This window comes from Lynx canadensis, chromosome B1 (assembly GCF_007474595.2).
Source record: "Lynx canadensis isolate LIC74 chromosome B1, mLynCan4.pri.v2, whole genome shotgun sequence".
Taxonomy (NCBI): domain Eukaryota; kingdom Metazoa; phylum Chordata; class Mammalia; order Carnivora; family Felidae; genus Lynx; species Lynx canadensis.
The window spans coordinates 117193903-117747404 of NC_044306.2; the positions used below are offsets into that span (position 1 = coordinate 117193903).

Below are 553502 nucleotides of genomic sequence, written 5' to 3' on the forward strand. Positions count from 1 at the left end.
CTCTGGGTGGTGGAAGGTAAAACAGTGTCCTGAAGTGGCTTAAAACTAATCTTAGAGCTATAACAAATGCATTTAAAGCATTAGATCAGATTCTAAATATTATATCCTGCCACTCTAAAAGATATGGCTTTTGAAGATATTACTATCTTTATATAGATCTATGACTTTAAAAAACAGTACATGGGTTACCATTCTTTTGAAAAACTTTAAAAGCATTGAAAGCTGAGACAATCCAGGCATTAATTTTCTCATTACCTCTGGAAATTTATTTTTGTTTCTCATTATTACTTTTTTCTCAACTACATTAGCATATTTTCAGTCCTTTAAGGTAGAATAACTTATTATTTTAAGATATATAGTGTGCTCAAACTGGCTCCTAGTGGCTTGAAACAGCCGAATATACCCATTTCTTCCCAACTCTATATACAATGACCTCGCACTGGTAGCTTAAAATTAGCCACAGCAGGAGTATTTACACCACAGAAATGGCAAACATCACAAATTGTGACTTTCTTTTTATTCTTTTTTTTTTTAAGCCAGGTAGTTATATTTACCAGCAAACCATAGATTTTAACCATCCTATGGTCATTATGTTGTCTAGAGATGACAAATCATGAAGGTAAAAGGAATTTTAAAGATCATCCCATCCAAGCATCATTGTTTCACACAATAAGAACAGTGAAGCAATTTTGCAAAAATCACACAGCCAGTAAAGGACAGATCCAAAATTACAATTCTGCTTTCTCATTGATTCCTAATCCATTTCTTTGTCCATTACATATAGATAGAGAAGGTAAAAGACATCAATTTCAACCCATTACACATTCATTACAGATCAACTTTAGGTGTGGCTCTGTTATATGATGCATGGGATACAAAAATGAAAAGCTAAACATGTTGATTAAACTCACTGTTGACTATATGACATAGAAGTGCCACTTAATATCAGCTCCTAGCAGATGCCACTCTCACTGCCCCTGTCATATTCACCATCCACAAGTAAAGATTCCTCCCCAGCAAAATAATAGAAGTAGTCAGGTTAAGGGGAGAACCACTGTTCTGAGGAACTGTTGCTATGTACTGTGTTACCCCTTCACCTCCAAGACAACATGACCCAAAACACATCCCTAGTAGAAAACCACATTGTCTCTGCCTACAGTCATATCCTTTATACACAGGGTCAAAGTTGGTGTCCAATCATTGTCTTCTATTTCTTAGCTAGGGACTAGGCCCAAAGGATTGGGAAAGTCCTTGTGTCAGCCTCCCAGTCAGGTGTGGAAATCTGAGAACTAGCAGGGAGGGGGTAAGTGGTTTCTAAGTCCCTTAATCATAAAGTAGAAGAAATAGAGGTCATTTAGGTCATTTTCTAACTTAAAAAATTATTTTTATGCACTGAGATAAAATATCCTGATGATTTATTACTTGTCAGATAGCATATCTTTTCTAAAATTATCTTTAAGATCATTAATAATCCCATGTACCATGTATTCATTGTCATGGACACCATATAGGGTCATTACAGATCTGAAAGGCATGTGAAGAATATGACTACTGGATTGAGGCCAAATGACACAGAGACTATTGGCATAGTGAGGTACCACCAAGAAGAAGAATCTTTTTTTTTTTTTTAATGGATAGTGAGGATTAAAAACAATCTCTGCATTCACACAATATCATTAACTGTATATGGCAATATAGATGACAGGATAAAGCATATCTAACACAACGCAGTGCCCAGTGTGACCATTTCAACTCCTTGTTCTGAGCCTATTTCCTGTTTACAGAGATTTCAAGAGATTCTTATCCCCAAAGTGTTGTCCACCCTGTCGCCCACCTACCCTAACATGACTGTGTTCTGCTTATGACTAAGATCTGCCTTGGGATGAAGGCCTACCCTTAGCAACTAGTGTAAACAGGCAGAATCCATTTTCAGGAACATACCCATTTACTCCTGTGTAGAAAAAAAAAAGTTATCACACAACATCAATTCAGAGGTAGGACATTAGTCTGAATTATTTACTTTCCTAAATTAGTCTGATAGAGACTGATCAGTGTTAAAAGCTTTCAACCCTCTTTTGGGGCTAATACAACTCAATAACTGTCTGGTCCCCCTAAACTGTGATTTATCTATGTTTGGTTTTGTAACAAGATTTTTTCCCATATCAACATGCCTTATTGTTAATATAAGATAATAATTTTGATTTATGCCACCATCTGGTGCCTGGAAAGAGGCATGAGATAAATTTTTTCCTCATAACAAGGAAATGTTTTAAAATTCTCCCCTTTTATATTAAATTAACTATCCTAAGGAGATCAAGTCTAACAGCATCCCAGGTAATAGAAAAGGACTAGTTCAGATTTCAGAAATAAATATACCTATAGATATTTATCTGGATACTAGTTAACTAATATTTTACAAAACCTGTTGGAAATGAAATGTGCTGATTGGACATGTAAACACACATTCCAAAGTATATTTACTTGTAAAGCACAAATTTTTTAAAGTGTATATGTATTTGTGAAAGAAAGAATTAAAGGAGATAGTTTTAAAAAATAATTTATATCTTAACCTTCTCATTTAAATATAAATTCTGAAAATGCCATTTTGAAATGGCTTCTAGGCAGCAATATAACAACTATTTAAAATTTCAGTAGTGATTTACATAACTACATAAAGCAAGATGTTGCATACTTGTATAGAAACTATCCCATAAGATGACAATAACTCAAGCAGAAGCTGACTATATTAAGTACCCTATAAATAATTAATTATATGACATTCTGAAATGAATTTAAAACTGCCCTTTTTGATTAAGTAATGTAATATCAAAATTCATATTAAAGTTCATTATTGTCAGCCAAATTAATTCTATTAAGTCAATAGAATATTCTTTATTAAAGGATAAATTAATGAGGAAATTAATTGTTGTAATTATTTCATTCTTTTAATTAGCTAGTCATGCCCAGGACATTCACTGAGTCTTTTTTAAAGCTGCTAGACATTTATCGTAAAGCCTGCCTGAAGTTTGATATGAGTAGATTATCGAGTATGTACTTCATTACTTACCAGCTAGAACAAAAAGATGATGTACAGGAACTGAACAAAATGCTAAATTAAGTATCTGGTACAAATTAGTTGTATAAAAATAACCAAAGGAAAACAGTAAATTTTCAAAAGTTCCCACTGAAACTCCAAAGCTGTCATTCCCAACATAGACCCTCTACCTGACATTTCTTGGCTCCAGGTCACATGTCTGTGGCTCCATGAGAACACATGAGCGACTCCGCTGTCCCAAGGGCTGGTAAAGTCTTAACTCCTCCATGATGCCTTTCCCCTCAAATGGCATGTGTGTGTTTGTTCACCCAGATCTTAGAGGGCTGGAATGAGGAAGAACTGTGGTCTGGGGTTTCAGGTTGGCTGGAAATTGTATTCATGGTTGAGAGAGGGGCTGAACTTTCTCAAGGATCTTTCATTTCACAGCACTAAGTACCCTTACGCCCACCAGAATCATGGTCAACCCCACTTCTTGCAGCACTGGTTAGAGTGCTGTGGCTGTCTTCGGAGCTGGGCCTCCCGATCTCGGGTGTCAGAATTTAACCTCCAGACTCCATGAGAATAAGAAATATGTGTCAGAATCCCAACGCTAATACATTAAGAGTAAGTTGTCAAAAAATGATGCAGAGAAAAACAATACACGCTTCTGAAAGAGGAGAAAGAAGCAAGAGTTAGAGTTTCTCTCCCTTGAGAAACCACGAAATAGAGGGAGCCTATAGGAGGAGGAAGAGAGCAAGAATCCAAGAACCTGGCTATTCTGGCCTCTCCCCTGGCCCTCTCAGTGTGTCCCCATGCAATTCCCAAGGGGTCTAAGGCTCTAGTTCCTCACATATAAAACAGGGATAACAGTATTTATCCAGCCTATCTCCTGGCTTATGTTGAAGTGAATGGAAGAGCATGTTGTAAAATGAAAGTATTATTCAAATGCACTATGCTTACAATTTTTATAAAAGTCAGAACTGATCTATCAAACTATTAAGCCACATTTGGTATCTATTGCGTTGTTCTTAAGAAGAAATTTTGACACCACAAATACTCTTACGATCCCTTGTTTGGTCCTCTTATGCAACCTAAACAGGAGGGCAGCCTTCCTGCAGTGTTCAGATTATTCACCACACACTTGCTACTGTTTGCTTAAAAGCAACTATTTCTGCTAAATGGATCTATTTTATCCAGGATCCTTTCAGATTTCTCTTTGTTTTCCACACCACCTTCCCCTAACCCAGTTTTACCAACTTAAAACACCTTCTTTTTACAATAATCTAAATTCTCTCTTGATAAAATCTGGCAGTTTCAGCTTCGCCAATAGCCATCTACACCTAGATGACAGAGATTAACTTTATTTCAAATCCAGTCTTTCCTTCAGTTTTATCTCCCTCTTCCTTTGCAGCTCTCCCCTGGACTTCAAAGCAGCTTTGTGTTTTGCCTTGCAGAAAATCAATGGTTGGAAGATGAAAAGCAGCTTTTGTTTATCTCTGCCCGCTGAAGGTCATTCTCCTCAGTAGTGTCCGTGTGAGCTCTGTGGCCACTTTTCCATGCAGAAGGGAGAAGTAAATGGATTCTCCCCAGAAACCATTACAAGGGGAGAGTGGCACCCGTTTTAAATGGGCAAGATCCCATCAAAACACAAATGTATTCATAATAGTAAATAGACTTTGGGAGTACTTATGTTTGGAGCATAAATTTAAAGGGTTATTGAATGTGACCTTGACTTTTTAAAAACTATTTCTGGATGTATTGGGGGCTACAAAACTATATAGTCTATCACATTGTCTAATAGGCAGCTGAGAAGTTATTTGAGCTTTAGGCTTTAAGGATTATGATTAATAAAGGAGTATGGGTGGGTGTCTATTCGTACATAAATAAGTAGAATTATTTTCATCCTGCAGATATGGCCAGAGCTGTTGGCCTGACTTAGCCAACTTGTACATCAGTCTCTTTTCAAGCCCGATGACACACTCTAACTCAGCACTACCACATGCACTCCTTAGCTCCCAATGTTCTTTACATTCCAAGGATGTCCCTTGAACCAGTACTGGAAGTGGCCTGAAAAAACACATCCATTCCCCAATGCTCTTGAGTTAAAGTGTGCTCTCCTGAGGTCCCATAACGTATGGCTTGCACTTTCAAGAGAACACCTTGTTCTGTCCCTGTGATGTAGCTAGTAGGTTATGTCAGATAATAAAGTCTTGGTATTCTTTGATGGTATTAAAGCGAGGGACCTGAAAATCCCTGCCAGTCACTCTCCTCCCCACCAAACTCCTGAATAAAATTTACATATCAGGGATAACAGCAAGTGCAAGAAGAAGTACCAATTTATGGCTGGGCCAGTGACCACTACTCCCTAGTTCAGAGATTTTGTTGACCTGAGTTAAAACCCATGGCTTAAATTCAAGGCCTGTGGGGTATCTACTGTACTCCAAGGCAGAATCTAAATCTTAGAATCCCATTTCTAATGCATTACATGGTATGGGAACTAAAGCAAAAGACCAATAAGTTTAAGTATGCATATAAAGAGATAAGAACAACAGGGGCACCTGGGTGGCTCAGTCGGTTGAGCATCTGACTTCAGCTCAGGTCATGATCTCACGGTTCATGATTTCGTGTCAGGCTCTGTGCTGTCAGCTGATTGGTGCCTGGAGCCTGCTTCTGATTCTATGTCTCCCTCTCTCTCTGCCCCTCCCCTGCTTGCCCTCTGTCTCTCACCCTTTCAAAAAAATAAATAAACATTAAAATAAAAAGAGAGATAAGAACAACAAAAAAGATGGCCAGCTAACTAAAGGGACATTATGTCAGCTTACCAATTAGATCACTTGCAGTGGAAGTAAAAGAAGGGCAAAACTCTTAAACTACAGCAATCCTACTGTGTGTGTGTGTGTGTGTGTGTGTGTGTATATATATATATATATATATATATATATATATGGTTTAATATAAGATATTTGTTTCCACAATTTTGGAGGCTGGCCAGTCCTAGGATCTGCAGGGTGAGCTGGCAGGCTGGAAACCCAGGAAAGCCAATGTTGTAGTTCCAGTCCAAAGGCCAGCAAGGTCGAGATCCAAAAAGAGCCAATGTCTCAGTGCAAGTCCAAAGGCAGGAAAAGGTCAATGTCCCAGTTCTAAAGGCCATTAAGCAGGAAGAATAGAAAGAATTCTGTTTTTGGTCCATTTCTACCTTCAACTGATTGGATTCAACACATTGGGGAGGGCAATCTGCTTTACTCAATATACCCACTTCAAATGTTGATCTCATCCAAAAACACCCTCACAGACACACCCAGGATAATGTTTCACCAGATATCTGGTCACCCTGTGACTCTGTCAAGATGACATATATAGAATTAACCATCACACCTGCCCATCAGTGTCGCCCAAACAAATGTTCTAAAACCAGACGAATCAGATTAGTATTCCCTCCTTTTGTGGGGAGAATAAAGGAAGGAGAATAGGCAAAACGTGAGTAGGGTTTCTCTTTCCTACATCTAGAACCCTCTCCCCTTTCTAAATTACTCTGAGGGCAAGATGAATAGCATTTTAATTTTGCTCTTTCCCATAGAAACCAGTACCCTGTCAGTGGAGAAGTGGGCTTCAATGAGAGTCTATTGACTGAATGAAGGGAATGACTGTTCACAACATTGAAGCATCAATCGACAAGGATTGATTAAGTGCTAGGTACGTGCCCACACCCTGGGATATGCAATGAGTGATATTAAAGAGTGAGCACATGGTGTAACAATTCTGTTATGAGGGTTGGCACATACAAAAGAATTTTAAGAGGGAACAATAACATAATTGTGTGGCACAGGCTGTAACTATTCTGTGAAATCAACGAAAGCTGGGCCTGGTACTTTCCAGCGAACCGGTGCTGTCCCTAATGAGGCCACATCTCAAGCTGGGGGGCTCTTGTGCTTTGGACGTAAGACACTTTGCCACTTGTTGAATGTGTGGCCTTGGAGTAGTTATTCTGCTTCCTTCAGCCTCAGTTTCCTTATCTGTTAAATAGGATTGACCAGTGCCTGCTTTGCAGGGTTGGTATGAGAAATAAAGACAAAAATAGTTACAAGGCATATAGCATACAGAGCACATATAAACAGAGGTGCCTATTTTTATACTTTTTATTGTTAACCTACCAGAGCAGAGTTTTTCACCTTATTATGAATTCACCCTTAAAAGCACGGTAAATCTCAAAATGTCTCCATGCTTGAGGTCTTTTTCCGCCCATTATGTGGGAATTAACTAGCTAAGACAGAAAAAGTGCTAAGGCTTGCAGTGGGCATGAAGAAGGGCCAGAGAGGAAGAAGGAAATAGAGCCCTTCCTTTTAGAAGCTTACCCTAAAACAGGGAGGGCCGTGACTGTTTATAACAGCCAGGAGCTGGACGCTAGGGAATTTGGAGCAATTCTTGCTGATCTTTAGGGACACGACACCTGTTTGCTTGGATGATCTGCCAAATGTCCGCAGAGCCGTCAGGCATCTGCTTCCTGGAAGAAGCCCAGCAACAGCGGCGCCCCCACTGAACCTCTACAGAAAATCTACCCTCCCACCATGAGGATGTGCAATCCTGCCTTGATAAACTGCCGTGCTCGATCTGACTTCTTAATTTTCAAAGATCCTGTTTTAAGCCCGTTGTACCGAGCGGCAAGCTGAAATTCCCTTTAAGCCGCTACATGTTCTCTTGCCTTTGTCCTTAATATGCATCCTTTTCCTGAAAGCACAGCGAGTTAATTCTGCTGTGAGTGGTGATGGCACGTCCTCCCAGGAATCTCAGAGGGGGAGTTTTATCTTGATGCGCGGATTAGTACACGATTCGGTTGCCGCTGAGCACACATTGCCGCGATAAAGCTTTCCTCTGCTGATTAATTATTGATATTAGTAATAAGTTACTTTAACTGTCTGAGGATTCATGGGCTCAAATAAGAAAGAAATTTGAATTCATGAGAGCGTTGCTCCCTTTCTGTGTCTGTTCTAGAAGTGGCTTAATTACTTAAACACACACACACACACACACACACACACACACACAATAATTCCTTAGAGTATTTTTATTAAGACTTTTAATTTTAGGGGCACCTGGGTGGCTCGGTTAAGCATCCGACTTTGGCTCAGGTCGTGACCTCACTGCTTGTGAGTTCGAGCCCTGCATCAGGCTCTGTGCTGACAGCTCAGAGCCTGGAACCTGCTTCAGATTCTCTCTCTCTCTCTCTCTCTCTCTCTCTCTCTCTCTCAAAAATAAATAAACATTAAAAAAAGACTTTCAATTTTAAAAACTACCTTAAACATGCCTCTTATTACAAACACACATACTAAGTAAAATTGGAGTTAAAAAATGTAGCAGTTTGACTGTTCATCTTTATTTTTATTATTGCTCTGTGTTTTTTCCTTAAGGAAAAGTACTGGCAGGGCATATAGGAACTTTGCATTCCTAAGCATACTCTTCTACATGTTTAAATGCATTTGTAATGTTGGAAGAGGAGTGACTGCACATTTTGCACGGAGAGGTTGCTCTAATGCAGTGTGTAGAACAGCAGGAGGTACCACCAAAGAGTATGTGCATTAGAGTCTTTACATGGGGACTCGGCTTTTCCCTTCCTGGTTGTGTGACCTGAGACACTTAATTTAACTTGGCTGAGCCTCGGTTTCCATATCTGTAAAGTGGGTTTAATAATCATGTGTGCTTCACAGGGTCGTAGTGAAAATAAATGTGATAATGTATGTAAAGCACTTATCACAGTGCCTGGCACATGGGAAAGACTCAATACCTGAGGTAGTTGATATTATTAATTATATAAGATGTTACATCCCATGCCCATGTGCCTTTTCTAAATTCTTGTGCTATTGAAATGCACACAATGGGGAAATTGAGCAAGCAAGATGCATTTCTTGGCTAGTAGAGGTAGCTTCCTTTATTGGATCTATAGGCCCAGGATAGGCCAGGAAATACTAAGAAAATGGAGAAGCTGACAGCAGTGCTCTGCAGGAGTTCAAGGTTGAACCACGGGGAGGTGAGTCACAATGCAGAAGGAAGCATGGCTGGGTTGGCTAGTGTCAGGTTGCTACAACCTACTGAGGAATGAGACTTTTACTCTGGGCACAAGAGGAGGGCATTTCAGGTAGAGGAAAGTGGATGCCCAGCAGCTAGAAGATGAGGGGAAATAGAAACTCAGTGGGGGTAAAAGTAGTGAAAATTCATGAGGGTGCAAACAGCCTGTCCCAGTACTTCCTGGGCCTGTGCAAGAACACAAATAGAGGTGCTTCTGCACCACGTGCACAGGGAACCCCAGGGTTCTGGATTTCTGAATTGGGGTTGGGAGGGGAGGCATAAGTTCTAGTTGTGTGCCTCCTTCTGGTCCCAGGGAATGACCAGAGAAGGGAGGACTGGGCGGGAGTGGAGGCATGGACTAAAGCATGGAGGAAGAGCCAGAGCAGGGGCCACTGAAGAATTCTGAACAGCAGCATGATCTGATCGATTGCAAATGTTAGACATGTCACTCTTTTTTTTTTTATGTTTATTTACTTTTGAAAAAGAGAGCATGAGTGGTGGAGGAGCACAGAGAGAGGGGGACAGAGGATCCAAAGTGGGCTCCACGCTGACAGCCATGAATCCAAAGTAGGGCTCAAACTCACAAACCACGAGATCATGACCTGCGCTGAAGTTGGATGCCTAACCGACTAAGCCACCCAGGGGCCCCAGACATTTACTTATAGCAGATAACAGGGCTGATTGAAGGAGGAAAGACCTGGTTGGAGGGAGTCCAGTAAGACTTCTGTCCATGTGGCAGAGGGAAACATGGGAAGCTGGGGGGGCCCCAAGTGTCTGAACAAAGGAAGAACAGTGGAATGGAAATAAAAGAATGAAGAAAGAAGATAGCAAGGATATAGAGTCATCAGGACTTAGTAATGTTTAGAAAAATGTCTATGTGTGTGGGTGAGGGAGCAGCATGGAAGATAGAGAAGTCTAGGTTGGCTACCTGGCTTTAGGCTTCATCAAGAAGCAATGCTGACCTCTTCTCCTTAGAGGTGACTGGCTTCACCTCTGAACTTAAACTACCTGGTGGAAACCCAAATGGAGTTTCTTGGAAGGAAACTGTCTAAATGAGCCAAGGGCTTGGGGTACAATCTGGGCTGAACATACAGGTCTGGGAGCTTCAGCACATTGGTCATGGCTGAAGCTATGGATGTGGATGACATTAGCCAGGGAGGATGTTAGTGAGACAAGAAGGCTGAATGTTAACTCTGAACAATATGTAATGAGGGATGAGCAGAGAGGGGACAGAGATGGACGGGGGGGTTCAGGGGCAGAAAGAGGTCAAGAGCCTAGAGTTCAGTTGAAGAAGAAAAGAATGGGTAGGAGTGGCAAACAGTGCTGGAAGGTGAAGTAATATAAGGAATTTAGAAATTGGTTATTTTATCGGCTGCAATGTTACCTCCTCATAGAGAATTTCCTTTGCACTCTCCTCAAGAACATCCTCCCATTCTCTTTCAAAGCACTTAACCCAATTTGTAATTGTGTATCTATTTCCATGTTAATTGGTCTAAAATCTGCCTCCCCAACTAGACTGCATGTGACAAGAGAGCAAGGGCCATGCCTATCTTGTTTCCCTCCATAGCCTCAGTGCTTATTCCACTATCTGGCACATAGTGGGTGCTCAATAAATACATGGTGACTTTGCTGAGAGTAATTTCCTTGGAGCCAAAGCTGGTTGCATTGGGTTGAGGAGTAAACTGGAAAATGAGAAAATGGAGAAAAAGTGAGAAGACTGTAATTTCTAGAAACTTGATTGTGAAGGGAAAAAGAGAAGGCAGAAGACAGAGGGAGAATATAAGGCTAACGAGGAGCTCTTTACTGCTAGTTTTTTGAATAGAGGAGACTTGGATATGTTTACCTTATGGAGGGACAGAGCTCATGGGGCCAAAAATGTTGGAGACACAATGAGTACAAGGCTGGGATCCAGAGCCTGGGAGGACAGACTGGCAGGTACCTAAGAAGAGATGATTCTACCGTGAGTGGCAGTGGAGGAGAGCTTAGTGAAGGGGAGAGGAGATGGTGTAAATCTGGGTGAATGTAGGTGTGGGAGAAAGAAGTTGAAAGCATTCATACCTGATAGTTTCCAATTTCTCTACATGATACAAAGGGGAAATGGTGGCTTCAAGGAAATAATGAAAATTTGAAATATATGCTTAGGGGAAGGAGCCTGCTAGAAGGTAGGCTCTGTGAGGGCAGGGACTTTTTCTGTCTCTTTAACCTGGATCCTCAGCACTTAGAATAGTGCTTAGCATATGAATTCTTTGAATAAATAAATGAATGCTATTTGGATTATCAATTGCTATATAATAAGCTCTCCGTTTAATTAGTATTTCCCAAAACTCATTTCTGCTAGCACCTGCTACTTCCTCAAGCACTGGTGGTCAACTGAGTGTTCTACAGGAGGTAGCTTGAGGCAATTCTAACTCTGGAGCTCTAAGCTGATCCCAAGTGGCCATAATCAGGCTGCGTAGTTACTCAGACTCTCTGGACCTCTCAGTTTCTCATCTCTGAAGTGGAGGGGTAGAATGAGATTAACTTGAAGATCCCCAGAGTTCATGAAATCTTGGAAATTCAGCTTTCACACACTTCCCTTCCCCCAAGAGCTCTGCTCTTGTCCCATTATTGCCAAGAACCACCTCCAGCCAAACTCACACTGTGCACAAGCTGTCCCCAGGAGCCCAACTTTCCCATCATAACCTCAGCTTTGATCCATCTCAGACCCAGCAGATGCCATAGTGATGATCTCTGTAATTCCATGGGAAAGACATGGGAAACCCAATTATAACAGCAATAATTCAATGGTCTAACAAATGCCAGATATAATTGTACTTCTCCCATAGCATGACAGATGATAAATCTATGAAAGCAGAAGAATGTTCATCTATGACAAAAGACCTTTAGCACATTTACTGGAATCTCTCATTTGAAACAAGTTGAGTTCCAGTTGTTAGGTTAGGTCAGTTTGTATCTTCTCATAATACATTTCCCACAGAAATGTTTGACATGGTTTAGACTCCCAGGAAGGCTTCTTACTGAAAGCCCATTTAATCCACAATGAAACTATAATTCTAACAGTACCCCTCCAAAGACTGAACATGGAAGACATCCATCTCCCCCTATTTCCTCTCCCTGGCTTTACAGTTCCTCTTTTCTAATCCTCCAGACCTCCTACCCATAAGTAACTTCACAGTTCATCTAGGAAAAGGCAATGTTGTATCCCCTAAATACAATGGTTTCTATTGTCAGAGGAAGAAGCCACATAAATGCCATTCTTCAGCATTTGATGGAGTCCCATGCCCACACCCAGAATTGTGTTGGTCAACTATTCATACATAAGGGATATGTGTGTTTGAAGTTCTTAAGTCAAATCCTATATGGCAGGAATGCAGGTAAGTAACCTCTGCTTTAAAAGTAAAAACATGGGAGGATCAATATTTTCTCATCTATGTTAGTGGTGGAGGTGTCATCTTGAACGAAAATTGGGCCTTCTGCTAAGATCCTCACAGGTCTAGCTATGTTTGTCCTGTTGGTGGGCAGAAGCTCCAAGACAAGTGCTGGGATAGGAGCCCAGGAGCAGCATAGTGCTGACCTGGAGCAGTGGTTCTCAAAATGTGCTCCCCAGAGATCAGTATCAGCATCACCTGGGAACTCAGGAGAATTGCAAAATCTTGCGTGTTAACAAACTCCTTCAGGTGACTCTAATAAATTCTAAAGTTCGAGAAGCACTGCTCTAGAATATTGGTCCTTGAACCTGGCCTCCTGCATTTGTACCTACCCTGTGTGAAAAGAGGGGGTGCCAGGCAAAAGATGAAGAATATGTTCTCACAAGGTTATGCATAGCCTGGCAATAAGGCAAGACTGACAGAACAGGGAAGGCAGGTGGCTTCAGGCTGGCAAGAACTCCAGAAGGTGCAGCCCTTCCTTAGCACCCCATTGGGTGTAGATTTGAGCCACTGGAAGCAGAGACACCTCACTGACATGGACCTCTGGCCTATCAAAAAGACCTCCGGAGCTGTGCAGAGGTAAGGTGAGGCATAGTCACCCTCAGGTGGCTTCTTGATCCTCAGCCAGGGAACCCTGAACAGAAGAGCATACAACAGCTGTTTCTCAGGTCACGTGTTATTGCACAGGAGAGTGTCCGAAACTGGGTGACACTTTAATGCTTATTTATTTTTTAAAGAGAGAGAGTGCGCATGAGCAGGAGCGGGGGGAGACAGAATCCGAAGCAGGCTCCAGGCTCCAAGCTGTCAGCATAGAGCCCAGTGGGAGACTCAAACTCATGAACTGTGAGATCATGACCTGAGCCATAGTTGGAAGCTCAACTGACTGAGCCACCCAGGTGCCTCTGAAACTGGGTGAGACTTCAGCGGAGCTGGAGTTTCTGTGCCATGCAACTGGTGGGTGGGTGGGGGTGGGGGAGAAGCCTGTGATGTTTAGGCTATTAATTTACTCCTGTTACATTGGTGAGGCCTGAGGAAGCTTGAGTTACAGGAGGAATGGAAATTGTTTTTAGTGTATGGTTTAGCATATTGAAAATTTTGATGATTTCACCTCTCTCTGATATATAAACACAAAGCAGAGAAAAATCTTGGCCTGGATTTAAAAGCACAGAAGGGTCACCCTTCCCCCTGTGCAACCCTCATACCTAGACACGCATGCCTGTAAGTACGCACGCATAACACTGTGTCTCCCCATCTCCCGCTCGCACACACATGTGACTGCATGGCAAACAGCAGTGGATAATTACTGAGGAGGTTCTGGCTGACGGTGAAAGCCTGGCTGCCTGAGCATCAATCAGATCCACAGCCTCTCCTGATGATTACCCCATCAGCTTCAGCCTCAGTAAAATAAACGAGCCATTCATAGGTTTCTGGAAGCTTCAGCCCCAGCACTACCTTCTCAGATACAGCGGTTTGGCAATTGGGGATCTCCTTGGTCTCTCACAAAGGGTATCACATTTCTGACCACTTTCCCTGTGGTTGGATTTATTCTTCCTCCTTTGAAGGTCATAATTTCTGAAATGCCAACGTCTCCCTTTTCTTCCCTATTTCTTTACCCTCTTGTAATTTGAAGGCAATGAGGCCCAAGTCATGGAAATTGTTAATTGCACCCTTTAATTTCATTGAGCAAAAGAACGGGTGATGGCTTTGGCTGGGTCTGCTGGGAAGTTCATGTCCTGTTTATTTGGCCAGGCATGGCTGGAGTCCACACTAAAAATCTGCTCCTCTTATGGAGATGCCTCCTTCCCAGGATGTCGGCTTAATACTCATATTTTTACTTTTTAAGCCACTGGGTATCTGGGCATTTCATTGTCCAGAAAGTTTTTCTAGAAAACTAACTTAGGGTTGAGGTGGGGGAGGGGGAGGGGTATCATGTGTTATATTAATTCATTCCAGACACCAACAGTTTGAAAGTGAAATCTCTGGGCATTTGTCAGCACTGGTTCCTAGTGAGTGTATCATTTCCCCCAGGGCATCAAGAGATCAGACCCAGTGAGACAAGGATACTAAAATTCTTGTCAATGGCTCCATGCCCACTGTTTCTTGTCCCCTGTGGCTTTGTGCCACTGAGTTCTGTAATACAAACCTTGTCTTGCCGGCTATCTTTCCTTACCAACTCACAACTGAATTTCCTGCACCAAGTAACAGGAAAGTCAAAGAACACAAATCTTTTCCAATGCCAGGATCTGTTTAAAGCCCTGTTCCCAAAGCATTCAGTCTCAAGGACATAACGCTCTCCCCTCAGCCCTTTCCAATTGCCCACCTGCCAGACAACCCAAAGTAAAAAGTCCCCTTCTTGTTGTCTGACTTTCTGTCATTTCTGTGAGAGGGCCTTAATGCTGGAAAAGTGACTCAAGGAAATGGAGCCAGAGGGAGAGAGTAAGTGAGCCATGACCTCGCAAACTCCACGGTAAACCCCCGAAGACCCCAGAGTTGTAGTTACCAGCAAAGGCCACCCCAATGGGTGCAGCCTATGCCACGTGTAGTGGAGAGCCCACATCCAAGCACGGGTTGACAGAGCGTGTGTGCTGTCTAGGTACCTCTGTGTCAGGACAGACTGCTTTAGTTCCGCCATGGAAACAACCCTCCACACTGGGATCAGGTATCTTCTGTTGAGGCCAAAATAGAGTTGATAACAATGGCTTCTTTGGTGTTCTGGAAAGAGAAGGTTGTTGGCATGGCTCACCCATCTCCTCTGGTGAGGGACACAGCTCCATGTTCCCTGTTTCCCTTTCCTCCCTCCCTGCATCCAGTGTGATAAACAAATGGAATAGCATCATCCATTTCACCTTGAATGAGCTCTCTTATCCTCCCATATCGATGTCACTGACATTTGATTCTGAGGTATTACGATAGATGATAAACGACTTTACCTTTTATAGAGGACCTAAGAAGAAAGGATGGGAAGAATAAGTAGGCTCATTGTTGACAGAAAGGCAGCCTATTCACCAGCATACTTTTCCTTCCTTACAAATGGCCTCGATAATCTGGCAAAGCACAGTGATAAAGGTTGGGGGTGGGGGCAGGTTGGGGAGTATCTTAGAGTTTGAGAGACTTTATTTAAATCGTCTAATGTGGTGCCCCTAAGTTGAAAGGTTTTCTGGCCTAGTATCAATAGTGGTAATGTTAATTAATGGGTGAGGTTCCTATTCCATGTTTCTCTTCCTAATCAGTCTTAATCATATTTTGCTCATTCATGATCTCATGTAACCTAGTGGTGAGATACACAATATTCTTTGTTTTCAGACTAATAGTGAAAATAGTTACCAAGTTGTGGATATTTCCAGTTATGGCTTCCCTTGCCTTATTTTGTGGAAACTGGTCTAGAATTTTTCCTGGGACAAAGAGGTTGACCTCATAAATAAAGAAGTGAGCCCTGAGCCCGGAAGATGCCATGATCCTCCCGTCTAAACGAATTGTTTGAGCAGGAGGCTTTGTAGGGTCATAGGAAGGAACGGGGTTCCAGAGTTAGCCAGGCCAGGCTGCATTTCGCAGCTCTACAACTCACTGACTCTGTGACTCTGGGCAAGTCATTTGACCTCTTTTGAAAGTCAGTTTCCCCGTCCATAAAATAGAGGCAATAACACCCCTCTTGTGAAGATTTAATATCTAATTTAGGATAAATTCCAGATACTCCCTTCCTAACAACTGCACTTCCTAGACATTTATTCTATTCTGTACTGTTCTCTGTTTCATATTTTAAACTCAGTTTTGTCAATGAGCACTGAACAGACAGGATAGCTATGTGCTTAGAAACATTTTCAACAAAATTCCTAAGGTTAAGAGAGAGGACGGTTAAATATACCCCTCCCCAAATTGAATTGATAATATTAGGTTTCTCTCCATTTGCTCTCAGATGACTGCTATATGTATGTACTTTATGTCCAAACTGCACCTATCCTCTAAATGCCAGATTCAGTACATCCAATAGTCTCTTTGACATCTCAATGGGATATCTAATTGGCATCTCAAACCTAAATAGCCAATAAAGAGACTTCTGATCTTCCCTCTTAAACGTGCCCCTCCCCCTGCCTTTCCCATCTCAGTTACTAGCAACTTCATTCCTCTATTGCTCAGGCCTAAAATCTTAGATTTGTTCTGGATGCCCCTTTTCCTCTCACCCCACATGCAATCCATCAGCAGGTTCTTTTGGCAATCCCAAAAGAATATACCTGGACAATATTCCCAGATCTAACGACCTCTCACACCTTTGTTGCTATGATCCTAATTTAAGCCACCATCCTCCACTCGCTGGATTATTGCCTCCTAACATATCTTCCTGCTTCCACACTGTGCAATTGTTCTCAACACCACCGTCAGAGGAATCCTTTTAAAGCCCAGGTCATCTCATGGCATGCTAAGCGGCTTCCATCTCACTCAACGCAAGCCAAAGTCATTGCAAATAGCTCTTAATGTCCCATTTGATGTGGCCCCTCAGTATGGCTCATTCTGCTCCAGCTGACACTGGCTTCCTACCATTTCTCAAAACTCACTGGCACACTCCCATGTCAAGACCCTTGTACTAAGTAGTCCATCTGCCTGAAGTATCTTCACCAGATATGTGCATGCCTCATTCCTTCACCCCTTTAGGTCTTTACTCAAATACCACATTCTCAATCAGACTTCCCTACCCACTCTACTTAAAATTGTAGCCTCACTCTTATTTCTGGAACCCCTTTGCTGCCTCTTCCCTGCCTCATTTTTTCCATAGCCTTCATCACCATGTGAAGATGATATATTTGATTTCTCTATTATCTGTCTCCTTCCATTAGAATGTTAGCTCCCTGAGGGCAAAGATACTCTGTTCAACCCTGTGTCCTCATCACATATTAGGCATTCACTAAATTGTTTAAACCGCTGAATTGATGAATGAAACCCCCAGGATTTCTTCCTCTCTCATTCCATACCTATTTTTTTTTTTTTAATCCCATTCTATACTTACCCACCAGACTTTTACTTCTGGCCAAAATGGGGTAACAGGAGCCTAATTTACACTCCCAATTTGTAAGAGGTTGGATATCTACCCAAAGGTATCAAGTCCTAATCCCTTGACTAGTAAATGTTACCTTACTTGGAAAAATAGTCTCTGTACCTGTAATTAAATTAGAATTTTGAGATGAGGAGATCACCCTGGATTATCTGGGTGGGCCCTAAATCCCATCACAAGTGTCCTTATAAAAGAGAGGCCAAGGGAGTTACCACAGGCACACAGAGGAAAAGGTGCTGTGCAAACAGACACACAGATTGAAGTGAGGTGGCCATGGTCCAGAAATGACAGGACGTCCACCAGAAGCTGGAAGAGATAAGCACTAGATTCTCCACTGGAACCTTCAGAGACATTGCAGTCCTGCGTTTCGGATTTCTGGCCTCCAAACTGTGCAAGAATAAATTGCTGTTGTTTTAAGCCACATAGTTTGTGGTGATGTGTTACACTGGTCCTAGGAAACTAATACACACCTCAGACTAACACACTGAACAAAAATATGTGAAAAAATGGCTTTCAGATATTGGTCAATGGACAATGCAGGACATTGATTACTGAGAGAAAGTAATCAATTGCCCCCACTTACTTCCTAGAGGTTCCTGGACTGCAACACAGTCCCTGCAACACAGGGAGAAGAAACAGTCAGTGGCTTCCCTGAGTTCAGGAGTCAGAATTGAGAATTTGAGGAGGCAAAGGCTACAATTCATAAGGCAGCAAAGACAACATGAGAGAGCTTCACAGAGACTCCAGAGATGTGCAGAGGTTTCACCTGGAGTCTTCAGTTGAATGCTAATCAGCATGTGCTTTTAAGAAAACTACCAAAGCCAGGAAAAAAAAAAAAAATTCAGAAAGAAAAGTGGCACAATTCCTTGAGCTCATAAGGATTACAAACAGTTCATGTTCCCACCAGCCAATGGAAAACCTCATAACTAATGGGGCATCGGGCAGAGTACTCAGAAAGTTATTACTCAGTAGTAAAGGCAAACTTAGCCCTAAATGAAAGGCTGCTCTCTGGTACCACCTAAAAAACTTGAAAGCAAGCCTCAAAAGGATCAGGATCTTTCTAAGTAACTTAACTAAGTCCTAGAACAAAGCTCAACACTATATAAAGGAGTATAAAAATATCCAGCACCCATAAAAAGGTAAAATTTACGATGTTTGACATCCAGTAAAAAAAGAAAAAAAAAAAAAACAAGCATAAGAAAAGCAGAATTTTGTACCCATAATGAGGAGAAATATCAGTGACTTGAGATGATTCCAGAAATGATACAGATGATAGAATTAGTGCACAGAGAAACTAAAATACTTACCATTTTTAAAAATTTAGTTGTAGTTATTAAAATGTTGCTATAGTTCATATGTTTAAGAAAATAGAGAAAAGCATGAGCATGTTAAGGAAAGATATGGAAGATATAAAAATATACAATACTGAGATGGAACATATACCATATAAAAGCAAACTAGGCACGGTATAATAAAAAATTAACGACCTCAAAGCCAACAACAGAAACTATTTAAAATGAAACACAGCAAGAAAATAAGACTAAAAAAATGATAGCAACTCGAAGAAGTCTGATATACATGTAATCCCAAAAAGGCAGAGTAGGAGAGTGCAGGGGGGAAAAATGCATTTAAGGAGATAATAAACAAATGTATTCAAACGTAATAGGGGTTCTTGGGTGGCTCAGTCGGTTAAGTGTCAACTTTGGCTCAGGTCGTGATCTCACATAGTTCATGGGTTTGAGCCCTGTGTCAGGCTCTGTACTGACAGCTCAGAGCCTGGAGCTTGCTTCAGATTCTGTGTCTCCCTCTCTCTCTCTGTTCCTCCCCCACTTGCACTCTGTCTGTCTCTCTCAAAAATAAATAAGCATTAAAAAAAATTAAAAATTCAAATGTAATGAAAACCATAAGCCCACAGATCCAAGACGCTCAATAAACACAAAACACAAGAATTGTGAAGAAACATATGTCAGGCACACAGAATCAAATTCCTTAAAACCACTGGTAAAGAGAAAATATTAAGAGCAGTCAGAGGAAAGAAGAAATGTACAGAGGACAAAGATATGGATGACAGTAGATTTCTATTTGGTACAGCACAAGCCAAAGGTCAGTGGGTCACCTTCTTTAAAGTACTGAAAGGAAAAAACAACAACAACAACAAAAAAACTTGAATTCTATATCCAGTAAATATATCTTCTGAAAACAAAGGCAAAATAAAGACTCTTAAAATATATAAAACCTGAAAGAAAAAATACACTAAGCCTGAAAGGATTCATTATTGGCAGTCCTGCTCTACAAAAGTGTTAAAGGAGGTCTCACAGGCAACAGGAAAACAATATCAGAGGGAAGTCTGGATCTAAATAATGGAATTAAAAGTGCTAGATGGTAAATGGATAGAGTATAAAATACTTTTTCTTCATTGAAAAGATGTCTTTTAAATATGGTTGTTTAAATCAAAGATAATATAGTGTGGGATAGATGACATTTGTAGAAGTAAAATGTAGGACAGCAATAGCACAAGGGCAGGGAGAGGGAAATGGAAGTATCCTCTTATAATTTCTTAAACTATATACTATGTAATATATTGCTTAAAGTTAGACTATGATAAGATATATGCTATAAACTCTAAAGCATCCACACACACACCACAACGAAAGCCAATGAAATACAACTAAGAAGCCACCAAAGAAGATAAAATGGAATAATAAAAAATCCTCAACTAATCTAAACTAAGGCAGATAAAAAAAGGAAAGAACAAAGAAGGTATGGGTAAAACAGACAACAAATAGTGAGATGGTAGATTTAAATCCTGCCAGATCAAAAATCAGATTAAATTTAAATAGTCTAAATGCCCCAATCAAAAGAGAAGTTTGGGGACACGTGGGTGGCTCAGTCGGTTGAACGTCTGACTTCGGCTCAGGTCATGATCTCATGGTCTGTGAGTTTGAGCCCCGTGTCGGGCTCTGGGCTAACAGTTCGGAGCCTGGAGCCTGCTTTAGATTCTGTGTGTGTGTCTCTCTCTCTCCCTCCCCTGCTTATGCTCTGTCTCTCTCTCTCTCTCTGTCAAAAATAAACACAAAAAAAAAAAAAAAAAAAAAAAGGAGGTTAGTTGAGATAACTGTGTGTTACCTACAGAAACCTCTCTTCATAATTTTTTTTTAAATGTTTATTTATTTTTGGGAGAGAGACAGAGACAGAGACAGAGTGTGAGCTGGGGAGAGACAGACACAGAATCTGAAGCAGGCTCCAGGCTCGAAGCTGTCACAGAGCCTGATGCAGGACTTGAACCCACAACTGTGAGATCATGACCTGAGACTAAGCTGGAGGCTTAACCAACTGAGCCAGCCAGGTGCCCCCAGAAACCTCTCTTTAAATAGAAAGACACAAATGGCCTGAATGTGAAAGGATGGACAAAGATACACTAGGATCTATTTCCCACTGTGCCATCCCAGATTCTAGCCCTGGAACAATCACTGGTCTATTTCTTGGTGTCATCTGAATCTGGGACAGAGAGGGATCTAGAAAGATGTAGTTTGGAATCTCCTTGCTCAATTTTGGCCTGGAATGCACACATCAGAATGCACTCAGCATCTGCATCTTTACAGCACTTTCCATATTTATCACGTGAGGGTCCTCTTTCCTCAAAGCGTATTGAGTGATGGGCTCTCTCAGGTGACAGGGCACAGGGGCACACTCCAGTATGTTGTAAGGATGCCAAGAAAAGTAAGAGCGAGCAGAAACAGACACAATTGACACACTGGCTGCTTTCAAGAAAACTAGAATGTCTTCTAGAACAAATTGGAAATTGTAAAATTAAAAGTCTTGGAGAACATAATTACTCATTAGAAGAGAATACAGCCTGGTCTGCTAGGCATCTCTGGCTGCCTCTTCTGATGCTCTGCTTTTCTCTGCCTTTCCTTCTACTGTGCTGCTAATTCTGCATCTCCGTTCCAGCTCCTCAAGGGAGAGGCTCTGGTTGGATAATACAAGTCACCATCTGTGTAAAGTTCTATGTCAGTCAGGGCCCAGGAAAGAAAAAATGCAACCCATGCCACATGGGGCAATAGAGAACAGTTAATAATATGGGGAACTAGTTATAGAGCGACTGGAAAACCCCAAAAGGCAAAAAGGGACAATGAGACAATACTGAGAGCTGTTAGAGACCTAAAAGAAAAAGAGGTGTTTCCAGAGTCCAAAAGCCCAGGTTCAGGCTGCCTAGAAAATGCAGTTGCCCAGGTCATTCCCATATGATGCAGAGCCGAGAATGGGACAAACAGGGGTGGATCCAAGAGCAAACACAAACAGACATATGAGCAACCAAGTTGCCCTTATTGGGCAGACTTCTTACACTGACCAACCCATAAGGGATTTTCTGTGGATCACATGCCTGTCCCCCGGCTTTGGGTGAGGAGGGATTTGAAATCATGGCTTGACATTGGAAATTTGTATATTCAAAGTAATCTTTGATGTGGAAACGAGGCTACATTTGTTTAAAATCCCATCTTTTTCTTAGGAATTATTGGTATTTATGAAAAGCAGTAGGCATTTTTTTTTTTTTTAAGATTCTCAGTGGGGCTCATTGTCAGAACTTTATTTTTCATCACTTCCTGCCATGATGCAGGTTATCTGGGCAACTGTAGCTCAATCACTTCCTCTTGGCTCTATGCCTCAGGCAGTACCTGCAGGGCAGAGCACTACCACGGTCATGTGATGTCTGACACACCAGCACCTTTGGAGAGGGATTTTATGATGTGGAGGCTGTGGCATTCTGAGTTCGGCCATGCAGCGAGGGGGGCATTTGTGTGGAAGGGCTGGGTTCTTCTCCCAGTGTCCTCATCTGACAAGATGGTTATTATATAATCTCTCTGAAGGATCTCCTTTTGTTTGTTTGTTTGTTTGTTTGTTTGTTGGGATGGTTTTTGAACTAAAAAAAAAAAATTTAGTTTATCATTTTCGTAGACTGTGAATCTTAACTTCAGTTTGTGTGAAATTCTGGCAGTTTTTCAAAGGGAAAGAGAAAGAGTTTCTTCCTGAGTTCCTCTTGCAGAGTTTCTTTTTGTTCTGTTCTTGATTAATAGGTCTATAAACACATTCATTGGTATGTTCCTTTCACGCAATGGAAAGAGCTTTTAACCTCAGTGTTGAATATATTCCTTGCTTTGGGGCATGAAGTCTCCTCATCTGTACTGTTTTGCTGTTGTTGTTGTTCCCTGGTAGAATACACATTCCCTAAGGGTGGGGATATAATGTTATTTGCTGCCGTACTCCCAGTGTCTAGACTAATTCCCGGCACATAGTGATTTCCCATATTTGTTAACTAGATTAAGTGATTAATATCAGTTACTTTATGGAAATAAGCCCTGTGTGGTGCCTGAGACAGGAGCCCCAAAATGAGAAGATGTTGGCTTCCTGAGGACGATGGCACAGTGCATTAGTCAGCTGGTATTGCCATAATAAAATGTCATGGTTTAGGTCACTTAACAGAAATTTATTTTCTCACAGTTCTGGAGGCAGGAAATCCAAGATCAAGGTGCTAAAATATTTAGTTACTGGTGAGGCCTCTCCTCCTGGCTTGCAGATGGCTGCCTTCTGGCCTTGTCCCCAGGTGGCCTTTTCTCTCTCTGTGCGTTTGGGCAAGGAGAAAGTGCTCTGGTGTCTCTTTTTAAAAGGACACCAGTCCTATCAGATTAGGATAATATATAATCTCATTTAATTACCTTCTTAAAGGCCCCATCTCCAAATATAGTCACATTGGGTGCTGGGCTTCAACATACAAATTTTGTTATATTTGGAATGGTGCAAACATATGAATTGTTTGACATTCAGACCATAACACACACACGTGTGTGTGTATGTGTGTGTGTGTGTTTCCTAGTAAATGTCCAAACCAACATACATCTGATCTACAACACCTCAGAAAAACGGAACACTTTTTTACACAAAGTTAATAATAGTTTACATATCAGGCAGTATTCAAATTTCTCTGGTAGTCTTACTGTTTTATGTTGTAGTTGATACATTAAATTAGAATCCACGCAAGGTCTATAAATGACATTTGGTTGATATGCTCTAAAGTCTTTTCCAATTTAAAGTCCCACTTTCTGATTATTCTTCTTTTCTTATGAAGTTATTTGTCAGAGAAGCCGAGTTGTTTGATCAGTAGTTTCTCAGATTCTGGGTCTTGCTGAGTGTATTCCCATGGTGTTGATTAATGTGTTTCTTTGGTATCCTTATTTCCTGCAAACTGTCACTTAGGTCTGGTGCTTGAGAGAAATGAAACATTTAATTCCTAAATTAATTTCTTGGAATTAAGTATTTCTTTGTTAAGTGTTTATAGTGCTCTTATAAAACTGCACTTCATGAAAATGCAGGCCAAATGCAGCATAAATGTCATAAATGCAGCAATTCATATGGGACAGAAGGAGACTTGAAAAAACTTCAGAGGTTTGTGGGAAGACATTGCAGTATACGTGTGGTTGCCTTGATGCCAATAGAGCTTCATTACAGTCGCACATTTACCCCACAAGCATGAGGTCCCCCAAGAACACAGGGATCAGCCTAGCAGGAAATGGAAAATGGGAAGCATCAGGCACAATGAAAAGCTGTCAAATAAAGCCATTATCTTCTCAATTTGTATAATCAGACATTGGATAAGGAAAGTCTGCTCTAACATGGATGTTCCCATCTTGCCCAACCAGAATCCCAGGAACAATTTTGTATCAGAGTTCTTTTCACTCTCAAAATAACCAACTTCAATCCAAAGAGTGAATTTTACATGAGCACTGAACAAGTTTTGGAATCGCTGGACACAGGGACCTAAACTGACTTTTACTTGTGGATACCTCTACTCAGTTCCAAAGCTGTGGGGGAAATTTTAACTTCCTATGCCTAGAAATGTTTTCTATGTAGCCACAGACTGACTTCAACCCCCGGTTAAACAACAGCTCCCATTTGCCTCTGTGAAGTGTTCTGAAACACTCTAGCTTTTTCGTGAGTGTTGATTCACCTGACATAGAAACTCAAACAGAAGGAATCTCCACTGCTAAACATACACCTGCTTTAGAAAGCAAAGTTCAATTGAATGGAAACACAGATGATGAGTACTGGTTTTGAAAACATGGGAAGCCCATTCTTCACTAGCACTGAAACTCAAACAGCAATGGATGCCTTTTCTTGGCCGACTTGATCTGGAAAACACTGTAGTGTCAGTTCTGTAGAAACTCAGAAACGTGCAGACAACAAGCTGCCACCTGCTTCTAAAAGTTGAGTCTACCTGTGTGGTGACATTTACGATTTTCTTCTAAAATTGAAGAACAGAACAGAACAGGAACAACAATATCTATACTGAATATAGCTTATAATGCAGTTGCTTTGATTCTTTGTGGTTCTTTGTCTTTTGTATTTGTAAATATGAAATTTGTATATAATGTGAGTAGGTCATAAAGTGTAAAATGGTGATCTCTCTATATTTTTTAAAGACTCCGAATGGAGTAATTCCAATAATCAATAACCTGTGCCTGAAAATTTCTATCCACGTAAACTCATAAAGCCCTGGGGTCCTTAATGAGACCAATAAAAAATGCACGGCACTTTAGGTAGACTATAGCTCATCCTATTGTTCATTTACTTTTGTTTTTTATTTTGTTTTATGTGTTTAATAGATTTTGGAATATAGCAGAGTTTGAAACTCCAGGCACACGTCAGGTTTTATTCCTAATCTACACAAGTTAGAAGCAAAACATAATCCGTTGGGCCGCCCTCCTGGGGGGATCCTGGTTAATGTTTCCAAGTTTGTCTAGAAACAATTAGCCTCATTGCAGAACACACTGGCTTTCTAGTCTATACCAGATCTTACCAGTTTTGTTAACAAGCAACAGGTTATCAAAGAGGAAAAATCTCCCCTCCAGTGCCCCAACATGCTTCTCAGAGAGTTAGAGCCAGCTTATCTGATATATCCGGAAAGAAGTCTTTCCTGGTTATAGCAAAACCAGTGTCCAAAGGTCTTGGATTTAGAGATAAATTAGGCCCCTAACAGAGGCTCTTTGGGGAAAATTTTCTCTTTGAACATCCATTAGAGAATGATTTTATTAATGATTTGCTCTATAGGCCACTGTTTTTTCCAGAAGGTCACAGAAAATTTTTTTATGTTTTTTAAGTACAGAAAAGTGATAAAACATAAGTGTATAGTTAATAGATAATCATAAAACAAACACCCACATCACATTTCTCAGATCAAGCAATAGACCACTGCAAGACCCCAGAGGCTCCCGGTGTGTCCTTTCCTAGTCAGAGAGCCCTCTGTCCCCACTATCCTGACATTTATTATGATTACTTCTTTGGTTTTTGTTAGGGTTTCACCACCTATGTGTTCAGGCATTCCTGAAATCATAACTTAGCATGCCTTAGTTTAGAACTTTATATAAATGTAATCACAAGATATGTATTATTTTGAACTTCCTTCTTTTGTACATTATATTTATAAAATCCACATTGTTGCCTATAACTATAATGCATTATTTCCTCATTGCTATATAGCAATCCGTTGTCTATAGCACCACGTATTTATCCATTCTACTTTGGGCAGAGACATTTAGATTGATTCTAGCATTGAGCAATCATGAACACTGCTTCAAACATTCCTATACATATATTCTGGGGCATGTGTGATCTGTGTCCCTGGGACATGAAATTCTCTAGAAGGAAAACTAATAGAAGGCACAGAAGATATGTATCTTCACCTCTGCCAGACAATCCATTGTACTAAGTAATTGTACTAACTTACACTTTAACCAGCAGTGGCTGAGAGCTCATTTTTGCCAACAGTGGCTCATGAGATTTGCTTTTTCTAAAAGCTTCCACCTTAACTTTTAATAAAACAAGATTATAAAGCTTAGTATAGTGTCCTCACTGTATACCTTCTTTGCATAGACTAACAGAGCACACAGCTGCATTAGTACAATAGTACTAATGCCCTCTCCATACGAGTGACAAAGTGGTCCAGCTCCTGATTTCATTTAACATGGTTCCAAAGCTCTTCACCGTCTGAGACCTTCTCCTGTACACATTCCTCGCTTTGTTCATGTCTCTCTTCAAATGTTAGTCTCAGAACTCAATACTGTCTTTTCCTAATGAGCCAGCGGGTATGAAGAATCGAGTTCAAGGAGAAATTCCAAAGCACCATGGAGATATTTCAAAATGCAGGCTCTTTGTCAAGTGAGCAGAAGAAGCGAGACATGGCGACGCCAGTCTTTGTCTGCAGGTGAATATCATCTGATTGCTTAACTATTAGGAAGTTCTAGGTTTTCCCTTCCTTTCAGAGGAACTAAAAAGTATTGGAGCTGCTGGTGAAGGCAGCTGTGAATGTGCTCCTGCAGGCCCAGCAAACTGCCAGTCTTTGCCACCTTCACTCGGTAAAGTCTTACCCTGCCTGCCACTCACCGTCTCTGAAGAAGGGGAGAATGGCATCTGTTCTACTGCTGCTCAGGGGACTTCGAGCAGAGTATGATTGTGCTTCTTATATAAAATAATGCTGGTGAGACTCAGAAAACTGCTTGAGAGTTAATGGGGAACATTCACTCTGAAGTTGGAAATACAAATAAAAAAATGTATATATTTCAAGTGTTCTAGCAGTAAGGAAATGACTACTCTTTCTCGAGCACATGCAATTGCTGGGCACTGTGTTAAGCAGTTCATACACGTTGTATTTCACCTTCCCAACAATCTGAGACCTGAATGCTCTTTCCCCTCTCTGTTTTCCCATGCTCACTTCAACCTGGATCACTCCTACTCATGAGTTCACCTTAAAAGTCTCTTCCTCCACGGAACCCTCTTGCCCTGTTGGTGGGAATGCAAACTGGTGCAGCCACTCTGGAAAACAGTGTGGAAGTTCCTCAAAAAATTGAAAATAGAATTACCCTATGACCCAGCAATAGCACTACTAGGAGTTTATCCAAAGGATACATGAGTACCCCACTGTTCGAAGGGGCACATGCACCTCAATGTTTATAGCAGCAGTATTGACAACAGCCAATGTATGGAAAGAGCCCAAATGTCCATCAACTGATGAATGGCTAAAGAAGATGTGGTATATATATACAATGGAATACTACTTGGAGATGAAAAAGAATGAAATGTTGCCATTTGCAACAGTGTGAATGGAACTGGAGGGTATTATGCAAGTGAAATAAGTCAGTTAGAGAAAGACAGATATCATATGATTTCACTCACATATGGAAGTTGAGAAACTTAACAGATGACCATAGGGGAAGGGAAGGAAAAATAAGATACAAACAGAGAGGGAGGCAAACCATAAGAGACTCTTAAATACAGAGAACAAACTGAGGGTTGATAGGGGTGGGGGGTTTGGTGGGTGTGGAATATGGATGATGGGTATCGAAGAGGGCTCTTGTTGGGATGAGCATGTGACGAACCACAGGAATCTACTCCTGAAGTCAAGACTACATTGTATGTTAGCTAACTTAACAATAAAAAAGAAGAAAAAATTATAGACCCAAACATCACATCAAAAATAAAAATGCTGGCTTAAAAAGTAAATAAATAAGTAAAAATAAAAGCCTCTTCCTCCAGGAAGTCTCCCTGACCCATAAGCCCAGGTTGAATCTAACTCTCATGCATTTCCATCGTACCCTGTGCTTCTCCGCTATAGAACTTCACATACCATATTACAAGTTCCCCTTTGTCTATGCTTCTCGGCTAGATTGTAATTTCCAAGATAATGGAGACTATAATTTGTTCATAGTTGTAAGTCAGCATTATCTCAGTCTACGGTCCATAATGGAGGCCAAAATACAGATGGGTTGAATAAATAAATAATTTTCTCTCATCTTAGAACATAGGAAGCTAAGGCAAGATGGGAGTACTGCTCATCCTGAGTTCCCAAGCCTGTGCTCCTTACAAGCACAGGAGCAAGTCTCCCAGCAAGTAGCTTCTCTGCGACAGGCTAGGCACTATACTGAGTACTTTACCCACTGTATCTCTCTTAACCCATACACTAACTGGGAAATAGGTCTCTCCCCCCCCCCCCCCCCACAGATGAGGAAACTGAGGCTCAACGAGTTTAATGCTTTTCCCAAGATCTCACAGCCATTAAGTCTAGAGCCAGGAGTTGAACTTCTGAGGTTGCCTCCTACCCATCACTGCCCCCACCCCTACCCCCACCCACCCCACCCACCCCACCCACTCCACCACAGCCACTCCTACCCCCCACCCCCAACCCATCCCCACCCTCGCCCCCCCCACCATTCCCACCCCCAGCCCACCCCCACACCCACCACCCCCACCAACATCTCCCCTGGACAAACTGGTTGCAGAGTTTGGCTTTTGCAGAGGAGACCGGTGTACATGGAGTAGGGAGTATGCTTTGGAATCGTGGCTGGAATTACCCTCAAATTCTTTCTTTTCATTTACTAAGAACTCTTAGATAAAATATACCAACTGAACAATCTGACAAGTCACCAAACAGTAAATCAGAAATGTGAATAGAACCACGGTAAGTGGCTCAGAGTGGGGCTCTCCCAGTCAGCCAGTCTGTGTTCAAACACAAAGCTGTCCCTCCGGGGTTGTGTAAGCTGGGCATGTTCCTAAACCTCCCCAGGCTGCTGTTCCTGGTTTTCCAACAGAGGATGACAATGGTATGCCTGTCATGAGGTTCTGTGAGGATCAAGTGAAGTAACACACATAGAGCCATTTACACAATGCCTGGCACATACATGGACTCATTAAATGTGGGTGGATTCCTTAAGGATGCTTTCATTGCCAGTAACGGAAAACTTTGATTCAACTAGTTTAAAGAGCAGAGAAACTTAACAGAAACCATGGGGGAGGGGAAGGAAAAAAAAAAAGAGGTTAGAGTGGGAGGGAGCCAAACCATAAGAGACTCTTAAAAACTGAGAATAAACTGAGGGTTGATGGGGGGTGGGAGGGAGGGGAAAGTGGGTGATGGGCATTGAGGAGGGCACCTTTTGGGATGAGCACTGGGTGTTGTATGGAAACCAATTTGACAATAAATTTCATATATTGAAAAAAAAAACAGGAGAAAATACCACGTCAAATAATAAGACCAAAGCTCAGGAGGCTCCACCGTTAATTCAGGGTTAATTCCCCAAGGGCTGTACCCACTCCAGCCTCCACCTTGACACCTCCCAATGGGTCACTTCCTCCCAGAGGTTAATCCCTGCCCTGAGCCCCCACACTCCAGATAGTTCTGAACCTAAATCCAGTGTTTGACTTTACCAGAAGGCTAAAGAGATGCTCTCACTTACGCAAACTTCATTAGCCCTGTAACACTGGCTCAGACGGATTACTGAGACAGCCCCACGTCCCTGTGGATTCAACCACCTGTTTATGGGGTCACCCTCCCTCTCATCACCAAGAGCAGGCACTACAAAACATCCTCCTACTTCCCCTTCCCATCTCTTTTTACCCCCTTCTGAGATCCTAGAGTTTATGCTTCTCGGGCCCATCAGGGAAGTTCAATCTTCCCCGAGAGCAGCTCCTGTGTATGATGCAAATGTGAATTTCCTGCAGGGCCCTGGTCTAGGTGTTTCTAGGGAACTTACTCATCTATCTCTCAGCCAGGGTGTGTGAGAGCGGGAGTTAGTGGCACTGTACCCAAAACTTACACCTTTTGAAATAGTTTTCATCAAAAAAAAAAAAAAAAAGAAGAAGAAGAATGGTAGAAATGTCACACATTGACACAAATCAATAGGATGGACATCTTAGCAGAGGTAAAGTCAGCTTTTTCTGTAGACTGTATCTTTCCCTTGCTTCCTTTTTTGTTTTGTTTTGATTTTTAATTCTTATTTCAAAAGCAAAATCTCAAACCCAAAAAAATTAAAGAGAGAAAAATAGAAACAGGGAAGCATAAAAACATCCACAATTACTAATAATCCTGTAGCATGCATATATATATATATATATATATATACACACACACATATATATGTGGATATATATATATATATATATATATATATATGTCAATGGGGGTTTTTGGTTATGCAAATCCCTTTTATTAAGAAACAGAAAATCTTACCCTATACTCAGTTGGGTGACTGCTTTTCTAACTAAGTGATATGGTATACATTTTTTTATGTTAATAGATACAGGCCCTCAAAATAGATTTTAATGGCTGCAGAGTATTGCATTATACCGATGTACCATAAGGTTAGTTCAGAGAGCTCCAGCTGTGGGACAACGTTTTGCCATTACGAAGAGCTTCTTGGTATACATGACGAGTCAGATGCATTCTTGGGTTTGTTCTTAAATCCCAAGATATAAATGGGTACCAGCACTTCCAGCTATGTGACTTTGAATAAGGAATCTCCTTTCTCTGACACTGTTTTGCTCATCTTAAAATGGAAATGGAGTTTATCCCTCGGTGTCACAGGACTGACATCCACGAAGGAATATAAAAAACTACAAAGCGTTTCAGAAATGGAGCCGGTATTATTATTTTGATGATTACCTCTGCACTTATGTGATAATATAAATTAAGATGATGACCTTGAGGACCTCTCTGTTCACTTGTGTCAACTTCAAAACTGATCTGTCACTTCATCTAGACGAGTGAATTTGCTGTGTTTTGAAGACATCTCACTCATATGGTTTCTCCCCCGTATTTCTAGTGCTTCAGGTCCAAGATATCTCATTTTACAGGCCCAGACTGTGTTCACTGACCAAGCTCATGCCTTTTCCTCTAGAAATCTCAGTGTGTGAGCTGCCTAGGGCACCCTTGACTAATATTTAACCTAGCAGTACAAGTCATAAGTCATTGTCAGAGGCTGCGTGGATTGATCTGGAATGTAAAGGTTTATTTATTTACTGGCTCCCTAACGTGGAGGTTATGTTACCGGTGATGTTGTCTTGCCATGCGGGAAATGTGCACACTCTTTGAGGCTGAGGCTTAAGTCAGGGCCATGATATTCTGACCCCAGTGAGGGGTGATTTTCCACAGCAGCAAAAAAAACTTTAAAGATACAATAGCTGCAGGAGTCCTGGCTTACCCAACCAGAAGCTAAAGCAGAGCAGAGCCTCAAACATGAGATTTTGTCACTCCCTGAGCCTTCCTTCACACCACACACGTGCGCGTGCACACATGCATACACGCACAAGCACACACACATACATGCACACACATGTGCGCACACACACACATGCATGCACACATCTGTGTGGCACTCTTTTTAAAGACTTTGTCTTCCATGAACCTCTGGCCTCTTCCATCCTCTCCGTTATCCCAGCCCCCTAAGTTCTTTTAGCACCTCAGTCTGTGCCATACACATTGCTAATTCACTGTGAACTGTCATCTCTGTTACTATTTCATGTACTTTGGGTTGGTTTCCACAAACAGATACACTCTCTGAGGGGAGGGCTGGATATACTTTGGTCTCCCCACCCTGAGCCGGAGTAAAGCACAGAGGTAGCATTGCTCAAGCAATTCTTTGGATAGGTTGATTCAAACAGAACTGGCTGCTCCCTTCTGGCTTCAATTTCATTCAGCCAACACTTATGAAGGGCCCATGTGCTCCAGGCTCAGAAAAGACATTTGTGGACGAGGGCAATTCCAATCACTTCTGAGTCCCTTGGAGAAACCACCACCAAATGCTCAAAATGCTCTACTGTGTTTAGTCAGCATCTAAACATCACAAAGACAGAGAGCTTTGCTGGGACCCACTTTCTCATCTCACAGTGGAAGGTCTGGCCCAGAGAAACTAAATGATCTGCTCAAGGTGACACAGGTATTGTTCAGGAATTGAAATTGCAGCCCTTTATGCAAAAAGCTATGAGAGCTTTTGCATTACTCGGTGATGGGCACTGCAAAAAATACATTGTTCAGTAAAATAGTCACATGTGAAGATTCCATCACAGTAGAGACTCTAAGCATTTAACTTCTTCAATTGTGTAGAAAATCCTAATTAGTCAGAACTTTCTCAGGGAATTCTTTTTCATGGCAACGTAAGGGAAGAGAATCCCTCAGGTAAATAAAAATTGACTTCTAGCTTTCTCTGGGTGGTCACAGTGGTGCTTGATGGAGAGCAAAAATAATTCCTGTTTAGGGCAACAACACACAGCTCACAAATCTCACTTTAATTATACGGTTTCTACCTGCAGCACGCGGCATGTGTTGGCAAGCTAAATATTTTCAGCCTTGTCGTGCCAGCTTAGTGTCGCAGGTCTGGTTCCGAACAATATCTTGTGCTTTGGGAACTCCGTAAAAGCAACAGCAACACGGGCCAATTTCCCAGCAGCACTGAGTTACGAATAATGAAATATTTTTATTTTGCCAAAGTGTGTTTACTAAGCACGTAGTGTGAGCAAAGCACACGGTCAGCAGATACAGGGGAAGACAAAGAAGTCACAGGAGCCATCCTCAGGAACAGGGCTCTACCACAGGGAGAGAAAACTGGCTTAGACCTTGAACATACTTGTGTGACTCACGCAACTCAAAGGTCAAGGGAGAATTCTGGCTTTAAGTGAGGCTTGATCTAGTGGCTCAACCAAGTCTCTAAGGATCTACATTCTCTCTTTCTCTCTGTTTTCCACAGGGTCAAGTTTATTCATGGGTTCCAAAGTGCTTTTGAAAGCTTCAGATGTCCCTCTGATGATGGCAAGTGGTGGCCACAGCTGCAAGACTGTCACTCTCACGCTGTACCATCCAGGGAAGGGAAAGTCTTTGTGTTAACTCTCTTGGCAATAACCTGGAGGTCGACAGGGTTTGACTAGCTTGGGTGGAGGGCCCACATTTGGAGTAGTCACCGAGGCAAGGGGAAGACTCTGCTTGGCCTGGGTCTGTGGTAACAGGTTGGGTCTGAACCACTAACTACTTACTAATTGATTAGCTAAGTGATCAGCATCTATCCTGGAGCTAGGGTGGGCTCAGCCCCACCCAAAGCACGTGTCAAGAAAGGGGAAAGAGTGTTCCACCTAATTAGCAACAGGCTTCTGTTGTCTGGAGGAGGAGAAACCGGAAAGGAGGAAGCAAGGAACAAATGCCTCCCCCACCTCAACACAAACAAGTGCCCAAGAGGAAGCACGAGATCAACATGAAGGTGCCCCTGACCAGGAGCTGTTTGTGGCCCCATAGACGATGCCATCACTGGCCTTGTGCAAGCAGCCCGCAGTGCCACATCGGCCATGGTGAGGGTATTCGCTTGTGACAGGGTGGCCTCAGCTTTGGTCAGAGGAGTAATTTTGCGGGAAGGCAGCTGGGCTACAAAAGATGCGGTCAACTCTCACTGAAGTGGTCGAGGCTAGGAACTAGAGAGCAAGCTGGTCAGAGCTGTCTGAGGACACTCAGATTTGGGGGCCATTAGCAGGGCCAGAACCCAATTGTTCTACATCTCACAGCACCTGCCTTGGCTCCTATTCTTCAGTAGACATTAATAGCAAATTCATAATGTTGGCTCCTAGGTGTGTTAGGAAAAGGTGACATCGTGTGCAGTTCGTCTCAGGGAGGGAAGCAGCATAAAAACTGGAAGGAGCTTTGAAGTGGAAGTTGAAAGGCTCAGCTTCTAGTCTGGCTTACCTACTAATTCACTTGAGGCAATATCAGCATGTGGGGTCTGGAGTCAGGGACTTCACAGTTTCTGTTAGACCTTGGGCAAATTACTTAACCTCTCTGATCCCAAATTTCCTCCTCTATGAAAAAGAAATAATAATCCTTATTGTTGGTGTAGAACCTTGCTACATCTCAGTTTGTTCTCATGTAAACAAATGAACGCATGTTTGAAATGACAGTTGTTAACTGCCTGGTGGATATCAGAGAGGTGGCGTTATATCTGTGGAAGAGAGAACCACTGGGAAGTGAGCATACTTAACTGAAGTTAAGTGGGGAAGGTGTGGAGGCAAACCCAAGCCTCTAGTTCCTCGGGCAGGTGGGCAGGCTGCCCCCTCATCCTGGGAGGACAGGACAGGCTGTGGCATAAGGCTGTGTGCTGACCTGACAGGATCCCGGGCTGGCAGGGACACCGAGGGGATCTCCTTGCTATTCTGTGAAGATTTCCTGCTTCATTACTGGCTACTGTTTTACTCTTAGAGTTTGAAAGTCAGATGCATCAGCTCCTGTGTGGAGTGAAACTTTTCTCAGGAAATTTTTCAAACAATGACCAGGAAAAGTCCTCCCAGGCTCTGGTGTATTTGTCCTACAGGAGGTTCTTGCCCCGCCTAGGAGCACACCTATCCCTTCAGCACAAAGTGTGGCATGTGGCTGGTGCAGTAGAACCCACGGTTTGGGCGTGATTTCAGGTTCCTCCTTCCCTGTGGCTTTGGACAAGTTATTGAAGCTCTCTGAGCATCAGTTTGTTTCCTCATCCACAGAGGAGGGTGTGTGCAGCAATCCCTGACAGGGTGGTTGTGGGGATCAGCTTGATGGAAAGTACTTCTCTCCCTTCCTGGCACACAAGGTCGGGGAGCGGGGCGTTATTTGCGCAAGCTCTGAGAGGTGAGGCGTTAAATGGGGATGTTTCAGGCAGAAAGAACCATTGCTGTCTTTAGAATTTGGGCTCCAAAAATTATACTACTTTTTTCTTCTACACTTTAAAAATATTTTATTTATTTTTGAGAGACATAGAAACAGAGTGTGAGCAGGGGAGGGGCAGAGAGAGAGAGGGAGACACAGATTCCGAAACAGGCTCCAGGCTCTGAGCTGTCAGCACAGAGCCCGACGCGGGGCTCAAACTCACGGACCCCGAGATCATGACCTGAGCCGAAGTCGGCTACTTAACCGACTGAGCCACCCAGGTGCCCCTGTACTATCTTTTAAATAAGAAGTTTCTTTAAACTGAGAAATATTTAGTGTTGCTGTTGCTTGATAGGTGTCAATTTGTCAGAGAGCGCGGGTAGTATTTTGAGACATGGCCGATGGGTTGGTGGTCAACAAGACATACTTGCTGGTGAAAACATGGTTTACAAGATCCATCACAGGATTACTAAGAGGGGAGAATCCCAAGGAGTCATTTGAATGCCTTGTCCACAAGGCTTCCCTACCCCTCCCATTCGACACTGCCTTGATTACTGAGCTTTAAAGCGGCATTGTCTGTACAACTGACTAGAACTGTCATGGCATTAACGTGGTTTATTCAAAAGAATTTGAACTTTAGAGCCCCAATGCCACTTACTAATCAGTGTGACTCTGGGCAAGTTGTTTAAAGTCTCTGGGCCTCAATTATTTCATCTATAGAATCAGGATAAAAATATGTCTTTAAAGACTGTGCGATGTTTAAATAAAACAGTGTATCTCAGCAGCTTGGACCACAGTGAGTGCTCCGTAATCAGTTATTCTTCTTTTTTTTTTTTTTTTTTTTTTTTTTTTTGCATTCTTGTGGCTTCCTAACTTTTTCATAACTTTTCTCTGGTTCCTTGCCAGGGTGTTGGGTGTGTTCAGTTTGTCCCTGTGTCACCTTTTCTAGATTCACACAACATGAAAAATGTGTAACTCATTTCAAACACGGTGTCTTACCCTATTGGTTAATTAATGATTTTAGTTAGTTTGGATGCCAAAGGTTTATACTCTTTAGGAATCTGAGGCTGTCATCCAGGATGTGGTTTGAATTCCCCATGCCTTTTGACTCATGGGTATGTTAAGATGACTGAGTGTTCCAAGGTAAACAGTCATGGTCTCATAACCACCAGTCAGTGGGTTTCTTTGCCCTAGCTCTGTCTCCTGAAGAGAATGTGTCATGCAGTGCTGTTTCTACTTATATCGCTTTGTCCATCTTGAAGGACCCCCAAATCCTTTGCTGGCCAGATCTATATCTAAGGTAGAGACAGCTGAACGTGTCTACCAGGGGCTGAATTGTGTCCCCCCAAAAGACATGTGGTTAAGAAGCCCTAACCCTCCAGTGTGATGGTATTTGGAGGTAATTAGGTTTAGAGGAGGTCATAAGGGTGGGGCCCTCATAATGGGATTTGTGTCCCTATACGAAGAGACACCAGAGAGCTTTGCCATGAGATGATACAATGAGAAGGTGACCATCCACAAGCCAGGAAGTGGGCCTTCCTCAGGGAACCCAACTGGCTGGCACCTTGATCTCGAACTTCTCAGTTTCCATAACTGAGAAATAAATTTCTATTGTTTAAGCTACATAGTCTATGGTATTTTATTAGAGCAGCCTGATCAGACTAAGACAATGGCAATCCATATTTCTCCCCAAGCCAACTGTATGATGAAAATGAGGAACTGAAACCCAAATACTGTTCTTTTATCCCAAAATTAGCTGTTGGAATAAAATTTCATTGCATAGTGATCCTGTTGCCCTCAAAATAAGAGACATATTTTACATTTAAAATACATGTGCTATGCCTCATAAAGTAAATGCTACACATTCAAGGCCCTTAGTGTTTGGAATCAGAAACTGGTATAAGACACCAGTAATAATAACAATAATAATATAACAATGATAACATTGGTAATAACAGTAACAATGATAATACCGATAATAATAGTAATAGTGGCTTCTATTTATTGGATGACTCTTATGGCCAGAGGCTGTGTTAAGTGCTATACAAATATTATGCTATTCAAATTAATCTGCACATAAATCCTGAAGGAAGATACTTAAGATAAGGAAACCTAGGATCAGAAAGACTAATTTGCCCAAGGTCACACAGCTGGTAATAGGCAGACATGGGCATTACTGCGTTGTGAAAAAAGGCCGTGACAATGATGATTATGAGAAGCCACTTGGAGGACCTGGGTGGCAGGATGAGGATGAGGCACCATCAAGTAGAGATGAATGAGCACATGGTTAGTGCCAGTGGGGGCTGCTGTCCCTGTAGCCACTTCTCCCTGAATCCGTCCACATTACGCTCCCTGAGGCAAGTGCAGGCCTACAGGAGAAAGGACCAGGCTTGACAGAGAGTAGACAATGTGGGCTCTGTATATGTGCAGCTACTACTCATGGTGGCATCATCGTGGTGACAGGACCCAGTGATTCCACCATTGCTCCGGAGCTTATAGAGGTCTCACTGAAGCACTCGGGGCAGACACTTCATTTCCTTCAGCCTGAGGCATCTCATTCAATAAACTTGCTCCATCACCAAAGAGGCAATAATAAATATGCCTTTTCTTCCTCTGCCTGCCCAAGAAACTTGGCTTTGTGAAGCCAAAACCACAACCAATAACAGAAGGTTGGAGGGGAGTTCTTTTTGATGTGCACTTGAAGTGCAGCAGGACATTTCAGATTCTATGTGGATAGTCCTCTACATCATGCCATTGGCCGTACCATGTTCCTGGTCTATAGGGTCTCCCCTTCTTTGTAATGGGATCTGTGAGGTCCAATATAGAAATATGGTCACCTTATGAAGTCTGAGTCGGTCAAAGTCATGATTTTTCATTTGAGGATAGCAATGTGGGGACATACTGCTCCTCCTGCCCCAAATAGGCTGGAAATGATCATACAGACACTGAGTCAGCACTGCTCCCCTCAGAGGCCATGACCGGCCACCCTTTTCTGTCAGCATGACTCACTGAGGGTGTCCATCTTTTGGGTCTCCTGACCTGTGCCCGGGGCACTTGCCAGGCATGTTTTTAGCAGGTTTGTCAAGACTGGCTTCCTGCCCAGAGTCTCCACTGAAACTTTGTCTCACCTCCTGTGATCTGGCTGGAATCAGGAAGAGCTAAACTTGGCTTGGTGGCCCAGATCCCAAGTGCCCTCATTTCACAGGACATCCGGCTTTTTGTCTGCCTTCCTGCCCATGCCCTGTGAAGTTGTTCACAAGCTCTGCTGCCCAAAAAACTCCCATTCCCTTCCCTCCAGGCTCTTTCCCTATGAGCTAAAGGAGAGGGCAGAGCCAGGTTGATAGCACTTTGTTGGTAGTTGAGGACATTAATTCATAGCATCCCTCTCTCCTCTAGATGAGGAATAAACTAAAAAGATCCAGTCATCAGATAGAGACCAAAACACCAGTTGTTTCACTGCAAAAGTAAGAATTGAGAAGACAGCTTGGACCTGCAACCCAAATGACTCCCTCCTCATTTAGCCAAGAGATGTTCCTAGCCAGAGCAGCTGGACATGACAGGACTGTGTCAGTCTCCCCTTCCCAGGGACAAGGTCTCCTCCAAGGGGCTTACAAGATGGAGAAAGACATGAAGGAGGCAAAAACAGGAGCCCTATTAATGTCCTCCAAAAGGCAATTGTGGACTGGAAGTCTGGCCTGACACCAGACAGAGGGAAGGGAGAAGAAAGAAGAGAAAATGTAGTGACTTCCTTTCTACTTCAAAGAGCACAGAAGTTCCTAAATTGGTGGCTGATTGGAACCCAGGGAAGGGGGAACAGCAATCACCATCACCCCCTATGTCCCTACACATGCCCAAGAGTTGTATGGACAGGCAGTGAAAAGGAAGGCTCTGGAGGCAAATGAAAGTGACAAGGACAAAAAAAAAAAAAAAAAAGAATAGAGGAAAGAATAGAAGAAGATATGAAGGAAAATATTAGGAATATGTAACATCCCAGAAAATAAGTCAAAGATCCAAACATCTGCTACCTTGTAGACAGTTTTTAGATTACTGAACATTGTACACCGTGACCTAAATGCACTAAGGTCACAGAGCAAGGAGGAAAGGGGAAGAATGGTTGACACTCTCAAGAAACAAATTGTGTCCTCAAAACTATACCTTTCATGAATTTTGTTGAGACTGGAATATTTTTTTTTATTTTTTTTTAACGTTTATTTATTTTTGAGACAGAGAGAGACAGAGCATGAACGGGGGAGGGTCAGAGACAGGGAGACACAGAATCTGAAACAGGCTCCAGGCTCTGAGCTGTCAGCACAGAGCCCGATGCGGGGCTCGAACTCATGGACCCCGAGATCATGATCTGAGCCAAAGTCGGCCGCTTAACCGACTGAGCCACCCAGGCGCCCCGAGACTGGAATATTTTTTTAATGAATGATGCTTTTTGTTAAAACAGTTAAGAGCCTCTTAGAATATAAACTAAGATCGTATTTTCATTATTCAATTAGTTTGGGATTTTAAAATTGCTAAAATAACCAGATTAACCATTTTTTTTTTCCATATGGCACTTTTCATTTCCTTTGAAAACGCTGGGAGTTTGAAGTGGCATTGTCAGGTCAAAGGGAAATCATACACCTTGTACAAAATAGCCAGTGATCTCATATCAGGAGCTGCCAACCACTCCCACCAATGAGAGGATTTCCTTCATGCCCAAGGAAATCACAGATTTTGTATAGTAGGAGAACAGGAGAGTGGGAATCGAGCCAGTATTTAACAGTGTGTGCTCACAGGCCTCCCCAGAGCTGTTCTAATAAGGCCACACAAACTTTGGAGCTAAAATGAACTTGTTTAGGACAGCTGGCTAATCTTCTTGGATTAATCAAGTTGGAACCAACTTGAAAAGATACAGACCTGGTAAGAATAGCAATGCACACTTGACAGAATGGCCCATTAATACTGTTTTTAAAAATACCTAGAGACTTAAGATTTTTATAAAAATAACTTGGTATTCTTTGCATACAAGTGTGATCCATTAAAGGAGAAATTTATGGCAGCTCAGTTCCGCAGTGATCTCATAAACATGTGAATAGAAAGACATTTGCTTTTGAATATAAAGTAAAATCTAGCACATCAAAGTGGAAACACTTTGCAAAGTTTTCCTCCCAGAATTAGCACAGCACTTTGTGAATGTATTGTATGCAGAGGGACTTTCTTATAATCTTAGAGGAAAGAGAGGAAGAATTCAAGGTTTTTGATTCCCCTCAAGTACTGCAGACACAAAGTACATTTAAGCATATTAAAAGGGCAGGGCTCAGGATATTCTTTGTGCGTTACTAAGTAGATGGGTTCAAGTGGACCACTGGATTACACATACATGATTACATTGCATACAAATTTATTTTTATTTTCTTTCTTTCTTTTTTTACATTGCGTAAGATTTTAGTACCCACATTGCTGGGGTCTCCCTGTCCTTTGATGGCTTTGAGGAAGCAAGCAGTCATCTGGGGGAACCCCCTGCCCCAAGGAACCATAGGATGCCTCAAAGAGTTGAGGGCAGCGTTCAGCCAGCAAGAAAATGAGGCAGATTCAAGGAATTGAATTCTGCCAACAACTAAAGGAGGTTGGAAGTAGATCCTTCCACAGCTGAGTCTTGGATGAGAACACAACCCTGGCTGACCCCTTGATTGCCACCTTGTAAGACCTTATAGCAGAGAATGCAGTTACTCCATGCCTACATTCTTAACACAGAAACTGAGATAAAAAATGTGAGTTCTTTTAAGCTGCCAAGTTTGTGGAAATGTTGTTAGATGGCAACAAAAAAACCCTGATAGAATCTATTTTGTACAGTGGAATAACTGTCAGTCATTGGTGTCAGAGGATATCTTTAAGGATGTCCATGAAAAAGTCAAATGAGCAGTTACAGTTACAGTGATGCCCAAGTATCTAACTCAAAGTGGGACCTGGGGCCCCTGGGTAGCTCCATCGTTTAAGCATCCAACTCTTGATAATAGGCTCAGATAATGATCTCAAGGTTTGTGGGATTGAGCTGACAGCACCGAGCTTGCTTGGGATTCTCTCTCTCTCCCTCTCTCTCTCTGACCCTCCACTATTCACACAAATGCATGTGTGTGCACTCTCTTTCTCCTCTCTCAAAATAAATAAATAAACATTTAAAAAAAGACTGGGACCTATTCATTGCATAGACTGTGAGAAGGCTAGGCACTGGAAGGTCTTCAGACTCTTGTGACAATGCCCACCTTGGAGACACAGAGCTCTATACACCCTGAAAGACCACACAATAAACCCTACTATATGTTCTCAGCAAGCTTGGCAATGTCATAGAGAAAGTCCACTTTCCACATAGTTCTTATTAGACCAAAAAGACACCTTGAAAAATTAACCGTAATGCAAATGTAGAAACAGTTGGTACATCTTATTCCTTGAAACAAAGAACAGAGTTTGAAAAACAGAGAGGTTCAAAGGCTATTACTTTCTTCTTTGTTAGCAGCTAAATATGATGCGAGGAAATGAAACTAAATAGAGGAGATAATATTAGTTAAAGCAACTTTTCTTCACCGTATTTTGTTTTCTGCCTCTGGAGCATGACCTCTCCACGTTACTGGCACTGCGAGAGCAAGAGGCCCTTTGCAGCAATCCGGTACAGCTGAAACAGCTGTGAAGAGCCACCCATGACAAGGAGAGCAAGGGCAGAGGCCCAGAGAGCCCCTAATCTCACTTTCCCTGGGGGAAAATAACCAGACATATAGCCAGACTTCTCTCCTGACCTGAGGGGAGATATGTTACAAAGCTTGACTGCATTCAATTTCCAAAGAAGAACCAGGACCTTTGATTTGTAAAGCTACTCTGCTTGGAGAAGATCAAACTGTATGTAATGTGAGGCAGAGTCAGGGGAACTAACTTGGATCACCGTGAATCACAAACAGTGCTATAGGTTGGGACGAGCACTGTTTTGAGCATTGTTGGGAAACCCAAGTACAACCTCTAGCTCTAGGATGGCTAATAGGTCTCCGTGTTTCATGCTACCTCAAGCCTACTGGGAAGGATGGCCTGACTGTGCTCTAGGGAAGGAGCCTGGAGTTGAAACTGCTAAGGGAGAATCCAGGGACGCAAGAGTGTTGGAGGGGGGCTGGGGCGGACCCCGTGCTTGGAAAGCCAAGGGTGCAGGGAGCCAGGGGTGCGGAACTAACCCAAGTATCCACTCTACACAGGACTGCTCACTAAAGTAGCCCTTCGAGAAGGGACCAAACTACCTCCCAAATGATGTTAACGTCTGTTGAAAAACCCTCTTTTATTTAATGAACACTGTCCAGGCTAAACATGGACCCCTTTCCAAGCACAATAAGGCAAGATGTTTTTGTGTTTACCCAGAAGTCCCTGGACATTTGTGATATTTATGAGGCATTCTCTCAGCCTTTAATTCTAAGCAACACAACTGTCACTAACATTTAGCAGTTTTAAGTAGCAGTTGGAATAAAGTGCCATTTTAAAGCAAACCCAAAGTAGAAAATAATACACCATGTTTTGTGCATCAGAAGGACTGCACAGTTATTTAGGGATAAAATTGCAAGTTCTTTTTTCAACATTGACATTGGTCTGGCCACAAATTTACCAGATTGCCCACCTCCTATATGGCTCATAGGCATTTTGTCTTCTGTGGTAAGCTTCCAGAACAAAGCTGAGTTATCCACGATGGCATCTAAACTTTGACTTTAGCCCCACTGTGATAATGTTTTAATTACCAAAAACTTAGAAAAACAACCCACTGAGATGAACTGCAGTCCCCCCAATTCTAGGACTCCTGTTAACGCCCACTGCTAATTCCCCTTCAGGCACCCCCAGAGCAACTGGGAGGGAGCAGCAAACTTTGTTGCCCTTTTTCTTATATTGTTTTTTTTTTTGTGTGTGTGTGTGTGTGTTTATTTATTTTTGAGAGAGAGAGAGAGACAAAGAGAGATAGAGGGAAACACAGAATGCGAAGCAGGCTCCAGGCTCTGAGCCTTCAGCACAGCGAACTCCCAAACTGTGAGATCATGACCTGAGTGGAAGTCAGATGCTCAACGAACTAAGCCACCCAGGTGCCCCTTCTTATGTTATTTATACATGAAATGGTTTTGGGTAAAGAAAGATTCCTATATGTTTGTAATGGAAATGTACACGATTTCTTTCCTATATGTATTTCTAAAGGACTACCGACTACTCAAGTCTGGCTTTTCTGGGAACCTAACCTTGTGCATTACAACCCAAGCCTCCAGGGAATGTTTCCATGGTTCAGTGGAGCAAGTGAAAGAAAGGCAAGAGGCCAGCAATTACAAACGGATTGTGAATCATTTCCTGCAGCATAATTAGGCTTCTGGAGTCCCTAGAGGGCTGGTCTCCAGAGGCAGTCCAAAGTCCGGGAGAATCAGTGTTTATGGTTTATCCATTCAATAGAATACTATGCAGAAGGTAGTAAGAGTATGTTCCACTTCAGGGAAAGCTATTCATTAAGCGATGTTAATTATAAGCCTTTGCCTTTATAGGTTTGGACAGCAAAGGTACAGATAAGACGAAAATCTGTGAGGTTGTATAACAAAGTAGGCAGTGATGTCTACTTCCAGGTTGAGATAGGAGTCTTCCTTTCTTCTCTCCATTCCTTCCTCCTTCCTCCCTTTTTCCCTTCTTTTGGAATTTTCTCAATATTCCACAGTCAGCATTTATTATTCTGGCCATCTTAAAAAATGTTCAGTGAGTTCTCTGACCACAACTAAGTGGATGCTCAGACCCTGAAGACTCTTACTGCCCCTGGGCCGGCACCATGGCCCTGCAGAGTCTCTGTGACTTGCCCCTCTGGCTCTGCAGTAGATAAGAGAATTTTAAAGATCAGCCCTGGAGTTGAGTCACAGCACTGGTAGCTCCTATCCAAGCAACTTTCAGAAATTTGGTTACTCGATGACCCTCAGATTTCTTGTTTATAAAGTAATACTACCTACACTGGAGCACTGCAGTCAACTGAGGGAATCAAATACATCATGAGGCCAAGTGGGAGAGCAAATGCAGAAGTATTTGGCAGGCATAAACAATCTGCAGTTGTTAGCTCTTAGCATAATTTCCTTGCTGTCCACACAGGAATAGAAGTCAAGAGGACCCAAGCCGTGCGGCAGGTTGTTGGCTCCTTATGAGTGGGTTTGGGGCATGTGGAAGTGTAATCATTCATTTTTGATAGATGCTGCTATTTAAATCAGTTCTCTTACTTGTCTCAATAACATCTTTCGAGTTATTGTTCCCCAATCCAGTATTTAATCAAAAAGGCTTTCAGAAACACTAGCTGTGAAACGTGAGCATAGTGGTATGGATGTAGAAGGACATTGTATGAAATATCTGACATGTAGCCAAACATAGTCACTGGCAAGTGTTTGAGAATTCTAGCACCAGGGCAAAGCAGCACATTGAAAGCCAGATTCTCTGAAAATCCCCAGGACATCCCTGGGTGAAACTGGTCTTCTGCCTGGGATTAGACAGAACACAACCATGTTATTAAAAATCATGACTCAGAATTGCCCTTTGATGGTGAATGATTGACCCCAATAAAGAATATTAGCATAAATGACTAAGCTTCACTGCAAAAGGGAAAAGAATGTAAATGCATCTTGCTTGTTCCCCCTCTATTCCCTGCTCTCTCACAATGCAGAGGTAAGTTGTTTCATACTTAAAGCTATTGACGAAGTCCTGAAAACATACGCAAAGAGAGGTAAAGAAGTATAGTGTCCGTCTACTTGACCACACTGACAAATGTTGGCAGCTGTGGGGATGTCATTTTTAAAGAAAAATTATTTTAAAGAAAAGTTGCAGAAATTGTGCAATAACAACTCATAAATCCTTCACCTAGATTCACCAGATGTGAACATTTGACCTCATTTGCTTTCTCTCTCTATTCGATATATTTGCTATTGTAGCACTGTTCGAAAGGAAGTTGTGAATCTTATTTTTTATGAGTCATTCATTACCCTGAAATTTGTTCCCCAAAAGGTAAACAACACTTTGGAGTTTTCAGCAGCATTTGAAACTTCTTCAGTTAACTTTTCAAACAGCTGGTGGAAGATCTCTTTACAATGGTACTTTTAGGTTCAAAGACTAAGCCAGCCTGTTAATATACCCTAAAAAAAGTTGCTTAATCTTTCTCAAACACAGTTTCCTCATCTGTTGCAGGAGGCAATTATATCTACATCCTTGTTTTGCACTGAGGATTAAGTTAAATACCATGGAAAACACTTCATAAACTTTAAATTTTCTATGTATTCCCAAATGTTATGATTCACAATACCAGTGGAATAACATCGATTCAGGTTCTCCTAATTATGAATTAGTCCTAAAACCATGTTGAACCTTTTTAGGTATTTGATGTTGCCTGCAACAGTGCTGGTGTCTGTGGGTACTCAGTAAACCATTAGGGAAGTCAGGGAACCTCTGAATTTCTGTGATCCAGAACTGCCATCTATAAAGCAGTGGTTCTCAAACATTAGTCAGCGTCAGAATCACTGCAGGGCTGTTAAACCCCACCTCTAGCATTTGATTCACTAGACCTGGGGTGGACCTGAGAATCTGCATTTCTAACAAGTTCCCTGGTTATGCTGAAGCTTCTGGCTCCAGGACCACACTTTGAGAACCACTGCTCTAAAGCATAGTCAAGCTGGGCAGATATATTTCCAGGGGTTTGTATGGGGGTGAAAGCTAAACTCTATAGAAAACCTTTATTCTCTTAAGCAGTGTTTCAGAAAACTTAATGCATGTACAAATCACTTAGGGACTCCTGTTATATGTGGATTTTGCTTCATTGGGTTTTGGGCGGGCTCATGATTCTGCTTCTAAAAAGACACAGGTGAAGCTTTTGCAGCTGGTCTGCTGACCATACTTTGGAAAACAAGGCTAAAAAGCACAGCTCACGGCTATGCATTTGATTTCTATTTAAAAGAGTAAGAAAGGATGTTCCCTATTTATCCCTAAATATCCCAAACTTCCTGCTCTCAGCCAGTGGCCCCTCTTCAGAGTACTCGGACAGTGAGTTCAGCCCCAAAGAAACCAAGGTATGTTTTGGTGTTTTGTTTTAATCATGTTACTTGATAATAGATTTAAATGAGCTTACAAAAGCACATACAATATAAAAAGATAGGTGAAAAACTTCTGCTCTGCATTCGTGGCTCTTGTCTATAAAAGGGACAAAATGGGAGGAGTACTATTTTTTTAATGTTTTTTTTATTTATTTATCTGGAAAGAGAGAACATGAGCAGGGGAGGCACAGAGAGGGAGACAGAATCCCAAGCAGGCTCCATGCTGTCATCAGAGAGCCCTATGTGGGGCTCGAACTCACGAACCTGGAGACCATGACTTGAGCCAAGAGTCGGATGCTTAGCTGAGTCACCCAGGTGTCGCTGGAGGCGTACTATTGACCCATCATTTAAAATGCCATGTGAATTAAGTCGTCATTCTCTCTTCAAATATATATTAAAAAAAAAAAGTCATCCCCTCAAATTTTGCTTTTTTTTTTTTTTTTTGAGAGAGAGCTGGTGAGGGAAGGGCAGAGAGAGTGGGGGATTGAATGAAGCAGGCTCTGCGCTGATAGCAGTGAGCCCGATGCAGGCTGGAAATCATGAACTTCAGGATCACAATCTGAGCCAAAGTCAGAGCCAAAGTCAAACTTTAAAGTTTATTTATTTTTTTAATCTCTACACCCAGCATGGAGCTCAAACTCATGAGATCAAGAGTCCTATGCTCTTGATCTGAAGTGGGGCTCATGTTTTACCCAAAGTGGGGCTCAAGCTCACAAACCATGAGATCGTGACCTGAGCCGAAGTCAGATGCTTAAAGACTGAGCCACCCAGGAGCCCCCAAATTTTGCATTTTTGATTGGTGTGGGATGGAGGCAGAAGATCTATTTCAGAGGCAGGATTATTAAAATTTGTCAGTGATTCAAATACATAGAAATAAGTTTTTTTTTTTTAATGTGGCATATTTTCAATGTGACCTTGATAAGATATTGCTTTTGTTCAGAAAAACAGTGATTGGAAATGGGGAGCAGGCTTCAGTAGAAGAGAGAAGGTGTGGGGAGGATTAATATGGTACTGTAATTAATACAGTTGGACTTGGTAAATGTGGGGCTCCTTGGGTTTTTCCAGTAATAGGTTGCAAATATGGGAGTGAGTGTGGGGCTCATGGAAGCCAAGGGAGAAGATTTCAAGGCAGTGGGTGCTGTGGTCACCGTTGCCAAGTGCCTGGTGTAACAATATGTGTGAACTGAATGATGGAATCATGTACAAAATGATGAGCGACCTTTGAAAGCAATCTTTGTAGACCAGTGATGTTGAAGTTCAGAGTTAAGGAATGAGCTAGTAGTGGTAGGGAAGCATTGGAGGACTGGTCTCATGTAAATCACTCTTTCTAGAGAGTGGAAATGGAAAGAGTAAGGAAGTTTAATCTCAAGCCAACACTGACCAGAATCACCTGGAGAGCTTGTTATAACACGGATTGCTGGGCTCCGCCTCCAGAGTTTCTGATTCTGTTGTTCAGACCTGGAGCCTGAGAAGCTGTGATTTTAGTGTGTTCCCAGAACTGATGCCGCTGGGTCTGTGGGGAGTGCTGTTTGGAAGTCCTCAATTCGGAATTGTTGATTTAGATCAGGCTTTTGCAACTTTGCCCTGTTGACATTCTAGGCCGGACAATTCTTGGTTGTATGGAGCCATCCTATGCTCAATAGGATGTTTAACAACATACCCGGCCTGTACCCACTAGATGCAAGTAGCACCCCCAACTTGTAACAACCAAAAATGTTTCTAGGCGTTACGAAAACGTCCCCCAAGGGTAAAAATTGCCCCCAGTTAGGAACGACTGCTTTAGATAATTTAATGCCTCTGAAAAACACTGTCTGCAGGTAAATCTAGAATATCTGAAGGGGTTTGGTCTGGAAAATGCGTGCATGAGACAGTGGAACAGAGTCTCCAGGCTAGTAATCTGTGCTCTTTGAAGTTGAATTCCAGATTATAAATGAGGGCTCGATTATTATTTTTTAGTGAATTAACCCCAGAAAATCAACTTGGGACCAACCTGCACTGTAATCCCGAGTTGTTTTCAGGTTTCTGCATCCTGGAGCCCTGAAAATCATATCTAATAAATTATCCCCACCTCATGAATGTGCCTCTGTCTTCTAAAATACAGGCTTCCTGGATCACTGCCTCAGCTTTATTTAAGTGCCCTCAATTAAGACTTCCTTATTCTGAAGGCCCTGCCATTTGCTAGACAAAGCAATGTTCTGTATCAGGTTAGCAGATTTAAATATTCCACACCCATAAATTTTGCTTTGTTTTGTTTCTTATGTGTGTCTTATAGGCAGCATATAATTCACTCTTCCTTTTTTATCTAATCTGACAATTTCTTCTTTTTAATTGGGGTATTTAGACTATTTATATATAATGATTATCGTTAAGTTTGGTTTAAATTTATCATCTTGCTCTTTGTTCTCTATTTGTCTCATCTGTTTATTGTTCTTTCTCCTTTTTTTCCCCCTGATACATTATTTGAACATTAAAAGAAATATTTTATTAAGATGAAACACACCTTGGCACCTGGGTGGCTCAGTCGGTTAAGTGTCTGGCTTCAGCTTAGGTCATGATCTTACAGTTGGTGAGTTCAAGCCTCTCATCCGGCTCTGTGCTGGCAGTGTGGAGCCTGCTTCAGATCCTCTGTCTCTCTCTCTCTCTCTGCCCCGCCCACGTGTGTTCTCTCTCTCTCTCAAAAATAAAAATACACTTCAAAAAAAAAAAAAAAAGATGACGGGCGCCTGGGTGGCTCAGTCATTGAGCGTCTGACTTCAGCTCAGGTCATGATCTCATGTGCGTGGGTTTGGAGCCTGGAGCCTGCTTTGGATTTTATGTCTCCCTCTCCCTCTGCCACTCCCTTACTCTTGCTCTGACTCTCTCTTTCTCAAAAATAAATAAACGTTAAAAAAAAAAAAGATGAAACATACCTGACCTAAAAGTACTCATTCGCAAGTGAGCAATTCAGTTGTATCAGCTGCACTCAGAGTCGTGCAGCCACCACATCTATTTCCAAAACCTTTTAATCACCCAAAAGAGATCCTTTTTCCATTAAGCAGTTATTCTCTGTGTCCCCTCTGTCAACCACCGATTTACTTTCTGTTTCCATTGATTTACCTATTCTGGATATTTCATATAAGTGGAATAACAGAATCTGTGACCTTTGGTGTGTGACCTCTCTCACTTAACATCATGTTTTTGAGGTTCATCAACATTGTGGAATGTATAACAGTGCTTCATTCCATTTAATAGCTGAATAATATTCTGTGTATGGATGCACCCTAATTTGCTTATCTGTTTGTTAATGAACACCGTGGCTATTTCCACCTTCTGCTATTAGTGAATAGTGCTGCTATGAAAATTTGTACATGTATTTGCTTAAATACCTGTTTTTCAATATTTTGGGTATATACTAGGAATGGAATTTTGGGGTCGCAGAGTCATTCTATGTGTTTAACTTTTTGAGAAATTGCCAAACCATTTTCCACAGTGGTTGTACTATTTTGCATTCTCACCAGCAATATCGAACTTCTTTATATCCTCACCAACACTTGTAACTTTTCATTTCCTTTATTATCGCCTAGGTAGTGGGTGTGAAGTGGTATCAGTTGTGTTTTAATATGGATTTCCCTAATGATTAATTGTGATATTGTGATTTATAATAAGAAATATGTATCCAGTCTTCAGTCTGTTTCTGGCACAGACCTCCTAAAACACTTGAAGTTTCCCAAGTAATGAGAGTGATAAAGATGTCTTTTGTTATGTTAATGAGATGACTTTGGGACCCCATCTAAGGATAGGGGCTGGTTGCCTGGAGAACCATCAGTGAAATTAGAGGGTTGGAAAGTTGTTCAGTCTCCTCTCCCTGATCTCCAGGGAGGGGAAAGGGGCTGGAAGTTGAAATGGTCACCAATGGACCATGTAATACATAGACATGTAATTACATAGGTCATGGCCATGTAATGGAGTCTTCATAAAAACTCAAAAGTACTGGATTTGGAGAGCTTCCAGGTTGGTGACCACAGGGAGGTGCTATGGGGCCTGGGAGGGGGGGCGTTGGAAAGCCTGGAGAGGGAGGACCAAGAAACTCCACACCTTTTTCCTACACCTTGCCTTTGCATTTCTGCCAACTAGTTGTTTTTGAATTGTATCCTTTTGTAATGACCTGGTGAACTAGTAAGTAAAATGTTTCTCTGAGTTCTGTGATCTACTCTAGCAAATTAATCAAACTTCAAGAGGAGGTTGTGAGAACCTCTAATTTGTAGCCAGTTGGTCAGAAACACAGGTTAACAGCCTGGGTTTACAACTTGTGTCAGAAGTGAGGTTGGGAGGGCAGTCTTGTAAGACTGAACACTTAACCTGTGGAATCTGATGTATTCTCTGGGTAGGTAGCATCAGACTTAAGTTGAATTCTTGGACACCCTGCTGGTGTCTCAGAATACCAAAAGATTAATTATGCTGAGCATTTTTTTTTCATGTGCATATTATTGATATTCAAATGGATTTTTTTTTTTTTTTTTTAAGAAATGTCTATTCAAATCCATTTCCCATTTTCTAATTGGGTTGTTTGTCTTGGTGAATTATAAAAGTTCTTTACATATTCTGGATACTAAACCCTTATAAGATAAACAATTAGCAAATATCTTCTCCATTCTATGGGTTGTCTTTTCACTCTCGTGATTATGTCTTTTAATGTACAAAATGTTTTAATATTCATGGAATCCATTTAATCTACTTTTTATTTCATTGCTCATACTTTTACTGTCATAGCTAAATTGCCACGTCTGAATGTCATGAAAATTTACCTGTATATTTTCTTCTGAGTCTTATGGTTTTAGCTCTGACATTTAGGGCTTGATCAATTTTTAGTTAATTTTTTTAATGGTATGAGGTATGAATCCAATTTCATTCTTTTGCATGTGGATATCCAGTTGTCCCAGTACCATTTGTTTGAAGAGGCTATTCATTCCCCATTGAATGGTTTTGGAACCCTGATTAAAAAGTGGTTAACCATTGCTATGGGTTTACTTCTGGACTCTCAATTTTCTTCCATTAGTCCATATGTCTGTCCTTATACCAGTACCACACGTAGCTTTGTAGTAAGTTTTGAAAATGGGAAGTATGAATCTTCCAAATTTGTATTTAGGATCACTTTGCTTATTCAGGGTTCCTTTAAATTTTATATCAATTTGAGCATTGGTGTTCCAATTTCTTAAAAAAAAATCATTGGAATTGTGATAGAGATTGCACTGAATACATAGATCACTTTTGGTAGCATTTCCATCTTAACAATATTATACCTTTTAGTCCATAAACCTAGGACACCTTTCTCTTTATTTAGGTCTTATATTCTTTCAGCAATGTTTTGTACTTTCCAGTATACAAGTCTTTTATCTCCTTGGTTAAATTTATTTTTATTTTCTTCTTTTGGATGCTATTGAAAATGAAATTGTTTTAATTTTCTTTTCATATTCATTGTTGATGCCTAAAAAATCTACTGATTTTTCAGTGTTGATCTTGTGGCCTGCAACTTTGCTGAATTCATTTACTAGCTTTAGTAGCTTTTCTGTAGATGCACAGGGTTTTCTATACAGAGGATCATGTCATCTACAAATATAGTATCTTTTATTTCTTCCTTTTCAATACTGGTTTTTTTGTGTTTTTTTTTTTTTGAGAGAGAGAGGAGAGAAAACACAAGTGGGAGAGGGGCAGAGAAAGAGGGAGACACAGAATCTGAAGCAGGCTTTACTTGTCATATGTTTCTGAGCTGTCAGTGCAGAGCCTAATGTGGGGCTCAAACTCAGAAGCTGTGAGATCATGACCTGAGCCAAAAGTCGCATGCTTAACTGACTGAGCCACCCAGATGCCCCTCAATACTTTTTATTTATTATCTAATTGCTTTAGCTAGAATATCCAGCAAAATGTTGAATGATTGATTTTTTTTTAATTTTTTTATTTTAAACCACCTTTGCATTCCTGGCATAAATCCCTGTCATGGTGTATAATTGTATAATGTTTTTAATGTGCTATTGGTTTTGATTCACTAGTATTTTGTCAAGGATATTTGTACCTGTATTTAGAAGGGGTATCAGTCTATATATTTTTTTCATGATGTCTTTATCTAGTTTTGGTATCAGAATAATACTGGCCTCATAGAATGAGTTAGAAAGTGTTCCCTCATTTTTATTTCTTGGGGACTTTGAGAAGATTTTATGTCAATTCTCTTAATTGACATAAATTTAAATTTAAATTTAAATTTTAAATTCTTTAAATTTTCTTTGTGAGGTTTTGATTATTACTTCAGCCTCTTTACTTGTCATATGTCTGTCGAGATTTTATTTTCTTGAGTTCTTTTTGGTAATTTGTTTGTAGAAATTTGTCCATTTCATTTCAGTTCTAATTTGTTGGCATACAACTGTTTATAGTATTCTCTTATCCTCTTTATTTCCATCAATTTGGTATGATGTCCCACTTTAATTTCTGATTTTAGTTGTTTGTGTCTTCTCTCTTTTTTTTTTTTTTCATTAGTCTAGCTAACTGTTCTTAAATTTTGTGGGGTTTTTTTAAAGTTTTTTATTTTGTTGATGCTGTGTGTTGTTTTTCTCTTATATTTTATATAGCTTTGCTTGAATCTTTATTTTCCTTCTGCTAGTTTTGGGGTTTATTTGAACTTATTTTTCTAGCTTCTTCATGTAAATTCAGTTTCCTTTTCTTAATGTTTATTTATTTATTTTGAGAGAGAGAGCACGAGCTAGGAAGGGGCAGAGAAAGAGAGAGGGAGAGAGAATACCAAGCAGGCTCTGCACTACCAGCACAGAGTCTGATGTGAGGCTTTAACTCACAACTGTGAGATCATGACCTGAGCTGAAACCAAGAGTTGGATGCTCAACAGACTGAGCCATACAGGCACCCCTTTAGTTTCTTCATGTAAATTGACTTAGGATCTTTTTAAATATTTACTGTTGTTTTTTAATATATAACATTTACTGGTGAGATCTTTTAAAATATTTACTGCTATAAGTCCCTCTGACTACTGCCTTTGTTGTGTCCCATGTTCATGAAAGGTAAGACTTAATATTGTTACAATGTCAATAATCTCCAAACTGTTTTTTTTTTTTTTTAACCGGTCTTATAGAATGAGTTGAGGAGTGTTTCTTTTCCCAATTATTTAAGAGTTTATAAAGACTTGATTTTAATTCTTCTTAAACATTTGGTAGACTTCACCACTGAAGCTATCTGGGCATTGGCTTTCTGTTGTGGAAAATTTGTAATTATAAGTTCAAACTATTTACTTGCAATTGGTATGTTCAGGTTTTCTATTTATTTCTTCTTGACTCAGTTTCAGTAGTTTGTGTCCAAGACTCTGTTCATATAACTAGGTTATCTTATTTGTTGGTATAAAACTGTGAAGAGTATTATAATCCTTTCTATTTCTGTAAGGTTAGTGATAATGTCCCCTCTCATTTTGATTTTTTTATTAAGTCCTTTTTTCTTGTTCAGTCTAGCTAGATACTTATCAGTTTTCTTCACCAAAGAATCCACTTTTAGTTACATTCATTTTCTATATTATTTTTCTGTTCATTTTTTCAAATGTCCGAATCTTTATTTCCTTTCTTCTACATATTGTGATTTAATTTGCCCTTTTTTTTCTAGTTTTATAAGGTTGAAGTTTATATTATTGATTTCACTTTCTTCTTTTTTAATATAGGCATTTAAGCAGTGTTTTAGCTGTATTCCATAAGTTTGGGCACATTGTATTTTCATTTTTATTAATCTGAAAATACTACTTTTTCCATGATTTTGTCTTTTAGCCATTGATTATGAGCATGTTATTTAATTTCCATATATGAGTTTCCCAAATTTCCCTCTGTTACTAATTTCATTCCATTGTGGTTGAATGACACATTTTGTATAATTTCAGTACTTTTACACTTACTGATACTGTTTTATGGCCTAACTTATAGTCTGTCAACATCTCTATACATCTGAGAAAAATGTATATTCTTGTGTTGTTGGGCAGAGCGTTCTATAGATGCATGTTAGGTCTGGTTGGTTGACAGAATTTTTCAAGTCTTCTATTTCCTTGTTGATCTTAAGTCTAGTTGTTTTCTCCTTATTGAAACTTTATCCTTCTGTTACACAGAATGGATCTCAAGTGATCTCTTTTCAAGTTGACTGTTTCTCCTGTGAGCTCAGACCTGCTGTTGAATATCTTAGTGAATTTTTCATTTTAGTAATAGTACTTATTATATTCAGAACTTATGTTCTTTTAAAATAGTGTCTATTTATTGATATTCTCTATTTATTGAGACCCAAAAGTTTCTTCAAAGAAAAAAGGCACTGGAATTTACTAAATTTTTGTGAATGTAGCTCTTGCAACCGTGGAACTTTAGTCCTTGTAACAGTTAATATTAACAGAGATAGAAGCCCCAGGTTCCTCGGTGTATTAAGTCCTTCTTACTCAAATGGGACCCCGGAACTTAGTGACCATCACCTTTTGAGATGGTTAGAAGTACAGAATCTCAAGCCCCACTCCAGATCACTGAATCAGAAGCTGCATTTCAATAAGATCTTTAGATGATTCCCACACACATCAGAGTTTAAAAAGTGGTGGGCCAAAAGTCCTGGAACCCACCATGTTTTCAGAGCCTTCAAGGTACCATATACTACTTTTCAGAATAGTAGTTTTGCATTTATTATATATGACTTGAAAAATGTCCACCTTCATCTCTAGATTACAAACCCATAGGGGAAGTCTGCTTCCTGTTGTACACCACAGTCACACACATAGTTAAGTGCTATCAAATCTGTCCAGAAAATCAGTGAAGTGGACCCTGGAATCTCATACTTACCTGCTTCCTCCAACCCTCACCTCAAATAGGTTTTGCAAGAGGTTTATCTTCTTAGTTAACCTACTCAGAAGACCTGAGATTTTTTTGGATCTCCTAGGGATGATTAGGAAGGATCTCTGAAATCAGGAAATATCTCTGAGACAAGGAAACTGTCGTTTTTCTTTCCCTTTTGCTAAAGTATGTACTTGTCTAAAATTTGAGTTCCTCAGCTGATAAGGGTTCTCTGCATATTGGAAAGAAAGAAGCCATTGGGCACATTTTTTATAATTCTGCAGAATGAATTTTTTGCTGATTTTTTTTTAAGACAAGTATAGTTGAAACACAATGTTACATTAGTTTCAGGTATACAACAATGATTTGACAATTCTATATCCTATGCTATGCTCATCACAATATACCTACCATCTGTCACCATGCAACACTATTAGAATACCATTGCCTATATTCGACATTCAGTAATTTTATCTCTACGACTTCTTCATTTCATGACTGGGAGTCTGTATCTCCCACTCCCCTTCACCCACTTTGCCCATCCCCACCTTTCCTCTGGCAACCATCACTTCTCTGTATTTACGAGTCCGATTCTGCTTTTGGTTTGTTTATTCACTTGTTTTCTAGAGTATACATATAAGTGGAATCACGGTATTTGTCTCTGCCTTTTTTATAAGTTTATCTTGAGAGACACAGAGAAAGTGTGAGCAGGAGAGAGGCAGAGAGAGAAGGAGAGAGAGAATCTCAAACAGGCTCTGCACTTAAAAATTTTTTAAACGTTTGTTTTTGAGAGAGAGAGCATGAGCGGTGTGTGTGTGGTGGGGGGGTGTCTTGTTTTTTCATTTGGAGCATATTTCTCTATCTCTACATTTTGCTTGACTTTCTGTGTTTGTTTCTAGAAGTTAGGCAGAATAGCTACTTCTAAACTTGAAGGAATGGTTTGTGTATGGTCATTCTCTGTGTAGACTGTATATGCTTAGCAAGTTTGGCTGGCTTGAACTGTGGCTGGCATGAGCTGGGGGTCCCGGGGCACTTTGTGCTGGAGCTGCCCTGGTGGGATGGCCAGAGCTGAAGTCATGGGCTGGGGGAAGTCCCAGGGCTCTCCACACAGAGGGTTCCCTGGCAGGACGGCTGAACCTGAAGTGGGTATAAGCCAGTGTGTCCTGAGGCCTTTTGCAGAGAGAGCTCCCTGCCTGAGCAGCTGGAGCTGAGGTAAGGTATGGGGTACAGGGTCCTGGGTGCTCAATGCATAGGGCCATCCTAGCAAGCGGTCTGGGGCCAATGCTGTATGGGTCTGGAGTATTCTGGGGTACGTTTTGCCTGTTACTTTGGTGAAACAGCTGGGGCTGTAGTGAATGCTGACCAGGGGTGTCTCGGTGTGTGCTGTGCTAGGGCTGCCTCAGTGGGACTGCTGGGGCTGGGGTGGGCTAGGGGCCCAGGGCCCCTGAGGTGGTAAGCTGGCTTGGGCACCTGGACTGCATTCATCCATGCTATCAATGTGAATGAGGAATGTTAGCCATGCCCTGACCTGCCCCGAGACTTTCAGTAGTTCTCCCACCATTTGGCAGCTTTCTAAGGCTGGATCTTCTGTTATTTTTCTTTTCTTTTTTAGTTCTAGTTAGTTAATATACAGTGTAATAGTTTTGGGTGTACAATTTAGTGATTCAGTGTTTCCATACATCACCCAGTGCTCATCACAAGTGCCCTCCTTAATCCCCATCACCTATTTCATCCATCCTCCCCACCTCCTCTTTTCTCCCCCCATGGTTTTTCTTAAATTCCACCTATGACTAAAATCATATGGTATTTGTCTTTCTCTGATTTATTTCACTTAGCATCATACAGTCTAGCTCCATCCATGTCATTGCAAGTACCAAGAGTTCATTATTTTATGGCTGAATAATATTCCATTGTATATACATACCACATCTTCATCCACTCATTTGTCTATAAACATCTGGGCTCTTTCCATAATTTGGCTATTGTTGATAATGCTGCTATAAATATTAGGGTGCATGTATCCCTTCAAGTTAGTACTTTTGTATTCTTTGGGTAAATAACCTAGTAGTGCAATTGCTGGATCATAGGGTAGTTCTATTTTTAACTTTCTGAGGAAGCTCCATACTGTTTTCCAGAGCGGCTGCACCATTTTGCATTCCCACCAATAGTTTCAGAGGGTTCCCTCTTCTCCACATCCTCGTCTAGGGCTGGATCTTTTGTATACTAATTGCTCTTTAAGTTTGAGAGAGACAGAGAGCAAGCGAGCACGAACAGGGGAGGGGCAGAGAGAGGGAGATCGAGAATCCCAAGCAGGCTCTGTGTTGTCTGTGCAGAGCCTGACCTGGGGCTCGATCCCACAGACTAGGAGATCAAGACCTGAGCTGAAATCAAGAGCCAGACGCTTCAACTGACTGAGCCACCCAGGCACCCCTGCTAGTGGCTCTTTTAAATGCCAGATTTTCCTCTTTGTCCTGCAACAGGGGAATTTGTTGAGGGGCCCCCAGGACTGTCCCTCATTACAGTTTGCAGTGCCAGGATGGGGGTTCATTACCTTGTCAGGAAAACTTTTAATCCTGAATGATGTCCTTAGTTTTGTTTCCTTATAGTTGTTTTCTCCATCAGGAAAGGTTATTGGAATACAAGTAAACTACCATAAACTAACAAAACCAACACTAGTAAAAAAAAAAAAAAAGGCTTTTTACTTCTAATTCCTATATATTGATATATTCTAGTTTATCCTGCCTTCCTATAAAAGGACTTGAGGCTAATGTTGAAGTGAGATACAAGGGAATGTAACTAAAGCAATTTGCTAAGGTATGACGTGCCCTGTGCATGCTGATGAAGAGGGTCTCCTAGTTCATAGCCTAGAAAGCATCCCGATGTGGGTCACTTCCAAGCAGTAAGAGGGGTTCTACGATAGATGGCCTTCGTGAAACCTCAGACTACTCCAGTATTCTCCCGACTAAAAACAAAACAAAACTCAAACAATAACAGACAATAGGTATCATTAACAGTGCTTTTATTTACAAAGAATTATTTTTATTTGGCTGTTTGGAAAACCACTAACATTTTTCACTTTAGAAAACATTAAATAATAAACAAGATGTTATACAGTACTTTGGATAACTTCTGTCAGTTTAGTGCAATCCATTATTGGCACCTAAAAGTGACATTTTCAATTATTTCCCCCTTTCCTCTTCACTTGTGCAGTTAAATGACCACAAAGGAAATGAATCATTAAAAATGGATCTAAAGCCATACCATATGGCCCCTATTCAAAGGCTCACAGATTTACATCCCTGCTCCTATCCTGCCTTCACCAAGTGAAATGACTAAAGATACTCTGTTGGTAATTTTTTTTTTTTTGTGGAAAAATAGGTAAATTTGTGGAACTTGGGAGATTCCCATTGACAAACGAAACTGAATTATAGTGGCTGGGTGAAGCAAGGATCCTGAAACTGGTGTTGAGCATAGCATAGCACTCTCTCTCAGTGGCCAATTTGTCACACACATTGCAGAGAGAATGCACCAGATTAAAAACCAAAACAAAACAAAACAAAAAACAACTCTCTAGCCTCTGTTCCTTGCTATGGTCTCTTTAAAAACCTGAACTATCATCCACTGAACAGGTGAAAGGGTTATACTTTTACCAAAAAAAGAAATGAACCCTACCACATTAGGACATCATTGAGATAGGGAAAAAAAAACCAAAACCAAAAACAAAAAACAATATTCTTAAAGGAGTATGATGGACAGATATTTTACTGTTTTAATCCTGTTAGGTTTGCCATAAAGGGAGAGATCTTTCAGTGAGCTCCCCATTTGATGGGTTTTTTTCCCCCTTTTGATTCTCCTCCATTGGAAGGCTAAGAGGTAAATGCCTAAATTAGACCTTGGCCTCATCCGAATGACTAAGTTCCGAAGATTTTCATTACCTAGTAATAGGATCAAAACAGCTTTTGGAAGATTCTGTAATCTGTCACTCTATCTTGATGTAAGAACATCTTTAACCATCTTAAATAAACACATTTTTATCTATTTTTAAACCTTCGAAGAGGGTGAGGGAGAAAGAGAAAAGAGAAGGAGAGAAAGAAGAGAGACAGGGAGAGGGAGAGAAAGAGGAGAGGGAGAGAGATTAACTTTTTTTTTTTAACAAAGGATTCTAATTTAACAATTGTCCCTGCCAGGAAATGCCCCCTCACACTCCAGTCTAGGCCTGTTTCCTCTTGTTCTATTCTTATCGCATATGGAGAACAGCTGGTCACCATCCTCTCTGTACCAACCATTCATACACTTGAAAACCAGCAATGGTTTGCCCCTCAGTCTTCTCTTCTCCACGCTGGATAATCCCAGTTCCTTTAATTTTTCATCATAGATCTTTTTTTCCAACCCTTTAATCATCTTTGTGATTCCTGGCAAAAACAGCAGAGAATATTTTGATTACTTAATCAGGAATGAAGTAAAAGTCTCAGGACTAAGTTGCCTTTTAAAAGTTAGGTATTTTTTTCATACATAGGTAAAATCGGCAGGGAGGAAATGTGGTTGGGTGGGGGGGGGTTCCCAGATTTTATTGCTCTAATGTGTGCGTGAGTCCCATTCCAACACATCAATGCGTCCAGGCACAGGACCTGCTCCCTGACCCCTTCTGACAAGACGGCACATACGTTAGGAAGGAGCTAGACCTGCCTCCATGTATGCGGATCTAAAACCTGTATGAAAATCTGTCCCAACGGAGCTTCCCCCACACTTCCCCTCACCCTTCCATAAACAGGATCTTTTCTCTGAAACAACCAGAACTTTTACAACATGTTTTACTGATTACCAAAGAGAGCCATGTTATTATGGTAAAAACCTGTTGGTTTTAAAGTATACCCTGGAACAGTGAGAGTTTTATATGTAAACTTCAGCTTCTTGTCCACATGAATGGTTCGCTATCCTGTATCGTGATCAAACTCAAGGCCATGAAAAAATTCATCCCTCCACTACCACACCTGACATCTCTTCCAATTTTCTCTTGCTGCCAAAATAAGGTCATGGAACTGGATGACATTTCACCAGGTATTTTTTAATTCAAGAGCTCGCAAGCTGCCTTTTCCCTTGCAACTAGAGTCTGTATATATTAGGAACACGTAACTACTTAATATCAATAGCACATTTACACGAAACACAATACTACTAACGAGGGATTACGTGTCCATTCTACGTCATGTCTTTAAAAGAAAAATACAGATAATGAGAATAAATGCATCTTGATAAGTTACACACCCTTCTTTTATAAAGTGAATGGCAGTAAAAGTCAGAGTTCAGGTCAGGCCAGAGCTAACAAGCCAAGGGGAGAAACCAATTTCACAAGCACATTGTACAACATCTCTTAGGGGAAGTCAATACTACTCATGGTACAACACTGAACAGATAACAGAATGGCCATTTGCACAGATTTCCTTTGAAAACTTCTCCCATGGTTTGCTACTAGGAACACCTGTAACCAGAAGGAACGATGGCACAGGTCACATGCCAGGGCCCTTCCCAAAAAAGACACAGGATGGAAAGCAACACCGAAAGCTGGCTTGGATGTGTCTACAGGTGCCCCCTATATTCCAAGGAGGGTGTCACTATTCACTGGAATTGCACAAAAGCAGGCCAGCAAGGTGTGGGTCACCCACCAGACTTTCTCTTGACCCACTGACCCATTCTTCTCCTAGGCCTGATAAGAGGGAGGAGAGGACAGGAGGTGAAGATTGGAAAAAGAAAAGAGCCACAGGGGGAGTTCATTGCTAGTTCGGGAGTTGCTCGCGTTCTTCAGAGCAGTGGCCTTTTCTCAGGCTCACATCATCCAATCCAATCTCCCCAGTGTGGCCACGCCTTTTTTCACCTCTGAAGATGACCTAGGGAGAGAATGCACACACCAGTCAAGCCTCCTCTGCCCCTTCCCAATGCCCATTCGTTTCACAAAATAAAGGCAAACGTTCCCCCAAAACCAAACAGTAAACTTACTCGACAGAAGGAAAGACTAGAACATAGCCAGGGTCACCTGAGGCTTGCCTTTTGGTAGAAACTGAAATCATGAGTAAACTGTTAATCAGACACATGTCACTCTTTAAAAAGCCATTCTGAATGACAGACTACTTCAGTTTAGGAATGTTTATGAAGCGGACACTTTGTGAAAGATTACCAAGGACAGAAGTAAATGAGACAGATATAAAGATGTAGAAATAAGAGGCAAAACTCTGGAAGATCATAATCATGCCGCCTATCGTGGACGTTTGCTATTTCCTCCTTGGGTTAGGCTGACTTTGTTGGCCTAAAATGGACTCAGACCAAACACCACACTGAAATCACAGTGTTGTTTTACCTACGTAAAGAACAAAAACTTTCTTGTATTTTATCTTCTGTAGATCATCCTTGCTTCTTTAAAAACAGAAACCTTCCTGTGCTAGGATCTGAAATGCCTTTTTTTTTTTCCAGACAATGTTACACTTTTTTTCAAAGAGTACAATAAATCTAAGACTGATAAAAGCTTATATAAATGGAGTCTATCCCTTTTAACGTAGTTTCTCGAAACTGTATCTGTGGTCACCTACGCATAATCTCCTAATAGCAAGGTTTATGAATAGGAGCATAAAGATGCTCCTCCAAAAACATTATTTCGGCGGGATGCTATAGTGCATCTTATTGCCACCTATGACTTGATTACTTAAGATAAAACTTACATACTCAAAGCTTTTCCCACATCCTCTCCTGAATAGGACTTCCCAAGCATATTGTTCCGGGTTCCCACCCAAGGCTGTTTAACTATGATTTCTGAGGCAAAGGGGGAAAAAAAAAAGACTTTAAAGAAATACTTCAAAAAAGAAAAAAGAAACACTTTAGGTTAACTCTGAAAAATAAAGGAGTTGAAGAAAAAGGAAAAGCAGCAACAGTTAAGCTCACCCCCTCTGCCCTTTCAAGTTGCTGTTAACTTCTTTTTTTTCCTTTTCGATTCCTGAATTTTCTTCACTAAAAATAGGGGATTTTCACCAAGGCTGGGGGGAGAGTGGCAGTGATCAGAGGTTGCAACGAAGAACATAAGCAGCAGCAAAAGGGATTAAAGGAAGAGGCAATGAATGAACGGAGCTCTCATACCCAGAAAAACAAAGCTTTGTGCCTGAATTAATGAAGAGAACAAGGCTGCTTCAGATTCAGATCCTACAGTTCTCCTCTGAAAGGAAAACTTCCCAGGCTCTGCCTCCTTCGCGGTTCTACTTACGCTCTTGACGTCAGCCCCTCGCAAGGTGATCTGTGTGTGCCTCCAGCCACGGCCACCATTTCTTCCCCACAGGGCTGCTCCGTGGGCACCGTGTTTTCTCACAAACACCTGGAGCGTGCCGGAGTGCAGCCCAGTCACCTTGTGCCTGAACGACAGGCACAGGTCCCCTGAATGCATGAGGTGGCCGAGAGGTAGCACCAAGCGAGCGGCTTTTCCCCCTGGGCCTTTGGCTCCCGAGACTGTCAGATATTGTCCACCTGGAATGGGAAAAGCAGGGCTGTGTGTGTACGTGCCGACATCCCTTTCTAGCACAGACAGCATGGATGGCGAAACTTAAGTAAGATTGACTTTGCAGAAACTGCAAACTGGGATAGTCCCTTGTACAGAATTCCACATTTGCAGGGGTGGGGAGGGGGATCTTATTTCTATGCCTACTTTAAATTCTATGGTTTGTGTTTAGAGAAAATACTTGGCTCCTGGAGAGTACAAATTATGGCAAGGACACGATAGATAATTAGTAATCCTAACACCATGAATATTTCCTGCTGAGTATGAGCAGACATACACGGGAAGACACAAGCTCCCCATCTCCTGATCTTCACCAGTGTCTGATTATGTTGTCAAGCTGGCTGGCTGGCTGGCTCTAAATTGTCAAGGAGAATTTTCTATGTGGATAATTAACCTCCAGGCAGCAGAGCAGACGGTGATCTAAAGGGGCACTGGATCTGTTTATTCTCTCTTCTCTCCACTTTTTTTTTTTTTTTAATCTCTAAAGCAAGAAGGGTCCTTTGCAAAGGTCAGTTTTGCTGTTTTTCTTACATGGGAGTATGTCTAATCCCAGGAAGATGCAGAGGTGTTCTGGAAACCTCTACATCTTCCTGGAGCATCAATTTTTTTTTGTAGGTAAGTAGCTTAAGACATGTTTATATCAAAGCAAATCTGTAACATGATACATAATATATATAATGTTTATTACATTTACATGTACACAAATTAATAAACACTTTCAATTTGGACAAATCAGTCTGATGATGTCCTCAGATCCCTAGGGCTACAGAGTTTGCTTCCCCCTATTGTTAGAGTAACCACAATAGTGGGGGGCGGGTAGTTTAAGGAGCAGTGAAGTGGGGGGGTATTGCTTCCCAAGAGAGGGAAAGTTGCAAGTAGTATTTGCAAACAGTCCATATACAAGTGACATCCCCCACCAGCTGTTTTATTACAGCCAACTGAAAAACAACCCTGTGTTTCAGCACTGATTTGTCCGTAAGAAATACGTGGTTGGAATGCTGACCACATGTACCTGTTTTGGTAGAGACACTACTGATTTCTCAGTTAAAAGATAAACCATCCTTTCTTTCTTATGCTTAATCTGTGTAAGACAAGATTATTTGGGGGATGTCCTATTCTTCAAGTGACTGCTCTACTAAGTTCCCTCTGAGCATTCAAAGGACCAAATAGGCGACTAGCATATACTTCCCGGTGCCAGGCTCTTTAAAGGGAACACCTTCAGCCCTGCTAACTGGTCTCTGAAGTGAACATGAATTTGGCTTGTTGTGCACCTGCAAAAACTAAGGCTTGGAGAGGTGAGGGCACCCAAGGGGTCGTCTAGCCAGTGAGGGGCAGGGAAACACTTTGCGCTCAGAACTGCCTGGCCTCCTATGCAGCGCCTGCTGCTCTCAGACTGAAATCCCTGGTTTACGGGTTTCTGTCCCCCAGCAGACCGTGAACTCATTGATGTCAGGACCAACCTTTCCCCCAAACCACCCCATTTTACATTCCTGCCACATGGTAGGGCTTTGAGGTCATGTGTTGAATAAATGATATTCCAAGAACACAGCAAAAACCTGAGGGGAAATAGGTCTTTGAGGCATGTACTTGACTCAGCGAACACACACATATTTCTTTTCCTCCTGTCCCTGTGCCTTGCCAAATTAATCCAAACAATATTTGGGGCCAAAACATTTAGCTGGGGCTTACATGTCTCCCTGTAAGTCAGCTTTGAATCATCACAGGTATTTGGGTTAAGACTAAGATATAAGGTTATTACAGTTAACCTGCAAGTTTTAAGAAAACAAGGATTACCTTAAGACCCTGTGGAATGTTCGCTAATATCTCTATGCCAGACACTGCAGGCAAACCACAACATCCTGACGAGAGTCAACTAGTCCTTTTGCACAGGTATTTAAAGCTACAGCGTAAATCACGGTGAGTGATGAGCGAGGCCACCACTACTCTTCCTCTATAGAGTTGCTCTGGGGGAACCAGGTTTTTGTTTTACGTTAAAGGATTCTTTCCCTTTTTAAAAGGAAATGTTAACAGGGTGCGGTGGTAGCTAAGGGAAAAATGCATCTCGTGCTTCAAACAAGTTACCTATTAGATAAAAATTTCACTTCTGATTCCAAAATACTGGTTTAAATATAAAACTATATTAGGCACTTTCATGGTTTCAGTTTAAAGCATTATAGTATCGAAAGTGTCTGTTTTTTGTTTTTTGTTTTTTTTTTGAGAAACAATAAATGCTGCAGAACTTGCCAGAAAGTTAGGCGATAAAATTGAATGTACTTATTTGTAACTCTACACTGGTTTGTGCCTTTACAACTTCAATTTACAAAGACAACAACATAATGTCCATTACCTTACCTATTAATTGTGTGGCCAAAAGAAAATGAGGGGGAGTTTGGCAGTTTTACTTATACATCATGGCCTTGCTGAGAAACCAGCCCAGCTAGACAACTAAGATCATTACAGTTTGCTGGGATTTACCTCTCAAATACAAAGGGCTTAATTTTTTGTTTTTAAAAAAAAATTTTAACGTTTATTATTGAGAGAGACACAGAGCATGAGCAGGGGAGGGGTAGAGCGAGGGGGAGACACAGAATCTGAAGTAGGCTCCAGGCTCTAAGCTGTCAGCACAGAGCCCCATGCAGGGCTCGAACTCATGAACGGTGAGATCGTGACCTGAGCCAAAGTCAGACACTGAACTGACTGAGCCACCCAGGCACTCCAATTTTTTGTTTTTTAAACAGAAGTAATACAGTAATGCCCACTGTAGGAAAAACAGAAGTACAAAAGCATAGAGAAAATTTAAATAAGCCATGATCTCAAAAGCCAGAGATAATTACTAACATTTTAACTTCTGAACATTGTCCTATGGAGATATATGAATGCTAATGCACATGAGTATAAACATTTTCCCAGTGTGGTAACTTCCTTTTTTTCATGAAATATATTAGCCATTTTTCTATGTCAGCAAATAGACATTCTTCATAGCTCCAAGCATGCCATTAATAATTTAGCCAGTTTCTTCGTGAAGAACATTTAAGTTCCAAATTTTTATTTAAAAGTTTTTTTTTGTAATTTCAAGTTTTTATTTAAATTCTAGTTAGTTAACATACAGTATTAGTTTCAGGAGTAGACTTCAGTGATTCATCACTTACACCCGTGCTCATCATAGCAAACGCCCTCCAAATTTTTACTTTTAAGATAAAAATAGCACAAAACAGTAAGATGAGCAAAAAAAAAAATCTGAAAAACATAAAAAGAACCAAGTTCCCTTTTTATCTAAAGAGCTTTACAAATCAAACATGCACAAAATAAAGGGCATCATAGAAAAAAAATTACTTAAATCCTGTGAAAAGTTGTCCATCTTTTCCTATAAGAGAAAGTCAAATTAAAAGGGGAGGCCTTGTCACATTTAAATTTGGCAAGGATAAAAATAATTTAGGGGCAGCTGGGTGGCTCAGTCAGGTAAGTGTCCCGCTCTTGATTTTTGGCTCAGGTTGTGATCTCACGGTTTGTGGGATCGAGAGCCCCATCGGGATTCACACTGACAGTGTGGGGGCCTTAGAATTCTCTCTAACCCTCTCTCTCTGCTCTTCCCCTGCGTGCACGTGCTCTCTCTCAACCTTAAAAAAAAAAATAGTTGGATAAGATCTATTGGGAATGGTTCTTAAATATTATTGGCAGAAGCATAAATTGCTACAATTCTTATGAAGGGCAATTTTGAGAACTTATCAAAATTCAAAATGCTAATTCCCTCTGACCTAGCCATTCCAATTTAGGAATTTATCCTACAGATATATTCAAGCGTATATGAAATGATACATGGACAATCTTCACTGGAGCACTGTTCTGCTGAAATGTGCCTCAGTGGATGGCTGGTTAAATACAGTGTGGTACATCGAAGAAGGAATGGAGTTAACAGCCATAAATAAGAATAAGGGTGTTCCGTTTACAGGACAATCTTCAACAATAGCTAATACTGTTTTATTGGTAACTGTGGGCCAGGCACTGCTTTAAATATTTTACATATGTTTAATAGATATTACCATCTCCACTTAAATAACTTGCTCCAAGTCAAAGCTAGTGAGTAGTGGCACTGGGTTTCAGCCCAAGCCTTTGGGCTTCAAAGTCCATGTGCCTCTAAACTCTTCAAAGACAGTATCTTCTGGGGTACCTGAGTGGCTCAGTCAGTTAAGCATTCGACTTTGGCTCAGGTCTTAAGCTCACAGTATGAGTTCAAGCCCTACCTCGGGCTCTCTGCTGCCAGAACTGAGCCCTACTTTGGATCCTCTGTCTCCCCCTCTCTTTGCCCCTCCCGGCTCATGCGTACTCACTGGCTGTCTCAAAAATAAGACATTAAAAAAACGAAAGGACAGTATCTTCAAATGACAAAAGCAAGATGCTGTTGTGTAGAAAAAGATCCCTCTGGGGGCACCTGGGTGGCGCAGTCGGTTAAGCGTCCGACTTCAGCCAGGTCACGATCTCGCGGTCCGGGAGTTCGAGCCCTGCGTCAGGCTCTGGGCTGATGGCTCAGAGCCTGGAGCCTGTTTCCGATTCTGTGTCTCCCTCTCTCTCTGCCCCTCCCCCGTTCATGCTCTGTCTCTCTCTGTCCCAAAAATAAATAAACGTTGAAAAAAAAAATTAAAAAAAAAAAAAAAAGAAAGAAAAAGATCCCTCTGGAAAGATAAGCAAGAAACTAGTTGCATCTGGAGAGGGTAACTGGGAGCCAGGGCTGGGAGAGGGAGCTTGTATTTTCACTGTTGATTTGTTTTTCCATGTTTGTGTATTTCAAAATAATATTTAATGCTGCAACAGACACGCTTGCATGTACATGCTGGCTTACTTGCTATATATTTAAGTGAGTAGTGATCAGTAGTAGAGCATTGAGTCAGCTTCCTTTAACCCTGATCCCCAGAGATTGGGGTTTCAGGAAAAGCCCCCACCCCCATCCCGGGGTCAAGCCTTGACATTTACAGAAGGGTGTGTCTTCAGGGCCACAGCCACATGCCTGCAGCACATCACATCAGTCAGCAGCACAATCTTCACTGTCCCTTAGAGGCATGTATTAATTCTACTATCTCACAATTAGGTTGAAGACTGAATGTGATAAACAAAACCTAATGAGCACCAGGAAGAAGAGCCAGCAAATGAATTTACTTTGCAGCTGTTTCTCAAAGTTGTAAGTGTGTTTTAATTGAGGGTTTTCTTAGAGATATTAGCATATGAGAATATCTGCAGATCTGGATCTTGCATAAGAAATGCACATTAAAATCAGTCGTAACTGTGGAAATCCAAATATATATTCCTTTACAAATGGCATAATCTAGATAGAAGCAAGTAAACAATAAGCTTGGTAATTAGGCAATACAAAGGAATCATTTATTAAATTGGTTATATTCTGCTCTGGTCTTAGCTTGTGATACACACACACTCACACCCCTGAACTTCCTAGAAGAAAAATAGGCATTTTTCATACTAAGCTTTACTAGTATTTCCATCAGTATTTGGTTAGATTTTCCCAACATATTCTAAAAATTTTGTCTACAATTCCACCATGACATATGCCACACACTGCTATCCCTTCTTTCACTCTGCCACCCTTTGGTCTTCCGTCCACTTTCCAAGCCAGGGCCCTGCTGCTCAGTCATCTCTTTGGGATGACCTGGGGGCATTCGAATCTGAGTCAGAGGCTCTTGGAGGCTGTGTATGAGGTTTTCTAATTCAACCCTTATCCACTGCTCAAAACAACCTCTTGCTGTATGTCACCCAAACACCTCCACCAGGGGAGACCTCCCTATTTCCATGTCATTCTGTTCTTTTTAGACAGCTCTGTTGATTGCAAAGTTCCGAGAGTGAACCAAAACTGATCTTCCTGTAGCTTTTACCTACTGATCTGACTTCTCATCCCCTTGTTGTTGGTCAAGTATTTGAAAAGCAGTCTTGCTCCATCACTTCTTCCCCAAGCTAGACATTTTGGTTCTTCACTTGTTTCCCATAGGCTTCAAGCTACCTTTCCATCTAGGTCATTTCTTATGAGTGACCTACAATTATCTCTATTCTTTTCAGGTGAGAAAGAACCCACCAAAGTGGATTTTCCACTCTGGAAAAAATATCCTATGTCTATGGAAATGACAGTGATGACACAGATTCCACTCAAAAAGGCTTTCACCTCTCTTATTTGAGTAACTTCCCTGTGCATCCTAGCTATCAACAGAAGGGAGGAGGGAAGGGACAAAAGCAGAGAAGGAACATGTTTTACCTGCTGGCCCCTTACGTGAGCCAGTCTGAGCTAGACTGGAGATGAGGGCCTGAGAAGCTCCCCCTGATTGTCCTGAAGTTACCTGCAGCTCATTATAATACTAAGATTTCTTCCTAGGGGCAGTTTTATGCCATCTTTTGAATATACGATGTATGCACCCGCATGCCTACATGCTAGGTGTGCACAGTTGAACCAAAAAATGCCTATGCAAGCCTCCTGCCCCTTCCCCCTAATACACTGAATGAAAGCTTCCTGTACTAACCCCATGGGGAGACAGTGCCTTGAGAGCTAGCTCCCTGTCTCCTTCCTTGGAACAATAAAAAGTTCCTAATTTTCAACATTTCCTGAAGTTTTCATCTGACCCCTAGAATCTGTTTACACTAAGGCACTTCCTCCCCTTCCCACACGTGTGTAGTTGGTTTCTAGACCATGAGCCATACCTTGCACTCACTCTCCACATATTTCACCCTCTTAAATATCGCCTATTGATCTAATGTTTTAGAGCTAATTTTTTTCAGCACACACTGCCACTTTCTCCTTGGGCTCTGAGTCATTCTACTCCGTTTGACTGGTATGCCTTCAATATGCAAGTTCAAGATCCAATTCATCCAAATTGGTAAAACCTGGAGCAACCCCAGAAGCTCATCCTCCAGGGGCCAGAATCAATCATCAAGAGCTACCCAGTCACCCAAACAGCCATCACTTCCTTTCAGTTTGTTCTGTTCTGTCATAGCCAAATGGCCATTCCAAACGTTTTTGTCTACCATTCTAATTTCCAATCCTCTCTCTCAGAGGGCAAGTGGAATTTGGGGCACAACAAATTTAAACATCAACATAGGTAATGACTAATAAAAAGTGTTTAAATACTATGCTTTAGAACCAATTTAGTATTTTAATTCTGAAAATCAAGTATTTTACATAGATTTTCTACATAGGATGCCTACATGAAAGTATAATGAATTCTTCTGAGTTTAGCATGAATTATTCTCACAATGTACCTTACTTGAAAGAGTTACTCGTTACGGCCATGAACGGTGTGTACCAGCCTGTCACACATGACTGCTAAAGCTCCCTCATCCTGTAGCAAACTACTTCAGGTCAGTGGTCAGTCAAACCTACAGTCCTGACATCTGCTGATCATAGACAGTGCACCTGCCGGAGAAGGCTGAGGCCACAGGAAGTATAGGGACACCTGGAGGGGAAGTCCCTTGTTTAGCTTTGTGGCCTGAGGAAATGTATACCACCGCTGGGCCTCAGGATCTCCTTTGTGAAACAGGACAATATTACCTGCTTGATAGGATAAGAGTAAATTAAATAGAACCAATGAGATGATAAATGAGTCAGGACTACAGTAGATATTAAATACATGGTTTCTCTCTTATTCACAGATATTTGTGACATTAATAATAACGTCATGCCCTGGGGTGCCTGGGTGGCTCAGTCGGTTGAGCATCTGACTCTTGGTTTCGGCTCAGGTCATGATCTAGAGGTTTGTGGGATCTGGCCCCATGTGGGACTCTGTGCTAACAGCAAGGAGCCTGCTTGGGATTCTCTCTCTGCCCCCTCCCCTGCTCTTATTCCAACTCTCTCAAAAATAAACAAACAGATAACGTCTTGCTCAGAGTCACCTTAAATGAGAAGAGTGTTTGCGGGAGGCAGGCGGGTGGGATCACTAAAATTTATTTTATAGCTAAGAGAAATCTAAAAACCCATTTCAGCTTATTGAATATTCATATTTTAAAAGCTTACTTCAAATTTTCATTTAAAAAAATCTGTTATATTGCTACTGTAGAGCTACTGAGGCACCCCAGGAAGCATGCAATTTAAAAGTCTTAATTTTCCAAGCAGCTATGTCCAACTCAACCTTTCTAATAACATTCTCTTGTGGAATAAATGGTAGTAATTTGTAATTAATTTCACCAGCATCTAAAGTAGACTGAAATTTTTTCCAGAGAAATATTCACAACTTCACAGAAATTTCCAGTGTCTCTTTCTGCAATGTGTCAAATCTTTAAAAAGACCTAATTGAGAAAATAACTAGGCACTACCACCATGGCTAATGTACCATGATATTACTTCTTTCATGCTCGGGAATGGGGCACTATAAATAACTTGAAAATTATATGTTAGAATGAGTCTAAATGTTTTACTTACCATCCTCTGTGAGGGAAATTAGCTGGCCTTTTAGTGAACTACTTGTCTTCCCATAATATTATTCTAGTTTATTGCTAACAAGTTTAGTTCACTTAAAAAAATGGAATATGAAATGCTAAATGAGATCTTTCTTTACTGAATAAAGAGGGTAAACACAGAGGCATGTTACAGTGTTCTTGATTGTCAGAACTAGGGCCCTCAGAGAGGATCAAACTGCTCTATATTAACTGGTTTTACCTGCTGGATCTCTAACTGGTTCCCAGTGCAAGTCACTGTCTTTTTCTCTGATCCATCCACAAAGCCCATGGTCGAAATTACAACTGTGTATCAGAACACCTATGAGAAAATGACCAGAAAGATGAATAGACCGCAAACCCAATGACTAACAATAAAAAAAACTTGTTCTCTGTCTGTACACATGTTCTCTTCCAGCCACATAGAACTACCCCACCAGATATCAAAGATCACACGAATCCTGACTTAGAACAATTGTGCCTGTGTGTTCAGCTGTAAGAATAGAACACACCAATGTTGCCAAATTATGACCTTGTTACATCATCAGTTACAAAACATGATTTCCTCCTCACAGTTGAAGTGCAGCTTTAATATTTTTTTTAAAAGAAGATAATGATGATATATCATGATTTTCACTTAACAATTGTGGCACCGCAAAGGAAACCGAGTTGTAAAAAATAAAGTATGTTTTTTCCCCAGACATAACTAAATAATCTACCATTTAAAAGCCATTTTCATGAAATGGAAGGAGACACTAAAATGTCATTGTAACACTACTAAAACGTAAGTATCTACCTGGATCATCCTTCGCTTCATCGTCTGCACTGACTCCTCTTTCAATTTCAAATATTTCAAACAAGTCATTTGAAGGCTGCCGTGGAACTGCAAGAGAGAGAAGTTTGGTTTGGTTTGGGGAGGTATTGATAAAGGGGCATGCCTTTAATCACAGCGTAGGGGGAGAAGACCTAGGCATTTCATTCATCCGAAGAATCCAAAATATTTAATTAAAAATATTACATGTCACGTTAAGATTCACGCAGTTTGTTCTACAGGCACTTCTACTATAACACTTATTGGAGTACAATTTTTGAAAATGTTTTTCAAGTGTTTCTAAAAGTCAACATAAAAAAATTAGAAAGTCTTTGCCTGAAGAATACATTTTAAAAGAGCTACCCGTTTCTGGCAAAATATTCACCTCTGTCAAATTCTAGAATTTGTTTCTATGAAAAGATACATTATGAACTCTTAATTAAGGCTGTTTTTTAGTGGAAACTGCCTGCAACTGCAGTGAATGGTTTGATTTTCTAGCCACAGCATCAACTCGTCTCCAGTGAATGCTGCCCGCGGCCGAACTCCATCCACAATTCTTACCATCTCTAGGTTCCCTGGCTCCTTAAAGATCAGATCCAAACGCCCTGGGAAAGGATTCACACCTCACCCCCTAAAACACACATCACTGTCCAAACACACCATTCGTTTTCATATCTCTGACTCCATCCCCAGCTTGGGATCCTCTTGTTCCTACTAGTTGACCTGCCAAACTTCCCCCTCTTCCTGCAAAGACCCAATGCAAACATCCCTGTCTGGGTAAAAATGTTCATGCCCCAGGCAAATCAAATTCTTTCCTTTTGTACCCCGCAAAGACTCGTGTTCGCATCTCTATTACAACCTTCCATAGAGTACTGTAGTTCTTCACATATATGCACGTCTGTCCCTCTAGGTTCTGAGGTCCAGGATGGCATCAGTCACGTCCTATTCATATGGCATTTCCAGGGCGTGACCTGGAGACAGGCCCTCAATAAGTGTTTACTGAATGAATGTGAAAATCTTATCAGAGACTCACATTTTGTCAACCCTTTTCCTCAAGTGAACCAACTGGGCCAGAGCTGAAGAATCCATTTTTAAAAAACAGAGTCATTTAAAGCATTAGTTATTATTCAATATACATTTGTCCCCCATATGCCAAGAACCATGGTAGCCAAGGGGACAGGCAATAGGGTGAACAAGACCGACAAGGACCTGGCCCTCAGGGAGACTGCATTCTAGCTAGACAGGCCAACATTAAACATGTAGCTAAATCCACACTGCAATTCTAAATTCTGATGAGGGCTGCAAAGGAAAACCACCAGAAGAAGTCATGAAGAATAACTGGGGTGGGGATGGAGGGGGTATGTGGGAATGTTGGTGGAGGGGAATTCCTGGCCAAAGACCAGGGCATACTCCCTTTTCTATGCCAGAACTTAAATTCATTAACTATATTTTTATAAGGCAGGGAGTAAAAGATGTAGAACACCAAGGAACAGACATTAGTCAGAAGGGTTCTTTTTCAACAATGTTCCTATTATTTTTAGCAAGAATTTTTTTTAATTAAGTAACAATCCCATAATATTCACACTGATGGTTTTTATTTTGCTTACTGCTTTTCAAGTTTTTCCCTTTTTGTTTCAAAAGTCCAAACAGCGGATACCCATCTCCTCTCCACACACACACTCACATATACCCAGCCTGAAAGGGATGGGAGAGAAGCCAGTCCATAGACCAGCTCTAGGGATATAACCTGATCGCAGGTGCCCTGGGCTGAGGTAACTGGCTATCCTCTTAAGTTTTTTTTTTTTTTAAACATTTATTTATTTTTGAGAGAGTGAGACAGTGTGTGAGTCGGAGAGGGGCAGAGAGAGGGGGAGACACAGAATCCAAAGCAGGCTCCAGGCTCTGAGCTGTCAGCACAGAGCCCAACGCAGGGCTTGAACTCACAGACCGTGAGATCATGACCTGAGCTGAAGTCAGACACTCAACCGACGCTCCTGCTCCTTCTCCCCTCTCTGTCTCTCTCTCCCCTACGAGCCACCCTCTTTCATAGCCAAAGGACTAACAGCAACAATATCCATTTTATAGCTTTCCTTTCTTCCTTTGGGCCTCTAAGAGGGAGATTGCCTCTTATTTACTAGAAATATTATAAAGTTGTAAGCAATTATGCTTCGTTTCTCATTATATAGAGAAAGTGTAAAAAATTCTATAGAACAATCATTTTTTGTCTCTTGTTGTAACTTACACAACTCATCTCTGGACTGGAATAGCTCAAATCTTCTAATACCGTATTATGGGACTGCTTTGTGGCTGTTTGTCATCCCCCTTTTTTTCCTAGATGAAGGACACTCAAATGGTAAATAGAGTCTTGGTGTAGAGGGGGAGGCTGGTACAAAGGTTTCCTGGCACAAGGGGCCTATTTTTGGTGTTCTTAGAAGCTTCTTTATTACATGTGATCTTAAAACTGTAATACATATATTACAACATGGGGATAACTTCTAGTCACTGATATAACACCTGTCATAGGAAGCTTGCAATTAGCTTTCTTATAATATAGATGTTTCTAAGTGAATTCATCAATTCATTCTTTTGTGTGTGTGTGTGTGTGTGTGTGTGTGTGTGTGTGTGTTTACTCTGTTGATTGTTTTATTGATGATAGTCTTTGGATCAGGTACTCAATTCCTTCCATCACTTCATTCTTTATAGGATGGGTGTCACTGCATTCAATGCAGTTTGCCCTAGATAAAGCTGTTCTCTATGGCACTGGCAAGGTGTGTTCTTAGAAACCTCTGTATTGATAGGGCACCTGGTTAAACATCTGACTCTTGACTCTCGATTTCAGCTCAGATCACGATCTCACAGTTCATGGGTCCTAGCCCTGTATGGGCTCCTGTGCTGACAGCATGAAGCCTGCTTGGGATGGATTCTCTCTCTCTCTCTCTCTGCTCCTCCCCTACTTGCTCTCTCTCTCTCTCAAAAATAAACCTTAAAAAAAAAAGAAAAGAAACCTCTGTATTACAAATGTACTTAAACACCTCATGCTTATTTAGTGGGTATCACTTCCATCCCTGATATAACACTGTGTGAACACAGCTTGCAAATATCTTTCTTAAAAATATATTATTAGAAGTGTTCTTAAATGATTTAATGCATGCATTAAATAATGAGGGTTACATCCACTCTCAATAATAAACTGGTCATAAATAGAGATCAAGGGGATCCTCTCTAAGGAAGCACCATTTACACCAAGAAGGAAAGAATACGGAAACTTCCAAGCAAAAAGCAAAGTGGTGGTGTGGGGGAAGAGGGAGTGTTTCAGACAACAGTTACAAAGAAGGCGCTCAGAATATCCAGAGAAAGGAGTTCATGGCGTCTGGAGGATGCTGAGAAGTGGGGGAATGTGACTTGGGATGAGGCTGAGGAGAAAGGAAGGGAGGAGATCACGCGTTTGGATGGTTCATTAATGTTCCATTAATGCCAGATGTCTCATTAATAGTTCTTGGAAACCAAGTGCCAAAAACAGTAACTTCAGCAGGTGACCAAGCACACCTTCAGTGCAGGTCACTGGGAAATAGTCCAAGGAATTCAGAGACCTAAACGCTCCGCGGCTATTAGTTCTCACAATTGTGTGTGCTCTTCTCTGTAACTCTGCCAAACTGTTAAACTATTTCTCCTTCCTGACACATACACATATGGATTGCTAAGAGTCAAGAGAAGGTTCACTACCCTGCTACCTGGTATTTTACACTTTATGTGACAACACTAGGTGAAATAAGTTGTGGGACAAAATCACTCAAGCAGTATGATCTTAACTATGTACAAGAAAAAAAAAGCAAACAAAAAACAGACTAGAAAATAAGAGAGACAAAACACGCCCTCCCAAGCACATATGGCCAATTAATTTACAATGAAAGAAGCCAAGAATATACAGTGGACAAATGGCAGTCTCTTCAAAAACATGGTATTGGGCAAACTGGATGGCCACAAGTAAAAGAATGAAACTGGATCCCTATTTTACATTATACACAAAAATGAACTCATCATGGATTAAAGACTTGAATGTAAGATCTGCAACCATAAAACTCCTAGAAGAAAATACAGGCAGTAAGTTCCTTGGCACTGGTCTTGGCAGTGATTTTTTTTTTTTTTTTTGACTCCAAAAGCAAAAATAAGCAAGCAGGACGCTATCAAACTAAAAACCTTCTGCACAGCAAAGAAAACCACCACCAAAATGAAAAGGCCAGCTACTAAATAGGAGAAAATATTTGCAAATCATATCCAATAAGAAGTTAATACCCAAAATATATAAAGAACTCAGACAATTCAATAGCAAAAGAAAAAAAATTCAATTACAAAATGAGCAGAAGATCTGAATCAATGTTTTTCCAAAGACATACAGGGGCCAGCAGTTACATTAAAAGGTGCTCAATATCATCGATCAACAGGGAAATGCAAATAAAAACCTCACACCTGTTAGAATGGCTGTAATCAAAGAGACAAGAAATAACAAGTGTTGACAGAGATGTGGAGAAAAGGGAACCTTTGTGCAATGGTAATGAGAATGCAAACTGGTGTGGTCACTAGGGAGGTTCCCCCAAAAATTAAAACTAGAAACACCATATGATCCAGCAATTCCACTTCTGAGTATCTATCTGAAGAAAATAAAAACAGTAATTCAAAAAGATATAAGCATTCTCATGCTCGCTGTAGCATTATTCACAACAGCCAAGACCTGGAAACAACCTCAGTGTCCACTGACTACTGAATGGATGAAGAGATGGCATATATACGCACAGAGTAATAATCAGCTATAAAAAGGAATGAAGTCTTGCCACTTGTGACAACATGGAAAGACCCTGAAGGCATTATGGTAAGTGAACTGAGTCAGAGTAAAACAAATACCACATGCTCTCACTCAAATGTGGAATCTTAAAAACAAAAACAAGCTCATAGATACAGACAACGTATTGGACGGATTGGTGGTTGCCAAAAACAGGTGAATGGGTGAAAGAGCTCCAAAGTTATAAATGTCCAGTTATAAAATAAGTAACTCTTGAGATGTAATGTAAAGCATGGTGACTACAATTAAAAACACTGCACTGCATATCTGAAAGTTGCTAACAGAGAAAATCTTAAAAGTTCTCATCACAAGAAAAGATTCTGTAATAAAGTATTATGATGGGTGCTAACTAGATTTATAGTGGTCATCATTTCAACACGCATTCAAGTATCTACTCATTGTGTTGTACACCTGAAACTAATATAAGGAAATATATAACTAATATAAGGAAAACTGGCCATCACCCAATACCATGTTTTTGAAGAGACTGCCATTTGTCCACTGTATATTCTTGGCTTCTTTTATTGTAAAGAATTGTTTATAAAAAGAAATGATTTCTGGGGGCACCTGGGTGGCTCAGTAGGTTAAGCATCTGACTTCAGCTCAGGTCATGATTTCAGGGTTTGTAGGTTCAAGCTCCGCGTTGGGCTCTGTGCTGACAGCTCGGAGCCTGGAGCCTGCTTCAGATTCTGTGTCTCCCTCTCTCTGTCCCTCCCCTGCTCATGCTGTCTTTCTCTCTCAAAAATAAATAAATATTTAAAAAAATTAAAAAAAAAAGAGTTATATGAACATTCTTTAGTTTATGTTAATTTTGATCATATTTGCTCTCTCACGTCCACTTTCATGTCCCTCCCACTCATTCTCCATGCTACAGCCAGAATGGTGTACCTGATCTAAAATCTTCCAAAGGCTTCCAGCTTCCACCAGAATAAGGTCCGAAATTTTTACAGGGCTTTAAAAGGCACTGCATCTCTAGCTGCATTTGGTGCCCTTCCTCCCACACCCTGCTTTCCTACCTGTGAGTTCTAGAACTAGAAGGATGTTTTAGTTCCACACCCTTTCACTCCCTGGGGCACTCGCTCACAGTAATGCATCCTGTGTGTCACAGTGCGAGCATCACCTCTCAAGAGATTTTCACCCATCTGTCCTTCCCAGGAGAGCTTAGCCAGCCCCACGTCCTCACACAGCTTCCTCTATTCTCCTTTAAAGCATTCAGTACCTGGGGAAACTGTTAGATGTCTGTCTTCACCTCCAGGATGTAGATCCCATGAGGGCAAGAATATGCTCATTGCTTTACAACAAGTTCTTAGCCCAGTGTCTTGTACTCAGAGGGTTGCGTTTCTTGACTGATTACGTTAAAGAGTGCATAGAATAGATGGAGGATGGATGGACAGAGGGTAGCAGAATTGTATTGTTAGCATTTCTCCTATCCTTTTTTTAATCTCTAAAATTATACCATTTTAATTCTAAAAATTAATGGTCCAACTAGAAAGTATCAGATACGTATTTGTTTTTATAAAATATATTACATATTTAGATCGACTATTAGCTAAAACACAAAGCAGCGAAAAATAATTAGAAAAATCATGTATAAGTGTCTATCCTGGTTATACTTTTATTTTTAGGCAAGGTTATTTATCATTTATTTTAATTAACATTTTCTTCCTTGATTAAAATAATTCTCTTGAAGCAAAGAACATGTTTAAATTCACAGATATATTTCAATTTCATAGCCTCACATTTAATATAGGTACCAAGACTCTATTGAAAGTCCTCTTTGAGCAATCAAAATACAAGTAACAGACATGTAGTCGCTATGGGGTAGGGGTCTATATGTGTGCTCTCACAGAATTCTCTTTTCTTTCAATGTTTTACGTACTTTTTTTCTTCCATAACAGAAATCCTTTTTTTAAATTTTTTTTAATGTTTTAATTTATATTTGAGAGGGAAAGAGGGAAAGAGGGAAAAAGGGAGGGAGGGAGGGAGGGAGGGAGAAGGGGGGGAGAGGGGCAGAGAGGGAGGGACAGAGAGGGAGACACAGAATCTGAAGGAGGCTCCAGGCTCTGAGTTGTCAGCAGAGAGCCCGACATAGGGCTCAAACCCACGAACCATGAGATCATGAACTGAGCCAAAGTTGGCCACTTAACCAACTGGGCCACCCAGGCACCCCAAGAATGTTCATATATTCTGTAAAAGACTCATTTCCTAAATTTTTCCCTTCCATTGACCAATGTTTTTTCACCAAAAAATATCAGTTGCTCGGTGCTTCTTACAATCGTCGGCATGAACTGAAACAAAGGGGGTGTCCAGGTAGTGAAGCACACAGACAGCTGGATAAATACGTGGCTGGGTTGTGCCCAGCGACCTAGTACTCTTTCACAATGGCTGGAGAGCCCAGGAGCCCGTGAGAAGAATCGGCCACACAAATAAGCAGGAAATCTCTTAAAAGATACTTTGGCCCGGCACTTTCTATTAAATATATTTTCCCAAGGAATATGACATTAATGTATAACTTGCACTCATAAATGAGGTTTCCCAAATAGTCAAGTATACTGTTACCCCCCAAAAAAATGAAAAGTAAACACAGTGAAGTAAATGTAAATATTATCATACACACCTCCCACTGCCAGACTTCTTCCAAAGAGTGAACTATAGCAAAATGTAAGCACTATTTATTAAAGGTAGGTTTGCAAATTCCATTTCTGTACAATGGTGGCTACCATGACATTACCCAGGCCAGTTCTGGCATTTGTTGCGGGACAAAAAGATTGAAGATAACACGGTCTTAAATTCTTTCTGTGGTGACGGGTTTGGTTCATTGGAAGACAATGGTACATCTGTAACTTTCCTAATATTCTTTTTCGTTTTTAAGGTTTATTGATTTTTGACATAGTGAGAAACAGAGTGTGACTAGGACAGGGGCAGAGAGAGACGACACACAGAATCCGAAACAGGCTCCAGGCTCTGAGCTGTCAGCACAGAGCTTGACACGCGGCTCGAACTCAGGAACCGTGAGATCATGGCCTGAGCTGAAGTTGGATGCTTAAACTATTGATCCCCCCAGGAGCCTCACTCTCCTAATACTCTGAAGTCTCATTCTGGAGGCAAAACCTAGGGGATTTTTAGAGACTACAGAGTGGAGATGAGTGACGGGGGTTTTATGAGGCAGTCTCCTGCCTCTCTCCCCCCTGCCCGCCCCCTTTCTTTCTCTCTCCAGATGAAGAACATACACATTATAGCTTTAAATAACCAGAAAGAAGCAAATAAAAGGACTGGAGAGGAGTTTCTGAAATTTCCTTAACCACTTTAGAGAAAATTCTTAGCCATATAACTGATCACTAGCAAAAAGAAAAGAGTTTCTGGGATTCACAGAAATAAGCCCTTGTCTGCCAAAGCTTTCATCCATAGGAAGAATCTAAAATGTTCAAAAGACAGCCCTTTGGGATGACAGTAAAGAGCAGAACTGGGAAAAATTAAATCTCTCATGAAAGTGGAACATGGACACAGCGACAGCATTCATCAAGGAGCCCAATTTACATGCCTCACCTATTTCTCCAACAGTTTCAGAACACCTCAAAGCACTGCCTGGTGCAATCCAGGGAGAACAGAGTATTTAAAAGATTGTTCTTTTCTAAGTATGACCACAAGGATGATAACACAACTTTTCCCGAGCAAGAGAAAGCATGACAGGTTCTGTTCTCTTTCCCTCTTCTGAGCCAAGGAAGCCATAAAGCGTAGCCCTGTCAGGAACACTCCAGAGCAGGCAGTGAACAGACCCAGCAGTGGGTGAGCAGGCCACCCAATGAGTGAGAAGACCACCCAGTGGTTGATCAGGTTACCCGGTGGGTGAGCAGACTACCCGATAGGGCTGCTGGCACTGAGCACAGCACGAACACCCAGGGAGGTGCAGAATCCCACCTGCTCTGCGGGACAAGTGTCAATGCCCTCAGGCCAAAGAAATCACTTTAGAGGAAAAAAAAAAAGCTTTTATTTTTGGTATGTATCAGACACGACACCTGTTTCCCACCCAGACAGACTCATCTCTCAAAAGGCTGTTGTCACTATATGCACAGCTAGGAAGTCGAGGTGATCCTGTCTCTCTTTTGACATCACAACTGTTCACCTGGTCACTATCAACACCTAAATAAAACAGAATATTCCAATTACTTGGTAAAAAGTAAAGGATATGCAAAGTAGCAGCTTTCCTTTTGTATTTTCTCTACTCACCTAATAGCTCTCACTTGCAAGCCAACTTGGTTCAAAATGATCCAGTTAGCCAAAAATAGTATTAAAATTATAACGAACCATAATAAAAGGCTTCAGAAAAATACAGACTCAGAACTGGAACAGAAAATAGGGCTGTATTTTTATGAATTAAGTAAATGGTATTATTATCATATAACTGAATTCAACAACATCAACAGAAGTAGTAAGAGCAATTATGTATTGAGTTCTTATTATATGCCAAGCACTATGGTATGAGTTTTATATGCACCCTGTCATCTAATTTTCTCAATGAGGTAGATACTATTATTGTCCCCATTTATAGGTGAGGAAACAAAGGCATGGGAAGATTTAGTGATATGTCCCAAATCACAGAGTGGCTGAACACAATACTTTTCATTACAACACTACAGGCAACTGTATATACAACTTAGCATTTTTTGATTTCTGACTTTGGTCACGTTCACCAAGAATTCATTTTGTCCCTTCCAGAGAGAACTATTTCTTCTTTACCAGCCACCATAAAATCAAATTAAAATATAAATCAAAAATCTTGAAAACTTTCAGAATTCACAGCCCCAAATCCTGACCAGTAAGCAGTGACAACTCATTCCTTCAAAACACTAGCAGGAATTTAATCCTCAGGGAGATGTCAGGCATCTTCTCAGGGTCTCTGTGGGCCTTGCTGTTTACCAGACAGCAAACTAGTTTGAAGACCTTTTCGCCCCTCAGCAGAAACAATCTTTTTACTCATTACCACATAGAATCAGAAGAGAGATCCTATTTTCATAACTAAGAACAATGCGATGGCACCAGCCACAGACTCTGTAAAAACCCACAGAAGGAAGAGAAGGAAATGGTACACAGCAGGCAGCAAAACAGCAATCAAGAAAATGGAAACAATTTTCTTCTTACTGCATGGTACTTGGAATTTCAACACATTCTCATGGTCTAGGATAACGTAGAAACAATGAGTCTGGCTCTCTGATAAGGCCACTCATAAGAGCAACTGATACACATTACATTATATTCTGTAATCTTTATTCTGCGACATTTTCCTTCTTTATGTGGCCCAGATGCTACATGCTACATTTTAGGCACAATTGCTATATTTGAAACATTCCACATCTGGCTAATTCTGTCTTGGTTCCACTGGCTGGAGCTACCATTAAGGCTTAGAGAGCCCTGTTATTCAGTGTGGTCAGCAGATCAACAGCATTACCTGCAAACTTGTTAAAAATGCAGAATCTCAGGTCCTCCCCTAGACCCAATAAACCCAAGTTTTCACTTTAACCAAGTTCCATGTGACTTATATACACATTAAGGACAGAGAAGTACTTCCTTAGAAAGTCTGATTTAGCCAATGTGTGGTGAGGATTAGGAATCTACATCTTAAATAAGCACCCTAGGTTACTCCGGTTCCAAGGAGCTTCTGACAACACTTTGAAAAAAAAAATTTGCTTCCTGGTCCAACTGGTATTATATTCCTTGTGGTAATCCGAGCTTTCTAGCTAAAACTGGACATATCTGACACACTCAATTATAAAGACAATTCTGAAAGGTTAAAAATAGAATAAAATGTTTAATGCATCTTTAAAAACCAGGATGTTCTAAATAAAATTATATGATTGAAAATGAGAATCCCATGGGGTATTTTTCCAAAACACACAACTCACTCTCTTGCTGGGGAGAGTGGATTCTATGACCACTGACACCTCTCTGAAGGAATCACTCTGGGAATACATTACAGCGACCAACAGCAGTGGGAATGGGACGATGAAACATCACTAAGGACAACAAAAAGACACGGAAAAGTGTGCCTGGGTTGCTCAGCTGGTTAAGAGTCCCACTCTTGATGTTGGCTCAGGTCATGATCTTACCACTCAGGAGATAGAGGCCCCCAACCCCCACCCCAGGCTCCTGATGGGCTTGAGCCTGCTTAAAATTCTTTCTCTCTCCCTCTTCCTCTCATCCTCCCAGGCAGGCATGTGCACACACTCATTCATATACTCATATGTGTGTGTGTATGTGTATGTGTGTGTATATATACATGTATGTATACATACGTATGTATACACACGTACGTATACATATCTATGTATACGTACGTACGTATACATACGTATGTATACGTACGTATGTATACATATGTATGTATGTATACTTTTTAAAATATTTTTAAAAACACAAGGAAAGTTACCCCAAATATCATAAACTGGATAGATTCACAATTACTAATTTGTTTTTCTTCCAAACTTTTATATTCATCCAGACATATGCAGACATGTATTTTATACCTAATTGGGGTCAAATGATATGTACACTTCTGTATATTCTTTTCACTTAAGCTTTTTACAACATCAGCATTTTCCCAAGGCATTAAATATTTCTCAAAAAAAAAAAAAAAACACTGTTGCATAATAATTCACTGTATTACTAGACTAGAATGCGTTTCCCCCTAAGTTCCTTTACTTCAGGTTCTACATAGAGTTTTTATTTATTTTATTTATCTTTTGCTTTGGGATAGCTCCTACCTGCTCTGATACCAGATTTTTGTCTTTGGTGCTAGGTCTCCAACTTTCTAGCAATTCCCTGCAGCATATCTCTGGGTCCAAACAGGTGTCCCACCAATTAAATCTGCTTTTCTTGCTCTCAGTCTGCCCAGCATCTTACTGTCTCCCCAACCCTCTCCCCAACCTCCACCAGGCTCTTCCAGAGTCAAAGATAAACCCATTGGTCTCAGAAACTATGCAGATGAGAGATAATGTACAGTAATTTGTCCAAAGGTGTCTAACTCATAAATAATTGAGGTAAGAATCGAAATCAGATCTTCTGATTCAATGTATATTCTCCTTAGCAGTAGTTAAAAACTCCTCAATTTCACGTCTCAATCTTGTTTCCTATTTCCTTTCAATCAATGCCTTTTCACTATTTCCCTACATCATACTCAAAAAGAGGTATATTAGAGTTTTCTAGACAATGTTTGTTTTCAATGACTATAGTAAGGTGTATCAGGGTAACAGAGAGACCATAATCTGAAATCAACTTTGATCATCTGGAGACAAACTATCAGAACCAACAAGTTAAATTTAGCTAGTTCAAGCATTTGAAGAATAACACAGATTGAAAAAAGTTGACTACAACATAAAATTTTATTTCATTCCACTCAATAAATATTTTTGAGTGCCTACTATGTCCCAGGCATCGTGTGACTATTTTTGAGGGATAAAACATCTGGGGATAAAACAGCTGCCCATAATCTGCACAATAACATACTTGGCAACAGAGGGAAATGATTTAGATTAGAAAAATATGGTTAAAGAAACTCTCCTTGCAATCAATATTGGGTCAGATCTGACTATCTTTGGACCCCATAGTTTGAGACATATTTGAGAAAGAAGGTTCAAAGGGCAACCCAAAAAGACTAAAAGTGGGTTGAAAAACAATATTTCTAAGAAAAGGTTTGTGAAACAGAAATTACTGAGCCCAAAAAAGAAACAGCTGAGTAATTTCCTGAGCGTGTTCTTTTACTACATGGAGTATGGGGTCTGGAGACATTGACCAGCTGTGTCCATCAGCCATAATTACCTGACAATACTGAAGTGGTGTAAACTGTAATTTCAAGAATTTATATTAAAGAGAGAATATCCCAACAGTAAGGCGGGTTACTGTGAGAGACTTTAGTTACCATTAGAGATTTTGAATGTAAGGGGGATGATTTGTTTTAAGCCTCCTAAGGATATCACTCTTGAGTAAATAACTGATATTCATCTACATGAAAGATTTTAGGCCCCAAATTAAAATGTGAAATGGCTATAATTCTTCCATCCCGATTGCTTATTTGAAGTTAAAATTTTTCTTTTTCTGTTTTGAACCTCTTTCTTTCTAGGAGTAGTAACAGGACAAAAATTCCAGCTTCAACGGTATTTTGTTTATATCTACAAGAAATGTTGTTTTTAAAAAATGTGTGTGCCCTCTCACAGGCCAACTTTCAAATAATAAAGGTATAAAGCAAAAATTATTTGAGCAAGTCTCAGAAGCTAGGAAATATAGGCTTTGAGTCATTATCCCCAAAACTGACATCATCTTTCTTCTCATTAACATTCAATTTTCAGGTTTAATATTCCACTGAATAGAATACCAATCTCTAAAATGAAAGGATGAAGGGAGGGAAGAAAGAGAGGGAAAAATGGTGGAAGCACCACGGTAAAAAAAAAAAAAAAAAAAAAAAAAAAAGAGAGAGAGAGAGAGAGAGAGAGAAAGGAAAGAAACAATGTTTTAATTCATAAATACAGATTAAACGTGTTGTTACACTAAACTAGCTTTTGTATGGATAGCGCACAATGATTATTTTATGTTAAAATGCTATCAGTGATCAATTCATTCCTTTGTTCCACAAATGGTGTTCAAGTGTCAATTATGTGCCAGGCATCATTCTAGGTTCTTGAGATACACCAATGAACAAAACAGACAAAGATCCCTGTCCTCAAAAAGTTTGTATTCTAGTAGGGAGATACAATAGACATGATAAATAAGTAAATAATATGGTATAGTAGAAGGTGATAAATGCTACTAAAAAGAGAAAAACAGTAGAAAGCTATGCTGGTGGTGGTTGGTAGAGGTCACAATTGAATATAGGGGTCAGGGTGGCCTCACTGATAAGCTGATACCTGCGTGAAGAGGTGAGAAAGTAAGCCAAGCTGAGAGCTAGGGGAAGAGTGTTCTAGGGAGAGGGATTGGTTGCAGCAAAAGTTCTCCAGTCTGAGGATCAGTGAGGAGGCACAAGTGGAGTCAATGAGGGCACAGTTGAGGAGATGAGAGCCTCTAGGACTCTGTGACACACTGGGAGGACTTATGGTCTTATGGAACCAATTGCTTGCTGATGCAGAGCTTTGAATGACATCTCATTTATATTTAAATTTTTTAAATGTTTATTTATTTTTGAGAGACAGAGAGAGAGAGAGACAGAACATGAGTGGGGTAGGGACAGAGAGAGAGGAAAACACAGAATCCAAAGCAGGCTCCAGGCTCTGAGCTGTGAGCACAGATCCTGACGTGGGGCTTGAACTCACAGACTGTGAGATCATGACCTGAGCCAAAGTCGGATGCTTAACCGCTTAACAGACTGAGCCATCCAGGTGCCGCATCATTTATATTTTAAAAGATCCCTCTAGCAAGGTACCAAGGGTGGCTCATTCAGTTAAGTGGTTCAGGTCATGATCGTGTGGTTTGTTAAGTCTGAGCCCTGTATAGGGCTCTCTGCTGTCAGCATAGAGCCTGCTTTGGATCCTCTGTCTCCTACTCTCTCTGCCCTTTCCCTACTCATACTCTCTTTCTCTTTCTCTTTCTCTCTCTCTCAAAAATAAACAAACATTAAAAAAAAAAGTAAAGATAAAAGATCCCTCTAGGTGCTGGGTTGAGAAGAGACCATGGAGGGACCAGGGTAGAAGCAAGGAGACCTGTTGGAAGGCTCCGGTGGTGTAGGTCCATGCTTTCTCACCCATAAAGCTGAAATCCACAGACTGTTTCTGTAACTCATCAGGTGGCAAAAGTAACCTACACTTAAGCAAACTGTCTTTGGTAGCCAAATTAGTGTAAATATTCCTATGTTTCACTGTAGAAACATTAACCTGCCTTGGTATACATATGTACCTTATTACTTCTTTAAAATGTAAAAAAATCTGTATTCCACAAATCATCTAGATGAAGGAATTCAGACCTGTACTCCAGGGGAAGAATGGCTTGGGTCAGGGTGGGCGTGCTGGAGATGGTGAGAGGTGGTCCCACTTTAGATAGTATTTGAAGGTAAGGCTAACAGCATTACCATACAGATTGAATGTGGGGATACAAAGAGTAATTTAAGATGATTCTAAGTTCTTCGGTCTTAGCAACTAGTAGGATGGAGGTGACATCTCCTGAGTGAGAAAGACCATGGGTAGAATGTATTTGGGCTGACGATCAGAAACAAGTAGATGTGCGGAATTTGACACATGTATTTCTGTCCAACTGGAAAGGTTAGGCAGGTGGATATACAAATCTAGAGCTGGGGGAAAAGTTGGGCTACAGATGTATTTGCATTATAATTTTTTTTTCCCTTGATTTCCTTTTAAAATATCTTTAGTCTTTTCTCAGGGGGAGAAAAGACACACACACACACACACACACACACACACACACACACACAGAATAAAGAAAAGCTCTGTTAAACAACCTTTTCCATTAAACAAATATATATCTTTCAATGTAAAGAAAAATACAATTGAAGTATAGGGCTGTTTGGAGATTGCCTAACAGCAGTTGTAAATAATATCACCTGACAATTTATGAAATGAGAAGAGCCAAATTCTATTCTCAGATCCGTGGAGAGAATAAGGATGGTTTCAAGAAATTATTTTGCCAGATGTAAAGAAAATATTCAACGAAGAGATGGTGTTGAACTAAAACAGTGCTAAGGTTCCTCTCTGTTTTCACAGTGAATAAACACTAGTTGTTTGCCCTGAGTTAAAAACTTAGAATCCTCCCCTTTTTCAGAAAATATGCTATAATCACAAGAGAGCAAATTAAGAAGTGTCCAAAATACCCTCCTACATGCTAACGGTAACCAGCAGCTATAGCTGAAGATGAAATGAGGGTGAAATCTAATTTGGGGCAATAGTGTCTAGAGGCAGCAATGCTATCTGTGGAATGCAACCACCTTGGCATCCGATCAAAGTAATTCTTTTCCAGGGCATGTCTTTAAGACCACACTCTCTTAGAACGAGTGCTCTCAAACATCATCAGAACCCATGTCTCCCTAATTTTATCCTGCTAAATTCGATCGGTGAACTCGATTGGATTGCTTATTTTTAATTCACATGTGTGTTGATACAGAGAGGAATAATGGAAAGAAAGACATACTTTTTAAAAAGAGAAAAAGGGGCGCCTGGGTGGCTCAGTCGGTTGAGCGTCCGACTTCAGCTCAGGTCACGATCTCACAGTTCGTGAGTTCGAGCCCCGCGTCAGGCTCTGGGCTGATGGCTCAGAGCCTGGAGCCTGCTTCCGATTCTGTGTCTCCCTCTCTCTCTGCCCCTCCCCCATTCATGCTCTGTCTCTCTCTGTCTCAAAAATAAATAAACATTAAAAAAAATTAAAAAAAAATAAAAAGAGAAAAAATTAAAGGCTCAGAAAGATGTTGATATCTATGTTATTACAATGTCTTTATATATTACGTAGCCAAGTTTTTACGACCCTACGTTAAGGCAACAGAATAATAGAAGTACTATATGTACTTTAAGCACCCACGAATAAAGAGCCCACTGTATGATCTCAAAGAGATGAAAACAAAACAATGTAGAGGAGTAAAATAGAGATACTGCAGAGACAAAGAAAGAAAAAGAAGAAAGGAGGGCAAGAGAAAGGGAAAGAGTAGAAAAATTACAAATATATTATTTTCAAGTAAAAGATATGTGCATATTAGATCTACCATCTGATTCCTCTAAAAATTATATTTATTGCCCAAAACACACACAATTACAACTACATCAGAATTAGAGAATTTCAATCTCTCTTTAAATGGACAATGACCTAGAAGGAAAATTTGAGAGTCACACACAAGCAAAGAGAAATGTCTTCTCTTTTAAAAAGATCATAAATGCCAGTATTCTTTTCACCTGGTAAACTGCAAAAGTATTCACTATAAGGGAGCAAGATCTGGTTCCATCATGGAGGAATGGGAAAAGGAAAAGAAGAAACTAGTACCGGGAGAGGAGAAGAGGAGACAGGAGGAGTGAACACAAAGGTGGCTAAGAATAAGCACAGTGAAACGTGACAAATGGATAAATACAGGGTGAATATTTCCAAGTGGTAAAATGGCACATTTTGGTCTGGTCATAAGGCAACCTCTTCCTTCTTCAGAACTTGTGGCTTTACCTGTAGCCTCTATCTTCATGGGTGACACCATCCTTTACCCACTTACCCCTGAAAATCTGGGAGAAAGATTCCAGATCCAACCACCAGTCACAGCGAACAGAAGGGGTAGCAGAAGGGGATTCTCCTCAATCCTGGACCCAACCCTCTGGTTTACTGGCACTTTATTGCCTATGCTAGGCTGCTTCTTACTCCTTTGCCTTTGGTGTGCTGTCTACATGAACTGCAGTGCCTCCCTTTTCTCACGCTCTTTGCCCCTTTTCACTCAGGAAGCCCTCCTCACCCCAAATACGCCCTCAATAAATATTTGATTAGGTGCCCCTTCTATTTCCATAAAGTGCTACACAAATCTCTCTCACCGACACACTACCCCAGTTATCCTCAGGGTGACCATCTTTTCTCAACAAGATTATACATTTTCTGTTTTATCTTTGTAAATCCAATGCCTAATACAGGGCCTGGGATTCTAAAACACACTCAAAAATGTTCACTGATTAAATGAACGATTAGATTAAAAGTTAAATGGCACTGATATAGCAAGCTTCCCATCTCAGAGTTTTTGAGGAGATCTGAACATGTTAGGAGAGTTCTCACACTGGATAGGAGCTATGACCCACTACATGACTTCATGATATTCCCTTCATTGCTACACACATTGTTAGTTACCCAGCTGATTGCCTTTTATACAGTTCTTTATAACATTTAACAATAAGGACACATGACTTATATTTTGTACAGCTAATTCTTTTTATAAGTTTCATTCTTATTCAAGGCATGGCCTATGATTGAAATGTCATTATAAAGGGCTGATTAAAAACGTGCTTAATACAAAAGCCCCTGAGTAGCCAAGGCAATCCTAAGAAAGAAGAACAAAGCAGGAGGCATCACTCTGCCTGATTTCAAGCTATACTATAAAGCTGCAGTCATCAAAACAGTGTGGTGTTGGCATAAAAACAGATGTACAGACCAATAGAACAAAATCAACAGTGCAGGAATAAACTGAAGCATATGTGAACAACTAATATTTGACAAGGGAACCAAGAATACTCAATGGAGAAAAGAGTCTTTTCGACAAATGGTGCTGGGAAAATTGGATGTTCACATGCAAAAGAATGAAACTGGACCCTTATCTTATACAACACACACAAATTAACTCAAAATTGATTAAATACTTGAATTTAAGGCCTGAAACTATGAAACTCTTAGAAGAAAACATAGGAAAAAGTTCCTTGACACGGGTCTTGGCAATGATTTTATTGGATATGACACCTAAAGCACAAGCAATAAAATAAAAAACAAGTGGGACTACATCAAATTGAAAAGCTTCTGCACAGCAAAAAAAGACCATCAACAAAGTGAAGACAAACTACGGACTGGAGAAAAATACTTGCAAACAATGTATCTGGTAAGGGGTTAATATCTAAAATATACAGGGAACTCATACAACTCAACAGGAAAAAACCCCAAATGATGCAAATAAAAATGGGCATAGGTTGTGAATAGACATTTTTCCAAAAAGGACACACACATGGGCAATGCCAAATGAAAAGAGAATCAACGTCCATAATTATCAGGGAAATGCAAGTTAAAACCTCCATGAGATACCACCTTGTGCCTGTTAGAATGGCCACCATCAAAAAAGACAAGAGATAACAAATGCTGGCAAAGAGGTGGAGAAAAGAGAGCCCTTGGGGCACTGTTGGTGGGACTGTAAATTGGTGCAGCCCCCATGGAAAACAGTACGGAGGTTCCTCAAAAAATTAAAACTAGAATTACCATATGATCCAGCAATTCCACTTCTGGGTATTTATCCAAAGAAAATGAAAACACCATGTCAAAGAGATATCTCCACCCCCATGTTCACAGCAGCATTATTTGCAATAGCCACAACATGGAAACAACCTCAGTGTCTATCAATGGATGGATGGATAAAGAAGGTGTGGTATAAATACACAATGGAATATATATACAATTCAGCCTTTAAAAAATGAGAAAATCTTGCCATGTGAGACAATATGGATGCACCTTGAGGCATTATGCTAAATCAGGTCAGAGAAAGACAAATACTATATGACCTCACATATTATACTTAGAATCTTAAAAAAAAAAACTTACAAAAAATGATCAGATTTGTGGTTACCAGGTGTGGTGGGTAGGGGGGGAGAACTGGAGGAAAGTGGTCAAAAGGTACAAACCTCCAGTTATAAGATCAATAAGTACTAGGGATATAATGTACAATGTTATGACTACAGTTAACACTGCTATTGGATTTATATGAAAGTTGTTATGAAAATAAATCCTAAGAGTTCTCATCACAGAAAAATTTTTTTCTTATGTACCTATATGAGATGATGGATGTTAAACTTACTGTGGTAATCATTTCACGATCTATGTAAGTCAAGCCATTACACTGTATTCCTTAAACTTATATAGCACTGTATGTCAATTATAGTTCAATAAAACTGGAAAAAAACCCAATATGTGCTAACATTTATATGACTTACTGAACACATCTCCTCTGGGCTTCTGAGGATCTGTCTGTATCCTGTTGTCAACTGTAATCCATCTTGGAGATGTAGTGGCAACTGGCAGTACAGTTGTTAGTCTGGTGCTGGGTCTTTCCGGGGTTGTTATTGGTGATGTTCCGAATTCTGTGGATGGCGGTGGGGTTGGCTGCGGTGTTGGCTCTGGTGTAGGTCTTATTGTTGGCTTAAAAGTGGGTCTGTTGGTAGCAGGAGGAATATATGGTGTCTTCAGAGGCCACCTAGTACTTCCAACATCAGGAATCCAATTACTGTGTCCTCCGTCACCCTTTGAAATAGTACCATTTCCCTTTGGTACATGAATTGGACCTGATGGCTCAATCATGACTTTTGGAATATCTGAAAGAGTCGAAGAATTTAAATTAGTGTGTGACCATCTCTCTCTAAAAGCTTAGTTGTGGAGGGGCGCCTGGGTGGCTCAGTTGCTTAAACGTCTGACTCTTGATTTCAACTCAAGTCATGATCGCACACTTTGTGAGTTCAAGCCCCATGTCGGGCTCTGAACTGACAGAGCAGAGCCTGCTTGGGATTCTCGCTCTCTGCCCCTCCCCCCGCTTCTCTCACATGTGTGCTCTCTCTCTTTCAAAATAAATAAACATTAAAAAAAAAAGGTCACTTGTGGAATCAAATTGTGAAAAACACATTAGAATATCTAATGCCAACTAGGCTTACTTTTCACATTTAGAATATTCCCTTACTGTAAGTCATACTGTTTTCCAAATAACAACTGTGTGTATATGTATTTGATATATACATATGTATTCATACACACATATATCCATCCTGCAGATATATGCAGAAGTTATATTGGTATTTCTGTAAGGGATATGTATTATTTAAAACACAAAGAATTTCAAGTCTCTGTAAAATGGAAATAGACATCACTGAGATTTTTTTAAATGCAGAAACATTCTAAGTTTTTTAAAATATGAGAAATGTATGTTGAGAGTCTATGTTAAGTGTCCCTATAGCACACCCATATAATAAAATCGTGTTTCAAACTGTCTAAAGACTAATACTTTTCCATACTCTATATAAATTCAACTCATGCAAAACATTTTCTTCCTTCTTTCCCTCCTTCTTTCCTTCCTTCCTTCCTTCCTTCCTTTATTTTTATTTAAATTTTAGTTAACATACAGGGCAATACTGGTTTCAGGAGTAGATTTAAGTGATTCAACACTTACATATGACACCCAGAGCTCATCACAAGTGCCCTCCTTGGTACCCATCACCCATCTAGCCCATTCCCCCACCCACTTCCCTCCGTCAACCTTCAGTTTATTCTCTATTACTAAGAATCTCTTGTGGTTAGTTTTCCTCTCTTCTCTTCCTACCCCTTCCCATATGTTCATCTGTTTTCATGCAAAATGTTTTCATTAAATGTTCTGTATATTTTTAAACTTGGTTTGCTTTCCTCCTTACTAATTTATACTATCACTTAAAAAAATTCAGAGGTCACTGTGATTATCTGTGGAATCTTTTTTTTGTGTGCTTATCTTCACCAAAAGGAATTAATAGTTAATCTTCCTGGAATGATACACTCATTCCAGGCTGGGAGTATGACTACATGACCCTTCAAAAATCCCTTAATCCCCATGATTTTATGGCTCATGATTTTCAGTAAATATTTTACTCCAAAAACTTAAAAATTATCTATTGTCACATGAACTATATACAAGATTATGGTCTTTGATTTGTAAAACTTGCATCTTAGGGGTTATTTTTTTCATGTTTATCAACTAACATAGCCATACTCCAAGCAGAACTTGTAAGAATTTAAAAAGCAAAAACAGTTCTAAATCTAGAGTAAATAAATATCAGAATGATTTTTTAATAGAATTTGGAGACATAAAACAGAGGAACAAAAGACGTAGAATATATTCATATTTTCTCCCTGTCATAATCTAATGTTAATGACAAACTTTTATTTCTGATTATAACAATATCTGATTTTCAGAGAGAGCTCCATAATTTCTTGCCAGCCAAACAGAGGCTATTGAGAAGTTTTAGCCCAGGAATTGAATGCTTTTAAGATTAGAATGTATTACTGCATTGGGGTGCCTGGGTGGCTCAGTCAGTTAAGTGTCTGACTCTTGATTTCAGCTCAGGTCATGATCTCATGGTTCATGGGATCAAACCCCATTGTGATTCTGTACTGACAGTGCAGAGCCTGCTTGGGATTCTCTCTCTCCTCTCTCTGACCCCTCCTCTGCTCCTGTTCTCTCTCTCTCTCTCTCTCAAAATAAATAAACATTAAAAAAAAAGGAATGTATTACTGAGTCATTAATTTTTTTAAATACCTGAGTAAAGTGATTTGATTGCAGAAAATAGACTATATTATTAGCTATAAAAATTATATTTTCTTGATAATTAATCTAGTTCCTCATCTTCCCCAATAACTGCCTTTGTACAATTCCATATATCCTGCTAGAATTTAAAGGTGGGAGATAAGCACTACTTACACACACAACTCAGTCCATCGCCCTGGTATCCATCTTTACATTTACACTTGTAGGACCCGTGCAAGTTGTAACATCGAGCGAAGCGGCTGCACTGATACTGACCAAGGGAACATTCATCTATATCTGCATCGGGAAGTGGGAAAAGAAGGGAGTTTATCCGGGAGAGGAGTATGATGGCAGCAAAACTATATAGAATCTCCAAAAAAATTTTTTTGAAAGGTCCATGTAAAATCAGCAGATACACGGGAGTACCAGTGGTTGAACTGGACTTCTGCTTAATGTAAGGCCGGTACCCTCCCCTGCATCTAACATCCCAATCACCACCCCAGTTAAGAAAGCTTTCCGCACCACAGGAAGAAACAAAACAAAATGACGGTCAGGGCTCATTACCGTGACATTGGTATTTGCCTGCAATGTACATGAGGTCGAAGCCTTTATGACACTTGCAGATGTAGCTCCCAAAAGTGTTGACACACTGCCTAAATCTAGGGCAGGACACTCTCCCGGTGGCACATTCATCAACATCTAGAAACATAAATCAATTGCGTCTCAGAGGAGCAGCATCGCCATGTTCAGATGCGATCGATTTTAAAATAAATGTCCGCACACAGCTGCCTGGAACAGAGTGGCTCATCATAAGTGTTATCCAGCTCGTTGCCCTGACAGGCACCATAAATTCCACACCTCCAAATTTCCATGCATCCTCCTGACCAAAGCTGTCCTGCTCTCGCACCATAGCTCAGCAGAGATTGCACCTGTATCCACTAGTTGTTCCAACTGGAAACAGGAAGCATCCTTGACAACCCTATTTCCCATAACCTCAAATCATCAGGCCCAGTTAATTCTACCTCTGAAAAGTGATCGGAACTCATCTAGTCTTCTCTTCACCCACTACCTCTATCCTAGTCCAAGCTGCAATCTTCTCGGTTAGACTGTTGCAAGAGCCTCGGAACCAGTGTTTTCCCTGCCAATCTTACCCCCTCCAGAGCACTCCCTCTCAACTGTCAAAATCTTTTATTAAAACATAAAATTGGGATATTACCATGCTTAAGACTCCTCAACTGTTTCCACTTGCTTAAGTTAAATCCTCATTCCTCACAATGTCTGTGATCACCCTGCAATAACTATGTAGTCCTTATGTACCTCACCAGCTGTAACACAAGCCACTGCCCCTCATGCTCACTCTGTACTGAAGCCACATTGGCCTTCTTTCTTTCTAAACCTCACACAGGTCAGCCTCTCTTCTTCCAGTGCAGTGCTCTGCATCATTTCTACCATTATTTTCTAAAATAGACCTTTTATGGTTTTAAAACCTCATATTAACATTTAGTATTGTTTGTAATTTTGTTGGATATTTGTTTCTTTTCTGTCTTCCCATTAGATTATCAGCTTTGTGAGGACCAAAATCTTGTCTGCTGTGTCCCCTACTATATATCCTAACACTTGGCACAGGGCCTGAAATATAGAAAGTACTTAATAAATCTCTCTGGAATCACTCAATACTTCTATTCATTGAGAGCGCATTACATGCTAGGTACTCTGCTCAGCTCTTCGCATATATAATCCCATTCAATCCTTATAATGGTTCTACATGGCATTACTCCCATTTTAAAGATGAGGAGATTCAAGCTCGAAGAAAGGAAGTCTCTTGCCTAAGGCTACATATCAAGCACACAGCAGAGCTAGGTTTGAAATCAAAACCCAGACGGTTAACCACAATCCTATACTGTTTTCCTAATTTACAAGAAAAAAATCTAACTCTTTAGCACAGCACATATAACCTATCCCTGCCTACCTATTCAGCTTTATCACTCATTCCTTCTTAACATTCTAGAAACACTGAGCTCCTTTGCCTTTCCTGAATATTGTGCTCTCTTAAACTTCAAAGTCTTTGCACATGTGGTTTCCTCTGCCCGAAGCTTCCCCCCGTCCCTCATTTTTAGGGAAATAAGGTGTCCATTCTCCATTCATAGAGAGAGGTCCTCTCCTGAGACACGTGCTATCTTCTGAAGGATAGCTAATTGCCTGATGTAGGTAACTGCCTCATTTCCTTACTCCATCACCTTTCCCTTTGTCCTTTTATCCTAGAGAGGCTGCTGACAGAGACGCTTGATTTTACAACTCACCCATACAGGTCCTCCCATCAGGAGCCAGCTGTAGGCCAGGAGAGGGGCACTGGCACCGTATCTGTCCTTTGACAACATCACAGCCATACTGACAGTTTGCCATGGAGCACGTCAGGGCACCTGGAAAGAGTGTGACTGGCTGACTCAGAGAGGCAGAGGACAAATTATATGACTTTTTTTTAACTTGACACTGAATCAACAATGAAGACAAAAAGGCCTCAATTATCCAACAGTCTAAAGACAGTAGAAAACAGAGGGACGGAAAGACCTTACTCCCCCAGGGATCAAGAAGATTAAGAAGTGAACCAGCTCTGTTATCATCTGAGGAAGACCTTTAATGCATTTCAAAAATTAAAAGACAAAAGATGCTCAACATCGCTCATCAGGGAAATACAAATCAAAACCACACTCAGATATCACCTCACGCCAGTCAGAGTGGCCAAAATGAACAAATCAGGAGACTATAGATGCTGGAGAGGATGTGGAGAAACGGGAACCCTCTTGCACTGTTGGTGGGAATGCAAATTGGTGCAGCCACTCTGGAAAACAGTGTGGAGGTTCCTCAGAAAATTAAAAATAGACCTACCCTATGACCCAGCAGTAGCACTGCTAGGGATTTACCCAAGGGATACAGGAGTACTGATGCATAGGGGCACTTGTACCCCAATGTTTATAGCAGCACTCTCAACAATAGCCAAATTATGGAAAGAGCCTAAATGTCCATCAACTGATGAATGGATAAAGAAATTGTGGTTTATATACACAATGGAGTACTATTTGGCAATGAGAAAGAATGAAATATGGCCCTTTGTAGCAACGTGGATGGAACTGGAGAGTGTGATGCTAAGTGAAATAAGCCATACAGAGAAAGACAGATACCATATGTTTTCACTCTTATGTGGATCCTGAGAAACTTAACAGAAGACCATGGGGGAGGGGAAGGGGAAAAAAACAAAACAAAAAAACAAAGAGGTTAGAGTGGGAGAGAGCCAAAGCATAAGAGACTCTTAAAAACTGAGAACAAACTGAGGGTTGATGAGGGGTGGGAGGGAGGGTAGGGTAGGTGATGGGTATTGAGGAGGGCATCTTTTGGGATGAGCACTGCGTGTTGTATGGAAACCAATTTGACAATAAATTTCATATATTAAAAAAAGAATAAAAATTAAAAATTAAAAGACAAATATAAAACTTTACCTCATGTAGATTATCTGGAAATTTTTCCAGTGGCCAAGGAAAAGTGGAAGATTGAGGTAATTTTCCAGATTACTCATGCTAAATGCCAGTCTTAACTAAAACATCCAATTGCCTTTCTCAATCTCCCACTAAATTTTTCTAGGAACATAAAACATCCCACTGAGGTATACAATGTTGGAGGATTCCAGCATCACTGCCACATGGTATTAAACATGAATTCACCTAATTCTAAAGGTTCCATGCTAAATATGCAATGCTAACTAAGATTAGCTCAACTTTTCTAATAAAATGCAACTCAGTTCAAGAGAGATAACAGGTAATTAACTAATTTATAATTAGCTAATTTAACAGGTAACTCAGTAAAAATGAAAATCAAGTCGTCAATTGTCATTATATAGGTCATTGTCATTATGGTATTATATAAACACCATCTCAATTCAATGTTCAGCCTACAGCCTTCGGGGCATTGTCCATCTTATAAACACATCCAAATGATAGTACGAAAACACGATACATTTCTCACAAAGACATGAAATCTACTTTCATGTTACTGTAATCATTTCTTTTTTCAGTTGAAGTAGATTTTGTTTTTTAGAAAAGGGATATCTTAGTCTTTAGACGACTATAAAGAAATGTAAACGTGAAGTGAGAAGGTATTTATGAATGGTTTATACTCAATCAAGCGTTATTGGGTCCTCTGATGGATTCTCTACCATCTAACAGTTTAGTGTCTGTCCTTGTGAACAGCAACACAGTCCTCACATAGGTACGAATGCTCCTTTTCCGGCTAGAGCAGTTCTTTGCCCAGCTAGAAGACAGGCAAAAATGTGTTGGGGAAAAAACATTAGAAAACACATTTAAGTTTACGATTCTTGTTCTAAATACCACTTCCAAATCAGTTTAACGTGGACACCCATGGTAAAATAATGCTAGACACGTAAAAGGGCAATTTTTATTTTGATTTTCCATTCTTTAGGCACACATATAAACACATGCTCACGTCCTGGTTAGGACAGCCTGGGAGGCTATTTTCGCACACCCTATCAGAGCACCATGTGAAATCAAGCCAGAACACTTATAAAACAGTTAAGATTCTTGACATACTTGAGCAGGACCCATCTGGCATGAGCATATATCCGTTGAGACAGTAGCACTTGTAGCTGCCGTAAGTGTTCATGCACCTGTGCTTGCAGGGTCGCGGCTTCAGGCCACACTCATTTAGATCTGGAAAGAATGGGGGTTGATGCAACAAAATGAGAAAACCTCAACACTAATATAAACCATTTAAAATACCTCTCTATATTAAAGAATAAATGAGAAAAGAAGGTCAAGCTACTGTAACCAGTAATTTCCATAAGAGATAGAGCTTCTTTACGCCATCTTAATTTTAAGGTTAATTTTACACTAGGGGTGGCCAAGAACTTTCCATCAGAAATGACCTTATAACAATGAGAGGGCTGTGTGAATTTCTGGAACTTTGATTACAGAGTACTTGTCCACAAAGGACAATTTGAAAAATTCTCCTCACCGACACGTGCCTACCTGATCATCCCTAGAAAGAGCAGACGACTATCCGCCTCATGGTTAGAGGTACCTACCACCTACCTGACTCCAATATCCTCCAAATATCTAGGTTTACTACCAGCTTCACTTCTGACTATGTGATCTTGCTCTTTCAATCTCTTTCTGTTTTAAAAGATACTCTGTGAGCCTTTCTTAGTTTACAGGAAGTATACAGATTTTAAAACATGAGACTGCTTTGGCCTTTCCAAAGGAAAGCTCTATTTTCAGAGGATAAGAGCTCCATGAATTACAGTGATCACTAGTGTGGTTTCTCTTGTTCAGTTTTGCAAATTCTCTACACTGATCTCAGATTAAAGAAGAAATTTCAGTTTCTTGCTTTACTGATGTATTCAGGTCACAAAATAAACAAAAAATCCTACCCTCCAACATGTTTGCATTGGGCAGTTAAGAAAGGTATATGGAAATACTACTGGATGATACATGGTGGACTACTATGTATTTTAGGTTTGTCCATTTAAATATCAACATAAAATTAATAAACTTCACATTGTAAGAATTTTCTAGCCCAAGGTGAATATTGCTTCAAGTGAACATAAAACTCATAGTGACGAAGTGAAATACTAATGCCCAAAATACAGACTTCATTAAAAATAAATACAACCACATGTTTACTGTGTCTGGAACTATCAGCATAAGCACCTGATGAGATAAATTATCTATTAATTCATGTCATCAAATCAGAAATACAGGTATATCTAGTGACAAGGTGTTTTAACCTAATCGAATTTAAATCTGATCTGCTCGTTTACTGGTAATTTATAGATTTCATTTAATTAAACCACCAAATTACACTGCTTTTAAAACCACCTAATAGTTGTTACATCTACAAATGTTTTCATATCTTACTAACTTTCCAACATGGTCTTTTTTCTAACCTTAACACGACAGTGAGCAGGTCCCCAGCTGGGCAAAGCCTAGGAAGGTTAAATAAGGAAACCAGATACCTTCATCATCTCCCATGCTTTCTTCAGTTTTCTACTTTATTGTCTCATGCCCGGTCAAGGACATTCAAAACAGAATCATATTTTAAAATATATATTTTTTAAATTTCCTCAAGGAAGGTGCTTTGCAGATTATAGTATCAACCAAAAATTTGACTTCTCTGTTACATAAAGTAAAAATTTTAAATCAAGGAAGAAAGAGAAAGAAATTCACTCCACCTCTAATATTCTTCTAACTTGTATTTCAGTATTTACTAAAAATTAGAGTCAGGGAATCTTTTCTCATGTTCTAAGAGAAGTTAATTATCATTCCCAATATATCCATACATCCCTGCAGTTTCGCACCTGGATTTGATAAGTTCCTGGTTGGTATTAAATAGTATTTAGGGGCACCTGGGTATCTCAGTGGGTTAAGTGTCTGATTCTTGGTTTTGGCTCAGGTCATGAGCTCACGGTTTGAGAGACCCAGCCCTCCATCGGGCTCTCTGCTTGGGATTCTCTCTCTCCCTCTCTCTCTCTCTCTGCCCCCTCTTCAAAATAAATAAATAAAAACATTTAAAATAAAAATTTAAATAGTATTTAAATCTGAGCACATTATTAGAGAAAGGCTTTGTGTTTTAAATATTTTTTGCACTAAGCAAATATAAAACAGAATAGTAGAGGGGTGCCTGGGTGACTCAGTCAGTTAAGCATCGCACTTCAGCTCAGGTCATGATCTTGCAGTTCTTGAGTTCAAGCCCCGCTTTGGGCTCTGTGCAGACAGCTCAGAGCCTGGAGCCTGCTTCAGATTCTGTGTCTTCCTCTCTCTACCTCTCTCTCTCTCTCTGTCCCCCCCAACTTTCTTTCTCTCTCTCTCAAAAATAAACATTAAAAAAAAACGAACAGTACAATAAAGCCATAGATTAAGACTGAGTTCTATATTTCAAGGGAAAGTTATTGATGGATATAAAATGTGTCAATTAAGAACACTTAGGTTTATTTTTAAAGAGCCACAGAAACTTCTGTGGGTTCCTGATGGAAATTGGCCAGATGTCTGCAGCTCTAAGCAGCTTATACAAGGGATATTTATGCTGATGGAAATTTCTTTAGACACTGTCCATGAACTAAAGCTGAAGCCAAGTTATGGCAGCTCCACTCTTGACCAACAAAGGACCCCTCAAGATTGCTATGAGAGTTTTCATGATCCAGACTGGGGCTGCCAGTGGTCTTCAGTCCAAATTTATCCTTCCCTTCTCATGAGAAAAAGAGTACTCTTGGGTTAAGAATCACGAAGCCGAGGGGCGCCTGGGTGGCGCAGTCGGTTAAGCGTCCGACTTCAGCCAGGTCACGATCTCGCGGTCCGTGAGTTCGAGCCCTGCGTCAGGCTCTGGGCTGATGGCTCAGAGCCTGGAGCCTGTTTCCGATTCTGTGTCTCCCTCTCTCTCTGCCCCTCCCCCGTTCATGCTCTGTCTCTCTCTGTCCCAAAAATAAATAAACGTTAAAAAAAAAAAAAAAAAAAAAAAAGAATCACGAAGCCGAAAGGAAGTGAAAAACAAGATGTCATAATTCAAAAACAAACAAAAACAAATCCCCCACCTGGGAATCCGTATGAAATAATATGGAAGAGGAAATAAACATGCAGCATTCAATGGGTAAATGCAGAGACGTTTGTTGGCTACTTCACTATTATTAAATTGACACATAAATATCTAATACGCTGAAAGCAATCTGAGAAAGCTGTACTCTAACAGCTGGTGATGGAGTGGCTGATACCCACTGACAGCTGGCTGCTGTCGATGTCTCCAGTGACTGCCATCATTGCTCCATCTGCTACAGGCATGTGCGTCCTAAAAACTTCACACTGACCCTTACAAAAACCACTGCAGAAATTATGAAATAGAATTCCACAATAATCCGTGTTATCAATATTTACCAAATATCAGACTTCTGCTAAAGCAGGGAGCTTCAAAAGATTCAAAGCATCTGGTGTCCTGGTGATGAACTTCTTTTTTTCTCAATTTTCTTCAGGGTTTCTAGTTTATGATTATTATAGCTTTATTTTCTTATTGACCAAATGCCTTACAAAATTGAGTTAATATGTGCTGCTTCCAAAACCTCTTAGACTACTGACCTAGTAACACATGTCTTACTATCAAGTCAGAAATTCAAAAACACCACTTCCAATTTGCAGCGAATTCTCCTATAATAACAAGTAGAACAGGGCGCCTGGGTTGCTCAGTCAGTTGAGCGTCTGACTTTGGCTCAGGTCATCATCTCACAGCTCGTGAGTTTGAGCCCCACGTTGGGCTCTGGGCTGACAGCTCAGAGCCTGGAGCCTGCTTCAGATTCTGTGTCTACCTCTCTCTTTGACCCACCCCCCAACTTGTACTCTGTCTCTGTCTCTCAAAAATAAATGTTAAAAAAATTTAACAAGTAGAACAATATAAAGAACATGATCACACTTTCTCAAATCAGTTTTAAAGGTGATTAAAGAACCTAGGAAAGAAAACTTTAGTGTATTTACTTAAATTCACTTTAATCTTGTTCTTTCTCTAGAAGTTTGTAATATAAATTATAAGGAAACTCTACAATAAAAAAATTAATTCTGTCATGTACCTATTTTATCACATCAAAAGACATCACTTTACAATTAAACCACTTACATTTCAAATGCTTCAATTATCACATATACATTCTTAAAGCACATCTATTACAGTGAGGCGTATATTTAAGCAGGTTGATGGATTCAGGAGCTTGGGAAGGTAGGATGGGGGGGTGGAGGGGAGAGTAAGAAGAGAGTCCAGAACAAAAATGCAAGCTGCACAGCATTATAATTACACTGTAGGAAAAAAAGAATCAGAAATTTTGTTAGCATGCAGACACTGAAAAATAGCCTAAAAAATCTAGAATAGATTCACTGAATAAGATAACCCAATGGATTTTAAGGAAAATAATCTTCCATTCAATACATTTAGACTTTTTTTTTCTTCTTTGACCCTTAAACTTGGCAACGTCTCAGAAATTTAACCTTTTACATTTTATCTAACGTGGAGGTCATAGGCAAATAGATGTCATTCAACTGCCATAACTTTCATTGTTTAAAACTCAGTGATTGAAATTACTTCTATTGCCCTAATTCTTTATGCAGAAGATACACAAGTGCATTAAGTTGCTATCAGCAGAGAGAAACTAATTAATAATTTAAACTATTTTAATTCAGTCATTCTAAGTTTCTAAATTTAGGAGTGGGTAAAGGATACAGTCTTTTAGAAGAAAAACTGTAAAATCATGCTGCCACAGAACTTTCGTACAAAACTTCATCATAATGAAAACATTAGTATTTCTGGTATGCCTGTTCCCACACCAGCCCTACAGGTGAATAGGGCAAGAATTCTCTCCCCGTTACTAATTGGTTTGCTAAGACTCAGACACACTAAATGACTTGCTTATAATCACAGGGCCACTTAAAGGCTATACTGAACCAGAACCTAGGCTTTCTAATATCACAAAATGTACATCAAAAGAATGAAATTAATAATGTATGGTTTGATTTCCAGGTAACCTAAAACTCTATTCTCCAGATATGGTGGCAGGGGAGAGGACTTCATCATTTCTGATATCTACTTAGCAAAAGTCATCAAAATCCCAATCTCAGTTGCTTTGGAATTCCTGACTTCACCTATTAAAATTAAGGTTATTTTGCCATTTGACTTTTAGAAAACATTCGGAAGCCCAGAAAAGAAGAAGAGAAGCAATGATATTTCTAATGCAGTGAAAGGACAGTGGAGGCTCCAGGCTTTTTAGAGCACAGAGAATCAGCACCAGGTGACAATTCCTGTTGCTTGCTTCACATGCTCAGGATGCCGAAGGCTGGGTACTCCTGGGGCTAGTCTTCAGGATATTTGCAAAAAGTGACGAAACTGCAGGAAGCCGTGCAGGTGGGAGAGCAAACCACCTGAGATAATACACGCTCACCCCTTGAAGGTAAACTTGTGGCTTGATGATCCAGGGGTTGGAAAAGAGGCTGTTCACTGCCTTGGTCAAGAGGAGTTGGGTAGAAGTGTTCGTCTTCACACCAGGAAGAAGGTAATAAGAGTCAACTTTGAACTGATGTCATTTTTAGCCCTAAAAATCTTTATAAGTATATATTAAACAATTACATAAAGTTGGTGGATTTCAAAAAGGATACTGTACATGCTTTTTAAAAATAAGTTTCTAGTTCTTCTGGTTTTTTAATTTTAATTTCTATTTTCCTTAAAATTTATCACTGCCATCTTGCCTCCCAAGAACACAAGTACATTTTACACACATGCACACACACATACATCATTCCTACACCAATCTTTAGAGAAACCACTAAAAAAAGAGATGGTCATTTTTTAAAGCCTGATTGTAGTCACTGACAAAGACAGAAAACTCGATTATACAAATACTGATTACAGTCTGACACTGAAGTCTTAAATGTCCAATCAAGACTTTTCCTTATTATGTTGTCCAATAGTTTAAAATACTCCACAATTATGCACAAATTTATGATTTGCATAGAGATTTTTAAAATAAATAGCATGACAGTTCACCAATGTTATTCACATGTAAGAACTCGTGTTACATTTAGGTCACACTTAGTAGGAATATACAGTAAGCTTTCCACAAAAGAGGTTAACTCTTGCCATTATTAACTTACCAAAATAAGATGAGTAACTCGAAAGTAGAGTCAAAAAGGCAATCGCATCCTGTTTCAAGGCTTTCATACTATTAATAACCAGTTAATATTCCAAATTAAATGAACACTGGTTTCTGGGTTGAAACCACACATCTTTTAAAAAGTAAGGCTATCTGGAATTTCCTTACTACCCAGGGTTATAGCATTTAGACTGTTGTCCTAAGGAAGGCAATCAACTTTCAGATTTACCTAAGCCACCAAAATGTACTGTCTGGTTCTGTGCTACGAGATACTAGATCTTGGGGTGAGGAATTCAACATATGAAACATAAACTTTGTCAAAACATTAGGAACTGATATTTATAAACTGTTTCTTCTGAAATTATTATAAGCCCTTAATATAAGCCAGAATTGCATGGTACCATTTCCAGGGCCAGGATGGGGCTGCAGGGGGTGATCAGGAGAACTTACCTAACCGTGGTCCATTCAATCTTCTGGCTCCTGATTCCAAACCCTAAGCCTGACCATGTGCCCTCAACTCAACCCTTCCAGGAGATCGCTGCACTGTGGGTGGTTCTGCCCACGGCACTTCCTGGTTGCCAACCCTAACCCTAGCCATGGCTCTGGTTGTAAGGGGGCCCACCTCTTGCATTCAAGAACATGGATCTTTCATTTCTGAAAATATGCAATGATAGGACATATTACATGATAAAAATCATTCCCTAATTGGAAAGTTATAAAAAGATTATTACCTATAACAGTATCATTTTTTGGCTGAGGGGAAAGAGAATTGGTATGGGTACAGAGACTTAAAGAGGAGAAGAGTATGCATGAATAAAAATTACCAGAAAAATACGGTGGAGGAAAAGCAAACCAGAGTTAGGATTAGCATTTCATTACTGTGAAAGGTACCATGTGCCGTATAGAATGTGCTAATGATCAGGCCGAGCCTATGATTTTATATGTGATCTAGCTATCACAAATCCAGAAATGACTCAGAGGGAAAAGCAAGCCACCCACAGCAGATTCACACCAATCCTGCAACAAGGCTGTTAAATTAAGCCAGTTGCAAAGTGGGCTTGCCCTGCTATTCTGGCTGCCCCCAGGTAGCTCTGGAAGCACTTGTTAAATGTTTGTCGTTCATACAAGCTGTTCACTCCACCAATCAAGTCTGCAGGAGGTTATTTCTTACATCACACAACTTGCAACAAATTTTTTAGCGAATACTTGTCTTACACAGAAACCTACTTTCAATGAAAAGCTAATTTCCAGTTCTATGAAATCATCTCAAATATACCTCTTCTTGACATTTCTCCTGAAGAAAAAAGAAACCTGTTGGGAGTTCCAATATCTCTGAGGCATATTTTCCAGTTTATTAAAATGTATGTGCCAGATAAAAACAGTCTACATTAATTTGCTATGTAACAGATATAGACAATTTACTCTAATATCATTTCCTTGTGTCTCTGGACAGTTCTCCCACTTAGCCAGCTCCTCCACAGCTGCCTCTCACCCTGACGAGGGCTCTCAGCCCACAGACTCAGAGACTGCCTACAGTGCTGGACCGGGCAACTGCATAACTGCATGGAGCCCTTACAAGTATGGTGTTCAGGACCAAGAGCCATTATATGAAACAATCATTCATTTAGCAAATATTTAATGTGCACTTAGCGTGTGCAAGTCATTTTAATAATAGTTTTCAGGAATCTAGAAATCAGAGACCAAAAAGGATTCTTGCTCTCAAACACCATAAACCATGCCATTGGGAACTTGTCACAATTGCTTTTTTGGTAAGGAAGGCAAAGAAAGAGATAATCAAAAACATATGTTTACTGTAAGTTGTGGTTTTATATTCAAGATTGGACTTGAAATTACATTTTCAGTGTCCGCACTATTTTTTGCGGGTGTAAAATCCCATTTTGCTACTAATGAAATCCTCTTCCCCCCTAAGGAATATAGTTTTAGGAGGCAAGATTTCAACTCAGTAAATTTCAACTTTTCTTTAGAGAAACAGGTATGTATTACAGTAAAAAGTACATGATAAACTGGTTTTTCTGAAAATAGGAGATACCCAGAGATAAATCCTTGTTACAATAATAGTTTCAGTGTCTTTGAAGCATATTAAAGTTGATGTAGTTCCTGAAAATAAATTTAAATGAATTTCTCTGCAATCTCAACAGTGGCTTCTTATAATAACCTCCTTTGTATAAATTCCTGGCATCAGGACAACAAAGTTTTATGGTACTGACATATTGATGAAACCTCTGATAGTTTATGTTCACCATTTTAAAAAAGGAAGCATGTGGGAACTCTAAGATGAACACATTGAGAACTCAATAATCAGAACTGAACGTGTCACTACTTGCAAACTTAGACTGCGGAAGGAAAATTAAATGGATTTTTAAAAGAGTAAACTGAGATCATAAAAACTCCACTTACTTCAAAAAGACTATCCAGGTATGTTTGGTAAATTCCAAGTTAAAAAATATTATAAGACATAAAAGAAGCATTGGAAAAAAAAGTTAAACAAATAACAGATAATACAGAACATACTTTAGAATAACAGCTTCTCCTACCATTGGATATGTCACATTTCATTAGCATGGATTTCCTCTGACAGTTCAGGAATAATTACATACACTTTTAAACATAAGTTTTTCTGTACTGTTGTGGAAATTATGCCCATAAGTCACGAGTTTACATGAGGCATATCAAGGAGTATCAGATATTGATGAACAGGAGTGTTTCAAAAATATCATTTCCATATCTGAGGAGGTCAAGTAAGTTATCTATGAGACAGGCCCCATGTAACTGTTTCATTCAACACTAAAAAGGATAGAACATATTACTTACATTTAAGAAATAAGTAAAAATTGACTCTTATCCTTGTATCTCTCTGGTGAAATCTAACCCCAGCTTTTCTTACATGGCCAACAGTCCTAAATAGACATATACTGGATCTTTCACCAACTAATTCTGTGAACTTAGACAAGATACTTAACATCCCTGATATCTCTTTAAGTGAAAAATAACAATAAGCTATTATTTATCATTTAATTATCATAAATAACACTTTACCTCCTGACACTGTAATAATGAAAATAGATAATCTATGTAAACTACCTGAGCACGGTGCTAAGTAAACACCTGCTTTTATAAACAACTTAAAACAAAAATAAATTAGTCAAAATCTTTATTTCTCAGAGGAACTTTTGCAATCTGGTAACAGTTGAATGGAATTTAATCTCAAAAATGAAAGGGCTCAGAGTTTGAACGGACCTCAAACTCCTACCTAACTTTGAGTACTGAAGGTGTTTCATCTAACAGGGGTCCAAGGAGGCCAAAAATCAGCCAGAGCTTCCCAACTAGTTAGTGGAGAAACAAAGATGAGCAGAATGGAAGGCTTCTACATTACTGATGCTGTGCTTCTCTTCTTTAAATGTGTATTTTAATTAGTATCAATGAATACGAGGATGAAATTCTTTTAATTGCCCTCTGATGCAATACATTTTAAGATTTCACATTACATTTTTATCTTTCAGAACATGGCAGCTCACACATTTAGAAACAGCAGTCGTGGAAAAGTGGTTTGGCATGAGAACCTCTAATTTTTATATTAGGCAGAAATAGAGGGGGTTTGTGATTGTAATTTATGTCTGTTTTCCTACCTTGACTGCAGGTTTTTCCAGCATATCCAGGATGGCACTTGCACTTGTTGGGTCCAATACATTCACCATGTTTGCACTGTGGTTGGCATACAGCTGTGAAGAGAGGATTTAATGCATTACTTCTAGGTCAGTTGACCATCAACCGTATAGCATCTATGTCATATAGTAGTCTGATAATAAAAGAGAAGACTAAGAACTTACAACAGAGTAGCAGAAATATATAAATTCACTATGTCTGAGTGTGGTAAACACTGTTAGACTAAATACTCTCACATACATGTAGGGTGTGTGTGTGTGTGTGTGTGTGTGTGTGTGTGTGTGTATCGCTTGGGTCTGGAAAACTGCCTAAACTTAAGTACAATGTTAAAGCAGTAAAAAAAAAAAAAAAAAAAAAAAAAAAAAAAAAAAAAAAAAAAAAAAAAAAAGGTAAAACTATGAATAAACACAGCTGATACTTGTCAATAGTTGCAACTTTATAATAACCTGTACCTGTAATTTCAAACTCATTCCCCCCAAAATGCTTCAAAAGTAGTTTTTAGTCCAAAGATATTGGGTATGTGTGAACTCCAGATAAATTTCTCATTAAATAATATCTATTTTATTGGAAATGCTATTTCTAATATGAAATGGTTTGAAATAAAGTAAAAACTAAAAAATTCAGTATTTCTGGAACTTCAACTTAAGATCCACTTCACCTTGATCTTTCTTAACACTAGGTGTGTTACAATTGCCTACACCCTTGCTGTGGTCTATCACAGCAAACAGGAAGTTCTGTTTTACAATTACTATCTTCCATCAACTGAGTTGGTCTTTCCTCAAGATTCCAAAATGCTGTAAAACGTCACTCAAAGCTTTTTACAGTCTTCCATTTCTGCCAAGACACTGGTCAGAATTTATTCTGTTTCCTCTATACCAGTGATTCTCACCTGAGGCTATCTTTGTCCCCTATGTAACATTTGGTATAAACAGAGACATTTTTGGTTGTCATACTGGGGAGACGGTACTACTGGCATCTATCAGGTAGAATACCGGGAGGCTCTAAGCACTCTACAATGCTCAGTCCCCTACAAAAACAAATCATCCAACCCAAAATGTGATGGTGCCAGACTAAGAAACATTGCTCTATGCCCAATCTGCGCACAGTGCTATGCGAGATGCTAAAATAGAAGAAAACTCGTTGTATAGCATTGTCACTAGTCTCAAAGAGCTTACAGTGTAGATGAAAAGACAAAACAATCACTTTTCATTTAGGGCAACATTTGTTTATGAGAAAAATGGGTGGCATGTATGAAATTTGTGAAGAAATCATCACACAATCATATCCACAGAGAGTTGTACAGAAAGCCTCAGAAGAGACTTGAGTTGATTCTTAAAGCATGGGTAGACAGAGAAGGGGAAGACTCTCCAAGGTAAGGAGAGTTATATAGCAAAATAAATTATCATTTACTCAGGGGATACTTGAGGCAGTGAAGAGATAGCTTAATGTCAATGGAAGAATGAGATGTAGACCACCACAGGTGAGTGGTATCAGATGATGATGTTCCCTAAATTTCAGACTGAGGAAAATACACTGTATCTACAGGAAATGGGAAGTTTCTGGAAGTTTATCATCATCATCATCAGGATAATTACCTGATGAAAATAAAAATTCTAAGGATATTAACTTGGTGATGTTATGTGGGATGGACTAGAAAGTCTAGTTGACATGTGAAAGGCATGATTTGTTTGTGACAGGAAAAGAGGGGCTTCAGTGAGCACTGAGTGAGAAATGGACACCTCTTGGAGACCAAGGGGAATGTAGTCAACAATGACCCTGCGTTCTAAAGTCCCTGACACCTGTTACTTCCCATAGCAGCCAAGGTTGCGTCCATTCTGGGATATGCTCCTAGTTTCCTCCCTCACAATTCTCAAACATCACTTCCTTCAAAACTTGAACACTCCTGTAAAACCAATGTGCTAGTTATTTTTTGGTGTTTCCTTTCCAGTTCCTCACTTAGCCCTTGCTGACCTCTCCCTCATCTGGCACTCCACAGTGCTGATTTGCCAGTTTTACTTCAAACCTTTCCTGCTTGTCTGTCACCCCACCTGGTATCACTACTGATCCTAAGTGCTGCTCAGCAAGTATTAAAAAGCTTGCAGAAAGAAGGGATGAGCAGAGTATAAAGTGTAAATGGTAGAGAGTTGCACTTGGAAAATTCTTAAAACCTGATTTTAGACATGGCACGAAATTCAAGAGGAAGCAATTTTGTCCAGGTCTTTGAGAAGAAATGAACCGTCTAGGAGGGTCTTCGATATGATTCTTCAGTCAACTGGACACGAGTGGATGGTTTATGTGCAGTTTTTAAAACAAGTCGCAGAAATAAACTATTCTTCATGTTATTTCCAGGTCCCATAACCAAGAAATGCATGTTAAAAATTTTTTCATATTAAAAGATTTTCCATAAATCTTAATGTTATATATGAATACAACCTGAACGAATCAATTATCACTGAGGCACCCAGAGTGTCATAATTTAAAAAATAAACATCTCAAAATCAGTAAGTGTAAGTCGAAGTAATAATCCCCCCAAATAGCTGGAATTTGAACATATCTCTAAAAAACATGAAAAAGTAGTTTGGGAAGTACCACTTAAAAACATGAAAAATGTATTTAGAAGAGGACACATTATCAAACAAACTTTAGGTGCCTAGGCTTATTGCCTTTGACCCCCTGAACAGCTTGATGACCATCCATTTATGGTACTTTCAGGTGCTGTACAGGAACAAAAGCTTTGATTGTCCCCCTCCCTTTCTCATTGTTTGTTCTCAGTGGAGTGCCCTAATCTTAGGCACATCACAAGCACACATTCCAAAAGGCCAAGACTGTTAATGTTTCTTACATGTTTACAGTGTCAGTAATTTTCAAACAAACTGCTGTTTGTACTTCCATCCAACAGACTATTCACTAAAGTAACTAATGACCTAAGTATTAGCCAACAGCTACCAACGGAATAGGATATTCATAATGCTGATGTAACCAATCATTTTCTCTCATAAAAAGAAAACACTCTGAAAAATATTGCACAAAAGGACCTTCTCCCATTCTCTTGCATCAGGTCTGTGGTGGAATTCGATAAACATGCATTGGACATTTGTTATATACATGTATTATACTAGGTGAGTGTCAGGGAGGATGAGAGAGTCACCAAGGATATGAAAAATTAACTGTGGAACTGGAATATACTGGCCAAAACTTACCAAGAATTCAGAGAGAGGAGACGCAAGAAGAAAGGGGGGAGGGGCAGGACGGTCATAATCTATTATAGTCACAGCTATGATTGCAGATCCTGGAAAGGCCCCCTGTAGGAAATCGTGATCTGAAGAAATCCTTAGAGGTTAAGAGGCTGAGAGTTGGGATGGAAGACAAAAGCCTTTCATGTTTCTTGAGATAGACCTGGATTGCAATGTATTTTCCTCTCAGGACTGCCTTCGCTGCATCCCAAAGCATTTGGATTATTGTATTTTCATTTTCATTTGTTTCCATATATTTTTTAATTTCTTCTCTAATAGCCTGGTTGACCCATTCATTCTTTAGTAGGGTGTTCATTAACCTCCATGCTTTTGGAGGTTTTCCAGACTTTTTCCTGTGGTTGATTTCAAGCTTCATAGCATTGTGGTCCAAAAGTATGCATGGTATGATCTCAATTCTTGTATACTTATGAAGGGCTGTTTTGTGACCCAGTATGTGATCTATCTTGGAGAATGTTCCATGTGCACTCGAGAAGAAAGTATATTCTGTTGCTTTGGGATGCAGAGTTCTAAATATATGTCAAGTCCATCTGATCCAATGTATCATTCAGGGCCCTTGTTTCTTTATTGACCATGTGTCTAATGATCTATCCATTGTTGTAAGTGGGGTATTAAAGTCCCCTGCAATTACCACATTCTTGTCAATAAGGTTGCTTATGCTTGTGATTGTTTTATATATTTGGGGGCTCCCGTATTCAGTGCATAGACATTTATAATTGTTAGTTCTTCTTGATGGATAGACCCTGTAATTATTATATAATGCCCTTCTTCATCTCTTGTTACAGCCTTTAGTTTAAAGTCTAGTTTGTCTGATAGACAAAAGCCTTTCAGAATATGCATAAAATACGGGGGAAGGGAAGTGAAGGGGTTCCCAGTGCCAAGTGTGCTAATGAAGCTCCACTCTCAAGTGCTTACAACAGCAGAGGAGCCAAAGGGTTAGGGCAGATCATAAAAGGCACCAGCGGCAGAAATCTTGCTGGGCGCTTGCAAATATCTATTTTTCCCTTCTTTTTAAAAAGAGAATGGCAGGGCACCTGGCTGGCTCAGTCAGGTAAGCAAGTGACTCTTGGCATAGGCTCAGGTCATGATCTCACTTCATAAACTGGAGCCCCCACATAGGCTCCATGCTGACAATGCAGAGCCTGCTTGGGATTCTCTCTCTCTCTCTCTCTCTCTCTCTCTCTCTCGCTCTCTTTCTCTCTCTCCACCCCTCCCCTACTCACACTGTCTCTCTCAAAATAAATAAATAAGCATTTTTTTAAAAGAGAATGGCATTTCTGTTTGCTCACTTGGGGAGTGGGGAATGAGTTGGCTATGGAAAACGACATTCCCTATCTTCCCTAGTAGATATGGGTAGCCAAGTGACTAAATTCTGGCCAACTATAGGTAAACAGAAGTTACTGCATAGGGCTTTTGGAATGCTACTTCAAAAGGGGGCTGACTACGGGGCGCCTGGGTGGCTCAGTCGGTTGGGCGTCCGACTTCAGCTCAGGTCATGATCTCGCGGTCCGGGAGTTCGAGCCCCGCGTCGGGCTCTGTGCTGACCGCTCAGAGCCTGGAGCCTGTTTCGGATTCTGTGTCTCCCTCTCTCTCTGCCCCTCCCCCGTTCATGCTCTGTCTCTCTCTGTCTTAAAAATAAATAAACATTAAAAAAAAAAAAAAAAGGGGGCTGACTAGTCATGGCTGAACTACACTGGCCACTTTATGACCATGAGGGGATCCTGAGAAGGGAGAAGAGTACAGAGCAAGAAGTCACACTATTAACCCTGAATAACCATGCTGGCACTGTTCTTTGTGCCCCTGTTATTTGCAGCCAAATACAATTCCTAACTGATTATCCCTGAACACAAAGTTATGGAATCTGACTTTATCTGTGTTTATTAGCAAGCCAGCAAATGTTTTCTTTGGTACGCATTTAGGACAGAAATGTTATGAATAGATCCTAATAAAGGAATAACAACTTGTCAAATTTATTTTATACCTGTAATTTAACCAAATAATCATAGAAGTAGCTAAAGAACTTCATTCCTAAATCTAAAGAATTAGATCAAAAATACGTATTCATCTTGAGGCTAGAGAAACACTATTCCAACTTCTGCTAAACTGGTCCCCCTTTTGGTAACCCTCTCCACTGGAATGTGAGCTTTCAGGAGCCAGCAGACAACAACCCTTAAAATCTGCTGTGGACAGCAGGTCAGGGGTTAAAAAAAAATCAAAAGAGTAAGTGGTCCACCTTAGAGTGATCTTCTAAACACATCAAAAATAGATGATACACTTGATTTGGAGGAAACTGGAATTTGGAAATTTGCAATTTGTGTCTGTTGGCGCTAAAGGTTAAGCAGAAAAAGCAGCATTGCTTTTCTGGCCTTCGTGTGAGTCAGAGACAAGAACTTTGGGCCATATTTGGAGGTCTACTCTCCTCTGGTACCACATATGGTATAGCAGCTCAGTAAATGAAAGTCAGGTGAGGATCAGACAATCAATGAATGACAGGTTTTTTCCCCCCAAAACTGGATGGCAGAATGAAGCCCAAATGGGCAATCACTCTCAAAATGTACTAGCATTCTTGCAGCATAATCTCCAAAGTGCCCTTAAAATAACCTCTCTGTCATTGTTTTAACTAGAAAAAGAAGCACGACTCAACTGGCAAAGCAGACATAGGTCTTTCATGTCACATGCCCCCATGCCTTCTGTGTGACTGCAATCTACAATTTTCTCTTAGAAATTCATCCTAACTGATATAGCTGGGCTTCTGAGAATAGAACAGTTTTCTGACACTGCTATGTAATGAGTTTTCAAATAAGTCAGGGGACAATTAAACTCCCACATCAGTTCTATATAATATTTCTTATGTAAACTAATCACGCAGGGAGTCAAGTATCAACATGTGAAAAACTGAGGACCTGCTGAGATGCCCAAGCAAGCGGTGGGGATGGAGAGACAAGGGGAACAACCAACTCAACCTCAGGTGTTGTTGGTAACTTGAGAAGGATTTTCTAATGTAAGATTGTCTTCAGGGTCCTAAGAATCATTTGTAATTTTTGCCATCTACATCGTGTTGCTGGTCAGATACAGCACTATTCAAAGCAGAACAAAGAACCTTGTCCTCCGGGATATGTAATTTAGAAACAAAGGTGACACAGAAGTATGCAAGGGTAGGCAAGAGAATGACTGGATACAAAACAGGGAGATTGCAGAGAGCTCTCATTACACCTAAAGCTTCAGAGAACCCAGCTATGGAAAAACTCATTGTGATGAGAACAGGAACATATGATGAGGAGTATCTTTTACAAAAAGCAAGTGGCCTTGGAAGAGAGAGAATTGCTGAAAGAAGCAGGAAACAGCTCGGTGCTGTACTTATTCATGAGACCTGAAGAAATGGAGGCAGGATTTTACAGGACTCCACTGGAAAGGACCTTGTGCTACTCCCTAGGGCAGGTACAACAAAATCCAGAAGAAAGAATCCTCCAGATTTTAAGATCTCTAGAGAAAAACAACTCTGCGGGCTTCCTAATACCCTGTATCCTAGTGTCCACTATCCGATTTCCAAATCCCAATTCCTGGTGTAGTAAAAACTGAAATAAAAATGTCCCTGATTGTTATCACTATAAAATACTACATATTAAATGTTCTCAGGAATACAGAACTCATTTTATATGACTGGTTAAATTCATCCTCACAATATCCATATGTGGCAGGAAAGAGACAGACTTTATCCTCATGTTACCAGCACAGAAGTGGAGGCATGGAATGTTCAATGACTTGCCCAATACCAGAAAAGAACTCTTACCTCAGTTTCATGGTCAATCCACTAGTTCTTATATTAAGAAAAAAGCCAGAAAACCTAACATTTTGAGGGGCTTTAGAAGAGGAGAGGAAAAACACCACGCAGGAAAGGATGAGAGGGGTAAGAGTGTCAAAGTGATTAAAGATGTAAAGGTATTTTAGTTACATTTTCAGGAAAGAAAAGTTACAGTTAAGAACGCGATCTATAATTTAAGAAAATTAAAGTAACCAGAATATTTTGCCATAATCCCACTCCATTGCTTGTTCTGTAACAGATCCCAGATTCTGAATCACTAATGAAGTATATAACTGCTATCTCTTCTGAAGGAGTGCTACATCTACGATTTTCTTTTGCTCTTGCATTTTATCTAACATTATTTTTACTAAGAACTTAATCAGGAACTATAGTCAAACATTAAGTCAGCCAATCAATTTATCATTTAGGGCATGAAGTTAAAATATACAAATGTTTCTGGTCTATGCAATGTCATCTTCCAAGAGCTATCTGACAATCTTATTTTATTTTGGCCTTTGGGAATATCCAACTCACACATATTTACCCATTACCTATTTCCTCTATTTAACTTTTAATTCCTGAAGTAGACCAGAGAAAGTGCCTGCATCTGCACCTTTGTATCTCAAACCAGTTTCTATTTAACATAATTAAGCACTATTGCTGACCACTTAAAAAATCTTCTAAAGGTTGCTATCATTTTGAGTTTACTTAGAATTCTAATTTTCCTGTTCTCTAATGTGATATAAGAGTGAAATTTAGATTAATACCAAATGATACTTTACGAACACATAAGAAATTGTTACTACTTATTTGGAAGTGTGAAATAGGTTTTACTTTTTCTCTTTTCTTAGGTTAACAGCAACAATCAGCACACCTAGCCCCCCAGATCTTTGTTTCTAAATACCATTCCACAATAAAGGAATCAGGGCTGGGTCAGGGAAGCTGGAATATTTTGCTGAGACAAAAAGCACGGATGTATTCAAAGAATGGTGGAAACAAGTGAAAAGGACAGAGGAGATCGCTTGGGGGTGTTCCCACTGGCCAAATTTGGAATGATTTGAGCACAAAGAAAAATAGGAATCGTAACTGATAACAAATAATGAGAGAACCCATTATGTCCAAAGTGATTCTAAAAAAGGAGACAGAGTTCTTTATAGGAGCATGCCAGCTAGGGGCGCCTGGATGGCTCAGTAGGTTAAGTGTCCGACTTTGGCTCAGGTCATGATCTCACGGTTCGTGGGTTCAAGCCCTGCATTGGGCTCTGTGCTGATGGCTCAGAGCCTGGAGCCTGCTTCAGATTCTGTGTCTCCTCTCTCTGTCCCTCTCTTGCTTGCTCTCTGTCTCTCTCTCTCAAAAATAATAAACATTAAAAAAAAAATTAAAAAAAAAAAAAGAATGACAGCTAACCCACAGAAGGAATAACAGAATCCAAAAAATTTTGCAACAACCACTGAAATAACTAATTTGGAAATAACTATCCATAGATAGTAAAGCTTTCATGGGCTAGAAGTTTGTTAGGAAACAGAACAGTCAAAACAGTTTCAATGTATCATCCAACAGGTTACTAATTATAAAAAGAAGATATGTTTCAGTGGCAAATCTGAGAACCTTAATCAAGTGATCAAACTTAGCATCACCAAAAATAGAACTACATCGTGTGCAATGGGAGTATCGTAATAAATGACCACCTATGTAATATTGTTGCATAAAAGGTTTAGTTTAAATCAATTGTGGAACATTCTACCAATCAGTTAGTGTACACTCAAAAAAACATCATTGTCAAAAAGAAAAAAAAAAAAAAAAAAAAAAAAGACAAAGTGACAGAACTATTCTAAATTAAAGGAGACCAAAAGGGAATGCCACTAGATATAGTATGTGATCCTTGATTGGCTCTGAATGCAAAAGAAAAAAAATCCATAAAAAATCATTTTTGAGATAATTGGAGAAATCTAGACTGCTTATTACAGGATAGTACTGTATCTATGTTAAATTTCTTAAATATGATAATGATACTGTGATTTGTAGGTAAAATGTCATTGTTTTCAGGAGATGCATGCTGAAATACTTAGGCATGAAGTGCCATTATGTCTCCAAGGTACTTTCAAATGGTTTAGTTAAATAGAGAGCAAAAAAATGTACAATATGTTAATAATTGTAGAAGAAGAATATATGGGTGTTCCTATACTGTCAAAACTTCTGTGGAGTTGAAAATTTTCAAACACAAAAATGGGAAAAATTTATAAACACCAATAGAATAATATGCACACCTTGACAAATAGTATTACATCACTTGTGAACCACTGTTCACTTACCGGTGCACTCTTGAGGAGGGTTTAAGAGTACAGGTGTTAGAGTTAGACCCCTGGGGTCCCAACTCTATCACTATGACCTATGCAGATTACCCACCTTCTCTCTGCTATAAAATGCAGATCATAGGTTGAATCTGACAAAGTTGCCAGAATTCCCATTTTTTATTGAATAGGAAACCCACATGGTGCATGTAGAACTTATCCATAGAGTTGCTGGAACAGCCAACTGAGAAAAATCCAAATAAAGTGCTTAGGACAGTACCCATCTCACAGTAAGAGCTTAATGTAATGGTAGCTATAATGAGGTTAAGGATGGCAAAGAGGAAAGGCTCCAGTGTCTGAGACATTGTATTAAGAACTGAGGGAATACAGATCAATGAGATGCCAAGTCCTCATCCTCAGGAGGCTAAGTCCAGTAAGGAAAGACAGAAGTAAGCAAAGATGTCTTAATAACAGATGCATTTTTAAAGGATTCAGAAGAGGAAATGATCGATTATACAGATTTAAGAGAGTCAGAAAAGGTTTTGGGAAGGAGTAAAATAAATCTATAAGATAACTGATTTCATAACGTAAGAATTCTTTAGGATATAAGGAAACACTAAAGTATTTGTTTTCATTGAAAATACTTATATTTGTCTTAGCTGAGGAGATGATGCTGTAATTTTGAGGTTTACTGAGCGATCACTGCAAAAGGCCAGAAGATTTTAATGTAACCATTATCACTTCTTTCAGCAATCAGAATTCCTGTGTTTAAAAGAGTTACGGACATAGTTAAGCATCCAACTCTAGGTTTCAGTTCAGGTCATGGTTTCACAGTTTGGTTCGTGGGTTTGAGTCCCATGTCAGGCTCCATCCTGCTGGTGTAGAAGCTGCTTGGAATTCTCTCTCTCTCCCTCCCTCACTGCCCCTCCCTTTCTCATGCTCTCTCTTGCGCTCGCTCTCTCAAAATAGATGAATAAATGTACAAAGAAGTCATTGATATATAATGAATTGAGCCGTATATTTACTATTTTTAAAAAATGGAATCACTTTTGTGACCGTGCATAGACTTGATGGGAGGCGCATTTGTGCTGTTTTTAAAGAAAACATTGGTTTATTTACTGTTCCAAATTTATCTGATGAAAAATCCTAAACAGAAATTTAGAAACAACCTAAATGACCATCATTGAAGGACTGGGTAAGTAAGTGGTGGCATAGTGGCCTTCCTGCCTCCAGTACCATGGACTTCAATCCAGGCCTGATCTACCAATAGAGGGACCTCACTAACCCATGATTTCACCATGATATTCTCCTCCTTACACTCACTCACTCACCGACTCCTCATCATGTTTACCCAGCTCATTGTAGTAGTTCAAGCTCCAACACCACATTTCTGATTTGACCCCTGCCTACCCCACTAGCCTCATCTGCAATCACATCCACAAAAGTACCAACTAATTGCAGTTCCCAGAAAACAACACACTCTGAGACTTCCATTCTTTTCTATGCAATGTCCTTCTTTCCATTGTCTGCTGGACTAATATCTACTCAGGCGTCACTACTACTCAGATTAAACATTACCATCTCCACTCTGCTTTAGATCCTCATTCTGAGTTTGGAGCCCTTGCTCTCATAAGCCTCTGCACATACCTCTATCATAAGTTATTTATGTATCATCATTAGCTATTTTCCTTATCTAGTTCCATTAGACTTGGAGCTCTTTAAATACACAGTACCTTCTCTGAAACAGCATACAGTCTCCCAACAAAGACGGATATGACAGGTGTACAAGGTGTTAAGAGAATACAGAAAAAAAAAAGATTTCTCTGTAAAGAGGGAGGGGTAGCAAAAACTGTCAGGAAAAGCTTACAAGAGGAAATGTGAACTGAATCTTAAAGGACGAGTAGGAATTCACCACATGGATGGGTGAAGTGCCTTTCATGCAGAGCCAGCAGCGTAAGAGAATCCAGAGATACAAGAAGCAGCAGACAGTCTGGAAATACAATAGCAGTCCACTCTCACAGTGCCTATACAGCAGAAAATAATCCTTTAAAATTAAGGCAGTTGTCAGCCTGGAGGGCCTTACACTCAAAGAATCAGGAGTCCATCCATAATTGCAAACCATCAATGGATTGTAAACAGCAGATGCCACAATCAGACTATATTTCATGTGTTTTCAATTTCTTTTTGGAACCTTCATAAAGAATTAAGATCTATGATATGTAACAAGGTCATAAGACAGGCAAATTCAATATATTCATTTTTTTCCAGTAAATTGTCCTTCCTGAAAACCACAATCTAGTTCTTGAGATTATGTCTTGTGTATCTTTTTCGTCCCTTGTTCACAGAGGTCCTGGTCCTTACACCTTCACAAGTGTACCGAGCTGAGCTGAACTGCACAAGACACAGTGGAAGTTACCGCACTGGATATAAAAATACGTGAGACACAGACAGTAGCTTCATGGAACTAATGGTCTAGCAGAACGAATGACACAGATCTACAAATAACCACTGGGCAGGGCAGTGTGAGACAAGCTCCAGGCATATGTTACAGCTAAATGCACAGAAAGGAAAAGGAGAATTCCCACTGCTAAGGTAAGGAAGGCAGAGAAGAGAAGGTAGCATCTAAGCTAGAACTTGAGGCAGGGCTGATTTTCAGAACGTTTGCAAAGAAAACAAGAATTAAGAAAGAATACAAACTTCCAAAATAAGTGTGGCCATTTATTCCTAACAATGATTCACTTTGAGTTGAATGTTTGCCTAGAATTAGGAGTCACAGTGATGTAAAAGAGAAAAAGCCAACCGAAGGGGGGGAAAAGGATGTAACGTTTGCACAGGGTGATTTTTTTCCCTGGTCAAAATGGTTTTCAAAAACTTAAAACTAGTAGATAACATTTCAACATGCAATGTACTATTTTCCCTCTCCCACATTCTTCATACACCGTTTAAGTTGATCCTCTATGGACACAGTAGCGATGATTATCAATGCTGACTGAAGAAGCTGAAGGAGGGGAGGGCAGCTTTGTGTAGGACTCTGGTGAAGAGATCACCAGATCACAGCTTGGGTCCCGCTCAGATCTCGCCCCTGAGCTCTAGACCAATCACATACCACACCCTCCACTGCAAAGTCTCACCAAGCCCTCCGAACATAGCACATTGAACATGGAAGTCATCACCTGCACTTTCTTCAATGTTCTCTAGGTCACGGAATAACACACCAGAAATGGGCATCATCCTTGATTCCATCTTCTACATTCCTCACAACCATCATCATCAGCCATCAGTTTACTGAATGCGAATTAACATATGCTGCAGTTACTGAGCCAAGTGCTTTGTAAGCATTTTTTCATTTGATCCTCATAAAAACCTATGAGGTAGGGCTCTCACCTACACTTTACCAAAAAAGAAGCTGTTGTTAAGAAAGGTGAAGTGCGTTTCTCAAAAACACAGTTCACAGTGGCGGTAGCTGCCACACCAGCAGTGGGTGTCTGCAAAGCCCGAGCTCCCCACCACTGTCCTAATGCTACATGCCTCTCCCTCCTTTTGTAAAAGTATCTTTCAATCCCTATCCTTCTCTGTGTTCTCACCACCACTACTTAAGATAAAACCTAACTGCTCACCAGGTTTACTGTAATCGCCTCTAATCCTGAGCCTCAAACGGCTGTTCTCTAAACTACCAATCAGGAAAACATTCAGAAATTAGCCCCAGAACCTCAAATGCCTATAGGTCCCAGGCATTTGCCCTGAAGGAGTAAGCCACATGGCAAAATGGAGTACATGCTTTTGCCAAACAGGACAGCCACTGAGCAACCAACCCCAGCCCACCGATTCCCTGCAGCAATACAGGACTCCCGATTTTGCAACAAAATCTGATGCTGACAACCATTTTTCCTGTGAAACACTGGCAACTATTTCAAGAAATGTTAAAATACTCTGAAAGGGAAACCAAGTTCACCTGTATGCAAAATCTGACCTATTAGCACAGCTAATACAGCTTTTGCTGTACCCTATAGCAAAACACACCTCTCACCCAGTATTGTCCTAATATGTGCACCTTCAACACTGACAATGAACAACATGGATGCCTAGAGCTTCATCCCATTGCAATGATATCTGCAGTGCAGAGACATCAAGCAAGTAATAGCACTCAGCATATTTCTGTACAATGAATAAATCAACTAAACACTACCCAGTCCATAAAATCTTCCTGGATCCTCTCCAGCAAGAAGTGTCTCTTCCTCTGAACAGTCTCAACTCTTTGTTCCAAACTCTTTCCTACTTTAGAATCCTAGCAGGAATAAGAGACAATCATCTTACCAAATTAGCTCCTCACAAAAGAGAGTCTATGTTTTACTAATCCTTCAATCTCTCCCAGCACCTAACTTAGGTCCTTGCTTCCACTAAGTTCTCAAATGTTTGTCAAATAAGTCATAGCAACTCTAAATGTAATTCTACAATTGAATTCTAGTTTCTTCCGGTTCCCTTTCCTTTGGTTAGCTAACCAAATCCATACTCCCCTCTGAGGTTTGCAAATGGATATTATTAGAGACGTGGAAAAAGAATGGTTCAGAAACACAGACAGCTATTCGATGAAAATTTTATTTTTAGAAATGAATAATATGAGAAATCCACTTCCAGTTGATTGCTTTCAAAAAATGGGCATAAAAACAAATGTATTTAAAAACATGCTAATCTGTGGATATTAGGAAGGACCCTAGTCAAACACTAAGGTGTTCAAAGTATTCCATATATAGTTATATATTATTACACTCTATATGTTCTACATATTGACCACACACTAATAACAGCAAACATTTATCAAGAATTGTGCTGCATGAGGCACCCATACCCAGTGACAATTTGCAAAGTAGATCTAGTGATTAGGAAATTGTGGCTCAGAAAAGTTAAATAAAATGTCTATTATCTTATAACTGGTAAGTCACAGGAATAGGTCCTGAACCTAGGTCTGTTGGTGACACATTCTACAGTTCACTCTTAAACAACACAGGGGTTAGGGGTGCCAACCGCCTTGCACTCAAAATTCTGTGTATAACTTTGGACTCCCCAAGAACTTAACTACTGATAGCCTATTTTTGACTGGAAGCATTACCGATAACATAAACAGTTGATTAACACCTATTTTATGCTATATATATTACATACTGTATTCTTACAATAAAGCAAGCTAGGGAAAATAAAATGTTATTAAGAAAGTAAGGAGAATACATTTATCGTACTGTACTGTATTTTTAACAAATCCATGCATAAGTGTACCGGTGCATTCAAACCTCTATTGTTCAAGGCTCAACAGCACTTTCTCTGGCATTGCTTCCTTAACTTCAGCCGTAGTTCTGCTAGTTAAACCTATTAACTCTTACTAACTATAAAATACATACACTGTGATTATTTTTAACTCCCCCTGAACAAAGAAACCCTTTAACTTTTACTTCTAGCACTATCAAATTTTCCCCAAAATGTTTTTATTAAAATCCTCTCTTAAAAACATTTTCTATGACATGTGCTAGTGTCTTTTATCTATCAGTTTAAAGTACATTGCCTTCTTGGCCCCAATTCCACTAAAGAGAATTTCACCTATTGCACCAGATTCTTCCACTAAAGTGTCATAAGGGTGATTTGTTAAGTGACATTATTCACTTCCAAAAATATTTTAAATGAGGAACCTTTTTTGTACCAAAACAACATGAACACTGCTAAGTCCTATTATAACATCTTTTATATTTTACACAATAAAAATATTTCTTACCTGAATTCTTCCACGGAGAATTAATGATATGAGATACAATTCCCTCAGGTTAATGATAGGCTGGTGTTAGTAATTTCATTTGGTGCACTTTTTTAAAATTTGCTTCTTTAAGTATTAAAAATATAAACTGTCCTTTAAGTTAGAATGGAGGTCAATTTATTAGATTCATAAGACAGGAGAAAGGAATTATAAACTGAAAGGGAAAAGTTTAATGTAATAACTGAAATAAAATTAACTTACATAATTATGAAGAGTAAGTACATCTCTAAAAAATATAGTTTTCCCCAAAAAAGGCAACTCAAAAACACAACTAAGGTTAAGTTTTATTGATAGCTTTGTAAAGTTATTATTTAGAGGTTATGCCTTTCAAGACATAGATTAGCCAAAATTATTTCAAGAAATATGTTCATCTAACCTTTGAGCTGGCACCTTATCCTGGCTATTCTCTGCCTTAAGACGTAGAAAGCTGCAAAACAAATGTCCAAAAAAAGAAATTCCAGATCTTTTCTCTGTAAGGAGGCTGGACTTGGGTATTTAGCAACTTGTTACATTCCCGGAGACTTACACATATTCAACTTTCAGTGCTTTTCTGAAACAAAAAAAAAAAATCTAGGACATGTTTAAAATAGTAATATTTTAGTCACCATTTTGTCATTAAAAAACATTTTGTAACAAAAATATTAACCAAGTGAAGTTGTGCTATTCTTTCATAGTCCAAAATCTAAATCAGAAGATTTCAGACCGCTCACGGCACTGTACCTTTCCAGTCCAATTTTTCATTTTCAGAATATTAATTTTTGGTCCCAAGAGACAGTATCCTTTTATTTAAATGAGTGTTGGACAAAATATCTGAAAAAAATTAGAACTGTGAATCAATTAGTAACCAAGGCTGGTAGTTTTTAAATGGATAGATCTTTACTTACCTGTTTCTTACATATTTTGTGTTCCCTTCTCTCTCCAACTTTGGGGAGGAAATATTAAGGTTTGTTTTTTCTTTCCTTCCACAGCATTTTCTTCTTGCATGGCTGCTTTGGTTGTCAATAGCAACAAGAATTACCGTGAAAGCTCAGCCATTTCACTTGAAGATACATAAATAACCCGGTTTAATGAAAGTAAATGGAAGAAACTTGAAACAATACTAATAATGGTTAGGATTTGACCAGCCTAGAGGTCCTAGAGGTAAGGGAAGAGAGGATTTTTTACTTCTTTGTGGATTAATACCTTCCCTCTTTAAGGCATAAAATATTGGCTTTAACTTTTGATTTATGTACTTATTTTCATAAATTAAAATTCAGTGAATGAAGCCTTTTTTAGGGTAATACCAGATGAAAAATATTCTAAGCCCAATTTGACACAATAATTTAACTATTGATCCAGAATTATTGTTCTGTATTTTTAAAGGCACATATTTTTTTCATACATATATATATATATATATATGTATATATATACATATATCTCAATATACACACACACACACGCACACACATATATATATACATACAGACACACATATACATATATGTGTGTCTATATATACATATATGCTTGTTAGAGATATTTATCATATTGTTCAGGTTCATAATAAATTAGTGTTTTGTATCTTATTGTTGTTGATGTTAACTTTAAAAGAACTCACCATATCTTGATGTTGACACATTTCTTAAAATAGAATAATGAATATATCAGGTACAATTTTAGCAAAAGGCTGAAAATAAATCAAAGCATAAATTGCAAATTACATTCTGGATCACATATTAAGGACAATTGTTTATGCCTATGGTTATGTATTATAAGGAAAAAATATAAAAGGATACCGTTTCTTTAATACTCTTTAATTGCCAATTGTAAATAATCAAATTTATCGAGAAAAATAAAATGATTTTAAATAAAGGTAAACAATAAAGAATAGCAAACATCATTACTTTCTAACTCGTTATATTAGTACAAAGCAGCCAAACAGTTCTGTATAGTTTACTTTTGTCTTCTAATATCTTAAGTTGGGTCACATTTCTCCTACTTTACGTAAGTCAGCCTTGACACACATAGATTAGTAAAATGTATGGTATCGATATGTATATCCATTAAATAAGACTTCTAGCATGAGATTTTAGCCCATGTTTTAAAATTTGCATTTTGAAAACTATACAAAACTGCATTTTAAGTCAAAGCAATGTTAAACCCGGAGTAGACTATTTCCAAGAAGTTTCTGGGGTCTAGCCTCTACTGATGCATAAGGAAATTTTCACAAGCAACTGTCGCCACAATTTTTGTGAAAGCCGCCAAAAATAAATGCCCTACGTGTATTTTTTGTGATATAAAGACCACTGTGAGAAGCACTAAAATAGGATTCATTAGCAGCACATAGTATGGAAATATCTGCCCCATCTTCTCCTGCTAATCTGTTTCTCCACAGCCATTGTAAAACAGCCACGGTAGCAAATACATGCAACCTGACAGCAAAGCCAAGCCACTCATAGTTTACAAGTCTAGAACTTTCCTGTGATCTGCCCAAGAACCACTGTTTCATTTCACCTGAGAGTTGCTGTGATGAACTTTGTTGAGGGCTCTTGGTGATATGAGGCATGGTTAAAAATAATAAGCACACGATGATTTTATGAAATTGTGACCAACATAATCCAGAGAAACTAAACTATTTGGAGATTAGTTTTTCTGGCCTGCAAAACGCAGGTTTACAGATATGAAGTCAATCCTAGGTTTTGAATATTAAAAAAAAAAAAAATGAGGGATGAGAAACCCTAAAGAACTGAGCCCACCTATTATCCAAATGTATGCCTATTTTCTAGTGTATGGTTTACTTCACTGTAAATTAATTACAAAATGCACAAATGCTAGGTCAAGCATAACCTTAGAAAAGCAAATGATGAAATGTCCCAGACTAAGACTGATAAAATTACCACATGCTCCAGACAGGAGTCGCACAGCCTCTTAAGCAAAGAGCACAGCATGACATATGCACATTTTACAGGTGACAAGTGCCAGGTACATGCATGAAAGGAAAAGGTCCTCCCTGACACTGCACTTCTACCTCTCAACCCTAATCTGCAGCTAGAAAAAGTAGTAAATCTAAAAACTTCTCTACAACGTAACCTTAAATTTCACACTACATTTCTCATTGTCAAAAAAATTTATATATTAGCCTGGCAAACTCTATTCATAGACAACAATCCAACACTGGACATTTAAAGCATCAATATCCAGGACAACAGATCCCATGAACAGTGTATTTTGAGTAATTTGGATGATCCCAACTTTCAGCCCACTACTTTGTAAGTCTTAGAGCTACAGAATTCATCAGAATCCAACAGAAGATTAGAGAACAGAACATTTAACAAAGCTACAAATCATTTCTTTATAGTTTTCCCCCAACTCCCCCAACTGTTTCAAAAAAATTTTTTTCTGCCTTAGTTGGGAAAAGAAACTATACATGGGAATGTCTTAGTTCTTGACTGTACACAGACACTAAGATACGATGAATCTTTTAATTCATCGATGATTTTAAAACTCAATCCAAGGGACAAAGGACCTTAAACCGCCATTATCTATGTGAAACACCATGAAATCTTTATGTAACCATATTGAACATGGGACGATTTATCCATTAGAAGCTATTACCATAGTAAGTGTATATAAAATCAACTCTAAGCACCCATGAATGTTAAAAAAGAAAAAAAAACACAATAAGGTAAGAGCTACAATTTGTGTTTACCTATTTGCTATTTGTGGGCATGCCAACATTTGACTAAGTACCTACAAATTTTAACACTGAAATAAAACAGGAGGTACCAAAGGCTTTAGAAAAATATTTTGGGTGGCAGGAAGCTTATATTTGGATGTCGGTCTACGGAGGTAATTTCCATAAATGTCACAACACATACCTTTGACCATTTAGGGATCTCTCTTAGAAACTGAATTTGAGAACTCTAAGAAAAGAACTCTAGAAAATAAGGCTAAAGATTTTTGGGAAAGAAACATTGTTTTTGGCAAAGTAAGCATAAATCCAGAAATTTCCAATTGTTTCTTCCTTTGTGTACATCAGTGCAAATTTAAACCATGACATATTTCCTAAAATTTCACCAGAAATCAATAATATGTACAAAAGGCAACCCTAATCTTGTGATCTGATGATGCTACTTTAGGAAAACACATCAGTTCTGGAGAATTTATATCATTAATCTACAGAAAGGTTAAAAAGGTACTGACCAAATGAAATGTTCAGTTTGAAAATTTAATTGACTCTAGGTGCACCTGGGGGGCTCAGTCAGTTGGGCATCCAACTCTTGACTTCGGCTCAGGTAATGATCTCATGGGTTCATTGGGCTTGACCCTGACAGTGCAGAGCCTCCTTCAGACTCTCTCTCCCTCTCTCTCTGTCTGTCTCCTGCATGCACTCGCCACAGGAGCATGTGTTCTCTCTAAAAACAAATGAACTTTTAAAAAAAATAAAATTTAACTGACTCTAGATTATCCACATGCAAGTAACTAGTGGCAAATTGACTCTCTCCTGACACCTAGTACCTACCAAGGAGATCTCTCCAGCTTTCAATCAATGTACAGCAGAAAATGAGGGTTTCTAATAAAATATAACTAGAAAAAAAAATTTTTTCCCCAAAGTCAACTACTATATTCTAAAGCTAAGAAACTGCCTGGCCTATTGATAAATTTCCCCTCCATAGTAACAAGTTCACTTAACATTGTTTCATCAGACTAAGTTATACTAAAATTCTTAAGAAATCTATGAAAGAAAATTGAAAGAACACATAAATATCTGTGACTCTTTTACCACACATAATAAAACTTTATCCTATCTGGGCTTCAATGTTAATGCATTCCTTTATGCTGGCTTTATTAGTAATTTTATTAGAAATTCTATTATGACCATAATTATCTAATTATGCACTACTATTAATTAAGTGATGAAATCAGAAAAGTTAAAAGCTATGGAGTGTTAAAATGGAAAATTTCTTTAATTTGGTATTATTTAACTGAACTCTATAGTTAGTAACAAATCAATTTTTAGTAACTAGGTATACATTTTGCAACTAATTTGCCCTGATAGATCCCCAAGGACGCACCGTCAATCACATTAGGCCTATGCTACTGGTATTTTTCTATGGTTGTAGTGACTGATATCACTTTGAAATGTTTTCAAACCACATCATTTTGGCTGCATTGTATGATTTTTGAGAACCGATCATTTACTTGTTCCCATTAAAAAAAAGAGAAGGTCTTGGCCCGAGCAATGTAAACTTCTTAGCTCCCTTCTAGGTTGACTGACACAGGTAACCATTCTCAGGTTAGAGTCTTGGTTGGTATTGACCTCTGAGGAAAGGCATTCAAAGCTCCTTTCTCTGCTTCTCCTGAGGAGATGGGGTACTGACTGATTGGTGCCCTCTTAAGCCACACACTGAGCTATCTTCCTTTGAGAGAGAGAGATTCTCTGAGGACCTGTGTGCACTAGGGTTCTAGGCTCCATTGTCCCCTGGGGCTTGAGGACTGCAGGAGAATCAGTTCTTCCTCACACCCCAGTGAAAAGTAGTCAAGTTTGAGTCTGGTTAGGAACATGAAGAGTACTTACCACAGATTCCGCTTTGAGTCTATTCAGGCCTAAGTGACTTACTTATAGCAGCCCTTCATGAGATCCAGGGAAACTGGGATAAAAACTAAGGGTCATTTTGGTTCCTTTGAACATCTGCAACAATCAGGAGCTTTGGGGAAATGAGTACTGGTCAAGGAGTTTGATGTTCCTGGGTTCACTGGCCCTATTTCATTTAACAGCTCATGTAGGATAAATGATGCCTGGAGGCAATGTTTGTGCCTCATCTTTTATCCCAACCCATAATTGCTTAGAAATGAATTAAGCCATAGCAAAATGTTGATGAGCTTTTGTGCTGATATCCAATGAATACAAAAGTAACTCATACAAAATTGATAAAAAAAAAAAAATTCTTCCACTGACTTATTTGCAGAACCCCTCTATACTGGTTAATAGAAGACATCTATCTGCACTCCATTTACAATGCCTCTGGATACCAACTCTATAAACTGTTGACTGATCTTTAAAATAGGAAGGAAGGAAGGAAGGAAGGAAGGAAGGAAGGAAGGAAGGAAGGAAGGAAGGAAGGAAGGAAGGAAAAATGAAGGAAAGAAAGAAAGAAAGAAGGAAGGAAGGAAGGAAGGAAGGGGAGAGAGCAAGCCAGCAAACAAGCAAGCAGTATGGAATAGACTTTAATACAGCAAACTTCAGCACACTGAGAGAGATCCTAACTTCAAACTGTCTTTTCTAACCTGGAATTGTCCTAAAAGTCCTAAAGACTTCACAAATCACGCTATTCTGGGCTGGACTGAGCTATCAGAAACTAAATATGTAGATAATGCTTCTTAAACTTCCCATGAACTGCGCTTTTAAAGTTCTCGGGGCGTCTGAGTGGCTCAGTCGGTTGAGCGTCTGACTTTGGCTCAGGTCATGATCTCACAGTTTGTGGGTTTGAGCCCCGCATTGGGCTCTGTGCTGACAGCTCAAAGCCTGGAGCCTGCTTTGGATTCTGTGTCTCCCCCTCTCTCTCCTTCAAAAATAAATGAAAACATTAAAAAAAAATTAGAGTAAAGTCCTCATCTTAGATCAGAGGATCTTCTAGGAAATAGCTTTGTAAAACCACCACCAGGTGCACCCGGGTGGATCAGTCAGTTGAGAGTCTGACTCCACCTCTTGATTTCAGCAGTTCAGCTGTCTGATCTCCAGGTTCCTGAGATCAAGCCCTGCGCCAGGCTCTCCCTCCTCTCCCTCTCCCTTCAGGACAGAAATGTTGCTGTGGCCCCTTCCACTCCACCATTCACTACTGCTCTGTGAGGGACCACATGAAAGTTTACATGTGGGAAAAGCCATAATTTCCCCCAAATAACTCGTCTAATTATCCTGTAACAAACATCATGAATTGTATGAAAATAACACTTTTCTTTTTCCTTTGGCTACCGGAAGCTAAGAGCCAAATTAGAAGACATATTTAGGACCCAAGTCTTACATATCTATATTTTAATAATAACTCTCCTCCCAACAACTTATCTTTTACTGTATCCTTTTTTTCCTTCCCCTAGCCCTTGTTAATTCTGTTTTTCTATTGCATGCATTCCTGGAAGCCATCTTCATATCCTTCCCCAAACAAGGTAGAACATAAACAAATAGAAACAAAGAAACCAATTCTATTATTTTTAAACTCTCTTCTAAGGAATCAAAAATAAGAAGTGGCTAAAAGGAAGGTTTCCACTGTGTAATATTATGCATGATTGAATCTCCTTTAAGTTACATATTTTTATCAGATAATTTATAAAAGTAAAATGAGAGTTCTTCGATTACTGTACTTACATAAGAGTAGGATGTCCCTGTAACTCTCCCACATCTAAATGTATGTAACAGTGATGATGCATATGTAAAGATACTGACTGCAACACATTTCATAAAACCAAAATACTGAAAATCACCTAAATGTGCATAGATAGGGATTTTTAAGTTAATTAGGTACAGCCATATAATGGTAAACTGTACAACCATTTAAAAGAATGAGTCATGGGGGCGCCTGGGTGGCTTGGTCGGTTAAGCGTCCGACTTTGGCTCAGGTCACGATCTCGCAGTCCGTGAGTTCGAGCCCCGCGTCGGGCTCTGGGCTGACCGCTCAGAGCCTGGAGCCTGTTTCAGATTCTGTGTCTCCCTCTCTCTCTGCCCCTCCCCCGTTCATGCGCTGTCTCTCTCTGTCTCAAAAATAAATAAACGTTAAAAAAAAAATTAAAAAAAAAAAAAAAGAATGAGTCATGCTTACATGAACTGATAAAGACTGATCTCCAAAATGCAATATATGAGAAAAGAAGATAGAGAATAATCCTATTTTGTGTTATCAATTTATGAACAAAGATAATTTTGCAATTGCTTAGAAATCTCTGCAAATGTCACTAAGAAACAGTTCCTGGGGGTTGGAACTAGGTGTCAGAAAAATAAGGAAGTTAGAAAGGCTTACTTTCACTACCCTCTCCCTGTCTTCGAGTCTTTTAATATTTGACTTAGGCATGCATTTAATTTTTAAAATAAAATGATTTAAGTTTACAATTAAGATAAAGGTTAGAATAACTAATAGAAAAGTTACACCTTTATGGTTTTAAAGTCACTTTTAAATCCTGGTGGAAATCCTGGCAAACAGACAAACCTCACTCCATCCTCACAATATCAGACAGTTGCCTCTGGTGAAGAAGAAACAGATGAAAAGGGGGGACAAAGCGTCCTTCACTGACTTATCAGAGGGGTTTTGGAGGGAAAGAGCAGGGATCAGAGTAGCCTAGAATCAAGCAACATATCAGGTTCTGGATACAGAATTGCCAGAGCCTTAAGTCAGCAGTGCAATCCAGTCTTTTCCATCACCTACTAACTACCATGTAAGAAACCTTTGATCAATTAGTCAAAACTACAAACGCATATGTAGAAAATACTAGGACACATCCAAAACAATATTTCTTCACTGTATATTCAAGGTTACTTATTTTAGAATTATATTAGTAAAAGATTAGAATCAACACAAATGTCCATCAAGAAGAAACTGATTAATAAATTATGATACAGCCATGTAATAGAGTATTACAAATCCATTTAAAAAAAAAGTGACCAGGCTCTTCATATACTGATAATAAAGAAAGCTTTCCAAGATATATTGTTAAGGGAAAGAAGCAAGGTGCAGAACAATGTATACAGTATGCCTTTCATTTGGACAAAAGAGATGGGGTAGAGAAGATATAGGAATTTGTCCATAAGTATGTAAAATCTTTCTGAAAGGTACACAAAAAGCTGATAATATTCATTGCTCTTGAGGAGGGATATATGAAAAAAAATAAGTGCATTTTCTCTGACAAAATAAATATTTTTAGAAGATTGATGGGGAAAACATTTTAACCTGCATCAAACTGGTGGGAAAGGGGTGACAATATCTATGTGTGGTGGTGAGGAAGGAAGGGGGAGTAATGAGGATTAGGCTGTCAGAACCTTCCTCTCCCTCCCTTTCATCTTCAGCATGATGAAGGCCCAGCCCCTGTGATAGATATCTTCCATTACTCACCAAGGGATGCTGCATGGACTCCCTCAACATCACTGGATTATCGCTTTAAAAGCATTCAGTTGATTCAAAGGACTCAAAATGCATACAACCTGAATTCTACAGATAAAATGCACCCTTCAAAAATGCTATTACATTTGCTGTAACAGGGAATGAGGGAGGAAAACACCTGTATTTTTCAAAGCTTATCCACAAGTTCTCAAGCAGAAACACAGTGTTGTTTCTGGGGCCAGAAGTGCCTCCTTGGTACCAGTGTGGATGTGTACATGCACTCTGAAGCAGCTGACTGTGCAGCGACGAGAGTGCTTCCCTTTACGTGGCCTGATGTCCCAGCTTGTGAAGCACTAACATTTCCAATCCATAAAGGTTAAGGCCTTTCCAGATTAACTCTATGAAGGGATCTTAGGGAATCAGTAAATCTTAAAAGTATTATATAAAGATCAGAAGAGAATGAAAAAACAAAGTCATTTCTGGGAAACTTAACTTTCAAGACTCTACATACTCAAAAACTACCTGTTTGAAAAGGTCAAACTTCTTCAACACTGATTTTAGTCTGGAATCTGCATTCCAAGACCACTTGAAGTTCCTCAAAGTACATGGTGTTCTTAAATAACCTTTTCACGGAAAGTGGTAGTTGAATAATCTTAAAAACTCCACTTCCTGAGGATTTGGAGATGCGGGTTTCGTGCTGAAAAGTAGTTATAAGATTGCCCACTGAATTGCTTTTACTCCTACCACAAAAACAAAACAAAACAAAACAACCCCCAAAAAACCCAAAAGCAAAGAACCAAAAATATGCATACCCACCCCCAAAACAGAGAAGGACGCTAACAACTTTAAAATAGTGAAGTGTGCCCAGCTCCATTAAACTGGACCCAGGACCTGCTGGCCATTTTCAACACAGCTCCCACCTGAGACTCCCAGTTTCTCCTGCACATATGACTGTATGAGCATAAAAAGGTTTATCTCTCACATTCAATGGAGGTTGCTATCGCTGTTGACTAAACATGGAAAGGCACTCACTAGGAATAACCTCTCTTTGGGGGAGCACTATGTGTGACCTTCAAAGCCAATTCCAGTATTTCTCATTCACTCTTGATTATTTCAAAGAAAAATGTTCAAATCTCAATAATCAAAGAAAGGTGTAATCTATATAATTATGTGACTGAGGACAGGAAACCAGTATAGGGAACAAAAATCAATAAATCACGTTCCATTTCAAGTTTCTCAATCTAGATACAAGTAACAAATGGAAATATGAAATCTAAATGTTTCACTGACTAAATCAAAATCTCTACTAAAACTAATAACCTTTTCATTTGAAGTACAGAAAGAATTTAACAATTTGCTCTTCAGTCTTTCCGGTGGTCCACAATCCTTAGCCAGTAATATATATTATCCAGCAAAATTATTTGACAACTCCAAAATAGTTTCAGAATAAATTACTGTTTCTCGGTCCCTATGTCACACTAGCCTATAAATTTATTTAACGTTGATAAGAATTCAAAAATTCACGTTGATAAAAATTCACTTTCCAGGAAAATTGTACAGTTTTAGCCTTTGCTAACCTCAGGGAGGAGGTGGGAGGAAATGAGGTTTAGAACTAATAAAGTCAACCTCTAGGTATAGGTTTTATATCGTTCCAAAAACCTTCAGAAAAACATAACAGAACATCTGCATTTTGCCTCGTTTTAAGGAAAAATGATACAAAACCACCCGAATTCACGTAATTTCCTTCAGAAACCACAAAATGCTCAGTGACCGCCAAAGAACTCAGAAACTGACGATCTTTGTCGAAACACAGAACTTGTATTTTGGATTTTTCTTCACACCTCTAAAGAATGCTTTCGACAGAAACACTACTGTCATAGTTACGTATACAACCAAATGTCTAAGTAAAGTAAACCAAAAGACAACCACGTAGAAATACAATATTTAGAACCTCCACACTCTTTCTGCCTTAAGGAAGCTCTCAGATGGAGTTCAGAGCTGCAACGCATCTGAGAAATCTACTTGTAAAATAAAAAGACTGCAGCTGAGAAAAGTTAACTAGCTAACCAGGTATAAAAGTCAGAGACACTCTGGTGTCCCAAACCATCTGGTGCTTTCAGTTAAGAGCTGGTTCCACAGCATACGCGGTTGTTTTAAATAAAATACACAGCCCCTGAGAAATCTTTTGTACAGAAATCTCCACTTGTCAGGAGAAATTGTTGAAATCACTAAAACGAAGTATACCATTAATATGATGGGAAAGTAAAGGAATAGATTAATTACAGAACAAGAAACAAGTATTTTGTGACAAATCTAATTAAGGTACTGTGTGCTATACATATAGAACTATCAGTGTGTTGTGATTAAGAAAATTTCCCTTTACCATAAAGAGTCACAATCAATAGTCGATGAAGATAAAGCCCAAGACAATTAGAAGTCAAGTTTTGAATTCTCAGTATGTACATACCTGTTTAAGAGTCAAGAACGGAGGTAGGTGGAGGGATAGGTTACATAGATAATGGGGATTAAAGAGGGCACCAGTCGTGATGAGCACCAGGTACTGTATGGAAGTGTTGAATCACTATATTGTACACCTGAAATATTACACTGTATGTTAACTAACTGGAAGTTAAATAAAAACTTCTTTAAAAGAATATAAAACAAAGAATCAAAGGATAGAGAGAAGGCAAGGGTATGCCCTCTAAAAGGACTATGAAAACACAATCTGCCTGTTTCTGGACTAGGTCTTACTTTCCACAGCCAGGCAGGAACGTTGGGATAGAATGTCAGGTGGCACGGGCAGGAAGCAGGAAGACAGCTCCTCTGCCTATGTGGGTAGCATCCTTCCTTCCTCTGTCCCTGCGGGAAGGATGAGAAGTCTGCCTGACGGAGGCTTGGTGGCTAGACGCCGTGACCTGGGGCAGAGGCTGAGCAACACTAGCACCCTGCAAAGTCAACTGGCCTCTCCAAACAAGCCCATGTAAAGGAAAGTAGCAAGTGAACATGAAAAGCAGCATGTTCTATGTAAATACATAGATTTGACTCACATGAATAGAGTCAAAATGGCTTACATATGCTCAACCAAGTGGATTAAACACCAAAGGGTCACCGAACTAGACCGTGAGAGCTGATAAGAAACATAATGAGGGCATGGCTTCCCCCCACTTCCACACATCTTCTAAGGGATAAATCTGGAGGTTCTGTGTCTAGGTAAGAATAGTTTCCTTTTGCTTTGCTGTGCTAATTTGAAGAAAAATTCCTAACTGAATCATTCAGAAACACAAGAACCAGGGGACCTTGGATAAGGAAAGGAGAACGGTCCTCATGGGTAAGAACTCTAAAATTATCGAAGGATCAGAAAGGCAAAAACATTTTTCACAGTAAATTTCCCAGAAGCTCTCTGGAAGTTTTGTAGGTAATCCATTACCTACAAGTGTAAGTGTTTAAAGAACAGCAAGGCATTTTTTTCCTTGAAAAAATGTAGTGACAAAAACATTTAATTCTTTTAAATTAAAAGTTTCCTTTAAAAACTAATCAGGAGCTTTCTGTTTGTCCCCAGCAAGCCTCTCTTTGGTGCTCTTCTTCCTACTTTGAGCTGACCTCTGGCCCCCACATTCCTCCACCTGTTTATAGCAAAACAAAGATGGGGAGAACTCTAAGCTGACAAGAGACATTTGGACCATCTGGGATTCTGGAAAAACAAAACTTACACAAGGAAACATCCATCTTTGAATTTGTTTTTTTGTTGTTGTTTTGTTTTGTTTTTTACAAGTTTGCCATCTATAATATTAATGGTAAAGATCCATCTGGCCCTTTTTAATTTAAAGGCTTTTTATTTTATTGTATCACTGAGAATCTTAGAATCATTTTTTAAAGTTTGGCAGTATAAATGCAAAAATACATTTATCATGCCTAGAAAACAAAGAATCTGATAGCATGGGTGTGTCCCATCCCACAAAACTGTTTGAATAGCCGTATTACTTTATACTTCTTTACTTTCATCGAACACATACATAGTATTTACTCTGTGCCAGGAATTGTTTTATGTGCTTTACAAATAACTCATTTACACCTCAGGTATGGTCCTATGAGGTGTTGTACTCAAACACAGAGAGGTCGAATCACTTGCTCAAGGTCACACAGCTAATAAGCAGTGGAATTGAAATTTAAACCCAGGCAGTCTGGCTCCAGAGTCCATGTTCCCCTCCATTATGCTGCCTCTCAAACTTCCACCAATTCTCCGTTAAGGTAAGCTGTGATTTGTGCAGGATCTATACATTTTTATAACATTAGCATTTCAATAATTGACTCATGTCATTGTAGCAGCTTCCGCAGATTCTCAAGAACAGGAAGAAAGATAAATACTATCAAATGCTACACTTCACCACTTTACACTCTGTTAGAAACAAAACGACGGTATAGAAAATAATAAAATGGTGGCTCATTTCTGCTGGGAAAAATACTCTGCTAGGAACTTCCTCGGATGTTGGATGTTTACATTCGGTAATGCCACTGAAACTGTGCAAGGTCTTTACGTTCATTTAAATTCAGAATCACCAAGCTGGTGTATACTAGAGAAAACGTAACTACATGTAAAAAGGCAAAACAGCTCTTAGAAGCTCTTTCCGGGGAACTCCACGGTTGATGAACCTCTAAGACACAGAGGAATTTTCTCCTTGGAATTCCTTTAGCACATCTGGCAGAGTGCGCATGGACTCCTCCGCCTCTGCCGGCTGTCCACTCTGGCACTCTGTCTGCAGGGACAGTGCACTCCACTTTGCTCGGGGCACTCTGCCAGAACAGCCTTGCCCTCCGTAGGGCTGGGGGACCCTGCACGCCCCAAAGCACTTTAATAATCCTGACAATTAAGGCAGCAAAGGGGGAAATTACCTCCATTCCCGCAAAGAAACTACTCATGTTTTTTATTTGGGCACGGTGTGGTATGTGTGTTGAGCCCATCCTCTCTTCACCCTTTGATTATCAAAAGCGGATTGGTCTTCAATTTCCACACCTGTGGCCGCCAGCTGTGCAAATGCTTCTTGACACTGTGGTATAATGGGCAGAAGACTATTCCACCAGGCACCATTCTTCTTTTTTGACCATCTTCCCCTAAAAACAACTAACCAGTGGAGAGGCGCCTGGGTGGCTCAGTCTGTTAAGCATCCGACTTCAGCTCAGGTCATGCATGATCTCTCGGTTCATGAGTTCAAGCCCCATGTTGGGCTCTGTGCTGACAGCTCAGAGCCTGAAGCCTGCTTCAGATTCTGTGTCTCCCTCTCTCTCTGCACTCCCCCCCCCCCACCCAAACCCACTCATGCTCTCTCAAAAATGAATAAATGTTTAAAAACTTAAAAAGAACTAACCTGTCAGGCACAGCAGCTTTGCCTAGTTCTTTTGTTTACTGGAAACTGGAGTTACCATCATCTCCCTTAATTAAAAGATGCAATGGCCCAACAGTGCAAAAAGTCTAGCCCAGTGCCTTGCAGGTAACAGAAAAACCTTAGTCCCCTTTTACCTTTCCATCTCCAACCAGAGATGTCAACCTGTTAATATTACTCTCCCTCCTTCTTCGCAAAGTTAAGGGCAGATATCATGCACAATTCTCAAAGATGGACATAGCTGTCGGAACACCTAGCTTCCCTGAATTTAAATTTATTCCTCCCATGGCCAACACATCTGTAGGGCTCTGCCCTGTCTGGCTCCAGCCTTCCTCACTTCACTTCTCTATTCCTCTAAGCTCCTTTCTCGTGAGCACTGGATATGAGGAATCCAACTGTGTTCCCATCATCCCACCAGACATGACAGATGCCCAGAAATTTACTTGATCATTTGCGGAGTTTCTTGTAGGGGAACAGAATACAATTTTGAGATCCCAATACAGTTGCTGGGAACCAATTTCTCAAACTTCCATGATGTGGTTCTCATTTCTACTATTAAAAAATCCATGGAAAAGGTAAAAAAATTAGTACTCTGATGTGGCACTTATTCCATGATGTTGATTACTTACAGAAAATAAAAACTATGCTATTTCAGAGGTGTTATTTGATTACAGTGGGTTGTCTATTTAGAATAGTCAATACAATCTAACTTCAAAAAAAAAAAAAAGGCTTTACAAATAGGCTACCTTCCACAACAGGTATGGTAAGGATTATATTAGTGCTATAAGGTTCAGAGACTGTTTAGTGTAAATACAGTCTAGACTCATTATCTTACCTCCATCTCAGAGTCTGGAGCACAGAAAAGAAAAAGCCTGATGAGAAAACAGGAGCTGGGGATACTGGGGACAAATGCTAAAGCATCATAGGTGGCTCTTCTGTGACTGACAAAGCTGGCCCCTTGCTACGTACAGCTGGCTCCGGTTGAAAGAGGCAAGATAAGGAGTCACGAACTGAAAATTCCCGTGTCAGAACCACACCACCAAGTCTTGCTCAGTAATGAGCCCACTGATATGCAGAGTGAAGCCATGAATAATGGTGGAAAGCTGCACCCCATAGGGAGCTGAAGTTCCCAGAGAGGATACTCACGCTGACACTGTCCCCAGGACCGGCGGGCCCAGCCCCAGCAGCAGTCAATCCTCCCACCATAACGACACAGGCCAATGGATGACACTATTTGCCTGGGCCACCTACCAAACAAAAAGATTCAAAATAAATAAAGATACTTTTGAAATTAAAAATTATTTCCTCTGGTATTACTTTTAAAAAAGAATTTAAATCACACCCAACAATCTACTATGAACTCCCTCCTGCCGGCAGAAATTTAAGGATAAAACTCAGGAAAATAGTTCTGCTGTGATCTAGTTCCAAATTTCAGACAGTTAAACATATGTACTACACAAGGAGCACGGTGAAAGGGAGGGGAAGATCCTTTGTAATATGGAAATAGCATCAGCTAAAACCAAGAATTCTCAAGGCTGACACTCACAGGGTGGTTTCTGAAGCTTGAAATAAAACAGATTCCTCAAAGACCCACACCTGTTATTTGGGGGAAAACCAGTTTTGACTGATTTATCATAAACTGAAAAGTATTAAATAATATGACATGTCAAAGCAGAAAGAAAAAAAAATCTGCCTTACATTTTCTGCCTTGGAAAGGAGAAGATGTGGGAAGGGGCAGAAAGATGGGAGTCCTCAGAATCAAATGAAAGAGATCTCTTTTCGAGATAGGACTCTTTGGCAGAAAATGTTCCCAGAAAATAAAGAAGTATTAGAAAAAGAAGTCTAAATAAAACCTGGAAGAGTTGAAAGTGTAGCTAACATCTCAAGTGTCCCTGTGGTTTGAAATTTTCCTGCATCAACAATCCCTGTTATCTTCCTCATTAATGTAAATAAGGACTAAAAGTATTCAATTTCAAGGATACGAATTTATCCACCAGGTTCCACTTTGACACCTTCTTTGGTAAATCGTTTCTTTTAGATTCACACCTGACTTTTTACTCCCACAGACTCAATATTTTAATTGGCTGTTTTAAACTTAAAGCTACCTTAAAAATCTTAACGCAAAACCATGTGATGTATTTCTTATTGCAAATGTGTGCGTGCCAGAAATGCACAACACGTGGGCAAAGAATTGCTTTAATAAAATAAAACAGCCTCTGGCCGCTACCCACATTTTCTTAAACACTCCTAATCTTTTCAATTCCCGTTTCTTTTATCTCCCCTTACGCCCGCCAGCACAAAGCACAAAATAACCTCGAACTTTCTATTTCCTCCAACCAGGTGGTAAACAAGCGGTAGCTCTCTTCTAAGCGCTCCACTGGTTCTCCTAGGTTCCTGTTCCCCTCCAGGTACAAGAAAGCCAATCAATCGTGGAATTGATTCGTTCCAAGATTACAAGGAAAACAGGTGCGGCTGTCTTTGGGGCTGCTCAGAAGGCTACCTGGAGGGGTTAGGGCGGAGGGGGGGGGGGGTCTCTGAAAGAGGAAGACTGGATGGCGGTGTGACCCAGGTTAAAATCTCTCCCGGCTGCTCCAGCCTGGTTTGTGCACCGGCCGCAGCGCTCGGCGTTCGGGGCGGGTGTGGTCTACAATTGCAAGGAGGTGGGATAACCAAGCACGCCCTCCTGACCGACAGACACAAACACACACACCCGCCAGAGCGGATCCCGCGGCGGGCAGAGAGCGCCGCGCGCCGCCGCGAGGGGAGCGGCTGAGTGACAGCGGCGACGGAGCCGGGGGTTGTTGGAACCTGTCAGAGCACGCTGCAGCCCGGCTCGCCCGAGGTCTCGTGAGCGGTGTGTGCGTGCGTACACATACACAAACACACACGTAGCGCTCCCCGCCTTTGAGTCCTTATTTCGAGTCCTCCTCCCGCAAGCAAGCCAAGTGCGGAAGCAAACGGGTCCTCCCTGGAAGCCCAATCGCTTCCTCGCCCCTACCCTTTGTGTGAGCGGCTCTGACAGCTTCAGGCCGGGATCTGGCCCGCGCACCTGGAAGTTTCCCCGCGGAAGGGTCGTAGGGAAATCTAAATCACGAGCCAGAGTTTCCTGACCAAAGGTGTCCTGCGCATCACCTCGGCTTAGGAGCTAGCCCGCGCCCTCCGAGCCCCGGGGCCGGGCTCCAGCCTTCCTCCTTCCCTAGCCCTGATTCCCGAGCCGGGAGCTGGGAGCCGCGGCTGGGTTCCGGGACTCGAAGGGGTCACCATCCTCCCCAGCCTCGGGCAGCCACCGGTCTGGAGAGCGGTTCGACGGCTCTCCTCCTGCCGACGCCGTGCGGTGGCCCAACTTCTGGCCGGGTAGACTCCTCTCTGACCTCGCAGCCGGGCGGGGAGAGGGAACCCCAGCACCGCGCGCGCGAAATTAGCGCTGGAAGGAGGAGAAGAGGGCGCCCCGGGGCCCAACCCACCTCACGTCGAACTCGGCAGCCGCCTGCAGGTAGAGCGAGGAGCCGAGCACCAGAGCCAGGAGGAAATCCATGTCGGGAGGCGAATGCACCGCTGCGCGCGGGGAACAGGTTGGGGGTGCTGGGAGCGGAGGAGAGGCGCGCTCGTCCCCTCGGCTCCAGGGAGGAGCTGCGGGCGCCGCGGCGACTGCTGCAGCTGTCGGAAGAGAGCGGCGCGGCGAGCAGCCGGAGCAGGTCTGCGGCGCGGCGCCCGGAGCCCCCTCTGGCTCCCTCCCCGCGAGGGGAGGTGCTGCAGGGGGAGCTGCGCCGCCCGCGGGGAGGGGCGGAGGGGGGTGGGGGTGGGCGCGTGCGCCCTCCTCACCGCCCTCCCAGGCCGGGGCCGGGGGTGTGGGCGCTTGGCCCCTCCGCGGAAAGCTCGGGAGCTGGAGCGCTGAGGGAAGCAGCGTCTGTTGAGGGCCAGCCAAGTGGGGCAGGCGCCAGGCTGCGAGGAAAGTTGCAAGCCCGGCTTGGGCGAGGGAACGCAGGGCGCTCCGCAGGGAAGGGTGAGCCGGGGAGGGAAAGGACCCGGGGCGAAGGTGCGCGCTTCGCGGGTTCCGCCTGAACAGGTGGTGACCGCAGGGGCTAGCAGCAGCTTCCGCCGGGGGCGGAGAAGCCCAAGACGGGAGACGTTGGTGGGGCTGGAGCTGAGCAGTGTCTGCAGTGAGTGAAACCACAGCACGACTGCACGACTTGGACAAATTAGCAAAGGCAAACTCCGGGAGTTTGCTTCTCCCGCAGAGTTGGCAAAGGCATATTTTTTTATTTTGTAACCAACCGAAAGAAATGTTTGGCTCTCCAGTCGAGTTTTGTAGAAGAAACGTGCAGGCTGTTTTCTATCTTTGCCAGCTCAACTTCGAGCACGTTAGAACGATAGCAAAGGCTGCCCTTCCAGGGGCACGTGCAGGCCAGAGAGGGAGGGCTGTTACTACTTAGCAGCCTGTGGTGCCTGATCATGGGGAGATCATTTAGAAACCATTTTAAACAATCTTTGTTCTGCTGTTGCAGAGTAAAAAATAATGTACTAAAAGACTGTTCAAATGAAAACACACAACGATCATTCTAAAATGCACGTAAAAACATACATCCTTTGAGTCATCCCTCTTCTCAAACCCTGCCCCAATGACTCCATCTCTCATACCTCTCAGGCCTTATCTCCTATTCTCTCTCTTTCCCTAGCCCATGACTTCCATGTGTTCCTCGCACACCTCAGGCGTGCCCCTGCCTTTGGGCCATTGACTGGCAGATACTTTGCCTGGATATCTACATGGTTCACTTTCTCACTTCAGGCTTTGATTAAAAGTTACCTCTTGGAGGAATTCAGCCTTTAAATTTGCTAATTTAAAGCTGCAAATCGGCCCCCTCAGGATGCCCCATGATTTGTTCTACCTTGTTATTTTCTCCCTAGCACGCACCTTCCGGTGTCCTGTATAATTTATTTCTTGTTTGTATGTCTGTCTTTCTAGTAGAATGCAAACTCTTCAAGGGAAAGTTTCTTCTTTAGTGCCCAGAACAGTGCCTGGCACGTACTAGGTGCTCATAAATGTTTGTTGAATGAATTTGTCATATTACAAACTTTTTTCTACCTTTATTTTCTTTTTGAGGTTTCTCCAACTTCAGTTTTTTAATGGAAAGTTCTGTGGCAGTGTGAGCTCACTATCCTGATTTCTTAGTGTGTATAAAAACAGGAATTTTATGCAAGAAAAGGAAAAATAACGGTCTCAACTTAAACGACTCTTTGATTTCCAAGTTGTTTTCTGTTAGCAAAACAAGTTTCTATTTTAATCTCAGGAAATATCCATGCCAATTCAGTCTTGGGACATTATTTTAGGCAAACAGCTTGGTGTCATCTATTTCAGATCTTTCTAATGAAGTCCAAAAATGTAGGAGTCAAAATATTTTTTCTGCAGAAAATCAAATTTTTGTAAGTGTAATGTAGGCTCGGTTCCAGGCTACTTCTTAGCCGTTTTCTTTGTTTATTGGTTCCTGGATTGGATTTGCAAATAAACCTCCCCAGAGCAATGGATGGTTATTGAGAAGGAGCTAACCTATAGGCTAAAAGCTAGAGATAGAAGGAAAGAAGGACATGACAGGTGAAAACAGGACAATATCTGGAAAGAAATGTGTAATGCCTCATCAGCATGCCTTTAAAAAATTTTTTCCATATCTTTTTCTTTGGCCTAGAAAACACTCCATTCATCTTCCTTCTTCATTTGGATACTCTCCACTTGCCCTTTGGGTCCAAGTTTAGCTGACATTTACCCAGGAAGCCTTTTCTGACTTTTTGCTTGGCTGAGACTCCTGTGGTGTAATTACACCACCACGCATCCCATATTGTAACTTGTAATGCAATGTGTTTAATGCACTGCTTTTCTACCACTCTGAGTTCTATGAGACATTAACAAATAGGAGGGCAAAGGCACAAGGCTTCAGTAAATATTAAATGTTGGGTCAGATGGAACTGAATTCTTCCTGGAGAACTTGAGCTTCTCCCTTGAGTAAGTAGTAGCTAATTATATCAGTCTTTATTGAATCGTGGAATGAGGAGACCCTACAGGAATTCCAAGGTCTAACTGGTTGGTATGCTACAATTATGACCACCATTCCAGAAGCAAGTTAAAATTCCCATGGGGGTGACATTTCACTATCTCAGTCTTAAAAACAAGACAGAACCAGATGAAAACAGTTTGCTTTTAGCAATACCTGTACTTTTCCAAGAGGACAACTTTTTGGTTAGGTTTCCTACCTGATAATGTCACCTTGCAAGTAGTAATCCCAATATTCTCACAAATAATTATCACCGATCACAATGTGATACAGGTAAGTAACAAAACAAGACCAAACAAACACAACTTCAAACACTTGGACATTAGAAGCTCTTAATTGTTTCATCTTTTATTTTTTTTCCAACAAATATTTATTGAGAGCCTACAATGTACTGGCCATTTCTTGGTACTAGGACTTCAGCTGGGAAACAGACAAGTTGTGCCCTGAGAGAGTTTATACTGGGGGGTGGAGGGGTGGGGAATAAAAGGGGACAAGCAAGGAGGAGTAAGTGCTATGAAGATAGAGTAAAGGTGTAAAGAGAGAGTAAAGGAACAGTAAGGTGGTAAGAGATGGGGTGTGATTTTAAGTAGAGTGATTTGGTCCCCTCTGGGGAGGTGACATTTAAGTAGAGACCGAATAAAGTGAGGATGTGTGGTAGGGGTAGTGTCCAGGCAGAGGGTTGAGAAAATGTGTTTTCTCTATCAGGTTCTCATAGTCGCTGTCAGCAAGCTCTTTCTCCCTCTATCCCATAAACAGTGGTGCCATAGGGACAGGATAACTGCTTTAAAAACTCCTATTAAGGGGGTGCTCGGGTGACTTAACTGGGTAAGCATCTGACTTTAGCTCAGGGCATGATCTTGCGGTTTGCGTGTTCCGGCCCTGAACTGGGCTTTCTGCTGTCAGTGAGTCTGCTTGGAATCCTGTCTCCCTCTCTCTCTGCTCCTCTGTGCATGCACACGCGTACTCTCTCTCTCTCTCTCAAAAATGTTAAAAAAAAAAAAGAACTGGTAAGAAAAGAGAAGGATGAGGAACACACAGCTACTTACTGCAGTTTTGACTCCAAGCTAAGCAAGAATTCTGGAGATTCTGTGCTCCAGCAGTGGAAGAATTGCCTTGGTCAGACAGTCAGCTCACCTCCGCTTCTACAACCTTGTCCATTCATCTTTCATAGCCACCCACATCAGAAGGGCCCCTTGGAGCATGTGTCTTCCTTGGGGGCTCTTACATCACTTACAGCGCTTTTTCTACTGGTACAACTTAAGGGTCTGAGTGCTGCTTTCAGGAGCTAGCAGAAACAGATATTCTCAGGCCAGACTCATGGTTTCTGTGGCTACAAGATTTCTTTAAAAACCCTAATCTAATTGTTTCCAGTCAGTTCCTTGTACCAACAGCAATAACCAAAATCTTTAGTCCTCTTTCTTAGGCCTGCTTTATTTCTTTGCTTCCTTATATCCATACCTTACTCTTTCATCTTAATGGAAGCCACCTTGAAGCTAGCTGAAATAATAGATTTGATTGGGAAGGTAACACCCTTATTCTGATCCTTGCCACAGGCTTAGATCCCTTTACTGATATTAATGTTTCGGGGTATCCAAGCAGTTGTCTGTTTCAATCCTAGGAGGCCCCACATTTCTGGACATTCTCATTTCTTTCTATTCCTGCTTGCAAAACAGCCAGTTTTTGGCTGAGCTCATCTCTTTCTTAAGATACCTTATAAAAGCAACAAGGAGCAGTGAAATACACTAACATCTTCATTTTTTACAATGATACTCACTTTTGTTTTGATTAGCGCCCACAAACAGGGGAGAGGGGTAGAGGCGGAGAGAGAGAGAGAAAGAGAGAGATTCTTAGGCAGGCTCCACCCTCAGTGTGGAGCCCCCCATGGAGCTTGATCCCACAACCCTGGATCATGACCCGAGCTGAAATCGAGAGTCAGACGCTCAACCAATTGAGCCACGCAGGTGTTCCTACAATGATATTCCCTTAATCTGGATGTGTGTTGTGTCCTTCATAGGTAATGATCATGGGTAAGGTCTAGAGCCTTTCCAGCAGCTCTAGTTACACCACAGAGTATATCATCCCTTCAAAGAGTGATTAATTCCTATACTACTTAAACTCTGTTATGGAGCTAATATATGTGCTTACACATATTCCTAAGGTGTCACTGATATTTCAGTCTGGAAAAAATAGCTTTCTCACGTGTATACAAACATGCATATGCATAGCTCATCACTGATGTAAATGCAAAAGCCCTAAAAAATGACTACAAGTATAATCTATTAACATATTAAAAGAATCCATTACAATCAAGTTGACAGAAAACCTCTATGTAGGTAAAGGGTTAACAAAATCCTTTTCCCTCCTGCGTGCGAATTTGACCTTATGTTAACTTTCTAGCTCCGTTTCCCGGGCAACCTGATAAGGTGGTTTGTGAACTCTGTTGCCATGTTGCTGGTAAAAATGGACCCCTGATTGATAAACTGCCTTTAGACAGAACAAAATATACCTGGTAGCAAACCATAGCACTGAACAAACCTGAGTTCAGTGGTTCTTATAACTGGGTATGTCTCTTGAAGAGATAGATGTTGGACACTATGCCGATGAGATAGTGGCTTCAGAGGGGGCTTAAGGATGTTAAGCCAGAGCAGTTTCACAGCTGTGTAAAGTGTCTTCAGGAATCTGAGCTGTTCTGCAGTGTGAGGGGTTCCACTGAAGAGGAGCACTTGAGACAACTGTGCAGGCAAACTGTGCTCCCTGCTCCCCATCCTCCTGAGTAATTAAGTGCCAAATGTGACCATTAGAGTCTTGCAGGCCTGAATGTTCTGAATGTTGACTTAAACGTAAGGAGACCTGAGGTTGCTGCAGACTCTATGAATCAACGCTATTGACTCCTGACTTTAATTTTTTAATGTTTATTTATTTTTGAGAGAGTGCGAGCGGGTGAGAGGCAGAGAGAGAGGGAGACACAGAATCCGAAGCAGGCTCCAGGCTCTGAGCTGTCAGCACAGAGCCTGACACAGGGCTCGAACTCGGGAACTGTGAGATCATGACCTGAGCTGAAGTCAGACGCTTAACTGAGCCACCCAGGTACTCCATTGATTCCCAAAAAAAAAAAAAAAAAAAAAAAAAAAAAAAATTGTGTTGTATGGAAACCAATTTGACAATAAATTTCATATTAAAAATAAATAAGTAACGAACTATTAATAAAATAATAAAAACTAAAAGTCAGTATAACATAGAATGTGAATATTGGGAGAGTTCCGATTAATGTCAGGAATGACATGAGAATGCCCACATCACTACTTTCATTTCATGATATTCTAGAACTACAACTTGATGCAGAGAAGGGAAAATATGACTTACTGTAAACAAGGGGCAACATTCTCATTAAGATGATATGATTAAGTGGGGCACCTGGCTGGCTCAGTCAGGTAAGTGTCACACTTTGGCTCAGGTCATGATCTCACCGTTCATGAGCCCCGCCTCAGTGCAGAGCCTGCTTCAGACTCTCTGTTCCCCCTTCTCTCTGCCCCTCCACCTCTTGTGCTTTCTCTCTCTCTCTAAAAAATAAATAAACATTAAAAACAAGATTAAAGGGGCACCTGGGTGGCGCAGTCGGTTAAGCGTCCGACTTCAGCCAGGTCACGATCTCGAGGTCCGGGAGTTCGAGCCCCGCGTCAGGCTCTGGGCTGATGGCTCAGAGCCTGGAGCCTGTTTCCGATTCTGTGTCTCCCTCTCTCTCTGCCCCTCCCCCGTTCATGCTCTGTCTCTCTCTGTGCCAAAAATAAATAAACGTTAAAAAAAAAATTAAAAAAAAAAAAAAAACAAGATTAAAAAAGATGATATGATTAAGTAACTAGAACAGCCAGATAGTATTTTTAAAATGTGTTGGAAAAAATAAAAATACAGTAAAACCTTGGTTTGCAAGGATAATTAGTTCTGGAAACATGCTTGTAATCCAAAGCATTTGTATATCAAAGCGAATTTCAAGAACCATTGGCTTAGTTGTGATCTGTGACGTTCAGCATCATGGACTACGGACTACTCATATTTACTCCTATTGTAAGACATGGCTCCTTTATCAAGTTAAAATGTATCAGAAATGTTTGCTTGTTTTGTGGAACACTGGCAGAACAAGTTACTCACAATCCACGGTTTTAGTCTATTTGGTAACATAGGTTTTAAAAATGTAATTTAAAAATACAAACATACACCTATGTGAAAAGTTAAAATGTAATTTTAAATTACCAACTTAAAAAGCTTGAGGTCTGGGACAACTGGGTGGCTCAGTTGGTTAAGTGCCCATCTTCAGCTCAGGTCATAATCTTGCAGCTTGAGAGTTCAAACCCCGTGTCAGGCTCTGTGCTGACAGCTCAGAGCCTGGGGCCTGCTTCAGATTCTGTGTCTCCCTCTCTCTGCCCCTCCCCTTCTCATGCTCTGTCTCTCTCTCTCTCTCCCAAAAATAAATAAACATAAAAAAAAAAAAAAAAAAGCTTGAGGTCCAAAATTTTATGCCAGCATTGTCTTTACAAACTGAAGGCATTGGTCTTTGGTCTAATATAGCACACATGAGAAAGCAATAAGCTTCAGGCACGACTATTACTGATGATGTTTTTATCCACCTTCACGTAATTCTGCCAAAGACAATGGAAGACTTTATTGGATAGGCCTTTAAATTCTATTTGAATATCACTGGAGGAATTGAAATGGGCACAAATGGCTGACCAAATTAGAAAGCAGTTTCAATAGTTACAGAGTTATGTTTTAGCCTTCTACTTTTCAGCCTTTAAAAAATTGTTACTTACTGATCTGATACAAATTTTAAAGCAATTTTGATTCATGTTTTTATGTGTAAAAATGGAAAGATTTTTATGTTGAGGATGAATTTTTAAGATCAGAAAATCAGGAATGGTAACATGAGTCAGCTTCTCTAGCACATCACCTCCAATACCTTTGGCTTGACACAATAAATATTCCTTTCGTTAGTGCAAAACTTAATGCAGGTTGGACATTCTCCTAAGTGATCCTTGACAAATGGCTATTCAAGGATGCGGGCTCCTTCCATTCTGTGGTTTTGTCTTCCTAGAGTTTTCCTCAAGGAGCCACATGGATAAAGGGGAGAGAGAGTGTGAGCAAGCATACTTGGGGATTTTGGGCATTCCATTGGCCACTACCTGGTCACGTGGCTTCAAGCATACCTGCAAGAAAAATCGGAAAATGTATTTTTCCTGTATGCCAAGGAGGAAAATATTTTTTAAGTCTATCTATTTATTTTGAGAGATGGAGAGTGTGTGTGTTCAAGAGAGAGAGAATGAATGAATCCCAAGCAGGCTCCCAGCTATCAGCACAGAGCCCAACATGAGGCTGGAACTCACCAACTGTGAGATCATGGCCTGAGCCTAAATCAAGAGTCAGATGCTTAATGGATTGAACTACCCAGGTGCCCCCAAAATGAAAATTTTATTTTTTTTTCAACGTTTATTTATTTTTGGGACAGAGAGAGACAGAGCATGAACGGGGGAGGGGCAGAGAGAGAGGGAGACACAGAATCGGAAGCAGGCTCCAGGCTCTGAGCCATCAGCCCAGAGTCTGACGCGGGGCTCAAACTCACGGACCGCGAGATCGTGACCTGGCAGAAGTCGGACGCTTAACCGACTGCGCCACCCAGGCGCCCCCCAAAATGAAAATTTTAAATTGATTACCTGACATTGTCTTTGTCCTGGCCTCAAGAAGCTAGTGAACTTAGTATTTACTGCCAGAAAGAAAGCTTGACATTAACTATGACATCACTAAAAAAAAAAAAAAAGTCATCGTGTTCAAAAATCATTTTCTAAAATTCATTTAATCAGTGATTTTCATCACACAACAAGTCAATAGATTTGGGATCCTGAGCATCTAATTCACCCAATTAAATTAGGTAAATTGTATAAATTACTTAGGCCAGCAACTACAACAAGTAGTACAAGCTGACAAGTATCAATTGCCTCAAGGAAAGGTTTTACTGCCGGGAATGAAATGCTTCTCTACTAAGATTTTTCTATGTCCAAAGGCAGGCAACTGGAAACATTTGCATTAACAGTTCCCCTGCCTAAACCAACCCTGACACGCTGTGTTGTGAATATCTAGCCTCAACTGAGCTTTTATCAAAATATTTGAGTAAATTCAAAGTTGCCTAAAATACTCTTGCATCCCGCTGCCACATGGGGGAAATACTGGTTAAGCTTTTCACCTTTCATAATAAATGATCAGCCTTCTGGTCTCTAAACATGGATCTGTTTGTTCTCAAACAACACAGAAGACCAGTTCTTTAGGCATAATTTTTGTGCTTATAAAAGTCCTTGTTAAAATAAATGATATTTATGGAAGGCAGTCTTGATAGGGGACATGCTATATACAACTCTGGATTTCCCAAATATTAACCTTGGATCAAGTTAATCTCTTGGAACTTAACTTAGAGCCTGGAAGACTCTTACTGAGTTGGACTTTCAGCTTTTGTGAGTTTGTTTCAAAATAGAGTTAAATAAGATCTGCACCTGCAGTTTCTGGAAGACCCTTGTTGATATTATCCAATGTATCTATCTTGATTCCTTAAGGTAACTAGTTTCATACAGAAGTTAGGACCAAGAAAAAATTTTGTCTTTCTTGAGAAAATTTTACATCTTCTATTTTCTGATGAAAACTTACTGTATCAAGTGTCTCTTTTAAAAGTGGCTGCCAGAAAACTATGGAAACAGTGAAAAAAAAAAATCAGTGGTTGCCAGGGGTTAATGAGGAGAGAAGGATGAATGGGCAGAGCACAGAGGATCTTTAGGGCAGGGGAATTGTTCTGTATGATACTATAATGGTGGGTACATGTCATTATACATTATCAAAATGTATAGAATATACAACGCTAAGAGTGAACCCTAATGTGAAACCGTGGACTTTGGGTGATTACAGTACGTCAGTGTAAATGCATTAGCTGTAACAAATGAACCATTCCAGTGGGGAATGTGGATAATGGGGGAGGTGATGCATGTGTGGGGGCAGGTAGTATATGAGAAATCTTTGTGCCTTCCACTCAGTTTTTCTGTGAACCTAAAACTACTCTAAAAAAATAAAATCTATAATAAAGTATTATTTTCTTAAAAATGAAAGAGCATATATATTTTGCCATGAATGTTCCCCAATAATTTAAATTGTGTACGATAGTTATGTTTACTGTTTACTTAAAATTGTGGACAATTAAAATTCTCATATAAACTTAGAAGAATATATATATATATATGTGTGTTGTATATATATATATAAATATATATAAAATATACATACATTAAAAAATAAGTGGGGCGCCTGGATGGTCAGTCGGTTAAGCGTCTGACTTTGGTTCGGGTCATGATCTCGCGGTCCGTGAGTTCGAGCCCCGCATCGGGGCTGACAGCTGACATCTGAGCTGACAGCTCAGAGCCTGGAGCCTGTTTCAGATTCTGTGTCTCCCTCTTTCTCTCTCCTTCCCCGCTCATGCTATGTCTCTCTCTTCTCAAAAATAAATAAATGTTAAAAAAAAGTTAAAAAAATAAGTATAGATATAGATATAGATAGATACATTTTAAAAAATCCCCCAGGAAGCCCAGAGTTAAAATTCTACCACAAGAGTCATTTTAACTTTTAGGATAGGTTAGCATGTGCGCTCTTTTCCTGCTTTCACTGGTCCTCACTTTCCCTTTCTCTTTTATCTGCGATGTTATGATATAATAAGAAATATATATTTGGTCTTCATCATCCTGGTTCCTGGCACAGAGCTTCTAAAACCCTTATCTGTTGCCCAAATGTTAAGGGTGAGAGGAGCATCTTTGTTATTCATAATGAGTTCCCATCAGCCATACCTAAGTTTAAGTTAAGAGGTGACCCCTGCTGGTCCCTTGAAACTTTCAGCCCCACCTCTGAATGTCTGAGGAAGGGAAGGGGGTTGGAGATTGAGTACAATCACCAATAGCCAGTGATTTAATCAATCATGTCTGCACAAGGAAGCCTCCATAAAAACCCTAAAGGAGTGCATCCAGAGAGATTCCAGGTTGGTGAGCACATCCACAAGCCAGGAGGGTGGCAGCCTGGAGAGGGTACCCCTTCCCACATGTTGCCCTTTGCATCATTTCCATCTGGCCTTTCCTAACTTGTATCCCTCACAATAAGCTGGCAATAGTGTTTCCCTGAGTTCTGTGGGCCATTCTAGCAAAGTATTGAACCCAAGGAAAGGGTTGCGGGAACCCCGGATTTATACCTGGTCAGTCACAAGTGCCATTGACCACCTGGGACTGGTCACTGGTGTCCGAAGGGGAGCAATCTGTGGGACAGTGCCCTTAACTTGTGGGGTCTACTCTAACTCTGGGCGGTAGGTTATCATAATGAATTAAACTGTAAGACATGCAGCTGGTATCCACAGAGAAGTGGAGAATTACCTGATATGGTACCCACACATTTGGCATTGGGAGAGTTGTAAGTAAGAAAAAACAGAGTTTCCTTTTATGACCCTTGTTTTATACTGTAATTTCTTGAGGCTTTTCTCTGAGTTCGTTTTGGAAAGAAACAGGACTACAGTAAATTTAATATATAAAAAGATAAAGATATAGTCTCCCAACTATTAACATTTAGGCTTGATCTAAAAGCTATAGCTTAGGTGTTTGTTTCTTGTTCTAACATTTCCCATAAAAGCGTTTTTTTGTTTGTTTGTTTGTTTGTTTGTTTGTTTGTTTCTGACACTGAGTTCTGTTCTCCACAAAATCTTTAAATTTCTAATTGTACTATCTTTCCTATATATAGGTAGTTCACACTCTTTGTAAATTTTCTTTTGATGTTTATTTATTTCTGAGACAGACAGAGACAGAGCATGAACAGGGGAGGGGCAGAGAGGGAGATACAGAATCTGAAGCAGGCTCCAGGCTCTGAGCTGTCAGCACAGAGCCCAACACGGGACTCAAACTCACAGACCATGAGGTCATGACCTGAGCCGAAGTCGGATGCTCAACCGACTGAGCCACCCAGGCGCCCCATAGTTCACATTCTTTATAACAGTTTTGCCCCCTCTGTTTAAACCATAAAATCTGTCTCCCATAGAATAGATTGTTTTTTCTAAATGGAGATACAAAATACAATTCTAAGACCTCATAGCTCCTGTTAAAAAGCTCCTTATGTATAACCTTTTACTTGTTCTGTCACAGGTGGAAAAAAAAACTACACACCATGCAATGTACAGCTCAAGCCATATGGTTTATTCAATGAGCAAAGCCTTATTCCCCAGTGCAAATAAACTGAAATGTAAAATTCACTGAAATCAAACCGTTGGAGGATATTGGTAGATTAATGTTTTTAATAACAGAGTGTCTCCAAACTCTGGTAACGTGCATATTAACTAAAATTAATCTGCAAAACAACCCACCAAAGAAATCAAAACATTTTAGAGGCATGATCTCATTTTTCTAAATGCTTGTCTAGAAATACAGTATGAGTTGGAAAAACTTTACTTAAGGAAAAATTAATGCAGGATTAGCACTTAGAGTCAGTCACACTTCAGATTTAATCCCATTCTGATAAATACTAGTTGAGCTCTGACTGAACCTCCCTGAACCTCAGTTTCCTTTTACTATACAGGAATACTAATGTATTGTGTGTATATATATATATATATATATATATATATATATATATATATATATAATTTTCTGTATATTGTTTTGACATCATGGGAGACCATTGTGGCTGGAGAGAGACTACCTTTCTTTAGGCTAGCTGATTCTAAGAGATAGCAAAAGGGCCCAGCCTGGAGCATGACTTTGATATGCAAACCAAGAGTCCAGAACCATACTCTTCTATCTGGCCTGTGCATCCTAAAAGTAACGCTAACTCTGCCTTATCCCAGGGCCAGGTGCCGGGCAACTAGGGACAAGCCCGATAGACCAAAACCCACCAAAATTAATTCACATTAGTCAATCCTAAACTCATAATCTTGTCCTACCTCGCCTTTCCCACAGAAACCCCAATAAATGCCATGGGCCTAAGCCCTCCTCCCTACTCCTGTCTTCTGCTTCCTGACGACCCTAGTGTTTTCCATGTGGCCCCACTTTGCATGCCACCTGTCTCTAGGACCTGGATCTATAGTAAACTTTGTTTTGTTTTGTTTTTTCTGAGCCTCTCTTTTGTCACCTCTTGTGGCCACACTTGACTGACCATCTCATAAAGACTATTAAACAACCAACATGTATCTGGTTGTTTAATGTTGATTTAATTTTCACAGTTACTGTGAAACTATAGAGCTAAAAGATAATGCCATCATTACGGTGTTTGGTACATAGAAAACACTCAAGTAATGGTAGCTTGAGGAAAAGTAAGTCTAACATAGGATGCATAACCCCAACATTTATGATCGAGATGCCACTCCATACTCTGGCATATCTGAATATAAAGCTATGGGGTGTCTGCACATCTGTCTCTTTCCACAGCATCTGAGAATCTGAGATAGAAAGGAATGCTGGACTGTTTCTGCATTCTTATGAGCACGTCTTTTTTTTTTTTTTTTTTTTTTTTTTTTTTGCCACAGGGATTTCCTGTGTCTTACTGCAATAGAGGTTGGAAACAGAGGCTCCTGTCTTTCAACAACAGGTATGAATTCTGCCAACAGCACAGCCAATTTAAGCTTCCAGAGAGGGAGGGATTCACCTGCACTGGAGACATAAAGACTTTGTTATTTTTAATGAAATAAAGATGAAAGTGACACATACCAACTCAGAAGAAGGAAAAGAAAGCACTGACGGGATTTGATATCCAGGTTCGGTTTCTAGGAATTGTGCCAAATGCTCCCTGCCAGGCAGGAGATGTCCTCTCAGCTCATGTCGACCCTTGGTGCAATCAGCTCGAATTTCTTTATAGACAAGAAGAAAGATCTTTTTTTCAATAAATAATTTAACAGGTTATCTATTGCATAACTCTTATGTGCAGTACACTGCGTTACATCTAAGTCCTACCCAACCTTTCAAGCTGCAACTGAAGCCAGCTTTGTCCCTTGTAGTCATTGAGTTTGGTTTTGTTTTCTTAAAAACAACAACAACAACAACAGCAGCAGCACGTATAACAGATTATCTTTGCTAGGAAGTTGCCTTTTTTATGGTAATAAACCAATCCTTTTTTTACTCCTCAAAAGTAACCCTGGGATAGTGGACTAGGGGAAAGAAGATGAAAACCTAAAAGGTCAGGAATAATGACTCTCAAGGACTTTAGTAACATCCTGGGAGCTGAAGGGGCTTCCACAGAAGATTCCTCAAGGTGAGGATGATGTGATTTATAACATAAAATAATATATATAGTAATCATTGGATTTACCATCTGTGGTAAAGATTCGGATCTCCTTAAGGATGTTTCCAATTTTTCTCATTTACCATGTCTTTAAAACCCATTTTCTCCACTAAAAGCTTGTTTGGCAACCGTTTAGAACTCTATCACTGATTTTCTTAGAAAAATGCCTGCTGCTTGAAATCTGAAGGGTAAAGTCATCAGATATAAAACAAAAACAGGCAAGAGTTCTACTTCTAGCAATGGTGGACTAGGATGTTTTGAACCAACCCTCTCTTTGAGGACCAGAAGAGCTGTCTGTTGGTAAGGAACTGGGTTCATGGAGAGACGCCCTCTGTTGCCACCATCTCCCCAAACAGGATCAAGGCTTCAGAGCCAAATACTAGCCCCACTCAGACTTGGGGGCCAGACAGCAGGAATGTCAAGGAATATAACCAACTGGATTGACTTTCAACTTTGCAGGGCCATCTTTGTAGGATGAGAATTTATTTCTGGCAGTGGGATAGTTTGATGGCACAATATTCTCATTTTTATAAAATATTTTATAAAATACCAAATTATTTTTAACAGTTTTTCAATTAAAATGTAGGATATGCAACCTTTTAAATATTAAAGTGTTTACCTTGGTTTTTAACATAAATGATTGTTTATTTTATTCGAGCAAAAAAAAAAATCGTTTGTTTGATCCTATAGTTGCAAACCTTTTTGGAAGGTTTTGAAATTTGGATTTTCTTTTTTTAGTTTTTCAGATATAATTAAAAATGAAATTTTAATTTTTATCATTTTGATTTTGTATTGTTTGAAGCAATCATGATTGATTTATTTTTCTTTTGAAATCCAGTTTCTGTGTCACTAGGTCACTGCACTGTTTTCAGTTTGGATCTTTTAGTATTAAAATTTTGTGTGTAACCGAGTGGTTATTCTCAGCCTAAAGCTAAAAAAAGTTCGATCTTTCCTATGGTTCTAACACTTAAGGATGTCTTAATGTAAATCCAACTATAATTTTTAATGGAAGACTATTTTCCCAGAGGGGAAAGAAAATGCGTCTGTAATTGATTGGATATTAACTCTCGGCAGACACTTAATCCTTGGCCTTTATTTGCTGAGAGGTAAAGGAAGATGGACATCTAAGCAGAATTTTTCAGTTGCTTTTCCAGGAAAAACAACAGTTCTGGTAGGTCAGTATCATTCCTGGTTTTCAAATAAGGAACCTGAGATGTTGAGAGGTTAAGTAACTTTCCCAAGGTCACACAGCTAGTAAGCGGTAGAGTCTGGTTTCTAATTTGGAGATGCCTGATTCCAAAACCATGTTCTGTCTGTTGCACCCCTGGCTTGGTGGTTTCACAGACTGTAGATTCACAGCATGCACTGTTAGGGCAGAAAAAATGTATGTTTGAATTAGTTATAGCACAATTCAGTTTAAAAGTTCCATTTTGAGAGTATGCACATGTAGGAGCATGCTGGGGTGGTAGGAACATGATTATCTCACCTCATCACTGCAAAATTACACTCTCTGTGACCTTATGACAACCTAATTTCCCCCAAAAAAGAGAAGAAAATAGCTGATAATATATTGGCTATAAAGCCTAGTGCAGGAAACTCTCATTAGGTTTGAATTACAGCTAAAGTAGGTAGACCCATAGACATTGCAGCGTGATTACATGAAAATAGCAAAGTAAAAGCTATTCTATTTCTGAATGTTCTAAGGTTGATAGTATTAAAGTTATGGTTAAAGGAACATCATTTTCTATTTTGGGATTCTGGAGATGTTCTTACTAGGAAAATGCCTCACAGTCATTTACCCATAGCTGAGTGGGTAAAGACTAAGGACCAAGAGAAATAGATATGTCACAGCATCTTTTAGAAGTTAAAGAGTCACAGAAGGAACTAGTTAGAATGAGGATGTTGTTATGGCCTCTCAACCAAAATGAAACATGTAAGTAACAGTGAAAGTAGTGTATCTGACCCAGGGGCTGGAGCCAGGAGATGCCTTACTCAACACACTGCCTACAGAGTCTCTTGTGCTGGGGACTCTCGTTCTTCTTCCTGATCTCTGCTCAGAGCCCAGCTCTAGGATCCTCAGCTCTCCTCCTCCTTGCAAGTGAATCCCCCAGAGGGAGGGCGCATGCATGTCTGCTTTTGTTAAATGACAAAAAGTGGAGCTGACAAAGACAGTGATGTAGAGGGTGCGTGGAGTCTAAATAAATTTTTTCCTCCAATGTTGAAAAAATATTTTAAGTTAATCAATCTATAATTTTGTATTTGCAATTTTAAGTCATAAGGGTATCTAAAGGAGTTAATAAAGCAAATATTCTAAATAGATTCATGGTTATTTTATCTATCTCCCTAAAAGTTGATAAGCACACGTGGGACAAAAAAATGAGAGAAGGAATAGCTCATGGAAAAATGGAGATCCTACCATTTGACTGTAAGTGATTTTTGGTTTTATTTTTTTGCCTATTTTTTTTTTTTTTGGAGAGAGAAAGCATATGTGCATGAGGTGGGGAGGGGCAGAGGGAGAGGGAGAGAGAGAATCCTAAGTACCCTCCACATTGGGGGGGAGGGGGTGGAGGGGGAAGGGTGAGACGTGGGTCTCGATCTCACTCCTGTGAGATCATGACCTGAGCTGAAATCAAGAATTGGATGCTCAACCAGCTGAGCCACCCAGGCACCACATGCTATTAAATGATTTTTTAATCTCTCCATTTGTTCAAATGTTTGTTTCTATTTCTCAGTAAATCTTAAATAGGGAGTAATATGATGACAAAGTTCTTCAAGAAAGATTAATATAATAGCACTAGATACATGCATTGGAGAAGAAAAGATCTGAGAAAAAGGGTACTGTAGTTATGAGAGTACAAGGAATTGCAAAAGAAGTGAGATTTTCAAGAAGTTTAAGAAAAATTCAACAGGTCTTAGCATTATAAATACATGAAGTAAATGGGATCCTGAAATGAAGGACTGTTATATGGGAAGTAACATAATAGTGGCAGTTATTAAGACTGGCTTTGCTCCAATTCTCTTGATCCTGATTCTTCACCCTGTATCCACCTAATGTGAATATTGCTGATGAGGTCAGGGATGTCAACTTTTTATGATACAGTAGTTTGTCATTTCTCTGTGCAGTAGCATTAGAGTACCAAGTTCCATTCAATTCCTATAACATTTCACCTACGCCAGAAGCCTGAGACGTGAAAGCCTAGGGAAGTGGGAAGGAGGTAGCAAACCTAGACCCTGGCAAACCTAGACCCTGAAATCCTGCACAAGTACATTCCAAATGGGGATTATAAACTTTCTCATAGACCAATAGTTGTTAGGGGTGCCTGGTGGCCCAGTTTGTAAAGCGTCTGACTCTTGATCTCCACTCTGGTTTTGACCTCAGGGTCGTGAGCTCAAGCCCCATGTTGGGTTCCATGCTGAGTGTGGAGCCTACTTAAATAAACTTTTTAAAAAAACCAATAGTTGTTAAGTTGATGAAAACATTGATTGGGCTATACAAAGACACAGGTCCTTCCTTGGAGAAACTCTGAAGAGCACATTAGCTGACATTTCCTGAAACTTCACCCTTCTTCCTCATGAAGGTCAATGTATCTATCTACCTGCTAACTTCACCCTTCTTCTTCATGAAGGTCAATGTATCTATCTACCTGCTAGAAATATCGACTGGCTCATATTGGGCCAAGCTAGTGGATACAAATGTTCATTCACACTCTTACTTCAGAAAGAAACTGTGGGGCCTGAATAAATCACAACAGGCACACTAAATGTCTCCCCTACAAACTTATGCTAGCGAGATTCCTTACACTGCACTGTTTGGGAGACGTGCAAATGCTCACACATAGTTTGGAGAGAAGAAACATTTGATGTTGAAATTCAAATTAGCTCAAATATTCCTAGTGATGATACATGTGTATAATGTTGGTGTGAAGAGTGCCTGAGTATAAATTGTGGGCTAAGAAGTAAAGGTGCTGTTTGGAACATTATGACTCTCAGTTTTCCCCAAATTAATGAACCAGTTGTTTAGAAATGCAAAGGGGCATCTGGGTGGCTCCATCAACTAAGTGTTCGACTTTGGCTCAGGTCATGATCTCACAGTGCGTGAGTTCCAGCCCCACATTGGGCTCTGCACTGACATTATGAAGCCTGCTTGGGATTCTCTCTCTCTGCCTCTCTCCCTACTCCTTCACCACTTGTGCTCCGTCTCTCAAAATAAATAAATAAGCGTAAAATAAAAAAAAAAATGCAGTTGAAAAAAATTAACACAGTTGCTTTCTAGTGTTGAAAGTATTGCCCATACATGATAAAACAAAGCAACTCAAAAAGATATGCAATTAAAAGTAAGCCTCTGTTTTCTCTTCCTGTACTTTCGTTTCTACTCCCCAGAAGTGAGTAGCTCTGTCAGTAAAAACATCATGGATGCTTTGGCTGCAAGTAACAAAACCCCCTACTAATCCTGGCTAAGTTACATGAAGTTTGCTCCGTAATTTGTGACACAATCAGGGAGCCACCTTTCATTCACAATATCACACCTCATGGTCCCAAGGTTGCTAACACAGCTCTAGGCAGTACACTTTCAAAATTTTGTTTATTTATTTTTGAGAGACAGAGACAGAGTGCAAGCAGGGGAGGGGCAGAGAGAGAGGGAGACACAGAATCTGAAGCAGGCTCCAGGCTCTAAGCGGTCAGCACAGAGCCTGACACAGGGCTTGAACTCATGAACCGTGAGGTCATGACCTGATCCGAAGTTGGATACTTAACCAATTGAGCCACCCTGGTGCCCCGAGGCAGTACACTTTCAAATAAAAGGCTCCTAAACAGGAAGGAAAGGGGCACATGCAAAAAGAGTGTTCTCCTCATGAACATCTTTTGTTTTCTGAGGAGGAAAATTCTTCCAGAAGTCCTATGTAGACTTGCCCTTATCTCTCAATCCCCAGGCAAGAACTGAGTCACTTGCCTATCCCTAGATCACCATAAGCAAAAGAAAATGAGATTTCTGTGGCTGGTTTGGGTCAATCAGAACTTACCCCATGAGTGAGGCTGCCTAAACGAAACTGTTCTGTTGTGTTGGCAAGAAAGAAGGGGAATGGGTATGGGTAGGCTACCACCAGTGATCCCCAAAATGAAAATGATTAACTGTGTCTTAATATCTGCTCAGAGATTTTCTATATACGTTTAATATTTAAGTAAAAAAAAGTAGATATGCTATATATGCTCACATATATATATATATGCATACACACACAAATATTCATACATTAAACTTCCCTAAGTATCTTACCTTTTTTAGATGAAGTACTCTATGCATGATGTTTAATACATAACTAGTACATAGTAAGTGCTTTATCAATGCTAATTACTATTATTATTTTATCATTACTTAAAGTCTTTGAGATGATATGCAATCTTTTACAAAGATTTATAGTCTTTGAGACAATATACACCCTTAAAAAAAAGGTTGAGGATCATTTTCCAGCAGATACTAAATTTTGCTTTACCAGTATTAAAAAAAAAATTATGCCAGCACTTTTATTTTGGGATATTGAATACTCTTGAAGGTATTAGCTGCACAACTCCTTTAAAGAGAGATAAGAGTCACTGTGGTTAGCAGTGAATTCCATTTAAACATAGTGAAATAATTTTGTGAATAACAGCTAGGTGACTAAATGTTTACTTTCTGATGACTATCTAGCCACAAATATTTTCTAATCATGTTAATATGCAGGCAGAAGAAGGTTGGGTATTAAACATTTTTGTGTATATTTGCACAAAATATCATGTTAGCAAGTGAATTTTACATTATGGACAGATTTTTTTTTTTTGGAAGGAAAAATAACTTCACTACTATTTGCCTAATTCACGATGCATGGAGAAGATGAGAATTATTTGAGAAATTCTCATGGATGAGAAGGCCAATGTAGATACTGCAAGTATTTGGCATAACTGGTCGAAAGCCTGTGGGAGGGAGGGGTACAGGGCAGAACAGTCTCCTTAGTTAGCCCTGACATAGGATCCTGACCAAGAGTCTAGGGTAGGCATGTACCGTAATAAGTCCAGCTTCAGACTGCACAAGCTGACCTCTCATAGTCCTTAAGGCCAAGTTGCAAAATGACCTCTCTTTAAGGTAAAAATTACTGTTTAGTCTCATTTTCTCTGTCTCATCCTTTTTCCTAAAATGTGTGGCTAAGTCTGAAAGTATTATGATTATATATGACAAGATATTTAATCAGTCAAACTTCATGTTCTTCCATTTCCAAAACAAGCGAGTTAAATTAGATGATGACTAAGACCTCCTTCAGATCTGGAACTCTAAGTTAAAAATCAGTGCTTCTGGAAGTGATCAGTCATCAGAATCACCTGCGGGCAATTCTAAAAATTCAGATTCCTAGAACTTAACCTTCAGACATTCTGATCCATTCATTCCACACATGATTATAAGGGCCTCGTGTTACATTCTGTGGACACAATGATAAATGCAACATAGTCCCATCATGCCCCAGTCTCTATAGAAACTGAGATGCAACCCAGTAATCTATGTTTTTAAAATGCTCTCCAAACAATTCTGATAACCAGACTGTTTAGAGAAGTAATGTTTGAGACCAAATGTACAAACACACACACACATATAAAGTAGATTGAAACATAAATGTTAACAAGAAGAAAACACAGACTTAACATATAGTTACAGTATGCTGGTATTGGGTGAGGATTTAACAAATTAACATTGATGGTTGATAACATTACAGACATCTGTACAAGTGAAAAGAAAATATTTGATTTGAAAAGTTGAGAGTTAAAGTTCAGATTGCTTATATAAATGCTTGAGCTATTTATTTTGAATTTTATTATTTACTTTGATTTGCTCTTTGAGGAATTTTAAAATCTCACCTACTTTAATGTGTAACAGTTTGAAACTTGCTGAAGTGTTTGACTTTATGACCTATGAATGCTGAGATTTATAAACAGACATTCTACACTTGCTAGGGTTATACAACTTTATTTTCCTTTAAATAATACCAGATTGAGAATTTACCAAAATGAAATAGATGAAAGAATCCCACTTGTATGCTATCAAATTACAAACACAGACAATTTGACCTAAGTCCAGGCAGTGTAACTCTAGGAGACCAAGGGGATAAATGTTAACAACAGAGCTATAAATAGCCAGCCCTTAATTGTTAAAATCTGTAAATTAGTCAGATCCTTTAGCACAAGTTTCCCCCCTGTCAACACCTACATTCCAATATAGTCAATGAAAAATGAAAAAATGCCTTTCAAAGCAGTCCACCTCTATTCATTTTTAGTCTCTGTATCAATTAGGATTGCAGCAGGTGGTTCAAAAGAGACTTGACTGCAGAGCCCAGGTCAGGTGCAGACGGGGTGAAGGGAATAAAGAAGGAATGTGAGATCCTAAGCGACCAGAAAAATGGGAAGCAGGTAAACAGTTTTGAGTGTAAAGGGAGGAGAGGAGGAAATCACAGCCCAGCCTGGAACCACGAGGAAGAGCAAAGGCCCCTCAGAAGAAGCTATAGTTGTTAAGGCACACAGAGTACCAGAGAGAGAGCCCTTCTCGAAGCAGAGGGTGGAGAGTAATACCCTTACCTCTCTCTTTCCTTCTACCTTTGACTTTTCTGTGCATGCTTCTGCAGTGTCAGTTTCCTGGGGGCCCCTGCGGGCAGAAGGTGGACATGGGATGTGCGGACATTTTATGGAAAACCTCCGGACTCTAAACTGGCAGACCCTCCAAAAGACTATTTATAGTGGGCATTTAAAACTATGCTCTATTCTTTTTTTTTATGTTTATTTATTTTTGAGAGAGACACAGAGCATGAGTGGGGGAGGGGCAGAGAGAGGGGGAGACACAGAATCTGAAGCAGACTCCAGGCTCTGAGCTGTCCACACAGACCCCAACTCGGGGCTCGAACTCATGGACCACGAAATCAAGACCTGAGGCAAAGTCGGATGCTTAACTGACTGAGCCACCCAGGCATCCCCCACCCCTTAAAACAATTTTTTTTTGTAATGTTTATTTTTGAGAAAGAGAGAGACAGAGCGGGAGTGAGAGTGGGGCAGAGAGAGAGAGGGAGACACAGAAACCATGCTCTATTCTTTATACAAAGACTATTTGTGGATTCATGACTATTTTCAAATCTAAACCCTGTTTTGGGTTGCAAACAAGTTTTTATTTTCTATTTTTTAACTAAGTTCTAGCTGCGAGACTTAACATGCTTTTATGTTGCCTCCCCCTCTAATCAGTTATTATATTATGAGTAGTAAATTTTAAGCAAGGAGCCAAATCTAATACAAAAAAAAAGGTATTTTGGGTTAGCTGTAAATTGCTCCACTAATTTAGTAAGAATAATGGATACTCTTACTCTGGTGATTAAAATAATAGGATTAAAAAACTGATTCAGCATATGTGCCGAATATTCCCTTATTAATGGGAGTTGACTGTATGGTCACAGGACCTCTATCATCAGCACGGCGGTGGGCCTGAGTCAACACTCACACAAAAGCTTGTCTTCTTGAATATGTGGGTAATTGAAAATGCCAAGATACATTTTATAAAGTCAGCAAGAAAACAGTCATCGTCGTTAATGCTGCTGAAAACCTGGATGAGTAATTGGCTTTGAGATTGTGTGATGAAACAGCAGCGGCTCAAATGTCATTGCCTAGAGGATGACAAGCAGTGTTAGTCCATGTGATTTCACAAAAGGTTACCCAGAAGGGATGTTACCCACTTTAGGAAGCACAAATGTCATTGCCAAGACCTTACGTTCTTCCAGCGCAGTGGTATAAAAAGACCAAAGGCAATTTAATACAGAATGATAGATTGAACATCGTATAAATGATTTGTACATCCAGGAAGCAGGATGCCTTTCTTGAAACGCATGCCTAACTTGGAAAGGTAGCATTGGAACATTATTATCACAAAGAAATATACTAGTTATACTTTTCAAAGCGTAGTTTAATACATTAGTGATTTTATAGTGGAAAAGCTACATTTTCCAATTTTCATTTATCTTTCTCATGCACAAAGGTGTAAGGCAGGGGATGGACACTGGGGAAACCCATTCAACTCCATTCCATTTGCAAGTTGCAATTTAAGGGCAATGTTGGCCACCTGTGTATTTGCAATTGTTTTCAAGTAATCAAATTTTATTTCATAATAATTTCAGCATTCACCATAGACATAAAATTTGTGTACTTTGAAGATGAAGAAAAAATTGTGGATTGAAACCAAGTGAAAAATATGCTTTCCCCATTAGGTTCCTCCTTTGCCTTTATAATCCCTGTTGTCTGATAAAATCCCCACTTGTCTAAGTCTGGATATTCATTACATAATCTATTTTACCTATCTTAATTTGCTTCAGCCCATGTATTCCAGCCAAAAGTAGCGATATCTCTGGAAGTACCACTTCCTGCTGCTTGTGAGGTAGTCTATGTTATGTTGTGAGAAGCCAAACCTTGATTCTAAGCAAATGCATGAGTTTCCCATTTCTTAAAGCAGTGCTCCCATCCATCACTTTCCCCCACGAAGAACTGAATGGCATCTCACTGCCAGTAAGGCTACCATAACATAATGTATTTAAAAAATTCATTTGTGGCTTGGTTCTCTTTACCCACCCCCATTAATTACCCCCACTCCTGCCCACACACACACAAAATGAGCAAGCTTGTAGTTTTTGTTTTTAAGGGAGAAAGAATGAGTGAAGGAGAGAGGCAGAGGGAGAAAGAGAGAGAGAGAGAGAGAATTTTAAGCAGGCTCCATGGAGCCTGACTCGGGACTCAATCTCAGGACCCTGGGATCATGACCTAAATCAAGTTGGTTGAATGCTCAACCAACTGAGCCACCCAGGTGCCCCTGTATTTTTTTTTTTTTTTTTTACATAAGGGTCTGTTCAGTGTCTTAAACAGGAGCAACTTGAAAGCAACTATCCTTTTTGTAAGCCTGTATTCATTGCTAAGGCAAGGCTATGTGTCAGGGACGAGGAGCAGAGAGAAAGGGATGACTCTGAGGAAGGCCACAGGCAAGAAGAAAATTTTCCCTAGACTATGGAAAGTCAGTGAGTTCTTCGGTCTGAGTTCAGGGAAAGAGCTGTGTAACATATCCAGTGGGAATGGACCTTGAGGACTGGGGTTTTCAGTGGAGCAACAATGGAAGATTTTTCTCAAATTAAAACTGGCATTAAATTCCTTAATTACATGTCATAGACAATTCTGATAATTTACGAGTCTTTGGTGAGCAGGGTGTGTGATGCACAGTGTGTTAAGAATCATACTCCAGGGGCGCCTGGGTGGCGCAGTCGGTTAAGCGTCCGACTTCAGCCAGGTCACAATCTCGCGGTCCGTGAGTTCGAGCCCTGCGTCAGGCTCTGGGCTGATGGCTCAGAGCCTGGAGCCCGTTTCCGATTCTGTGTCTCCCTCTCTCTCTGGCCCTCCCCCGTTCATGCTCTGTCTCTCTCTGTCCCAAATAAATAAATAAACGTTGAAAAAAAATTAAAAAAAAAAAGAATCATACTCCAATTCACATCTTTACTATTACTCGCTGTTGTTTAGAATAAATCATGTATCCTGTCAGCTGTAGTTCATGTATCTGTAAACCAAGAGATGAATACTCATCAGGAAACGTTGTGAAAATAAGACACGAACAGTATGTGGCACACAGTCGATAGAAATAAATGACTTAGAGTTAACTCTAGAGAGTTATAAAAAGTTTTTCACACACACATACACACACACACACACACACACACACCCCTTAGATAACATTATTTACCAACTTTCCCATCCTTTCAAAAAAAACCTTGGGTCAGGTTTTTTCTTGTGATGAGAACACTTATGAAACCAACTCTTCAACAACATTTAAGTGCATGATAGAGTATTGTTAACTATAGGCACAGTATATACAACAGATTTCTAGAACCTGTTCATCTTGCAGAACTGAAACTCTATACCTGTTGAACAGCAACTCCCAGGTTCCCTCTTGCCCCCAGCCCCTAACAACCACCATTCTGCGTTGTTTCTGTGAATTTGGCTATTTTAGATAACCCATGTATGTGGAATCATTTAGTATTTGTCCTTCTGTGACTGGCTTATTTCCACTTAGCACAACATCCTCAGGTTCATCCATGTAGTCATATATCATAAGTGTTCTTTCATTTTAAAGGAGAAATAATTGTATATTGTACATTTGCATATTCATGTACCGTTGTATATGTATTATGTACCATTGTATCTTGACTGCTGTGAATAATGCTACAATGAACGTGGGTGGAAAACATCTCTCTGAGATAGTGGATTTTGTTTCCCTCAGGTATATTCCTAGAAGTGGGGTTGTCAGATCATATGGTAGCTCTATTTTAATTTTTGGAGGAATCTCCATACTGTTTTCCATAGGGGTTGAATCATTTCACATTCCCACCAATAGGGTAAAAGGTTTCCAATTTCTCCACATCCTTACCAATCCTTCTGTCTTTTGGGTGATAGCCATCCTAACAGGTACAAAGTGATATCTCCTTGTGTTGGGTCAGTTTTATGAAGTTCTTTTTCTTCTAGCCCATTCCACAAGCTTTCCAAAGAACAAAAAAGCAATATTCACCTAAAACATTAGTTCTTAATACATTTTGGGTCACGAGACCACTTGGAGAACTTGATGAAAGACTTGGGACCCTGTAACCAGTAAAATGCGCATATACAATAAATAACACAAACTGTTTCTTGGAATGATGGACCCCAGATACCTATTTATAAACCCTAGTTTAAGATCACTTGCTCTATATTAAGCTATTCTCTGGATTTTTTGACATCTAATGATTTAATTCATGGAAAGGCAAGCTTTTTCTCTAAAAAGCAAGAGATTACATATTATTGACTTTGGAGGGGCAGCCTCTATTGAAACTACTGCATTTTACTGAAAAAAAAAAAAAACCCATACAAAATACATAAACAAAAGAGTATGGCAGTGTTCCAATAAAACTTTATTTGTAATAACAGGCAAAAGGCTGGCTTTGGTCTTTGGCTGCAATCTGGCAATGCATGAAATATTCTTTCAAAAAAATTGAGTGAATTATAATAGTTATGAACTAGGAAACTCTTGAACACACACACACACACACACACACACACACACACACACACACACTATGAAAGCCATACAAATCCACTGTAAAACAGCAGCAGCTGCTATATCTCCTTTCCTCTGGAAGGCCTAGGGTGGGGTAAGAAACCATTGAGATGATCCTCCTCTCCCATCATATTTGATAATAATCTTTTAATTTGCTTCTGATGGCAACTGGTGTCTTCTTTCAGTTGTTTTGGAACATCATCAGAGCCATCCATTAATGCTTCTCACCAGTGACATAAATTTATAGTACATTTTAATTTGTGACTGGGGAGATAGGAAAACACTCAGGATTTTGTATCCATTTCTCTTTACCTACATTCCACATGTCTTCTTAAGGACAACGTGCCTCTTTAAGGAACCTATTCAAGATTCCGTTCTATTGTCTGTTTTTTTATTACTGTGTTTCTAAAATTTGTTCTTGGAAAGCACACTTGATGATATTCACAGTAAAGACCTCCAAAAACTATAGCAATGTGAGTATAAATTCTATACAGTAAACATACATTTAAAAATCATTGAAAGAAAAAACTTGCGGGGCGCCTGGGTGGCGCAGTCGGTTAAGCGTCCGACTTCAGCCAGGTCACGATCTCGCGGTCCGTGAGTTCGAGCCCCGCATCAGGCTCTGGGTTGATGGCTCAGAGCCTGGAGCCCGTTTCCGATTCTGTGTCTCCCTCTCTCTCTGCCCCTCCCCCGTTCATACTCTGTCTCTCTCTGTCCCAAAAAAAAAAAAAAAAAAAAAAAAAAAGAAAGAAAAAACTTGCAAGCACCTTTCTGATAGCTGCCAGCAAGTCTTCATGAAGAATAAATACTGTCAGACTAACCTGATCTATTAGGATAAAAGTCCCAGGTAGATCAAGAAAAAGAGATAGTTCTAATTTATCTTGGCTCTAGGAAGTTTAGCTGATTCAGTTGCATGAAGCAATAAATTTAGAAAACGTGGTCCAGACAGCATAACTGTTAGGTGAGAAAACAAATTGCTAGAGGGTCAAAAAGTAATACAAGGTGTTTTTCAAAGTCAGTTAGAAGCCTAGATTTTTCTTTTTAAGTTTTCATCACCAGCCTAGCTAATGAAATAAAGAGGCTAACTCAGACAATATCTTCAAACAACACACCTTGAAAAAGCAATTCAAGAAGAGATGGAAAATATGAATATACCAATAATCATCAAAGAAATGTAATGAGCATGTCCTCCCATTATTTTGTCCCCAAATATACTATGTGGTTTTATAAGCCAATGAGCCAAGCATTCAAAAAAGGCAATCCCTATTTTATAAAAACAGTCCTAGAGAATGTAAAAAATATTTTTCATGTATCAGTTAATGGTATTAGAGTAGCCTTGACCTTCCTACCCAAACCAGATCAGGATAACATCAGAACACGATAATCATTTGACAATAGCACTTGTGAACAAAGATGACCAAATTAAAAATAAAACATTAGAGGGGTGTCTGGATGGCTCAGTTGGTTGAGCATCCAACTCTTGATTTCAGTTCAGGTCATGATCCCAGGGTTGTGGGATTGAGCCCTGCATCAGGCTCCATACTGAGTGTGGAGACTGCTTAGGATTCTCTCTCTCTCTCTTCCCTCTGCCCCTCTCCCCCACTTGTGTTCTCTCTTCCCTCTCTCTCTAAAATAAAAAATAAGCAAAAAATAGATAAAATATTAGTAACTGCAAAAATGCTTACCTTGAGCTAAAATTTGAATTTTTTCCCAGGAATACAAGGACATTTTAACATTAAAAAATAGATTACTGGAATTAGTCTCATTAATATATTAAAAAGAGAAAAACCAGATGGTCACCTCGGTAGATATAGAAAAAATATTTGCTAAAATCAGCAATCTGTATATGATAAAGTTGGAATTGAAGGTAACTACCTTTGTTCATGTGTAGCACCATGTTCAGAAATAAGAAGACTAGATATTGTTGAGATGTTAATTCTTCTCTAAGCGATCTCTAAATTCAATGCAGCTCCAATAAGTCTTTTTCATGGACCGTGACAAGCAGATCTTAAATTTTAGATGAAAGAGCAAAAGGGCAGGAATAGCCAAGACTATTTTAAGGAAGAAGAACAAGGCAAGGCCTTCCTCTGCCAAAAACATCAAGACTTAGGAAGCTTTAGATAATTAAGACAGTAATTGGCATTAATTATCCTGTTCAGATTACTTCTTTCTGTAATGCATCCAAGATTTACAGCCAAGGAGGAGGTGGACATTGGGCGAGGTTTGGAAGGGAGCCTTAGAAATATTGAAAGATTTAGGAAATAAGACTCAAAAGTTAAAATTAGGACTCTTCAATCTGATGCTAATTCTGACAATGCCATACAAACAATAATAAAGGAAACACGGGTTCAAAGTCACACTTTTGAAGTATATTCAAATTTAAAACAAGGACAGTGTAGTTCACAGCTGTTGTTTTTCATTGACATAAACACCTGAGATGCATTTTAAGTGCAGCATGAAGAATTTGGCTAAAATGAATTTCCTTGAGGTGAGATATGGAAAATACACTAAAGATTTATTGAGAGAGAAGGTAAGATCTCTTGCTCTGGATGTTTTTACAAATCACACTGACTCCAGTATGAATCAGATCTGTTAGAAACTTCGGGAGTTTAATTTACTAAAGTTGCTGGAATTCATAATTTGGCCACATAAACTATTTCTAGTTGTCTAATTCTGGAAATAAGGTGCAGATGCTCTCGTATGGTGAGACGGAGGGGAAACCCAGCTATCTTCATTTACATGCATTGTTTCCTCTCTCCCCACCAGCTCCTTTCACGTCCCCAAACACACAGATGCTTTCCCGAAGTGACTGCTCTTCATTCAGCAGTGCACATGCCGTCAAGCAGTCCGCTAGACGTCTACCCAGAGTATCACTGCCATCTCTCCGCATTGCGGGAGTTCTAAACTCAAAATGCGATGAGGAAAGAGCAGTTGCCATTTAGCCAGAAATGTGCGATGTATTTATAGTCTCATTAAATTCAAAGAAAACTGTGGGTGATTTATGAAGAATCTAATGTGAATCGAATGATTAAATCCAAGAAATACAAGATGACCGTTTAAAATTTGTAGTGAAGTAAATTTGATCATAAAATTCACCTTTATTCCTATTGTAGTCAGCTCCTAGTTGATTAAGTATAGACACCACGGTTTTAACTATCTATGGCAAAATTTTACCCCTACGCTGGATTTCCTTTCCTATCCAAGAAGTTCTAGCTTACTTTTTCCTAATTCTTGAGAGCTTCTTATGGGATATGGTTGTCGTTCTCAACAAAATATGTGCTGCATTCCAAAATTATACCAGACTATCCATTATTCTCAGATAATTGAGTGAGCTATTGTATACCCAGGAGTAAGCATCGTACAGCAAAAAGAGTCTGTGGGACTCCAAGGCTTTGCATATGCTCCGTTTTAGACTGAAATGCAGACAGATGGTGAGAAATGATCTGTGACTGAGCCCTGTTGTCAGATGTGTGAAGAGCAAGCTTCCCTTTTCTCATTGAAGCAGCTCTAGTGACAGAGATGGCATCTCCCTCCAGATTGCACATTCCACCGTTTTCTTTCTGTATGGTCATTCAGTATCACTCACTTCACAGATATTTATGAAGCGCCTCATTTGAGCCATGCTCTAATGCTGGGGCAGGTGCATCATGGAAAATATCAAACTAACATTTGTTGAGCACTTCATCTCCTTACTTTAGCTTAAGCACATTCCCTTTTGCCTTTTGCTCCGTGGACACGGAAATAACTTCTTCATAAAAACTATTCAGATGGCATAGGCAGTAACTGTCACTTCTTACTCATCATTAGCATTGGATTTGCTAAATGTATCTTAGGATATCACACAAAATAAAGACAACACAAACCAAAAAACAATACAAAAGTCCCACATGCCTGATGCCTGGATATATGTCTGCAGAGAGGAAGGGAAGCCTCATATATATTTTTAGCCCACGTGGAAAGTGTTAAAAATGTAATACTCATTCTGTAAGTATTTACTGAATTTTTACTGTGTGCCTGACTTTGGAGTAAATGCTGAAGGTGTATAATGACGGATAGAACAGACTGCTTGGAGCTTAGGTTCTACTGAGGAACATGTAACAGATACACACAGATGTATTATGGGGAGCCAGAGGAAGTAGGAGAGGCCACTTCAGATTAGTTGGGCAGAAAGCCTTCTTCTAGGAAGTGACAGACGCTGACATAGTATCTGACTCATATCACAGAAATTTTCAGGGCCCTTCAGATCAGTCATCCAGTAATATTCTCTGCTGTGTGTTGCTAGATTTTGTTTTTACTTGCTTGATTATAAACTGTTGTTACTTGGGTCACATAAACTAGACGTAAAAGTGAACGAACACAAATGAATAAAACCTGGCTTCTTTAGAGCGCCATGAAAAAGTAAATAATGATTCTTTTATTGTAAATATTGAAAAAAGATTCTAATGTGTGGCTTATTCTTTAGTGCAGAACACTGAATTCTATTACATTTCCCCTTCCGTTAGATCAGTGATACTGTTATTTGTGGTCATGTATCCTTTTGAAAATCTAATTAAAACTATGGTCCCCCTCTTTAGGAAAATGTGTGTCTATTTTGAACTACAGGGTATAATTTCAGAAGAAGTTCACAACTTTCTCTGTGTCTCAGGTCATAAACCTTTTATATGACCATCCAAAATGAAATTTACCCTATTATGTCAAAATGTATTATACAGCTATAATAATTTAGTGAGCATGATTCTGGTACAAGAATTCAATAGATAATAATAAAAGTGAAAAATATCCCAAGTATACTTAGTATGCAAAACGCTTCTCAAATCAATGGTAAAAGTTGGATTTGTATAATGATATGTGAAAGTAACTAATATGAAAATATTAGATTTCGACCTCAAACCACCCATCAGAAGAAATACTTTCTGGGTTTCAGATTTAAGTGTAAAAACTAAAACTATTAAAGAATTAGAATACCAAAAATATAGCTGGCTATTTTTAAATCACTGGGTGGGAAAAATCTTTCTAACCAGAAATCACAAGGAAAAGAGTGACATATGTGACCAAATGTGTATTTAAAATTTTTGTTTATTTTATTTTATTTTTTTTAATTTTTATTTATTTTTGAAGGAGAGGTAGAGGAAGAGAGAATGAGCAGGGGAGGGGCAGAGGAAGAGGGAGACACAGAATGTGAAGCAGGCTCCAGGCTCTGAGCTGTCAGCACAGAGGGGCTTGAACCTAGAAACATCATGACCTGAGATGAAAGTCAGACACTCAACTGACTGAGACACCCAGGTGTTCCTGTATTTTGAAATCTTAGTAGCAAAACAAAAACAATACCTTCCTCCATAAAGGCCAATTTAAAAAAATGTAATGCAATTAACAAAAAGTCTTTAATCTATTAATAAACCTTTACTAATTTTTATATGAAAGATTAAAGTACCAGATGAAAAATGAGTAAGAAATATAGATGCAAGGGTGCACGGGGGGCTCAGTTGGTTAAGCACCTGACTTCAGCTTAGGTCATGATTTCACAGTTCCGGAGTTTGGGCCCCACTTTGGGTGAGTTTGTGCCCACATTGGGTGAGCACGAGCCCTGCTTCGGGTGACATCACAAGCCCCGCTTTGAGTGAGCCTCGCTTCTCTCTCTCTTTCTCTCTCTGCCCCTTGTGGGGTTCTCTCTTTCTCTCTCTCTCTGTCTATGCCCCTGGCTTGCTTGCACTCTCTCTCTCTGTCTCTCAAAAAACAAAAAACAAAAAACAACCTACACACACAAAAGAAATATGGATGCAATACTTGGCCTCAAAGCAAGAGATCAATAGATGTGTTGATTAATTTAATGAATTGAAGAATAGTCAATTCACAAAATATAAATTGTCAATAACCATGTGAAAAGTATGCAATCACATGAAGGATTTCAAGGATGAATATCAAAACAAAATAGCATTTTTGCCCATCTAATTGGCCAAGATTAAAGCAAAAATCTGATAATGCCTGGTTAAGGGTGTAGGAATATGAATCATCATACATTCGTAGGAATAAAAGCTCATACCTACCTAAAGGAATAGTTGGCATTACAGATCAAGCACTTTGATATATGATGCAGAATTTGCAAATCTGAAACTCCAATTAATAAAAGTTTCTCCAATCTTGTATAATAATAGAAAATAACTCCTTTCAGTGTTTTTCTGGAAAGTTCTTTTCCAAAAGTAAGTGTGAAAGGTCCACAGAACAAGGCGTGTAGTTCATGTCTTTTTTCTTTGATGGATTCAATAAAATGCCCTACTCCAAGTCAATTGCATTCAGAATCTCTATTTCCAAACTGGAAGATGCAATGGCCTTTTCTTTCTGTTCCTCTTTTCCTTTTCCTCCTCTTCTCTTCCTCCTTCAACTACACTGTTGGTGGTATATTACATTATTGTTTGCAATTATCTGTAACCAACCTCCACCAAGGTTGTACATCCCCACTCTGTAAAATGCTGGAGGGGCTGTGTAGTTTGCTTTAGTCAACAAAATGAGGGAAGTGAAGTATATCACATCTGAGCAGAATCTGAGCAGTAGCTAGCTGGTAGTTTGCCACGTCTGTTTTCCTTTTCCATGAGACCAGCTAGTTTCCTAAAAGTCTTCTTGGTCAGGTGTAAAGATAACGTGGTGCAGAGTCATAGCTGACTTGGATGGATATATAGTACAAGTGAAAAATACATCTTTCTTATGTAGAAATTCAAAAGGCAGAGAGATATTGTTACTATAGCATATCTCAGCCAATCCCAATAGGATTGCTAAAGAGCCTGAAATAGATTCTAAGCTCTGCCAATTATTAGCTGAGTTCATATCTGGGTCTGCTCTTCCCGTGAAACATTGGCCTTAGCTTCTATAAAATGAGATCATTAATGGTATCTAGCTCTTAGTGTCATTATGAGGATTCCAAATGAGTTATTATTAACACAGGACTTCGAATAGTGCCTAGCAAATATTAAATACTGAATCAGTGTTTGTTACATCTCTCTGTGTGTCTGTGTGTGTATAGAGCAAAGTCTACGAAGATATAAAGCAAAGTAGTAACAGTGATGTAAAAATTTTTCCTTTTGTTTAGCCGTGTCTTCTAAAGACATGTATTTCTGGTGTATAAAAAATATCTATTCAAAAATGCCTAACTACTGGGGCACCTGGGTGGCTCAATCACTTCAGCTCATGTCAAGATCTCATGGTTCATGAGTGTGAGCCTGTGATGTTGGGCTTTGTGCTGACAGTGTGGAGCCTGCTTCAGATTTTGTCTCCCTATCTCTCTCTCTGCTCATCGCCCACTTGCTCTCTCTCTCTCTTTCTCAAAAATAAACATGAAAAAAATGCCTAACTACTTTGTATTGGGAATCTGTTTTTTAAAATTTTTTTAATGTTTATATATTTTTGAGAGACAGAGAGACACAGTACGAGTGGGGAAGGGGCAGAGAGCGAGGGAGACACAGAATCTTAAGCAGGTTCCAGGCTCTGAGCTGTCAGCACAGAGCCCAACGCGGGGCTTGAACTCATGAACTGTGAGATCATGACCTGAGCCAAAGTGGGACGTTTAACTGACTGAGCCACCCAGGCACCCCGAGAATCTGTTTTTTAAAATTTATAACTTAAAAAAAAAGTATTGGTTCCTTTTTAATGATTTAATTATATTGCTTCCACAGGAACATATCTCTACCTTTATTATGAAAGCCAATAGAAAAACATGTATATGTGGAAATTCTATTAATGGCAATTTTCTTGAACCATGGAGAGGATAACACCTGCAGTGAAAATCTTGAGAATGAGATGAAATGTTTAATTATTGTGATTCACATGCTATTTTGCATGTGTGCTCTGAAAACATTTTGGTTTCTAGTATGTCTGAAATGTCTCCCTAAATAAGATAAAATTGTTTAGTCATTAATAATTATACATCTCTATCTCTGAGCCAGGCTTGAAAGTCAATGAAAGATGATCTCTGGCTTCTAATATTACAACTGTGGGGGAGAGAGATCAGTGAGGAGCAGCTTTGCTTTTGATCGACAAGTGTAGGGGTGAAACCAGGTCACTTGCTGGGATTGTTGTCATTGCAACAACCTTCCTGCTGCCAGCATCCAACCTCTTTTATTTGCCCTGGCTGAGAAGAAGCCTTGGAAAGGATTTACACAGAAAACTCATGCCCTAAGGGCAATCATTAATACCCATATCTATGACTAGCCACAGCCATCACAGTTGGAGAATTCCACGCCTGAGAACAAGGGTGGGAAAACAGTGGAGTCACTTCCTTTTTTATTCTCCATATTTAACATATGGTCTTTGGGAGGGGGGTGCTTTGAGTCAATTGGGGTGGGTAAAGAAGACTCCTCCAGATGGTACACATTCTGTAACAGGTACCTAACTCCAGGGAAGTTAGGAAAGGCTTCCCTTGGGAGGTCAGGTCTAAGAGCAGAAGGGTGAATGAGCCTAAGTTAATGGGAGGGATAAGAGGAAGCTATTCTGAGTAGTGGCACAACACGTAAAAAACTTAGGTAACAGCATCAAAACTATCAAATAATAATAAATAAAACATCTATATTGAAAATTATAAAATATTAGTGGACATAAGTAAAGAAGATCTAAATATATGGCAAGATATATTAGGTTTATAGATTGTAAGACTCAGTATTGTTAATATGTTCATTTCCCCTAAACTGATCTAAAGATCCAGACAATACCAAAATTCTCAGCAGGCTATTTTTGTTTTAAGGAAATTGATAAGCCAATTAAAAAAAATTATATGGAAACACAATGGATCTAGAACAACAAAACAATATGGACAATGAAAAATAAAATTGGTGGGGCGCCTGACTGGCTCAGTCAGTAGAGGGTGCAACTCTTGATCTCTGGGTTGTAAGTTTGAGCCCCACACTGGGTAAGATAACTTAAAATTAAAATCTTTAAAAAAAGAAAAAGAAAACTGGTATTCAAGACTTACTATAAAGCTACAGTAATCAAAAAAATTAATGGAACAGACTAAAGACTTCATAGACTCATATGTATATATTAATTGATTTTCAACTGAGTTGCCAAGTCAATCCAATGGGAAAAGAAAAGGTTTTTAAATAAGTGGTGCTAAAACAAATGTATATTCCTCAAAACCTACCTACCTCTATGTGAATATTGATTTGAGATGGGTCATAGACGTAAATGTATAAAGCTAAAACCGTAACATTTCTATAAGAAAACACAGGAAAAATCATTATGCCAGAGTAGGTAAAGATTTATTATAGAAGACACAAAAATATTAACCAGTAAAAACACTTAAATTAGGCTTCCTCAAAATTAAAACAATCATTATGAAAATGAGTAGATAAGCCACAGACTGGGAGAAACATTTTCAATACATATATCTGACAAAGAACTCTTAACCAGAATATATAAAGCACTCTTTATAAACCATCAATAAAAAATGACAAATGACCTAATTTTAAGAATGAGTAAAAGACTTTAACTTTACAAATGATGCTTAAAGTCACTAAGTCATCTGAGAAATGAAAATTAAAACCACAATGAGATACTATTTTATGTCCACTAGAATGGTTAAAGTAAAAAAGACTGAAATATCAAATGTTATGAGGATGTGGGGAACTAGAATTTTTATACATTGCTGGTGGGAATATAAAATGGTACAACCACTTTGGAAAATTGTTTGGCAATTGGCACTCATTTATTTAATGACACAGCAATTCTACTACTAGGTATTTATCCAAGAGAAATGAAAACATATGTCCACAAAAAGACTTGTACAAAAATATTCATAGGCCTTATTTGTAATATTTTCAAAGTGAAAATAATCCAAATAAATACCAATAGGAGAATGAATAAATACATTCTGATAAATTTATATAATAGAGTATTACTTAAGAATAAGAAGAAACTATTGATATACATAACAATGTGGGTATTTCCCAAAAAATACCATGTTGGGCAAAAGCAGCCAGACACAAAAGACTACATACTAAATGATTTAATTTATATGAAAGATGAAAATAGACAGAAAAAATAGAGGGTGATAGAAATCAGAAAGAGGTTGTCTGTGGGGTAGGTGAAACTGAACAGAAAGGGATGTCAGAGAGCTTTCTGGGCTGGTGGAAATACTCTATATCTTATTTCTGGTGGCAGTTGCATGGCAGTTTGTTAAAACTTCTCAAACTAGACACTTAAAATCTATTATTTTATTGTCTGTAAATTATAACTTCATTTAAAAAAGAAAGCGCAGGATAAAAGAGCATGGTGTGTCTATAGGTAAAAATGACTAAAATACTCAGGGCTGATGATTAACTCTTTTCTTAAATTTTATCTCAGAAAACAAGAATTCATCCCTCCCTCCTCTGAATAAATTATTCCTACATTTTAGCCCACACTGAGGAAAGAGTTGTTTGTTAGAGTTCTTTTTCCTTTTGGTATGTGTCATACAGGGGTTGAAAACATCAAAATCAATGAAATAAATCTCATCTCAGATGGAATAACCTAGGACATGTAAAAGTTAAATAATTAACAGCATGTGAGAAAGGACATGCCATCTGTCTTTCAAAACTTTGGCTAGTGGAATAGGAGAATGTGAGAAGGGAGAAATACTCAAATAAGCTTCCAAATTCTGCCCTCCTCCCACCTCCAATCTATATTCAATACGTCTTACCAAAATAACGTAACTAAAAGATATGATACCTGGAAAACAAATCTTGTGACCATACATTATATTATGATATACAGAACTTAACTAATTCGTTAATTTTTCTTTTCCGTGATTATTCCATCGACAAGGCATCATGTTTCTTGCAACTCATCTTTGTACCCTTAGAAGAATGTAGGCCAGGTCTTGAAAATAATGGATCCTCAATAATTATTTATAAATTTGAAACGATCAATGTGTTCACTGATTAGTTAGAATTTATGTCCAAGTTACATGTTTCCATAATGGGAAATTTGCTGCAATTATTTTATATCTTCATATAAAATGTTTGAACCAGTGATGATCTCATTTGGTAATTTATGGGAAATATATCCAAGGAAGTGTATGAAATGAGATACAAATCCAACTCACCCTAGCTTAAAAAGTTAACCATACTGTAATTGCCTGATGAGATATTTTTTAAAATTATAGAAAAAGACCAGTTGTTAAAAATACAACCAGCCAACCAGCAAACCCCACTGAGTATAGTTGTGGCCTCCATTTGAATATCTAAATGGTTACAAAGGCTGCAATGATTATAAAGGCTTCGATTCATTGTTTTGAATTGAACATCACATTGGCAAGATCAGAAAAGCTGTGAGCTGAGAAGGAAATTGTTATTCTAGGGATGGAACCTCCACTACCGAGTATTATTCTGTTGGCAGCTGGGACTTCAGGGGATTCTCACTATGAAAACCAGCGGTCCTTTAATCATACATTACAAGAGCATTTGTGATGCTTTGCAGGCAGCCTTTCTTCCATGATTTTCCTGCTGCTCTCCTTCCTGAGCACAATAAGTTCAAGATGGCTAATGCTGTTTTCTAGTTATGCCAAGAACCTCCTAAATGCCACTGGGCTTTCATCATGAAAACGGATGGCAAAACATCAAATGGGAATATCTCCTAAATGGGGACTCCCACGATCATGTTATTTTTGGGAGAGCAGCTCTCCGGCTCCATGGATATTACTTGAACGGAGTAACCACGTTCTTCTGCAGCTCTTGCTCGATCCAGATCCACCAGGCACATGCACTGTTTTCCTGAAATACAGAGAAATGGTATCATGAGACACTCTATATCAAACAGTGCAATTTCAGTTTGTCTACACAGTGATAAAATCCACAAGTACATGGGGAATGCTATTTGTTCCCAAGCCCCATTTGGTCTCTTTCAACTTCATTCTTGATCGGTATGGATGCAAGACAATCACATATGACATTTCACAGATTTGTGTCTGCTAATGGTTTAGAGAATGCTCACTTTTTAATATGTATTCATAAATAAATCTAAATATAGACTACAGATCCTATTTCCCACTTTGGTTAAAAGTACACTTAAAGACCTGGTCTCTGCATTCCCTATGAAAATATATTACCTGTAATATTAAGGAAAACTAACATCTATCTTTAATAATATTTGCAGTATCATGCTAACAATGAGACATCTGAAAGACATACTACATTTGAACCTGGAATTTTTAGGACAAGGAAAATGAGAAATGGAAAATATTTGCGAAAATTCTTAGTGTGTTGGTTATTTCAGGTTGAGTGTAATATAATCAATTTTCAGAACTCCTGCATCCCTGTAAAATAGTGGTATTCAATTTTCTGTGTAATCTTTGGAAAACAAAAAAGAAAACCTGCCTGGCAGGCAAAGCAGCTAATTTGTGTTCCTTTGGCCAATGCTAATTTCTATGTTAAAGGTAGGTCTGGAAATAAAAATGATTTGAAGTTGAATATATTCAAAGCTATGGTTTACTTTTATTCTTTCAATTCCTCTAAATTCAATATATGAACTTCATCCTCCAAAAAGTTACTGACTATGCAGAACTTCATTCCATTTTCCCTCCTAATTATAATAATGACTGAACATTACTTTTAAATAATTTACTTGAATGTCTGCAGAAACTGCTAGACTTACACAGCTTCAGAAGTGAAGCCAGATAACTGAAACAGAGAAGTTCTATGGAAGACAGAAGAACCCTGTCTATGGAAGACAGAAAAACAGTGGAAGGTGAAATGTGTAGGTAAGAATTGGCAACAAGACACTCAGGTTTAAAATATTTATTTTGTACTTTTTCCTTAAAAGCCCCTATGCCAAAAAGGATGAGCTATGTTAGAAATGAAATGATATAAAGAGAGATGTCTTGAATTCCATTCAGGTGAAATCACCCTCTGTTCATCAACATCCGTGTGGCTGACATTTCTCTTAAAATACTGTTTGTCCTTTAAGACATCTGTAAAGGTTCCCCCCACGCCCATCTACTCTTAAGTTTAAAATGAAACATTCTCTGTCAGAATAGATGCCCTGCATTCCTTCAGTACCCACCCTGGACTTACACTGCAGTTCATTTATCCTTGGCTTGGATCCCAGTCCAGTTAATTTTTCCTTTTCTATTACGTAGAAGAATCTCATGTTTTCACATGTTGAGGTATCTTTACAACTGAAACTCAGTTGTCGGTAGTCTACCTTTTGGGGCCTGGGAAGCCTCCTAAAATGTTCATAGAACAAAAGTATGGCCCGTGCAAAGTACAGAGGCTGAAGTTTGATGGAGTCTATGACTTTGAACCTGACTTTCCCTCCCCTCATGCCAGTGATTATGCCAGATGCTACTGCTCCTGTTCAACTCCAGCAACTTCCCTTCCAGCGCTCCCTGAACATTCAAATGTACACTCGATGAACTCAAAGTGTTGGGAATAGGGAGCGGAGGAGGAGAAAAAGAGTGGGAAACGGACAGAGGTTGCATGCAGGAAAGAGGAAGAGATTTTTCCATATGTTTATGCTCCAGAGTGTGAGAAAGAGAAAGAAATCACTTCTTCCTTCAGCCTCAGGTCTCAAATGCCTCTCTCATTGTGTGTATCTTGCTATGCTGACTTTGACTTTAGAGTTTAAAGATAACTACTTCTCATACAATACAGTCCCTGGATGTAAGCTAATTACCACATTTGGTGCTCAGAGAAATAGCCATCTGTTTTCCAATATACTATGATGGCCTTCAATGTGGGGCTTTATTTTTGACTCCACTCAATCATCTCAAGCCCTAATTTTGGAATCCAGCCTTCCAGTGATGTGACTCCACAACTGGGGGGCATTGCAAAAGTGGATAGGAGCTTCATGTCTGGAATCAAATAATTTGGGTTCATAGTGTGGCTCCATCATCTACTGGGTAAAGGATCCTGGACAGGCTTTTGTACTAGTTCCTTCATCTGTAAAGTCTAAATAAAAGTACATATCCCATAAGTATTTTCATTAGAATTTACTGAGATGATGGGTAAGGGCATTTAGCTCAATGCTTAAATGTGCACTGTTAGTCGCTGTTATCCATCTAAATGCGATTTCTTTTTCTAAAGCAAAGTCTTGGATAAGACTTTAAATTCATTATTTAAACTTGAAATGTTATTGTAGGTCTTCCAATTCCAAGGTAATGCTTACTATTACAGATGTCAAATAAACTGGTGTATGATTAATAATACACAAGTATACATTTACCAAGAAAGAAAACGTTATCATCCTTGCTTACATATTTTTTAATGCATTAATTTTGGCATGCGTAGTTGATTTTCCCATCTTTATTATTTTCCTCTGTGGCTTTTGACAGATCCTTCAGTTTGTTCATAACAGTAAGAACATAATTCTACACAATGTACAAATATTGAAAATGAATTTAAAAGTATTAATGTTAACAAAAATGGGATAAAATACTCTTACAGTTACAAAGCTCTTTTCAATATGGATTGCCTTTTCTGGGAAAAACAAACTTTAGTTCCTTGTTGATAAATGGACCAGTTTTCCCCATATAGAGCCAATCCATTCATTCCTAGGCATGTTGTATATAATCTACTTACCAGCTGCTCTGTGAAAACACATACCTATGAGCCTTCGCTGGGCTGGAAGCTGGACAGCTGTCTGATCCGCAAATCTGCACAGAATCATGTGTTCCTAAAAGATAAAGCAATCGGATGTGAGTCTATTTTATTTTTCTGCTTCAAAATTGTGAAAATTATAAAAACCACTCATTTTTAATTGAATAAAGTACTGCATACATGATACTTCTAAAAGAAACACATTTTCAGAAAATGGCAGTCAGTAACTTTTTCCCTTCAAGCAGACTGTTCCTCAGATGCAGTTCTTAGGAACAGGTGCAAGGAAAATCCTCAGGGCCATTTCACTAGTTGCTCTTAGCTCAAATATAGTTACAATTTGTGATTATCATGTGTTAAACTAAAAGACCTAAAATTCACTTGTATTTTTCCTGTAATAAAATTGAATCTCAGGAACGTGGGGCTAGGGTTAGGGTTAGGGTTGGGGTTCGGGTTAGTGGCTCCAAGAAGACAGTCTCAGTGGTTTTTCTTCCTACTAACATACTGTAGAAGATCATCACTGTCTGTGGTTTCTGTAGTTCTCTGGGATACCCAGCAAAGTGCTGGCTACTCCTACGCTTTTCTAGATTCTTCCTTTGTCCCTTTGGAGGAGAGGAGGCTGGCTCACTCTGTCTCCTGTCACTCCCAAAGGCTTCTGGGGCTGTATCGATTTCGGGTTTCAGGCCAACTATAACAATGACTTGAGAGAGTGGGAGAAAGAGTTGTTCTGTTTAATTTTAGGAAAGACTACCTTAACGCAAAAAAGAACAAGGCTGTATAGCGACAGAGAGCTGATGAGTCTGTAAGGCACTATGAAATCTGCAAGCAGCCACAGGTGAGTGATCAGGAGGAGTGGTGATGACTTCAATGTCCCATGACAACTGTTCATTCAGAACAGCTGCAGTTTCCAAGGGTGTAAATGATCTCACCTGTCAACTTAGCAAATGGTTGAACTCCGATCCCTCTTTGTTCCCTTAGTCTTTTGTACATTCAATCGAGGCCTCCATTTTTTAATAAGGTAATTGAAGTGACTGTGTGATGTTAGGTCTTTTTGAGGGGTTACCTCTGTCTCAAATTTTATGCATTATTAAAAAAAACACTGTAATGCTCACTATAAAATTTCTTGGCCAATGGGTAGGACACTAATAAACTGGTTCAAGTGAATAACTTTTATCAAGCAACCATGAACTGGCATCAACAAAGGGGCACAAGAAGGATTTAGAATGATGTAATTTGAAGAAAAGGCAAGAAAAAGCATGCCCTTTGTCTTGATGGCATTTGAAAATTGAAAGTCATTTAATGGTGAGGCAATCATCTCAGATGGGGTTTGTTTCTCTTGTCCTTATAAGCATCACCAGATTTTACTGGAATTATTTGTGTATGTGTTCTCCCCAATAGAAGTTAAACTCTGAAAGGGGACAGCACATAGTAGGAAGTCAGTAAAGGTTTGCTGGTGAACTGAACTGTAGAGAAAAACGCGGCCAGAGTGACTCTCAATATATATGGGCACTACCTGCATTTAATTCTGGCTGGCAGGCCACCCATCATGGTTAAGTCAAGAAATACTGAGGTACCATCTTGCCACAGTATCCAAGAAGCTGAGACTTCTCTCCAGAGCTTTTATACCTGAGACCCTCAAAAGGGCTGGTAGCCAAGTGGCTTTTGGGGGTGTGGGAGAAAGGGGAGACAAAGATGAACTAGGTACTATTGAGTTTTCTGTTCTCTGGAAGAGACTGGGTGCCCTGTCTCTATTATTTAGAAATTTTGTATTCTTTTCTAGCCAGCGAGACTGTGGCACCTTGTGTCTTCACTGCCCTAGGTTTTTTCCACACATCCTCTCAGTTTGCTTTTAGCTATCATCCCTCAAAGATGGATTAAAAACGGGGACCTAATTTGTGTTTATTTTTCAACTCATTGTCTATTTTACTGGCAGGCTGGCAGGGCCTTGTAAGAGAAAGGTAAGGTGTTGAGTCTTATGAAAATAAAGTTCCTGGGGTCCTAATGTGTCCCTCAAAACCCTATAGTTCCCTAAGACATACAAACTTTAAATCCAATAGGGAAAGACCAGAAAAGTCTGGTTCTGGATGAAAGCATGAACACTCAAGATCCTCTCCCCTCCATAGGTATCTGTGTATGCTCAGATGTGGGGGTGGGAGGGGAAAGGAGAGGGTGGGAGACAGAGGTGAAGGAGATAAATGTGCCAAGGTGGTACAAGTAGTCCCTCACTACTTCACTGTTGGATGGAGAAGGAAAAATCTTGAAAGATGCGTGCTGGCACACAAAATGAGACTATATATTTTTACACATGTGCAAGAAGTGAACTAAGAATCTAAAGTAATTTATCAAGTTCTAATAGGATTATTTATGTATTTCTGGCAAATTTCATCCCCATTTCTTGTATTGCATCATGCCATGTTATGGACCAATTAGTTAGCCAGTGATATTTAGAAAGCTGGAAAACTGTTTTGCTCAGAGTGGTGACTCAAAACTATGTAATGTTCTGACTACTGTTGAGAGACAATTCTCCATGGGTCTCTTGTGTTTCTTCATGCCTTCTTCGTGCCCTTGGTTCCAGACCAGGGGGTGGCAAATGGTGGCCCGCAGGCCAAATCCAGCCTATGACCTCTTCTGGTATGGCTTTCAACTTAAAAATGGTCTTTACAATTTTAAAGGATTGTAAACCACCAACAACAAAAGCAACAACAATGACCAGGACAAAGTATAATTGGTGGGAGATTATTAAGTGGCCGACAAAACCCAAAATATTTATAACTATCTGACCTTTTACAGAAAAATTTTCCTGTGTTCTAGATCCTCTTCTCAAAGATGTTTATATAGGGAGCAGCTTTGGAAACTACATACTGTCTCCCTCTGGAGCAAAAGGCTTAAAGATTAAATCTTAAGACATCTGGCTTTCTAAGCTCAGTTTTCCTCTCCTGTAATGCAACTCACTGTGTGTGAGGGTGTCACTGGGCCCTTTTTGTGCTGCCCAGTGGGAACTGGGTCTCAGGAGGTCAATGCAAAAATGATGATAGTCTGGCTGCTACTCTGTGTTTCTGACTCAGAAGTCTCCTATCTGCCAGCATCCATGAAACTGTGGCAGGCTAACATGTTAGCTTGCAGGGTAAACTCTCAGACCCTTCACGAATCTTGCCACCTATTTGGACATTAATCTTGATTTGCAAAACAAAAAAAAGCCACCCCAAAAGAAAGCAACCCCCCCACCCCGACACCGTATTAGATGTTAATGAGTAATTCTAAGGTAACTATAGATTACATATCCCATTAGAAATTTGAGAGAGGAAAAACATAAAGAAGGAATAAAAAGTATATTAGAAAGACATCTAGAAATTTTTGAGGTTACCTTGTACGATAAAGTTTTCTTGAATTGTTCACTGAAATAGAAAAGAAAAAAGAGTCATTATTTTAAATAGTAGAGAAACCAAAGATTAGGAATAGAATCATCTATATTTCTACATAGAAGAAAATATAAACAAAAATACATATTTTATCTGAGGAGTACATAATGCTATCCTAAACTAAAAACTATACCAGTTTGAAATGTCTTTAAGAAAAGCCAAAGGCATGCTATCAGTATGTTATTAATTTTAAAGAACTTTTCAAAGATTGTTTAGACTATTAGAGACACACAACCACTTTGTTTTTCTCTTTCCCACATGGGTGCACACAGATCCAGGTGTTTTCTTTTTTTTTTAATGTTTATTTATTTTGAGAGAGAAGGAGAGCACACGCGCACAAGTGAGCATGTGTGCCCACTTGCACAAGCTGGGGAGGGGCAGAGAGAGAGGGAGAGGGAGACAGAGGGCCTGAAGCAGGCAGCACAGAGAGCTGGATGTGGGGCTTGAACTCACAAACCATGAGATCACGACCTGAGGTGAAGTCAGATGCTTAACTGACTGAGCCATCTAGGCGCCCCAGATCCAGGTGCTTTAAAACGTACGGTTTACTGCTATTCAGGGGTGCTGAAGCCAACAGATGAGGGGATGATTGCCATGGGAAAGATAGTTTTTTCCTCACAGTTCCCCAGAGGAGAAGGTATCCCACACAGGGCCACATGGGAAAGTACCAGGCTGGTTAGAAGGCAGAGGGAGTGGGATAAAATGTGGGCAGGAGCCTTTATCAGGGGATTCCACAGGAAGGGATGGCAAGGCAGGATGGGCAAGCTTAGGACTGGCAAGCTTGAATAACGTCAGTGGCTTTGGAGATCAGGGCTGTCCCTACTTGCCTGGTACCTGACCTTGGGGTGATTAGGGGAGGGGGATAATGGCCGAGGAGTAGTTTTCCAATGACAAAAGGAGAAAGTATCAATAAATTTACAGAGATATGAAAACGTTGATGGACACTAAAGTAAGATTTTAAAATCAATTAAGTGAAACCGCAGGCTGAATAACTCAAACTAGCATTCTTAAGAATCTTTATAGTGCTAGACTTACAGATTTCTTGATGGGTTGTAAAACAAACATTTTATCTGTATAGGTTCAGAATAAAGAGACATTTCAGCTATTGCATAAACCTTAAGTTATATTTTATTATTTGCTTTTCCAAAATTCTTTGGTTTTCTCTCAACTAGTAGCAAATTGTGGTAAACAACAAAATAATGAAATACAGAAAAAAATTCAAAAAGTAAAAGAAAGCTATTTTTTTGTACTTTGTTACTTTACTCAGAGCCTATAAGTATAAATTCTGATGGAAATTTTCCAATATTTCTTAAAAGTAATCATGCAAATGATCAAGAAGGTTTTTTTTTTTTTTTTGACACATTATGGGATAGAATTTTCAAAACGAATGTATTTAATCTATTCTATCTTAAAAATGCTCAGGGGCACCTGGGTGACTCAGTCAGTGAAGTGTCTGACTTCAGCTCAGGTCATGATCTCATGGATTATGAGTTGGAGCCCCTCATGTGGCTCTCTGTTGTCAGCACAGAGCCCACTTCGGATCCTCTGTCTCCCTCACTTTCTGCCCCTCCCCTGCTTGCTCTAGCTCTCTCTCAAAATAAGTAAAGACATTAGCTTAAAAAAATAAAATAGGGGGGATGGGTTAAATGGACACTAAGGAGGGCACTTATTGAGATGAGCACTGGGTGTCAGAGGTAAGAAATGAATCACTGGGTTCTACTCCTGAAGCTCAGAGTATACTGTATGTTATCTAACTTGGATTTAAATATAAATAAATAAATAAATAAATAAACAAATAAACAAATAAATAAATAAATACTATTGCTGCTACTGTAACTGGCAACAGCTCACATTTTATTGAATGCTTACTCTATGCTGCTTCTAAGTGCTTTACACATAGATCATTCAATTCTTACATAAACCGTGAGGACATTGCTGTTATGACCTCCATTTTGTAGATAGAAAACGTAAGCAAAAAGAGTTGAAGAAAAATTGCCTGAGGTGAAACAACGTGTAAAAGTCTGAGGAGCCGATTTTTGCACCCAGGCAGAAGACTTCCAGGTCCTACGCACTCAACCACTACACCTACTGCCTCTCGCAGGTGACGAGAAGTGCCGAAGCCATCAGACTCCTAGTCGGCTCACCCTTAGACTTGCTTCTAAATGCGTTCTCTGGAGCCGGATCCAGAGAAAAGTCAAGGAGAAGCCACAGAGGAGATCGTCTTTTCCCTATATAATTTATAAATAATACCTGCCTTTGGGGAAAGACGAAATGAGCTCAAAACTGAAATTTCACTGCAGCTTCGTATCGAATGAGTTTTGTATGTTACTTTATTCCCCACGTTGGTGCCTTAGGTAGAACACTAAAATTCACCTTTTTGGAAAATTAAACTTTGAGGTGTTCTGAATGAAACCGTAACAGCAAGGGCATGTGACAAAGGCAGCCCGCGTTTTGATGCAGTGCTCAATCACCATGTCTGTTGCCACTCCACAAGCATGCAATGCCACCTGGAAAACAAAACCGGACACAGGGACTAAGTTCTTTCTTGACCAACAGGGCTATATTGTGCCTTCTTTTTTTTTTTTTTTTTAACTTTGTTTAAAAAAATTCTTTAATGTTTTTACTTATTTATCTTTTTGAGAGAGAGAGAAACAGAGCATAAGCAGGAGAGGGGCAGAGAGAGACACACACTATAAAGCAGGCTCCAGGCTCTGAGCTGTCCGCACAGAATCTGTGGCAGGGCTCCAACTCACAGACTGAGAAATCCTCGGAGCCTTAACCCACTGAGCCACCCAGGACCCACCCACCCCCACCTTTTTTTTTTTTTTTTAACTTTTTGTGAGGACTGATCCTCTGAGAGTTTCAAGTTACCAGAATCTTATTCCATAATATTTTAAATAGTTCTCATTTGGACATACCAAAGGACTAGTTAATATCCATAAGAAAACTAAGCAAGAAAACTAAGCAAGGTTACAAATGGAATATTGCAAATGAAGTACAAGATTCATTCAATGGAAAACCTGCCATTATGTTAACTATGGAAACTTTAATATGTGTGCATGTCTAAACCTAATGCTTTTGCTAATTATGAACTTAGTTTGGTTGTAGCACTGTGGCAAGAACACTAGGTTGAAATCTGAATTTCTAGTCTCAAACTGTAGTTGTCTGGGAAATCCTGGGCCATTTAAAATATAACTCTTTGGGCTTCAGTATAAATAAGCTATGTTAACAATATTGACATATAACAATGCTGTCGCAAAAATTAAATAAAAATGTATTTGAAAACACTCAAATGCTGCATGAATATAATCTAACAATATTGTGTGAAAACTGATCAAATTATTTTTAGTAGTGCCTTTTCATATTCATATAACAGTTCTTAACATTGATGAATGCATAAAACTACTTTAAATGGGTTTATTTTAAAAGAAAGGAATAAAATTATGAATTAAAGTCTGATTAGGGCTTCAATAATTCATTTAAAAAACTTCAAAAATGATTTTGAAATGTTTTCCAAACAAACTCCTTAAATATATCTATATTGTATCACAATCTAAAATAGACATTTGTGAAATTAAGCTAAATAAAGCAAAATAGGACTTTATGAAAGAAAATCTGATATGGGGATCTTAAAAAATAAAGCATTTTGTCAGAAAAATTCTCAGATATCCATCTCACTCTGGACAGAACCAAACTGTATTGGATTATAATTATATTTTCTAAAGACAGATCTCTCAACTTCAGGGTAGGTAGGGGCTTTCAAGATGAAGAGGAGATTTTCTGGAAATTGTATCATAAGCCAGATTCCTCTCTTGAACTGGAAAACCAAAAGCAATGTTGTATTGAGAAGAGAAAAGCCAGATCTCTGTTCTCACTCCTTCTCTGGAATCTCCCCTCCCTCCAGGCTTACATTAGTTTAGAAGTCAGAAATCCCTGTGGTTGTTGTCAATCCACCTTTCCTGTTTCACTCTGAAAGTAGAGCCTGGGAAGGCTGCTGTCCAGTGAAGGCAGCAATTACAGAGGTATTGGAAGTAAAGAACCTTGATTTCTCATCTACCCCTTTTATTTAATCAGTTTTGCAGAGTAAAAATAAGACCGGTTCTTATTTTCATGAGTAGCCAGAGAAAACCTCACCATAAAAATTATAGACGTATTTTCCCCTGAAGGGAAAGAAAAGAGAAACAACACTCCCTGAATGCCCTTTATGTGGGGGCACTAGGCTGGGTGATGGCACGCAGATCCTTCTGTGCTCACGACAACCCTCAAAGATTTTATTATTTCCGTTTCTGAAGTAAGGAAACCAAGGCTCAGAGAAATTAAGAACATGCCCACAACAAAGCAGGTCCTGAGGGGCAGGATCCTGACCCCAGAGATTGAACTCAGGCATTAATTACATCAGGCTGCTTTCCTGACAAAACCCTCTTAAGTCTCTTAAGAAAAGTTTAGACAATTTGCTTTTATGAATCTCTCTTTATTTAGGTTCACATTTTCTTTGCTACACACAAACGAATGAATTGCTTTCCCCCATTTAAACAAAGCAACTAAACCTACAAACTATTGGGGTGCCTGGGTGGCTCAGTTGGTTAAGCATCTGACCTCAGCTCAGGTCATGATCTCATGGTTTGTGAGTTCAAGCCCTGCATTGGGCTCCATGCTGACCACTCAGAGCCTGGAGTCTGCTTTAGATTCTGTGTCTCCTCTCTCTGCCCCTCCCCTGCTCACGCTTTGTCTGTCTCTCTCTTTCAAAATAAATAAACATTAAAAAAAAAATCTAAGAACTATTTACTTAATAGATGTTAGTCCTAAAAGGTTTTATGGCTTCATATGCTCCTAATTTCCATTGTTATCAAATGCAGGTCAGAAATAACAGGCAAATAATAAAGAGAGATATAGATCGATGTAACAATTTGAACATGAATATTTGTATAAAATACATTTAGCATAAAACAAAGGTGGCACTTCAGATTACTGGGGAAAAGATGGACTTTTTATTTACTTAATTTATTTTACGTTTTATTTTTGAGTAATCTCTACACCCAATGTGGGGCTAGAATTTAGAACCCTCAGGTCAAGAGTCACATGTTCCACTGACTGAGCCAGCCTGACACCCCAAAGATGGACTTTTTAATAAGTGATAGTGGGTCAACCCTATAGCCATATGAAAAATAAAATTAGATCCTTTCCTCTCACCATACCTAGTACATTCCAAATGGTCTGGAGATTTAAAATGCAAGACAACGATAACCATGAGTGAATTCCTCTATAACCTAGGGGAGTGGGAAATTTTACCTTTGACAAGGCAAAAATGAAAAAAAAAATTAAATGGCACAAAAAAAAACCCCACACCAAAAACCACATATAAAAAGACAAATGAGAAAATGAGAAAAAAATTGGCAACTTATAGCATAAACAAAGGGTTACTATCCCTAATACGTAGGAAGCTTCTGAAAATAAAGAACAATAATCTGATAGTAAAATGGACAAGAGATTTGGACAATTCAGAAATATGCAAATATGTCTTAAACCAAAGCTATTCAATATTGCTCAAAATAAGAGAAATAAGTATTTAAACTACATTAAGATAACACTTATCACCTATTAGAGTAGCAAAAATTCTAAAATTTGATGACAGTCTATGGGCCAGGGTATATAGGAAAACACTGTCATACAATGATGGTGGGAACACAAAAATGTCAAAATCCCTTGGAGGAGGAATTTAGCAATATCCAGCAAAATTACGTGTGTAATTTGTGATCTCGCTTCTAAAAATCTGTTCAAGGGATACACTGGCCAAAACATAAAAAGACTTATTCATTGAGGCAACATTGGAAATAACAACAAAATGGAAACAAGCCAATTTTCCATTGACAGAGGACTGGTAGCTTACTCTGCAGCTCTAAAAAGGAATGAAAAATATTTCTCTACATGGCCATGGTAGATATTATTAGATGAAAAATAATGTCAAAAAATTCTTGAACTATTTTCAGTAATCATCATTGGTGGTTGTATTTTTGTCTTAGAACTCAAACGTGTATATTGTGAGACAAAACAAATAAGACATCTGCTGATGTCATTACGAAACAACAAAAAGCTTTTTTAATTTTTTTTTTTAACGTTTATTTTTGAGATAGAGAGAGACAGAGCATGAACAGGGGAGGGGCAGAGAGAGAGGGAGACACAGAATCGGAAACAGGCTCCAGGCTCTGAGCTGTCAGCACAGAGCCTGATGCAGGGCTCGAACTCACGAGCTGTGAGATCATGACCTGAGCCGAAGTCGGACGCTCAACTGACTGAGCCACCCAGGCGTCCCAACAAAAAGTTTTTTTAAGCCTAGGAGAAAGAAGAAAAAGATAGGAGATAGATAAATGAGGCTAAGTTAAAATCCCATAGTCCTGACTTTAAGTTGGATGTGTCAGTATGAAACCACAATGATTTTTTTTTTTAATTGCCTAGCTCAGACCACAGTAAAGCCTGGAAACAAAGACCAAACCAATAGCAATGACTATCCCCAGTACCTAAATTGTGGTACTCTAAATACCATGTTCCTTTAAAGGAATGTGAATCTTCGTGGAGAAATAGTTGCTGCTGGATAGGAGGCAGGAAATGCACAAGATGAGCTGGGATGTCTTGTTATACTGAAAGCACAGACACTATCAAATTCTATTGAAGTCCTATCAAAAGGACTCAGGAGCCAACCTCAAGGGGCTCCCATCGAACAAATATGGGAATATTTGAGCATCAGTGAGAATGATAACTGCAATGGATTGAAGTATTTCAAACATGAAATTGATGAGTTAGTAATCATACTGAAAAAAAAACAAAACAAAAACCTGGTCACTTTTGGTAGATAACCAACTCACTTTGAAAACCAGAAAATACAGGGGAAGAACCTAGTTTTACCCAGCCTTTCCTATAACCAAACAGTTAATCAAGTAAATGAAGATGGAATGATAAAATTAGAAGAATGTCACCATTTTGAAATCCTTGCTGAAATAATAGGGCTAGGGGTTGATGATCTCGAACACTGCTAACACTGTCCAAGAGAAAAACCAGACAAGTGTCTACAGATAGAACCCACTACCACCTATGCTGTAGTCTTACCCCAAAGTAAACCTGATCTGATTATGTCTTTACAATCTAAATCTAATTTCTAGGCAATACAGGGAACAGGCTACTATGTGAAACAACACCAGCAGGATATGATCAACAAAATACAAATTGTGGGAAATTCTACAGGAGAAACGACATCACTATACAAACTTTAAGGGCGAAGAAGAGACGGGATGGTGTAGTAGGTGGAATTAGCCTCCAAGGATGTCCACATGCTAATACCTGCAACCTGTCAACATGGCAAAAAGGAGTGCTTGCAGATGTAATTAAGATTAAGAACCTTAAATGCCAAGATTTTTCTGGATTTACATGGGTGGGCTCAATAGAATCACATGAGGCCTTAAAAGTGGAGAACTTTCTCAGGTGGGAAGAGAGCTGAGACACGAGGAAAAGTTAAAGAGATCTGAAGCATGAGAATGACTTCAACCACAATTGCTTGTTTTCACAGCTAGCTCTAGAACCTAAGAATGAATTCTGGCGGAGCCAGCAAGGGAGCAGGAACCTTAATCCCTCAACAGCATGGAACTAAATTCTACAAACAACCTGAATAATCTGCCTTAGAGCCTTCAGATAAGAGCCAAACCAAGCTAACAGCTGACTTTGACCTAATGACACCTGGACTGGAGAAACCAGTTGAACCCAACTGGATTTCTGACCTATAGAACTCTAAGATAAGGAATTTGTGTTATTTTATGTTAAGCTTATTTATTTTGAGAGAGAGAGAGAGAGAGAGAGCACACGTACAAGCAGGGGAAGGGCAGAGAAAGAGGGAGAGAGAGAATCCCAGGCTGGTTCTATGCTGTCAGTGCAGAAGACACAGAGCTTGAACTCACGAACTGTGAGATTATGACTTGAACGGAAATCAAGAGTTGGATGCTTAACTGACTGGGCCACTCAGGCACACCAAATTTGTGTTATTTTAACCTGCCATATTTGTGGTAAATTTTTACAAGAAAAATGGAAAATGAATGCAGATAAAAACCTATAAATTTTAAGCCTTAAGATTCACATTAACCATTTCAATTTTTGCATCTTATTTCAATCCTAATTATTAAAAGAAATACACTGCAAAAAAACCATGAGACAGCTGATGTAGAGAGTTTCTACAGCAACACGAAGGAAAAGTGATTTTGTTGACTAGTTTGCTATTCTTTGTTATTAATCATTAAAGGCCTATAATTATTACTTGCAGTTATAGAAATCGCACAATTCATTCATTCATCATTCTTTCATTCATTCAACAATTACTGGGCATTTTGTATATACTGTTATCATGGTAGTGGCTGGGAATACAAAGATCAGAAATATGATCTCTTTTCTATGCTCTGGCGATAGTAACAACTGGATCCAAACTATTTATTACATTAATCAACTCAATCTGGGAATCATACAGGTTGAAACAACTCATAAAGTTCTGGTTATTTTATGTCTCTAACATTGTGATTCACAGGGGATACAAAGAAGAGTAAAACACAAACAGTACACAAATCTGTCTAATACAAGATAGATTAAGTTAAGCGCCATTAAAAAAGCACAAATAAAAATCAAAGGAGGGACAGGGGATATTCAGATAGGGAAAATTTAGGAAGGGTGTCCTGGAGGAGATGGGATTTGAGGAGGGCCTTATAGGATAGAAAGGAGTTTAGAAAGCAAAGAAGTCACAGGCACAGAGGAAAGAGCAAGTGGCATTTTCATGAAATAGGGAGTGATATTAACATCAATAATATAAAATTTAACACTTATTGAGGAAGGTGCTATGTTAAGTGCTTTCCATGTATTTAGTTGTTTAACACAACAACACTATGAAGTAGAACAACTATTTTATGTATCTTTTTTATTGTCGTAAAAAACACATAAGATTTACCATCTTAACCATTTTTTAATGTTCATTTATTTTTGAGAGAAAGAGAGACAAAGTGCGAGTGGGGGAGGGACCGAGATAGAGGGAGATGCAGAATCTGAGGCAGGCTTTAGGCTCTGAGCTGTCAGCACAGAGCCCGATGCTGGGCTCTAACCCATGAACCGCGATCATGATCTGAGCCAAGGTCGGATGCTTAATCGACTCAGCCACCCAGGCGCCTCCCATCTTAACCATTTTTAAATATACACATTGTGGTGAATCAGATCTCCAAAACTTTTTCATCTTGTAAAACTGAAATTCCATACTATTGAACAACTTCCCTTTGCCTCCTCCCATCAGCCCCTGGGAACCACCAGTCTACTTTCTATTTCTACGCATGTGACTACCTTACATTCCTCGTATAAGAGAAATCATACAGTATTTGTCTTTTTGTAACTGGCTTATTTCACTCAGCATAACATCCTCAAGGTTCATCCATGCTGTAGCAGGACAGGATTTCCTTCTTTTTTAAGGCTGGATATATGTATTTATCACATTGTTTGTCCATTCACCTGTCTATGGACATTTGACTTACTTCCAACTCTTGGTTACTGGGAATAGTGTTGCTGTGAACATGGGTGCACAAATAACTAAGTAGGTACTATTTTAAGATGAGAAAGGCCAAGAAAGGGTAAATAAATAAAGGGAATAAGTTTATTCCAGGTCACACAACAAATTAAGAACACTAACTCAGACATTTCGGGGTGTCCATCCTAGATAACTACTCTTTACAAATACATTCCCGTTCATTTTATTAATTTCATTGGTCCTACAATCTTGTGAAATTATAAAACCATACAGAATTAGCATGTATTCAGTATTTGTTAGATGGCAAAATCTTCACATTGATTATTTTCTTGATGTAATCATTTAATTATTTTCTTAATTTAATACGTTAAGTAGCTCTTATCTCCATTTTCAATAGCATGTCTAAGGCCACCTCGCTAGTGAAACCTGGTCTAAGGTCACAAGTGATGAAGCCATGATTTAAACTCAAACTGACACCAAACTTTGTTGTAGTTCTCGATGTTCCCATTTGCTCCTTTCTGAGATGTGGGGAGTGAACAAGAAGTCACAGACTGGACTCCAGTCCAGTTCTCGCACTGACTTGCTACATTCCTCAACTTCTCTATCTGTAAAATGAGAAGGCTGAACTGGATGATCTCTAAATTCTCCCAGCCCAATTAGGCTCTGCACCTTCTCTTCTCAAAGGATTCTTAACCAGATATTTTATACGTAAGCAGGTTTGGTCTCAACTGTGCACCCATGTTCCTCCTCTTTCAAAACTTTTGTGCAATTACATTAAGATAATTGGTTTTAAAATTCAAATAATACTAAAAAGCAGGTACAGTAATAACAGAAGTTCCCTTGTTCTATATACTCTTCTACCCCTGAATGAACGTCTGGCAACCGAAGCCCATGCTTCTCAACTCACTGGTGTTCTTTCCTGAAATCTATCTCTTTTTCCATATAACAAATGTACATTGCTATCTCTTGATTTATAAATATTAGGCCTTATTTATTGATTTTTTTTTATGGGAGATGAGGTTCTTTTCTGTTTGGTTTTATTTTTTTACATTTACACCTTTTTTCCCTTTTACCATTCTCTTAATATTATCCCCAATTTGGGGCACCTGGGTGGCTCAGTCAGCTGAGCGTCCAACTTAGGCTCAGGTCATCATCTCGCAGTTCGTGGGTTGGAGCCCTGCACGGGGCTCGCTGCTGTCAGTGCAGGGCCCACTTCAGATCCTCTGTCCCCCCCCCCCCCACCTCTCTCCAGCTCATTCTCTCTCTCTCTCTCTCTCTCTCTCTCTCCCTCTCTCTCTCTATCTCTCTCACTCTCCCCCCAAAAATAATAAACTTAAAAAAATATTAACTCCAATTTTTAGTTAAGTGTTTATGCAATGTTTTTATTATTATTGCTTTGTGTATATACTGTTCACTGCTGAGCTAAAGTTTGCTGTACAATTTTTTTTTTAACATTCAAGACTCTACCTACCTAAAACCTCTGTAAAATGCCCTATTGTTTAACTTTCCACTGTATGAAAACTGCCAAGTAATCAATCAGTTCCATTTTTCTTTCCTGGGCCTTCTGACCTTTAGCTAATGATCAGTGCTCTCTAGGCCTTCTACCTAGCTCTGGTCCTGAGAGTCCCTTTGCCAGCATACCAAGAACTCTCTTCAGCCCCTTTTGTGTTGGATACCACTTATTCCTTTTTCCTATTTACTCTCTTGTGTTAGTGAAGCATATCTTCCAGGAGTTTCCTGAGGTACATTTCTTGAGACCTTGAAATTTTCTTTATTACTTTCACATTTGATTGATGGATTGATAAGGTATAAAATCTTAGGTTGGAAATTGTTCTTTAGATTTTGAAGGTATTGCTTCACTGTCTTCTAGCTTTCTAGGTTGCTATTGAGATATGTGATGGTATCAAAATGCCAAATTCCAAATTTTTGGTATATGGCTCCTCCTTTTTTTCTCTCTCTGGAAACTGTTAGGAACTTCTTTTCATCCTTGGTGTAGTAAAATTTCAAAACAATATGCCTTGGTTTGGGTCATTTTTCAAGTGGGCTTATTTTTTTTATTGGAGTATAATTAATGTACAGTGTTATCTTTATTTCAGGTGTATAATATAATGATTCAACAATTCTATACATTATTCAGTGCTCATCAAGATAAGTGAACCCTTGATAACCTTTATCTATTTCACACCCTGCCCTCTGGGATACCACCAGTTTGTTCTCTGTATTTAAGAGTCTGTTGTTTTGTTTGTCTGTTTTGTCTTTTTTGTTCATTTGTTTTGTTTCTTAAATTCCACATATGAGTGAAATCATGGTTTTTGTCTTTCTCTGACTTATTTCACTTATAATACCCTCTAGGTCCATCCATGTTATCGCAAATGGCAAGATCTCATTCTTATTTATGGCTGGGTAATATTCCAGTGTGTGTGTGTGTGTGTGTGTGTGTGTGTGTGTGTGTGTATCTTTATGCATTCATCTATGGATGGACACTTGGGTTGCTTCCATATATTGCCTAGTGTAAATTATGCTGCAATAAACATATGGGCGCATATGAAACATATATCATTTCAAAACAGTGTTTTCATTTTCTTTGGGCAAATACCTAGCAGTAAAATTACTAGATCATATGGTAATTCTATTTTTAATTTTTTGAGGAAACTCCATACTGTTTTCCACAGTAACTGCACCAATTTACATTCCCACCAACAGTGCATGTGGGTTCCTTCTACTCCACATCCTTACTAACACTTGCTTGTTATTTCTTGTCTTCCTGATTTCAGCCATTCTGACAGGCATAAGATGATATCTGATTGTGGCTTTGATTTGCATTTCCCTGATTAGTGATGTTGAGCATCTTTTCATGTGTCTGTTGGCCATCTCTATGTTTTCTTTGGACAAATGTCTATTCAGGTTCTCTGCCCATTTTTAATCAGATTTTTTTGTTTGTTTTTGTTTTTGGTATTGTGTTTTATAAGGTCTTCATATATTTTGGATATTAACCCCTTATCAGATATATCATTTGCAAATATTTTCTCCCATTCAGGAGATTGCCATTTTGTTTTGTTGATGGTTTCCTTCCCTGTGCATAAGCTTTATTTTGGTGTACTCCCATTAGTTTATTTTTCCTATTGTTTTCCTTGCCTAACAAGACATATCTAGAAGAATGTTTCTATGACTAACGTCAAAGAGATTATTGCCTATGTTATGATAGGCATAATCTATGATAATAGATTAGGTTTTTAATCTATTTTGAGTTTATTTTTGCATGTGGTGTAAGAAAGTGGTCCAGTTTCATTTTTTTGCATGTAGCTGTCCAGTATTCCCTACCCCATTTATTGAAGAGGTTGTTTTTCCCCATTGTATATTCTTGCCTCTTGTTGTAGTACAATTGACCATTTAAATGTGGGTTTATTTCTAGGCTCTCTTTCTGTTCCATTGATCTATGTGCCTATTTCTGTGCCAGCACCATAGTGTTTTGATTGCTATAGCTTTGTAGTAGTGGGCTTTTTAAATCAAGAGAAATGGATTCTTCATTATTGACACATTTTCTTCTATTAGGTTTTTTATATTTTCCTTTCCACTATTTTATCTGTTTTCTCTCTCTAGTTCTATTCTTGAGGTATTGGGTTTCACGAACTGAATCTTTAATATTTTTTTTAAAAAATGCTTATATCAGTTTCTATTTCTTTGTCTTTTTTTCTTGCATTTTCTCAGGTGATGTCCTATAAGTCATCTTTAAGATTTTCTTCTTTTTCTTTTTTAAGTTTATTTATTTATTTTGAGAGAGGGAAAGAGTGAGCAGGGGAGGGGCAGAGAGAGAGAGAGAGAGAGAGAGAGAGAGAGAGAATCCCAAGAAGGTTCCACCCTCTCAGCTTGGAGCCCCATGTGGGGCTTGATATAATGAGGTGTGAGATCAAGACCTGAGCTTAAATTAAGAGTCAGAGACTTAACGGACTGAGCCACCCAAATGCCCCTGTTGTTGTTGTTGTTGTTATTGTTTTACGGGTTAACATATTTTTAGTTTCCAAGAAGTTACTTCTTGTTCTTTGTTGGTTCTTTTTTTTTCCTTTTTCATTCTATCCTTGTTTTATTCACTAAAGAGTGAATGACTAAAAAGCTGATTGGAAGTACTGAATGAAAGACTTGAACACTGGTGGGCTTCACTAGTGACTAAGTGATCAGGTGGCTAGCTCCCCCCACTTTTTTTTTTTTAATTACAGCTACAGTATCTGTAGTTATTTTCTCTGGGGACAGTTGAATCTAAAAAGAAATATTTTTTTTTATTTCTTTGACAACATAATTCTAGCTTCCAAATTTCTGGAATTAAGGGCAAATGGGGGTGAGGGGGAAGAGATCTGTTATTCAGTGTGCAGATTCTGAGTTCTTGTTTTCAATATGGCACATCACCCTTACCCTCCTCTGTGAACAGTATCCCTGTATTTTGAGCATCTCTGGCTCAGTTTCTTCATAGAATAAACTTCTAGTCTCTCGCAGGAGTCAGGGAGTCTACTCAAGATAAGGGTAGGAATCTGGGTCTCTAAATAATATTTTTAATTAAAGATGATTTCAGCTCCTCCTTATCCCCTTCCTCTGAGGTTTCTGGTATCCTACATTCTTGAAATATTCTGGGATCCTGTGAGAGCAAATTGACTTGCTTCCTGATAGTCACTCCCTATCCTCATGCTTTTAAGTTTGATCCTCCTCTTTTCTACTCAATCCTTTACTATTTTTCTTTAATCTGCTTTCTGCCTTCATATATAATAGTCCAAGTTACGGAATCTTGAACACAGGTTCATCACAGATGGAGTATGATTCTTCTGGTTTTTGTTCTCCTTGTTATTTGGAAGTCTGATCTTTCTTGGGGAGAAGGGGGTTGAAATACTTCTATACACTCTCTTGGCCTGGGAAATCCTCCACTGAAAAATGATTTTTTAAAATTGTGTTTGCAGACTATATAGTTCCTCAAGTTCCTTTTCTTTTAAAACAAGGATTACATAAATTACTCATCAAAAGTGTTAGTGAATTACATTGTATAATTGCATGTGCATCTAATTGTACACTAACATATATAACTAGAAACGAGCTTGTAATTAAGCACTCAGCACTGATAAATCCTAAACTATAATATTAAAATTGTTATGGGTATGATAGATAAACTGTTTTGAGATATAGATATATATACTGGCAATATAGAAAATATTCACCAATACTCTTAGAAAAAGTATCTATCACTTGGTTCAGAAGACTCTGTTACTATTGGAATTAGTTAAAACATTTTGGTGGGAAAGTTAGTTAGCACTGACACAGTTTTTGTTTTTTAATGCAGTGTGTTTTTCCATAGTCATGGTCCTTTCTGTAATACTGTTTGAGAGCATGCATATTAATACACATGGTAAATTAGGTCTTAAAAAGCATAATCTTGTAAAGTAAGTTTTCACAATAATGCAGATTATTTATCCTGCATCAAACAAAAAGGCAATAATAAGCCTCTTAAAAAAAAAGCCTTGAGGGGCGCCTGGGTGGCGCAGTCGGTTAAGCGTCCGACTTCAGCCAGGTCACGATCTCGCGGTCTGTGAGTTCGAGCCCCGCGTCAGGCTCTGGGCTGATGGCTCAGAGCCTGGAGCCTGTTTCCGATTCTGTGTCTCCCTCTCTCTCTGCCCCTCCCCCGTTCATGCTCTGTCTCTCTCTGTCCCAAAAATAAATAAACGTTGAAAAAAAAAAATTAAAAAAAAAAAAAAGCCTTGAGGTACCTATATGGCTATTGATTGAGTGCCTGACTCTTGATTTCGGGTCAGGTCAAGATCTCACAGTTGGTTGGATTGAGCCCTGTGACGGCTCTGTGCTGACAGCACAGAGCCTGCTTGGGATTCTCTGTCTCCCTATCGCTCTCTCTCTGACCCTCCCCTATGCACGTGTACACGCATGCTCTCTCTTTCAAAATAAATAAATAAACTTTTTTTTAAACCTTTAAAAGGTCTGCTTTTGAAGCAATTTTTGTAAGTTTCCCTTTAAGGGATGGTAATCAAAACATTTCTTAGTTTGGGTTGTTATGGAAAAAAAAAAATCACCCTACAGTGGGTAGCTTAAACAGCAAACATTTATCTCTCACAGCTCTGGAGGTTGAGAAATCCAAGATCAGGGTGCTGGCAGATCTAATGTCTGGTGAGGGGTCCCTTCCTGGTTTGCAGGTAGAGAGCTGGAGAGGAAGCAAACTCTCTTTTCTCAGGGGGTACTAATTCCATTCAAGAGGTCTCCACCTTTATGGCCTAATTACCTCCCAAAGGCCCACCTCCTAATACCACCACGTTAAAGGTTAGGAATTTAACATATGAAGCTTGGAGGGAGGCAAACATTCAACCCTTAACACATACTTAATTCAGGGTCATACAGCTGGATATATTGAAACGAGGAGGAAAAAATACCTTCTTGGATGTTTCTTATTTTTGAAAAGACTTTTATATATTCCTCAGGACACCAATATTCATTATAATCAAAATCAGAATAAGCCAATCAAAAGGTATTTCTCTAATAATCAAATACTTTTTTTGAAAGAAAAAAAAATTTTATATGTACAGAATTCTTTTAGATGCCTTGCAGTAATCCTTAAGGACCTATTAGCCTCTCTTGGCTAAATAAGCTATCTATCTGTAAAAATATTAAACACAAATATTTATTCTTCAATCTTTACTGCTTACATTATTATAAATATAAAAATGACACATTAAATTTGAGGTATTTTGAAAATATGGAAAATAATAAAGAAAAAAATGTTACCACGTGGCATATAGAGATAGCTACCTTTAAAAAATCCATATTAGCATATTCTTCCCGTCCTTTTTTTCTTTTTTAAGGTGTTTTTTTTAAGTTTTTTTTCCTTATTTTGAGAGAGAGAGAGAGAGAGAGAGAGCATGGGAGGGGCAGAGAGAGACAGAGAGAGAGAGAATCCCAACAGGCTCTTCACTGTCAGTGCTGAGCCTGATGTAGGGCTTAAACCCACATACTGTGATATCATGACCTGAGCCAAAATCAAGAGTCAGACGCTTAACCAACTGAGCCACCCAGGGGTCCCACCTCCCATCCTTTTTTAAATCAGTTTTTACATGGTTAAGATCATACTGCACAGAGTAAGATGAGGCCCAATTTATTGAGTACTCCTAAATGGCAGACAACCTGCTAAGTGCTTCACATACATTGTATCAATATCCTATGAGCCACATATTTTATGCCTAATATATGGAAAATATGAGGATATATGGAAAAACTGAAGATTAGTGAGTTTAAATAAGTTGCCTGGGGCCATCCAGCCAGTAAGCAGCCAAGCTGAGATTTTAGCACAAGCTTGGCCAGTATCAAAATCCATACTCTTTACCATTATGTTTATTTTCTTTGTTTACCACTATAACTAATTTTAATGCCATTAACAAATCATTGCAAATATCATGTAAAGTAAAAATGTAAAGCTCCTGTATGATTAGGCTTATCTCGCTGAAGCCCTGCAGTCAATGAGCAATCATATTTTTCAAAAATCTTTACAAATATTAAGAGCAAGAATGGAACATCGTTGCTGTTCAAGTTAAAATGTATTGAGACTTTAAATGTTTTTATAAGCTTATCAGGCATTTGTATTTCTAAGGATTATATATTTCTCAAATAAGTACAGTGTGAGCCAGAAATTACAAAATGACCCTTTGGAACAAATAACATTACCTCATTGATTCTGGTTATGTTGGGCAGGTACAGTAGGTGGAAGATACACACACACACACACACACACACACACACACACACATATATGATTTGTTTAAAGTTCCTAAACATAGCTGGTTCCAAGACTTTAAGATTCTCTCCTTAAAATCTAGTTTACATCATTATTTTTACATCTAAAGAAAAATGGTAAAAGGAAAAGGTATTTACTAAGCAAAGATAAATGCTAACTAAACCCTTATTGAAAATATCACCAGATCATGGATTAATGCAGTTTTAATGCATTTCCAATACCTAGTTATTCTGATTTCCTCTCTGGCTACACTATTTTCACTGTAATCTATTTAAGAGTTGGAGCCACTGATGCATTCAGTTTGATTTATCTAGTGACAATACCTCAATTATCCTCCTGGGGAAAATTATTTTCTTGTGAGTAAATCTAATTTTGGTTTAATCTTCCAAGTAATTTTAATTAATTTTCTATATATTTTGACAAAAGTAATTATGAAAGAAAAAGGCCATTATGACTATATTATTATGAAATATAGAGAAAATATCACATCAAAAAGACATAAACATTTTCAGTTGGTGTTAGTGAATTATGACCTTGCAAGTTACAAGAATATGCCAGAATGTTTTAGCACCCATAAGCCACAGAAGGCTAAAGAGACATGTGGCTGATAAGATGCGAATTTTGTAATTTGAGAGTTGAGTAAATGGGTAGCAATATCTTGTCACCTTAAATATTATGCCTGGTGTACAGGTAACATGGGCATTGGCTTAATGGCTCATTTCGTGGGAGAAGTTTTAACCTTTACATCAACATTTACGTAAATTTTAGGTTGCACAGAAATATATAATCAATTTGAATTTGCTGTTTCGGATATCTGCGTTTTCCTGAATTTCCTTATTAATAGCTTACTTCTCTTCCTGTAGGCTTGGCTTGACATAACCAATCTGGATCATGTCTACAAAGGAAACAAACTGCATACATTTTTGCTGCAAAAGATAACAAACCCCACAAATTTTCAGTAGTGGATATCTAAGAAATGAACCTCACTGGACAAAAATTATAAGAACTACGAAAGTCTGAGTTTCTGAAATTGAAGAAGAGTTCCAGCTAGACCTTCCTATTGTGTATGTTGTGTGAACACACACAGTCGGGAATGCAGATTAGCACAATTTTCCTAGAAAGTGATTTGGCAAACGTATCAAAGTCTTAACGCATAAGATATCCATCATAGTAATAATTACACATTATAACAACATGAAGAAAAAGAAACATTATTGATGAGTAGGGGAAAGATTTATGACAATGTTCAGTAAACCAAGACCTATGTAGTATGATGTCAATGATAGTAACGTATGTATAAACATGCATTTGTATGTGTGCAAGAATATATAAAGACCAAAGGTTTTTGATGGTATTCATTTTTTCAGTAGTTGAAATACTGGTGATTCTTCTTTATATTATTATGTATTTTTCTGTATTGAGCATATTGTTCATTAATAATAAGAAAAAAGTATTTAAAAGAAATACAAGGAGGTGTGCCTGGGTGCTTCAGTCTGTTGAGCTTCTGACTTTGGCTCAGGTCATGATCTCAAGGTTCATGGGTTCCAGCCCGTGTTGCGCTCTGTGCTCACAGCTCAGAGCCTGGAGCCTGTTTCAGATTCTGTGTCTCCCTCTTTCTCTGCCCTTCCCCTGTTCCCGCTCTCTCTCTCTTTCTCTCAAAAATAAACATTAAAAAAATTAAAAAAAAATAAAACAAATACAAGGAATAACAGTAACATTTCTTTGTTTTTCTTTCATTATCTTTTAAAAATGTAAAGTAAACCAAGGGAAGTCCTTGTCATTAGAAATCATTCATTCATTCCATTGATAACTATTTTTAAGCACTTGCTACATGTCAAACATAGTTTTAGGCACTGGGGATTCTGCAGTGAAGAAAATTAAGTTCATATCTGGGAGAGGAACAAATGTTACCTCGGTCACATAATGGTGAAGTGCTATGAATGAAATCATACTCATTAATGTGCTATACTTCATAAATAGTAGAAAACACAAGTTATAAACTTGCTAGCAAAGAATATAAAAGTATTTATTTAGTCTAAGGCATATAATTTTTCTTAATTAACTGAAGAAATTGAAATTGTTTGATTACTTACCCCAATATTAAACATCCCTGTAAAATATTCCATATTTGCTTGAATGAACCAAATGTTGCTTAAACCTAGTTCATCACTTCTCTTCTTAGCACGAATTAATGATAGTTCCTTGTTTTCTATTAACGTAACCTAGATTTCATCCAGGAAACAAAAGTACATTCAGTAACATAATTCAGACATTAGGGCAAAATATTATTACTGCATTTAAGCTTTCATGTAGAACATATTCATTGATCCTTGTCCTGTGCCAGGAAGTACACCAGATAGTGTGTTACAAAACTGAACAAGGTCCTTGATTTCTTGCACCTTATGGATGGAGTGATAGAAGAGAAACAGGCAGGGGCGCCTGGGTGGCGCAGTCGGTTAAGCGTCCGACTTCAGCCAGGTCGCGATCTTGCGGTCCGTGAGTTCGAGCCCCGCGTCAGGCTCTGGGCTGATGGCTCGGAGCCTGGAGCCTGTTTCCGATTCTGTGTCTCCCTCTCTCTCTGCCCCTCCCCTGTTCATGCTCTGTCTCTCTCTGTCCCAAAAATAAATAAAAATGTTGAGAAAAAAAAAATTAAAAAAAAAAAAAAAAAAAGAAGAGAAACAGGCAATTACAATACAGTGATAAGTGTTTAACGAAAGACATATGTGTCATCACAGCACTCAGACTTGATGACTAAGGAAGGTTTCAGCCATTTAACATGGAAAATAATATAGAAGCTGAGGCCTGAACAATGAATAGAAACTAGCTGGAGCAATGAATGAGTGTTTCAAGCAGAGAGAGAAACATGCATGAAGTGGGAAGTGAGACAGACACAGGGTGTTTGAAGAACTGAGAACATTGGTGTCTCTGGGCACGGTGCGTGGTGGTGATGCAGAGTGGGGGACAGGGTGTGGAGGGTAGAATTGAGTCTGGAGAGGTAACAGGAGCCAGATCATGTGATAAAAGAAGGTTCCGTTGCTGCAATGTGTAGTATGGATTGGTGGGGGTGAGGCAGAAGGAAGGGTAACCAGTTAGGAGTCTCTAGGAATGCAGGCCAATGAAGATTGGAAAGGATTACTGGTCTACAGAGAGAAAAGTGGGCAGAATTAAGTCCCTTTCATCACTATCATCTCTAATTCTACCCTTATTTTGTCCTTATGCTTGTCTTCACAGAAACATCCTGGGTCCCTTTGTATAAAAAAACCTGTCAGAGTATACTTGGTTTAAGGCTTTCTGGCCATTCATTATTCTATCCAAGATTTCCCCTCTCCAGGCTCAATGTCTCTAAGTTTCCAGAACTGTTGGGAAGGGGGGAAAGACCCCATGTCTCTGCCTCTGTTTCTCCAGGATTCTACTCTATGAGCTTTCTTCCTCTAACTCCAACCAAGAAAATTGTTACTTTCCTTGATAATGAAACAGAAACCTGCTATTTTTTCCCAGGATTCCTTGTTCATTTTGCCTCTTATTTTCTAAGGAAGGGAAAGAATAATACCCTTCTATTCCCCATCTTTCTGTTACATGTCTTTCTGGCCAGTCTATGCTCATCTTTCCCTTCTGCAAGGAATCACTATGATTATTTTACACCTTCTAGAAAGTTCACAAGCAAAGAATCTGCCCCATTTGATTTGTATTTTTTAAAATATAATCTATTGTTAAATTGGTTTCCATACAACACCCAGTGCTCATCCCAATAAGTGCCCTCCTCAATGCCCATCACCAATTTTCCCCTCTCCCCCACCCGCTGATTTGTATTTTTTAAAATACATTAAATTCTAGACTTTTATGCTAAAAGATGGTCATTGTGAGGAAATGATTTCATATGGCAGAAGACTAAAAATAACAAACTTCTAACAAATAGTGGCAACCACTGCATAAACTGTGGTACGTTTACTTAAAAACATACTATGTAGTCACATTTTAGTGATATTTTAATAATGATATTTGAAACTATTTGTAATAGGGAAAAACATACTGAGTGAAAGCTGGTGACTAAAATTGTTTTTGCATTTTTTAGAATCTGCAGTAAGAAGCACCCTCATGGACAATGATGATAAGAATATGGGGAGAAAAGCATTTGATGGATGAGTGTGGTAAATTTAGAGTTTATTTTTTTCTTTGACAAATTTTGTTATTGCTGTTACAATTTTGATACAATGGATAAGAATCAAGATACTGAAAGGATATGCTTAACAAGGGTCAGAGGCTAGTATTTCCAGTATAAAATTATGTTGACAATTAAACTAGTTTCATCATTCATTATTTTATTTAACCACAGAATCATTATTTCTTCTATAAATTATTTAAAAATATAACCCTTTCAGGGGCCCCTGTGTGGCTCAGTTGGTTAAGCTTCTGACTCTTGGTTTTGGCTCAGGTCATGATCTCACGGTTGGTGAGTTCGAGCCCTACGTCAGGCTCTGCTGGGCTGTGCAGCTGGGCTCTGCCCCTCCCCCACTCAGGCTGTCTCAGTCTCTTTCAAAATAAATAAATAAACTTTAAGGAAATATATAACCCTTTTATAAAAGTTAAAACTGTACTGTGGTCCTACTTTACTTTTTTAAAGATTCTTAGAAGTTTAGTTCAAAGACAAAAAAAAAAAATATCTGTGCCACAGACGTGACCTGAATGAATGCTTATAAATTCAAAGAGAAGGGGTAAGACTCAGCTAACTGAATTGCATAGTTTTCCAATATTTCCCTTTATCTGTTATTCAGATTTTTACCTGGCATGATGGCAGCATGTGAGCAAGGACAATGCCAACATGGCCCTGGAGAAGGCAGAAAAAGAAACAAGTTAACTCGGGTCCTTAATGCTTTCTTCTCATTCTGAGACAGCAGTCTTGCCAAATAAAAACATGACTCTGAATGTAATACAGTAAAGTCACATAGTCGGGGGAAGGCTAAAGAGAATAAGAGGAGAGACATAATACCCCGCCGCTGCAGAAATCCACAATTCTGTCACCGGGTTTGGCCTGACTTGTCACCACATAAACAAGGTTGTTTAACTGCTGTTGCTTCCTTAAAGCTCGATCACTGGACATTTTGCCTGGGGAAGACAAGAAGTGAAGACAATGAAATGGTAGGCATTGTGAGAGAGTGAGAAGGCACTCAGAGAATGGATGGCCGGCGTCCAGGAAGAGGGGTGAATATATAAATGAGTTACAAATTCCACATAATCCATGAGGAGAGGACCAGAGACCTGGAACCCAGAAATGAAATCTCTCTATGCATATTTTTACTTTTATTCACATCCAATTTTTCTTTCGATTGTCATTGAAAAAACATCTTCTAGAGAGGAAACAATAAGTGAAATATTAATCGCAGAGTCATACACAAAGTGCTGAGTAAATGTTTACTGGATGAATAAAAGTTAACAGTCACAGTCCCTTCCCTCTATCCCTACCAGAGACATATTGCAAAGATTACCTAATTCTAGCTCATTGTTTAAATCTCCTTGGACAAAAGAGATCTATAATAAAAAAAAACATTCTTACTATTTAATCAGCATGTCCTTGAACTCTTAGTTATTTTGGTGAGTATACTTGGGACATAGGTGTCACATTGTCGGAAATGTATCAATGCTTAGTGTATTTAGAGAGAAATTAGATTTTACCATTTCAGCTTTGAAGCTTCCTTTCCTCATGAGTCAGACACAGAAATCTAATGCAATAGAGATTAAAGATAGGGCATTTCCAAGTATGAAATGCCTTGGGCCTAACAGCATGAAAATATCTTAACTTTCCTTCAAAGCTACTAGTTAAGTCCATGAAAATAACTTCAGAAGAATGAATGAAATTATTTGTTTTTACATGTTTCAAATGCACTTTTTGTAAGAGCAAGATTAAGAAAATATAGAGAGCAGATTTCATTGATATAGATAAAAGGAAAAACCCAGATAATCTTTTGGCTTGATCAAAAGTTATTTACAGATACCAAGGTTTCCCTGCTCCATTTTCACAGAAAAATAGCCTGGCTTTTTTTTCTTTTATTCTCTTTTCTGTTTTCCTTCTTTCTTATGTTACTAAAATAAAAATATTGGAAAATCTTTATTCTAGGAAAAAATAAAAAATATATGAAAAAATATCTGTATGAGAGAAAAGATCCATAATCTAATAATTCAGAGCAAATATCTTTGTATACACATACTTCCAGGTGTATCTAGAAATTCATAATATTGAAGATAGTATATAAAACATTATAACTCTTTCCATGTCAGTGCATTTATTTCTGTGCCATAAGTTTTAATGGCTGCATAGTATTTCATTGACTATATATGCCATACTTATATAACCAATCTCCTATTGTAATAATGTGATCATCATCATACAGCTAAATCACTGTACACATTCTTAATTATTTAGTGTGCCCTAATGTGAATTTCAAACATAAAGGGCCTTTATTTTTTATTTATTTATTTATTTATTTTTATTTATTTTTGGGACAGAGAGAGACAGAGCATGAACAGGGGAGGGGCAGAGAGAGAGGGAGACACAGAATCGGAAACAGGCTCCAGGCTCTGAGCCATCAGCCCAGAGCCCGACGCGGGGCTCGAACTCACGGACCGCGAGATCGTGACCTGGCTGAAGTCGGACGCTTTAACCGACTGCGCCACCCAGGCGCCCCCATAAAGGGCCTTTAAACCAATAGTCTGGTGATTTCATTTGTGAAGACAGTTTCATGTAGCTTTATTTTCATTTTTCTCTAATGATATAATTGTGAAAAATTTAAACAAAATATGTGAAAGCTCCTGTCAGCCTATCCTTCCTGGATAACCACCCCTAAAAGATTATGACAATTTTCAACACAGCATAGTTGAAAGAATCTTACAGTGACTGCCTTTATAACCTCCACCTAGATTCTACCATTAACAACTTACTATATTTGGTTTAACACACTCTTTTTTAAAAAATTTTTAAAAGTTTATTTATTTTGAGAGAGAGTGTGTGAGCAGGGGAGGGGCAGAGAGAGAGAGAGAGAGAGAGAGAGAGAAAGAGAATCCCAAGCAGGGTCCACACTGTTAGTGCAGAGCCTCTTGAGAGGCTTGAACTCACAAACTGCAAGATCATGACCGATCTGAAATCAAGAATCCAACACCTAACCAACTAAACCACCCAGGTGCCCCTGGTTTATCACACTTTTATTCATTTATCCATCCATTCATAAATCCACTTAATTTTTTTTAATGTTTATTTATTTTTGACAGAGAGAGAGACAGCGCATGAGTGGGAGAGGGGCAGAGAAAGAGGGAGACACAGAATCCAAAGCAGGCTCCAGGCTCTGAGCTGTCAGCACAGAGCCCGACATGGAGCTTGAACTCACAGACTGCGAGATAATGACCTGAGCCGAAGTCGGACGGTCAACCAACTGAGCCACCCAGGCGCTCCAATCCACCTAATTTTTTTTAAGTAGGTTCCACACCCAGTGTGGAGCACAACGTGGGGTCTGAACCCATGATCCTGAGATCAAGACCCGAGCTGAGATCAAGAGTTAGACATTCAACCAACTGAGACACCCAGGCACCTCTCCACCTAATTTCTTTTAGCAATGCAGTTCTAATTTGGAAGAGGGAGAGCAACAAGAGGAAGCAGGGGAGTTAGAGGGCAAAAAGGGAAAAATATTTCTGAGCCTTGTGGGAAAGCTAGTCACAAATGCTACCTTTTGAGGAAACCACCAAGAGGCAAGAAATGAGCACAAACATTTTAGTCTCAGCTTTGTGGATTTCTTAACATTTCTTAGCCAAAGGATTTTTCATAAAGTCAAAAGAAATTACCTTTGTTAAGAACAAGGAGAAAAAAAAACATTTATTTAATGGAATAACTAATTAACATCCACTTTGGTACCATTATTTCTACTAGATGTTTAGAATTATCTAACTTTCCTAGGTTTGTTTCAAAAGCAAATGTTGATGAAGATCTGTTTTTCTTGCTGAGATTCCATCTTTGCATATAAAGAATTCATGCTGAAATGAAGTTTGAAGGCAAAGGGGTAATTTTCAGGGTTGTGTTTAAATAGACACTATTAGGGAGCCAGGGTGGCTCAGTCAAGCATCAGACTCTTGATTTTTGTCTCAGGTCACAATCTCAAGTTTCATGGGTTTGAGTCCCACGTTGGGTTCTGTACTGACAGTGTGAAGCCTGCTTTGGATTCTCTCTTTCCCTCTCTCTCTGCGCCCCCCCCCAATAAATAAATATTAAATAAATAAATAGGCACTATTAAGCTGCACATACTCTCACAGATTGAGTTAAAAATACAGTAGCATAATGCCCAGATGCTTTATGGAAAAGCCACCTCTAACAAAGCATTCCTCCTCCCCATTCCAGTTTTGAAGCTCCTGGAAACACGAACAGGATCTCAAATACATTGAACGAGGTTAGAAAGTGGTATTTTGAGACATGGCATTAATTTAAAAATCAAATCCCACTTTCTACTTATAGTTAACATTCTTCTGCCTAAGACACCATTTATAAGCATAAATTTACAATCTATTTTTAGTTTGACTAAAAATGCTGGTTCTTTAAGTGTCATCACTGAAAAAGAAACTCAAGAATCAAATGATCAGGTGTTTTAATACAAATGATGTCATTTGTTCTGTGATGTAATTCTCCCACAGTGAAAGTCAAGTCTTTTCCTTGTCTAATTCAAGTTAGGAGGAACCTGATTATTTAGACAACTTCAGTGTTGTTTGCAGTGCCCAAAAAGAAAATACAAAGATAAAAGAGTCAATTTTTAAGTGAAGGAAGAGCTTTATTGGAACACCAGTCCAAAGCATCAAATAAGGAAAATAAAATTTAAAACAATATCCTGGATAGGAAATGTGCACATTTGTAGCCAGGATACCTGCTCAGTCTAAAATTATGCTCAAGATCATGCTGTTCTTGATTTTTTATTTCTTAGTCCAAAGCAACAAAGCATCTTAACTGTCATGACTTCCTGGTAAAAGGAAAGCGGTTGGGCGCCTGGATACACGTTTGACTTCTTTACTAAAGATTCATTTGCTGCTTTGTTTTCAAAGTATTTTCTTTGAGCTAGAGCACACTAACCACATTCTATAAGTTTTTAAAAAATTTATCATTAAATATGAAGACAAAAAAGGCTAAAACTAATGATGTAGAGATTTTTAAAAACATGCTTTTTGTTTGGAAAGTTATAAAATCAAAAGAGCAAATTTCTTTAACAGTCATGGATGTAGCAGAGCTATTCTATTCTAGAGAAGGCACAAGACAACTGAATAGACAAAGTGGCACTGACAGGACCTCTGGTCAGAGGAAAGGGGCAACCGCTAATTTTACTGTTTTTGGGGAGGCTTTCAGACAAGCTGATGAATGGTCACTTATGTTGTACAGGGCCCTGGACAGTGAAACCCAGGTCCTAGCCCCAGGGTAGCCTATGGTTTTCATGCTTGGAATAGTCACTTAGGCACCTACTATGCTCAGCACCTGTCTGTATGCTGAGGACATATCTCAGAGTGACTAAGACATAGTCCCTGTCCTTAGGGAACAGTATCTGAAAAGAAAGGATAGGTGTTCATTATGTGCAAATATATGTGCACTGAAAATAAAGGACTATAAAAAGGACTATATAAAGGAAAATAAATGTATGTGTACTGAAAATAATTGAGACTTCACAGAGGGCCTTACAGACACTTGGGGCATTTCAGCTGAGTCTTTAAGGAGGAACAGAAACTCACCAGATAGGATGGCAAGGAAAGCATGCTAAGAACGATATGGCATATTTAGGGGAAAACCTCAATTAGCTCATGCGCTTAAAAATGAGGATCAATGAAAAAGTGGCAGAACGTAAGTAGATCTGAAATTACAGGCAGGACCAGATGGGAAAGAGCATTGCTTGTTATTTTGCCTGTCTGTGCTGTAGAGAAAACATGGCCTCACTTTAATATTTAATGTGCTTAGAGCTCCTTAGAGACAAGTTCTACTCGAATAGACAGCACTGCTATTTTTACATTGTTATATATTAAAGATGGTCTCTTATAATGGTAGCCTGCATCATTTTTATTCAGGATAGAGTATATCCTCAAATCAGACTGTATTATTAATAAAATTCTCTGAAGCATTCAACCTCAACTAATGCTAGTTGTCATTAAGTAACTTAATTAAGAAAATGAAATAGAATTAACTCATTGAAACTCACTGACTCATTTTGAACCCTGGTGTTCTAGATCAAGAAAGCACTTGGACTCCTTATAGGATTCTCCTTCTCACTCTCCTTACCAGGCTCCCTTCCCTTGGCATTGCTCTGAAATGTTATGCTCATTAGGTCCTATCTTTCGTGCCATACCTCGTCATGAAGTATGCTCTTCCTGTGTATATTAACTAAAGTCCCTTCCAAATTTACCCATTAAAATATCTCTTCTTTGCTTAAAATACCTTTAAAGTCACCTCGTTGGGTTAAGAAAAAAAAATTGACTTCTTGTTAAGAAAATAAGGTCTCTAGTGATCTGGGCCCCATTACTTTGCCAAACTCATCTTCTGGAACTTTCTTACATATCCCCCCATATTCCAGCCTTTCTAAACAATGGTGAGTTCCTTGAATTTATCAAGGTCAGTGAGGTGGTGGGTTTAAAAATTTGTTCCCTCTGCTTGAAACCTATTTTGTTGCTTTAGAACCCAGGGACCCTACCAGTTTTCCTTGCTCCTGACAATTAGTACTTTTGTAATAATTGTTTTTAAAGACAAAGAGAAAATGGAACTTTTTAAAACTCTTTGTTACTACCCAAAAGAACTAATCTTTTATACTAAAAAGCACTACTATTGTTAACTAGTGAAAAAAAATTTTTATCATACGCTTCTGGGTAGTCATCTGAAGAAAATGAGAACACTAACTGAAAAAGATACATGCACCACCCAGGGTGCCTGTGTGGCTCAGCTGGTTAAGTGTCTGACTTCAGTCAGTGTTGATATGGCGGTTTGTGAGTTCGAGCCTGGTGTCGGGCTCTGTGCTGACAACTCAGAGCCTGGAGTCTGCTTCGGATTCTGTGTCTTCCTTTTTCTCTGCCCCTCCTCTGCTCACACTCTGTGTCTCTCTCTCAAAAATAAATAAACATTAAAAAAAAAAGATATATGCACCACTATGTTCATTGCAGCTTTATTTATAATAGTCAAGAAATGGAAAACACCTAAGTGTGCATCAACAGATGATGGATTAAATGTGGTATACAGACATACAATTGAATATTATTCAGTCATCCAAAAGAATGCAGTCTTGCCATTTTGAGACAAAAAGGATGGACCTTGAGGGCACTTGTTAAATGAAATATGTCAGACAAATATCATATGATCTCATTTATATGTGGAATCTAAAGAATAGCTTGGTAGTTGCCAGAGGTGGGGGTGGGAGGAGGCAAAATGCGTGAAGGGGGTCAAAAGGTACAAACTTCCAGCTACAAAATAAATAAGCATGAGGATGTAATGTATAGCATGGCAACTATACCTGATAATACTGTATTGTATATCTGGAAGTTGCTAATAGAGTAGATCCTAGAAGTTCTCATCACCAGAAAAAAAAAATTCTATAACTATGTATGGTGATGCATGTTAACTTGACTTATTGTGGTGATCATTTCACCACACATACCAATATTGAATCATTATGTTGCACACCTGAAACTAAAATAATGTATGTCAATTATATCTCAAAAAAATTTTTAAATGGTATATAGGCATAATTAATTATATTAACTATCAAAAGAACCACTAGCTAAAATTGCTTCTATTTCTCTGAAGTAGATACAGATGATTTTTCCAGAGTAGATGAACTTGGGTGCAATTAAATGGAAAGAGTGTTAGGAGACTGATAGGCACATAACAGGTGATAAATAAAAGTTTAATGAATTCATTTTGTGTAGAATTAAGACAAGTTAGATTTTAAGGTCACATGCTGACTTCTGCAGGTACTAAGCATGAAAACAAGTTAGCTATCAATGCTATGCTGATATTTGTTGAAATAGTAAAAGAAGTCAACTACAAAACAGTTTTAGATGGGAATGGAAAAGTTTCTGAGAACTTTGGTGAAGGAATAAGAAAGCAGCTATTTAAAGCTATATCAAAAGCTAGACAAAAATTTAAAATGGATTAAAGGCCTAAATGTGACACAGGAAACCATTAAAATACTAAAGGAGAACATAGGCAATAATCTCTTTAACTTTGTCCAGAGCAACTTCTTACTACATATGTCTCCTGAGGCAAGGAAAACACAAGCAAATATAAACTTGAGACTTTATCAAAATAAAAATCTTCTGCACAGTGACAGAAACAATCAAACTAAAAGGCAACCTATGAGATAGGAGAAGTTATTTGCAAATGACATATCTGACACATCCAAAATGAATAAACCAATTAAAAAATGGACAGAAGATATGAATAGACATTTTTCCAAAGAAGACATCCAGATGGCCAAGAGACACATGAAAAGATGCTCAATTATCATTCATCGTCAAGGAAATACAAACCAAAGGTATAATGAGTATCACCTCACACCTGTCAGAATGGCTAAAATCAACAACACAAGAAACAGGTGTTAGCAAGGATATGGAGAAAAAGGAACCCTCATACATTGTTGGTAGGAATGTAAACTGGTGCAGTGACTGTGGAAAACAGTGTGGAAGTTCCTCAAAAAGTTAAAAATAGAACCACACTATGCTCCAGCAAAATTGCACTACTGGGTATTTACCCAAAGCATACAAAAATACTAATTCAAAGGACTATATGCACCCTGATGTTTATAGCAGCATTATCTACAATAGTCAAACCATGGAAACAGCACAAATGTCCATTGACTGATGAATGGATAAAGACGTTATATATATATACACACACACACACACACACACACATATATGTATGTATATACATATATATATATACACGATGGGATATATATTATATATAATATATATAATGGGATATATATATAATGGAATACTACTCAGACATAAAAAAAAATCCTGCCATTTGCAATGATGGGGATGGAGCTAGACAGTATTATGCTACGTGAAATAAGTCAGAGAAAGACAAACACCATATGATTTCACTCATAGGTGGAATTTAAGAAACAAATGAGCATGGGAAAAAAAGAAAGAGAGGCAAACTAACAAACAGACTTTTAACTGTAGAGAACAAACTGAAGGTTACCAGAGGGGAGGCAAGTGCGGGGGGGGGGAATGGGTCAACTAGGTGATGAAGATTAAAAAGTGCACTTGTGATGAACACCAGGTGTTGTATGTAGGTGTTGAATCACTAAATTGTATACCTGAAACTAGTATTACACTGTATATTAACTAACTGGAATTTAAAGAAAAACTGGAAAGAGCTAGAAAGGCAGGAATGAAATTCCTAAAGAAACTCATGTGTTGGTGCATGAAAATAAGCAGCAACATAAAATTTACACTTTAGGTTAGCATGATTTTGCTCTAAATTTTGGAGATTACTTACTGGAAACACTAAACATTTAGAAAAGTCCTTTGATTTACATTTTTCAAAGTTAGTTGCAGGCTAGCATCATGAATCCTCTTAGCCATGCTAACCCCACAGTGACAACTTTCTTGCAACAAGGGATACTAATGATCTGATAACCTTCTTCCTCTTTCCCCACCCCAACCCATTCACACACACCACAGTGTAGCCTATGAAGACAACAATCGTGCAACAACAGTGTGATGGTTATTTTCCCTCTCATAATTTTGTTACACATAGTATTAGAGCATTCAATAATTACTAATTAGAAATTCAAAATGTTAAAAAAGGCCAATTTATTCCTCTCTAAATTGAGGAATAATGACTTCATACATAATCTTAGTCAATCATTGACCAATGAATCAACCAACCAACCGAATCTACATAGAACTAACTGGTCTAGACAATGTTAGGAACACAAAGATGTGTAACATTTGGTTTCTGTCCTTAATAAAGCTGTCTTGGGGCATCTGGGTGGCTTAGTTGGTTAAGCATCTGACTCTTGATTTCAGCTCAGGTCATGATCTCATGGTTTATGAGATGGAGCCCTGAGTCAAGCTCCAAACTGACAGGGTGGAGTCTGTTTGGGGTTCTCTCTCTCCCTCCCACCCCTTCCTGCTCCTCCCCTGCTCATGCTGTCTCTCTCTCTCTCAAAATAAATAAACTTTAAAAAAAAAGTTATGTCTTGTTTAATTAATTCAAAGCATTTTATTTGAGCTTAGAAAATATATTGTATTAACCACATTGTACAATATATTTTTAATGAAATTTTAAGCTACAACTTACAAAAATCCATATATATTTCATCAAAGTTTCTAAAATGGTTGGTAACACTTCCCGTTTTTAAGATGCTTTGCAATTTATTAAGCACTTGCATATTTGATATATAATCTAACCTCCAAACTGTCAGGTTGTCAGAGTGGATGACATTTTCCTTATTTTACAAATGAGGACACTGAGCCCTAATGAGGTTGCTCAAACTTAGCACTTGCTCAAAGACACACAACTGGTAAGTAGTAAAGCTGGGACTCTAACCAAGAATTTCTATACATCAGGTTCAGTCTTCTTTCCACTATGACTTACTATCTCTTAAACAGATGATTTTGACTAATTGTGATATCAAAATTTCAGCACTGATACTTTTTTCTATGTGTGAGTTCAAGGAAATGAGGTGCTTTCTAGGAAGAAAATGAGGGATTTCCCTAGTAATTGCATCTTAGGGGAACAATGTAGTTCTTCAGAAACTTCATAAAATGCAGTTTATTTCAGATTTTTCTCTAAGTAAAATTTCCAAGAGCAGGCTTACCAGTAAAAAAGATCAATTTAAGTTTTGGACTCAACGTTTTGGAATATATCACCAAGACATTATTCGGAGGTCTCATAAGTCACTCTGTTTAATGAATTGACCTTTGAGTGTCACCTTTCCCAGAAAGAGACGATTTCCTCGCCGTGGGACTGTAGCAACCTTTTTGATTTTATAGAAAAGTGACATGGGGAGGTTGAGCAATCAATTTGTTGCAAAATCGGATTATCCACGAGGAAAGAAATGAAAATAGATGTGGGAGATCTTTCATGTTAGGCAGATCTGCAGATGCTGCCTAAACACAGCACGCACCTTTATCCTCCCATATCCAATTTTAGAGCATCTTTAAAAATCTAATAACTAAAAAATACTTAAGCAAGATGCTGGGTTGAGGGAGAAAGTTGGAGAAAATGTAGTCACATTATTTGTCAGGTCAAAACTTGTTTTGTCTATAGAAGGGCTTAAATACAATAAACAGTAGACACTTTAAAACCTTCTGATTCCTGCAGTATTTTCTCGAAGATAAAACCTTCTGATTCCTGCAGTATTTTCTCAAAGATGCATAAGACATTTTGATTTAAGAATACCAGATCCCAGAGTTAATTGAACATATATATTTTCATTCCATTTAAACGCTATTTACACCACACAAAGTAAACATTACTTTGCCCTGGAATGTAGTTAAAAAAAAAAAAGCCACAATATCTTCCAAATTGCCCACAAAACCACGCTGAAATGCTTTAGAACAACAACAACAACAAAAACATGAACTCTAAAAAATAGTTTAGGTATTTATTTATTTGCCCTCTTTCAGAGGCCTAAGTTAACAACAGCAAGGTATGTTAATAGTTTTATTAACTTTTTGATATCATTCAAGTAATCCTCAATTTGGCTTCCAGTGTGGTATGTTTCAAAGTATTTAGGTTAAGTGATACTCTAGTATAGCTTCAAGTGTTGAGTGTTAACTTTCCCAGAGTCAAGCAATTTCAAAAAATGGCTTCTTTTGTGTGTAGTATTCGAATTTCTAGTATGATCTGACCTACTGATTTTCTTGTTTGATTTGTTCACTATATTTAATTTTGATTAAAAAATGATGGGCCACCTGGTTGGCTCAGTCGATTAAGCGGCCAACTAAGGCTCAGGTCATGATCTCATGGTTCATGAGTTCGAGCCCCGTGTCAGGCTCTGTGCTGACAGCTCGGAGCCTGGAGCCTCCTTCAGATTCTGTGTCTCCTCCTCTCTCTGCCCCTCCCCTGTTCATGCTCTGTCTCTCTCTGTCTTTCAAAACTGAATAAACATTAAAAAAATAAAAATGATGAATATATAAGGTGACATAATCCCAAATTCTCTAATAATATTAATGCTATATTGATAAATAGTATTCCCATCAAGAGGTGGTTTCTTTGTCTGTTCCCTTGAATCTGAGCTCTATGATTGCTTGACCAGTGTAATACAGAAACAAAACTGTGTCCATTTCTGGCAGCTTCCACTTTCTGTCTTTTGAGTCATTTGCTCTTGGAACACAGCACTGTACTTTAGGAAGCCAAGCCCCCCTCCCCCAGCTGATACTGTGTAAGTAGACAAGCTCTCCCACCAAGCCATACTAAATCCCAGGTTTGTGAATAAAATCAATAATTATTATTTAAAGGCATTAAGCTTTGAGGTGATTATTTGTGCAGCAATAGATGACCAGAATGACATCCTAACATTGGGCTTTTAAGGATTATCATCATTGAATAGTATTATGAAGGCACCTAACTATATGTGAAATGGCGCTAGGTGTTATGACAATAACCAAAATAAAGAATGGTTCTTATACTGGGGTGCCTGAGTGGCTCAGTTGGTTAAACATCTGACTCTTGATTTTGGCTCAGGTCGTGATCTCATAGTGATGATCTCATGGTCGTGAGATCAAGCCCCACATTGGGCTCCACACTGGGCATGGAGCCTGCTTAAGATTCTCTCTCTTCCTCTTCCTCCTCCCCGGCTTGTGCTGTCTCAAAAAAAAAAAAAAAAAAAAAAAAGGGTCATTCTGTCTAAAAGTGAACACTCCAAGGCAGTGGTAGTTATTACAAGTTACATAGGGACCACATAAACTCAAAGAAAGTCTTACATTTCAATCCTACTCTTTTCTGTTTCTGATGGTCTCAAATCTTGTGAGCCTAACTTATAAAAATAGAACATTAAAGAATGCTGGGACCTCAACAGTAAGAGAGGATGGAGAGAAAAAGAGCATGGGGACTAACCCAGCAATAGGCATGGGTAGGGACTGGGGAAAGTGATCCAAATTAGTATTCAAGAGGAACTAAATCTGGACAAGTATTGATGTTCACATAGGTCTAGCAACAGTAGTGTTTAGAAGTGGTCTAGCTAGTAGGATTGAGGAAAAGGGAGAAATACAAAAGACTAGGAAGGGGAAGGACATACCATGGGAGACATGTTGGTGGTCAGGCCCTGTCCTCAATCACAAGAGATGACAGATCTAAAAGAGCAAAGCCACACTGAAACTGAGTCATATGGGAGACCTGAGTTTACTGATACACAGATATAATAGTTCAGGGCTTCGGTAGGGCAGTGGAAAGAAGGAACTGACATTTTTTCCTAAACTGGAATTTTGAATCTCCCTCTTTTTTCCTGAAAATTTTTCATGATAATCTCTACAGAGTAGTTTATTAATTTAGCACATATTTTTAAAACACTTACCAAGGTGTTAGGACCTTAGACAATGGAGAACAAGGGAGACTCTTAGACTCCAGTGAAAGGAGTTTGACAAAAATTAAGTGATAAATGATGTGGAGAAAATTAAAATCATATATGGTTGAAATTAACTTGGTGAATATTTAGATTAGATAGTCCAGAAAAGCTTCATTGAGCAGTTAACAAAACTCAGATCAAAATGAAAAGCAGCAGCCATGGGAAATAAAAGAAAAAGCATTCCATAAGGGAACTGTTTAAGCAGTCTTTAGGTGGAGAGGAGGTAGGGATGTTTGAGAAAGATAATTACAATTATATATATTTATTCTCATTGTGTGTGTGTGTGTGTGTGTGTGTGTGTGTGTGTGTAGTCACTGAATGGATGTTCTCTTTTTTTTTCAATATAATTTATTGTCAAATCGGCTAACATACAGTGTATACAGTGTGCTCTTGGTTTTGGGGGTAGATTCCTATTATTTTTTGGTTACATACAATACCCAGTGCTCATCCCAATAAGTGCCCTCCTCAATGCCCATCACCCATTTTCCCCTCTCCCCCACTCCTCTATCCACCCTCAGTTTGTTCCCTGTATTTAATAGTCTCTTATGGTTTGCCTCCCTCCCTCTCTGTTTGTAACTATTTTTCCCCCTCCCTTCCCCCATGGTCTTCTGTTAAGTTTCATATGATATCTGTCCTTCTCTGACTGACTTATTTCACTCAGCATAATATCTTCCAGTTCCATCCACGTTGCTGTAGATGGCATGATTTCATTCCTGCTCATTGCCAATAGTATTGAATGGATATTCTTATTTGCTGGTATTAGCACTACCGAATGATTACAGTATGCTAAGCATGTTTTTATTTACTATTTCAATCCTTTGTCACGATGTTGGTGCTGTTACTATAATGTCAGATGAATAAATTTGAACTAAAATAATAAAGTAACTTGCTTTGGTCACATAGCATACTGGAGCCAGGGTTTGAATTTTGCTAAGTCTCCCTCCAGGGCCTTTCTATCTATTACTGATAGTAAAATAGTTTTGAACAGGACCCAAATATATAGGATTACCAATTCATCTGTTAAATATTAATACGGTTTATTGTCTGTTTTAGAAAAATAAATAGAAAGTTTTCTACATCACTATGTATGTAGAACATACTGTCTCCCCCACGTGGTATAGATACGCTTCATCTGTATTTCTGACACCAGAGAAATTCTCCTCATTATTGAACATCATTCTTTTGTATTTTGGTAATATACTTAATTCTAATCTCAAAATCAGCATGAAAGTCACGCTAAAGTCAAATTTTCAGAAAAATATCAAACAGTAGGAGTGCTGGACTTGAAGCATGTGTATAAATGGCTTTGATTTAGTAAAGAAAAAAATTATGCAGGACTTATCTTGGTGGTTATAGAACATTCAAGGCAAGTGTTCTGAGACAGAGAGAGAGAGAGAGAGAGAGAAGAGAGAAGTTACATCTTTCTAAAAAGAAAAGTTCACCTATCCCAAATTCAAATTTACTTCCAAGTTCTTCTGCTCTGAGTTTCTGAAAATTGTTTTTAATGGTTATCTGAATCTTGGAAGTATTGCTTGACCAAGTAAATGTCAAGAGGGCTGTGATTATTTTGGCTTTTTGTTTGTTTGGTTGGTTGGTTTTGTGTATATACAATTGTGCATACACAATTGTGAAACTATAGTTTCCGACCAGCTATTGACCATTACTTTTGCACCTAAAAGTCTAAGCTGTGAAGACATAGAAGTATTAACATTTATTAAACTTTGGTTGTGGAACACTGGTATGTCAAGATATTAAGAGATATTGGGAGGGAGAAAAAGTGGCTTCCACCATCAGGTACTCTTAGGAAATTCATACATTATCCAATTTTGGAGAATCACAATGCCCGCTGGCATAATAAAGGCTCTAAGGAGTCTCAGTGTAAAAAACAGTTTTTCCCCAAATCATATGACAACAAATCATCTGTTTTTACTATCTTTTTTAAAATTCTTTTTTCAATGTTTTTATTTATTTTTGAAGGGGAGAGAGAGACAGAGCATGAGCGTGGGAGGAGCAGAGAGAGAGAGAGAGAGAGAGAGAGAGAGAGAGAGAAAGAGAGAGAGAGAGACAGAATCAGAATCAGAATATAAGCTGTCAGCACAGAGCCCGATGTGGGCTCGAACCCACAAACTGTGAGATCATGACCTGAGCGGAAGCCGGACACTCAACCGACTGAGCCTCCCAGGTGTCCCTGTTTTTACTATCTAATTCTCCTTAGGAACTATTTTAGGAACCCACTTCAGAGAATACTGCTTTATCCCTCCTCTGCTTAGAAATGATTACTCATCCTTCAAATTCAGTTCTACTGAATGCAGTGAGTCAACAAAGACACAAATCAGACTCTTCAGACTATAAAACCTCCTATCTCAGGACAACTATATCTCTAGGAACCTCCAGAAATTGCACAGCATAACCACAAAACCCAGTCACATGCTAGTTAGGCACAAGTGACTGAGTCATCAATAAAAAGGAACAAAAGACACCAAAAACATTTTTCTTGAACATGAGAGTCATACAAGCTAGGCTTAAAAGCTTGGAGACATTAGCCTTCATCATATTTCTTCTCAAATATTAATTTAGAGAAGAAAGTGATGTAACATTTTTAATGTAAACTTTTGAAATACTCTGATAGTGTTGATCACAGTTAAAATAGGTGCATTGTTTAATTATATGCACTGAAATAGCTAAATGCTTATGCAAACTTGAGAATGAGGCTTAAAATTTAACATTTCTAGATACTCAATACAAACATCAAAATGTCCTCCCTAATGAATAGCCCTAAAATCTATCATCTGATGTTCAAGGTACAGACATGGTAGCATGAGAACACTTATGAGTAACACCTATATAGCTGCATATACACACAACGGGCATGCAATATCCTTATTCTCTAAAAGAAGATGCATATCTTGATCACTTCCAAGAACTGCTAAAATCACATTTGAAGTCTTAGGTATTTCTGCATTATTTAAATACCACATTAGGATACACAGAAAAAAAAATATAGAACAATAACAACAACAATAACAACAACAATAAAACACGAGGAGATGGTGGTTCATCAAAAATTTTCCATCAATTTCCATTAGTCTACTCTAATCTTATAACACGTGATTAGTTTTTACTTTCAAGTTAATAAAAGAAGCCAGACCTTTCTCCCTTCATGAACTAATAGAAAACAGGTAGACTCCTAGAGAATTATGCAGAACATTAAAATAAACACTGTTGTACTGATGGGCTTTAAAATCCATAAATGAGTGATCTAGTAAAAGACTTTGTACTTTCACTTATTATAAAAAACAAACAGTAATAGGCTAACATATGAGAATTTTAGTTGTCTTTTAAGGAATCGTATCCAAACACTGAGAGAAAACATACCACAATTAGTAATTACAAAGAGCAAAATTATAAATAACCAATTAATTTATACAATTCACACAAACATAATTTCTTTGCTAAGGTATACTTTAAAACATTGCAAACAATGTTTTGAAAGGAAAAAAGAGCAGTTATAAAACTAAAACTTTCACTGAAGGTGAGGGAAAAACCCATTTTCTCTCTATCAATAATAGAAGAGTAAAAGGAATTCTAACAGCCAACTAACAAATATTTATTATGTGCCTACTGTGTGCTAAGCATTGCTCTGAGGGTTGGGGACATAGTAGTCCCTGTTTCCATGGAACACACATTCCAGTGGTGGGTAGACAGATGATATACACAAAGCAAAGAAGCATATACTACATCAGGAGTTAAGAGGAAAAGTAAACAGAGGAGGGGGACAAAGAGTGGAGGAGAGACTTAGTTTAGATGGAAAAATATGAAAGGGCCTCACTGATAAGGTGATATTTGAGATCTGAATGAAGTGATGAAGTATATGAATTGTCTGAAGGAAGAGTTTTCCAGACAAGGGGGATAACAAATAGGAGGCTGACAGAGGAGAAGATGAAACAAGTAGCCAAGGGCCAAAATATATAAAGCTTTATAACCTATGTACGAATTTTGGATTTTATTTTGAATTAGATGGATTTTGTGACATTATTTGACTTTTTAAAAGGATTTCTATAGGCAAGAAAGGGTAGAAGCAGGGAGTCTGACTAGTTACTACTGCAAAAATAGTCAAGGCCAGTTATGATAGTTGCTGAGACTAAGGATAGAGTAATGGACATGGGGAAAGGTGATTAGGTTAGGTTATATATTTTAAAGATATAGATGACAGAATTTGCTAATGAATTGGATGAAGAGGATAAAAGAAAGAGTCAAGTATGACTCCAGAATTTTGGGCCTGAGCAACTAGAATAATCATACTGCCATGCTGTGTTGTAGTAGAGGTATGAAGACTAAATCCTGAGGTTATTTTTATTCATGTCTAAAGGTTTGGAAGCTAAATAAGAACCAGAAAAGAAGATTGACAAGGAGTCATTCTAGTGGCTCCTCAGAGGCCAATTAAAGAAAGTATTTCAAGGAGAAGGGAATGATTAACTTTGTCAAATGCAGTTGATATGAAAGGAAAATAAGGATTGAGACTTCTTCCTTATATTTGGTCAATGGAAGTCCTTGGCGACCTTGGCAATAGCAGTTTTGTTGAAGTGGTGGGGCAGAAGACTGATTTTTGTGGGTTCCAGAGAGAAGAAGGACAACTAAGAAGTGGATAAGGCATAACGGAAATTCAAAAATCACCATTTTACCACAACCACAGTGATAAATGATTTGGGTAAGAATCATCAATGGATGCTAAAACCATTGGCAAAAAACTACCGGGGAACAAGACAGCTCAAAGTAGCTTCCCAGAGATTATTTATTATTACAAAGGGAAGCCAGGATCTTTACAATGGAGAAATGTAAGAGAACCCATTTTTACCAAGTGATCAAACTTATCATAAATAATGTGTCAAACTGTTATGTGCTTGCTGTTGTGGTGCACTCAGAGAGATATAACATCAACTCTGTGATACACCTGCCAAAAATGTTTGGGAGTCATTATACTGTAGACTTGCCAACGGTTTAGCTTCCATCTGAAGGAGGTAATAGATAAATCCAAATTGAGGATATGCCACAATATAACTGGCCTAGATTCTTCAAAAAGGAAAAAGTCAATATCATACAAAACAAGAAGAATTAAACATTTTTTTGATGTTTATTTATTTTTGAGAGAGAGAGAGAGAGAGAGAGAGAGAGAGACAGAGCATGAGTGGGGGAGGGTCAGAGAGAGAGGGAGACACAGAATCTGAAGCAGGCTCCAGGCTCTGAGATGTCAGCACAGAGCCCGAAGTGGGACTTGAACCCATAAACCGTGAGATCATGACCTGAGCTCAAGTCGGATGCTTAAATGACTGAGCCACCCATGTGCCCCAAAACAAGAAAAATTTTAAAGGCCAGTGTTCTAGGTTAAAGAAGACTAATGATAACGTGACAACTAAAAGCAATGTATAATCCTTGATTAGAAACTGGATATTAGAGAATAAGAGCGTTATTGAACAATTGGTAGTATTTGAATATGGTCAGTAAATTTTGATTGTATTGTATTAATGCTAAATTTCCTGTGTGTAATTATTGGATGGTGGTTATGTAAGAGAATGCTCTTGTAGGAGATACATGAGAAAACATTTTGGGGTGAAGTGTCACAAAGTCTATAAGGAATACTCAAATGATTCAGGAAAAATGAATGCATTAAAGAGATAATGTAAGTAAGACAAAATAGTAGAAATGGTCTTCATAAAAAATACAAAGGCTACATGGGTATTCAGTCCTGGGTCTATCTGTGCAATTAAAAAAAAACAAAAACAAAAACAGGTTAGCAATTTTTTTAACAGAAGATTGGCAAGGAAGTGGAGGAAGAGCAAATGAAAGCATCGCAGGTAAGAAGAGTGGTAGCTGTAGGGCTAAGTAGGGGAAGAGAGGACTTAAAAAACTGGGGGATACTTCATTCAGCATTTTTGTTATCTGATGGGCAGGATCCAGGAGAACAAACAAACAAACTATTGAGGGTGTAAGGGGAGGAGGTACAGTGCACAGTGCTTAGTGCAAGGCGTGGGCTTAAACAACAGTACAGCGGGAGGACCTATAGTGGATGGCTACAGAGGCTGGTGTGTTGGTACAGTTGTTGGGGGAAGCATGTAGAAAGTCTTCCGGAGGTTTTTATTTTTAATCTGTCAATTAAGAGAAAAGGGGAAGAAGCACTAAAAGTTTGAAGAGGGAAGATGATATGAAATAGTTATTATATCAAGCTGACTTGGGAAGTCTTATAGAAGGAGTATGAGTATGAAGGACTTACGTCCTTAAACAGAGATCATATGATTACAAAGATGGAAGAAACTCTAGAATTTATCATCTAATCCAGTCATTTTATAGGCAAGGAAGTGGAGATGTAAAGAAAAACATATAATGTAGAGATGATGAACATGATTAACTGGCCAAATAAAACAATAGTACTAAGAATATAAAGCAGTTATTGGAATCCTCCTACATGGCGGTACCATGATAAGAACTTTGTATGGTTATGGAAGGGAAAAGAAGATAAAAACAGAGACGGAGGGAAACCATAAGAGACTCTTAAATACAGAGAACACACTGAAGGCTGCTGGATGGGAAGTGGGTGGGGGGAAGGGCTACATGGGTGATGTGCATTAGGGAGGGCACTTATTGGCATGAGCACTGGGTATTGTATGTAAGTCATAAATCACTGGGTTCTACTCCTGAAACCAATACCACACTGTATGTTAACTAACTTGGATTAAAATTAAAAAAAAAAAAAAAGAACTTTGTTAACTCCTATATTGAAAACTACTTAGATAAAACTATATACAAAGGCACGTATTTTAACTTCTATATCCCATGAAAATAAAAGAGGTTCAGAATGTTTAAATGCCACCCCAAGAGTCAGACAACTATTTTCATGAACAAATGGAGTTTACATTTGGACCGTACTTATCATAGTCTTACTTTGAGGGATTCTCAATGACACTTCCAATTCTTACATCTCACACAACTCTACACTGACTCTATACCTCCTTGTATCTAGTAGGTTTCCAAATATGTTTATTGACTCAAACACTTCAGTCACCTGAAGCCTGTTAACAGCCATAAGAAGATTCAGGGCAAAGTGCTGATCATCAGATACTTAAGGCAAAAGGAGAGGTGAAGAAGGAAGCAGAGCAGAAACTGAGGAAATGAATACTATGCAAAATCAATCTAAGTTTCTTCATTGACTAAATACACAGATGAAGCAAGATGGACTCAGTGCAGAGTGATATTAAAAAAAACTTCTAACAGATGCAATGGGAAAATTTCCGAGAAAACAATGTTTCATATATATATGAACAATAAGGGCTTACATACGGAGAGACAAGGAAGAGGAGGCAGAAGGAAGAGGTCTGAATTAACTGGTAATTTATGAATTCTCACATAACGAGGGGAAGCTTAAAGAGTAAAACTTTCATTGCTTCACTTTAGTGCTGTGCCAGTCTTTTAATCCCTTCCTGACCTATTTTTATTCAGCACTGAAAAGGGTACATTGTTTGATTTGGGTATTAGCTTTTAAGGAGATTAGTTTCCAGGAAAAGTGAAGCATTTTGCATATAAAGAGGGACCCTCTTGATACAAGGCATCATAGTATGCTCTGTTCCCAAACCACCTGTTAAAAAGAAATTAAAAAAAACAAAATTCAATATCCATTCCCTCCCAAAATTAAAGACGAAATTAAAAATAATTTTGTGTAAAATTTTTTCTCAAGGAAATTTTTTTTTCAAAATATGTATGTGCCTTCTAGAGTTTTAACCAGAGGGAAGCTGAATCTTTCACTTCTAAGAGGTGAAAATTAATAGGTTTTTCTTCTTAATCATGGATGTCAATCTGTATTACATTATTAATTATGAATTATAGTACAATTAAAATACAAGTACCATGGGAAAATACGTAAATAAAACTTGCTAAATCTTCATACAATTTAATTTTTTCTTGCAGGCTTCTGGCTTGATCTTAACCCTGCAGATAAGTCTGTCCATATGATCCAAGTGGATACAGATTATTTGTCGGCTCTAACAGTTCTGACACCCCTCCCATAACAAATATTTTGTAATATTCCCCTTAACGATACTGAAATGAAATTCAAAGATAACTTATGTAATCCAAATAAACATAATTGTTAAGCTATAATATAGAGTAAAATAAATTGTTTTATAATAGAAGAGTAATATAACAAGTAGACACTCAGTCATGATTATTAGAGAAACAAAATGTCCCATGAAGGTCTCAGGCTTAATATTAAATATCATGACATGTAAAAATCTCTGAAGTAGGTGACATTCTCTCTAAAACTTAATGCAATGTTTGGTTACTGGAATTGTGTTCTGAAGCAAACCAAAGCACAATAACATTTAGAAGACAGAAAACATAAAATTTAGGGGATTTGACTTTTATTTAAAAATTTTCCTCTTATAAGAACTGCCTTATGTACACTAGTACCCAACATTCCAATGTAAAGAACTTTCTTTAGGTAAATAAAGAGATGTTGTTTTTGAAATGAGCTCCTTGATATACTACTGTATATTTTTGTGTTTCTTTTGTAATAGTAACAATAATGAATCATCTATCTTATATCTTTGAAATATTTCTCATAACTAAAAATTTCTAGATAACTAAAATATAACCTTCTTAAGAAACAAATTTTTGTTGTTGTTAAATTATTTGTACATACAAATGTATTTTATACATATACAACTTATAAACAATAACACTGATGATAAAATTAATACTAGGGTATCCAACACCCAGCTTAAGAAATAAGATATTACTTACACTTTTGAAGTCCTGTATATATGTCCCTACCGAACTGTACCTCACTTTCTTGGCCCTGAGGCACCACTATCCTGAATTTGTGGTTACCATTATATTGGTTTTTAGTTTTGCCACATAAATATATACCCCTGATACTATATTACTTAGCTTTGAATATTTCTACACTTCAGATAGGTGGAATTATATTATACCTTATTTTTTGCAAACTCAATTTTTCACTATTTGCAAGATTCATTCACATAGATACATGAATCTGGACTTTATTTTCACTATTCTAAGTATTCATTGTAAAAGGCGAAAGATTTATGCGATCTGAAAAGAAACGAGAGCATTAAGTATCCCATTGTAGAGCCATAATATAATTTATCTATTCTCCTGTTGATAGTCATTTGGAATGTTTCCTTTTGTGGTTTTTTTTTCAATTATAAACAACTGAAAACATTTCTATGATTTTGAAATTACTTAAGATGGATGCACATTTTCTAGCCTTCTTAAAAACTTGAATATAATTTAATTTTTCCTTAATTAATCTAAGACACATTTATGAATTTCAATTATATACCATACAGCATTATAGTAATGTCCTCAGAGGTATAGATGTATATTCTCATTTTTACTAGAATTAGTAAGTTTAGTTTGCTTTTTATAGTTCTTTCTCATTCTCCAGCTATTGCCAAGATACTTCTCGCTGCTACAATGTTTATTCTAACATTCTCTATTTTCAATTTCCTCCTTGTAGACCTGGAGCCCAGCCAATGAAATTTGAGTATAGTGCCAACAAAAAGAAAAAATAGATTATGACTGAAAGACCAAATAGGAGCTTTTCTAGGGGAAATGTGTACTACCATGAGATAAAATGGTATTATAGAAGGAACAAAGGTTTTGGTATTTCAAGTCTGGCTCGGGCATTTGTTAGCTGTCTAACCTTGTCAAGTTACCAAATCTTTCTGAGTATTTGCTTTCTCATCTATAAATGTACGTATCAATCCTATCTGATTGGACTCTTGTGAGAAATAAATAGCACCACAGCATAGTCCCAGCTAAGCCACTGGCCTTTAGTAAATGTAGGTTGTCTTACCTTCATATCTACCCACTTCCCATTAGAGAATGGTGACGAACTACCTCAAGGGACCAGGGACTTTTTGGCTTACCTCCTGGTTCACAGATGTGTTCTACATGGTTCCAGATATATGACCTTCATGTTGTATATCTGGAGGTATTATTGCTTCAAAAATCACAAGTACCTTATTATAAATTTAAGAAGCAGGATTTCTACTACAGAAAAACTGGACTATGACTTAAAAAAAAAAAAACTTCTCAAAGGAAAAAAAGAAGGGCAAAGAAAAAGAGTTAAAGAGATGAGAAATATGTGGAATGTGGTGAAGAAACAATGAAAAGTCAAGTTATGGATAGCCAGTGCTCCTGAAGAGAAGATCAAATTAGATGGAATGAACATTTTATTCAATGAACTATTTTCTTGAGGGAAGGAAACTTCCCCAGACAGAAAATAGACATGAATTATATTTGAAAACAACTCATCTGCCACAGCAAAATTAGTGAAAAGATACTGATTTCCCTGAGAAAAAACTGAAATTACATAGAATATGATCAGATGAAATACCTTTAAGCATTAAAGCATGAAGGCAGTGTAACTAGTTATCTACTTAAAGAGAAAAGACAGGTTGGCCTCAGATTTCTCTACAGAAATACATGCCACAAAATGGAGCAATATATAAAAAGGCTTGACAGAAGATAGTTGTGGCTCAAGAATGCTTTACATAGCTATGTTTACCTATGAAGGCAATAGACTCATCTTCTCTAAGAGGTGAGTGTTTAAAGAGAATATTCACCCTCCCTGAGGAAATGAAACAAAGCAAACTATATCATTATTTGACAGGCCCTAGCTAGTCTAAATGGCTTTTATGGTTTATATATAGTTTTTATAGTCTATATAGTTTTAATTTCATCCCTTGACATTGCCTTCATTTTACACTGAGGATAAGTCAAATCCCTCATGATTGTCTTTTTTTACAACTGGGGCATCCTTCCTTATCCCCATTTTACAGCTCAGGAAATAGTATGCTCAGAAAAGTTTATTAACTTGTCCAAAGTCACATAGCCAATAAGTACAAAAAAGAGGCACTAGAGGGGTGCCTGGGTGGCTTAGTTGGCTAAGCGTCCAACTCCTAGCTTTGGCTTAGGTCATGATCTCACTGTTCAAGCCCCGCATCCTGAGTTTGAGACCTGCGTAGGGCTCCGCACTGACAGTGCAGAGCCTGCTTGGGATTCTCTGTCTCTCCCTTGCTCTGCCCCTCCCCTGCTCATTCTCGCTCGCTCTCTCTCCCTCAAAATAAATAAATAAATAAATAAATAAATAAATAAATAAATAAATAAATGAATAAATCTTTTAAAAAATTAAAAAAAAGAGGAACTAGAAACCATGTCTGTCAGATTCCATAAATTTGGCCTTCTAAGCACCTATGCAATGGCCCTTGAAAGAAAAAAATTTAAAAAGAGAAGATAGAAAAGAAACATACATCACTACAAGAAAATGGCAGGTGGTTTTGTGTAGTCTTGGTGTAAATAGCCTTTCTAAATCTGGCATCAGAAGCTTCCTTCTAATTTTATTTACTTTTAATTTTTGTTCTTGACATAATTACTCATTTTTCTCTTTGTTAAAGTCAGAGAATATTACAGGCTCACTACAGCACAAAAGTAAATAAAGTAGTATATGGATGAACTTCATACAGAAGTCCTTCTACCCATAATAGGTAACTATTGGCTTCTTTAATTCAATTTTATAAAATTAGATCAGAGTTTTAAATTGACATTTTAAGTCATTCTATTACATTAAATCAATTTCTAAGATTTAAGAAAAAACACTTTTTATCCCTTAGCCCCAAAATCCTAACAGAATTCACTTAACAAGGTCTGTACTCATTCATCTTGATATCTCCAAGACCTAGAGGAGAATGAAAAAATGAAATACAATTGATCCTCGTTATTCAGATTCTGCATTTGTGAATTTGTTTACTCACTAAAATTTATATGTAACCTCAGGATCAATATTTGAAGTGTTTTTGTAGTCATTTATTGACATGCACAGGGCAGCAAAAAATTTGAGTGGCTTGAAACACATGTTCTCAGCTGAGGTTGAACAAGGCAATGCTCTGCCTTCTGATTTCAGGTCTTATACTGTAAACAAGTATCCTTTTCATGGTCTATTTAGTGCCATATTTTTTCATATGTTGGTGCTATTTTAGGTTTGTTTATTTATTGAGAGAGAAAGAGAGAGAAAGAGAGAGAGAGAGAGAAAATCCCAAGCAGGCTCTGCACTGTCAGCTCTGAGCCTGACGTGGAGCTTGATCTCACAACCATGAGATCATGACCTGAGCCAAGGTTAAGAGCTGGATGCTTAACTGACTGAGCCACCTAAGCCCCCATATGTTGATACGTTTTTGTTGGTGATTTTCTGTTTAAAATGATCCCCAAGCATAGTGCTGAAGTATTGTCTAGTGTTCCTAAGTGCAAGAAGATTGTAATGTGCCTTATAGAGAAAATGTGTCACATAAGCTTTGTTCAGGTACATGGTGTAGTGCTCTTGGCTGTGAGTTCAGTATTATTGAATTAACAAAGCATATTAAATAAGGTGTCTTTAGACAGAAACACACATAAAGTTACATATGGTTTGGTTGACGAAAATGTGACCAGAGTCTTGTGAAAACATAATCCTTTATTTCCTGAGAAGTAATGGTTCAGTATTTGCTACTTCAATGTTCCCAATGATTTTAGAATATAACTACCATGACTAATGGAACTGACCATTTTTTACTGGGCAACTATTATGTATCAATAGCAACTGACACCATTTTTTAATATTCTCTTCCATGCTTTGCCTCTGTGTAGAAAAATTCAAAATATTTTATCATTTTGTGCCATGTGAATTTATAAAAATCATTATTTTACTATAAAAAATAAAAATGATACTTCTCACGTTTTCTTCATGTCTATACCTGGAAAAAATTTCAGGCTGACGATTCTTAAAGCCCAAAAAAGTCCCCAAGAAATCATAGTGACATCTGGTAAAACTTCCTAAATGGTATTTGTAAATTTGTATATAAGGTCAACAAAATAGATCATACAGCCTTCTGCAAACCAATTTCAATAGTTTATATCTCTTGCTTCTAATTTAAATGTATTGCATAAGCATTCATCTTATTTCTACTATGGACCAGGCACTGTGCTACATCTTGGAGGTCACGGAGATCAACATCACTATCCTTAGGGATCTCAAAGTGTAGGGAAGGCAGCACACAGAACAAGCAGGTAAACAGACCATTATAAAACACAGTGAAAAGTCAAAACACAGCTACACATTGAGTGCTAGGAAGCACATCTGAGAACTCCCCTCTGTGTGTGTGTGTGGGGGGGGGGGCTTGAAGGGATGAGAGAAAAAGAGGGACGTCTTGGAATGACTTCTGAGCGTGATTAAACCTGAGCAAGTGATAGCTAGACAGAAAAGTGGTAGAAGGGAGAGCAAAGAGATGAAGAATTTGAGAAATATTTAGAAAGCAGAGGGTTGAATGAGGAAGAAGGAAGAACTGAAGAGGACTCCTATATTTCTAACTTGGGAATTTTAGGAGATATTAATACTGTTCTCTCAATTAAGATAAAAGGGAAACAGTTTTGAGAAGGAGAGAACCTGGGAAAGGAACGGGCCATATGGGAAAAAGAAAGGATGAGTTTAGCTTTGGGCATATCCCATTTTTGGTACAATGGGACCTCTAGCTAGAGACACCAAAACACTCTTGAAAATATAGGTGAGGAGCTCAGGACAGGAATTTGGGGGTTATCAGCACATAAGCAGCGACCAAAGCCATGCAAGTAAGATGAAGTGACCCGGAGAGAATGTTGGATTTAGAAGAGAAGAGAATGGAAGACAGAACCTTGGGAATATCAATATTTAAAAAGGAGGGAGAGGAAAAGAAGTCACCAAAGAAGACTAAGGGAAAGTCACAACCAGGAGAGCATGCTAATAACAGATGTAAGAGCAAGAGCTCGGATTGCTTCCCAGGAAGGGCTGAATAATAGCGATACACTGTGCAGAGGAAGCTTGGCGACTTAAAGACTGAAACACGTTCAATGAATTTGACAGAGGGAAGGTCACCCTAGAGAGATGTCTCCAGGCAACTCAGCTCCAGTGAAGCGATCCAGACAGCAGGCAGACTGAAGAGAGTTAACAGTAAATAAAACGTGAGGAAGTAGAGACACACTTTCAAAGAGCTAAGCTTTGAAGCCAAAGGGGAGACATGGGAGAGAAGAGGTTTGATGGTAAGATGCCCAGAAAGTGAAAGTCATCATGAGCCTACTCCATGGGATTAGCATGGGACAGGAGAGACACTGTTTTTGAGTGAGGAATGACAGGAAGGTGAGAGAGTTCCTGTTTTTCAACATGTTAATGTCATGTTCTGCACCCTTAGCAAACTTTCTTTAGAATCTCATTCCTTTCTGAGGAGCCTGAGTGGCTCAGTCAATTAAGCGTCTGACTTCGGCTCAGGTCATGATCTTGCGGTTCATGAGTTCCATCCCCGCATCGGGCTCTATGCAGAGCCTGGAGCCTGCTTTGGATTCTGTGTCTCCCTCTCTCTGCCCCTGCCCCACTCACACTCTGTCTCTCTCTGCCTCTCAAAAGTGAATAAATGTTAAAAAAAATCTCATTCCTTTCTACAGTATGTTAATACAACTATCCTCACATGCTATTACAATTATTTATTTACATATCTCAAAGGAGAGGAGAGGGTAAGAAAGTAAAAAGCAAGAAATAAAGTCGTGGTGGGAAAGAATAGAGTTAGGTCCTCTGACAAACTCAGCAGGAGTACCAAACTCTCAAATGTGTCCTGATGCCTGTGAATATACACTGACAAACTCGGCCTCTTTTGCTCCATTTCAAAACATACACAAGCATGTGCATCTCTCTTCTCTTACCACCCCTCCTCTACCTTCCTCGGCACCCCAACTGATCTTTTTGAAGTGCTGGAAACTTTCTTGCCTAGAAAGGAAACTTTCTTGCCTACAGTGGGCTGTAGAAACTTCTTGGAAGCCAATCCTCACTGGTATGGCTGGCAAGAACTTAACTCTATGCAAAAGTGACCATAAGCTAGGGGTGCCTGGGTGGCTTAGTCGGCTGAGTGAATGACAGGATTCAATTCAGCCTCAGGTCATGATCTCACAGTTCGTGGGTTCAAGCCCCACATAGGGCTTCACACTGATGGTGCAGAGCCCGCTTGGCATTCTGTCTCCCTCTCTCTGCCCCTCCCCTGCTCACTCTCTATCACTCTCTCTCTCTCAAAATAAATAAACATTAAAAAAAAAAGTGACCATAAGTCACATAAATAAAGCCCTCAAATCCAAACTAAATGTATATGCAATCCAACTTCCTCTTAGCCAGTTCCAAAAACTATCCATATATAAATGTGTAATTTTTAAAAAGTTGGCAAGTGATTTTTAAAATGTTTTAGTGGTGTATAGGCCAAGCAATATAAGTGTGTTGTTACGTGTCCTAAGGGCCACTGATTTGTGGCCTTCACACAAGCCAAAAGAATAAAGGGAGGGGGAGGGTGCAAGAAAATGTGATCAATCTAGCAAAATTCAGAAAAGGAGAAAACCAAACATAATAAGAAACTATGATGAATAAAAGAAAAAGATAGAGAGCCTATAAATAAGATCAAACATTGTAAATTGTGTATTTGGCCAATATAATATACATTTTATAATTCAATCAACAAAATGTAAGTAAGGGGACTGAGTGCTAAATAACGAACTACTGTAAATGGTCATAAGTGTGTGTGTATATACAGTCAATCGGCTGGATCTGAGGAGCTGAGGGCTCCTGATCTAAATGTCTGTGTGGGCAGGCTTCCTGCTCAGTAACAAGCAGCTATTGAGAGGGAGGCTTCTAGAACTAATATTTGCATGTGTTTTGAAAGAATCTTAAGATATTTTATTTATGAACACATATACATACACATATATAAACTTTGTGTCCAGCATAAATTGAACACACAGTTTTAAATGAACATTTTACAAAAGTGGTCATGCACTGGATTAGAAATTCTGATCACAAATGCAATAAAACCTGCCATAAAACCACCAAAAGAAAGAAACAAACACTAAGCATCTAGAAATTTAAAATACTCCATAAATAACTCTAGGATGAACGTATTAACCAAAATGGAACCACATACTATTCAGAAATGAATAATGGTGAGAACACTGTGTCAAAACTTATGAAATACAGCCAAAGCAGGTCTCAGAAAAAAAGTTCAGAGCTTTTATTTGAAATACATCTATTGGGAAAGAAAAACCATGCAAATATAGATCACTTAGGCATTTGACCCAAGAAATCAAGTAAATAATGACCACAATATATAAGGAAGAAAATAATAAGACAAAAGGAGAAAAACTAAGCTAAAAAAAGTAAATAGGGTGAAATAAAAAGAAAAATCCAATTCAAATTCTGGAAGTGTGAAATATTCCAATAAAACGTTTCCATATATGAATAAACTTTGCTGGTGAGGATATATTTAATAATAGAATACAATCTATAGAGCACAGAGTTGTTAAACATTTGGGAAATTTAGGAAAATACACACTAAAGATAGTAAAATGAGTGTTTTTTATAGACTGTTTTTTAGAGTAGTTTTAGGTTCACAGAAAAATTGAGCAGAAACTACAGAGTTCCCATACACCCTCTGCCCCTCGGCACGCACAACCTCCCCAACTATCAACATCCCACACCAGAGGGCACATTTGTTACAACTAATGAACCTACAGTGATACGTCATTATCATCCCAAGTCCATAGTTTACATTAGGGCTCATTCTCATGTCGTACAACCTATGGGTTTTGGCAAATGTATGATGACACGTATCTACCATTGTAGGGTCATACAGACTAGTTTCACTGCTCTAAAAATCCTCTCTGTTCTACCTACTCATCCTTCCCTACATCCCCACCTCTTGACAACCACCCATCTCTTTATTATCTTTGTAGCTTTGCCTTTTCCAGAATGTCACATAGTTAAGAAGCACTTTTAATGTTTTATTTCAAGAACATGAACAAGAAAACATTATTATATAGATTAATAAGTATTAAAATACCGTACAAGATGCTAATTTTCTGTATATTTTTCAAATCCCCAGAGTAGAAACAAATAGATCTTTTTTGGACACTGGGGGGAAAGCAGTTCATCCCTTTCATGCCAAATTTACCCAGAAACACAGTTTTACAGGAACATAACGTATGTTCTCAAACTCCTTCATAGTAGAGCTAATCCTGTTAAACCCCAAAATATCGATGGTACGTGTTTCTAGGATTCAAGCTTTACAACATTATAATTTAGCAGGCACACCCTGCTTAGTGAGCTCTTAATCCAACTTCAAAAAGAGCACAGCATAGTTCTGTCAGGGTGGGCTTCATGCTACTCACATAATTTATACAGATAAAAAATATCCAGAGACCCATTAATCCATTTTACTGGCTTGTGGAAAAGAGGCAGATTTTGGCTGGGGTGGTGGGGCAGGGAGAATGAGAAACAAGATGATGTAGTATGCTAGGATTTGAGATAGAAGATGCACATTGTAAAGTGCAGCCCCTTTATTACGTGTGCAAAAATATAGGTATGGTATTAGGAAGAGTAAATGTGAAATAGACGTTGAATTTAAAATCAAGGCAAAATTTATTTGCAACTCAATTCAGTAACACCAAAACAGCACATGTGTTAGAATGAATTCTGTTGTTTTTCTTCTCCCCTCCCTCCTTTACTTTTTCCTTCCAATATTTATTAAGCTCTTAACCAGTAAGACAGGCACTGTCCCTGATCATGGTGCTTACAGCCTTGATGAGGGGCACTGACAAGTAAACATATAATGAAAATACACGGTACTTACAACTATGGTAACGAAAATCCCTAGAACAATGGGAGCTTATAGGAGAATCAAACCTAAGGATATGGTGAAGGGCGAGAAGGAATGGTTTAGGTAGTGGAGCCAAAAACAGGTTACTACCGAGAGAGTCAGAAAATGGTGACAGAGTTAGACAGGAGCAATACACAGAAGCCAGGAAGGAAGTGGAACTTTATCTACAATACAATGGAAAGGTATTGAAGAATTTAAAAGTGGAAGAAAGATATATCCATATTCGTGTTTTTAAGAAGCATTCTAGGGGTTCCTGGGTGGCTCAGTCGGTTGAGCGTCTGGCTTCAGCTTAGGTCATGATCTCACGGTTTGTGAGTTGGAGCCCCGCATCAGGTTCTCTGCTGTCAGCATGGAGTCTGCTTGGAATAATCCTCTGTCCCCCACTCTCTCTGCCCCTCCTCTGATTGCCGTCTCTCTCTCAAAAATAAATAAACATTGAAAAATGAAGCATTCTAGATGTGAAGTAGAGAACAGACTACAGGCAGAGAAACCTAGTAGCAGCCTGTTGCAATAATCCATATGAAACACAATGGTGGCCTTTAACAAGGTAGTGACAGAGGATATGGGGTGTGAATTGATATGAGACATATAATTTAAAGACAACAAAACCATAAGATTTGGTGACTAATTGGATAGGAGCAGAATGAAATGAGGGGCAAAGGGGAAATTGACAGTAATGGTTACCATTTCTCTACTATTCACTGTATGCCAAGAGTTGTGTATTCTATGTGCATTATCTCATGTCAACCTCATAGCAGTCTTATGAGGTGGCTGGGATTATTAGTCTCATTTTTCACAGGCTCACAACTTGTCCAGGATCAAACAGCTAAGTAGTTGAGACAAAACTGAACCTGGGTTTGATAGACTCCCAAGCTTGTGTCCTGACCACTAGGATTCTGGCATGCTCAGGTGGAATAGTGATTTACAGAATCTGGGGCCATGGGAGAGCTGTTTTGGTAGAAGACCAGTGAGAAATTCACTGTGGCAACTGGATATTTGGTCCAGGGTTCGAAGATCTGGTTGAAAATATACTTTTCAGAGATTGATGAATTGAAACTATGAAGTGAGAGAGAGAGAGGAGAAAGAGAGGAGAGAGAGATTAGGATGAGAAGCAAAGAAGGCTAAGGACAGCACCCTACAGGGAAGGAGCCAGCAAGGGACTACCAAGAGGCAATAGAAAAATCAGGACAATCTGACACCACTAGAGAAAAAGGACAACACCTTTCCAATGAGTCATTATGTTTTTGAAAAGTCAGGTATAATTTACTTTTTTTTGGTTGTGGTGAGAACAATTTTGGTACAAATTCTTATTTTCAGGTCAAAGGTCTATTAAAGAGAAGGGAAAGAAAAACTTTTATACAGTATTCTTAGATATAAGAAAGCTATATTTTGGTACATTTATGGGCAGTCTAATTTTCATGAGACTTGTTTTATTTTTTTTAAGATTCCCTTTTTTTAATATTTATTTTTGAAAGAGAGAGAGAGAGCAAGCAAGGTAGGGGCAGAGAGAGAGGCGGACAGAGGATCTGAAGCGGGCTTTGCATTGACAGCAGCGAGCCTGATGCAGGGCTCGAACTCACAAACTGGGAGATCACGACCTGAGCCAAAGTCGGAGGCTCAACCGACAGAGTCACCTAGGTGCCCCTCATGAAACTTGTTTTAATGAGACAGGCTCTTTCAGAGTGGGGCTGATGTGTAACTTTGAGGTGTGGACAAATATGCAGTGCAGAGTTCCTTTCCGAGGGTTTTAGTAAGTTAAGCTAAGAAAGAATATTTCATTTAGAAATTTTAATCAAGAGAAAACAATGTATGTCTTTAAAACCATAACTGGGATGGGGAAGGGGGATGTAGCTCTCATGAGTCAGGGATAACTTAGAATCAAAAGACAAAGAATTTTGTCTTTAATTTTTCTCACCACAATTCCTACTTCCTCTTTTGTACCTTCTTTGGCAGTAATCACTACTTGAATACTTTTCATGGCTCCACAGGGTTCTTTTTACAACTGTGAACAAGTAATGTTCCAAAGATGAGATGGGTAGTGGTCTTCAATATGAAAAAGAAGGCAGTTGCTATTGTGGGGAATTTACCTTCTTCTTACCCAGAGCTGACCAAGGCAAATCTCAAATGTGGATCACTGAGTTGTGAATCACGCCATTGGTTTCAGTGATATCTCCAGGTAAGCAAGCCATTTGAACTATGCAGTGTATTTAGGAGGGGTTTATCTCATGCAGGAGTACTGGAACGAAACCTTTCTAACTATAAATCAGCCTAAGAAGTGAACATGTCAAAGCACAACACTTGGTGCACAAAATGGAGCCCAATTCCACAGATTCCACCTTCTTCTTTTTGATCTTCCCTCTGTATTGCTCTTGCTAATGCACATATCCCATTTTAAGCAATATATTTATTTATTTTGAGAAAGAGAGAGAGAGCACATGTGCGCATGAGCAGGGGAGGAGCAGAGAGAGAAGGAGAGAGAGAATCCTAAGCAGGCTCCTTGCTGTCAGCACAGAGCTCAATGTAGGGCTGGAACTCACAAACCATGAGATCATGACCTGAGCGGAAATCAAGTTGGACGCTTAACAGACTGAACCACCCAGGTGCCCCTAAGCAAATATATTTTATATGAATTGGGTGTCAGAGTTAGTCCTAATAAAATATATTTAAGGGAACTAAAAACAAACAAACAAACAAAAAAACCGGATAATTATTCTTTAATACCCAAAGCATAATTAGAACTTCTGAGAATATGTCCTTGTTACTGTATTCATGAACAAAAGAGACTTTTCAGAGAGTCTGTGAGATTACAAAGGATTTAAGAATTAAATATGAAAGATGTTAATTAAATAACTTTATGTGAAAAAAAGTCAGACCATTATTCTGTCTGTATCTGCATCATATACAAATCAAAAGACTGGAAAGAGTGATATACAAATGATTCTGGTTGTTGGATTTGTATAGTCTGTCTCTTTTCAAAAGCTTTCTGTTATACTATTATGTCACTTTCATAATTTTAAAATAAAACCTGAAATATCCTCTTTTTAGAAAAGGGAATATTTCCTTTGGAAAGATGGAAAGCAGCAGCTCAGCTTATTTTTTGAGTTGACTGAAGAAGGTTTTGGGTAATATTTTCCACAATATTTTTTATCATATGTCTACAGTTTTACTATACATGAAATTAGCCCATTTATGGGAATTTTTCTTACTTGAAAATATGGTTACATTTGGTTCTGGTCAGTGATACCTTGTGCAATTTAATTCCCTTTCATCATACATCCCCATCTGTTCTTGCTTTCCTCTCCACATGTTAACTATAACTTTGCTTATTCTTTATTTTGTTCCCGTTTTAGCCAAATTAAACTTGAAGATAAAAAGATTATGGAGAGATATAGCTTTTGAAAACTTACTTAATAGATGGGAAGACATTTTCACACAGAGCTGATAGTCAAGATTTTGATTCTACTCTTTACCAAGAACACAGGGCTCTTAAAGAAAAAAACTAGACATTTTCCACAACAGAATGCTGTAGAAAATCTGAGACAAGATTCTTTAACTCTAAAACCATCCAGTGGCATAATTAACTTTGCAGCTGATAATCACCAATGACCATGATCAGTTATTTTGCTGGGAGAAAGTGGCTGACATTCTCTCTTAATTTTTTAAAAATTTAATATGGGAATTTGAAAAATATGCAAAAGTAGAGAGAATAGTATAATGAAATTCTACATTACTTATCACCTAGCTTCAATACATAGAATCATTTTGCAAATCTTGTTCCATCTATCCCCATACCTGAATATTTCCCCTGAGGTTTGAGAAAACCTCAAAAAATTATATTAGTTCACCTCTAAATATTTCAGTATGGATCACTAACACATAAAGCCTTTCTTTTTTCTACCATAATCAGGATATCACACCCAACAAAATTAGTAATAATTTCTTAATATCGCCTAACTAATCAGTTTGTGTGGAAATTACTCAGCTATCTCAAAAATATCCTTCTACAATGGATTTACTGGGGTCAAGATTGAAATGGGTTCTTTTTATTGGCTGTCGTCAATATGTCTCATATCTTTTGTTCTTTAACTGTTACCCCTTCTTGTCTCCTTTTTTATTCCCTCACGTAAGTGGCTAAACTTTTGCTACTTATTTTCTTTCTGGATATTTTTCATTTATTTCAAATAAAAGTGAATTACTGCTGAGAGGAACCAACTGACAAGACATCTCTTGATTTGGCCATTCAGGCTTTCTGGTTGTCTACCCTCCCAGTAACTTAGCAGTTATTCTTCCACGGAGTTCAGTAATCACTTGGCATCCAACTGATTTATCACTTAGAGAAGAAATCAAGGCAAAATTTCAGAGCATGATTAGATTCTCTTACGTTTTTTCTTTGTTTTCCAGGGGATGACAATGGAGGTACCATTCAGAAATTTTCTCAAAAGACAGTGGGATTGAGGATTAGGGCTCTGAATTCCCAAGTATAAGAAGATGTGTGGAGGAAAGCTGCTACGTTTCAACCTCTCTCCATCTTTTGTTGCCTTATTTTACCAAGCTACCAGGTGCCTAGAAAAAATAATGCCCAAGGACTCAGGAAAAAAAAAAAAAAAAAAAAAAAAAAAAAAAAAAAAAAAAAAAAAAACACTCAAAATATATTTGTACGCTTGAATACATTTTGATCAGAGATAGAGCTTAGTCAATAAGCTTAGAGAATATAAGGAGCCCTAAGGTCTTGCTAAAATTATATAAGTCTGGTGTTAGCGCATAGTAAATATACTAATGAGCAGCTAATTGTTTTAAGTTGCTACAGATTAGGAATGTTTCAACTCCAATTAATGGGTTGTGGCTGATTAGAGGAGGGTTAAGAGGTAGATAACAATTATAAAGCCTAGCATATGGTAAGAATTTAATACATATGAGTTAGCAGTGCTCTTATGCTGTTACAAAAAATATTTATCATCAGCTTGGATATTTTAACAAATTCTAACTTAGGTTTATATACATTAAGATTACCGATCGGGGGCACCTGGGTGGCTCAGTCAGTTGGCTATCTGACTTAGGCTCAAGTCATGATCTCATGGCTCGGCTCATGAGTTCAAGCCCCGCGTTGGACTCTATGCTGACAGCTCAGAGCCTTGGAGCCTGCTTCGGATTCTGTGTCTCCCTCTCTCTCTGCCCTTCTCCTGTTCGTGCTTTGTCTCTCTCTCTCAAAAAGGAAATAAACATTAAAAAAAAAAAAAAAGATTACAGATCTTATTACACCGTTGATCTTGACATTAAAAAGCTTTATACCATGAAAACTGTAGGCTTTTGTTATTCATAAAACCAAGCTTTTTGAATTTCAGAATGAGTGTTTTCCCCTTACACATAAAACCCACTGCTGGGCTGAGCATCATAAAAACTAGAATAATGTAGAGGACATTTAAGGAGATGATTTCTAAATTTCCTTCCAGGAGTAAAAGTTCATAAGTCTAAAAATAGTGCTATTTTAGGTAGCTCATTTTACAAGGGATCTTATGGGTCATCTGGCCCATTTCCAATGCAGGGGAGTACTGCTCAACATGATAATAATACCTTATAGTTAAGACTACAGTTTTGATACTAAAGTCAACTCTTGCACTCATGCAAGCCAACTCTGGTATAGTTTACAAGACGTTATTCCCAACTATTACTCCAAATAGTTCTATGAGAATAGTATTAGCAAGTCCATTTTAGAGATACTAAACTGAGGCTAAGCGAGATTAATGTGGTTAGCTTGAATTACAAAGTAAGTGGAAAAGAATGTCACTTCTCAAATGCTTCTAAAATTACATTCTATGTTCTTTATACAACACAGCTAAAACTTTAAAAAAGAGTATTAAAATAATCCTGTGAAGGCAGGAAAACTGTCCTCAATTTTCATAAATGAGAAAAATTATGCAAGTTTACAGTCATGCCCAAGGTTATGCCACTAATGAGCAGCAGAGTTGAACTAGGACATGGATTTTCTGTCTACTACAACATTCTTTCTACCATACCAGTGTGCATCTGTCTGGAAATTATAATTTTGGAAGTTCTTTTTTTCCTAGAAAAATATATTTATAACTTGACTCTGGGAAAGAGTTAAAATTATTTTACTTGTCTTCACTCAGTGCAATTGAATCTTTAAAATACTACATATTTATGGATCATATTTTATCCTTAGAAAAGTTAAGATATACATTAACTTTAAGTTAATACAGATAAATTAGTATAATTATTAAGATACACATTAATATAAACCTTTAAAGACATTTCAGCAATTAAACTGTTAGAAGGGAAATAAATGAAACTATAGATAGCTTAAAGTACTTTGAGTACAAAGCTGGATATTTATTTGACATTTTATTAAAACCTGAAAATTGAATAGAGGCAACAAATGTCTTGAAATGCATTTGGTGTAGCAGTGTTTAGCAGTGTTTGGTATAGAGTGTTCAGAAATAAAAGCTATATAATTCTTATGTTTTGTAAACAATTTTAATCTGTTTCTGTATTAATCTTTACCCCAAAGCAAGATCTTGTGCAGAGCCAGCAGGGGCTGAATAATCTGGGGTGAAATATACAAAAAGAGGGAAGAAAAGACCCACAAGGAAATGAAGTGCTGGGCCTTCCTCAGCCACTAAATGAAAAAACAAATAAGCCCAGAAGTATCTTTGTTGCATATATTGACTCTACTTTAGTATTTTTTAATATGTCCTGATTCTAACTTAAGAATTTACTATGATTGATTCTTTCAGTTGGATGCTTCTGACCCTGATCTGCTAACGATTCTGATGCTGGATTGTTGTTCCCTATGCCTCACATCTTCACAGGAAGAGACTGAGCCTCTTCCCTGAACATCCAGGCTTTCAATTGATAGGATTAAACAAATACATTATTTAGATTATGGTTCCCCAGGGAGCTATAGCAAACTCACAGGGGTACTGAAGGATATTTTAAATTTTCAAAGGAAATGCAGCTATATGAACATCTATTGGACACAACACAAACTACTAGATAAGATCATACTTTCAACAGTAAATCATGCTATGTTCATTTCATGGGTCTAAGGGTCCTATGGAAAAAACTCAAAGAAACACGCTAAAGTTAAAAGTTTGCCATTCCAAAGCATTTTTTAAGAAGTATGTTTTACTTATCAACAACCAAATAGTTCTGTATCTTAACATTTCTTTTCTTTTTTTCTTAGCAGACTTCACAGCCTGTATCAGAGAAATGGGTGTCTTCTACTTGTCATGGACTGTTTTTTAGGCCATGAGAAAGATCACTCCACTTTTTCCTAAATGAGAAAATGGAATGTGAGCAAAGACATAACAAATCATTCTTTGCTAGGTGTATATTAGCTACCCATGCTTTATTACAGTGATAAAACAATAAGAATGGCTGGATATTGATTCTTATAACTTCTTTTTGAACAAGTGCTCTAAGAACATAAAATTAAGAAGGCAGCAGTGATAATCTGTCTTGCTTATTTCCTTGTACATCCTTTTTCCAAACCACCACTTGGGTGTGTCCTCTTTTGTTCTCCAGTCCCTACGACTCCAGAATGTTTATTTCCTAGTATTTGACGGCAAAAGCACCACTGCATCCAAGTACAGCATTAATGAAGTCTTTCACATATTAAAACCATGTTAGTGCCTCTACTCAGCATCAATATACTTTATTTGTACCATAATGTAATTTATATAAGACTTGTGGAGCACACTAATGTTATATCTATCATTTTCTGTAAAAATGTGAGTTTATTACAGATACACCCAACTAAGAACGCTGGGCCTGGAGTTTTGAAGGCTTAGCTGGGAGATCTCCACGTTCTCTCTTAAAAATTTGCTTCTATACTTGGCACAGATTTCTACTGAGTAGGAAAGCAAAATCACTAATGATATTATGCTATGCTTCCCTGTCTTTATCTTTCCCCCATTGCAATATTATACATAATCCCATGGGTTGGAGGAAGTTAAAAGCAATTTTTGCTCTCAAAGAGAAAGGGTTATTATGTCACCAACTCCTTTTTCATGACTAAAATGTGAAAGCAGAGTGGACTGAAAAATGAGACATCAAACAGTTGGCTCTGCTTTGCCACTGAAAAATGTATGTATGACTTTGGGTACTTCACTTATCTGGGTCTCGGGTCTCTGGTCTCTGGTCTCTGGCCTAGGCAACTTCCAAGATGGCTCTCAATAATCCCCCATCCTGGTATTCATACCTTTGTATAATCCCCTTCCATTGATTGTGGGCTGAAACTAGTGACTCAGTTGTAACGAACAGAATACAGTGAAGCTAATGGTATGTTATTTCTTTTTTTTTTAACTTTTAATTTTTTTTTTTAATTTTTGAGAGATAGAACACGAGCAGGGGAGGGGCAGAGAGAGAGAGAGAAGGAGAGGGAATCCCAAGAAAGCTCTGAGCTGTCAGCACAGAGCCCAATGTGGGGCTTGAACCCACTAACTGTAAGATCATGACCTGAGCCGAAGTCTAACGCTCAACTAACTGAGCCACCCAGGTGCCCTGGTATGTTATTTCAAAGTTTAAGTCCTATAGAGGCTGATTTCCTTCTTTAGCTTGCTTTTCTTCCTGGCTCACTCTGAGAGAAGTCAGCTGCCATGCTATAAGCTGCCCTATAGAGATGCCTATAGAATCTAATGCTTCCAGCCAAGAGCCAATGAGGACTCCAGACCCTCATTCCATCAGCACTTGAGAAATGAATCCTACCAACAGACATGCAAATGGGCTTGGAGGAGAAACCTTTCCAAATGGAGCTTAAGGTGAGACCACAGCCTCACTGACACCGTGGCTGTAGGCCTATGAGAGGCTCGGAGTCAGAGGACCCAACTAAGCCTCGCCAGTATTCTAGAACCACAGAAACTGATATAATAAATGTTAGCTCTTTTAAGCCACTAAGTTTTGGGGTACAGCAATAAATAATTAGCAGTGTAATCCATTTTTTTCCCTCTGTTAAAAAAAGTTTAAATGATTTTTTTGAGTTCCTTTCTAGCTCTAAATTTTAATGACTATATTATGTTGATAGTAAATGCATAAAAAGAGAAATCACACATAGGCATACAAAGTCCAATTTCATGTTCTTATGCTAAAATTCACAGTTCAAAAATCCATGGTAGTTTTGAAATAACATTCAATATTTGTTCATTTGTCCTTGGATAGGCTATGGCCCAAATCTGCTTTATTAGCAACACTGCAATTATGAAGAAAAACTTGAAAAACGTTTTCCTTATAAAGTATGTATTATTAATGGGATGTCTATAAGGGCTAATTAAATATTCCAAAATTCATGTTTGTGCACTTCAGAAATTTGAAATATTTGGGTTAAGGAATACAACAGGCTTGGTAGCCTTTGCATTTAAAAAACATCAGTAATTACGTAAGAAATATATTTATTTTATATTATAAATTTCAACAACATACAAAATGTCTTACATCTATGCCAAATCAACAAGATGTATTCTGTTGAAACTATGTGTGTGTTATGTGCCTGAATTTATGTTATTCTAAAGCACTTTCTGAAAATAGTATTTGCAGGTGGACTGTGATAAACTAAAGGTGTATATTTTAAATCTTAGGGAAACTATGAACATTTTTTAAAAGGTAGGATATAACCATCAAGCCAATCAAGTCTAGTAGAGATAAGATGTAATCATAAAAAAATACTCAGACTATCTAAAAACAAGTAGGAAAAAAAAGGAAAAGGAAAAAAGATCAGATGATAGATAGCAAATGACTGGCAAAGTGATAGATTTAAATCTAACGCTCTTTCTAGTCAACTTTAAAGTACTAAAGAAAATATACAACAAGTGAAATAATTAGTAGAATAAAGGGGAAAAGGGGTTTTAGCCTTTTCTCTACCACTTATTAACTTTGTGACTTTGGGAAAGTCAGTTTAATCATCTCTAAAATGGGAAAGTTGAAATCAACTCTGGCAACATCCGATTATAATATTCTCTGAATCTGATGAAAATGTATACACTGTAACTCCTAAATATCTGAAAATATAAAATAAATGGTGGTACAACTGTAATCCAATAGGTTATGCTTATAAAGTATTCATAAAACTACAGGGAATTAATTTATGACCAGTAAATAATTCAGGGGGAAAAGAAAACAAGTTGCATACACAATTTCATTACTAAGAGTAAAGAAACCAAGAAATCAGTAATAGCAACACAACTCTGCATTAAAAAATAAACAAATAAATAAATGAAAACACTGTCAAGAAATTCAGAAGGTTTACAAGGCTAATGAGACCAAGGATGAATAATTTTCCTCCCTTTATTTTGCCAGCGCTTTGCACTTACTCATGTCTGTTCTTTAAATGTCCTTTAAAAGGGAAAAATGTCACACAAGAGCCAATGTTGTTCCTCCCTGCCTGACACTGGCATCCCATCACCGTACTTTGTAAGCCCCAGAGCAGTGTTTCTCACAAAGTGATGACCCTGAGGCCCACTCAGTGAGAATCACCTGTGGTTGCTGTTAGTGCAAAATCTGAAGCCCAGCCCTGGCCTACTGCCATAATGTCTAGGGATGGGGCCCGAAAAACAAGTACTTTAGCCTCCTGGGTAAGCTTCGCTATCACAAAAGACAACAAACTAAGTTCTCAAATCATGGCCCCTGGACCAGCAGCACTGGTGTTACCTAGAAATTGGTTAGATGCACATTTTCAGGCCTCATCCTAGACTTACTGAACTAGAAACTCTGAGGCTGGGGCCCAGAAATCTATGTTGTAACAAACATCCTTGTGTTAAACCTGGTGCATGCAAAAGTATGAGAACCATTGTTCTAAAGCCATGGTCTCCAAACCTTTTTGAACGTTTAATCCCTTACCAGTAAAAAATATTTGAGCAAGTTCCCGGTTCTCAGTATAGACATATATACATATATACATATATGTATATACATATATACAAGTACATAAATACATTACTGTTAACCCATATGTTGTATATCACACACACATGAACATTCATTGTATTAGTTTTCATACGGATATATATTTTCATTTCCCTTGGGGATATACATTAGAGTGGAATTGCTGGGTCATATGATCACGTTTACCCTTTCCAGGAACTGCCAAACTGCTTACCAGAGTAGTTGCACCTTTTACATTTCCAACAGCAAATGAAGAGGATCCCAATTTCTCCATATATAGCTGACACTCAAACAATACGAGTTTGAACTGCACTGGTACACTTATACATGGATTTTGTCTTGACGAATGTAGCAGTACTATAAATGTATTTTCTTTTCCTTTTGATCCTTTTTTTACTTAAAGAAAAAAAATTTTTTAAGATTTTATTTTAGGGGCACCTGGGTGGCTCAGCTGGTTAAGTATCCGACTCTTGATTTCGGCTCAGGGCATGATCTCACAGTTCATGAGTTCCAGCCCTGACAGCGTATAGCCTGCTTGGGATCCTCTCTCTACCTCTCGGCCCCTCCCCCATGTGCTCTCTCTCTCTCTCTCAAAATAAATATACATTAAAAAATATTTTTTTTAAAAAGGATTTTGCTTTTAAGTAATCTCTATATTCAACGTGGGGCTCAAACTTACAACCCCAAGATCAAGAGTTTCATGTTTTATTGAATGAGCCAGCTAAATATGCCCCCTTCCATCTGATTTTCTTAATAACATTTTTTTCCTCTAGCTTACTTTATTATAAGAATAGATTATATAATACATATACGAAATACGTGTTACTCGATGGTTTATGTTATTGGTAAGGCTTCCAGTCTACAGTAGGCTATTAGTAGTTAAGTTTTGGGGGAATCAAAAATTATACATGGATTTTGACTGTGTGGGCAGGGGGGTAGGGCACACAAATGATCTGTGCTCCCAATTACCCATATTGTCAAGGGTCAACTGTACTTTGCAACATTTGCTGTTATGTCTTTTTGTTTGTAGCCATTCTATTAGTTGGACAGTGGTGTCTCATTGTGATTTTGACTCACATTTCCCTAATGACTAATGATGTTGAGTATATATTTTTATGTGCTTATTATCCATGTATCTTCTTTGAAGAAATGTCTACTCAGATTCTTTGCCTATTTGTTTTTCCTTTGCCCACTTTTAATTGGGTTATTTATCTTTTTGTTATGAAGAAAATAGTTCTTTATATATTCTGGATATAAGTCCTTTATCAAATACATTGTTTCCAATAATATTTTCCCATTATGTCTCACATTATGTAGGTTATCTTTTTATTTTTATTTTATTTTTTTTGATGATGTTCTTAGTAGCACATAAGTTTTTAAATTCTGATTAAGTCCAATTTATCTACTTTTTCTTTTGTTGCTTGTGATTTTGGTGTTGTATCTCAGAAGGCTTTATGTCATCCAGGGTTATGAGTATTTATGCCCATGGAACAATTTATGGTGACAGAAATTAATGAAGTGTTCCAGGAAAGATGGGAACATGTCAAAAGGATGTAGGAGTCAGTTAGAAGGGACTCCTGCTGGCCAAATCTAAGACAATTTGGGTATCAAAATTAATAATGATAATAATAGAATGTAACCCATTGAAAAATAGGAATCCAGGAACTTATACTGATATAAAGAGAATAATAAATAAATAAGTAAATTCCTCAATTTGCTAATTAATAAATACAGAAGGAATGATGAATGCTAGAAAATCACCATCTTGTAAACACTATAATAATTAATAGCAATTGATTCAGGCAAGAATCACTGATGAATGTTACATGAAATGTAGTGAGGAATAAGATACATAGTCTCAAAGTACTGCCCCTCAAATTACTATTAATTACAAAGGGAAAAATAGGAACTTTAGAGCAGAGAAATCTGGTATGTGCCATCTTAACCAGGCAATCAACATCACCATTACCAATAACGGCATAAACTAACATCATGTACCTTTTCTGTGGCATACCACTTCTGTGGCATTCTTGCCCCAAATCTCTAATCTGAGTCTAATTATAAAAAAATGTCAAACAAACTTAGTGATGGAAGTATTCTTCAAAATAACTTGCTTGTACTCTTCAAAAATGTCTCTTCAAAAAAAAAAAATATCAAGGTCATAAATGACAAAGAAAAGCCTAGTAATCATTGCAGATTAAAGGAAACTAAAAAAACATGAAAACTAAATACAGTATGATCCTGGACTGCATTCCTGGACCAGATAAAAAAATAAGTATAAAAAACAATATTGGAACAACTGATGAAATTTTAATATAGGTTATGGAGATAATAGTATAGTATTGATATAAAAAGTCCTAATTTTTAGGATTTTTTTTTCCTGATGTAAAAGAACATAATAGCTAAAGGGGCAAAACATTTATAATTTACTTTTAACTGGTTCAAGAAAAACTGTGTATATGTTTATATATATATATATATGCACATACACATATATATGTATATATATATATACACATACACATATATAAATGTGAACCTTGATGAATTAGGATTTTTTTGCACTATTTTTGCAATTTTCTGTAAGTTTGACTTACATTAAAATAACAAAGGTTTTAAAACATACACGTCAAAACAATATAAAACAAAAACAAAAATACATCGATTTTATCAAGAACATACCAGGAAATTTAGTCTCAGAAAGTGTATATATCATATTGCTAAAACAATAGGAAACTATTTTTTTTTGTAAAACTAAAAGATTCTATGCAACAGAGTAAAGTTAAAAAAAAATAAAAATAAAAAAAGCTAACACTGTCCCTAACATATTCATTTCAGAAAGCTGTTTGTTCTAAAGGGTAAAAAGAAAAGTTCAATTTCCTGAAGATGTAATCTAGTATTATCCACACCAGGTGCAATATCCAATCTTATCCAAATAAATCAGTCCCAACTTATGCCTCTAAGAGTAGGAAAGGTCAAAATTCGAACAAATTGTCCATCTCAAACAGAAGGAAAGAATGTGAAAAGTGCTCTGTACAAATAAGGTGAACTTATGTTCTGGCACAGTTGTTATTAACAACGAGATGACTTCGACATTAAAAAAAATTACTTGAGGGTAAGCCAAACTGGTAGAGTCCTTTTTAAATACACAATATACACACAAAAACCCAGTAATTCTTTTCATATAACTTGAAATGAAAAATCTGAAATAAATTCTTTGTATATTTATTAAAACAAAAGATCAGAGGTGATTATTAAGAATTCTGAAGCAATCATAATTCCTATGTATTCTGAAGCCATGAATGACTTTTTTGTCTGTCTCCTTTTTATTTCTCTTTCTCTTCCCCTGTTCTTTATATTCTCCTCTTCCTTTCTTTTATCTCTCAACTACTCTCTGCTTGTGCAAGCTACCCATAACCATTGCTTAGTGTTGCCAAGGGCAATTAGAGTTATGGGGGTTGCTGACCTTGTACAACGCCAGTACAAGAAGTGGCATATTTATTCTGACAAGGCATTTAAATGAAGGAAAAACATCTTTCAAGGCATCCCACTGAAAAACAATTCCTGCTGGAAAGCATTTCTGGGCTTCAGAATGTGAAAACTGCCCCCACCGCCCCCCACTGAGATGCTACACACCTTTCACTATGGCAATCCCAGGCAGCTGTGGGGAGAGGCTCATTTTGACTTCTAGCTGCTTCTCCCAAACCTGTATTATCGTTATCAAAGCAAAACATAGTTTCAGAAACTAAGAGACAGGATTATAAATGACAAAAAAAAAAAAAAAAAAATCTGAAAGTTTAGATTTCATCTTTAAAAACCTTACCAAATATATGTTCATGCTTTAGTTCTTCCTTCCCTAAGTTATAGAAATCTTTTCACCTTTCCCTGCTCACTTGTTCAACTTCTCTTCTGCTGCAGAATATTCCCCAACAATGTTAATAGATCCATAAAGCGATTTTTGTTTCAAAAGGAAGAAAAGTTAAATTTCAGAACTTCAAGGAAAAACAAAAATTCATGATAAAATAAAATACCAGGTAGTGTTAACATTTCTTTCCCATTCTCTGCATCTTGACAGAAAGATCAAAGTCCTGGGTGAGAGGAAAAAGTAAAAGTAGGCACTGTGCAAGATAGTTACATATTATTTTTCTTAATGATGGGAGGTAAATATTATAATTCTCTGAGCTGATCTGCATGGGATTGTATAGTTAGGAGATGGCTTCACATTCAGGCCTCTCGCCTGCCTCCCTGGAATTTTTCTACTAAATACGAAGGAACATAAGAATATCTTGACTTCTCACATAAACCACAAGGAAAATAATTCTAAACATAAAAATTTCTGAAATGAATTTTAGCAACATAATATACACTGTACTTTCAGACTCCCTGCCAAATTACTCTATGTATAATTTGGCTAATTGACCAATTTCATACGTCAATGAAAATTATGTTAATTCTTCTTCTTGGGAAAAAAAAAACTGTTCAGAGGTGTTAACTGTATGAATCACTAACAAACTAATTTGTAAAAGCTTTGAAAAAAGGACTGGAGGTGATAACATTTTCTTCTTTGATCTTCCTTGGTCTCTCATAATGCTAGGCTCTCTCATAATGACTTCTTAAGTATGTCATCCATTTGTCTCTGTCCAATCAGCTTTCATATGGCTCAGACTTCCTGTTACCAGCTGGGGAACAGAACCTAGCAAAATTTCCTAGCAGCTTTATCCTAGCAATCTGGTTGCTAGCCAAATACAGTAGCACATACGTTAACTTAGCCAGGAAAAATTTTCCAGAGCATCATGAAGAGAGGCCTTAGGGGAAACCAGTGAGCCAATGAACACAGCAATTGAATATTGTAAGGCAGCCTGAAAAGCTCAGATCAAACTCCCTGTGGGGCTCATCAATTTCACACTTCATCATCTAGAGCAGGTTGTTGTTAATAAGCCATGGGCCACCAATGTGGTGAGGACACCATCTTTGAAGCACCCCTGGGTCTATCCATCATGGGAAATGGCAGAAACACATTTTGCACTGCTCTTATTAAGCAAGGTTGATTATTCATTATTATTAACATGTATTTGTTGGCAAGAAACAATATGAAACATGTAATTAGATACAACATCTGTGCAGCAGGTTTTGTACTCAGGCAGTACTTTTTTCTCTGCAGAGGGGAAAATCAGTAAAAAAGAAAGATCAGGTTTAAAGTCTGAGTGTTATGTATCTATCTACATAAAGAGCACTGCTGATTTAAATTAATTCTGACCTAACAGAAAAAAACTTTCCTTTGCTGTCTGAAAAGCTAACCCATACCAAGTTAATGTTGATCGGAAATGTCTCAATTATTTTCTCTTTCAGTGGTCCCAGACTTTGGTGGCAAATTTTGGCAAAAGTAAATCTCTCAAACCAATTACTTAGTTCAAATGCTTAGTTTATATCCATCAAAAAGAAACAAACAAAAAAGTGTCATAATGCTCTATTTCATATCAAATTCATGTCAGCATTTACTGGCGTAAATACTAAATTTCTTAGTAAAGAGTTTCTTCCTGTACTTATCTTCATTTAACAATAAATATACTTGGCAAACTGCAATGATTTGACAGAAAACACTGCAGAGAAAGTGCTATTCCTTACTGAATATTTTACCTAATAGGCTGAAAAATGAAAAACAAAAAATAAAAATAAAAGAACTGAGAAATATAAATTAGCAAATATTCTAAATAATTATGATAGTGTTTCTTTTTCAAACTAATACTCATCTATTAAGATTTTCATTGTCCTCTTGACATAATGCACTGAGAAGAGAATAATATCACTTCTGCAATATTCTTGCTCAAAGTATATTGCCTGAATCTAAACATTAATTGTAACTAATTTACATATCCAAATTGAGGGACATTCTTCAAAGTAACTGCCCTATGTCCTTTAAAATGTCAAGCTCGGGGCGCCTGGGTGGCTCAGTCGGTTGAGCGTCCGACTTCGGCTCAGGTCATGATCTCGCGGTCCGTGAGTTCGAGCCCCGCATCAGGCTCTGTGCTGACAGCTCAGAGCCTGGAGCCTGTTTCAGATTCTGTGTCTCCCTCTCTCTCTGCCCCTCCCCCGTTCATGCTCTGTCTCTCTCTGTCTCAAAAATAAACGTTAAAAAAAAAATTAAAAACAAAAAATAAAAAAAATAAAATGTCAAGCTCAAGAAAGACAAAGACTGAGAAGTGACAGATATGACAACTAAATGCAATCCACAATATGGGATTTTTCTGTTGCTATCAAGGATATTATTGGGACAAAAGGCAAAATCTGAATAAGGCCTGTAGTATTATATCAATGTTAACTTTATAATTTTGATAATTAGTTTTCTGTTATTTAAGGAAATATCCTTGTTTTTTTTGTTTTTGTTTTGTTTTTGTTTTTGTTTTTAGGAAACACATGCTTACATATTCAAGAATAAATAATGGGTATCATGTCTGCAAAAATCTCAAACAGTCAAGAGAGGGGCACCTGGGTGGCTTAGTTGGTTGAGCTTCTGACTTCAGCTCAGGTTATAATCTTGCAGTTGGTGAATTCAAGCCCTGGGTTGGGTTCTGTGCTGACAGCTCAGAGCCTGGAGCCTGCTTCAGATTCTTTGTCTCCTCCTCTCCCTGCCCCTTCCCTGCTCATTCTCTGCTAATCTCTCTTTCAAAAATACATAAACGGTAAAAACAAAACAAAACAAAACAAAAAAAACAAAACAAAACAAAAAACAAAACAGTCAAGAGAAAATGAAAGAGAGATGAGGAAGAGAGGGCAGGAAGAAATAAATATAGCAAAATGTTAACATTGGGTAAAGGGTATATGAGAATTCTTAGTATTATTCTTGTAACTTTTCTAAGTCTGAAAAAGTATACCAAAATAAAAAGTTTAAAGAGAATATGACCAAAAAAGTCTTAGTTACACTGCTATAGAAAATACTATAAATTCAAGACTTGTATTTTAAAAAAGTAACCTCGGACTTCACATAACATACATCCCTTGATTGTTTTCACATATCAAGCAGTTGCAGCTGTTATAGGCTGTCACTTAAATCATTTTCTCTCAACTTTAGGTAAACCAATGAGAAACAATGGCATGATAGTCCCTAACAGCTGATAACTTGAAAACCATTTGCAAAGTACTGTCTCACCAATGCAAACAGAAAGGATAAAATGTAGCTTAAATAAACAATATTTTTAAAAATAAATGCTATCTTGTTACTTTCTAACAGGTATTGGGAACAGCAATATTAAGGAAATGTTGCCATACAAAGGTCCTTCAAGCCAATGTGGAAGAATATGTGTCACATACACATACACAGGCACACACACACGAGTTTTTCTCATTACTTAACATAGAATCTATGTATGAATTGCTACAACAGTTAATATTACAGCATTCTTACTATGCCGGTTATTCTCCAAAAAAAAAAAAAAAAAAAAAACTCTACGAAGTAGGTTCTATTATTAGTGTTTAGCCAAGACAGCACTTTTCTCTGAAATTGCTGCTATTCTCCTGGCTTCAAATGCCCCTTTTTTCTCATTTCTACCTGTCAAAATCATACCTCAGCTGTGAAAATTCAAACGCCAATGGCAACCAAGTCTTCCTCAATCCCATGATCAGAATTAATTACTCCCTCTTCTGAGTTCCTATAACCCTTTATTCAACAACATTTATCAAAGTTTTTCTAAAATATGTATTAAACAGTACATGAGTAATAAGTTATTTGCAAAAGGTCACAGGTTAGAAAGAGGGATTATTAATATAGTTTCAATTATATAATAAAACAATGGTGTTATTAAGGATGCATTGAATTTACCGGACACTGATCAATGTGCCAAGCAAGGTACTAAGTACTTCACAAATATTATCTCATTTAAGCCTTACTGTCGCCCTGTAAAGAAGTCATTATTAACATCCTCTTTTCACAGCTAAGGAAACTAAGCCTCAGAGAAGACAAGTAGCTTATCTAAGTAGGCTAACTGGTAAATGTGTGTGGTCTGACTCGAAAGCCTATGCTTTTAAACTACTTCTTGCCTTTGAGGGTGACAGTCTAATGGAGTAGAACACACACACCTAAACACAGTACAAGGTGAAAAAGTAACTTGCCATACAAAGAGAAGGAGAGAGTTGAGTAAAAGTTTTTTGGTAACATCTGAGTATTGAAAGATAAATATGTGAGAGAGGAGGGAAAGCCACTACAAACTGGAGGTAATGGAGAAGTGTTGGCAATGAACATGAGAAAAAGAAACTAGTTCTGCTTGGAAGATCCATATTCTTTTTTTTTTCTAATATGAAATTTATTGTCAAATTGGTTTCCATACAACACCTAGTGCTCATCCCAAAAGGTGCCCTCCTCAATACCCCTCACCCACCCTCCCCTCTCTCCCACGCCCCATCAACCCTCAGTTTGTTCTCGGTTCTTAAGATTCTCTTACGTTTTGGCTCCCTCCCTCTCTAACCTTTTTTTTTTTTTTTTCCTTCCCCTACCCCATGGTCTTCTGTTAAGTTACTCAGGATCCATATAAGAGTGAAACCATATGGTATCTGTCTTTCTCTCTATGACTTATTTCACTTAGCATAACACTCTCCAGTTCCATCCATGTTGCTATAAAGGGCCATATTTCATTCTTTCTCATTGCCACGTAGTACTCCATTGTGTATATAAACCACAATTTCTTTATCCATTCATCAGTTGATGGACATTTAGGCTCCTTCCATAATTTGGCTATTGTTGAGAGTGCTGCTATAAACATTGGAGTACAAGTGCCATATTCTGCATAAGGAAAGTTAACATTAGAAGAAAAGTATACGTGGGCTGCCTGGAGGGCTCAGTCGGTTAAGCATCCGACTTCAGTCCAACGTTTTTTTTTTTTTTTTGTTTGTTTGTTTGTTTGTTTTTGGGACAGAGAGAGACAGAGCATGAACGGGGGAGGGGCAGAGAGAGAGGGAGACACAGAATCGGAAACAGGCTCCAGGCTCTGAGCCATCAGCCCAGAGCCTGATGCGGGGCTCGAACCCACGGACCGCGAGATCGTGACCTGGCTGAAGTCGGACGTTTAACCGACTGCGCCCCCCAGGCGCCCGCCCCCCCCGACTTCAGTTCAGATCATGATTTCGTGGTTTGTGGGTTTGAGCCCCGTGTCAGGCTCTGTGCTGACTGTTCAGAGCCTGGAGCCTACTTCAGATTCTGTGTCTCCCTCTCTCCCTCTCTCTCCCTCCCTCTCTCTCCCCTGCTCGTGCTCTCTCCCAAAAATAAACATTAAAAAATTAAAAAAAAAAAGAAGATAAGTATACTTATCAGCTAAGGTTAAATATAAAATTGTAAGATTTGAACTTCCCCATTAGTGTGAGATGCGTAAATTTGGAATCAATTCAGTATCCCTAGTTCTAAGAATGTATCAGACATAAAAATGTATTAATACATTTAAATTAATGCATTTAAAAGCCTGCTAAATAGTTGTTAAACAAAAATGTATTAATACATTTTATTAGTAATACAAAATTATTGATATGTATTAACAAAAATGTATTAATACATTTTTGTTTAACAGCTATTTAGTAGCCTTTTAATAAATGATAATCCACAATAATCCCATTTTAGTATTTGCCACTCCAGAAGAGGTTAGATTTGATCAGTTATACATCATGAAGATTAATCTGGTAACAATTTTAGAATGGGCTGGAGACAGGTAGAGAATGGAGATTAGGAAGCAGTTATAGAGCAATAACCTAAATCACACTGTAGCATATTAGAGATAGATGGCCCCATAAAGATCATCCAACAAGATTTCTTTATCCTAGGGATGAAAAAACTGAAACAAGATAAATAAAATTAGAATCCTTAAAATTAGCAGTGGCAGATGGTTAATTTTTGTTAAGCAAAATTCTCTGCAAGGTACTATGTGGGGAAATGCTGAAATAGAATATACTCAGCATGAAGGCTGTGTACAAGAAAACTATAAAAAATAGCACAGAGAAAGAACAGATACACACGCACTGAGCGTTTAAGACCTGCTTGAGCTTCATATTCAGTTTGCTACTCTGACGTTAATTTAAAATGGGCTTTTCACAAGTTTTTTCCTTTTGGCAATCTCTGTTATACTTCTTAAAAATATAGATGGTGGGTATAAACAAACAAACAAACAAATAAAATCTGTTTTCTGATTGTAAAAGTTACATATACATATCAATGATAGAAAATCTGAAAAACCAACCAAACAATTAGAGAATGAGGGAATCAGCTATAAAATTCACCAGCCAAAGACAGACTATTAAAGATTTAGCTTGAAGAATTGATAACAATTCTGGGGGTTCGAGGAAGAAAAATCAGCAGCTGCAAAGGCATAGAGGCAAAAAAATTGTATGAGACCTTTAAGGATCTTAAAATACCAACTTAAAATACAAATCTGGGAAAGACAGGAGATGGTCGGAAAATGAGTCTGTAATGGGTCACAAACTGCACCTTTTTTTTTCAATTGTGGATTTGTAAAATGTGGCCACAGAGGGTTCATTAATTTCACTCATGCATTACTGGCTACTTTCTTCATCATTAAACGACCATTAGTTCACAAAGTCAGCCCCTCTGTGGACCTGGACTTATGATGGCTGTCTGTCCTCAGGGCACGGAGTGACCATTGGCTAAGCATAGTGTATTTTAAAAAATAATTGCTTCTTTTTTTAATTAAATAGGAAAGATTTATAGTGAATTGTGTTTCATAATATTTAAACATGATTTTTGATTAGTTGGTATAAATGCTCTCAAATGTATTTAGTAAATGTAAAATAATTTCCTCATTTAAACTAAAACATTTTAGAAAATATGTATATATTTATACTTTGTGTTTTTTGCTCTGTACTTGTTTTATAGAATAGATTATACGAGCATAATACAAATCCTTAATAATTTTCTGAACATAAAGATAAGTTATAAGGAATACTTTATGACAGTTAATAGGAAATCAATCTTAACCATGTTACATTTGGGTAAAAATCAGCACATCCTTAGCCAGTCATATTATATATCTTGTGAGTTCTAATTAAATAATTATTGTGAATTTAAAGTATGCAGTCTAATGTTTTCAAAGGAAAGAAATTAAAACATGTGCAAAGAGATCAATTAAGACCTTTATTGTTGTAAGCCCTGAGTATAAGAAAGATGTTTTGTTTTTATTTTAAAACTCTTAAGATATTTCCCCATGTTAGCAAATATATAAAGATTAAAAGTAGGGTTGAAAATCTCTAAGATCCTTCCTAAATCTAAAAGAAAATTTTCACTTACAGAATACTAAGAACTAATTTTCAAAAGCATACTATGTATAAAAATATATACATACAGATTTAAGTATACAAAAACTATTATGCTATTTCATGTCAAAACACATTGTTTCATTTTTGAATAAATGTTTTAAGTGAAAACATATTTATGTTTTGTTTATGCTAAACAAAAAAGGTAAAGAACTATAAAATGCTCTCATGAAAAAGAAAAGGAAAAGTTTGATCATTTTCTCTGAGGTTAGTAATGTGTTCAAGTGTTTGTAAAACAGAAGACTAAACTTCAAGCAATTAACTGCTTGGTTTTTGAAAAAGGGACCACTTCCTAATCCCCAGTTAAGGATAAAGAAGGGAGAGACAAAGGATGCTCTAATTGTGAACTGCAGTGGGAACCAATCAGGCTGGATGATTTAGGAGTCTTTAAAGGACTTTTCAGAATGTTTTATTCTAGTCCCCCCTTGGCTACATGACCTAAGGATGAACACAAGGCTTGTAGTTTTTGTTTTGTTTTGTTTTTCATGTTAAACTGTTTTCTGGCTTCTTCACTCCTAGCCTTGTAAGCAAACTTGTTAGAAGAACATGCAAGAATGTGAATAAGCTATTCACAAAATACAAAATGCCTCTAGTTAATAAACATGTGAAAAGTATATTCAACATCCTAATAATCAAAGAGTCAACAATTGAAAACCGGTGATACTAATCACCAACTAAATTGGGCAACAAGAGTATTTAATGACACTATTCCAATGTAGACAAGTCACTAAAATTGGTTCTGTCGTACGTTGATGCTGATACATTGGAAGAATGCTCTAGAAAAGCAAACTGGTGGGGCACCTGTGTGGCTCAGTCAGTCAAACATCCGACTTCAGCTCAGGTCATGATCTCACAGTCCGTGAGTTCAAGCCCCACGTCAGGCTCTGTGCTGACAGCTCAGAGCCTGGAGCCTGCTTTGGATTCTGTGTCTCCCTCTCTCTCTGCCCCTCCCCTGCTCATGCTCTGTCTCTCTCTGTCTCAAAAATAAATAAAAACATTAAAAAAAAATTAAAAAGAAAAGAAAACCGGTAATAAATAACAAGAGCCATAAATCTGTTCATGCTTTCGGCACAGTAACGCATCTTCTGGGTATATAACTTTTAAAATAATAGTTTAAACAATATGGAAGAAAGGGCATACGCATGAACATAGTCACTGCAGAGTAATTTACAACGGTAAAATATCAAATGTTCAACAAGAAGAAAACAAATAAATCATGGCACATCTATGCAATGAGAATGAGAGAAAGGTAGGTTTTCCAAAATCCTAAAACTCAATCTATGAATCTATAGGCATGAATGTGATTTACAACAGTGAATCGTTATGTGTCATGAATAAAATGAAATTAATCCAATAAGAATCAACAAATGAGTCTCAGTATCTGTGCCAATCATTTGTTTCTTTTGCCTCAGATCCAGTCCCTGTCTCTCTTGGCTCTGATCTGTATGGTAAGGAATTATATTTCTGTTTCACCTGTTCTCTGGCTTCCAGCAATTTTAACCAATGGGTGGCATTTGCAGAAGACTCGATGGTAGGAGGAAGAGAGAAACGAGTATTTCTCTTCTCCCTTCTCTGCTTTTGATAGTGTCTCCCTAGCAGCAGATGAATCTCTGTGGCTTTAACTCACTCAGACAATCCTTCTCTCCATGGTTCCAGCTTTTGCGAGGTGATCCCAGCTCCTGGGTTCTAGTAACACAGCAGCTTCCTGTCTCCGGGATGAGTCACCACCCCCTTGTTTGGCTTCTCGAGCTTTTATCACCCATACAACTAACACCTTGTATTAAATTATCCTCATATAAAATACTTAGAATGGTTTCTATTTTCTGAAAGGACCTTGACTAAAACAGTGAATCCAATTAATGTAAAAAGGATACAGATGATTGATGACAATGAGTATATCAAGATTTTTTGTATCTCTGTTCATTTACACCTGATCCTTATGAGACTCTGGCTTGCTAGGGAGCCAACGCCAACAATGTTCTATCTATGCACCAACAATGGATCTCTTATTTGAGTTGTTTCAAGATTGGGAAGAAACTAGGTTACCCTCTAAATGAAAGGTTACACTTTCTAGTGAATTTTCCTCTAGCTGCTGAGTACTTGGGAGTAGTCAATAACTGCATAGCCAAACTCTTTGTTAAAAATATAATATGTAATTACTGGCTAAGTAAGTTATTAGAATTGCACAGTCAACAACATGCCACTTCTGAGAGAATACTGGTCATATAAGAGTTTTTACCTCTTGGTTTTTCAAATTGACGTTAGCAACCCATAAGTCAACTTAGTGGGTCAAAACAATTGAGTGGATCATGAACATCATTTAAAAAAATGAAAGGGAAAACAGAATATAAGGATGGAAAAGAACAGAAAGTATGACAGTGCATTGTTTATAAGAGGGTGGGATTTATGACATAAGCTCTTATTTCAGCTACACAGTGTATGCGTATATGCGATTGTGGGTGTGTGGGAATTGGTTTGTGATAGACAATCTGTGTCTCTACATAAGTCAAGTTTAAAAATTTTTGAAAGCTATCCCAATTGTATACCTCGTCCCTAAACCTAAAAGATATGAAGTGATTACAAAACACCTCACAATTTCAGTGGGCTAGGTTAAAGCAAAATGTGTTAAAATTACAATATGATTAGTAGAACCTGGCAGATCACCCATGTTATTGATGCTAAAAGTTGTACTGAATTATGTCCTCTCACAATTCATATGCCAAAGGCTTAACCCCCAATGTGACTGTACTGAGAGGTAGGGCCTTTAAGTGGTATTTAACGTTAAATAAGGTCATAAAGTGGGGCTCTAATCCGATAGGATTAGTGTTTGTAGCACTAGAAATGTGAATATAGAGGAGAGGCCATGTGACAACACAGTGAGGAGGCTGTCTACACACCAGGAAGGCAGGCCTCCCCAGAAACCAATCCTGCTGGCACCTTGAACTCGGACTTCTAATATCCAGAAATGTGAGAATATAAATGTTATTAAAGCCACCCAGTCTGTGGCATTTTGTTATGGCAGCTTAAGGAGCCTATAACACTAATTATAAACACATCTTTCTCTAACCCTGCTATAACCACTCATGAACGAACAAATTATTACAGTTTAAAATAAGAATTGTCAACTGGAGAGATGTGCTATAGTATAAATTAGCAGTTGTACAAGATTACGTTTAGCACATCTGAAATAGATAGGCAACAGCAGTGGAAGAGTTTGAAAGATATTAAAAGTATGTAGTTTTATTTTTTGAAACATCAATAGCTTATTTTTCTATAAAACTTGCTTCATTTTTTGTTGCTAATAAACACATATAGAAGTAAATACTTTATATATAAATACAGTAAATACATTATTGGCTGATTGATATTATATGTATAATTTAGAGGCACATTGTTAAACTAGATATGAGTTTCTGACCTAGTTTTGTTTTTATTATAACCCACCCCTTTTTAACATTTATCACTTCTAGAGAAAAAAGTTTTTTGAGCGATGAGATACTGAAGAATATGTGTATGAAAGAAAGCAGCCAAATCCAAAATAAAACTGCAAAAACGTGAAGTTTTTTTTTTAATTCTTTTTTTGGCCAATAATGATTCTAAGATGACTTTATCGGTGACCCATGGAAGTGACACAACTAGCTCTGAGGAAAAATCAAATTACTGCTGAACAAATATTTTTGATTCAATATAAAAACCTTGGAATGGTTTGCAATGGGAGAAATATGATCAGAAAACTCAGAAGAGTACACGTTTGATTCTAAATTTTAATGTAATGTATAATTCTCTGGTACATCTCAGACACATCCTTCATATTTCTACTAATAACTGTTATGAAATAACTGTTATGTTTGTAATCGTGCCTTTGGTAAAGTATGACGAAATGCATGATATAGGAGAACACTGAAAATTGGTATGCAGTCTGTTTCTTGCAAACATGCGGCGTAAGTACCTGGTTAAGATGGTCTGGCTCCAGAGGCCATGCTTTATTTAAATCACAATCTGGCTTTAAATCCCCCTTTGCATTTTGCTAGTTGTGGGGTCTTTTGCAAATAACCTAATTTCTTTGTACCTAAACTTCTTTATCTGAAGATAATATAGCACTGAGCTGCTATGTGGATTATATGAGATAATATTAAGGCAATGTCTTGCACAATTGAGTACTTTATAAATATTTTTAAAAAGACATATGCAAAGGCTGAGAAGAAAAATGTTCAACTCTTAAAATCTTGCTTTTGTTTGTTTCAGAAAGAGAGAGAGAGTGTGTGTGTATGCATGAATCGGGGAAGGGCAGAGGGAGGGGAGAGAGAGAGAGAGAGGGAGGGAGAGAGAATCTTAAGCATGCTCTACACTCAGTGTGGAACAGATGTGGAGCTCCATCCCACAACCCTGGATCATGACCTGAACCGAAATCAAGAGTTGGATGCTCAACAAAATGAGCCACCCAGGTGCTCCAACACCTCTTAAATTCTTAAGTATAATTATTCCCGTTTTGCTTTTCCATTTTTTTTTTTTCTGTTTTGCTTCATCCTTATAAGAATGTCTCTTATGGTGACTAACAATGAAGGAAGGGCTTCATATAAAACAAATTTTTAGGAGGAATCTTAATATCCTCTGTACTCTTAAATTTTGATCTGCTATGTGAAATTTCCAAGTTGAGGAACCTTCTACAATAAAAGAAGAAATCGTGACAGGTTTGATAAGGTATTAACATTTTGAAGTTCATCCATATGTTTGTCTTGTTCATTATGTAAATAAGGGAGTTGTCATTGTAGATATTCAGCAAATAGTTATTCTTAAAGTCACTTAACTTTAGCATATATATTTTTTAATGAGAGACACTGTGTTTGGGATGAATTAAGTCTATTCTTAACTGAAAACAGCTAAATTAACTAATCAATCTTTCAAAATGTAAAATTTCTTTTTACTTAGAAACATTCAGGAAGGAGTGAAATGGAAGCACTCCTCAATAGATATTACACCCAAAAATAAAGATAGACAAACGCAAACAATTTTGTCTGGAATAAAGGCATGAGTCAGTTTAAAACTGAGAATCAATTTTTAAAAGCTATGTGGGTCTGTAAATAAAAAAACCCACAAAGTTCATCAATAGAAACCAGTCACTGTAAATGGCAACCTGGAACTCTGAAATGTCAATTTCACACTGCACTAAGCATATCCTACCAAACATGACCAAACTGATGTTTGGAAAAATATCAACACCTGTTACTACATTCCTTGAAGTAATAGGTCAGTCATATTAGCCAGGTCAGGGACAAAACTGTATCCAGTTGGACTTACCTACTTGGGAATCATTTTCCATCTGTTTCAGTGTTTATTACTTTAAATCTGACTTGTTAATTGCCCTAGAAAAATCAGCTAACTCCACAAACAAACTGTAGCTTGGTGTGGTATAAGTAAATGCTAAGAATATCCTTAAAAAGCAGGTAAGGGGAATCTAAGTCAGAGTTAGAACACGTTTATCTAGGATTTCAGGTTGACAGCCAAAATGCATAACCTATTGCATATGAGATGCCACTCATGTGCCCCTTTCAGTCAGGTGCCCACCATAGTGCCGACAGTATCAATCTAAATCATTTATTAGGTGATAAAAATTATTCAGGGGAGGACTATTTTCCATATGAGAAGTTCCCTTGGGAAAACACCTGAAATCTGGCCTCAGGGACTAAAGGCAAAAACATTTCCAATCTGACAACAAAGCATAAGAACGTATTTCTGTCTTACTCAGAACCTCTGGGGAATTTTCTCTCTCAGGGAGAGTGGGGTTAGGGGCTACCCAGTACTACCCAGGTCCTCCCAGACATGAGTAAATGAGGTCTTTCAGTAATGTGCAAATAAAGAGCAATTCCAGAAATAGAATTTTCAAATTCAAGCAGATTTAATCGAGGGTGATAAAGCACAGACACAATAGGCGACTTAGATTTAAGGATTACAAAGAGGCTAATGAACCCTTGACAAAAGTAACAGGTAGAACTTTCTCCATGTGCTTTTGGTCAAGTTTCTTTGCATGGTATCTGCCCACATTGCTATACTTTGGAAGAAAATGACAAAATAAGCCAGCTACCAGTAAACTGCACTAAAATACCAGGTTTTTATTATATTCTGAACAAAATGGTGGTCAAAGAGAGGTCCATAAAAAAGGCTGTAGCCTTTGATGAAAGCCAAAAACAGAGTCAAATAAAAGTCTGCAGAATCAAGAAGTCAAACACTGCTTTATATTCAATAAATACAGTAAATGTACGACAGCTTTTTCTCAAGGAAAGATGATCTGCTATCTTAATAGAGAAGCAATGACCAGTCTCTGATACTCACATTCTACACTGGCACTTAGGGTCAGAAAATCAATAGATTACATCAGTAACAATACCTCTATTCCCTCTAGAAAGTTCATTTTTAGGAAAAGAACATGTAAAAGTATAAAGGTTTATATATAAAATAGTTGTTATCTGTCCTTATGAAGAGGTAGGAAACAATGGAAAGTGTTTTTGAAATCAAAAGAAAATAATATCCTTAACCGGCTCCCCACCACACACACACACACACACACACACACACACACACGCACCCCTCTAGAAAACTTGGTCTTTATTACAGAAGAGAAAAGAGTATACATTATGACATTAAAAGTTCTCAATGAGCTGATCCCACTTTACCAATTAATCCATAGCTGGCATTACTTTATAAAACTAGTTTTCTAACATTCACTTGAAATTCCCTTTCCACACCTATTGTCTCTAGTCTTGTTAATGCTATTTCCTCTCCCTAAAATCCTTTACATTCTTCTTTCTCTTAATCTAAAGTTTACTCTGTTTCAAGGCCAAATTCAAGACCTGCTTGACCTGCTTGAAATCTTTTCCAACCAAAAATCAATATCCTTCCTTTCTGGCCTTTTACAATTACCTGCTGCTTCAGTCTTTCCAATTCAGTAATCCCCTAACAACCACAGAAGTTATGTTCCTAAAATGTAATATAGTTGGCAAAACCTAGGTGGTAAAATCAAAGTCTCATACAAAATAAGGGATTAAGGAAAAAAATAATGCTTTTAAATCTGTTTTCCTAAAAAGAAAGTTCGAGAAGGCATTTATTACAGAACAATATAGATTTATTGGAGTTATCTTTTCCTATGGGCTTCCAATAGGAAATCCTGCTGCTGAAGCAGATTCTCTAAGTTAAATATTAGGAGGCAGCGTTCACTGACTTAGAATTCATTGTATTTTTTTATCCCTGAATTCTCCCTTGTTTCTTTCTTCCTTTCTTTTCTTTTTTCTTTCTTTTCTTTCCTTTCCTTTTCCTTTCTTTCTTACTTTCTTTTACTTTTTTTCCCCCAAATCTTAGCAAAATGCTTGCACCATTAACTGACTCAATTACTAGGTTGCATAACACAGTTTTCTGAACCAGTCTTCTTCATACTGTGAAGGCAGAGAACACACAGGTTTCCTACTTCAGCACTGTTTCACAGGCCCAGTGAGATGGCCTACTGAGGAAGATATGCAAAAACTATCATGCTCTGCTATTTGGGGACACAACTGTAAGACTGAGTTATCTCAAAACACTGGTTTTGATGAATTAGTATATTTCATTTCACTAACCACCCCGTTAAAAAACAAGAGTCACAATCTAATAATGGAAAAAAAAAATCTCCTTTTTTGTTTGGAGTCCATATAAATGTTTGCAGACATTGTTGTTACTTTCAGTAACATTTTATTTATTTTTTTATATTTATTTATTTTGAGAGAAAGAGACAGAGAGAGAGAGAAGGAGAAACAATCTCAATCAGGCTCTGAGCCATCAGCATAGAGCGCGATGTGGGGCTTGAATTCATGAACTATGAGATCATGACCTGGGCCGAGATCAAGAGTCGGAAGCTTAACCGACTGCACTACCCAGGCGGCCCTCTTTCAGTAATATTTAAAAAATCAGACCTTAGAATTTTAATTTATCATTTTCTTCCACTGAGGACACTCAGTGGTCAGATTTCAGTAATATATATATTTTCAACTCCAACTGCCTCGCATACTATATTTCCTCCCTACAATTCATTATTTCATTCAAGTATTCATGATATCTCTGTCTTCTTTGTGCTGGTCGCTCATGGAGGTATAAGAGTTACAAACACAAATACCTGCTCCCAGCCTCACGGAGCTCAGCCTGGACGAGGGAGATAGCAACTGGCAGGGGATTCTCCTTTATTACTGAGACTAAAAACAACTACTGTGGTTTAACTGTCCAGGAGTAAGAGACAACTGGACCAAGAAGCCTCAACTCTGTCCCCTTAAACTTCACCTTTCAAGTGGGGTTCACTTGAACTTCCAGCACCACCTTCACGCTGCCTTCTAAGGACATGTTATTCTCTCAATAAACAAACAAAACTTAAACTTACTTGGGCTCCCATTAGTACAATGGAGATGGATGGCATTAAAAAAAAAAAAAAAAAAAAAAGACTTTGCTAAAGAGTTAAGGTAGAGCAAATAGAAAATTAAAAAAAAAAAAAAACTTTAAAAAATCTCAGCTTAAAAAATCTCAGATTTCTGATCTCACATCACTAGGTGACTTCTAGAGCTTACAGGCTCTATGCTATTGTTTAGCCTGAGATTGTCACACTCTTTAAGAACCTACAGAAACTGCCCATTTCCACTACAGTTTCCTATATACAAAACGGAACTAAAACACAGAACCTGCGGCATTTCTTAGCTTTAAGAAAAACATATCACTAATTAAAATGATAAAGGCAACAATATCCTGAGAAAAATATCTTTAACAAATAAACATAAGATTAACATATTTATTATATTAAAGAGCTCATTCAGATTGACAAGAAGCAGGTATTAAGAGAAATAAATACAAATATCCAACCATGTTATGAGAAAATAGCAAATGAACAAGTCTGACAAATGAACAAGTTTTGTAACAAAATGAAACAAGTTGTCCCTATTAGCCTGTAAAAATTACCAAAAAAAAAAAAAAAAAAAAAAAAAAAAGGTGGGTGACAAACTAATGCCTGGGAAGGTGGGAGTGAAGCAGGGGCTCCTGAACATTGCTGATGGCAACATAAATTAGTTAAAGCCCTTTTAGAAAATAATTAACAATATGTATCATTAAGTAACAAAACTGTTCACACACTTTCATTCGGTCAACTTACTTCTGGGAAAAAATTCAAAGAATAGGAAAAGCTATGCACAGGATGTTTTTCATTGTTGTGCTATTTGTAGTGTGATAGTGGTGAGCAACTTTATACTCAATAGCAGATAATTAAGCAAAATACATTCAATACTAGGTGAAATATTATGGAATCATTAAAAATTACCAGCTCTATTAGCAAGATGGTTGTATTATGCTTCAAAATTCTTAAATTAATTTTCTAAAAGCAAACACTATACCTATATGAAATAGCTGAATTCTTTACTATATTTGGATAACAAATGGCACGTGCTGTCACACTGCCTGGTTAAAAGGAAAGGATGAACAGAAATGTTTAAAGGTTCACTAAAAGTATTTATAAAGCTAGAATACTCTTTCACTAATTATAGTTGATTGTTTTCTAATAAAGAGAAAATGTTGCATTTATATTGAAATGGTCTTTTTTTTCTTTTTTCTTTTTTTTTTTTTTTTTTGGTACTAGAACCTTTTATATGCAACAGGCATTCAAACCTAACAAGAGCCTCTCACTAGTAGAAAATCAAGGGAATGTATTTCTTTGTGGAGTAGGTTGGGTACATGCAATATTTGCAATAAAATATTATCATCACAGATGCAGCAGAAAAACTCAGCTGACATTGACCATTTCTACTCCTTGATACAGTGATATAAAAGACCTGAGGAGTAAGCTACATAAATATAACTGTTTTGGTTTAAGAGTTTGTTCATAATTGCTAACCATTCAAGTTCTATGAGAAAGGAGGGGAGATCTAGAATGCAAGGAGACCATTTATGTCAGACATGGCACAAAAATTGTTGTTCATGAGCAAGATCTTTGATTTCAGAGTGAGCATTGTGATCAAGTGTTTCCAGAATGTGAGCAGAGTTTGAAGACATGCTCCATAATCTGCAACCCTTACTCCTCCTGATAGAACACAAGTGCATTCAACAAGTGAGAAATTAATTGGTATAATATGACCAGATGGTATTAATAGAACAGTGAAAAGAATAAGGTAAGAAAACAGCTGAACATGTTAACAGTAACCATATTTTAACGATGAAGGGTAGAATTCATCTTGGGAATGGAAATTCTTAATATATTAAGAGTTTTACTGCTTTTAATTTTAACCAAATAAGTTCCAAATTTTAAGCCACTTCAGCAAAGACTCCTGTAGTCAGAGGGTTATTATAATTCCTCTTTTCACTGTACCCCACATCTGTAGGACTTAAAAATCACAAAAAATAGCAATTTTCTATAACATGTTTGGTCACTGGAAGTAATTTTCAGGAAGTTATAGTATGGACTGAAATAAGTTTTGTGAGATGAAATACTATTCCAAAACATTCCTAATGTGGGCAAACCCCAATCTCCAGCTAATAAATTCCCAATATTATTAATTTTGGTAAGATAACAATACAAACTGGTGTAATTTCACACACAAGACCTGTACATATGCTGTAAGAGGTAAGTATGGGATACTTATGAAGCATAGTGGATGCAGAGATGGAGTTCTAGTCTCAGCTGACTGACGTGTCACGATTGTATGTTACATGATGTATGTTGCTTAATCCCCCCATGAGGCTCAAATGTGATCGCTAGTGTGTCTCTAGTGAATTTTTGCAATTACTTTGCCTGATATCTTAGTTTGGCCCTCCAAATTCAACCAGCTCTCTGCCTTGGAGGTTGACTTGAGTGGGCTGTATCAACAGATTTCCTTGCCCACTGGCATTCAGATGGGTTTGGTCAATGAGAAGCCCCAGCAGATCAGACATATGGTAATGGGAAAGGAGAACAAGGGCAGGGTATTTTTCCTCTGGCTGTCACCACTACAGTCACCTGAGGCTGCCTCTTCTTTTGCCTGAAAGTTCCTGCCCCTCTCCAAGCAGCTTGCTGTATGGGACTTTCCTCTGCGTCCTCTCCAGGCCTACAGGTGGAAACAGCTCTACAGCTACTGACCCTGGGTTTCTTCCCTTTCTTTTCATGGTTCAGGATACCCCGTCTACAACTTTGTAATCAATCCCTCTACATATAAATTTCTTCCTAAATGATCCCAATATGAAAGTGCCATCTTTTCCTACTGGGAATCTGACTCATACAATCACTTTTTAAAAAGCGTGATCGAGGGTATAAACCAGAATCTAATGTCTAATGAAAAGTAGCTGTGTAAATTTGAATATTACTTTTAATGAGCTTTAAGGTCACTTGAAAGAAACTTCTCAAAAGCACTTATTTTATAAACGAAGAAAATTATTTTAAAACATCTTTTTGGCTAGATCATAGTCCAAGTAATCCAACAATTACCTAATTTTACAGTAAACCATCTAGACCTGATGAAAGCAGATAGGCATGACTGGAAAGCAAATCTCTAAGTCATTTTCTTTAATACTGCCTTTGGCAGCTTGGTTTTCTTTTCTTTCCTTGTTTTGTTGAAAAAAATTAAGTGTGAATATGTCCCCAAGGGAATGAGAGTATTTAGTCAATAAAGTTGTTTAAAATAAACAAGAGGACTTGGCTCTATCTAATCTTTCCCCATCAAAAAACCCCGCAAATAGTTTTTCATGCTTAGTTTGCTAAATGTGCACACTGTGTACAAAAATACCTTTATTTTCTTACTGCAAGAGACAAGTCAAAGTAAAACCTTCATATAAAGTAACTTATTTGTAAGATAAAGAGTTGTCCCGGGAATCGACTTTACCTAGTTTCGTAAAATATTTGCTATGTAATCATATGCAAAAATTCCTAGGTACAAAAGTTTGCACTTACAGCCAACTTTCTAATGTAATCACTGGTTTCAACATAAAAACTAATTTAGTAATTTTCCTCAAATAAGTACATAAAATTCACATCTAGAAACATTATGCTCTGGGTTACTAATACTGTACTCTTCTGCCATTTAAATAATGACAGCTTTCTGTTTATGACTACACTTTTGTCCTATGGTTAAGGATAATTTTTTTTTTTAATTCTTCTGATGATTCAATCTTTAGCAATTAAATTATTGCAGAGCCTGTGAGCTATTGTGATTGTAATAGCTATTAGGGACATCTCCTTGCTTCAAGTATCTCTCCAATGTGAATTAGGCCTAATTAAATAAAAATAATGAATGGGTTTCAGTGGTAAGAAGAGCTGGTTCAAAGTGCAGAAAAAAATAGTTCATTGTGTTGTTGAGCTGATTTTAATCATAAATGTCTGGGACCAGCACAGAGAATGCCAATTAAAGCTGAAATGAATAATACTAATTAGTTTCCATCAGCAGAAAAATAAAGATCCACATCATTAGTTTTCCCTCTGTCTTCTAAACGTGATTATAAACATTTAACCTTTTTAAAACATAATTCTTGAAAGTTAAGCAATATCAAGAATTTTTAACCTTAAAAACTAAGTTATTTAGTGTGAAATATTCAGACGAAATCTGGAAAGGCAATCCAGGAACTAAATTATATGAGGAAATACCTTTTTGCCAATGTATGTAATAGTATTAATACAGTGCTGGTTTTGCATTAATTATAAACAGAAGTTGTCATTGCTTTCAGAGCAACGTTACATATAGTTTACATATGACTGCAAATAACTCTGCAAGTGTTCAGGGTTGCTTTTTCATTTGTCTTCATTAGAAATGATGTTCAACACTGAAACAAAATACTGCAGATGTTTGTTTTATGGGAAAGATTCTTCCCTATTTTCATTGCTTCTGGATGACACTAACAGTAAGTTTTGCTCCACTTAAAATGGGTGCTCACTGAAAATTTGTCCATTAATAATAAATGCAACATTCCTGGAAGTTTCGTCCAAATATGCCTTGTTCTAAAATATCAAAGCCGGTCATTACAGTACCCATTATCAGTGACCGTTGGAAAAACTCTTAAAGGAAAACCTGGAAGAAACTCTTAGGAAAAGTCTTATCTTGAAGTGGGTACAAATCTCCAGTCCTAAGAGAACTCAGGTTCTGTTGGAAACATAGCAGGTCTAGTACAATGCTCCAGATCTGTTTATCAGAAAGGTCTTCCTGAATTACTGTGGTCCCGCTCCAACCATATTTCAACACAAACTGAAGAGATTAGAACACTTGCCTCGGACTAGTTTTCAGAAATAAGCATTTCATTACTCACATAAATCCTATCTCAACCTTTTGAAGCAACTCAATTTCTGAAACATAATCAGTTTTAACAATATTCCCTCAAATAGATAATCTGTGGTTTCTTATTAGTGAATCTATAATATTCCAAAAACAAACCACAATAACTTTTAAAATTGCCTAGTGCCATTGTAAACGACTTTAGTGGAGGGGCGTCTGGGTGGCTCAGTCAGTTAAGCATCCAACTCTTGATTTCGGCTTCGGTCATAATCACACATTTCGTGAGTTCGAGCCCCACATCGGGCTCCATGCTGACGGTGTGGAGCCTGCTTGGAAGTCTCTCTCTTCCTCTATCTCTGCCCCTTCCCCACTTTGCTCTCTCTGTCTCCCTCAAAATGAATAAACTTTAAAAAAAATAAAAAATAAATAAATGACTTAGGGGAGTTAGGAATGGACACAAATCTCAATTGTTCAATAAATTCTCAATTTGTTCATTTCTACACAAAAGTTTCTAAGTAATTTTTACATTCTACATATGACCTAATCAAATTAAAATCAGATAATTTTGTTTAATCACAGAGATACTACATGTCAAATACTTTTATTTCAAAAAGCAATACTCTCAGAAGATGCTATATAATCCATCCTAGATGAACTGGCCATTAAAACCTTTCTTGGTAATCAATCATCATAGGCTCTGCTTGCAAAATACTTAAAAACATGGTATATACATAGGGTTCTTGAAATCTAACCCTAAAGAATAGAACAAAGCATAACATAATACTGGGAAGAATTATAGCAAATCTAGTTCCAAGAGAAAAAAAGACTTTTAACTTTTTTTCTTTAATCACATGCCATGGTTAAGTACACTTAAAAAAAAAAAAAAAGCATTGTATTTTCCTAAAAACAGAAAAAGAAAAGAAGAGATAAAAAAACCCAGCACACTCGATGCTATGTGGATTTAAGGTACCAAAGCTAAGAGCACATTTTATCACTGTTACCCTAGCTAAAGAATTGTTGCCTCGATGGTAGATAGTGGCCCGGTACTTATTATGGTTGAGGACTTTGAAGCAATAAAACTTGAATTTAATCTTGCGAGTCTTTTTCAGGCCTTGTTTACACAAAGTGGTTCCAGAGATTTTAGTTAGTAGCACAATGTTTTACAACTGTGTCATTTGCACATGTGACTGAGCTGATTTAAAGTTCAAAATAAACTTATTCACTCAACCATTTTGACAGTCAAAACAAAACTCAGTCCATTTTTCAGTACTTTGAAATGCAAATGTATAATTGAAATTGGACACTGCTAAGCTTTCAGTATGAAAGAACTTTCTCTACTTCTCATGAAGGTAACATCTGTATCCCTATAACGTATATGATACAAAGACATCCTCAAGGAACCTTGAAGTTTTCTGGTGGCAGGGCAGGAGCCTCAGTGCAAACTCAGCCAGGATTAATACTTGAGCTATTCCTAGACCATACTAATCACTATTTTGGAGCAATATTGAAATAAAGAAGCTCAAATTATGCTATGACAATTTGGCTTTCTCCAAAGCTCTGGGAGCTTGAGAATAGCAACCTGTGATACAGGACTGTCAAAGTTAAAGTCAATGTTTATGTGTGTATATTAGCATTGCATTGCACTCCTTTTTAAAGGAAATACATTAAGATGTCTTTGCAGTTTGAGCCTTTTATCAAACTATCATCTGTCTTATAAATGACCTCCAGAAGTTTTCTGAAAAATATTTTTGAAAAAGATGAGCTGAGAAATATTTCAATCATCTTTATTTCTTTATCTTTTCCAATATTTTTACTTAAATTACATTTTTAAATTTTTATTTTAAAATAACTGCAGATTCACAGGAAGTTGCAAAAATAGTATATAGAGTCCCATGAACATTTCACCCAACTTTCTCAGTGGTGACATCTTATATAATTATGGTATAATATTAAAACTAGGAAGGTGTTGGGGCATCTGGGTGGCTCAGTAGGTTGAGCGTCCGACTTCGGCTCAGGTCATGACCTCGCGGTTTGTGAGTTCCAGCCCAGCTTCAGGCTCTGTGCTGACAGCTTGGAGCCTGGGGCCTGCTTCAGATTCTGTGTCTCCCTCTCTCTCTGACCCTCCCCTGCTTGTGCTCTGTCTCTCAAAAATGAATAAATGTAAAAAAAAAAAAATTAAAACTAGGAAGCTGTTCTGTTGCAATACTGTTAACTGCAGACATTGCTCAGCTTTTATATGCATTCATTTGTGAATGTATGCATAGTTTTATGCAATATGATCCAATATATAGATTGATGTAACCACCTTATCACAAGGGAACTCCCTTTACAAGCAGCACTGTGCTGTGCCAATCTCTGTTCCCTACCAACCATTAATCTGTTCTTCATCTCCCTGGTTTTATCATTTTGAGAATGTTTAATAAATTCAATCACATAGTATAGGTAACTTTTTGAGAGGGGACTTTTTCATTAACTAATGAATTCTTGAGATTCATCCAAGTATCAATAGTCCAGTCCTTTCTAATGCAGAGTGATCTTCTATACATAGGCTCATCAGAATTTGTTTAATCATTCACCCACTGAAGAACACTTGGATTGTTTGCAGTCTGGGGTTATTAAGAATAAAGTTGCTATGAATATTCATATGCAGGTTTTTGCATGAATATAAGGTTTCATTTCTTTGGGATAAATGCCCACAGTGTAACTGTTGAGTTTTGAAAAAAAAAAAAAAAAAAAAAAAAAAACGACAAATGATTTTCCAGAGGGGCTGTACCATTTTATATTCATAGCTGGCAATGCATGAATGATTCAGTTTCTCCACACCCTCCTCAACATTTGGTGCTGTTACTTTTTTTTTTTTTTTTTTTTAGCCATTCTGAGAGGTGTATAATGATAGCTCATATGCATATATGCCAACTGCATAGATCCTCTTTGGTAAAATGTCTGTTCATCTCTTTTGCCCATTTTCTAATTTCCTAAAAAAAGAATTTTTTGTTTTTTACTGTCAAGTTTTGAGAGTTCTTTATGTATTCCATATCTAAGTTCTGTGTCAGATTTATTTTTTCAGTTTGCAAATATTTTCTTCCAGTCTTCAGTTTGTTTTATTATGCTTTTAACAGAGTTTTTGGCAGAGCAAACATTTTTAATTTTAATGAAGTCCAATTTATAAAAAAAAATTTTATGGATCATGCTTTTGGTGTCATGCGTAAGAGTTCTTTTTCTTTCTTTCTTTCTTTTTTTGGAGAGAGAGTGTGTGAGCATGGGAGAGGGGCTGAGGTGGGGAGAGAGAGAGAATCTTTAGCAAATTCCATGCTCAGCACAGTGCCTGATATGGGGCTTGATCCTACAGCCCTGGGAACATGACCTGAGCCAAAATCAAGAGTCAGACACTCAACCAACGGAGCCACCCAGGTGCCCCAAGACTAACATTTTTATAAAAGGAATGTCTAATGCTATTATAATTGGAAGAATTTGCCTAGTAAAATTTTACCCACCTCTCTCCCACTTCAATGACTTCTTTATTACTCTAGCTGACTTCTCTAACTTTATACTAGAAAAGGAGATGAATTTAACACATGGTCGGCTCTAAATCATTCATATACATACTATGTAACTTATACATATGTGATTTATCTCTTTCTATCTCAGTCTCTACACCTATATATTAGTGTTTGGCACTAATCAAAAGAGTACTACTAAGCAAATAACAAACTTGTTCTTTTCAACCTTGTTATATTTTAAACTACTTAATATAAATTCTTTCTATATTTATATATACTACCTTCTAGGGGCTTTTAGTTTCAGATTAAATCGCACTTTAAATAAAAGTTGTGTTACTTTTGGTAAAGCACCAAAATGCTTGTTGAGAACCTTACCCTTGAAAGAAGAGAAAATAGTTACAAATTTGTAGGCTTCTGAGGCAAATATGGTCAGGTTTTGGATTTCACAGCTAAGTATAACTTAGAAAAATGAAAAACATTTATGTTAGGAAAATTTTTTCCCAGAAAATAGAAAAAAAAAAAAAAAAAACCTTTGATCTCATTCTCTTGGTGTGCTTTTAGTGTGTTAAATGCCAAGAAGTTCAAAATGTAATGGCTATTATTAATCTAAAGCTATTCAATATAAACAATAAATGTTGGGAGGAATATATTCTTACATTGTAAAAGTAAGAAAACAAATATGCTAATTTTATCTAGTGTAAATCTAAGATTAATATTTTGGGAAAAAAATTCTTAAAAGAGACAGCTATTTCTACATAATAAGATACATCTACTTTCACTTAAATTTGTTAGTATAATTTTAGTATACCTGGCCTAAAGTAGAACTTTTCATAGCTACCAAATAGTTCAGAGGTTTGTACCAACTCTTATATTTGATGTAATGCATGCTAAAAACAGAAAATTAATTTTTTAGTTTGTAAAGAAAAAACTTAGACAGCTTTGACCTCGTTGTTCATCTTATTTTGGTGGCAAAAGTTGAAATCAAAGCAGCTAATGCATGTACTATTTCAGTTATCTATAGTAATTACTTCACAGTGTGGGCCCCAGAGCAGCAGAAGCAGCATTAGTTGGATACTTCTTAGAAATGCAAATTATAGGGCCCCATCTGAGAACTGTATGAGAAACTCAGGGTTAGTTGCCAGCAATCTGTTTTAATAAGCCTTCTAAATGATTTTGATGGATGTCCTAGTTTGAAAAGCAATGGCTTAGGACAATGAAGCTTCTATATACCTTGCCTAGAGGCCCTAAAACAAGCTTGTATGTTTTAGATTCCCCCAAGGAGAGCACTACTTATACTGTAGCATAAGGGTGAGACAATTCTTTGAAATGGTGAAGTTTAAGCATCCCTGACCATCTGTCAAAACAACAATAAGTCATGCTATTTGCCATGTCCCCTGGGGTTGGTAAGAACCTGGTTAAGAATCACTGATAGGGGCAAAGGTTATTTAGTCCTTCCTTTCTCCACCTTGGATCCAACTCCCTCCAAAGACCAACCATGATGGGTTACAACTTATTTAATAAAAGAATTCCTGAGTCGATACTGATAATAGATACATAGATGATAGATGGGAAAATGTTCTTACAGTTGGGTGGCAACTAATACATACAGAAGGATGATAAAGCTGAAAAAGCACCATTTTGTAACTATCACAGGAAAAGCATCAAATGAACGTAAACTAGTGAATGAAATTTTAAAAACAAGACATTATATAGTCTCAAACATCTCCCCACAAACTACTTATTAATTCAATAGAGCAAAATGGTAACATGACAGTAGAGATACCTGGAAGATACCACCTCAACCGAGTGATTAAAGTTACCATCGCTGGGCCCACACTGATGTAATGTGCTTTCTGTTATGATGCACTGAGAAGGCCACCACTTCACTCCTGTGGTGTTCCTGCCAAAATGCAGAACCTGAATCTAAGCATGAGGAAACTAGACAAATCAAATTTGAGAAATGTTCTACAAAAAAACTGGCCTGAACTCTTCAAAACAGTCCATGTTGAAAGATAAAGAAAGGCTAGGAAACTACTTCACATTAAAGGAACTAAACTGATGGGGTGCCTGGGTGCTTAAAGTGACATATCAATTACACATACTACAACCAACTGGACTTTGGATTAGATAATAGCATGTACTGAATTATATATCCTGTTTCGATAATTGTGCTATGGCTATGAGAAAAGGACTAAGAAAATGTCTTTGTTCTTAAAGCAGATAGTTAAGTTTTTAGAAGTAAAGTAGTGTAATCTACAACTGATTTCCAAACAGTCCGTAAAATATAATAATAATAGCAGTAGTAGTTATAATGATAATGACAACGGTAATAATGATGGTATAAATTAAATCTTCAGTTCTCTTTCCTTCAAACTAAATAATCTCAATTATTTTAGCCCTTTAAGAGACAATGAGACAAAAGGATTCAAAGTCGCCTGGTTTAAGCAGGAATTTGGGAAGTTAACAAAAAGGGATCTGTAGTCTCAATTCAATTGAAATTAATAAAAAAATATTGAGTAGTCATCCTATATTCAAAGAGCTCACAGTCTATTAGAGAAGGAAAACATGCATATAAATAGAGTGTAAGAGAAGCATACTATATGTACCAAAAATGAAGTATAAGAAAGTACTAAGGAATGTTGAGAGGGAGTGACTAATTCTAATATATTGTACTAAGTGCTTTATATATTCATTCATTAAATGTACCAACAATCTCATTAAGGTAAATACTATTTTATCCCCATTCTGCAGATGAGGCAATTGAAGCACAGAGAAGTTGAAAATCTGGCCATAGATTATCCAGTTAGTTAGAAGTACAGGTATGAAGCTCAGACAGGCTGACTCCATAGCCCATGCAAAAGGCTTAATGGAGGAAGCAGCATTTGAGTTGATCTTTAAAAAATAAGTATAATTTCAATAGGATGCGAAGTGGGAAGAAGAATATTTAAGACTGAAGGAAAAACAAAAGTGAAGGCATGGAGACAATAGATACAGGTCATATAAGGGAAACTGAAAAGTTCAGGGAATGGTATGTAAGATGTGGGGAGAGAAATGGGTAAGAACAGAGGTTGGGAGATTAGACAGGCTTAAGAAACAAATTAGACTCCATCATGATTATTAGGCTATATAATTATTAATTATATAGGCTATATAATTATTAATATAGGCTATATAATTATTATATAGGCTATATAATTATAATATAGCCTTTGTTAGTAAAGAGAATGATTCTTATAATATGTACCATAATCTTGATGTAATTCAGCGGATTCCACATAAGGAGTCGGCCTTTGTGACATCCAAATGAACCTAGTACTAATAAAATCTTATTACAATTCAATCTCTTCTAAAAATACCAGACCACAAATCATGAGAACACTTTCACAGTGACCTCCACACCCATATATATAATAATTTCATTTCACAATGATCCTATTACCATGCAATATGGAAATTGCCAGAACTGAAAACAGCAAATCTACAGTGCAACATTTCTGCCTTACTTTAACACAAACTATATAAAGCTTTTAAGAAACAGTGAATGAAATGTAAATAAATCATGTAGCTCTGCTGTTACAGTTCCTTGTTTGTCATAATATTTATGAAAACTAGGTGATCCAATTAAAGGGATATAATGAGTAATATATTCCATGAACTCTGTTAGATATGCAGTTCCAACCAGTAAAACAACCAGACTTGAATGCTTAATGCTAGATCTCTGAGTTGGTAGCAGGTATAATTGATTGCTCAATTAATAACTGAAAATAATATTTTGGCTTCATAGTAAATTAATTATGGGTAAAGCAAAGCATGTGGCACTTAGAAATCTCTGTATTCATTTCTTAGTAAATATAAATATTCGTGAAAATCTGATTTTCATTTACTACAGTTTTAGCCTGTTCAATCTATACTGTAACCAGAGTACATGAAACAATCCAAGGTCAATAAAAACAAACATTTAAAATTTTCAGAATTTCAGAAAATATTTAAAACTAAACCATTAACAAATTCATTAGTGACTATTTTTCATATATTTAACAAAGGACAAAAAATGAACTTCATTTCTATAAAACATCTTCGAGCCAGAGTTCTTAATGCCCAACAAAATCTTATTCTATCCTGGAAAAATCCTAACTTATCTCCTTGACTGACAGAATAGAATTGATTAGTGAGATATAGGCGATATTTAGGAAGCATCACAGAAGAAAAGAATATGAAAAAGGCAGACAAACAATTTCAAAGAGCATTTGGAAATCAAAAGTTCTATTTGGCTTAGTCTAAAACTAAAACATAAGTGGACAATTAAAGAAATAGAACAATGAGCTATAAAAAAATTCTCTCACCTAAAAACACCTAAAATGGTATGTAAAACTCAACAATCATCCTTTGCCTGTCTAAATGGATTTCTGAGAATAAAGGGAAATACACAGGGCATTAACAAGGAGGAAAGGAACTAAAAAGCAGTGTAATAATCTTGAACAGACATTACAGCTGCTGGGAGGGGTATTTGCTAATAGAGATTTAAGCTTTAATAGCAAGACAAAGAAGAGAGGGTGGTCCTGGATCCCTAACATTGTGGAAAGTGGGAACTAATATCACTACATGAAGGCAGAAACCTTGAAAAGCTACATTCCCTATGAAAAGGTGCATTAAAAAAAATCGTATTTAATAGCAAAGGGAGATGATAAAAGGTAACTTGTCTGTTTAAACCTCAGCTCCAAATGAAAAGGTTAAAGGAATCTCATGCTTAAAAACTAATGTTAACTGGCCTTAAGTTCTAGTATCATGAGTTGCCTGACATCAGCAAGAAATTCCAAAGAAATGTGGACAAAAAATTTTTAAATGTTTATTTTTGAGAGAGACAGAGAGAGAGACAGACAGACAGACAGACAGAACTCAAGCAGGGGAGGGGCAGGGAGAGAAGGAGACACAGAATCCGAAGCTGAGCTGTCAGCATAGAGTCTGACTTGGGGCTCGAACCTATGAACCATGGGATCACTACCTGAGCTGAAGTCAGAAGCTTAACCGACTGAGCCACCCAGGTGCCCCCTTTGTGTGGAAATTTATTCTTAACTCAGGCCCCACAAGATTCCCACAGATTTAACTTCCCAAAATGAATTCACAATATAAGATTACAAAACTGTTAGGGAAATAAAACACCAGGAGTGAAGTCAACAGAAAAAAACAAACAAAATTAGATCTAAATGGACATCAAATATTAGAAATAACAAATACAGAATATAAAATAACTATGCTTAAAAAATTATGAAAAGAGGAAATTAAAACACGAGCAAGAAAAAGTTTTTATAACAACCCAAATATAATTTCTAGCAATGAAAAATATAATTATTTAACTAAAACCCTAACTATAAAAATATTTTTTCCAACAATACTTTAAACAATTAGGGGAAAATGATTATGGACTGGTTATGAAAAGATCAAGGAATTCTTGATAATTTTTATTAGGTATGATAAGAACATGGTGATTATTTAAGATGTCAGTATTTCTTAGATGTATGTAGGGCATGTTACCTGGAATTTCCTTCAAAATACTTCAGCAAAGAAAGAGAAAGGAATAGATAAAGCAAATGTAGGAAATGTTAGAAATGTTGAATCTGAACAATGTATATATGTGAAATTTTTATAATATAAATAAAATGAAAACTTTACTCAGATGTGGAATTTAAGAAACAAAACAGACAAGGAAAGGGAAAAAAATAAGAGAGAGAGAGACAAAAGAAGAAACAAACTCTTGGGGTGCCTGAGTGGCTCAGGTGGTTAAGTGTTTGACTCTTGATTTTGGCTCAGGTCATGACCTCACAGTTCATGAGTTTGAGCCCCACATGGGGCTCTGTGCCAATAGCATGGAGCTTGCTTGGGACACTCTCTCTCTGCCCCTCCCCTGCTTGTACACACACACTCTCTCTCTCTCTCAATCTCTCAAAATAAATAAACATTAAAAAAAAAAAAAAACCAAACAGACTCTTAATTATAGAGAACTGATGATTACCAGAGGGGAGGGGAGTGGGGGCATATGTTAAACACATGATGGGGATTAAGGAGTGCACTTGTCCTGATGAGCATAGGGTGATGAAGGAAGCGTTGAATTACCATATTGCAAACCTGAAACTAGAATAATACTGTATGTTAACTAATTGTAATTAAAATAAGTACTTAAAAAAAAGAATTAGAAGAAAAAAAAGAAAACTCAATGGATAGTATAATCAAAATATTAGACAAAACCAAAAAGGAAATTAGAGAATTGGAAGATGGATCTGAAAAGACCATCTAGATTATGATTAAAACTTAAAGGAGAGAAGAAAAAACAACTCACCTTCCTTTGGGCTCACTGCTGCAGGAAGACTATTCCAATCAAGGGTCCAAGTAGGGCAAGGGTGGGGAGAAAACATCACTTCAATGCCTTTTTCCTAGAAATAGGAAATAGACTCTTTCTGAATTAATGAATTAATAAAATTCTGTTGTGTTTTAGAAGATCAAGTTTCTATTTTCTACACTGACAAGAAGAAACATAAATATTAACAACCATTAAGTGTTCCTCAAAATATTTAGTTACATAAAAAATATGATATGTTGTTTTTTGAGAGCACACTGTCCTATTTTTTATACTGAGATAACAAAAAAATGCTATTTTTAAATTATTACCTAAAACTACATAGAATAAGCTACCTAGAAATAAATTAGGTGTCAAAAAGAAAAGTTACCTGAGGATAAAAATTTTATCAAAAACGTTCCACACAGAGATAATAAAAAACTGATTCTGCATATGTCCATCAAGACCTGTCTTCACATATATGAAAGTTGCTGCCACCTAGGAGTTACATTTACATGACAAAAAGCACCCACTTCAACATAATACCCCAAAACATCATCCATACCAGTCTTTTACAAGTGCTTATAATGCTCTAAAAAAAGATTCCTCTGTTGTAACCAAATGGTTCCCAACATTTTCAAAAATGAGGACCACTTTCCAGTATACAACAAACTTCTCAGGCTCTTTCCCCTGAGGAGGAAGTTAAAAGTTATGCATTTACTTATTTGATCTGCTGATACTTACATGGCATACATACGGACTCCCAGACCCCTTGCAATCACATTCTGGGTATGTGGCCCACAGGATAGATACCCATGGTTCAGGTATTTTTATCTTCAGAAATATTATATTCAAAAGAAAAATTTCTGAGAATCTATCACTAGTTTGAATCAATTAGTTCATGAGATTACTTTCCATTATGAAAACCAGATGAATTCTGGTCCCAAAGGAAATAGTATAAAGATTCTTATTTGAGGTAGAGATATATCTTTAGATCTAGAGGCCTAGAGAACTTATCTGCTCCCAGAAAAATAAACACATCTCTCTGACATCATCTACCTCTATTCTTTATCCCTTATTCTAGCCTAGCCATACTGAACTTGTTATCCCTCATTTCACCAAATTTAACCTTACCTTAGAGTCTTTTCAAAAATACTATATGAGATATCGTTTATATACCATTACATTTATAACATACAAATACAATTCAATACTTTTTATAATATTCACAGTCAATACTAATTTTAGAAATTTTTCATCATCTCAACAAGAAATTCCATATCTATTAGTAGATACTTTCTATCCTGCCCCCTCCCCCCGCCCCCCAGCTCCTTGACCTAGGTAACTACTAATCTACCTTCTGTCTCTATAGATTTGCTCAGGGTCTTTTCAGTAGCTGGATCCTCTGCCTAGAACACTTCCTCCAAATCTTCAATTCATTCAGGTTATTTGCTCAACGTCTTCACCTTGTCAGATAAGCCTTCCTGACCACTCCATCTACAAAGGACCCCAACCCACATAACCTCCACCCCCTTACCCCACATTATCTTTTTATAGCACTTATCATTACCTAATGTGTTCACACATTAAATTGTGTTTTTTCCTTATTTACCTTCTTTATCAGAATATAAGGCCCATGAAGGCAGTCCAATTTGTTTTTCATATATCCCACATTCAAAACAATGACTAAACATATACATTTTTTGGACTAACAGAATAAATAAATTTAAAACCTTTGGAGAATAAGGGAAATTTTGTAGGTAGGAGTACACCAAAGAAAAAAGAAGAGGGAAAAGTGAGATGTGAGTGTTCCTAAGAAATACTTCACTATTTTATACTACCACTTGGCACCAATTTCATTTGTCCTCATGTAACTGGCACAAAATACTGTGACTACACAAAAATTAAAAGTTACTATATAAATAAAATTAATACATTCATATATTATTTTGATATAATATTTACTATTTTTCAAAATGTATGTCAATAATTCATTAGTAAGTAGCAAATACAATGTCCTGCTAAAAAGGAGCATTTATTGTATCTAATACATACTATCAAGTTAGAATTAAATGAAAATAGAAATTTTAACTTATTTTCAGGGTTGGACTTTCTTTTTTAAATTTGTAATTTTTACTTTAGAGAGAGAAAGAGAACACAAGAGTAGGGGAGACGGGGAGAGGGAGAGAGGGAGAGAGAGAGGGAGAAAGAATCTTAAGCAGGCTCCACGCTCAGTGAGGAGTCTTATGCAGGACTTGATCCCATGATCCTGGGATCACGACCTGAGCCAAAATCAAGAGTCAGACCTCAACCAACTGAGCCCCCAGCCATCATTTTTAAATTGTTGATGTAATGTCCCAATCATTTTTTATATAACCATAAGATTTGAAATCAGAAAGAATCCTATAGAATAGCTACTACACTCTCCTAATTTATAAATGGAGAAATTAAGGCCCTTAGGTTAAATAACATACTGAAGATCAGAATGTTAGCTTAGTTACAAAGCTAGGACCAGACTACCTGGTCTATAGTAGTCTTCCCATGGGCTGCTCCCAAGCCAATGAGTGAGACTGGTTAATATACTATGTTAGGCCTATTCCTGAGAAACATGGAACTCTCAGACAGATGACTTGGGCTCAAGGATTCCCAAAGTTTTGGCTTGCCAAAACTTTCTCAGACCTCCACTAAACTCTAAAACTTCTCTAACCCAGTCTTCCTTCCTTTCCTGACTCATGTACAAGGGTCAAACCTGCATCCCAGACTGAAGGCTCTCCCAGCCTCCTCTGTCTCCTTCCCCACTTTACCTCACAGATTTCCCTCAGTAAATCTCTTGCACATTTAACCCCATCTTGGAGTCTGCTCAGGGGACCTGAACTAACACATTCTCTGTAAATTAAAAAGTCAGGATTCCTTTATATTTTTTATGTTATTATAAGACAGCTTATTTTTACAATTGCTTGTTAACTTTTCCTGAATTTAAATTTGTTCTTTATTTCTCAGTGTTTAAATATTTTTAAGATGTATAAAGTACAAATGTTTCCCCTAATTTCCCAAATGTTTAATGTCATTTTATTGCTAGAAAAGCATAGGTAGAAAAATCTGAATCACCAATTTTTCATTTAAGACTCTGTGTAACTATGAATTACAAGCAGATTTTTGGGGGCGGCTGGGTGGCTCAGTCGATTGAGCTTCTGACTTCAGCTCAGGTCATGATCTCACAGTCTGTGAGTTGGAGCCTCTGGTTTGCTCTATGCTGATGGCTCAGAGCCTGCAGACTGCTTTGGATTCTGTGTCTCCCTCTTTCTAGCACCTTCCCTGCTCGCACTCTGTCTCTGTCTCTCTCTCAAAAAAAATAAATAATAAAAAATAAAAAATAAAAAACAAATAAAAGCAGACTTTTGGTTTGTTGAAACTTTAAAAATTTGTATTTTATTTGCTTAATTTTATTAAAAATTTTTTTAATGTTTATTTATTTTTGAGAGAGAGAGGAAGAGTGCAAGTGGGGGAGGGGCAGAGAGAGAGGGAGACAGAGGGTGTGAATTGGGCTCCACGCTGACAGCAGTGAGCCTGATATGGGGCTCAAACTCATGAACTGGAGATCATGACCTGAGCTGAAGTCCGACACTTAACCGACTGAGTCACCCAGGTGCCCTAAATATTAGTATTTTAATACAAAGCAAGTTACTCTCCTGCTGATCATTTAAAGAAACTCAGGAGGTGAACCTGAGATCCCGACACGGTACAGCCATCTGATCAAGACACACCACACTTTGGACATGCCTTGATATCTTCTAAAATCAACTAAATAATCTTATTTCATTGTTTCATCACGAAGCTAACAAAACTGAGAAGGTAAGGGGCTGGGGTCACTAATACAATCCTGTTCTTTTCTAATTGAGCAAACTCTATTAATGATAGAATTCAAATGCTTCCTAACCCAAGTGGGGAAATATAATGACTATTTTTCCAGTACAACTCAGATGAACATCTCAAATTACTTCCTGATTTTTCCTCTATTCAAATAAATCTTCAAATAGCTGAAGTCAAAGGCAAAACATTTTTGTAAATTGTTTAGAATGACAGAGAAAAGAAAGTCTATTGGGGAGAACTTGTACAATTAATATTATTAGAAACAAATTTTCCTTCAAAGAGAGAAATATAGATCATATGTGTTATTCTATCAAAAGGCTTTAAAACAGGGGTGCCTGGGTGGCTCAGTCAGTTGAGCACCTGGCGATTGATTTCAGCTCAGGCCATGATCTCCCAGTCTGTGAGATGGGGCCACGTGTTGGGCTTTGTGCTGACAGTGCAGAGCCTGCCAGGGATTCTCTTTCTCTCTCTCTCCCTCTCTCCTGCCCCTCCCCTACTTGTGCTCACTCACTCTCTCTCAAAATACATAAATAAACATTAAAAAAGTCATTAAAGTAAAAAGTAAAAACAAAATGCAAAGAACTAAAAACTTAAATGTAGGCAAAACCTTAGAAAGTAAATTGATATATTCATTTTCATATTCTTTAACTTCAAACCACCATGTCAAAATTTAAAAACTGAGGCCAAAACCTTGCAACAGAAAAACACCAGGTTAAAACAATACATTTGACCAGATGTGATATGACCTTGGTCAATGTCTTGAATATAAAAAAAAACAAGTTTCGAGAAAAATACTTTTTTTATTAAAAAAATATTTTTTAATGTTTATTTTTGAGAAGAGACAGAGTGCAAGAGGAGGAAGGGCAGAGAGAGAGGGAGACATAGACTCTGAAGCAGACTCCAGGCTCTGAGCTGTCAGCAGAGCCTGAAATGGGGCTTGAACTCACAGACCAGACTGTGAGATCATGACCTGAGCCGGAGTCGGACACTCGACTGACTGAGCCACCCAGGCACCCTGAGAAAAATATTTTTAAAAAATATATATTCTGACTTACTCCAAAGACACATACTATTAAAAATCTTCAATTTACTACACCTCACTTACATGCAAAAGACATGGAAATATTAACTGGTCAAGGGTGATGTAAAACAACTACAAATAAAATTTAAAACAAAAGTAATGTCAATAAATGATTATAATCTGGGGTAGAATGCTCAGCAACATTATCACATGGAATTTTTCAAAGAAAATGTTAATGAAAACATTTTAAGTACCATTAACTTGGTCATAGTGGGTCTTGGTCCTCCTAAAAATGAAGCATCATTTTGCTCCTCTACCCCTGGGACCTCACTTAAGTTTGCATCTTGTTCCTTCAAGGTGGTCAGCAACTCTGGTAAATGGAGAAATTGGATCCCACACTGAGAAGCTGCTGTTTTTACTCTGGGCACTTCCTGAATCCTTTGGTACCAAGCAGCCAGCAGTGGAAATTCTATCAGCTTTTCAGAAAGTTTCTTGCAGATAATTGCCTAGGCAGACAAAGAACAAAACACACTATTCTATAGTTTTTGTGTTTAACAGCCATATTGAGGTAACTTTACATACCATAAAATTCGCACATTTTAAGCATACAGCTCAAACAATGAGTTTTTAGTAAATTTATACAGTTGGGCAACTATCACCACAATCCAGGATTAGAGCACTTATATCACACCAGAAATTTCCATTATGACCACCTGTAGTCAATCTCTGCTTCCCCAGTTAGTTGTAAGCGACCACTGATCTCCTTTCCATGTCTATAATTTGCCTTTTCTAGTATTTCATATAAGTAGAACCAGAAAACATGTCTTTTTTCACTTAGCATTAATTTTTTGAGGTTCATGTATGTAGTTGCATTTACTAGTAGTTTGTTTCTTCTTATTATAAGTAGTAGTCATTGTGTGGAATAATATATTTTGTTCATCCATTTACCAGTTGATAGACATTGCATTGTTTCCAGTTTTTGGTAATTATAAATAATGTTGTTATACAAACTCATGCACCAGTGTTTGTATGGGAATGTTTTTCATTTCTTAGGAGTAGATACTAGGAGCCACGTTGCTAGGTTGTATGGAAACTATGCTTAAGTTTCCACGAAACTGCCTAACACTTCACCCTGATGGCTGTGCCATTTTATATCCTCACTAGCAATGCATGGAGGTCCTAATTTCTCCAAATCTTGCCAATGATTGGTATTGTCAGTCTTTTTTATTTTCACTATTCTAGTGGATGTGCGGCAGTATCTCATTGTGATTTTAATTTGCATTTCCCTATGATTTGATGATGTTGAGCACCATGTGCTTGTTTGCCATTCAAATATCTCTGGTGAAAGTATGAGAGTCATGTAATTGGCAGTTATATATATATGGCAAAGAAGTTACAGAGATGGCAAACAAGTACATGAAAAAATGTACATCATTTATACCATTAAAGAATTGCAAATTAAAACAAGGAGACACCACTGCACACCTACTAGAATGGGGAAGAGGCAAAACCCTGACAAAAGCAAATGATGGCAAGGACGGGGAGCAAAAGGAACTCTCATTTGCTGCTGGTGGGAATGCAAAATGGAACAGCCACTAAGAAAGGCAATTTGGCGACTCCTTACAAAGCTGAACAACTCACCATATGATCCAGCAATTGCACTCCAAATAAGTTAAAGACTTATGTCCATGTAAAAACCTGCACTTGGATGTTTATAACCAAAACTTGGAAGCAACCGAGATGTTCTTCAGTAGGTGAATGGATACACAATCTGTGGTACATCCAAACAATAGAATATTATTCAGCACTAAAAAGAAATGAACTCATCAAGCCATGAAAAGACACAGATGAACACTAAAAGCATATTACTAAGTGAAAGAAGCCAACCTGAATGGCTATATACCATATAATTCGAAGTATGTGACATTCTGGAAAAGGTAAAACTATGAAGACAGTAAAAGAATCAGTGGTGGTCAGGGGTTAGGACAGAGGATGAATACGTGGAATATAGATTTTTAGGGCAGTAAAACTATTCTGTGTGATACAATAATGACGGATGCATGTCATACATTTGTCGAAACCCACAGAATGTACAACCGAAAGAGTGAACCCTATTATAAACTATGGATTGGGTTATAGTAATGTTTTAATGTAGGTTCATCAGTTTTAATAAATGTACCACTCTGGTGCAGGATTTTGATAGTAGAGGAGACTGTGTGTATGGGGACAGAGAATATTGGAAACTTTCTGTACTTCCTGCTTTATTTTACTGTGAACCTAGAACTACCCTAAGAAAGAAAGTCTATTTTTTTAAAGATATATTTAAAATCAAAACATACTATTTAGATAAGATATAAGACTGACAAAGGACTAATGTCTTACAAAGAATAAGAGGCCCAAAAGGTATTTGTGAATTACTTGAATAATAATAATAATAAACATTATATACAGACAAACTAAGAATATATTCACATACTGACTATACTATAAGTAAAAAAAAAAAAAAAAAGTAATGGAAAAGACCAATACATAGCAGAAAAAGGACAAAAAATGTGAATGGATTATTCCAAGAGAATCAAAAATAACATGACAACATTCGAAATGTCTATAAATGCTACAATTGAAAATCATCTTGTAAAATTTTGTACCTTGTATTCCAGTTTCTATCATCTTTCATTGGTAGTATATTTTTATGCCCCTCTAAAAACTTTTCCTTAATCAACTTCCTTCAAACTTAGAAACCCCTTCCTCTATAATTCACCGGCAAGAACACATTCCACTGTCCCAGACCATCATCATATTTCATAAGTTCTCAACACCCTGAATATAGAGAGTAAAAGGACACTGCTTAGTCAAAAACCTGAGATACTTAATATATACTTACTTATGAAAATTAGTTTAAGTGGTCAATGGAGGAAGGTCAATGGAAAATGTGTTGAAGTGTTGACTTCTTCAAAGTTTATTATGTAATACTTTTAAATGATTATAACTTGATGTCTATATAGAGTTTATAATCACTGGTGTATTTTGAGGAATCTCAGTGGAAATTATGCACTCACTGGATAAGTGTGGAGATGAGAGAAATGGAGAGGCTGTACTCTTATTTTAATGGTGATTTAAAGTTTGGTTTTTTTGTTGTTGTTGTTTTTAAGCGAAGCCTTCTTCCCTAAATGTATGAACTGTAACACAGACTCAAGAATATTACTTTATAATAATGTAAGACGCACTGTCAGGACTATATTCTCTACAAAAGACTTGATGGAGTAAGGAGGAAATTTCACTAAAGTAAAATAGTAAAAAGATAAAAGTTACAATTATAAATATATAGAAGTAAAAAGATAACTAGCATCATTTACAGGGCAATTTTTATCACACAACACTTAAAGTAAGGCTTTTATTTAAATTAGAAAATGTGAAATCATTCCTCCTGATTTAAATTATCTTTTTGTTTTCTTTTGGCCAGATGCTTTCTCCCTACTATCACAACCAAACTTCAATTTCTTTAAAAAATAGAATGTTCTTGCTTCTTTTTGAGGCACTGAATGTTGTTTCCATAGAAACAGTAATAACGTCACAGATTATGACTGGTGACTATGAACAAATAGATAAATAAAAAGGTCAAGTCAAGAAAATCTTGACACATATATCTAGCAATAATCAGTACCAAAGCCGAAGCCAGAAAGGACAGAAAAGTAATAAAAAATTCACATGCATATACATTTTGGTCTATTTTAACTGGACTTTAAATAAGCACAAGTAATTGATTATAAGGGGAGGGCTTATGTCTAAGTCTTTTTGTATATAACAAGGACTTAAAACACTGCCTTGCAAATAATAGTCACTCTGTTGAGTGAATAAATGATCAAGAAACTACATATTAGCTTCAAAGAATAATTTCCTAAATTAGTGTTTTTCAAACAGCTGTTTATGACCTTGAGTAACTTGCAACATCAGCACAGTTTTAAAAATGACATATAAATGGATAAAGAAATTGTGATTTATATACACAATGGAGTACTACGTGGCAATGAGAAAGAATGAAATATGGCCCTTTGTAGCAACATGGATGGAACTGGAGAGTGTGATGCTAAGTGAAATAAGCCATACGGAGAAAGACAGATACCATATGTTTTCACTCTTATGTGGATCCTGAGAAACTTAACAGAAACCCATGGGGGAGGGGAAGGGAAAAAAAAAAGGAGGCTAGAGTGGAAGAGAGCCAAAGCATAAGAGACTCTTAAAAACTGAGAACAGGGGCGCCTGGGTGGCGCAGTCGGTTAGGCGTCCGACTTCAGCCAGGTCACGATCTCGCGGTCCGTGAGTTCGAGCCCCGCGTCGGGCTCTGGGCTGATGGCTCAGAGCCTGGAGCCTGTTTCCGATTCTGTGTCTCCCTCTCTCTCTGCCCCTCCCCCGTTCATGCTCTGTCTCTCTCTGTCCCAAAAATAAATAAACGTTGAAAAAAAAAAAATTAAAAAAAAAAAAAACTGAGAACAAACTGAGGGTTGATGGGGGGTGGGAGGGAGGGAGGGTGGGTGATGGGTATTGAGGGCACCTTTTGGGATGAGCACTGGGTGTTGTATGGAAACCAATTTGACAATAAATTTCATATATTGAAAAAAATTAAAAAAATAAAACTTAAAAAAATGACATATAATAGAAAATATCAGAGTAAGCAGCGTGTAGTAAGATGGGTTACTTTATATAATACTTAGAAGTATATTTAATGTATAGAAGATATATATTTATATAAGTATGTTTTGCCACCTTGTAAAATGCATTTTTTATTGTGAATTAAAGCAAAAAAAAGTTTGAAATATACTTTCTAAATGTCACTCTGGGAGCCAGTTTATAATTCTCATCAAAATTCTTAATTGCCTGGAAATAGCTTATGTGCTAAGGGAACTGAGCTTAAGTCATGATAAATTAATCACATAAGAAATGTTCTCATTTCTTCACCTTTCCTTTCCTCTCCTTGGTAATGATTTATTGTTATTTGTTAGATGCATACGGCATCTTTCCTTCCGTTTGAAAATAAGTTGTGACTAAGTAACAATAATTCATGTTTAAAAGAAATTGAGAAGTTTTACTCTGCATGACAAGTTATCCCATTTAATCAACATGCCAGGCTGCCCTGCTAATATCCAGACAGCTCAGGAGGTACTGAAGCACATTCATTACACTCAAGAAGATATATTTAAGGAAGTGGCTAGTGAAAAATGTGTGAGATGAAAATTATATTTGTTCCTAAGAAATTATTTAAAAAGTAACCTGCCTGATAAGATCAAAACCATTATAAATATCATAATTACTTAAAGACAAGAAAATAAGATCATTTATTCTTAAACTAATAAATAAAAAACTACTGCTACCAAGAGCACAAAATGAAACGCTAATGGCTTTGTAGTTAATTATAATAAAGGAGAGCAAAACTTGTCTGGAGAGAAGCAAGATGTTACATCTATCTAAAGTATCTCTTCCACTGCATCACTTTCCAATCACCTATTATATAAAATGTTTTGTACTCTATATCATTCTTTAGCCATGTTTACTCTTTTGAAAATAAATGTTTAGGTGAGCAATGTAAGCAGTAAATGATCTGTCTAAATAGAAATATAATCCCAATTCTGTCTTTTTTACTTATAGATTAGAACTGGTGGGTTATTAAAACTGAAAACTGTTGGGGTGCCTGGGTGGGTCACTTGGTTAAGTGTCCAACTTTGGCTCAGGTCATAATCTCACAGCTCGTGAGTTCGAGCCCTGTGTCAAGCTCTCTGCTGTCAGCACAGAGCCTGCTTCAGATCCTTTGTCTCCCTCTCTCTCTGCCCTTCCCTCCCTTTCTCTCTTTCAAAATCAAATAAACATTAAAAAAAAAAACAAAAAAACCTGAAAACTCTTAAGGACCTAATGCATGGGAGAGGATATAGAATATACACATTAACCACTAAATAAGCAGCCTCCATGTTGTTTGCAATATGCTGGCTGATAGTAAGATTCCCACTTTATTCCTAATTTTATGTCAATGGGGATGGTGAAAGAGACATTTAATATAGGTACTTTTGCTTAAAAATCAATTTCTACAATAATTTTACATTAGCAATACGTGTCATACTTTTTAAAAACTCAATTCAAAGCATTAGAAGTTAACATGTAAAAGGTTAAATCGTGTTCAAATTATGAAAATATTTTATGAAATGGAAAATTTTGTCTTAAAGGAGAATATTTTTTTTGAGAGAGAGGGAGAGAGTGAGTGCAAGTGAATGAGGGGCAGAAAGAGAAAGAGAATCTAAGGGCAGAGGAAGAAAGAGAGAGAGAGAAAAGGGGCTCACCCAAAGTGGGGCTCGTGTTTTACCTAAAGCGGGGCTCATGCTCACCCCATGCAGGACACAAGCTTACTGGATGTGAGACTCGAACTCACAAACCATTAGATTGTGACCTGAGCTGAAGTCATATGCTTAACAAATGAGCCACCCAGGTGCCCAGGAGTAGAATAATCTTTAGATAGTCCTATCAAAGTATACTTGCTTACCAGTAGCAACTTAAAAATAACTATATAATTTTCTATTATCAGGGAACAGCAGGATTTTGCCCCAGTGTTGCTATTCATTGCTATTCCTCCCATACAGTTGCTATCCTAACCACTAGAAGATGCTGGAAAATGACTTAAAGAAGGGAAATCATAAGAGGTGTGCATTTTAATTTATTTCTTTCAAGATGAATTCCTAAACTTTCTGGAGAGGGCTTTATCAGGCACCTTCCATGACGAAGCACTGGGCTATTGGGTTAGCTTTGCAAACGAATATGCACTGAGAAGGAAAAGCTTGGAGCAGGATGGCCACTCTATTTACTACTGTTTGCATCTTTGACTTTATTCTGTTCAATAGAACAGTGTATTTTCCCAAGCTCTTCTAATTTTGACCTCTGGTATTCCAAAACTTGAGTTAGCAAAATTGGCTTCTCTTTTATATTGTTGGCCTTATTCCTTTGGCTAAATATCCCTGCTCTAGGTTCGGCTCTATGTTTCTGATTCAAGCCTAGTAACTTAACTTTCATTCCTGACCATGAACTTGATTGTGATTTTTGTCATTTGAAATGCCACTCCATCACCTCAATGTTTGGTAATGCAAGCATAAATGTTCTGCATCATAGTCACTACCTGAACTGCTTCATAACCAAGATGACTTAAGGGAGCAAAATAAACATAAACAGAAATAATATCAAGGCTTTGGAAAAGAAAGATTAAACCCTAAAAGAAACCACAGATCCAAGAAAAATACAAAGGAAAATATTGTGAGAATTAGTTTACATGTAAATGCCAAAAGAGAAAAATGGAATCATAGAATATGGGTAATAAAAAAAGGCTGAATATATAAGTTTTCCCCTATTTTAAACTAAGAACAGACTTCTTCAGTAGTATTAGGTAAACGTACTCAGTAGTAGTTAATAGATGTCCTGCCTGAATGGAGAGGGCGGAAAAAAAATCCCTCTCAATTAAAAATACTTCAGCATCAATTGATCCTAATTAGGTAAATAGCATGTAAATTAAACTAAAATCAAACACAAACTAGCTGAAACTAGATGTTTGGACAATGCTCTAAAATCAGCTTCATACAGGTAAATCCAACTTTATATTTGTTTTGTTGAGTTTGAAAGCAGGTACTCATCTTCTCTATCACTTTGTTTTATTTTCTTTGTACCATTATTATTTTATTTATATATGTATGTATATATATGTGTGTGTATACGTATATATACATATATATGTGTGTGTATATATACACACACATATATATGTATGTGTATGTGTGTGTGTGTGTGTGTATATATATATATATATATATATATATATATATATATATATGTATAATTTGTTTACTTGTTCATTTCCATCTTCCCCTAGTAGAATATTAACTCCATGAGGTCCGGGACTTTATCTGTTTTGTTCATCACTCTATCTCCAGTGCTTATAACAGTGCCTGATATATACAGTAGGCTTTCAATAAGTTTCTCAAATGAATAAATGAATGATGTGGCATTTTGATTCCATTCTTACAAAATTAAAAACAAAGTTATCTGAGAGGACCAAGAAGCCACAAATACCAACAGTATTTCATCATATGTATCAAATGACTGGTCTAATGACTGGCATTGTTAATAAAGGGGAGGGTCAGGAGCAAGAGAATTTAGAAATCTAAATTAGAAATCTAGAAATCTAGTCTAATGACTAGAAAAAAAAAAAAAGTTGATGTTTTCTCCCCACTGAGCTCTGTGGATAGTATGCACACATATGACATTTAAAATGTTAATCAACATCTGAAGTTACTTTGGTTTCTAATCTTACCTTTAAGAAAATGCCAATTAATACCACCTAACTTACTGGTGGAGCACTGACCTCCAAATAGATTTTCATTAGAAATCTTTTCTCATTTGTCAGTAGAGATACCTGAAGTCTTGATGATACATGAGAACGAAATCTGATATCTGATTCTTTTTAGGGGGAAGGGTGAAACACTTCCAAGCAAGAAAAATGCAGCTCTTGAAAGCCAAGTGGAAAGCTGAGGAGAGCTATAGCTTCCCATGTTCACTCTAATATTATTTTCACCTTGTTCTTTTTTCCTCCACAGAGAGAAAAATACACACACACACACACACACACACACACACACTCATACTAGGAAAGAAAATTTTCCATTTATATTCTCCCACAACACTGAATAGCTACCTTCCGTAATCTTATAAGGAACAGAGAAGCACAGACATAATGATAAAATATTTTTGATTTAATAATACCCAACATAATGTAATTAGTGTCTTAAGTGGCTATTTAATTCTAAAATATAGCTGGCAAGATTTTTTAGTGTTTTAATACTGGAACTTCTAATATTTGAAGGGAATCACAGGAGCAATTTGAAATTAATCATAATAACGACTGCTAAATTTTAGCAACTCAAAATTAAAAGTCCTAATAATTACGAACACTTAATGAGAGCTCACCATGTGCCCAACACTGCTCACACTTCACACAAATTGTCACTTATTCCTCATACTGATCCTACTAGATAGGTAGTATTATCTCTATTTCACAGATAAGAAGATGCAGACAGATATTAATTACTCACCCAGGAGCATGATAGTAAGAAATGGAATAGGAAAGCAAGCCTAGGCAATTTCATAGACTGAAACTTACAGTAACATATACACTCTCGATAACCCTTACCAAAAAATGATGGATACAGGGCAAGAGCACGATATCTGCCAGAGTGAAGTACAGGCCTTCTGCAAACACATGCTCCAGAGGCGGAAGGTCAGACACTTTTGCTTTTCTGATGTGAGAAGGCTCCCTGTTGGTAGTAGCTGGTTCTTCGTACACTGCGAGTTTTGAGAATGCCACTTGCAGTTCCAGGCTCTTGGATGAAGAGTCCAACTCTTCAGATGTTTCTTGTCTAAGGACCTTGCTCTTAGCATGGGCAGGCCCAACCCCAGCAGCCTTCTGTTGCTTCAGCTTCTGGCGACGGAGTTTGTCATCATTATGCACTCTAACGGGCTCACTGAGCTTTCTCTCCAGCTGCAGTATTTCTGCAGGGATAGTTGGGTGCTGGTCAGAAGACTCTTTGAGAAAATTCTCAATAGCTAAAGGGATGGTGAGTTCGCATAGCCTGGTCCACTGACTAACCTGCAAGACAAAACAAAACAAGAGATTAAAGGATTCTTTACTGTCAACATAGCTTGAAGAAAACTTTCTGTTGGGAAATAAGACTGGTTTTGACAATTTAAGCCTTGAGCTAAACCATCCCTGGGCTAGGCTTTTATGCTAGTACAGTTCTTCAAAAGTGACAACACTAAACAATGGTCATGCATTCCTATACCTAGGAATACATGCTCACCTCGAGCATCCTCTTACTGAATAAATCCTTCCTTCTCAAAGCCTTCAAAGTCCATCCATCCCTAAAAAGCACAATTTTCAAAGCAGTGGTACTAGAGCTCCTGTTCATGTGTAAAGTTTCGTTTAAAAATTCTCAATATAAAAAAAAAAAAAGAGAGAGAGGTTAGAGTGGGAGAGAGCTGAAGCATAAGAGACTCTTCAAAACTGAAAACAAACTGAGGGCTGATGGGGGGTGGGAGGGAGAGGAGGGTGGGTGATGGGTATTGAGGAGGGCATCTTTTGGGATGAGCACTGGGTGTTGTACGGAAACCAATTTGACAATACATTTCATATATTTAAAAAAATAAATAAAAAATAAATAAAAATTAAAAAATAAAACAAAAAATAAAAATTCTCAATGTGATTAAAACAAAAGATTTTTTTTAAAAAGTCATTCTCTAGAAATAATGTCTCCAAACCTCACAAATTAAATCTTAAATTCTTATTTCTCAACATTGCACTGAAATATTGGCATACATGAAGGGCTACTTTACTTCCTTGCTTACTATAGGTTTTTTAAATAAACGCAATTTTAGCCTCCTACAGAAAGTTAAAATAAATGCTCGACTGAATGTGTTATCGTTTTATGGCTTTAAATAACAGAAAGGGCATTATACTTACTTCAGCACAGGCTTTCAAGCAAGTCTTCTTAAAACCCAGAAGTTCCAAAATTTCCTTCTTTGAGGGGTCAGCTTCATATGATTTCTGGATTATGTGTCTCAGTACAACAGCAAGTCCTGCTCTACAGAAATTGTCTGGTTTTTCTACTACTGCAGGTAAACAGCAATTCTGGACTATTGCTGGAAGTTCTTGCTTTGAAATAATCTGTATTTCAACATCCTGGGGTACTACATTTTTTAGTGAAATATCTGTGCTTTCTTTTGTGAGGACTAAGCCAACTTTGAAGATTTTGCAGTCACAGTATGATAACAAAAATAAAGTTACAGATGTATGAAGAGGAAAGATGCATCCTTCCATTTGGTGAGAAAAGTCCAAGTACAGATATTCTTCTGTAAGACTTTTCTTAATGCCTTTCATTTTCCTCTTTCATTGGGTCACCTGAAGCATAAATAAAAGTGGTTAATAGACCATAGAATATAGTAATTTAGAAGCTGAAATAAAAGACGAATATTTTAAAACTTTTTCTAGAAATCAGCAAGGATTTGTGATAGGTACGATTCTACGAGAATTTGTTCCTGGACTGAATAAATGGCTTCCAAAAGAAAGATTTCCACCCCGTGCAATTAACTAGTCTTAGAGGTGATTTTACACCCCTCTAAAATCAGCATACCCCAGGTCCTCTGCAGTAGAACCCTTCCAATCAAGTACTTTGGGGTCTCACTACAGGTAAGAACAAGAAATGAATAGAATAGGAAATAAGAAGTAACCAAGAATACTGGGAGCTGTCTGGAGAAGCTTTGGCCATGCTGGGCCTCCAAATAGCTGCTATTTTATGACTCTACCATATAATAATTGGAGAGGGGGGATAGATATTCATTCCCTCATGAGAAATAAATTCTCCTAAAGTAAGTGAGTTTTGATTATGATGAGCGTGCTGAATCACAACAGAAAAAGATTTGAAGTTTCCCCATAACTCAGATGTTGACAACCAAGATATCTCAAAGTTAACATGTCCAAAATCATTCACCCCCACACCCTAAACCTGCTCCTCATGTATCCTCCCCGTCTCAGTTAATGGAGCACCATCCTTCTAGTGGTTCAGCCAAACACCTGAAATCATTCTTAATTACTCTTTTCTTTGACACCTCCATAACCAATCCATTAAAAACTTACTTTGGTTCCTCAACATATATCTCAAATCTGTTTATTTCCACATGATCTTCATTGTTTCCACTGTGATTCAAGCCACAATCACCTCTCTTCTGTATTACAGCAACTATCTTCTAACCTTGCTTTCCATCCCACCTCCCCCTCTGTTCTATTCTCAACATAGTATCCAAAGTGATCCTGTTAAAAATGGAGTAAGATCATGTCACTACTCTACTCAAACACTCCATAGCTTCCCATCCTATTCAGAAAAAAGGCAAAGCTCCTTACAATGGCCTACAAAGTTCTCCTTGATCTGATCACTCAATGCTCCAGCCAGAGTGGCTTGTTATTCCTTTAAAACCCTAGATACACTCCCGCCTTTGCAGTGGGTTCCAGTGCCTGGAATACTCCCTCATCTCCTTCAAGTATTTACTTAAATGTCAACTTCTTATTGAGATGATCTCTGGCTGCTGTATTTAAATTGAAAACCCCAACCCCCATCCTCCCTGAAAAAAACCTTTCTGTGCTTTTCTCCACACTTAGCACTGTGGTAGTATACTATATATTTTGTTTCCCACAGAGAGAATGTTCCATGAGAGCAGAAATTTTGTTTTGTATACTGCTCTGCCTAAAACAGAACCTGAAGATAGATAGATTAGATAGATAGATAGATAGATAGATAGATAGATAAAATCAAGAAGTATTTGTTGAATGAATGCATGGATACATACACACACTGGTTATTTTAAAGATGCAAACATACACAATCTTGAGATCAAATTATTGATGGGTGTTTTCAAGTCATACTCTTTAAGAATATTGTCAATTATGATGACTCTTTGTTTGATTTCTACATTTCCTGGGTCTAAAATTCCCGTGTTCTAATCCATAAATCACAATTCCAAACTTAACGCTAGATGGCACTCTTTAAAAGCATTCACGATGGAAGGCTGTCATAGGAAGATGGTAGAGGAAAAATTATTTTAAAAGCCTTTAAAGAGTACACCTGAAATTTTCTTTTAAGTGTACTCTGAAATATTAGTGTACTCTGAAATTTATGAAATCTTAAAAAATACTAAATTTCCTTTAGATTCTAAATTCCTTAGTTTTTTTTAATTGAAAGCAAAACAAATACTTTTAAGTGTCTTGGTCCTCAGCTTTTTTGTTAAAGAGCTAATAATTCATTATAACAAAGCAATATAGTAAGTAAAGTGTTGTCTTGGAGAAACTTTTGATAATGCAAGTAATCACTACTATTTTATTTTGTATTTCTTTTATTAAAACATAACAGATCTGCACAATGTTACTTCTTTAAAAGATTATCTAGGGAAAAATTATTTCATGTGATTTAGAAGCAACAACTTTTTAACCCATGGAAACCATTTTCTCCCAAGCTTTATTAGCTTTTTTTTTATTTTAATTTTTTTTTTTTTTGCACCTGCAGTTTACTTTAAAACAAACTATTAAAGGGTGCTTATTAAATCTCACAGGCAAAAGAAACCACCTTTTCTAGGAAACTAATCATTTCTTTAAGGAGTTTGTTCCTGTAAATCTACCGCTGGTAATTTACTGATCTTCTTAATTCTCTCTGCTGATAGTGTGATACTATACAGAAGATCCCTAAATGCTTCAAGAAGCAGATTTGAAAGAAAACATGATTGATTTCCTCATTTGCCCAGCAGTCTAGGAAATAGTAATTATGAGACTAGTCCCACTCTTTAAAAAATAAAAATAAAAACAAAACTGAAAACAATGTCATGCTCTTTTACAACTTGTGATTTAGAAATTAAAAAATTAGAGTACATGTATTATTTGCTACTTTCCAAGGCATATAGAATAAGTACCTTGAGAATAGGCTTTTTTTACATATTTTATAAACTTTTGTCACTGTGAGCACTTAATAAATGCTAAATGTCAACAAAACAGAATAGCAATAACCTGCCCATGGAGATATCTAAAAATTAATGAGATGCCGGAGAGAAAATGCAAAGTACTGTTGATTCTTAACATAATTTATTTTTCCAATATAGATGTTGGTGTGTTATTTTTTTTCCCCCCCTGGGAGATTAAAAATGTTACTTAATGATCTTGGAGTTAAAAAATTACTCTCCCTGGGCAATTTCTTCCCATTAAGTACTAACGTAATTTCTAAAATAAATATTAAGTATTAGCAAACCTGTACAAATTTGATATATGTTTTGGGCTTGTACTATGTGTTTTTCAAGACAGTAGAACACAGTTTTTAAGTTTGCGAACATCATAGGCAAGAGAAAACCCTCTTCTCTTTTTTTCTTCTCCATTTCTACCTAGAGATTCCTTACATAATTATTTTTATGTCATGGGCTTTAAAAAGGTAGGTACTATAGAATCATCTTTGGGGTTTCCGGGGTTCCTGGGGCAGCTCCTGTTACTCCATATTACGTTCCTGCCAAGCACAGAAGTAGTGTCATTTGCTCAGCCTTGACAGGTGCCACACTCTAACTACTCCTGAGACAGAGAGAGAAAATAGATGACAAAAACCACAGACTTGGCTGCTAAACAGAGCTGATGGAGGGTACATCTCTTCCCTGGATATGCCAGTTTGTTTGGGAATGCTGCTGAGGAAATAAAAAGGGAAAAGAAAATATTTAAGCCTGATTTCGTTACTTGTGACTCTTCATAGATATTTTTAAACATAACTGAAGCAGTCACAGGTTTAACATTTTAGGCATTTACCTTTTTTTTTTTTTTTTTTGCATTCTCATTCTAATTAACATATCGTGGTCTTGATAAATTGAAGTATGTCACATATGAAAAGGTAAATGAGTTTCATGGGGTTTTTAAACTCTAAAAGCATTTTACTACTTCACTTCATGCATGTGTATATAGAAAGAGAAAGAAAAAATATAATAAATGTATTGAAAATAAGCATACTTGTTCAGAAGCTGAAAAAAGTTTGAAAGTTTTGTGCTCAAAATTCAAGACTGGATCTATGGCAACTAAATAGTACATAATGGATACATAGGTAAGTTATATATTACATAATAGGTAAAGACCAAAAGTACACCACTGTAACAAAATATTGTTTTTTTCATATAAGAAATTATCACTATGCATGGAATTTGATAGCTTAATAAATGTTAAATGAGTGAAGAATATAATTCTAAATAATCTTACATACATTTGATTGTCCACCAACTATGTGCTAAACACATACACCTTTTATACATTACTTCTAATCTTCACAATCCTTACAAGTACATTTTAGTTCCAACACATGGATAAGAACTATCCATCAATTCAAAAGCATTAATTGAATCTACAAAGGGATCTTATCTGCAAACATTCAGGAATAGCCATTTTTCTAATATAAATAGAACTGTTTTATAAATTAAAAATTTCATAAAGTGAAGCATATGGCAACTTTTTTGCAGCAACAATTCCACCAAAGTGAAGCTCATCAGAAATTGTTATTCTAAGCAATTGTGCTGGTCTCAGTAATCCTTGATAAAAACCTGTTCTAATTTTTTTTTATGTTTATTTATTTATTTCTGAGAGAGAGGGAGACAGAGTGCAACCAGGGAGGGGAAGAGAGAGGGAAACACAGATCCTAAGCAGGCTCCAGGCTATGAGCTGTCAGCACAGAGCCTGACGTGGGGCTCGAACCCCCAAGAAACTTGAGATCGTGACCTGAGCCAAAGTTGGATGCTCAACCAACTGAGCCACCCAGGTGCCCCTAAAAACCCAGGTGCCCCTAAAGGCAATCATTTGACAAGATTTTTGGTAGTTCCTTCCTAATTCTCTTTTTTGGATCCTCCACAGACCTTAGTAATTTGTAGTTCAGTACTTTGGCCTATTCTTAGCTACACTCACTCCTTTGATTATTGGCTTTCAAAGTTGTTTTTATTTTTTTTAATTTTTTTTAACATTTATTTATTTTTGAGAGACAGAGAGAGGCAGAGCATGAGCAGGTGAGAGGGAAAGAGAGAGAGATACAGAATCTGAAGAAGGCTCCAGGCTCTGAGCTATTTGTCAGCACAAAGCCCAACACGGGGCTCAAACCCACGAACTGCAAGACCATACCCTGAGCTGAAGTCCCACACTCAACCGACTGAGCCACCCAGGCGCCCCACTGGCTTTCAAAGTTTTAATTATGCCACACAATAAGACTTTTTTTTTAATGCAACTCATTATACACTCAATAAAACTGAAACAAAAGAATCACAAAGAAATACCCTACTACATGGGATGTATCTGATATTTTTAATTCTGTGCTTTTCTTCCTTCCTTTCATCCTTTTTTTTTTTTTTTTTTAATTTTGGTTAGTATTCAGTAAATTGACTTCACGACCCATTAATGGGCCACAACTGACAATATAACAGTACTATTATTCTAGGTGACCTCCAGCACCATAGGTATAAATATCATCTATGACTCCCAATTTTTATCTCAGGGACACCCTTTCCCCTGAACTTCAGATTCCTATATTGTACTTGACATCTTCCCTTAGACATTTTTCTAAACCTGTTCTTCTCCCATTAGCAGTCCCTTATTGATAAAATGGCAACACCATTCACCCAGATGCTCAGGCCCTTAATTCTGAAGTCTCACTCAACTTGTTTTTTTCACTCTAACCTACCATTTCTACTTTTGAAATATATGCTAAATCCAACTTCTTAGCACCTCTACCACTATCAACTAACCTAAGTCATCACCACCTCTTATAAAGACTACTACAAACATCTATTAACTATTTTCTTCCACTCTCCACACATCAGTCCACTCTCCAATTGTCAGAATGATCCTTTAAACACATAAATCAGATCACACCCCCTGCTCACAACCATCCAGTGGCTCCCCAAAACACTTGAAATCCAAATTTCCTATCATGGCCTGTAGTTTGCCATGACCTTAACTATCCTTTTTCTGACCTGATCCCTTACCTCTGCTCCCTGTTGCCCACCCACTCCTCTCTAGTTCTCCCTGCTGTTCTTGAAAGAAGCCAGGAATGTTCCACTGGAGAATTTTTTCGTGTCTGCTATTCCTTAGGCCTAGTTTGCTCCTTCACTTCATTGAGGTGTCTGAATATTAATTCAAGAACAGACCTTCCCTGACAACCTGAATTGAAAAAGGACTCCCATTACCTCCTAGCCCCTTATCCTTTTCCTTTTTTTAATTTAATTTTTTTAGAGAGAGCAAGCTAGGGGCGCCTGGGTGGCGCAGTCGGTTGAGCGTCCGACTTCAGCCAGGTCACGATCTCGCGGTCCGTGAGTTCGAGCCCCGCGTGGGGCTCTGGGCTGATGGCTCAGAGCCTGGAGCCTGTTTCCGATTCTGTGTCTCCCTCTCTCTCTGCCCCTCCCCTGTTCATGCTCTGTCTCTCTCTGTCCCAAAAATAAATAAAAACGTTGAAAAAAAAAATTTTTTTTTAGAGAGAGCAAGCTAGCGCCTGAGTTGGGGAGAGGGGCAGAGGGACAGCAAGAGAATCTTAAGCAGGCTCCATGCTCAGCACAGACCCAACACGTGGGGCTCGGTCATGAGATCGAGAGGCTTGATCTCAGGACCCTAAGATCATGACCTAAAGCCGAAATCAAGAGTTAGGACACTCAACAGAGCCACCCAGGTGCCCCCTTTTTTTTTTGCTTTATAGCACTTATTACCTGACCTTCTATCTCCAATGCTTATCAGTACTCAAACTTTAGTTTAAGAAATGAATAAATGTACATAAATATCAGTAATCGTTGTAATGACAATGCTATTAAGAACTTTAGTCTTGGTACATGAGCCTCATTCTTCTTGACACCATTAAATCGAAATGAAGAAACAAGAGGACCTTGGTGAGCTGAATTGGAATAAGTGTAACTAGAATCCATCCAAACTTACAGTTTTTGTGTATACTGCTACTCAGTCAAGAGAGCTAGGAGCTGAAATGGATTCTATACACTTAATAAGTAGAATATTTATACACCAAGAAATATAAAGTAATGGATAAGAGCCTAGACTCTCTGGAGGTGACTAACGGGGTTCAAATCCTGGTTCTGATATTTAATAGCAATATAACTTTTCTGTGCCTTTGCTTCCTCATTTACAAAATGGGGGCAATAACATCAGATTTACCGTATAGTGTGCTGTGAGAACCTAACAATGCCTATCACATTAGTAAGCCTATAAATAAATACCAGCTATTATTATTCATTTGTAATTTATCTCAAAATTTCTTATCCACTGATACTATTAAAAAACAAATTTTGACTGGCAATCCACAAATTATACTTTATACTTCCAAACTTCTCAAGAAAGGTAAGGGATTTTTATTGAATTGAAAAGTTTCCCCTCCCCCACCCTCCCATAAAAAATCTGTTACTGAGGCTGAAAGCCACAAAGTCACAAAATGGTTGAATGTGTAATACCCTAACTTGCATGTTAACTGTTTATATTGTACAAAATAGTTCACCACAGTTTACAGGTATGAAATTACAAATTCATTTTTCTTAAAGATTAAAATTTAAACCCTTTTAATTCCTTACTACATCAAATGTTCAACATTATGAATATTAGAGCTTAGCTTGTGTTTTATGCATTTCACAAAATAACACAATTTGGTTGCAAATCCTATCCCATTTTCTTACTATCTATATGTATAAAAAAGCTTGCTCATACAGGGTTAGACAGCAGCTAATTACCTTAGATACTAAAGGTTAAAAAAGGAAAGAAAAAACCCAAGCTGCTTCAGTCCTCATTACATTATGTACCATGGGGATACATATAGTTAAGTCCTAGAGGACAAAGTTCAATAATTAAAATTAGCTGTTTTCTTATCTGGGTAAGAAGTGCAGAAAAACCGTTGAAAAGTGAAAAAGCTTACTGTAACTTTAGCCATAAGGGAAGTATGTCAGCTCTCTGGTGAATCAGGGAATCATCTTCTGCTACAGAATCATAATGCTTGCAGCTATGTCTGACCTCATAATTAAGGGAGATCACAGCATAAAATGCAAGCCTGGGGCGCTTTGGGTGACTCAGTCGGTTGAGTGTCTGACTTCGGGTCAGGTCATGATCTCACAGTTCGTGGGTTCCAGTCCAGCATAGAGCTATGTGCTGACAGCTCAGAACCTGGAGACTGCTTCAGATTCTGTGTCTCACTCTCCCTCTCTGCCCTTCCCCGACTTGTGTTCTCTCTTTCTCTCTCAAAAAATAAGTAAACATCAAAACCAACAAACAAACAAAAAAGCCAGCAAGCCTGAAATAAAATTACTGAATCCCCACAGCAAACAATATCTAGGCTTGTTATGATCTAAATGGTTTAAAACCTTGTATTCTAAGTACTAATCATAACAGGATTCAGTGGGCTACTTTAAATACCTGAAGATAAAAACTTATACTAAGGAATTGTGTATACTACAGATGTTTTAGTTGACTGGTCTATAGAATTTGTTAAGTTTCAAGGTCTGCTAAATTGTTCCTATTATAGAAAGGCTGATTGGATACTCAGTACTTATTATTTCAAATCAAGGGTAATAACCAAAGCTACATACTAAACACAGGGTTGTTGTTTTTAAACTGTGACAGGCCCACTATTACAGAAGTTCAAGTTTGAGCTTTGCTTAAAGCAGGTAAACATGTAGAAGTGTAAAAAAATAAATAGAAGAACTGATAAAGCAATTCTCAAATCTCATTGATTTCTTCTCAGACTTATTTTTAAAGTTAGACCTTTTAAAATAATGTCTTCAGGTATAACTCAAACATAATTTCACATGAGTATGCTTAAAGCAATCCTCTTAGTAAACTCCCCACCAGGCATTTAAAAAAAAAAAAAACTCACATAGCTTAAAGTTTGATTTATTAAATATGACAGCAAATCATTCAGTTGTATTTACAACAAAGAATTTATTTTCACAATATTTAAATGACCATGTTTACAATTGCCACGTCACTAACTCGTGCCAGCTTTTTTTCTCCTTTAATACTGTTTCTATAGATAAGCTTGGAAAAGCAGTATTTTGTTATATCATTAATTTAGCACAAGATATACTATTAAATGCTGGAATTTCCTTGACATTCAAGAATTTATAACAAGAAATGGAATCCTGGGATTAAGAATAAAAGGAAAAAGACAAGGCACCTAATCTCAAACCAGGTAGAGTTGGATGGGAAGTACGGGCGTTTCTAAAGCCAAAGCAACTTCCGTGCCAGTTAAACTCAAACTTTCCACACAGAAGTTTAAAACCGAACTGAAACAGTTTTGCTAGTGTAACAGAAACAAATGCCCCCCCCCCCACCCCCCCAGCAAATCCTTTGGAGCAACTGTTAGGCAGTATTCACATACAACTGTTTTCTCCAACCAGGAAGGCATGGAATGGAAAACAAAGTGCCAAAGAGAAAAAAAAGTTAGAGCGTGCCAAAAGGTCTTAAAACTACACTTCGCAGCAAAAGGCAAACGACTCCACAGACTGCTGCAAACAGAAGCTGCTCCATTCCCCCATCAGCAGAGGAAGCCACGGGAATGGCCCTGGGGAATCTGAGAAGGGGCCCGGAGCCTCCACCAGCACCCTCAGAAGCTGTGGCTGTCAAAGAGGTTGAGGGACCCCAGCACTGGAGAGACATCGGACACTAATTCCACGCCCTTGCCCTTCCCACCACCTCCTCTCCATCCCGCATCGTCAGCCCAGTCGCCTCCGGATGCAAAGAGTAGTCAGGGGGATCGGGGGACTGCGAAGCCGGCGGCCTGAGCGCCCTCTTTACCTGGTCGCAGAGGCGCGGCCAGGCACGGAGGGTGAGCGTGTCAGCGACACGAGCCGCCTGCGCCTTCCCGCCCCGCGCGAGCCAGGTTTCCGAGGCCGCTTCTGCGAGTCTTCGCCCAAGAGGCCACTGGCTGCCACAGAGGCCGGGGGAGAAACAACAGGCACAGTGTCTTGGAAACAGCCCTGCCGGCCGTCATTCATAATCCGGCGGACCGGAAACCGGGGGTAACGTCACTTCCTACCGTCGCACAGCCAAAAAGTTTCCCTCCTCACACTGCTGCAGGAACCTTTTTTCCCCCTCCTCGGAGCCGGCTAGTTCCGGGACCGGTTCGGAAGGGGCCTCCGGGAACGGACGGAGTAGCGGGGCGGAGCGGTGAGTTGTGACGAGCTGCCCGGCTCCCAGCCGCCTCTGGGAGGCTCGAGACCTCCGCGAGGGGCGAGGTGGGAGAGTAGTTCCCGTGGAGTCTTAGTTTCCTCGCTCTTTAGGGGGAAACTTCGTAATTTGCGGGCGGTCGCGTGCCCCAGGCTGACCGCTCTCTCCCTTCGGTGAGGGCTGTGCTTCCTCCGAGTCTGTGGCGGGTTCGCCTATCTAGGGCACGGCCCCAGGGACTAGGTCTCCAGAACCCCGTCTCGGACCTTCCTCGGAAGGTTTTGGCGACTTCTCTATGCAGCTCCCTCTTTCCGCCTCCCCTCTTCCTCGGGCTCCCTCAAAGACCTTCCCTCCGTGCTAGGCCTTCGGTGTGTCATGCTTTGATCAAAGGATTGAGATTCTTTTTTCTGAGTGTCCGCTGTCGCTTTTCAGCTAGTCCGTCACTTGGTTGGTTTGGAATCGTGGTCTTTCCGCTTTCCCTGCATTTCCAGACGTGTCCCTAAGATATCAGTATAACTCAAGGCCAAGAATTCAGTAGAGGAATGAAACGGACAGCATCTTTAAAAAGATTTTTAGTAGAAGGTTGCAAGAGCCTCCAAAGACATAAAGGGCAAAGCCGTTTAGGAGATGGCAACCCTAATATTGCACTCGGTGCGAATAAGTTCAATTTCCTTTATCTTGTGCACGTGCAGATGATCAACTTTGGATTTGTGTGTGTGTGTGTGTGTGTGTGTGTGTGTGTGTGTTTAAGATTGGCATGTAGGGTAAGAAATGAATATCCAATTTGGGTTGGAGAGATAACAGACGCCCTAGGAAGTGACATTTAAACAAAACCTAGTTCATTCATTCAATAAATATTTTTGAGAGTCTAAGTTTCAAACTATGTTAACTGCGTAAGACCCTGCCCTCATGGAGTTACAGTCTAGCGGGATTAATGAATTTAAACCAGGTAAAGGAGTAGGAAGAGAGTATTGCAGGTAGGAACACTGTACAGGTCTCTAGTCAAGACCGAGGTGGTTTTGTTTATTTTGCTTTTGCTTTTTTGATGCTTGTGGGGCTTAGGGGGTTAGGTGCATGGAAGATGGATTTGAGTTTCTTGTTGCTCTTTTTGTAAAGGGACTTCGTAAGTGGTTAGAATTGTGTAGAAGGAGAGAAAAGACCATTACACTTTACTTTGATCCCTAATAATTCTATAGCCATTATTTTTGGTACTTTGCAAAGTAGCAAAGTGATAGGCAAAAAGATAAATGTAGACTCTCCCTCATAAGGTACTCAGAGTTTTATAGGGAATATAACACTTGTGGGGAAAAAAAAAGAGTATGATTCAAGGTAGAAAGTCCTGGTACCATGAGAAAGCACTACTAGATATCCTAGGAGGGAGAGATTATTAGTATTTGGGGTGGAGAAGGACATACCAGCCGAGAATAGAGTCCTCGTGAGAAGTAATATTTGAACATAGAATATGGACATCTAAAAATAAGTAAAAAGCTTCCCAGACAGAAAAAGTGAGTAGAGGTGTCAAGGCCAGCTAATGGCTCTGCTGTAAAGAGAATCTGTATATGAAGATTTAAAGTTTTTGTGCCAGTTAATGAATTGTCTTTTTTAAATGGTAGGCCAAGAGATTAGGCTTTATTTTGAAGGCAGTAGGGAGTTTTAATTTTTGAAGAAGAAAAATAAGAAGGAAAGGAAAATATGTTTCAGGAACATTAATATGTGATTTAGGCCTCAGACCAGATTAACAGAAAGTTGTGTCGTTCATTGAAAAAAGTGCAGGACAAGGAACTTTCGGAGGAAGGTATTCATAATATCGATTTTAGTCATAACTAAATTGGGCAACCAGGTAGACATACCTACTCAGCAATTGGAAATGTGGGATTTGAGTTTAAGTGAGATTGGAGTGGTGAAAAATGGGAAACCATCTGCCTAAAGATGACAGTTAAAAACATGATAAATAGAAGATAACCAAGGAAGAAAGTGGAAGCAGAACTAAAAAAGATAGATGAGAACAGATACTTGGGCAATACCAAGAGTGACAGGGCTGAAAAGATGAACCAGAGTAAGAGTAGCCAGAGATAGATAGAAGAGAAGAACCAGAAAAGTTAAGCGTAATTGAAATCACGGAGGAGAAAGTTTTTGAAAGAGGAAATGAGTACTATGTATTCACTTGGCCAGCATTTAATGAATACCCACTGTCTGCCAGGTACTCTGCTAGGCACACAGTTAACAGCAGCGGGTAAGATCAATCCTGTGCTCATCCTTAGGGAATTTACATTCTAGTGAGAAAGACTGTTTACATAATTAACAGTATAGTAACTATTCCAAACTTCCAGGATGTTTGGGAACAGAATAACAGTAAGACTTCTTATTGTATTTGGGAAGTATGGGGAAAAAAAATACTGAGATGTGAAGGATGAATAAGATGGGCATGGGGCACTTTCTACTGATGTGCTGAGGTGAGAGCGTATGATATGTTGAAAGACTTAAACTAAATTATGTGACTACAACAGCGAGTGAGGAGTGGGAATAGTCTGAGATACTAGATAGTATTTAATGAGTGTGTACTCTGTGCCAGGTACTCTTGTAACTATTTTACATGTACTACCAGATCATGTAGGGCATTAGAGACCTCGTTAAGGATCTTGTTCTTTAACCTTTGGACAGCAAGAAGTGCAAAGGGCATTTTAACCCAGTGAATAATACAGAAAGATGTGGAGAGGGACAAGAGTGATTGTGGGGAGACTGATCAAGCTAATATGGTAGGCCAGATAATAGGTGGTGATAGCTTGGTCTAGGGTGGTGGTAGCAAGGATTGAAAAAAGTAGATGAATTTGAGGTATATTTAGGAAGTTTGGTGACTGAACACAGGGGTGTAGGGTGAGGGTTCAGGAAGTAGGAGGAGTAGCTGATACTCAGGTTCTGGCTGGAGCAGTGGGGTTAAGTATCATTTGAGAGAGGGAATGCTAGAAGATCTGGTTGGGAGACAGAAGAAGAGGTTATGAGTGGCTCTGTTAGGGACATGTTGAATAGGAGGCACCAGTGAGATACCCATTTAAAGCTGGCATTTGGATCTTGGAAGAGATAGATGGGCCAGAGAGATAAATTTATAATCCGTGGCAAAAGAGTATAGATCAAATTGTCTAGCACAGTAATTCTCAAGCTTTTAGAGTGGATCAGAATCACTTTGAAGGCTTAATACAGATTTCTGGGCCCAGAGTTTTTTCTTCAGTTGGTCTCATGGTAGAGACCAAGAGTTTGCATTCTAACAGGTTCCCAGGTAATGCCTGTGCTTCTGATCCAGATGGCACATTTTGAGAGAAAGGTGTAGAGTGAGACAAGAAGAGACCCAGAACTCACTTAAGTTGAAGTGGAATAGGAACCTACAAAAAGGCTAAGAAAGAAGTAGGAGGAAGAAACAGTATCTGTTTACCTAAAGCTATGAATACGGTGGTGAGAACATTTTCACGGATGGAATGGTGGGACAAACGCCAGATTGCAGGATTAAATGCAGCATAAGTAGAAGAATGAAAAAAGGGAGTATAGAATGAGGATGACTTTCTGAAGGAAGTTTTGCTATGAAATGAGGAAGACCGGATAGAAGAGGCTTGAATATATTTAAATGTAAATGAAAAGATGCCAGGAGAATGAGAGGGCGATGGAGAGGACATAGTAAATAATCCGTAGTTCAGGGTCCAGATGGGGAAGGAAAAGGTAGAATCCAGTTACAGGTAGCATTACATGGAGAGCCACCTCTTCATTTATCAGGTGGGAAAAAGGAAAGGATGGGTGCAGGTAAGTTTGTAGATGTAGTGGCAGGATGTTGATTTAGTTTCTCTCTGACAGCTTTTGTCTTCTCTGTGAAATTGGTGAAGACATCTACTGAGATACTGTAGCAGTTTCAAGGAAAATGGAGAAAGTGTAACTGATCTTGGCAGAAAGTAGGGAAGTGAGTAGAAGCATGATAGGATTGCTAAATTGTATTGAGTGCCTAGATGAGATTGGTGACTCTACAGATGGAGAGTGTATTCCTCTCAGCTGCATTTAGGAGTTTGGGTGCAGGCAGGGAGAAGGTAAATAACAGGATGGATGGCTACAAAGTAGATGAAATTATAGGACTGTGGAACACAGGTGTTTAGAGAAGAGAGTCTTTGAAAACCTGGACCATGAAATATAGGACAGGAAGTAAAATGACATACTATAGGGGCATCTGGGTGGCTCTGTTGGTTAAGAGTCCAACTTTGTCTCAGGTCATGATCTCACAGTTCGTGGGTTTGAGCCCTGCGTTGGGTTCTGTGCTGACAGCGCAGAGCCTGGAGCCTGCTATGAGTTCTCTGTCTCCCTCTTTCTCTCCCCCTCTGCCACTCATGCTCTGTCCTCTGTCTCAAAAATAAATAAGCATTAAAAATTTTTTTTAATGACATACTGCAAATAAATCTAGATGGATAGAAAGAGGTGGGGAAAAAGATCACTGTTTAGTGGGAATTTCTGTGCTATATGCATTTGCCATGGATGATTCCTATCATGAGCTAAGAATTCTCACTGAGGATTAGAATTCTAAAAAACAAGTCCTAGGTGTGTATATATATGTAAATAGATATATACAGATACAGATACATGAAAGAAACTTAATGCTTTAAATGTAGAATTAATTTAAAGTCTAGGTGTTGCTTTAAAAAAAAGAATGTCAGAAAATTAGTAATTACTACTTTAAAAAATGTCAATAACCTAGGAATGGGATAATAGTGGTATTGGTGGGAGTGAATTCTTAGCTCTAATCCTCAATAAGAATGATATATGGCTCTTTTCCAGTCTGTTTTGGTCATGGATTTTGGAATATACAGGGAAGGAACTATATAAAAGTTAACATAATTTGGTACAACTCCAGGAAAATATTTTTGGTTATAATAATAAAGGAGATAAATTGAGAAATTAGTTGCTGACCTCTTTAAGGACTTCAGTAGCTGAAAAATAAATTTTACTATGTGTGCATTTGTCCATAAGAAAGGAGAAGTAATAGAAACTAGAGAAAGCAATATAAAAGGGTGAGGAGGGGCACCTGAGTGGCTTAGTCGGTTGAGCATCCAACTCTTGATTTCAGCTCAGGTCATGATCTCACTGTTTTGTGGGTTTGAGTCCTGCATCCTGCTCTGTGCTGATGGTGCAAAGCCTGCTTGGGATTCTCTCTTTCTTCCTCTCTCTCTGCCTCTACCCGACTTGCACTGTCTCTGTCTCTCTCAAAATAAATAAATAAACTGTAAAAAAAAAAAAAAAAAAAAAAAAGACGAAAAGTAAGATAGAAAACTAAAATATATAGGATAAAACATGTAACTGAGTGTTTTATTTTAGGCCCAAATACTGTTTTCTGTTTGATGTGGGAAAGAAGTTGAGGCAAGGAGGTGCCAATAAGGAGAAAGCAGAGGGAACTAAGAAACTGGAGGCCTCTATAAATTCAAAATGCAGGTGGAACGCAAGGAAAGAAATGGGGGACAGGGGGAGGAGGCAAAATAAAGGAAGGTTGACCTGGTACCTTGAAGAGGTTCCTTAGTGAAAACAGTGGAAGAGATAAAAAGATACAAGATTATAGTCAAAAAAAGGAGAATAATTGTGGCTACTTTCAGGCTTTGGTGGCTGAAGATGAAGCTCTTTGGGATTGAAGATCTAAGTAAACTAGGAAGCTGGAGAAGATCATCAATATAGATGCTAAAATTGCCAGAGATGACAGTGGGGAGAAGTAAGAAGATGAGCCTAGTGCAAATGTTCCATACCTTAGCAACCAGGAAGGTATAGGTATAGATTTCAAGGGAAGATGTTGATAAATGGTGGCCATGGAATGTTTCTCCAAAAGCAGCTATATGGAATAAGGTCTCTGTAGACCTCTTTGCTCTTTGAGTAGGAAGTCGAAGGAGTACCACTTGGGAGACCATGGTAAAAAGGAGATGTAGTGGGGGAAATAGTAAAGGTAAAGAGATGCAAGGAGTGCTTGAAAAACAAGGTAGAAAATATAGGGGAATATATAGATAATGAGTAGGGGCTAGAAGATTATGGGCAGCCAGCAATGAAGTTATTGTGGAGGGAGGGAAGGGCTTAGCTGAATGAAAGTACTGGAAGGCCTTTCTACGGAAAGGTAGTTTGTACCTTAAGCAGCCTTGATGTATACATAATAGGGAAAGGAAAACTAGCAGTTCCTGGATAGACTAAAGCTGGCCTCCAAACTTGTCTCATCATTCCCTGAGGGTGAAATTGAGCACACTTCATTATATGTGTTATCAATTATATGTCTACACTGCTATCACTCTGTGTATTAATAGCGTATTTTTAATAAAAAATTAAAAATAGAAATTCTTATATTTTTTCCCTATATTCCACTATTAAGACCTTTGAGACATGTTAGTAATTTAGGGCATGGGTACAAAGCCTATTCAGTTTTATAACTGCAGGATCATATAAAAAGAATGGATTCCAAGGTTCCAGTTGGAATGTTGGTGTTGATGACATGACTTCTATAGTCTTATAAGCTAGGCACTGACTCTTGTCACCTAATCTGTAATACAAACCTTTTGTCTGTGATTATGGAAATACATAACAGTAAATACCTTGCTTCTGGTTTCCAGCATAGAAATTTCAAGTAATTGTTTTTCTAGTATATTGGAAGGATTCTTCTCTATATTAGCCCTTTGGTCAGCACGTCGTAAAACAGATTGTTCTGGATAAGTAAATGCTGTGCTTTTTAACTATAAAAAGTTTGGTCAATAAAAAGGTTAGGCCATATTCCCCTTGAGCACTCAGGAGGAATGGCAGGTTTACTCTTTTCATCATGGACATTTTAATGAGCTATTTTCTCCAGAAAATATGTATAGTAATCAGCCTATACCATGAGTAAATTAAAAAAAAAACCTTTCTGTACCTATCATCTACATAGATGATGTATGTAATAATATAGTCTTAAGTGACAGATTGCTTCTCAGTTTTCATTAAATTACTAATACAACTGTTTGAGGTAGATAATTGTCCTTTTAGTATTGGCTTTGGGATTCATGGATGATTCAGGTGTTTCATTAGAGTACGGAATTTGACAATAATTTTGAGGCTATCAGAAAGGTATCTAATACCGTCTTGAAAACTAAAAAAAAAAAAAAAAAGCCTGTAGGTGTGGGGGTGTGTTTCCTGTCAAAGTTGGAAAGGGATTGGGGAGAAGTAGATGGGGAAGGAACAAACAAAATTCATCTTTAGTCTGAACTTTCATATGCCAAGATTCAACCTACAGCAAGCTTTAATGGCTTTATAAACCCCTGAAAATGAGAGATTACTGTGGAATTGCTGATAGATCTTTAACTCTAACAGTACATGTGTGTTGCATTATTACAATATTAACCTCAAGGATAGAAGACAATTTCAAGCCCTAGAATATTGATCAAAGGATTGAACACAAAGTATACATTTTTATTTTAATAATTCCTTGCCTGGAGTAATATTTGAAAAAGTGACACAAGAATTAGAACCACATGATAGCATTGGTATTAGCTGAAAACAAAATTTTTTAATGTTTTGGAATTTCATAAGCCTTTGATGTACATCTTCACTGTATTTTAAGCTAATGACACGGAGCATTATCACAGGCCCTATGGGAGAGATTTTATATTATGTATATAAATTATATTATGTATATATAATTTTTTGGTAGTAACTATGGCACCATTCCTCAGAGACCTTGCTTTTTAAAAGTAGGTTAATGCATGAGATACCACAATCTAAATGTAGTCCAATAGATTATCTTAGTATGTTTTCTGAGGCATTCAAGAATGGAGTTGAGGACTAAGGAGATTTAAAAAAGGTAGTTGAGGTAAAAGTTGCAGCAATGACCTTTAGCTCATCACCTGATGTTTCCTTTAACCATTGTTCTCCTGCCATGCCTCGCCGCCTCAAATCTTTTTTTTTTTTTTTTTTTTTTTTTTTTTGGTAATGGAAATAAGGTTTGAGAGAAGAAATTTTGACATATGGTAAACCTGACCTAAACACATCAAGTTCCTGTACACTGAACTGTAAGCATATATTTTAAAACCCTGAGGAAGGTGCTCTGTGGCAGGGAGGAGCTTATCTGCATTTCAAATTCAGGATTTGAATTTGAATTTGAATTCAGGGTCTGGATACACACAACACTGATAAGGTTCTTGCTTCAGGGGAAACGAATTTGGTAGGAATAACAAGGAAATTTACTTTTCTTCTGATGTTTCAGATTTTGTATAATGGGCACAGTATTACCTATTATAAATAAAAGAACCTGATAGATAAACTTTAACATAGATAATTGCTCATTGTCTCTAAATTAATCCCCCCTCTTTCTTATTTTCTTCAGGTGTTTGCAATGGCTGCTGCTGTGAACTTGGAACTTGATCCCATTTTTTTGAAAGCACTTGGCTTCTTACATTCAAAAAGTAAAGATTCTGCAGAAAAGCTAAAGGCACTACTTGATGAATCTTTGGCTCGGGGCATTGATTCAAGTTACCGTCCATCTCAAAAGGTACCTGCAAGAATTAAAAGCTTGGGGGGAGTTTTGTTAAGGCCTGCAGTAGAACAATGTTAATATTTAGACCATCTTAAAACAGTCTCCCTGCCAAAATAATCTTTCATTGTGGCATGAAGAAATTATATTCTTTAGTGTTCTATTCTTCCTTCATGTTTTCAGAGAACTTTTACTCTACATGGAAAAGTTAGCTGGGTGTGAGGGATACTCTGTTCTACTTTATGTGTAGGGAAACCTACTTATTTATGATTTAATTTCCAATTGTTTCTCATCCCCCAAAATTTTAAGCTACTGGATGAAACTGTGACTTGTAATTATTCTCTAATGTTTTAATGTTTAATGAAGTAAAAGGACAAATTTTGCAATGAAGTAGATTGAATATGGATAGGATACTTTAAGGGGAAAAGGAGGTATGTGGATAAATTATGACAACTATGTGGCTCCAACTTTGATAATGACAAAGCAGCCAAACAACTTTATGTGAAAAGAATATACATTTTGGAAGCAGACAAACCTGTTTTGAATCCCAGTTTGCCTCTTACTAGTTGTGTAGTAATAGATAATGTATCTTGAACATTTATTGTGTTTCAGGTATTTTTCTGCTTGGTGTATGTGTATAATTAATTTTAATTGTGATAATGATCTTTTGAAATAGGTGTTATTTATTTTCATTTAAAAATAAGGAAACCGAGGTACACAGTAACTTCATTTCCCCCAGCCTCTATTTCTTCATTAGTAGAATGGAGGTAATAAGGATTACCTTGCAAAATTGTGAAAATTAAATGAGATAAAGCATGTAAGCCACCTAGTGCAGTATCTACCCGGTACATAATAGGCTCTTAGTGAATGGCAACATTTATTATATTTGTAATACCTGAGACATTCTTTCAAACCTTTCCAAAGCTCTAGAGCCCTGAAACTCCAAAGTCATCCAGGTCTTTGGACCCAGATAACAAGATGAGAAAAGGAAGACAGGATTACATCACTAGCTCAGTCTAACCCACAATCTCAAATTAAAGACAGGCCCAAGTCCCAGACTCAGTGCCCAAGTAAACAGTGGTATTTTGTCCCCAGTCTTCTTTTAACACTAGCTCTAGTATTCTCAAGCCTTTTTATTGCCCTTTGAATAGTAGCGCCATTGTGTCCTTATTTCTTCTACCATTCTCATTCTGGTAAATTCAGTGAGTTCAAACTGGCCAAATTATACAGCTCTACAAAACACACTAGTAAGTTCATTCTGCTCTGAATGTTGATAATATCCCAATAGGTAAAACCTATTATTACTAAAGAAGCAGTACTGTATTTTGAGATTCTCAAACAGAAGGAAGTTCATCTATTAAAGTACATGAAAAATTTGTTTTGATTAAAAAGCCTCCTGCCCTTAGATTTCTAACTAGAGTTTCTTCTTATTGATCAGTTTAGAGAAAATACTGTCAGGTATTTAAAAACCGTGGATTCATTACATTGTAGCCTTCAGCTGCCATTTACATCTCTAGAGAGAGAATCACCTGGAGGCAGTGGTATGCTTAGAAACATTGACAGCTGGCTCTCCAAGTGTAATTGCAACGTAAAAACCAGTTGATATCTTCATTTACATCATTCAGTAAGTCCTATGTGAAATAATGAACTTAGATGGGACACAGTCAGTTATGTGTCTGACTCAGGATTTCAGCCCAGGTCTTGATCTCCTTGTTCCTCAGTTCTAGCCCCATGTTGGAGTTTTCTTTCCCCCTCTCTCTGCCCCTCCCCCTCTTGCTCCTAACCTCTCTCAAAATAAACTTAAAAAAAAAAAAAAAAAAAAAAAAAAAAAAAACTTAGAACTTAACTCCTCCGCCAATGACTTGTAACTTTTTTGCTGAATTAGATAATAGTTTTCAAATGCTACAAGATTATGTTTTTCGTTTTTTATGTTACACTTTTAAATTAATCTGCGTTACTAACATTTTTTCCATCACTTTCCTAAGTCTACATGAATGGTCACCAAACTTTCTGTAAAGTATCAAATAGTAAATATTTTAGGCTTTGTGGGCCACATGGTCTCTGGCACAACAATCTAATTCTGCCATGGTCGCATGCAAGTGCCACAGATAATACATTAAAATGAATGAGTATTGCTGTGTTCTAATGTAACGTTATTTATAAAAAAACAGGCAATAGGCCAGATTTGGCCTCCAGGCCTCAGTTTGCCAACACCTCCTCCAGACAGCACAATAAATCAAGTGCAACTACCAAGAAATCGAAAGCCCCATTCTTTATCCCTTCCCCATTTCTTCCTCCTTGAAGGTTACTACTGTTCTGAATCTAATGTATATCGTTCCTGTTTGTATTTTTCTACATTTATCTGCTGTCTCAAAAAAGTAGACTGCACTCAGATGTGCTAGTTTTATTTAGAATGGTAGGAAATGCCCTCCTTTTTTGAAGGGCGATTCCAAGAGGTATCTTATACATAAACTTTTTATACTATCTATTAGTAATACATAGCAAGTATAAATATCTGCAAAGTGGTAATATAAGAACAAGGATTGGAAGCATAAAACAGAATAAGAAGACAAGCCAGGGGTGCCTGGGTAGCTCAGTCCATTAAGCATCCAACTTCGGCTCAGGTTATGATCTCGTGTTTCATGTGTTCAAGTCCCACATCAGGCTCTGTGCTGACAGCTCATAGCCTGCAGCCTGCTTCGTGGATTCTGTCTCCCTGTCTGCCCCTCCCCTGCTCGTACTCTGTCTCTCTCTCTCTCTCTCTCTCTCTCAAAAACTAATCAAATGTTAAAAGAAAAAAAAAATTTTTTTAAATAAAAAAAAGACAAGCCAGAGACTGGTGTGAAAATATTTGTAAATTATGTGTCGATGAAGGACTTGTATCCAGAACCTATAGAGAACTTTTTAGAGTCATTAATAAAACAAACAACTCCATTTTTTAAAAAGGACAAAACATTTTAATAAAAACTTCCAAACAAAATAACGTATGGTAGACAAGCACTTGAAAAACGATTCAACATCATTAGACATTAGGCAAATGGAAATTGAATCCACAGTAATATACTACTATATACCTATTAGAATGTCTAAAAGTAAAACGAGGATGTGTTGATGAGGATGTGAAGGAGTCATATACAACTGGTGGAAATGGAAAATGGCATAACACTTTGGAAAATGGTTTGGCAGTTTTTTAAAAAGTTAAACATACACCTCATATAATCCAGCCATTTCACTCCTAGACATTAATTGTGGAGAAATGGAAGTAAATGTCCATACAAAGATTTGTACATGAATGGTCATAATAACGTTATTTGTAATAGCCCCAAACTATAAACAAGTATCCACCAATGGATAAATGGATAAACAAGTGGTATATCCATTCAGTAGAATATTACTCAGCAATATATAAGGAATGAACTATTGATATACTGCACAATATGAATCAATATCAAAATAAGTAGACTGAGTGAAAGAAGCCAGAAAAAGGAGTACACACTGTATGATTCTGTTCATATAAATTTCTAGGAAATGGAAATTAATTTGTAGTTCCAGAAAGCATGGTTGCCTGAGGATGGGGGGACATAGTTTCTCTAGGATGTATGCCTCTAAGAGTAATTATAGTGGGCCACAAGGAAACTTTGGGGGATGATGGATATTTTTATTATGTTGATTGTAGTGCTGGTTTCACATGAAACTTAGCAAATTTTATACTTTAATAGATGCAGTTTGTATATCAATTATTTCTCAATAAATCTGTTTAAAGAAATGGATGTTACATTGGCCAAACATGAAAATTGTTTACATTTGTGGTCTACTTTCTACAATTGGTTAGAACAGTTGATTATTGGTATCTTTTTATTTCATCTCTTAGGATGTGGAGCCACCCAAAATTTCAAGTGCAAAAGCTATTTCTGTTAAGCAAGAGCCCAAAACATCCTCCAGTCTTCCTTCTGGCAATAATAATGGCAAAGTCCTCACAACTGAAAAAGTAAAGAAGGAAGCTGAAAAGAGACCAGCTGATAAAGTAAGAATTTAATCTAGTTTTTAAAAAAGGAAATCAATTGTGCTTATAGGCAGGAACAATTTTTTGGTGTTCACTTCTTTTATATAATAGTAGGTAAAAGTACACAATAATTACCCAGTAAACATATTTGGATAATTATAGATGTCGATTTTTTGAAAAATAAGTAAAACTTAGAAACTTTTTTTTTTTTTTTTTTTTTATGAAATTTATTGACAAATTGGTTTCCATACAACAGCCAGTGCTCATCCCAAAAGGTGCCCTCCTCAATACCCATCACCCACCCTCCCCTCCCTCCCACCCCCCATCAACCCTCAGTTTGTTCTCAGTTTTTAACAGTCTCTTATGCTTTGGCTCTCTCCCACTCTAACCTCTTTTTTTTTTTTTTTTTCCTTCCCCTCCCCCATGGGTTCCTGTTAAGTTTCTCAGGATCCACATAAGAGTGAAACCATATGGTATCTGTCTTTCTCTGTATGGCTTATTTCACTTAGCATTACACTCTCCAGTTCCATCCACGTTGCTACAAAGGGCCATATTTCATTTTTTCTCATTGCCACATAGTACTCCATTGTGTATATATACCACAATTTCTTTATCCATTCATCAGTTGATGGACATTTAGGCTCTTTCCATAATTTGGCTATTGTTGAGAGTGCTGCTATGAACATTGGGGTACAAGTGCCCCTATGCATCAGTACTCCTGTATCCCTTGGATAAATTCCTAGCAGTGCTATTGCTGGGTCATAGGGTAGGTCTATTTTTAATTTTCCGAGGAACCTCCACACTGCTTTCCAGAGCGGCTGCACCAATTTGCATTCCCACCAACAGTGCAAGAGGGTTCCCGTTTCTCCACATCCTCTCCAGCATCTATAGTCTCCTGATTTGTTCATTTTGGCCACTCTGACTGGCGTGAGGTGATACCTGAGTGTGGTTTTGATTTGTATTTCCCTGATAAGGAGCGACGCTGAACATCTTTTCATGTGCCTGTTGGCCATCTGGATGTCTTCTTTAGAGAAGTGTCTATTCATGTTTTCTGCCCATTTCTTCACTGGGTTATTTGTTTTTCGGGTGTGGAGTTTGGTGAGCTCTTTATAGATACTAGCCCTTTGTCCGATATGTCATTTGCAAATATCTTTTCCCATTCCGTTGGTTGCCTTTTAGTTTTGTTGGTTGTTTCCTTTGCTGTACAGAAGCTTTTTATCTTCATAAGGTCCCAGTAATTCACTTTTGCTTTTAATTCCCTTGCCTTTGGGGATGTGTCGAGTAAGAGATTGCTACGGCTGAGGTCAGAGAGATCTTTTCCTGCTTTCTCCTCTAAGGTTTTTGATGGTTTCCTGTCTCACATTTAGGTCCTTTATCCATTTTGAGTTTATTTTTGTAAATGGTGTGAGAAAGTGGTCTAGTTTCAACCTTCTGCATGTTGCTGTCCAGTTCTCCCAGCACCATTTGTTAAAGAGGCTGTCTTTTTTCCATTGGATGTTCTTTCCTGCTTTGTCAAAGATGAGTTGGCCATACGTTTGTGGGTCTAGTTCTGGGGTTTCTATTCTATTCCATTGGTCTGTGTGTCTGTTTTTGTGCCAATACCATGCCGTCTTGATGATTACAGCTTTGTAGTAGAGGCTAAAGTCTGGGATTGTGATGCCTCCTACTTTGGTCCTCTTCTTCAAAATTCCTTTGGCTATTCGGGGCCTTTTGTGGTTCCATATGAATTTTAGGATTGCTTGTTCTAGTTTCGAGAAGAATGCTGGTGCAATTTTGATTGGGATTGCATTGAATGTGTAGATAGCTTTGGGTAGTATTGACATTTTGACAATATTTATTTTTCCAATCCATGAGCAGGGAATGTCTTTCCATTTCTTTAAGTCTTCTTCAATTACCTTCATAAGCTTTCTATAGTTTTCAGCATACAGATCCTTTACATCTTTGGTTAGATTTATTCTAGGTATTTTATGCTTCTTGGTGCAATTGTGAATGGGATCATTTTCTTTATTTGTCTTTCTGTTGCTTCATTGTTAGTGCATAAGAATGCAACTGATTTCTGGACATTGATTTTGTATCCTGCAACTCTGCTGAATTCATGTATCAGTTCTAGCAGACTTTTGGTGGAGTCTATCGGATTTTCCATGTACAAATCATGTCATCTGCAAAAAGCGAAAGCTTGACTTCATCTTTGCCAATTTTGATGCCTTTGATTTCCTTTTGTTGTCTGATTGCTGATGCTAGAACTTCCAGCACTATGTTAAACAACAGCGGTGAGAGTGGGCATCCTGTCGTGTTCCTGATCTCAGGGAAAAAGCTCTCAGTTTTTCCCCGTTGAGGATGATGTTAGCTGTGGGCTTTCATAAATGGCTTTTATGATCTTTAAGTATGTTCCTTCTATCCCGACTTTCTCAAGGGTTTTTATTAAGAAAGGGTGCTGGATTTTGTCAAAGGCCTTTTCTGCATCGATTGACAGGATCATATGGTTCTTCTCTTTTTTTTTGTTAATGTGATGTATCACGTTGATTGATTTGCAAATGTTGAACCAGCCCTGCATCCCAGGAATGAATCCACTTGATCATGGTGAATAATTCTTTTTATATGCTGTTGAATTCGATTTGCTAGTATCTTATTGAGAATTTTTGCATCCATATTCCTCAGGGATATTGGCCTGTAGTTCTCTTTTTTTACTGGGTCTCTGTCTGGTTTAGGAATCAAAGTAATACTGGCTTCATAGAATGAGTCTGGAAGTTTTCCTTCCCTTTCTATTTCTTGGAATAGCTTGAGAAGGATAGGTATTATCTCTGCTTTAAATGTCTGGTAGAACTCCCCTGGGAAGCCATCTGGTCCTGGACTCTTATTTGTTGGGAGATTTTTGATAACCGATTCAATTTCTTCGCTGGTTATGGTCTGTTCAAGCTTTCTATTTCCTCCTGATTGAGTTTTGGAAGAGTGTGGGTGTTCAGGAATGTGTCCATTTCTTCCAGGTTGTCCAATTTGTTGGCATATAATTTTTCATAGTATTCCCTGATAATTGTTTGTATCTCTGAGGGATTGGTTGTAATCATTCCATTTTCATTCATGATTTTATCTATTTGGGTCATCTCCCTTTTCTTTTTGAGAAGCCTGGCTAGAGGTTTGTCAATTTTGTTTATTTTTCAAAAAACCAACTCTTGGTTTCGTTGATCTGCTCTACAGTTTTTTAGATTCTATATTGTTTATTTCTGCTCTGATCTTTATGATTTCTCTTCTTCTGCTGGGTTTAGGCTGCCTTTGCTGTTCTGCTTCTATTTCCTTTAGGTGTGCTGTTAGATTTTGTATTTGGGATTTTTCTTGTTTCTTGAGATAGGCCCTGGATTGCGATGTATTTTCCTCTCAGGACTGCCTTCGCTGCGTCCCAAAGCGTTTGGATTGTTGTATTTTCATTTTCGTTTGTTTCCATATATTTTTTGATTTCTTCTCTAATTGCCTGGTTGACCCACTCATTCGTTAGTAGGGTGTTCTTTAACCTCCACGCTTTTGGAGGTTTTCCAGACTTTTTCCTGTGGTTGATTTCAAGCTTCATAGCATTGTGGTCTGAAAGTATGCATGGTATAATTTCAATTCTTGTAAACTTATGAAGGGCTGTTTTGTGACCCAGTATATGATCTATCTTGGAGAATGTTCCATGTGCACTCGAGAAGAAAGTATATTCTGTTGCTTTGGGATGCAGAGTTCTAAATATATCTGTCAAGTCCATCTGATCCAATGTCTCATTCAGGGCCCTTGTTTCTTTATTGACCGTGTGTCTAGATGATCTATCCATTTCTGTAAGTGGGGTGTTAAAGTCCCCTGCAATTACCACATTCTTATCAATAAGGTTGCTTCTGTTTATGAGTAATTGTTTTATATACTTGGGGGCTCCGGTATTCGGCGCATAGACATTTATAATTGTTAGCTCTTCCTGATGGATAGACCCTATAACTATTATATAATGTCCTTCTTCATCTCTTGTTACAGCCTTTAATTTAAAGTCTAGTTTGTCTGATATAAGTATGGCTACTCCAGCTTTCTTTTGGCTTCCAGTAGCATGATAAATAGTTCTCCATCCCCTCACTCTGAATCTAAAGGTGTCCTCAGGTCTAAAATGAGTCTCTTGTAGACAGCAAATAGATGGGTCTTGTTTTTTTATCCATTCTGATACCCTGTGTCTTTTGGTTGGCGCATTTAATCCATTTACATTCAGTGTTATTATAGAAAGATACGGGTTTAGAGTCATTGTGATGTCTGTATGTTTTATGCTTGTAGTGATGTCTCTGGTACTTTGTCTCACAGGGTCCCCCTTAGGATCTCTTGTAGGGCTGGTTTAGTGGTGACAAATTCCTTCAGTTTTTGTTTGTTTGGGAAGACCTTTATCTCTCCTTCTATTCTAAATGACAGACTTGCTGGATAAAGGATCTCGGCTGCATATTTTTGCTGTCTAGCACCCTGAAAATCTCGTGCCAATTCTTTCTGGCCTGCCAAGTTTCAAAAGAGAGATCAGTCACGAGTCTTATAGGTCTCCCTTTATATGTGAGGGCACGTTTACCCCTTGCTGCTTTCAGAATTTTCTCTTTATCCTTGTATTTTGCCAGTTTCACTATGATATGTCGTGCAGAAGATCGATTCAAGTTACGTCTGAAGGGAGTTCTCTGTGCCTCTTGGATTTCAATGCCTTTTTTCCTTCCCCAGTTCAGGGAAGTTCTCAGCTATTATTTCTTCAAGTACCCCTTCAGCACCTTTCCCTCTCTCTTCCTCCTCTGGAATACCAATTATGCGTATATTATTTCTTTTTAGTGTATCACTTAGTTCTCTAATTTTCCCCTCATACTCCTGGATTTTTTTATCTCTCTTTTCTCAGCTTCCTCTTTTTCCATAACTTTATCTTCTAGTTCACCTATTCTCTCCTCTGCCTCTTCCATCCGAGCCGTGGTGGTTTGCATTTTGTTTTGCATTTCCTTTAAAGCGTTTTTCAGCTCCTCGTGACTGTTCCTTAGTCCCTTGATCTCTGTAGCAAGAGATTCTCTGCTGTCCTGTATACTATTTTCCAGCCCAGCGATTAATTTTATGACTATTATTCTAAATTCACTTTCTGTTATATTATTTAAATCCTTTTTGATCAGCTCATTAGCTGTTGTTATTTCCTGGAGATTCTTCTGAGGGGAATTCTTCCGCTTGGTCATTTTGGATAGTCCCTGGTGTGGTGAGGACCTGCAGGGCACTTCCCCTGTGCTGTGGTGTATAACTGGAGTTGGTGGGCGGGGCCGCAGTCAGTCCTGATGTCTGCCCCCAGCCCACCGCTGGGGCCACAGTCAGACTGGTGTGTGCCTTCTCTTCCCCTCTCCTAGGGGCGGGATTCACTGTGGGGTGGCGTGGCCCGTCTGGGCTACTTGCACACTGCCAGGCTTGTGATGCTGGGGATCTGGCGTATTAGCTGGGGTGGGAAGGCAAGGTGCACGGCGGGAGGGGGGGCAGGCTTAGCTCGCTTCTCCTTAGGTGATCCACTTCAGGAGGGGCCCTGTGGCAGCCGGAGGGAGTCAGATCCGCTGCCGAGGTTTGGCTCCGCAGAAGCACAGAGTTGGGTGTTTGCGCGGAGCGAGCAATTTCCCTGGCCGGAACCGGTTCCCTTTGGGATTTTGGCTGGGGGATGGGCGGGGGAGATGGCGCTGGCGAGCGCCTTTGTTCCCCGCCAAACTGAGCTCTGTCTTCCGGGGGCTCCGCAGCTCACCCTCCCTTTGTCCTCCAGCCTTCCCGCTTTCCGAGCAGAGCTGTTAACTTATGACCTCCCAGACGCTAAGTCGCGCTTGCTGTTGTAACACAGTCCGTCAGGCCCCTCCGCTTTTGCAAGCCGGACTCGAGGGCTCTGCTTGGCTGGCGAGCCGCCCCTCCGCCCTGGCTCCCTCCCGCCAGTCCGTGGAGCGCGCACCGCCTCGCCGCCCTTCCTACCCTCTTCCGTGGGCCTCTCGTCTGCACTTGGGTCCGGTGACTCCGTTCTGCTAATCCTCTGGCGGTTTTCTGGGTTATTTAGGCAGGTGTAGGTGGAATCTAAGTGATCAGCAGGACGCACGGTGATCCCAGCGTCCTCCTACGCCGCCATCTTCCTGCCCCCCCGGTCAGAAACTTTTTTTTTTAACCATTTATTGAGGTCATTGGCAACACGCAGTTGAGCCCTAGGCGATGTGCTAATTTCAAGTATAAACTTTAATCCATAACTTAAATAGTAAATATTCTAAATGGAACAGTTGCTGAGAAGAAAAGATAGGAAGGAATAAGTGACTAAATGTGAAATTTGTTACAAGATGATGTGTACCTTAACAGAGCTGCAAATAAGTCTTGGATTGCCTATTTTGAATGATTTTTGCACATAGTCAATTATTGAGATTTTAGCACTTCGTAAAAAATACATAAAAAAAATCTTTAGTAATCCCTGCCCTTAAAGTGGAGTATATTAGTCCCAAATGTTTTCATACTTGTGATAAATATTGGCTATTCGTACACTATATTGTTTTCTGTGCTTTTAAATTTATATAAATGGTATCATACTGTACATGTATATCTTTTGGCAACTTTTTCATCACTCAGAAGTGTGCTTTTGAAATTCATCTGTGTTGATACATGAAGATCTGTTTCTTTCAGCTACCATGTAACATTTATTCAGTAAGTAAATCAGTTTATCCACTGATGAGGAGTTAGTTTATTTCTCTTTTTTTTCTAGTACAATGGAGCTTCAGTGAACTGCTTTAAAGATAAATTCTTTGTGCACATGGTGATAGTTTCTATAGGATGCATATCCGTAAATGGATGTAATAAGATAGGCACCTCTTCAACATTACTAGACATTGCCAATTACTATCCAAAGTGCATGTACTAAATTTATATTCTCACGAATAAAGTATAAGAATTGCAAATTCTCCATGTCTTCCCAGACTTTTTAATTGTTGCCAATCTGACAGATACATCTATAACATTTATATCTTAAAGAGAGGAGCCAGAATTTGCTTTGAAGTAAATATGGCAATATCTGGATAACTGGTAGATAGTTTGCTATTTACTTCTTTTCAATATGTTTTAAATATCGGTAGTTTATAATTTAAAATATTTAAAATAAAAAGTACCCTTAAAAATAGCCTTGTTAGTGCTGTGGCTTCTCAGGGCATATAAGTAAACCCACTGAGCTTCCAAAATTCTTTAATGGGTAAAAGAATAAAAAGACAGATACAGTTACATGCTAAAATGTTCTGATTTTTATTTCTACCTTGCTGGTTTCTTTCAATGTATTGATGATGAATTTACTATAAGTCTTCTACAGATCTTTAGTGTTTATATCTGCCCCTAACTATCTATGTCAAAATATCTATCAAGTGGACTTGGTCATTGTGCAGTGTCTATCTTATCCATTTCAGTGATTTAAAGTTTATTCTAACATGTTACTTACTAATTGGGTGCTTTTTATAGATGAAATCAGACATCACTGAAGGAGTTGATATTCCAAAGAAACCTAGATTGGAGAAACCAGAGACACGGTCCTCTCCTATTACTGTCCAAACTAGCAAGGATTTAGCTATGGCTGACCTTTCCAGTTTTGAGGAGACCAGTGCTGATGATTTTGCCATGGAGATGGGATTGGCCTGTGTTGTTTGTAGGTAAGTTTTCACAGGTTCTTTTGTTTTCATGAAGAACAAACAAAAAGAAAAAAAAAATCAGACCAATTGTTGGGTGTTTTTCTTTTGTTTTTATTATTTGGTGGTGGGTAGTAGATAGATGAGTAAATTATTCTCTGTGAACTGCCCCATATAACAATTTAACATCTTGAAAACTATTAAATATTTTATCTTTCTTACTGTGGCATCTTTAATCTATTATGTCATAGCAGCATTTTCTGCATTCTTGGGTTCTAGAGGGAAACCAATTATTGTGTTATTCTTTAGTGATGAAGAGTATTTAGCAGAGTCAATTATTTCTGTTCTTTTTAAGAAGTCTGTGTTGCTTTATTTTTCCTTCTGAATTGTTGATAGTACTTATAAAATAGGCTGTTATACATCATTTTCTAAACACCATAAAATCATTTCCTAGAAATAATGGAAAAGAAGTAAATGAATCACGTAGATTATTCTGAGTGTTGTTTTAAAACATGGATACATAATTATAAAAACATGAATAATTTTGCTTATTAGAAGATGCACTGTACAAATCTGAATAACTGAATTTGAAACTCCTTGATGCAAAAAGCTACATTTTTAATTGTTAATGGTTTTTACTGCCTAGCACAACAAAAGATTACCATCTTTGTTGCTGTTTTCTTCATGAAAATGTTAGATTCTGGTGCATTGGAACTGAGTAAATAAGTTTTTGTGAGCCTTGTAGAGAATGAGTTAATGTATTTCTGAATATAAACATTTGTTACAGCTTCATTGTTTTCACATATATTTATTTCAACCTTCATCTACCATAAAGTTTATCACTTTTAAATAAGAAATAAATGGTATAGTAATAATGGAAAGAGAACTAGTAACTGTAACCTTCCATTTGGAGAGTTCTTATGATAGTCTAAGTCTGTGGTGATTGCTTTTTGAGCTGTTGGAATTCATATATATATATGTATATGTATATGTATAAATATAAGTATTTATTTATTTTGAGAGAGAGAGAGTGGGGGAGGGACAGAGAGAAGGTGAGAGAGAATTCCAAGCAGGCTCCACACTGGCAGCACAGATCCTGACACAGGACTTGATATGACAAACCACAAGAACATGACTTGAACCGAAATCAAGAGTCAGCCACCCAGGCGCCCTAGAATTTATATTTTATTGATACACGTCCTATTCAGCTGATAACACATGTATTTATTGAACACCCATATTTGCACAGCAATATGCTAAACACTGTAGATAATTGGGTCCTATTTCCACCTTTATATATAAATCAATTTAAATATATAGACAACTTATTTTTAATGAAGCTTGTATGTTAATGAAGAAGAAAGAACAGCATGTAGGTAACAAATAAAAAGGAATATAATAGAAGTATAGAGAAAATATTATGAGACTGTTGGACAACTAGCCAAAGTCTACTTTCTGGGAAAAAGAAAAAAATTACAGTGTGAAATGGCAAAGAGAATATAGCCAAATTCAGTTACTGAGGCACCTTGTATTCATAGTTGAGCAGAAGCTTTAAAAACTCTAACATGTGCAGGCTACATGTTAGAGCTTATTATTTTCTTGTTCGGTGTTCACCTTCTTTAATATATCACATTTACAAAATCAACCCTAAAATGGCTTCAAATTGTTGCATTCAAATAAGTGCAGTGTTTAATGGTTATTTTCTTAGGCAAATGACGGTGGCATCTGGAAATCAATTAGTAGAATGTCAGGAGTGCCATAATCTCTACCACCAAGATTGCCATAAGCCTCAGGTGACAGACAAGGAAGTGAATGACCCTCGCCTTGTGTGGTATTGTGCCCGATGTACCAGACAAATGAAAAGAATGGTAAGAATCTTTTTTTTCTCTATTTTAAATGGTCTCTGTCATTTTTTTGCTGATAATTGCTTTCAAAATAAACATTTGAACCTTTAAGTTAGTTGAAAAAAAATTACAAATACTGATTATTTGTTTGTATGTATAGTGTATATGTATGATTTATGTATCTATGCCTAAACTCTTAGACCATGTTATATCCATTTTTCTCTGTTCAGCTTTTAGCTTATTCTATTATAGATAAACAAGATTAGAGACTCACAAAATATTAATGTTTGTTACTAGTATGTCAGTGTATTTACAAACATTTAGAAATACTACAAACCACTGTGGGAAATGGTGAAATATAAAGCCCTGGTCTTTGGTGAGTCTGGTAAGGACATTTTGAAAATGTCTGTTCCTGAGTGGCTGAAACCATCAAACTCACAAGCTGTTTACAGAGACTTTATTTGTATATGCATCTGTATCTTTCCATGTGTGTTTCTCTATTCTTCTGTCTTTTCCTTCTCATTGTCTTTGAGTGACCATTTATCTCATTTTCCCAATGTACTTTCTCTTTCTACTGCTCACTAACATAACTGCCTTTAACATCATACTAAAATGCGTTTCCGTTTGTTATATTGGATAGCATTGTAACTTTTATTCATTTAAAAAATAGATAAGTGAACTTCATTTTCCTTTAAAGAAATCCAGTGACTTATTTGCTTCTCCTCTTCTTCCTTCCCTTAGAGTAGGGATTCTTGATAGAAGAATTTTCATGTCTGTTAACCAAATAAATTTCTACATAGACTTTTCTGGTCAAATGTATCTTTTTTAAAGTTAGGAATATTTAGTTAAAAGTAAAAATTCAGGATACCTATTTTACTTTTCAGTCAGTTAAATCAGAAATAAGAAATGTTTGGGGCACCTGGGTGGTTCAGTCGGTTGAGTGTCTGACTTCCATTCAGGTCATGATCTCGCAGTTTGTGGGTTCAAATCCTGCGTCAGGCTCTGTGCTCACAGCTTGGAGCCTGGAGCCTGCTTCAGATTCTGTGTCTCCCTCTCTCTGACCCTCACCACTCAGCTCTGCCTTTTTCTCTGTCTCAAAAAATAAACATTAAATATATATATAATATGAAATGTTATTTCCTATTAATCTCACTAGTATGTATACTTTCAGTTTGTAACAGGGATTTTCTGTGACAAGGTATAATTTTTCTTAGTCTGATTTTTATTTAGTTTATTGTTTAAACTAGTCTTCCAGGACCTCAACCAAATGATTATGGGTGAGCAATATAGTGCATTCCAGGGCACTGACAGAAGTAGTCACTAAGAATTGATAATAGTAAAAATAAATAATTTGTGACCATAATGTCTTTCTTTAGTATACTTTCAAAGGTTTTTTTTTTACTGTTATTTTATTGTAAAGTCTCAAGTAAGTAAACACTACTCTCAAAGTATTTTCTCCTCCATTTTATATGACTTAGTTTGCACCAAATGTATGTTTATGGTTCTGACCCTGTTTCTGGAATGAATTTCGGCAGCTGACCCGATATCCTACAGTAACTTTAAGTTTAACATCTTTAAAATTGAAATTTTCTTCTCCACTCAGTTTTTCCCCCAGTTGCCTAAATGAGAAAACATTATCCTTGATGCCTCTCTTAATTCCATATTACTTTGTTCACCAAATTTGCTGGTTCTTCCTCTTATCCATTTCTTGACTCTGTTCATTTTGCCCATTATTACCTTGTTCCACAAATCCCTCACTTCTTGTCTGTTGCTTTAGCCTTTTAAGGAGGTTCCTCGCTTCCTTTCAGTCCACTTTATTCACTTCAGTTAAAACAATTAGAATTATTCTTCTAAAGTACTTATCTAATTTTATCTACTTAAATATGCCCAATGGCTCTCAATTACTTACATAATGAGATTATACACATTAGGGGGAATTTACGGACCTTCTGTCTTTGACCCAAGTCTGTCTTTGTATTCCTTTCTCCCACCACTTCACCGTATACACCCGTACACTCTGGCCATGCCAGACTAAATGTATCATTCCCTGATTATGTGGTGAGCTTTCCTGTTCCATTCTCCGCTTTTCTTCATCTCAGGTATCCTTTGTTCTTTATCTGCTTTACAAATTAAATGTGTAATCAATTTGATCAGTAAGACCATGTCTCATTCATTGGCATAGCACCAGAGCAGAGCTCAGGACTAGACATGTGCTACATTCTGTTGTTCTCAGTTTAAGGTATGTAAAATGGAGGAAATGTGGGTTAGTACCAGAAATAGTAAGTTTAGTCCATATGTACAATGGTTAAAGTACTGAATGGAGAGCCATAACTAATGTTGAAACATGATTAGAATTCACTAAGAATAGACTTGGAGAAATACCAAAAGCCATGATCTGAAGTGAGCCTGAAGATCAGGATCCAATGAACACAAAATAATTAGAGAAAGGAATTTGGAAATAGTGTGGGTGCTACACCTAGTCATTCTAACTATAATTGCTTTCAGTGAGGTTCCGATACGTGCATTGGTTATTGCTCCAAGGAATTTTAGAGATACTATAAATAGCATCTTATATCCCCATTCTCCTCACACTAATTTCTCCAACTAGGGCAGGTTCCGCAGTACACATTATTATAGGAAGACCTAGTTAAGAATGTTGTGAGAGTGTGTGGCAGGCTCCAAGATCGTTCTTCAGTTCTATAATGTTCTCTTTACCACGTAATGGGTTTTGCCCCAGTGCTATGTTGGAGATTCATATGACTTACTGAATTGGTTTTCAATCTAGGGTAGTAACACACCTACTCAGCAGCATTTAGCAATACATGGTATTTTTGATTGCTGCCATACTGGCAATTATTGTCCTGGGTGGGGAATTTCATACATTCTGCAATGTGTGAAGCAGTCACCCAATGAAAAAGTATAGTACCTTGTTGAGCAGCACCAAGTCAGTGATAATATCCTAGTTCCCAAAACTAGTATTTACCATCAAAGAACCAAGGGCTTTGGGTGTTTCTTACTCAACTTCTAAGATGGCTAGGTGATATAGAGGAACCAGAAGATCCAAACATGATCTTCTATGTAGAGGCCTTTTCTTGGCCTCATTATAATGAATCTTCATCTGCTAATGCATACAAGTTAGGTCAGTCTTCAGAGTTTAACCTCTGGAAGATGTGGGTTGAAGGAAATGTAAGCATGAAAGCCATGGTTATGGAACCATGTATTTTTTATTTACTCTGAGGGCTGCATTCTCATAACATGGTTTTGTAATAGAGGATAATATGGCCCTTCTTTACTGCTAGTTGAGATATTTTACCACAGGTAGTCTTCTAGCATCCTTAATAATACTCTTGATCTGAATGTTGCTTTATAAGTGATGTTTGAAAGTAGGTACACTTTCATATGGAAAGCATGTAATATTAAAAAATGGGATGAATTGAAACTTAAGGATCAAAATCATATGGTAAAGTAAACCATAACACGAGAAGGTTACACAAGAATGCCCAGACAAAACAGGCTGCATTCCAATTTCCAGAAATGGGAACAGACTATTTATAAATTTCCTGATATAGTCCCACATGATCTTAGGATTGTCAAAGACAGTGGACTGGCTCGGAGCATCTTTCCCCATCCAGGATGCATGGGTTCTTCCAGATTCAGTTGTCTAATTAACTATGACTGTCAGCAGTCAACATGTGCCAGACACTGTACTAGACTCTTACATAACATAAATCATCTTCATAACCCACTTTATTTGGAAGAGAATGTAATAAAATACCAAGTTACAAAAAAAAAAAGGAAAAAAATCAATTATTGGTCAAAATAAAAACCAAAAATGCTTATAAAGGAATGGGGAGTATAGATTCATCTTTGATAACATAGAAAGTTGTGTTTGTGAACTTTCTCAAGGAGTTTAATATGCTTAGTTCTGCAGTGTGGAAAAACTTCAGAAAGATACTTATTTATCAACAATAGTTCTTTATCCACATTCTGTATTTTCTGTATTTAAAACTGCATAATTGGGGCGCCTGGGTGGCGCAGTCGATTAAGCGTCCGACTTCAGCCAGGTCACGATCTCGCGGTCCGTGAGTTCGAGCCCCGCGTCAGGCTCTGGGCTGATGGCTCAGAGCCTGGAGCCTGTTTCCAATTCTGTGTCTCCCTCTCTCTCTGGCCCTCCCCCGTTCATGCTCTGTCTCTCTCTGTCCCAAAAATAAATAAACGTTGAAAAAAAAAAAAAAAAAAACTGCATAATTGATCCAAAGTACCTTTCAACTCACCCTCAGTTACTTAGAGACATGTATCTGAATATCAAGAAAAACACTCTTCTAAGTCTTATTGACCAACTATAATAGATAAATACCCTTCATTACAAGTGAAGCTAACTGGTTACAAATAGTTTGTGATTTTCTTTTTTTAAAGAAACAATTTGTTTTGCCTTGTTAAAATGGTATTTAATCAGCCCTCATCTGCATGATTTCTAAGGCTTAATATTATCTTTACTGTTTAGAAATGAATAAAATATATAAAACCATTCATAGGATGATGATAAAAAATAATTTGTCCAAGAATCTGTATTTTCAGTGTCACCACAATATTTTGTAAATGTTCAACTATACTTCCATTCAATGAGGAGTCCTGTGACAGATTTTTAGTCTTTTGTGTGTGTGTGTGCATTCAGTTAATATTTTGTATATAATTTAATCCACCGATTTTTTACAGGCTCAAAAAACTCAGAAACCACCCCAGAAACCAGCCCCCACAGTTGTTTCTGTAGCTCCAGCTGTCAAAGATCCATTGGTTAAGAAACCAGAAACTAAACTCAAACAAGAGACAACTTTTCTAGCATTTAAGAGAACAGAGGTCAAGGTACAGTACATTCCATTTTTTTCTAAGATTGGATTTTAATTTAATTGACTAAAAAATACTTACTTGAGGGACGCCTGGGTGGCTCAGTTGGCTGAGCATCTGTCTTCAGCTCAGATCATGATCTCAGGGTTTATGGGTTCGAGCCCTGCATCAGGCTCTGTGCTGACAGCTCAGAGCCTGGCGCTCCTTCAATTTCTGTGTCTCCCTCTCCCTCTGCCCTTCCCCCGCTCACTCTCTCTTTCTCTCTCTCTCTCTCTCAGAAATAAATAAACAGTTGAAAAAAAAAAATCCAACATGAAACCGTTTTATGGCAAATAAGTTAAGGCCTTGGCTGTCATGTTGATTCTGATTTAAAGGTTTTGGTATTTTTATGATAAAAGTTAATACATTTTTTACTGTGGAAAAAAAATGGTTCCATTCACATATTAAAAAGCAAATGGCTTTCTAACTAAGATAATGGGTAGTTTTTACTTACAGTAAAAATTGAGGAATAGTTGAGAAATTTATTTTCTTTACTGAAAGACTAAGAAATTACTTGGTCTGGATTATTGGTGTTGTTTTTACTTTTGCTTGTCCGGATAGTATTATAAGCCATCTGTCATTCTGTGGAAAAGCAATACCAGTAACAGCAAGCCATTAAACTAAAATGCTATGAACACAGAACTTGCTTTCTGTTTGTACTTCATAAGTGTTGGTCTTTTTAATTACTTCAGATGGGTTTTCTTTTGTGATGTTTGTTGAAAGATCATTTAGCCATATGGCAAACAGTTTTGTGTTTAATAGAAAAGGAAAAAATTAGATTTTTTTCATAACTGAAAATTAAGTTTACCACACTTGTGTCCTTTTGCTTTCTTTACTAACTTTTTCTCATTACCTGTGTGCATTCCTCTAGGAATTTGTAATTTATGTGTGGTTTATCTTCTCTGGATAATCTTACGAGAAAGTTACTGTGTAATGTATAATGTGAAAAAATCCTATTGTTTTTCAGAGAACGTGAACAAAAATCTGGGCTTTTCCTCTTATAAATATCTCAGCACTCTATTCTGATTACTTTTCACATGGGTTAAAAATGTTCACATGCAGATGGTATTGAAGGCTACCTTGTAAGAAGTAAAAATGTTTTTTACCAACTCTCCCAGAGTTCAGGTTTAAAGTATAACAGCATATATTTTAGGCATGGTAATTACCATATTGATAAGGAAATTAGTGTTTGTAAGACTTAATCTTTTACCTGTAATAAATTTAACACTTTTGTGACTCTTCTTAAGAATATAAAGGTAGAGAGCATGCTGGTGAGAAGTTCAGTTTATAATTAATTTGAACAAAGTACATTTTTGCCCAGTGTGAAGGTGAAACAAATTTGTCCTCGTGTGAATGAGAGCAATATTTATTTATATAGTGACGCTGGTATCACTGTTAGCTTTTGATTGGCCAGCGAAGTTAATTAGAGAAACTAAGGTGTTAAATCTTTAAGAAATTCATCTGGGAGTGAGTCAGACCTGCCTAAATGTCACTGTGCAGCTCTTGAGGCAGTTAATAAAATCCTTTATACAGAGCAGGGATCTCTTCTTATGTGATAGTTTCAATGGAAACCTGAACAAATTGTGGAAATAAAGTTATGAAACCTTTTTAATATATCACCCGAGCTGTATAATTACAAATAGTTAACATTGCAAATCTGTATATATTTTGCAATGCAGGAGCTATTTACTCAAAATTGGTATTGGAACATTTTTAAAAAAAACAGATTCTAGGGCACCTGGGTGGCCCAGTTGGTTAAGTGTCTGACTCTTGACTTTGGCTCACATCATGACCTCACAGTTTGTGACTTTTGAGCCCCACGGCAGGCTCTTGTATGCATAGCGAGGAACCTGCTTAAGATTCTGATTCCCTCTCTCTGTCCCTTCCCGACTTGCTCGCTCTCTCTCAAAATAAACAAAAATAAACTTAAAAAAATTATTGAAAAAATGAATTCAGAATCTGACACATTTACTCAATAAGTAATTATCAAATAAATCTGTTTATCTCAGACATCTTCTAAATTTCCTGGGTATGAGCATTTTTATTCATTAAGAGTGGATTCTGTTTTTGAAATGATCCACAAGCCATTTGGAGCAAAGTCTAAAGAATAAGGTGCTTTACTGAGCTAGATAGATATTACTTTATTTAGGTGAAAAACAAAGCATTAAATCTGATTTTTCTGATAGAGCTTGTAACTGAATCTAAAACCAATTCCCAAAAAGGAATTTCATACGTTTCTTTTTCAGAATCATTAGAACAAGAATATGGCATCCCAGAATTTCTGCTTTGGAAGTGGTAGCATCCATTAGCTATGAATAAGTTTACTGTTTGTGTTTTTTGGTTTTTGGTTTTTGTTGTTTTTTTTTTTTTTTTTTCAGATCAGTTTCATAAGAACTTAATTTGGTGGTGTGATTTAAATTTCCCAAACCATTACTTCTGTATAAAAAGTCCAAAATTAAACTTGGTATATATTTAAGAATATTATATTATGTATTAATTATACTTGGCTCTAAAGCAATATTTATCTTGTTTTTTAGACATCCACGGCTATTTCAGGAAATTCTTCTAGTACCAGTGTTTCTTCTTCAGTAACTAGTGGCCTAACTGGATGGGCAGCTTTTGCAGCTAAAACTTCTTCTGCTGGTCCATCAACAGCAAAGTTGAGTTCAACAACCCAAAACAATAGTGGGAAACCAGCTACCTCATCAACTAACCAGAAGCCTGTGGGTTTGACTGGTCTGGCGACATCATCTAAAGGTGGAATAGGTTCCAAAATAGGTTCCAATAACAACACTGCACCCACTGTACCCTTGAAACCACCTCCACCTCTAACTTTGGGCAAAACTGGCCTTAGTCGCTCCGTTAGTTGTGACAATGTTAGCAAAGTGGGTCTTCCTAGTCCGAGTAGTTTAGTTCCAGGAAGCACCAGCCAACTCAGTGGGAATGGAAATAGTGGGACATCAGGGTCCAGTGGAAATACCACTAGCAAAACCACTTCAGAATCAAGCAGCTCTCCCTTAGCATCCCTTAAAGGTCCAACTTCACAAGAATCACAGCTCAATGCCATGAAGCGATTACAGATGGTCAAGAAGAAAGCTGCCCAGAAGAAACTCAAGAAGTAATCTGGCCAAGTAGGTTTTTATTTGACATTACCCTAAAATCTTATTACTAGGACATAAACTGTAATATCCTATAATTTAATAAAAATTTTCACAATGAAATTTCTATTATTTCTTACCTTAAAATGCTAAATGTTATTTAACAAAATTTGGAAATCTTTTTATTTTAAATCTGTTTACCATTTTTAAGTTTCCATAGTGTGTGAAAACACTGACTAGCATGATTAATTCTTTGGGTTCCTGGGTGGCTCAGTCAGTTGAGCATCCGACTCTTGATCTCAACTTAGGGTCATGATCTCACAGTTCATGAGTTCAAGCCCCATCACAGCATGGAGCCTGCTTGAGATTCTGTCTCTCCCTCTTTCTGCCCTTCCCTGTTCACACTCATTCTTTGTCTCTCTCTCTCTCTCTCTCAATAAATAAATAAATGAACTGAAAAAACAAAAAACCACAAAGTAATTAATTCTTGATGAGAACTTCTAGAATCCCAAGAGACTGGTAGTATATGTGAATTTTTTTAAAGAAGGAATAGTTCATCTTCTAGCAAAGCCCTAAGAATTAGGGTTTTGAATTAGATGCCTTATAAGATGGCAGGAATGACACTTTATTATAAAGTTTTCTACTTTCCCCTCAATATTCCAGATATTCATTGTTAGTCCCCAGCCTCATTTCATGATTCTCCCTCTCACCCCAAGTATTTCATCTCCCCATTTTCAAAATTAACTTTTCATAATTGATTTCTCATATTTCTGTATTATACCTTTTTTATCACTTCATATAATTATTTAGGGATGTATCTCTTCTGTAGATTGTGAACTCCCATGCCCTTTTAATGCAATATTTTTCTCCCATTGCCCACTTTTCCTCACATTGCCAGTCTAACATCTGCACATAGTTAGTACCTAATAAATGTTGAGTTTTGATTTACCCTGATTATACACACACCTGAGAATTCTTGAGCAAAATATCCACTCCAAAATAATTCCTGACTTGCTTACATGCTGGTAGTTTCTTCCTATACCATGAAAAGAAAAAGGGCTGCTTTATTTCTATTGCCCAAAAGTATTGTAACGTTTCAATTTTAGTTACCTTTGTATAAAAGAAGCTCCTATATCATGATTAAATCTTGAAATTATTTTGATGTGTGTGTACATTGTTAAATCACAAAATGTGGGGAGTCTGAGCAGTAGCCTTATTTGTAAATTAACAAATTAGCCTACTGTTGTTTTACATATAGTTTTTGACAGAAGATATGAGGCTTTCTGGCCCGGAGAAACAGTTTATTACTCACAGGAAAATACAACAGCCATTTCATATTTCATGAATACCTCATTTCATCCAGAAACTGGAAGTCCAAAATTTCCTTCATTCATTAGACTATGAGCAGCCTTATTTCTTCAACTTTGATATGTGCTACTAAATCTTTAAAACCTCTAATCTCAAACCCAGTCCCTTAATCTCTAGCTTTTTCTAACAATTTCTAAAATATATTGATACGAGATTTCTGTGACAATAAAAGGAAAGCTACTATTTTAAACGACCCTTAAATAATGGCACTAAATTATTCATAGTAAAATAGAATCCAAGATTGAGATAATCCCATTACTTACATGTGGAGTAAACATCTATTTACATGTTGAAAATCTGCCTACAGATGTTTCTGTTTTGAGAAACAGATATCTGTGGATTAAACATAATTTGGCATGAGCCCCAAATCCCCATTAGGGTCAAAAAGACTAAAAAAAAAAAAAAAAAAAAAAAAAAGGAAAACCCATAAAATCATCATATTTGTTTATAGGTCAGGGCTAGTTTGACCTAAACTGGACAAAACGATCTGATACAAGCTAAGCTCGAATTAACAGTTCGTGTGACTGCAGTACCTATGAAAACTTAAAGCCGTAATGTACAGTTTGCACACTGGCACTTGAAGGGGAAAATTTTATCCCATCACAGCCAGAACACATGTACTGGAAAGAGTTGAGAAGAGACGCAACTTTTAATTTCTAGTATTTCAGAGAGGATGTTAGAAGCCTTTTTAGGAAGTTATTTTTCATTGAGCATGGCTCTTTGTATAGGTTGTATGTGCATAAATATATATTTGGAATCTGTACATACGTGTAATTATGCATACATCTAGTACTGTATATAATTCAGTTTGATATTTCATACAGGTATTTTTATATTAAAGTTTTCTTCAGGTAGATCTTAGACTTTGATTTTTTCCATACCATTTTTTTTTCCAAAGGTCATGCTTTTATTTATTTTTTTAACAAATTTTTTTTTTAATTTTTTTTCAACGTTTATTAATTTTTGGGACAGAGAGAGACAGAGCATGAACGGGGGAGGCGCGGAGAGAGAGGGAGACACAGAATCGGAAGCAGGCTCCAGGCTCTGAGCCATCAGCCCAGAGCCCGACGCGGGGCTCGAACTCACGGACCGCGAGATCGTGACCTGGCTGAAGTCGGACGCTTAACCGACTGCGCCACCCAGGCGCCCTATTTATTTTTTTTTAAATATAATTTGTCCAGCTGGCTTACATATAACATCCAGTGCTCATCCCAACAAGTGCTCTCCTCAATCCCCATCACCCATTTTCCCCTCTCCCCCACCTCCCCCCATCCACCCTCAGTTCGTTCCCTGTATTTAAGAGTCTCTTGTGGTTTGCCTCCTTCCCTCTCTGTTACTATTTTTTCCCCCTTCCCTTCCCCCATGGTCTTCTGTTAAGTTTCTCAAGATCCACATATGAGTGAAAACAAATGATATCTGTCCTTTTCTGACTTAATTCACTGAGCATACCTTCCAGTTCCATCCACATTGCTACAAATGGCATGATTTCATTCCTTCTCATTGCCAAGTAATATTCCATTGTATATATAAACCACATCTTCTTTATCCATTCATCAGTTCCATACCATTAAGTGAGCTACAAAGCTTTTTAACTGACCATGTGATGAAAGTTGCCAGCTTTATATTAATAGTATTTATCATTTAATTTGTTTTGTTACACATAGGTTTCCTCACCACCACCACTAGATTTTAAATTGGATGAAGACAGAGATCTTGTTTGATTTGCACACCATTAGCACACCATTGCACAGCATCCCACTGTAATTCTCAATAAATATGCCAGTGAATGAATAGACCTATAAGTAGGTGAGCCAAAGTAAGCTTTTAGGATTGTAAGCTCAAATCATATTTTAGTAGAAATTTGGTCAATATCACTTTATGCACATTGTGCTTTGTTAGATTTTGGTGACTTAACAAAAAAAAAAACAAAAAAAACAAACCACTAAACAAACACTGGCTTAAAGTCAGAAGACCTGGTTTTGAATCCCAGTCCCTCCATATATGAGCTGTGTAATCTTTGGTTTCCTCCTCTATAAAATATAGATGATAATTAATGAGATAAAATGGAAGGCATCTAACATTCTAAGGTTAGGTTTCTGATGCTGATACCTAACAAGGATGTCATGGTACTGTTTATTAGTAACAGATTACTTAATTATACTGTGATGATCATAGGTTGTATAGGAAATACATCATTTTATAAAAATAAATATATTAATACAATAATCATAAAAATTATATAAAGAATTAGAGAAAGCCATAAATACATTTGCACACCATAGTATTGTTTTCTTGTAAGATAAACTTGACTAAGAATATATCCCCTACATTTTTGAACAAGAGCTACTCATTCTGCTATATGCTAACGGGTGACTTATTTTACTGAAAAACCGAAGCAAATCTTGCCTATATCAAGAGTGTAATAACAGGAAAGAAGTAGCTGGCCTTCAGAGACGCAGGTTGAATTCCAATGGTCCTGGTGTGAAGATGCATTATATTGGATAATTTTGTAGATAACAGATAATTTAATGACTAAGTTTTTATATAATTTAGTGTATAGAAGGAAGTAACAAAAAATTAGCCTTTAAAAATAGTAACATTCTATAAATAGTAGAATTTCCCCAGAGAATGTAAAGTTGAGTGTCCTTCCAGTCAATGAAATTTAATTACTTCTTCATCAACTATAATGTAAATTTATAGGCTTAATTTGGCTTGAATTTTGTGAGGGCTAGATGTATTCAATATTGGGCACTACACTGAGTACCTTAAGAAGCCATAGTTAGGACAAACAGGATTTCAGTAGTTTCCCCACCATCTTAGAATATAAAGATTTTATCTCTGTTCACATGGCTTTGAGAGTGTTTTGCAGTAGACAAAAATCTAAGAAGCTTATGGGCAGTTTTTAATTTCATATTTCAGTAATAAAAACACTGATTTTTGTACATCATCTGAACTATTCATCACAAATAGTGACAGGCAGTTAATAGCCATCTCTAAAAGTCCAAATTATATTTCAGGCAAAATATGAAATACATCAGCACTTAAAAGTATTTCATGCAGTGCTGCATTTATATGATTAACAATGTGCACTATATCTCTTCTGCACAGCTCAACCTTCATAGAATTGTTTTATACTAATAGCAAAAGAATATTTTTCTAAAGTACAAGGAATGTTCGGATAGTGGCTTTGTGACTTTTTCACATGATTTAAGTACACATGGTAATTGGTATTACTGGATCTTTTATAATTCCGAACATTATTATGTATATTAGAACATCTGTATTTAAAAATAAATACTAAAATGTTTACATACACTTGTTTATTTGTTTTACAAAGGAAAACAGCCACAGAAATTTCTCCTTCATTCTTGGTAAAAATACCCATTTCAGAGAATTCTATATTTTACAATGACATTTAAATTTTAAAATACAAAGAAATAATTGTTTCTTCATGCCTTAATTATAATGATGTCACCAATAGTTTTATCTTTTTAAACTTCTTAAAGACTTACATACATCATAACTATCTGAGTTTCATTTCCCCTATGTTCAACAAAATAATGTCTGACCTCAAAATTATAATTACTTGATTCTTAACAACATATCAAGAAAATGAAGGTATTGTATAACGTTAAAAAAATAAAGCCTAAATGGCATATGAAATGTAGGTATATTTTTAAAATAGCAACTACGTAGTTTTAGAGTAATGTATGTTCATTACAATAATGAGGGACTACAGGAGATGGCTTCATTACACTTGCTCAGCAGCTAACTGCAGCTCTGATTTTAGTGGTGTGGTTTCTAAAAAGGTGAGACAGGAGGCATCAACCTAGGACCACACAAGCAGACAAAGCTTCTATACATCTAGTGACTTATTTCAGCCAAAACAGCAAATATGAGCTGTTTCTATCAATCTTCATTTTAAGGGGAGTATTGAAGTCACAGCTAATTTAAATACATGCATTTAATATATATTAAGTTATATATTAAACATATATATACTTTTATATATTAAAAGTATAAATATCATATATAAAAAATACATTAGATATAGTTTCCCCACCAGTTTGGTTGTTGGGCATGTTCATAGTTACCACAAGTAGCAAGTTTGGATTTCCTTTTGTTTTGCCCTATGCAAACTGGAATTATGTTTTCACCATTGGGTACAAAGCACCATTTAAAAGACATAAAAAGTCTCTGTATGTCTAAAAGAGAATCTTCTTTTAGTATCCAAACTCAAAACAAGAAAATGTTATGCAAAAACAACTTACCATTAGAACCTTATAAAACTATCTTTAGGTTAAGTATTTCAGGTACAATATTATGAAATGCAAATTATTCTGTCATGGAAATGTCTTAATTTCTATGGTTGTACATGTCATATGCATACTTAAAACAGCCCTCTGAAAATCACTGTTCATTTTGTTATTTGTATTCTTCAGTAATGTATGTTACAGTATACGTTCTAGAGATCAAATCTTTCAAAGTAACAATTATATCTTTAATGTCATTATTAGCACATTCTATGTGGGAAATGAAAGTCCACTTTATGTTGGTGTTTAAAGGAAACCACTAAGTCAAACTTTAAATCTTTTTACTGTCCTAAAGGAGCATCAACAAGTCAATCAAATGTCTTGACAAAATATCCTGAAATCTTAGGGGACAATTTTGAGCTATTCCCAAGTGAAAGTTCAGTGTCCCAGGACATTGTGTTTCAGCAAATGTTATCCTTAATGCCTTCTTTGTCTAAGTACAATCGGCAACTAAAAATATTTACATCTTGGCTCAGAACATGGAGCACACATTCCACATTCATCATCCAAATGATTGAGTGATCCAAAAATATTTCCTCATTCAAGTAACATTAGTGATCATGTAGCATCGTTTTTAAACAATTATACTTTAAAAAATGTTTAAGCAAAACAAAACAAAACAAAACAAAAAAAAAAAAACGTAGATACGTCATTTTCTCTAGACTAATATCATGGAAATCCTCCTAGCCCTTGATTTTGAAAAACTTCTCAATACTGAAATATGACCTGAGAGAAAAATGGTCCTTATCAATGTCCATTATGTGCATCATTAACTGCTTTGCTGACAGCAAATGTATACTCCTGGAGGGTTGGTACAGCATAGTGGTTAGGAGTGTAGATCCCAGAACCAGACCTAGGTTTGAGTCCCAGCCCTTACTAGCAGTGTACCTGGGCTAAATTACTTCATCCATGTGGGCCACAGTTTCTTCATAATGTTGTGAGTATCAAATAAGTTACCACATGGGGCACCTGGGTGGCTCAGTCGGTTCAGCGTCCGACTTCGGCTCAGGTCATGATCTCACAGTCCATGAGTTCGAGCCCCATGTCGGGCTCTGTGCTGACAGCTCATGCTCTCTCTGTCTCAAAAATCAATAAGGTTAAAAAAAAAATAAAAAATAATAAAATAAAAAAAAAAAAAATACCACATAAGAAACATATAGAACAATTTTTGTCATGTAGTATGCATTCAGTAAATGTTAGATATTATAAGGTCATTCAGGGTTTTTTTCATTTAAAACTTACAGTAAAGAGATGTTCCACAACAAAGATTTCTAGCTGGCTGTTAATTCCTATTATGTATATTTAGTATATTCCCTGGTTTATGCATAACAGTGTATAATCTATATCACATAGTATACATAACCATATAATGAATATAATTACATGTGTGTGAGTGTATATGTGCACACACACACAAAAGAGAATGAGAGAAAAACATTTGAGGCAAAATACATAATACAATACATTGAAAAAAATCTTATCCTTAGATCCAGCCTTTCATGCTGATAAAGGATACATTTATCTTTTCAAAGATCTCCATTTTTAAGTAGTTGGTAGTTGGAGCTTTAGCTGTTTGTTTTACTGTTTCTGTTTGTTTCCCTCAACATTTATTCTTCAAAATACATTTCGAAATAATCTTGTTAGGAAGCAGTCTTCCTTAAAACTTGATACAGTATCAGTTCATGTAGTATGGAGGTTTCTTGATTTCTAGACCAACATTTTATAAGTTTTATGAGGTAGTCCATCAATAACCTGCCAGAAAACAGAAGTCACGGGCTTCTTTTCTTAAGCATAAGTCATCTTCCCAAGGTAGTTAGCTGGCACATATCCTTTCTGCCCTTGAACTTCAGCCAACCACCACTCTTTATTGCCACTTAGGTCACAAAATCTAAGTATGTGGACTCTTTGGTACTCCTGAAGGCTGAGTTCGTGGTCACTTCGTGCTTGAAAAGCATGAACTGCATAGAAAATCTAGACAGAAGGAAATGCCATTATTGGAAGTAGAACCAATATTTAGAAATATTTAGACAAACATTACAAAGATTTCCAAGCTTTTAGAAAGAACGCTGTTCTTCTTTTTTCAAAGTCACATTCCCCAATTCCTTCTGATGGATTTACTTTGCTAAACCTTGACCCAGATGAGAATAGTTCAATAGGCATTCTTATTGTTCTTTTGGGAGGAGTCTAAACTGTCCATGCTTGAAGGCAATTTCCCAGCTTCTATTAAATGATTATTTTATTTATTTTTATTATTTTTTTTTTTTTTAAGTAGGCTCCACACCCGACATGGGGTTTGAACTCATGACCCTGAGATCAAGAGTCACATGCTCTACTGACTAAGCCAAACAGGGGCCCCTAAAAGATTGTTTTTTTAATGTTAATTCTTTTTTTTTAATTCAGTAATTGCTCTAAGAATCTCTTCTACAGAAATAGAGACATTAGCAGAGATTTTTATATAATAATATTACTGCAATCCCCATTTGTAAGGTGAAAGTGAGGGAAATGGAAGTAGCACTGAATGTTCAGTAAGAGGAGAATAGTTAAGTCTATTCCGTACCTTTATACTAAGGAAATTTGTGACCTTTACAGTAAGTAAATTTAGTCATTAAAAATGCTGTTTTCTGAGACTAATAGCATGGAGCAAATGCTTTATGATGAAACAGTAAGCCAAAAAAAAGAAAAAGGATATCAAATCAGTTGTGTAAGTCTAAAACTGTTAGTTTCTTTGGTAGAATTAGAGGTGATTTTCATTTTTACTTGTTTCTTTATTTTCTAAGCCTTTATAATGACAATGCATTAAATTTATAAGTGTTAAATAATTTTAAGTGGCCTAGAAGAAATTAATAAAACATGCTTCAGTCAAAAGAATTTTTCTCTAACCCTAGGGCACCTGGGTGGCTCAGTCGGTTAAACAAGTCTGACTCTTGGTTTTGGTTCAGGTCATGATCTCATGGTTCATGGGTTCAAGCCCCACATTGGGCTCTGTGCTGACAGAGCAGAGCCTGCTTGGGATTCCATCTCTCTCTGCTCCTCCCCCACTTTCTCTCTCTCTGTAAAAATAATCATTAAATATTTTTTTCTCTAACCTCAAAAGAATACTTCAGAATTATTAGATGCATAAGAAGCCCCTATATGTTTAGTCCTTTTCCACTAAAATTGTAAGATTGATAACAGAAATGTTTATTTACATCATAAAATTAAGCAATTGACTAACATTTTATTTATTCATTCAATCAAAATTTATTAAGTGCCTATCAAGTGCCAGATATTGTCAGAGAACTTACAACCCAGCTCGGGAAAAATGTGCCCCACAGAATGTACACACATACCAAACAAAAAACACCCTACGCACATGAGAGATATATTAACTAATTGTGAGCTAGTTTTTGAAAGAGGTAACCTTCTGTAGGTGACCAAGTTGATAAAGGGGTGGATATGTCATATTTCAAAGTACAGGGAATATGTGAAAACAGTATATGGGAAAGGCAAGCAGATTAACTTTCTCAAAATTGAGAGTCAATGTTAAAAGAAAATGATAAATAAGATGACTTCATTGAACAGGAAAGGAGACTGGGGAGTGTAGGGAGGGGATATATAGTTAACAGCATAAGTTATTCTTGTAGATGTTGAACTATTATTTAACTTCTGATGTAGATTTGATATCATTGATTTTATATCGTCTCAACAACTCCAGCATGAGCTCCACTTCAAAGAGAGGAGCATTAATGGAGTGCTTGGTTGGCTTAGTCAGTAGAGCATGTGACTCTTGATCTCAGGGTTGAGTTCAAGTCCCAGTTGAGTGTAAAGCTTACTTAAAAAAGAGAGAGAGAGAGAGGAACACTTAAACTTTACTGACCACATCATGGTACACAGTAGGAATTCAAATATATGTTAATTTGACTTAAAAGTTGAGTTGAAAGGCTTGGATATTCTACAAGAATATACAAGAGATCGCCTTGCATCATGTAAGATACACACAAGACAGATTGTTGGGCATGGATTATTTTGTAATTTAAAAATTAAAGAAGAAAACAAAAGGGAAGATGCTATAAGGTCTTGAGCAATGGAGTGGCAGCAATAACCGCCATCTTTTCTAGCGCTCATGAGTTTACATGTCAAATGTGCTTCATCCTCAACAACCCTGTGAGCTGTGAATTGGAGTAGTACAATGCATTAGTCATAGAGTTAGTCAGTGCTGCTGGGACTGTATTTTCTAACTCCAGTGCCTGGTCCATTTCTCATACTACTTTAGGAACCAAACTCTTGTTCTAGGAAGGATGAGCAGAGTATATTCTTGTGGAAAGGGATTGAGGTGTCTAATATGTTACTGCTGATGTTTTTGTTGTTGATGAGGAAATGAAGATATTGATTAGATTCACAAGAGAAGAGTGGAGGATTTGGTGGGCAAAAGCTTTCAGGAATCTGATGCACCATAGTACAGTTTCTGAAATTATCAGTTAAGAGCCTGTGTTAGCAATTACTAGCCAACTTGTATAATTTTTACTTGTTTCCTTGGTAAAACATATATGCTTTACCAATGCAGCTATAGATTGGTTAGCAGATTGAATTACCTACTAATATATGATTCCTAAATAGTTGTGGTGGTTTTTCACTTTGGCACACATTCTCTCAAAAGGAAAATATAAAATCTTCCACCTAGATCTATTTGGTATGACATTACAGCAGAGGTTATATTTTTTACACTAAATATAGATTTTCATGAAATTGTAAATTTAAAGTACAAAATTATATACTTTAAGTGATCGTGGTCCAGAATTAATTTAGGATAAGTATATTTCAGTTTTATATGTTTATGCCTCCTCTGGAAGTAAGTCCACTTTTAAAGAGAAAGCAGTTGATAACATTAGACTACAAGTTAGAAGTTTTCAGCCTGTTCTAGATAAAAGCTGAAGAATTTCTCATTTTTTGGAATATTTTAGTTGTTCCAAACTAATAACTTTCTAGCTTGCAATGTTAATGTTTGGTCCAGATGCATTAATTACATTTTATTAATTTAATCCATAGTCATCTGATCCTTCTCTCTTTTTCCTCAGCGTTTATTAAAATATATTTTATTCGCTGCTTCTTTGTACTCTGTAAAGCTCTGGCTCATTGTATGTACTCTATTCTATGAATACAACCCAGTTCTCCACGGCATTTACTTTTTTTAAATAACACTGTGTACCGAATTATTGACTCATACTCAATGTATTATCCACTGTTTATTAACCACCAGATTTCTCCCTGTAGTAGCATCGCCAGCTATGCATTCCCCTATTCTATATTTGTGCATTTAATTATTCCTCCCTTAGTGGCCACATTAGCTGTCTCCACTGAATCTCATTTTATTGATTTCTTCCCAGTTCTTCAATTAACAACAACAACAATAATAATTTATTTTAATCTTCCTTTCCAAAACTAAAAAGCTGCAAACCCAGTATTTACAGTATATATCATATGTAGTTCAGGAAGCCGAGATGGTTATATTGCATGAAAAATGCTCTTTCTTCTCTTCCCTCCAGGAACAAGCTTTCACATTCTTCAGTGAACAATTATATATTGTTATTATGCAAGCAATTTTTATAAAGAAATAATTTTAAAGAAAGGTAAGAAAGAATCACCCAACTGCTATTAATATCTTGTATTTCTTCCCTTCTCTCCTTCCTTCCATCCTTCCTTCCTCCCCTCATTCCTTCTCTTCATCCTTTCTTTTCTTTCTACCAACCTGAAGTAACAATAAACATGGAATTGTAGTATACATAATTTTTGCAGCCTGCTTTTTACTTTAAAATATATTTGAAAATCTTCATGTCAATAAATAGTTCTCTAATGCCTCATTTTAATGACTGCTTATATACATTATATTACAGCTTGATGGCTCATTTTGAAACACTTTCTAAACAATGACATACTACACATGTAGCATTATCATCTAAAATAGTTGAAACATGTAAAGATGAAGGCCCAGAGAGTGAATTTAGGATTATCTGCAAAACAACTAACTTTTCCTAAGTTTCTAATTCAAGATTTATGTTGTCAGTATGATTTATGTGAAAAAAAGGAAACTGCACTGATTTTCAGACATTGAACATCCCTTTAAAACTGGGTTTAGCCATTATCAAACCTAGTCCACTTTGAGAAGTGCTGAAGATTGCATCACATTCATCCTCTACCTTGCTTACCAAGCAAGGCATCTTAGATATTATGATAGACAGACTTCTAAAATGGACACCTTCTGTTGAACATGTCCTGCATAATAAGTTCCCTAATACACTGACTGTGAGTTAGCCAAAGATTATCCTGAGTGTGCCTGATGTAAATAAGTGAGCCCTTTAAGAGAGAGTTCAGACCATTTCTGAAGGGAGAACTTTAAAACCAGAGAGATGCTCATCTGCTAGCCTTGAAGAGTCAGCCATATTGCAAACTGCCTACAGACGTAGCCACATGGCAAGGGTCTGAGAGCAGCCTCCAGTTATTGAAAGTGGTTCTCAGCTGATGGCCAGCAAGAAAATGGAGGCCTCGGTCCTACCAGGACAAAGAGCTGAGTTTTGCCAACAACCACAAGCTTGGAAGAGAACTGTGACTTTCAGGGAGGAACACAGCCCCGAAACCATCTGAATTGCAGCTATGTGACATGCTAAGCAGAGCACACAGCTAAGCTGTGCCTGGACTTCTGACCTTGGAAATGGTGAGATAATTCATTTATGTTGTTTTAAGCCGCTTTGTGATCATTTGTTGTGCATCATAGAAAACTAAGTCAATCATGTCATTACTGTTTGACAGGCAAAAGGGGAAAATACATTAAGATAGGAAGGCATATTTGTTTGACTGTTTTTGTGATATCTTTTGATCTAGCATAAAGTAGTGAGTCAAGAGATTAAAGATTAAGTCCTTTAGTATAAATCAGTACTGTCAGGTTGTGAATATCCATTAACTCCTCCCCATTATTCTTACAGAGTCTCTGGACCATAATTTAGGGAGCTTCTAAAACATTAGGAGAAAGTCCATGCTTTCTGTGTGGCATGTGCATGGAGGAATCTGAATGGATTGGTTCTTCAGTCCCAATAAGGGACCAATAAGGACAGTGACCATATCCCCCAATTATACCGGTCACAGTTATCTCATCTAGTAGGCACTCTCTTTCATTAACAAAAGTGTCGTATTATAGATAATAAGTTATATTTTCACCTTACCCATAAGACTTCTGATCCACTAGAACCATTCTAGAAAATGTGGGAGGCTTTTAACCCAACAATTTTTTTTCTTGAGTGGCTGGGAGAATGCATAAGCAAGTTAAGTCTTAGAGCAGTGGTTTCTAACCTTTTAAAGTAGAATTTCCCTTTGAAAATATGTTGAAAGTTATGGACTTCTTTTACCATAATTATGCTCATATGCACAAAATTTCCAACATATTTGAGGTGATTTATAAATCCTTCCAAAGCGCATTCATAGATCCCTTTTATTCTTGGAGTTCACATTAAAAACTTAGCTTGAGTATAAAAACTGCAGAGCCACTAGTCTGAATTCAGTCTGAACACGCCTATTTATGATTAATTTTTTAGGATCCCAGTGATGCCTCCTGAATATCAGGTATAGGGCAAAGCTCCCTCTCTACCTGTCTTTCTTGTCAGGGCCCACTGGAGCCATTAATAAGAGTAGATTACAGTCTACAACACCAATGGCAATATGATATTTCAATTCTGGAAGAAAGCAAAAAAAAAAAAAAAAAAGTGTTACTGCCACAGTAGGAAAGGATAGGGAAAGAAACGGTGAGTCAAAGTGTCATCTTGTTAAACCAAAACAAGTTTCAGTTGATGTTCCTGATGATAAAAGGAGGAGTGAAGGGAAGATGGCGGCGTAGGAGGACGCTGGGCTCACCGCGCGTCCTGCTGATCACTTAGATTCCACCTACACCTGCCTAAATAACCCAGAAAACCGCCAGAGGATTAGCAGAACGGAGTCACCAGACCCAAGCGCAGACGAGAGGCCCACGGAAGAGGGTAGGAAGGGCGGCGAGGCGGTGCGCGCTCCACGGACTGGCGGGAGGGAGCCGCGGCGGAGGGGCGGCTCGCCGGCCAAGCAGAGCCCCCGAGTCCGGCTTGCAAAAGCGGAGGGGCCTGACGGACTGTGTTCCGACAGCAAGCGCGACTTAGCGTCTGGGCGGTCATAAGTTAACAGCTCTGCTCGGAAAGCGGGAAGGCTGGAGGACAAAGGGAGGGAGAGCTGCTGAGCCCCCGGACGACAGAGCTCAGTTTGGCGGGGAACAAAGGCGCTCGCCAACGCCATCCCCCCCGCCCATCCCCCAGCCAAAATCCCAAAGGGAACCGGTTCCGGCCAGGGAAATTGCTCGCTCTGCGCAAACACCCAACTCTGTGCTTCTGCGGAGCCAAACCTCGGGCAGCGGATCTGACTCCCTCCGGCTGCCACAGGGCCCCTCCTGAAGTGGATCACCTAAGGAGAAGCAAGCTAAGCCTGCCCCCCCGCCACCGTGCACCTTGCCTACCCACCCCAGCTAATATGCCAGATCCCCAGCATCACAAGCCTGGCAGTGTGCAAGTAGCCCAGACGGGCCACGCCACCCCACAGTGAATCCCGCCCCTAGGAGAGGGGAAGAGAAGGCACACACCAGTCTGACTGTGGCCCCCGAGGTGGGCTGGGGGCAGACATCAGGACTGACTGCGGCCCCGCCCACCAACTCCAGTTATACACCACAGCACAGGGGAAGTGCCCTGCAGGTCCTCACCACACCAGGGACTATCCAAAATGACCAAGCGGAAGAATTCCCCTCAGAAGAATCTCCAGGAAATAACAACAGCTAATGAGCTGATCAAAAAGGATTTAAATAATATAACAGAAAGTGAATTTAGAATAATAGTCATAAAATTAATCGCTGGGCTGGAAAACAGCATACAGGACAGCAGAGAATCTCTTGCTACAGAGATCAAGGGACTAAGGAACAGTCACGAGGAGCTGAAAAACGCTTTAAATGAAATGCAAAACAAAATGCAAACCACCACGGCTCGGATGGAAGAGGCAGAGGAGAGAATAGGTGAACTAGAAGATAAAGTTATGGAAAAAGAGGAAGCTGAGAAAAAGAGAGATAAAAAAATCCAGGAGTATGAGGGGAAAATTAGAGAACTAAGTGATACACTAAAAAGAAATAATATACGCATAATTGGTATCCCAGAGGAGGAAGAGAGAGGGAAAGGTGCTGAAGGGGTACTTGAAGAAATCATAGCTGAGAACTTCCCTGAACTGGGGAAGGAAAAAGGCATTGAAATCCAAGAGGCACAGAGAACTCCCTTCAGACGTAACTTGAATCGATCTTCTGCATGACATATCATAGTGAAACTGGCAAAATACAAGGATAAAGAGAAAATTCTGAAAGCAGCAAGGGGTAAACGTGCCCTCACATATAAAGGGAGACCTATAAGACTCGTGACGGATCTCTCTTTTGAAACTTGGCAGGCCAGAAAGAATTGGCACGAGATTTTCAGTGTGCTAGACAGCAAAAATATGCAGCCGAGAATCCTTTATCCAGCAAGTCTGTCATTTAGAATAGAAGGAGAGATAAAGGTCTTCCCAAACAAACAAAAACTGAAGGAATTTGTCACCACTAAACCAGCCCTACAAGAGATCCTAAGGGGGACCCTGTGAGACAAAGTACCAGAGACATCACTACAAGCATAAAACATACAGACATCACAATGACTCTAAACCCGTATCTTTCTATAATAACACTGAATGTAAATGGATTAAATGCGCCAACCAAAAGACATAGGGTATCAGAATGGATAAAAAAACAAGACCCATCTATTTGCTGTCTACAAGAGACTCATTTTAGACCTGAGGACACCTTTAGATTCAGAGTGAGGGGATGGAGAACTATTTATCATGCTACTGGAAGCCAAAAGAAAGCTGGAGTAGCCATACTTATATCAGACAAACTAGACTTTAAATTAAAGGCTGTAACAAGAGATGAAGAAGGACATTATATAATAGTTACAGGGTCTATCCATCAGGAAGAGCTAACAATTATAAATGTCTATGCGCCGAATACCGGAGCCCCCAAGTATATAAAACAATTACTCATAAACAGAAGCAACCTTATTGATAAGAATGTGGTAATTGCAGGGGACTTTAACACCCCACTTACAGAAATGGATAGATCATCTAGACACACGGTCAATAAAGAAACAAGGGCCCTGAATGAGACATTGGATCAGATGGACTTGACAGATATATTTAGAACTCTGCATCCCAAAGCAACAGAATATACTTTCTTCTCGAGTGCACATGGAACATTCTCCAAGATAGATCATATACTGGGTCACAAAACAGCCCTTCATAAGTTTACAAGAATTGAAATTATACCATGCATACTTTCAGACCACAATGCTATGAAGCTTGAAATCAACCACAGGAAAAAGTCTGGAAAACCTCCAAAAGCGTGGAGGTTAAAGAACACCCTACTAACGAATGAGTGGGTCAACCAGGCAATTAGAGAAGAAATCAAAAAATATATGGAAACAAACGAAAATGAAAATACAACAATCCAAACGCTTTGGGACGCAGCGAAGGCAGTCCTGAGAGGAAAATACATCGCAATCCAGGCCTATCTCAAGAAACAAGAAAAATCCCAAATACAAAATCTAACAGCACACCTAAAGGAAATAGAAGCAGAACAGCAAAGGCAGCCTAAACCCAGCAGAAGAAGAGAAATCATAAAGATCAGAGCAGAAATAAACAATATAGAATCTAAAAAAACTGTAGAGCAGATCAACGAAACCAAGAGTTGGTTTTTTGAAAAAATAAACAAAATTGACAAACCTCTAGCCAGGCTTCTCAAAAAGAAAAGGGAGATGACCCAAATAGATAAAATCATGAATGAAAATGGAATGATTACAACCAATCCCTCAGAGATACAAACAATTATCAGGGAATACTATGAAAAATTATATGCCAACAAATTGGACAACCTGGAAGAAATGGACACATTCCTGAACACCCACACTCTTCCAAAACTCAATCAGGAGGAAATAGAAAGCTTGAACAGACCCATAACCAGCGAAGAAATTGAATCGGTTATCAAAAATCTCCCAACAAATAAGAGTCCAGGACCAGATGGCTTCCCAGGGGAGTTCTACCAGACATTTAAAGCAGAGATAATACCTATCCTTCTCAAGCTATTCCAAGAAATAGAAAGGGAAGGAAAACTTCCAGACTCATTCTATGAAGCCAGTATTACTTTGATTCCTAAACCAGACAGAGACCCAGTAAAAAAAGAGAACTACAGGCCAATATCCCTGATGAATATGGATGCAAAAATTCTCAGTAAGTTACTGATGATAAAATAAAATCAATAACATAAGTTTAAATAGCTGCACAGAAAATTGCTTTGCAGGACATCTCAAATGTGCATATTACAATATGCAATGTATTCTCACTGTTCACACACACACAAAAAGATACAATTAACTCTCACTTTTCAGTCACCTTCTAGGGACCTCTATAATGCATTGTTCTCTTGGACTGTCACACCACAAATATGGGGGTTAACCATTCTCTTCTCTCCACACTTTCTAAGAGTCAACAAAATGAAAACATCAGCCCTCTGGTAAGGATTAGGAAGATCATACAAGGTTTTCCTTCTGTTTCTGAGGGCTAAACAGTAGTTGCATAACTGGAAAAGTCTAGGAACTACTAGCCCATGTACCTCTATTGACTAGAATTAAGACATTAAGGGAAATATTCCTGTGTAGTCTTTCCTTCTGTCGCTTGTGCTAGGGTTTCTAACAGGTACATTGTCTTCAAATCATAGTAAATTTACCGGGACAGACTTTGTCCTACACAGGAGAGGCCTGCAATTTGAGCTGAATTATTTTAACACAGAGGGAGGTATTCAGGGATCCTATGTGGCCACTGATCCAAGCTGCATTTTCTAATCCAGTTTTGTTAGGAATAAAGCTTTCATATATATATATATATATATATATATATATATATATATATAAAATATATTATATTTCATATATATATACAATATATTATATAATATATATCCCTGACACCAAGGTCTATTTTGAATCAGTTCCAAACTCAGAGGAAAAGGAGTACAAATTGCACTTTATGAAGAGATATTATCAATATACTTTGTTTTGAGTAAAAAGAAATTATCTCATTTTTTTTTCCTCTCTTGGTAATGGAAACTTCTAATGGACCTAATTCACATGAAACATATTGATAGGATTACTCAAAGAGAATTACTTTGCAGTAGTGGCTATTAGGAACTAGACTACAAATCCCATGTGGAAAGAGCCTAAGTGAGGTGCTTACTCCAAAAGCCCCTGTAAAAGCCAATAAGAACTGGAGCTCAACATTAAGCCAGCTTTAGGGTGTCTTGACAAATTTGGCCCTCAGATTTCTGTCCTTCTAGGTTATTGGGATAAGTTAAAAGTCTGCCAGGACATTTAATCATGACTATACATTTCACTGATAAAATTTCATTAATCTATTGTTATTACAATGTAATTTTGTTTTCTAGAAACTTTGAATAAACTAAGAGAATGAACAAGGAATAGAAAAACAGTGTTTTGAAACTTCAAGAGAAGAGTGATAGAAACATATAGTAATGTCTAGATGAGTTAAGAATCAGTTATGACTGGGAGAAATTATTTGCAAATTATACCTGATAAAGAACTTGCATCCAAAGTATATAAAGAACTCTTGCAAGTGGATAATAAGAAGGAAAATAACCCAATTTTTAAAACGGGCATATACTAAATGGACATTTCACCAGAGAAAATACAAGAATGGCCAATAAGTACATGAAAGATATTCAACAGCATTAGTCAAATGCAAATTAAAACCACAGTGAGATACACTTCACACCCATTGGAGTGGCTATCCTAATAATTTTAAAAAGGCAGTAAGGTGAGGATGTGGAAAAACTGCAGTCCACAAGCCCCATGCACTGCCAGTGGGTATGTAAAATGGTGCAGCTACTTTGAAAAACAGTCTGGCAGTTTCTTTAAACAAGTTAAACATATATTCACCGTAACAACAAGCAATTCTACTCCTAGGTATCTACTCAAAATAAATGAAATCCTCACAAAGACTTGTACATAAATGTTTATAGCAGCATTATTCATAATAGAAATTACCCAAAATGTCTATCAACTGGTGAATGGATAAACAAAATATGCTATATCCATAGAATGAAATACTATCAGGTGATAAAAAGCAACAAAGTACATATATGTACTGCAACATGGATGAATCTCAAAAACATTATGCTAAGTGAAAGAAACCAGCTGCAAAGTCCCACTTGTATGATTTCATTAATACAAAATATACCAAAAAGTCAAATATAGAGAAAGAAAGCAAATCAGTCATTTCCTGAGGCTAGGGTGGGAAAGAGAACTGACTGCAAAAGAGTGCAAAGGATTTTGGGGGGTGAAGGGAATGTGCTGGAATTGGATTGGGGTGATAGTTGCACAGCTCGGTAAATATGCTCAGTCATTGAATATATGCTTAAAATAGATGGATTTTATGATGTGTAAATAAGTCCTTAATAAAGATTTTTTTTAAAAAATTATGAATTGGACAAGAATCAGTGTTATCATTGATGAAAGAAACTAAGCTATTTTGAAGGGCAGTATGGCAATGTCTATTAAGGGTAGATAGGGTATTTAGATATATATACCCTTTGACTCTCCAGTATTCTCCTATGTATATATTTATATATACTCATATTCTCCAATATATATACCCTTTGACTCTCCAATTTATCCTATGTATATACTCATATAAGTGCACACAGATAGATGAACGAGGATCTTGTGTGAAGTAGTTTGAAATTCTAAACCCCCCCCAAATATTCTAAATGCCTATTATTAGAGTACTAGTTACATAAATTATGATATATCCACAAAATAAATTACTATGAAGAATTTTTTAAGGAATAAGGTAGTATTTAGGTACTGTTGTGTGTAAGATACATTGTTAAGTGGAAAAAAATAACCAAATTATGTTAACACATATATGTTCCCACTTGTAAAAATATGTGTTTGTACATGCACAGAAAATGTCTGAAAACATAAACCCTAATACTTGTCTCTGAAGAGTAGAGTTGGGGGAGAAGGGAATAAAGATCTTTACTTCTAATTTATGTATACCTTTATACCATTTTAACTTTTCACAGATAACATGTATTACAAATTTAAATGAATTAATAAAAAGCCACTAAAGAAAAAAGCAAGTTAAAAAAAGAGAAGCAGTTAGTTGGTCGCCACTTGAGGTTTAACAGTTAAATATATTTAAACTTTCTGATGTAGGAAAAAGGAGTGCCATATTATAGGTAACTTATAAATTTGCAAAAGAATTATCCCAATAGTCTCTGCTTTGGTGCAGTGCGGGAAAAGTAGCTCTTAAAGGTTTCAGGATATGGTACAAGAGATTAAAAATGGCCAATTACTAGATAGCTCAATGATGTTACTGCTCTTAGAGGAATCATGGACAATTTTCCACATGCTGCTTATGGCGGCAATCTGTTCAGTATTGAACTGTTTTTCTCTGATGGAGGAATATAAAAAGGCCATCTTTGCTTTACTCCAAGTACATAACAGCAGGATAGTAATAGTAACAGTTTCTATTTACTGAGTGTCTACTCTGTGCTGGGTACTTTACATATATACGTTTTCTCTAATCCTCACATCAAGTCTGCAAAGTAGGAATTATTGTCCTCTTTTCCTCACTTGACGAACAGGCTCAGAGAATTAAATTCCTTGCAGAAAGGTGCACAGAAAATAAGTGTTCATAGAGCTGGGTCTCCTTGCTATCAAAGCTGACACTTTCACCAAGGCTTGCAGCAAGATAGAGTGCTGTTAGAGAGAACATCTTTCATGATTTGAACAGCCAAGCAGTTTTACATCAAGGTTCAAATTCTTACCTGTTCATCTACCTCTTGAGAACTGTCAGCGTCAGTGCCGTTTGTTTCAAACTTTCCATATGTGCCACTAAGAGATGAGCTGCTATCACTTACGTTACTTTCTGGGGTGCCTGTGACACTGTCACTAGCTGGCCGTGAGGACACAAAGAGGCTGATGTTATCAAAATCGTCATCACAGAACCTGTTCTCAGCATCCACCTTCTGCACTTTTGCAGGATTGTAGGGTTTTAAGAAGGAGGAATACACATATCCTTTTATAACTGGATAGGAAACAGAAAGAAAGAAAGAAAGAAAGAAAAAAAACAAGGTCATTTGTGTACCCTCACCAAACATTTGTGTTTAGAGAAGCACAGAGTGGCCCGTGGGGAAATCTCCACCTGAAAAGAGGGGGTAGTTTTGTGCATTTTATGCAAAAAAAAAACCAAAACAAAACCTTACTTCCTGTGTCAACGAGCCACCTGCTGGTACTCCCCAGTGGATCTTTCTGTTCCATCACAGCCACCAATTCCCCCCCTAGAAGATTGATGTCATATTCTTGTGTAGCATTGCACTTCCGCTTTGCCTGGTAGAGTTCTTCTTTACTGTACGTGGACAGAAGTTTGGAGCGGTGAACATCGGTTTGACGTGGCACTTCAGGCTGGGAGAAGTAAGGAGAAATTTTGGTTTACATAGATGTATAATAAAATCCTCACTGAACTGGTAAATACTCCTTCTTTGGAGATTTTTTGTTAATGTTGAAGCCATCCACTGATTTGGGATTATTTCAACACTAAGGCATTGTTGGAATTATTGTGAAGCATCCGGCTGAGTTCTGCAGTGAAAAATTCTCCAGTTAGCACATGAGGGCAGTGTTGCAGAGAGGAAAGAAAATCCAACTGAGCATAAGGAGGCAGAGGTTCTAATCCCTCTTGGGTAGAACAATTTTTAATTTTTTGCCGTACTGTAGACAACCCCTTGTGTATTAAGCACTTGAAAAACACTATTTAATTAAGTAAATTGTATATGTGCGTGTCTTTTTCTGGGAAACAATATCAGTAAATTAGGCAGGAGTCAAAAGGCCTAGACCCCTCCCAGCTCTGCCTCTAGTGATTTTGAGAAAGCCACTTTATCTTCAGTGCCTGGGATTCCTTATCTAGAAAAATGAAGAAGTTGGACTATATGATTTTGCTCTATAAAATTCTATTCATTCAGGAGATATTTATATCTGTTGTCAGGCACCATTTTAGCATCTTGGAATACGTCATGTATAAAACAGGCAAAAATCTAGGACCTTACAGAACTCATAGTATAGAAAGTAGAAATAGACAAGAAATCCTAAATATAATAGGTAGGTAAGTTACAGGATACTAGGATGAGATAAGTGATATGAAAAATAATACACTGTGATTTGAACAAGGAAAAGAAGTGATAGTCATTGTCACGAACCCTACCAAACTCACCAGAATTTGCACAGGCTTCTTCTTTTCAAAACTAAGTTTCCTCTCAATAAAGGTGGCACTGTTGTCCTTTACAAAATTAAGATTTTGAATCTCTTCTAGTACTCGATTCTGAATTTCAGAGATGCTCGAGGCCAGCAGTGGTACCTATAGGTAGAAATGATATGGCATTCTTCTCAGACAACTATTTAACCATATTAGATATTGAATTTAGTAGAGTTGTGACAAGCAAAGAAAGTGTAAGATAGCTCCACAGCAAGAGATTGGGACAATGTTAGAAGATTTAGATAAAAATGGTCTAAATAAACTTTTTAAAAAAGAAGTCTAATTTAGTTTGCTGTCTCTGGAAACCTCACTAAAATGATAGGGATAGTTTTTTTTAAAGGTTCAAGCCTAAATAAAAGAACACAAGAGAAATAAAAAACACAATGGAATTTTGGAAGAAGGGCTCAGGAATTGATGGCAAGAGGGTCTTCCAATGTGGTAGGGTGGGATAAGGGGAAAGAGAAAGCAGCTAAAACAAGAAGCATTGGTCAAGAGCCTGTGGCAGCTTTAAAGCAAATCAGCAAATTCTTTGACATGCCTCTCCTCAGGAAGTGGAGTGGAGTCCATGCCCTCTCCCCTCAAAAGTGGGTGGGTTTTTTTAATTGCCTCCATGAACAGAATGGAAATGAATGGAACGACAGAAGTGATGCTATCTGACTTTCAAGATTAGGCTAAAAAAGACTGTATAGCCTCTGCTGGTTTCTTTTGTGACACTCACTCTGGGAGACTTAATATTAACCATGGAAGAAGGCCAGTTGCACTGTGGCCGCCATATCAAAAGACCGTGTTGAAAGATCGGAGCAGGGTGAGAGGTCTATGGAGCCCCAACTGTCCTAGTCGCCAACTGTTTGAGTCTTCTGTCATCACCCCATCTCCCACCTCAGACATGGGCCTGAGGAAGTCTTCGAGATGACTCTAGCCCCAGCTATTATCAGACTACAACCTTATAAGGGACACTGAGAATGACTTCCTTGAGCCCAGTGAACCTCCAGAACCATGAGAGACTATAGTAATAAATGACTATTGGTTGTTACATGCTGCCATATTTGGTGTAATTTGTTACGCAGCTATAGGCAACTGGAATCATCCAAATATCCTTCCATAGGAACAGGTTAATACACAAAGCTATACATACCATATGATTCCATTTTCATGAAATACAAACCAGGCATAACAGTCTAAGATATATATGTAAGAAAAATGGTTACCTTTGAGGGACTGTAGCCAAGGAGTGGTCATGAGTGGCTCTTAAGGGGAACTGGAAAGGGCTAATGTCTAGATTTTGATGGTGGTTACACAGATGTATGTATTTGCAAATATTCATTGAGATGGGCACTTCAGACTGATGTACTTTACCATACATAAGTTATACTTCAATTTAAAAAGTTTAAAATAAGGAAATGATCAAGGAAATGCAAATCAAAACCATAATGAGATATCACTTCACACCCACTGGGATGGCTATAAAAAAAAAAAAAAACTAAGGACAGGTAGATGTAAGGAATGGGAACCTCAGTTATCACTGTTGCGAATGTAAAATAGTGCGGCCACTTGGGAAAAGTCTGGCAATTCTTGAAAAGGTTAAACACAAGAGTTAGCATATGATCCAGCAATTCTACTCCTAGATATGTACCCAAAAGAAATGAAAACATACATCCACTAACATACATTCACTAAGATCTCAAATGTTCATAGCAGCAGTATTCATAGTTGGCCAAAAGTGGAAATAACCCAAATGTCCATCCACTGGTGATGGATAAATAAAATGTGGCATATCTCTACAATGAAATATTATTTGTCAATAAAAAGAATTAAGTACCGAAACATGCCACAACATGGATGAAACTTGAAAACATTATGCTAAGTGAAAGAAGCCAGTCACAAAAAACCACATTTTATAGAATTCTATTTATATGAAATGTCCAGAATAGGTAAATCTATAGAGACAGAAAATAGATTGGTGATTGCCTAGGGCTGGGAGGTTGGGCAGAAATGTGGATTCACTGCTAATGGCACAGGGTTTATTTTGGGGGTGATGATGATGTTATAAAATTGATTGTGGTGATGGCTGCACAACTCTTGTGAAAATACTAAAAACTGTGGAATCGCATACTTTAAATGGGTGGAATATATGGTATGTGAATGATATCTCAATAAAGTCATTATCCAGAAAATAGGGGGTTGGTTGTACACTATTGTATAGCTATGTAGTAGACTAGTATGAAGCTATAGAAGAGAAGAGAAAGCTCTCTGTGTACTGACATGGATGCATCCTCAGAAGGTTAAATTGCAGAATGCTGCCATAATTTCCTAGTTTTATATAGGGAAAATATATACAGAAAAATATATACATATTTGCACTTCTAATGGCATGAAGAAACCATAAACGGATAAATTAGTAACAGCGGGGGTGGAGTAGGGGATGAGTCATTAGGGGACAGGAGTCTATGTAAGGCTGCTTATACATTTTTATGTAGTTTTGCCTTTTGAACCACATAAGTATAGCACCTGTTTATTCACCTTAATTTAATTCAAAGGATAAGCTAAAGGTTAATTAAATACACAGTGAAAAATAAAGTCAGGACAATTAATTTTCCTCCAAATGTTGCCCATTAAATATCTACCCAGCTGAATGAGAACTAATTGAAATGAGGGGCAAAGAAACCACACTGATTTTTTTAAGTTGATATTAGGTTGTAAATATCTTTCTTCTCCGTCAGGGAAATAGTCATAAAATCATATCCTAATGGAAAGCTAAATTACACACACACGCGTGCACACACACACACACACACACACCCTAGGCCTTTTTTTTTTTTTCCATAGAGGAAAACAGAAGCAAAAGTGACTGGTTTGACAGTTACCCTATTTCTGTCATTACATTGAGATGGCCTTCTTTTAGGATCCATATCTTACACAGTCATGGTTAGCATTGAAGAACTGTTGAATAGGAAGAGAATACAAAATAAATATTGATAAACTTCAGCAAAACATCAAGCAGGTGGAGCTACCCTGGCTTCACTGATGAGTGGAACAAAGCTAAAAGGTGTTTGGTATTCAAAGAGGAACCTACAAAAAGAAATACACGTGTGCAGGTCACAACAAACCTGAACTAGGAAATTTTCCTATGGAGGAAAGAGAAAGAAATAGACTATATGACTGGCTTCAGTTAAAATACAGCCCCTGCCCCAGGCACACACATGCACCACACACATATCCACTGTGAACAGGGCCACTTGACATAGCTGTGGGTTTCTTTTCTTTTCTTTCTTTTTTTTTTTTTTAATGTTTATCCATTTTTGAGAGGGGCGGGACACAAAGTCCAAAGCAGGCTCCAGGCTATGAGCTGACAGCACAGAGCCCAATGAGGGGCTCGAACTCATGAACCCTGAGATCGTGACCTGAGCCGAAGTCAGGCACTTAACCGACTGAGCCACCTAGGCACCCCTTCATGGCTGTGGTTTCTAGTAGATCTCGCAGGCCAGGGTAGCAGGAGCTGGTACTGAGCTTACCGGTGCCACCGTGGAATAAACCTGCTGAGCCACAAGTGTCAGGTCCCCAAGGAGAGTGACGAAGCTACACAGACAGTTCCACAGAATCTTCCGGGCAGCCTGGTTGAACACCTGGAGCTCCTCCACAAGCTGGGCATTGAGGGCCTCATACTCCTTTTTGGCCAAGTCTGACTCATCTCCTGCTGCCCGTCGTAGGTTGCTGTTGCAGTCCAGCAATTTGTCATAGCGCTTTTGGATGAGCTTCTGAGGCCCGGGGAACAAGGACAGCAGGGCTGACAGGGGCATCAGGACAAGCCTCTGTAAATGGGCTGCCTGCCAAAAGAGAAAAACAATGCTGTCCCAGAGTAAGCAACAACCAGTACATGTCCTGCACTATCACCAGTAGGCTTACGTCCTCCCTGAAGGAGCACAAAGAAAGGCAGGAAAGTAACGAGCCAAGTTAAGAGAGGATATGATCTTTTTTTCTGTCTAGCTAAACCCGCTCAAGGACTTAAAAGAGGGACTCTAGGAAGAGGAATAGAGGAATACAAAAATTAAAGCCTGCACACCCAAAATACACTCAACCTTTCCCTCTACAGCCACTAGTTTTGTCATTGGTGTCATCTCCTTCAACTCTTTCTCTTCCCGTTCTTTCTAATCCCAGAGCCAAACAGAGCTACTCCAGCCCATGGGGTGGGAAGCAAACTCTAGTCTTTGACCCCTAAGACTGCAAATGACTCACCATATCATTTCCTTCCTTTGCAGGCAACAAAAGGAAGATAGTCTTAGAAGAGACTATATCCTGTTCCTCCCACATCCGTCTCAATTCCTTGGCTACCCTGGTAACTCATTGTGGGTAGTGGAATTGTATTCCCTATATAGATAAGTACCTCCTTATTATAGGTATTTTGCTCCTGTGATAGAAATGACAACAGAATTACTGCTTTCTCTTTAAATACATTGAAAGACTAAACTGATGCTGGTTTTGTTTCATTTCTTAAATTGTTACATTATTAGGTCTGAGTCATTGAAAATGAACTTCATGGGGCACCTGGTTCGTTCAGCAGGTTAAGCGTCCAACTCTGGATTTTGGCTTAGGTCATAATCTCACAGTTCGTGAGATCAAGTCCCGTGTCGGGCTCTGTGCTGACAGCGTGGAGCCTGCTTGGGATTCTCTCTCTCTCTCTCTCTCTCTCTGCTCCTCCCCCTGCTCTCTCTCCCTCTTCTTCTGTCAAATAAATAAATAAAAAAGAATTAAAAGAAAAGGAAAATGAACTTCATATTAGCCCCCAACCCCATGCCAGCTCCTGGGCACCCTGAATTTAATTTCTGATACTTCTCTTTCCTCCCCCTCTCTTCTGAAGTGCAAATAGTATCCTATCTGCTGACTGCCAACTTTATCCTTTATCATATATGCTTGGGTTACATGATTATGTCATAGCAATTTGGAAGTAGGTTTCTCCTTTGTACCCTGAAAGATGTCCTAGGGAATCAGCATCTGAGCAGTAAGCAGCCTCTGGTAACTTTGTCTGAACTCACGGGAAATGTACAGAGAGGGGAAACCAATCTCTTACTGGTACTAGCAATAGACTACACAGATTAAATTTGATGTCTAGTTTATAAGATAATCAATATACACCAGCAGACTATTTAATGAGTCCTTTGACTAAATGAAGAATCTGTTTACTGTTCTTGGATAAATTACTATATTTGTAACTTGACTGGATTCTACAGGTAATATAATTACAATATCACAACATAATTACTATATATATATCCTGTGGACCGTAGACATAAACTGATTCGCCCAGACATAGGAATTATGGTTGGAACAAATAAGAATCAGATTTTCTTCTAATATTTTGTCCTATACAAAACATGTAGGCAAGTATTAGTTAAGGTTAGATAAAAACACGGCTCTGCCTTTAGATAGATTTTTGAGCTCTTATTAACATTTGTTTTTTTAAAAAGCTTAATATACTTTATTCATAAGTTAAAAAGTTACTTTTATATTGATGTCTCTCGATTATTTTAATTTAGCCGAATTTATCATCTTGTGGTCTCATGCAAGGTGGAGAAGAACACTGCTCTTCTTTTATCAAATTCTGGACATTCTTGCTGAGGGAGAAGCTGTACACCCTGCTCTGACAGCTCAATAAATACTCATCTACTTAATACATTGGAATTAAGCTAAAGAGCAAACCCTTAAGGACTTTTCTAAAATGTATTCTCTGTAATTAAGCCCAGAAATTTATAAAGAACTAGCCACACTTTTTCCATTTCACATGCATCGGAAAAACTTCTCTCTTGCTCTCATATTTATCTCATCGATTGTCTTAATTCACATGTGATCCTGATTTTCCATTCCCCAGTGCCAGGAAAGAGAGATGCTTCTGAGTGTTTTTTTTCCTGGGGGGTGGGGCTGCATCATCTCCTAGGATTTGAAACTACTATGTGAGGGTATTCACTGGATGACTCGGGGGCATTACTGAGATCTAGAGCCTGCTACACCAGAAATGCTAAACATCCCCCAACACGAGGGCCTCAGTGAAGAACTGTGTGACCCCAAATGCCAATAATGCCAACATAAAATGCCACTTTCAAGGACTTTCAAGATGATGCAGAAATCTATTATAGCTTCTATATAATACTTGAAATGCTACTATGCTATATTAATACCTATGGGACAAAAGATACTAAATTAAAATTTGTATTACTCAAACTAATTTACCAGACAAATATTTTCTTGGCCTTAGCATGTTTTTATGATGCTCTAGCTATGTTTTATAATTCTTTATATTTTAAAGAACTCATAAAAAGCACATATTTTACTGCAGAACAGAAGTTGTATGACTCAAAGGTAAAATCCCTTTCTCAATAAGGCTTTACTTTACAATATATACTGTGTTAATAAAAGTCACATCTTCAGAGAGTATCATTGCTCCTCCTGAAAAGACTCTGGACTTTTCCAGAGACTCCTTTAAGAAAATCACAGCTTTCTGGGATGTCTGGGTGACTCATTGGTTAAGCGTCGGGCTTTGGATTTCGGCTTTGGCCATATCTCACGGTTCATGAGTTCAAGCCCCATGTCGGGCTCTGCACTGACCGTGCAGAACCTGCTTGGGATTCCCTGTCTCCCTCCCTCTCTGCCCCTCCCCTATTCACACTCCCTCTCTCTCTCTGCTCTTTCTCTCTAAATAAATAAATAAATAAATAAATAAATAAATAAATAAAACATTAAAAAAAAAAAAAAGAAAATCACAGTGTTCCAACTTAATAAATTGATGACCTATCACATGCAGGCTTAAACTAAATGTTGACTTTAACATTTATTTATTTTTGAGAGACAGAGTGAGACAGAGCACAAACAGGGGAGGAGGGGCAGAGAGAGAAGGAGACACAGAATCCGAAGCAGGCTCCAGGCTCTGAGCAAGTGTTCAGCACAGAGCCCGACACGGGGCTCAAACCCACGAACTGTGAGATCATGACCTGAGCCAAAGTCGGTCACCCAACCAACTGAGCCACCCAGGCGCCCCTAAATGTTGACTTTAAAAGCGACACAGACACTGACTACTCTTAGAAATACAGCCTGGGACGCTCTTAAATTTTGATTATAGTAAAATCTTCACTAATCCACTTTAAAATAGTTAATAATAATAATAATAATACCCTCCTATTTAAATCTATTAATTTTGACATTAGTGTTTGCTTTAGTGCATGTTTTTTCTAACTCTAGCAAAACAAATAAAAAGCAACTTTTCTTTTAACCCTACTTTCTAATTTATCTGTGAATATAAATAACTTACAAAGTCACCACAGGGTTGTGGGGCGTTACTCGGGGTCTCTGAATGGCTCCTCTCCTCCTTATCTCTGTTGCAAGAGATGTCCTGGAGCTCCATTACACTCTGCAGCGCTAAGGGCATGGCATCCTGGAACCCAAGAACAAAGTCACAAAATGGGCAAAGTTCTGAAGTTCAGTACATTTAAATGTGCCGCAAGTGTGCACTTCATCATTATAACCCTCCATTACCACTGAGGGATACACAGAAAAAAAAGGAAGGAAAAATTTCATGAATGCTCTGTACAATGAATGAGACTACTTGTAACAATCTATTTTCTTACTTTCCCTCTGTCACTTCCTCATACTGCTCTGTATGACACCTTCTTTCTTAAGGGGACTCCATCTTAAGTTCCCTCATTGGCCATTATTCAGCATTCAGTTCTTACAGATCCCTTATTTTAGAAGTCACTTCTCTTTGATTTATGTCTTCAGCTTTCTTTAGAGAATGTAATGCTGTCTTTAAAAGAAGATGTTCATGTTTTGGTTGAATCAGCTAGTGGAAACAGAAGACTTTCCTGTAGATGTTCCCAAGATACATTTACTTCATGAAATGTATAAGAAGGACAGGTTCCCAGTGTTCTCTGGCTGTTATAATTAAGTTTTAGTTTTCTTTTCACATAAAGCAGAGCTTTAGGAAGAGATTAGCAAAACTGGTGGTAAAATCAGGCTTTGTGTCAGTTAATAAATGAGAAAAGATTGTGGCTTGTTGGTTACTTAACATAGAACCTGTCTCCAAATCATAATGCCTGTTAACATAATCCTCTGTTGGTATGATAATTTATCTAGCTTCCAAAAATAGATATCCAAGATCAAAACTGGGAAATGGGAAGGGGGTCATTTGTTAACTGAGTTACATGTAATTCTACTAGCTGTCTATGTCTCAAAGTCATGACCATTATCAAGATGTTGAGGACACTATGTCTTCTTTATGAGATCAATTCTTTCTCTACTGAATATAATTATACTGCACTTCAATGGGTTTGGTTAAGTCAGTGATTCTCAACAAGGGCAGGAAAACCTCCTGAGGGACTGGAAATTTGCGGGGGGGTATTTTTGTCTTCTACTATGGTTGTGTGGGAGCATTTGCATATTGTAGTTCTTAGTATTTTGTTAGAGTTTATTTTCTTTTACATAAACCTACCTACCTTGGGTTGAATTACTGGTGAATTTCATTCAGAACTGTAAAGGGGGCATTATGAAACACTAGTTATAAAATAAATAGAGGTGCTCAGTTCATCCAGAGTTGTGTGATCACATGTCCTTTCTTAAGTTGGCTTCTCAGAAGGTTACAGCTAAATTTGAGACCCAGTTTCTGTGGTTTTTATATGGCCTTTATGTTATGTACTTTTCGCTCTCTAACTTCTCTAATTTCATTTTATGCCCCCTCTTTGATTTACTTTTTTCTTTCAGTCCTACTTTTAAATTTGCAAATATGTGTTCTAGGTACTAGAAAGGGATGTGTTAGTATAATACAACAAATAAAGAAAATTTCTGCTAAATTCATTTTGCATTAATGAATTCATCTCAATTGTGAGGAAAGCATGCTGATGGCCCAGCACCACGTGGTCAAGCGTCATGTGAACACATGTTCCACAACATGGCGACTTCGATTGGGAGAAGAAATGGGGCAGGTAAGGGAACAAAGAGCAAAATCTAAATGTTTCTACTGGCTTCCCTCACCTGCAGTTGGCAGCCTCCCAAATCTGATACAATGAATTTTATCATATAAATTCGATCATATAAACAAATGAACATTCATATTTACTCTTTGTAATAACCATGGACATTAAGATCTTCTTGTAGAAACTTCAAAAACAGTTGTCTCACCTACCTGTATGTGTTGAAGACAGAGCGAAATGTTCTTCACACAATGCCTCACCGTCTTTTCCAAAGATCTAAATAGCTTTTCTTCCCTATTAAAGGTATTGTCTTTTACCTAAAATAGAGATGAAATTATTTCTATAACTCAAACAAATCTGGTGTTTTGAAAAAATAGCATGGACTGTATTAGCCTAGCACATGATAAAAAAAACCCAAAAACTCCTTGTTGAGATGAAAACCGTTCATGTCATGCTGACTGTCTCAGCACGGCACTTGCTGTGTACCAGCACACAGCACGACTGATGTTCAATTAGTGGAGCAAAGTCACATGGTGAGGTTAATCTGCTCTCAGCTTTCACATAGCTTCTTCATCTATGCGATGGTAGCTGTAGGAGGTAAAACTTTTCTCTGCAGTTTTTAATGGCATATATTATGTATGTACTTAAATTATGCTACATTTGTGTGTTCGTAAAATAATTAATAGACAAGGCATTTGGAGTTACCTATAAATAAGGGTAGAACCTGAGAAGAAACATGGGGGAAGGGAAGCAGGGGTTGGGGGGATGAGGAGTGGGGGTGGTTAGGGTTAAAACCTTGTGAAACAAAGACCCTTGTCTATAGTCAGGGGCATTCACTTTCGAATGCCCCCTCTCTGTAAAGAGAGCTTTCATACTATTCTTATTTTCTCATACTCTAACAAACTTTTGCCTGCTGCTCATTTTATTCTGCGTCCACCTCTTTATTCTTCGAAGCGGCAAGACAGGGAATCCAGATATTAAGGTAAAAAATCCCACAACAGTAGTAACCATAGCTGTTCTCTGTTCATAGGTTTGTTGATTTAAGATGGTTGACCTTAGAACTGAATGTATAGAAAATGGTTTCATTTTTATTTTATTTTTAAACCCCTTAATATTATTTATCTAGAAAGCTTTTGATTAAATGGGCAGTTCTTTGTAATTCACACAACATTCAGTACCCCCTAGCTTAGGATCTCTATGCTCTAACCCCATTTGATGTAAAGAACAATATGCCAGGGCAGATTATTTTAAATGCAATTTTCAAGGACCCATTGCCAGCTATTTTATTTTGTGTATCTTGGCTGGGATCCAGATGATTCAAAAATAAGAGATTCCAAGGATCACAGTATGAGAAATATTGCCCAGTTTTATGTTCCTATACCCAAGCCTTTTTCATGCTACTTTATTTTGCTGGAATATGCTGCTGTCCTTTTTTTGCCTTGCAGAATTCTGTTTAATTTTCTTAAGGACTCAACTGTCACCCCTTCTGTGAATCCCCCCTTGAATTCCTATTCTTTCCACTGTAGAAAATTAATTGCTCCCCCATGTGCTCTCACAGCTCTAGTTAATTATTTAAGTGATTCTCTCCACTGATGAATTACAAGCATTTGAGATTAAGTATTTTTTTCTTAATAATAATAATAATAATAATAACAGCTAACATTTATTAAACACCATATTCCAGACACTGTGCTTAAAACCTGTCTTCCATTTTTCTCATTTTAATTCTTATATAACTCAATGGCCTAGGTGCCACTATTAATCCCATTTTAGAGATAAAGAAATAGAAGCTTGAGAGGTGTGGCAGATATAGTTGATGTTCCCTGTCGTCCTTTTGCTGATAGGATCTGCACCCTGGGTTAAGTGGGACATGTGGCTGCTCTTTCCAGGCTCCCCTGCAGCTGGCTCTGCCCTTTGTAACTGGTTTGGGCAAATAGGATGTGAGCTAAAGGATGTGTTTCATTTATGAATTTTGGCCTTGTAACATTGTCCTTGAGACTTGACTGAAGACACAGCAGTGACCCAGCTTCAACCAAGCCAATGAAGACAGTATGTTTAGGGGAAGGCACAGCACAAACTGGGGATAACCGGGTTCCTAAAGAATTTTGTGCAGCAGAGCGCATCTGAATTCACATCTCAGGACTATGGTAAGAGAGAGAAATAAATGACTATCTGGCTTAAGCTACTTTGTTTTGGAATCTTTTTGTGTTAGAAGCTTGGCCTTTACCCTAAATAATATAGGAAGTTAAAGAAATGTGCTCATGTTAATAAGTAGAGCCAGGATTCAAACCCAAGGAGTCTGAATGCAGAATTTCTTTGTATTCCCAATCTCTAACATAGTGTCTGGTACATAGTTCAATACATGTGTGATGAATTGAATGGAATCTTCCTCTTGGGTAATAGTTTTATACCCTAACTCCACCAAATATTTCACTTGAGCTGCTGACAAGTGCAAAATTGACTGATTTGAGATTTATCTCTTCTGCAGTTCAGCCTATGCAGCTGATTTTCTGATTAACAGTGAAATGCTTCATTGCTGACAGGACATCTTCTCAAAAGATTAAGGGGAAAATCTAATTAATATCCCTTCAGGCCACTTTACCTACAATTCACTTTTAGTTCACAATTGGAAAATATCAGAAGCTGATGATAAATATGTTAAAGAATGTAACTGCTTCTACAAAAACCTGCCCAGAATTAAACCTTCCTATTGTTCTTCAATAGAATTGTCTTAAGCCAGAAGCAGCATCTTAAAGACTAGGGGAGAATTGTGTTCATGACATTTACACATGCCTGTGGAGGCTACAGTCTCTTCTCAAACTGAATTCCCAGTCCGATTTTATTATTTTTGTTTTTAGTTCAGATGTCTTGATTTTCCTTTCCCTGACCTATGACCATACACCACGATGTCCCAAACTTCTCACATTATAGTTTCACATTAAGAGAGGGGCCTGGAGTGATTGCATGCAATGGACCCAGTGAGGCCCTAGGAGAACATGAAGAAAGTACTAGCATGAACGGTACATGCCACGGACTCCGAAAATATCCCTGTTGGCTATGAAATGGTAAAGTAGGTGCAGCCACACAGGAAAACAAAAACAAGGCTTGGAAGAAGTTGATTATATTGACAAGTCCTAGAGGGGAAGTCACTGCATGCCATGCAAGGCCACAGGACAATCACTAGATTTCAGTCAGGTGGCAGAAAGGAGCAAGAGGAAAGTCAAGGCCAGAGCCTTTATTGTGGTTTCTGTGCGAAACCCTATAGAAACAGCTGGGTAAGGATAAACAGTTCAGGACTGACCAGTTTAGAGAATTCCCATGGGCTTTGGGCAATAGGGATGGTCTCTAGTTGCCTGATAGCTGGCCCTAGGATGATTTAAGGCAAAGGAATACAGGCTTACTGGGTGAGACATAGATAAGCAGGTGTTTGGAGCTATAGACTCAGGATTGGTTGGTTTGCATATGAAAGAAGTGATCCCAGCTGAGCCCTTTGCTATCCTTAAGAATGGATTAGCCCTGGGAGGAGCCTCTCTCGTGGCCAGCAGCTTTTCCAAGGCATTAAAAACATCATAAAATACAGAAAATAAAAGACCTGATTAATACACCATGCATAAAGGAGTTTATATCTACAGGAGAAGTAAGTCTGTACATTAAAAGGTAAATAATAAGACAAGGTAATTGTGAGAAATGAGATGATTCATTTCCCGAAATACCAAATAAAAGCTGTGCTGTCTAGTTAATAGGTTTACAACCTATTGGAGGTATGTGTGAACCCGTCCTTCCACAGTGGAGCCCCAAACCCTTAGATATTTCACTTCCTGGTTCTTCTTCCCCTGTCCATTTTCCAGGCTTATTTTTTGTGGGCTTTGCAATAAGCCTCTGCCAAAGAACTGAAGTCTCCGCATCACCTCAAGGAATGTACATTTGTTCCAATCAGACTGCTTTTTGGCTTAAAAGGGTGTAGGCGATGTCCGGGTAAGGCTGTAACCTTTGTAGTACTCAGCCAATGAGGAATCAGGGGACGGATTTGCATGCTAGGAAATAAATTGCCTACCGTAACTGCCCGGAGTGTGCCTGTCCATCAGACACCCACTCTTGCAAGAACATTGATTAAAGCCTCGCTTCACTGTGCTCTGAGTCTCTGCGTCCCTCTTTGATTGGGTCAGTGGGCTTATTTCTCACAATAATGATATAAAATAATGATGATGATGATAATGATGATGATCATGATCATGACAGCTAATATATATTGAGTGCTTACCCACTGTGTTAGGTATTTTCTTCATGAGCATCACCTCATTTAATCCATACAACCACTCCATGAGTTAGGTCCTACTATAATCTTTATGAATGCTTTGAATTTAAGTTATGTGCCCAAAGGCAAATATTTATTAAGTGGAAGAGGTGAGGTTCAAAGCCAGATCTGGATGACTTTGCTCTTAATTTCTGCCCTGTGCTGACTCCTGCAAATATTTATGGTGCCAAGATTGGAAACACTCAGTAAGCTTTTTAGGCATTCAGAAGAAGAAGAGGGTCTTAGGATCAGAAAGCTGCAGACTTAACAGAAAAAGGAAAGACTCTGGCAGCTAGCAAGTGAAGTAGATAGGACAAGCCATCTAAAACCAATGCTGAACCATCATACAGTTGGTTGCCTCTAGTTCACACTAAAAACCTTAGAGATGTTAACATAATAAGGGTTGAAATCAGGCAAATGAGAAGGAATAAAAGTGCTATATGGTATTTTAAGAACTGCCCTGCCTACTTTTGGTTAGAACCCCACTGAATTATTATCTCCAGGCTGTGAACTTTCCATCTTGTGATTCTCAAAGTGTATTCCATTGGTCACTTATTTCGAGGTCATTTAGCTTCAAAACACCTGGAGTTTTTGTAAAACATACAGACTCCTAGGTTGTGCCTTCAACCAGATGGAACCCTGGTAGCTCCTCGGGTAATTGTTATGTACATTAAAGTCTGAGAGTCTTTGCTAGTCCATCCATTACTTGTTAGAAGTCAAGATGAAAGTGGTTCAAACCAGGCTAAGCAGCTGACACAGAACAATTATCCAGTAATTTAATGTGCATAGGAGTGGGGAGAGAGGAAGAGGATAAGTGTAGGGGAAAAAAATCATGTAAGGTGTGCACCTATACCCTTTTTTTAAATATATATATATATATATATATATATATATATATATATATATGTGAAATAAAGATAAGATGAAAGGAAGACTTTGCCTTGGGCGAGACTGCACTGGTTGATGGTGAGTGTCAGCACTTCTGGGACATACTTGTTGAGCCCTGTCCTCACACCCTTATCTCTCCTTTCCTTCTTGAGTGGAAGGAAGCACCACAGCACCCCCACTCGACTTCCTCCAAAAGAATAAGTGGGGCGCCTGGGTGGCTCAGTCAGTTGAGTGTCCGACTTCAGCTCAGGTCATGATCTCACGGTACGTGAGTTTGAGACCTGCATTGGGCTCTGTGCTGACAACTCAGAGCCTGGAGCCTACTTCGGATTCTGTGTCTCCCTCTCTCTCTGCCCTTCCCCCACTCATGCTCTGTCTTTCTCTGCCTCTCAAAAATAAAGAAACTTAATTAAAAAAAAAGAGTTTTAAAAGAAGGAGAAAGAAAGGAACAGCATCAGGCAATTAGTTTGATTCTCTGTTCTAGAAACAACTCTGATAACAACCAAACAAAACCTTACACAAATATCAGCACTCATGCTCCCCAGGAGAATGTATGTGACCCCAAAAGAAAAGTTACCTGCGATTCTCCTCTGGTCAGAATCTTTAGATGATTTGTCACTCTTTTTGATTTCTTACTAATTGAATGAATATTTAGTTTAGACAATTTGTCTTTAAGTGATTCATCCTCATCATTCTTCTTGTATTTTAGAACTGAAATGGAAGAATGCAATCACGGATCTGAACACATGCAACATGGAAAGAGCGTGTTTCATCCAAAGTACATAAGATCAATATTTAAGATAGAAATCTCGATGATTTTTGACCCTCTGATGCAGATGCAATATGTTCCAGTGCTACTGCCCAGTCATAACCCCAGCTGCCCAACCTGTTGACCAGAAACTCAGCTGTCCAAGGGCTTGAGCACCTCAAAGCTCAAGGTGCATTTACCTCCCACATTAAAGAAATCCCTGAAAAGCTTTCTCTCTCCTCAAATAATACATTTATTATCTTCAGTCTCTAGGATGAAGCATCATGACCTAGGTAAGAAAACTGGATCCAACACAAGGAGACCTCAGACCCTAGAGTGGCTCTCCACTAGCTGAGAGATTTGGGGTAAGTTGAGTCACCTCTCTGAGCTTTACTTTTTTATCTTTGAAGTAAATTTCATCTCTCATATTGTTCAAAATGTTAAATATTTCTTTTTGTTTTCTAAATGTTTATTGTTGAGAGAGAGAGAAAAAAATCTTAGGTGGGGGAGGGGCAGAGGGGGGAACAGAGGATCCAAAGCGTGCCCTGTGCTGACAGCAGAGAGCATGATGCGGGGCTGGAGATCCTGACCTGAGCCAAAGTCAGATGCTTAACTGACTGAGCCACCCAGGTGCCCTAAGATGTTAAATATTTCTAACATTCAGGTTTGGTAAGGGTGTGGAGAGATGGGCAATCTTAATACACTGTTGGTGAGGATTAAACTAATGCAGTTTTGTGGAGAACAATTTGGCAGAATCTTCTAAAAGTGTCGTCTATGATCAGAAAGTCATGCAGAGAATCTGTTTTCCATAGTCAAGCATACAAAGTTTTGTTTACTACAGCATTTTTTCCTAATAGCACAATGTTGGAAACAATCAAAAGGTTTATTCATAAAGGAATAGTTTAATAAATTATGACACACTCAGAAATAGAATACTAGAGAACCAGTAAAAAGAAGGCCAATATTAATTAGAAACGTGTCCATGATATTTACGTTTATGATCAAAATGTTCATGATAATTAAATTTAAAAACAAATCCCAGCAAACTGTAGTGCCATGCATGTTGCAGGAAAGGAGAAGAAGGAGAAAGAAGAAAGAAAATAGGAGAAAAAAAAAACACATAGAGGAGCACTTAATTGGTTTAGTCGGTTAAGCGTCCGACTTCAGCTCAGGCCATGATCTCACGGTTCGCGAGTTCAAGCCCTGCATCAGCCTCTGTGCTGACAGCTCAGAGCCAGGAGCCCCTTCAGATTCTGTGCCTCCCTCTCTCTCTCTGCCCTTCCTCCACTCATGCTAGGTCTCTGTCTCTCAAAAATAAACAAACATTAAAAAAACTTTTTCTAAGGAAAATTAAATAAATTAAAATGTATTGTTCCCCTGAAAAAAAATAATAATTTATTCTTCTTTCTGAATTGCTTACTTTTATTATTAATCTTTTCTGTATTAAAATGTTTTTATTAATGATTTAATATCAGTAATTGTACATTCTAGATAGTAATCCTTTGCCTATGGACTGTCTTTTAATTTTCTTTATGGTGTCTCTTCCTCTACAACTTCCACTTTTTTATTCTGGGCCCTTCTTTATAATTTTAATTTATTAATATACATACATATTTTTTGAATAAAAATTAGAAAATAAAAACAATAAAAATAAATGAAGTTGTTGGAGCAGTTAGCTCCAAAGTCCTACCATTGCTTTAATGTTGAATTGAGCTTTATTTTATTTTAATTTTTTTTAATGTCTATTTATTTTTGAGACAGAGGGAGACAGAGTGCGAGTGGGGGAGGGGCAGAGAGAGGGAGACAGAATCTGAAACAGGCTCCAGGCTCGGGGCTCGAACCCATGAACCATGAGATCATGACCTGAGCCAAAGTCAGATGCTTAACCGATTGAGCCACCCAGGTGCTCCTTGAATTGAGCTTTAATGTTAGAAGCACAAAGCCATTTGTGAACTTATGGACACAAATTACACTATGAGAGGACCTACAATCTATCCCAATGTATTACTATATCCAGGATGATAGAAACCATATAACTGTGCCTCCTGTTCTGAAATCTACATTCCACTTCAGACACAAATTTTACATCTTAGCTAACAAATGCTTAGCAATAATTTGTTAATTTGAGAAAGAAATATACTTGTTCACTTCAGTGAAACAATTATTGCTACAAAATCTCCATTCCTAATGTGCCAGAACCAGATGAGCTCTATGTAGCAGCAGCTGGACCTGTTTCACCATCCGTTTCACCAAGCTCTAGATTCCCACGGCTCCAGCTACTTGGCCACGCCATCTCTCCTTGCCACACATACCACCAGTGACGGGAGGACGACGCGCTATGGTTTCTTCAGGCCACAGTATGTCACCAGGCATGCAGTGGGCAACAGAGGTTGAGTATAGGGCTGCTTAATTTTTAAAAATTTGTCTTTGTGTGTGTGTGTGTGTGTGTGTGTGTGTGTGTGTGCCTCATGATCTCCTGAACCCAGACAAAATCACACTCTTCTCCCTGGCCTCTAACTCTAGATATCAGATGACCATGATCACCACAACTGCTGTAACTACTTAGATATTCTGATTCTCAGAAGCAGAACACTCCAGTCACAGAAAACACTCAATTCATCATGTCTCCTCTTACCTAAATCTTTCCGTCTTTTAAGTTCATTGATGTTCACATTAATGTCTTTCACTGCAGTGAAGGCATCCCCGAGCGCCCTGAAGTCTGGGTGAGAGGGAGGGGTGGAGCCCTGGAGTTCACAGAGCAGTAGTGGGTATTTCATTACACGCTGGATTGGTTTGATCATCAAAGAGCCCATGTCCAGTAAGTTTGGCTTGCCTCTATAATAGAGATAAATAATATCAGTTTCACAGACATTTGTCTTATTAACTCCTTTTCATTTTTGTGATTTTTATCATTAATCCTGAAACTGTTTTTCTCCTTTATTTTTCCTCCATTTGGCTGCATACAATTTTATTTTTAAATGTTTATTTATTTTTTGAGAGAGAGAGAGAGAGGGAATGAGCAGGGGAGAGGCAGAGAGGATCCAAAGCAGGCTCTGCACTGATAGCAGAGAGCCCGATGTGGGGCTTAAACTCATGAACTGTGAGATCATGACCTGAGCTGAAGTTGGACGCTTAACCAACTAAGCCACCCAGATGACCCTGTACACAATTTCTAAAAATAAAGCAAGAGCAGTGGATGACAGAAAGAAGCCAGACTGAAACATCCTACTACTAAAAACCTAAAAGAAAACACATGAGTATATCTGTCCACCAAAAAGGACTCAAAGCAGGATTTCCATCCATGTTCCACTTACCTTTTTTTTTTTTAATGACAAGATTCATGATAATAGTGGGAAACAATTCAGAATTCCTTTCTTGGAAAGACAACCAAGAAAACTACATCTTCCTGGAGATATTTTTGTGATTATTAGCAAGGAAAATAAATTCATTATTTAAAACATGACTTGCCAAGTATAGACGAAAGAAATCATTGTCTTCTCTCTTCTACCAAATTGAATAGTTGAATTTATAATGTTTCAGAGGTTCTACCACAGTTCCCAGAAGACATTTCTAATAAATGCAACAGTTCTCTGAATATTATTAATGCCACCACTGTCACTAATCATTGCTATCACATGACTTTGCATGATTTTCCTCATGGAATTCTTCTTAACCAACAGATCTTCAAATGGCTACATACAAGTGAGCACACATGACTGACTCTCTCTTTCGGAGTTCTGACATGAGAATAGAGTCATTCCAATTGGCCAAGCAGTTCACAGGAAGCAAAAAAGCTGAAAGCTTGGTCATGTCATTGCCCAACCCACTGTCATGCATTTTTCAGTGAGACGTCAGGTTTCTAAAAGCCTTTTTATGTCAAGAGGCAAATAAAGAGACACTGTAAATAGGCATGGACAGAAATTGTGCTTTGAATCCCTTCTGGTGGACAGATAAACCTATTGGTTTTCCTTTAGGTTTTTTGTTTGTTTGGTTTCAGTTTTGGGGGTTTTGTTTTTGTTTTTGTCTGTTTGTGTATTTGTTTTTGGTAGGTAAGAATATAGACAGCTTTCCAATCTTAATAGGTGAATTTTTTATTCTTTAATTATTATTTCTAAATATTAATAGGGACAGACAACACACCACATCACTGGAATAGTGAAATGGATCTAAAAAACTTTGGATAAAATTAGAAAAGTTTATCATTAGAAAAGGCCTGAAAACACCTTAGAGATCATCTAACTAAACTCTTCATTTGAAAAATGAGAAACTAGGGAACTTTGATTATCATGTGTATGTGCACACATACACACACCAGTCACTCTCTGACACATCTCCCCATTTTCATTTTTATTGTAGCACTTATCAACTATCTGCAATCATTTTGTTTCCCTATTTATCAGTTTATGCTCAATTTCTCTGTCATCACTCTATCTCCAGCCTGACATACATATTTTCTCAATGAATATTTGTAGATTGAAATGATAGATTTCAGATTTTCTGTAATGTGCTTTTATTTTACATTGAATTTTTTTCCAAAAAAATTGCACAGTGGTCATGAATACTAGACCGAGGAGCTTTATCACATGCTGAGAAAATGATGATACTATAATAAAGACAAAGACAGAAGCAAACCAAGTGGCAACCTTTTTTTTTTCTTTTGAGGAAATTCAAAGTAAATATTAAAGGTTTGCAAGGGAGTAAAGAGCTGCTTTAGCGCGATTTATCTTGCACTTTCTACCCATTTACACAAAATCCATTAAGGACGGGAGGAAGGGATGTAAGGAGACAGGATGGTAAGGAGGGAATGAGGGAGAAAGGGAAAGAGAGATGTTGTTGGTTTCCAAGAGGACGGGGTGAAGTGGATGGGAAAAAAATGTAAATCTATTATGAATACTGAGAAAAGTAACTAGGGGTGCCTGGGTGGCTTGGTCAGTTGAGCGTATGACTTGATTTCAGCTCAGATCATGATCCCAGGGTCATGGAATCGAGCCCCGTGTCGGGCTCTGCACTGAGCATGGAGCCTACTTGAGATTCTCTCCCTCTGTCCCTCTGCCCCTCTCCTCTGCTTATGTGCTCTCTTTCTCTCTCTAAAATAAAAAATAAATAAAAAAGCAACTAAAAATATATTTTCTAACTGATGGTATATCAAAAGCAAAACATCTGAATATGAAATACAGCATTTATATGTATCTTAACAGAGATTCTTCAACAATACAACAGTTTAGACACTTAAGTAAAAATAATTCCCTTAAATAAGAACAAGTCAGGAATATGGAAGGTATTAACTTGATGAGAAGAAATCATTTTATCTGTGTGAATATGATCAGAATTTCTTCTGAGGTTTTCCTTTGACTATCACCAAATATTAGTTTATTTAATCCTCTAAAAATCACTGAAAATGCCATCAAAATATGAATATAATCAAACAACTCAATCAAAGAAAACCCAACTTTAGTAAGATAGTTTATTAGTGTGGTCTATTGTTATGTACATATTTAACATTTTTAATTACAGGGAAAAAAAAACCCAGATGTATGGCCTTTAGGCCATACTTGTAACTCTGAGCTTAAAATCTTTCAAAAAAACCAACCTCAGCCCTTTAGAGTGTCCACACCTTATCATTACTTCTTTTTCCATTACTTTCTGATATCAAAGTTCTATTCTCTCGTTTATGTTTCAAGGGGCAATAATAACAATTATTAATTATTACTCTTTCTCTTAAAAGTGTCACAATGCAATTATTTAAAAAGGCTTTCTCAAAAATGAGAAATCTCTCAGACACTTTTGTCTCCAGACATGTACTTTGGACAGTTGCCCAAGTGATGAGCAATGATGTTCTGATATCTGCATCACACAGACAAGCAATATGGTAGAAAAGATAGAGGATGTCTTTTAAGATAATGACACTCCAGGCATTCACCCCACCTAATCCTTTCCAGTAAGATTGAGTTCTGATAACTATGAGAGGCAAATGAGTCCTATATGTGATATAACTCAGCTCAGCCAAACACCCAATTATCACATGCATCCCCAACAGAAAGTAACCAAATGCATAACAATTTCCCATACACACTGGGCTAAAAACCAAGGTAGTCATTCATTTGTAATTCTGTTTCTTCCTCTTCTGTCTTATCATGAATACTTTGGCAAGCATTTAGTACATAAGGAGCTACGCTAATCTCATTGTGAATTATTAGGACTTTACAAAGTCCAGTAAACACAGCTGGCTTTGTTTTAGCAGCATCCAGTTTGGCTGTAAAGAGCTTCACAACAAACACAAGAAAACAGTGGCACAATGAAAATAAAAATGATGTTTAAACATTGTAAAAACTGTGGTGACAGATAAAAAAATCAGATATATGAGACTGAGGTACACCAATATATCTTAATTAGAGGGAGAAAACAAGAGGAAGGGAAAATAATCATTTAACTATTGATCATATTACTTTGAATTTCCTCTGTTTTATGATCACAACTATCCTAAATTTAATATTTATTTTACAGTAGCCACAAACCATGTGTACTATTATTGAATTTATTTTCATTCACTCTCCTTTTAAAACACCTTAAGTCAATTTTAGAAAAAAGCTGTACATTGCTATACAAATAATAACGAAATAGCATTTGACATAAATAAAAATTGTTGTAAAAATAAATACGCACTATTAAGTATTAGAAGATGTGAAGAAGGGGTGCCTGGGTGGCTCATTGGTTGAGCATCTGACTTTGGCTCAGGTCATGATCTCACAGCTCAGAGCTTGGAATCTGCTTCAGATTCTGTGTCTCCCTCTCTGTCTCTGGCCCTCCCCCACTTGCAGTCTGCCATCTCTCTCTCTCAAAAATAAATAAACATTAAAAAAATTTTTCTTAAAGGAAGATGTAAAGAAAATGAATTAATGGTAATTGATTCATTACCAGAGAGTTTCAAACCAGAGAGAGCCAGTAATATGGAGAGGCAATAAGTTAATCATTCCTCCAAAGATTCATTAATTAGACTCCCTGAGAACCTGTGGAAGTGGAGAGAGGGAGAAGTGGGGCTTAGAATAAGAAGGACTAGTTGCAAACCTGTTTAAGAAACAGCCTAGGGGTGTCTGGGTGGCTCAGTTGGTTAAGCATCCGACTTCAGCTCAGGTCATGATCTCACAGTTCATGAGTTTGAGCCCCAAATGGGGCTCTCAGCACAGAGCCCACTTTGGATCCTCTATTTCCCTCTCTCTCTGCCCCTCCCCTGCTCACGCACTCGCTCTCACTCTCTCAAAAATAAACATTAAAAAAAGAAACAACCTAATTTTTAGGGTGCTATACAAATAAGACAGATCATTTGAAGAACTAAGAAAGAGCTCTTGGAAATTAAAAGGATAATAGCTGAAATAAAATCTCACAAGTGTTGGAGAAAATGTTCAGGAACTTTCCAGAAAGAAGAACAAAAAATACAAAGGCATAGAAAAGAGAAGAAAAAAATTAAAAAAAAAAAAAGAGAAGACTGGTTTAAAAGATCCAATATTGAAATAATTAGAGTCCCAGAAACCAAGAACAGAGCAAATATGGGGAAGAAATCATCAGTAAAATAATTCAAGAACAGGACATGAGTTAGCATGTTGAAAGAACTTGGTGAGGATCCAACACAATGGATAAGATGGATTCACACTTGGGAATTCATGAAACTTGAGACTATTGGAGACAAAAAGAAGACCCTCCAATCCTTTAAAGAAACATACAAGCAAATGGGTACGAACATACAATTAAGAATCAGAAGAAGCTTCAGATTTTAGTAGCGACACTGAAAGCTAGAAAATGATGAAGAATTACCCTTAAATTCTGAAGATGAAGGATTTTCGATTTAGAATCCTATACTTGATCAAATTATAAATCATGTGTAAGGGTAAAATAAAGATTTTGGGAGATATAAAATTTCCTAAAATTTTACTTTCTTGGCAAACATAGAAAACTATTGAAGGAGGTACTAAAAATAGGAAAGAGGCAAAGATTCTCCAGGATGCCAGGAGGGGAGTTCCTTAAAGATGGCTGTGCCCAGTCACCCAGTTCAGACTCAATAAGTCAGAAGGGCTCTGGGAGAGGCTTTTTTAGGGAGATGAAGTTGATAGCATGCATAATATATCTGGCTGTCTTAAGAGATGACTGGCTATGAGTGTGTGGCATTAATGATCACAACAAGGAAAACAAAAAAAAAAAAATCAAAAAAAAAAATAGAGACAATTTTTTGTTTTCCCAGGAAAACAAGTAATCAGTTTCTTCCAAGGTTTAGCTTTGAAAAGAAATTTACTCAGATATACTCACATATAAGAAATCAAATACTGATGATGGCTCTAATCCAAATGACAATGTAACTGCATAGGAAGAATGAAGAGATGTGGAGGGTGTGTGTGTGTGTGTGTGTGTGTGTGTGTGTGTGTGTGTAGTAGTAGAGATGGCATAGGAAGAGAGATAAATTCTTGTCTTCTACAGGGGAAGACAAAACATAATACTTAAAAAAGAAAAAAACAGGGACACCTGGGTGTCTCAGTTGGTTAAGCAACCAACTCTTGATCTCTGCTCAGGTCGTGATCTCATGGCTTGTGGGATGGAGTTCCCCCTCATTGGGCTCTGTGCTATCAGCACAGAGCCTGCTTGGGAGTCTCTCTCTCCGCCCCTCTCTGCTAGCATGTGCACACACACATACACACTCTCTCTCTCCAAATAAATAAATATACTTAAAAAAAAAGGGAAAACCAAACATGTTTTTAGATTGATGAAGATAAGTACCAAAATATTAACTAAAAGATGTGAAAATACTTATGTCCTCAAGAGGCAGGTAAGTGAAGAGAGGACTATTTTTCTTAAATCCTGTAGAACTATTTGGCTTTTCCAACCATGGCACATATAATTTTAACAAAAGGACAAACATTTTAAAAAAGGAAACATTCAAGAATATCCAAGAAAATTCTGAAAAGGAAGAGTACTGGGCTGGGATTGCAGTTGACCCCTGGAACACCACAAATTTGAACTGTGAGTGTTCACTTATACATGAATTTTTTAAATATACAGTACAGTACTGAGTATATTTTCTCTTCCTTATGATTTTCTTAATTACATTTTCTTTCCTCTAGCTTACTTTATTATAAGAACACAGTATATAATACATGTAATGGACAAAATATGTGTTAATTGACTATGTTCCCAGTAAGGCTTCTGGCCAACAGTAAGCTACTAGCAGTTAAGTTCTGGGGGAGTCAAAGGTTATGCATGGATTTTCAATTGCATGGGGTTAGCACCCCAATCTCTATGCTGTTTAAGGGTCAACTTTAGTTATATCTTATATTAAAATATAAAGCTGCAAAACTGAAAGCATTTGGTATAGGTACATATATGGATGAAAGAATAGCACAAAATGGAAAATCAAGAAATAAATACAAGTATGTATGAAAATTAAGTACATGGTAAATATGACATTCCTACTCTGTGGAAAAAAAATAAATTATTCAATATCAGGTGTTGTGATAATTTCCAGCTATGTAGAAAAAAATTACGAAATTAATGGATTCTTTATACCGAAACAATTTCCATATAGATCAAAGGTCTAAATGTTAAAAATGAAACTTATAAGAATTTGAAGGAAACAGGGGATTACACTTTAAAACAATCTTGGAGTTTTTAAGCACAAGACAAAATCTGAAAGCCATGGTAGAAAAAAGTGATAAATCTGTTTTAAAATTTAGCTCTGCAATACTATACAGATAAAAATGAAAACAGAAGCTGCCATAAACCATGTTAAAAGCCAGATGATAAGCTAGAAGAATTATTTATAGCACATCAAACAGAAAAAGTGTTAATACACTTGCTAATTAAAGAGCCACTATCAATTTATTAGGAAAAGATGAACATCTCAATAAAAGTAATCAATAAAAAGATAATTTATTAGATGAGTACAAATAATTAACCATACATGAAAAATTCTAAAGATTATTACTAATTAAAATTAAAACAGTATAATACTATTTGGAGCCTCCTACATTGCCACGAGTTATAAAGATAACACATATTAATTGTTTCTAGTGCTCGCTAATAGGAGATAAATGGACAATTCATACACAGGTAGTGGGAATATAAATTATTTCAGCCTTTCTTAAATTTTCTGGCAGTAAGTATGAAAAGCCCTTTGATCTAGCAATTCCGCTTTTAGAAACTCATTCTAAGAAAATCAAATTATTGTACAAATATCATTTATAAGAATGAACACATAACATCAATCTTTATAAGACAAATAGACATAATTCAAGTATCTGTAAGGGTTTGGTAAACTAAACTGTGGTGTATACATCAGATAAAATATTATGCAGTCATAAAGCAATGTGGATTTATATTTACTGACATAGAAAGGTGTCCATGATACACTGATGAATGAGGTAGTAAGTTGACATACAGGAAATATATAGCGGTCCTTTGTTAGTCAGTGTGTGTGTGTGTGTGTGTGTGTGTGTGTGTGTAGAAAAAATTTCAGTGAACTAAGGGACTCCTGAAATGCTACAAGAGTTAACTCTCTGGAATGTGACTACCAATTGTCTCTACTATCTTCATTTTGATTTTCTACGTTTTCCAGGGTTTCTTTAATAATTAAAAAAAATGTAAAACCTAAGAAAGATGAAAATAATCTACAACATTTTGAGATTGATAGAAATCCTGAATCCAAAGGTAAGAATACACAGTCAGACAGAGGATGCATATAAAAAAGTGGAAAAACATAAAGATAAAACATTGCATTTCTGGAGATTGTTAAATTTAGAATAGTTATGTTTTTCTTGCTTTAGAACATGGGACTTGGATCAAATGCTTTGGGGGCATTTTTCTGGTGCAGGATTCTATGATTCTTGTCACTTTAATACTGTCTTTGAAGTTTGCATAAGATTATAATTCAAAATAAACATGTTAGAAGTTATAAACATCTTTATCTTTTTCTGTATTTTTAAATATGTTGATTGTAAAAAAGAACCCAGACACAATTTTCCATTTCCATAGGTAAGGAATTTTTCTGAAGCATCTAAAAACCTACATTTCCTAAATGCACTCTTGGCTGCAATATTCTTGGCCTTAGCTGCTAAGGAGCCAAACAATTACAAAGCACTTGACATTGCCTTTTACCCTTTTATGTAGCAGCATGTGTGCCTCATGACCAGAGTGAGAGAAACAGGAAGGAAAATAACTCATGGCGAATGTGCCTTTGATGTTCATCCAGCCACATGCTGGGATTGCTCGTCCTCTTTTCCAGTTCTTGATGTATAGAATAGGCTAGGGGGGGCATACAAAGCCTGCTAACTCCCACGCAGCAGGACTGTCCTAAAAGCTAGAACGATTTTTAAGCAAGTATTTCAATACAATGTACTGTTTGTTGTAAGTATTCTGTATGTGGGAGCCTGTGCATGCGAACTGTATTAAAAGAATCTCTCACTCTCCTCTGAATCTTTCTCTCCCTCTCTTCTCTCTCCTCTCTCTCTCTCTCTCTCTCTCTCTCTCTCTCTCTCTCTCTTTTGGTCTTTATAACCACAGGAGAAAAACTTTAGGAAAAGAAACCTGAGCAGAATTTGTAGCATAGGAAGTTCTTGTGTAATTCACATAGTTCTTCTATGTGAATCTCTAGTCCTAGGCACAATGCCGGAGCAAAAGGCTTTTTAAGGAGACAGCAATTTTCCCACCCCTCCAAATGCATCAACTATCATTGAAGAGAAGCCAGGAGGATCACAGTGTGTGAAAGGACAAAGGCCCCCTTCCATCATGCACCTTTTCATGAGATGATCTCAGAATTAGGAACTCATTGAACAACACTACTCACATCTGTTTGCATGCTATATATATATATCCCCCCCTTTTGAAAGAAAAGACTTATAAAGTGAGAGAAAACTGGGTGCCTGTTTGGTATGTCAAAAACTAACATCTCAATTTGGCCAAGACACGAGCACAAGGCCTTAGTTTAAGGTTCCCTGTCCGATGCCTGGTTCTTCCACCTCACTTCTGAAATTCTGTCTTTCCTCATGGTCACTCTGCACCAAAGCATAAATGACAGGTATTTACAGCTTAAGTTAATATAATTTTTATTTTATAGATTTTTGTATTTCCTGAGGTACAGTTTCATAAGTTTAGAACACACACACACACACACACGTACACAAGTACACACGTGTACACAAGTACACACACAGACTAGGAACTCAGGCCTTTAGATAATTAACTAACCATGCTAAAGCAAACATGCTTTTTTTTTAAAAAAAATTTTTAACGTTTATTTATTTTTGAGACAGAGAGAGACAGAGCATGAATGGGGGGAAGGTCAGAGAGAGAGGGAGACACAGAATCACAAGCAGGCTCCAGGTTCCGAGCTGTCAGCACAGAGCCCGATGCGGGGCTCGAACTCACGGACCGCGAGATCACTACCTGAGCCGAAGTCGGACGCTAAACCGACTGAGCCACCCAGGCGCCCCGCAAACATGCTTTTTTAGGGGCCCCTGGGTGGCTCAGTCAGTTAAGCGTCCAACTTCAGCTCAGGTCGTGATCTCTCTGTTCGAGCCCAGCATCGGGCTCTGTGCTGACAGCTAGGAGCCTGGAGCCTTCATTGGATTCTGTATCCCTCTCTCTGCTCCCCCCACTAACCCCCCCCTCCCCCCCCCAGCACTGCCTGCTCACACTCTGTCTCTCTCTCTCAAAAATAAAATAAACATTAAAAAAAAAATGAAAGTAAATGTACTTTTTAAAAGTCCTGGTAGATCTGTGTTTGTATTTAAGCCAATATCATCCTTCAGTATTAGACTAGACATGTTTTTTTCCTTCTATAAAAATGGACATCTTCCAAAGTGTTGTGTATATGTTGTGTTATTTTGATAAGATGACTTCTATACTGTCCTAGTGACAAACTATTTCATCTTAATATTTTATGTATATTAAATGTATTTTATATGTGTGTTTGATTTTTTCTCTGTAAATCATATAAGAGTCCAAATTGGAAGAACCCAATATTTACTACAATGCATGAAGATCTTTTCTTTTGTACATTAATCTATAGGAACTTCAAAAACATTATGGTATTAATCTGAGGTTTTTTGTTTTTTTTTTTTTAAAGACTAATGTTGTTCTTAGGAAGGTATGTTTTGGACACAATAAGTTCCTAAACATACATGCGATGAGCAGTTCCTAAAGAGTTCCTGGAACCAGCAAAGTTGTGATTTATTAAATATTATACCCCAGGATTCTTTTAATACATTTTGTAAAATATATGAGATAATTTAATATGTAGGATTACCTCAGGCAAATTGGAAATAATGTATCAGAAGCAATAAACATAATTGTAAAAAACAAAAATTCTAATTTTTGGAAATACTCAATAGCATTTTCCCCATGAGCTTTACATTTGGTTTCTATTATTAAAACAAATGTACTTACTCTTGCATGTATATTTTCCTATAAGAGAGAAGGAGAAAAGTAAATTAATGTAAATCTACATACTTAAGGCAATATGCAAACATTATAAAACCCTTAAATTTTTATTACATAAAATGAAGTGATGTTATTTTCATGAATGTTTTATAGAATTAGTCTCATTATTTTATAATCACATCCCTTAAATTTTACCTGTATCTTGTCTACACCAACTTTGTTTCACACTCTATATAAGATTAAAAACTATTGATTCAGATTGTAATCAGTAAATTTTGATCATGTGAAAATGGATTTAAACATGAATTTTTTTACATTATGAAAAGAGAGAATAGAATTGGTTAAACATAGTGACAGGAGAAATTGAGATTATAACACTACAAAGTAAACTGTAATTGACTTGTAGAAAGCTACCCTCAAGTGCTACATAATATTTCTGTATACAGTGTTATCCAGGTTATAAACTATTCACCTATTCAATATGACAATTCACTAATTATCAAAATTCACAAAAACTTTCACTAGCCATTGCTAGTTTTGTGGCTTACATCTAGCTCAGGAAAAATGGAAGTCCTTCAAGGCAATGTGATCTGCCTCTCTTTCCACTTCCTCTCTACCTCATTTCCTTTTGTTCCCAAACTTCCTCCAAACTATGGCAACAGCACAGGACTCTTTTTATAGTCTTTATAGTCTTAAGACAAGCTTCTGCCTCCAGGTCTGGGCACTTGCTGTTCTTCTGCCTGGTTGCTCTTGGTTCAGGTATCTCCTTCAGGTCTTTGCTCAAATGTTTCTTCCTAGTGAAACCTTCCTAGTGAAACCTTCCTAAAGTTCCTTTAAAACAAACTTTTAAAAATTGTGCCATGCCTCCTACTCTACGTTTTACCCTCTTTTTCTGCTTATTTGTCTTCATAACACTGTCACTTTCTAATATACCATACAGTTATTTCATTTGTTGTCTATCTCTCTGCTCCCCATCTGAATGAGGGCAAGAATGTGTGCTTGCTCTGTTCTCTGCTGTAGCCCCAGTACCTGAAAAAGTGACTGGCATCAGGTAGGAGTACAAGACACATTTGTCAAATTAATTAATTAACAAGAAAAGAAGTGGGAATCATTCAAGTTAAATTTCAGGCAGAAAGGAGATAGAAATTTTCCTCCAAAAGCTTCATATAGCTATAAAGAAATAAAGCAGTAAACTGTGTTCATAACCTGATCACCTCGACCTCTGGTTTCCAGTCTTTTGGAATACAATGAATATTTTCAATATGAAAAATTTTTGTGACCTCATCTCATAACAATAGATAGTCTTTTCATATTCTATGATTGAGAAGAAAATCTATGATAAATACCCATGTTGAATTTCATAGATTTAATGGATTTAAAAGGTTTGAAAAAATTAATCCCAGTATTCTACATATGTGGAAAATAATGGTATACATATATGTAAAACAGTTTGTCCTTCTCTCTTCACACATCTTCTTATGAATGGATTCCTAGACATCTTGAAATAACTGGGTTCTGCTGAATCTAAGATTTCCTTGTTGTAATCAAGCGGAGAATCATAAGTTTTTTTTTTTTAAATCAGTAACTGTTATCATTTTAGGCAATTATTAAATGCTATTTGAAGAATGCTTCTACTTGAATGAGAGAAATTGCACTATTACCCACCCCCCATGCAGCATTTCCTTCCATTTATTTGAATTCACATTTTAATCTCAATTTCTGTCCCCTTCTAATGAGGAATTTCATTTTCTCAGTATGCTCTATGGATCATAGATCAGAAAATTTGGGGAAAAAGTTGAATAAAAATATAAATGCATTTTTCTACGGGGCAAACAACTGAACAACATGATAATTTTGGAACCAAACAGAAAATTTGAAGTTGAAATAAAAGATTGTTCTTTTAACTCCTAAAGAAGACATAGAAATTTTTTTCTCTATTTCATTTATTTCAACCAAATAAAACAAATATTATAACATAAATTAAACACTGTATTTAATGTCAGTATAGCATTTTATAAAAAGGAACCTGAGAGATTTTCCAACAGGGAAAACCTGTAATAATAGTACTACCTTATAATGTCTCCTTTTTATTTGCTCCTCATTTTAAAAATTCTCTCCTTTAGGCTAAAACTTTCCAGAGTTCACCCCAGCCAAAGACAATTCAGGAAGGAGGAAGTTAAATTGTGTCCATTTACCCTTTTACAGGATAAAAGTAATTTAATACAACCCTCACCACACCTCTTACCCTCATGGCCTCATTATAATTTGACTTAAAATTAACAGAAGTTTTTATGTGGCTGTTTCATAATTATAATAGTCTTTGTTCAAACATGGTGCCATACAAAAAGGAATTGAAAAACGTTTCAAAAATGATTAAAAATATTTTTGATGTTTACTTTATTATTTATTTTGAGAGAGAGAGAGAGAGATAGAAAACAAACAGGGAAAGGGCAGAGAGAGAGGGAAAGAGAGAATCCAAAACAGGCTCCGCACTGTCATCTCAGAGCCTGACATGGGGCTCGAACTTGCAAACTGTGAGATCATGACCTGAGCTGAAATCAAAAGTCAGATGCTTAACCGACTGAGCCAACCAGGCACCCCTCAAAAATGATTTTAATTTTTACTTGGAACGTTTTTTAGAATATCATTAAGAAGTATAAAATATGGTGAACAAATTAAGCTCTATTCCTTTAGATTCTGCATTGCACAAGCTTTTAGCTTTCTCTCTGAATGGAGAAACTGTAGTAGTATTACAAACAGCCAAAGCACCCACATGACTAGAAGTTAGTTTTCCTCCCAAGGATGGTGGCTTTGGTTAGGAAGAAGAAAAATATATACAAATTTATAACAACTAGACATAAAGCTAGGAATGTGTCTTCCATCTACCGAAAAACTTGGAAAAGCCCCTTCATTCTTTATCTATTACAAAATAAACAGATCTCTAACGCCTCTGAAAGGCAGCAGGGATTTGGTGGTATTTATAGCTAGAAAAACAGAATAAGGAGGTAGCAGACAGGCTATTCTAATTATAGTTACACTTGCATTTATAGCTATTCTATTTTTCATTTTCCGCATACAGATCAGAAGCCTTAAATAACCCCAAAGAGGCTAAGTAACCAGAGCTTTAGCAAATGACTTCCATAAATTTAGAGACTGTATTAATAGCATTTCATGCAATCTTACAGGTCACTAATGAGATTCTGTAAATATTCCTTGTTGAATAAATAAAAATTTGCAGATTTCCAATTTGTAAGTTACAGATGTAGATGTGATACTGCACTCCCAGAAAGTTTTAGCCTTTCTTTCTTAAGGTCCCCAAACCCTGAAATTACTGCTTAGATGGTGTCTATAGTTATGAAGAAAGTCTGTATGCTTCAGGGAAAGCAGCTAGTAAGTACTGATTTCTCCTTCTGAAGTGGTTCTTAACCTGAGTATGTATCCACAATCACCTGAGGGTGCTAGTTAATCCATAGCTTCTTGGACTGGACCCCCAGCAGTCCTATTTATGTATGTATGTATGTATGTATGTATGTATGTATGTATGTCTGGAGCAGAGCCTAGGAATGTGCAGTTTTAATACACATCCCTGTGGATCTGACACAGGGGAAATCATACACCAGGAAATGCTGTCCTAATGTTTCAAAGGGATTCAAAATTATTTTCTAGATACAAATATTATTTTCTTTTTTGAAAGATAATGGGCTTCAAAGAATAGCCAAGGGTTATGAGCTCAAGTCTGTTACAGAACCAGGAAATCTCTCTACCCTCCTTTTGGAAATTAGTCTTTAACCTTACCGTGACAGCTTCTGGTGTGTTATTTAAATTAACTTTGGTATTGTTATTAAACTTTCCAGATGGTTTTGTTTATCTACCCAAGTAGAAAGTGTGATCCTAGGAGGCAAGAACTATGCATATATATGTGGGTTTTTTTCAACATTATCTAGTACTTTTATAAATATTTATTAGGCCCTCAATAAACATATTTTAATTTTAGTTCAAATGCAACCTAAGTTGCTTAAAATCTGCTTTAACTTCTGAGACCTGAAGCCACCTCTCTCATGGATATTGCTTCAATATCCCCTTGCACGGTAGAAATGAAGGCCACACCTAATATTCATTAGAAATTGGCAACTGTGCACTTGGGCTCTGTTATTTAGCCACAAGGAGAAGGCAGAGCCCCAGTAATAGCTTTGACTGATTACTTGGCAAGGGAAACCAAGCCCTTGGGGTGTTCCAGACTCTCTTTGGCCTATAAACCTGTTTAAAAACCTGTTTCTCAGAATTTAAAGCTTAGCTCAATTGAAGCCAGTATTATAGTAATGTCAATAATTCTGCTCTCAGCTTTTGGGCAGACCAGTACAATTCATCATCAACTTTATTTTCATGGAAAGCCAACTTTTGGGAAAATAGCTCTAACTTAAGCTATTTTATTTTGATTTTTCTTTCCCTTAAGAAATAGTAGTGTCAATATTACTTTGCTTGGATTTTTGTGCTTTCTAAGCCTTAGCACCTTCCAGTGCCTGAAATTACTCCCTAGAATCAGAGTAGTGCTGAATACACAAGATTTGGGACATCCACCAGGGCAATAACTCAAGGCTTTCAGAAAAAGATCAAATAAGTCATTGGGTCTGAAAGTCATTTTTAGTAATTGATACTTCATGAGGTTTCAAAATTACTTCTGCCTTTTAGCTGCTTTTAGGGGGTATGATACTGAACTACACTGCCTAATGGAGTATTCTGGCAGGGTCCATTTCTTTCTCTTAGGAGTCAAAAGCCTTAATGATGAATAAACTAGTGTTCACCCCACTCTGAACAGACAGCCCCACTTCCAGTCAGCTGTTAGGAGCACATGCCAAAGTAAATCAGCTACATCCGTTCCTGGTATGGACCTCCATTCCTGAGGTTGTAGTTGGAGCGATAGTTAAAGGTCCTAGTTGTTCACTTGCTGTGAGATTTTTATTTCTAGAAATTGAAGAAGGAGAGTGACTCAAGTAAGACATTTACTGATAAGATCTTGCCACTAGTATAAGGTAGGAAAAGTAGATATTCACACCCCAGATAACACCATTATTTCTCCATACATATTTAGACGATGTTGCTTTTAATATATGAATTTATTTACATGGATACAACTTCGAACTTCAAGGTTTCTCCGAATTGATTTCTAACACTGAACTAAACTGAAAATAGTGGAAAAATACTCAACTGGAGCTACACGTCACATATTATCTTTAAGAGTTACCTGAATTCTCATTTATTATTATTATTTTTTTTTATTTTCAGCACCCAGAGCTATGCTGGGTATAGTATAAGCACTACATAAATGCTTGTGATTTTGCGACTTGAATATAGTCTTTCCATGATATGAAAAATGGGTAAAGAACTGCAACAACTTAATGACCAATAGAGGACAGTAACGTTAATTTTTAAAAATTATTTATTCCTGTTTAAACCCACTTTCAATCCCAGCTCTCCCCTGGAAAGACATTTTCCAGAGACCAGTAATTCCCCTATCCATGGGTTCATTTCTCGGGGTTTCTGTTACTACGGAAAAACCGTGATCCGAAAGCAGATGGTCCTCCTTCCGATGACTGATCCTAAGCAGGTCCATAGTAGCCTAACACTACTTCTCAAGGCCTATGTCATTCACCTAACTTCATCGCATCATCATGGAGGCATGTTATCATCTCTCATTATCACAAGAAGAAGGGTGAGTATAGTACAACAAGATATTTTGAGAGACAGACCATATAACTTTTATTGCAGTATATTGTTATAATTGTTCAATTTTAGTTATTGTTAAATTCTTACTATGCCTAATTTATAAATTAAACTTTATCATAGGTATAGGTATGAATGTATACAAAAAAACATAGTATATATAGGGTTTGGTACTATCCAAGTTTTCAGAAATCCAGTGTGTGTGTGTGTGTGTGGGGAGGGGTCTTGGAACGTATCTCCCATGGATAAGATGGGGGATTACTGTAGTCTCATGATTTCATTTTAATTTAGCTACCAACCTCTTGTACCACATTAAGACCCCCATATTTGTCCTCCTGCAATAGAGTACCTAATGGGGGAATATGCTAGAGGCTCAGACTGCTGGGTATGCTTTGATTAAGATATCACAACTCTCTCTGGCTAATTCTTTGACAATGGGTAATCCTTAGAAATGAAACACCACAGTAGAACCACTAGGTAAGATGTGGAGTAGGGCAGAAATGTCGGCTTTAGCTTCATGTGGTAGAACACTGCATACAAAATAAGATACCAATTCCATTTAGGAGAATCAACCCAAACACATATCCATATTTATGGATATAAATAAAATCAGAAAAAATGCAAGCTGTGGTTAATACATGGTCTAGCAAAGAGTTAATACATGGAATAGCAAGTGTTTTTTATCTTATTTGTACTTCCTTATATTTTTTAGATTTTTATGGTGAATAATTTCCTCCAGATTAAAAAAAAATGTATATTAGGTAGCACCAAAACTTTAAGGATAAAGAAGGAAGGCATAACTAACTCCTGAAACTAACTTGAACAGGGTCTGACTGAACCTGGTCTAGTGAATCTGGGGAAAAGTGAGAGCCATCAGAGAACCATGGAACATTCCACTAACTTTATTATTCCACATGCTGCAGTGGTCACGGTGCCCCATGCTGTCTCATGGTGGGGGGTGGGCAGGGAGGTAACAACAGCTTTAAGAAGGGCCTTTTCTTCCACATTTCATTTTTTGATATTGCATTTTTCTATCTCTACAGAGCCCTGAATCTTCTCCCATGTTATTTTTAGTCATGCTCACAGGGGGGAGAAAAGAGTCAATCAGGGTTTCTGGCATGTCAGCTTTTCATAAAGAGAACACAAAGTGGAGCTCCCAGCAAGCCTCATCAAATATAGGATTTATGTGAGAACTTTCATCTACATCCAGTTAAAATGTTCCCTGCTAGGCATGGAAATCATCATTTGAAAAGGCCTTACTTTAAGGACTGGATACAGTGGCTCAAATGTTGCTTCAGCTCTTCTTCCTTTTCATAGGATTCCAGTACACTGTGCGCCTCATCATGGTGGTAGCAGTAGATTTTATAAATATCTTCCAGGGGCCCTTTAATCTGCAAGAATACTTCTCCTGAAAAATGTAAAACAAAGGCAAAATGACATCAAGTCAACCAAACTGACATTCCACATATTTACTATTTGACAACGGTGACTAGTGTTAAGAAGTTGGATAGGTCCCACTTCATCCCCAGGTTACTCAGGAGGGGTGGAAACATTCCTTTCCTTTTTCCTTTCCTTTCCTTTCCTTTCCTTTCCTTTCCTTTCCTTTCCTTCCCTTTTTTCCTTTCCTTTCCTTTCCCTTTCCCTTTCCCTTTCCCTTTCCCTTCCTTCCCCCCTTTCCTTTCCCTTTCCTTTCCTTTCCCTTTTTCCTTCCTTTCCTTTCCTTTCTTTCCTTTCCTTTCCTTTCCTTTCCTTTCCTTTCCCTCTTCCCCTTCCCCTTCCTCTTCCCCTTCTTCTTCTCCCTTCCCCTTCCTTTCCTCTCATTCCTTTCTCCTTTCCTTTCCTTTCCTTTTCCTTTCCTTTCCTTTCCTTCCCTTTTCCCCCTTATTTCTTCCCCTTTCCCTTTCCTTCTTTCCTTCCTTTCTTTTCCTTTCCTTTCCCCCTTATTCTTCCCTCCCTCCTTTTTTCTTCCCTTCCTTCCTCTCGTTTATAAAATGCAGGATAAAGAGCTTAATGGAGATAGGCAGCAAAAGAAGGTTGGTTTTCTCAAAGGTAACTTTATGCATTTGACTGACGTGGAGGATCCCAGTTAAGGAAAACACTTTAGAATCAGTCTGTATGGGTTTGAATCAGGCTGTGTTACAGACTTGGACAGGTAACGACTTGGACAAGTTACTTTGGCTCTCTGAATCTGATTCCTTCCAGAATCAGATTATTATTTTTATTATTATAGGCACAATAATAGATGCAATTTTATACGTTCATTATAAAAATTAAAGAGGTAGTGTGTAGAGTACAGTTCATACATAGTAAATGCTCAAAATGGAGCAATTATTGCTAATTTTTTAGAGGTAAGGAAAGTGAAATTTCAGGTTCAATGTAAATTATTTTCTTTTACTCTTTATTCAGCTAACATTTCCCTTGGTATCTGAAAGACAAGCAATAGAGTTTAGGGATATAAAATATTTCCTTATGTGTGATAGTAGAAGAATTGGCCATTATTCCTGTTAAAACTCAGTTGGATACTACTATAAACCAGAGTTTTATCACTGTATCTTCATATAACAACGTGGGCTAATTGTGTCCAAGCATTTAAAGCATCCTTTTTGATATTGTGATAAAATTGGGTCTGTAACTGATGGCTCAAGCAGATATTGAATAGTTGGATTTAATGACCCACTCCATCACTTGAAAATATATATTAAGTATCCACTACATAATCCAGCACTGTGTTAAGATGATTTGGGAGACAGAAGAAATACGTGCTAGCATCTGCTCTCAAAGATACTGCAAATGTGGTCTTGACAATGATTTGGGATTGAACTGATTGAGAGTTACATGGACCTACCAATCTGCAGCTATTACAGTAACAACAGTAAGTCATTCTTCCTATGGAAATAGAATGCCCTTTGTATTTTCAGCATGCTTTGCGCATATTAACTGCTTAATTCCCTATATGTGTAAGGAAATAAGAGGTTATTTATCCCTATTAAACAAGGATGGACAAATCTGAGTTTGAAACACATGTATGATTTTCCAAAGTCCGGTGGAGGCAAAGTCAGGATTAGAGGCTATCTTCGCCTCAGTTTTTCCTCAGATGTCAGCCCCCAACACATTAGAGCTTTGCTGGACACTACACAAAGTGGTGTGGTTGGAAAGAACACTGAACTCAGAATCAGAAATCATTGTTGTTTAGGGTTTGGGTGGTAACTGAGTATCTCAGTTCTCATCACCCCTGAGGATGAATTTGAGAATTAAATGGAACATAGATGTAATAAAAAAAACAAACATCTGGAACTAACTAGTTGCTCAATAAATATCACTTGTCTCTTAATGCTATTCTACTATCTCTAGAATTAAAACACTAGTACTTTTAAAGTATCGCATTCTGTTCTAATTTATATCGAGCCAGTAAAAGACTTTCCTTCCCTTTCTGTTAGATCGGATTTCAGACTGTGTGTGTGTGTGCGTGTGCACATATGCGTGTGCAGGTGTGTGGGTGTGTGTCTTGTTTGTTTTTTAGTAGCGCTTTTTCTGGACTTGTATGGAAACTCAGTGTCTGTGAGCATCTTTGGAACCGAAGGGATGAAGGATTTTTATTTTGTTCCTGGGATTTTACTGAATTCATCCTTCCACCAGTGTAATTTTGGCAGATTTGGTCTTCAAGACAGCAACACAAACAGTAAGAGATAGAGTAGTTCCAAGAAGAGAAAATAAAATAGTATAGTAACTAAATGTAGGCTTGGGAACGAGAGTAACAGTGCAGGGTAGAGCAAGGACTTTGGCTGCCGAAAGGAATCATGACCCAGAAGTGGGAGCGAGTGACAGGCCCGGGTGAAACTCAGCAGCAAGTCCAGAAAGGATCTGGATACAGACAGCCCAACCCAAGATAGGATTACAAATATGTGTTCACTACAAAGCAGTTTAGAGTAAAGACAAAGAAAGGAAGAGGTAAGGACAACCTCATAAATCTGCAATAGGATCAAGTCAGAAAGTCAAAAAACAAGGGACAAAGACATTTATTTTACACACAATGAAACCATTAATTGTAAAGTCTCGTGCACATGCACGCCCACACTCACATATATTTTTAACAGAAGTGGTGTAGTTTGAAAGAATTTATAGCTCTCTCCTTACTAGCAGAGTCAAATTTTTTACTCTTTTCCAAGTAAAATTCTGTTGGGGATCTAAGAACAATTATTAAAGTTAAAAGATATTTAAGCACTCTAATTGAAAGTCATTTATTCACCCAAAGGCCAAGTACAACACTGGCGGGCAGAATATTTGATTCCCCTTCCAGCCCTACCAATGTATTCTGCTTCATAATAATGCAGATAAAGCGATGTGTCTTGCAGCAAAAAAGTGATTCTGTTTCCACGGTAACATAACTCTGGGCTGCGTTTCTTTAGTGGTGAAGGACAGCTGCTCTGTCTAATGGATGTGGGTTTGAAGGGATGATTAGGAGTGGAGGGAGGACTGAGCCAAGACCAGTGAAGGTAATTTCACTTCAGGCTGCCTGTCACAAAAGCACCAGAACACTATAAAATAAATATAACTTTCGTGTGCTTTTTAAAAAGATTCTAAAACCCAAGAATTTCTGCATTGGCTTTCCCCAAAAGCAATCTCCATGCAGAGGAGAAAAAGTTATCTCCTCTACAAACAACTCCCCAAAATATCGACCATATTTTATGTCCTGGTATCATTTTTCCAGTGTTGCAAATTGTTGCCTTCACTAATGTAAATATATTCATGCTTCTTGGTCCACCTCATCTTTACGTCCAGACCCTCATGTCCATCCCCAAGATATACCATACCATAAAATTTGGCCTCTCTATTATTCTGACCCCACTCCAAGATGAATTTCCCCTGCAGGGCAGTAAACCAAGGTAAAGACAGTGACACTCAAGAGATCTCCTTGTCCAAGGCTTTGGCTTAGGAAAATAGCATAAAAGGGAATGAAGTAGTTACTCCATCCTGGTTTTACAATTTAATGAGTGACTATTTCACACCACGCACTTTGGTAGGTACTGCAGGTACAGAGAACCAAGGCTTCCCTCAAGAAACTTATAAAGGCCAGTGAAAGTAAACTCCCATTTGCCAGACTTGGTATAAAACACAGGGGGACACCTATTCTGCTCTTGAGCAATTTCCATAACAGCCTGCCCCTGAAATAGGAGCTCTGAATGAGTACAAAGCATAGAGACACGCTGAGGGAGTAAGGTCTGTTCACAAGCTGCAAGTGGTTCTCACATGGCTGGACAGGGCCATAGAACTTAGGCAAAGTTCCAGAAGAGGCTGTATTTTTAGGCAGGAGCTAAATCATGAAAGACTGTGTGTGTCATGAAGCAGCTGGAACTTTAGTCTGCAGGTGATGGAGAAGCACAGATGATTGATATTAAGTGGCAGTAATATTCTAGAAAGATTACTCTGGTAATTAGTCATATGAAAGATGGAATTTGAGGGAGGAGTTAGTGAGACTGGAAAAGAGAATCCAATTAAAAGGCTTCCATAGAAATACAACAAATAAATAATGAGGGCTAACACAGGAAGTTAGAGCCCTAAGAAAGAGTGCTCTAAAATCAATTGTGTGTTTTCAAATCCTGGTTTTACCATTTACCCCTGTGACATTTGGGAGAGTTACTTGACTTCTCTGTTCTTTAATTTCCTGATCTATAATATGGACAAATAATAGTAATAGTAGGGTTGTTTGAAGATTAAATGAATTTAAAACATGTAATATATCAGTAGTTGGGATGTGCAAATGTCCAATAGATGTTAGCTATAACCACTAAAGCAAAACAGGGAGGATGGAGAAGAGGGCAAGAGACATTGACGTATGTGAGAGATGAAGAGGTTAATTCCGAGCATATCTCAGGATTCCAGTTTCAGTAAGCATGTGGATGGACAATGATAATAAGATATGGAGTTTATGTGGAAAGATGGAAAGATGTTGAGTTTAATTTTAGATATACTGAATTTGAGTCATCCAAAATATATTTAAGTAGAGAAGTCCCTTATGGAATTTGATATATGAATCTGAGATTGAAGAAAAAAAATTCTGCCTATGACCCAGCAATTTCACTACTAGGTATTTATCCAAGGGATACAGGTATGCTGTTTCGAAGGGGCACATGCACCCCAATGTTTATAGCAGCACTATTAACCATAGCCAAAGTATGGAAGGAGCCCAAATGTCCATCGATGGATGAATGAATAAAGAAGATGTGGGGTATATATATATATATATATATATATATATATATATACAAACACACAATGGAGCATTACTCGGCAATCAAAAAGAATGAAATCTTGCCATTTGCTACTATGTGGTTGGAATTAGACGGTATTATGCTAAGCAAAATTAGTCAGAGAAAGACAAATATCAATGACTTCACTCATATGAGGACTTTAAGATACAAAACAGATGAAAATAAGGGAAGGGAAACAAAAATAATATAAAAACAGGGAGGGGGGACAAAACATAAGAGACTCTTAAATGTGGAGAACAAATAGGGTTACTGGAGGGGTTGTGGGAGGGGGGATGGGCTAAATGGGTAAGGGGCATTCAGGAATCTACTCCTGAAATCATTGTTGCACTATATGCTAACTAACTTGGATGTAAATTAAAAAAAAAAAATTTAAGAAAATGGTAAAAAAAAAAAAAAGTGTTGTGAAAAAGAGGTGTAAGAATGTAAAGCTCGGGAAACAGAAGCCATAACTTTGCTATGACCATGCAAGAAAGTCTACAGAGTGAGAGGAGGGCTTCAGGACCAAATGCTGGGGCACACTAACATTGAGGGAGGCCAGAGGGAAAAGAGTCTGCAGAAGAGCTTGAGGAGTCTGGAGAAGAAAGGAAAATGCTGATTGGTGTCAGCCAGGCCAAGGATAAAATAGAAACATGGCAGAGAGATTGCATAAGTTTGTGGATGACAGAGCTGCCATCGTCCCCCAGTATGAGTACTCGCCGTGAAGCAATAACATTTTTGGCTACAGCAGAATGAAAACTACATTTCCTAGCCTCCCTTGCAATAGGGGTGGCCATATAACGAAATCTGCAAAAAGTTGTCCTGTGACAATATCCAGGAACTTCAAGAGGCAGATAGCTCATTATTAACCCTTTCTTCACCATATTTTCCTTTGTTCTGCTACCTGGAACTTGAACATTACCTTGTACATGAAGATATGGGTAAGGAAGAAGCTTGTATCCCAGAGGACTTTGCAGAGCAGAGATGCTGTATAGATATAAAATATGTGCCTTGAGACTATTACACCAAAGAGAAATGGACATCTCTTAATTAAGCTGGTAATGTTTTGTTTTGTTTGCTGTTTCTACCAGCTGACCTTAATTCTAATCAACACACTGTTTCTTCTTCTTCCATAAGAAAATATTTTGGGAGGAATCATGACAGTTGAAGGGACCCTCTTTATTGCCCTTAAAATATAACTCAAAAATTCTATGAAAATATTACTTAAATTGTTACTTACAAAGAGTTTAATGGACTGGATGTTTATTTCCCCCTAAAATCCATATGTTGAAGCTTTAACCCTCAGTGTGATGGTTTTGGAGGTGGGACTTTTGGGAGATACCCGGGTTAAGGTTAGATAGTGGGTGTGGAGCTCACATGATGGGATTAGTGCCTTGTGAGAAGAGGAAGAGACATCAGAGCTTTCTCTATCCACCATGTGAGGATATAGTGAGGAGATAGCTGTTTGCAAAGTAGGAAGGGGGCTCTCACCAGGAATCAGACACCTTGACCTGGACTTCTCACCCTCCAGAACAGTGAGAAATAAATATCTATTTTTAAACCAACAAGTCTAAGGTTATTTGTTACGGCGGCCTGAGATGACCAAGACACAGAGATTAAAGTACAAAGTTACTGGGGTGCCTGAGTGGCTCAGTTAGTTGAGCATCTGACTCTTGATTTCAGCTTGGTCATGATCTCACAGTTTGTGAGATCAAGCCCTACGTCTACTCCCATGTCTAGTTCTGCGTCGGGATCTGTGCTGACAGAGCGGAGCTTGCTTGGAATTCTCTCTCCCTCTCTCTGCTCTCTCCATCTGCCCACACCTCTCCTTTATCTAAATAAATAAATAAATTAATTAATTAATGAAAAACCTTAAAAAAAGTACAGGGGTGGCTCAGTTGGTTGAGCGTTGGACTCTTGATCTTGGCTCAAGGCATGATCTTATGGTTCGTGAGTTTGGTTGGTAAGTTTGAGCTCATTCATCAGGCTCCACTATCAGTATATTCTCTCTTCCTCTCTCTTTGCTCCTCCCCTGCTCACACTGGCATATGCACTCTCTCTCTCTCTCTTTCTAAAAATAAATAAATATACTTTTTAAAAGTACAAAGTTACTCCTATTAGCAAGAAAAAATATGTAATAAGTTCAACTCTAAAAGCCAACTACATACAGTGATGTTAAAAGAGAATTTTAGTTAAAATCTTAAGCATAAATTATGGTCTAAGATATATCCCAAAAGAAATTTCTGCAGTTCTAAGTAAAACTGGTTTGTCAAGGCAGAGTATACACAACACAGAGAAGGGAGTGAGAAGGCTTTGAGGACAAAGGGTAGATATGACCTACTCCCTAGAAAGAATGCCTAAGAACTGGGTGAGATAATATGAGCCTCTGGCTGTCACTCCCCTGAGGGACACACAGCTAAGTAAACCTGCCACCCCCAAATGAAAGAGCTTTGCTTGCAGCTTTTACCCAGGAGATGCAATGAGAGCTCCCCAGTCTGCTTAGCCTCCTTGGAGGAGAGCCCAGCTGTTGGGACTGAACAAGGCAGTAGATTAGCCAGCCAAAATGCCAGATCATGTATATGTTTCCTTCCTTTCCTTCCTAGTCCCCTTCTCTTCTCCAGAAGAGGGTAAAGTGAGGAGGGGAGATGAGAAGAAAGAGATTGTAAGAGTATATGCTGCTTGCAGAAACCATCACCTTTGGCCTTGAGTCTCACTTAGTTCCTACCTAGCCTGGAAATAAAACTGACAACTAAGCATACCCTAGTGACCCTGGTTAGGGTTATGAAGTTTAAACCAAATACAGGTGCCAGGTGGTGCATGCAACCATGGGATTAAAGCAATCAAATCCCTTGAGTATCAATTTTAAGAAGACATTTGTGAAAAAATCATTTTCATAGAAAAGAAGGCAATGGAAAATTTTTGTGAATTCTTTTTTTGTTTTTTTTTTCATGAATTCTTAAGATAAAATGAAACTTCAAAGTTGTTTCATGTCTGTGGCAGTGGCTTTGGGTAATAATTCGACATTCCTTGGTGCTCATATTTCTCTTCTGGTATCAGGAATATTTTGGTAAAAAATTTTCAGAAGCTCTGGAGTAAGATAAGTTCAGAAAAATGAATTTGGCAATTAGATTTGACAATTCTGAGCTCTCTGGTGACATGGTAAAAGCAATTTCAGAGGCATCATGCGAGGCAGGATGGAGAGGTGAGGAAGTGGGACCAGTAAGGCTAGCTAAACTGTGAAGAGAAAAAAGAGAAAGGAGGGGAGCCACAATGGGGTTGTGGGGTCTTGTTCCATGGCCATTGCCGCGTCTAGTGCTGGGAGGACAGTGATCATTGTGAAGGGGTCTATCAAAGGAGAAGCAATTCTACAGCTGAGGCAGCATCCACCCAACATACCTGGCAGTTGGAAGTTCCTAGATGCAGGGCAAGACAAACAGGAGCATTAGCAGGCATGGAGATGGACTGTGTATAATATGTAATAGGACTTGTATAAGGAGGAATTAGGATCTCCTTCTGGCTGTGTCCAGAGTTAGTGACGGCATTTGGGGCAAATCAGGCTCTTGCAGTGAGGTGGTTGGATGCTTCTTAAGTATTTCTCCAATGCTAACATTCAAGAATATTGCTGTTTATTTTGATGATAACTCATGGTCTCCTCCTGGACCTTTTTGACTTCCTGGATACTTTAACTCTAGGTGGGCATTTTTATAAAAAGTGGCACATTGAGAAAACACTAGCTCTCTGAGACTTGAAAGTGAAAACATTTCTACTGGCTGGATGAGGAAGAGATACATTAACTTTTCCCCCCTCAAGGTGGATAGCACCGATGACTCTGTTCTCCGACTAATCCACGACTCTCCATTTCTCTCACCTTAGTAAATACCTCTCTCGAGTGCTAGCCTCTGCTACAGCTAGCTGCACTCTACTACCCACCAGCCTCTGAAGATGCCACAGGACAAACCACAGGCAGACTTGGTAACAAAAGCAACAACGATCACTGTGTTCCTTCTGTGGGCCAGCCACCGTACCGAACACTTCTCATTCTCTCCATCATTTATTTCATTCACTCAGTGCTACTGAGGACACTGTTCTAGGTGCTGGTGAAGCAACAGTAACAAAACAGGTAAGAATTCCTCCCCTCACGGAGCTTACATTCTAATGGGAGTATTCCTCATGTCTTGTACCCGTATGCCATGAAGGACTTGCTGTTCCCATTCGAAATACGAACAAATGAAGGTGGCATCTATTGCTAATTGCTTATCCATTCTTCCTTGTTCTAAACAAACAATATTTATTTAAAAAAAAAAATTTTTTAACGTTTATTTATTTTTGAGACAGAGAGAGACAGAGCATGAACGGGGGAGGGGCAGAGAGAGAGGGAGACACAGAACCGGAAGCAGGCTCCAGGCTCTGAGCCATCAGCCCAGAGCCCGACAAGGGGCTCGAACTCACGGTCCGTGAGATCGTGACCTGAGCCGAAGTCGGCCGCTTAACCGACTGAGCCACCCAGGCGCCCGGAAACAAACAATATTTAGACCAGCAACGCACCCAATGAAAAATACTGACCTTTCTCCGATCTCTGGTAGTTAGGGGTGGCCAAGCACGTGTGTGAGTATGTATTTACGTGTGCATGTATACGTGTAAGAAATGAAATGTGTGTGTGTGAAATGGAATCATGACATATAGGCTGAAGCCCCTGGGAAGGCTTGGAAACAAGCCTTGGGAGGAGGTGGTTTTGCTTTGATTGCCTGCAGGAAGGAATACTTGGCAGTGGAGGAGCCATCGTGAGTCCAGGAGGCCAAACACCACACAAGGACTATGAAGGAAAACGCTGCAAGGAGCCAGCATGTAGTCACCCCAGTTTTGGACTACTGAATTATGGATTTCTTGTTATGGGAGGAGAACGGCCCCTTTTCAGTTAAGTTCTTTGGTGAGGTCTCTATTCCAGGTAGGCAAGTGCAATCCTAACTGACCCCAGTGTCTTGGCCCCAGCCATAGGTCTAGCGGTGACAGAGTCAGCATGAAAGCACAGACTTGTCTCCCCGCAAATGCCATGTTCTCTCTGGGCTACCGTGTACCTATAAGGCTTTTGCCTCTGCAAACACCTTCTCATGTTCACCCCCTGCCTATTGGGAAAGTGTTCAGGGCTCATAGAACTCTGGACTTGGCACTGTATTTCTATGTGTATTCTGCACAATATTTGGTTTTTCCACGCTCCATTCAGATCTGACTGTACAACTAAGCCATGGACCTTTGTGAGCCGGCTCCCCAGTGCAGGTTCCTAGAACTTAACATTCTCTTCAGAGAACAGAACTGTAGAGCTTGTTACTAAGCCGCTCTGGCTTTATTTTTCTTACAAGAAATAAGTCCTTGTAGCCCTAGGAAGCCAGCTTGACCACACTCAGGAGATTGGAAGCCCAACCCCTCATCGTACCCTGCTGACGGCTTCCTGCTGATTTTTCCTTTCATGTATGGATTTGCTTATTCTTGACCTCCTCCCCACCCCCAAAAAACCTTTTTCCGACAGACACACTGTCTGATAGCTTTCTGTTACTGCTGACATTTAGAATAAAATGCCCTGATCTGTTAGCTGCTGCATCTGGGGCTTGCCCCTACTGGCCTCACATTCAGTATGTGGGTCTGGGATGTTCCCGGGCTGTCCCAGCTGGCCAGAATTAACTAAGTTGAGCCTACCTGTGTCCTGAGTACCACACACACACACACACACACACACACACACACTGTAGAAGAATTATTCAGGTGAGCCACTTTGTGGCATTTCCCATATGGCAACATGACATGAATTATCAGTGACTAATGTTCTTCTCACAAAATCACAGCTAAAGGCACAGATTCCTGCTTCAGGGACATACAAGAGACACTGCTTTAGGAGAACAAAGTACTGCCGTAGAACAACAGTGCATCACCCACTACACCTTCAAAGAACAGAAAGCTCTCAATTGTCTTTCTCTCAAAGGAGAAACTCACCCTCAGGAAAAAGCATATGAGAAAGTGCAATTCCTTTACCACAAGCTTCTTTCAGCTCTGGTTCTCGCTATAGTGTGCCCGAGGTAAGCACAGAAGATAGACTCAAACATATTCAAAACTCAGTCTTTTTTTTAATTCTTTGAAACATTACAGCATTGTTGCAAATGTATATAAGAGGAAGCAAACTCTGTTTTGGTTATCTATCTATGTAACAACCACCTCAACACTTAGAACCTTAAAACAGCGACTGTTTTGATTTTCTTTTACAATTCTGTGGGTTGGCTGGAATCAGGCATGTGGTTCTTCTGCCTGCCCCCCCTCCCGATGCCTGCTGGGGCTGCAGTCATCCCAGGGCTTAACTGACTGGTTGGTCCAAGATGGTTCATTCACAACTCTGGTGCCTTGGCAGGGACAGATGGAAGGCTGGCACCAGCCAGGATTCTGGGACAGCTGAGCCACTTTCTCACCCTATATAGTCTCAGGTCTAATCTCTTTCCATATGACCTCTCTATGTGGTATTTCCAGCAGGGTAACTGGACTTCTTAAATGGCAGGTTCCTCACAAAAGAAGAAACTTCCAGGCTTCCTTAAGTCTTAGGCTCAGTAACTGACACAGTGTCACTTCCATTTCATTGTATGAGTTAGTGAGTCTCAGGGCCAGTCCAGAGTCAATATGGGACTAGACTGCATAGCAGCATGAGAGGCATGGTCTATTGAGAGCCATCTTGGGAAAGTGACTACTGCATTGATATTCACTCTATGGAATGTGGAAATGACACTTGATATGTTAAATCATGCTTTGTGGAAGAAAACGTGTTGCCTTATTAGCTCTGTGAATCATCAAGACGCATAGATATTGGGAGCATCTAGAAGCTACACATATCCAGTGAATCTAAGTGTTTCAAAAACATGATCAGGACCTCTAGGGGGGAAAATCACATTTTATTCAATGGTTACATACACAAGAAATAAAGCTCGGTAAATAGATGGGTAAATTTAATATTCTCAGTATAGCAAGTTAGTAATATCATGTATTGGATATTTATTAAGAATAGGCACTGGGCCATCATTATTTATACATGATTTTACTTAATCTTTACAAATACTCTATGGGGCGAGTATTATTACCTCAAATTTCCACATGAGAAACTAAAGTTCCATGAGATTTTGTAACTTGCCTAAGATTGAACATGTAGTAATTGGATGAGTCAAGATGTATACCTAAGTTGACCTGATATTGAAACCCTTGCGTTTTTAAACTCTATCATTTTACTTGTTTTGTCTTTGCTCACTGTTTTCTTAAATTGTTACAGAATAATCGTCCTTTTAAGTGGAAACAGAGCCACATCTCATATTCCCATCTCTAAAGATTTAGAACCCATTTCCTACTTAGCCTGCTGAGTCAAGATTTTAAAATCCGTTTTTATCTTGGCATGATAGTCCAGACCATTTCCCAGAGCTCTCATATCTACAAACATATGCCTCTGTGCTTAAACTTGAACTTCATCCAAACCCCAAGGTTATTAGTGAGTAAAATCCTCCTTCTGGTTTTATCTAGGTATCTGGAAAGTTTCCCTTTGGCACTAGAGCCGTGAATCACAACTTCTCATTCGTGCCATCTAAGGACAGAGAAATGGAATACCTGTGCTTGCATTTTGTGGTAACGTGATTTTGGAAACGTCTCACCAAAAATCAGGTTATCCTGGTGAAAGATTTAGTAGTAGAAATTGCTGTTGGTGGCATGGGGTAGAAATTGCCAGTGAACTCTGTATTGATTCGGCTACTATGTATGGGTCATGGAGGGCCTCCTTGCCACTATGCTCCAGACACATTAGGTTGTTGTCCTTTACGAGAATTTCCTATACTCTCCTGCCTTGGGGCCTCTATGCCATTTGTCATTTAGAAAGTCATTTCCTTCAATCTCCACCTTTCTAAATCCTTCAAGTCCAAGCTCAAAATCCACTTTCCAGATCAAGGTTTTTTTCATCTAAGTTGAATTAATCTCTATGAATGTGTATTAGCTATTGCTGCAGGAAAAAAAAAAATCACCCCAAAACTTAAAGGTTTAAAGCAACACTATTTGCTCACAATTCTCTGCATTGACAATTTGAGTGAGGCTCAGCTGGGATGGCTTGTCTCCAGGTGTCGTTGATGGGGTTACTCACGTGTTTGCAATCTGTAACCAGGGACCAGCTGGCTGAGGAGGCCGCACTCACATGTCCAAGGCCTTGACTGTGTTGATTGAAATGTTGGGTAGTTTGAGCCTGCTCTATCCCTGAGCGGAGAGTGGATGTCACAAGGCTGTTGTAGAACATCATTTTGCCACATTTATTGGTCAAAGCAAACCATAATGCTAACCCAGATGTAAAGGGTACAGAAACTAAAATATGAATCCTACTCTTTCTTTTCAAATATGGCCTTACTGTTTTATTTTTAAATTTATTTTTCTATAATCTTCCTCAAAGTTGCGATTTATGATTGGTAAATGAAATTGTGTGAGGCGAACATGATAACCACTACACTATGGAAACGGTAAATGAAATTGTGAACACGTTCAGTTGAGCTTTCTCTCTAAACCATAGTATTTTTAGTTTCTAATTAACTAATTTTATACTTAACAGAAAATTGCAAAAATAGTACAGGTAGTTTCCAGGTGTCCCTCACTCAGCTTCCCCAAGGTTAACATCTTGGATAACCACAGTACAATTGTCAGAAAAGGAAATGAACTCCGAGTGCTTTGGTACTGTTAACTAAACACCATATTTGAACATCAACACTACATTCTTTTACTGTTCTAGAATCTATCCAGGCTTTCACTTGCATTTATTTGTTACTCCTCCTTAGTCTGCTGCAGTCTTAAATTACAGCAGTTCCTCCATCTCACCTTATCTTTAATTAATTTGACATTTTAGAAGAATATCAATCCATTATTTTGTCAAGTGTCCCTTACGTGAGTTTACTAATGTCTAGTGTTTTCCTCGTGATCAAACACAATTGCACATATTTGGGGCAAAAGTGCTACAGGTATGATGTTGTGTCCCCTTAGTGCATTGTACTAAAGGTTTATGATGTGAATGCATGTTATTTCCTGGCATCGTTGACCTTGATCATTTGGGTTAGGTGGTCTTTGCCTGGTTTCTCACTGTAAAATTACCATCTTTCCCTGTAAGGTTAATAGTCACTTAGGAGAAACTTTGAAACTATGGAAAGTATATTTCTCCTCAAACTTTCAGGCACTAAATCAACACTGATCAGTGGATTCTGTCTGCAACAATGACGTACTGTTTGGCTAATGGGGGTTTTCCGATTTTCCTCTTTCCTTCTATATCATTGAAATCTACTATAAAAAAGACCTTTCCTTTCTCCTCACTTATTTATATCAGTATGAACTCAATATTTATTTTATTCTATGGGTTTAAAATCCAATACTACCATTATATATGTGCTACTCAAAAACGTAGGCCATATTTTTTTTAAGTGGGAAAATGCTCTTCTATAAGTGCAGAGGCACTTAATAAGCTTAAAGAAAATTCCGCTAAATGGAAAATATTAAAATTATGATTACATATCTCTTTATATTGAAATATATAAATATTTGGGCTGAAATATTTCCAAAAGTACTGACTTTTAGCCTCCATTTGGATTCTTTTCTTTATTTTTGCAAAATAAGCTCACCAAAAAGGTGTTTCTATTTATGATTTTTGAATATTTTTCCAAATATCGATCTTGTAAAATCTGGTGCAGGATATAACTTTATCCTATTTAATAGGAATTCCATCAACACTTCTTTCCATAAGTCAAGTTTTCTAAAATAGAATTATAGAGTTTTAAAATGAAATCTTTTACATAATAGAAACTCTCATTTTTAAAGCTAATTCCTTGTTTCAGTAGGGATAAATTTCAATGTCTTCCTATTTGCAATTTTGTGCTTAATAATTATAATTTTACAGATTAAAAAGCTGATGTTACTTCCCCCCCTTTCTTTGTTGAATATTTTAACTAAAGACTCCTAACTAATTTTGAACAGAATGTCTATTTCTAAAAGTTGATCAGTGACACTAGAAGCAAATAAAGTGTTAGTCATGCATAAGATTGTTTTTTAAAGACATCAACTTTATCCTCCAAATATTACATGTATGTAGCTTACTCTAACTTTGTATATTTAAACTACTTGTGAATTTTGACTACAGTCACATGTCATTTACAGAATATCACAGCTTTTGTACATAATCACCATGATCATCTCAAGTAAATTTCTGCTCCATATTTTCTTACTTTGGTAAAAACATTATTTTACTGAGTTGCTGTGCTACTTGCAAATATGTATTCATATTATCACTTGCATTCACTAGTTTACTTTTAAAAATAACACTACATTTACAATAGTTCAGAAAATTCCCCTTTGACACAATAAACTTCCAAAAGCTTTTCTTCGGTTCTGTGAATTGGTTAAACATTTTAAAATCATTAGTGGAATTTATTAATTTTTTTTATTTAACTCATCTCTGCTCACAGTGTTATAAAAGTGTCATAATCATGGTTTTGTAAACTCTTTTGCTATTGGTGTCAACTCATTAATAGCCATTGCTTTACATTCTCACAGGCCCGAGGAAACTCAGGACTAAAACTGAGAGAAATTAACTTAGGAGAACTGTTCTTTGACCTAATGAAGCCCTGCTGCATGAAGTGCTATGGAAACACGTCTTCCGCAGCCGCAAGTGCTAAACCATACGCATCTGGGCTCAAAAGTATAGGTAAGATTTCAACAAGTGGGAAGGAGGTCAAGAAGAAGTTTCCAGTGAAGTAGCGGCATGAACAGAAGCACGGTCAGGAAATGCCAAATGCCAAGGTGTTAAAATAATGGGCACAAGGGTGCGTGGGTGGCTCAGTTGGTTAAATGTCTGACTTCAGCTGAGGTCATGATCTCGCTGTTTGTGAGTTCGAGCCCCACGTCTGTACTGACAGCTCAGAGCCTGGAGCCTGCTTCAGATTCTGGTCTGCCTCTTTCTCTGCCCCTCCCCTACTCATGGTCTGTCTCTGTCTCTCTCAAAAATAAATAAACATTAAAAAAATTAAAAAAAAATAAAATAATAGGCCCATCTTCTTAAAACAATAACTAACGTTTGATGTAGGTGTTGCTGTTCCTTCAGCAGATTTCTGTCTTCTGATTGTCTTATCGTCAGCGATAGCATTTAGGACCCCGTGGTAGATGGCAAGTATCCTGTGTGTTATGGGTTCGTCATCAACTTTCTTGAGAAACAGAAGATCAATACTGAATTTTTATAAAATATGCATAGATTAAACGCTTGCTTCTGAAAGGGTTTATTGCAAAATAAAATAAGCATAACCAGATAATTAAAAAGTTATGGATTCATATCATAAGATAATTACCAGACTATTGTAGCAACAGTATCTGGATACTCTCTGTGGCAGGACTGCTAGCCTCTACTTCCCACACATTTTTCACTTATAAATAATCTTTAATTCCCTATATGTTTCACTAAAACCCACTGACTATTATCCTGGTGGCTTCATGGCTCTTACAGGTCATGGCATGGCCAACCCTCATGGGCCACCATCACAGGCCATGACAGACTAGGTGCTCTACCCAGGGCAGCAGGATCTGTAGAATCAGATACATCTCCCGCTACCACCAGAAAATGTTACTAGCTGCTCGTGTCCTAATGCCATCTTTTTATCAGCCAACATTGTGCATGTTGCACTTCATGAGGTTGGGAAAGGGGAGATGAGCTGTCTTTCGGAGTTTAGCATGTGTTATGGTGAGAACTATGTCAAGTGCACCTGCCTCTTATATTCTATTAGGAGAGACTGGTTAGAAATTGAAGCACAATGAGGAGGTCTTACCAACTCTCTTGTAGTGCAGCTATTAATAATGATCCTTTTTAAAAAGGAGAAAATCCAGGACAAATGCTCAGCTGGACTGGCTGCTAGAAGAGAAGGCTGAAACCAGAATGTTCTAGGTAAATCAGGATACTTCTCTTCTTAAACCTGGAATTGTCTTTGACTCCAGCACATGCAACCAACCCCTAAGTCTTGTTTCTGTTTTATCTGACATTTCTCTTGAATTTGACCCCCAGTTTTTATTCTCACTGTATCCACTTTAGCCTAGATAATTGTTACCACACAGCTGTGTTATTTATAACAACCTATTTACAGATCTACGACCCATTTTCTCCTTCTATCCATTCTCTTCAACTTACCGTAGTTTTCTTTCTCCAGAAACTTGTGTGTCTCATCACACCCTTGCTGAAAAAATCTTTTAATGGCTCCTCAGTACCTGCAGAGTAAATTCCAAATTTGATTCGAAGTATAGTCCGCCCCTATTCTACACTGACAGATTCATTTCTTACTCCTTCCTTCCATGAATCCTTCATTCCTGCTTGGCTTGATCTCTCACCATTTTCCTAAAAATGCTTGGCATTTGGCATTTGCTGTCCATGCTTTTGTTCATGCTGTTTGCTTCTACTTAGTCTTCGGGACCTGGACCTCACTTGTTGAAATCTGACCTGTAAGTCCAAGTAACATCTTCAAGAATCCTTTGTGACTCCCCATCTAGAAATACTTTTATCCCCTGAAGTTCCGCATAGTGTAGAAAATAGTCTGAGGGTGTATTATGCAAACACTTAAATTCAAAAGAGCTTTCAGTGGCAAACTCTTGAAGGACAGAGATGATCTCTTCATCTTTGATACCCAACAATGCCACACAGTACCTTTGAACATGCTGCTACTTACTACATATTCACTGAGTGAGATAGTAAATGAATGGCCAATGAGTCCACACTGAGTAATAATGAATAGAGTCCTTTCTTGAGAAAATATATTTACAACTTGATGGAAACTGTTCGTCAGTTTGGTCCTGCCATAACAAAATACCACAGACTGGGGGGAGGAAGGGCTTAAACAACAGACATTTATTTCTCACAGTTCTGGAGGCTGAGAAGTCCAAGACCAAGGTGCCAGCAGATTCAGTTCCTAGTGGAGACCTCCTTCCTGGGTTGCAGACAGCTCCCTTCTTGTGTCCTCACGTGGTGAAGAGGGAGAGAGAGACTCTGGTCTCTCTCTCTTTCCTTATAAGGATACTAATCCCACCACTGGGGGACCCATGATTCATCTAAACCTAAATTACCTCCAAAGGCCTCACCTCCAATACCGTTACATTGAGGGTTAAGGCTTCGGCATATGAATTTTGGGGAACACAAACATTCAGTACATAACAGGACATTCAGTCACAAGTAATGATTAAACATAAACCTGTCAGTAGGAGAATCTTTTGAGTGAGCTGACCTTTTGGTCTGTAAAACACTACAAATAGGTTGATTCACCTTGCATAGTCTCAGCCTCGCTTATTAACTTTGAGTCTTCCGTAAATACTAAACAAGATCAATTTCATTTTTATAACTCTGATTTCCATTAACAAAGACATTATGAATAAAGATATAAGGTGTGAGTGTGTGTTTGTGTCTCTGTATATATCTCAAAGAAAGGATCTACATCAAACTGATAACAGTGGTTACTTACAGGGAAGATAGTGGCATTGGAGGGGTGTATTATTCTTGTACTCCTGATATGTTTCAATAATTCTGTAGTGAACATACATTGGCATGTTATGTGTAAAATAGAAAAATAAAAAAAAATTTAAAGACGTCTTAGCCTCCATGGCACTATGTATATGATCTCTCAGAAGTGTGACCTGCCTTCAAAAAGTTCACAACACAGTATTCCCTTTGAAACTCCCAAGAAATGAGGGGAATAAAAATTTGGCTCAATGCTTTTTCAATGACAAATCTTACCAGAGTAAGAAAATAATCTATGACTGAAAGTAAAAATCTATTTGGCAAGTAAATAATATAGAGAAAAAAAGAGAAAAGCATGGGAAAGTAGAACTCGTGTGTTTATATATTATAAAATCCCTTTACGCAAAAAATTTTACAATCCCAAAGTCAATGGATTCATAGGCCTAAGATCTGAAAAACACTGTGACTAAAATCATTAAAGCTATTAAAGTATTTAAATATTTAATTCTTTAAGGATCAAGTAAGTGTTAGCCATAAAACAAAATGAGAGAACATCTGGAAGGAAAAGAGGTTGAAAGATTGAAAATTAAAAAGCAAATGGTGTGCTTAGTGCTACTGTGGGACCTCGGCAAATGGATATAAACCCATTTGAAGATAAATACAGAGTTTGTGTAATTACAATGAGCCTGAAGATGGGTTTAGCATTTATACATCTCCCGGGACGCTTAGTGAGTCAGAAACATAAAACCAAAGCAAAGGGAGGTTATTAAAATATTATTTCCTGTTGTATTGTAGAACTCGAGAAGAGAATAAACATACCGATTACTTGCATGGCCGGTTCCACGTCTGTTGTGGCCTCTTCCAACAATGACAGCAGCTTGGCTGATATCTGATGCACAGATTCAATGTTGCTAAACAAGCTATCCACGTCCAGCCGATCAATCTGAAGAAACACAAACACTGAGCACCAGCTGATGGAGAGAGATGCACTGTATTTAGGACATTTTCTCCTGCTAAACAGTAAGCATTTTCTGTGTCAGCCCATGCTGCTTCCATCAACCGTTGCTGTAAACATTCTTATTTGGGATTTCTAGAGTAAATGTGCAGTTTTTCATGCAAAAAAAAAAAAAAAAAAGGATGGTGCATCTGTTACCTTTTTCTTTATTTTGACCAAGTTTTAATGAGTTGGATGTACATGTGCATATTCCTATAAGAACCAGAGTATGAAGAAGACGTAAGCCACCTAATCAGTATTTTTATTAACTGCCATCTATGAGGGTATTGTACCAGTGTGTATGAATTTAGAACACTTTAATGCTTATACAGCAGAAGTCAGACCTCACTCTAGGCAAGTAACTATTTTCAAAGCTGTTCTAAAACCACAGATGTTCTAAAAGTGATGACAAGTAGATGTACTGAATTGCTTCCTGCTTTTTTTCTTAAAAGAAATGTGAATGGAAATTTCACCAAACATGTTCTACTAATTAAAGTTTCATCATATTTTGTAACTTCATGCACCCCCTCAAAAACCAGTATAATCATTCCTAGATCTTAGAGCTGGTGGTTATAATATTTTATTTATTCATTCATCTCTCCTTCATTAAGTATTTCCTGAGGGTCTTCTATGTCTCAAGAATTATAATGAAACCAAACTCTGTCAGAGGCATTGGGTGATATGACCATGACCAATCATCCTAAGCTATCTAAGTAGAATTTGGTGAGATATGTGCCCTGATATTGCTGGATCTTACTCTAAATCTTTCTCTTCAGTTTAAGTCTGATCTCCTTTCATAATCAGATAGCATCTAATTGGCTCATGAGCAGATTGATACAGGCTTCACTGGGCTACCACTGGGAATAGGAGTAGGAGTAGGAGTACATGAGGTCATAGGTAAGGAATCAAGTCATCAATCACCAAGTCATGGAAGAGCTTCAAAGGTAGAAACCAGAGCTGCTGGTTCACAACCAGGTCAGCAAATTAGGGATGAGAGACACAAGGAGTTCACCTAAGGATCAAAAAAGGAGGCCATGAAACTTAGGGAAATTGGGACAAAGGGTATAGGGTTAGAGGCCGATGTGGAGGAATTCTGTAGATGAAAAGTCAAGACTGCAGCTGTTTTCTCACGTTCTCAGCATTGGTTTCTCTAGATGTGCTAGGTCAATGGCGGAGGGAGAGGAGGGAGACAATCTGCTCATCTTTTTATCTCATCCGTTTTCGACGTTGACTCATCTGTTATTCCCCATACCAGACAGAGATTATTTTGATATAGATACTCTGTTATTAAACATGGAAGCATTGCTTCACATTCCACCTTGTTTAAAATTTGGTGACTACATCAGTTATTTCTTATGCAATATCATCTAGCTGTCCGCATTCCTCTGAACCATTATGGGAAATTCCTCACCTTCCTATCATCAGTCTTGTCTTCAAGAAAACTCCCAGCCTTATGTGTTATCAAATTCCATGTGATTCTATGTAGTGGGTTTATTTCAATATTTTAATTATTATTTGATTTGATTTTTAAAATTTTAAATTTAAGTTTTTTATGTATTTAAAAATAATCTGTATTTCCATGATTATATTGCAATCATTATTAGCTCTTAAGGTATCTAAGTATCTCACAAAATGTTCCTTTAAGTACTCTTTTTAATAAGATAGGGCACATACGGCTGTTCTGCCTGAAATCTTTGGATACTTAAGACTTTCAATTTCTATTTTACAAAGTATATTTAATATTATGCAAAATATCTAAAAGGTAGGTAGCAGTTACATGACTTTTTTTGTAAATGAGAATTTTAAATGGCTAAAAATGTCACATATTTCTGGGTACCACTGATTTAACACATTTTTATTTTAAGGAATTGCTTTATGCATTGGGTATTAATTAAATAACAATGGGGTAACTTTGCATAGTGCAAAATATGTTTTCTAAAAGTTGTGTATGAATTAAATTTTTGTAGATTGATTCACTTTATTTTTAAAAGTTTTTTTTTTTAATGTGTATTTATTTTTTGAGAGAGCGCACGCGGGAGAGAATGAGAGAGCATGAGCAGGAGAGGGGCAGAGAGAGAGAGGGACAGAGGATCCAAAGTGGGTTCTGCCCTGACAGCAGCAAGCCTCAGGAGGGCTCAAACTCACAAACTGTGAGAACATGATCTGAGCCGAAGTCAGAGGCTCAACCGACTGAGCCACCCAGGTGTCCCTAGATTGGTTCGCTTTAGATGTACCATTGAACACTTCTTAAAATCATATTTTGAAATGAATCTTTCTAACATAAAATTTCATTCCCAGTTTACTTGCTTTATATGATAAAAAATCAGATGTAATTGATAGAGTGTACTCTATTATTATTTCATTTTGTGAAATAATAAGGTGAAAAGTTTCTTCTGAAAAGTTTAAAGGTTTTGTATTTATTATTTCATAGATCATTGCAACTTTTCTGTAAGATATGAATTAGTTTGAAGATAGAAAAGCTCATGTGGAGTGAAAAGAGGTACCATGTTCAAAATTATGAAGTTCAGGGCGGATTTGGAACTGGAAATTCATCTTTTTATCCTTTTCTTTAGTCCAATACCAGCAAATGCTGACAGAATATCTTGCCATCTCTGGATTTTTTGATGTCTTCCTGAGGTTTTCACAAAGTTGTTACTTCTGCAATTTATTTCTCAAGGTCAGAATTCTGTCTATCTGTCTAATTTAGATTTCAAATTCATTTTTGTAAGGATTTAATTCTATATTCTATCTGTAATCTTAGCCCAATGTAGCAAATACTAAGTAACAAAAATATAGAATTTAATTTTATTTCTTTTTGAAGGACAGAAAGGATTAAAACATCAATTGGCCTGGTTTCAATCGTCTGTATCACCATGGGCCCATGGGGATTCTGTGAATCATAAATTAAATTCACATTCAGTCATTGCTTTGCCAAGGAACAAACAAATGTCTGATCCAAATAGGCTTTTAAAACTGGTAGATGACTTTATAATTATTGATATAAATTCAAAGAAGCATTTATATACATTTATTAATCATTTACTAGAAATGGGCAATGCTCTAAAAGCTTAAGTTATATTTTAAATGGATTAAAAATTTATTTTTGGAAAAAAAGCTTTAGTCTTAAGTATACATTATCCTAAGCAAAGTCAATACATAATAACTCAAATGTACAAAACAGAAAAATTAAAGGTTAGTGTTTCTGGTGCCAATTTAACTCTTTGCTTTACAAACATATTCATCACAGGATATACTTCATGTGGGAAGTTCTCATTACACTTAAATAACGTTAACCTTACAGTTCCATGTATGCAAAACTCCCAGGTATAAATATCTAAGTAAAGGAAAACAGACCTATAACATTTCATCAACTGGGTGACTATAATCATTGGTGTAGAGTTACTTTGGACTGCACAAGCACTTTAAATGCACTGTGTTTAAAGCATTTCTTGCATTGCCCTGCACTCATATCTTTGTCTGAGCTCTTCGTTTCGCTCACAGATGCTTTGCCCTCATATTACCTTACAACATTCTACTTGTCTGAAATGAAGATGGCAATGATAGTGTTTGTCCAGTAGTTTTGCCCATCTCTCTCTCCTTTCTGTTGCTTTCTGGGGGGGAAGCCACAGCTCCCCAACTCTGATCGGGTGGAATTGTCAGTCATGGTACCCTGACTCCCTCCCCACTCCCTACAAGGTGGACATGTGACCTAACTGGCCACAGTGATTGGCCCAGGATGTGCAGGTTCCCAAGTAGAACCAATGAGGATCCTCCCAGATTTTTAATGAATAGAAGGGCCTGGATTGTAAGCGCTAAGTATATAAGTTTCTATCTTTGGCAGTCATCTTTGTGGAGAGTTTGATTGCCATAAATTTGATACAGAGAGGGTAGCTAAGCCTGGATCTACCTTGCCTAAGGCAAGATATCCTTATTACAGAAGCTAATAAATTGTCTTTTTATTTAAGCTAGTTTGAATTTTATTTGTTACTTATAACTAAATGGGGACTAATACACTTTATTTCTAACCAAAAATCTCACTTCCTTTTAAGAAACTTTCCTGTTCCCTTGATTAGAATTAACCTCTCCCTCTCCTTGCCTCCATGACTCTGGCTTTGTATTACTCATGCTTCTGCTGAAACCCACTATATAGTGAATATCAGGGGTATTTATTAATTTATCTGTCTCTATGTCAAAACTGTGAGCTCCTTCAGGACATTGGTCTTTGTGAGTTGTTTGAATACCCCACTGGATCTAGTATACTACTGGGCCCATACCTAGTTACTCAATAAAAGTTTGATAATTTAAATTGAATTTAATCCCTACAATTGAAATGATCTATTTACTCTGTGGGAGCCATCAATAAATGTTCCTTGCAACCACTCTACTGGGCTCTGAATAACAAGTACAGTAGATAAAGATCCAAAATGGCTTGAAAAAGCAAAGCAAAATTACCTAATTTGGTTGTTAAAAATATCACCTTAACTGGATATTTTATAAGTTTCTACTTAACTTTAGCTACAAAGACAAACCGTTGTGCTCAGTTTGTCTATTAGTAACCCGACAATTTGCTGACAGAGGCCAAGTTTCCTTAGTTTACACTTGGGAAACGCCTGTTTATTTAGTTTTCTGTTTAATGAGCCCTGGGACACTCAGCCTTAACCCACGGGGAAGAAGAACTAACCATGCTTAGATATCACACAGACCTCAATCACAGACACCTTTAAAAATGAACATTGAAAAGAAGGCTAGGAACAAACTCTTAAAAAAAAAAAAAAAACTATTATCGTAAAAGTAGTTCGTGTTCATTGTAGAAAATTAAAGATGGGCAGAAAAGTGAAGAAAGGAAATACAGTCACCTGTGCTTCTACCACACAGCAATAACCACTGATATTCTGAGGTCTATCCTGCCAAATTTTTTTTCTCTCTCTCTGAGTGTATGCAACTGTACAAAAGATTTATGTATTTCAAATAATGTTTTAAAATGGAACATTTTTTCGTATCATTAATTTTCCTGAGTTGCACCATTTTTAATGTCAACATTATGTAGAAATACTTTAGTTTACATAACCAGTCACTAAATCTCTGAAATCTAAATAGAATGTCATTTTCACTCTTACAACCAGCTCTCCTGGCGAAAACCTGGTTTACATGCATGATTATTTCCATGTGATAAATTTCATAACTACTGAACTAAGGTTGTTGGTATTTTTTTCTTTTCTTTTCTTTTTCCTTTTTTCTTTTTTTTAGAGAAAGAGAGAGAGACTGTGTGAGCAGGGGGTGGAGGCAGAGGGAGAGGAGGGAGAGAGAATCGTAAGCAGGACTCCACACTTAGTGCAGAACCCAACATGGAGCTCAATCCCACGACCCCTGGGGCCATGACCTAAGCCAAAATAGTCAGGTGCTCAACCAACTGAGCCAATCAGGAGACCTATGAAGTTATTAATATTTCTTAAGGCTTTTAACAAGTTCTGGCAAATTAGCAATTACAAACATTGGTTTTTCTTCTAATAACCAATGGATTAAAGCCCCCAATTGGATATTATTGTCCTGACCTCAATTTAAAAATATATGTTCATAGCAGCACTCTCAACAATAGCCAAATTATGGAAAGAGCCTAAATGTCCATCAACTGATGAATGGATAAAGAAATTGTGGTATATATACACAATGGAATACTACGTGGCAATGAGAAAAAATGAAATATGGCCTTTTGTAGCAACGTGGATGGAACTGGAGAGTGTAATGCTAAGTGAAATAAGCCATACAGAGAAAGACAGATACCATATGGTTTCACTCTTATGTGGATCCTGAGAAACTTAACAGGAACCCATGGGGGAGGGGAAGGAAAAAAAAAAAAGAGGTTAGAGTGGGAGAGAGCCAAAGCATAAGAGACTGTTAAAAAACTGAGAACAAACTGAGGGTTGATGGGGGGTGGAGGGAGGGGAGGGTGGGTGATGGGTATTGAGGAGGGCACCTTTTGGGATGAGCACTGGTGTTGTATGGAAACCAATTTGTCAATAAATTTCATATATATATAAAAAAATATATATATATGTTTTAGGCTTCTAATTTGAGATCAAATCACACAACTTTAAAGTTACACACACACACACACACACACACACACACACACACACCAATTATAGAAGAAGGAAGACAATAAATAGCATTGACTTTGAGGGTTGCAGTGATTGTCATCAATCAATATGCTTCTCTGGAAATGGTTTCTGGAAAAGACTTCAGTTTTCTATTTAGTGTGGCGTGGCAGCAAATCTATGCTCAACACAGGGCCCCAAAGTGGGCCCTTAATTAGAATTCATACTGGTGAAATCTACCTTGAACATCATCTGGCTCAGTCTAACAGGACCTTGGTCCCATCTACGCCTTCTGCAAGGCATTTCCATGTACACATTATGGGGGGTCTAGGTGTGTTCCCTAAATTAGTTTGCCCCATTATTAATCTTTGCTCCTTTAAGTGCAATAATACTAAGACTAATTGTAAAAGTAAGAGGAGCGTGGAGGGAAGCTGGAAATGTATAAAAAACTAGAATAAGTGGAAATGCAGTAGGGACATTCTGAGAGGAAAGAACCAGGTCTTGTTTTATTTTTAGTGAGGCAATTGAGAAGGAAAGGTTTGTGAGACAGAAATTGCAGCAAGTGGAAAAGAGGATGTTGGCAGAAGGCCCTGGCAACCACAGGGTTAGGATATTATCTAATTACTAGGGCATTTACTCAGACAGTTGGCTTCTAGATTACAAAGCTTTTCAGGGTAAGCTAGCCATTATTTCATCAGGTTTCTCAAAACTACTGATTTGTATGTGTGAAATTTCCTGCTGTGAAACTGGATTCTAAACGGCTAATTGAGTTGAACTACAAATGAATCAATATCATGGCTAGACAGCAAGTCTTAACTAATCTTGCAGCTAAATGCCCAACTTACCCGATAGCTGCCAGGAAACATCCCAGGCCAGAAGACATAAGGTGGACAGACCTGTATCAGTGCAGAGATGTCAGTCCCTTTGCTGAAAGTCAGGTTGGGATTCTGGGACAGATATCTCACTCAGCTTGTGCACCGAGGCAAAGCAGAGCCACCGAGGTGAGTGAAGGCCAGACCAGAGACTGTGGTCAAATTTAAGAAATTCCCGAGTCCTCTGAGAAAAGAAGAGGATTGAGAAGTCCATTCCAAGCTTTGTTTTGGCTACTAATAGAAAAGTAAATTGCTGATATTGATATCCTTGGATAAAAGTGGATAGTTGACCAAGGGTCCCTGGCTTTGTTTCTCTTATCTGCCTTGACACAGGGACAGGCAGAAAAGAAGTCATCTGGGGTTGGAGGTAGTCTTCAGGTTTGCTCTTCTTTCCTACTTAAAATTTTATATGAATGCTTGAGGACAAATAGTGCTGCTAGGAATAGCCCTTCTAAGCTGAAGATCCAGTAAATTTTGTGACTCTTTGGAAATTCTTTAAGAAAGTATAGAATAAACATGTGAGTTATATTGTCAAAATACAAGGGCAGATGTTTGGGCACTGCATGTAGTAACTGCACCACCAAGTTCCAGACTCCAAACCCCAGGGTCATGACAAGTTCGCTCCTGTGTCACCTGGACCTTAGATATCAGTAGTTTAACCACACAATCTCCAGCATCCCTGAGCCTTTTATGTGACTCCATAAAACTCTATTGGGTCCCCTTTTGTGTCTCTGAAAGGCTTCTAAACTCTTCTTTGTTCCTGGTTCCCCAAATCAGCTTGCCTAGTACTTTCAGTCTTTTTATAAACATAAGTTTAATGGGGTTCACAACACAATGATGACTCCCCTCCTTTAAAACATTCAGTTCTCCCCCAGTTGCCTATAGAGAAGGCCCCAAATTCCCCAGACTGACAGTTTTTTTCTGGCCAAGACCTACCTTGTCTTACTCCAATTATTTTTATTTTATAAGAACTGTCTGCTCCAATCAAAGGGATGGCTTATCCTCACACTTGTCACATGCTAGCTCACTTACAACTTCTGTGCCTGCAGCTCTCCACTCATGGTCTCTTGTACTACTCTCCTGACCATTGCCTTTGCCTAACCAGTGTTTATTTGACAAAGATTCTATCCCTTCTCCAGGACCTTCCTAGACCATTCACCCAGTCTGAAGTCATTCATTAACAATCAATAAGCGATTATTTCTGTTCATGTCCCAGTCACTGTATTAGGTGTTGGGGAATATGGCAATGAGCAAATGAGACAAAAACTCATGCCTCATAAAGGGAGACAGGTAAATGATGTAAATAAGTAAAATATCTACATGTAAATAGAGTTAAATGTTATAGTCATAAAGTAGAGCAGAGAAAAGGAAATGGAGAAGTTGGGGGAAGCTATAGCCCTGGTAATGCCTCACCCAATCCCCTTTGTCCTAGTGTTCCTTTACACATTGAAGGGCTTCCTACTGCTAGTGTCTTTGATTCTGTATCTGAAGGCTTTCTCCTACCAGAGATTCCTGCCCTGTCCTACACACAAGGAAGTCCAGAGTGTCCTGGAATGAACTCTCTCAGGAGCATCCCTCAAACATTGTTTAACGGGAATTGGTGGATCAATACCCTTCACATGGCACAACTCTGAGGTGTGTTGTGTATAGTGCCCTGGAGTCCCCAGCGGGATATGAGCCTCAGTGGGTTGCAGAGATAATCTGCTCTTGAATGTACCCTAGATTGTCTTCTTTTCCTTCTCTGTCTCATTTCCCTATTCCTTGACTGTTGTTCCAGGGGATCATCTCTCAAATAAATGACTTGCTCTAAAATGCTTTTATATCTGGACCTGCTTCTAAGGGAACCCAGTGTAAGACAGAGTGAGGTGGAGGTCAAGGAGTGAGTTGCTGAGTGAAGACTTGATGACAGTAAAAGAGCAAGCCATCGAGTTTTCTAGGGGAAGGACATTTGAGGCAAAGAAAACAACAAGAGCTTGAAACAGTAGTGTTCCTGGCTTGTTCACTGAACACAGAGAAGGCCAGAATGTAGAAATAGGTGAGGTCAGAGAGAATGAGGAATCATGTACGACATCAGAGGTCATCATAAGAATGTGAGGTTTAATAAGAATGAGATGAGAAGCCATTGAAAGGTTTTGAGAGGAAAAGGGACATGATCTGACTGATATTTTTAGAAGAATCACACTGACTGCTTGGTTGAGACAAGGATGGAAAAAGAGAGATGGGTCATGAGGCAGGTGTAATAATCTAGGTGGCTATTGAAGCGTTCTTGAATCAGAGTGAAAGTAATGGAGGAGGTGAGAAGTGGTCTAATTCTGGGTAAATTTTGAAGGTAGAGCTAATAGAATTTGCTGGTAGATCCAATATGGGTTTTAAGAGAAAGAAAAGTCCAGGATGACACTAGGGTTTTTTGCCCAAGCGTCTAGAAAAACAGAGCTGCCATTTTTTAAGGTGAGAAAGACTGTAAGGGAGTAAATCCTAAAGGGAAAATTAGGAGCTCAGATTTGGACTAATGTTAATTGGAGATGCCTCATAGACGACCACATAGAGATTTGACTGGGGAGTTGTATATAAGCAAAGCAAGCTTTCAGGGATGATGTCTAGGGTAGAGATAAACATTTGTCAATCATTAGCATGTAGATAGGATTTAAAGGCATGAAACCAGATCAGATACTCAACAGAGTGAATGTAGACAAAGAGAGAAAAAACCCACAGCCTGAGCCTTGATCTACTTTGGTGTTTAGAGAAGTTAGAGTAGTAGGGGGAAACCAGGTGCATGTGGAGTCGTAGTTGACAGAAAAAGGAAATTATTCTGTCAAATGCTATTAAGAGGTCAGGAAAGTGAGTGTCTTCTGCTAATGTCTAAAGTAATTGTTTGCTGCATAACTAATTAGCATAACTAATCACGAACTGCCTTCTGTCGTGATCACTTCCAGCATTGCCTTGAAATATATCTTTGATTGTTATTTGGCTTTTATGTGTTTATAAGTCATTTTCTTGACCAGGTTATAAACTCTTCTAGGGCTGGACTATGATATAAATTTCCATTATTCCTATGCAGAATTCAGCAGAGGGCATTGTACGCAATAGACACTTGACAAACATTTAATCTTTTAATTTGCATATTCCACTAAAATATCACATTCTCCATGAAATATTGCCTAGTTAATCTGTCTGGAAGTGATCTGTCCCTTCTGTGAACTCCAATAGCACTTATTGTCTACACTTAGCAATTATTGTTTTGCATTATGCATTATCTTTTCATAGCTATGAGTCTTGTCACCTCTAACTAGGGATCCTTAGTCTTTGAGAGCAAGTATGAGTTTCACATGTCTTTAAATATTCCAAATGGCCTAAAATTAATTAATTAACTCATGTAATCACTAACCTTGTCCTGTATTCAAAGTGCTTTAAATAAGTGTTTCTTAATAAATATGTATTTCCCCAATATGTGTTTTCTTTCTGACCCGGCACTATTTGTCTTTGGAGTCCAAGATTTATGGTCCTGCACTTATTTACACAGCTATATTGATCTCTGCCTGAGCAAAGCTGCCCCAACATCTCTGGCTTGTCATTTGAGAGGGTTCATAGCAACATTATAATAATTACAGCCACTGAAATTTTGTCGCCGATTCTCACAAATAAAATGGCAAATAAAAGAAAATGAAAATAGTAGTTTATGCAGCTCAGTTCTGAGAAGTGAGATGATGAGCACAAGATCATGTTACCCAGGCTGAAGAGATGACTTTCCTAGATACTGAAACAGATCTATGCATCACATCTCTCTCTCTCTGTCTCTCTCTTCTGTCTCTCTTTTCAATTCTGGGCATTCCAAGCCCTGCTCTGAACTGGCAAATGCATTCATTTATCCCTTCACTGGTCCCAGCAGGTTCTGGTCTGGAATATAGATAATAAAAATTAGAGAAAACCGATGTTTCCCTAAAATTGAGCTTATGAGGTGCTTATAAATGTAACAACACTGTGGAGAGCTTCCATCATAAAGCTGTAATACAAGGATTAAAAAAAAAAATCCCTCATTTTTTGAGATGAGGCTTTTTTTGAAAAAGCAAAGATAAGAGATTTCCTACCCGTACAAAGAATTTTCACATTCTAGCCTATTGATATATCAGTTCCATACCCAACTAAATCTGAAGCCAATCTGATGGCAAACTATGTGCCTTCTAAGATGACAAAACAGAAAGTCCCTCCTGGGGAAATGGGAAAGTGAACAGCAATGACTCTGTCAGTACTTGAAAAAGAGGCCGGTAACATATTCTATAGTAATGCAGTCACTTTGTGGTTGGCAGCACCATTTACTTGTGTGATTTTTATTTTTAAATGTAACATTACATAACTATAGTCTCTAGCACATAAGAACCGCCCTTATTTTTAAACTATTTCTTAATGTTTATTTACTTATTGAGAGAGAGAGGGCACAAGTGAGGGAGGGGCAGAAAAGGATAGAGAGAGAGAGAGAGGAGAGAGAGAGAGAGAGAGAGAGAGAATCCTAATCCAAGCAGGCTTCACGCTGTCAGCACAGAACCCACCAAGGGCCCGATCCCACGAACTGTGAGATCACGACCTGAGTCAAAATCAAGAGTTGGACACTTAACCGACTGAACCACCCAGGTTCCCCTAAAACTATTTTTTTAAGTAAACATTAACATGGAGCTTAAACTCACCAACGCAACATTTAGAGTTGCATGCTCTACTGACTAAGCCAGCCCCATGCCTCAAGAACAGCCCTTATTAATGTTCTAAAAAGTGGGGGGGGGGGGGGGTCATTATATTTTTTTCTGACTTTTCTAATATGACTTCAAGTATCTGACCTTATAATGGAGGACCAATGGCCCAGATTTGTAATAAATGTTGGAATTTTGCAAAGGGGGTGAAAATGAAGTTAAAAAATAAAGGTGTGGCCGTGTAGACCATGGAATTCTTCATTGTGATGTGATCTTAGTAACCATGAAAATCAGTACTTTTAATTGATTGAAGAATATATGCATTGATATTTAAATCAGTCCTCCAGGAAGAATATTAAAGTAAGCACACTAGCTCAGAAAGCCAGTAAGAAGAAGAATCAGGAATTCAAAAAGTATTTCTTTGAGTAATTGGTTCCAGCATTTTAAGTACAGTTAGCATGAATTGCCTTGATTTTCTTAGATTTTTATTCAATATAATGACCAGAATTCCTGTTTGTGCTCAGCTTTCTATATGAGCAGGTTTTGTTTTCATGCTATCAGCCTAGCTTTGATCTTTGCACTCTGAAGTCTGTGAAGTCCTGTGACTGAGGAGGTTGACCTCAGGAACTGCTAAACTCTATGGGAGAAGGGACTAGATTGGGTAGGATGTGGAAGTGAGAGAGGCCTTTAGTTGGCTTTTCCCCATGTTTGTTTTGTAATCTAGAAGGACTTCTAGTGTTCCAAAAATAGCATGGGAAAGAGCCAAGATACACAGGAATTTATTATATGCTATACAGTTTCCTTTAAACAACCTAATGTGTGTCCTTACCCTAAAAATGTAGTCTCTATCTTTCTGAAACAACAAGAAAAAGAGAACTAATTGAAAGGTTTGGCAGAGAAATCTAGGTAAAGAGTCAGAGGAAAAGATTTTGTTTTGATATATATAGTTTTACATGTTTATTTAAAAGGGTAATGTAGGGGTGCCTGGGTGTCTCGGTTAAGCATTCAACTCTTGATCTCACATTTCACGGGAATGAGCCCAACGTTGGGCTCTGCACTGTCAGTGCAGACCCTGCTTGGAATTTTCTGTCTCCCTCTCTCTTTGCCCCTCCCCTGCTTGCTCTCTCTCAAAATAAATGTATAAACATTTAAAAAAATAAACAAAAGGATAATGCAGTTAAAGAGATAAAGGAAGAGAGAAAGAAAATAAGGGAATTATATTTTTAATTAAACATTTAATTTTTAAATATAATTGTTGATTCATATGCATTTAAAAAATAATATGGAGGGACGCTGTATACCCCTTACCCAGTTTCCCCTATTAATAATATCTTACAAAAGTACATATGCATTGGATTTTGATGTGCTATGGTAAATACACCTTGAATGGAAGTAGGGTGACTATTTGTACAAATAAGACATGTCTATAAGAAATTAACATCTTGATTCCACTTAGTTCAGGGTAATTTTATGGAGAAGACAGGGTTTTAGAAAGTAGTTGGCTTTAAGAAATTTATGGTCAGTGTGCCCAAGATGAAATAGTTTTGAGGCCCACAATACAATCTGAAAACTTTGAAAGTTAATAGAGATATGAAAAGTGGCTGGGTGATTATATGAGGCCAGAATTAACCTCATACCAAAATGAGACAATTACATCATAGGAAAATGGACCTGTAATTACGGACTAATATCTCTCATGAACACAGATGCAAAATGCTCCACAAAATATTAACAAATCAAATCCAACAATGTATATGAAGAATTATACAGAATAACTGAGTGGGATTTATTCCAGGTATGCAAGGCTGGTTCAACATTCAAACATCAATTAATGTAATCAATCACATCAAAAAATTAAAAAAGAAGACTGACATGATTATATCAGCAGATACAGAAAAAGCATTTGACAAAATCCAATACCCATTTATGATAATAACTCCGAATAAACTAGGAATAGAAAATTTCCTCAACTTGACAAAGAATATCTACAAAAACCCAGCAGCTAATATGATAATGGTGAGAAACTTTGGACTTTCTTAGGAATGTCAGGTACAAGGCAAGGATGTGTCCTCTTACCACAACTTTTCAACATTGTACTGGAAGTTCTAGCTAATGCAATAAGACAAGAAAGAAAATAAAAGTTCTACAGTTTGAGCAGGAAGATATAAAACTGTCCTTGCACACAGGTGACATGATGTCTATGTAGAAAAATCCAAAAGATCCAGGAAAACCCTCCTGGAACTAATAAATGATTATAAAAAGTTTGCAAAATGTAGGGTTAATATACAAAAGTCAATTGCTTTTCTGTATACTAGCATGAACAAGTGGAATTTGAAATTGAAGACACAATACCCTTTGCATTACCACTCCAAAATTGGCATACTTAGATATAAATCTATCAAAATATGTACAGGACTTAGAGGAGGGAACTATACAATTCTGATGAACAAAATTAAAGAACTTAATAAATGGAGAGATTTTTCAACTTTATGGATAGGAAGACTCAACATTGTCAAGATGTCACTTCTTACCAACTTGATCTATAGATTCAATGCAATCCTAATCAAAGTCCCAGCAAGTTATTTTGTCGATATTGACAAACTGATTCTAAGTTTATATGGAGAGGCAAAAAGACCCAGAATAGCCAACTCAGTTTGAAAGAGAAGAACAAAGTTGGAAGACTGACACTACCTGACTTGAAGTAAGTCTTGAAGACTTACTATTAAGCTGCAGTAATTAAGACAGTGTCATATTGGCAAAATAATAGGCAAATAGTTCAATGGAACAGAATAGAGAGCTCAGAAAATAGACCGATAGTCAACTGATTCTTGACAAAGGAGCAAAGCAATACAACAGAGCAAAGGTAGTGTTCTCAAAAAATGATGGTGGAAAACCTGGACATCTACATGTAAAAAAGTGAATCTACCCACAGACCTTATATCCTTCACAAAATTTCAAAACAGATCACAGACCTAAATGTAAAATGCAAAATTAAAAATGCCTAGAGGATAAAATAGGAGAAAACCTAGATGACTTTGGGTACAGTGATGACTTTTAAGTACAACACCAAAGGCATGATCCATGAAAGAAATAATTGATAAGTTGGACTTTATTAAGATTAAAAACTTCTCTGTGAAAGACAGGATCAAGAGAATGAGAAGACAAAGAACAGAGTGAGGGAAATTATTTGCAAAAGACATATCTGATAAAGGACTATTATTCAAAATATGCAAAGAACTCTCAAAATTCGACAATAAGAAAACAAACAACACGATTTAAAAATAAGCCAAAGACCTTAATGGACATCTCAACAAAGAAGATATACACATGGCAAATAAGTATATGAAAAGATTCCACATCATAAGTCATGAGAAAAATGCAAACCAAAACAACCATGAGATACCACTACACATCTATTTGAATGGCCAATATCTGAACACTCACAACACCAAAGGCTGCAGAGGATGTGAAGCAACAGGAACTCTTACTGCTGGGGGAATGCAAAATAATACAGCCATTTCAGAAGACAGCTTGATAGCTTTTTATGAAACTAAATATATTCTTACCGTACAATCCAACAGTTGTACCCTTTCGCTTTTGCCCAAATGAACTTATGTCCACACAAAATTCAGTACATGGATGTTTATAGAAGCTTTAGTCATAATTGCCTAAGCTTGGAAGCAACCAAGATGTCCTTCAGTAGGTGAATGCATACATCCAGGCAACGGAATAATATTCAGCCTTGAAAAGAGATGAGCTATTAAGCCATGAAAAGATGTGAAGGAAACTAAAATGAATATTACTAAGTGTAAGTAAACTGTGGTACATCCAGACAATGGAATAATATTCATCCCTAAAACAAAATGAGCTATTAAGCCATGAAAAGACATGAAGCTAACTAAAATGAATGTTACTAAGTGAAAGAAACCTGAAAAGTATACAAGAATATCTCAGAGATGTTGCAGGTTTGGTTCTTTCCAGACTACCACAACAAAGTGAATATCACAATAAAATGAGTCAAATGGATTTTCTGATTCCCCCGTGCATATAAAGTTGTGGTTACACTATACTACAGTGTATTAAGTATGCAATACAATTATGTCTACAAAACAATGAACATACCTTAGCTTAAAAATACCTTATTGCTAATAGAATGCTAAACATAATCTGAGCTTGCAGAGTCATAATCACTGATCACAGATAACCATAACAAAAACAATAATAATGAAAAAATTTGAAATATTTCAAGAATTACCAAAATGTGATATAGAGACATGAAGTGAGCAAATGCTGATAGAAAAATAACATCCATAGACTTGCCTGACCCAGGGTTGCCACAAACCTTCAACTTATAAAAAAAAAACAACAACATGATCTGTAAAGTACAATAAAGGAAAGCATAATAAAATGAGGTATACCTGGACATACTGTATGATTTCAACTTTATGACATTCTGGAAAAGGCAAAACCATGGAGATAGTAAAAAGATCAGTGACTGCCATTGACTGGGACTGAGGATGGATGAACAGGTAAAGTACAGAGGATTTTTAGAGCAGTAAAAAATACTCTTCATGATACCATAATGATGGATATATGTCATCATATATCTGTCAAAACCCATAGACAATACCAACAATGAACCATAAACTATGGACTGTGGGTGATAATGATGTATCAGTGTAGGTTCATCAGCTGTAACAAATGGGACACTCTCATGGGGGATGTTGATAATGGGGGAAGTTATGCATATGTAGGGCTAGAAATTATATGGGAAATCTCTGTACCTTCTCTCTCAACTCTGCTATGAACCTAAAATTGCTCTAAAAAGTTAGGTAAAAAAAAAAAGTAGCTGGGTAATAGAGAAAAAGTAAGAGGGAAAAAGATTGCATGGTTGCCTATTAAGCAACAATGAATGACCATGACTTCTGGCAACAGTACAAGTCATTTAGTGAAGGCGACAGCTAGAGAAGACGATTTGGCAAGAGTCCTTCTAGAACACTTAAAAATTCATGACAAAATAGATTTGCTCACCTATGGTTTCCTCTATTTGTTATGCAGCCAAAGTTTTAGGAAATAGCTTTAAGAAGCTCTAATTAACTATCATCTCTATCATCTCTCTGTTTATGGAAAGCTGAGTATATTTTAATAGTTACTAGATAAAATATTTCTGTCTTGGTTCTTTTATCTCGTGCTCCAGTGAACTAACTGTAGTTCACCACTGTAATTCTGTCCTTTGTGCAGGGAGAGTAGCAAAATTTCATTACATTGCTTGAATTCTTCTCTTGGGGAAGTGGGAAGTTTGGTTTTCTCTGTTTGGAGCTGGGTTGGGGTGGGGAGGATGTGGAGGGGATTCAGACAGAATTGAGTATAATCTCCGAGAGTGAATCCGGGGAGCAAAACTACAACTGAGAGCCAAGCAGGCAGTCCTCCGGAACTGCTGCACAGCATCTGGGTGCTTTGTAACTCAACAGGAGCACTGTTCACATAGCGAGGCAGCCAGAGGCTAGAAACTGCTGGGGTAGAAGCCAGCTTTGAGCTGTCAAGACAGACACCAGGAATGTCCAACTAGAAACCTCAAAGAAGAGAGAGCAGGAAATGGAAGGAAGCCTGAATGATTTCCAGAACATGTGCTGAAGCTACAATCCCCTTTATATAGAACAGCAATATATGGGCTCACTCTGGTGAGGTGGGGGTCATTAAAAACACAGCAAACGCCAAAGGGATATAAAAATCATTTACCAAACTAAAATGTAGTGACTATAGCTTAAATTCATACAACACAAATTGGGCCATGGCCATCTTTTTGTTGTATATAGGTTTTTATGATAACACAATATTTGAACAGTATTTCATGATTATAATGCATTTATGCCCCCTCCTCCAGTCTCCTTTCTGAGATGCTTTGATCTACATTGGGCTCTGGGAACTTGGCAAGCCCCCTTCCTGCATAAGTTTCTGAATCAGGGCTGACATCATAGTTTAAACTACAGCAACCTCACTGGGGTGGGAAGCAGAGCAGGAAGCTGAATGCCATGGGCCTTGGGACCCTTTCCTTTCCCTGCCCCTTTGGGGAAAAAAAAAGGCAAGTTGGGGATTTGTCCTTTCTAATTCCCTGTCTTTTATGTTTCCCTATTTTAAGACCTGCCTTATCCTCTTCAGACCCTGAGAGAGAGGTATGATAGTATGTCAAAACAGTGTGCTAAATGTCACATATGTCATACAAGACAATTGCTAGATGTAAGATAGTCCCTGCCATCATGACACTGAACACCCCATTGCTCACCTAGACCTGCAGGATAATACTGGTGGGCACCATTTTCCAAGTGGGGGCTCTGCATCCAGAGAGAGCATTGACATTGTTCTCCTCAAATTTATGGTCCCCCAATAAATAAGAGAATAATGTTGTCCATTTAAATTAATATTTGTTATCTGTGGTTAAAAATATAACATGTAAATATATTTTCCAGGGAGAAGGGATTCCATAATGGTATATGTGGTATGATTCCAATTTCACAAACTATTTGGGTATGTCTGTATATGCCTAGTCAATAAACAAAAATATTGTATTTATAGTACTTATTTCTAAGTGGTAGAGCTATAGGTGATTATTTTCACCTATATATTCTGCCTAATAAAAATTATGTACAGGGCACATCAGTGGCTCATTTGCTTAAGCATCCAACTCTTGATTTTGGCTCACCATTTCAGGTCACGATTTCATGGTTTTGTGAGTTTGAGTCCTGCATCAGACTCTGCGCTGGTAGCTCAGAGCCTGCTTGGGATTCTCTTTCTTTCTCTGTCCCTCCCCCACTCGCACTCTCTCTGTCTCTCTCAAAATAAATAAATAAACTTTAATGGGGCACCTGGGTGGCGCAGTTGATTAAGCGTCCGACTCTCAATTTCGACTCAGGTTACTGAGATACTCAGGTATCTCACGGTTCATGAGATACAGCCCTGCGTCCAGCTCGATGCTCTGAGCATGGACCCTGCTTGGGATTCTCTTCCTTTCTCTGCCCCTCCCCTGCTCATGCTCACACACTCTCTCTTTCTTTCAAAATAAAAACAGTTAAAAAAATTATTTACAAACTTACTGCTATGTGGGGTATCCAAATTTTAACAGAAAATTCCAATTGAACCCTTGTCAACACAAAATTATAGATTATTTTTGTCCTTTCTGAGAACACAAAATTTCATAATTCAAAGGTTAGGTGATATGAGCAAATCCAAAATAAATAAATATAAGACTACATATATAAAAACCTACTAAACGTGCATCCAAATATATGTTTATACCCTTGGAAGGGTAAAAAGAAGCTAGTAATGGTGTTTGCCTCTAGAGAAGGAAATTGAGTACTATAAGATACTAATGTGTCTTTGAGATCTTTGGAATTTTTTTATTATGTAAATTTTTTAAATTAAAGAAATAATTGAAAACGAATAAAAATTAAAACATGTGTTTAGATTCTTCCAACTACTCTGTCCAATCACTTTTTGGTCCTTTCCTTACACACAGAACTCTTTTCCATTGTTATATTAGTTTGCCCAGATTTTGATTTATTTTGACTTACTGCCAAAAATGTACAGTCTCGCCTCTTGCCCTGTTTGGATAATAAGTAATCAGAACCCGTTTTCCCACTAAATGTTTCAACACTGAATGTTGTCAATAATTTTTGCCTTCTTTGCAAAACCTCTCACAATGCTGCTATTAAGGAAGATGTAACTGTTGAGTTTGATCCTGATTTCAGTTAGGTGAAGTTTTATGTATAGAAAAGGCTTGACATTAAAATTAAGATTTGTACCCATGATCGTCACTCAAGGGCTGGGTCTAGACATTCATTAGTACACTGACTCATTCGTGCAAGTTCACTCAAATAACCTAGTGCTTTTCTCAGTTTTCAACTTCCTCCTTCCAATTTTCATTCTCCTAGGCTAACTTGTGTCTTCCTGGACTGAAAAGACATGAATCAGACGTAGAGAAAGAAATCATGGAGGAGGTACAATAGAGCAAAGATAGTCTTCTCACCAAGAGGAAAGACACGGACCAGATGACTTCCCAAAGTTCTCTTCCACTCTAACTTGTACATGTATAATATTTATTTACGTTGCCTCAGGTTTCTCAGCATGGTTTGCAGATCGTTCCCCTGGTTACATAAACACTGTCTATATTAATTTATAAATTTTGACACTAACTGGTGACAAGCGGTTTGTATGCAAAGACTTTGGTATTTAAACGGTTAGAAAGGAAGCGAGGACACGAAGGAGCTAATGAACATCGAAAAGGTGGCAAATAAACTCATGGCATAAATTAACTACCTTGGCATTCATAGATGTTTCGTCTGAATTCCTGAGCATCTATTTAAAGTTTTTTGTTTTTTTTTTAGAGAGAGAGAAAGAGAGGGCACAAACAGGGGAAGGGCAGAAAGAGAGGGAGAGAGAAATCCAAGCAGGCTCTACACTGTCAGCGCTGAGCCTGTTGTGGGGCTTGAACCCACGAACCATGAGATCATGACATGAACTGAAATCAAGAATCAGATGCTTAACTGACTGAGCCACCCAGGTGCCCCTTGAGCATCTATTTACTTAGTCAAGGTTAAAGCATTAAGAAGTGAGGGGAAAGGTGGGTCTGGCATGAGAATTCTGAAAAACCTCTGAATAACTAGTATTTCAACATTAGTAGAGAGGACAAAGTGACCACTAGACTGAAACCAATGTCCACAATGAGACCAGACAGAGAGCACTGAAAAGATATCTAAACAAAGAGACAAGTACCAGATGTGAAAAATGAGCAAGCTATAAACAATCTGAATAGAATAACAAGGGGAAAATAGGAGTTCGAAGTGCGAGAACAGTAATTCAAAGTATTGAAGAGTAAGTTAAACATGCTAAACAAACTACGTGTCACCACGACGGAAACGTTTTATTTTACATGGTTGAAACACCAATTCTGAGAACTGCTGGTAAAGGTTACACAAGAAGCAAAAAAATAAGAAAAACAACAAAAGCCAAAACACAAAGATTGGAATGCATATAAAAGATTACAGCTGAGCAATGGCATATATATTGGTGGGGCCAGTTTAATTCCCCAGTGGGGTAGACGGTTTAAAGTTGAGAACATTTGCACATTAAATAAACTTCTTATTCCATTTGATACAAAAATGTGTTATGAATTAAAAGGTGGGCATTTCTTATATATTGTCTTTTTTTATATTAATCATTAACTCATCACAGGGACAGATTCTTGGTACATTGAGTTTATTTTGAAATGTCTTAATCACACATGGTTTTACACATATTAAATATTTCACATCCAACTTAAAAAAATTTTTTTAAGTTTTTTTACTTTTGAGAGAGACAGAGACAGCACACCTGGGGGAGGGGCAGAGAGAGAGGGAAATGGAGAATACCAAGCAGGTTCTGCACTGTCAGCAGCATTATCAGCGCGGAGCTTGACATGGGGCTTGAACTCACAAGACCATGAGACCATGACCTGAACCAAAACCTAGAGTTGGACGCTTAACCGACTGAGCCACCCAGGTGCCCTTCATGTCCAACTTTAAAAGAGAAGGACAGAGAATATAGCCAATTCTTTTAGAGTCAAGTGAGAGTTTTTCTTTCTTTTTTCTTTTTTCTTTTTTCTTTTTTTTTTTTAGGACAGCAGGTAATGCTGATGAGAATGATCCAATGTGGAGATAAAGTCAATATACAGAAAAGAGAAAGGACACCAGCAGGAATGATATCCTTGAGGAAGCCTGAGGGGATAGAAGGTTGTCCTTAATTAGAAGCAGAACCATTAGCCAGGCTATAAGGATAGAAATGCAGGTAGGTTGATAGGCGTGGTGTTGGGACAGTGTGCATCTTCTTATTGTGCCTATTTTCTCAATGAAATGGTGAGAAAGGATATTAGCTAAGAGTTGGGACAGAAGAGGGAGTGTCTAAGATGTGAGGAGAAAGATGTGAGAGTCCCTTCAGAGACATTACTGGGCACCCCACCTGAAGAAAATGGTCATGAACTGTAGAAGACATTGGTTCCAGCTGGATGGGTCAAGATGTAAAGCAGGCAGAAAATTGAACTTCATCAAGGGTAGTTGTTTTTTGGTTTTGGGGTTTTTTTCCAAGCAAGTAAATGGAAAGAGAGGGAGGAGAGGGAATTGAGTTCATCTGCAAGCAGTGATTATAATGGAGGGCCTGTGTTAATGAAATCAGGTGTAGGCTATTGATGAAGGGTGAAAAGGTGGTGAGGTCAATAGCATGGACGTCCGATGGCATCAGGAACTTGTCAGGGAGAGGAAACCAGTGGGAGTGTGCTGGGAGACAGGACGTGAGAGTTAGAAAATGCTAAGTCTGAAATTCCGGTTCTGAAGGGGTGAAGTAAAGGTAAGGGCAGCTCTAGGGGATGGGCCTGGAGTGAAGGGCTGACATGGGGTTGAGGCAAAGATCCCAGAATGTGAGCAAGAAATTGGGGGAGAGGCCCCAAGGTTTGTGTGTGTCATTTGCCTGAATATTGAAATCATCTGACATTGATGTCGGCTAGGTTCTAAATTTTTCAGAGAATAGGAGTGATGGTAAAACTCACCGAAGAGAAGGTAGATAGTGGCAGAGTCTGATGCTAGGTGCATTTCAAATCAACATTTTAAGAGGTATGTAAATAAACATTTTATAAATAAGTATAAATTTCTGCTAGAACAGGGGTGCCTAGGTGGCTCAGTTGATTAAGCATCCAGTTCTTGGTTTCAGGTCAGGTTTGAGCCCCAAGTCAGTCACTGTGCTGACAGCACCTGAGCTTGCTTGGGATTCTCAGTCTCTCTCATGTTCTCCCTCCCCGCCCCCCACTTGCATGCACTCTCTCAAAATAAATAAGTAAACTTCAAAAAATATATAACTGCCAGAGCAGCGGTTATAGGAGACACAGCTAGTTTATATTAAAAGAAAAAAAAACTTCAAAAATATTTTTATAGAGTTAGCAATGTAACTAGAGAATGACTGTTGATCATGACCATTTTTGTTGTTCCTACTCTTACAGAATAAATAAGAAATTTCCAGATTCAGACAGCCACCAGTTACCTTCCAACATGAGAACTGTGAGAGGATTAAATGAGCATACAAATGAGGCCTTTGGAGCAGGGCCTGACAGATACTAAATACCTATTGAAAGCCAGGAGGGAGTAAAACTAAAGGTAACTTCCTATGAAGGAAAAATTCCTTCTTCATACATTGTCTTAAATCAAAACAAAACCCAACTTCTATATCTAAGGTCACCTTGATCTACACTGCTTTTTCCTAATTTCTAGACCAGATATTTTTTTCTAGTATTTCTTGGAGGAGTCTTATGTTAAGAAACATAAATTCTGGGGCCGCTTTGCTCAGGTCATGATCTCACGGTTTGTGGGTTCGAGCCCCATGTTGGGCTCTGTGCTGACAGCTCAGAGCCTGGAGCCTGCTTCAGATTCTGTGTCTCCCTCTCTCTCTCTCTGCCCCTCCCCTGCTCATGCTCTGTCTCTCTGTCTCAAAAATAAATTAAAAAAACATTAAAAAATTTTAGAAAGAAAAAGAAACATAAACTCTGCTTCTGCATATTGTAAGTACTGGGTGAAAGATGTAATAATTGAAGTTGAGACAACTGGCTGGCAATATATTTATAATCATGGGGTACATGTTAAGATGCCAAGCCCAGAATCCATAAAGTTAAATATATTTGATAACTTAAACATGGCAAAATCAAATGAATAAACCTTAAACAAGGTTTTAACTTTTTAACCTTAAACAGGTTAGAAGGCAAAAGACAAACTGAGAAAATTAGTTGTAACATGCAGGATGAAAAAAGAACATCTCTAATATATAAAGAGATTTTGTAAAACAATAAGAAAAAGACAAACCATATATTTTTTTAAAAGAGCAAGAGACATGAATATGAATAGGGATTGAAGAGAATACAAAGGGCTAATGAATATATAAAAAGGTATTCTGACTTCTCAAGCACTGTTAATGAAAACGAAAATGAGAATGGTATGAACTTTTTGGTTGTCAGCTGGAAAATTTTTTGTCAAAATGCTACATGCGTATACCCTTTGATCTAGCAATTCCACTTCTAGGAATTTATTCTAAGGAGATAAGGTGACCACATCCAAAACATAAGTGTGTCTCAGCATCAGTAACAGTAGAAAAACATGTATAAGTATCAGTAGTCATGGCCAGAAACATCAAACAGATTGTTGAATGAGACAAGTATGCTATAAAATAGCATGTGTAGTTTTTGTTACATTTATGTAAAAATATATGTGTGATTGTGTGTGTGTGTGTGTGTGTGTGTGAATGTCCCAACTGATGCCTGCAAGGATGTTCCCAACCATGTGAATAGTGATTATCTTTAAGTAGTGGAATTCTGATCATCTTTACTTGGTAGTTTATGCTTTTGTGTATCAGTTCGATTGTGTGTGAGGACCATTTATCCCCCTCAGTGATCAGGTTATCACTCCTCAGGTTATCCTCTGCTTTGCTCTTGTTCTCCCTCAGCCTGGAGCACCTTTTCCCCTTTCAATTCTTTGCTGTAACGTTCCCCATTGGAAAGGTCTACTTTTACGATGGTGTTTGAAATAGAAACATCACCCCTCTGTGCCCATGCCCCATCCCTCGTCCCCACATTAGCTCTCTCTGTTATACTTAACGCCATCTATTATATCTTAATTTGTATTTATTTATTTATTTACTCATTCGTTCATTCATCTATTATTGATTGTGTGACTCTTCCTTTCCCCCACTAGAAAGCAAACCCCATAAGGGCAGAACTTTGTTTTGTACTGAACTGTAACCCCAGTGCTGGGAACAGTGCCGAGTACACATCAGGAACTTAATAAATGTGTTGAATGGATGAAAAGAGCCAGATATGTGTGTGAGTTTATGTTCATGCAAATTGTGTGTGTGTGTATACATGCACCTATATATGAATCAAATATCTTTGTACCTACACTCTAATTCCTTACAAGAAATACCCTGAAAAGCCTTTGATTAAAAAGGAGGAGAATGATTAACTTATAAACACTTCAAGTGTTACCTTACATTCAGGTTGGTTTCTATGTTGAATTTTACTTTGCTGAATAATCGTAAGTTTAATTGAGCTCTCAATGTATGGGGGGAGGGAGGGACACAATATTTTTTTCTTCCAAATCCTGGATCATCTTTGAATCAGATCAAGTGCTTGGTTCCTGAACTGAAAACCTATTTGCTCACATTTTGTTATCAGTTCCATGAGAATCCAAGAAGGAACACAAAGAAATTTCAAAATGATGGAAACCATGAACTTCCTTTCCCCCATATTTTAGAATACAGTTTCCCTGGCCAAATGGAGGGAATCTGGGTGTCCCTCTGCTGACACAAGAAGTGTGAGTCTGATGACACCCGGGATCACCCCAAACCGGGGACTCCAGGAAAAAGGCCCATCACTCCACCCGCCCTGCAGCAGATACTACCACTTGGGTGATTGGATTTCATGGTGCTGGTCATCCTATTTAGGATATGGTGGGGGGGGGGAGACCCTCAAAATCGCATTTACCTGTTTATTTCTCAAGGGCTGAACCACTTCCCTAATGCACAGCTCTAGATCATTGAGGTAGTCTTTTTCCGTCTGAATCAGCTCCTTGATGATTTTCGAACGCTTTGCCATCATTCTCTGCATCTGATGCTCTTCTTCCTGAGCTAGGGTCTCGGGTGCAGAACACTCAGCCTGTGGAGTCATCTTTTCTGTTAAATAAAAACATGTATGTACAAGTCAGACATTCTGCTGAGGTTTCTTGTCCCTTCATTACAAACAATGCCACTGCAGGGTTATTGTTAGCAAGGAAAAAGGCATGGGGTGTCTTCAGACTGTGTTCTCAGGAAGAAATGTGTGGTAGTTTGCCCTAAGGTTGGAATCCTATGAAACTATGAGCAACAAGGGACGTGAGAGTGGATACTTCTAACAAGTCAGTTGAATGACACTTGACTGTCATGGCTTGTCTTTAAAATATCCCATTGCCACTATAGTAGGCTATAATCCTGGTCTTCAGGTTGCAGATAAAATGTATAAAAATCAGTTCAGAACTTCTTCTGGATACATTGGCTTTTAAATCAAAAGATGATTAAAAAAATCAAGGGATGATTTTTAATTAGTAAGTGGAGTACCTTCCAATTTTGTTTGTAATAAAAAATTATTTAAAATAATTGCCCCTCATTCGCAGTGGGTGATATGCAAACCTCAATGAAATGGCAAACAATTGCATGTGATTGGGATTTTTCTCTCAGTTCACAGTCTGAATCCATGGGAGTGAGGAACTGGTGGATTAAATACATTTCAACTAAGATTTTTCATTACCCATTTTCGGTATCATGCGTATCTTATTGTTTCAAAATTCTTGAACTGCCAAGTGAAAATTTTTAATTAAAAAAAATCACAGTGTTGATGAGATATTGAGATAAATGGGAAGCCTCACATATAGCCAAAGTTTTATATAAAGTATAATGTAAGAAAGCTAAATATCTTTAAGAATGAGCTTCCCACAGCAGTGTAAAGTTTTGGAAGCCACAAACTAGGTCACAGATGAAATCAGAGCAGTGATAGATAGTAGGGCAGTGTGTGCATGTGTGTGTAAATGAATTTGCTTCAAGCTGGAAGTCATCACAAACTTAATTTTCCTCTTAGTCTCTGCAGTTGCAGAAGTAATTTCATTTCCTTTAAAGCTAATACGATTCTAGTAACTGATATGTGAAACCTCTTCAATGCTGACACCACTTCCTGAGAATGTAGAGTTTTAAAAAAGGGCTTAAAAAGGGTCTGTATAAGGGGGAAAAAAGGACACAGGTCACAGTGTATGGAAATGGACATAAAGAGAGGATATTTTCTTGGCAGGCTCCAGAAGCAAAGCTAAGACAACGGAAGAATCATTATAGTAGAGGGCTCAACATAATACTTTAAGGTGAAGAGACACTTTGGAAGTACGGAGAGCGCTCCTCTCTCCCTAGCTTGCTCGTTCCAGGGGTTCAGGCAGAAGCTCCATAATCAAACATCTGTGGAGGATGCTGTGAAGGTGATTCCAGTGTTAGTTTAGAAGGTGTGCTAGCCTGGTCTTTAAGCAACCCTGACTTGCAGGTGAATGTGCTTCCAGATCATTTGCCCAGTAACTATTCTTCCTTCATTGGGAAAGAAGATGGATTGGACAAATGGCATCTAAGAACACACGGTGTTACAGGACTTGGGACATTTGGTACCAAAGAAATAATCTACATAAGTTCTGTAAGAAGAGAAAAATCTATACAAGGAGAGAAAATGAATGCATGAGCTGGTCTGAAGCTTTCATATCGTGAGCTATGTTATGAGAAGTTTTGGATGCCTGTTAATATTTTTACTAGAAAGTAGAAGAAGCCTGCCTTTCGGCACCCCAAATTCAAAAGGACAAGTTATAATTAGGTGTCATTACTATGAATTGTTTGGGATATAAAGAGGAAGGCAGGTTACTGATGAGGAGAGATGCAGTGAGCAGGTTGTATACACAACTTGACTTTTTAAGCCTTCTTGACAGGGCGGAGTGGGGAGCCATGGAGATTCTCCTGGGATATATGAATTGGCTTATAGAAAGAAACCTCACTAGTAGAGAGCTAACAAACCTGTTCAGATAGTATCCGCTTATTACTTATTACCTCCAAAATAAAAGGGACATTATTGAAAAACTATTCTGATAGCTGCTTTTCCAAGTTCTAAACTTTTTGTGCCTTATAAAAATCTATCAACTATTTGGGGGCCTAGCAAGGAGAAAGGAGTTTTTCCTGAACATTGGCAAAGAGCCCTAAAATACATTCTCAGCTTCCTTTTAGTTCTAAATTCCACACTCAGTTACTATATCAATTTAACTTACTTCACAGATTTTCCAGTTGCTGTGCTTTAAATGTCAGGTATCAGATTTTATCAATTAAACACTGCTTAGGGGCTCCTGGGTGGCTTAGTCAGTTAATTGTCTGATTCTTGTCTTTGGCTCAGGTCATAATCTCATGGTTCATGATCAAGCTCTGCACTGACAGCACAGGTCCTGCTTGGGACTCTCTCCCTCTCTCTCTGCCCCTCCCCTGCTCATTCTCTCTCTCTCTCTCTCTGAAAAATGTAGAAAAAAAAATTTTTAACTGCTTAGATTTTTTTTAATATATGAAATTTATTGTCAAATTGGTTTCCATACAACACCCAGTGCTCATCCCAAAAGATGCCCTCTTCAATGCCCATCACCTACCCTTCCCTCTCTCCCACCCCCCTCCCCCATCAACCCATCTTTAGGCATTTCTAAAGTACTACTAGGATTGAGAAACACTGTCTTCAAGACCTGCAGAATCTCTAAGGCTTAGCCTCAGAACACTTTATTAATTCCTGCTGTTTTTGAGGTGACTCACACCTACATGTTTCTATGCTCCCTACTCTTAGATTTTCTAATACTGCTCCACAGCTTGTTCAGAACAAAGTTAGGAGGTCATGGTGGTTGAAATAGGTCAAGACACTCATCTTCAGAAACTTCTACCTCAGGCATAAAAATCTCAGAGAATTTGTGAGGAAACTTATGAGATACTTTGTTTGCTCTTTTATTTTTTATTTTTTTTCTTTAAACAAGTTATTTCATCTATTCGAATCTTATAGACACTTTAGATATAATATAGAAAGAAAATAATTTTTATATGCCTTTGATGTATTCTTTATATTTTATTTTTCCCCATTTAAGTATTATTTTATTTATTTATTTATTTATTTATTTTTAATATGAAATTTATTGTCAAATTTGTTTCCATACAACACCCAGTGCTCATCCCAACAGGTGCCCTCCTCAATACCCATCACCCACCCTCTCCTCCCTCCCCCATCAACCCTCAGTTTGTTCTCAGTTTTTAAGAGTCTCTTGTGTTTTGGCTCCCTCCCCCTTTAACCTTTTTTTTGTTTTGTTTTTCCCCTTCCCCTCCCCCATGGTCTTCTATTAAGTTTCTCAGGATCCACATAGGAGTGAAAACACGTGGTATCTGTCTTTCTCTGTATGACTTATTTCACTTAGCATAACACTCTCCAGTTCCATCCATGTTGCTACAAAAGGCCAGATTTCATTCTTTCTCATTGCCAAGTAGTATTCCATTGTGTATATAAACCACAATTTCTTTATCCATTCATCAGTTGATGGACATTTAGGTTCTTCCCATAATTTGGCTATTGTTGAAAGTGCTGCTATAAACATTGGGGTACAAGTGCCCCTGTGCCTCAGCACTCCTGTATCCCTTGGGTAAATTCCTAGCAGTGCTATTGCTGGGTCATAGGGTAGATCTATTTTTAATTTTTTGAGGAACCTCCACACTGTTTTCCAAAGTAGCTGCACCAGTTTGCATTCCCACGAACAGTACAAGAGGATTCCCATTTCTCCACATCCTCTCCAGCATCTATAGTCTCCTGATTTGTTCATTTTAGCCATTCTGACTGGTGTGAGGTGGTATCTGAGTGTGGTTTTGGTTTGTATTTCCCTGATGAGGAGTGACGTTGAGCATCTTTTCATATACCTGTTGACCATCTGGATGTCTTCTTTAGAGAAGTGTCTATTCATGTCTTCTGCCCATTTCTTCATTGGATTATTTGTTTTTCGGGTGTGGAGTTTGGTGAGCTCTTTATAGATTTTGGATACTAGCCCTTTATCTGATAGGTCATTTGCAAATATCTTTTCCCATTCCATTGATTGCCTTTTAGTTTTGTTGATTGTTTCCTTTGCTGTGCAGAAGCTTTTTATCTTCATGAGGTCCTGATAGTTCATTTTTGCTTTTAATTCCCTTGCCTTTGGAGATGTGTTAAGTAAGAAATTGCTGCAGCTGAGGTCAGAGAGGTTTTTTCCTGCTTTCTCCTCTAGGGTTTTAATGGTTTTCTGTCTCACATTCAGGTCCTTCATCCATTTTGAGTTTGTTTTTGTGAATGGTGTAAGAAAGTGGTCTAGTTTCATCCTTCTGCATGTTGCTGTCCAGTTCTCCCAGCACCATTTGTTAAAGAGACTGTCTTTTTTCCATTGGATATTCTTTCCTGCTTTGTCAAAGATTAGTTGGCCATACATTTGTGGGTCCAATTCTGGGGTTTCTATTCTATTCCATTGGTCTATGTGTCTGTTTTTGTGCTAATACCATGATGTCTTGATGATTACAGCTTTGTAGTAGAGGCTAAAGTCTGGGATTGTGATGCCTCCTGCTTTGGTCTTCTTCTTCAAAATTACTTTGGCTATTCGGGGCCTTTTGTGGTTCCATATGAATTTTAAGATTGCTTGTTCTAGCTTCGAGAAGAATGCTGGTGCAATTTTGATTGGGATTGCATTGAATGTTTAGATAGCTTTGGTAGTATTGACATTTTAACAATATTTATTTTTCCAATCCATGAGCATGGAATGTTTTTCCATTTCTTTGTATCTTCTTCAATTTCCTTCATAAGTTTTCTATAGTTTTCAGCATACAGATCTTTTACATCTTTGGTTCAGTTTATTCCTAGGTATTTTATGCTTCTTGGTGCAATTGTGAATGGGATCAGTTTCTTTATTTGTCTTTCTGTTGCTTCATTATTAGTATATAAGAATGCAACTGATTTCTGTACATTGATTTTGTATCCTACGACTTTGCTGAATTCATGTATGAGTTCTAGAAGACTTTTGGTGGAGTCTGTTGAGTTTTCCATGTATAATATCATGTCATCTGCAAAAAGTGAAAGCTTGACTTCATCTTTGCCAATTTTGATGCCTTTGATTTCCTTTTGTTGTCTGATTGCTGATGCTAGCACTTCCAACACTATGTTAAACAACAGCGGTGAGAGTGGACATCCCTGTCGTGTTCCTGATCTCAGGGAGAAAGCTCTCAGTTTTTCCCCATTGAGGATGATGTTAGCTGTGGGCTTTTCATAAATGGCTTTTATGATGTTTAAGTATGTTCCTTCTATCCCAACTTTCTCGAGGGTTTTTATTAAGAAAGGATGCTGAATTTTGTCAAATGCTTTTTCTACATCGATTGACAGGATCATATGGTTCTTATCTTTTCTTTTATTGATGTGATGTATCACATTGATTGATTTGCAAATGTTGAACCAGCCCTGCATCCCAGGAATGAATCCCACTTGTTCATGGTGAATAATTCTTTTTATATGCTGTTGAATTAGATTTGCTAGTATCTTATTGAGAATTTTTGCATCCATATTCATCAGGGATATTGGCCTGTAGTTCTCTTTTTTTGCTGGGTCTCTGTCTGGTTTAGGAATCAAACTAATGTTGGCTTCATAGAATGAGTCTGGAAGTTTTCCTTCCCTTTCTATTTTTTGGAACAGCTTGAGAAGGATAGGTATTATCTCTGGTTTAAATGTCTGGTAGAATTCCCCATGAAGTCATCTGGTCCTGGACTCTTACTTGTTGGGAGATTTTTGATAACTGATTCAATTTCTTCAGTGGTTATGGGTCTGTTCAAGTTTTCTATTTCTTCCTGTTTGAGTTTTGGAAGTGTGTGGGTGCTTAGGAATTTGTCCATTTCTTCCAGATTGTCCAGTTTGTTGGCATATAATTTTTCATAGTATTCCCTGATAATTGCTTGTATTTCTGAGAGATTGGTTGTAATAATTCCATTTTAATTCATGATTTTTTCTATTTGGGTCATCTCCCTTTTCTTTTTGAGAAGCCTGGCTAGAGGTTTATCAATTTTGTTTATTTTTTCAAAAAACCAACTCTTGGTTTCATTTATCTGCTCTACAGTTTTTTTTTAGATTCTATATTGTTTATTTCTCCTCTGATTTTATTATTTCTCTTCTTCTGCCGGATTTAGGGTGTCTTTGCTGTTCTGCTTCTATTTCCTTTAGGTGTGCTGTTAGATTTTGTATTTGGGATTTTTCTTGTTTCTTGAGATAGGCCTGGATTGCGATGTATTTTCCTCTCAGGACTGCCTTTGCTGCGTCCCAAAGCTTTTGGGTTGTTGTATTTTCATTTTCGTTTGTTTCCATATATTTTTTAATTTCTTCTCTAATTGCCTGGTTGACCCGTTCATTCTTTAGTAGGGTGTTCTGTAACCTCCATGCTTTTGGAGGTTTCCCAGACTTTTTCCTGTGGTTGATTTCAAGTTACGTAGCCTTGTGGTCTGAAAGTGTGCATGGTATGATCTCAATTCTTTTATACTTATGAAGGGCTGTTTTGTGACCCAGTATGTGATCTATCTTGGAGAATGTTCCATGTGCACTCGAGAAGAAAGTATATTCTGTTGCTTTGGGATGCAGAGTTCTAAATATATCTGTCAAGTCTGTCTGATCTAATGTATCATTCAGGACCCTTGTTTCTTTATTGAGCCTGTGTCTAGATGATCTATCCATTTCTGTAAGTGGGGTGTTAAAGTCCCCTGCAATTACCACATTCTTATCAATAAGGTTGCTTCTGTTTATGAGTAATTGTTTTATATACTTGGGGGCTCCGGTATTCGGCGCATAGACATTTATAATTGTTAGCTCTTCCTGATGGATAGACCCTGTAACTATTATATAATGTCCTTCTTCATCTCTTGTTACAGCCTTTAATTTAAAGTCTAGTTTGTCTGATATAAGTATGGCTACTCCAGCTTTCTTTTGGCTTCCAGTAGCATGATAAATAGTTCTCCATCCCCTCACTCTGAATCTAAAGGTGTCCTCAGGTCTAAAATGAGTCTCTTGTAGACAGCAAATAGATGGGTCTTGTTTTTTTATCCATTCTGATACCCTGTGTCTTTTGGTTGGCGCATTTAATCCATTTACATTCAGTGTTATTATTGAAAGCTATGGGTTTAGAGTCATTGTGATGTCTGTAGGTTTCATGCTTGTAGTGATGTCTCTGGTACTTTGTGGTCCTTGCAACATTTCACTCACAGAATCCCCCTTAGGATCTCTTGTAGGGCTGGTTTAGTGGTGATGAATTCCTTCAGTTTTTGTTTGTTTGGGAAGACCTTTATCTTTCCTTCTATTCTGACTGACAGACTTGCTGGATAAAGGATTCTCGGCTGCATATTTTTTCTGTTCGTCACATTGAAGATTTCCTGCCGTTCCTTTCTGGCCTGCCAAGTTTCAGTAGATAGGTCTGCCACTAGTCTTATGGGTCTCCCTTTATATATTAGAGCGTGTTTATCCCTAGCTGCTTTCAGAATTTTGTCTTTATCCTTGTGTTTTGCCAGTTTCACTATGATATGTCATGCAGAATATCGATTCAAGTTATGTCTGAAGGGAGTTCTCTGTGCCTCTTGGATTTCAATGCCTTTTTTCTTCCCCAGATCAGGGAAGTTCTCAGCTATGATTTGTTCAAGTACACTTTCAGCCCCTTTCTCTCTCTCTTCCTCTTCTGGAATTCCTATTATACGGATATTGTTCTGTTTGATTGCATCACTTAGTTCTCTAGTTCCCCTCATACTTCTGGATTTTCTTATCTCTCTTTTTCTCAGGTTCCTCTTTTTCCATAGTTTTATCTTCTAATTCACCTATTCTCTCCTCTGCCTCTTCAATCCGAGCTGTGGTCGCCTCCATTTTATTTTGCACCTCATTTATAACATTTTTTAATTCCTCATGACTATCTTTTAGTCTCTTGATCTCTGTAGCAATAGATTCTCCCTTGTCCTCGGTGCTTTTTTTCAAGCCCAGCAATTAATTTTATGACTATTATTCTAAATTCTTGTTCTGTTATATCGCTTAAATCATTTTTGATCAATTCGTTAGCTGTCGCTACTTCCTGGAGTTTCTTTTGTGGAGAATTCTTCCATTTTGTCATTTTGGGTAGTCCCTGCGGTTGCTCCAAACTGCAGGGCACTTCCCCTGTGATGTCTGGAGTAACTTGTGTTGGTGGGAGGGGCCGCAGTCAGACCCAATGTCTGCCCCCAGCCCACCGCTGGGGCCACAGTCATACTGGTGCGTACCCTACCTTCCCCTCTCCCAGGGTCAGGACTCACTATGGAGTGGTGTGGCCCCTGTCTGGGCTACTTTCACTCTGCCAGGCTTGTGGTGCTGCTTTGATGGGATCTGGCATACTAGCGAGGGTGGAGGGGCGATCCGCAAGGTGCACAGGGGCGGGAGGGGCAGGCTTAGCTTTTTTGCTGTTGGTGGTCTCCTGCGGGAGGGGCCCTGCAGCACCAGGAGGAAGGCAGGCAGACCTGTCAGAGGGATGGATCCACAGAAGCATAGTGTTGGGTGTTTGCACGGTGCAAGCAAGTTTGGTGAACTGGTTCCCTTTGGGATTTCGGCTAGGGGATGGGAGAGGGAGATGGCGCTTGCCAGCACCTTTGTTTCCCACTGAGCTGAGCTCTGTCTCCCTGGGCTCAACAACTCTCCCTCCCAGTGTCCTTTTGCCCTTCCCACTGTCTAAGAGCAGAGCTGTTGACTTTTAACATTCCAGATGGTAAGGCCCACTGGCTGTCAGAAGTCACTCCGTCTGGCCCTTCGGCTTTTGCAAATCAGACTCAGAGGCTCTTCCTTGCTGGGAGGGCTGCCCCTCCACCGCCCCAGCTCCCTCCTGGCAGGCCGTGTGGCGTGCACCACCTCTCCGCCCTTCCTAACCTCTTCTGTGGGCCTCTTGTCTACACTTGGCTCCAGAGAGTCCATTCTGCTAGTCTTCTGGCGGTTTTCTGGGTTATTTAGGCAGGTGTGGGTGGAATCTAAGCAATCAGCAGGACGAGGTGAACCCAGCATCCTCCTTCCCTCCCAGCATCCATCTTCCCTCTGCAAGTTCTTTTTTTTTTTTAATTACATTCAACACCCAACATGGGGCTTGAACTCATAGCCCTGAGATCAAGGGTCACCTCTTCCACCAACTCAGCCAGCCAGATGCCCCTATTTGCTCTTTTGATTCAAGTTTACTGCAGGAACAAAGACCTGACTTGCATCATTTTATGGTGGGAACTCTAAATACTTTGCCTGTTTGCATTTCTTAAACCAACAGTCTCCACAATGCACTGTGGTACAAATTTAGTTTTTATAAGATCCTTTTCTACCTTTAAAACTTACAACTGTTATACTGTTTTTACTTACAAAACTATTTATAACTTTTGAATATTACCAATATTCACCTGTGATAACCTTTTATTTCTAGATGAAGCAGCAGAGGAGCTAAGTATTTAGGAAAGAAAGAAAAGTACAGCTTTAGAAATGAATATTGTCCAGCAGTTAGCATAAACTAAAAGACTGTGTCAATGCGAAAGTAAAATTGAGGCTAAAAGACTATTTAGATGGTTTTAACCCAAATACACCACTGTGCATGCAAACAGTGGCATGTAAGTGACCTTCTTTTCCTCTCCTCTATTCCTGCACCTCAAGCTTCATTTTTCCAGCAGTGATCATCAATTTTCACTATTCAAGTCACTGACTTCATTGGTAACGTATGTGGAAATTCCTGGCCAAGGAAGTTTGTGTAAAAGGAGGTGGCTGCAGTTTGGGGAAAGAATAATCAGACTTAGTATCAGCTCTGCCACTCTTAGCAGCAAGAACATGGTGGACAAGTTAGTTATCCTCACAGAGCCTCTGTTTCCATATCTGTATAATAGGAATGAAAACCTTCACAGTGTTACCATGAAGACTGAATTAAATGAGCAGCAGTATGTGGGAGATCCTTGGGACCTTTAAAACAATCTAAATATTAGTTGTGTCTCTAGATATTGGAATGCTAGGGTTCATTCCTCTATACTCTCAAACTTGTCCACCATTTGGGACAAACAATTATTCCATTATTTTATAGTTATCGACTTGTCCAGAGAACTGCAAGGCTCTGAAGTGCATGGACAGCCATGTTGAGAGGGGAGAGGAAGAGGAGAAAAAGTAGGGGTGCTGTTCTCTGGGGAAAGTCAGGATAGAGCTCAGGTTTGGAATCCTGAGCAGCTTCCTTGGGTTGGGTGTCCATGTAGGGAGAACCATGGTTTTTAGGAAGATGAAAAGGCACCCAAAGATAAGAGAACACTTGGGGAGGACTGACGACAAATCTGCAGTGACAGCCCAGGTTTTGCTCAGAGTTCATGGATGCTCTTTCTGCTCTATTGCTGTTGCTCTTGCTGCTGCTGCTTTGGGTGGATTTGAAGGAGAGGTAATTGCTTTATTATTTTCTTTTCAAATTATAAAATAATACATATCGTAAGGATTAAGTGCCCAGACTGTGGACTGGACTTTCTGGGTTTAAACTCCACCTCTAATGTTTATTAGATCTGTGATCTTGGACAAGTTTTTTAACTCTTTGCGTGTCAACTTCCTCATCTGTAAATTAAGGAAAACATTAGTGAAACTTTATAAAGTTATTATGAGGATAAAACGAGTTAATGTTTGCTAAATATAACAGCATGTGGCAGTATAACAGATATTGTGTGCATTTGCTATTATTATTGGATGTGATCCCTATTTATTATCAGTAATATCATTTTCACTGTATCATTAGCTGTATTCCTGTTTAAGGTGTAACATTCCCCTAACATGCACATACAAACATACATACAGCAGTTAGTTTTGTTTTTTGTCTTTGCTTTTTTTTGTTTTGTTTTGTAATAATGGATTCAAATGCATATTCTTCTGCAACTTGCTTTTTCAACTTTAACAGTATATAGTATTTTTCATATACACATGTATATCTTTATTCTTTTTTTAATGTTTGTTTTTGAGAGAGAGAGAGGGTACACATGCTCACATGAGTGGGGGAGGAGCAGAGAGAGGGGGACAGAGGATCTGAAGAGGGCTGTGTGCTGACAGCAGAGAGCCCAATGTGGGTTTGAAGTCATAAACTACGAAATCATGACCTGAGCCGAATTCGGACTGTTAATCGACTGAGCCATCCAGGCACTCCCATATATCTTTATTCTTTATAATAGCAGTATAGTTGTCAGGCACTGCCATTTGCCTGCTCAATATCTAATCTCCCATTTATCTTTCATAAATTGAATCCTGGATAGATAAAAATGCTTACTTGTTAGACTCTTCTTCAATCTATGATCCACTGTTGGCCAATGAGATATGAGCAGAAGTCTCTTGGGACAAGGAAAACCTGGGACTTGGGACAAGGAAAACTTCACTAGAATGCCTTTTCTTTCATCATCTGCACCTCATGGTTCTTACCCAGCTATGCTGGGACTATGACACAATAGCCATGGGGATTAAGACACACAAAGGATGACAGTGTGGAAAGACATAAAGAGCCTTCCTACTCCTAGGCTTTTTGCCTGAGATACATAAATTTCTATGTGTTAAGCCACATTTTTCTACTACTCTTAAGGGAGAGTACGTTCCTATCTGATAGGGATTTTGCCATCGGGATGTACAAATGCTAGAAGTAATGTAACCTAAAATATGAAAACGGCTAGTAGGGGAGGAAGGATATTAGGAAGACATTTTATAGTCTAGAGAGTTGGTGGCCATTGCTATCCAATGTCAAAATATTTGGTAAATCTATATTTCTCCATACCAAGACATATAATCAGGGGAAATGGTAGCAAAAATAAAAATGTTGGCAGATACTGATTATTTATTGCTTTTAGCACAATCATACATTTGAGATATTAACTCAGACCACAGTGAGTCAATATATAAGGAGAGATGGAAGAAAAAAAAAGTAAAAAAGATATTCTGCTGGTGGCCTATAATCTAGACTGAGCACCCCAACTGGATTCAAAATGCCAACTGCTTCCATCCTTAAAGTGAAGCCCAAGAGATAGCTTTAGTAGGTGATGAGAACAGTGCCTCAGGCCTTCCTCTTCCACAAAGAATTCTTTGCCATTCCAGAGAGGGAAAACACAACAGCACAGAAAAAGTTGAAGGTGGTACCTGAAAGACTACTAGTGGCCATTAGGCTAAAGAATGTCAAATCCTGCCTACTTGAGTCCTGGCCATTCATCTGACTCGTGGATCTCTGCTAATCTCCTGTTGTACTTCTTAGAGAAACTTCTGGGCTTTGGAAAACATCTCTGAACATTTGTGGTCCTGACTTACCTTTTCACTATTGATCTGCTTTCTCCTGGTTTCTACAAACTGGATTCTTGCCCACTGTAGTAGGCAGAATAATGGTCCCCCAAAAGAGGTCCACATTCTAATCCTCAGAACCTGTAAACTGTAGGTTATCTTATGTGGCAAAGGGAGCTTTGCTGATGTGGTTAAGGTTACAGACTCTGAAATGAAGAAATATTCTGGATTATCTGTGTAGGTCCAATCTAATTACATTATTTCTTCAAATGTTTATTTTTGAGAGAGAGAGAGAGAGAGAGAGAGAGCATGATCAGGGGAGGGGTAGAGAGAGAGAGGGGGATAGAGGATCTGAAGTGAGCTCAGTCAGCAGAGAGCCTGATTAGGGCTTGAACTCATGAACCATAGGATCATGACCTGAGTCAAAGTTGGGTACTTAACTGACTGAGCCACCAACATCCCCAAATTATTTCTTATTAGCAGAGGATAACAAAAGAGAAGTTAAAGTGAGAGGGACTTGACCCACCATGGCTGGATTTGAAGATGGAGGAGGGGGCTAAGAGCCAAGGAATGTGGGTGGCCTTTGGAAGCTGACAACTGATAGCCAGCAAGGAAATAGGTACCAACAATCTGAAAGAGTGAGGAACGGATTCTCCCCTTAGATCTCTAGAAAGGAGAACAACTCTACCCACACCTTGATTTCAGCCTGTGAGACTCTAAAAGCCACTTTCTACTCAGCCACTCTGGTCTTCTGACTGAGGGAAACTGTGAGATAATACATTTGTGTGATTTTAAGCCATTAAATTTGCAATGACTTGTTACAGTAGGAAACTTGTATCCTCACATATGCTGATTCCTAAAAGATCATGTTCACCATGCTTAGGCTGCCCTTTTTAAGAACATTAAACTAGGGGCACCTGGGTGGCTCAGTCTGTTAAGTATCTGACTGCAGCTCAGGTCATGATCTCATGGTTCATGGGTTCGAGCCCCACATTAGGCTCTGTACTGACAGCTCATAGCCAGGAGTCTGCTTCAGATTCTGTGTCTCCCTCTTTTTCTCTTCCCCTGCCCTGCTCATGATCTGTCTCTCAAAAATAAATAAATGTTAAGAATTAAAAAAAAAAAAAAAAAGAACATTGAACTATATGCTTATAAGACTCCTTCCACCTTTCAGTGTTCCTCAGCAAGTTTTCCCAAACTGCTAGTCAAAGATGGCCTGTGCCACAGGAGCTTTGAAACTCAATGCAGGGATTTTGTCCCTTGGTGAGCATAACTAATAAGACCCGTTCAAGATTACGTTCAAGAAGGGAGCGTTTATTACTTGCAGCAAGCAAGGAGATCACTGGGGATAGCTCCCAAAGCAGTGTCTCCTGGAACAGCGTGCTTAGCTTGGTGATATCGAGCTTTTCTCATCTTGTGGTTACCAGGAAGTTTTACAAGCTGCTGTTTTCACCTTGCCATCTCCTGCTTCAGCTTTTTCAGGATGTTCTGCCAGTATACCTAAATGAACATTAAGGCAATAGGTTCAAAATTTTCCACTGCAGTAAAAATGGCCCCTGCTCTTTCAGATAGTTTAAACTTCTCTAATGAAACAAACACAAGATTGTCTGTTGGACTTTTTCTTTGTGTCTACTTTTTAGCCTTTGTTCAATTTTGGTTTTAGTTTCTGGTGGGGGCCAGAAAATTCACACTTGGAAGGTTGGTGTAGAGTTGGACAAAAGTCTTCACTTAGATAAACATTAACAATGAGCCAGTGAAGAGAAGAAATAGATCGCTATGGAAGAAAGGCAGGCCATACCAAGTATATTTCACAGAACAGGAAAAAGGAACCCCAAATTGCTGGACGGAGATTCAGAGACATTGGAAACATCAAAGATTCATTTAAAGTCAAATTTAAAAACTAGTCTGAAAATTAAATTTAAAATTCCTTTAAAAATATTTCCAATGAATGGATGAGCCTTCAAAAATGTAGAAGAAACCCTCTGAGGGCAGGAGCAAACCTTATGCACAGTTCAGGGACTTCGGTGAGGCTAAAAACTGCCAAACCACCCGGAGGCATGTACAGATGCTGGCAGGCCAGGAAGATGAGAACTTGCCTGTCTGTGTAAGGAGACAGAACTTGTGGAACTGGGGTCTGGGCAAGGAGCCTGATTAGAGAAACAGCATAAAGCCAGGAACAAAAAGGAAACACACTCAGGAAAAATTGAACTGGTACAAATAACGCTCCAAACGGAGAGCCCTCAATAGAAATCATCTGTCTCAGCCGTGGTTCTGAGTAGTGATAGAACAAAAAGAGTCGGGGGATCCCCCAATAATTTGAGGACGTTGGTCAGCTCTCATCTGGGTTTTGGGCTTGGATTCATTGAATATAACAAATAATTAAGGGCCTACTATGAGCCTCACAGTGTTCTAGGGGCTGGGATATGGCAGTTTAAAAAACATCAGAAAACAAATCCCTTTCCTCATGGAGTTTAGATTCTAGAGGAGGAAGTTATTTAGTATACTAAAAGGTGGTAAGTGGTATGGAGAAAAGTAAAGCAATGACGGCCTCTAGGAAGTGCTCAAAAGGTGTGCAATTATAAATAAGATGGTGGGTAAAGTGTCAAATCAAGCAGGCTCGAATGCTGAGAAACAGTCTCGCAGTTGTCTTGGGTATGTAGTTTTCAGCAGAGGAACCAGTCAGTGGGAAGTTTTCAGGTGAGAATGTGCGTGGCCTCTTCAGGAATCGGGCAGGAGGCCAGTGTGGCTGAAGAGGGATGGACGGGTGGCAGAAGGACAAGTGGGAGAAGGAGAGGAGGTGAGCAAATCGGAGGAGTGGGCAGCTTGGCAGAGGCTGTGGTGCTTAGTAAACATTTTCAATGTTTAAACGTCTTTGTAGTGTTGCGGAAAAGGTAAAGGCGTTGATGAACTTTAGACGCTTTTTGATTAAGAATTCACGTTAAAATTTTAAAGCCAACCATTCAAATCATAGAAATAGGATGTGAATTTTCAAAACCCGTAGATACAGACATGTAATGAGATAAAAAAGCAATTCAAAAGAAGAAAAGAGAAAACAGAGAGGAACAAATACGTGGTAGTAGAGCGAAACATATGAGTAATCACAGGGAATCAAATAACCAGAATACCAAACTGGATTTTAAAAACCACCAGGGGTGCCTCAGTGGCTCAGTAGGTTAAGTGTCTGACTCTTGGTTTCGGTTTAGGTCATGATCTCATGGTTTGTGGGTTCGAGTCCCTCGTTGGCTCCATGCTGTGGAGCCTGTTTGGGATTTTCTCTCTCTCTCCCTCTCTGCCCCTACCCCACTTGTGTGCTCTTTCTCTCTCTCTCTCAAAATAAATAAACAAACTTAAAAAAAAAAAAAAACCAGCTATGCATTGTTTACAAGAGAGAAAAAAATAAATACATAGAGAGGTTGAAAATAAAAAGAGTTCCCGAGCCAATATTAATTAAAAGAAAGTGAAGCTGTTTTTATATCTGACAAAATAAACTTGAAGGCAAAAATAAAAGTGGGCACTATATAATGATGACTTGTTTTTCCCGACTGTGTCTTCCTGACGTGAACATTTTAATATTGCGTGTACTGAATCACATGGTTTCAAAACGTGATGCCAACGTGAGGGAGCTGTAAGCAGATTTTGACAAATCATCTGAAATAATGGTTTTATAAACACAATTCAGTAACAGGCCAAATAGGATAGAAAAAAATGTGTGCTCAATAATTAGAGATTTTATATTCTTCTAAAGGACACACATAACCTTTATGAAAATATACCACACTCTAAGCCATAAATTTAAAAGACTCAGTACTTACGAACCACCACTATAATGCAATTCGGTTAGAAATAAATATCCAGGGGCGCCTAGGTGGCTCAGTCGGTTAAGCGGCCGACTTCGGCTCAGGTCATGATCTCGCGGTCCGTGAGTTCGAGCCCCGCATCAGGCTCTGTGCTGACAGCTCAGAGCCTGAAGCCCGTTTCAGATTCTGTGTCTCCCTCTCTCTGACCCTCCCCCATTCATGCTCTGTCTCTCCCTGTCTCAAAAATAAATAAAAAACGTTAAAAAAAAAAAAAAAGAAAGAAATATCCAGAAAATTCTTCAGTTCTATTTGTTTTGGAATTAAGTTAAAAAACTCCTAAGTAGGGGTGCCTGAGTGGCTCAGTCGGTTAAGCGTTCGACTTCGGCTCAGGTCATGATCTCACGGTTTGTGAGTTCAAGCCCCATGTTGGGCTCTGTGCTGACAGCTCAGAGCCTGGAGCCTGTTTCAGATTCTGTGTCTCCCTCTGTCTGCCCCTCAACCACTTGCACTCTGTCTCTTGCATTATCTCAAAAGTAAACATTAAAAAAATCTCTTTTTTTAAAAACTCCTAAGTAACTGATGGGCCATAGAAGAAATCATAAAAATAAATAGAAGATATTTATTTCAAAAGATAAGAAATATTTACATATATGTACCTAAAGCATCACTTACAGAAAATGTGTAGCCTAAAATTCATGTATAAGGAGAGCAGCAAGACTGAAGATGAATGATTTAAGAATCTCAATAAGAAATAAAAAGGGGAGGAGAATACAATAAATAAAAGAAAATGCAAGAAAGAAAATGAAAACAAAACAATGAAATTGAATAGAACTTCAATTCAGGTCTCACATAATTACCACAGATATTTTGCAAGGAATATGAGATCACACACACAAAAAAATCCTAAAACACACAAGGAAACAAAGTACCGCGAGTCAGAGACAGGGAAAAAAATAGCACAATTATACCCACAAAGCTTAAGATATTAGAATTATGAGACAGAGATGTATTTAAAAAGTATATTTAATAGGTCAAACAAGCAAAAAGTGGTTTGAAATTATGAACAAGAAACAGGAAGCTATAAAAATTACCAAGTTGATTTATAAACAATGAAATATAGCTTTGAAAAATAAAATTCACAATGAAAATTTAAAAACTCAATGGAATCAAAACCTCAATGAAAAGATAAAATAGTAAACGATACAAAGCAGAATTAATGAATCAAGCCAAAGATGTTATACGGAAGGTGACAGAGAGAGGTGATGTGATGTACAATATGCAATACAGGTAGAGGACATTGAGAATTGAAGAAGAGTGTCTACCAAACGCTTAACTGGAGTTTCGCGGGGTATAATAGAGAATGAATAGAGGCAATATGTGAGGTAACAATTCCTGAGGACTTTTCAGAATTTTTGAAAGACATTATTCCTCAGAATCAGAAATTACAATGAATTTCAAACACAATAAAAAAAAGAAAACTACACCTAGATATAGATAGCATTTGAAATTTCAACATAATGAGAGTGAATGGAAGATCTTAAGAACAGGCAGTGAAAAAGGACACATTACCTAAAAACGGGTAGCAGTTAGACTCATGGCTGCCTCCATAACAGCCATGACAGAGCTAGAAGATAGTAGAATAATACCTTCAAAGGGCTGAGAGAAAATAACAGACACCCTAGAGTTGTATGCCTCATAAAAATTTCTCAAAATAAACATATTTTAGGAAAACAAGATTTTAGGTTACCACCAAAATATCTTCATTAAAAATAATTCCAAAAGATAGATGTACCTTACTCAGTAAATGGTCCCAAATGGAAGATTGAAATGCAGAAAGGAATAGGATGGAAATGAAGAAGGAAACATGTATCATATGGAAGATTAATCTAAGAAAGACATGGAAGCCAGTGGAGAGAAAATAAACAAATATAAAATGTAACCCATGAAATGGACATTTGCTAGTCAATTTTAACTGCCTTTCACATTAAAAGGGAAACACATAGAGAGGAGCATACCTAAACATAGTCAGGAGAAATTTCTAAATTCCAAGGATAAAAAGAAACTCTTACAAGCTTCTTGAATGAAAAAATTAGGAAGGCACTCTGAGTTGAATTACATTTCTTATGTGAAACGTTAGACACTGGAAGACATTGCAATATAATGTGTAACGAATTCTGAGAGAAAAAGACTTTGCTCTTGGCCCCCTTGTTATTTCTATTTTAGGACAAAAGACCATTGATTTCAATTATCATAGAACTTGGAAAGTAGCCACGCTTGTAATCTCTCTGAAAATGTTACCTCAGTAAGAAGTCCAGTTAAACAAAAATAGGATCCAAACAACTCAGGGTAGTGGAAGACAAGATACAAAAGAAGCAGCTGTAGAGACTTCCTCTTTCCAAACTCCTGATGAAAACATTCAACATATAACAGGATCCTGCTTGAAAGTTTAGAAATCTCAGTGCTTTGAGGCTAAGAGCTCTCTAGAGAGAGCAGGGATGTGCAGTATTCACTATTGTGCCTACAGAAAAAGCAAGGGCTTTGGAAATGCTTAGAGCAAAGACCAGAGATCAACAATTCCTCCCACTGTCCAGGAAGGTCTGGTGGAACTCAAGGGCGGGAGACGAAGGTGAATAATTAGAACTGGTATTATATTGAAGCAAAATGAGTGCAAGAATAAAAGAGAACTTCAGAAGTAGTGAAAATGTAATGAAACCATGAAACACACGCCGATAGAACAGACCTACATAAGGCCTTCTGAGTGTATCGAAATCGCTACCCACCCCAAATTTAACATTTATTATAGTAATTGAAAAAAAGAGGAAAAAAGTTTCAATGTCAAAAGCAAGTCATATTTTAAAGTTCACAATGGTTTTGACTTCGGTTGGGATGTAAGGCAGCTCTTTACAAAAAAGACTTTCTTTCTTTAAAAAAAAAAACCGGGGGCGGGGGGCTTATGGGAGTTTTAAAAATCACATAGAAAGGAAAGCTTATAAAAATGAGTTGAAGTATAAATAGAGTAAATAGCATAACTGAATACATCTTTGTTCCAAATATGATCCTGGTGATGGAGTGACCTTCATAGTTAATTATATCCTTGTATCTCCCAGGCTCTTGGGCTATATATCATGTGCGGCACACATGACTAATGTACTTTAGCTGGGCTGCTTCTATCATGCATCACATGTACGTTGCATCAAATTTCCTGGCAAAAATGTTATTTCAAGGTAATGTGTATAATAAAAATGTTCTCTTGGTGTCACAACAATATTATTTCTCCTCTGACAGTATTGTTAGAATATCTACATTGATTAATACTTACCTGCCAATTCAAAAAGGAACATATGTTGTGGGTAAAAATAGTCAAGCACACTTTATAAAATATAAAGACTAAAGTGACTTCTTGGTGGAATTCAACATAAAACATCACAAAATATGACTAGAGAAGCAGGAGCTGATCTCAAGATTATGATTTTTATTTCAATAATTTTAATAATAAAGTTTTCCTAGAAGGATATACTTTTTATTTTTTTAATGTAGTAAAATATACATAACACAAAATTTACCATGTTACCCATTTTTTAATGTTTATTTTTGAGAGCGAGAGAGAGAGAAAGAGAAAGTACAGGTGGGGGAGGGGCAGAGAGAGAAGGAGACACAGAATCTGAAGCAGGCTCCAGGCTCTGAGCCATCAGCACAGAGCCCTATGCGGGGCTAGAACTCACTAATCATGAGACCATGATCTGAGCCGAAGTCAGATCCTTAACCAACTGAGCTACCCAGGCGCCCCACCACGTTAACCATTTTTCAGTGTTCTCTTTGGCAGCATTAAGTATATTCACACTGCTGTGCAACCATTACCACCATCCATCTTCAGAACTTTTTCATCTTGCCAAACTGAAACTGCACACCCATTAAACACCAACTCACCATTTCCTCATCTCCCCAACCTTTGGCAACCACCATTTTACTTTTTGTCTCTATGAATTTGGCTACTCTAAGTACCTCATATGGAATTATATGGAATTATATGGAATTATAGAATATTGGTCCTTTTGTGAATGGATTACCTCACTTAGCATGTTTTCAAGGTTCATCCATATTGTAGCACATGTCAGAATTTCCTTCCTTTTTAAGGCTGAATAGTGTTCCATTATATGTATATACCACATTTATTTATAGAAGTATATATTCTGAAAAATTATTTTTGATGTTGGGCCGCCTGGGGGGCTGAGTCCCTTCAGTGTCCAACTCTTGGTTTTGGCTCAGGTCATGCTCTCACAGTTTCGGGAGTTTGAGCCTCACATCAGGCTTTGCACTGGCAGTGCGGAGACTGTTTGGGATTCTCTCTCTCCCTCTCTCTCTGCCCCCACCCCCACTTGTTCTGTCTCTGTCTCTCTCAAAATAAATAAATAAACAAGCTTAAAAAAATAAATAATTAAAAATTATTTTTGATGTTAAAACATTATGCACTATTATTGAAACTCTGCTTGTTATAATACATTGTGATAGCCTTTAATAAGAGCAACTATTATGAGCAAGTACCCATTATGTACCCATTTATCAAAATACACATTATCTATAATCTTCCTGACAACACTAAAAATGGGACACTACTCTGATTTTAAAGATGAATAAACTAAACACAGCGAATGTGAGTGAAATTTATCCAGTGACTCACAGAGCGTGCGGAAATGCTGGGATTTGAACCGGATGTGCTTAGCTCTGAAGCCCGGGCTCTCTGCCCTCCACCACCTGACTGCTTACGTTGTGATCAGGGTACATTACATTACGTGTGGTAGAACTGTGCTGGACAGGTGGACATACAGTTCAGCACTGACTCTGTCATCCACTAGCTGTGTGACCGTGGCCAAGTCATTTGGCCTCACTAAACTGCTTCATCTGCAGAAAGGGAATAACACCAGTAGTGACGGTAATGGCAGTAAGAGCTTACCTATATGTTTGAGCACTCCTGTTGTGCTAAATACTAAATTTGTCTTGTGTTAGCTCTTCAGTCCTCACGGAAACACTACAAGGTAGATTTTTTAATTCCCTTCCTTTTATTTACACATGAAGAAGCTGAAAGACACAGAGGTTAAGGCCCAAGGTCACACCTGAGCCAGTCTGGCTCCTAAACCTGCACTGTAACCACTGCTCATTGCTAGGAAGTTTGAGAATGGAGATAAAGCATACAAATTGCTCAACTCAGTGTGTGACACACAGAAACCACTCAAAAAATGTGAGTCGTTATTTTTATGGCCATGATTTACTTGCCATTTTTCTATATCTGGTTCTGAATGGCTGCACCTGCTTTTCCTCCTTTTCCCCCCTCTGCTTTGGAAATGTTCCAAAGGTGGGAGGGGGGATTGAGCATCCATCAGGAAATCACCTTCCTTCACTCTGGACCTATTCTAGGAAAAAGCACAATATGGCAAGGACTTCGACACAGTCAGTTCAGTACCAGGCCAAACATGCATTCTTATTACTTAGGCTGAATTCAAATGAGGTGGGAATATAGCCCTTGCATGCTATGCTGTTTGGCATAATATGAACCCTTGAATTTTAAAAGTCTAATTCTCTCCCATTTACCCTGAAGCTAAATCACCAATGTAAATGAGTTTCTGAGAAATTCACTGAAAATGTTGTGCTTCTTAAGAAAGTTGAAAGAGCAGAAAGATGACTAAAATAGGATATATGTCCTGCTAAAGTACACAAGTTATTCTTACTTTTAAAATCCTAGGTGCTTATTTACTTGGATTAAGGCTCCTAACTGATACTATTTATCAATGACTGAAAAACAATCATGGATTTTGATTTCTGTAATTATATTAAAATCTCATTTATCTCTTAATAAAGAAGAGTTGGAGCTAATATTTTCATATACCAAGTTTAAGGTTGTGCCTAATGCCTTAACACCACCCCCCACCCCATACCCTCAAGACCAGACTAGGCAGGCACATATACTTATTACCATTCAACACTTATTCACTGAGGAACCTATAGAGTCACTTGACTATGGAGAACACAGGATAATGTAACGCAAAAAGCTGACCCTGAATTAATTCATAATTTCGTTACAGCCATCAATATGTTTACAATTAAATAAGAATAAAAATTATCTTGGGGCACGTGGGTGGCTCAGTCCGTTAAGCATCTGACTCTTGATTTTGGCCCAGGTCATGATCCCAGGGTTGTGTGATCAAGCCCTGAGATGGGCTCCACCCTGGGCCTGGAGCCTGCTTCAGATTCTCTCTCTCTCTTCCTCTGCCCTGCTTATGCATGCACATACTTGCTCTCTCTCTCAAAAAAAAAAAAAAAAAAAAAAAAAGATAAATTATCAGAATTTGAAGGTGTTAACAATTTTATAAGTTCTATGGTTCTTATTTTTTACTTTTTAAATGTTTACTTTTTGAGAGAGAGAGAGAGAGAGAGTATGAGCAGGGGAGGGGCAGAGTGAGAGGGAGACACAGAATCTGAAGCAGGTTCCAGGTTCTAAGCTGTCAGTACAGACCTCAATGCAGACCTTGAACTCATGAACCGTGAGTGAGATCATGACCCGAGCGGAAGCTGGTTGCTTAACCGACAGAGCCATCCAGGAAGCCCAAGTTCTATAGTTTTTAGAGTTAAAGAAACTTTGTATGTAATTTAATACCAATTTTTAAAATTACATATTAGGTGTGAACTGGTACTATGCTTTATGTTGAGTATATAATAGTAAGTAAAATAACAATATTTTCTGTCAAGAAAGTAACTCTAGAAGTAAAGATAGGTTATTCAAGTCATGGGATAAATCAATACTTCCCATTCCTTCCTAAACCAACTGATGTCCATACACTTATCCATTTAATGATTAAGTTGTGTTTTCCAAGAATTAATTGTGTGCAACAGCAAACCTAATTCAGTTGTACTTCTTATTGTAATTACATTAATTTAATTACACTTCTATAAACTGATGAAATATGAGAGTAAAAGAGTATGTGTGTTTCCATGAAAACTGCTCTGAGGCTTTGAAATGATTTGATAAAGTCAGGTTGCCAAAATATTTCTGCTATAATTAGGAGTTGAATGTGACAACTGTAAAAGATTTAAGAGAAAATTATTCTAGAAAGATTGTGCAAACAAATCACTTCGTAATTTAAAATATCAATCAATATTTTAAAACTGGCATACAGATATAATTACAATAAACTGTGACCTGTGCTGGACGTAGCACAGCCTAGAGGTCAGGCCTGGGAAGAAGTGACAGAAATGAAATCTGAAAGAGTAGCACTAGTCAAGAAGAAGGGCTAGTGTCCTGAGCAAAGGGAGTAGCATGTACAAAGGCTTGGCAGCAAAAGAAGATTAGAAAAAAAACTCAGCAAGGGGTGCCTGGGTGGCTCAGCCAGTTAAGTGTCTGACTTCAGCTTGGTGCTGACAGCTCAGAGCCTGGAGCCTGCTTTGGATTCTGTCTCCCTCTCTCTCTCTGCCCCTCCCCCGCTCATGCATGCTCTCTCTCAGAAAGAAATAAACATTAAAGAAAAAAATTTTTTAAAAGAAAAAAGAAAAAAAGCTTAGTGTGACTGAGGGCAAACGTCAGAGAATGTGGTAAGGATGTGATAATGGATGAGTCTAGAGAAATTATCAGGAGACCGATCTTGAAGGCCTACGTAAGGAATTTGGAGCTTTGTTGTTGTTGTTGTTGTTGCTGTTGCTGCTTTTAAAGTTTATTTACTTTAAGAGGGGGGGGAGAGAGAGAGAGAGAGAAAGAGAGAGAGAGAGAGAGAGAAAGAGAACTCATGCAGGGGAGGGTCAGAGAGAGAGGGAGAGACAGAATCCCGAGCAGACTCTGCACTATCAGCATGGAGCCTGATATGGGGCTTGATCCCACGAACCATGAAATCATGACCTGAACCAAAATCAAGAGTCAGACACTTAATCGACTCAGCCACCCAGAAGCCTGGTTGTTGTTTTTAAGTAGACCTCATACCCCGTGTGGGGCCCAACATGAGGCTTGAACTCACGACCATGAGATCAAGAACTGAGCTGAGATCAAGAGTCAGGTGCTTAACCAACTGAACCACCCAGGTGCCACAGGAATCTGGAGTTTTAAAAACTCCTAATTCTAAGATTCTCTGCAAGATCATTTTGGCCTCAGTAGTACCAGATTTCAAGGAAGAGGGTGGTGAGCAAGCCTGAAGGTAGGGAGACGGTGAGCTACCCATGAATCTAGCCAGTCTAGTTGTAAGGGGAGAGACTGGGGCAGTTATGTTTAGTCTGGTTACCAAGAAGATAGAATTTAACAGACCAAGAGAAATTTCTGAGGTAAACTGGGTGAGCAATCAGTGTATGGGGGAAAGGAGAAGAAATGTCAAAGCTCACTTTCAGATTTCTGACCGAGAACAGGGAATGATGCCATTTAAAGAAATAGGGAATAATGAGGGGGAAAGCAGGTACAGGAGATAAGGTGATAAAGTCTATCCAGTCCTATTTCATTATATAGAAAAGGAAACTAATTTCTAAAGAAGAAAGTCTTTTACCTTAAGTAACAGAGTCATAAATTGAGTTCAGAGCTTCTGACCATCACCCCCTCCCTCCCTCCACCTGTCCAGCCCCTTCTCTACCCATCCAGTGTAAACACCACTCATAATTCTATCTAGGGTTTTATTCCAGACATATCATTACCAACCCCCCACATATGATTATGAATGTTCTTTCATCCCTCTCCAAACCATATTTCATGTCTGCCCCCATAAACCAAAAAAACCTTGGCTTAGCATTGCATTGAACCCTACTGACTTAAGTTTCACACAGTAAAATCTTTTATCAGTTTCAATGGAAATCTGACCCACAGGAAGATGAATGGAGCAGGTCTTCTGTGAAATAGGTTGAAAATAATTGCATGTCACACAGGTTTTGGAGAAAAGCCAGTGAAGTATTCAGCGAAAATGTGAAAGAGCAGACCCTCCACTGCTCTGAATTTGAAAGCTCAAACATTGGGGCAGGGAAATATTTTATTCTCATTCTAAGGGCATGTGATTTATTTTCTCTGACTGCTAATTGCTGCAGAAAGTAAAGGAGTGGGTTTCAAAAAGAAATTACAACAAAGCTTACCTAGCTTGAAAAATACTTAAGTAGCATTGGTTTGAATTTACAGGCTCCTACAGTGAGCAGCATAGTACAGCCAAAACAATTAGGAGCTAAATAAATGGGGGCTTTCTGGGAATGTCTTTATTTAAAGTCTTTAGCAGGAGAAGATTAGTGAAAGAGGACAGGTTTTAAGCCCTGAATAGAAAGGGAACTTTACTTAGTAAAGTCTTCACTGTATTCAATTTTTCTGTTGTAATTGTTCTATTGTGAAAAATGTAAAATTTTGGCTGGATGAGAAAAACTGGTTTTACCCATCTGTTTGTTCATTCAACAAATATTTACTGAGTGCTCATCGTGTAAGGCATTATTCTAGATCAGTAGTTCTCAACCAGCAATGCTGATAAAATTTTGAACAATACTCAGAAACTTCAAGAGACTCTTAATTTCTACCTGCATGTTCAACTACAATTTGCAAAAAAAAAAAAATAATGTTTATTTTTGAGAGAGAGAGAGCGACAGAGTATGGGCAGGGGGAGTGGCAGAGAGAGAGTGGGACGCAGAATTTGAAACAGACTCCAGGCTCTGAGCTGGCATCACAGAGCCCGAGGCAGGGCTTGAACTCACAAACTGTGAGATCATGACCTGAGCCAAAGTAGGATGCTTAACTGACTGAGCCACCCAGGCTCCCAGTTCATCTACATTCCTGAAGTAAACAGTGGCCAACAAGCAGATCCAGTGGCTGTATTATTTTATTATTTTTAACAAAATGTTCCATGTGGAAGGAAGTTAGAAAGATGCACAACTGCAATGAATAAAGTGTATACTCCATAGATTCACTAGAATATTCCACTCTAAGAATAAAAATCTGATAATTTGTATTATTTAGTTTTTGAAAACTCCTCATCATCACTAACAATGGGGCACACAGCAGGATGAGGATGTTTGATGAAAAACTGGGTTGGAATGTCAAACCATATTGCTCCTCTGGCTTAATTGTCCTTAGTGCTTTGCCATGTTCTATAGCAGTGGTATCCAAAGAGGTACAGATAGCCCAGGAGTTCTTTAAGACAATCCATTTGACATAATGCACCTATGTGCCTAGTACGCATGCTTAATTGGTGTTAGTACCTTCTTTTTCATTTATGAACCTTCAGACAGGGAGACCAGTTTTAGTCCCTGTTCCATGTTGTAGGACATATTTAATCCCTTTGTCTGGAATGCCCACTACCCCCTTGCCCTTAAATAATCTAAATTGGATTTCAAGATTCAGATTTCAATGTCTCTACTCTTGTTGTATGCTTAAACTCTTTTCCATCACAATTCTTTTTTTAATGAATATTTATATATATATGTATATATATATATAAACACACTTTTTTAATGTTTATTTTTTTTATTATTTAAAAAAAATGTTTATTTATTTAGTTTGAGAGAGAGACATAGACCATGAGCAGGGGAGGGGCAGAGAGGGAGGGAGACACAGAATCTGAAGCAGGCTCCAGGCTCTGAGCTGTCAGCACAGAGCCTGACGCGGAGCTTGAACTCACGAACAGCAAGATCATGACCTGAGCCGAAGTCAGATGCTTAACTGACTGAGCCACCCAGGCACCCCATTTTAATGTTTATTTTCAAGAGAGAGAGAGAGAGAGAGAGAGAGAGAGAGCATGAGTGGGGGAGGAGCAGAGAGAGAAGGGGACAGAGGATCTAAAGCGGGCTCCATGCTGACAGCGGAGAGACCTTTGAGGGGCTTGAACTCACAAACCGTGAGATCATGACCAGAGCCAAAGTTGGATGCTCAAATGACTGAGCCACCCAGGTGCCCCTTTCCCATCACAATTCTTATATTGCTTTCTTATATCTCTAATATAAGAATAACCACTTGATAAGAGGTGGATGCTGTGATGAGCTGATCAGTTCCCCTTCAGGAACAAAAGACTTACTGCCCCAGCTGCAGGGAGTGCCACCTACAGACAGGCCTTCTTCAGGAACCTCCCCATCATACCTCCTTCCCAGGATGGCCCCAAGCCAGTAACTTGAAGGGCAATGTAAGGGTCCTTCATCCCACTGGCAACAACTCTAAAGGATCATCTTATCTTTAGGACTTGCCTTTAGAGTTGGCTAAGGCTTCCGTTGAGACCAGATCACAGCACAACTTGTTCTCTCTCAGTTCTGTGCCTTTCCCTTCTCTTCCACAGGTGGTGGTCACAAGCACATAATAAGCTCCTGCACCCTAATCTCCATCTCAGAACCTGCAACCCAGAAACCCAACCTGCAGGCACACCTCAGGCACGTACCACATTGCTGCAATTATTGGTTCATTGCCTGTCACTCAGTGGACTGGGTTTGTTTCTGATGTATTTTTATATTCTCAGGATCTAGGCAGCATCTGGCACATATGAACACCTAGAAATGCTTGCGAAATAAATTCATTAAAACTGAGATCTCCTTTTTCTTTGGCCAAGAAATTATTTCTTTTCTTGTTTAATTAGATTTACTTATTTATATTCTCTCTCCCTTTATAGTAAAAGAATTAGGGCAGTTTAAGCCAAAAGTTAACTGCAATTAAGTAATGGGGAAATAGGAATGACAGAATTATAAAGACAAGTATGTCAATGATACGCATCAATATACTTGTAATTAGTCATTTAATAACTTTTAGTCACTGAGCTGAGCATCTACTATATATCAGGCACTGCTTGAGTGTTAAAATAAGACTAAATCTCTATCCCCAAGGAGAACTACATTCATATGGAAAAGAGAGGTGAAAATGGAACAGTGTAGTTTTAGAGAGCAGTAGGTAAGTAATACAAAGGCTGCAGAAGGGCCTGAACACCTGAAAATATGCTACTTTGGCATATTGATTATTTAAGCTAAAGGCAATTGAGAACTGCCTTTAGGCAAAGTATAAATTTCTTGTGAGAAAGATGCCCTTCCAGCATCAGGATGAGAACGTTCTTTTTTTTTTTTTTAAGATTTATTTATTTTTTTTTTTAATTTTTTTTTCAACATTTATTTATTTTTGGGACAGAGAGAGACAGAGCATGAACGGGGGAGGGTCAGAGAGAGAGGGAGACACAGAATGGGAAACAGGCTCCAGGCTCTGAGCCATCAGCACAGAGCCCGACGCGGGGCTCGAACTCATGGACCGCGAGATCGTGACCTGGCTGAAGTCGGACGCTTAACCGACTGCGCCACCCAGGCGCCCCTAAGATTTATTTTTAAGTAATCTCTATACCCAATGATCAGGAGTCACATACTCTTCTGACTGAGCCAGCCAGGTGCTCCAGAAAGAGAACATTCTTATTACCAGAGATGGGGAGCTGACACCAATATGAGTCCATAGAGACCTCACTAAACCAATCCTTATGTTCTATGAGCTCCCCCCACGTATTTCCTGTTTACTTTCCCACAATTTCACACCCCTGGTCCAAGTCCTTTTTCCCTTTGTCTTGTCACATCTCCACAACTTATCACTCTTTGTTAAAATGGTATATAACCATGGGCCTAGTTGCTCATTTGGGATTTTCACTCCTTTCTGTGAAGCCCTCCATGCCATGTAAAAATATTAACATCAAATAAAATGTATATTATTTTTTCCTGTTGGTCTGTCTTTAGTGAGTTCAACTCACTGGTTCCAGCCACAGAAGCTAGGAGAAAAAAGGAAATATCTTTCCTTCCCTATACCTCTTGAGGTAGGATGGTCAGAGAAGGACTCTCCCAGGTGAGCAAAGGCCTCAATGAGGAGAATCCATCCCAGCTGAGATTTGAGGGAAGAAATGCTTAGGCAAGGAAAACAGCTACTCTAAAGGCCAAACATTCAGTACAAATTGGACTCTAAGCCTCAGGAAGCTAAATGCAGTAAATTGCTTGTTTTTACCTGGGAAGGAGACATGTTTTAATTCTTAAGAAGAGCCAAAGCGTTTCCTTGAATAAAACTGGATGGCACTGAGAGAGGTAAACAATGTCTTCATCAACTATTTCACAACAAAGAAAGAAGCAGAAATCTGTGACAGCTTTTTGTAGTGACATGGGAGACCTATCATTAAGAAGCATTCTGGAAAGACAATTCTGTAAGGGGCTGCAATGACTCAAAGTTCTTAGAGCAGTTGCTTGATGACATGACCTTTAAGTTCTCCTCTTTGAGTCAGGACTGGATGTCAGACAGTCAAGATTGCATTCTCTATCGAGGGGCTCAGCACAGGTATCCTAGAGTGTTCATTTATTCTCCGATTCATTAATCAGCAAAGAAATTGTTCAGAACAACCTAGGACAAAGGCTTTTAATCACAACACTATCTTCCTGCTGCATTTAAGACTCCCAATTTAGGCTGACTTCATAGAATTTTATGGAAATATCACCTACCAGATGATGAGCTGCTTGTTCCCAGTAACTAATTCCACTCTTTTTCACTTGCACATGCACACACCTCCACTCCTCCTACCCATCCCATCCCTGTGGCTGTAGACAAGGGTTCTCGGTGTTTTGGTTGTATATTAGTTTTGGAGATGCAAATAAACAAATGACGAGGGCCTAAAGTTAAAGAAATAATGTCAAGATAATCAAGGAAGTGGGAAATGGAGATCATCAAGCTATTACTACATGACAGGTTTGCTTAACCTAACTTTGTAATTCTGTTTCCTGACAATTAAACAAAAAGAGCATTTATTATACAGCAACACTCCTGCAGGGGAGTGTCACAATCATTCCCCAAAAAGGATATGTATTCCAAAGTGAAACATTTAGTAGCCTTCATCATTGTAGCAGAGGAATGTTACCCCATTACAAAACATGTACCACAACCCTCAAATTGCTTTGACTTCTCGTTACTAATAAACCACCCAGATGAATACCTACTATGTCAAGGAACTAGATGCATCCTATTTGCAAATATTTAAAGCATCTGAGTTCAAAGCCAAGCTCTACCACCTGAAAGAGTTTAGGACATGACATCTTAAAATATGTTGCATTGGTATATTAATGATTTTGAGCCAAATGCACCTGATAAACAGCAGATGCAGGGAGAGGCTTTCTATGCGCTCTATTTGCCTAAAGACAGATCCTCCAAAAGGAACTCAACTGTCATAAATCTCCTCCTCAGGAGTTTCTTTTTCTTTTCAAGTTTATCTATTTATATTGAGAGGGGGAGGGGCAGAGACAGAGGGAGAGAAAATCTGAATAAGGCTCTGCACTGTCAGCATGGAGCTCGATGTGGGGCTTGAACTCACGAACTGTGAGTTCATGACCTAAGCTGAAGTTGGACACTCAGCCAGCTGAGCCACCCAGGTGCCCCTCTAAGGAGTTTCATCAATTGGGGAACATTGACTCTTATCATAGGAGAGAAAACAAGATGTTGACACCACACCCAGGCAAACTGTCACAAACTGTTATGTCCCCATCTATTCTTCTCAAGACCCATTCATCTTTCATAAACGACTTACTCTCCCCTAAGTGGCCTACATTTCCTTTTCCCTTCCCTATTATGATGTTATCTAAGCTCTCAAATCTCCCCATTGTGGGAACATGCATTTTTTTTCCTATGATGCTACCCAGCAGGTAATATTAAAAATTAGTACACTTGTATACCTTTTCTCCTGTTAATCTGCCTGTTGTCAGTTTATTTCATAGGTCCAGCTATTGAACCCAGGAGAGTAAAGTCTTTCCTCCCCTACACACTTATTTTTTCAACTATGAAACCAGAACTGAAAAGGTGTTGGGATTAAATAATAATGTGTGAAAGTCCCTGGGCCAGCGTGGTTGCTAGCAGATGACAGTCACTCAGTCTGTACCTTTCCTTCTCTCACTTTTCACACCTAGTACAGAATAAGGGCCACATCCCAAACATAGCTTACAACCAAAAACCACTTATAAGCAGTGGTGTGCAAATAGAGGCCAACATATCACGTCTATACATTTAACACTTGTGAGTCAAGCTGGCAAACTGTTAAATACAGTGTTATGTCTTTCTATATTGATAAATATACCTTCATAATAACCTGAAAGGCCAAGTTCAAATTTAGATTTTTCAGCTCCCTCAGAGGCAGGAGGTCTGGTCATGATCTCACAGTTCGTCAGTTCAAGCCCCGTGTCAGGCTCTGTGCTGACAGCTCAGAACCTGGAGCCTGCTTCACATTCTGTGTCTCCTTCTCTCTCTGCCCTGCCCCACTTGCACACACTCTCTCTCTCTCAAAAATAAAAATAAACATTAAAAAAAATTTAAAAAGAAAGTTATATCTACAGTCCCATAAGTAGAACACAGGAATACTTTTTCTTATCACAATGTGATTTTGGTAGAATAGCTCAAACTTTCTTGATTTCTGGAACTCACCCTTTGCTTAATTCAAATTACTTCCAAAAACCATAAAATACCTTTACTAAAAAGGAAGGAAAGTAAAATATCATGCTTCTTTTTGGTTTCTATGCATGTGATGAGACAGAAGTTACCTAGATTTACAGGTGCCTTGCCTTTTATAAAGATTTACCCTTCAAACTATGAAATACACCTTATTTATGTTGGTGTTACATTACTGATCCAAGTACTTCCCACTTCACTAACGGGTGTATGAAGGCAGGTAAAAAAGGACTTAATACTCAAAGAAAAGGAGGAACACAAAGGACTTGTCGCACTGAGATAGAAACGTGCACAGACAGCTGCACAATTGGTTTTATTCTACCCTTCACTAGGCCCAAAACAGAAATCACCAAATCTCCCAGGGTTAACTGCTCCTCCTTCTCACTTACAGATTGTCTGTATTCTTTTTTTTTTTATGTCTATTTATTTATTTATTTTGAGAGAGAGAGAGAGAGAGCGCGCGCACGTGTGAGCAGGGAAGGGGTAGAAAGAGAGGGAGAGAGAGATTCCCAAGCAGGTTCCATGCTCTGTGTGGAGCCTGATGTGGGGCTTAATCTCCTGACTGTGAGATCACAACCTGAGCTGAAATCAAGAATTGGTTGCTTAACCATATGAGCCACCCAGACGCCCAGATTGGTCTGTATTTTTAAAAATCACTACAAATTAAATGTTCCCATAATCTTACCACATCTAACTTATTATTTGAGCCATTTGTCCTCACACGACAATATATGTTATTCTGTATATCATTCATGTAGTAGGTTGGTTCATCGGCATGGTAAGAACACCTTAGGCTTTTATAAAAACAACCAAGCAATCTTTTCTTAATGAGAATGATATGATAGTCTTTGCAAAAATAAGAAAGCACCATGGACCTATAATGAATTAGAGATACAAATTTGACTTGTGTTATCAGCAACAGTGATGGCATTTTACTCATCCACTTTTACTTTTTCGCCTGATACTTGATAAGCAAGAATACACAGTGGCCAAAAAATTAACCAGAGTCTTAGGGTGGCCATATGGGATAAAAGTAACTGATCCACTGTCTTAGTCAGTTGGGGCTGCTATAACAAAAATACCATAGACTGGGTGGCTTAAACAACAAATATTTATTTCTCATAGTTCTGGAGGCTGGGAAGCCCAAGTTCAAGGCAGATCCAGTGCCTGCTAAGGGATCCCTTCCTAGCCGATAGATGGCTATCTTCTCAAACCCTCACACGGCAGAGAGCAGAGAGCAGGAGCAAGGTCTTTCATGCCTCTTTTTATAAGGTACTAATCTCATTCAGCAGGGTTTTACCCTCATGACCTGATTACCTCCCTCAAACCCCACCTCCAAATAACATCACGCGGGCTTCAATATGTGAATTTGGAGGGAACATAAACATTCATCCCGTATCACCCACACCGAGAGGAAATATACAAAGTCAGTCATATCAATCATGTAGGGTTTTCAGTAAAAGCTGCTGAGTGTTAATCAATAAACTTTTCATAAAAAGTCTTAATCGTTGCAGAGATATGTCTCAAGTATACATACACAACTATACATAATGATAGATTAGATAGATAATCCACATGCATACAGGAACACTTGTACATAACCAAAGGAGGCACATTTCAAAGGTGGAGTTCACACATATAATCATACACAAAATCACTTCCCAAAGAAAAGAGTTTTAAGAAATCAGCCAGTGAGTTTCCCCAGCTTTGATCCCTCTCTGTGGTTCTCAGTAAAATGGCAATGAGGAACTGAGCTAGCTTGGAAGCTGAGGTGACATAGCTCTTGTGATGAATGCAAGAGGAGGAATGAGTGGACTTAGGGTCTGCTGTGCTCTAAAAGGTAGGGTCAGGAAAGAAGTAGGCTTCTACTAAGAATTATTTGTTATATAGGCAATTCTGTACATTTTCATCCCTAATATATTTCTTTCTACTGAAGGATCATCTTTATTAATGGCAACATGTACCCGCACATTCGAAGATACAAGGGTTATTAATTCAGGCTCTGATGCCTTTCCTTACACTGATTCCCTACCTAGACCACATCATTCAAGTCATCCATTCTATTTGAAAGTTACTGAGGGCTTACAGTGTGCTGGGCATGATTCTAAGTGCAAAAGTGGAAGAGTTACCAAGACAGATAGGGTCTCCCTTATGGACTGGGGGATGAGACACAGGAGAGGAAATGAGTCAATAGTAGGCAAGAAACAAGGAAACAGACTACATAATTTCAGATAGAGATAAGTATGATGAGAAAGTTAAAACACTCTTCTCTCCCCATTCTGTTCTTTCTCCAGGTGCCCACCTTATCAGCTCTTAACAACAACATTTTCCAACAACCTCCCCTGCCCAAACCTGAATAGACAATTTCCTCCTTTTATGGACCCACCGATCCCACCTGTAGTCTGTCATGCTGCTTTATTGCATTTGTTTACCAGTCTTATCTTTCCCAATGAGACTTTAAGCCCCTTTGGAGTAAAGGTCATTTTTTTTTTCTTAATGGTTTTGTAGTTGTAATCCCTGGCACATGTTCTGTTTTGCTCACCACATAACATATTCAATACATGCCAATTAACTGAACAAATCTGTTGAAGGCATAAAGAAGCCATTAACAGTAGGCGAGCAAAAAACTATTGTAAAACCTGAGGCTTAATGACTATGTTGTTGTGATCACAACCTTCTACAAAAATTTTATGATACTCTCATTAGGACCATGTTCTACTGTTTAATCTAGTAGCTCTCACCCAGTGTACCATTTTTAAAAAAAAAAAAAAAAATTTTTTTAACGTTTTATTTATTTTTGAGACAGAGAGAGACAGAGCATGAACGGGGGAGGGGCAGAGAGAGAGGGAGACACAGAATCGGAAGCAGGCTCCAGGCTCTGAGCCATCAGCCCAGAGCCCGACGCGGGGCTCGAACTCACAGACCGTGAGATCGTGACCTGAGCTGAAGTCGGACGCTTAACCGACTGAGCCACCCAAGCGCCCCTCAGTGTACCATTTTTAAAGAAACTACAATTTAGGATTCTCACTGCTAAAGTGACGTCAGCCAGAAATTGAACTGAACGGGTTGGACTATCTAGTATGAGTTAAGAGGTTAGCCCACGGGCAACAAAGAAAGGCCTTAGGTTTCCCAAAACCCAGAGAGGATGCTCAAAGAGACAGAGCAGTGAACGGTATTACTCAACTAGCATCACAGCTGCTGAAGGACTCTGGCTAAATAATCCGAGGCCTCTTTCCAGTATTGAAAAGCACACTGTGACCTCACAATGGCTTTGGGCCATCCATCCAAGGGCTCTAACCAGCTCAGATCTTTATTCAGTGCCTCCTAGGGAACCACCAGTTCCAAAGTAGGCAGAGGGAAAATCTCTTGACATTGCGATAATAAAAAAATTCTAAAGTTCATTTAGGATCCATCTGCATGATAATAGGTATAATGCAGATCACAGTGTAAACCCAACAGAACTGTTTTGAATGTTAACGAGAAAATGTTTTCTATTGTTGCCAAAGCAGTTACAGAAGAATCACACTAAAAGCTCTAATAGGTATTACATAGCAGACTTGGATTTTATTAAAAGTTACATCTAAAAAATGTTGCTTATCAGGGGCCAGCCTATTTTTACAGCTCTGATGTTCTCCTCTACATTCCCTGATGATTTTTCTCCTACACAGACGATTCTAGGAACATGGGTTAACTTCTGGATCTTTTCTTCTACCTTCAAAAACAGGACCCGGGGCGCCTAGGTGGCTCAGTCGGTTAAGCTTCCAACTTCAGCTCAGGTCATGAACTCGCGGTCTGTGAGTTTGAGCCCTACGTTGGGCTCTGTGCTGACAGCTCAGAGCCTGGAGCCTACTTCAAATTCTGTGTCTCCCTCTCTCTCTGCCTCTCCCCTGCTCACACTCTGCCTCTCTGTGTCTCTCAAAAACAAATAAATGTTGAAAAAAAGAAAAGAAAACAGGATCCATCAGGGCACAGGGAAGTCACAAATCGAATGGAGGGGCTCCTGGGTGGCTCAGTCAGTTAAGCATCCAACTTTGGCTCAGGTCATGATATCACAGTTTGTGGGTTTGGGTCCCACGTTGGGCTCTGTGCTGACAGCTCGGAGCCTGGAGCCTGCTTCAGATTCTGTGTCTCCCTCTCTCTCTGCCTCTCCCCCTGCTTGCACTATGTCTCTGTCTCTCAAGAATAAGTAAATGTTAAAAAAACAAAAACAAAAAACAAGTCTTCAACTCAAGAAGACTAAAAAACAAACAAACAAACAAACAAACAAACAAAAACAACACCAATCCAATGGAGTGTATAAGAAGCCTGAGGTCTTCTGCAAAGTAACCAGCAAACATTTGCTGTCTTCTGTGGTCGCAGAAGTTTTTTGGTATTTTTGTTTTTTTTTTTTAAACTAAGTTTAGGAAGTGAAGAGCAAAAAATATTTTCCATTTTTATTTTGCTAATGGAAAATCTGGACCAAAAAGATGCTGAATTAGTGAATCTCAGGCAGAATAAATATGTTATAAGAGATAAAGCCATAGGCTTTTACTGAATTTGTATATGTGGTCTCTTCATCAGAGGACAGAAAAGAGTTGAAATAGATTAGTAGATTTGTAAATTTGATTAATAAAGGGAAAGTCCTACCCTATCATTATTATTCCAATTATTCCTAAAATAAAAAATAACACCATTTACTGAGCACCTACCATGTGTCAGCCAATATGCCAGGCATTTTATGTTATTACCTGATTTCATTCTTTCAGCAATACTGTGGTAAGTCTCACTGTCCCACTTTCACAGATAGGGAAACTGAGGCTCAGAAATTTCAAGTAATTTGCTCAAAGTCTTATAGTTAGAAAGTTGGAAGAGCCAAGACTGCAAGACAAATGTATCTGACTTTAAAATTTGCACTTTCCAAAGTATCCATTGCTTTGAGTAAAGTGTCATTGCCTTTGAAAGTTTCAAAGATCAAATAATACCCTTCTTTCATTTTTAGAAAGGCCCTTTAAGGGTAAGACTTGACTCTGCATTTTAATCCTGAATGATCAGGGTTTTTTTTTTTAAAGCAATAACTTGTAGCAGGCAGCTTTAAAGATTTCATTTAAATTAATTTAGTTTAATTAATTTGTGTAACTAAGCCTGAGTACTTTTTTTTTTTTTTTTTTTTTTTCCGGAAAGAGACCTACTAATACAAGGGTATTCTCTTGGTCTTTCTAGCCACATCATAATTTTTCAGTCCAGAATGACAGCTTGTGGTAGGATTATTCGAGCTTGAACTCACAGTGTGCTCAAAGCAGGAGAGGCAGGGTCTGGGATCACATAACAGGTACTGCAGTGGATACTTAAAACATGGCACAATATCAACATCAAAATGAAGTTTACTAGAACAGGTGACCTTCAAGAGAAAGAGAGGAAAAAGGGTGGATGGAAAGGGATAGACATTCAGGGACTTAAACAGGATGTTTTATAATAACTGTGCCAAATTATCTTATGACTATCACAAAATAAACTGAAGTTATTTCCTCAAAAGTCATTCAATCTAAGCATGCTAAACATCTCTTACCATATTTGGATGCTATTCGATTCACTCTAAAGGAATGAACACCTATGTGATTTTCAGCAAATCCTATTATACCAACCCAGTGACTAACATTCCTCGTTTTTCACAGACATGATTGCAGTTTCATGCCCCTATTTAAGATAACCACAATCCCAGTTCAGTACAATTACTTAGATAGATCTCATGGTATGACATCCCACACCTATCTATTGAGAGAAACTATCTTTTGTTGGTTTCTAAATCATTTGCTTTCTAGTGCTTCCCACTTTTTAAATTGGCTGGAGGAGGGAGAAGGAAGGAAGAAAGACAGCAGGAAAAAATATTACTCTCACCAGAAAAAAAAATATATTAAGAATAATTCAGAATTGGCTCGTTAACGATTAAAGCACATGAAAAATTTTTCCTATAATTTATGAATGACATTTACTTTCATTTTCTTATTGTTTTTTTTTTGTTTCCTTATTTTCCTTATTTCCTTCCTTACAGAGAAGGTAATATTCGCTTTCCCCTTTGCCTTAAGTGATTTCCTTGCGAATGGAAGAGTAGGAGAAACCAGCTGGGAGTGCAGTAGTCTAGGTCAATTGATTTGTTGGTGGTTACCTTGTAGTTTCTGGTTGTATTCGGTCCTGTCAGACTGACTCCTCCTCAAGGTACCAGAGTGGTCCCCAGAAATACTGCTGTCAACCACTGTGTCTGTCTTCCTTCTCTCCAGCATATACAGCCTGGGCCTCAGGAAGGTCAGGTTCTTTTTCTTGGTGCCCATGTTTTCTTTCCCAGTGGCTTCTTTGGGATCCATCTGAGGCCAAGACAAGCTTTTGAGACTTGTAGGCAATGGCTGTTTGCTAAATTGCCTCAGGGCCGGGGTTGAAGGCACCAGAGTAAAGAGTTGAACAGCCCCCTTCTTACTAAAAGGCTTCCCTAAAAGCTGTGAAGGTTACCTGGCTGTGACTGCCACCTCTCCAGAGTCCCAGAGCCCCACCCCTATGAGGTCATTGGTTTTTATGCCTAGAATCCTACAGGGGAAGCTGCCACCTGTTACCAGAGAGACCTGCAGCACTGAGCTAGGCAAAGCAGGGACTGTGCTGTCACATGCTACCGGAGCAAACAAAAATCCCATTGTGTGTGGCGAGGCTGGGGGTTGGTTGGGGGAAACGGGAGAACAGGGTGGGGTAGGGCAGAAGGGAAGCACACACACGAGAGTAACCTGTAGCTTGTGGGTTTAATGTGTGCCTGTGGGTGTGTACAGGTGCACTGGGAGATTGCGCTGTGATCTGCTGCCTGGAGGCAGACGTGGGCTTGCGTGTGACTTTTAGCTAGAGTCACCCACATGTGACCCACAGAGTTAGTGTGGTGCTATTAGAATTTTTTTAAACCTTTATTGTTTCTTTTTGTTAATGTTTTTTTTCTGAGAGAGAGACAGAGAGAGAAAGAGAGAGAGAGAGAGATAGAGAGTGCAGGGGAGGAGCAGAGAGAGAAGGGGACACAGAATCCAAAGCAGGCTCCGGGCTTCAAGCTGTCAGCACAGAGCCTGATGCGGGGCTCAAACCCATGAACCACAAGATCATGACCTGACCCGAAGTGGAACTCCTTTAACTGACTGAGCCACCCAGTCTCCCCGGTGCTATTAGAATTTACATGTGCATCACAACAGTGGGGACAGAATCACTTTTAGGGATTACCGTGGGCACTCAAAAGTCATACTTCCGCCTTTACAAATATTCACAAACTGTTTACTAAAAACATATTTGCCAAACCCTGATCCACATTCTTGAGGAAAGGAGCATTCTCATTTGAGAGGCATCTGGCAGCAGGCACAAGACGAGGAGGAAATGTCCATAGAAGCCTGGAGACTTTTGAGGTCTCTCTTCCACACATTGCCCTGCATTAAATTAACCCTTTCATGGTCCCAACCCTGCTCTTGGTTCTGGTGCTTAGGAAAAGAAGCACTGTGTCAGGGTGTAATTTCTGTGAGATCTTTTACTGGTCCTTTCACAGATGGAGTGCGGGAAACTCACCCCGGGAACAGAAGGGAAGGAAAAATGTTTGAAACTGAGAAGAGACATGAAAAATGTGGAAAGGACAGGGGCAGTGATTGGGAGGGAGTAAGGCAAATACTGATGTGCCTTTCATTAATTTTTTTGAAGTTGTTTTTCCTTGGAGTTACTGAGATTTCTCACGGGGGAAATTCACGGAAGCCCTGGAGATGTACTGAATGTTCTGTATGCCCTCGTTAACGAAAAGAGGAAAGCAAATTCTCTTTTATCGTAAAGGTATTGCCAAAATCCAGCTTTGTGCTACCCATTCTGAATCATGGCTAAGTCTTGTTAGACAAGGTTGATAAATGAGGAAAAAAAGATAAATACCATTTTCCAATCAAGATGTGTGGGTTGAATATAGTTTGCATAATTACCTTAAAAGATAAATGACAAATCTTCACCCACTGTAGAGACATCTATATATAGCTTGGCATATTGAATGGTTTTTGTTTAATATAATTGATAATCTTTTTTATAACAAGCCCTCCCAAGCATATATAATAAATGCTTTAAAAGGCACACTCACAAACATGTAAAATGAGCTTGATTTCTGTTAACAATGTCTCAATTATATTCTAATCTATATATACTTTATATATATAATATAATTATATATATTCTAATATATATATATAATATATATATATGATATGTTTGTATATGTGTACCTGGTAACTAACAGAGATATACTACTTAGGTATAGTGCTACTGAAAACTTGTGCCATTAAAACTATAGGACTTATGAGAAATATGGGGTTAAGGATACAGCACTCAAGAACTTTGTCAGTGATCCATAAAAAACAGATAGAAAATTTAAAAAAATGGTAACAGAGTTTAAATGTGATAAACGGTTAAGAAACACATTAATGGTACAATAGGGACGCTTGTGTGGCTCAATCAGTTGTGTATCTGATTATTGATTTCAGCTCAGGTCATGATCCCAGGGTCATGGGATTGAGCCCTGCATGGGCTCCACGCTGAGTACAGAGCCTGCTTAGGATTCTACCCCACCCCACCTCCCCTTCCCCTCTTGTGCTCTCTCTCTTAAAAAAAAAGTGTAATAAATATGGTACTTTATGCTGAAAAAGAACTGAAGGAAACTTGTGGAAGTGGGCTTTTAGAAGGGTCACAGTTTATGGATCATGAAAGAAGAGGTATATGATATCAGATCGAAATGTATACCAGTAGATGAGGATGAGCATGGCTCATAGGCCAGGCAGTGACCTGAAATCACTGGTAATTTTGTGGGGTGCACATGTATGAATTTGGTGCAATTGTGAATTGTGTATTCCTTTGTGGTTCGGGGCACCTGGATACAGTTTTCTGCATTCACCTAATGTTTCAAGTGGATGAAATCACACATAAGCAAATATGAAGTTGTGTTATGCTCAGTTTCCTAAAATATCCATCTTGTTGGAACAAATTTGTGTTTTTACAACAAGTGTTATAGCAGAACTGACTCTGCTAGCTTTATCGTATTTTTAAATTTTATCAGTTGCAAAGATACATAATATAACTACTATGGATTCAGTAGTAAATATATCTTTTGTTTATTTTTTATTTTTATTTTTTATTTTTTTAAATATGAAGTTTCTTGTCAAATTGGTTTCCGTACAACATCCAGTGCTCATCTCAGCAGGTACCTTCCTCAATGCCCATCACCCACTTTCCCCTCCCTCCCACCCACCTCCCCCGTCAACCCTCAGTTTATTCTCAGAGTCTCTTATGGTTTGCCTCCTTCCCTCTCTGTAAGTGTTTTTTTTTTCCCTTCCCCTCCCCCATGGTCTTCTGTTAAGTTTCTCAGGATCCACATAAGAGTGAAAACATGCGGTATCTGTCTTTCTCTGTATGACTTATTTCACTTAGCATAACACTCTCCAGTTCCATCCATGTTGCTACAAAAGGCCAGATTTCATTCTTTCTCATTGCCAAGTAGTATTCCATTGTATATATAAACCACAATTTCTTTATCCATTCATCAGTTGATGTACATTTAGGCTCTTTCCATAATTTGGCTATTGTTGAGAGTGTTGCTATAAACATTGGGGTACAAGTGCCCCTGTGCATCAGCACTCCTGTATCCCTTGGGTCAATTCCTAGCAGTGCTACTGCTGGGTCATAGGGTAGGTCTATTTTTAATTTTTTGAGGAACCTCTACACTGTTTTCCAGAGTGGCTGCACCAGTTTGCATTCACACCAATAGTGCAAGAGGGTTCCCGTTTCTCCACATCCTCTCCAGCATCTATAGTCTCCTGATTTGTTCATTTTGGCCACTCTGACTGGCGTGAGGTGATATCTGAATGTGGTTTTGACTTGTATTTCCCTAATGAGGAGTTATGTTGAGCATCTTTTCATGTGCCTGTTGGCCATGTGGGTGTCTTCTTTGGAGAAGTGTCTATTCATGTCTTCTGCCCATTTCTTCACTGGATTATTTGTTCTTCAGGTGTGGAGTTTGGTGAGCTCTTTATAGATTTTGGATACTAGCCCTTTATCTGATAGGTCATTTGCAAATATCTTTTCCCATTCCATTGATTGCCTTTTAGTTTTGTTGATTGTTTCCTTTGCAGTGCAGAAGCTTGTTATCTTGATGAGGTCCCAATAGTTCATTTTTGCTTTTAATTCCTTTGCCTTTGCAGATGTGTCAAGTAAGAAATTGCTGCAGCTGAGGTCAGAGAGGTCTTTCCCTGCTTTCTCCTCTAGGGTTTTGATGGTTTCCTGTCTCACATTCAGGTCCTTTATCCATTTTGAGTTTATTTTTGTAAATGGTGTGAGAAAGTGGTATAGTTTCAATCTTCTGCATGTTGCTGTCCAGTTCTCTCAGCACCATTTGTTAAAGAGACTGTCTTTTTTCCATTGGATGTTCTTTCCTGCTTTGTCAAAGATGAGTTGGCCATACGTTTGTGGGTCTAGTTCTGGGGTTTCTATTCTATTCCATTGGTCTATGTGTCTGTTTTTGTGCCAGTACCATGCTGTCTTGATGATGACAGCTTTGCAGTAGAGGCTAAAGTCTGGGATTGTGATGCCTCCTGCTTTGGTCTTCTTCTTCAAAATTACATTGCCTATTTGGGGTCTTTTGTGGTTCCATATGAATCTTAGGATTGCTTGTTCTAGCTTTGAGAAGAATGCTGGTGCAATTTTAATTGGGATTGCATTGAATGTGTAGATAGCTTTGGTAGTATTGACATTTTAACAATATTTATTCTTCTAATCCATGAGCATGGAATGTTTTTCCATTTCTTTATGTCTTCTTCAATTTACTTCATAAGCTTTCTATGGTTTTCAGCATACAGATCTTTTACATCTTTGGTTCGGTTTATTCCTAGGTATTTTATGCTTCTTGGTGCAATTGTGAATGGGATCAGTTTCTTTATTTGTCTTTCTGTTGCTTCATTATTAGTGTATAAGAATGCAACTGATTTCTGTATATTGATATTGTATCCTGTGACTTTGCTGAATTCATGTATCAGTTCTAGTTTCTATGTCAACTGTAAAAATGATACTACCTTTTAATCAACAAACAGGGCAGACATTGTTAGCTGTTTTCTTAATATTCATCCTAGCACGTTCTATCCCCTTGGGATTCCTTGAACTTTTTTTGTTCAAGGCAGAATTAGGCTTTACCAATCATAATGAGAATTTTGTTCCCTATTTTTCCACTCTATCCTGCTGGTAGGGGTGGCCATGTATTCCCAGGCCTGGCCAATGAGACCTCAGGGTCAGTCTGCTAGAATGGGCGTCAGTGTGTTGATTCTGGGAAGGCTTTTGCTTCTCTATTAAGAGGTGTCACAGCTGGCTTCCACCTTCCCCCTTCATCTATACTTGGTCTCATGGCATAGTTGCAACCACCTTGTGTCCGTGAGAAAAGACCAAGAGAGCTATGAGCTTTGATACTACTGAGCTACTGAACCAACACTATCAACCATCCACCTTTAGCCTTCTTGTTATGAGGGTGACATAAACCTCGCTTCCTAAAACCATTGGTCAGTTGAGTTTTTGTTGGGAATACATTTCTAATGGACTCACCAGACAGTGTTTGGTATATATAGAGAGACACATACTTCTCTTGCTTATCTCTTTGCATTTTTTAAGCCAATGTGTTTAGAAAAACCAGCATAAAACATGATTTAATTTTTCCAGAAATGAGAGAAGACAGGATAAAGGGATGTTGAGTGTTTCATCACTGGAACACTTTGCCAGAACGTGAGGGAGAGTGAAGGACAGGCCCCTGACTTGTCTGTGTTTTATGTTTTGCGGCAGAGGTAAAAAAGTATTTCAATGCAAGGATTTTATATTGTGTAAATAAATAAAGCATTGATATTAAGAAATCTAGGGGACCCTGGGTGGCTCAGTCAGTTAAGCATCCAACTTTGGCTCAAGTTTCGTGAGTTCGAGCTCCGCGTCAGGCTGTGTGCTGACCGCTCAGAGCCTGGAGCCTGCTTCAGATTCGATGTCTACCTCTCCCTCTGCCCCTCCCCCACTTGTGCTCTGTCTGTCTGTCTCTCTCTCTCTCAAAAATAAACAATAAACATTAAAAAATTAAAAAAAAAAGAAGTTTAAGTTAGTTTTATTGGGAGTAAGGAACAAGTCATTCCTGGTTCATTATTCTAAAAAGTACTGGACCGTGAATTCAAGTCTCAGTTTTAGTTTTGGCTATGACATCAATCACCCTGGTATTACAAGTGACACAATTCCTCTAGACCCCAGTTTCTTCATCTATAAAATGTAAGGGTGGGTTAGTCATTAGTGCTATTCACTAAATATTTTCATTTTTCCCTTTAGACACATGGAAGTATTGCACTGCCCTACACCCTTATAATTAAAGCATGGCCATGTAACTTGCTTTGGCCAAAGAAACTGATTAAAAGTGATATATGTCACTTCTGGGAAAGTGTTAAGGACCAGTGTGTTTTGCTATAGCTCTCTTTCCCTCATTTATGATGACTGGCAAGAGTCCAGGCAGTGGCTGCTCTATTAGGATAAGTCCGAGAATGAGGATAATTCAGAGCAGATATCCCAGGCACCCCATAATAATTGTGTAGTTTGAGCATGAAAGAACTCTGCTGTTTTAATCCACTGAGATTTGAGGCTTTTTTCGGAATTACTTCAGCATAACCTAGACTATCCTTATTGATGTAGGGTATAGATGAAATGAAACAGACACCTTTTTCAGGTCCAGCATTATATGACTTCTGGATTCCAATCCTAGAGTGCTATTAGGTTGGAAAAGTCCTAATTCCAAACCAGAAACATCTCTTGAATAATGTCATGCATAAACTGGATTGGAGGAAGGAAAGGAACTTACTATAAGTTAGGAACTCATTGTACGAGTCCAGATGAGAGATTCTCAGACCATGGCAGTGGTGGTGGGGATGGAGAAAAATTGATTAATTCATTTTTTTTAATTTTTTTTATTTTTTATTCATTTCATTTTTTTAATAAACATTTTATTTTTTAAAATGTTTTTATTTATTATTTTGAGAGAGAGAGAGAGACAGAGCACAAGACAGGAGGGGCAGAGAGAGAGGGAGACACAGAATCTGAAGCAGGCTCCAGGCTCTGAGCTGCCAGCACAGAGCTGGACGCCGGCTTGAACCCACGAACCATGAGATCATGACCTGAGCCGAAGTCCGACGCTCAACTGATTGAGCCACCCAGGATCTCCTCCAATACATTTTAAAAGTTGAACTGACAGAACTTGTATGTGGTTAGATTGAGGTAGATGAATAAAAAGAGGAATGAAGGATAAATTCCAGGTTTTAAGATTAAATAACTGGGAAGATTTTGGTGCTGTTTGCTAACACAGGAAGAAAAAAGGACAAGAAGAGGGGTAAGTTTGGTGGGGTTGTCAAAAACTCCATTCAGGATGCATTAGGGTTAAATGCCTGTGAGATAGTCAAGGGAAATGTCAGATAGGTAGCCTTTGGATTTATAAATTTGGAAATACTATTTACATTATGATAAAAGAGAAAAATGATCATCAGAATACACATACTATTTAAAGTCAGGAATGCATGAGACCATTAAGAGAGAGAATATATCCAGAAAAGAAGAGCCAAAGTCAAGCCCTGAAGAATAGTAAAAGTGGGGCTGGGGGACGCCTGGGTGGCTGTCGGTTAAGTGGCTGACTTCGGCTCAGGTCATGATCTTGCGGTCTGTGAGTTCAAGCCCCGCGTCGGGCTCTGTGCTGACAGCTCAGAGCCTGGAGCCTGTTTCAGATTCTGTGTATCCCTCTCTCTGACCCTCCCCCATTCATGCTCTGTCTCTCTCTGTCTCGAGAATAAATAAACGTTAAAAAAAAAAAAAAAAGGAAAAATAAATAAATAAATAAAAATGGGGCTGGAGGAAAACCCAGCACAAAAGGCAGAAGAGAGCAGCTACTGAGATGGGTGAAAAGTGGGAGAATGTGGCATTACAGGGCTGGAGGCAGCTTTTTCCAAAATCCAAGGGTGGTCGGTCTACTGAAAAGCCAGACAAGATGAAAATAGAATTCTTTAATTTGGCACAGAGTTGGTCATTTCTAAACTTTTCAGAAGGAGCTTCAGTAAAGTGGTAAAGGTAGAGTTCAAATGAGGGCAAGTCTGTTAAAGGAGGTAGGGCAGTTGAGCGATGTGTGAATGACATTTCTGAGAAAGTGTGCAATAATGTATTATTCCTGAGCAGTTACTATATGTAAGGATTACACTTAGGCAAAATAGCAATGAAGGTAGACTCCTATCCCTGTGTTACGGATCCCGACACAGGTTCAGAGAAGCGAAGGGATTTTCCCTAGACTACATGACTAGTAAATGATGGAGTTAAGGACAGACTCAGGCCTCTCTTGTAGGAACGCCCATGGTCTTCTGCTGTACCCAAAGTGCCTAGCAAACTGCCTGATATACAGCAAGTACACCACAAATGTGCTTTTCTGTTGTCTAAGGCATGTAGGAACAATTCCCCATTACTTATCTTTTTGGGGGGAGTTGAATCTGAGGGATCTGAAATTTTATCAACATCTCGAGTGATTTTTAGGTACAAAGTCAGAGAACTCCTGCAAGTGTGTTCCTTGTCTCCCGTGTCTCTCTACTCCAATTCATCTTGCCCAAGGCCTCTTGAATTTCCTTTCTAAACCGTAAATCAGATCATGTCATTCTCTAGATTAAAAAGCTTGATGGATTGTTTCCCACCGCATGTAGAAGGGAATCCAAATATTCTCTAGGCCTCAGACTGTCCAGTTTCATTTCCAATTACTTGCTGTTCTAGTTATTGATCGCTGAATAACAAATCACCCCGGAAAAGTTAGTTGCTTAAAGCAATGATTATCATTGCAGTAGCTCTCACAGTCCCTGTGGATCAGGAACTCAGGAAAGGCTCAGCTAAGCAGTTCTGATTCAGGTCTCCCAGGTGGTTGTAGGTGGACGTTGGCTGAAGCTGAAATAGCTGCTGGTTGGGGCAGCTGCCTCTTTTCATACGCTTTCAGGGCCTCTTTGGTTTCTCCATGTGGGCTAGTTTGGGCCTCCTTCACAGTATGGCAGCCTTAGGGAAGTCAGACTGCTGAAATCATGGCTCAGGGATACAAGGGGGAGGGTCTCAAGGGAACCAGGCAGAAACCACATCCTCTTTTATGGCCAATCCTATGAACTCACTTAGTATCACTTCCACCGTAGTCTCAAAGCCTACCCAGATTGAAGGTAAGGGAAAACTGACCCCACCTTTTCAATGGGATGAGTATTAAAGTGACATTGTGGGGTGGCTGGGTGGTTCAGTGGGTTAAGTTTCCAAGTCTTTATTTTTTTAATGTTTATTTCTTTGAGAGAGAGAGAGAGAGAGAGAGAGAGAGAGAGAGAGAGGCAGAGCATGAGCAGGGGAGGGGGGCAGAGAGAGGGAAACAGAATCTGAAGCAGGCTGCAGTCTCTGAGCTGTCAGCACAGGGCCCGAAGCGGGGCTCCAACTTGTGAACAGCAAGATCATGACCTGAGCCGAAGTCGGATGCTTAACCGAATGAGCCACCCAGGAGTCCCAAGTATCCAACTCTTGATATCGGCTCAGGTCATGGTCTGTTCATGAGTTCAAGCCCCAAGTCAATCTCTCTGCTGAGTGTGGAGTCTGCTTGGGATTCTGTCTCTCTCCCTCTCTCTCTGTCCCTCTACATGCTCTCTCTCTCACACACAATAAATAAATAAACTAAAAAAAAAAAAGTGCCATTGTAAGAAGAGCTTATAGGATGGAAGAAATTGTTGTGACTATCTATGGAAAATGCAACCTCACTCATATACTCATCACATACTCCATATTCTCTTCTCTTTTAGGATTGATTTTATTCAAGCTGTTGCTTTTACTTGGAATACTGCTTCCCACCCTGTGAATTCCTACTCATCCTTCAAGACCCGCTTAAATGTCCCCTCTGAGACACTTACCTTCTGTCCCTGAGAACAGTCATTCCCACCCTCCTCTGAGACCACATAGTGTCATACCTCTATCACAGCAGAGGGAGCTCTGTATATTCTGTGACTTGGTAGACTGTAAGCTCTCCAAGCTATTTGCCTTGAAGCCCTCATGACTAGCAATACGAAATCAATAAATGTTGTGGGGGTCAGACACAGCAGCTTAAGGTCTTATGCAGCCTACTAATTTATGGGGAGAGGCTGAGTTGCAAGCTGCAGTGTTCTTTTTGCTCTGTCTCTGATTAGGATCTCCTTTCCTGGGAAAGGAGGATATAGATCTGGAAGCAAAAGAGAAAAGCAGAGAATATTACTTCCTCAAAGATGAAGTCATTAATGCTTCTGTGAAATGACCATAAAGCCAGCTTTGAGAGCTTCCTATTCAACTGCAAATTGTTCTTAGTGGCCCTGCTATCTTGTAGCTGTGTTTTTATATTTGCTGCTATGCTTCCTGAAAGCAACAATTTCTGTTAATGCACTGACCAAGCAGCAGCATAATAATCCTGTCAGCAAACAATGGATGGGAGCTGAGGTTTGGAAGGCGGTAAACCTTCTGATGTTTTTATCCCCTTGACTGAAGTAATTTTAGCAATGACGTATGATCATATTTGGGCCTTTGTCTCAGCTGTAATGAATCATCCATTACAAGATTTTCAAGGTTGTGGGGGTGTGGGGGGAAATTGATCTTCGGAAATGGAAGAACCCTTGTAAGTGCATGGGATAGCCTATGATCAAAACCAGCTACGTAAGCAAGAAAAGGTGCCATTGGAGTCTTTGAAAACTATCTATTTAATGATGCTAATATACAAATCAGAGCATTGGATTCAATTTCTAATAGTTCATGATCTTCCAGAACTCATTTGACAGTTATTCCAGTGGAACAGCAACTTGGGTCAAAACAATTGATACAGGAGATGAACTATTCTTATTTCCCAGGGAGAAACGAGAAGACTATTTTCATTGCTCCCTCTCTCCGGTTTCTCTCACCTTTACTTCCCCAAATTTGGACCTCATTGTAGCTAACTGGCTCCTAAGTAGGAGATAGAACTAGGGGTACTTTTTATTTTAGTTGCAAGCAGCCAGCTTCTTATTTCTTTTATTGTACTTAGGAATAATTCAGAAACATTATTGAAAAATAAAATCTTAATATTACGGTTGAATATTTAAATTTGCGTGTCATTGTACCATGTTTTATATGCAAGACTATATGCTGCATTCTCATATAGCCACTGAATGATCCTAGAGACTCAGTTAAAAGAATTGATCCTTTGTTCTTCTACCTCCAAGGCATTCTTTTCTCATTTTACTCGGTTTTCTTTGGCGCCGAAACTGTTTTGTCATAAGAGCTCAGCACGTTGACTCTAGGTAGATGTTTGTGCTTTTTGAGTCTGGAGATGGAATCACTAGTTGTAGAAGAAAGGGTGTGTTTTTCATGAGTGCCACAGGACTCGTGGGAATCACTTGAGCTAAGAAGCATATTTTACAGACTGAGTGACTCTGAAAAGCTTTGGCCACTCGGCTAATCAGAGATGTCAGCCTCGTTAATCTAAGATTTCTCTATGAATCTTCTGATTTCTCTCTTGGCACAGGATAGACCATTCGGCCTCTCTGATGCAGTTTTTTCACCTTTCAAGTCTGGGATTCAGATTGGGCTCAGCATTTTGTAGATCTGTATTACTACTCCTTCAGAGAATATTATTAAATTCAAAATTACGGTATCCATAGCAACCATAACTAGGTCAGTTTGCACTCAGTGTAACAAATAACAGCAGAGAATCTATATCCTTTTCCAACCATCCTCTGTGCTTGCAAAACTTTGTTATGCTGCTGAAAGTAAGTGGTTTTGCAGGAAAAGTGCCTGGTAGCATCTGGAAGAGGTATTTTCATATTTATTTGTTACCCACACTTAGAAAACTTAATGCAAATTAGACAATGAGTATATGATGTTACTTCACCCAAGCAACATGAATATTTTAATAATGGTTTTTAGTTGTGAAGCTTTACATGTTTCTTTTAAAATATTGTGAATAGGGGTGCCTGGGTGGCTCAGTCAGTTGGGCATCTGACTTTGGCTCAGGTCATGATTTTGTGGTTCATGAGTACGGGCCCTGTGTCGGGCTCTGTGCTGACAGCTCAGAGCCTGGAGCCTGCTTCAGATTCTGTGTCTCCTTCTCTCTCTGCCCCTCCCCAGCTTGTGCTCTGTCTCTTTCTCTCAAAAATAAATAAACATTAAAAAATTTTAAAAAAATATTATGAATAATGTCTAATAAAAATAATCCCAGAGAATTCTTGTAAAACGAATTGGAGTAAAGTGGAGATGTCTCCTTTCTACTTTGTTCATAACTAATATTTTCCCACAAAGCTGCTTGTTTTCTTATTAAACCAAAGAATATTCATTGTTCCTTCCCACTCACCATTTAAATATTTTATCTAACAGTGTATATAACATGGTATGGCTTTTATTAGAGCAATTATATTTCGTGCATATAATTTCACACTTGGAAAAAATTTGGACAGAGACATACATGGCAGTGGTCCTGTAGGGTTGAAGAAGGGGATTTTCCATTTTTGCTTTAAGCTTTTTGTATTGGACACTTTTTAACAATCTACCAGTTACTAAATTCTTTATTAGTATGTATATTAGTATACATATTAGTAGGTCTATGGCATTAGTTCACTGATTTCTCTTTCGAGTCACCCAAATGCTATCTCCTCCTCAAATCAGTAAGTAGAACAACAGCATTAGGAATAACCACCATTTACATACATACATATATATATATATATATATATATATATATATACACACATACACACACACACACACACACAATGGAGTATTACTCGGCAATCAAAAAGAATGGAATCTTGCCATTTGCAACTATGTGGATGGAATTAGAGGGTATTATGCTAAGTGAAATTAGTCAGTCAGAGAAAGGCAAATATCATATGACTTCACACATATGAGGACTTTAAGATACAAAACAGATGAACATAAGGGAAGGGAAACAAAAATAATCTAAAAACAGGGAGGGGGACAAAACATAAGAGACTCTTAAATATGGAGAACAAACAGAGGGTTACTGGAGGGGTTGTGGGAGGGGGGATGAGCTAAATGGGTAATGAAAAGATTCATTAATGAATCTACCCCTGAAATCATGGTTGCACTATATGCTAACTAACTTGAATGTAAATTAAAAAAATAATACATTAAATAAAAATACCAGGGGCGCCTGGGTGGCTCAGTCGGTTAAGCGTCCGACTTCGGCTCAGGTCACGATCTCACGGTCCGTGAGTTCAAGCCCCGCATCGGGCTCTGGGCTGATGATGGCCCAGAGCCTGGAGCCTGCTTCCGATTCTGTGTCTCCCTCTCTCTCTGACCCTCCCCCGTTCATGCTCTGTCTCTCTGTGTCTCAAAAATAAATAAACGTTAAAAAATTTTAAAAAATAAAAATAAATAAATAAATAAATAAATAAAAATACCAAAAAATAAAAAATAAACAAACAAACAAAAAGGAAAACTACCATTTATGGAGGATCTACTATGCACATGTCACTTGCATACTGTCGCTCAACACTCAGAACAATCCTATGAGGCAAGCATTATTCTTGTTGTACAGGTGCACAATTGAGACTGAAAGAAGGTAAACAGCTTCACTCTAGATCAGCAGGTGGAGGGCAGAAATGAGATTGCAGCCCAGGCAGCAGGCTCTCAAGTCTGTGGCCTCCCCATCAAATCACACTTTCTTCATAAATGAATAGTCCCTGCCTTTTCCATAGTCTCTGAGTAGGTGATTCCCAAGAAAAATACTGTCTGAGTGTCAGAGCCAGTGAAGTTGAATTCAGTTTTCACCCTTCACCAATATATTTCCCGTTTTAGAAAACCGAGGTTCATAAAGCTTACATGACTGTGAAAACTCATCCAGTTGGTTGGTCGCAAATCCAGAACTAGAATGGAATCACTTGAGGGCTCAGTTGCTTAAACATCTGACTCTTGATCTCAGCTCAGGTCTTCATCTCAGGGTTGTGAGCTCAAACCCCATGTTGTGCTCCACACTGGGTGTGAAGCCTACTAATAAAAATAAAAATAAAAATAAAAATAAAAATAAAAATAAAAATAAAAATAGAATGGAGTCATTTGATGCCTAAACTTTTTTTGCCTTTCATAAGACATGTTGTTAATGCAGACACAATCTCCCCCCTAAATCACTGATGTAAGCTGTGTCATCATTTGGCCAGACTCTTGATTGGAAATATTTATTTTGTGTATAATCTTTGCACAGCCATTTCCCTATTCCTCTCCTTGTGACAATGTAGATGTAGATCAGGAGTCATCCAGAGCCCCGGACACAAACTAAAGCCAAATATGGGGTTGGATTTCAAATGTACTAAATTTTAATATTTAGTACTAATTGCACTAAATTAAATGTACTAAATTGTCCTAATATTAGTATAAACAGTGTATAAAAGATGTGCAGATCGTTTTGGAGTGGGATTATAAGGCTGGAAATTCAGAATTTTAAGACAAAAAAAAAGTTTTTAGAATATGAGTAGGTTGAGAAACTGGGAGGTTTTAGAAGGCAATAATAAGAGAGATTTAGTGAGACCATAAAAGGCAAGAAAGGAGAAACAGCTCAGAGCCTCTGATCTAGGACTGTGTGTGCCTCAAAAGAGAAGTGTGCACAGAAATTCAGTAAGCAGACTATTCAACAGGATATTTAATCCAGTCTTGGGAAGACCATGGAATATCTGCTGCTTTAAACTAAAGAAAGAAGCTTACTCTAAACAGAAGGAATTTTGACTCCTCTGAAAAATTATTAAAGAAACACTTAGTATGTAATTAGGGCAAATGTGTGACTCCATGTGTGTCAGGATGTGGAGGAGGGGAGTGGGGCTGCTCACGGGCAGATAGGAAGATGGGTGTAGCAATGATTTAGAAAAAGTCATAAGAGGGGCGCCTGGGTGGCGCAGTCGGTTAAGCGTCCGACTTCAGCCAGGTCACGATCTCGCGGTCCGTGAGTTCGAGCCCTGCGTCGAGCCCTGCGTCGGGCTCTGGGCTGACGGCTCAGAGCCTGGAGCCTGTTTCCGATTCTGTGTCTCCCTCTCTCTCTGCCCCTCCCCCGTTCATGCTCTGTCTCTCTCTGTCGCAAAAATAAATAAACGTTGAAAAAAAAAAAAAAGTCATAAGAAAGTCTAATGTAATTGTGAACTTGTGAAAAGGTGAATTCACCAGCATGTATATATGTGCCTTATCAGCATTGCTGAGATTCACTTTAGTGCCAAGAAATTATTTATGTCATTTAAATTATTTATTCTGAAGGTAAATCAAGATGACAGGTGAAGTCACTAAGTCAGTCAACAAATACTTATTGAGTGCCTGTGATTTACCATTCACAGTAGGAGTGTTCTCAGGCAAGGAACAGACCACACCCTTTGAGAATTCTGATCCAGTTGGGGGTTGTCAAAATGAGCTCAGTGAGCAGTGATACAGTGTAATACTCTGCATTTCTGCTGACTTTAGTGACATATGGTGAATGTCGTGGCTTCGGTTGTGTTGGTCATATATTTTTTTTAATAAACACGCATTATGTGTCAAAACCAAATTGGATCCAGACCATAACAAGACACTGCTTTCCATCATTAATCCATAAATTAAGCCTTATGTGGGGATTCCAAAACTGTATTTTACTGAAAAGTGTGAACTGGAAACATACAATTTACTAATTCTACGCCTTATCGAGCCTACCTCATTACCAAAGTACATCTCTTTAGCAGACTGATTCAGTGTTTCCTCCTTTGATAAGCACTAATTCCCATAAAAGTATAACAGAGTGCTAACAAAGAAGAAGAGGACTCTCTCGAATTATTTAAGGCCTATCCCCAGACCTATTCAGGTGCAGTCTAAGGTGATCTGAAATGCTCATGTTAAATTGTTTCTTTCTAGGTCCCCCTGGCCTACCTCCATAACAGATACGAAGTTTTCTTTAAAAAGTCATTTTTTCTGTATTTTCTACTGGTGACGACGATAATAATAGTTTACATTTTTCTAGTGTTTTATGCTAAAAATTATGTTTTGATTAGAATTTTAGAGTTTCTCAATTAATAAATCACCCATTTATTGAGTATTGCTTGGGGTGAATTTACTCATATAACTATCTGATCTCATCTATTATTTATAGACTTTTCATAGTTTCAGTTTTAGTAATAACTTACCTCTGTGTTTTAGGAAGACTTTATATATCTCCCATATACTGACCGTAGCCTTAGAAATAAAAGGTGTAGAGATGCCTGACTGGCTTAGTCAGTAAGACCATGTGACTCTTCATCACAGGGTTGCAAATTCAAGCACCATGTTGAGTGTACAGATTACTTAAAAATAAAATCTTAAAAAAAAAGACAGAAAAGTTATAGTTTAAGCATTGAGGCTAAATGTTCTAAAAGCCACTACTTTTCACAATGAGCTGGCATGTCAAAGCAGGTGGGTGGATAGATGCACCTGCTCAATACAAGGAATGTCTGTGGTCAGGCTGCACCGAGAAACCCTGACCTGAACAGCCTGTGAGGAGGAAAAAGGAAAGAGAAATCACTTGCCCAGCTTCTTCCCTTCTCATTTTCCTTTTGTCAAAATTTTCCACGTGAGAATTAACTACTCTTTATTTCTGGATTTCATGACCTTCATTTGTCCCCCAAAGACATCTCAAGTTAGGTCACATCACATCAAATTTATTTAGCCACTATAATCTTTGGCCTAGATTATTGTTCTTGCTCCCATTCTGGGTCCTAACAATTTGTTCTTCATGGTGTTGCTGGAACGAACTGTCAAAAATGCAAATGACATACTATCAGTCCTCCACTTAAAACCAAACACTATTTAATCTGACCCCTGCCTACATCTCCAATTTTATCTCATGACACTCTTCCCCCAGATTTCTTTCAATCTGATGCACCTTAGTGGAATTTATTTTATTGATTGTGTTCAGAACTTATGCTCCCTGAATTTGGGGTATGTGTGTTTTTCATCATTTTGGAAAGACTCCAACATTATCTGTTCAAATATTATTTGTTCCTCAGTCTGTTTTCTCATTATCTAACTTCAGTGGGACACATACCAAATTAAGACAATCTATTTGTGCTGCATTTAATTTCTATTGCTTAATTTCTATTTGTGCAGCAGTCTGGCTAATTCTCCCTTCAGACACATCTAATTCGCTACCAAACTCATCCATTGAGTTTTGAGTGACTATTTTTTTAACTCTAATACATAATTTTGACCCTTTTCAAATCTTCTGCTCTTTCTTTTTAAAGTAAAGTCCTATTCTTTTCTCATGTTGTGAATCCTTTTTTTAAATAGTTGTAATAATCTTAAGCTTATTTATTTCTTTTCTACTTTTCAGCTTTTTCTACTACTTAACATTCTTAAGTCAGCTCTCACTCTCTTGGCTTATTTCTTTGTATGTTTTATAATTTTAGATTCTAAGCTTATTTTTAATGGCTTCTTTTCTGTAGAAACATTTGGTTGAAGGTGTGTCCTTTTGCTATTTCTAGGCTCCCCAGGGATGTCACAATTTGGGGTTACTTTTTCTGTTAATTTTTCATCTTGGAGTTTAGCAAACTTTACATATATTCTTAATTTCAACTCTAAGTGTTCAAATTCATGTGAAAGGAAGCCACTGGTTACAATTTACAGGGCACACTTTTTCTTCTTCACTTAGAGCCCAGGCCAAGACATCAATTAATTCACTTAATAAACATTTAGTATGTTTCTGGTATATGCCAGCATTGTGTTAAGGACTATGAATATAGCAGTAAATTAAAACACAAAACCACTGCTCCCATGAAAGTTAGATTTTGGTAGAATGTCTTTGTGTTGCTGGTGGGAAAATCTTTCTAGTCTCCTAGCCAAAATCCATTTAAAATTAAACATGTAATATTATATTTATTATTTCTATGTTTTTGGTGGCAGAGAATTATAATATCTGGTCTCCCACATTGCACAAAGTGTTTCCCCTGATCACTAATGCCCCAGTCGAAAGTCTCCTTTCTTTTCCTGAACATGCCAAACTCACTTATGCCACAAGTGGAAATTTATTTCTACTCTCCCTGAAATCCCATTTCCAAGCCCTCACTTTGCTGGCTTCTTCTTATCTTTCAGGCTGTGCTCAAATGCTACCTCTTCATAGAGACTTTCCTGGACCACCTTGAACAGTCTTTATCTCATTCACAAATTACCTTGTTTTATTTATAACTTTATTGTTACTTGAAATTATTGCATTTGTGTATTTACTTTTCTTGTTTATCATACCTCTATCCCACTAGAATTAAGCTCCATAAGGGCAGGAATCTTTTTTGCTTTGTTTACCACTGATACTCTAGGGTCACACTGTCAGCCCCTTAATGCAGTCTTAGTGTCACAATTGGTAGAATGACCAAATATTAGGCCATAATTTTGCCTGCTTGCCAATAAATACTGTTTAAGAAAGTGTGTGTGTGTGTGTGTGTGTGTGTGTGTGTGTGTGATAGAATTTTGTGTAAGATGTGATACAAAAAGAAAACATCACCAATGATAGCTTCTAACCAAAACTTTAGATTTGAATTCTAGATTATAGACTTGCAGGGATGAAAGCACAAAATAAATGACACCAGAAAGAGGATGTAATTTGGAAGGTGGGAGCACTCCACAGGATAAGTTGTCCAGCTTCTTCAGCAAGTAAGAACTTAGTAAATCCTATGGTAAGTATCATTTGTGAGGTACTGACGCTTGACCTTTAGCTAGTACACATCCAGTCACTGGTTCTTAGCATTCTTCTTATTTTATGCAGATAATAAGTAAACTGAATCTTGTCCCTAGAATATGTGCATCTGCCTCCAGTAAACCTTTAATGCTTGTGTTTGGAGCACGTAGAGATAAGGTGGCTGTACCCAATTTTATACTAGTTGTAATAGCTGTTCTTTGCCTGTTTGCTAATAAATTTTGTTTAATAAAATTTGAGTGTGTGTGTGTGTGATAGAGTTTGGCGTAGGACCTGTTTTCATTATAAACCTCCCCACCCCTAGTTATTAGTAGCATAGAATCTAGGAGAATGAACCTCATGGTTTTAGATGATTATATTTCCCTTATGTTATATTTTTAAAGTCACTTAAAATATTAGAAAAAACAGGGGCTCCTTGTGGCTCAGTTGGTTGTGTGTCCAACTCTTGATTGCGACTCAAGTCATGATCCCAGGATCATGGGATCGAGCCCCATGTTGGGCTCTGTGCTGAACATGGAGCCTGCTTAAGATTCTTTCTCTCTCTCTCTGCCCCTCACCCCTGCTTGCACACCCTGTCTCATTCTCTCTCTAAAAAAAGTGTTACAATAAACAGACAAAATGGGGTACACCCAACTCTACCAGTGAATATGTATAACCTTCATAATAGTTGTAACATCTCCAGAAGATGGAGTAAGTTGCTCATCTATAGTTGTAACATAATTATACACATAATTGTGAATGTATACATGTATATGTAATATAATTATATATTTATAATTAATATATTAAATACAAATCAATAATTATTTTCTTAGTCAATAAAAGGCTTCTCTTAAATATAATTGCTGAGTTACTCAATCTCATTTCACATTAAAATATAACTTTTAATTTTAGGAATTCCTTTCTTTGGGATGATTTATTCCCCAGAGTAGTCACCAAGGTCTCTTTTTCTCCCTCTAGCAATGTAGGGGAAAGCACTGTTTTAACTGTAAACAGAAGGGAGAAGAAAATGGTTATCAGTCTGGTAACTTCTCTTTCTCTTCAACTAGTGACTTAGAACGTGTACTCCACACAAGACACAGACTTAAATATGAACTCAAAAGAAAGAAAATTAAATATTATCTGAAATTCCATCTGACTTGAGTCCTGGGCAGAAGCAGTGCTGGATATTAAGACAATTATGAAAGCTCAAGATAGAATGGAAATGAATAAAAGTTGGTGGCTCAGCTATCTAATTACGTCAAATCTGTGATTTAAAAAAAAAAAAAAGTTCCTATCAGTAAAGCACATTCCAAAGCTCTCCTCCATTTGTCAGTTTAAGTGCTCCGAATAAAAGAGGACTATATCTCTACTGTGGCTTCAGGACCCCTAGAAAATTATGGCCTCTAGTTGGCACCAAAAGTGCAATTTCTTGAACCAGGGTATTTATTTATTTATTTATTTGTTTTTGGTGTGGAGTGGAGGTTAGGGTAAGTTGTTTTTTTTTTTTTTTCCTCCAAAATAAAAGTCCCCACATACCTGATATATAAAATAGATATAAGAATAGAATGGGTCTCTAAAGTAAGCTAAACTTTTATTATTATTTTTTAATTGGTGGAAAAGATTACATCATGGCACAATCCTAGAAGAACATTCTCAGACCTTGTGGCTTTTGTTCAACACTTACACATTGAGTAAGTTCAGTTTGGATGGTTTGAAGATATTGAATCTTTTAGCTCAGATTTAAGAACACCTGCTTGAGAAAAATTACAAGAGGTTTTAATATTTGCCACAGAAAGTTAATATCTTACCTTTTTTATTTATTACATTGTATTCAAAAGAATGAGAAAAGTTATCATGTAAGTAGATAATTGAATAAAAGAGTCAAAACATAAATGGGGGAGGGTATTCGATGGCAAAGATGCTATGGAAATGTATTACTAACTAACATTTATTGAGCACTTACTATGTGCAAGGCACTCTGAGTGCTTCTCGTGGATCATTGCACTTAATCCTCACAAGAACCTAGTGAGAGGAGTACGACTCTTGTTTTCCACAGAGGGATACTTAGGTCAGGAAGATTATGGCACTTCCCAACATTACAAATAGCAAGTGATAGAGTCAGAATTCAAAGCCAGGCGTAAGATTCTAACCATTATGTTACACGCACACAATGTTATTGAAGAAACCACTTATCCTTTTAAGGAAATTACATTTGAATTGTTTTGGCCTAATCAACTTCTCATAATTAGGGCACCTCCCTTACCATCTGTGTGACACTGGCAGATAGTCAATAGTGAAGAAATGCAGTTATTACTATGATTTTCAACAAATAAATAAGTCATGTCCTCACTGATTACATATTTCTCATCTGCGAAAGAAAAGAAAAACTTTGAAAATGCTGGAACTTTACTTTTGAAATCAGAACAGATACTATTACTAACAAAGACGAATTCTAATAGCCTATTTCTAAGCAACACTATTGACAGAGCAAAGGTCACCTTGATTGCTAAATGCCAGTCTATATTTGGCTGCTAACCCATGGTACAAAAGATTATGGTACAGAAAACAATTGTCCTTAAATAATAATGCGATCTCGATTCTCCATCACAGAAATCTCTTAAAGTTATATCTTAAAGTTCATACAAAGGTAAACATGTTTCATTCAAGATATGTGCTATGTTTTAAAAAGCTGTTTACTCAAAGTTGAAGGCAGCAAAATATTTGAAATTTTGATTTCGAGCAGAAGTATCTGAATTTGTGTAACATTTTCACTTATTTCTTGAAAATGTTTATCCAGCAGAATAAAATCCAATGGCATGGTCCTCCTTTATGAGACAAGCAATTGTTCCTTGTACTTAGCTTCAACCTTTAATTTAGAAAACAAAAGTTGGAGTTGAAATATTGTAAGTTCATTAAACTATTAATGGATATGTTTATTCCCCAAACCCTACTACTGAATATTACTGTGATTTTTGTGTGATTATAAAATGAGGCACTTTCATTATAGACAGTATTGGAAATATGAGAAGACATAATAATATGATAGGGAAAGATAGGATTCAGTAGGCAGAAAGTGAGAGGTTAGGACTTCAAGGTTCCTGGGTAGGGAAACACGTGTAGTTTAAAACATTTTTTCTGGGAAGGTCTGACCTCCAGCAAACTCCCTCAGGCATAAAGTTCCTCTTGAAAATGTGACAGTCACCACCTACTTCCCCTCCAATTTCCCTCAGGAATTTGACAAACAAGAGACCTGACTAAAAATAAGTAGACCATAAAAGGTATGACCCAGGAAAGGTATGGCCATAGACCACGCCTCAAACAGGGAAACGAGCCAATCAAAAAGGAATGACTAGGCATTTAGTGTCACCTACCCAATAAGGGTAGAACCTGAGAAGAAATAAGGGAGAAAGAAGTGTGTGTGTGTGTGTGTGTGTGTGTGTGTGTCCAAAACCTTATAAAACAAAGTCCCTTGCCTATAGTTGCAGGCATTCACTTTCAAAAGCCCCTCTCCTTTCCCTAAAGAGAGCTTTCATAATATTCTTCCTTTCTAATCTTATACTCTAATAAACTTTGCCTGCAGCTCATTTTATTGTGAGCCCATCTCTTTTATTTTTCGAAGCAGCAAAACAATGAAACCCAGGTATTGAGGTAAAGAATCCTGCAATAATAACATTAAAGTTATCTATAATTCCAAAACCTAGCAAGAATACTGTTGTTGTTTTTTTACAGATAGTACATCCTTGTGATGGTTTCTCTAATTGTATGTCTCTTTATATACATTTCTATACAAACATGAGACCATACTTTGCAGATTTTTGTAACTATCTCAATTAAGAATATGTAATGGGCATATCTCTGTATCAGATATTAATGTGTATAATTTCTATAACTAGTTGTCTCAAGTTAGAATTTAAATATTCCCATTTTTTCCTTCATTATAAATAATACGACGTCAAATATCCCCGCACATAAACCTTTGTGTGCATGCTCTTCTTTCACCTTTCCATAGACTAATCTTTCTGAAAATTAAAATGTGGCTTGAGAAACACTAATCTGTTAGCCCAGCGATATTTTATAAATTGCTCATAGTTATAGAGCATCCTTCCTCTCGGCATTTTGAGCAGTTTTGTATACATTAAAATTTACTTCCTGCTGTTTGATGGGTCAGTTTTTAAAAATGACAGACATGAAAGAAACGGGCAGAAAAGAGTTTATTGAGTGAGAAGACAGAGAAACAAAAACATGGGAAAAATCTTTTTGCACATTATTCTTTCACTCTTGCTATTTCCTTGCCCCTTCCTTGTCTATCTGAATAAACCTTATTCAACCTTCTAAATTTATACTCAGCCGTAAGATCGCCTCCCTAGGGAGCTTTCCATCATCTCCTCAGGTGTTTGTAGTGGTTCTATGTGTGTACTCTCAGTCACTTTTTACAGAGCCTGGTTCTTTCCTTCGCGTATATGTGTTTGACATCAGTGCGACAATGTTTTGTAGCTCTGACTTGTCCTCTAGAAGGGACTCAAAGGCAACTTCTGTTCATCTTTATCTCTGGTGACTAAAAGAGAACTAGCATATAAAAAAGGATTCTCAGAATGTCTACAGAAAGAATGAGGAAGTGAATGGCAAAGTCTACCGTTTTCAAAAAGAGGTTATATTTACTGCTCTGATAATTAGGGACAAGGGGGAAAAGGTTAGGAGAATTTATTGCCGGGACTCCTGGAATGTTTTTGTTTTGCTTTTTTGTGGTTTTGTTTGTTTGTTTGGTTTTTGCCTGAAGAGAAAGAACTGTCAAGACGAAGAAGGAGGGGGAGGAGGAAGAAGAAAAAGAAGAAGTTCTATGTCCATAGTCATAAAAGCAGACTGCGATGGCTCTCACTGTGTCCCAGGAATTGATATACAATCTGCTCAACTAAATAGACAATACAAACTTCAACAATACAAACACAAGTCATCATAGAACATTTATGAAGGTTTTTAACCTAGGTAAAAACTTGTCGATCTGGTTCCTTTGAACAAATTTGTTTCCTCCTTTTCCTTTCAGAAACAAAACAAAGACCAGAAAATATTAGCAGCCTAGAGCTACCACATATTTGGCTTTGTGTGCCTGCCAAACTCAAGCTTTAGAATGTTCCCTTGATTGTAGAAAACAATGCATTATATGGAAGTATAGACACTAGTATTAAGAGACTCGTCGATGCTTTCTTGTGGAAATACATGTTTGATGGGTTTGTGTTTGTAGAGGAGATATATTAATAAAGCTTTATTAATTAAATGTATAATTTATAATTAAATAGTTTACATTTATAATTAAAGCTTTATTAATGCTAGTATACCTTTCCCTAATACTTTTTAAAGATTTTGTTCTTTGTTCTTATAGATGATTTATCAGATTTTGTCAGAAACAAAGGGTCAGTTCATATTGTCCCTTCAGTCACCAAAATATCTTGCCATACTTGCCATGGAAGTTCTAGAAAAGTATGACTTGAAATCAGTATATTTTCTTCTCAGAAATTAGTAATGTTTCCTCTCAGAATGTTGAGCTGAAGGGACACTGGGGATTCAATGGAGGAAACAAGCCTCCCTTTCTCTTCTTCAAATCCAAAACACACACATCCTAGAGAGATAAAAATCTCTTGAAAATACACGGATACATCATGCAATCTTAAAACGCTATAAACAGAGAAGGCATGAAAGGGGGAGATTTAAATACAGGATGATTTTTTTACGCCGTGTTATCCCATCTTTTGCTTTATGTTTAATTCATGTCTGTACTTTTTGAATTTGTTATGGGGAATATCTACTACATTTGTAATAAAAACAAAGACCCAAAGATATAAAAATAAAATAAAATACAACTAATAAACTGGAAGAAAATTAATCACAAATGTGAAAAAGAAATAAGATCTTTAATAATATCTTAATGGAAAGAATTCAAGCAAATTGACAAGGACACCAACACCTTGGTAATAAAATATGGGCAAAGGTCACAAACACACAGAATTCACAGAAAAGGAAATGCAAATACGCAAATGGTCATTCTGATACAACTATGCTCCTTTTATCTTCCCAAGGGACAACAGAGTAATTTTTCTAAAACAGAATCATATTTACTTCACTGATGAAAACATTTTTATCTCCATTTCCTTTGAGATTAAGTACTTCCTACTTTTTTTTTTTTAAGAGGAAGGAAGTTATACTATGACAAGTTGGGAGAATATTAATTAGAAAGCAGGAGGATTAGACATCATTTTCAGAAGACTGGAGTGACTTAAGCCAGATTTCAGGGGCTCAAGGAGAAAATTGTGATTAACAGCTGCAGGATAAAACATAGACCACACGTTCAAGAAGCCTATCAATCAGCCTATCAACCGAAGATCATGAAATGGGACAATAGCTAGGAGAAGGAATGGTTATTAACCTATCCATGCTTCTAATAGATACTATTGATCTTGTTTAAACCACTTGCCTTTCACTTAGACTGTTTTTCTGTTTTTTTGGAGAGGGCATCAGTGTAATTCACACCCATGGAAAATTTAAAAAATACAGACAAGAGTAAGGAAACAGGAAAAAAAGACACCACTTAGGATTCCACCACCCAGAAACAATAGTGATATTTTAGAGAATTCTCACCTCATACCTTTATTTTTTTATATGTATAAGATGTCATTTTTCTCTAGAAAACCTCAACAAATTCAAGAAGATCGAAATCATACCATGCACCTTTTCTGGCTACAGCACTGTGAAACTAGAAGTCAACTACAAGAAAAAAATCCAGAAAGACCACAAATACATGGAGGTTAAATAACATGCTACTAAACAATGAATGGATCAACTAGGAAATAAAGGAAGAAATAACAAAGTACATGGAAACAAAGTAAAATAAAAACACAACAGACAAAAACATTTGGGATGCAGCAAACCAAAACCAAAACCAAAACCAAAACCAAAACCAAAAACAGTTCTAAGAGGGAAATTTATAACAGCACAGGCCTATCTCAAGAAGCAAGAAAAATATCATATAAACAACTTAATCTTACACCTCAAGTAGCTAGAAAAGGAAGAAAAAACAAAAACCTAAAATCAGCAAAAGGAAGAAAATAATAAATATTAGAGTAGAAATAAGTGATACAGAAACAAAACAAAACAAAACAAAACAAAACAATAGAACAAATCAGTGAAACCAGGATCTGGTCCTTGGAAAAAAATCAGTAAAATTGATTTTATCAATTTATCAAGAAGAAAAGAGAAAGGACCCAAACAAATAAAATCCCAAATGAGAGAGGAGAAATAAAACCAACATTACAGATATACAAACAATTGTAAGAGAATATAATAAAAAACTATATGCCAACAAATTGGACAATCTAGAAGAAAAGAATAAATTCCTAGAAATATATAACATACCAAAACTGAAATAGTAAGAAATAGAAAATTTGAACAGACTGATTACCAGCAAGGAAATTGAACCAGTAATCAAAAAACTCCCAACAAACAAGAGTCCAGGACCAGACGACTTCACAGGCAAATTCTACCAAACATTTAAAGAAGAGTTAATACTTTTCTTCTGAAACTATCCCAAGAAATAGAAAAGGAAGGAAAATTTCCAAATTCATTCTGTGAGGCCAGTATTATCCTGATACCAAAACTGGATGAAGACGCCACTGAAAAAAGAACTGTAGGCCAATATCCCTAATGAACATAGATTCAAAAATCCTCAATAAAATACTAGCAAACTGAATTTAACAATACATTTAAAAAATTACTCACCACGGTCAAGTGGAATTTATTCCAGGGCAGCAAGTGTGGTTCAATACCTGCCAATCAGTCAATGTGATATATCACGTTAATAAAAGAAAGGATAAGAACCATATGATCATTTCAGTAGATGCAGAAAAAGCATTTGACAAAGTACAACATCCATCCATGATAAAAATCCTCAACAAAGTAGATTTAGAGGGAACATACCTCAACATAATAAATTCCTCAATGGGGAAAAACTGAGACATTTCCCCCTAAGATCAGGAGACAACAAGGATGTCCACTTTTACCACTCTTATTCAACATGGTACTGGAAGCCCTAGTCACAGCAATCAGACAACAAAAAGAAAGAAAAGGCATACAAATCCGTAAGGAAGGGAACCTGGGTGGCTCAGTCAGTTGAGCTTCCAACTCTTGATCTCAGTTCAGGTCTTGATGCCACAGTCGTGAGTTTAAGCCCCACATGGGTTCTGCATTGGGCATGAAGGCTACTTAAAAACAAAAACGAAGACAAATTGGTAAGGAAGAGGTAAAACTTTCACTATTTGCAGAAGACATGATACTAAATACAGAAAACCCAAAAGACTCTACCAGAAAGCTTCAAGGACTAATAAAGGAATTCAGTAAGTCACAGGATACAAAATCAACATACAGAAATCTGTTGCATTTCTATGCATCAATAATGAAGTCACAGAAAGAGAAATTAAGAAAACAATCTCATTTACAATTGCACCAAAAATAATAAGCTCCTAGGAATAAACCTAATCAAAGAGGTGAAAAAACTATGCTTTGAAAACTATAAAACACTGATGAAAGGAATTGAAGAAGACACAAAGAAATGGACAAACATTCCACGCTCATGGATTGGAATTACAAATATTGTTAAAATGTCTATACTGCCCAAAGCAATCTACACATTTATTGCAATCCCTATCAAAATACCAACAGCATTTTTTCACAGAAGTAGAACAACAAATTATAAACTTTGTATGGAACCACAAAAGACCCCAAATAACCAAAGCAATCTTGAGAAATAAAAGCAAAGCTGGAGGCATTATGATCGCAGACTTTGAATTATATTACAAAGCTGTAATAATCAAAACAGCATGATACTGGCACAAATATAGACACATAGCTCAATAGAACAGAATAGAAAACCCAGAAATGATCCCACAGCTATATAGTCAATTAATTTTCAACAGAGCAGGAAAGAATATCCAATGGAAAAAAGGCAATCTCTTCAACAAATTGTGTTGGGAAAACTGGACAGGAATAGGCAAAAGAAAAACCAGACCACATAAAAAAATAAATTAAAAATTGATTAAAGACCTAAATGTGAGACCTGAAACCTTAAAAATCCTAGAAAAGAGCACAGGCAGAAATGTCTCTGACATCGGCTAGCAACTTTTTTCTAGATATGTCTCCTGAGGCAAGGGAAACAAAAACAAAAATAAATTATTGAGACTGTATCAAAATAAAAAGTTGTATAGCAAAAACAAAACAAAACAAAAACAAAAAAAATCAACAAAACTAATGGAATGGGAGAAGATGTTTGCAAATGACATATTCAATAAAGGGCTAGTAGTCAAAATCTATAAAGAACTTATAAAACTCATCACCCAAAAAATAAATAATCCAATTAAAAATGGACAGAAGACACGAATGGACATTTCTGCAAAGAAGACATCCTAATGGCCAAAAAACATGTGAAAAGATATTCATCATCATTGACATTCAGGGAAATGCAAATCAAAATTGCAATGCTGTATCACCTCCTGCTCTGTCAGAATGGCTAAAATAAAAAATACAAAAAACAACAGGTGTTGGCAAGGATATGGAGAAAAAGGAACCCAAATGCGCTGTTGGAGGGAATGCAAACTGGTTCAGCCATTATGGAAGACAGTATGGAGGTTACTCAAAAAAGTTAAAAAATGGAACTACCCTATGATCCAACAATCACACTACTAGGTATTTACTTAAAGAATACAAAAACACTAATTCAAAGGGATACATACATCCCTATGTTTACAGCAGCATTATTTACAATAGCCAAATATGAAAGCAGTCCATGTATCCATCAATTGATGAATGGATTAAAGAAGATGTGAGATATATGTAATGGAATATTACTCATCCATAAAAAAGAAAAAAGTCTTGCTATTTGCAATGACATGGATGGATCTAGAGAGCATAATGCTAAGCAAAATAAGTCAGAGAAAGGTAAATACCACATGATTTCACTCATATGTGGAATTTAAGAAACAAAACAAATGAGCAAAGGGAAAAAAAGAGAGACAGACAAACCAAGAAACAGACTCTTAACTATGGAGAACAAATTGATGGTTACTAGAGGGGAAGTGGGGGGGGGGGAAATGGGTGAAACAGGTGATGGGGATTAAGGAGTGCACTTGTTACAATGGGTGCCAGGTGACGTCTGGAAGTGTTGAATAGCTATACTGTATACCCGAAACTAATATAACAGTGTATGTTACCTAACTAGAATTAAAATAAAAAACCTTAAAAACCTTAAAAAAATGTTAAGGGTAATTACTATAAGAACATCATTGAATATATATATATATATATATATATATATATATATTTGAGCCAATAAAGGGGAAAAGATTTAAAAGCTTTGATAATATAGCAGAAGGCAAGGGAAATTTTTTTAATGAAACAAAGAATAAATATACTAAAGAGAAGAATAAAATAAATGGATAAAATTCCAAATATTTCAGTACTCAAATGGTATTAAAATAGAAATTTGTTTATTAAGGATGGAGATTATTACCTAGTTACTAGAAAAAAAAATTGCTACAAGCTCCCTAGAAGATACATACTTGAGGGAAAAAATCAACAACAAAGGATGGTTGATTATAGAGCAATGGAAAATATATAATCAGCCAAATTCTAATCAAAAGAAAGGTGATGGACCTCTGTTTTTTGGCATTATTTTTAGTTTAGATAACCCGCAAAAAGTTCTGCTACAAAATATCTGAAAATCCTAGACAAAGTGCTATAAACATCATTTAAAATATATAGCTCAGGTTACAAGAAAATAAGAGAAATACTCAGGAGCTTAAAAAAAAAAAGAATAAGAAATAAAAAGCTACATGGTAAAATATATGTCTGTCCCTGGACAAGTCGCCAATCTCCATAACCAATAACCAAAGAACTTGGGTTTTAGTCAAGTAAACAGGTTAATTCTGTAAAGAAGGAGAGCTGGCATGCAGATTTGAAGCCCAGTCGTCCACCCCACCATCTTACACAGAGCTAAGAAACTAGAAGAGCCACACCCATGGGCACAGGGAGACACCAAAAGCCTGATCTGTGTTGACCTGGACTCTGAGCTGGAGTTTCAAAGTCTCTTTCGAGAAACTGAAATCCCAGCTTCCCCTTAAGCAAAGCTGGGGTTAAAATGTGCTGCCAAACGGAGAAATTAACTTAAACCAGGGGTGCCTGGGTGGTTCAGTCAGTTGAGTGCCTGCTTCAGCTCAGGTCATGATCTTGCATTCATGAGTTCGAGCCCCGTGTCAGGCTCTGTGCTGACAGCTCAGAGCCTGGAGCCTGCTTCGGATTCTGTGTCTCCCTCTTTCTCTCTCTGCTCCTCCCCCACTTGCACTCACTGTCTGTCTCTTGCTCTCTCTCTCTCTCTGTGTGTCTCTGTCTCTCAAAAACAAAATAAACATGAAAACAAACAAACATAAACTGGATCCAGGTGGCAATACCCTCAAATGGCCAAACAGGAGCAAATGTAAGACTTCTTTGGGAGTTCATGATACCAGTACTCTCCACACAAGACTGCCACAGAGATGCCCTAATTAAAATGAGGTCCATCTTTTCACTGCTTTCCAGTTCAAGTCTCTTTAGTAACCAGAACCCAGCAATACCTCAACCCCACCACGATCTCTGATCCATTGATCCTATCAGCTTTTATCACAATCTCTCATCCCTTGGTTATTCCAGTCACTCCTCTTCTTACCCAGCTTGAATCCTATGGGCAGGCATTGCAATTACGTGTATACTGTAGACTCCACGGTTTCCTTCTACCTTTATGGTATTTGCTGGGCAGAACAGTGACCCTATTAGATCCACTTGTCTTCTCTACATCTGCACACTGCAGCTGAACATGGCTGAGAACAACACTGAAACACTGACTGGTCTCACTTTAAGTTCATGATCTAGAACCTGAAGTGGCCCTTAGTACTGCCAAGGAATCAAACTACACATCCTCGCCCATTCTCCATTCTTTCTCTCTCCTACACTAATGTAGGAGTGTAGGAGAACTTCTCTCTTCTAAAACCCTTCTTTCCTCTCCTCTCAGAAGATGACCTTGCTTCCTATTTCTCTGAAAGAGTTGAAGCAGTCAGAGAAACATTTCCACAAACTTTCATCATCATATCTATTCACACTTGTCACATTAGCAGCCTTCCTTCTTCTCTATGCAGAAGAAAGTTCTATGCCTTGGTCCCAGACAAACCCTTCAAATTATGCACTAGACATCATCTCCTTCTGATTAGTTGAAGGCATCACTTCAGTAATCTTTCCTTTCCTCTCCTACACATTAATTTTTCTCTCTTCAGAGCCAGTTTGAGTAGCAAATATGCTGCTATCACTCCCCTCTGAAAACACACATGCATGCACACATGAAAAGATCTCTTGACCCCACTTACCCCTCCAGATCCTGACCCATTATTCTGAACTTTTGCAATTAAACTCCTAGAAAAAAGTTGCCTACACTCACTGACTTCAATTCCCCTCTCAATCAGGCTTTCGCTCCATCTTTTCATTACATTTCCTTACAACTCTTGTGGTTACTTGTGATCTTCCTATAACTAAATCCAAGAGTCAATTTTCAATTCTCATCCTACATTTCATAACTACAACATTTGATGTGGCCATTCTCACCTGCTGGAAACATTGTCCACTTGACTCCAGGATTTCACTGCCTCTTGATTCCTCTCTTATCTTGTACCACATGCTCTCTCTCTTTCTCAAAATGAATACATAAACTTAAACTTTTTAAAGAGTAGAAAAAGAAAGAAAATTACCTTGGTTACAAAAGCTGTCTGGTTACAAAAAACTATCCAAAGATAATTCCAGAGAAAAAGATGATACAGCAATCTCAGTTACAAATGTAAATGCAAAATTCCTAAAGTATTAGGAAATAAATGTCACTGGTTTTAACTAATACATGATAATACATCATGGCCAAGCAGAGATTTCTGAGGGATGAAATGATATCTAAACATCAGCGTTTATCCATATATCCCACCTCAATGATACATGAAAAGGAGAAAAGACAAAACAATCATTTTAATAAATGTAGGAAGATTATTAGTTGGACTAAATTGGATACTCGCTTATGCTAAACTAGAACTGGGAGAGAACTTCTTTCATTTGCTAAAAAGGTGTTTACCAAGAAACCACAAACACTGTGATTAATGGTGAAACCTTATAAGCATTTTTTAAAAACCAAAATGACAGAAAAATTATCCAAAACTCAGAAATAGGCAAAAGAGAATAGTAGATGTTCTTCCAGTGCAGTACTGGGTTCACACCTTTGGTTGATTTTTCTATTGGCTGTGCTATTCTACTGTGCTATTTTATAGTCATATAGATACACAGATTAATTTGTAGATATTTGTCAAGTACAGATGAAAGTAATTTCTATGTAGCAAAAATTATAACCCCAAAGTATGGTTTATTGCTCTGTAGGAAGTTAACTAGTTTTAGATCTAACCCAGCATTCTTATCCTAAAATTCCTTTATTAAATTTTCCATAAGTAACTTAACTCTAAATATATTCTTTAATTTTAATATACTCCTCATTCATTAATGAGTTGGATAAAATCCTTGGCATGTATCCATTTTACATTTGCATGAGAGCCATGATTTACTCTTGTGACAAGTGCACTCTAACAAAAACAAGTCAAGGATAGCTGTTACCACTGCTTCTATTCACCATATATTAGAAGATGTAAATAAATAACTAGGAAAATAAGTAATATGTCTAAGTGTCAGGACAAAAGAGCAAAAAAATTGTGATTTTCAGGTGGCATGGTTGTCTAAAAAAATTTAAATTAACTTAATTTGCTGAATACAAAACTGATATAGAAAAAATTAATACTCTTATCATACATTTAGCAATAATGGCTATAAAAGGTAACTTGGAAAGACACAACTTACAAAAGCAGCGACAACCAAATGGATATGATCAGCAAGTCACTGAAGTAATAGAAAACGTATTTATTATTAAATATATAAAAAGATGGTTATGTCAGTAGTAATCTGCACAACTATGTTAAAATGAAATGAAGAATCTTTTCACATTCATCGGATTAGCAAAAGTGTAAATATTCTAATAATTCCAAATGTTAACAGTGATGTGGATTCTTTACTCTTTTAGATTGTTGGTGGAAGTATTACTTTGGGAAGCAATTTTATAATCCATAAAAATTTGAAAATTTGCAGTCATTTTGGAGAGAAGGGAGTTTGGCAATATCCAGTACATTTGAAAATATACCTCCCCTGTATCTACCCAAGTTCTTATTTAGGCCTCTCATGAAAGAAGACCTCATTGTCAGATGTTTGTTGAAGTATTACTGAATAGCGAAAACTAGAACCAATGCAAATATCCACCAACAGATGACTGCACGAATAAGAGGTTGTATCTTTCCATGACCAAAACCTACACAGGAGTTAGGATGAATGAATACTGATAAACGTCAAGAACACACGTTGCGTGTCAAAACGAGGCTGTCAAATGTTAAATACAGTATAATTATTTTTGCATACGTTTCTAAAACCATACAAAACAATACTATTTTAAAAATTTGGCCTGCCTATTTGGTAGGTAATGATAATATTTGTTTCTCAATAAAAAGAGAGGAGATTGGAGATTATGGGGAATATGCAATATAAATTGTTTATTACAGGTGGCATATATGTGGATCTGGGTATTTGGGGTTTTTTTTATTTTAAAAAAGAATAAGTGAATGAAGGAAAACAGTGCATAATACGTTGATGTTAAGAAATCAGATAATGTAAGGTCTGTTGATAGCATAATTTCTTCTCATACTTTGAGCAAATATCTGAAGTGTCTAGACTTCCTTGGCATTAGACTGGGTAGGTATAGACAGGTATACAATAGAGATCAAATTCTTGCTTGAAATTTAAAAAAGGTACAGGCAAGTATAAATTGATAATCACACCACCACAAGAAAAGTGTCACTATAGACAGGTGGGTAGTATTTATGCAAGTATCTAAGAGGACCACTGTTGATTAGGATACCTTAGGGCATAAGTAACAGAAACTTGCTTAAATAATTGCAGGGATGTATTAATTCAAGTAACTGGTAAGTTTAAAGAGAGATCAGGATAGGTTTGATTCAGCAGCTAAGAAACATCACCCAATGGTAAATTTCTCTTCTTCAATTCTGCAATCCCTGGGGGTCAGCTCAATTTCATTCTTCTGTTGGCTCCCCCTGTGGTGTCGAATGGTTACTAAACACTCAAAGTTTAATGTTTCCCTTGTTCATGAACAAGGAGACACAGAAACCTTTTTGTAAGAAATGAGGAAGCTTCTTTCTTTAGAAGCCTCCAGCAAATCCCTTTTTCTGAGGGCCTTTCTACTGCTGGGCAAAGTGGAGGCCCTTTATTAAGATCTCTTCAACAGACACACTGCAGGATATCAAAAAGCCCAATCTTTATAAGGAACAAAATACTTTTTATAAATATTAGCAAATATATGATAATTTATTTACTTGTTTTCTAAATTTGCACCTTTTTTTCTGGAAGTATTGTCTTGAGTTCGCAGATGTAGCTTTTAAATATTTCTCATTTTGAAAGTTATAATCATAATTATATATTCTGTTATTATATTACTTGGAAATTTATAGTTATATAGAAATTAAGTATGTAAACAAGAATATTTTTATCATAAATATAAAATCATAATTAAATGAAGGATGAGAGAATAAAGTACTAAGGGGATATATGGTTAAATCATTTTATAACTTGATAAAATTATACCTAGGTCTGAAATAAAAATCAGAAACTGTGAAAAAGATAAATTTAAGTCCATAGAAATTGAAATATCTGTACAGTTAGCCCTTGAACAACATGAGGATTGGGAGCACTGGCCAGTTGAAAATACACATATAACTTTTAACTCCCCCAAAACTTAACTACTAATAGCCTACTGTTGACCAGAAGTCTTACTGATAACATAAACAGTCAACTAACACATATTTTGTATGTTATATAATTATATACTGTATTCTTACAATAAGGTGAGCTAGAGAAAAGAAAATATTAAGTCATAAGGAAGAGAAAATACATTTACATTACCATGCTGTATTTGTTGAAAAAATCCATATATATGTGGACTCATGCAGTTCAAACCCATGTTTCCCAATGGTCAACTGTACATAAAAAATACTATGAAAAAGGTAGATGTGGAAACAATGAACTTGGAATTAATATTTACTATATATATAATTGACAGGTTAGTTGCCATAAATTACAAGAAGTACTACAAATCAATATCAAATAACTAAATGGAATAAGAAAAATGCAAAAGTCATAAAACATAATCCACTGAAAAAAGTGTAAATAACCAGAAACATATGAAAAAAAGATGTTCCACCTGACCCAAAAGAGAGAAATACAAATTCGAACAATGAGATATTTGTCTTGGAAAAGATTTAAATGAGTGATGATGCCAGTGATGGAAACAGACCATTTTAGAAGGTGGAAGTGTAAGTTAACACACTCTACTGAGAACAGTTGGAAATATCTATTTAAAGAAATGTCAATTTCAGAATTAAGCTATTGATAAATTTTGGATTCAGATACACCCTGTTTAAGAATTTTTCCTGAAGAAATAGTTGCACAAATGTAGGAAGATATATGTTTATAGGTTTTAATTGCACCTTTGTTTTCATTTAAAAAAATTGAAAACCACCTAATTGCCTATCACCTGAAATCTAGCTAAAAAGCATATAGCAGTTGTCTATTGACTATCACACAATTGCAGAAATGGTAAGTTGTATCTATACATACTGACGAGGAAAGATAATTGATAAGTGATTTTTAATTGTCAAAACGTGTATGATCTGATCACATTTTTGTAAAATACATGGTATAAATCTTCCATGTGTATTTTAAAAAATCCAAAAGAGTACATATCAAAGAGAAACCTATGATGCTCTCTTGGGAGTGAAACTATGGAAAAGTAATCTTCAACTTCGTATATCCTATATTCCTTAGTTATTTTACAGTGGGCATGTAACACTCTTGTTACCAGAAAAATACATAAGTTTACATAATTTTAGATATATAAATTTATATATTTTAAAATATATAATACATAATTTTTGAAGACAGAAATTAATGCTGTCAATTAATGTTGTTGAATAACTGTTATTGATATATTTACCAGACACCTCACTGACATGTGCTAGAGTAACTCAAAATTGTTTAAAATACACATATAACTTTTCAAGTTATAAGCAAGGTGGTGTATTAGTAGACAATATGTGGAGCATTGGTAGAGAGTAGTAGAAAACTTTAAATGAAGGGATGAAGCAATAAAAATAGAATATTGAAGAATGGTATTTATTTGGGAAATTTTAATGGCTAGAGAACATTCCAGGTTCTTTGTAACATCAGTGCTCAGTACACCACATTTTGCTCTGTAGTTGCAATTATGCTTACTGATGATTCTCGAAATGTATAAAAAATCAGCACAAACCACCTTCGGTAGTTCTCTCTGATCACTACCGGGGATCCATACTTCTTGTATCAAATAGAAAAAAGCGTTCTATTTAATGGTAGATATCATAGGAAGCAAAGACTAGATGGGTACTTCTTCACCCCCCCCCCAAAAAAAATTCCTTTCGTCTTTTTTCCTCTTTCATCAATCTTTGATTTCATGTCTGACGCTGAGAATCCAGAGATAAATTACATGTGAATATGTCTTCTTGGGAACTTCAACTGTAGATGAGAAGCCAAACAAATGAATGAAAACAAACAAAACACAAAACAGAAAGATAGATACGCACTTCAGTACATTGAAGGTAGGTGTCAGTTAATGTCAGTTAAGGCAGAGTGTAGACAAGATTCTGTGTGTTGGGAGTGCTTAAAAATAAAGCTGGCCTCCCCTATATTTAAGGGTGGAGATTACATGTCACTTTTAGGCAGAGTTTTATTTTGTGACGAAACACCCAATACAGTGGTCCCTTACTCCTATAAGTTAGAGTGAATGCACTTGAAGAAACCGGAGTTTGGAATTTTGGGGGAAGGCCCAGAAAGACAATAGTGTACACAATGCAACAGTTAGGAGGACCGAGTACAGGAGTGATGTGGGAGTTCCCATGAGTGGTAGGACTGCAGGTAGCCCAGGTACAATGCCGTAGGTGACACTGTGAACTTCCATAGATCCAACACTTCTTCTTTTTTTTTTTTAAGTGTTTATTTATTTTTGAGAGAGGAAGGTGGGGAGAGGCAGAAAGAGGAAGACAGAGGATCCAAGTAGGCTCTACGTTGTCATGCTGTCAGCACAGAGCCTACCTAACACAGAGCTCGAACTCATGAACCCTGAGATCATGACCTGAGCTGAAATCAAGAGTTGGCCACTTAACTGACTGAGCCACCCAGGTGCCCCAATCCAACAATTCTGAATTGTTGGACTTTGAGGAAAAGTACCTGAGCCTGGATATAAACTAAAAAATGATAACCTTGGTGCCCAGAGTTGACCCTATGGAGCCTGGCCATCAACCGGACCCAAGCAGGTTGTTCTTGCAGTATATGCCAAATTGGTAGGACAAATCTTCAAATGATGACAGCATGAGCTGATAAGAAGAAACAACATGAGTGACTTGGAGTAGACACACATCTCTGGGGCTCCTGGACATCTAGGGGTAAAGGAGGCTAATAGGCATGTGGAGACTCAGGGATTGATTGGAAAAATAAAACAATGTGACCACATTTGCAAACTGGTTACACATTGAAGAGTGTTCAGATAATGGCAGAAATGGGCAGCCAGAGAATAAGGGGAGAGCTATGGGGTGAAAAGGGTTTTGAACTAGGAGTCAGGAGATTTGGGATTAAATATTGCTTTTTTCATTATCATTATGCCAGTTTTAAAGCTGAGGAAATAGAAGTTCAGAATGTTAACTAAGTCAGCCAAAGACCCCAGCTTCTGAATGGCAGGAGTGGGATTGAAATCCAAAGCGCTGAATAACTCAACTAGCATTTCTCACTGCCTTTGTCCAACTGCCTTCTTGATATATCCCTTAGAAGTTTAACACATGCCTTAACCTGGACTGGACAAAAGAGAGCTTTGGTTTCTCTGTCAGTCCTCCATAGTCACTTTTCCACAGGATTTCCCAGCCTCGATTATGTATCAACTTAACCATCAAGTTGCTTAGTCTCTAAACTTAAGAATCATACTGATTCCTCTCTTTATCACACAACTTCATTGAATTCATCAGTAGGTTTCACAAGTTCTACCTCCAAATATATCCTGTCATTAATATTATTTAGCCATCATTTTTTGCCCAGACTATGGAACTAACCTCTAGATTGGTTTTCTAGCAGAACAAATTCAAAGAGTGACATCATATGCTTCTGAGAACTCCTGCCTCCTTATAGTCCATCCTCCACACAGAAGTCAAAGTGAGCTTTCTAAAGTATGATTCAGATCATGCCACGCTTCAGTTTAAAATCATCCATTGCCTTCTCTTTACAACCAGAAAAAAATCCCACTGTCCTTGTACTGCCCGTGAGCCCTATGTGATGTGATCTCTGCTGACTTATTTGTCCTCGTTCCCCTGCCCCTTGTTCTCCCCTTTGTTCCTTACTCTCCACCCACGTTGGCCTTTCTACCTCTTAAACACATCAACTCCTTTTCATCTCAGGGCCTTGGTATTTGCTTTTCCTTATGTGTGGATTGCTCTTCCCCTGGATCTCCACATGTCTGCCTCCTCCTCCTCATTCAAGTCTAAGCTCAAATGTAACTACCTAGAGGTGACTACCTGTGTTAAAGCAACCCCCTCACTCACTTTGAATGCCATTTCCACATTTTATCTTCTTCTTAGCTCTTCTCACTTCTTGAAATCCCTACAAGAGATTAGAAGCTCATTGAAAATGTGGACTCTGTTTTATACCCTTCAATATTCCACTGCCTAAAATACTACCTGTGCATAATTGGTGTTTAGTAAATATTTGTTGAGTGTCTATATTAATGGGTTATTTGTATCCTATGATAGCCTTTCAGAAGTGATGAACAAACTAGTGAAACAACTGAAAGTTTCCTTTCTAAATAATGGTAAATCATGAGAAAACTCCTTTTGAACTAATATCTATGGGTATTCCACTTAGCTTGCCTGTGATTGTTAAAAACTAGGAAAAAACCAAACATGGGAACTATACCAAATTACTACTTAGATTACAACCATATCAATACTTAAACCTTATGGTAAAGTCCCACAGCACCAAAAATAAATCACAACTTCATAGCAACATTCACTAATTGAAAGGTCAGCATCTTTCACTTCATTTTAGAGTCAGAGCCCAGAACACCAAGACTGAGAACTCTAGAAATTATTCTCTGGAATTTGAAATGAAATGCTCTGTTCACACTCTATATTTATAACAGTTTACTGAAGTTCATAATTTTTTTCCACACTTCACTCTTTCATGCGGTTAAGCTGAACAAGGAGTCACCAATTTTACTATTCCATTGAATTCAGAAATGAACTAATGGAAGTTGTTGCAGCAATTGCTGCTGTAATGGATTAAGCCATTTTATATTTGTAATAGACTCTTTAGATTTTTGAGACACTCTCCTAATCTAGTTACATCATACTGTCTTCCTGCCTTCTTTACTATGGTGGTTTTCACAGCACCTGCTAGTAGTAGAAATACAAGATAGTGTTTAGGAGTGGTAGAAAGTGAGACGAAAAGGGCAAAGCTAGACAAAATCTTGAGGACTGAAGGATCTAGCCATGCTAAAGATCTTGGATTTATTGTGAGGTTTTGTGTTGTCTGTGCAGGGGAGTGTGGGGGGAGGGGTGGAGGAAACGAAGGATAAAAAGAAGAGAAGACAAAGAAAAGGAACTCTTGTTTGCCTGATGGTTCATTCTAGTCACTCTCTGATTTCTCTTCCTCTTTTTGTTGCCAAACTTTTCAAATGAATTCTCTATCCTGAGACGTATGTAACAGGATGCTGAAGTCTTTTCTGTTTTGGGTGAGGCTCTAAACTTGAGAACAGAATGTCTTATTGTCCACAAAGTATAAAAATAAATACAGACTCTTTCTTCAAACCAAGGGGTGACTCAGAAGAGGCACCCTAAAATTAATTAGGTGATTCATTCTTAAGCCTTGAAAATTAATGGACATGGCTAAGTAGGACTTCTTCAGAGGAATAAATGTAACAGTTTGAGTATACAAATGGACAATGACCAAACCAAGTATGTCAGAATTCTGACCCACATCCTCTGCAGCAACTGGAAGCCAAACCACAATCTCTGTAGCAATCGGATAGAACAGTTAGGATTTCGTCAATGAGTGCTGGCTTTCTTATCTTCCCCTCCACTTCCAACTCAGGACTGGCCAAAAAAAGTCAAATATGTTTCTCAAACCCATCATTTAAGATGCTCTGCTCTAGTTAGCTCTCTTCCTGCTTCCCCATCCCAACAACCAGAGCACATCTGAATGCTTTCCTTTCTTAATACTGAAGCTTTTCGGGGCGCCTGGGTGGTGCAGTCGGTTAAGCGTCCGACTTCAGCCAGGTCACGATCTCGCAGTCCGTGAGTTCGAGCCCCGCATCAGGCTCTGGGCTGATGGCTCAGAGCCTGGAGCCTGTTTCCGATTCTGTGTCTCCCTCTCTCTCTGCCCCTCCCCCGTTCATGCTCTGTCTCTCTCTGTCCCAAAAAAAAAAAAAAAATAAACGTTGAAAAAAAAAAATTTAAATACTGAAGCTTTTCCATTCTCCTGACTGCCTTTGAGTCTCTGCCAACTGCAAGTGATGGTCCTGACTCCCTTCCCATAGCAGACTCTGAATACAGAGCCTCAGTTCTTACTTCAGTGATCTTCATTTATTTCCAGAGTGCTATAACATTTCTTTCCCCCCTGCCTGGGGAACAGAACAAGGGTGTTGGCCCTTACCTATAGCCAAAAGTCTTGGGGACTGACATTTTATTCAATTCCAACAAATGTTGAAAGGGGAGGCTGACCGAAGGGAACAATGATAGAGGAAATAAGACAGAGGTGGATGAGGCAATTTCATAGGGCAGGGATGTATGCAAATATCATGTGGGCCAAGTATGGATCACTTGGGCTGTCTTGAAAGGGACTCTCCCAAGATAACTTCCTAGGAAGGTGAGTTGAACCCAACAGAAGGTCTCTTAAAAACCCAAAACAATCACCCAATGAGAGAAAGCATCAGCTTTTTGACAGGCCAAATGGCAAAAACTATATGAGCTGAATAACAGTGTTTCTGCCTTTCTTTCTTTTCCCTCTGACCATCACAGCTTTGGAGAAGCCATGGGTAGCATAGTGAGTAGGAGAGGAAGTAATAAAAGTTTCTTATCCCCTCATATTTGGATTATTTTTTCAAATAATATTATTATTGGATCATTATTTCTTTATGCAAACCTTTATTATTTCTTTATGCAATATATATGTATATATTTTGCCAAATCTTCTGAAAGAATCGGTCAAAAAATTACTCTGCATTTCTTCTGCTCAGACCATGACACTCTTCTTGGTTAAATAATGATTAAAGAAGTTTTCTATAGAATGTTAAAAGTTTAATATTAGAGATAAATTTGACCAGTCTGCTCTGTCCATTGAGTAGTTCTAGTGCAAGACTCCTCTCAAACCATGAATCTGTTTTGAGGAGACCACAAATTAACTTGTAAGTTTGAACAAAGTTCTGTGATTGCTCACTGGGCCACTGCTATACCTCCCATTAGTCTCTGCTAATACCAGAAAAGAAAAAAAAAAAAAAACACGAGTTCCATTGGGAACCTTAGACCAGGTAGCCTGGCAAGGTTCCTTATTTTTCTGACCTTACATATCACCCAAAAGGCAGGCCTCCCGTTCTTCACTTCATCCTGTGTTCATGCCCCCATTCCTGTCTTTCCTGACCACTCTTCCCATTCTGTCCCTGGATCTTCCATCTCCATGTAACCACAACCACCTACAACTCCAGATGTTTTACAAAACAGTCTCTCTACCTGCTTGCCTTAACTGATCCTGGCCATTTTCCCCAGCTACCCTCTTCATTATAGCTTTTTCAAGTTGAATGCTCTGCATTCCGCTACTTGCTCCATGCTTCAGAACTACTGGATTATTGGGCATTTTTCTTTCCTCCTTGCAATTTTCCACCGTTACCTTTACACTGCTGTGCTGTCTGATACAGTAGCCATATGCCACATGTGGCTATTGAGCACCTCTTCTGTGGCTCATCCAAATTGAGATGTGCTGGAAGTATACAGAACACCCTAGGTTTTGAAGACCTAGTGTGAAAAAAGCATTAAAATATACCATTGACAATTTTTATGCTGATTGCATATTGAAATGAACATTACTTGGCTATATTAAGTTAAATGAATGATATTATTTAAATTAATTTTATTTCTTTTTAGTATTTAAAATGTGGCAATCAAAAAATTTTAAGTTACACATACAGCTCACATTATATTTCTCATCGAAAGAGATGGGAATTAACAAAAAGAAGAGAACCTTGCATGATTACTTATCTCGTGTACTCTGCAGCTGCTGTGGACCAGGTATTGATCTTGGTACTGGTGAGGTAGCAGTGAGTGAAGTTCTTGTCATCGTGGAGCTAACACTATCATGAGAGGAGACAGACAGTACATAAATTAACAAGTACATATAAAATCAGCGAGATATGAATAGTGCTGTGGTAAAGAGAGGGGAAATGCTTATGGTCGGGGGAGGAGTTATAAAGAAGGAGCTCCAATGAGATAAGAGAGGTTGTACAGGGGCACATGTATGTCTATGCGTGTGGTGGGTGTGGGGCATCGTATCACGTAGGGCATTGAAAGGACTTTGGCTTTTACTCTAGATGAGATGAAAAGCCAATTGAGGAGATTGAAGAGAAGAGTACCTTCTCTTATGTCAATTTTAAAAGGATGACTCCTGCTGTTACATTGGTAAGGGAATGGTGACAAATGAGGAATGACACAAAGGAGACAGATGCGGAGTGATGGGGGTTGAATTATGGATATGTGTTGAAGATAGAAATACTAGGATTTGCTGGAGGATTGGCTATGGAAAATGGGAGGTGAAAAGGAGCCAAAGAAGATTCCTAAGCATTGGCTTGGGCAACTGGCAACCCATTTACTGAGAAAGAATATGTTGTGAGCAGTGGAGGAGGGAATTCGTAGTTGGTAGTCCATATGAGGGGCAAACACTAGGTGCTGGTATTCATAAGAAAGAGGTACAGACTATTTGCCTAAATATGTCAGGGAAGGTTCCATAGGCTACATGTTTTAAGTTATGTCCTAATATATGGATGAAGTTTTCACATGAAAGAAACAAAGAAACAAACAAAGAAAGAGAAAGAATGAGAGAAAGAATGAGAGAAAGAAAGAAAGAAAGAAAGAAAGAAAGAAAGAAATGCCCTGCCCTTTAAGTGGGAAGAGCAAAGGCAAAGGAAATGGAATAGCATGGGCTATTATTCACAATGGTGATTGTTGTGGTTTGCTTGCAACCTATGATACATGTAGTAGTGAAATGCAGAGAAATAAGCTCAGAAAAGCTGGATGAGCAAGATGGTGATGGCCTTGGATGCTCAGTAAAGGAGTTTGGATTTGACTTGTTAGGCAACTAAGATATGCTAAAGAATTGTAAGCAAAAGAGAGAATGGTATTAGTGTCTACTTTCAGAAGATAACTATATAATGTAAGGTGGATTGATGGGGGGGAGTGGAGTTGAAAGCGGGAAAGTGATTAGGCACTGGTGCTGGACATTTTCCTTTTGCCCCTCCAGATTCACTGTCCATCCTTCTCCATTCTGTCCATCCTTCCATTCTGGAACCTGACTTTCATGAACTATTTAAAATTTCTGCCTCTACCCTTTAATTTATTATTGAATTTGGCCAACAGAAGACATGGCAGGAGAAAAGAGAGCTGATAGAGAGTATGGACAGAATGACTGTTATCCTGAGTCGCTTCAAGCATGTCTACTTAAAGACCAGAGCTCCTATCCAGAGGCCTAATTCTATAGCAACTGGGGTCCAATAATGGCCCCCTCCTTGATTTTTTAGGCATACATAGTGGCCAAACAGGCTTCCTTGTAGTTGGTAAACATGTTATTATGCCTTAATTCTGCCCTCACCCTTCAGTAAACTGTCCTCAGTAACTCTATTTGAGCCTGCCATCCATTTGCTACTAAAAACATAACTCTGTACCATAGAACAAAAAACTCCAATAATAGTATTTTAAACTCATTTGTTTACTTTTCTTTCAAGTAAAAAATTCAGAGAAATTGGCAGTCCAGGGTCAATGTGATGGTTTCTCCTTCACCATATCAGCGCTGGCTACTCACATGTTACCGGAACACTGACCATTACTTTCACTGTCTAGGCAACAGGAAGGGAGCAAAAGGGCTTCAACTTCTCAGCAATTTCAAGACAACTTTCAGAAAGTCTCCTCCAACACTTTGGTATCAATCTCATTGGCCAGAACTTCATCACATGGCTATGCCTAACTATAGGAGAGGCTGGGAAATGATTCATTTAGCTGAGCACATACAATGCCAAATAAATCTGGGTTTTTCTCATTAAGGAAGAACTGGAAATGGTTATTGTACAGGTAGTTACACGTCTCTACCACCAAAAGCTAGTTAAATAATCCAGAGGGATGCCTGGGTGGCTCAGTATGTTGTTAAGCATCTGACTGTTGATTTTGGCCTAGGTCATGATCTCATGGTCAGAGATCGAACCCCACATCAGGTTCAGTGGAAACTACTTGGGATTCTCTCTTTCTGCCCCTCCCCTGCTCATGTTCTCTCTTTTTTTTTTTTTTAATTTTTTTTTCAACGTTTATTTATTTTTGGGACAGAGAGAGACAGAGCATGAACGGGGGAGGGGCAGAGAGAGAGGGAGACACAGAATCGGAAACAGGCTCCAGGCTCTGAGCCATCAGCCCAGAGCCCGACGCGGGGCTCGAACTCACGGACCGCGAGATCGTGACCTGGCTGAAGTCGGACGCTTAACCGACTGCGCCACCCAGGCGCCCCTCTCTCTCTCTCTTAAAATAAATAAATAAACCTTTAAAAAATCCAGAAAAATATAATAGACAATGAGACCCTGAGAATGGTGGGGAGGAATGATGGATGATAGATATTGTGAGAGATAGACAGAACTAGATGTTAACAGTGAAATAGGCTCCCTTAGTATCCTCTTTATTTAACAATATTTTACTTAGGTTCCTTCTGATCTAATAAATATTATTTATCTGAATATAGAACTTTCCAAAAAGCTACTTGTTGAGGACTTCTACAGAGAATAACCAGCAAATCAAAACCACAATGAGGTATCATCTCACACCCATTAAAATGGCAATCATCAAGAAGACAAAAGACAACAGGTGCTGGTGAGGATGTGGTGAAAAGAGAACCCTTGTGCACTGTTAGTGGGAATATCAGTTGGTCCAGCCACTATGGAAAAAATATGGAGGTTCCTCAAAAAATTAAAAATAGATCTGCCATACAATTCCACAATTCTACTTCTGGATATATAACCAAAGGAAATGAAAAAAGGATTTTGACAAGATATACCCACTTCCATGTTTATCCCAGAATTATTCACAATACCCAAGATATTGAAACAACCTAAATGCCCATCAATGGATGAATGGATAAAAAAGACGTGGTACATATACACAAGGGAATATTATCTAGCCATAAGAAAGGAGGATATCCTTTGCGACAACATAAGTGGACCTCAAATACATTATGCTGAGATAAGTGAGACCAAGAAAGACAAGTACTATATGATATCACTTATATGTGGAATCTATTAATCAACAAACAAACAAAAAATAAATAACCAACTCATAGAAAAAGAGTTCAGACTCGTGGTTACCAGAGGCAGGTGGGTACAGGGAGAAGGAATTGGAGGAAGATAATCACTCAAAAGGTACAAACCTTCAGTCATGAGATAAATAAGTACTAGGGATGTAATGCACAGCATGCTCACTATAGCTAACACCACCGTATGATACATAGGAAGGTTGTTAAAGGAGTAAATCTCGAGTTGGTGATTTAGATCATGAGAATTAACTGATATTTTTATTAAGTCATTCACCTAACATTCATTGGGCACTTTCTGTCAGCCAACAACTATTTGTCCATTATGATAGAAGCTGCTAGTTGTCTCTAAGTATCTATTCTCCCCTTCTTTTTGTAATAGAACCCTGTAATTTTTGCTTGACACATTGCGATTTAGCTAAAGGACTATATTTCACAGTCTCCCTTATATCATAGGTATGGTAATTTGAATTCTGGCCAATAAAATCTCAGTAGAGACTATGTGGAACTTCTAGAAAGTCTCCTTAAAAGAGAGGGCATGTATAGGGGTGCCTGGGTGGCTCAGTTGGTTAAGTGTCTGACTTCACCTCAGGTCATGATTTCATGGTTCATGGGTTCAAGCCCCACATCAGACTCTGTGCTGACAGCTCAGAGCCTGGATCCTGCTTTGGATTCTGTGTCTCCCTCTCTCTATGACCCTCCCTGCTTGCACTCACTGTCTCTCTCTCTCAAAAATAAACATTAAAAAAAATTTTTTTAGGGGCGCCTGGGTGGCTCAGTTGGTTGAGCGTCCGACTTCGGCTCAGCTCATGATCTCACAGTTCGTGAGTTCGGACCCCGCATTGGGCTCTATGCTGACAGCTCAGAGCCTGGAGCCTGCTTCAAATTCTGTGTCTCCCTCTCTCTGCTCCTCCCCCACTCATGCTCTCTCTCTCTCTCTCTCCTTCAAAAATAAATAAAAACATTAATTTTTTTTTTTTAAAGAGGGGGCATGTATAATATTTTGTTCTTTCCTACCTCATTCTTTTTCCTGAGTCTTGAATGCAGAAGCCCTAGGAGTAATTTTGGACCATTAAAACAAGGGCCATGTCCTAGGGATGGAGCGTAAGAAAGAGCCTAGTGACCTCATAGAATCGCTAAACTAGGTCTGAATTGCCTAACTCTAGACCAATTTTTCTAATAGAGAAGTAAAATTCAGTTTTGTTTCAGCCATTGTTACTTGAGGTTCTTCTATTACTATGCCTGTGAATCAAACTGCAACCAATACAATCATTTGAAAAAAGAGTTTGAATATTCTACCTTTGCTAATTATGAGCCTCTATTAGTTCTTTCACCGGAGTGATATTGTATAAAAAACGGTCCCTAATATGTCAGTGGCTTAAAACAGCAAAGACTTTTCTCCCTCATGGGCCGGCATGTTAGCTGCTCTTCATCTGACCTGGGACATGGTGATGACTTTGAGTGGGCTTTGGCTAAACTCCAGACGCCAGGTCAGGATTCAGGTGTGCTCGACATGTCATCATCTGGATCTAGAAGTTATCTGTACTCTTTATTTCTAATGGTGAAGTAGCAAGAGTGCAAGAGAATAAACCAAATCTGACAAACACGTTTAAAGTGTCTGCTAACATGTCATTGGCAAGTCACATGACCAAGCTCAACATCAATTAGATGGAAAAATATACTTCCACCTACTCTACTGAGAGAAATGCAATGACACATGGTAATGTGTATGGATGAATAATTCAGGGAGAGAGTGAATCTGTTATGGAGATCTTGGAAAAGTTACAGAGATCATAGAAAGGTTACTTTAACCTCTCTGTGTCTCAGTTTTTTTAATTTGTGAAACTAAAGTGTCTGGTTAAACTTATATGGCTGTAATTCTATATCATCTTGTTTCTTTCCTGGTTCTTAGAGAACAGAGATATACTGGAGCATAATACTAGAGAAGCTTTGTTGTTTTTTAAGTACTGATTAGAGTTATTGAACTGATTGAAGAGAGGAAAGGTAAAGGAGATGTCAGTGGATTTATCTGGGATTTTCCTCTATAAAATATTTTGTTTCCGCGATCTTATCCTACCCTTAAAAGAAATAAAGAGCACAGTCTATATAAATGTTCAGATTCAGATGGTCAATTTTGTTACAAGAAGGTGATTAACATCACATATCTTGACAGTCATATCCAGCCTGACGGTATGGATATAGTAAGAATCTTCTAAATTGGGATAAGGAGTGGAAATCCATGGGCAGAAGGAATCAATATTTTTTGTGTTCTTTTTTCCTACTGCCCAATTCATTGAGCTCTTCTATTTTTTTAATGACTGTTTAAAGATTGCTTAATTCAATTAAATCATATGACAATAGGCTAGAAAGAATTGATAAGGCTGTCAGAACACAAATTAGTCCCAAAGCCATTCCCCAGTGATTATGAATACTTTTATATATTATTGAATATTTTACTTTAACAGAAATTCTCAGCATAAAGACCATAGATACTTAGGTCAGCAAACCTCCTAACATTTTAAGCAGACTTTTATATGTATTGTGTGCTTTGTGGGAGGAAGGGTCTCTAGCTTCATCAGATTCTGAAATGGGTCTGTGACTCTGAAAAGACTGAACCCCACTAACTCTAAAACAAGACATATACAGCTTGCTTTCTTTCCTTTTGGCCTCTTTTTGGCATTAAGAATTGTACACAGTCTTGAAACATTAAATTAATTCATTGCTACATTTTTATCGAGTCTACTATGTGTTAGAGACTGAAACACCAAGGATCTGGTACTTAAATGCCTTCTTCTCTGTACCTAGAATGCTTACGGAAATCAAAGGAGGTAGTTTCCAGTTATGTGGCGAGATGCTATAAGTTGCATGTCAAGTTTCTGATCACACATCAACAGAACGGAGAAAATATTATTACAAATGTGCAACAAGTGACTTCTGCAGTGAAACATAAAACAAGGCTTTATGGAACACAGTTTGAAAAAAAACCAAGCTCCTTTGGAACAACACTGTTAATTCCTCATGAAAAGACTTAGCCATAAGTATCCAGAATAAAGAGACCTACTTTTTTTTTTTTTTTATAAATATTGGTACCTCCCTCTCTCCATCTTCAGCATTCTCCTGATTAATAAGGTTAATTCTGTACAAGTCAATGAGAGAGATAGCATTTGTGGTTTCCAGACTGCAAGATCAAATAGCAGTGTTGCTGGAAGACAGTCTATTTGGAGACCTAAATTTGATACAGATACAATTTCATCCCTATCTCTACCTCCCTCATCCTCTGCCTTCTACTACAAAATAAGCCCAAAACCCAGCAAGCAGAGTTGCAGGGATTGGGGATAAACAATTTCCTTTACACTTGGTCAGCAGGCTCCTCAGATAGTCTTGGGGCTCTAGAAGATAATTATGTCAAAAATATTTATTTTCTTCCCACAGGCATTCCTGTCTTAGAAACAAAAATCAAAAGACTGCTCATCTCTCGGAGGAGAAAAAATGCTTATCCATTAGTATTGTTTTTGGTGATGACTGGTGTCTTACAGTCCATTCAGGCTGCTATAACAAAATACCACAGACTGGGTGGTTTGCAAACAACAGACTTTTACTTCTCACAGTTCTGGAAGCTGGGAAGTCCAAGACAGAGGCATTAGCATGGTCACATTCTGGTGAACTTCTTCTTCCTGGTTCAGAGCTGGCACCTTCTCACTGGGTTCTCACATGGAGGAAAGGGCTAGCCAGCTCTTTCTGTGGCTTCTTTTATAAGGGCACCAATCACATTCGTGAGGGCCTCACTCTCATGATCTAAGCACCTCCCAAAGGCCCTACCTCCTAATACCATTGCATCAGGCATTGGGATTTCAACATAGGAACTTGGGGGGTGGGGAGGCAGGAGAACACAAGCATTTAGTCTGTGGCAACTGGTAACTTTTGAAAGAGTGCACACAATCCTGAGAACTCTTCCAAAAAATTAAAGTCACTAAGCAAAGAAATGGTGAGAGGGCTGAAATGAAGAATAATTTCAACCCTATTAGGGAAAAAAAGAACTCCGTGGACAAATCATTCTCTTCTGAAATAAGGAACTGATTATAGAAGGAGACCTTAGGATTCATGTTTGTTTACCATTGCAGGGTGGTTAGATATGGGAGGGTGATCGCTGATTTCACCTAGGGTGACAGAGGTTTAAAATGGTACCAGTTTTGGGCTCTGAATGGGCTAAACTCTCACATTGTTTGTTTGAATCAAAGGCAGCCACTTGCTTTCTAGGGAGTTAGGACTCTTGGTTGCAAGTGATGGAAATGTAACTGAACCATGAACAATAAAGAGGAGTTGTCAGAAGGGTACCAGTGAATCTCCCAAAGCCAATGTAAGATTAAACAACCACCTCTTGGAAAGACAGGGATTAGAGCAGCTCCAGGAATTTCAGTAACTGGAAATATAGATTTTAATGTCATTCACACTCCCTATGTACTTTTTGTTCTTTCTGCTTCTCACTGTTGCAGATGGGTTTCTCATATTATAGATTGGTGGGCATGGCTCTGGATGCATATATTTATTACTTACTGCTCCAGTTTTAACAATCCAAAGGAAGGCCTCTGACAGGCCTAGCTTGAGTTGAGAGCCTGTGTTTAACTTTGCCTAACCATGGAGAAAAGACCACACAGCTTCCATTGGAAGCTATTACCATATGCTAGAGTGGGAGTGGGCACAGAAGAATCAGTCCTTAGAGAAGAGGAGCATCAGAGTCTGACTACTGGGGAGATCACTGTGAGCCAGGTGATCATACCAATTAATGTCTACTGTATGTATTTCCTGAAGAACCTCTGAAGTTTCTCTGACTGGAAGAACCTTTCCAGGTTTAGGTAATTCTAACAGGAAGGAAGGAAAAAAAAACTCTTTCAGAGTTCTAAATAAACACCTGAAGATATGATACCTATAAAACCTGAGCTTTAGACCATCCCAAAATGGTCCCCTCCAACTCTTAGTAAAAGAAGAATGGCAGGAGAGTTGGGTCCCACCTGAGCCACTGGCAACCTGACTACTACAATTCTGTTGGAGAGAACTAGCCAGGGTGACAAATATTTCCTTCGAGGAAGATGAGATTTGAAAACTGTTTGTTATTTATGACATCTAAACAGTAGGCAGGCGGGCTGGGAATGGAGTCTGATGGCTTGAGGGCCATTTGTTTTCTTGTTACTTTCATGGTTGGGAATACAGGAGTTTATCACTTGGGAACTTTCCTCACAACTGTTAAGTAAAAGAAAAGGCAAGTTCCTTTCTTTTATTTTTTTAAGTATATTTTTGTGGAAAGACACATCTTCTAGTATACAGTCCATGTTATTGCAACATGTATAAATTCCCTTCTTCAGTAGGTGCACAGGCTGCTGAGTGTAATTTAAATACAATACACAGAAGATACCATTTGCTAATTTCCCTTGTTTCTGTGATAAAATGGGCTTTAAGCCTGTATTAGGATTCTTCAGAGAAACAGAATTAATAGAATATATATATAGAGAGATTTATTATGATGGGTTGGCTCATACAATTATGGAGGCAGAGAGGTGCCATGATATGCTATCTGCAAACTGGGCCCAGGAAAGCTGATAGTATAGTTCCAGTCCAAACCCAATGGCCTGAGATCCAGGGAAGAACCATGTGGCCAGTGGTGTAAGTCCTGGTCTGAGAACCAGCAGCACCAACGTTCAAGGGCAGGAGAAGATGATGCCCCAGCTCAAACAGAGAAAGCAGATTCACCCTTCTCTTGCCTTTTGGTTCTACTTAAGCCCTCAACAGTTTGCATGATGCCCACCCACACCGATGAGGGCATCTGATTTACTCAGTCTGCTGATTCAAATGCTAATCTCTTTGGAAACACCCTCACAGACACACCCAGAAATAATATTTTACCAATTATCTGGGCACCCATTAGCCCAGGTTCACACATAAATTGACCATCATAAAGCCTATAAAGGAGATTTCGATCAAAGGTGTCTCAGAAAGGGAAGAAAACTCCGAAGGTTTCACTGACTTGTCAAATCATGTATTATCAGGGAAGGTCTATTAACATGCCATATAACACTTGAGGTGAAGGTGAATGTCAGTAGAAACTAACATTAGGCTGCTCTGCAACCTTGGTTTATAAATTAGGCATGTGGATATTAGATAATGTCTCAGTGATGATTACTGATAATTTTTGGGTCAGTCAAAAGATACTAATACATGCTGCACTTTTACCATAAACTAGCCACCATGCTAAGTGATTTATGTATATAGTGGCCATCTAAGGAATTGTTCTACCATTACACCTGCCTGCTGTGGGTATAGTGCCCTTTCTAATGGAATCTACTATCCTCCTCTCTCTGCCTGTGGTATATTTAAGAGCTACCATCCCACAGACCATGCCCCTGGCCAAAGGTAGCTAACTTGACCCCAAAACAGCCAGTTAGAGCCCACCACTGAGAATTCTGAATTTAAGACCAGAGAGCGTACGGTAGTAGGAAACACAGAATGTCAGATTTGGGAGCCGTTAGCAGCCATGGTTCTGCTTTACAAAGGAAATGCTAAGGAAGAAAAATACTGACACGCCAAGAGGAATAGGTAAAATACATGGGGAAAGAACAAGAGAAAAAGAGTCCTCCAGTTACTTAAAGACCTGAGTTTCAGTTGTTTTTAAGGATCAGCTATGTCCTTGTGGTTCAGTTGTTAAATATTTCCTTCTTTATATGCAATATCTTATCAACTAATTTCCATTTGTTCTTAGTTTGGGTTGTATTCCTATCACTTGTCACAAAAGCATAGAACTAACACCACAGATTATCTCATTCAATTCTCTCACAATCTTTTGGAATAGGTACTATTATTCCCTTTAACCAAGTTTAGAGAGGCTTAAGTCTTGCCCAGATCAAGCAGCTTGTGAGTAGCAAAGACAGGAATCACAGCCCCACTAACCTCAGCCACACCTTCCAAAACATAGGACTGATGAATTATGACAATAAGATGAAGAATGATTTTTCAAACAACAAATTAGGACTTATGCATAATAATAAGTATTTTTCTTTTTTTTTGTCTAAAGAGGATATATATTTTTCAAAGGTTAGTATATGGGTTAACCATTGCTGTAAAATAAATCATCCCAAAATTCAATGGCTTGAAACAACAATAATTTATTATTTTTCATGCATCTGCAGATGGGGTGAGGGTCAGCTGATCTAGGCTGCGCTCAGTTGAGGTAGCCTAGTCCATATGTCGTTTGTCCTCCTTGGACCAGTGGACTGGCCACAACAAGGTACAGTCTTCTCATGTTGACAGAGACACAGGGAACAAACCCAAACATTTAAGCCCATTTTATGTCCCTACTTGTGTTATAATTACAAATATCGTTTAGTGCAAAGGGAGTCACATCGCTGAAATGACAGTCACAGAATGGTCAAATATACTCTGCCTCAAGGAGCTGCAACGATACATGGGAAGGGCATGGAGATAGGGAGGAATGAAGAATTCGGAGTGGTTAATGCAATCTACCACACAGTTATCACAAATGTTTTGGATTTTTCTTAGTGACAGTGTTCTGGTTAATTATTACTATGGATTAGAAACTCAAAAAAGGCTCACCTAATGGTTCTGGATCATGCAGTTTGTCATACAGTTGCAGTCAGATAGATGATGGCTGGGGTCGGAACAGAAGGAATGCTAAAGCAGATGGGTGCTGCCTGGGTATCCGGCTCTCAGAGCCTTGCCATGTGGTCTTTTGACAGGGGTTAGTTTGGGCTTCCTGACAACATGCTGGCCTTAGGGCACATGGACTGCTAACTTTAAAAGACAAGGTTTAAGAGCAAGTTGTCTAGCTCATGAAGTTGAAGCAAACCTTGGAATTTATGTAACTTCACTTCTGCCGCTTCTTTTTTTTTTTGAAGTTTATTTATTTACTTTGATAGAGAGAATAAGTGGGGGAGCAGCACAGAGAGAGGGGGACAGAGGACCCAAAGTGGGCTCTGTGCTGATAGCAGAGAGCCCAATGCAGGACTCGAACTCACAAACCGCGAGATCATGACCTGAGCTGAAGTCAGACGCTTAACCAACTGAGCCAACAGGCACCCCAAATATTCCTTTAATTTTTTATTTCTTATTTTTTAATTTTTTTTTAGAGATAGAGAGAGAGAGCATCTGACATTAATTCTATTAGTGACAAGTAAGTCACAGCCTACTCCGACTCAAAAGAAGGAGTATATTAGACTTCACTCCTTGATAGAGGTGTGGCAAACTTCTACGGCATACATAACAAAAGATTTTAGTTTAGAAAATCTTATCTGCCACAGGCCATATGATAGAGCAGAAGGTTGGACCTAGTGTCCTGGTTCTAGTCTGCCATTTACTAGCTATGTAACCTCAGACATGATCTGATCTGCCAGTGTTGGCCCATAGTAGGTATCACATAAATATCAAATGAATGAGTGAATGGCATAGAATGACTTCTTCAGGCTTCAGTTTCTTTCTCTGTATGTGACTAATAATACCCATGGAAAATCATGAAGAAGTCAATGAGATGAGAGAGTTGAAGATGTTTTGAAAATTTAAAAGGCCAAACATATATGGGTTTTCTTATCCTTTTTGTTCAGAGCCCATGGCATTCCATTTGGACTGTTCTCAGTGATGCCAAATCTTTGTCCTCTGATAATTCGGTTTTTGGAAAGATGTGAAGGTTATTTGGAGCAGGAAAAGATGTATGATTTCACTGAGTAATAACATTTTGGGGTCTAAAATAAGATATCATTATAATATGATGAGACTGATATTTTTAAAGTGGCTGGTAACCTGGTCTGGATGACATTTCTAAGAAAAGTCTACTAAAAGTGTTTTGAGAGAAAGCAGGGGAATTGAAATAACTGTATGACAGCTGCAAATGAGGGATAAATACTCATTTGAGTGTTTACGAATGAGATTAAATGCTTTATTATCTCCCTTGTCCAGTGTTTGAGAAAAGACTCAAGCTTCATTTCCAAGATGGGGAAATTTGAATTTTCCTGGTGATCAGTTAAAAGCAAAGCCAACAGGAATTAAGTGAGATAATTATATTGATAGCTAAGGACCCACTGTAGATTTCCAAAAGTCATAAGAAAAGCACTTTAGTTCAGTCACTTCTAGATTTATCTTTTAGGGATCAATTATCTATGTATTATTTTTTAATTGCATAGTTTTTCTTTTTGTAATCTTGGAGACAGCTAATGGGCATTTATTTTTAGGTATTATTTATGAAGTTATCTTTTACTTTCAAAAAATAAATGATTTCTTACTCACGGAAACAAAAATAATAAGAAGGAAAGTGATTTCAGCAAATGGAGCTAGTCAGTTAACCAGAATTTTCTTTCTTGAAGACATATGGCAGTGGTGGTTTTTCTCTAGAGAAACCTCATGTGATAAAGTGGATGGCACTGTGACATCAAAGCTGGTGAAAAAGAGTCTTAGCTGACTAGTTAGGTAATTTTGATATTGTTTTCACTTGGAGTAAAGCTTCGGGAAAAAATGTTTGAAAGGAGAGAAAATGTAAAAGAATAAGATAAAATGAAATTACATATAATGAATAATATTCCACATAAGATATAGATAGTAGTTTAGATATATTTCATAAGTGTACATACTAGAATTAGATCAGAGCTTTAAAAAGCATATATACTAGAATTATGCACTAGATTAACATTCTAGCTGATTGCATATTTTCCTAAAAAGATCACTAAAGGTCAGTACATACCCACTCCTTTCTTGTCAAACCTGAAAGCAGCCCTCTTGGGTGGCTTATGGTCTGCTTGACTTTGTGGGCAAGGCCTCCATTTTATTTCAGTTGCCCATTCCCCTTTGCCCTTCTTCAGATGGGGCCAGACTCAGTCCCAGACAGCTCAGCCAGCCCACATGTCACTGCTGATTGAGCCGCTGGCTTCTCCGGCAGATAAAGAGGATCTTGCTGGCTGCAGCCTTAGATAGGCAGTTTTGAGCCCCGTTTGGTCTTGTATGAGAAGCTATATTGAACACAGGACCCACGAATCACCTTGGTAAGCAAAGCTGGTTTTCATAGCATGATTAGGATGTTAATGGCTGCTGCCTCACTCCAGGTCCTAAGAGAGTACACATCCTAAGCGCTAGGAGACCTCTCCTTGGGGGACTTCTAACCTGAGAGCCAGATGGCTCTGAAGAGGATCATTTATTACACAAAATTTATTTCTCCAATTATAACCACTGCCATGAAAGTCTTTTGATTTAAAGTATGTTAATAAGGCATACTTCTTCCTGATAAACATATTATCGTTTATCTCATTTGCAGTAGCCAAGTCCCTTTTCTTAAAGAATACAGTGTTGTCTGTATGGGAAAAATATTTCAGAACCAACTAGCTTAGAAGGTAAGTCAAAAAAGACACAATAGCCTAGCTTCAGAAGCATTGTCCTAACTACAAAATTTGTTTAGATGTGTTGCATCACACCAGGCACCACTGGGCACATGAGTTATGTTATTTTTATATTTTAAAATGAAAGAGAAGCTCTTCAGCAAAAGGGAAATAAATGAAACACACTTAAATATAGTGGCAGATTTTGGTTTTCCTAATAAAAATTTTTAAAAAGATATAATATTTAGTTGCTTTGAAAGTATACAAACGGTTTAATTTTTCCTTAATTGCTGCTTAAAGATATAGACCACTACTATTTCATTGCCTCCAGATTACAGCCCCACAGAGCTTTCTAACCTTATTTCCATTTTACTTTTAATTCATTCTTCCTCAGCTTCATGGTTCTTTTGTTGTTTTTTTTTTTTTCCATTACTAAATATTTATTTATTTTTGGGAGAAAGAGAGCAAGCACACATGCTGGAGGGACAGAGAGAGAGGGAGAGAATGAATCCCAGGCAGGCTCTGGGTAGTCAGGGCAGAGCCCGATGTGGGGCTGGATCTCACAAACTCTGAGATCATAATCTGAGCTAAAATCAAAAGTTGAATGCTTAATCAACTGAGTCACCCAGGTGCCTCCATAGCTCTTCTTAATTCCTTTTCCCCCTCCATGTCCAGTATTCCTTGCCTTTCTTCCTCTTAGACTCTTCTGATGTGCTGGATTTGTTCTTTCTCCTCCTCCCTGGAAATAATTTTCTATCTCAGCTTCTCTACCATTCCTGTTAACTCCATGACCACAGGAGAGCCATCTGTTTTCTACCAGTTTTGCTGCCACTCCCAATGCTCTTACTGTATCTCACTTGGATTCTTTCCATGGCCTCCTAATTAGACTCCTAGCTGCCATACTTGCTCCCCTCCAGTTGATTGGCCACACTCCAATTAAGGTGGTGGCTATAAGGCAGAAATTGAATAAGCAGTCTGTGCTTAAAACCTCTTATTGGACTCAAAATGGATAAAGGACCTGAATGTGAGACAGGAAACCATCAAAACCCTAGAGGAGAAAGCAGGAAAAGTCCTCTCTGACCTCAGCTGCAGCAATTTCTTACTTGACACATCCCCAAAGGCAAGGGAATTAAAAGCAAAAATGAACTATTGGGACCTCATGAAGATAAAAAGCTTCTGCACTGCAAAGGAAACAATCAACAAAACTAAAAGGCAACCAACGGAATGGGAAAAGATATTTGCAAATGACATATCGGACAAAGGGCTAGTATCCAAAATCTATAAAGAGTTCGTCAAACTCCACACTCGAAAAACAAATAATCCAGTGAAGAAATGGGCAGAAAACATGAATAGGCACTTCTCTAAAGAAGACAGCCGGATGGCCAACAGGCACATGAAAAGATGCTCAATGTCGCTCCTCATCAGGGAAATACAAATCAAAACCACACTCAGATATCACCTCACGCCAATCAGAGTGGCCAAAATGAACAAATCGGAGACTATAGATGCTGGAGAGGATGGAGCGTAAGAAAGAGCCTAGTGACCTCATAGAATCGCTAAACTAGGTCTGAATTGCCTAACTCTAGACCAATTTTTCTAATAGAGAAGTAAAATTCAGTTTTGTTTCAGCCATTGTTACTTGAGGTTCTTCTATTACTATGCCTGTGAATCAAACTGCAACCAATACAATCATTTGAAAAAAGAGTTTGAATATTCTACCTTTGCTAATTATGAGCCTCTATTAGTTCTTTCACCGGAGTGATATTGTATAAAAAACGGTCCCTAATATCTCAGTGGCTTAAAACAGCAAAGACTTCTCTCCCTCTTGGGCTGGCATGTTAGCTGCTCTATGCTGACAGCTTGGAGCCTGGAGCCTGTTTTGGATTCTGTGTCTCCCTCTCTCTCTGCCCCTCCCCCACTCATGCTCTGTCTCTGTCTCAAAAATAAACAAACAAACAAAAAAAAAAAGAAATTGTGGTTTATATACACAATGGAGTACTACGTGGCAATGAGAAAGAATGAAATCTGGCCTTTTATAGCAATGTGGATGGAACTGGAGAGTGTGATGCTAAGTGAAATAAGCCATACAGAGAAAGACAGATACCATATGTTTTCACTCTTATGTGGATCCCGAGAAACTTAACAGAAACCCATGGGGGAGGGGAAGGAAAAAAAAAAGGTTAGAGTGGAAGAGAGCCAAAGCATAAGAGACTCTTAAAAACTGAGAACAAACTGAGGGTTGGGGGGGGGGGTGGGAGGGAGGGGAGGGTGGGTGTTGGGTATTGAAGAGGGCATCTTTTGGGATGAGCACTGGGTGTTGTATGGAAACCAATTCGACAATAAATCTCATATATTAAAAAATAAAAAAAAAATAAAGTTATCTGAAGAGGAAAAAAAAATCTTATTGGGCTCCCATTCCCAAATTCTTAAAATCTCCCATAAGGCTCTATTTGATCTGTCTACTACTCTCCTTTGTAGTTATTCACTGTGATCCACCCAGGATGGACTGGATTTTTTTGTTTGTTTTGTTTTGTTTTTTAATCCTATCTTCCTTCTTTGTTGTTTTCTTTTTCTAATTTTAATTTTTTTTTTTTTTTTTTTTTTTTGGACAGGGAGAAGGTCAGAGTGGTAGTTGATTCTTAATGAATATCTAAGAGGAAGATGTCTAAGATGAAGTTCTGAAAATGATTAGCTATCTTAGAAGGCATCACTTTTGCTGGGAGATCATCTAAAGCCTTTTTAAAATTTTAAAATAATACATGGTAATTATAACAACAATAAAAAACACTCAGAAGTAAGCTTCAAAAAATATGTCCTTCCAGATTTTCCTCTGCATTTATTAGCATATATGTAAACACAGATAAGTTCTTTTTTGGACAAACCAACAAACAAAAATTGTAACTCCTCTCCCTATAGAAATAGCTGAACCTCAAAATAGAAGGCTAGAACAAGAAATAATAGGTGTTGGCAAGAATGTGGAGAAAAAGTCATCTTAGTGCACAGGTGGTGGGGATGCAAACTGGTACACCCACTGTGGAGGATAGTATACAGTTTCCTCAAAAAATTAAAATTAGAACTACCCTTCAAGCCAGTAATTGTACGACTGGGTATTTATGCAAAGAATACAAAAACACTTCAAAAGGATATATGCACCCCTATGTTTATTGCAGCATTATTTACAGTAGCTAATTTATGGAAGTAGCCCAAGTGTCCATCAGTAGATGAATGGATAAAGAAGATGTGGTATACACATATGTGTATATCATATATATATATATATATATATACACATGATATATATGATACATATGATATTTATGGTATATATTTGTATATATGTAGGAATATTACTCAGCCATAAAAAGGAATTAAATCTTGCCATTTGCAATGACATGGATGGAGCTAGAGAGTATTACGCTAAGTGAAATAGTCAGAGAAAGACAAATACCATGTGACTTCATTCGTGTGGAATTTAAGAAACAAAGCAAACAAACAAAGAAAAAAAGAGACAACCAAAAACCAGATTCTTAACTACAGAGAACTAACCATCAGAGGGGAGGTGGGGGGAATGGAATAAAACGGGTGATGGGGATTAAAGAATACACTTACCATGATGAGCACTGGATGATGCATGGAATTGTTGAATCACTATATTGTACACCTGAAATTAATATAACACTGTATGTTAACTATTCTGGAATTAAAGTAAATAATTTTTAAAAATGTAGAAGACCTGATTGCATATGGAAGCCAACTGAAAGCTCTAAAAGAGGGGAAAAGACTGTTGACATCAACGAAGCGGTGCCTAAAAGGCAACTCCATCAGTGTGGAATTGCCTAAGATAATCTGATTCAAAGGAGCAACATTGTTAGCATCTTTCTTAAGCCCCTTGTATTATTAAAAAAAGTTTTTTGAAATTGAACAAAAAATAATAGAAAGCTGGAAATTGAGATGTATTTATGAGGAACCCCTGTAGAGTCTTGTTTGCTTTTCCCGTGGACTGTGTGGACATTCACATGAATCAGTCCATTTCAAAATTACTTTGATTTAGCCCCCTTCCCTCACCCAGTGTGGAAACTGCATCGTCCTTACTGCAAACTCTGATAGCTAGCTAACAGGGATGCTCCTGCACTGAGGAAGCTGTATCACATTGAGAGGGGCCATTGCTCAGGAATTCCAGGATGAGTGAGCGACAGTATAACAATACCTCCATCAACTACGGGTATTATCAGTCATTAAATTTTTGCCAACGCAGTGCACAGCACAGCTAAAAGGCTTCTCATTCTAGTTTGTGTTTTCCTTATTGCTGACGGTGGTTGAGCATATTTTTATGTATTTACTGGTAACTTGTGATTTTTCTGTAAATTTCCACTCTGTTTGCTGTTGGGATAGTTTTCTTTTTATTGATTTGTAAGGCTTTTATAAAACTGAATATTGTGATATTCACGGAGAGGCGCCACTCAGACTCCCCTTCAAGGAGGGACTGGTTTCCTTAACTGCATGGAGCACTGTTAGCAGAGAGCCTTCAACTGTCAGTCTCTTCAGGGTTGGCATCAACTGCAGAGCCACCTTGCCCAAGGTCACACCCTCTACCAAAATGGCTTATCTTCAGTAGAGGAAAGGTTATAAAGGTCCAAGGTGGCTCAGTCGGTTAAGCTTCCAACTTCAGCTCACTTAATGATCTCTCAGACGTTGAGTTTAAGCCCCGTGTGGGACTCTGTGCTGACAGCTCAGACCCTGGAGCCTGCTTTAGATTCTGTGTCTCCCTCTCTCTCTGCCCCTTCCCTGCTCATACTCTGTCTCTCTCTCAAAAATAAATAAAGATTAAAAAAATTTTTTTAATTAAAAAAAAAAATAAAGGTCCAGCCATTCTGGCCCATTAGAAGGCAATTCTGACTGGCCCTGTGACGTCTAGTACTCCTGTGCGGTCAGCCAAAGCTGCTGTTTGGGTCTACATTGCATCTGAACTTTTCCCTCAGCCAAATCCTGAGTCCTTCCCCTGCCTTCCACAGAGATTGAGTCTAAGGGCACTTCCTAAAAAATATTCTGTCTCAGGTTCTGCTTCCTGGAGCATCCATCCTGTGGGGAAAAAATATTTTATATATCATGGCAAATATTTCCTTAGAAAAATTCCTTAGGCAAGTATTACCTCAGGATCTTTGCACATTCTTTTCCCTATGCCACTTTTCCTTTGGCTCTCTCCTACTTCTTTTTTTTTTTTATAATGTTTATTTATTTATTTTGAGAGAGAGAGAGAGAGCATGTGCAAGCAGGGGAGGGGCAGAGAGAGAGAGAGAGGAAAGAGAGAATCCCAGGTAGGCTGTGTCAGTGCAGAACCTGACTAGGGCTTGATCCCATGAAGTGTGAAATCATGACCTGAGCTGAAATCAAGAGTCCAAAGCTTAACTGGCCGAGCCACCCAGGCACCTAGTTCTCTCTTACTTCTTTAGGTTTCAGCTAAAATGTTACATCCTTACCAAGGCTTCCCATGATCCTCAACCTAAATCAAGTCTTCCTATTATTTTCTGTCATGGCTTCCTATATTTTCCTTCACAGCATTTATCTCAGTTTTTAATCCTGTCAGATTTATGTGATTATTTGTTGAATGCCTGAACTATTTACTAGACTATAAACACCATGAGGGCAGATGTTTTAAAATTTTTTTCTGTCATTCTGTATTCAGTTACTATCATACTTCCTGACATGTAGTACATCTAACTAAATATTAGTTAGATGAAGGTATGAATAAAGGAATGAAGGCAAGAATAAGTTCTCTTTCTAGAAACGTGATTTTCAAACAAGGAAAATACCTCAGCTACTGAGTTTCTAACACAATCATTACCAACTGACATTATAAAACCATTCTGCATTCTTTTTGGTGCCCTAAAATTCTTTTGTGGTGTAGGCAAGAGGTTTGATTATAAATTAATTCTGTCCATAGTTTCTTGCAATGGATTATTTGAAATTTATTTCAAGGAATTGCCTTTGGAACACAGGGTTCTTTTGAATCCCATTTAAAACCATTATTCCATGTAATTAGAATAGTATAAATTCGGGGGGGGTGCGGATAGGAGTTCTATGGTTAAACCATTTAAAACAAAATTAATTCCTACTGCTCAAGGCCTAAAGGGAAAATCTAGAAAGTGGGCAGAGAAAATGGGTTGTCTCATTAGATTTTGTTCAGGACCTATTATTGCCAATTTAGTAGCTCACTCTTGAATTAGATTAGAGTATTACCATGATTACTATATTTATAATATTACAAGGAATTTATAATGTGTCACTTGCAGCTGAAATTTCTCATGATTATTTTAGCCTAGAAGCAGTAATAATACAATGAAGCAAAACTTTCTATTTTTTTGTGCCATTTAACAATGTGTAGTTAAATAACATGTGGTTCTTGGATGATGGATGAATTTTATTACATTCAATTCACTAACTAGCCAGAAAGACTGAAAGCTTAATACCAAATATATTCTGTATATCACTGGGACTTGGTTAAAAACAACTCGATTGTCCTCTTTTCTATTTTTAAGAGATATATGGGCCTCAGAATATGGACTTATTGTCACTTGTATAACTACAATCATTCAGAAAAGAATTTCCACTAACAACAACTTTTTTTTTCCCCCAGACAAGGGGGAATAAAACTAATTTCTCATCTTTCATTCATTTATGTCTCTATTAGCTAGGCGAGTCTGCTTCCTTGGCCATTTGTTTCATTAAAACTTGGATCAAAATATCTTTTAAAATAGGGAAGAAAAACGTTTAAAAAATAAGTAGAGGACAGACTCTTATCTGTTCTTCAACCATGACAGTCTTAAAGAGAAATCCGGAACACCAACCTACTTTTTTCTTTTCTTCTATTCTTCTACTCAGCTTTTTTTTTTTTATTTTTTTAAATGTTTATTTATTTTTGAGAGAGAGGGAGAGAGCGTGAGCAGGGGAGGGCAGAGAGAGAGGGAAACACAGAATCCCAAGCAGGCTCCAGGATCCAGGCTCCAAGCTGTCAGCACAGAGCTGGACGCAGGGCTTGAAACCAAAAACTGTGCGATCATGACCTGAGCTGAAGTCAGACACCTAACCGCTGATCCACCCAGGCACCCCATCTTCTATTCAAGCTCTTAACCACTTCCACCAAAGGGGTTCTAAGGACAAAAAGGAAATAATATATTCCCATTCCCTTTACTAATGCTTACCACCAGCGGTTCTGAGGTAGATTTTAGGGGGTGAGTAAACTTGGATTTTTTTTTTTTTTCAACATTTTTTAATTTATTTTTGGGACAGAGAGAGACTGAGCATGAACGGGGGAGGGGCAGAGAGAGAGGGAGACACAGAATCGGAAACAGGCTCCAGGCTCCGAGCCATCAGCCCAGAGCCTGACGCGGGGCTCGAACTCACGGACCGCGAGATCGTGACCTGGCTGAAGTCGGACGCTTAACCGACTGCGCCACCCAGGCGCCCCTAAACTTGGATTTTAAAAAAAGATTGCATCTTTATTTTCATTGACTTCTAACTAAAATTTAGCATTTATAAATGCAGACAACAAACCCTACATAGTGGGATCACTGTCTATGCTTTTCTTCTGCAGTAGAAGTGATACGTAATTGTGATATCATTTTTCTGATGGTACACGTGTCTCTATCATTTACATCCATCACTACTTGAGAATTATGGTAGTGATTAGATCTGCTGCTGGATCCAGTCACTTCATGCCTCAGTGAAGAAGCAAGTGTGTTATTAGATCACAATGTTTTTTTTCCTAAAGTTTGTTTGTAGATATATTTCAATATAATTGGATTACTCATTAACAATGTATTTTAAATATTTACAAACATTATTTTGAGAAGAGTTTCATAGGCTTCCCAAGGCTACTTAGTAGGGTCCATGGAACAGAAGAGGTTAAGAACTCCTAAGGCAGTTATTTTCAAACTTAATAGACCTAACTTTTCCCTTTTTAAGAACTGAGGTGAAAGTAATATAATATGCAATTAACTATTTTAGAGTGTTCAATTCAGTGGCGTCCAGTGCGATTACAATATTGTGCAACCACCGCCTGTCTAGTTTCAAAACATTTTCATCACCCCGGAAGAACACCCCATATTCTTTAAGTAATCACTCCCTATTCCTCCCTCCCCCCATTCTTCTGACAACAGCTAATATTTTTTTGGCTTTATGGACTTGCCTGGTCTGGATATATCATATAAAAGGAATCGTATGGCATGTGACTCTTTGTGTCTGGCATCTTTTGCTTAGCATTAATGCTTCTTTTTTTAAAGTTTATTTTGAGAGAGAGTGAGAGCACACAAACAGGGGAGGGGCAGAGAGAGAGGGAGAGAGAATCCCAAGCAGGCTCTGCACTAAAAGTGCTCAGCCTCACAAACCATGAGATCATGACCTGTGCTGAGATCAAGAGTCACATTTAACTGACTGAGCCACCCAGGTGCCCCTAACATTAATGTTTTTGATGTTCATACAAGAATATATCAGAACTTCATTTCTTCTTATGGGTGAATGGATAAACTAAACTTTTCTTTTTTTTTTTTTTAATTTTCTCGTAACTATTTATTTATTAAAGACAGAGAGAGACAGAGCATGAGCAGGGGAGGGTCAGAGAGAGAGGGAGACACAGAATCCAAAGCAGGCTCCAGGCTCTGAGCTGTCAGCACAGAGCCTGACGCAGGGCTCGAACTCACAAACCGCGAGATCATGACCTGAGCCAAAGTTGGATGCTTAACTGACTGAGCCACCCCAGGCACCCCTAAACTTTTATTTTAATAAGAAGTCTTTTGTAACAATGTCTTTACTCTCTTGAAACAAAATTGATAGATGATAAAACCTACTACATGGATAATTTCTTTTTTTTTTTTTTTAATGTTTATTTATTTTTGAGACAGAGAGAGACAGAGCATGAACAGGGGAGGGTCAGAGAGAGAGGGAGACACAGAATCCGAAGCAGGCTCCAGGCTCTGAGCTGTCAGCACAGAGCCCGATGCGGGGCTCGAACTCACAGAACATGAGATCATGACCTGAGCCAAAGTTGGACGCTTAACTGACTGAGCCACCCAGGCGCCCCTCATGGATAATTTCAAAAAAATTGATGTAACGGTTAACCATCTTATAAAGCAAACACAAAAGTAAAATAATTTGTAACAAAATTATATGTATTTCAATATGCAAATGCTTAGGCACTAATATTAAAGACATATCAAATGGTCATATGTTTGCATCCATATGTAGAATCACCATGAATTAAGAAGCTACAAATGCAGACTAGTACAGTATATAATATTAGAGTCTGAAATACCATGCACATCTTAAAACAATGCAATAAATACTTCGTGTTATATACAAAATATCATTAGTTTTTAGGCTGACATAATTTTTTAAAAAACAGGATTTGCACTTATACAAATGTCTGATGGGACATTTCAGAGCAATGAAGGACACAGGACAACACTTGATTGTACAAGGCTTTCTTAAAGTGTTGTAGCATGGACAGTATCCCTGGCCCCTATGCACTAAATGGCAGTAATGTTCCTCAATCACTGTAACATCAGAAAACACCCTGGCAATTTAAAAATGGCCTCTATGGGGGCATTGGTGACCCAAAGAGAACATGTGACCCAGGGCGCCTGAGTGGCTCAGTTGGTTAAGCCTTTGACTTCAGCTCAGGTCATGATCTCATGGTTTGTGGGTTCGAGCCTTGCATCAGGCTCCGTGCTGGTGGCTCAGAGCCTGGAGCCTGCTTTGGATTCTGTCTCCCACTCTCTTTCTTCCTCCCCTGCTCACACACTATCCCTCCCTCTCTTCTCTCTCTCTCTCTCTCTCAAAAATAAATAAAGATTTAAGAAAATGCATGGGCCCTGGAATCTGCCCTTTGCAGCCCTGCCCAGGACCCTCACCCCCTCCCCCCCCCGCCCCCGCACTAAGTCCTGGCTTGTTCTGTTGTGCAAGCAGGTATGGTATTGATACCCACAGTTCTTTTCTCCAAGATTTGTTCCCAGGGACTCTTCTGATAGTGGAAAGTTAGGTAAAACTTGGACACAATGTCACTTCAGAAAACAAAATTTACACTTTGCTGTTCGGCATCCCAAAGGCTGAGCCACCAAGACTGAGGTTACAGAGACTTGTCTGCCACTTGCTCTCTGTCAGGTGATGAGAGGCGTCAGACCCTTTGGGAGCTTCTTTTTCACTTGGACCAATTCTTTTTCACTTTCTTGATTTAAGGTACCAGAGCTATGTCCTAATATTTGAGTTGAACAATCCTTTTGAGAATCTTCATAAAAACATCCTGCTGAGTTATCATACAGGTATGGATCTGGCAGATATATATTTGTGAAATAGGAAGGGAAAAATGATCACCAGTGAACTATTGCCTCATTCAGAAGCCTTCCTATTTACATTAAGAAGCCTTTGAAGTGAGAGCTAAAATTAGTTGCTATTTAATAGCTGTATGTGTGGGAAAATTTTTATATTTCAAAGTAAGTGTTCAGTAACTCATCAGAAAAGGACGTCTGATAATTTAAGCTTTTCTATCAAGCTACTGGAGTTGAGGGTGATGAAGGAGGCGGGTAAAATTGTGTGAAATAAAAATGAGGACATTCACTTAAAAATAAACAATACACAATTTTCTCAATAATCATAAGGAAGGGAATTCTCTGGAAGAGCAAAATTGTCATGGAATGCCCTCAGGTGAACCTACTTCCACCTAATTTAAAATGATTAATGATTTTGCAGACTAGCCTGCAAACGTGATACGCCCATGCTAAAGCAACAGCAATTTAAGTTAAGAACAAATGTTATAAATACAGCATCTAAAGGTACTAGTGACACTCTAACAGGCACTATTAGTTAGGAAGTTAAAATAAAACATGATATAAAATAACAAAAGAAAAGAAATTATATATTTTCTAAATGTAAATGGCTATACTAAAAATTGTTTCAAAAGTTTTTGAGATGTAAAGTCTCTTGGAATCTTTTTTATTTTATTGATTTTTATTTTTCACAGCACTTTTAGGTTCACAGCAAAAGTCAGCAGAAGGTACAGAGGCTTCCCTTATCCCTTCCACCCCACGCAAGTGCACAGTATCCCCCACTATCAATATTCCTCATCAGAGTGGTACATTTGTTACAATCAAACCTACATTGATGCATTATTGTCACTTAAATTCCTTCATTTACATTGGAATTCACTCTTGGTGCTGTATAATCTATAGATCTTGATGAATATATGATTGTTCCCGAAATCCAAGTTTGGCTTCCTGTCACTCGAAAAGCCAACACTCAAGAGACAAGATTCCAACACTCAAGATTCCTTTGATCGGAAAGGAATATGAGATTTATTCAGGAGGCTGGCCACCTGGGGAGAAGGCAGACTCCTGTCCAAAGGCCAACTCTGAGGTTTCTGCCTGGCTCAGGAGTTTTTAAAGGAGTTTAGGGCAGTTAACATTTCTTGATTACATACAGACTAGATGGTACAGGCTACAGACACTATGTCAGTGTTCGGAGATTGTATTGATGAAGTTTTGGGGTGATGGTGGGGTGGTTCAGAGCCGACAGCCAAGAAAGAATTCTTGAAGATGTCTTTGGTGCAAAAAAGTGATTTCATTAAAACATGGGGACAGGACCCATGGTTAGGAACAGCTGCACTGGGGTTGTGATGGGTAACTCATTATATACCCTCAGGTTGGGAGGGTGTCAGGGATACAGTAAATCTCTAAGGAATTTTGGAAGCAAGGTTTCCAGGACCTTGAGGGGCTAGCTGTTGTTAGGAAACACCATTTATTACCATTTAATAACACCTCAGTCATGAGATCCTTTAGATGTATACTGAGGGGCCATAAGCTTGGAGTATGATTGCCAGCATATGTCTTAGGGCAGTTGAGATCCTCGACTCAACCTGATCCTCGAGTTTGGGATAATGTTAAGCTAAGGTTCTCTTTTGCCCCCAGCAAAGTGTTACCCTTGAGGCAGCTGAGCTCCTAGAGGGAGGTCACTCTGCTGGTCTCAAGGACTCGTCATTGCACTATAGGCAGTTAAGAGAATTTAATTTTTCATTTGTCTTAGTTTCCCACATTACCATGGCAAGCACTTAAACTCCTTTTCTTTGTTCTTGGGTAGCCATGAGTGTCTGAGGAATAGCGCACAAAGTCCAACTGCTGGGGGGGTGGGGAGTGGGGAGGGGGGGTGTGCCAGCCTGTATTTTGCCCTCAGCTTGCCCCAAGATCCCTCCTCAGTATAAGAAAGTCTGTTCCTTAGTGCCTGGAGGTCTGGTTTCTGTTTCCTGATGTGCAGAGGTGTTCTGTTTTTTCTAGGAACGTATGAATGATCATAGATACACAAAGAAAAGTTAATCAGTCACGCAGGTTAAGGTTGTTTGCTAAGGCTTGAAGACTACTAGGTTGGCTGGAGGGCCGAGTTGGCTTCATAATGACATGTATCCATCATTATGGAATCACATAGAGCAGTTTCACTGCCTTAAAAATCCTCTGTGCTCTACTGGTTCATCTCTCCCTCCAACCTCAACCTCTGGCAACCACTGATCCTTTTATTGTCTCCACAGTTTTGTCTTTTTCCAGAATTCATTCGTACAGTTGGAATCATATAGTATGTAGCCTTTTACGATTGGTTTCTTTTACTTAGTAACATGCATTTAAAGTTTCTGCATGTCTCTTCATGGCTTGATAGCTCATTTCCTTTTTGGCACTGTCCTGATGGGCCACAGTTTATTTACCTATTACCTATTGAAGGACATATTGGTTGCTTCCCAGTTTGGGCAATTATGAATAAAGCTGCTATAAACATCCATCTGTAGGTTTTCATGTGGACATAAGTTTTCAGTTCATTTGATAAATACCAAGCAACATGACTACTGACATGTATAGTAAGACTATGTTCAGTTTTGTAAGAAACCGCCAAATTGTCTTCCAACGTAGCTGTAGCATTTTCTGTTCTTAATAGCAATTAATGAGATTTCCTGTTGCTCCACATCCTGGAAGCAGTTGGTGTTGTCAGTGTTTCGAATGTCAGCTATTCTGAGATAGTGGTATCTCATTGTGGGTTTAATTTGTATTTCCCCAATGACTAACGTTGTAGAGTATCTTTTCATATGCAAATTTCCATTGCATATCTTCTACAGTGATGTGTCTCTTTGGGGCTTTTCCCTATTTTTCATTTGGTTATTTGTTTTCTCATTTTGAGTTTTGAATTTTTCGGGTATATTTTGGATACGATTCTTATTAGATACGTGTTTTGTAAAAATTTTCTGCCAATCTGCTTAAGATTTCAACTAAAATTCTCTTTTTTAAAAAAAAATGATGAATTAAGCAGAAATTTTTATTTCCAAGCTCATCAAAGATCATGACAAACACAAATAAAGTATCCTTTTAAAAGTGTCCCAGATTAAATCAAAGGCACATCATCAAAGTAAAACCTACCTGTGACATTAAAAATTCATTTAAGCTGTAGTATTTTCACATTATTTTGTTTTTAATCATTTGCAAAATGTTGCGAAGATCATATTTAAACATCTTTTTAAAGACACAATGTAGGGTTTTTTTTTCCTTTTTAAAAAAAATTTTTAAGTACAACCACAACTATAAAATAGAGGAACTTAAGAAGACAAAGACCAACTCTGCTTCACACACAGGATGGGGCAATCTAATACACAACCCAACATGAATCTTTCCATAACAAGTTTGCTAAGAAATAGCTCCTATGTTTAGTGTTACAAATAAAATAGTCTTCTCATTTAGAAAAATCAGACCATGGGGCGCTTGAGTGGCTCAGTCAGTTAAGCGTCTGACTTTGGCTCAGGTCATGATCTCACAGCTGGTGAGTTCTAGCCCTGAGTTGAGCTCTGTGCTGACAGCTCAGAGCCTGGAGCCTGCTTGGGATTCTGTGTCTCCCTCGCTCTCTGCCCCTCCCCCACTCACACTCTGTCTCTCCTTCAAAAATAAACATTTAAAAAAATAGAAAAATCAGACGTCATTTGATTGATAAAGCCTATTCTTCCCCCTCTTCTAAACTTGTTTGTCTTCATGTAGAAACTGTAAATTCACAAGAAATGAACCAGTTTTGATATGCTATAAAAATCTTAAGAACAACAAATTATAAATATTCAATTTTTTAGCAAACAAAAATGTTTTCCTTCCCAAAATGTAAACATCCAGTAAATAAAATGAACATAATATTCCAGGCATATAGAAACACCAGTAATTCGCTTATGAAAGAGGTGTGTTTGGTGGTAACATTTTTGTTTGTCTTACATATAAAAGAACTTTATTTTATAGAATAAAATGGCCTGAGAAGAACTCAGGCCATTATTACTTAAAGTCTACTCCTTCACCCAGTCTCCTTACCTGAGTGGAAAAATCCATCAATTTTTGTAGAATTTTGGCTATAGCACCAGGCCACAGGAAAGGTCTGAAATATCTAAAGTCATCTGGCTGGAGAAAAGTGTTTTCTTGTGACTTGGAGGCAGCTATTCATCACTTTGTGCTTAAAAGCATTCCCTAGTGAACTTCTTCCCTACAGCCTTTAGGATAAAGCCCAGGATCTGGGCTCCTGGAAGGCGTTGCTTCCAGCTGGAACACGTGCACTTACACCTTAAACTTCCAGGGCATCCTCGCAGGCATTCGGCGCACAGTTAACTGTTGAAGCTCTGCAGCTGCCTGTGAGCCCTTGACCCTCTCCACCAGCTTGAGCTGCTCCACCCAGTGTGGAAGGCTGTTCACGCAGGCCCCTGAAGACATGACGGCCGCGCCGGGCTCCGAGGGCCTAAAGTTCTCTTGTAATATCATTTCATTTGGCTTTTAGAGTTGAAATCATTACATATTTTTTTCCCTTAGTAATACAAGTAACTTAATTTAAATACTTGATAAGTAACAGTTCATGGAATATTTTCACAATATTTTGAATGAAATTAGACAGGTAGTAAAGTGGGGGTCGGTCTCCAATTAGTCTGAATTTCTCCTAACAAATTTTGTTTTGCAAAAAGAAGAAAATTAAGATGAGAATTAAATTCAGCTAGGAGAACCAGAAAACAGAAACAAAAAAAGAATATTGGTGGTTTAAGTAAGATATTTATTTGTCCCTCATGTAGAAGTCCAGGGATATGTATTCTAGAGCTAATATGGTAGCTCTGCTCCACAAAGTCCTGTGGGGTACAAACAAGCTCCTTTCAGTTCACAGCTCCATTCCTCAAAGGTGTGACCCTTATCTTCACGGACAAGGGAGCATCCAAGTTCTAAGTAACAGAATGCAAGAAATGATGAAGAGGAAAAGGTAAAGGATGATCTACCTGCCTCCTTATTTTCCCCACCATAGCTTTATTGAGCTATAATTGATATATAACATCGTGTAAGTTTAAGGTGTCTAGTGTGACGATTTGATACGTGTATATTGCAAATATATATATACATGTGTATATTGCAAAATGATTACCAAAATAAGCTTAGTTAATAGCTTCATCTCCTGACATAATTATCTTTTTTTGTAAGTGTGTGTGGTGCAAACATTTAAGATCTCTTGCTATTCTCTTAGCAGTTTTCAAGTATATAATGATTATTAAGTATAGTCATCATACTGTACGTTGCATCCCTAGAACTTATAATTTGTACCTTTTGACCACCATCTCCCTATTTCCTCCACCTGCTAGTCTCTGGCAGCTACATTCTACTTTTCCTGAGTTTGCTCCACCTCCTTTTTAAAAATATTGCTCATATTGGGGCGCCTGGGTGGCGCAGTCGGTTAAGCGTCCGACTTCAGCCAGGTCACGATCTCGCGGTCCGTGAGTTTGAGCCCCGCGTCAGACTCTGGGCTGATGGCTCAGAGCCTGGAGCCTGCTTCCGATTCTGTGTCTCCCTCTCTCTCTGCCCCTCCCCCGTTCATGCTCTGTCTCTCTCTGTCCCAAAAGTAAATAAACGTTGAAAAAAAAAATTTAAAAATATTGCTCATATAAATGAGATCATGAAGTATTTGTCTCTGCCTGGCTTATTTCACTTAGCATAATGCCTTCAAGGTCCATCCATGTTGCCACAAATTTCAGGATTCCCTTCTTTCTCATGACTGAATAATATTGTTATGTATATATGTACACCACATTTTCCTGAAGAATGTTCCTAGATATCCCACCGGTGGACTTTACTTACATGCTCAGACCTATTGTAAGGGAAGCTGGAAAGTACAGTTCTTATTTGGAAAAGTAAAAAATTATTTTGTTATAAAAGAAGGGGAGTACTGATGTTGGGGGACTATTAGCCTCTATCACCCACAAACTTATTCAATCACTTTGCAGTATTTCTATTTTGTTCTTTTACCCATTTTTATTTTTATTTATTTGTTTTGTTTTTGAGAGGGAGTGCAAGGGGGGAGGGGTAGAGGGAGAAAGAATATTAAGCAGGCTCCTTGCTCAGCACAGAGCCCAACATGGGACTCAGTCTCATGACCACGAGATCATAACCTGAGCGGAAATCAAGAGTCTGTTGCTTAACTGACTGAGCCACCCAAGCGCCCCTCTTTTACTCATTGTTAAAATTGTTTATTTTCTTATTTTTAAGAGTTCTTTGTGTGTGTGTGTGTGTGTGTATGTATTAAACCACTTTTTACAAAATTTATTTATTTATTTATTTATTTATTTATTTATTTAGAGAGCATGTGTAGGGGAGGGACAGAGAGAGAGAGCATGTGTAGGGGAGAGACAGAGAGAGAGAGGAGAGAGAGAGACAGAGAGAGAGAGAGAGAATCCCAAGCAGGCTCCACACTGTCAGCGCAGAGCCCAATGCAGGGCTTGAACTCACCAACCATGAGATAATGACCTGAGCTGAAACCAAGAGTCGGATGCTTAACATACTGAGCCACCCAGGGGCCCCTGTCATATTTTGATTGGCTCGCAAGCACAAGCAATGGCAACTGGTACATTTTTAAACCTGTTTATTTACCTGTTATAGGTAAGGATAATAATGAATTTGAGAGACATATGCTGCTTTTACAAAATATCACACATAAATGACTACTCCACAATTCCAAAATTCTTTTATTTCCCATTAGGATAATTCAGCATTTCAGAAAATGACCACTCTATCCAAGTTAGATTTTGTATTACACTTACCAATGCTAAAAGCAAAAACAGAACTGGGATCACTATCTCATTTTTCTCTAGCTCCAACTCCTATCTCTAGCACAGTTTCACAGCTGTGGAAAATACTGGTTTTGTACCATCTTTAACGAAAGTCTTTCACTTTAGTTGTCAGCCTTCTTAGGGATGGCCTTAGCTGCTTCGCCCATGCCATACCCTTTCCAGGGAAGCCCATATCCAATTACTGGAGTATAAAGGCCCAGTGATTTTGGTTCTACTCTGACAACTCTAACTGGAGCTACTTAAGCTCCAGAATATTCTGTGGGGTTTAATCTTATTCTGAGAATCTATAGACCATTAGAAAATAGCCCACAATTTTGTCTCAGTGGGGTTTGTCTTGTTGAAACATCTGAACTTCAAAAGTTAATAGAACAATGAAGCTTTTTTTTCTACATGAGGAAACAATAAAATTATACAGCCACTGTGATGTATGCACAAAAGAAACTCCCCACCCCGACCTTTTACGGGAGAGTCCGCCCTATAGATTAGCTTAAGGAAGCTGACACATTACAAAGCCACCACTGTTGACAAAAACATTTTATGATCTACAATCTAAGTAGAGAATCTAAATGGTTATTAACAATATCTTCTAGAGATCCTTTCTGGAAATTGGGTAGACCAGTCTTGTAATTTTAACTGTCCTGAAATAATTTGTGATATTGAAAGAACTCAGGTGCTCAGTAGCGAAGAATGTGAACTCAGTTCACAGTTGCAGTAGAAACATGTAGAATTCCCACAGACCTTTCCAAGAAAGTTGGACTGTTGGGAAAGAAAATGACATTTGTGGCAGACTGAAGTTTGTCCTCCATTATTCATTTTTCCCTTCGTCTGTAGTAGTATGGCTCCTACTTTGTATCCGGGCCTCTGATGACCCAGAAAAAAGGCTCCTAGTTTATAGTTAGTTGTGGCCTGTAGACTAAGTGCTGCTCAATGCAATGCAAGTAAAAGTAGTTATATAGTTTCTGGGATGTGTTCTTAGGGGAAGGGGCACACCCTTCTTTTTGTTTTTGTTTTTTTTCCTCCTTTCTTACTAGGTGAAATGAAGATGTGATGGCTGGAGCTGTAGTAGTCATTTTAAACTATTAGGGTGACCTTAGCAATGGAAATCAAACACAGAAGAGCAACGAAATAGAAATAATTTGGCTCTCTAATATGGGAGAGCTCTGTTTCACCGCCTTCCGGACATTTATGTTGATCAAAATTCTGACCACCATCTAGATATAAGTATTATTCTCTCTCTATAAAGTTACATGATAGCTATAGAGCCATCTTGGTAACATTTCTGCCTACAGAATTTTGTAAGTAAAGGTTTGTTTCAGCCAATTTTTAAAAAATCTTGTCTATCTTGTTAACATCGAGAACCAGGGATGTACTTGTAGCTATAGAACAGAGGAAAAAAAAACTAGTTTAGACTGGAATCAGATCCATAATCATGACTTAATCAATGTAACTTAATTAACAATCTGCGCAAAGATGTTTGTCTTGTAAGAGGTGTGATTTTAAGTTAGAATTATATTTTTCATGAATTTATGTATTCATTGAGCACAGGAACAGTTCACTTGGAAGCCAATTTTTATTACAGTGCTTTAAGAGATGATTTTAAAAATGCCTTCTCTTTTCATTAAAACCATTTCACTTAGTTTTCGCAAAGATCTTAAATGCATTTTTTTGCCTCTTTCTGTAAAATTGCTACTCTTTTTGCTTTCACTTTTAACTGAATAACAGATATTTAACATTAAGTTTTAATTTCTAATGAAAAACCTTTTTTACTGCTTTCTTCTGGATTCTCTCTTTGATATGTGAGAATTGAACTTTATATTGACAAGGAGGACATTGATGATCTTAAGAAGGTGGAGGAAGCTCATCTGAATTGAGATGGGGAAAGAATGTGAAGTGGAGATACTACTTAGCAACAACTGTTTTCACAAGTTTTTCTGGAAAGTGAATAACTAGAATTTCATATGCTAATAGAAAAATTTGGTAAAAAAGGATTTCCAGGAGCAATTTACCGCCACGACAAAGGAGCCATTATTTTATGCAGGGCATGCTGCCACAACCAGAAAGGATACTAAATCTTAATTCCTAAGTGTTTAGCACATTAACAATCCAGTGGGTTGGTGAGATATGTTTACAAAGACCTGGGTACAGTACCAAGTGCCACTGTAGAAGTGAAAATATAAGAAAAAGAAAGGCTAAATCACCTTTAGTTTGGTTAAATAGGAAAGGCTTCATGGAGGAGATAGCATTGATGATACAAACATCTTTGCACAGAAGTTAATGTTTTTTTTTTTTTTGC

At 38.2% G+C, this 553502-nt stretch overlaps 4 protein-coding genes and 1 pseudogene across 9 annotated transcripts; 1 reads left to right on the plus strand and 4 right to left on the minus strand.

The window, feature by feature from the left end:
- Window positions 1-57965: 57965 nt before the first annotated feature.
- On the minus strand, window positions 57966-141171 carry NPNT (nephronectin). 4 transcript variants are annotated; one of them, XM_030313318.1, is made up of 14 exons: window positions 140943-141116; window positions 138625-138725; window positions 123412-123462; window positions 107855-107947; window positions 103500-103592; window positions 98125-98244; window positions 95827-95946; window positions 94091-94225; window positions 93701-93823; window positions 91200-91577; window positions 71715-71801; window positions 71142-71240; window positions 62210-62466; window positions 60008-60848 (listed from the first exon to the last, which is right to left on the minus strand). In XM_030313318.1, the coding sequence occupies exons 1-14, from the start codon at window positions 141011-141013 to the stop codon at window positions 60738-60740; spliced, it is 1839 nt and encodes a 612-aa protein (XP_030169178.1). In that variant the 5' UTR covers window positions 141014-141116; the 3' UTR covers window positions 60008-60737. The 4 variants fall into 4 exon arrangements, with proteins under 4 accessions (XP_030169181.1, XP_030169178.1, XP_030169179.1 ...); XM_030313319.1 differs by lacking the exon at window positions 123412-123462; XM_030313320.1 differs by lacking the exon at window positions 103500-103592 and having other exon boundaries at window positions 140943-141115.
- Window positions 141172-176798: 35627 nt separating this feature from the next.
- GSTCD (glutathione S-transferase C-terminal domain containing) lies at window positions 176799-308233 on the minus strand. Its single transcript, XM_030313314.1, has 12 exons — window positions 308148-308233; window positions 298284-298721; window positions 296958-297413; window positions 287998-288249; window positions 282856-282949; window positions 207236-207351; window positions 207029-207073; window positions 204342-204470; window positions 187313-187446; window positions 184885-184915; window positions 181530-181599; window positions 176799-178700 (listed from the first exon to the last, which is right to left on the minus strand). The coding sequence occupies exons 2-12, from the start codon at window positions 298698-298700 to the stop codon at window positions 178564-178566; spliced, it is 1881 nt and encodes a 626-aa protein (XP_030169174.1). The 5' UTR covers window positions 298701-298721; window positions 308148-308233; the 3' UTR covers window positions 176799-178563.
- A 207-nt stretch (window positions 308234-308440) lies between these two features.
- On the plus strand, window positions 308441-349928 carry INTS12 (integrator complex subunit 12). 3 transcript variants are annotated; one of them, XM_030313325.1, is made up of 8 exons: window positions 308441-308519; window positions 316867-317031; window positions 320885-321037; window positions 328487-328674; window positions 330359-330518; window positions 335211-335357; window positions 337916-338509; window positions 349680-349928. In XM_030313325.1, the coding sequence occupies exons 2-7, from the start codon at window positions 316876-316878 to the stop codon at window positions 338498-338500; spliced, it is 1389 nt and encodes a 462-aa protein (XP_030169185.1). In that variant the 5' UTR covers window positions 308441-308519; window positions 316867-316875; the 3' UTR covers window positions 338501-338509; window positions 349680-349928. The 3 variants fall into 3 exon arrangements, with proteins under 3 accessions (XP_030169185.1, XP_030169183.1, XP_030169184.1); XM_030313323.1 differs by lacking the exon at window positions 349680-349928 and having other exon boundaries at window positions 337916-338589; XM_030313324.1 differs by lacking the exons at window positions 308441-308519; window positions 349680-349928 and adding an exon at window positions 308529-308587 and having other exon boundaries at window positions 337916-338589.
- Window positions 345588-478634, minus strand: ARHGEF38 (Rho guanine nucleotide exchange factor 38). The gene is made up of 14 exons (XM_032592926.1): window positions 478289-478634; window positions 440560-440747; window positions 415193-415316; window positions 395870-396017; window positions 388895-388912; window positions 378105-378304; window positions 375299-375432; window positions 369752-369856; window positions 367886-368008; window positions 364101-364412; window positions 360547-360690; window positions 359546-359744; window positions 359108-359367; window positions 345588-346128 (listed from the first exon to the last, which is right to left on the minus strand). Exons 1-14 carry the CDS (start codon window positions 478482-478484, stop codon window positions 345943-345945), a joined length of 2337 nt encoding a protein of 778 aa, XP_032448817.1. The 5' UTR covers window positions 478485-478634; the 3' UTR covers window positions 345588-345942.
- A 69884-nt stretch (window positions 478635-548518) lies between these two features.
- On the minus strand, window positions 548519-548822 carry LOC115512358 (annotated as a pseudogene).
- Between the last annotated feature and the right edge of the window lie 4680 nt (window positions 548823-553502).

What these genes read in the sequence shown, in the direction of transcription:
- NPNT (XM_030313318.1), bottom strand. Translation starts at nt 141,013, where the DNA reads ATGGATTTCCTCCTGGCTCTGGTGCTCGGCTCCTCGCTCTACCTGCAG. An exon ending in AGGCAAATACCAATGTCACG is followed by an intron (nt 93,824 to 94,090) that starts GTAATGAGCCCT and finishes TTCCCGATGCAG; the next exon opens with ATATAGATGAATGTTCCCTT. An exon ending in ACCAGTTAGAGATCCAGCAG is followed by an intron (nt 62,467 to 71,141) that starts GTAAAACCAGTT and finishes TTCCCATTCCAG; the next exon opens with GTGGACAATATCTGACAGTC.
- GSTCD (XM_030313314.1), bottom strand. Translation starts at nt 298,700, where the DNA reads ATGAAAGGCATTAAGAAAAGTCTTACAGAAGAATATCTGTACTTGGAC. An exon ending in ACATGCTGCCATCATGCCAG is followed by an intron (nt 204,471 to 207,028) that starts GTAAAAATCTGA and finishes GATGAAATCTAG; the next exon opens with GTTACGTTAATAGAAAACAA. An exon ending in AGCCCAGCGAAGGCTCATAG is followed by an intron (nt 178,701 to 181,529) that starts GTATGTGTTTTC and finishes TCTGTATTTCAG; the next exon opens with GAAAACAGTGCATGTGCCTG.
- INTS12 (XM_030313325.1), top strand. Translation starts at nt 316,876, where the DNA reads ATGGCTGCTGCTGTGAACTTGGAACTTGATCCCATTTTTTTGAAAGCA. An exon ending in GTTACCGTCCATCTCAAAAG is followed by an intron (nt 317,032 to 320,884) that starts GTACCTGCAAGA and finishes TTCATCTCTTAG; the next exon opens with GATGTGGAGCCACCCAAAAT. An exon ending in TTGGCCTGTGTTGTTTGTAG is followed by an intron (nt 328,675 to 330,358) that starts GTAAGTTTTCAC and finishes TTATTTTCTTAG; the next exon opens with GCAAATGACGGTGGCATCTG.
- ARHGEF38 (XM_032592926.1), bottom strand. Translation starts at nt 478,484, where the DNA reads ATGGATCCCAAAGAAGCCACTGGGAAAGAAAACATGGGCACCAAGAAA. An exon ending in TCTGTCTTCAACACATACAG is followed by an intron (nt 368,009 to 369,751) that starts GTAGGTGAGACA and finishes CTTGGGTTCCAG; the next exon opens with GATGCCATGCCCTTAGCGCT. An exon ending in TTTATTCCACGGTGGCACCG is followed by an intron (nt 360,691 to 364,100) that starts GTAAGCTCAGTA and finishes TTCTACCTATAG; the next exon opens with GTACCACTGCTGGCCTCGAG.